Here is a 576,716-nt window from a genome sequence, read left to right as displayed (position 1 = left end):
TAAGTTGTACGCGAAAGTAAACAATCAATAAAACTTTTTAACACCAGCTATGCGTCTCTTTACTGATCTGTTCCCTCCCCTCCCCCCACTTCCGTCCCCCCCCCCTTACCATGATATCCCCCCTGTCCCCACACCACTCCATCGTTGTGACCCATAAAGTTCTCTGTTGAGCAAATGTCTAGATAGCCACCCGTACTATGGTATTCTAGGTAAATAATTGCCACCGCCTGTAGTTACGCCATATTCGTAGGAATGTCCCATATGTTTTGTGTATAAACGCCGTTATTTCAGCTAGGGTATATATTTTTTGTAGTTTGTCTTGTACTCCCCGAAGCGTGGGAAGGTGCTCTGCCCTCCACAATTGTGCAAGATGTAATCTAGCTGCAGTTAAAATGAAGGAGAGCAGGCGATTGTCATAACCACCCAGTATCCACGCCTCCTGCCCCAAAAGCGCTTGGCCTGGGGTCAATCGTATCGGCACCGAGAAAAGCTTCCCTAGCCACTCCTCAACTTCTCGCCAGTAATCGACAATCCTCGGACAGGTCCACCACATGTGCAAATAATCACCCCTCTGCTGGCACCCTCTCCAACATATATCAGAGGGTAGACGTTTCATCTTATGTAATTGTACCGGACAATAGTGCCAGCGATATAATAACTTAACAGCATTTTCCCTCATGGAGGCTGCTATTAACCCCTTACCTAATCTCCCAAAAATCCCCTCCCATTCCTTCTGCGTAAGTGGGTATTGGAGATCAGTTTCCCAAGCCAGCATTTGTTTTGTTTTGCTGAACGGCTGAGTACCCAATAAGGAATAAATCTGAGACATCAAATGCGGAGCGTTGTCCGCTTGTACACACAATTCTTCAAAAGCTGATTTACCTTGGAGAAACACAGCCGGTAACATATGAGTTAGTGCGAAGTGTCGCAATTGTAGGTATGGAAAGATACCCTCCGATGGTAAACCAAAGTTAGTCTGCAACTCTGAGAAGGATAAAAAAGCCCTTCCACCCCATAAGGAACTCCAAGTAAGAATTCCCTTCTGTCTCCACTCCCTAAATGCTGGGTTGGTAAATCCAGCTGGGAACGTACTATTCGCATATAAATAGGTTCTCTGGTGATAAGCCTTGGTACCCACTAATAAGTGTCGATTAGCTTCCCATACCTGCAACAGAAGTCTCATGGAGGGCGGTAACACCTCTCCCGGGCGCAGCCGCCATGTGGTGGATGGTTGCCATATAAAGCTAGTGAGGGGAATATCAGCTAAAAGTTGCTGACTAAGTTGTATCCAAGGTTTTATTTCTTGTGTTCTATGCCAGTCTACAATCAGTTTAAACTTAGCCGCTTAATAATATCGTTCCAGATGGGGAACTCCCAACCCTCCTTGTCCCCTAAACCGATATAGGGTGGACCTTGCAACCCTCGGTCTCCGACCTCCCCATATATATTTCAAGATCCGATTTTGCCATTTAAGGAGAAACTGTTTCGGTACTGGAATAGGTAGAGATTGGAATAAGTACAATAGCCTAGGTAACGCCATCATTTTAACTGCCGCAATGCGTCCCAGCCATGAGATCCGGTATCTGTTCCACTCCTCCAGATCAAGAGATATTTGAGCCCATAACGCCTCATAATTTAATTGAAACATATTCATGTCTACACTTAAATATATACCCAAGTATTTTATTTTTTGTTGTGCCCACTTGAATTTATACTGTCTGCGGAGCTTGGTCGCTAATGAGGGCTCCACATTAATATTCAGAATCTCGGATTTATCCCAATTCATCCGAAAACCTGATACCCGTCCAAAGGCTTCCATCTCATCAATCAAAGGAGGTAGTGACGACTCCGGGTCAGTGATAGTGAACAGAATATCGTCAGCATAGAGAGACATTTTGGCTGATAGCTGGCCCACATCTACCCCTTTAATATGAGCGGTACCCCGTATCTTAATAGCCAACGGTTCAAGGAAAATAGCAAATAATAGGGGGGACAATGGACAACCCTGTCGCGTACCTCTCCTTACCGAGAAAGCAGCCGTATAGCCGCCATTAACTTTAATACGAGCACAAGGCTGCGTATAAAATTGCTCTATCCACCGCAGAAAAGGTTCCCCAAATTTCATTTTCCGCAATACAGAAAAAAGATAGGGCCAGTGGACCCTGTCAAAGGCTTTCTCTGCGTCGACAGATAACGCCAGAGCCGCAGAGCCCTGCTTTTTCACCCACCATATAGCATCCATGATCTTTTGGATATTATCACTGGCCTGCCTCCCTGGGATGAATCCCGCCTGATCGGGATGGATCAAGTCTGCTATAAAACCGTTCAGTCTGATGGCCAGGATTTTAGCCAATATTTTGAGATCCAAATTAATTAAAGAAATGGGCCGGTAGGAACTACAAAGTGTGGGATCTCGCCCTGGCTTAAGTAGCACCGTAATCCCCGCAGTGTTAGCTGCCGAGGAAAGAACCCCCTCATGCCGCAACGCCTTATAATAATTGACCAAGATTGGCGCCAATTGTTGTGCGAAAACCTTATAAAAGCGCCCCGTATAACCGTCAAGTCCCGGTGATTTCCCTAATTTTAAAGCTTTAATAGCGGCTAAAATTTCAATCTCGTAAACCTCCTTATCCAGTATAAATTGTTGTGCGGCCGTTAATTCCGGTAAAGGAACTGAGGCCAGATACCCCAAAATGCCCTCTGAATTGATAGTATCGTCCTGTGCATATAGTTCAGCATAAAATTGTAAAAACCGTTGTCTAATAGCTTTGTTGTCCCCTACCATGGAACCATTCTCCAGCTTGACCTTAGTTATGATCGATTGAGCCTGTCTCTTCTTGAGTGCATGAGCTAACAGCCTCCCCGCCTTATTGCCCCCTTCAAAATATTTTTGTTGCATAAACTCCAATTGATGAGCCAGGGTCGCATTGTCGATAGCTGCTATTTGACTCTTAAGGGTGGCAATCTGTGAATAAGACACCCGTCGAGGACCCGTACCCTTATGGAGGCGTTCCATCCCTTTGAGTTGGAGAATGAGTGTAGCACGTGTTTGTTCCCTCTTTTTCTTGAGGAAAGCCGCCCGTGCTATAAAACGCCCCCTAAGGACCGCCTTTAAGCATTCCCAAACAGTGATCGCATTCACCTCCCCATTGTCATTAATAGTTAAGTAATCCCCTATCTCCTCTTGGATTTGGGAAACAAACTGCTCATCATGAAGGATGGAATCGTTAAACCTCCAGAATCTATGACCCTTATCCTCATCGCAGAGGCGTATGGATACCCAGATGGGGGCATGATCTGACCACACTATAGGTTCTATGTCTGCCCCATCCACCCTATTATAGGTGGCTCTAGAACTCAGAATCATATCCAATCTGGAGTAGCTCTCGTGAGGTGTCGAATAAAAGGTGTAGTTTCTATCAGTTGGATTTCTATGCCTCCATATATCCACCAGCCCCTGATCCTTAATGAAGGTTTTCAATGCTATTCTAGCCGATTTGGGATCTGTACTCTGGCCCTTAGACGTGTCCAATCTAGGATTCACCGTGATATTAAAATCCCCTCCTATCACCGTCTGGCCTTCCAAAACAGCGGATAGGGTTTCATTCAGGTCAGTATAAAAGGTATCTTTATGCACCGTGGGTCCATAAATCGAAACTAAGGAAAATATTTCCCCACCCACTCGTACCTTAACCACTACGTATCTCCCCTCTGGGTCCGACCTAGATAGGAGGAATTCGAAAGGCACATCCTTGTGTAACAGGATTCCTACCCCTGTGTATTTCAGAGTGGGGGTAGCCGCCGCCCAATATTGATGTGGATATTTGTTAGACTTTAGCAATCGCTGATGGTGTTTTCTCAGATGTGTCTCCTGTAAGAATTTCACATCTGTGTGAAGGCGCCCTAATTCCTTAAATAGTAGCTGTCTCTTGCGGGGTGTGTTAAGTCCCTTTACATTCAGGGATAGAAACTTAAGCGTCGCCATCTATACACCCACCTCTCCGTCCCATACCCAAACAGCACAGTCCAAGTGACTCTGATCGCCCTCGCCAACCTTTCGAGCCATTCATGAAGATAGTATACCATTTTAAAGCCCCAAAAATCAAGCCTCCAAAGACGTAGATCCTGCGACGGTGGGCTGTGGCTGCCAGAACCGGCCCCTGCATGCCCCCCTGCCCCCCACAACAAAGAAGCAGTGTGTGTAAAGACATTTTCCCCTCCCCCCCCCCCAACTCCAGTTGCCAGGGATAAAGCCCTCATCCCAAGAATTAAATCAGGAGGAAGCATAGTCACCCCCACCTCTGCCCCTGCGGTCGAATATCAAAATGTCACATTAAATGCCAGCTAGCAGTTCCAACCTGAACTTTAGAACGGAACCGGGAACTTTTATAACAAGAAAGTTTCACTGTAGAAATCCAACGACAGTGCATAACAAAACCGATCTTGAAGTGTCCAACTGCAATCCTTCTTCACTCCGGAGAAGCTTCAAGCTGGCGGCTCTATCCGATCTCGTCCCGCGGAGCTTCGCTGCAACCTCCTCTTCCCGTTCTGGACCCTCTGCCACCGGGTAGGCAGGTAGGTAGCTGGCTTCACAGGATGCGCTGTACGAACCTCCGTAGCTGGCAAATCTACTGGCATGCCGTTGTCTCTCAGGATCCCTGCCGCTTCAGAGACAGTAATAGCTCTATGGGTCACCCCCTGTAGTTGAAAGGAGATGCCCCCAGGAAAAAGCCAGCGATACCGTACATTAGCTGCTATAAGCTTAGTAGTGACGCATCGAAACTCCTGTCTCTTCTTCAGCGTCAGTGCCGCCAAATCCGCAAAGACCCCCGATCTCGTGGCCCTCCCATTGCCACGAGCGCTGCTTCCTGGCAATCGTGAAGATTCGATCCTTCTGTGCAAATTGATGATAGCAGACCACTATATCCCGAGGTCTGTTAGCCAGCTTAGGCCCCAGCGATCTATGCGCTCTGTCTATCTGCACCGTAGGTCTTTCTTCCTCGCTGGTCGTGGCATCCTGATCCAAAAAGAAATTGGAGAGCCGCTCCACAACAGCCATGCAGTCACTATAATCCTCCGTCTCCGGCACTCCCCGTATGCGGATGTTCGAGCGGCGACTTCTATTTTCTATGTCCTCTAGTTTGTCCACCAGGGCTTGGGATTGTAGCTGTAGATTTTCCTGATCTTTCTTAAGTTGCAGCCAGCTCTCCCCCTGCGTATCCAAACGCACATCCAGCTCTTCCAGGCGCCTCCCCTGCTCTGCAGTCTCCTCTCTGAGATCTGCAATCATCTCAGTAACCTCCATTTTGTAATTTTTTAAGTCTTGCCGCAGTTCCACAAACCACCCGCGCATCTCAGCCCTGGAAGGGCAGTCACAGTCCTGTTCCCGCGCCGCGTGCACAGCCCCCTCCGTTTCCTCTACCTCCACCTCAGACGCCATTTTGGTGGCTTCCTCCTCCGGCTCCTGCAGATATGAGAAGCGCCGCAGGTCCGGTATTTTTTTCTTGGCCGTCATTATAATAAGCTGCAGCCCAACTTCCGATTGCCGGTAAGCTAATTATTTTGATTTTTCGAGGCTCCCGTCGCTATTTGCCGGCTTTGCAGGGACCGCGGGGCACGGAGCCTAAGGTTTAGGCTGCGTGCATGGAGCGTGACGTCACTTCCTCCCCATCAGGAAACATTCTAATTGTATAACCATAGTATTTTTCAGTTCTCTTGCGAAAAAACAATCTCATCACTGTACTCTTTTCTGTAATGAACGCAAAGGACACAAATAAAGTTGCCCTCACTGAAATTGTATCCTCAGTTGATAGTTCTAAAAAATCTGTAATGTTCATCTGTACCTGGGGTTCATCCGCCTCCTGGCCATCTTCCCGTTTCTTTTGAGGAAGAAAATAGGCTTTTAAAATTAAAGGCAAAGCATCTGGAGGCATATTCAATATGTCCGTTAAGTATTTCTTAAATAAATCAATTGGAGGCATCTGGGGAATGACCGGGAAGTTAAGAACCCTTAAGTTTAAACTACGGAGATTGTTTTCAATATTTTCAACTTTTTTTCTTAGTACAGTCTCTTATTGACATACATGATGACATTCACTTTCAACAGCTTTCATTTTCTCTCCCATCTCACGAATTTTATCATCCTGAACATCCAATCTTTTCTGGTTCTCTATGCTTCATGTATTTACTCCAATGCAAACTTTTGATAGATTCACAACAGCTGCTTCAATGGCAGCCATGGCTTCCCACAGAGCTTCCATCCTAATCATTGCAGGTTTTACAAGAAAGGGTTTTAATACTTGTGCTGACTCACCCTTTTCTGTAGCACCAGTCTCAGTGTCCCTTTCAATTTCAAGCATTGGTGTATCGAGGTCGATGTCTTTCAGCAACGGTGGTACATAACCTCCTAGCGGATCAGTTCCTCCTGCTGCAGCCATATTCAAGCCTCTCTCCGGCTTGTGGCTCATCGACAAACTTTCTGGTGTTATCTCCCACTTCTCACCATTTTGCTGGGGTGGGGATGGCATCTCAGGCGCTCCGGGACTTAGCGAGATTTCTTCTGCCATAGAGAGGGACGCTCGCTCCACGTCCCTCTCCAGCGCGGCACTCGCTCCTCGCTGGTTCGGCGTCGAGGAGAAGAAGGTAGTGATAACACTCTGTCATGATTCAGGTGTCTCCACTGAGGCCTGGCTCTCACGGAGCCGTGCCTTCCGTTTAGTATGCAGCATTTGTAATATTATTTTACGAGGAAATATAATTTCAAGAGGAGTGTCCTTCTCTAACTTCTCAACAAGCTGCCATCTTGGACTCCGCCCCAACTAGTCACTCTTCTGACCTGAAAAGAACTAGAGGAGGATAGGTACGAAAGGTCCAATAAAAAAAGTATTCAGAGGCAAACCTGAAAGAAGACTTGCACTCATACGATGGTCAATTTAACTGAGGTGGCAAAGCGCGTTATTTAATATGAGAAAATGCTGATTTTCTGTAGGTAAAACAATGCCGATTTTGAATAGGGAGGGGATTTCCCAGGAAAGCTATAGAAGAAAAAGTATGTTGAGCCAGTTTGAGTTTGCATTAAGTAAACCCCAAATCACCAAAATTACTTAGCAGATCTCAGCCGGAAAAACAATTCACAATGGGAACAAAGCCTGGAAAATAAAATATAAAAATAAAACCTGAGTATAGGTGTCACGTGATGTGCTGAACCAGAATGGACGTGTCTGCCACTGGCTCCTGGTGCCATCTCCTAATTTAAGATACTACGAAGGTGTTCAAGCACAACTGTGGATCATTTTTTCAGCGATCATTAGTGCTTATGAGTATTGATCGCTATATGCAAAAGTCACCTTCGGGAATGCCTCTAAAGCTGGTAAGAAAAGACAAAGAAAAGCTGAAAACAGGTGAGAAGAAAATGGCCGCTGCTATCACTAATACTGACTGCATAACAGCCTGTTTAATTAACAATGCAATTATGCAGGCAAATACAGTGACCGTCAAGGCTGAAATTTTGGATCACTTCACAACAATTACGGAGCAACTCTCATATCTTAAGTCGGCAATCATGGACTTTCACCCAAGAGTTGAAGCCCTGGAAACCACATGATGATTGTAGAAGATGACACAATGTCGGCGGCTCGCAAAATACAGGCTTTGCTAAAGATGGCTGCAGCAGAAGAAGAAAAGCTGGATGAGTTATACAACTGTTCCCGCAGAAATAACTTATGGTTTGTTGGGTTCGAGGAATCGATAGAAGAGCACAAGCTGGCAGATTTGTTGACAACTTGGATTCCAACAGAGTTGGGCCAGATGGAGCAGCTGTCCTCCATGATTATAGAAAGAGCGCACCATCTTGGCCCTAAAAAAAATGGAGACCGAAGACTACGGATCGTGATTGCTCATTTTCTAGATTTTCACCATAAACATTTAATCTGGCAAGCATCTCAAGGTAGCCACAAAAAGAAAATAATTTAGTCCGCTTTGTGTTTCGTTGGCTGCTAAACAAAATTTGCATTACAATTCCCGGCGAGGCTGAGAATCTGGAGCAATGGTGACCAGCGAGTTTTCAATGATCTACAAGAGGCCAAGAAATTTATAGAAGACCTGAAATGAAAATTGGCTATTGGTGACATTCCTGAAGACACATGTGCTTTGTTGCATGTGTCTGACATTTTTTCTTCTGAACGTGAATATAACCTTGAACTCAAATACAAGCTGAACTACGAGTTCTGAAATTGGTTCCTGGTTCGATTATTAGCCTTTGCAATTGATCTTTTCGCGTTATGGGAGATGGCACCAGATCACTCACATAAGTGTCTCCAACTCTCTAATAAGGGAGTAAATTCTTGACAAGTATTCTAACTATGGGGAATAGGGAGCAAAGGGGCAGTGGATGGATGGAGGGGGAAGGGAGGAATGGGATAATGTTCTCTGTGTATTTTGGTTTAAAAAGGGATTGGCAGCTGGTACATTTCCTTTAGAATGTTATACTGTTTACATGAGTTTCCAAGACCATGGTAATTTTAATGGTGAACTTTCTTTTTATGTTAGTGGTGATATTATGTTTAAATTTAGGACAATACAAACCATCATGCGAACACTTGGGGAGAGTACGTATTCCTAATATTTGGTACTTAGCCGTCCTTTGTATCTGGATTGCTGTAAACTATGTGCTAAGCCATATTTTTTCAGTTATGTAATTATGGGTCCATTGATTAAGGTGATAACTTGGAATGTGGTGGGCTTAGGCTCACCAATCAAGAGAAAAAAAGTATTATCTCATCTTAATAGGCTAAAAGAAGAGATTGTCTCCTTACAAGAGACCCATATGAATGACAAAGAGCATGCAAAACTATAAAACAAGTGCGGTTTCAATCAGATCTTTTTCTCATCAGGCACGACTAAAAGATGTGGGACAGCAATTTTAATTCACAAGTGAGTCTCTTTTTCATTAGAACAGAAATGGAAAGACAATAAAGGAAGAATTGTGATGGTGAAGGGAAACTTATTTGGGAAGCCTGTGCTTTTGTCATCCATCTATGCCCCAAAGCAGTATGATCACAAATTCTTTCCCTTCCTGGTAACAAAATTATCAGATTTTGCCATATCACTATAATCTATTATCTGAAAGAGTAAATAACTGATTCACATCTACCCGTTCTAGACCTCTCATGATTTTAAACACTTCTATCATATCCCCCCTCAGCCATCTCTTCTCCAGCTTGGGATATGATAGAGGTGTTTAAAATCATGAGAGGTCTAGAACGGGTAGATGGGAATCGGTTATTTACTCTTTCGGATAGTAGAAAGACTAGGGGGCACTCCATGAAGTTAGCATGTGGCACATTTAAAACTAATCGGAGAAAGTTCTTTTTCACTCAATGCACAATTAAACTCTGGAATATTTTTTGCCAGAGGATGTGGTTAGTGCAGTTAGTATAGCTCTGTTTAAAAAAGGATTGAATAAGTTCTTGGAGAAGCCCATTAACTGCTATTAATTAAGTTGACTTAAGTTGACTGCTAATACTAGCAACAGTAACATGGACTAGAATTAGTTTTGGGTACTTGCCAGGTTCTTATGGCCTGGATTGGCCTCTATTGGAAACAGGAAGCTGTGTTTGATGGACGCTTGGTCTGACCCAGTATGGCATGTCCTTATGTTTTTATGATCGTATGATCTATCAGAGAAGCCACCATGCTTTATAAATTTTAAGTGAAGTGTTTACAATATCTGGTAGTACCAGATTGGCAGAGAAGACTTTATTTCTACATTCCAATGTTCAAGTTCACTGAGGGTGATTTTTTTAGATCAGCTATGAGCAAAGTTATTTTTTTATTTACTAAGGCCGCTGCTTCAAGGAAAAGTATATTCAGAAAAAAAGATTGTATCATGTAAACTGAGATATTTATTAATCAATATGCTACAATACAATTACGTTGTTTTCTTGAGGCTCCTTGTGGCTTTCCCCATTAGGAATTCCTTGGTGTTCATGTCTGGTCTAAATAGGATGATATAACATTTGGGGAAGAATATACAACCCAACAACCCAACACTGGAGGTCAAAATTGCAAATATTTCTACAGCCACTGTGTATTTCCCTGTTGTGCTTAGATAAGCAGGAATGAAAGAGAGCCAGACAGCAATGAATATAATCATGCTAAAGGTGATGAACTTAGCCTCATTAAAACTGTCGGGCAACCTTCTAGCGAAAAAGGCTACAATGAAGCAGATAATAGACAAAAAGCCCATGTATCCCAGCATGCAGCAGAATGCAGCCAATGACCCTTCATTGCATTCAAGGACTATCTTTCCCATCTGGTATTTCATGTTCATTTGGTAAAATGGGGGAGCCATGATCAGCCAAGTGACACAGATGAGGACCTGGACGAGACTGCAGGCTAATACCAGGGCATTGGACAGTCGTGGTCCCACCAAAAACTTTAGGTTGCTCGTTGGCTTGGTGGCCTTGAAGGCTATGACCACCATAATAGTCTTGGCTAGCAGGCAAGAGATGCAGATGGCGAATACAATTCCAAATGTCATCTGTTGCAACATGCATGTGAGTGTCGTGGGGTGGCCTATGAACACTAAAGAGCACTCGAAGGACAGTATGAGGGCTAATAATAGGAGGTAGCTGAGTTCACGGTTGTTTGCTTTCACAACTGGTGTGTTACGGTTCTGGATGAAGATAACAAGGACAGCGGCTGGCATCAGGGCACCAAGCACAGAGATAATTGCCAGGACCATGCCCAAGGGTTCTAGATAGGACAGAAATTCAATGGTCTTCTTCTGGCATCCATCTTGTCTCTTGGTCGGCCATTGGTCTTCAGGGCACTTCATACACTCCTTGACATCTGTAGGAAGAAGCAAGTCCAGATCTGGCTAGATGAGGATAATCATAATGGGAGTATCATTCATCTTTAGATTCTTTATCTTTTCCCATCTTATTTGTAACTATCGTCTTGTTGAATTATAAGATATACCTATGTAGCTTGATTTTAAAGGCATTATTATTTTGTTTATAATTTGTTATGATTGAATTGAAGTAGTAGTTCTTTCAATGTAACTTGCTTGTGGAGGCTTTCTAGTTTGAATCCTGCCTTCAGTATTCATTTACAAATTGAAAGGTAATTTGAAAATTAGTAAGTTAGATTAAACTTTGGCAAATTAAAAAAGGCTTATTGTCCAGCTGGTGAAATCCATACAATAAAGTCTAAATGGACACAGTATCCCTTGAACTTTTAACCGTAGAACTTCAAGTACAAAAGGCTTGCAATATTTGTTCTCTCACTAGTCTCATGAAAGGAAGAATACTTTCAAATGTGTTATTTTCTATTCAACCATCTAAAAGAACTGAGATAATTAATAGTGTCTGCTGACACCCACTGAAATTTCAACATGTAGTAAATATGAATGAACCCAGTACTCATGTCTATCCCCCCCGTCTGACCATGAGACTCATTCCCTGTCTCACCACATATTTGCAAGTCTGCTGATGTCCTCTCTCATGTAGTCTTCCAGAACCCTTTACTCTATCAGTCATTGCCACTGTGTTTTCCAGGGATGTGCAGGTTTGCAGAGTATGTGTGTCAGATGATGGAGATCACTCCCTGCTGGCTACTGGTGTATCCAAATCAGAGCCCTCCAAAAGACAGATAACACCATACATATGATATATATAGATTGTTATGTTCTCGTTATTCATAGGTATCTTCATAAAGATCTTACATCATTAATTATGTAAGATCTCCAAACCTTTGAGGGACTTCAACTCAAGGAAACATCACAGGAGATATAAGTATGTTTTAGTGCATTCAAACATTCAGTAAGATGGTGTAGGCAAGCTTTTGGCAATGAAGAGGGATTAATTTCCTTTGTATCTAAGGAATATCACCTTCCTGCAGTCTTCCTTTTAACTTTGGAGTTTGTAGACATGGTTTCTTTTGATAATCTTGTCTGTGTTTCTACTAAGTTGGTGCTTGAACTAAGTTTGACTAAGGCCAATGTTTTGTATGTGATACAATTTGTTCATTTATTGATATGAGTTGGAAGATATATTTTTCTTTTTATTATGTATGTTTCTTGTACCCCATTGAGTATGTTGGGTTGAAAATGTAAATGTTTTTTTTTAAATAAAGAAATAAAACACAAGGCAATTCTTCACTAGAATATCTACTTTTTAAGATTTTAATAAATATGCTGGAACATGTTGGTCTTTAAGGATTTTCTTGGAACTGTAACTGCACACCCTGTAATGATTTTGTCCTTTAAACTGACCGAGCCAGAACCATTGTACCCTCTAATACCATCCCTCCATCCTACTAAATATGCTCACTACTGAGTGGGCTTCATAGCACTCACCGGTTTGGTTACTAAACTCTTCTTTGGAGCAGGGGATGCAGTCAAAGCAGCAGGCAGGTTGCCCTTCTAGAATGGCCTTCTGGAATCCAGGACCACAGCTCTCACTGCAGGTAGAGACAGGAGCCTTAACAGAGAGAAATGTGGAGGGGGACAGAGCAAATTTGTCTATTAATAATGTACCAAGAGGCTCTATTTCAGATAAGAGTGGTGTATAAGATTAGGCACACACTGGAAAAGGTAAAAAAAATAAAATAAAGACCGGAAAAGTGATCTGAGGGGGTGGAAGCAGTTGAGAATAGGGCTACTAAAATGCTAAAATGCCTGAAACAGAAACTCCGAAAAGAGGATCTTAAGGCACACAAAATGAATATGCTGTAGGAAAGAGGGGAATGTGAGGATATGATAGAAACATCAAATATGTGTCAGGCTTCAATAGTACAATGTGGTGAAATCTTGCATAGAAAAATAACTTCAAGTTTAATGCCCCCCTTTGTGTGTGGCAACCCTCCCACTTTCAGTGGCTGAGTATGACAATTTGATGTTTTAGGTACTCGGGTACAAAAGAGTGGGGGGTCAGATACAAGGGATACTCTCCTCCCAGTCAGGGCACCTAACCAGGACTAATGGGTTAAAATCTAGGGATGTGCATTCATTCCATCCGTTTCATATGTTTCCTATACAAGCATGTATTAAGAAACGTATGAAACATATGAAACGAATGCACATCTAATTGACATGTAATGGGAAACGTATGAAACAAATTAAATGAATGAAACGAATGCACATCCCTATTAAAATCCACTTGTACATCCCTCAGGGGTAGAGGGGATGGGAGACATTTAAGAGGAAGTAATCAAATGAGAACACAAGTATTATGCGTTTAACATTTAATGCGTTAGAGTAAATTATTAATGAATCTTTCAAATAAATTATGTGTTTTACAAAAGTACTTCTGTTTTTGTTTTTTTTTAGCAAACTATACTTTTTTTCTAATCAAATTCAATGTATATAGAACAAAAAATTCTATAACTTTCTTACATGGAGTAAAGAACTCCAGAGTTCTAGGATTCTGGTAAGTAACACAGTCAGAGAAGAGTCTTTCTATGCAATTGTAACTTTTGTTTCTTTTATGTCTGTTTCATAAATGAATCTATAGGAATTGATTGTGTTTTTCTTTCTCTTTTCTGTTTCCTGGGATTTTGTGTGAATACGTCCTCCTCCTTCAGAAGCCTTCCTGGCTAAGCATCTTTGCTTTTCATAATTTTTCATTCATTGTTCTTTCTTTTCTGATGTGTTCTCTCTTGTAATTAATAAAAAGGTCTTTTTTTTTTTTTAACTGGGATGCACACGCTTAACATTATTTTTCCGTTTTGGATTGTTCTTGTGTTTTTGAGTTTATTGGTAGTATTTTTATTTTTCATGTTACTCTTTACTCTTGCAGCTCTCTACATACGGCCTCACTCTTTATAAAATCAATAAGGAAAATTGACTCCCTGGCACCGAGAGTTCTTCTGAAAGCTATTTTTTTTTATTTATGTATTTGTTTGTTTGTTTTATATACCATCAATCTGTAAACAATCTAGATGGTGTACAATAAATAAATACAAAATTCAAAATACATTGCAAAAATTATATAAAATTAATTAATTAAAACAAGTGCAAAACAATTTAAAGAAAGTTTATTAAAATATAATTAAAATAAAGAGAAAAAAAACCCTAAGAGTATTTATGCTTAAATTATAAGAATACAGACAATTTAAAAGTTAGTAAAGTAGATACAAAATACATTTAAACTAAAATTCTGTAAAAATAAATGGGTAAAATAATAAGGTTTTCAAAGCAATACATAAAAACAAGGGAAAAGGGTAAAAAAATGCTTAAGGAAAAAGCATCTGACTGCTAGAATGCTGCTTGTGCTTAGTCCATTGCTTTAAAGTTTACATTATCACAACTGGCTGTATAGTCTTTGACAGTGTTTAATTTTTGTAAGCCTTTTTAAATAACCAGGTTTTAAGGTTTTTTGTTTAATATTTTGATGTCTTTTTTGAGTCTAAGCTCATCTGATAGCGAGATCTCTAGTTTAGGCCCTGCCACTGAGATCGCTCTGTCTCTCACTTCAGATAGATGTGCTGTTCTTATGGAAGGCACTGTAGGAAGACCTTTATTTGCAAATCTATGATTCCTTTGAGGTATCTGCAGATGTAAGGAGGCATTTAGCAATTCAGTTCGGTCACAGTTTAATGATTTGAGAATGATACACAAAAGTTTTTATATTCAATTATCTGATTTATTGGAAGCCAGTGTAAATCTATCAAGGTTGGCGTGATATGCTCATATCTTTTTCCTCCGCATAGGACTCTGGCAGTTGCGTTTTGGAGAAGCTGTAAAGGTCTTAAAGAATTCGCAGGTAAACCTAGTAAAAGAGAATTACAATAATCTATAGAGGAGAAAAGTAGTGTTTGAAGCTAAACTTGTTTCCCAGGTTGCTGTTGTTAGGGAGCGCTAGGAGAGCGGTCCCATTTCCGAGAGGATTGTGTGCCCTTGGAGCACAGCACGACCCCAGAGAACTCCAAGGTGGTACCGAGGCAGGCGAGATGTGTCTGAGCATGGGAGAAGACTGTAGACCAGGCCCCCGCTGACCTGCACAGCCTCAGTGAGGCCAACCATGCAAGGTTGGTCTCTGAGTTGTCCTTTGACCACTCCAATCCCTTTCGGACTTGATGCTGGGAAGGAGGCGAGGGTGGACGAAGACTCTAGAACATGAAGACTCAGACGAGAAACTTGGAATGTGGAGACTCAGATGAGGAACTTGAAATGTGGAGACTCAGACGAGGAACTTGGAAGGACTCTGAGCACTAAGAAGACTCAGACAAGGACTTGGAACTTGGAAGGACTCGGAACAAGGATTCAGGATTCAGACGAAAGTACTGGTTGAGAACTGAAATGCAGCGCACCCTACACAGCCACCCATGGCTGGTCGTGGACCAAGCAGAGCACGAAGCATACTCCAGGAGTAGAAGTGGAACTTGAGACTGGAACATGTCGAAGATTCAGTAGAGGACTGCACTGGTGCGCACACTACACAGCCGCCTATGGCTAGTCGTGGACCATGCTGGAGCAGAGCAGGTTCTGGCAGAGTCTTGGTCATGGACGGAAGCAGACACAAGGGAATCCGATGTCCGGAACGAGATTCAGGACAAAGGACCAAGACAGGACTTGGCTTCAGGCAAGGATGACCCTCTGGAGGCTTGTGCTGCAAGCGAGAAGGCAGGCCTTGTACCACGAGGTGCCCTACACAGCCCACCTGTGGGGATGGTCAAGAACAACGACAGTGGTACGCGAAGAAAGGTGGATGAGAAGGAACCAGGGGTTCAGGACATCATGGCTGGATTACAAAACTTCAGGGACATCAGGACTGGATCATGGAATATCGGGACGGAATCACAGAACATCAGGACTGGAACACAGAACATCAAGACATCAGCAGAGACCAGGAATGAAACAACGAGGGATCCCACAAAGAACAAGGATTGCCAAGCAGGAGTGAAGATGAGATGTCTAGGGAGGACTAACCCCTTGCGAAGGCGAGGACAGAGTGGAAGCAAGGCCCTTAAATAGGGCTGGACAGGAAACACCCATATGATGACGTCAGATGGAGCCAGAGGGACCACTCCCTTGCTGGCCCTTTAAGGCACCGAAGAAGACTTGGCCTCACTCCCTAGGAAGGAAGCAGAAAGTGCAACACCACGGACAACGGCCCTGCTGCAGACGTTGAAGCACAGGAGCAGGACTGTAAGCAGGAAGTAGGCCCCAACAGAGAGAGGCAGCGTCCGGGCCGCGAAGAGGCTGACTGAGGGCGGCTCCTGCCGCAAGCGAGACTGGGGACTGCGGTCTCTGGCCATGGAGTGGCAATGACGTCACCGGTGGCTCCATGCCATGAAGAGGAGCATCGAGGTCCACGGCTCCCTGCCGCAGTGAAGAGAAGGAAACATCAGCGGCCTCTAGCCTGCAAAGGTAAAAACCTGCTCTAAGCTGGACCTGCAAGCAGGAGTGTAACAGTACCCCCCTCAAAGGGGGTCCTCTCCCACCTTTGGGCGGTCGTAAAACAAGCAAGGCATCTGGAACTGGAACATGGATGATAAAGGCCCCTGCTGCAGGTTGTAAGGAAACACATAGGAACGTAGAACTTGGAAACACAGAAACCAAATACTGGAAAAGAAACTCTGGGTGCAGGTGCCTCCTGTAGGTCATACGAACCAGAAAGGAAAATTCTTGAAAACCAAGAGTTCTTGGAAGTCCAAAGGTATGGGCCCAATGCAAGAACACTGGGGCAAAAAATACAGACACACTGGAGCAAAGCAAGACAAATGTACTGGAACAAGCAAGGCAAAAATAACGAAGCCAAGCAAGGCAAAAATAGCGGAGCCACGCAAGGCAAAAATAGCTGAGCCAAACAAGGCAAAAAACACTGGAACAAAGCAAGGCAAAAGTACTAAAACTGATGGAATCTTGAATGTGGGGTGGGCGGGCGGGACTCTTGTGCTGGATCAGGAGAAGGTCCCTTTCACGGTGGCGCTATTCGGTGGTGCGAAGGCTATGGGCTTTCGCAGGCCCGACCCCCCCCCCTTTTCCCCCCTACCCCCCGTTTTCACTGAATTCATCATTCAGTGATGAATGATGAATCCAGGCCTAAATTCTGGTCAAGAAGAATAGTAGGTCACCAATTCATTTCTTGTCAGACAAAACTTATACTCTGTTAATTGAGTTCACTTGTTTCTTTTCATTTTCTTTCTCTTTATCTCTAAAGGGATGTTTTATAGAAACATAGAAACATAGAAATGATGGCAGAAAAATACCAAACGGCCCATCTAGTCTGCCCAGCAAGCTACGCACTTTATCCATTTTTTCCCCTTTTTTTTCTCTCCCACCTGTTTTCTTACTTAATTCATCTGTGAATCGGTTATTTACTCTTTCGGATAATAGAAAGACTAGGAGGCACTCCATGAAGTTAGCATGTGGCACATTTAAAACTAATCGGAGAAAGTTCTTTTTCACTCAGCGCACAATTAAACTCTGGAATTTGTTGCCAGAGGATTATGGTTAGTGCAGTTAGTGTAGCTGTGTTTAAAAAAGGATTGGATAAGTTCTTGGAGGAGAAGTCCATTACCTGCTATTAATTAAGTTGACTTAGATAATAACCACTGCTGCTACTACTAGCAACGGTAACATGGAATAGACTTAGTTTTTGGGTACTTGCCAGGTTCTTATGGCTTGGATTGGCCACTTTTGGAAACAGGATGCTGGGCTTGAAGGGCCCTTGGTCTGATCCAGTATAGCATATTCTTATGTTCTTATGAAGCAATGAGAGTTTTAGTCTCCAAGACCAAGAAAATCTTTCTTTCCTTTTCTTAGAAGCCCCCGGTTAGAGCTCAAAGCTTACAATAAGATCTTATAGAGGGAAAGTACAAGCTCTTTTCTCAAACTCTGAGCCATTTATCAAAGAAAGTTTACTTTTTCCCATTTTATCTTTACTGGCTTTTATACAAAATTGTACAAAAACCATTTTCAAGAAAAGAAAAGAAATTGAGCCAGGAAATAGGAAGAAAAATAACCCCAAACAATAATGATTATAATACTCAGTTTCTCCAAATCCACATTATCAAGCCTTTGAAGAAAAATACATATATAAATAAAATATTGCTAAATCCAATATTTTGCTGTCAATTAAGGATCACTTAACTTCAGGAATATTTGCCTAGTGATACAAGGCAATCTGTCTTCACTAAGCTTTAAATTTTCAAGAAAATATTTTTTAAGAGTAACCTCTATTGTCTGTCCCACAACCCTAGGAAAATTTGTAAATCTGAGGTTAAGATGTTTGGAAAAATTTTCAACATGTTCAATTCTACGTGATACTGATGTAATATCTTTAATTAACTTTACTTGAACATTAGTATTTTTTTCAATTTCAACTTCCATCTTATCTATTCTAGACACAGTTTTCTCTAATTTATCTTCTATTTTTTCCATCTTTATGTTAAGGGTTCCCACAGTTGCATTAGTATCAAAAAGAGCTTTACTTAAGCCTGCCACTAAGTCCCATAATGAGTCCATGGTCACAATTGCTGGCTTAGCTGGTATTGAAAAGTGGGATATCTCACCCTCTTTTCCTGCCGGCCTTTCTTCCACCTTCAACAGCTTTCCTGGTCTTTCTCCTGCCCCTTCATCTGGGGTCGATGTTACAGTTTCTACTCCTTTTCCTCCAACTGCCCCTTCTTCAGAGGTTTTAGGAGAAACCAGTATGCTGTGAAGCTCTAACCTGTGTTCTACTCCTGCCGTTTCAGTTGTAGCCACTTCGGCTAACTGATCTCCAGCCAACACAGGAGAGCAGGTGGGTGACATCATTAATTGGCGCCGGGGGTCAGGAGGAGACAGAGTCACTTCCCCAAATGGCGACAGAGCTCCCATCTCTGCGGTCATAGCGGGGATATTCTCCTCCACATTGGATACCAACGCAGGAGTGTAAGAAGTTATTAAACGCTGGTTTGCATTTAAGGGAGAAGCTTCGGGGGGGTAGACCCGAACCCTCCCCTTTCTTTTAGGAGGCATTTTTTAGACAGGAAAAATTTTTCAAATCAAACCGCTACTCACTGCGTTTGTTAGCTGTATTTGAATCTCCTCGTTTGGCAGGCTGTTTGCCTCGGAGGCCTGGCCGCTCCTCTGCTCCACCCTGCGCCGGACTAAGCCGGAACAAGTCGGCGTGCCCCTTGTGTGGGCGCGGCTTGGTGGCGCGCCGGCGTCGACGGGGCGCCGCACTTACGCCATTTTTATGGGCGTCCTGGCCCCTAGTTGTGACGTCAGGGGCTCAGGGGTGGAGTCGGTGTTCTTCCGGTGTCCTCACAAGGAGTTATACCCAGATTTGAAAACAGACCTGAGGTTGAGATTATGGAAAATTTAACTGGATACTTAGAAAATTCATCTTTAGAATTATGTGATAGGGCAACTCTTCTAGTTACTTTTGCCTCAGAGTCTGATCTGGGTGTTGTTATGAAGAATTTCTTTAAAAATATCTCAACTCCATTTTATGGAGCTGGGGTAAGAGTTTACCCGGACCTTGCTCGTGTTACACAGCAAAGGAGAAGAGAATTTCTAACATTTAGAACCCAGGTTAAGAATTTGGGTTATTCTTATGTGTTGAGATATCCTAGCAGGTGTATTATTAAACGACAAGAAGAATGCTTTGTTTTTCATTATCCAGAGCAACTTAAGTCTTTTGTTAATGCTAGAGTAATTCCTGTGAATGTACCTAGTTTACACTAAGTGGGATCTAGAACTGAGTATGGCTACCATTAGTTAGCTTTTTCTGTTAGTAATATGAAAAATGATGTTTAGATGAAGCTCCTAAAGATTTCTTCTCCTCAGTTTCTTAGTGTAAGGTATCAGTCAATGAATGAATTTGTAATTTACAATGCAATGACATGACTGTATCCTTGTTTTCCTTAATGTAAGATTGTCTTACTTTATATTGAAAAATTAATAAAGATTAAATTATAAAAAAAAAAGGATCACTTAACAAACCCTAAATCACTTATACTTCCTATATTATGAGTGAATTATCTATTAGAGATGTGTATCGTGTGATCGATCGTCTTAACGATCGATTTCGGCTGGGGGGGGAGGGAATCAAATCGTCGCGGTTTTGTTTTTGTAAATATCGTGTAAATCGTAAATCGGGGAGGGCGGGAAAACCGGCACACTAAAACATCCCTAAAACCCACCCTGACCATTTAAAATAAATCCCCCACCCTCCCGAACTCCCCCCAAATGTCTTAAAGTACCTGGGGTCCAGTGGGGGGGTCCCGTTGTGATCTTCCACTCTCGGGCTACGGGTGCATTGATAGAAAATGGCGCCGACACCATTTTGGTTCCTATCCCCCGATGGCGCCGGCCATATTGCAAAATGGCGCCGGCCGTACGGCAACACAATTCGAGTGCAGGAGGTCGTTCCCGGACCCCCGCTGGACTTTTGGCAAGTCTTGTGGGGGTCAGGAGGCCCCCCCAAGCTGGCCAAAAGTCCCTGGGGGTCCAGCGGGGGTCCGGGAGCGATCTCCTATGCTCGTGACATCGGGGGACAGGAAGCAAAATGGCGCCGGCGCTACCTTTTCCCTGTCATATGACAGGGTAAAGGTAGCGCCGGCGCCATTTCTATCAACGCACCCGTGGCCCGAGAGTGGAAGATCACAATGGGACCCCCCCAATGGACCCCAGGTAATTTAAAACATTTTGGGGGGGTTAGGGAGGGTGGGGGATTTATTTTAAAGGGTCAGGGTGGATTTTAGGGATGTTTTAGTGTGCCGGTTTTCCCGCCCTCCCCCTTCCCCAGATTTACGATTTTTGACGATAAATCGGGGGAATTCCTATTAAATATCGCCTCTAACTATTTTTGACGATTTAAAATATATCGGACGATATTTTAAATCGTCAAAAAACGATTCACATCCCTATTATCTATAGTAGTAGTTTAGGGATACAGCAGGTATCAAAACATTGTTTTGACAGATGGTCATGCCCATTTCTGTTTTAATCCCTGCCCACTGGCACCACCATAGCCAATCAGAGTTAACTTCTGGGTTAAGACCCACCCCTTTCCTCACTCTATACCCACCCTTTGTTGACATCCATCATAGCCCCACCCATGCCCCACCCCTTTGTCCCTTTTGATGATGTCATTTCCAGTCATGTCCCCTGTCTGGCCTTTGTGGATTTCTCAAGATGTAAGCAGGCACTGTAGACACAAAATGTCGCACATCCAAGATGGCAGCTTTTATAACGGGTCCGTAAATTATGTGACAGCCATGCATGCACAGTAAAACCAAAACAAACTGAGTTTTAATTGTGATGCTGTGAACCATGCTGCACTTTAGCCATTTTGGCCTGATATCACAGGCTATGACATCATTCCTGTGTATGTTCAAAACTCTTTGTTTATAAGTAGGGCGCTCAGAGGGTAGCCAAGTTGGAAGGAATGAGCAGGCTCATTAAGCAGCTGTGGGCTTTGAAAGGGTAGTAGGTATCAGCCATTAAAATCCTTCTGTTTTCTGTTTAAAATATAAAAGAAGAAAATCCTTTTGTTTTATTTTTGCAATACATTTTTGTGCCAGTGTTTTCTCTTGGTTTTCACTAATTTCCACTCTTTCTTCTGAATTCAGGCTGATGACAAAAAAGAAGAGACAAGTTTTTATGAAGCAAAAGTTCTTATCTTGGGTTGTAATTTTATCGCAGCAGAGAATTTCTGTAGCAGAGATAAAAGCAGCTACTCCCACCCAGCCTTCCCCCATACTACCTACAGAGAAGTGAGAAAGGGAAATGCATTTTATCACTCTCCAAATTTTATTTTTAAAATATTCAAAATGTATAATTCTAAAAATGAGTAGAATTCATATCATATTATATTTTTTGTGAAAAGCAAGCCAGTAAAGAGCCTATTTTATTTGTTAAAAAGCAAAGAAGCTGCTTTCATCAGAAAGTCATAAATTACTTTAGTGTTTTTCTTAGACATTCCAGAACCCCCCTCCTCATTTCAACCCCTCTACTTCTTCCACTAGAGCGCTGCTGCTTTTATTCAAGTACAGAATATTGTTATGATGGCTGGAACAGAGCACGCTGTGCACAGGGTTATGGAAAAAAGATATTTTTTAAGAAGCTGAGCTGCTTTTCAAAGTAAGTGAAATGTTTTATTGGCTGTGGAAAAAGAAAAGGAAGAAAGAGACCACACACTTGGACCTACACAGGAAGCCTTCATAGAATGTGCATGGAATCTTGGGAAAAAGAGATGCATCCTGGGCAGTTATCTATCTATCATGGACCCTCTACTGTTTGCCATGCACAACCAGATGCAGTATTGCACCCATAACGACACAACACCCCCTTCTTCTTTTTTTATCGGTTATTTATTTATTTATTTTTATTTTTTTTTCTTTTAAACGTAAACATAGGCAAAGTTTTGAAAAAACAGGGGGATAGATGACATAGCACACTTTAGCCAAGGCTTTAAAATAGCAGAAATGTACAAGAAGTTGTTAAAAAAATCTTTATTAAATTCCTGGGGCTGTAGGTAGTGTAGGTAGGTAGGGGGGGGCAGAGAACTGGGAAAGGCCCAATTGCGTCATCACATATATTTTATGAAAATGTGCCCCCTCTTGTGCTCACCACCTGCACATGCATGTGCAGATTGTAAAATTTGGCATGCATGTGTTTGCGGTCATCTGATTTTATAACATGCGCGTCCATCTTCATCTCCAGGAACAGCAAGCACATGGATGTTTGCGCAATGCTTTGCAAATCCACCCCATAGAAGGAGGAGGAGATGGCTTCCGAGAGGGCGAATCAGGCCATGATGTCCAAATGGCATCCTGCCGCACTGAGGACAGGATGGCTGGAGCAGTGTGGCATGGCTTCTTACCGTGCTATCTATAGGAAGCTATGTGGGGGCAATCAGAAACAGCTGGGGTGATGCGGCATAGGGAGACCATACGTCTGGGGCCAGCTGACAGGTATGAGTCACGGGCCATGAATGAGTTTGTGATCCACCGAACGTAACAGGTAAATCCTGATTTACAGGATGAGAGAGGGAAATGGTTGTGAAAATGGATGAAGTGAACATAAGGATGTAGTCTGGGTCACACAAACTGTTAAAAGGGGAGGTGAAAGAAGCTATTATAGACAAAAGATCTTCATTCAAAAATTGAAAGAAGGATCCAACAGAAAAAAATAGGATAATGCATAAGCGTTGCAAGTTAAATGTAAGACATTGATAAGGCAGGCTAAGAGAGAATTTGAAAAGAAGTTGGCTGTAAAGGCAAAGACTCACAGTAAAAACTTTTTAAAATATATCCAAAGCAAAAAGCCTGTGAGGGAGTCAGTTGGACCATTAGATGATCCAGGGCTTAAAGGGGCACTTAGAGAAGATAAGGTCATCGTGGAAAGATTAAATGATTTCTTTTCTTAGGAGTTTACTAAAGAGGATGTTGGGGAGATACCCGTATCGGAGAGGATTTTCATGGGTAATGATTCAGATGGACTGAACCAAATCACGGTGAACCTAGAAAATGTGGTAGGTCTGATTGACAACCTGAAGAGTAGTAAATCACCTGGACCAGATGGTATATACCCCAGGGTTCTGAAGGAATTCAAAAATGAAATTTCAGACCTATTAGTAAAAATTTATAACCTATCATTAAAATCATCCATTTTACCTGAAGGCTTGAGGCTGTCTATGTAACCCCAATATTTAAAAAGGGCTCCAGGGGCAATCCGGGAAACTACAGACCAGTTAGCCTGACTTCAGTGCCAGGAAAATTAGTGGAAAGGGCTCCAAATATCAAAATCACAGGACATATAGAAAGACATGTTTTAATGGAGCAAAGTCAGCATGGGTTTACCCAAGGCAAGTCTTGCCTCACAAATCCTCTTCACTTTTTTGAAGGAGTTAATAAATATTAGATAAAGGTGAACCAGTAGATGTAGTGTATTTGGATTTCATAAGGCGTTTGACAAACTTCCTCATGAGAGGTTTCTAGGAAAAGTAAAAAGTCATGGGATAGGTGGTGATGTCCTTTCATGGATTACAAACTGGCTAAAAGACAGGAAACAGAGAGTAGGATTAAATGGACAATTTTCTCAGTGGAAGGGAGTGGGTAGTGGAGTGCCTCAGGGATCTGTATTGGGACCCTTACTTTTCAATATATTTATAAATGATCTGGAAAGAAATGCGATGAGTGAGGTTATCATATTTGCAGATGATACAACATTGTTCAGAGTAGTTAAATCACAAGCAGATTGTGATAAATTACAGGAAGAAAATCTGAGACTGGAAAGTTGAGCATCCAAATGGCAGATGAAATTTAATGTGGATAAGTGCAAGGTGATGCATATAGTGTTGGATTCGTGGACCCTTGAGCCGATCGGAACCAGAGGAGAAGTTGCTGTAGATGGTGGCAGCAGTGGCCCCGACCGGGAGGCGGCAAAGACGGGCTCGGAACTGGTCGAAGGAGGAACTCTGGAAGCCCTATGCGACCAAGGGCTTTGGCGAGGAGGGTGGAGACGACGGAGCTGGTCCAGTGATGGGAAGATCTTCGCCCTGGAAGCCGATCCTCCCCCGAGAGGAGCTCGTAGGAGTTCGGCCGCTGGGACTTAGGACATTCACCCTGGAAGCCGGAGTCCCCCCAGGAGGAGCCTGTAGGAACCCGGCCGCTGGGACTTAGGAGGACCCGCGGGGGCCGAGTCGGATGAAGTCCAAGGTTGATTGCCGAAGGGTCGTCGCTCACCAGTCCAGAGTCAGGAACCAATGGATCACCGTAAGCCAGTCCGAGGTCAGGAGCCAAAGAGTCAACGTAAGCCGGTCCGGGGTCAGAAGCCAGAGGATCACCGCAAGCCGAACCGAGGTCAGAAGCCAGGAATCGTCGTAAGCCAGTCCAAAGTCAAGAGCCAAGGAACACCGTCAGCCAATCCGGGATCAGGAAACAGGAGGAGCAGGAGAACTCAGGATGCAGCAACTTGAGACAGGAGAACCTGGGAACCTCGTTGCAAGGCCCAGAGGAGAGGGACTGCAGGGCTTAAGTAGCCCCTACGGCGTCTGACGTCACCCGAGGGAGGAAGCAGGTTTCACGCGCTTGGCCCTTTAAATCTCGGGCCGGCCCGCGCGCGTGTGCCTAGGGGGCGGGGCCAGCCGCGGCCGGACGCCGGCTGCTCCGCCGGAGTGAAGGCATGGCGGCAGAAGCAGAGGCAGGCCCGGGCACTGCACGCGAGTGCTGGGAGCGCGGCGGCAAGCGTGCCTGGAGGTCCGAGGAGGACGGGGAGAGCCCGGAAGCCCCGGGAGGTAGGCGATGCGGCCGGGGCCGACCCGGGACCGCAACATATAGGGAAAAATAACCCATGCTATATATACACAATATTACATTCCTTATAAGGAGCTATCACCCAAGAAAGAGATCTAGGCATCATAGTGGATAACACATTGAAATTATTGGTTCAGTGTGCTGTGGCAATCAAAAAAGCAAACAGAATGTTGGGAATTATTAGAAAGGGAATGGTGAATAAAACAGAAAATGTCATAATGCCTCTGTATCGCTCCATGGTGAGACTGCACCTTGAATATCATGTACAATTCTGGTCGCCGCATTTCAAAAAAGATATAATTGCGATGGAGAAGGTACAGAGAAGGGCTACCAAAATGATAAGGGGAATGGAACAGCTCCCCTATGAGGAAAGACTAAAGAGGTTAGGACTTTTTAGCGTGGAGAAGAGATGACTGAGGGGGGAAATGATAGAGATGTTTAAAATCACGAGAGGTCTAGAATGGGTTAATGTGAATCAGTTATTTTCTCTTTCGGATAATAGAAAGACTAGGGGGCACTCCATGAAGTTAAACATGTGGCACATTTAAAACTAATCGGAGAAAGTTCTTTTGCACTCAACACACAATTAAACTCTGGAGTTTGTTGCCAAAGGATGTGGTTAGTGCAGTTAGTGTAGCTGGTTTAAAAAAGGAATGGATAAATTCTTGGAGAAGTCCATTACCTGCTATCGATTAAGTTAACTTAGAGAATAGCCACTGCTATTACTATTAACAGTAGCATGGAATAGACTTAGTTTTTTGGGTACTTGCCAGGTTCTTATGGCCTGGATTGTCCACTGTTGGAAAGAGGATGCTGGGCTTGATGGACCCTTGGTCTGACCCAGTATGGCATGTTCTTATTTTCTTATGATGTCCAACCTAACCCTTCTCTCCTGGGTAGTAGCCCTGGGAGACTTGTCCTCAGTGGTAGAGGACAATGTATCACCTGGAGAGCAGTTCTTTTCCACAGGATCACTTTCTGTTACACCAGGGTGATGCTCTCCAACCAGGAGACCTTTCTGATCCAAAGCAGCACTATGGCTGTTGCAGTTGGGTGCTGCAGGCAGGATAGTGGACCCTTGGGCCGGACTACCCAGGGTGACCGGGTAGGCCGGGAGGCAGAGCCACAGGCTGGCGGTGTTCACCCGGGAACCAGGAGCCCCCCAGGAGGAGCCCGTAGGGTCCTGGAACCTTGGGACTTGGGATATCAGCTCAGAGTCAATGGCAGATAAGCCTGGGCAGGGAGTGTAGTAAGAAAAGTCCAAAGAGTGAAGGATAGTCTCTAGGCCGGCAGTGCAGGTCGAGGGCCAGCTGATGACAGGACAGCGGGCGGCAGCGATACCTGTACTAAGCCGGACCGTGAGGCAGGGTTCGTAGAATACTGAAGCTGGAACAGGCTGTAGACTGGAACGGAGTCTGTAGCTGGCTGTGAACTGGAGCAGGCTGTAGCCTGGAATGGAGTCTGTAGCTGGCTGTGGATTGAAGCAGGCTGTAGACTGGAACGGAGTCGGTAGCTGGCTGTGAACCGGAGCAGGCTGTAGACTGGAATGGAGTCTGTAGCTGGCTGTGAACTGAAGCAGGCTGAAGCGAAGTCAGGAACGGACCAAGGTCGGAGGCAGGCGGCAGGCAGAAGCGAAGTCAGGAACGGACTAAGGTCGGAGGCAGGCGGCAGGCAGAAGCAAAGTCAGGAACGGACCAAGGTCAGAGGCAGGCGGCAGGCTGAAGCGAAGTCAAAGGCAATCCAAAGGTCAGTCAGGAACGAGGAACAGACGAAGCGCAACTCAGAACTACTAGGCAGTAGTGAACCTCGTTGCAAGGCAAAGAGAAGGCGTCCTGACGCCGGTTATATCAGACTTCGGGCGTGGCGTAATTAGCACAGGCGGGGCCAGACTTCCGGGAACTGTGCGTACATAGTGTGCGTCCTCACGCGCGCGCGGGGCAGCGGGGAGTCGGGCAAGCAATGGCAGCCGCCACGAGGAACCAGCAGAGCCGTAGGCGTCCCGGGCATGCGGAACGCGGCGTTTCCAGCAGCAGAGGTGAGCCCTGTTCAGAGCTAAAGAAGGGGAAGCGGTGGAGAACGCAACAGAACCCCCCCCCCCTTTATGGCCCCTCTTGAGAGGACCTGGTTTTCCTGGATGGTCCTGATGGAACTGTTGCAAAAGGCTCTTGTCAAGGATATTGCGGCTGGGTTCCCAGGTGTTATCTTCATCACCGCAGCCCTCCCACGCCAGTAGGTATTCCCATCTACGGTTGTGGAAGCGGACGTCAAGAACCTCTCGCACTTGATACGTGGGGTCATCGTCGATGGCAGTAGCCGTAGGATCCGGAGGCGTACGATGATAACGAGAGAGGACCACAGGCTTAAGCAGGGACACATGAAAGACATTGTGGATTCGGAGAGAAGAAGGTAGTCTCAGCCGATATGACACCAGACCCACTCGCTCAGCAACCCGAAATAGCCCACAGAACTTGGGTGCGAATCTCCGTGATGGGAGCCTGAGGTGGATGTTCTTGGTGCTGAGCCAGACTCGATCCCCGGGCTGGTAGATGGGAGCTGGTCGTCGGTGGTGGTCGGCCGCTTACTTGGCGGACACGGCCGAGCGGTGTAGCTGTTTCTGAGTCGTGTGCCACAATGTCTGTAGTTGCCGAGCCGTTATCTGAACGGCCGGTGAGGTGCTGGGGGCCTCCAGCGGCAGTGGAGGTCTCAGTGGTTTCCCGTAAACCAGTTCGAATGGGGATTTGCCGGTAGCAGCGTGAACTTGATTGTTGAATCAAATATTCTTTGTGCTCCTCCCTTTGGGATCTTTTATATTTCTTGAATGCTGTTCTTTTAGCTTTAATTTTGTCAGCCACCTCCTTTGAGAACCAGATAGGTTTCATTTTTCTTTTGCTTTTCTTTACATTTCTAACATATAGAGCAGTTGCCTTGGTGATTGCTCCTTTTAGATTGGTCCACTGCTGATCCACATCGCTCTCATTTCCCCATCCATTTAGTTCTTCCTCTAGGTACTTCCCCGTTTCCTCAAAGTCCGTGTTTTTGAACTGTAGAACTCTGGTCTTTGTGCTTCTTTTCCATATTCTTTTAGTGATATTAAACCATACTGTTTGATGATCACTGGTGCTGAGGTGGGCGCTCATCTTGACATCAGAGACATTATCTCCATTAGTGAGCACTAAGTCGAGTATAGTTCCTTCTCTCGTGGGTTCCAATACCATTTGTTTGAACAAAGTTACTTGCATGGCATCCACTATCGCTCTACTATTTTTAGATTCTGCAGATGGGATTTTCCAGTCTACATCTGGCATATTAAAGTCACCAACGATCACCACTTCCCCCTTCTTACCTATCTTATGGATGTCTTCAACCAGATCTCTGTCCATCTCTTCCTTTTGGTTTGGAGGCCTGTAAACCACTCCAATATAAATGGACGCTCCATCATCTTTTTTTAGGTCGACCCATAGTGCTTCTTCCTTGCCCCAACTTCCTTGCAGCTCAGATGCTTGGATATTATTTCTATCTCAATATTAATCTCACCCTCCTGTGTCTAACAATTTTTTATGTATCAATTTTTGTTTAGTTTTAATTAAAAAATAATTTGGAATGGAAAAAGGTAAGTTTCATACATATGAATGCATGCCTCCTCGGCCTTGCTTCAATTCTGTGGTGTAATCATAAACTTACCAACCTCCCGATCCCTTTTTGTTTGTGTATCTTCTTTATTTTAGTCAATTTGTTAATAAATAATAAAATTGTTCACTATATAACACCAATAATGGCTTTTTGCTTTTTTACTTGTTTTTGTGTAAGATGTTTATAATCAAAACGCCATTAATTTGCTATGAATTTATGTCAAAAGGCTGTGCTCAATAACTTTATAATGTAAACCTCTTTAAGGTGAAAAATTTATAGTTAGAAAATGTCCATAGTAAACGCCATGATAGTAAAATATTGAAAACGTGTGACTTATCTCCCAACACAGCTGTGTTTCGAAAAGATGTCCTTTCTAGGGATGTGAATCGTTTTAGGACGATTAAAATTATCGTCCGATAATTTTAATATCGTCTTAAACCGTTATGGAACACAATACAATAGAGATTCTAACGATTTATCGTTATAAATCGTTAGAATCGTGAGCCGGCACACTAAAACCCCCTAAAACCCACCCCCGACCCTTTAAATTAAATCCCCCACCCTCCCGAACCCCCCCCCAAATGACTTAAATAATCTGCGGGTCCAGCGGCGGTCCGGAACGGCAGCGGTCCGGAACGGGCTCCTGCTACTGAATCTTGTTGTCTTCAGCCGGCACCATTTTCCAAAATGGCGCCGAAAAATGGCGGCGGCCATAGACGAACACGATTGGACGGCAGGAGGTCCTTCCGGACCCCCGCTGGACTTTTGGCAAGTCTTGTGGGGGTCAGGAGGCCCCCCCCCAAGCTGGCCAAAAGTTCCTGGAGGTCCAGCGGGGGTCAGGGAGCGATTTCCCGCCGCGAATCGTTTTCGTACGGAAAATGGCGCTGGCCATACGCGTATGGCTGGCGCCATTTTCCGTACGGAAAATGGCGCCGGCAGGAGATCGACTGCAGGAGGTCGTTCAGCGAGGCGCCGGAACCCTCGCTGAACGACCCTCCTGCAGTCGATCTCCTGCCGGCGCCATTTTCCGTACGAAAACGATTCGCGGCGGGAAATCGCTCCCTGACCCCCGCTGGACCTCCAGGAACTTTTGGCCAGCTTGGGGGGGGCCTCCTGACCCCCACAAGACTTGCCAAAAGTCCAGCGGGGGTCCGGAAGGACCTCCTGCCGTCCAATCGTGTTCGTCTATGGCCGCCGCCATTTTTCGGCGCCATTTTGGAAAATGGCGCCGGCTGAAGACAACAAGATTCAGTAGCAGGAGCCCGTTCCGGACCGCTGCCGTTCCGGACCGCCACTGGACCCGCAGGTTATTTAAGTCATTTGGGGGGGGTTCGGGAGGGTGGGGGATTTAATTTAAAGGGTCGGGGGTGGGTTTTAGGGGGTTTTAATGTGCCGGTTTTGCGATTTTACGTTTTTTTCGATTTTTTTACGATTTTTTCACGATTTTTCACGATATTTTACCCCCCCAAACGGCAACAATACGATTCCCTCCCCCTCCCAGCCGAAATCGATCGTTAAGACGATCGAGGACACGATTCACATCTCTAGTCCTTTCTTCCTCAGGGGAGTTTATATCCGTTTAGTGGAAAGCGCTCTCAAGTTCCGCCAGTTCTGCAGACTCTTCTCCTGGCCCGAATTTGAATGTTTCCTGCCTCAAAGTGGCAAACGCTGTTCAATGGCGTACTAGTTTCCTCGGCGTTCTTCTCTTGTTGACTAACACTGATCCATGGCAATGGTTGTTTCTTTCTCTCAGGCTTAACAGCTCTGAATGACGGCGTCATTCAGAGCCGTCATTCAGAGCCTGTTCTCTCAGGCTTAACAGCTCTGAATGACGCAGTCATTCAGAGTTTCCTCGGCGTTCTTCTCTTGTTGACTAACACTGATCCATGGCAATGGTTGTTTCTTTCTCTCAGGCTTAACAGCTCTGAATGACGGCGTCATTCAGAGCTGTTAAGCCTGAGAGAACAGGCTCTGAATGACGGCTCTGAATGATGGCGTCATTCAGAGCTGTTAAGCCTGAGAGAAAGAAACAACCATTGCCATGGATCAGTGTTAGTCAACAAGAGAAGAACGCCGAGGAAACTAGTACGCCATTGAACAGCGTTTGCCACTTTGAGGCAGGAAACATTCAAATTCGGGCCAGGAGAAGAGTCTGCAGAACTGGCGGAACTTGAGAGCGCTTTCCACTAAACGGATATAAACTCCCCTGAGGAAGAAAGGACATCTTTTCGAAACACAGCTGTGTTGGGAGATAAGTCACACGTTTTCAATATTTTACTATCATGGCGTTTACTATGGACATTTTCTAACTATAAATTTTTCACCTTAAAGAGGTTTACATTATAAAGTTATTGAGCACAGCCTTTTGACATAAATTCATAGCAAATTAATGGCGTTTTGATTATAAACATCTTACACAAAAACAAGTAAAAAAGCAAAAAGCCATTATTGGCGTTATATAGTGAACAATTTTATTATTTATTAACAAATTTACTAAAATAAAGAAGATACACAAACAAAAAGGGATTGGGAGGTTGGTAAGTTTATGATTACACCACAGAATTGAAGCAAGGCCGAGGAGGCATGCATTCATATGTATGAAACTTACCTTTTTCCATTCCAAATTATTTTTTAATTAAAACTAAACAAAAATTGATACATAAAAAATTGTTAGACACAGGAGGGTGAGATTAATATTGAGATACATATACATTAGTTGGGTCTCACTTTAGCGGAGATTGGGAGAATTAATTATTGGATATTATTTCTGACATAAAGAGCCACACCTCCCCCTTTTCTATCCACTCTGTCCTTCCTTAACAAGTTATAGCCTGGTATTGCTGTATCCCAATCATGAGATTCTGTGAACCATGTCTCTGTGATAGCAACAATGTCCAATTCTGCCTCCATCATTAGGGCCTGCAGATCTGGGATTTTATTTCCCAAACTATGAGCATTTGTGGTCATAGCTTTCCAGGTACTCTCCTTAAGGTTATTGCTTTTCCTGTACTCCTTATGAGACTTTAGTTGAGATTTGTTATTCACTTCACTCTTTCCTTTTGCAATTGTGCTACTGATGCCAGAGTTATCCATCTCAATTAGCTGTTTCTTTTGGTTATGGATCTTGAAATTCTGCATGCATTGGTTTTTTCTCTTTTCTGGTAACACTTCAATGTTTTTCTCTAGAACTTCTTCAGTTATTAATATAGGGAAGGCTTTATGTTCTTGTTGCATTTGATACTGTGTGTGTCTCCTTGTTACAGGTCTAATTCTACCAGAGCCCACTGTAATCCTGTTTTTTTTTTTTAATTCTTTATTTATCATCTTTTAAACAATATACAAACAAAACATTTGTATTAGAAATTTCAGAGACATTTAGGAAATAAAAATAATAATAATTTTCCAACATATAATAGAAATAACATAATATCATATCAAGTCTCTTAATACTTAGGAAATATTGGAGAGAAAGGAAATATTCAAGGAGTACACACAACATCTATCACAATTTATGCCCAACTCCGCACCTAATTTTCCATTGTCCCAACATTCTCATCGGGTGGTCTCCTACCAGACAGAAAAGCCCTCAATTGATCTGGTAAAAAGAAAATATATATATTCCTGGCCAGTTTGATAATGCACTTGCAGGGGTACCTCAATTTGAAGCTAGCCCCCAGTGCTATAGTCTCAGGTCTCCTCTGCAAAAAATCTTTTCTACGCTGCTGAGTAGATTTTGCCAAATCCGGGTAAACACGAATGAGTCCACCGCAGAATAATGTAGAAATATTTTTAAAGTAATTTCTCATTATTTTGGAGACATCACTTTCTTCATAGAAAGAGACAAAAAGAACTGCACGTCTATTATTTCTATATTAGAGTTTTCAAGGTAATCGGTCAGATTTTGAAAACCTGACCCTTGTTGTGGAACCATTAAGGGAGTGCTTGTTCTTTTTGGAAGAAAAAATATTTTTTTTACCGGTGGTATCTCTTGTTGAGGAATCTTCAAGGCTTCCGAAATATATTTCTTAAATGATAGCAGAGGAATTTCCCCCATTATAATCGGAAAGTTCAGAAATCTCAGATTTAAATGTCTCACATGATTCTCAATGGGGACATCCTTTCTGATATTATTGAGGCATTTGTATTCTGAAGGCTTTTAATATCGTCAGTTATTTGTTTGATAGAGTTACCTTGTTCAATAAATTTCTGCTGTGTATCTCTTTCCAGCAAACCAAATTTGGTTGAAATATTTTCAAGTTGCAGGGCTTGATTGTCTAGTTTAACCAGCATCCCATTCATGAGATCCCAGATATTGTCAAGGGTTATTTTTGCCGGCTTAACAAATTGCTGGGTGAAAGGTTTTCTTACCCCGCTTCCTGCTCCTTCGCCTGGCTCCCCCGTTGTCCTGGAGGTAGACGCCGCCATTTCCCCCTCACTTCCTGGCGTCTCAGCCATGCGAGTTTGCAGGGCTCCTCCGGGGTCACCAGCCTTTAGGGCGTCTTCTGGGCCACCCCGCTGAAATATCTTCACCTCTTGGGTATATATTTCAGCACCTCCGGCGCCTTCCAGGGGCAAAGCTCGAGCCGGCATTTTGGGATCCGGGGGGGTTAGTGAGAGTTCCCCGGGAGAATATGGCTCTCCTCTCGCCACAACTCCAATGGGGCTAACCTCCCCCACTTCTGGTGCGGCCGCGGCGAAGTCTGTTATTAGCCGTTGTCCGATTGCAAGGTCTGGGTCGGGTGGAAATACCTGGACCTTGCCCTTTCTTTTGTGAGGCATTTCAGAGAGAAATATCGCTAGAAAAGCTTAAGGTAGGCAATAAGAAAAACGGAGCTTGCGCCTATGCTCCCGCTCAGGGCGCCATCTTGTTTTCTCTCCTGGTTTTTAATGATTTACTTGATGACCTGTTTGAGTGGGGGGGTATACTTGTTGGCTTCCCATCTGTCAAGAATGGGTGACTTTGGGACACATGTGTTATCCTACCTGAGTCTACCGTATTTCTTTTTCTTGACTCCTGGTTATTCTTTCGTGTTGGGGAATTATTTTCTGAGTAATGCGATGTGGGTGTAATTCTTGTAATTGAAGCTAATTGAGCTTTAACCACAGTCAGCTCTGTTTTCAAAGAAGAGAGCTGTGCACAGATTGGGCAAGCTCCAAGTCTCCAGATGCTTTCCCTCAGAATAAAGGCTCCACAACAGTTGCATTGGATAGTTCTCATATTGGTAAATTTTTGGATAGGTATTTCCTTAGCCATTACCAACTTACTAATTTATCTTGTTGCTAATGCTAATTTAGTCAGTCTATATTAGAAATCTAAGTCCAGGGGTGGGTGGGTAGAGGGGTAGGGTGGGAGGGAAACAGTTTAACCAGGGACAAGCTGGGTAGAGTAGGACACTTTCTGGAACTTTAATAGTCCTTTAGCTATTAAATGATCCCTCAGCACTTCTGTGCCAATATTAACCAGATTATTAAAGAACAGCTATACAAAATAGAAATGCAGGTATACTGGATCTTAAAAACAAACAGTTTGCAAGGAACAATTACAATTATTATATAATAACAGACCTAGAGAAAGGTATAAACAGAGCAGTTCTACTGCACAGAAAGCCCAGATATTAGTGGAGCACAGAGCAATGATTAGAGCCCAGATATTAGTGGAGCACAGAGCAATGATTAGAAGGAATAGTGAAAGAAAACCAGCAGGTTTTTTTTTGGTTTTTTCTTTTTTTTTCCCCCAGAAGAGCACCACAGAAATTAAGAGTCAGAGCGCTTGAAAGAAGGGAAATTGAGATACTTTCCTATTACACAGAGTTCAGAGGCTAAGATTCAAAGCACTAGTAGAGGAATATTAGAAACACAGAGATCTATTATGCACAGATTCTCTACTATATAGTAATTCCAATTAAGACAGCCTTATCTGCACAGGAAACAGAAGAATCCTCTCTGGGGCTGCCACAAGCAGTCTGCAATGCTCAGCCAGTTCACTAGCTTCTTTGAGTTTGCCACACCCAATCTGGTTTTAACTGGACACCTTAGGAACCTTCCAGTTCTTAGCTATTAAAGGATCCCTCAGCACTTCTGTGCCTGGGAATAGAGAGGAGGTCGTAGGCCTGGGTGGGGAGCTGATTTATTAGTACTGTGTCTGTGGTTTTTAACCAGGTTTCTGTGATAGCACAGATGTCTGGTTTAGTTTCGGAGAGGAGGTCGTTGAGAATGTGCGTTTTCTTGGAAATGGATTGTGCATTGAATAAAGTCAGAGAGAATAGTGCCAGGCCGAGTAATTGGGATGTCATCCAAATAGACTACGACGAAGGAGTATAGAAGGTCTCGGAAGATTTCATTCATCATTCTCTGGAAGATGGCAGTGGCGTTGCATAGCCCAAAGAGCATTACTACATACTCATAGTGTCCATCCCGCGTATTAAACATGGTTTTCCATATATCCTCAGGTTGTATGCGGACCAGGTTATAGGCCCCACGTAGGTCCAACTTGGTAAATATTCGAGCCCCCTGGAGCCAATCAAACAGCTCGCTGATGAGCGGGAGCGGGTTCCGATCCTTACGGGTCACGGCGTTCAGGCCTCGGTAGTCGATACACGGCCTTAAAGTACCATCCTTTTTCTTCACAAAAAAGAACCCAAAACCCGCCGGGGATGTCGAGGGTCTAATGAAACCTTTGGTTAGGTTTTCTTTAATATATGCAGACATAGCTTGGGTCTCAGGAAGTGAGTGTTGTGACCGTCACTGCCCGACATCTCCACTCCGCCCACCTTACCTCTTTGGCGACTCCCTCTTTGGTTGATGGAAGTTTGGCTGCCACGGCATCATCTTGCCAACCTCCTCTGGCGTTCCCGGACCGACTAGACGCTGCCTTCCACCATGTTCTCCTGAGACCTAAGGGCGCGCACGCGCGCGTGTGGCGCGGCCCCAAGTACCAGCTGTGGTGCGAACCTAAGGGGCGTCCCCCTGAAATGACATCATCATCACCAGATATTTAAGGTCTCTTGTTTTGCTAGCTAATCGAGTTAGCAAAGGGGTTCATACCTAGCTGCCTCCAGGTATCACTGCGGATGGGATTCGCTCTCCGCTTACCTTGCTACTCTGCCTCCTCGGTCTTTACCAGGGATACCCGCTCCTCGGGGGCCTCGCTCTCTCTCTTGCTTTTCAGGTCGCAGTCTGGAACCAGTACTCGCTCCTCGAGGGCCCACGTTCCTGGACCTGCTACCGAATATAACTTCTGCCAGGAAGTCACCACTGCCTACAACACCAGTGAGTTACCATCTCTCTCTCAGAGCTTTCCCTGGAACCAGTTACTCGCTCCTCGAGGGCCTACTTCATTCCAGCTCCTGGGCTGTTCTAAGAGACTGTTGTGTGAGTGACACCATCAAGGTTCTGTTCCTGAACTCTGCATACTCTGCCTACTCACTGTCTCAGTTTCTGTACAGCTCAGACATACTGGTATCACTGTTCCAGTGCCGGAGGGACTACAGCCCAGCCGGACTCTTCCAGCTCACTACTGCCACCTCTGGTGGTTCTCTAAAACAGTTTAATAAAAGAACTTGTGTGTGTCTGTCTCCTAACTCTAAGCCTGACCGGTGGCCCCTCTCGGGATCTTTCCTTGTGGGCGTGGTCATCTGCCACTGGCCCAATTATCCACCCACAACTATCACAAATAATAACAGTGAGAGCGGGTAGGTTCTGCCCTTGGGAGTTGTACTGCCCAGTAGTAGTTTGATTGGGCAGTTGAACTTCCGGAGAGGGGGTAAGATGTCATCCTGTAGTTTGGAGAAGACGTCCTGGTAATCGGCATAGGGTGTAAGTAGCCCAGGAAGGGGTGTGGATGTTAGCACTGGAACGGATGGGGACACCCACCATAAGCAGTGGGTTTGGCATCGAGGCCTCCACTGGGTAAGTTGAAGCGACTCCCAATCGAAATGCGAGGAATGCAATTGCAGCCATGGTAGACCGAGGTCAATAGGGTTTACTGACCGCTTGAGGATCACGAGGGTTATCTGTTCCTCGTGGGGAGTCCCAATGGTCAGTCTGATGGGTAGAGTGCAATGAGTGATGTGATCAGGTAAAGGTTCTCCATGGATGGAGGCAATACGCAAAGGCACTTCAAGAGGCTGAGTCGGAACTTGAAGTAGAGTAACCAGTTCTTCAAGAATGAAATTCCCACCAGCCCCAGTATCCACGAGGGCAGTGGTGGAGAAGGAGTGAGCCTCCCTGAGGAGGGAGACTGGTAGCAGAAGTTGAGGGCCGGTAAATAGTGCCCAAGCTCGGGACCCCCACAGGACTTAGGCTTTGGAGTTTCCCGGACACACCGGACAAGTCTGGATAAGGTGACCAGGACCTCCACAGTAGAGACAGAGACTGGATTTCCATCTTCGGATGTGTTCCTCGGGAGTAAGACGACAATGGTTTATTTACATTGGTTCTTCCTTTGGCGGGGAAGCCGCTGATGGTGCCCTTGATCTGGGGCTAGCAGATCGAGGTGGTTCCAGGGCCACTCATCGGCTGGGTATTACTTCCCTGTGCAGTTCTTGGAGCTGGTGGTCAATCCGCCCAACTAAAGTGATGAGGTCCTCCAATGACGTGAGAATCTCTAGGGCTGCCAATTCGTCTTTCAGGGCGGATGACAATCCCTCGAGGTAGAGTGCCCACAGGCAGTCTTCCTCCCATATCAATTCCGAAGCCAGGTTACGGAACTCCACGGTGTATTGTGAGAGGGAATGGGATCCCTGTCGAAGGTGGAGGAGATGGTGGCTGGCGACCGCCTGTCAGCCTGGGTCATCGAAGGTGCATCAGAAAGTGGAAATGAACTGAGGGAGCTGCTGGAGTACAGAGTCAGAATGCTCCCAAAGTGGAGAAGCCCATGCCAGGGCCTTCCCTTCCAAACGAGACAGGATAAAAGTGATCTTCGTCACTTGATCTGGGAACAAAGAAGGCTGGAGTGCAAACTGCATGTAACATTGGTTGATAAAACCCCCATTGAAACGGGAAGGAGCTGGGAGAGCCAACAGTTTCTGTGAGGGCGTCGAGACAGAGGAAGCATTGTTGGCGATAGTCCCTGAGTTGGCCAGGGTGGACTCCTTGAATTCTGACCGTAGTCTCTCTACTGAGGTGGCCAATGCCTCAATGAATGGCTGCTGCTCCCAGACACATGTAGCCAGGCCTGGAATGGCCAGTAAAGAGGAGGACTCCGCCGAGTCTATGACCTTGGCAATCTGTTGCGCTGGAGGTGGACCCTTGTCCTGGCGCAGGATTGGTACGGCCCTCTGAGGGTTCCCAGAGGGCACCTGCCACCAGGAGGCAGAGCACACAAGGAGATAGAGGCTAGCTAGATCTTCACCAATAACAGTCCGGGGGCTCCTTGGGTTGAGCCCTTGGATTCCTGGACTGCCTAGGCTAAGGTGGGCCTCTGAGGATCTCCTGGAGAGGTAACAGAGAAGTGTGCCCACCAAGAGCAAGGGTGCATGGCTATTGGAAAATAGATGAGCTAGACCGGAAAAGAGGGTACTGGAGACCACTGGAACGAAGCAGGAACTGAAGGTCCTCGGATCAGGATAGGCAGCGCCTATTGGTCTAGCTGGTAGAAGGCCACAGGCAGCGTCTGAACAGGCATGCCTGTTGGTCACGGGAGAAGCAACGAGAGTGTCCATGTGGAGCGCAAGGGTCAAAGAGAGGGTATCCATCTGAGGGTGGTCAGCCAAAGCAAAGGTCAGTTCCGGGTATCAGTCCGAGCGTGGTCAGTAGTAAGCAGAAGTCAGTTTCAGGCAGCGGTCCAAACGTGGTCAGAGGCAAGCAGAGGTCAGTTCCAGGCAGCGATCCAAACATGGTCAGAGGCAAGCAGAGGTCAATTCCGTGAGTCAGTCCAAGCATGGTCAGAGGCTAGCCGAGGTCAATACCAAGTATCAGTTCAAAAGGTACAACCTGGAAGCGGATAGGAACCTGGAAGCGGATAGGAACAGGAACAGACACTGGAGCACAGGAAGGACCACGGGAACACAGAAACGCAGGAACACTGGAAGACACAGGAACAAAGGAACGCAGGAACAAGTACTGGAACAGGAACGCAGGAACACTGGAACAGGCAAGGAACAAGGAACGCAGGAACACAGGACGGCAACTAGCTTCTCTCTAAGGAGACAGCCTGTCTGCCAAGGCGAGGAACTGGGGAACAAGTCTCGCTTTAAATACTAGTGCTAAGTGACGTCATCAGGAGGCGTCCGGGTAGAGGTTTCCGCTCTGGGTCCTTTAAAGGGTGGGGTGTTGGCTGCACGCCCACCTAGGGGCGTGACCGAGGATGCTGAGGATGCGGAGCCCCTGTGGGAGCTCCTTTGAGAGGCCTGCATGGAGGAGGAAGCCGAAGACGGCTGGTGGAGACGCTGGGGACACCGGGAGGAGGCAACCGCGACAAGGAAGGACGGACCGGGAGCCGCCTAGGGTGACCCAAGGTGAGCAGCACTGGCCATGGCACCAACATGGCCGGGACATGCAACAGCTTTCCCATTCCCAGAAAGCATCCTCATCCAGCTCATCAGGATGCCGCCTTCTAGAATACAGGGGTCAGTGATTGCTGCCTGGATCAAAGCATACTTGTAGGTAATCACTGGGCTCTGCTCTATTGTTTATCTTGTCTGTAGCTTTTTGAATTCCCAAATGTATGGCCTCCTGCATTTCCCTGAATGAGCTGATAATTTCCATATTAATAACATGAAATTTGTCTGAATAGAAAACACCGTTGAACATTACTCTTGGTCTGCGCCACCTGTTTACAAACTCAACATATTTTTCTGGCTTGGGATCTACACGTGAAATATCAGAAACATTTGACACCATCTGTAAAACTGAATCAGTTAAAGTCTGAAAACAGTAAACAGTCTTTCTCTGATGAACCTGTAGCCATCAACTCACTTCCTTTTCCTTTGCTTAGAAGCACAGCATCTTGGAGGTCATTGGCAATGCTTGCTTTATTCATTTGAATTTCTATATCGTGCCTGCTGATGCTTAGTCACTTCTAAAGATGGCATCATTGAAGATTTTTAGACTCTTATAAGCGATGAAAATTCTAACAAGAGGAGCTGATTTGTGCACCGTAGCCTCTGCTAGCAGCATTGTACAAATCAATTCCTTTTCATCACTTATAAGGTCTAAAATTCCTAAATGATGTCAATTTTACAATGAATACCTCTGACTGATCTGTAAAAACACCCCTTCTAACCCCAATCCACCTCCCAAAAATTCACTCAAATCCAAGTGCCCCCTTACAATAGTCCATATATAGAGTATCAGACTGAACTTTATAGACTCTCTCTCCATCCCCCCCCCCCCATGTTCACTAAACCCCAACACCAACTGAAGAGTTGTAGCAAAATTAGATGCATAATATACACACACTGGCTGTGGAAAATTAGGGGTTATGTACACCAGTGCTGGAACATCCATTTTCTATCTTCCATTTCGAGTTGTGGAGGTGGACCCTTAGCCCGAGGTAGAGTTGGCGCTACTCATTGGGAAGCCCCCATGGATCCTCATCATTGGCAGGTGGAGCAGAATAGGAAGTGGAGGGTGACTGGAGCTTCGCCAATACCAGCCCTCATTCCCTTACAGGTTGAGCCCTTGGGTACCAGGGCCGGCTGGTCATAAATAGACAAAAGCCGAAGACAGGCCAAGTCCAAGTAGTCATCTGGAGGCAAAGTCAGGTTCAAGCTTGAGCCAGGGCAGGCAACTGGAGACAAGGTCAGGAACAAGCTGAAGTCAGGGCAGGTGGCTAGAGACAAGGTCAGGTCCAAGCAAGGGTCAGAGTCAGGGAATCCATCCAAAGTGTGGTCAGGGACAAATGGGGGTCAAAGGCAGAAAATCCGTCCAAAGCGTGGTCAGGAACAAGCGAGGGTCAAACTAAGGAATCTGTCCAAAGAGTAATCAGGAAACAGTAAGCTGGAACTGAAGCACAAAGACTGGAACAGAAACACAGGACTGGAACTAGGTCAGGTACAGGAACAGGAACACGAACAAGCAGCAACTATGCACAATACTGGAAGTGTGGAGACCTGTTGCCAAGGCAAAGACCGGATGGCGGAGGCTGCCTTAAGTGACAAAGCCCGGCGACGTCATCATCCCGGGCCGCGGGAAGGTTTCCCACCACGGCCCCTTTAAAGTCATGGAAGATGCGCGAACACGCACCTAAGGCAAACAGACTGGAGCTAGGTAATGGCGGCGTCTCCCCTTGACGCACATGGGGAGAGCTAACTGGGACCGGAGGAGGCCACAGAGCTACCAGAGGAACCTGGGATCATAGCAGGAGTGCGAGCGTGTAGGCAACTGCCTACCGCTGCCAAAGAGGAAGAGCCAGGTTGGGGGTGAGTAGAGCTGTGGCCGGAAAACGCAACATTTCACATAGCTCCCGCCCGGCCCACTTATGCATGTATGTGGCTGTTTTTGCTCATGCAGCACTTTTAAAATATACCTCTAAATTAATTTATGACTTCCTGATAAAACAGCTTCTTTGTTTGCTTTTTACAAATAAAACAGGCTCTTTCATGGCTTGCTTTTTACAAAAAAAAAAAAAATATGGTCCAGCTTCTACTCATTTTTTAGTATCATACATTTTGAACATTTTAAAAGTAGAAAAGGGAGAGCAATAAAATGCATTTCCCTTTCTCACTGCTATCTGTGCTAAGTGCAGCTAGTACAGGGGAAGAGGGGTAAAGGTTGGAGTGGGTGGGAGTAGTTGCTTTTCTCTTTGCTAGAGAAATTCTCTTCTGAGATGAAATTACAACTGGAGACAAAAGCTTTAGTTTAAAAAAAAAAAGGTTTTATCTCTTTTCTCAAGCAGCCTGAGTTCAGAGGAAGGAGTGGACATTAGTAAGAACAAAAAGAAAACACTGGCACAAAAATGTATGGCTTATGGCAAAAAGAAAACCCTATTGTTTTCTTTTAATGACAGAAAACAGAAGGATTTTAATGGCTGATATTGACTACCCTTTCAAATCCCATGGCTGCTTTCTGAGCATGCTCATTCCATCTGACATGACAGCCTACCTTGCTCTTTCTTTGTTAAAAAAAAAAAGGTCTGAGCATGTGCAGGGATGATGTCATTCCAAGATGGCTGTCTAGAGCATGGTTCACAGCATAACAATTCAAACTCACTTTGTTTTGGTTTTACTGAGTAAGTGCGGCCATGATGTCATTTCTGGCCCCTCCACAACAGCTGCCATCTTGGAGGTGCATTATTTCCTGTCTATACTCACCCAGTGCCATCTTGAAAAACATATTCCCAGATCCAGTTTGTATCATCTACAAGGGCCAGACAGGGAGCATGACCAGAAGTAGCATCATCAAAAAGGGAATAAAAAGGGGTGTGGTGTGAGTGGTGCTATGATGGGTATCTACAAATTAGCAAAGTTGGGTAGATAAATAGGTGTGGCTAAACCTAGAAGGGAATGCTGATTGGCTGAGAGGGGGGTCAGTGGGTGGCTTTACTGCACAAGTGCAGGGTTAGGGCAGAGAAAAGGGTGGGGCTTAACAGGGAAGTGAACACTGATTGGCTTAGGAGGTCAATTGGCATGGCTTATTAGCAGTTGCTCGTTTTTTTTAACATAACTAATCAACATTCAATCACACCTCCATTCATTTCAGAGTGTGTACTATTGTTCCTGACAGGTTTTAAAGTGTTTTGAGACAGTTTTTTCCACTATCAGAGAGGAGTACTAGTGTAGCGTTCCATCTCCTTGTCACTTCAACTCAGCTCACTCTCAGATTCTAATCTGACCATAGATTTTCTCGTTTCTCTATATCCTTACTCTGATGATGTCAGGGGTCTAAATTTTCCTTGTGTTTCTTGCCATTCTGTTATTAAGCATCAGCTAGTGATGCTACACCTGCCACTACACCATTTGCTAGTGAAGCCGTTATGCTGCAACACCTGGATACGGCTTCATTATTCCCCTGGTTTCAATGACATTTCCTTTCAAATTATTGTGGCTTCAAAAAGCATTATTCCTATCAGGAAAAGTATTTAACTTGAATTTCTATTTTTACTTATTTATTTTTATTTATTTATTTTTAATTTTTATATACCGACATTCTTACATCCGATGTAAATCATACCAGTTATACCAGTAAAAGTCTTAAAAGGGTGCTAACATTCCTCTTTTAAAAACTATTTTCTGACAATTCTAACAGTAGATGGGTCAGGGTTCTTAGGCTATTGCAGGCCTCCTCTCACTGTCCTACCCCCACCTAGCATTCTCGCCCAAATTTCTCACCATGGTTTCTTCTCTCACAGGACATTTTTTTTTACTTCAATTTTATTATTTTATTTATTTAGGGGAACCCTATTACAATAGGACAAGGAGTCATGAAATGAAGCTGGAGGAAGGAAGATTCAGAGGAAAAATGAGAGATTAATTTTTTTATGGAGACATGGAAGATGTCTGGAATAAGCCACCAGCAGAGGTAGGGAAAATAGAACTTTGACTGAATTCATGAATGCGTGGGATAGAAAAAGAGAGTAGCAGTAAGAACAGGGTTGGGAAGTTGCTGTATTGTAAGCAAGCCACCATTCATTATCTTGAGAGCAGAGCAAAGAAAAAGATGCTAATGAAAAAACAAAGGATGGACTCCACATGGTGTCCTTGGACCCAGCAGGGTAGAGCTCTCCAGAATCCAACCAGGTGGTGGTCAGGTAACATCCAGCAAGGTCACAGGACCAAGGAAGCCAAATATCTCAGGACCATCTTCCATAGTTTGGGCATAGCAGTTTCACTAGTTTTGGTAGCTCTTTAGATTGCTACAAGGCTCAGTGGTAGGACACTGTGGAATGGGCATCAAATTAAGAATGCAAACTTGTATATTAATTTATCTAGGATGGTAGAAAAGCAATGGGAAGGGTTAGGCCGACCATCATGGTTGGTGATTCAATTATTAGGAATGTAGACAGCTGGGTGGCTGATAGGCATGAGGATTGCTTGGTAATTTGCCTACCTGGTGCGAAGGTGGCAGACCTCACGTGTCACCTAGATAGGATTATAGACAGTGCTGGGGAGGAGCCGGCTGTCATGTTAAATGTGGGCACCAACAACATAGGAAAATGTGGGAGAGAGTTTCTGGAAGCCAAATTTAGGATTTTAGGTAGGAAGCTGAAATCCAGAACCTCCAGGGTAGCATTCTCTGAAATGCTTGTTGTTCCATGTGCAGGTCCCCAGAGGCAAGCAGAGCTCAAGAGTTTCAATGCGTGTATGAGACAATGGTGCAAGGAAGAGGGATTCAGTTTTGTAAGGAACTGGGGAACCTTTTGGGGAAGGGGGAGACTTTTCTGAAAGGATGGGCTCCACCTTAACCAGAGTGGAACCAAGCTGCTGGCACTAACTTTCAAAAAGGTGATAAAGCAGCTTTTAAACTAGAACAAGGGGGAAATCCAACAGTCATTCAGCAGTGCATGGTTCAGAGAAATGTATCCTTGAAGGATACTAATGAAACAGGAGAGTTAGGGCATACCAACAGAGAGGTTCCATTAAAAGCAAACATAGTCCATGTGCCTATATGTAAAAAAATCACTGAAGCTAATGATTTCCAAATTATCCCTAACAACTGAAAAGCAGGTTGTTAATACAAACAAAAAACACACTTTGAAATGTCTGTATGCCAATGCCAGAAGTCTAAGAAGTAAGATGGGAGAGTGTATAGTAGCAAATGATGAGATTGACATAATTGGCATTACAGAGACTTGGTGGAAGGAGGATAACCAATGGGACACTGCTATATCAGGGTACAAATTATATCGCAATGATAGGGAGGATCAACTTGGTGGGGGTGTGGCACTTTATGTCTAAGAAGGTATAGAGTCCAACAGGATAAAGATCATACAAGAGACTAAATGCTCAGTAGAATCTATATGGGTAGAAATCCCATGTGTGTTGGCCAAGAGCATAGTGATAGGAGTATACTAACGTCCACCTGGACAAAATGGTCAGACAGATGATGAAATGCTAAGAGAAATCAGGAAGCAAACCAATTTGGCAGTGCAATAATACTGGGAGATTTCAATTACCCCAATATTGACTACGTAAATGTAACATCAGGACTTGCTAGAGACATAAAGTCCCTGGATGCAATAAATAACTGCTTCATGGAGCAATTGGTTCAGGAACCAACAAGAGAGGGAGCTATTTTAGGTTTAATTCTTAGTGGAACGCAGGATTTGGTGAGAGAGGTAACGGTGGTGGGGCCACTTGGCAACAGTGATCATAACATGATCAAATTTAAACTAATAACTGGAAGGGGGACAATAAGTAAATCTACAGCTCTAACACTAAACTTTCAAAAGGGAAACTTTGATAAAATGAGGAAAATAGTTAGAAAAAAAATGAAAGGTGCAGCTGCAAAGATTAAAAGTATTTAACAGGCATGGACATTGTTTAAAAATACAATCCTAGAGGCACAGTCCATATGTATTCCACACATTAAGAAAGGTGGAAGGAAGGCAAAACGATTACCATCATGGCTAAAAGGTGAGGTAAAAGAGGCTATTTTGCCAAAAAAAAAATCCTTAAAAATTGGAAGAAGGATCCATCTGAAGAAAAAAGGATAAAACATAAGCATTCTCAAGTTAAGTGTAAAACATTGATAAGACAGGTGAAGAGAGAATTTGAAATCAAGTTGGCCATAGAGGCAAAAACTCATAATAAAAAGTTTTTAAAATATATCCGAAGCAAGAAACCCTTGAGGGAGTCGCTTGGACCATTAGATGACCGAGGGGTTAAAGGGGATCTTAGGGAAGATAAGGACATTGCAGAAAGACTAAATGAATTCTTTGCTTCCGTGTTTACTAATGAGTATTTTGGGGAGATCCCAGGTCCGGAGATGGTTTTCAGGGGTGATGAGTCAGACGAACTGAACAAAATCACTGTGAACCTGGAAGATGTAGTAGGCCAGATTGACAAACTAAAGAGTAGAAAATCACCTGGACCGGATGGTATGCATCCTAGGGTTCTGAAGGAACTCAAAAATGAAATTTCTGATCTATTAGTAAAAATTTGTAACCTATCATTAAAATCATCCATTGTACCTGAAGACTAGAGGGTGGCCAATGTAACCCCAATATTTAAAAAAGGCTCCAGGGGTAATCCGAGTAACTATAGACCAGTGACCCTGACTTCAATGCCGGGAAAAATAGTGGAAACTATTCTCAAGATAAAAATCGTAGAGCATATAGAAAGACATGGTTTAATGGAACGCAGTCAATATGTATTTACTCAAACAAATCTGCTTCATTTTTTTGAAGCGGTTAATAAACATGTGGATAAAGGTGAACTGGTAGATGTAGTGTATTTGGATTTTCCGAAGGCGTTTGACAAAGTCCCTTATGAGAGGCTTCTAAGAAAACTAAAAAGTCATGGGATAGGAGGCGATGTCCTTTCGTGGATTACAAACTGGTTAAAAGACAGGAAAGAGAGAGTAGGATTAAATGGTAAATTTTCTCAGTGAAAAAGGGTAAACAGTGGAGTGCTTCAGGGATCTGTACTTGGACCAGTGCTTTTCAATATATATATAAATGATCTGGAAAGGAATACGATGAGTGAGGTTATCAAATTTGTGGATGATACAAAATTATTCAGAGTAGTTAAATCACAAGCGGATTGTGATATATTACAGGAGGACCTTGCAAGACTGGAAGATTGGACATCCAATTGGCAGATGAAATGTAATGTGGACAAGTGCAAGGTGTTGAATATAGGGAAAAATAACCCTTACTGTAGTTACACGATGTTAGGTTCCATAATAGGAATCTACCACCCAGGAAAAAGATCTAGGCATCATTATTTATTATTTTATTTATTTAATGGTTTCTTATATACCGAGGCACGTTTGCAAAACATCACCTCGGTTCACAATGTAACATAACTTAGCAACAAGCTTTACAATAATAATTAAAATAATAATAACTTAGGAACAAGCTTTACAATAATAACATTAACAGGTAGCGGTTAATAGGGCAGGGGATGATAATCATAGTGGATAATACTTTAAAATCATCGGCTCAGTGTGCTACAGCAGTCAAAAAAGAAAAACAGAATGTTAGGAATTATTAGGAAGGGAATGGTTAATAAAACGGAAAATGTCATAATGCCTCTGTATTACTCCATGGTGAGACCGCACCTTGAATACTGTGTACAATTCTGGTCCCTGCATCTCAAAAAAGATAAAGTTGTGATGGCGAAGGTACAGAGAAGGGCAACCAATATGATAAAGGAGATGTAACATCTCCCCTATGAGGAAAGGCTGAAGAGGTTAGGGCTGTTCAGCTTGGAGAAGAGACGACTGAGGAGGGATATGATAGAGGTCTTTAAGATCATGAGTGGTCTTGAATGAGTAGATGTGAATCAGTTATTTACAGTTTCGAATAATAGAAGGACTAGGGGCATTCCATGAAGTTAGCAAGTAGCACATTTAAGACTAATCGGAGAAAATTCTTTTTTACTCAACGCACAGTAAAGCTCTGGAATTTGTTGCCAGAGGATGTAGTTATTGCAGTTAGTGTAGCTGGGTTAAAAAAAGGTTTGGATAAGTTCTTGGAGGAGAAGTCCATTAATGGCTATTAAGTTTACTTAGGAAATAGCCACTGCTATTAATTGCATCAGTAGTATGGGATCTTCTTAGTGTTTGAGTAATTGGCAGGTTCTTGTGGTCTGGTTTGGCCTCTGTTGGAAAAAGATTGCTGGGCTTGATGGACCCTTGGTCTGACCCAGCATGGCAATTTCTTATGTAATAAAACTGACTTAGATAAGGGACAGTATCCTTCAAGTGATCAGATTTATATGGTGGGTACAGTGATGTCTCATTATCACTGTTGACCAGATTAACCAAGCACAATGAATGGTCCAATTTATGTTTATCTTCCATCATCTACTGTGTTACTATTTTTTGGGAGACTACTGAAATGAGGTAAGGATTGACAGGAAGAAGAAGATTGATGGTTTTTACTGTGCATTTATGGCTGGATTTTAAAATCGGCCACGAGCATAGAAATGGCCACTTATGCGCATGGCCGGGCCCTGTATACACTACACGCATTTTAAAAAGTACCCACTACGCACGTAAGTGGCCATATGCTCATAAGTGCTGGACCCTGACAAATGGATGGGCCGGGGGGTGGGGATGGGCTGTCCAGGGGGAAGAGCATGGTGGGCCAGGACAGCACCATTCCTCGCTGTCCTGGAGCCTTGCATGCCGGCCTGCTACTGGCACGTGCAAGTTACTTCAGGTCGGGCCCTGAAGTTACTTGTGGAATAAAAAGTAACAAAACAAATAGAGAGTATTAGAGGGTGGGGAGGAGAGTGGAAGTGGAAGGGAGGTTAGGGTAGTGATAGGTGTGCCTGAGCTTGAGACCAACATGGAGATGGCAACTGACCCAGAATCCTCTGCTATCTTAGCATTTCTTGCTATGTGAACTTTAAATACCCTACTGAGCTTGACCTGGAGAAATTCCAAGGACATCTGGACAGTATTTGAAGCTGGTGAGAATTTGTGATTCCAAACTATAGGGTCACAAGAGCAGAAGGCAACGGTCAGAACCTCAGGCTAGAATGTCGATTACAGAGGCAACTATAAACATAGCCTAAGATATAAAGATTGCCCTGAGCAGCAAGATTTTAACAGAACATAGGATTATCTATAGCATGATGGTAAATGGGCCCCAACTTGGAGAATGGGTCAGGGTAATGTAGGGATACTTTATCATGCTGTTGATATGACAACCTATGTTAATGATACTCCAGGTGGTCTTGCCACATAAGAATTTCTTACTTAGGGGGTCATTTATCAAAAGCTTATCGCACACGATACAGCCGTACCGAGTGCAATAAGCCTCTATCACATGCAAAAAGGGTGATATCATGCAAATTAGAGGAAGGGGAGGAGTCGGGGTGGGGAGGGGGCGGAGTCGGCAGTGTCTTCGCTGCTGGAGATAATGTTACTAACATTATCGTCAGCAGTAGCGCGCTGAATAGCACCACTTTCACAGTGGTGCTATTCGGTGTGAAAGCCGGCAGCCGGCACACCACCATGGTGTAAATGCTGCGGGCTTTCGCAGGCCCAACTCCACCTTCGCCCCCCGTTTTCGCAGGATTTATCATTCAATGAAGAATGATGAATCCTGGCATTAGTACTGCATTGTATTTTACCTATAAAAGAAGGATCAATTCATGTACACAGATAAGATACTGGTTGGTCAGTTTGTCAGAGAACTGGCATCCAGCAGCTCAATAAAAAAATTGTACTTTCTACAAAATCAGAGCATAGTATTCTTGTGACCGTGGAGAACATAAGAACATGCCATACTGGGTCAGACCAAGGGTCCATCAAGCCCAGCATTTCCAACAGTGACCAATCCAGGCCATAAGAACCTGTCAAGTATCCAAAAACTAAGTCTATCCCATGATACTGTTGCTAGTAATAGCAGTGGCTATTTTCTAAGTCAACTTGATTAACAGCAGAAATTCTCTTCCAAGAACTTATCCAAACCTTTTTTAAACCCAGCTATACTAACTGCATTATCCACATCCTCTGGCAACAAACTCCAGAGTTTAGTTGTGCGTTGAGTGAAAAAGAACTTTCTCAGATTAGTTTTAAATTCATGATTTTAAACACCTCTATCATATCCCCCCTCATCCATCACTTCTCCAAGCTGAAAAGTCCTAACCTCTTTAGCTTTTCCTCATAAGGGAGCTGTTCCATTCCCTTTATCATTTTGGTCGCCCTTCTCTGTACCTTCTCCATCACAACTGTATCTTTTTTGAGATACGGCGACCAGAACTGTACATAGTATTCATGGTTAGGTCTCGCCATGGAGGCATCATAACATTTTCCATTTTATTCACCATTCCCTTTCTAATAATTCCCAATATTCTGTTCGCTTTTTTGACTGCCGCAGCACACTGAACTGACGATTTCAATGTGTTATTCACTATGATGCCTAGATCTCTTTCTTGGGTGCTAGCTCTTAATATGGAACCTAACACTGTGTAACTATAGCATGGGTTATTTTTCCCTATATACATCACCTTGCACTTATCCACATTAAATTTCATCTTCCATTTTGATGCCCAATTTTCCAGTCTCACAAGGTCTTCCTGCAATTTATCACAATCTGCTTGTGATTTAACTACTCTGAAGAATTTTGTATCATCTGCAAATGTGATTACCTCACTCGTCGTGTTTCTTTCCAGATCATTTATAAATATATTGAAAAGTATGGGTCCCAATATAGATCCCTGAGGCACTCCACTGCCCACTCCCTTCCACTGAGAAAATTGTCCATTTAATCCTACTCTCTGTTTCCTGTCTTTTATTTATTTATTTGTTGAGTTTTATATACCGTCATTCGGTAGAGCCATCATTTTAGCCAATTTGTAATCCAGGAAAGGACATTGCCACCTATCCCATGACTTTTTACCTTTCCTAGAAGCCTCCCACAAGGAACTTTGTCAAACGCCTTCTGAAAATCCAAATACACTACATATACCAGTTCACTTTTATCTACATGTTTATTAACTCCTTCAAAAACGTAAAGCAGATTTGTGAGGCAAGACTTGCCTTGGGTAAAGCCATGCTGACTTTGTTCCATTAAACCATGTCTTTCTATATGTTCTGTGATTTTGATATTTAGAACACTTTCCACTATTTTTCCTGGCACTGAAGTCAGGCTAACCGGTCTGTAGCTTCCCGGATTGACCCTGGAGCCCTTTTTATATATTGAGGTTACATTAGCTATCCTCCAGTCTTCAGGTACAATGGATGATTTTAATGATAGGTTACAAATTTTTACTAATAGGTCTGAAATTTCATTTTTTAGTTTCTTCAGAAACCTGGGGTGTATACCATCCAGTCCAGGTGATTTACTACTCTTCAGGTTGTCAATCAGGCCTACCACATCTTCTAGGTTCACCGTGTTTGGTTCAGTCCATCTGAATTTTTACCCATGAAAACCTTCTGCAGTACGGGTACCTCTCCAATATCCTCTTCAGTAAACACCAAAGCAAAGAAATCATTTAATCTTTCTGTGATGGCCTTATCTTCTCTAAGTGCCCCTTTAACCCCTCAATCATCTAATGGTCCAACTGACTCCCTCACAGGCTTTCTGCTTCAGATATATTTTAAAAAGTTTTACTGTGAGTTTTTGCCTCTACAGCCAACTTCTTTTATTCATTTATTTATTTATTTATTTATTTATTTAAAATCTTTTCTATACCGTCGTTAAGAGGGTGCCATCACAATGGTTCACAATAAGGCAGAAAAACTGTGTTGAATAAAGTGTCTAGAATTCTAACTCTTGAACAGGTGCCATCAAAAATACTGTAACATTATATTTATTTTTATTTATTTATTTAAAGTTTCTTTTATACCGATGACCGTTTACACATCGCATCGGTTTACAGTTAAAAAGGAACAAATGGGCAGAACCCTTACATATAACATTGAAAAACAGGTTAACTTTTGGGTAGGGCCCTTACATGTAACTGAGAAAAAGGAGGTTAAAACTGGGATATTATATCATAATAAATACTATTTGGTGAGTGTTATAAGTCATGTCTAGTTTTTCTAACTCTGCTAAAAGTTTGGTGTTATTTAACTTTAGTTCTTTGTTGTTTAAGATTCTCTCTTAGCCTGTCTTATCAATGTCCTACATTTAACTTGCCAACACTTATGCAGTATCCTATTTTCTTCTGTTGGATCCTTCTTCTAATTTTTGAATGAAGATGTTTTGGCTAAAATAGCTTCTGTCACCTCACCTTTTAACCATGCCGGTAATCGTTTTGCCTTCTTTCCACCTTTCTTAATATATGGAATACATCAGGACTGTGCTTCTAGGATGGTATTTTTTAATAATGACCACGCCTCTTGCACACTTTTTATCTTTGTAGCTGCTCCTTTCAGTTTTTTTCTAACTATTTTTCTCATTTTATCAAAGATTCCCTTTTTTAAAGTTTAACAGGAGAGCTATGGATTTGCTTACTGTCCTCCTTCCAGTCATTAATTCAAATTTGATCATATTATGATCACTATTGCCAAGCGGCCCCACTACCGTTACCAAATCCTGTGCTCCACTGAGAGTTAGGTCTAAAATTGCTCCCTCTCGCGTCGGCTCCTGAACCAATTGCTCCATAAAACTGTCATTAATTCCACCCAAGAACTTTATCTCTCTAGCGTGTCCCGATGATACATTTACCCAGTCAATATTGGGGTAATTGAAATCTCCAAAAGTCAGCAGAAGCAAACCTTGCACATAAGCAAGTACTCAGATAAACAGGTGCAGGAAGGAAAATAGGGTCCCATTCAAGATTCAAAAGTGTATTTATTATGTGTCCAAACAATCATAGTTCATTCAATAAGGCAACTCCTTCAAGTGAACAAAGGGAATTTTTTATGAATGTCCCCCTCGTGTTAACTGCATCAGGAGGGACCACAGCATATTATAATCTACAATAGAACAACATTTATCAGGAATGGAACAAGTAAGGCTGCAAACAGACAAGTGTAGCATGGCAAGTACATACCTTTGTAGTTAATCACAGGAGCGCAAGCGCCCTATAGCAGTGACAGCCATTTAAAAGGCAAAAAGGCGCGAAAGGAAAAGACTCTCGCGAGATGCTGAAAACTACAGGAACACACAGCAACACACATGTAGAATTAATGGCCAATTAATAAAATAGGTACCATTCTATCTCCTTGTTGAGGCCATTGGGGAAAACCATATCCAAAGTAAAGATCCAGCATTGCTCTTTCCGACCTAGTATCCCGGCAAAGTCTCCCCCCCGCCGGGGACATGAGACCACCTCCAGGACCAGGAAGGAAAGAGCACTGATGGAATGGCCAGCCTGAAGCCAATGCGATACGAGGGGCTCATCGATTCTAGAAGATCTAATATTACAGCAGTGCTCAATGATCCTTGTCTTAATCATACGCGAAGTTTTGCCCACGTATAACAAAGGGCAAGGACATTTAACCACATAGACCACTCCTCTGGTGGTACAGTCAGTTTTAGAAAAATGTTTGAACACTCGTCCAGTCTTGGGGTGTGTGAATTCTGTAGACGATTCCGTATGCCTGCACATGGAACAGTGACCGCAAGGGGAATGCTGACCTCTCATATCCGATCGCGAGTCATTGGATCGACTCGCTGTGTGAACCAGCCGGTCCCGTATATTTGTCCCTCTTTTGAAAGTGAACCGGAGTGATCCGTGCATAAGTGTATTAAGGGAAAGGGCTGCCCAATGTCTTTTAATCATATTGGCTATAGTCCTACCAACAACAGAGAATGGAAGGATACAATTAAGGGACATGTCCTCAGTAACCATGGGTGATATAAAAAGCCATTCCCGGTGCGTGTATAACGCCCTCTTGAACGCCTTTTTAGTAACCCGAGCTGGGTAGCCCCTTTCTGCGAACCGAGCGGATAGAATTTGAGCCTGTGAGAGAAAATCAGCCCGATTTGAGCAAAGATGACGGAGTCTTAAAAATTGCCCCGTCGGGATGTTCTCTAGAAGAGCCCGGGGATGACAGCTATTGTAGGCAAGTAACATATTCCGATCAGTGTCTTTATGATACAATGAAGTCTCAAAATGGTCCCCCATCCAAGAAATGGAAACGTCCAAAAAAGAAACGTGTGTGGGATGGATGTTAAAATTAAATTGAATATGGGGGTTAAGAGAGTTCACCCAGTCAAAAAATACATAAAACTGCATATCAGTGCCCGTCCATATTATAAAGACATCATCTATATAGCGTAGCCATATATGGATGAATGAAGACCATTCCGAGGGGTAAATCTGGGATGTTTCATAATCATCCATATATAGGCACGCAAGACTCGGTGCCATCGTCGCCCCCATCGCAGTCCCCTTGTTTTGTTGATAGATTTGATCCTGAAATTGAAAAAAATTCTTCGTCAATGCTATCTCCGCGAGTTGCACCAAAAAAGCGGTAGTAACCCGATAAGGAGCTGGATGGGTGTTCAAAGCCTTCTCAATGACTATAAGAGCCTCAGATTGTGGTATGTTGGAATAGAGTGAAACTACATCAAGGGTAATGAGAAACATGGTGGACTGGGTAATCTCTAGCTGGCCCAAAATGGACATAAAATGAGAGGAGTCCCTCACAAATGACTTAATATGTGATACCAGAGGTTTAAGAAAAACATCCACAAACTGGGACAACGGCTCCAGTAAGGAACCGATGCCAGATACTATCGGGCGGCCCGGAGGATTTGTCAAGGATTTATGAACCTTTGGGAGGGTGTAAAACAGAGGCATGACGGGATGGGACGCCACTAAGAATCTAGCCTCCTTGTTTGTGATGATACGTGTGTCAAGGGCCATTTTTACCAAGGTTTTAATCTCCAGGAGTAAAGCCTCCGTGGGGGTCTGAGGATAGTGGAGTATAGAAAGTAGTATCTCCCAATTGTCTCAGGGCCTCAGCTTCATAGTCAGATCTGTTCAACACAACTATGCCACCCCCCTTATCTGCTGGCTTAATCACAATCGAATGATCTTTAGACAGATCCCCAATGGCTCGAGCCTCATCTTTTAGAAGGTTGTACCTAATGTATTGTTTTTGAGAGCAGATCAAATTCACATCTCTACACACAAGGCGCTCAAACGCACCTAAAGATACATCAACCACTCCCGGTGGGGTCCATTTTGATCTTGGGTGTACCACAGAAAAATCAGATGATGGTGGAGAGTCTTCAAAAAATAGATTAAGTTTCAATCTCCGAAGGAATCTGTGCACATGGACCAAAAGGTCAAAATTATCCCCTCTAATAGTGGGGACAAACGAAAGCCCCCTGTGTAGTAATTGTAGTTCCAGCGGAGAGAGCTTCCAGGAGAACTTGAAGAAATTCAGGTCTGATCTGAAAGCAGCCAAATACAGCAAGTTCCAACAGGACGCGGCTGACTACAGCACAGGATACGTGTACAGATGGATGGCACAGAAGCCTGCAAAGAAAGTCACGTTTGCAGACAGCTCGTCCTCCGGTGATTCATCCGGAGAAGAGTCTCGGGCGCAACGTACTCGGGGTCAGTCTCGCCGGGGCCGTGCCACTGCTGCCTCCACAGATCCTGGACATCCGGCTCGCACCCATGTCCCGGACGACTCCTCCTCGAATTCTATATCATCTGCCTCCTCACGCTATTCCTCTATAGCAGCTACTTTTTTAGACTCAGGTCACCCGCAGCCGAAGCCAGACACCCGACAACTTCGACCGCGAGGCGTGATGCCTTCTCAGAACAGTTCACAGACTCGTGCGGCTCGTCCACCCCGGTCCCAGGCAGATCTTTGGCAATGATGGAGGAAACTGTATTTAACCTCTCTTCACGTCAGCTCTCTCCGCTGGAACTACAATTACTACACAGGGGGCTTTCGTTTGTCCCCACTATTAAAGGGGATAATTTTGACCTTTTGGTCCATGTGCACAGATTCCTTCGGAGATTGAAACTTAATCTATTTTTTGAAGACTCTCCACCATCATCTGATTTTTCTGTGGTACACCCAAGATCAAAATGGACCCCACCGGGAGTGGTTGATGTATCTTTAGGTGCGTTTGAGCGCCTTGTGTGTAGAGATGTGAATTTGATCTGCTCTCAAAAACAATACATTAGGTACAACCTTCTAAAAGATGAGGCTCGAGCCATTGGGGATCTGCCTAAAGATATTCGATTGTGATTAAGCCAGCAGATAAGGGGGGTGGCATAGTTGTGTTGAACAGATCTGACTATGAAGCTGAGGCCCTGAGACAATTGGGAGATACTACTTTCTATTCTCCACTATCCTCAGACCCCACGGAGACTTTACTCCTGGAGATTAAAACCTTGGTAAAAATGGCCCTTGACGCACGTATCATCACAAACAAGGAGGCTAGATTCTTAGTGGCGTCCCATCCCGTCATGCCTCTGTTTTACACCCTCCCAAAGGTTCATAAATCCTTGACAAATCCTCCGGGCCGCCCGATAGTATCTGGCATTGGTTCCTTACTGGAGCCGTTGTCCCAGTTTGTGGATGTTTTTCTTAAACCTCTGGTATCACATATTAAGTCATTTGTGAGGGACTCCTCTCATTTTATGTCCATCTTGGGCCAGCTAGAGATTACCCAGTCCACCATGTTTCTCATTACCCTTGATGTAGTTTCACTCTATTCCAACATACCACAATCTGAGGCTCTTATAGTCATTGAGACGGCTTTGAACACCCGTCCAGCTCCTTATCGGGTTACTACCGATTTTTGGTGCAACTTGCGGAGATAGCATTGACGAAGAATTTTTTTCAATTTCAGGATCAAATCTATCAACAAAACAAGGGGACTGCGATGGGGGCGATGATGGCACCGAGTCTTGCGTGCCTATATATGGATGATTATGAAACATCCCAGATTTACCCCTCGGAATGGTATTCATTCATCCATATATGGCTACGCTATATAGATGATGTCTTTATAATATGGACGGGCACTGATATGCAGTTTTATGTATTTTTTGACTGGGTGAACTCTCTTAACCCCCATATTCAATTTAATTTTAACATCCATCCCACACACGTTTCTTTTTTGGACGTTTCCATTTCTTGGATGGGGGACCATTTTGAGACTTCATTGTATCGTAAAGACACTGATCGGAATACGTTACTTGCCTACAATAGCTGTCATCCCCGGGCTCTTCGAGAGAACATCCCGACGGGGCAATTTTTAAGACTCCGTCGTCTTTGCTCAAATCGGGCTGATTTTCTCTCACAGGCTCAAATTCTATCCGCTCGGTTCGCAGAAAGGGGCTACCCAGCTCGGGTTATTAAAAAGGCGTTCAAGAGGGCGTTATACACGCACCGGGAATGGCTTTTTATATCACCCACGGTTTCTGAGGACACGTCCCTTAATTGTATCCTTCCATTCTCTGTTGTTGGTAGGACTATAGCCAATATGATTAAAAGACATTGGGCAGCCCTTTCCCTTAATACACTTATGCACGGATCACTCCGGTTCACTTTCAAAAGAGGGACAAATTTACGGGACCGGCTGGTTCACACAGCGAGTCGATCCAATGACTCGCGATCGGATATGAGAGGTCAGCATTCCCCTTGTGGTCACTGTTCCATGTGCCGGCATACGGAATCGTCTACAGAATTCACACACCCCAAGACTGGACGAGTGTTCAAACATTTTTCTAAAACTGACTGTACCACCAGAGGAGTGGTCTATGTGGTTAAATGTCCTTGTTATACGTGGGCAAAACTTCGCGTATGATTAAGACAAGGATCATTGAGCACTGCTGTAATATTAGATCTTCTAGAATCGATGAGCCCCTCGTATTGCATTGGCTTCAGGCTGGCCATTCCATCAGTGATCTTTCCTTCCTGGTCCTGGAGGTGGTCTCATGTCCCCAGCGGGGGGGAGACTTTGCCGGGATACTAGGTCGGAAAGAGCAACGCTGGATCTTTACTTTGGATACGGTTTTCCCCAATGGCCTCAACAAGGAGATAGAATGGTACCTATTTTATTAATTGGCCATTAATTCTACATGTGTGTTGCTGTGTGTTCCTGTAGTTTTCAGCATCTCGCGAGAGTCTTTTCCTTTCGCGCCTTTTTGCCTTTTAAATGGCTGTCACTGCTATAGGGCGCTTGCGCTCCTGTGATTAACTACAAAGGTATGTACTTGCCATGCTACACTTGTCTGTTTGCAGCCTTACTTGTTCCATTCCTGATAAATGTTGTTCTATTGTAGATTATAATATGCTGTGGTCCCTCCTGATGCAGTTAACACGAGGGGGACATTCATAAAAAATTCCCTTTGTTCACTTGAAGGAGTTGCCTTATTGAATGAACTATGATTGTTTGGACACATAATAAATACACTTTTGAATCTTGAATGGGACCCTATTTTCCTTCCTGCACCTGTTTATCTGGGTAATTGAAATCTCCCATTATTACCTCACTACCAATTTGGTTAGCTTCCCTAATTTCTCTTAGCATTTCACTGTCCCGTCTCACCATCTTGACCAGGTCGACGGTAGTATACCTCTATCACTATAGTCTTCCCCAATACACAAGGGATTTCTACCCATAAAGATTCGATTGTGCATGTAGTCTCATGCAGGATGTTTATCCTGTTGGACTCTATGCCATCCCGGACTTAAAGCGCCACACCTCCTCCCGGGTTCTCCTCTCTGTCATTGCGATATAATTTGTACCCCGGTATAGCACTGTCCCATTGGTTATCCTCTTTCCACCATGTCTCTGAGATGCCAATTAAGTCTGTCATCATTCACTGCTATACATTCTAATTCTCCCATCTTACTTCTTAGACTTCTGGCATTAGCATACAAACATTTCAAAGTTTGTTTTTTGTTTGTATTTTCATTCTGCCTTTTAATTGATAGGGATAAGTTAGAATTTTTTTAGCTCAGGTGAGTTTTTAGTTACAGGCACTTGGCCTACTTCTCTTATTATTGGAACCTCACTGTCAGGATGCCCTAATTCTAATGCATCATTAGTATCCTTTGAAGAACCATGCGCTGCTGAGCGACTGTTGGCTTTCCCTTTTGTTCTAGTTTAAAAGCTGCTCTATCTCCTTTTTAAAGGTTAGCGCCAGCAGTCTGGTTCCACCCTGGTTAAGGTGGAGCCCATCCCTTCAGAAGAGACTCCCCCTTTCCCAAAAGGTTCCCCAGTTCCTTACAAAACTGAATCTCTCTTCCTTGCACCATCGTCTCATCCACGCATTGAGACTCCGGAGCTCTGCCTACCTCTGGGGACCTACGCGTGGAACAGGGAGCATTTCAGAGAATGCTGCCCTGGAAGTTCTGGATTTAAGATTTCTACCTAGGAGCCTAAATTTTGCTTCCAGAACATCTGTCCCACATTTTCCTATGTTGTTTGTACCCACATGCACCACAACAGCTGGTTCCTCCCAAGCACTGTGTAAAATCCTATCTAGGTGATGCGTGAGGTGCATCACCTTCGTACCAGGTAGGCATATTACTAGGTGATCCTCACACCCACCAGCCACCCGGCTGTCTACATTCCTAATAATTGAATCACCAACTATGAAGGCCAACCTAACCCTTCCCTCCTGGGCAGTAGGCCTTGGGGAGATATGCTTGGTGCGAAAGGACAATGTACCACCTGGAGAGCAGGTCCTTGCTACAGGATCCTTTCCTGCTGCACCAGGTTGATGCTCTCCAATCATGAGACCTTCTTCCTCCAAGGCAGCACCAGGGCTGCCAGTCTGAAGTTGGGACTTGGCTACTATGTCCCTGAAGGTCTCATCTCTATCTGCCTCAGCTCCTCCAGGTCTGCCACTCTGGCCTCCAGAGATTGGACTCATTCTCTGAGAGCCAGGAGCTCTTTGCATCACTTGCACATGTACAATTTCTCACCGGTGGTTAAAAAGTCATACATGTGACACTCGATGCAAAAGACTGGGAAGCCCCCCTCTTTCTGCTGGACTGCTGCCTTCTTCTGAAATTTGTTCAGTTCCTACCTAAGTTTTAGGTTGCTATGGGAGTAGGAATGTGTCTAATTAATGTCCTTTAAATGTATTAGTGAATTCACTTTATGCCTGGTAGTGGCCTACAGGGGAATGATCAAACTCTCAATAAGGTGCTTTTTTTTTCTTTTTGTGAAAGTGGTACCTACCTATAAATTAAAGGATGGGTGAGGGGTGGGAGTGTTGGGAAAAATAAACAGTCTAGCTTCAGTTAGTCAGCCATAGTGACTCACTGCTCTCTTAACAAATGTTGGTACCTAATCAAACCAAATCACAGTACCTTAACACCTTTCCAAGGTGAGTAACTGAACTGAACTTTTCAACCTTTTTATTTAGGTATACATTGCTCCTAGCTTATTTCTAGCTTCTGGCTACTTTTTTTTGTTTGTTTGTTATTTTTTGTTTTTATTATACAAACACTCTAACTTCTGCTTATTAGCTGCCTTACAGACCATTAAAAATAAACACACTAACTACTGCTTACTAGCTGCCTTACTGACTGACTATTTAAAAATACAGTCTAACTTCTGTTTATTCGCTGCCTTACTGACTATTAAAAGCACAAACACACTAAATAATATTCCCAAATAGTTAACTTCTCCCCAATACTTTTAACAAAGAAAATTTCCCAAGCAAAAACTTACTGATTCCTTTCAGCCATCAGCAAGGTGATCCTCTTCTCTCAGTGCTCCCACTGAATTCAGAAGCGCCATAAGCATGCTTGGTGCATAACAGTAGGGGGTAGGAAAGCTCCCTCCCAGTCTGCTCCTAAATTATGCATATGTGTGTGCAGTAGGGATGTGCATTTTTTTTGAACAAATGCACAATCCGCAACGTATAGGTCCCTATTCGTTGCATTTGTGGGTCCGCGAAACACATGGCAAACCCCCACGAATGCAACATATCATAAGTTTCCATTCTATTGGTTCACGCCTTGGTGTTTTAGAAATAGGTCATGTGAGAGTCGGGGCAGATTGGCCTATCTGGGGATTGGGCTTCCCCCGGTGGGCCAGACATGCGGATCACGTGGCCTCCTCTGCTCCGGGCCATTGAGGGCACTGGGCCAAAGAAATGAAGAGACCAGGCCACTGCCAGCTGCCGCCACCGGAGAAATTAAGATGGCCGTCAGCCACCACTGGAGAAATGAAGACTGGCGCAGTCAGCCACCGACGGAGAGCACACCGGCGTGGCCGAAGTAAACAAGATCGCGCAACCCGAGACTAGGCTGAAGAAAAGAAGATGGCCGCTGCCAGCCGCAGCCGGAGAAATGAAGACCGGCGCAGCCCGAGACTAGGCCGAAGAAATGAAGATGGCCGCTGCCAGCCGCAGCTGGAGAAATGAAGACTGGCGCAGCCAGCCGCCGATGGAGACGAGCTGTTCAGCTGGAGGCCTTTGTGTGTATATGTATTTGAGATCGGAAGGGTGCTTTTGTGTATGTGTATGTGGTGTGTATGTGAGAAAGGAATGGTGCTTCTGTGTGTGAGGCAGGGAAGGTGCTTCATGTATGTGAGATAGGGAGGGTGCGTCTGTATATGTGTGGTGTATATGTGAGTCAGGGAGGGTGCTTGTGTGTGTCAATGTGTTTGTGTGTGAGAGAGAGATGGAGCATGTTTTTGGCTGGCTTGTGGCTGTGAGAGAGGGCATGTGTGTGATTGAGCCTGTTTGTAAGTGAGATAGAACTTGTGTGTGATTGAGAGCTTGTGTGTAAGTGAAATAGAAAGAGCATGTGTATAATTGAAAACCTGTGTATAAGTAAGAGAGAGCGAGAGCATTATGTAATTGAGAGAGACTGTCCAGAAAGGTGACGTGTGTATATGTGAGAAAGACTGATCAGGGAGATGACGTGTGTGTGTGTGTGTGTGAGAGAGAGAGAGAGACTGGTTGGGGAGATGATTGGTGTGCGAGAGACAGAAACTGGTCCTGAGGGTATGTCTTGTGTGTGTGTGTGAGAGACAGAAGATACTGGTTGTGGACTCTAAGGAAGAGGACAGTGAGGACAGCTTCAGCAGCTACTGCTGCTTCTGGTGTGGCCTGAAAGGGAAAGGAGTAGGAGAACTGCTGGACAGGGTAAGTAAAGGTGGCTTTTTAAGTTCATTTTTCTTGATTGACTACCATTTTAATTATTGGGTAGTATGTGATGTGTCTGCTGTTTGAAATATTGTATTGGTGTTTGGTAAAGCTTTCAAAATTTGCATGAATCTAATTATTGGATTTTCTATTCATCAGCTGTTTTGAAATTATGTTATTAGTATGATTTTACTATTATGATTAATGATTTATATATCTTGATTTTATTGATTGTTTCATGAGGAATGGTGAAATTTTTGTTTTTCCATTGTTGTACTGTATAGAGTCTGGCGTGATGCTTTTTACAGTTCAGTGGTTGTCTGCACATTTCTATTTATACTTTATGTGGCTTTATTCTGTATTTGGTGAGGGTTTGTGTTCTGCATGCAAACACTGAGATTAAGCATTCTTTTAGCATGTGGTTTCTCTGTAGGGATCTGTAGTAGCTTGGCCTGTTCTGTTTCCTGATAGGAGGTGTATTGATATTCTAGATTCTGGTGTAATATTTGTGGTATTCTTTTTCATAGGTAGGGTTGTTATTCTTTGAGTGTTGGCAGATAGTACTGTGCTGATATGGGAGGACCATGCCAAAATATATCACAATAGGTATGATGCCATATGAATTCCAAGATGCAGTTTTCTTGTTGGCATCACGACAGTGCATGAAATTATCACAATAACGTATATATTAATTTTACCTCAGAATGTCACTTTTCATGTTAAATATGTGTTAAATGCATAATTTAAAATTGTGTATGGGGAGGTGGGGGTAGGGCGCCAGGCTGTAAGGTTTGCCTAGGGTGCCTAATACCCTTGCACTAGCCCTGTGCACAGCAGCAATGCTCCACCCCACCCAGGCATAGTTCATCATGTTTCAGGTCCTAGCATGCGTGTTAGACTCCTTGGTCTGTGTTTCAAGACGGGTCGGGTGGACAGTCGCGCCGCATGCTAAGCCTCATCTTGTCTTGCTTCCTTGCTTTCCCCTATCAACACTACAGTGACCTGACTACCTCCGCTCTGCCAGCCTGTGTTGCCCCTATCAAAACCACAGCGACCTGACTACCTCCGCTCTGCCATCCTGTCTTGCTCGAATCAACTTTCTGCCACTCTGCCTTGCTGCCATACACCAGATGACTCAATCAACTCCTTGTGATGTTCTTGCCACTATCATGGTTCCTCAGTAGGATGTTGATGTCACTTGTCTTGCCACTTTGCCTGTCGTGCTGCCTTCAAGGGTTCATGCACCTGTTATCGATGCTCTCTTTTGAAGCTGTGGTGTGTTTTTGACACTCTCACTGCTGCTTTGCACCTCTCTTAAAGTACTCTTGCCACTCCTGATACCCCTTTGCCCCTTTAAAGTGCCTTAGGCTATTCATGCCACTTTGCCACAGTCTAAGTACCTTGGAGCTCTTTTCTCATTCTGATGATTGCTCCCCAGAATTTTCATCAGAATTGATAAGAAAACCCCAATTCTGCAGCCAAAAATAGGCTGCAAATACTTCCCCCATTGACTTTAATGGAAAATCGGAAAACGAATAAAACAAATCAAACAAATTGGTTTTTCCCCCCATGAAACAAACGCAACAAATTTGGGTCCTGGCGAAACGAATCTAAATCGAAACAAATTTTTGTCTTCTGCTCATCCCTAGTGTGCAGCCCACGTATTTTATAACATGCGCGTGCCGGATAGCACATGGATGCACATGCTCACGTTTTAAAATCTACCCTTTAGTGGATATGTGATGAAGAATGACAGAAAGGGACAGATCGATATTTATTAATGAGTGGTGAGGACATGGGGTGAAGAACTGTAGAAGCAGGAGGTTTGATGTTTACTATTATGAGTTGAGAAGACACAGGGGTGTGGAATGATAGAAGGAGGAAAACTGAAGGGTGATTACAATCAGATAAGAAGATGTTGGTATAAGGAAATATAGGAGGGGACAGTTCAATGGTATTATAGTGAGTTAAGACATCATGGGAGTGAGGAAAGATTGGAGAGGGAGGGTGGATGTTATCACTATGTGATAAGAAATAATTTGGATGGAATGATAGGATGGGACAGTTTAATGATATTACTGTGAGTTGAGAAGTCATAGGAGTGAGGAATTCTAGGAGGGGTCAGGTTTATGGTTATTGCTATGGGTGTAAAAGACATGGGAAGAGTTATGTTAAGAATGGGATGGTAGATATATATATTTTTTTTACATTATAAAATAATAATTGCTTGCCTATTATGCTGATCTCTTTGCAAATTTCCTTGAACAAATAATAAAAGTGCCCAACATTTTGGTCTCTTTTTCAATTTCAAGATCAAAAAGATTACCTTGCCTTTTTCTCAAGATATCTCACCAGAGATAAGGGAGTCAAATATTCTCTGGGATACCTTTTCTATAGTAGGATTAAGTGAAGTGTCTGAATTAATGAGCAAATTAAAACCAAACTTTTTCCCTTTGTCCGATTGCTCAAATGTTTTGTTTAAGTGTCTTACGAATGAATTATCATGATTTTTGTGAGATATGATTAATTGCTCCTTGCAGGAAGCAAGTTTACCTAAAATTTTACAATCAGCAGTGGTTAAGCCTGTTTCAAAAAAGCCTAGCCTCTGATCCTAATAACCTAAATAGCTTTCATCCAATAAGTAATCTTCCCTTTCTTGCCAACTTACTTGAAAAAAATGGTATTGAATCAAATCCAGGAATTTCTGGATGCTCATCATGTATTAGACATCACCAGTATGTTTTTCAACCTAACTATAAAACTGAGGCACATTTGCTGTCCCTCTTTGATAGTTTTAGATGTGATTTTGAGTACAGCAAAGATTTCTTTATTGTTTTCTTGGATTTGGCTGCAGCGTTTGACACCATTGATCCCGCCATTTTGATTGATCATTTGTCAAACATAGGGATAGGAAACATCGTGCTAAAATGGTTTTCTTCTTTCTTGAGTTATGATTATCAATCAGTATATATCTACGGACTTTGGTCCAAGGAATTTGATCTTGCTACTGGGGTCCCACAAGGGTCAGCTATTTCAGCTGTGCTCTTTGATGTTTACATTGCTCCAATTTGTCGAGTTTTGCCACAACTTGATGTTGGTTACCGTCTATATGCTGATGATATCCATTTTTTGTGTCAATCTCAGAATCAATCGATTTTGTACAAAAAAAATCGTTCTTATTGCCTGAATTCCCTCAAGGAATGGTTGTTGGAAAAGTAATCTTCTTTTAAATATGTCCAAGACTGAAGTTTTATATCTGGCCAGATATCCTGACTCAAAGGTGCCTAAATCCTTGATTTTGGATGATGTTGAAATTCCAATAGTGGATGAGAGAAGAAATCTTGGTTTTGTTATGGATACTTCCTTATATCTAAAAACACATTTCAAAAGTTGTAAAAGGGGCATTTTTTAAACTCCATCTGCTCCATAGATTATGGCCTTTTCTAAGTGTGCTAGATTTAATAACTGTAATTCATTCTTTTGCTTTATCCTCTTTGGATTACTGCAATGCATTCTATCATAGACTTCCACAAAAATCCTTGAGGGTATTACAGCTTGTTCAGAATTCAGATGCTAGGATAATATCTGGGACAATAATTCATGAGTATATCTCTCCTGTTCTGAAGGGCCTCCATTTGCTTACCATTAAATGGAGAATTTCCTTTAAAATTCTCATGTCAGTTTTTAAAGGATTAAATGGTGTTGCACCCCCTAGCTTCAATGCATCCCTAAAATTGTATTGTCCATCACAAAACCTAAGATCTGCTAGTCAAGTCCTTTTCAGTGTCACTTCACCTAGACTTATTTGCTTAGACAAATCTTGAGAAAGGCTTTTCTATGTCCAAGTTCCTGTCCTATAGAATTCTCTTCCACGTAGTTTGAAGGAAGAATCTTCCATGTTAAAATTCAGAGAGCTATTAAAGACCTTTTTGTTCTCCCAAGAGTAGTATAATGGGTACACGATCAATCAAACTGATTGACAGGTGAGATAAGGATGACAGCAGCCAATCAGTGTTCACTTCCGGTCTAAGCCCCGCCCATGCCCCGCCCACTCCCCATAGAAGTGAATGGGGGTGTAGCCACGCCCCCTCCCGCCCCCCCACCCTCGACCACGCCCCCGGCCACACCCCTTCCGTCACAGGCCCCACCCCTTCCGCAGCCAATCAGCGTCCACTTCCGGTCTAAGCCATGCCCACGCCCCGCCCACTCCCCATAGAAGTGAATGGGGGTGTAGCCATGCCCCCTCCTGCCCCCTCCCACCCTCGACCACACCCCCAGCCACACCCCTTCCGCCACAGGCCCCACCCCTTCCGCAGCCAATCAGTGGTCACTTCCGGTCTAAGCCCCGCCCACTCCCCATAGAAGTGAATGGGGGCGTAGCCACGCCCCTCCCGCCTCATCCCGCCCTCGACCACACCCCCAGGCCCCACCCCTTCCGCCCCTGGCCCCGCCCAGACCCCATCGATGCTCCTCCCCTCCCAATAGAAGTGAATGGGGAGCCCCTCCCACACCCCACCCCCAAACCGCCCCCCCATGATGTCACGGATGACCCCGCCCACACCCCAACCCCAAGCCACACCCCCCTGTGACGTAGCGGGTATGACATCACCGGAAGTCCACCCCACACCGCCCCCCAAAAACACACCCCCTAAAACGTCATCAGAAAGGGTCCTGTCGCTTTTTTAATGATGTCGGCATTAATGGACTCTGGCTGTTTTTGATGATTTCACCGGAAGTACAATACAAAAGTCCCGAAATATGCGCTCCTAGAACCTCCTGACGCCTTTTAATGATGTCGGAGCCGGTAGTATGCTTTTAGGAGGCAGGAAAACTGCAGGAAATATGCTTTTTTTCTAGCCACTCTGTTTTTAAAAAAACAAACAAAATACAAGCTGTTAGGAGGCAGAAAAACTGTGGCTCATTCTGTTGACAAGGATTTGGTTTTTTTAAAACAAGTGATTGAAGCTACCGGTGGTGAATTGCATGAACTGCAGGATCAAACTTTGCAAAAGACAGGTTTTTTTTTTTTTTTTCCAAAAGACTAGGGACCGGGTAGTATTATGGGTACGCTGTCACTCAAAACCCCAAGCCAAACCCCCCCCAGTGATGTCACCAGAAGCCCAAGCCCACCCCTCCAAGCCCTTGCTGTAGATAGGCATGCCCCAATAAAAAAAGTTACCAGAGAGCAGGCAGGAAGCCGTGACTCATTCTATACACAGAGACAGGGAGAATCCAACAACACCCCTTCCCCCCGCCCCTCTCTGCCTCAATCCGCCCTTCCCCCAGACCTAAATCTGAGCAGAGGATAATTGAAAGCAGTGGGGGGTGTAGGTTTGCAATGGTGAAACACAAGGCTTTAGTTTTGTTTTAAAAAAAACAGACTTCTGTATTCTCCCCCACAACCCTTCCCTCCTCCCCTCTCTGTTAGACACGCCCAAACTTGCAAGACCGGATATAGAAGTAAGCATGTGATAGTGATCACGTGAGAACAATCTTCAAGCAGAGTTGTTGTAATTGTTCCTGAAAATGGCCGTATATGAAACATCTAAGCGTCTTGAAATGAAAAATGTTCAACAGCCAAAACTAAAGAGGAGCCATAAACGAAAGCGGAGGGCAGAAGAAGAAGGAGGAAGCACTGACCCAGATTTTGATGAACAACCGTTGGGACAAAAGCTTTTTGATTCGCAGGATCCAAACTTGATCAATGAAAACGACTGAAGATTTAGAGCTGCACAAAGCTGCTCTGGATGCCGAAGCAGATTATTTGTTGGAAAAGCTTGAGTGTAAGGTAAGAAAAAATCTCTTTCCTTCTAATGATGCATTTTAGGGGTGGCGTGTTTGGGAGCTATCTATAATAGAGAGTTTGTTTAGAAGAGGTTTTAATTTAATGTTTACATTATGTTTTATAGGAAAATGAAGGATCTTTACAAACAGAAGAATATGGAGACACACCAGGTATCAAAATGAACTGTATTTGCTGCTTCTGTCCAAGTATAAAAGAACCAGATACATGTGATAAAAAAAAAAAAAAACAACAATCCTGAAGATGTGCACGATTTCAGCTGGTGGAGCTATATAGGATTCCCAAAACCACCGCCGGTGCATGGAGTTTTTCGAAAAACAACATTTAGATCAATCGTAAGGGTGGCTGTCTATAGTATTCTTAAAAAATGTCTGTCTGGCATACGGTATGAAAATTGCAAAGGCTGTGTTCTCGACGATCCGAGTCAGGATGATCATAGTTGCGTTTATTGGACTGCTTCTGACACACAGGAACAATTAAGGACCGCTTGTAACAGGTTGTGCCTAGAACGTGTTTTGAATCTTGTGGTATTAGCAGCATATAAACGAGGTGTATTAAGCCTAAACAATGACGATATGAATCTGATCATATATCTTATACACAGCGTGAAAACTGCTGAAAATCCTGTTCAAAAACTAAACAGTTTGCTTAAACCTACAGATGAGATTTTAATGATAAAATATATAAATGCCATCATCTATGGGAGAAAACACCAGTCCTTTTTTAAAAATGTATAATAAAGCAGTCTTTGTTTTTTCTTGTCTGTATTTCAGAAGTATGTATTGACAATGAAATACTTTGTAATATTTTAACAAATTTTGCCATGTGTATAAATTAGTTAATAAAAACAACTAATAAATATATCAGAATTAACAAAATGTGTCAATTGTGCTTTAAGGTGATATGGAAGTTTTTAGGGGGGGATATCTTATGGTTTTATTAAGTCTCTTTGATATCAATGCACAGGCTGTAAAATGTTTGATACAGCAACTATTTCATTAACTAAGGAATGTATATTGCTATGAGCTATGTGTGGGGGGGAAGTTGTCTGGATCCAAGATCTGTAAATGGTTAATCTAATCAGAATGAGACAATGTTTGGAAGGGAAAAAAAAAGACCAGAATGACAAGACATTCAAGAGAGGCCAATTTTTTTTTTGTAAAGTGCCCCAAGACCTAAGAGGGCGCTGGTAACACACTACCTTTCATGAACAAAAGGGGGGATGTATATTGTAATGAGGTAGGTGCGGATAGCTGTCTGGGACACATAATCTAATCAGGGAGAAACAATGATCAGCAAATATTAAATCACAAAAAAAAAAAAAAAAAAAAAGGTTCAACATACTATAGTTTTGTGAATGGGCTTCAGATCTAAAGAGATATTGATAATACATACAAAAAGCCCTGTAAATGATAACCCAAGCAAGAGAACAATCTTATTCTATAAGATGTCCATCACATGACAGAGAGGCCAGGTAGCTTTTTTTTTTTTTTTTGTTTCAATACACAGTTTTTGAGGTTTGTTGGTGGTTACGCCCCACCTAATGCTGGTGATAAAAGGGTATAGCCGGTGACCAGAAAAGATTCAGCAGTCTGGAGTTTGAAACAGAAATGGATTCTTCAAACAAAGAAAGGCAGAAGCCTGTGTTTATTAATAAAATGTCACTTACTAAACGAAGAAAACAAAGAAAATTAAAAGGTGCGTTAATAGTTTTAATGTATATTTTTAGATATGATTTTTAAAAAAACAGTAGTAAAAACAGTGTTTGTCTGTTTTATCATTAGAACAGGAAAATATTGCAAAATCAGACACACATTTGAACATAGAAGAAGAAGAACAGCCTGGATGCAGTAATGCCTTAGAGAAAAAAAAAATAGACCAACAAGGCATTTCTGACAGCAATACAAATAATGGTGAGAAATAGGTTTTCCTTAATGTCTATGACCCCCCAAATGTCTCTCTTTTTTTCCTTCATAACAGTCAATGAAGCAGAGATCTATTTACAAAGACATCAAAAGTGTGTGTGTGACCCTGTGTTTTTTTTATTTTATTTTGTAATTTTTAGAATGTGAAAATGGTGCAAACAAAACTATTTCCAAAAGAAAGAGAAAAGAGTCTGAAGATGCAGTTGAAGGTAAGAAGTATTTTTTAATATCTGTATGGGTAAAACAACAATTAGTTCACAGCTGTGTAAAAGAAAAGGTATTACCATTTTTTGGTTTTTTTTACATAACAGACCGTGAGCAGCATATGCCAAAGAAATCAGACAAAAGACCATACAAAAAACCGAGAGATAAACAAAAAAGTAAGAATCTATACTGTTATAGTTTAAGAAAAATTCTTCTTAAAATATTGCAAAAAAAAAAGTATGAGCCCACCCGTGTTAATTATTATTATTATTTTTAATTTTAGACCGTGAAAAGACTGCAAAAAAGCCTATTTCCGAAAGAAAAGATGAGAGAGACAGCAACAGACCTGTGCACAGGGAGGAAGTAGAGAAAGAATGTGAAAGCATGTTCTTAGATAATTGTACCAATGACAATGTTTCAGGGGGGTTGGTAAATAATTGTATACCAGAGACCTCTGAAAATGCAGCTGTAGAAAATGAACCGGTTAATTTTGTGCAATTTGTGAGAAGGTGGAACCGTGATTTAGAAAAATTTAATGGCGTGCTTTATTCAGAGGAATTTCGTTTTATTAATTTAGATAGAATAGATTCTTTCATAGATGCGCAAAATGTTGTGAGACAAGGCATACAGCATGTTCTAAATGAAATAAGCCATAACGTGTCCCCCCATGATTATATACAGATTCATTTACATTCTACAGGTTTTCATAATTCTTTGTATTCGGGAAAGTTAAACCCTCAGGATTTGAACGCTGATGATTTCTTAGATCAAGTTAGTAAACTCCTGCAGAGTTATAGAGAGATACAGTTTGGTGAGACATTCCGCATAGTCATTCTTGTTATAAGGAACAGAGGGGGCGGGTCACGAAGGGTTTTAAGGTCTATTCTGTACAGTCAAATCATACATAAAAAGAGAAGGCATTTAATAGACTTGAATAACACAGATAATAAACTATGTTTTGCAGGGAGCGTTACAGCGCTCATGTCACCAACAAAGCTCACAGATGCAGAGCTATTAGACCGTGCTAAAAAACTGCACACAGAGCTAGGGTGGTCAGAACATAAAAAGGTCATGCTAGATGATGTCTCAACATTTGAACAACATTTGGGTATAAACATAAGAGTTGTGCTTTATACAAAAGAATGGGGGTGTTTTAAGACAAAGGACAGACCTGAATTCCAGAAAACTGTATTTATATTGCTACATGATGACCATTTTTATGGAATCTTAGATGTAAAAAAGCTCTATGGGGAGCGAAACTTCTGTCATTTTTGCCAGAAACCATATAGTCACGATCATAATTGTACATTATGGTGCCATCTCTGTTTAACAGCAATGTGTGTAGACAATATTGGGGTACAACAGAGATGTCCGAAATGCAGGCTGTATTGTCGTTCTCAAGAGTGTTTAGAAAGGCATACGGTTCTGGCTTTAAAAAAAGAAGTTGAGTGTTTGCTTAAAATACTGTGTGAAAAATGTGAATCGTATGTTGATAAAAAACATAAATGCCGGGTCAGACAATGTAAGCTTTGTTCTGAGCCCTTGATCGCTGGCGACAAGCATTTGTGTTTTATGCCCCCTATTGATCATGCACAAATATCTGAAAAATATATATTTTATGATTGTGAATGTGTTCAGGAAACAGGCTTTCATGTTCCAAATTATATATATGCAACAGATTTAAACAACACAAGAAACTGGGAGTTCAAAGGTCTTGAGAGTATTTCTAAGTTTGTTAAGATTTTTTGTGACAAAAAGTTCAAAGGATACACCTTCATAGCGCATAATTCTAAAGGCTATGATGGTTATTTTGTAGTTAGAGAGCTGCTAAAGGAAAAGATGGATGTGCGCTTGTTAGCTCAGGGTGCTAAGCTCTTAGAAATCACGATAGAACCCCTGGGTATACGGTTTAAAGACTCTTTAAATTTCCTGCCCATGAAGCTTAGCAAGCTTCCGCAAGCCCTGGGGTTTCAAGGCTGTAAGGGTTATTTCCCGCATTTTTTTAACACCAGGGTTAATCAAAATTATGTGGGACCTATGCCCGGTGTTGAGTATTATGGAGATGGGTATATAATGTCTGGAGAAAGAGAGGAGTTTTTAAAATGGTACAGGGACAATCAAAATAACACCTTTGATTTACAAAAGGAGCTGACCTATTATTGCTAACAGGATGTGAACATTCTGAGGCAAGCTTGTGTCTTATACAGAAATGAAATCATGGCTTTGACTGAGAGGTGGTTGTAGAGCAGGATGGTGGATCTAAAACTGTGAAAAGGTGTATAGACCCCTTCCAATATATAACACTGGCATCTGTGTGCATGGCTATGTACAGGTTTATGTTCTTAGAACCCAAGACCGTGGCACTCGTCCCTCCAGACAACTATCACAGACACACAAAGAGATATTCAACACCCTCTATACAGTGGCTGATGTATACAGAGGCCGCAGAGCAAATACAGATCATCCATGCTCTAAAGGGGGGTGAAAAGCAGGTGGGTCCCTATTTTCTTGACGGTTATGCACTTATTGATGGGGTACCAACAGCTTTTGAATTTAACGGCTGTTTTTTCCACGGTTGTCCGAGCTGTTATAACGATAAAGACCAGAACCCCTTAACGGCTACAACCTTTGGTTTTCTCAATTACAAAACACAAATCAAAGCAGATTTCCTGAAAAGAAGAGGGTTTAAGGTCATAAGCTTGTGGGAACACGAATGGAAGAGAATGGTGAAAGAAAATATCAGGGGTTGTGCAGACTTTCTGGTTAAATCAGGCCTGCCGCAGCAGCTAGTACCCAGAGATGCCCTCTTTGGTGGTAGAACCAATGCTACATGTTTGTACTATAAAGCCAGGGCTGATGAAAAAATACATTACTATGATTTTACCAGCCTCTACCCCTTTGTCAATAAAACCAAGGAATACCCTGTTGGCCACCCACAAATCATTTATGACAGCTTTGGTCCCCTCTCAGACTATTTTGGGCTTGTTAAAGCCAAAGTGTATCCACCACGAAAGATCTTTTTCCCAGTATTACCGGTCCGTGTGAGTGGTAAGCTCATGTTCCCACTGTGCCGCACATGCGCTGACAACAGTCTGCAGGATATGTGCAACCACACGGATGAGGAGAGAGCCCTCGTAGGGACTTGGTGCACTGTGGAGATGAATGAGGCTGTTGCAAAAGGGTATGTGGTTGCTGAAATATGTGAAATATGGCACTTTGAATGTAAATCTGTCAGCCTGTTTTCTGAATACATAAAAATGCATCTCCGTCAAAAACAGGAGGCCTCTGGTTACCCTCAGTGGTGTACCGATGTAGAAAAACAAAACATGTATATATCTGATTTTTACAAAAAAGAAGGTGTAGTTTTAAGGCCTGAACAGGTTAGTATAAACCCCGCAAAGCGTCAAATTGCCAAGATTTTCTTAAACTCTTTGTGGGGGAAGTTTGGTCAAAGAACAAACCTACCTGTTACAAGTATTGTAAGAGATCCTGACGATCTGTATAAGTATTTGTTTTCACCCGAATATGATGTTTCATCATGCGATTTTATAGATGATGAAACAGCCTGTGTGACATGGAAGCATTCAAAAGACCGCAGCATATTGTCAGGTAATACAAACATCTTCATTGCCTGTTTCACAACTGCTTATGCTCGTTTAGAACTGTACAAACTGCTTGACAGTTTGCAAGAACGTTGTCTGTACCACGATACAGACTCTGTGATTTTTGTGAGTCGTGAGGGTGCCAGCGATCTCCCTTTGGGAGATTATTTAGGACAGTTGACGAGCGAGATACCCGCAGACGAGCATATCACAGAGTTTGTATCGGCTGGACCCAAAACATATGGCTACAAACTATCCAGCGGAAAAGACCTGTATGAAAGTGAAGGGGTTTACGTTAAATGTAGAAAATTGTAAAAAGATCAATTTCACTAATTTGAAAGACCTCGTCTTTGACTATAAAACTGACGCCGTGGACAAGAGTCCTAAAAAGATACAGGTACAACAATCTGGGATCATTAGAAACAAAAAGACCTGGGCGATAGAGACCGGCCTACTTAAGAAAACACAAAGGGTCATATACGATAAAAGGGTGATAAAAGAGGGTTTTAACATGCTGCCTTATGGATACTGAATTTGTGGATGTGCGCTGGAGGCACCCATTTTCGTGTATTTTAGCCGGACCGTCAAATAGCGGCAAAAGCTTCTTTGTTAAAAACCTGCTAGATCACGCTGGACGTGTGTTGACTGACATGCCTGATAATATTGTATGGTGTTATAGTTGCTGGCAACCTTTGTATAAAGAAATGTTGTGTAAATATCCTTTTATTACCTTTATGGATTCTTTGCCTGATACTTTTAATGATGATCAACTGTTTCCAACCAATAAAATAAATATGGTTATTATAGACGATTTGATGGCTTCTGCTTGTAAAAGTGATGAAATCGAGAAAGCCTTCACACAATACGTGCATCACAGAAATCTGAGTATTATATATATTGTACAAAATGTCTTCTGTCAAGGCAAAACAAGCAGAACTATAGCCTTAAATACCAAATATATGGTGCTCTTTAAGAATCCTAGAGACAAGTTGCAAATCGCTATTTTAGCCAGACAGATGTACCTCGGTAAGTCATGCTTCTTTTTAGAAGCCTTTGAGGATGCCACCAGAAAGCCATATGGATATCTCATCGTGGATTTAAATGCTACGACCCCTGAGCGTTACAGATTGAGGACAAACATCTTTCCACCAGAATGGACCACGGTATATTGTGAAAAAACACAACCCCTCCATAAAAAGAAGTGAATATATATTCTCCCCCACATATTTGTTTTGTGTGTGTCCCAGAGATCATGTCTGCTCGCTTAAAGCGGAACCTAGCCCTTTTAAAACTTTTAGTTCAAGCCTCTCCGCAACGGAGAAAAGCTATCCTAAAGGCCGCTTCTAACGATTTAGTGGGGGCCATAGCGGAGATCGCACTAAACACTCTGAGAGGTAATGTTCCTTTATCACAACAGCAGATAAACATCTTGAAAAGGAAACGTCAAGCCATAAGGATTTTGGGTGATAAAAGAATAACACTTAAGAAAAAAAAGAAGCTGGTCAAACAGTCAGGGGGGTTTATCGGGCCTCTGCTAGGATTCGCGCTACCACTCATCACGGGGCTTTTGAGCTAAAATACTAATGCAGTACACAGAAAAAATGTATTTAGTGTCTAGTCAACAACTTGACCGTTTGAGAAGCCCTTCAGTTCATGAGGAAAATATTAGAACCACAGCTGTTCAAAGACTCGATGAAGAAATGAAAGGTATACTTCAAAGTTCTGGTATGTCTGAATATAAGAAAGCCAAACGCTATTCAGAAGTGCTACAGCGCCATCTGGTGCTTAACAGACACGGAGAAATGGAAAAAGAAAGAATAAATCTGTATCTACCCCCACAGGATGATACAGCAACCTCTGCATTTCTAGAGCACAAAAGCCCCCCAGACCCCATCCTGCAGGAAGTGTTAAACAGCATCAGCATGCACCGTAGAAAAAATGCAGAAATACTGCTCAATAAACTGTCAAAGAATAAGGACATTGCATCCTGGGAGAGTAATGGGACTTTTGTATACAAGGGAAGACCTGTAAGTGGCTCTAACCTATTAGACCTGATTCGTGGAGCTACACAGACCCGTGCTCTTTCACATCGGAGGATACCCAAAGGTTGGGGAGAGTTCATGCAAACCCTGGCAGAATTAAACATGCCCTCCACCGTCATGGGTAATCCAGCCAACAGGGATCTGCTGGTACAGCTCAAGGAAAATCCTTCAGCGACAACTGCTGAAATGAACACAAAGACTGTAAAGTGCAAAGACCCCCTCCCCCGTAAAAGACGTAAAGTACTTGACACAAACAGATGGTTGAAGGTATAATTATATCTTTTCAAATAAAAAAAGGCTTTTTTTTAAATATAGACTATAGACGTTTGGTTTGTTTTTCAAAAAACTCTCAAGAGAGATTGTTTTTATTTAGGATTAGTACAATATTCTTGGTACGGTACACACATCTGGGGGGTATGAAACAGACAGCGAAAAGATTTAGACATACAACATGTTCTCTGTTTGTTGTTTTTTACAAATTGTAAAACCATTTTGTCATTTTGCAATGGTTCTTCGGAATACAGTTTTAAAATATTTTCAAAAGACAGCCCTTTACAGCGTTGATGTAGGAAAAACACACAGTGGTTACCGCAGGTTGTAGATACAGGGTGTTGCAGTTGTTTGCTGCTGTATAAAACATCCTCACAATGTTTATTGAAAAAGTTCATAATACTGTTAGGGAAGAACAAACTATCAGGCTGTTGCCCGTAGGAATCAAAAAATTCTCCTGTGCCGTTTTCAGTCACGTATATTGCTAGCCAGTATTCTCCAGGAAGGTCGTGGGGGTGGGTATTTACCACCAAGCTTGCAGGTTTCCTTTCTATTTGTACATCAGACAGCCAGTCACTGGGTAGGACGTCTACAAAAGATTTTGTAACATACGGATCCTTCTTTAAAATACGGTAGATCTGTACGGTGTTCATCATCATAGATAATCAAAAAGGACGTTCCTTCTGTGGTTAATTTCTATCACGTTGTCAAAGACACCATACACAATCATATTCACCGTGTGTGGCAAAGCGATGGCAAAACGGATTTCAGCCCGCAGATTACCGGTTTTAATCAAAGAGTAGTGGTCCGTGCACTCTTGGTCGGGTGATAGGTCAAAGGCCAGCAAGGTATAACCTTGGTAAAACTCTTGACGATCAATCAAGAGAGCACTGTCTTTCAAATGTTTACCCGTTGCTTGAACCAGCTGCATGTATTCTCTGATACAACAGCCATTATCGAAATCCGGCTGGAGAGGTTTCCCTGGGACTTGCTCCCCATCCACATACAGCGCAGCAAAGTTAATATCGTAATGTTTAAAATTGAAGGGGTTTTTAGAGTAATTACCGCTGAAAGCGTCATTATCCACAAAGCCCAATACGATAATTTTGGGTAATTGTCCCAAAAAGAGGTTTTCCTGGTTAGTCACACGGGCGCCAGCCGGTATGCTAAAGACTTTCAGACTTACACGGTCCACGGCGTACTTGACATTAGCTCTCAGCAGCGCTTCTGCATGCCCCAAGCGCACTCCCGGTGACACTTTCACTCTCTTTACAAAGAGGGCTGCAGATAAAATAATGAGTTTGTACCTCTCGTTGGCATCTCCGCTCATTAAGCAGAACGTATCTTTGTTCCGCGTTAGTTTAATTTTCACATCCACGCCATTTATGAGCAGCTTTTCTTGAAAAAACAGATCGCTATGTAAATGTCCCAGAAGCTCTACTTTATGGCTAGCGGCTGTAAAAACAGCTCTTTCGGTAAAACCTTTATTACGGGATCCCATGTCTCTCACTTCATGGTTTCCGGCTGTGTCTTTATAAAATAGGCCGCTTGTAAACTGTGTTTTGAGAGGACCCTCGCCGTAATTGAGAAACAGTTCTATGAGGGCTCTGTAAGGGTAACAGTTGTTGCTCTGACTAATGAGTCTATCTCCGAGAGTGACATCCAGCTGGCTAAAAATAGAGGCTATTGGATAGCTCACGAGAGCTACTCTGGCCCCTACTTCAAGATCGGACCCATCTTCATTCATGATTTTGCAGGTCAGGTACAGCAACGTGTTGTTCAAATCCAGGTAATCCTCGCCATGTCCGGCTATATAAAAATCTAAAGGGGCTGTTTCTGACAAGGCAGATAATGGCGGAATCTCCACATAAACACTTTTTTCTATGCTGGTTTGTGTGGGGGCCAGTTGAAACAGATCCAGTTCTGATTTCAAACATTCTTCAGACCCCTGATGTACAAAAGCCATAGTTTTTAGAATATATCTTGCTTCTTGGCGGAGAGGTTTCTCTTCTTCCCCTTGCGGTTAGTCTTTTGAGACTTGACACGTTTGGTCTTCTTTGTTTTAAAAGGTTCAGGAGGCCCCTGTTGATTGGTTCTCTTTCTTTTAACAGCTCTTCTAATAACCACTAATCCTGACCCCTCCTGCTCTGTGTTATTGTTCATTTTATGCAGAACCGCCGTTCTGACACGGCCCATAACATCTTTGGCGATGTTTTTTGCTGCACTTTTCACATGAGGTTTAACAATCTCAAAACCCCTTCTCAAAAGAGGTATTGCTTTTCTAAAGAGACTACGAAAAATTCCGCCTATCCCAGCCCCGTACATGACCGGAGCACCATAATACCCCGAAAGGCCTTCACCGGCCTGTGCTGCATAGTAATTTCTGTATGCGCCAGGGTCCCCATAGTATTTAACCACAACCATTTTAAAAAATAGTTTTCCGGGGTCGCAGGTGTAGCTTAAGGATCACTTTCCCATAGCGAAATGAGACGTGTTGGTTCTGGTCCGTCTTTATTTCAAATGTTATGGTGTCTATGTGCTGCTTGTTCACAGGAACATAATGCGGTTTATCATAAGTGAAGGTGATAAACTCGTCCTTACCCCCTTTAGTGGGAACACAACGAAGTAGCTGCACAAAATGGTCTCCCACCAGCTGGTGCTCTACGATATCCATATACAGGTATAGGGTATTAAACCCTCCTGTGATATCCGTTGGAAATAGCGAGCGGTTCGTATTCGTTTTAGCTTCTAGCCCCAAAATGGTCGCTAAGTCACCCCCTGCAGAAATTACTGCTTTGTCCTCTGATTTTAATTTGATTCTTCGGATATTGGGGTCATAGATGATTCGTGGTGCCATGGCTTTGAGGACACTGTTCATGTCGTGGTTCATTTGATCCATCAGGTTTTGAACGGTTGCATAATACCCTCTTCGTACAACAAAGTGATGCTCTGTGCTTCCTTCACCAGTGGTGACAACATATTTATGGTCTTCTTTAATATTATCCCATGTGTTCGGGTACTGTATTTCCACCAGACCCACTTCCCACGGGCCCTGTAGGCCCAAAGGTCTAGCTAATTGTGTGGTGAAATTAGAGCTGTTGTTTTGTGGAAATATTCTCACAGAGGCGTTACTAGGCAGCGTTACGTAAAATCCCCCTTCATTCATTTTTTTTTCTTTTTATGAGACAAGGCCTTTTCAAATCAAATGTTTTGAATCTCTGATGCTTTTATCCAGCTGTTAAATTTTTCAGGCCATCCTCGCCATTTCACAAAGCACTGTTTGTTCTTACCTCTCCCTTTTACCTTTAGAACCTTATCAATGCGGTATATTCTGTCCTGTTGAGGGCTGACTTTCTGTAATTCTTCAGGATAAAAAGAACCTTGAATGGTTTCCTCACCATAATCTTGTATCTTGTACACTGTTTTCTGTCCCCTGCTTAGGACGTCAGTTATTATAAATATCTCATCTGTCCATGTTTGTTCATAACCTTTTTCAAATTTCCCTTTAGTTTTTGACAGTCTAACATGATCCCCCTTTTTTAAAAAAGGCTTAGTAGTTTCATGTTTGTTGTTATTGCCGTAGATTACTTTCCAGAACCGCAGTGAGTTTGAGGTTGTTACATCGATGGGGCGGGCCTGTATTGTTCTGTGAAAACTGCGATTGTAACTGTTCATAAAAGCCGGAAGCACATCTTCATAGCGAAAAGTGTTGCGCGCTGTAAAGTATCGCCACATTTTGGATTTTAAAGTCCTGTTAAATCTCTCCACAACTGCTGCCTTAACATCGTTGTTGGTCACAAAATGCTGAATGCCCCTGTATTTTAACAAACTCTTCACAGATCTGTTTAAAAACTCTTTACCTCTGTCTGTTTGTATTTTGTTGGGAACACGACCACCTTTAAATATATTTTCAAAGGCCTCGGCCACTTCACGACCTGTTTTTGTTTTTAGGGTCACAGCCCATGCGTATTTTGACAAAATATCTATCACCGTCAAAATGTATTTGTAGCCTCTGTTATAACCAGACAAGGCTGTCATGTCAACAAGATCTGCTTGCCATTGCCAATCCATATCTGGCACTATGGTTTTATTTCTTTTAAATCGTACCCTAGCAGGTTTGTGTAAAGAATAAGCATCTTGTTCTGTAAGCCAATCAATCACTTGTTTCTTGGTCACAGACGGCATACATGCTTTAGCTGCCTGCAAAAGAGGTGTTATACCGCCAAAACTGCCGGTATTTCCTGGCTCATTATAAATTTTCTTTAAGATCCGCTGGTGCATTCTTGTTTTTTTATATGGCTGTAAAATACAGAAGTCTGTTTTTTTTAAAACAAAACTAAAGCCTTGTGTTTCACCATTGCAAACCTACACCCCCCACTGCTTTCAATTATCCTCTGCTCAGATTTAGGTCTGGGGGAAGGGCGGATTGAGGCAGAGAGGGGCGGGGGGGAAGGGGTGTTGTTGGATTCTCCCTGTCTCTGTGTATAGAATGAGTCACGGCTTCCTGCCTGCTCTCTGGTAACTTTTTTTATTGGGGCATGCCTATCTACAGCAAGGGCTTGGAGGGGTGGGCTTGGGCTTCTGGTGACATCACTGGGGGGGGTTTGGCTTGGGGTTTTGAGTGACAGCGTACCCATAATACTACCCGGTCCCTAGTCTTTTGGAAAAAAGAAAAAAAACCTGTCTTTTGCAAAGTTTGATCCTGCAGCTCATGCAATTCACCACCGGTAGCTTCAATCACTTGTTTTAAAAAAACCAAATCCTTGTCAACAGAATGAGCCACAGTTTTTCTGCCTCCTAACAGCTTGTATTTTGTTTGTTTTTTTAAAAACAGAGTGGCTAGAAAAAAAGCATATTTCCTGCAGTTTTCCTGCCTCCTAAAAGCATACTACTGGCTCCGACATCATTAAAAGGCATCAGGAGGTTCTAGGAGCACATATTTCAGGACTTTTGTATTGTACTTCCGGTGAAATCATCAAAAACAGCCAGAGTCCATTAATACCGACATCATTAAAAAAGCGACAGGACCCTTTCTGATGACGTTTTAGGGGGTGTGTTTTTGGGGGGCGGTGTGGGGTGGACTTCCGGTGATGTCATACCCGCTACGTCACAGGGGGGTGTGGCTTGGGGGTTGGGGTGTGGGCGGGGTCATCCGTGACATCATGGGGGGGGGCGGTTTGGGGGTGGGGTGTGGGAGGGGCTCCCCATTCACTTCTATTGGGAGGGGAGGAGCATCAATGGGGTCTGGGCGGGGCCAGGGGCGGAAGGGGTGGGGCCTGTGGCAGAAGGGGTGGGGCCTGGGGGCGTGGTCGAGGGCGGGAGGAGGCGGGAGGAGGCGTGGCTACGCCCCCATTCACTTCTATGGGGAGTGGGCGGGGCTTAGACCGGAAGTGACCATTGATTGGCTGCGGAAGGGGTGGGGCCTGTGGCGGAAGGGGTGTGGCCGGGGGCGTGGTCGAGGGTGGGGGGCAGGAGGGGCGTGGCTACACCCCCATTCACTTCTATGGGGAGTGGGCAGGGCGTGGGCGGGGCTTAGACCGGAAGTAAACGCTGATTGGCTGCTGTCATCCTTATCTCACCTGTCAATCAGTTTGATTGATCGTGTACCCATTATACTACTCCCAAGATTTCCAGGATAATGTGTAGCCAGGAGGAAACAGACTACTGTATAAAATCTGGAGTGTAAATTATAAATTAGATGGATATTGACACAATATTTATTTTACTTGTGTATTGTCTATGTTTATATTCTATGTATGATTTTATGAATGTTTTTTGTCAGACCGCTTAGAAATTTTAATTTGTGGTATACAAGTTTAAAAAATAATAAAATAAATAACTTTTTCATTGATCAAAGTTATTCCCTGTAGCCCAAGATGATTTACACAAAATCTAGAGGTGTCTAGAAACACCCAAACCATCTCTGAGCTTGCCCATCACTATATAAGGAAGAGTGCTCTGCTTTTGAGAATGGCGGTTCAGAGGTACTAAGACACAAATGAACTGGATACCCAGTAAATTGCTTCTAGAGTAATAAGACATTAAAAAAAAAATAGCACAGAACAGTTGAGTTTGCAGAGAAAAGAAATGCATTAACCTTATTTAGAGTATCCTTCGGTTGAACAAAACCATAATTTTAACCAGAGAACACTCTCCCACCCCTGACCCCCAGCAGTTATTGCAAAGATTTCAGAGGAAGTGGCTTGATGCAGATCTCCACATTCCCATGGGTTAGCTACATTTATGGAACATTAGAACACAATGAAGAGAGGCAATCTCCCACAAGAGGGAAATATCTAAAAAACAGCAGGCAGATAGTTTGGAATACACTATAAATAACCCATAATTCTAGGAGTCTAAAATATTTTGGACAATGAACCAATAAAATCATAAAAATATAGGGTAGATTTTAAAGGGTTGCGCACGGGCTTACATGTGCTTGTGCTACCAGGCACGTGCACATGTACATCTGATTTCATAACTTGGGTGCGCAGGCGCATGCAAGTTATAAAATCAGGGGTTAGCATGCGCAAGGGGGTGCACGTTGTGCGTGCCGAGCTGCGCATCCTTCCCCAGTTCCTTTCCCCCTAACCTGACCTCCCCACCCCTTGCCCTAACCTTTCCTCCCCCCCGGCCCTACTCTAACTGCCCCCAAAATTTGTGTTGTACCTTTTGCGCCTGCCTTCGGCACGTGATCCCCAGCAGAGTGGCAAATATGGCCTCTGTGCCGGGAGCCTGACCCCGCCCCTTCCCCACCCACGCCTCGCCCCTCTCCACCCATTTTTGCAAACCCTGGGACACGTAACCTTTTGAAAATCTGGCCCTATATGTTTATTACAAAATTATCTATATAAATAAAAATCTTAAATAGTTTGTACGTCGTCGCTAATCTCGCCAACCGCTTAACCGAATGCGTTCAAATTTGCACACAACATTCACTTCCCATAAGGGAAGGATCTTATACACTTACATTACATATAGGTCACACCTGTGACAGGTAATACAAGTTTAAAAATTGCTTACACAAAACAGCGATATCTGGTGGCCGTCAGCGCAAGCGCAACTTCTTACACCTTTCACACACACTCACACTCACACACCACACCTCACCCCCACACAGGGCTATTGTCTTTCATTCACACTCCCTCATAACACACAGAAATCCACACTCATCACACCACACACCCCCACCCACACGCCTGCCAATGTCACTTACTTCACCCACCTTCCCAAAACACACCAAAACACGGATTCCTGGCTGCTACATTGGGAAGCCACGCATTTCACACACCCTCTGAATTTAAATTAAAGTACCCTCTTCCACCCATCCACGCACTGAACTCCGATCACACACCACACCTGAAACAAGTCCATGCTTCTCCGCCGGCACCACAGGAACGGTCCGGGACACATCGCATTCAGTAGGGCCGTCGGATGCCAGCAACCAAAATGGCGCCGGCGGACCTTGCCCTTACTATGCTATACGGAGACAACAATGACGTCGGTACACCATGTGACATAGTAAGGGCAACAGCCCGTCGGCGCCATATTCTCAGCGGACATTTGCCCTTACTAGGTCAGGAATCCTGACGCACATCTTTCACCGGTGAAGTTTTGCGACATGGCAGCCGGCGGAACAAACCCTAGCACACACCCTCGCCACCGGCTGGCAGTTTACACAGGTAGCCGGGGAGGAGCACGGTGGGGGACCGTTCTTATTTTCCGCCGCGCGTTTTTCACAGAGGGGGGGGCACTCATTCTCCACATCTCCTGAGAGGGGGGCTGTAGCGCGGGTTGCTCTATTTCGCCGGGTTGGGGGGTGGGGGCAGGAAGGTGTGCTTGCATATTTAAACTATTCTTTGCTGGTGCTGTTCATTTGGGGTAAAAAAAAAAAACAAAACACACAAACTATAACCTTTACTGCTCTGTTCTGTTTTTTCAACTTAACCAGGCTCAGCCACAGCAACGCATGAACCGATTGCTTTCAAATTTGGACACAAGCTTCACCTCACATACGGCAAGGTTCTTCTACACTTACGTTAAATATATGTCACACCGGGGGCTGGTAAAAAAGTTTTAAAATTTGGTTCCACAAAACATCGACATCTGCTGGACGTAAGCGGAAGCTCTTACACCTTGCACAAACGCTCACACCCTACACACACGTGACCAATGTTTGGGATTCACACACCCTCCGACCAGACACAAATCCACCCTCCTCACACACCCCCCCCCCCTCCCGCACACATGCCAATTGTACTTACTTCACACACCCTCAAAAAACACACAAAAACCCACAAAATTCCAGCATGCTACACCGGGAGGCCACTCACATGCCACATGTTTGCTATTCCCACACCCTACGAACTCACACAAAAACACCCTCCTCACACCCCCCACACCCATGACTTTTCTACTTACTGCCCACACCCTCCGAACGCACGCAAAACGGCAGAATAGTTCGGGCTGCTCCAGCGGGGGGGGGGGCAACACCACTCCGTGATACATCGCATACACTACGGCCGTCGGCTGCCAGCAATCAAAATGGTGCCGACGGCTCTGTCCCTTACTAGGACACTCGGGAACGCCAATGGCGGCAGTAGCCCATGTGACATAGTAAGGGCGAGGGCCCTTCGACGCCATTTTCTGTACTGGCAACCGGCGCACCTTCGCCCTTACTATCTGAGCGAGACGACCACTCCCATTGCTCCACCCCACTGACAGAGTAAGTTCTAACAGCCGTCGGAGACAGTTTCAGTGCTGGCTGCCAAGTGCCCGGCGCTAATACTTCCATGCCGGAACGAACGCCCGCTCCACCGACTACCATTTTTGACAGTTATCGGCGGACCTGCAGTGGGGGGGGCATGGGGATGTTCTTGCGTCCATGTTCGGGGAGGGCAGGGGGCAGTTATCCCCATTCTCTTTTCTTTCTTTTCCACTTAACCTGGCTCTGCCACTGCAACGCGTGGCCGGGTACAGCTAGTATACAATAAAATGCATCTAAGGTAAATATAAACCATACATTTATAACAGACTGACGACTGCACAGGCTGCTATTCCAAATCTTCAATACATTGGCTGATAGGCACAAAGACTGAAATGCACATAGTCTGGAATAAACCTGACATGGCCATGTTTTGGTGTTTACGCCTGCATCAGGGATAATATGAAGTTCACTTGATATGGGCAGCCAGCAACATTTGAAAAAAATGTCCAGTGCTGGTCCCAGACCTTAGCTGGTACTATCAATAATTTGGATTATGGACTAGGATGGAGAACAAAATGGCAAGGTTGATACATGGCTGCCCCAGAGGTTTAAACCTTTAAATATGTATTTAGTTACTTATTGGCTTATTTTTTTAGGCGTCAGTGCATGTATAGAGATTCTCAGAGTCTTTTACACACGTGGGACATGTTAGTCTGATCTGATCTGGTTTAATGGAACACAGTCAACATGGATTTACCCAAGGGAAGTCTTGCCTAACAAACCTTCTTCATTTTTTTGAAGGGGTTAATAAACATGTGGATAAAGGTGAACCGGTAAATGTAGTGTATTTGGATTTTCAGAAGGCGTTTGACAAAGTCCCTCATGAGAGGCTTCTAAGAAAACGAAAAAGTCATGGGATAGGAGGCAATGTCCTTTTGTGGATTACAAACTGGTTAAAAGACAGGAAACAGAGAGTAAGATTAAATGGTAAATTTTCTCAGTGGAAAAGGGTAAACAGTGGAGTGCCTCAGGGATCTATACTTGGACCCGTGCTTTTCAATATATATATAAATGTTCTGGAAAGGAATACGATGAGTGAGGTTATCAAATTTGCGGATGATACAAAATTATTCAGAGTAGTTAAATCACAAGCGGATTGTGATACATTACAGGAAGACCTTGCAAGACTGGAAGATTGGGCATCCAAATGGCAGATGAAATTTAATGTGGACAAGTGCAAGGTGATGCATATTGGGAAAATTAACCCTTGCTGTAGTTACACGATGTTAGGTTCCATATTAGGAGCTACCACCCAGGAAAAAGATCTAGGCATCATAGTGGATAATACTTTTAAACTGTCGGCTCAGTGAGCTGCAGTAGTCAAAAAAGCAAATAGAATGTTAGGAATTATTAGGAGGGAATGGTTAATAAAACGGAAAATGTCATAATGCCTCTATATCGCTCCATGGTGAGACCGCACCTTGAATTCTGTGTACAATTCTGGTTGCGGCATCTCAAAAAAGATAAAGTTGTGATGGAGAAGGTACAGAGAAGGGCAACCAAAATGATAAAGGGGGATGGAATGCTCCTCTATGAGGAAAGGATGAAGAGGTTAGGGCTGTTCAGCTTGGAGAAGAGACAGCTGAGGTGGGATATGATAGAGGTCTTTAAGATCATGAGAGGTCTTGAACGAGTAGATGTGAATCGATTATTTACACTTTCGAATAATAGAAGGACTAGGGGGCATTCCATGAAGTTAGCAAGTAGCACATTTAAGACTAATCGGAGAAAGTTCTTTTTCACTCAGCGCACAATAAAGCTCTGGAATTTGTTGCCAGAGGATATGGTTAGTGCAGTTAGTGTAGCTGGGTTCAAAAAAGGTTTGGATAAGTTCTTGGAGGAGAAGTCCATTAAAGGCTATTAAGTTTACTTAGGGAATAGCCACTGCTATTAATTGCATCAGTAGCATGGGATCTTCTTAGTGTTTGGTTAATTGCCAGGTTCTTATGGCCTGGATTGGTCTCTGTTGGAAACAGGATGCTGGCTTGATGGACCCTTGGTCTGACCCAGCATGGCAATTTCTTATGTTCAGACATGTCAGCTCCCAAATTCTTGAGGCCACCTTTGTGTGAAACTTTGGGGCCAAGTAATGCAACAGTATTTTTCCCTGGCAGTATTTTATTGCCAGGGAAAATACCATGGCTCTGTAAATGACTTTCTTAGATTGTATGCCCTCTGGGCTGAGGAAAATATCTATAATACCTAAAAGCAATCCACTCTAAAATATAATGAAAGAAGGAAAACAAATTAATGTAAATTAGTTCAGACTGGTACAATGTTTCTCCCATAGAAGCCTTTCCAAGACACAGACTTTCGAACCCTGGATTCTGGGGTGGTGACTCTACTACTGAGCTAAAGGTCCCAGTCTGCTTCTAATGAAAAATTAATCAGAGTCAGATTCAAGGCAATCAGAAGCTGAATTTGATTGAAACAATCCAAGTCAAATATTAATGTTTCTGAAATTGGACTTTAATCAGATCAAAGAAGGTTCCTCCCATCACTACTTCTGAGCACCTTGTTAATCAGTTTTTTATGAAGACAGGGGGATCATCTAACCTGTGCATAGTCTTCACTCCATGTGATGGCACTGGTGTTGATTTTGATGTCCCAGCCACGGGCAGCTCCAGAGTCATAGTGGCCAATTTTTACACTGGCAAAGGAGCCACTTGAAGTCAGGTACCAGTTATTAATGTCATAAGCAGCCGGAGGGTTTCCATTTTTGTCAAAGAAAATCTCCCGGCCCATGGTGTTCTGGAATCGCACCTTCCATATATAATGCAGGAGCTGTGAGGAGAAAAGGAGACATGCTTGCATTGATTTTATACAGTGACGGCCTGATTTCATGGGTGTACAGCTGTTTTCAGCCTTGACAGCTATATCCAGAATTTGTAATGCATTTCTAGCTGAGAAACAGGCATATTACTCAAATATAGAGTATTCTGATAAACACTGAAGTCCACACACCTGGAATGTGGCTTAAAATATCACTTCAGTAACACTGACTACAATTATCCCACTTCATTCTGAGCTAACCAGGCTATGGATCCAGGCTGCTGGGCTCCTTGAAAGCCAAAATATGCAGGTGAAATTAAAATAAATTAAATAATAGAGATGAGGCAGTTAGAAAAAATTAAAGTGAATATAGCCAACAGAAACAAACACTAATGTGGGCAAAACAAGGGGCATTTGTCAAAGGGAGTCATTAACATAACAGCCATTTTGTTTACAAAGAAATGGAACAAGGGAGAGCAGCACTCTGAACATTATAAGATGATGAGAAGTTGTTCCTTGGATTCTTTTGTGCACCGTTTGTTTGGATCATTTTCAGTGTTAGATTGCAACTTTCATGATTTGTAGGAGTTTTTTAAAGCATAAGGATACAGACTGATAATTTAAAGACTGTATCACCATGTGTTATAACTACTTGTTTTTGGTTCTGTATGAAGTTTAAACATTTTTTTTTTAAATAATAAAAATTTCCTTTTTGTATAAAATTTAATAAAGTAAATTTTTTGTCATAAATATTTCTTTACACATTAGTGTTCGCTTTTTGTTGGTTATAATCGCTATATATATATTCTCTCACACACACACACACTTTTTTTTGCCATAATAATATCCTTTGTATTGCAGATAAGGTTTTCAATTTTTTCAATTTCTGCTGGTCAAGCAATCTGAAGCTGAATTTGTAACACTGAAAAATCCAAGTCAAATATTAATGTTTCTGAAATTGGACTTTAATCAGATCAAAGAAGGTTCCTCCCATCACTACTTCTGAGCACCTTGTTAATCAGTTTTCTATGAAGACAGGGGGTCCTCTAACCTGTGCATGGTCTTCACTCCATGTAATGGCACTGGTGTTGATTTTGATGTCCCAGCTCCTGGCAGCTCCAGAGTCCTTGTCTTACTCTCATTCTATGCGTGGGCCCCTGGTATCTGTGTTTTTATTGTTGCGGCCGGGTTCTGCGGCTGAATAGTGGACCCTTGGGCCAACCCACCCCGAGGGGCGGAGTAGGTTGGGAGGCGGAGCCAAGACTCAGAGTCAAGGATGTAGTAGCAATAGAGTCTGATATGAGAACTTCACCCGGGTACACAGAACCCCCCAGGAGGAGCCCGTAGGGTTCCGGCACCTTGGGACTTGGGCCCCAGAGAGAGAGTCCAGCAACAGAGAACCAGGGAGTCCACAGATGACAGGGGCTGGCACAAGCTCTTCACCCGGGCGCCCAGGACCCCCCAGGAGGAGTCCGTAGGGTTCTGGCACCTTGGGACTTAGACCCCAGAGAGAGAGAGAGAGAGTCCAGCAACAGATAAGCAGGTACAACCAGTGGTAACAGGGCTAGCACAGGTTCTTCACCCGGACACCTAGCAACCCCCCAGGAGGGGCCCGTAGGCTTCTGGTGCCTTGGGACTTGGGTGCTAGTGAGAGAGGTAGCAGCAAGGAACTAGACAGTTCAGAGAGAATAGAGTTCAAGACAAGAGCTTCACCCGGGCACCGGAAACCCCCAGGAGGGGCCCGTAGGGTTCCAGTACCTTGGGACTTAGGAGACAGCAGAGACAACTCTATCTCACAGGTGTAGCTGCAAAAGGCGCCTGACGTGGGGTCCGGAGTCGTGGCGAAGCAAGGCTGCCGGCAGGCGCTAGAGCAGACCCCGCTGAAGTCAAGGCTGGTAGCAGGCAGCGAACAAGGCGAAGTCAGGACGAACCGAAGTCAAGGCAGGCAGCAGGCAAGGCATAGCCAGGACAAACCGAAGTCAAGGCAGGCAGCAGGCAAAGCGTAGTCAGGACGAACCGAAGTCAAGGCAGGCAGGAAACACAGCAAGGGACGCAACTCAGAGCTACAGGACTGTAGTGAACCTCGTTGCAAGGCGAAGAGGAATAGTCTGAGCGCCGGTTATATCTGGGTGGCGGGTGACGTCATCACTGCGGGCGGAGCCCGGCTTCTGGGTTCTGGGCGCCCAAAGAGTCCGTACTCGTGCGCGTGTGAGGCCACTGCAAGCGGGGCAAGGAAATGGCGGAGGCCACATGGGCCTATGCGCGTCCCTGGAAGCCGGAGGGTGGTGAGCGCGGCGTTCCCTGGCCCGAAGGTAAGCGCTGGTGAACGAGGAGAGAGGGGAAGCGGAGCAGACCGCAACAGTACCCCCCCCCCCTTTACGGCCCCTCTTGAGGGGTCCAGGCTTCTCAGGATGGTCCTGGTGAAACTGGCGCAGTAGGTCCTTGTCAAGGATGTTACGACTGGGATCCCATGTATTATGCTCGTCGCTACAACCTTCCCAGGCCAGGAGGTATTCCCACCTGCGGTTATGGAAACGAATATCCACCACATCTCGAACTTGATACGTAGGATCCTCATCTATGGGTGTGGCCATAGGATCCGGAGGAGTGCGATGGAAATAGGAAAGGACCACAGGTTTCAGGAGGGATACATGAAAAACATCATGGATCCGGAATGTAGACGGCAGTCTTAGACGATAGGACACCAAACCCACTCTCTCGGCCACAGGAAACGGGCCGCAGAACCGGGGTGCAAACTTCCGTGAAGGGAGGCGAAGACGGATATTCTTGGTGTTAAGCCACACCCAGTCTCCTGGTTGAAAAGCGGGGGCTGGTCGTCGATGTCGGTCTGCCGCTTGTTTGGCAGAGGCAGCTGCCCGGCGTAGTTTGCTCTGGGTTCCTCGCCAGAGAACCTGAAGCTGGCGAGCGGTAGCTTGGGCAGCTGGCGAAGTGCTCGAGGCATCGAGAGGAAGTGGTGGTCTTAGGGGCTTACCGTACACTACCTGGAAGGGAGACATGCCCGTGGCTGTGTGGACTTGATTATTATAGGCAAATTCCGCCCACGGTAGTAACTCGGACCAATTATCCTGTCGCTCATTTATGAAGGAGCGGATATAGGACTTCAAGGTGCGGTTCATCCGCTCTGTCTGTCCATTGCTTTGCGGATGGAACGCCGTAGAGAAATTGAGTTTTACTTTAAAACATTTACAAAGGGCTCGCCAGTAACGAGCCACGAACTGGGGTCCTCGATCCGACACAATGTCCTGAGGGAGACCGTGCAGGCAAAAGATGTGCTGAGCAAACAGAAGGGCCAGTTCGGGAGCAGCTGGAAGCTTGGGAAGAGGGGCCAAGTGCACCTTCTTAGAGAAGCGGTCTACTGTTACCCAGATCACTGTATGGCCGCTAGATGGTGGCAAATCTACCACAAAATCTGTGGCTAAATGAGTCCAGGGTTCCGTGGGGATAGGTAGAGGTTGAAGAAGACCGCAGGGTAAACCCGGGCTGGGTTTCTGGCGGGCACAGGTAGGGCAGGATTGCACATACGTGGCGACGTCCCGTCGGAGGTTGGGCCACCAATAGTATCGGTTAAGTAGTTCTAATGTCCTTTCCCAGCCAGCATGGCCGCCGATGAGGGAGTCATGGGCCCATTGGAGTACAGTTAGGCGATCCTTGCGAGGGACTATAGTTCTGTCCTGGGTGAGTACCGTCAAGGCTGAGAGACGGACCTTACTAGGATCCAAGATGAATTGGGGCGGCTCCGGATCTCCATCATTACAGGTGGCCCTGGAGAGGGCATCTGCCCGGACATTCTTGGCCGCTGGTCGATACTGTAAGACAAAGTTGAATCGGCTAAAAAACAAAGCCCAGCGGGCTTGGCGAGGGTTCAAGCGCTGGGCTTGAGACAAGAACTCAAGGTTTTTATGGTCTGTAAAAACCGTGATGGTGTGCAAAGCTCCCTCCAGCCACTGCCTCCACTCTTCCAGTTTAATGGCCAGTAACTCCTTGTCCCCAATGGAGTAGTTGCTCTCAGCTGGGGAAAACCTTCTAGAAAAGTATGAGCAAGGTAGGAGTTTCCCTGAGTCTGAGTGCTGACTCAGCACTGCACCTACTGCGACGCTGGAGGCATCGACCTCCACTATGAAAGGCCTGGAGGGGTCCGGGTGCCGGAGGCAGACATCCGACAGGAAGGCCTTCTTAAGATCGCTAAACGCCGCGACCGCGTCCTCCGGCCAGTTCCTAGCGTCAGCGCCCTTGCGAGTCAGAGCCGTGAGTGGAGCCACCCGATGGGAGTAGGCGGGAATGAACTGCCTGTAAAAATTTGCAAACCCCAAAAAACGCTGGAGTGCCTTAAGCCCTTTCGGCTGGGGCCATTGGGTAATGGCTGTTACCTTCTCTGGGTCCATTTGGAAACCGGTCGAGGAAATAATATAACCCAGGAAAGGCAGGGACTCTGCCTCAAAGGTACATTTCTCCATTTTGGCATACAGATGATTTTCTCGGAGAACCTGAAGGACTTGTTTCACGTGCCGTCGATGAGATGTCAGATCCTTGGAGAATATGAGAACGTCATCCAGGTACACTATCACGAAGGAATTCAAGAAGTCTCGTAGAACCTCATTCATAAGGTGTTGGAAGACAGCTGGGGCGTTGCAGAGACCAAAGGGCATTACGAGATATTCATAGTGCCTGTCCCGGGTGTTGAATGCCATCTTCCACTCATCCCCGGGACGGATGCGCACCAGATTATAAGCCCCCCCTCAAGTCCAATTTAGTGAATACCTGAGCACCTTGGAGGCGATCCAGTAGTTCCGGGATCAACGGGAGGGGATAACGATCCCGCTTGGTGATAGCATTTAATCCCCGATAATCGATACAGGGCCAAAGTGTCCCATCCTTCTTGGCCACAAAAAAGAAACCAGCACCTGCTGGCGAACGAGACGGCCAGATGAACCCCTTGGCCACATTTTCTTCCACGTATTCTGACATGGCCTTGGTTTCAGGTAAAGACAGCGGGTATACTCGGCCGCGGGGCGGAGTGGTCCTCGGAAGTAAGTCAATAGAGCAATCAAACGGCCGATGCTGTGGGAGGATCTCCGCCATCTCCATTGAAAAGACATCTTCATAGGACCGGTATGGTTCAGGTAGCAGCTGGGACAAGCAAACGCTCAGGGGTCTGGCCGGAGACGGAAGTTGTAGGCAACGGCCAAAACAGGCTGGCCCCCACCGAACCAGCTGAAAGTCATCCCATTCGATGGAAGGCGAGTGCAGACGGAGCCATGGGAGGCCCAGAACCAAGGGATGCACTGCCCGTTCCAGGACGAGGAACGAAATCTGCTCAGAGTGTAACAATCCAGTCTGTAGTGTAATAGGTACGGTGGAGGTGGTAATGAGTCCGGGGAGCAAAGTGCCTCGGATAGACGAGATCCGTAGAGGAGGGATCTTTTGGACTGTGGGAAGGGCTAGCTGGGCCACCAAGTCGGCCACTATAAAATTTCCTTCCGCACCCGAGTCGATGAATGCTCGAAGCTGGATTTCTCCGCCGGGATACTTCAAGATGACCGGTAAGGTGCAGAGAGGAGCGGTTCCAGAAATGCCTAGGTAATGGCGTTTCCCGGCAAGTTGAGAGGAAATGCCCCTTGCTTCCACAGTAGAGGCAGAGGCCCAATGTACGGCGTCTCCTCTTCTCCTCAGGGGTTAATGGAGACCGGCCCAGTTGCATGGGCTCCCCTCCGGACATTGGCGTGGGAGGTATGCCAGTACTCCTGGGTCTATGAACGGTAGGTGGCTTGCGGATGGAGCACCGGGATACTTCAAGATGACCAGTAAGGTGCAGAGAGGACCTGTAACTGGACCCAGGCGGCAAAGAACTGGAAAAGGCCCGATGTATTTGGGCGCAAAGTGGGCTGAAGGTGGTTTAAGATGGATGAAGCGGGTACTGAGCCACACTTTGTCTCCAGGGTTCAATTGTGGAGCTGCCCGATGATGAGCATCATAAAACGTCTTAGCTTTTTGCTCGGCTTGTTGACGAAGTTGCTTGGTATGCTCCCAGAATTGGTGAAGTTCTTGTGCCAAGGCCTGGGCTGCAGGAGATGACACAGACAGAGGCTCTGGAAGAGGAGGCAGAGGCTGGCGTCGTAGACAATCTGGAAGGGTGAGGATCCAGTAGAAGCTGACTGGTGGGAGTTTAATGCAAACTCGGCCCAGGGAAGCAAGTCGGACCAGTCACTTTGCCTAGAGTTTATGTATAATGTGTCCAAAAATCCGCACACAAACCCAAACTTTCTTTTTTATTTTTTATATATTCATTGTGAATTTTTTCTTTTTGTGCTAAAATATTCTACATTCAACTGTGTGACTCTCACTTACATATATATGAACAATTTTGAAATTGCTGTTTTTGTTTCTAAAATATTTAATAGGTGTATAGTGATGCTTCATAAAACTTCAAGAGCACCTAGCCTCAGTGCCTTGCTTAATTTATTGTTTAATCATGAGCACCACCGTCCACCCTCTAGTCCTTTAATCAATTGTTCAAAAACATATTTTGTTATGTATTTTTTAATTTCTTAATTATTTAATTTTTTTTGAAAAAACGTGTTTTAAAAAGTAAGGGGCAGATTTTAAAAGGCGCGCGAATAGCCTACTTTTGTTTGCGCTCCAGGCGCAAACAAAAGTACGCTGGATTTTAGTAGATACGCGCGGAGCCGCGGGTATCTGCTAAAATCCTGGATCGGCGCGCGCAAGGCTATGGATTTTGTATAGCCGGCGCGCGCCGAGCCGCGCAGCCTACCCCCGTTCCCTCCAAGGCCGCTCCGAAATCGGAGCGGCCTCGGAGGGAACTTTCCTTTGCCCTCCCCTCACCTTCCCCTCCCTTCCCCTACCTAACCCACCCGCCCGGCCCTGTCTAAACCCCCCCTTACCTTTGTCGGGGGATTTACGCCTCCCGGAGGGAGGCGTAAATCCCCGCGCGCCAGCGGGCCTCCTGCGCGCCGGGCCGCGACCTGGGGGCGGGTACGGAGGGCGCGGCCACGCCCCCGGACCGCCCGGGCTGTAGCCACGCCCCCGTACCCGCCCCCAAAACGCTGCCGACACGCCCCCGAAACGCCGCGACGACCGGGCCCGCCCCCCGACACGCCCCCCTCGGAGAACCCCGGGACTTACGCGAGTCCCAGGGCTCTGCGCGCGCCGGGAGGCCTATGTAAAATAGGCTTCCCGGCGCACAGGGCCCTGCTCGCGTAAATCCGCCCGGTTTTGGGCGGATTTACGCGAGCAGGGCTCTGAAAATCCGCCCCTAAGTGTAGAGCACTAATGTCAAACAGAGGATTGCAGGTCGCCAATCATTTAAAACCGGAGCACAAAATCCAAAATGACACTTATCTTTCGATTGAAATCTTCAGGTTCCGGTGTAGTTTTTTAGCGGCACTTGCCCCAACAAGGCCAAGTTTCGAATACTCTTCATCAGGGGAAGCCACTCCAATACTGCACAACCCAGCTCTGTTTTATCCGTTCTTTTAAATCCATAAAAAGCTCGCAACGGTGCTGTTCACTCCCCGCTCCTCTCAAAAATGGCGCACCCGCTCTCCCCTGTTCAGCGTCCCGGTTTAAAGGGACTCCATCACGTGACTTCTAACATGACCTTAATACGATAACCCTCCCCCTGGAATCAAATTTAAAGGAGGGACAACCAGTCAATCTGGTCTTTCAACCCAATGGGCGCTTCAGTTTTTAATTTGAATATCCAATATTGTTCCCTCCGATTCAATATTGTCCCTACATCATCCCACGTTGTTTTCTCTCTGACTTGTTCAATTATTGTCCATTTCAGATCGTCAAAATTATAATCGTGTTCCACACAGTGATTTACCAATGGAGCTGTCAAAACTCTGTTGTTAATGCGGGACCTGTGCTCCATCAAACGGATCTTAATGGACCTACTTGTCCGTCCTACATACACCTTAGAGCACTTACAGATTATGGCATATACCATACAATACCGGATATACAGTAAAATGTAGAGCGGTGACTAACTGTACATCAAAGAATTTGGTATATGCCATAATCTGTAAGTGCTCTAAGGTGTATGTAGGACGGACAAGTAGGTCCATTAAGAACATCTTCTGTGGTAAATGAAAAGGTGAGTGCATCAGCTCGTGTGTTTTTATCAGCTGGCCACTATCGCTAAAGGAAGTTAAACCAGGTGAAAAATAGCGAGCCTGTCTGTGGTTCAGGCGTTGAGCGTGATCTAAGTACTCAAGGTTCTTGTGATCGGTGTAAACTGTGATTTGGTGTTGTGCTCCCTCGAGCCATGGGCGCCATTCATCGAATGCTAGTTTAATCACCAGCAATTCCTTGTCCCCAATTCCGTAATTACATTCCACTCTGGAGAATCGTAGGGAGAAGAACGAGCATGGGTGAAAGGTGTGATTGGCCAAGTGTTGGCTGAGGACAGCACCAACGCCGACCTCAGAAGCGTCCACCTCGACAATGAAGGGTCGTCGGGTATCCAGGTGGCGTAAGCACGGTTCTTGTAGGAACGCCTCCTTGAGTTTTTGAAAAGTGATCATGGCTTCAGGAGACCACTGAGATGGGTTGGCTCCCATTCGGGTCATGGCTGTGAGTGGGGTGGTCAGTGTTGAGTAATGGTGGATGAACGACCTGTAGTAGATAGTGAAACCTAAGAATCTTCGCAGTGCTTTAAGACCTGTTATTTGTGGCCAATCCCAAATACTCTTGGTCTTTTGTGGATCCATTTGGAACCCTTGACTGGAGACCACATAGCCTAAGAAGGGAACAGTCTCCTGGTGAAAGGAGCATTTTTCCAGTTTAGCATATAACTGGTTGTCCCTCAATCTTTACAAGATGTGGGCTACATCCGAATGATGGCTCTGAAGGTCTTTCAGAAAACCAGGATATAATCCAGGTATACCACTACACAGTTGTACAGCATGTCCCTGAAGATTTCATTCATCATATTTTGAAATACTGCCGGGGCATTGCAGAGGCCAAACGGCATTACTAAATATTCAAAATGGCCATCGCGGGTGTTAAATGTGGTTTTCCATACGTCACCCCGGCATATCATGGCCAGATTATATGCTCCTCTGAGGTCCATCTTTGTGAATATTTTGGCCCCTTGGAGTCTGTCAAACAACTCAGAGATTAATGGTAATGGACAGCGGTCCTTCTGGGTGATTTCATTTAAGCCACGGTAATCTATGCACGGCCGAAGGAAACCATTATTTTCTCCCACAAAAAAGAACCCGGCTCCATTGGGAGATTTAGAAGTCCGGATGAAGCCTTTCGCCAAATTTTCTTGTATGTACTCAGACATTGCTTTGGTTTCCATCAGAGAAAGTGGGTATACCCTTCCTCTGGGAGGTTCAATGTTGGGTAACAAGTTTATGGCGCAATCAAAGGAGCAATGAGGTGGTAGCATGTCTGCTGCTTTCTTGGAAAGGCATACTGCTGGGGAAGACTCGAAAGAGATGTGGCAGTCGTCAGACAAGGCATAGGGGCTACAACCTCTAAGCATCTCCCAACCTCTAAGCATCTCCCATGGCAGGATTTGCCCCATTGGGACAATTTTAAGGTGGTCCAATTGAATTGTGGCGTGTGCGTTTGTAACCATGGCAGTCTAAGCACCACAGGATGTATAGCCTTGTCTAAGACCAAAAAATAAATAGTCTCCGGGTGTAGTGGAGAAAGTAACTTCACCTGCTAATGGCTCGTCATGAATTGGACAGGAGCAACGGTGAAGGCGTCTGGACGGTGGAGATTCGTAGGTGTTCCACGAGTTGTCTGAGTATAAAGTTCCCACCGGCCCTGGAGTCGACCAGAGCTAGGGTATGAATTTCTAAGACATCCGAGTTGATGGAAACAGGTAGTGTTAGTGGAGGAGCTGGCACAGCCAGGCCTAGAAGGAGTCCTCTGGCAGATCCTAGGCCATGGAGTTTCCCGGAATGAGAGGACAGAAGGGTACCGCATGCCCTGGCTGGCCACAATACATGCAAAGACCAGATCTTTGCCGATGATGCCTTTCTTTCGCAGAGAGGTAACTGCGACCCATTTGCATGGGTTCCTCCTCTTCAGTGTTGGGTGAAGGAGCTGTCAGAGCAATAGGCGTTGGGCAAATGCGAGAGGCACTTGATGACTTTCTCTTGTATCCTCTAACCTCATGGGATTGCTCACGCAGACGATGATCAATGCGATCGGCCAAGTCAATAAGGGAATCCAATGCCTCTGGTATTTCACGTGCTTCTAATTTGTCTTTGATGCGTGAACTTAGTCCTTCCATGAATATGACATGCAGACAACACAGGTCCCAGTGCAATTCAGAGGAAAGTGTTCAAAATTCAATGACATATTCAGTCAGTGACCTGGGCCCTTGTTGCAATTGCAGGAGTGCAGATCCAGCGATGGTCCTGTGAGCAGGGACATCAAATACAGAGCGAAATAGGGCAAGAAAGCCTGGCAGGTTGTTGAGAATTGGATCCATTCATTCCCAAAGGGGTGATGCACAGGCCAAGGCTTTTCCGTCCAGGAGGGACAGGATGTACATAGTTTTGGACACTACATCAGGAAAGTGTGCAGGCTGCAAAGAAAAGTGCATGCTGCACTGGTTTAAAAAGCCCCTGCATAACAAGGGGTCACCTGCAAAGTGAGGAGGTGCCAGCAAGGGCACAGGAGGCCAGAATGGCAGTGCAGGTGAAGCAGAACTTGGCTTGGCAGGCATTGAGGTGGGGTGCAGGAGAAAGAGTTAAAGTCTGAGAAGGGGAATACCCAGACGTGAATACGATGCAGGTCCACGGAGCAGGGTTCCCCACAGTGGTCTCTCTGTAGTGATGATGTGGTAGTGGCCTGCAGTGTAGGATACACCACAGAATATCTCACTCAGGGATGGTATCTGTAGTGATCCAGGATACGGGTGAAGCGTCGAGGAACTTGTAGTGAAGTCATGGCAATGACCTGCAGCGCAGTATACACTGAGGTGGTTCCTCCCTGCAGCTGGCACGGCAGTGACCCGAGACGAGGGTATACCGAAGAGGGTACTGTAGCAATGATGTGGCAGTGGCCTGCAGCACAGGGTACACCGAGGTGGTTCCTCACTAAACCTGGTATGGTAGTGGCCCGAGGTATGGGGTACACCAGAGAGGATCCCACAATAGCCTGGTTCAAGACTGATCCATGGAGTCAGGGTACTCAAGGAGTGAAAGTTCCAGGAGAGATCCCGGGGAGCAGGATCAGAGCACAGTCCAAGGCAGAAAGCCCTCCGAGGAGCGGATAGCCAGAGCATCTCACGCCGAAGTGCAGGAACTGGAAGTCCGTACGAGAGAAGCAGATTCAGCAATGAGGGAACTCCTTGCTAACTCATCAATAGGCAGGGCCAGTCAGCTTAAGTACAGCAGTGTGTAGACATCATCCGGAGGTGACTCCTCCGAGGTTCCCGCCATGACGTTCTTAATACTGGCCAGTGCATGTGCGTGCGCACCTAAGTGATCTCAGGAGCAAGATGATGGTCGGCAGTGCCCACGCTGTCCTGGGAACGCCAGGGATGTCGGAGGTAGCTGGCGGAGGCTGCCGCTTTCCCCAATGGAGTCAAGTTTGACAAAAAAAAGGTGAGCATGAGTGGTTGCAGCAGTCTGCTACTGACGGGCATAACAATAATGTGGTAAAACCTGGACTTGATCAGCAGATATGGGGCTGTCCAGGAAGCCAACCTCTAAAAACAGTGACTACAACCATCCAATGTAAAGCACTCCTTGAATGGGGCAGCTGATTTCATTCCAAGGTTGCTGTGACTTACCTTCTTGGCCAAATCTGTGGTTAACAGGACAAAGTAGGCTCATCTTTGGGAAAAGGGGCAAGGGGATGCTTGATTTTAATCTTATATAATTCATGTAAGATGGATCCAATGACTATCTGAGGAACTTCTGCAATGCTGAGATTAAAGCCAAGAGGAGAACGGACAGGAGTAGATTTGTAATGGTGTTTCTCATTGATTGCTCACTGTAATTGTGTTTTTTTCATTGAAACTCACCACAGATCACTACAATTTAAGTAGAAATCTAAAAACAGCTCTGTAGTGTAGGATTCTCCTATGGCTTCTTTGCAGATACCTTTGCATAGAGTCTAAGTCATCTCATATGTCCTGGACAAACTGGGTTCTTTGCAGGTTGTGATGCCTTTTGTCAGATTGTCTGGAAAATGTTCTTCTATCTCTAAAGCTTATGTATAATAACCTCTTTAAATAAACTTTATATTTACATAGGAAAGTTTATCAAAGAGAAGAGAAAGAGAAGAGGCTAGAATTTTTTAAAAGTCAGTGCTTTATTAAGACACAAAGAAAGAAAGATTTTAGAAAACGTAACTGTGTGCATTTTCAAAGAGATAGTCAGGATCTCTGCATAGACCTTGGGGTGGATTTGCTGAGTCTGCATAAGTGGATGTTTATTTACCCAAAAGCATGCACAAATTTTTCACCACATGCATCCTTTTAGTGGCAAAGTAAAGAGTCATTACATGGAGCATTTTGGAAGCATGTTTGGAAACTCTACATGTATATTTAATTAAAAAAAAAAATTATATATATATATATATATATATATATATATATATATATATGGGCCTAGCAGGCATGCTGCCAACATGCACAATTTATAGGGATAAGCTGACTCTATATAACCCTGATAAAACTCTCCATTCCCATCCACAGTCCAGGCCATGCTGACCAAACTGTCCTAAACTACCTGGGATAAAATAAAATCTGCAACGCCTGGATTTTCTGAACATCTTTCCCAATATTTAAAAAATGAGTGACCCCTCCCTTCCACATTACCCCACAGGTCAGAACCATACCTAGGAACTTTTCATTTTAACTGATCTTGAGATGATTGTGGAATACAAAGGGAAGAATAGACGAGGGTGCTGCAGTAGCATGTGCACAAATGTTATTTCATCTATACACACACTAACATGCTCACATATTCTCTCTCTCATTCCTTCTTTTACACACATAAATGAGCACTCACACACACACACACACAGACACACACACACACACAGATTCTCACTCATGCTGACTCATTCTCTCTCCTCATTCTGAACCCACGAGGGAAAACAGCCTCTTCCCCATGCCCACAGATCTCCTTCTGCTTCTTCTGTGTGGTGTGTGTGTGTTGGTGGGGGAACAGATCTCCTTCTGCATTTTCCACCCCAAGGGGCCAATGATTCTCTTTCACTTTCCTTCCCCATATAAGGCCCAACCTGGTTCTGTTTCTTCTTCTCCTGTGCAGGGGCCGATAGTTCTTTTTCACTTTCTCTCTCCCACATGGGGTCCTGGTTGATCAGGTTTCTTCTCACACTCCTCTTCTCCTCCCTGCAAGGGCCTGGTAACTTTCAATTCTGGGGCCTGGAGTCTCCTGGCCAAATCCTGAGAGTTCCCTGGAATGGACAGAACACCTGCCCTATGCACCTATCTCTTACCTATTCTTGTGTTGATATTTACTGCTTATCGCTCACCTATTTATGGAGACACCATATTTACTTGATCCTTGCTGTATACCTGGTTAGATTTATATGCTCTGTTTCAACCTATATATGACTACTGTCATGTCTGATTATATTTATTTATATATTTAAAAAATTATATGCACTGCCTATGTATCAAAAGATATGGTGCTATGCTTCATCATTAGGAACCTTCCAGCAAAGGGAGGATCAAGGGAGGTATGAAGGAGATAGAGAGTGAAAGGTGGGTCCTTCCCCTAAAGGTGATAGATTTTAGAAGTGCTATATAAGATGGTTCCATGTCTCATGGGGGGGGGAGTTATTAAGAGGATTCTGAAGTGTTAGAACCTGAATCTGGTTCTGAGGAGATCAGAGATATTGCGTGGAGATATTTGATCTGCTGGACAGAGTACAAGTGTCTCTCCATGGTATGAGCTAAAGAGTAAAGACCTACTGGAAGGAGTGGATCCCCTAATACATCGTCCATCATCTTCCATTTCAGTTAGTTGTGTGGTGAAGGAGGAGAAGTTTTCTCTTCTTCAGTGGGGACTAAAGGAGGGAAAAGGCCTTAATGAAGATCTGAGAGGGAAAACACTTCATTTGTACCGTACTGAAGTGACGTGAGAAACTGAGTAACTGTTTTGTGCTTATGGATTATCTCATGAATTGTGGACTCTTCATTGCTTACATTTTCAACATTTTGTCCTTTTACAATAAATGCTTTCCTCTATGGAATGCCAAATTGTGTGGACTACATTTCTTAAATTCCTTGGGCATGAAAAGGTTATCCTGTCCTCCACCTCATGAATCCATGTATTTTTCCAGAGGCTGCAATAGTCGGGGAGGAATAGGAGAATTTAAATATATTTTTATATCATTTTATATATGCAACAAATTGTACAGAGAATATGAAAATCATTTTATACATGCTATAAGCTGCACAGAGGACCAGTTTTACATGGTACTATATGAAACATTAAATATTAATATTAATATTTTATGAATTCCACTTAAGTGTTGCACTGGAGGTGGACCCTTGGCCTGGTGCAGGATTGGTATGGACCTCCGGTCAGACCCAGAGAGCACCTGCCACCAGGAGGCGGAGCACAGGAGGAGACAGAGGCTAGCTGGAGCTTCGCCAATAGCAACCTGGGATTCCCTCAGGTTGAGCCCTTGGTTACCCGAGTCGCCTGGTCTTAGGTGGGCCTCGCAGGGTCTCCTAGAGAGGAAGTGCATGGGAGTGCCCACCATGAACAAGGGAGCGCGGTCGATGTCCAAGCAAGAATGTCCAGAGGTCGCAGGAGGCCGGAAAGGAGTCCAAGAGGATAGCGAGGATCAAGGCCAGAGTAACAGTCTAGAATGGCCAGCCGAAGCAGGGATCAGTACCTATAGTCAATCCGGGAGTAGTCAGGTCAGGCAAAGGTCAAGTTCCAGGCAGCAGTCAGACGAGGTCAGTGGACAGGCAGAGGTTGATCCAGGCAGTGGTAAGACGTGGTCAATGAACAGGCAGAGGTCGGATCCAGGTAGCAGTCAGACGAGGTCAAGAACAAGCAAAGGTCAGTACCGTGAGATCAGTCTGAAGGGTACTACCAGGGATGAAGGAACAGGAGATGCTGGAACAGGAGACAAAGGAGACGCTGGAACCGGAGACACTGGAACAGGAAGCACTGGAACAGGAGATGCTGGAACAGGAGACACTGGAAAATGCAAACTAGAGAACACCGGAGTGTATGACCTGATGGCCAAGCAAGGAAGTGGTGTCTGAGCACGTCCTTAAATCCTACTGTCAATCAGGGTGCGCTGCAGAACTAGGATCCACCCATGGCCCTTTAAGAGGCCAGGTGGACCGCGCTCGCATGCCTGGGGGGGGGGGGGTGATGCCATGGAGGACGCCAAGCCCCGCCGTGAGGCCTGGATGGGAGACTGTGAGCGGGGGAGTTGGGGATTCCGCGAACTGGCTGCAGCTACGGAGGAGGAGAGACTGAAGCTCGTGGATGGGAGAGAAAGGTGAGAAGGGCTGGCCGCGGAGCGGTCGTGGCTGGGACGCGCACCAGTACCACCACTTATAGGCCTTCCCTTACCAGCCTGGGCTTTTCAAGGTGAGCCTGATGGAACTCAGTGAGGAGGTCCTTGTTGTAGATATGGTGGGAGGGTTCCCAGGAGTTCTCCTCTGGCCCGAAGCCCTTCCACGACAGGAGGTATTCCCAATGGTCTCTTCGTCGCCGGATATCAATGACCTCTTTTACCTGGAGGATGTCTTCGGGTTCAGCGGTAAGTTGGGAAGGAGCAGGAGACGTTCGAGAAGGCCAGGTCCAGACTAATGGCTTTAATAAAGAAACATGGAATGTGTTGTGGATTCCCATGTAGGTGGGAAGTCGCAGCTGGTATGTGACTGCTCCTATGCGTCGGATGATAGGGAATGGTCCAATGAACCTGGGAGCCTATCGTTGTGAAGGCAGACATAACCTGATCTTTTAGTGCTGAGCCAAACTTTCTGGCCTGGCCGGAACAGAGGTGCAGTACAACGGTGAGCATCAGTGAAGCGTTTGGCTCTCTCGGCAGCCTGAGCTAGTCTTTCTTTGACCTGGTTCCAGAGACAGCGAATCATCTGTTCCGTAGACTGAGGTGCAGGCGAGGGTACAGAAAGCAGCACTGGTAGAGGAGGCGTGGCTGGAGGCCGAATACTACAGAGAAGGGGGAGACGTCCGTGGCAGAGGAGACGTGGGTATTGTGGGATAACTCGGCCCATGGCAAGAGGTCATCCCAGTTATCCTGCTGATCATTGATGTAGGATCTTAGGAATGTCTTCAGAGAGCAGTTTGTCCTCTTGGCTCGGCCATTCTCTTGAGGGTGGTAGGCCGAAGTCAGATTCAGGGTAATATCAAACTTTTTACACAGGGACTTCCAGTACTTGGCAGCGAATTGTGGCTCACAATCAGAAACGATCTCTTTGGGTAATCCATGTAAGCAGAATACATTATTCAAGAAGAGTTTTGCCAATTCAGGAGCCGAAGGAAGTCTCTGTAGTGGAACGAAGTCGGCCATTTTTGAAAAGTGGTCGATAATAACCCAGATGACCATGTTGCCCTTTGATGGGGGCAGATCGACGAAGTCAGTCAATATGCTTTGACCAGGGTTTAGTGGGAGCTAATAGAGGTTGGAGGAGTCCCCAAGGATGGCCAGTTGGAGGTTTTTGCTGTGCACAGATGGGAGAGGAGTCCACATAACTGCGGGAGTCTTTAACCATGCTAGGCCACCAGTAATGTCTTCTTAATATCTCAAGGGTCTGAGCCCAGCCAGGATGGCCGGCCAACTTTGAGTCATGGGCCAAGCGGAGGACGAGCTCTCGGAGACTGTGTGTGACCACTGTCTTCCCGGCTGGTACCGTGTTGGTAACTGTGAGGGTTATGCAAGCTGGGTCGGTGATGTGCCTAGGAGTTTCGGGCATATCTTTTAGCTCGACGGAGCAAGAGAGATCATCCGCTCGGGTTTTCTTTGCTGCAGGATGGTAGCAGAGTTCAAAGTTAAAAGGTTCAAAGAACAGTGCCCAGCGGGCCTTTCTGTGGTTCAATAGCTGGGCTTCCTTTAAGTGTTCAAGGTTCTTGTGATCTGTAAAGATCGTGAACTTATGTGGTGCTCCTTCTAACCAGGAGCGCCATTCCTGAAGGGCCAATTTCACAGGTAAGAGCTCATGGTCCCCAATCGTGTAGTTTTGCTCTGTGGGAGAAAACTTGTGTGATTAGAAGAAGCAGGGTACTAAGACCCCCTTGGAAGAATATTGGCTCAGGACTGCCCCTGCTCCAATGGCGGAGGTGTCAACTTCGACGACAAAGGGGTGGTTAGGATCTGAGTGACGAAGACAGGGTCCGGTGCAGAAGGCCTCTTTCAAGGCGTGGAAAGCAGATTGAGTCTTGGGGCTCTAACCTTGAATGTTGCTACTTTTCCTAGTCATGGCCATGAGTGGAGCAGCTAGCGTGGAGTAGTTAGCGATGAAGTTCCTGTAATAATTTGTAAATCCAAGGAATCTTTGTAAGGCGCGGAGGCCTACTGGCTGGGGCCAATCTCAAATTCCTTGGAGTTTCTTAGGGTCCATGGAGAAACCACGATTGGAGATAATGTAGCCCATAAATGGAAGATGAGTCTGTTTGAAGATACACTTCTCTAATTTGGCATAGATAAGATTGTCTCTGAGGCATTGGAGGACTGAACATGTGAGTGGTGGGACTTCAGGTCTTTGGAAAAGATCCGCATATCGTCTAGATATACCACAACAAATGAGTATAGTAGGCCCGGAAGATCTCATTCATCAAATGCTGAAATACCGCAGGGGTGTAACAAAGTCAGAAAGGCGTTACTACATACTCGTAGTGGCCATCCCTTGTATTGAAAGCGGTCTTCCAGATATCCTCTGGCTGGATCCTTACAAGATTATATGCCCTTCGAGATCTAGCTTTGTAAAGATCTGGGCTCCTTCTATGCGATCAAATAGTTTGCTAATGAGTGGCAGAGGGTAATGATCCTTGCGAGTCACAGCGTTTAGCCCATGGTAGTCAATGCAAGGACGTAAACTGCCATCTTTCTTCTTCATGAAGAAGCATCTGGCTCCTGCAGGGAAATTGGAGGGTCTTATGAAGCCTTTATTCAGATTCTCTTTAATGTACTCAGACATTGCTTGACTTTCCGGCAGCGAGAGAGGGTAGGTTTTGCCCTTGGGAGGTGTGGTACCTGGTAGGAGCTCAATGGGACAATTTAATTCTCAGCGTGGAGGCAGGATGTCAGTATTTTGTTTGGAGAACACATCTTTGAAGTCAGAATACGGAGCAGGTAACCCGGTAAGGGTTGTAGAGTTCAGAACGGTAACCGCTGAAGACACCTGTCGCAGACAGTGGTTCTGGCATTGGGGTCCCCACTGAATAAACTGCAGGGATTACCAGTCGAAGTGGAGTCTCTGTACCTGGAGCCAAGGAAGTCCTAGGATTACCAGATGCGTGGAATGCTTCAAGATGTACAGTGAAATTTCCTCTTCATGGAGGGTTCCCACGGTGAGGCGGAAGGCCACGGTGTGAAGAGTAATGCGTCTCCCTGGATTGATGGAATGCGGAGAGGTACTTCCAGAGGTTGAAGCAGGATCTGGATTAGTGTGACGATGTCGTCCAGAATAAAATTGCCACTCGCCCCAGTGTCCAAGAGTGCAGTAGTGGCAAAGGAGCATGATTCCCTAAAGAGGGACACAGGGAGTAATAATTGGGGGCCAGTAACAGTAGTGCCCAAGCTTGGGACCCCCGCCGGGCTCAGGCTTTTCAGTTTCCCAGACGTACAGTGCAGGACTGCAGGAGGTGTCCGGAACCACCACAATAAAGGCAAAGGTCTTGTTTCTTACATCAGAGACTTTCTTCAGGAGACAGGCGTCCGCGATTAATTTGCATCGGTTCCTCTGGTGATGGAGGAGCTGCCGGTAAGGCCTTCAACTGGGGGCTCGTGGTACAAGCTGATCATGAGGCAGAAGGTCGGAGGACCTTTACCTCCTGGTGTTGCTGTCGTAGGTGATGGTCAATCTTGCCAAACAGGGAAATCAGGTCCTCAAGAGATGTAGGAATCTCTCGAGCAGCCAGCTCCTCCTTGAGAGCTAGAGACAGGCCCTCTAGATAGATTGCCCATAGGCCGAGGGACTGGCTGCGGCTGCGGAGGAGGAGAGACCGGAGCTCGTGGACAGGAGAGAAAGGTGAGCAGGGCCGGGGATGGAGTGGTCGCGGCGGATCGCGCAACATTAAGAATCCTCACAAATTTTTAGTCACTTAGCAAATAAAAAAGAAATGTTTTATTCATATTTTGTGTTATGGCTTTGCATTGTATTATATTGTTTTATGATTTACAATTTTGTACATCTCATTGGGCGATCAAGACTGGATCTGCAAATTGATTAATAAATAGATGTTAAATAATTATTCATTAATGTATACAAGTTGCTGATATTTTAAGAGCAATCAAGTTTCTGTAGGCTGAAAATTCTATATAACACATTCTTCTGCTGTTAGAAGCCTTTTTAAAAATGTACTAAATACTGCATTTCACTGAAATTTAGTGAACTCTACAGGTCATGCATACTTACAATCACATATCTCAAACAAAAATTGGCCCATACCTGCCAAGGCTCAAAGTGTTTGATGTCCCCACACGTCCCATTGAAGAAAGGTCCTTTTCCAGGTTCACAGGTATACATGGCATGGAGGGCACGGGCCACCATGTACACAGCAATATAATTGTTATAAACGGACTGTAGGATTGGTATATCAGGGAAACTGATATTAAGGGTCCTCAAGTCTTCCTTCCCTGTGCAGAGTTTCCTTTCTCTGCTTAGTTCTTGAAGAGTGGCCTGGTCCATGTTGGGGTCAGACCACCTGCAGCCAAAGGCTTCTTCCCAAAATTGCCCAGCAAAGCTGTCTTCTGTATTTCTGAAAAATTGAAAGTCATCGAGGTACTCTTTGAACATTGGAATGTTGCCTGTAGGAACAGAGATTGCAATGGTTCCTTTCAGAATTTTTAAGAAATCCTTTTCATTAAATAATGGAATAGGACCCCAGCCATCTGAAGCAATCCAGACTTTTCCAGATATGTCATTCTTTGCAATTGCCAGCATCACCGGATAGAGATTATCAGCAGTGGAAAAGACCACAATGACCCTCGCTGTCATCTTTTTCACCACCTCCACAATGCGCTGAATCTTCTCTTTAGAGTAAAACAGGGGGATGATTTCATAGAAGGCTATGCAGACACCAGCCTTGTCCAGCTCTTCTTTTAGCATCTGACTCCCAATCAGTCCATAGTCATTGTTCTCAGCGAGGATTCCAATCCATGTCCAACCAAAGAAGGTGATCAACCGGGCGACGCCCAGAGACTGCAAATCATCACTTGGAACAGTGCGGAGGAAAGAGGGAAATCGACTTTTATCACTAAGAGTGGCTACAGTTGAGGCATAGCTGATCTAGAAGAAATTCACCAACAACATTAATTAGTTTTTCTGAACCTTGATCACTTTTCTGACAGTGATTAAAAAAATATTTTCTCTTTTCTTACAGGATATTCAAGACATACTAAACTTTTTCCTGCCTTAACCAAGACTTTTAGATAAAACCTAAAATAACCTTTTTACCTCCATCCATCCATTCTCGTTCTTGCCAGTAAGTGATAGCAACCATAACGACTTCCCATTCATTCACATCTTCAGTCTGGTTTTTGAATGATATCAAACTGACATTCTCTTTATAATTAGCCAGATCAGCAGCATATTTCAGAATTTACTTTGATCCTTACCTGTGTTTGTTTATAGACTCCAAGTAGCTGAGCTATGGTTATGGACATCCGAGACTGATTATCTCCTATCACTGCAGCTAATGGAGATGTCCCTCTGCAGGCATAATTCAGAATGGGGTCCTTGTTTCCGGTGAGTTGCCACATTGTACCTTGCAAGGACCTGAATGGAGCATTGCAGGAGTCGTATATCCAGAGCCCCAAGGTGATGTTGGGCAGTAGATAGCTGTTTTTGTTAATTTCCTTCAAAGCAAAGGCCATGACATTCACATGTTGGTAAAATCTTAATTGCAGTCTAGAAGATAACATTAAATATTCTCAGAAGATAAGCAAATGTACACTGAGGAGTGAATTCTCAAAGGAGTTAAACAGGTAAAAGTAGCATATATGAGAGTGTGTGAAACCTTTTGAAAATTTAGCCCTATGGAGTGAATTTTCAAGGGAGATACACGTGTAAAAGTAGCAATTTGATACAACCTTTTACATGGGTAAATCATTTTTATTATTATCTCCATAGGATTCATTTTCAATGCGTCATTCAACTGGCAATGACACACAGCTGATTTACAACAACAAGATACTCGCATACACTGAGTTTAAATATCTTTTCTTTGGATAAAATTAGGCACATACACTTAAATGGTTAGAAATCTCAGTGTATGCACATAGATTTGGAAGATGCCTCCAAAACACACGATGAATGCCTCTTTTCCATGAATGTACATTCATTATGCAACTAAATGCATACCTTCTGGAGGTTATGGGTGATTATGTGGAATACCTCTATCTTTACCCATACAATAGAAGTCAAAGTCTTTGAAAACTTTCCCTATTTTGTACCTAGAAAAACAAAATGTAATTGTTACGCGTGCCGCCCATGGCTCTCTCACCTTTTCGGACAGATTCCAGCCTCCAGCTCCCCGTCGCTGGTGGCAGTGGGCCACCAGCCCCGACCTCGGGCTCCCGCCAGTGCCTCCTACCCTGCCTCATGGCCTGGGACCTCCAGCCAGGAGATCTCCGTTCGTCAGGCCTCTCCATATGGCCCACAGAGAGATGCCACCATCAGCTCCACACCCCTCCGTGAATTATTTAAAGGGTCCGCGGCAGGAACCTGGCCGCAGACCCGGATGCTGAAGTCAGATCTTTCAGCATATAAATGCTCAGGCCTTGCTTCATAGCATTGCCTTTGCAATAGGTCTCCTCGTATTCCGAGTACTCGTTTCCTCCATGCTTTGCCTAAGTCCTGAGTTCCTGTTTGTTTCCTGGTTCCTGCATCCTCGGTTCATCTCGTCTGTATGTTGGATTGACTTCCCAGCTTTGAACACTGCTCTGCCTGACCTTGCCTGCCTTCTCCAAGCCTGGCCACTGCTACACCTGACCTTGCCTGCCTTCTCCAAGCCTGACCACTGCTATGCCTGACCTTGCCTGCGTTCTCCAAGTCTGACCTTTGCTTCGTCTGACCATGCCTGCCTTCTCCGTGCCTTGAACATTGCTATGACTGACTACGCTATAGACTTTCTTGAGTCCAGAGTTCTTTGTTGCTTGCTACAACTCTTCTTTGCTGCCAGCTTTGACTCCAGTCTGACAGTGATGCCTCTGTCCCTATCCTCTGGACGTGGACTGCTAAGGCTCCGGCCTTTTCTTGCTCAGGCACCTTCAGTCTCTCCTCATTCCCTGGTGCCTGAGTTCCCGTACCGAATCCTGTCTGGGATAGAACTATGCCATCTACTGCCTATGTCTCTGGGCTGAACCACCTACTATCTCTAGTTAACCTCAAGGCCCGCCTAAGTCCTGCCAGCCCCGGCACCCAAAGGCTCAACCCGAGGGGAACATGGGCTGGTATAGGTGAAGCTCCAGTGGCCTCTCGCTTCAGCCTACTCCACCTGCTGAGAGTGGGGACACGTAGGCCCTCACCTGCAGTTTGCATCAACCCCACCTCAGCCCAAGAATCCACCTCCAGCGCAACAGGTTGCAAAGGCCATGGATTCGGTGGACCCGCATGCCCTCCAGGCCATCCCAGGCCTGGCTTCCAAGGTACAAGAACAGCAGCAGTTCCTTGAGGCACTAGCCTCCTCCATGCACCGTCTTCATGCCCGGGTCGATGCTTACTTCAATGACTTGGTTCCTCCTCTTCCATAGCCATCTCCATCATCGCCACGAGCCTTGTTAGCACTTCCAGTGCCTCCACTTTTCAATGGTGACTCCAAGCTCTGTAGAGGGTTTATAAGCCAATGCTATATGCAAATTGCTCTGCAGCCCTCTGTCTTCCAGGATGACTTGACAAAAGTCACTTTTAGCCTATCTCACCTTGAAGGGAAAGCCCTGGCCTGGGCTTCCCCCTGTGGGAATGCTCATACTCTTAGAAACATAGAAACATAGAAATGATGGCAGAAGAAGACCAAACGGCCCATCCAGTCTGCACAGCAAGCTTCGCACCTTTTTTTTTTCTCAAAATTATCTGTTACTCTTGGCTCTTAGTAACCTTTTGGTTCTATTTCTCTTCCACTCCACCCCCACCATTAATGTAGAGAGCAGCACCATTAATGTAGAGAGCAGTGTTGGAACTGCATCTTAGTGAAATATCTAGCTTAATTAGTTAGGGGTAGTAACCGCCGCAATAAGAAAGCTACACCCATGCTTATTTGTTTACCCAGACTATATAATTCAGTCCTTGTCTGTATATAGATCCACTTTTCTTCATTTCCTCCTGCAGTTGAAGCAGAGAATTATGCTGGATATGCATTGAAAGTGAAATATCAGTCTTTCTCCCCTGCCGTTGAAGCAGAAAGCTATGCTGGATATGCGTGAAGTACCAGTCTTTCTCCCCTGCAGTTGAAGCAGAGAGCTATGCTGGATATGCATTGAAAGGGAAGTATCAGGCTTATATGGTTTGGGGTAGTATCCGCCGTAACAAGCAAGCCACTCCCCGCTTTTTTGTGAATGCAAATCCTTTTTTCCACATTTCCTCTTGCCGTTGAAGCTTAGAGCAATGTTCTAGTCGCATTAACCGTGTGTATGTTTATTGAATAAGGGTATTATCTCCAGGTAGTAGCCATCATTCCCACGAGCCACCCACTCTTCATTCATGTCCTCTAGACTTTATGGATCCACAGTGTTTATCCCACGCCCCTTTGAAGTCCTTCACAGTTCTTGTCTTCACCACTTCCTCCGGAAGGGCATTCCAGGCATCCACCACCCTCTCCGTGAAGAAATATTTCCTGACATTGGTTTTGAGTCTTCCTCCCTGGAGCTTCAAATCGTGACCCCTGGTTCTGTTGATTTTTTTCTGACAGGAAAGGTTTGTCCTCATCTTTGGATCATTAAAACCTTTCAAGTATCAGAAAGTCTGTATCATATCACCTCTGCTCCTCCTTTCCTCCAGGGTGTACATTTTTAGATTCTTCAATCTCTCCTCATAAGTCATTCTGTTATGAACCGGAAGGTGGACCCCTGTATTGAGGTAGAGTTTGCGCTACCCAAAAGGGACTTGACCTCCTTTAGGTCTCTACCATCAAAGGGCAAGGCCGAAGGTAGTCGATGTTGCTAGATGACTTCACCCTGGAAGCTCGTGATCCCCCCAGGAGGAGCCCGTAGGGATCAGGCTGCTGGGACTTAGGAGACTCCCTTGAAGACTGAAGAATGGTTTGGATGCAGGCGCCTCCTGCGGGTCGTGGATTCCAGATGGCTGGCGCCTCCAGCAGGTCGTGGTAGTCTTGAAGAAGGAGTCGCAGGGTAGTCAAGAGCCGGTCTGAGGGTCCGAAAGCACGAGAGGGGTCGAAAGCCAATCCAGAGAAGAGTCAGGAGAAGGGTCCGAAGCCAGTCCAGGAGCAAGCCAGGAGAAGAGACGAATGCCGGTCCAAGATAAAGCCACAGGGAAAACGAAAGCCAGTCCGAAGGTCAGGAACCAAAAATCAATCCAACAGGGAGAAGGAGACTCAGACCTTGCCTTAAGAACAGGAAATAAGGGGAGGAGTCTCAGGGGAAGCCATGACTGTTTCCTGTCATAGCTCCTTTAAGAGTAGTCTTCAGCCGTGCGCGTGGCTCTAATGAAGGCAGAGGGGGAGGGGCCGAATCTACCGCGGGACCACGCTGCCGAACCAAGCTGCGGCAGTGGCCGCTGGAGAGAGCAGGAGAAGGCTGCCTGCAGCCACTGGAGCCCTAGACAATGCCAGGCCCAAGGTAATCATTTCTTTCGTGACCGCCGGCCTGACCCTGCTTGCGGCTCGCCGTGGCCGGCGGCCATTACACTCGGCCCCAGTTGCGGCTTGCCGCGGCCGGCGGTGCTAACACATTCGATGAAGAGCCTCCATCTTTTTGGTCGCCCTTCTCTGGACCGCCTCATTTTGTCTCTGTCTCTTGTTAAAGGAACTGGTTCAATTTGTGGCTGTTTTCAAACTGACCTTTGACGATCCAGGGTGGCATGCTGTAGCAAGCACCAGTTTACTACACCTTCGTCAAGGACAACAAAGCCTCTTTGATTATACTATAGAGTTTCGGACTTTGGCTGCTGAGCTCGCTTGGCAAGAAGATTGACTTCGAACTACCTACCTGGATGGTCTCTCCATGCAATTAAAAGATGAGCTGGCAGCACGGGAGCTCCCTTCCTCTTTGGAGGACCTTATAGATTTGACAGGTCAAATTGACCATCATCTTCAAGAGCGTCACCGAGAAAATTGGATGCCCAAGAGGTCTTTGCGGGTTCGCTCCCGCTCACCACCCGTTGCTAACACTACACCTAGTGACAATAGAGTGGTCAAGGTGGAGGAACCTATGCAGTTGGGTTGAGGGTGACTGAAACCGGAAGAGTGGCTCCGGCGAAGACAAACCAGCTTGTGTCTGTATTTCGGAGCCCCAGGCCACCATCTACAAAATTGTCCCGTCCATCCAGGAAATTCCTGGGCCCAAGTTCAGTAGGGGTCCTGATCTCAGGTGCAGGTTCTCCGGCCCCTCAACTTTCAGTTCCAGTCATGCTAATCTGGGATTCCCGGGCCTTACCGGTTCTTGCTCTGCTGGACTCCAGAGCAAGAGGTAATTTTATTCTTAAAGATCTTGTGCAACTCTTGGGTATAAAAACCCGTTCGCTTGACCCTTCCTTGTGTACCTCCTCTATCTACGGAGAGCCGCTTCCCGGCTGTATCTCTCTGACCACGGAAACTGTCCAGTTACGTCTAGGGGCCTTACACCTTGAGGAACTCGAATTACAAGTATTGGATAAATCTAGCCATCCCATAGTGCTTGGACTTCCCTGGCTACAGAAGCATTCTCCTCAATTCAATTAGGCCTCACTACAATTTGTAGAGTGGGGTCCAGCCTGTCATCAGTCCTGTCTTCAGAAGGGGACTCCATCACTGACGATTCCTTTGGTTACCACCTCTTCTGTTATACCTGCTCCATACGTTACCTATGAGGATGTATTTTCTAAACAGAATGCCGACCTTCTCCCGCCTCTCCAAAGGTTCGATTGTCCAATTGATCTTCTTCCTGGAACTACGCCTCTTCGTGGATTCACCTATCCTTTGTCGTTACCTGAGACAAAGGCTATGACTGAATATATTCGGGAGAATCTGGCAAAAGGATTTATCCATCTATCCACATCACCCACTGGAATGGGGTTCTTTTTTGTGACCAAGAAAGACGGGTTACTTAGGCCATGTATTGACTACCGCAGTCAAAACGTCATCACCCGTAAGGATAAATATCCCTTACCGCTAATTTCTGAATTGCTTGATTGTCTTCAAGGTGCCTCCATCTTCACGAAGCTGGATCTATGTGGGGCATATAATTTGGTGAGAATTCACCCCAATGACATCTGCAAAACCGCCTTTAATACTAGAGATGGTCACTATGAATACTTGTTGATAGAGATGTGAATCGTGTCCTCGATCGTCTTAACGATCGATTTCGGCTGGGAGGGGGAGGGAATCGTATTGTTGCCGTTTGGGTGTTTGAAATATCGTGAAAATCGTGAAAATCGTGAGCCGGCACACTAAAACCCCCTAAAACCAACCCCCGACCCTTTAAATTAAATCCCCCACCCTCCCGAACCCCCCCCAAATGCCTTAAATTACCTGGGGGTCCAGCGGCGGTCTGGAACGGCAGCGGTCTGGAACGGCCTCCTGCAATTGAATTGTGTTGTCCTCAGCCGGCGCCATTTTTCAAAATGGCGGTGCAAAATGGCTGCGGCCATAGACCAACACGATTCGACTGCAGGAGGTCGTTCCGGACACCGGCTGGACTTTTGTCAAGTCTTGTGGGGGTCAGGAGGCCCCCCCAAGCTGGCCAAAAGTCCCTGGGGGTCCAGCGGGGGTCCGGAAAACGATCTCCTGCCGCGAATCGTTTTCCGTACGGAAAATGGCGCCGGCAGGAGATCGACTGCAGGAGGTCATTCAGCGGCGGTCCGTAACCTCCGCTGAATGACCCCCTGCAGTCGATCTCCTGCCGGCGCCATTTTCCGTACAGAAAACGATTCGCGGCAGGAGATCGTTTTCCGGACCCCCGCTGGACCCCCAGGGACTTTTGGCCAGCTTGGGGGGGCCTCCTGACCCCCACAAGACTTGACAAAAGTCCAGCGGGGGTCCGGAACGACCTCCTGCAGTCGAATCGTGTTGGTCTATGGCCGCCGCCATTTTGAAAAATGGCGCCGGCTGAAGACAACACAATTCAATTGCAGGAGGCCGTTCCGGACCGCTGCCGTTCCGGACCGCCGCTGGACCCCCAGGTAATTTAAGGCATTTGGGGGGGGTTCGGGAGGGTGGGGGATTTAATTTAAAGGGTTGGGGGTGGGTTTTAGGGGGTTTTAGTGTGCCGATTTTCCTGCCCTCCCCCTTCCCCCGATTTACGATTTTTTGACGATAAATCGGGGGAATTGGTATTGTATCATGGCCCTAAAGATTTTTGACGATTTAAAATATATCGGACGATATTTTAAATCGTCAAAAAACGATTCACATCCCTACTTGTTGATGCCTTTTGGCCTTTCTAACGCACCTGCTGTATTCCAGCGAATGAAGAACAATATTTTTAGAGATCTATTGTACACCATAGTCGTGGTTTATTTTTATGATATCCTCATTTTTTTCAAAAGACCTTGACACTCATCGTGCTGACGTATAAATGGTATTACAACGCCTTTGTGAAAATCATTTGTTTGCAAAATTGGACAAGTGTTTGTTCGAGAAGTCCAGTCTGCCGTTCCTCAGCTACATAATCTCTCCACAAGGCTTCTCCATGGACCCTGCTAAAGTGAGGGCAATGCGGAATTGGCTGCAGCCAGTGGGACTCAAAGCGCTTCAGTGCTTCCTTAGATTTCTCAACTACTATCGCCAATTCATCCCACACTATTCAATGCTGGCTGCTCCTTTGATGGCCTTGACCCGGAAGGGACAAAACACATGGAACTGGCGGCCTGAGACCTCAGCCGCCTTCCATCATTTGAAAGAAGCCTTCCAAAAGGGATCCTGTTTACATCATCCCAATCCAACTCGTCCATTCCTAGTCGAGGTGGACGCTTCTGCCATTGGTGCTGGGGATGTCATAAGTCAACACACTGCTTCTGGTACCATAGTCTCATGTTCCTTCTATTCCCGAAAATTTTCATCGGCAGAGCAAAATTACAGTATCAGGGACCGCAAACTGCTCACCATAAAATTGGCTCTCGAAGAGTGGTGTCCGTGGCTCGAGGGTGCACAACATAAATTTACAGTGTTCACTGATAATAAAAACTTGGAACATCTAAGACAAGCACAGCGCTTCAATACCCGTCAAGCCCGATGGGCCTTATTTTTTTCTAGATTTGATTTTGAGCTCTGTTATTGCCCTGCTTTCAAGAATCTCCGGGCGGATGCCCTATCTCAGTCTTTTGAGCTTGAAGATATTCCTGAAGAGCCTATTCACATCATCAACCCAGCCTGTATTACCTTGTCTGCCACCCATCCAGTTCCTGTTGGGAAAACAGTAGTGCCCCAACGACTCCAAGAAAGGGTTCTCCATTGGGCACATGATTCCAAGCTTGCCAGTCATCCAGGATGAGTGTGAACCATTGCACTGCTCCAGCGGTTCTTCTGGTGGCCTACTTTGGGCTCCGACGCAAAGGCGTATGTCAAATCCTGTAATGTTTGTGCACAACAAAAACCCCTGGTCAGGTGACCTTGGGGGCTTCTACAACCTCTTAAAACACCCGAAGAACCGTGGACTCACTTGTCTACGGATTTCATCGTGGACCTGCCTCCCTCTAAGGGTAATACCGTAATATGGGTCACCATAGACCGTTTTTCGAAAATGGCCCATTTTGTACCTCTTCCGAGCCAACCATCTGCACCAGAGCTGGCAGGACTATTTTTTCATCATATGTTTAGACTGCATGGCTTACCAGTGGATATCGTTTCAGATCGAGGTCCTCAATTCGTCGCCAGGTATTGACACTCTCTATGCCAAAAATTCAATATTAACATCAGCCTCACGACCGCCTATCATCCCCAAGCCAACGGGCAAGCTGAACGGAAGAACCACTCCTTGAAGGCATTCCTGCGTTCTTACATCAACGACCGACAAGATAACTGGTCGGACCTCTTATCCTGGGCAGAGTTTTCCCACAACTCTTACATTGCCACAGCTACAGGAACATCTCCATTCTCAATTGTCTATGGGAAACAACCTCAACCACCATTACTTATATCTCTCTCCTTGCCGTCTCCTGTGGCAAAGGCTACTGCGGATATCCTTAAAACACTATGGAACAGCAAACCTCCGCCTGTGCCAGGCTGCATCCCAGGCCAAGAAAACTGCTGACAGTCGACGCCGCTCAGCTCCTGAATTTCTTCCTGGCCAGAAAGTCTGGTTAATTTACGAAATATATTAGACTGTGAATTCCATCATAAAGATTTGCTCTGAGATTTATTGGACCATTCCTGATTACCCGATGCATTTGATCCGCTACATACCAGCTCCGGCTGCCTCCTTCCTTGGGCATACATAAACCATTCCATGTGTCCTTACTAAAGCCTGTAGTACTATCTTGGACTTCCTGGAAGGTTCCTGAGCCACCTTCGTTGGTGGCAGAGACTGATACGACGTACAAGGTCCATAAAGTCCTAGACGTCTGCCGTAGGGGCCGCCAAATTGAGTACCTCATTTCCTGGGAGGGTTACGGACCCGAGGAAAATTCTTGGGAGCCTGCTCATAACATCCTGGACAAGACCCTCCTCTTAAACTTTCATCGTGCCCATCCAGGCAAACCTCAACATCCAGGAGGGGGGAAAAAAGGGGGGTACTGTTACGCATGCCGCCTGTGGCAGCCCTGTTGCGCAACCCTCTCACCTTTCCGGATGGATTCCAACCTCCAGCTCCCCGTCGCTGGCAGCGGTGGGCCACCAGTCTCAACCTCGGGCTCCCGTCAGCACCTCCGGCCCTGCCTCATTGCCTGGGACCTCCAGCCAGGATACCTCCATTCATCGGGCCTCTCCACGTGGCCCATGGAGAGATGCCACCAGCAGCGCAGCGCCCCTCCCTAGGAGCGCGCACGTGCATCAGTGAATTATTTAAAGGGTCTGTGGCAGGAACCTGGCCGCAGACCCGGATGCTGACGTCAGATCCTTCAGCATATAAATGCTCAGGCCTCACTCCATAGCGTTGCCTTTGCAACAGGTCTCCTCATAATCCGAGTACTCATTACCTCCGTGCTTTGCCTAAGTCCTGAGTTCCTGTTTGTTTCCTGGTCACTGCATCCTCCGTTCGTCCCATCTATATGTTGGATTGCCTTCCCGGCTTTCACCACTGCTATGCCTGACCTTGCCTGCCTTCTACAAGCCTGACCACTGCTATGTCTGACCACGCTGCCTTCTCCATGCCTTTACCATTGCTTCGCCTGACCACACCTGCCTTCTCCATGCCATGACCATTGCTTTGTCTGACCACGCCTGCCTTCTCCATGCCCTGACCATTGCTACAATATAGATTAGACACCAAGGTAGTCCATGTGTAAGCCTTTATTTCAGTGGAGACATAGGTTCATACGAATGGCCGACTCAGGCCGAGTTTTGCCCCACTTGGGGCTGCCTCAGGGGCTAAAAATGATAAATACACAATATAAATACGATATGGCATACATAAATAATTTAAAAATAAAATATTTAAAACACATAACATTATTAAAATGTGTCTTTGATATAAAAGTGTTGTGATCCTGCCCGTGAGAAGCATGGGCAGGCTCTTACCTTCACAGCCAGTCGGGCTGCTGACGCTGCTTGCTTTCTCCCTGAATCAGCTGGGGCTGTTCCTGCCTTCTCCCGACGTGCTGCTGCGATCCCGGGACCTTTCAGCCAGCAGGGAGGCCGTCCTTGCCAGTGCCTGCTTCAGCCCGGGTCCTTGCCCAGCAGGGAAGCCGTCCCTGCCGGTGCCTGCAGCCTGCTACAGCCCCATGCTTCCCCTGCAGCCAGCCTTACCTCTCTCTGCTTCTTCCTGCTTCAGTCCTTGCAGCTGGGAGCTGCTCCAGTGACCTGCCTTCACCCAGCTGCAGTCCAGGGCTGCTCCACTGCTTCCCTGGGCCTTCCACGTGGCTGAGGACGCCACCAGCTCTTCTCTCCAGCCTCCTAGGGCGCGAGCGCGCGCCTCTCTGCTCTTCTTAAAGGGCCAGCCAGGTGTGGCCCCCTGCTGACCCCTCCCTGGGCGTTGTCCACCTCAGCCCTACTAAAGGGCTCAGCTTTCAGTCTGTCTTTGCCTTCGAAAGGAGTTGGTCACTCCTGAGATCCTTCGCTTCAGGAAGTCGTCCGTGTTCCAGCACTTCTGCAAGGTCCTGTGTTTCGTGTTACCTGTCGGAGCTCCTCGTCCAGTCCTGATGTCTGCCTGCCGTTCCAGTCCCAAGGTCTGTCTCTTGATCCAGTCCTGATGTTCCTGATGTCCATGTTCCAGTCCTGAGGTGTGTCTCCTGTTCCAGTATCTGTGTTCCAGTCCTGATGTTCCTGCTGTTCCTGATGTCCATGTTCCAGCCCTGAGGTGTGTCTCCTGTTCCAGTATCTGTGTTCCAGTCCTGATGTTCCTGCTGTTCCAGATATCCTTGTTCCTGATCCTGATGCTTTATTCTGCCTTGTGCTGCCAGGAGAGCAGCGTATCCTTGCCTTGTGCTGCCAGGAGAGCAGCGTATCCTTGCCTTGTGCTGCCAGGAGTGCAGCGAACCTGCTTCCTCTTTCCTGTGCTCTCCCGCTCTCTGCGTGGTCCGCGACCAGCCTTCCAGGGCTGTGTAGGGCGCGCATGGGACAGGGTGGTCCGCGACTCAGTCCCGCGGGTGGCCTGAGTAGGGCGCCCTGAGGGTCAGTGCCCATGTCTACCTTCGGCCCTCGTTCCTGATTCCACCTCTGTGCATCCAGTCCTGAGTCCACGCCTGTGCCTGTCCACGTCTATGCATCCTACACCTCATTCCTGAGTCCACGTCTTTGCCTGAGTCCACGTCTAAGGATCCTGCATCTATGCCTGAGTCCACGTCTATGGATCCTGCACCTCGTTCCTGAGTCCACGTCTATGCCTGAGTCTACGTCGTTCCTGAGTCTCGTCTGAATCCATGTTCCAGTCTTCGCTGCCCTGGCCTCCATCCGGCCTGCCGCTTCGTGCCGTACCCTGCGGCAGGTCCGAAAGGGCTAGGAACGGTCGGAGGACTGTTCACAAGACCAACATTGCGTTGTTGGGTCTTCCGAAGCGTGCAGGTCCGGAGGAGGGCCTGTCTTCCATGTCACTCCAGCCCTGCTTCCGTCCAGCCCATGCTCGGGCATGCCACGCCTCCCGCGGCACCTCTTCAGAGCCCTCTGGGGTCGAGCCGTGGCCCAAGGACACACATCACCCAGGAGTGGGATCGCTCTCCTAGCGCTCCACAACAAAAAGGTTCCACCAACATGAATAAAACTGGAACAAAAACAGAACCAAAAACAAACATAATGAATTGGAAATTGTAAGTGCAGTATCAGAACACTGTTTATACCTGTGTCAAGTTGTTCTCTCTGTATATATCAGAACACACTTTAGGGGTTAATACACTGAATGTTTGATAATCTTGTGGTCGGTGAACTAATGAACAAAGAAAATATTAACCTTAAACTCAACCATACAGTAGATAAGAAATGTGGTAATAAAAAATAAATGAATTCAAAACCGGAACTAGAAATATTTTTCTGATACTGCACTTACAATTTCCAATTCATTATGTTTGTTTTTGGTTCTGTTTTTGTTCCAGTTTTATTCATGTTGGTGGTACCTTTTATATCAAAGACACGTTTTAATAATGTTATGTGTTTTAAATATTTTATTTTTAAATTATTTATGTATGCCATATCGTATTTATATTGTGTATTTATCATTTTTAGCCCCTGAGGCAGCCCCAAGTGGGACGAAACTCGGCCTAAGTCGGGCATTCATATGAACCTATGTCTCCACTGAAATAAAAGCTTACACATGGACTACCTTGGTGTCTAATCTATATTGTTGCCCAAACGGCTTTCTTAGACAACCTACTCTCTTGCTTTATCGGTCTGACCATTGCTTCGACTGACTACGCTGTAGACTTTCTTCAGTCCAGAGTTCTTTGTTGCTTGCTACAACTCTTCTTTGCCACCAGCTTTCACTCCAGTCTGACAGTGATGCCTCTGTCCCTATCCTCTGGATGTGGACTGCTAAGGCTCCGACCTTCTCTTACTCAAGCACCTTCAGTCTCTCCTCGTTCCCCGGTGCCTTAGTTCCCATACCGAATCCTGTCTCGGATAGAACTACTCCATCTACGGGCTGCTGTCTCTGGGCTGAAACACCTACTACCTCTAGTTAACCTCGAGGCCCGCCTAAGTCCTGCCGGTCCCAGCACCCAAAGGCTCAACCCGAGGGGAACGTGGGATGGTATAAATGAAGCTCCAGTGGCCTCTCACTTCAGCCCACTCCACCTGCGGATGGTGGGCACCCGTAGGCCCTCACCTGTAGGTTGCGACAACCCCACCTCAGCCCAAGAATCCACCTCCAGTGCAACAGTAATGGAAGATAAGGACCATCCAAACTTACTTCTTGATGCAATGCCACAGAGCCCCAGTTGATCTCTGGCTTTCCCCTCATTGTTTTTACAGTGAGAGATCCTCTGGGCTTATCCCAGACTTTCTTGAAGTGTTTTTAACTCTACCACCTTAACTGGAGACAATTCTATGCAAATAATGACTCACACAAACAGAAAAATTAACCCTGTCAAAAATTTAAGATCCCGAGGGTCAGTAATGGGTCATTGGCAGAGCAAACAAAAATGAACCAAAGACATCTTAGGAATTTAACCTTGTTTGACAAATTTAAGAGAAAATGATGCTGACAGCAGTCCTGCAACTGGATGGGGGCTATCCAGTCTTGCAGCCCCTTTGCCTCTGAGCCATAGCAAGGTCACCAGAAAAAAGATCATCACCTTGGTGTGGCAGAAATGTATCCTTTCATTAGGATCTACTCTCCATATGATAAGAGATCCTCTCGCATTGAGGATGTGCCTCTATAGGTGATTGCCTGGTAGACATGATCACTTGTAACTTACCTGCCTAGTGTTGAGGTAGCAGACCTCATGTGTCTTCTAGAAATGATTTTAGGGAGTGCTGGGTAGGAGCCAGTGTGTGTGGACAGGAAGGTGGATAAAAGTGGTTCTGAAAGCTACATTAATGCTTTAAGGAACAAGATTAAAATACAAAACCTACAGGCAATTATTCTCAGAATTGTTCCAGTTACCCACAAGGACCCAGAGGCATCATGAGCCAAAGTCTCAAAGTGTGGATGAGTGTATGTGCAAGTAAAATGGTTTTAGATTTGTTAGCAACTAGGGAAGATTTATTCCTGGATTTCTGAATCCTCTCTGAGACTGGGGGCACATATCCTAGATGCTGACAGTTTTGGGGGTTGTTTTTAAGCAATAAGAAGTCATCTATGAGGTGAGTCAAATTGTTTTTTTATTGCTGACCGATGAAGGAACTACATAGACATTGTGTTAATTTGTATCTATGAGGATCACAATCTAGAGGGAGCACTGAGAGAAGAGGATCACCTTGCTGATGGCTGAAGGAATCAGTAAGGATTTGCTTGGGAAATTTTCTATTTTAAACGTATTGGGACAAATTTAACTATTTGGGAATATTATTTAGTGTGTTTGTGTGTGTTTATGCTTTTAATAGTCAGAAAGGCAGCAAATAAACAGAAGTTAGACTGTTTGTATTTTTAAATAGTCAGTCAGTAAGGCAGCTAATAAGCAGTAGTGAGTTTGTATATTAAAAACAAAAAAAAAAGTAGCCAGAAGCTAGAAATAAGCTAGGAGCAGTGTATACCTAAGTAAAAAGATTGAAAAGTTCAGTTCAGTTACTCACCTTGGAAAGGTGTTAAGGTAGTGTGATTTGGCTTGATTAGGTACCATTTGTTAATCAAGAGAGCAGTGAGTCACTCTGACTGACTAACTGAAGTTAGACGGTGTGGCGCTTTATGTCGAACAGGATAAACATCCTGCATGAGACTAAATGCACAATTGAATCTTAATGGGTAGAAATCCCTTGTGTGTTGGGGAAGACTATAGTGATAGGAGTATACTACCATCTACCTGGTCAAGATGGTGAGACGGACAGTGAAATGCTAAGAGAAATTAGGGAAGCTAACCAAATTGGTAGTGTGGTAATAAGGGGAGATTTCAATTACCCCAATACTGACTGGGTAAATGTATCATCGGGACATGCTAGAGAGATAATGTTCCTGGATAGAATAAATGACAGCTTTATGGAGCAATTGTTTCAGGAACCGACAAAAGAGGGAGCTATTTTAGATTTAATTCTTAGTGGAATGCAGGATTTGGTGAGACTGGTAATAATGGTGGGGCCTCTTGGCAATAGTGATCATAACATGATCAAATTTGAATTAATGACTGGAAGAGGGACAGTAAGAAAATCCACAGCTCTCGTGCTAAACTTTCAAAAAGAAAACGTTGATAAAATGAGAAAAATAGTTAGAAAAAAACTGAAAGGAGTAGTTACAAAGGTAAAAAGTGTGCAAGAGGCATGGTCATTGTTAAAAAATACCATCCTAGAAGCACAGTCCAGATGTATTCCACACATTAAGAAAGGTGGAAAGAAGGCAAAACTATCACTGGCATAGTTAAAAGGGGAGGTGACAGAAGCTATTTTAACTAATAGATCTTCATTCAAAATTGGAAGAAGGATCCAACAGAAGAAAAAAGGATAATGCATAAGCATTAGCAAGTTAAATATAAGACATTGATAAGACAGCCTAAGAGAGAATTTGAAAAGAAGTAGGTTGTAGAGGCAAAAACTCACAGTAAAAATGTTTTTCAATATATTCCAAAGCAGAAAGCCTGTGAGGGAGTCAGTTGGAACGTTAGATGATCGAGGGGTTAAAGGGGCAATTAGAGAAGATAAGGTCATTGCGGAAAGATTAAATGATTTCTTTGCTTCAGTGTTTACTGAAGAGGATGTTGGGGAGATACCTGTACTGGAGAAGGTTTTCATGGGTAATGATTCAGATGGACTGAACCAAATCATGATGAACCTAGAAGATGTGGTGGACCTGATTGACAAACTGAAGAGTAATAATTCACCTGGACTGGATGGTATACACCCCAGGGTTCTGAAGAAACTAAAAAATGAAATTTCAGACCTATTAGTAAAAATTTGTAACCTATCATTAAAATCATCCATTGTACCTGAAGACTGGTGGGTGGCTATTTATTTATTTATTTATTTATTTAAGGGTTTTTATATACCGCAGTACGTAAAATGATACATCACCGCGGTTTACAATTAACAATAATTAGCAACAGGCTTTACAAATAACAGGTATAAACGATTACAGGTAGAACAGTTAGTAAACCATAAATTAATATAATGTTTTACATACAAAAAATGATTTCGGAAGGAACTAAAAATCATTTACGAACCAACACAACAACCTTAGAGCTTAAAATTCAATTATCTATTAATGTAACCCCATTAGTAGATTGGGGTTACAAAATATTGGGGTTACATTAGCCCCATTGGGGCTAATGTAACCCCAATATTTTAAATGGCGCCAGGGGAGATCCAGGAAACTACAGACCAGTTAGCCTGACGTCAGTGCCAGGAAAAATAATGGAAAGTGTTCTAAATATCAAAATCACAGAACATATAGAAAGACATGGTTTATTGGAACAAAGTCAGCATGGCTTTAACCAAGGCAAGTCTTTCCTCACAAATCTGCTTCACTTTTTTGAAGGAGTTAATAAACATGTAGATAAAGGTGAACCGGTAGATGTAGTATATTTGGATTTTCAGAAGGCTTTTGACAAAGTTCCTCATGAGAGGCTTCTAAGAAAAGTAAAAATTGTTAAGCTCGGGTTGTGAACCCTTGGGCCGACGGGAGGATGGAATTCCTTAGGAGGGAGGTCCGAAGGTTCTCCCATCGGGTGGCGAGGCTGAGCAGAAGATGTGACCAGAGGACGCTTGGCACTGGACACTGTGGTGACGGAGGAAGCGGAGGAAGAGTCGAGAAGAGGAGCTGTGTCTTCACCCCTGGAAGTTCGTGGTTCCCCCAGGAGGAGCCCGTAGGAACCCAGACCGCTGGGACTTAGGTGGGCCCTTAGAGATGGTAGTCTTGAAGGAGTCCTATGTCGTGCTGGAAGGCCATGATAATACCAGAGGCTTCAGTAGGGAGACGTGGAACGTGTTGTGAATCTTGAGAGATGGGGGGAGACGAAGTTGATACGAGACAGCTCCCACCTACCTGATGATGGGAAATGGACCAATGAATCGCGGGGCCAATCGTGATGATGGCAGCTTCAAGCGGATGAACTTCGTGCTCAGCCAGACCTTCTGGCCCAGCTTGACAGGCGGGTACGGTCTTCTGTGCCGGTCAGCATAACTCTTAGCTGCCTGGCCGGCCCTGACCAGGGCGTGTTGCGTGGATATCCACAGATGATGCAGCTCATCGGCAGAGAGTTGAGCTGTCGGAGATGCAACCATGATGGGGACAGGCAGTGGCGGGCGTGGCTGTTTCCCATACACTATCTGAAATGGGGAGGCCCCCATAGCTGAGAAGATATGAGAATTCAGCGCAAATTCGGCCCAGGGTAACAGGCTAGCCCAGTCATCTTGTTTTTCATTAACATACAGACGCAGGAATTGCTTCAAGGTCTGGTTGGTTCTCTCTGCGAGACCGTTGGTTTGTGGATGGTAGCCGGATGTATAATCTAGGGTGACATCGATATTCTGGCAGAGAGCCCTCCAGAATTTGGCTGTAAATTGAGGCCCTCGATCAGGCAGGATGCCTTTAAGTAGGCCATGAAGCCTGAAGATGTGCTGGACGAACAGCTGGGCCAGCTGAGGTGCCGATGGCAATCCTGGCAAAGGCACGAAGTGCGCCATCTTGCTAAAACGATCGACTACCACCCATATTACCGTGTTGCCATTGGATAGTGGCAGGTCCACCACGAAGTTCGTTGCCACATAGGCCCATGGTTCATAAGGCACAGGTAATGGTTGAAGTAAGCCTGGGGTGGACCCGAAGATTCTCTTGTGGTGGGCACAGGTCTGGCAAGACTCCACATAAGCCGGACATCCTTATTTACCTTTGGCCACCAGTAATACCGGCTCAGGGTCTGCAATGTGCGGGATTGCCCTGGGTGGCCGGAACAGCGGGAATCGTGAGCCCATGCCAGCACTTGTTTCCGTAAGCGTGGCGGAACCAGAGTTTTCACAGGCAGAATGATGGTGGTAGCCGACAGGAGGATGCGGGATGGCTCAATAATGTACTGTGGTTCCTGAGAACCTTCTGTTGAATCAAATACCTGAGATAGGGCGTCAGCCTTGATGTTCTTCCCAGCCGGTCTGTACCGGAGAATGAAATTAAAACGGGTGAAGAGCAGGGCCCACCGGGCTTGTCGTGGGTTGAGCCATTGTGCCCGGTGCAAGTATTCTAAGTTCTTATGGTCCGTGAAGACCGTAAACTGGTGTTGTGCCCCTTCCAGGCATAGGTGCCATTCTTCCAAGGCCACCTTGATGGCCAAGAGCTCCCTGTCGCCGATGGCATAATTCCGCTCAGCAGGCTAGAACTGGTGGGAGAGGAAGGCACACGGATGTAGCTTATGGCCCTCGGAGGCCTGGCTCAGGACGGCCCCTACTCCCTCTGAAGATGCATCCACCTCTATAAAGAAGGGTCGTTGCGGATCCGGGTGCCGAAGGCATGGTTGCTGCATGAATGCCTCCTTGAGATGATGAAAGGCAGCCTCTGCTGCCGGAGGCAACTTTTTGGGATCCGCGCCTTTCCGGGTCAGAGCTGTCATTGGGGCAACAATGGACGCGTAGTGAGGGATGAAAGAGCGGTAATAGTTTGCGAAGCCTAGAAATCTTTGGCGTGCCTTGAGCCCAGACGGCTGTGGCCATTCCCGAATGGCACTTAGCTTTGCGGATCCATGCGGAATCCCTGACTGGAGACTATATATCCCAGGAAGGGAAGAGACTCTTGCTCAAACTGGCACTTTTCGAGCTTCGCATACAGCTTATGTTCTCTGAGGCGTTGTAAAACTTGAACGACGTGCCGCCGGTGAACGGCAAAGGTATCGGAAAAAATCAAGATATCGTCCAAATATACCACCACGCATTGGTACAGGGGGTCACAGAGTATCTCGTTCATAGTATTCTGAAATACTACAGGGGCATTACAGAGCCCGAATGGCATCACCAAGTACTCATAGTGACCGTCACGGGTATTGAAGGCCGTCTTCCATTCATCGCCTTCCTTAATACGAATGAGGTTGTAAGCCCCTCAGAGGTCCAGTTTGGAAAAGATCCTCGCACCTTGTTGCCGGTCGAAGAGTTCAGAGATGAGAGGCAGGGGATAACGGTCCTTGATCGTTATGACATTCAGGCCCCTGTAGTCAATGCAGGGGCGGGGCGGAGCGTCCCATCCTTCTTCCCGACAAAGAAGAATGCAGCCCCTGCGGGGGACTTTGACTTCCGAATGAAGCCCCTCTCCAGGTTCTCTCTGATATATTCATTCATAGCCTGCATCTCTGCAGGAGAGAGGGCATAGGTGTGTCCTCGAGGGGGCTCAGTGCCAGGGAGGAGATTGATGGCACAATCGAATGGTCGATGAGGTGGTAGTACTTCAGCCTTCTGCTTAGAAAACACATCTGCGTACGAGGCATATGGAACTGGCAGGCCTGGAAGGCTGATGGAGGTGATTGGGCAGGATCCTGGAACCACAGCTTGGAGGCAATTGCCGTGGCAATTCGGCCCCCAACGAGCCAGCTCCAAAGTCTTCCAATCGAACTGGGGCTCGTGCTCCTGGAGCCAGGGGAGTCTTAGGACATAAGGATGGATGGAGTACTCCAGGACATAGAACGACATCTGTTCTTGATGCAGGACCCCAGCCCTCAGCTGGACAGGAATAGTGGTGTGTGTCACCCATTCCGGAAGAGGCTTACCTTGGATTGAGGAGATGAACAAGGGACGAGACAGCGGAACTTGAGAAATCTTTAAATGTTCTACCAGGCCTTTCATGATAAAATTCCCGCCGGCGCCGGAGTCCACCAAGGCCAGCGTGTGGAACTCTCCATCCGCTGCAGTTAATGCCACTGGCAGGGTTAGTGGAGGTGCAGGAGTGGTACGGCCCAGGAAGAGACCTCCTTCAGGTCCTAGGCCCGAGAGTTTCCCGCCCGCATCGGGCAAGCAGCAATCCGATGGCCCACTGCACCGCAGTAAAAACAGAGCCCCTCCCTCATTCTCCGTCGACGATCCCGTGGAGAGACTCTCCCGCGACCCAACTCCATGGGTTCCTCGGCAGGGGCTCGGAGGTCGGTTGAAGCGCTCCTAAGGGAGGGCAAGGGCCTTCTCACTGCCTTTACCTCTGGAAGGCGAAACCGGATGCGACGGTCCACGCGGTTGGCTAATTCTATCATGCCATTGAGGTCGTCCGGCACGTCCTTCACGACTAATTCATTTTGTAGATGTGAGGATAGCCCTTCCAAGAAGATCCCATGGAGGCAATCTTCTCTCCAATTTAGCTCTGCAGCTAGAGTGCGGAATTCGGTTGCATATTTGGCCACTGTCCGCGTTCCCTGTTGCAACCGAAGCAATTCCGAAATGGCAGTGGGTTTACGGATTGGCTCATCAAAAACCTGTTGGAAAGCGGATAGGAACTGACTCAAGTTTTCGAAGACAGGGTCTCTTCTCTCCCACAGATGAGAGGCCCAGATCAGGGGCTTTCCATCGAGTAGGGACATGATGTAACTGGTGTTGACCAGGTCGCTGGAAAACTGTGCGGGCAGTTTGGAAAAACGGACCTGGCACTGGCTGAGGAATCCTCGACACAACTTCACATTTCCTGCGTATCGAGAGGGTGCCAGGAGTTGAGTGGGAATTCCTTGCCCCAGGTCGCTCCCATAGGCCTGGATGGCATGCGGCTGAGTAGGGTGGCCTCCTTGAGCCCCAGGCAGAGACGGCAGGGTAGGGTTCATGGGCCCTAATGCCTCGAGGCGTTGGGTCAGGCCCTGCACTGCTGAGACCAAGGCATCGAGGGTCTGTTGCTGATCCTTTAGGCGCTGGGCCATTCCCAGAATGGCCTGGCGGGCGGATGCCTGTGCCGGGTCCATGGACTTGGCAAACTGTTAAGCTCGGGTTGTGAACCCTTGGGCCGATGGGAGGATGGAATTCCTTAGGAGGGAGGTCCGAAGGTTCTCCCGTCGGGTGGTGAGGCTGAGCAGAAGATGTGACCAGAGGACGCTTGGCACTGGAGACTGTGGTGACGGAGGAAGCGGAGGAAGAGTCGAGAAGAGGAGCTGTGTCTTCACCCCTGGAAGTCCGTGATTCCCCCAGGAGGAGCCCGTAGGAACCCAGACCGCTGGGACTTAGATGGACCTTTGAGAGGTCAGGTGACAGTGCAAGGGCTGACTGGAGCTTCGCCCTGGAAGCCTGGGGTCCCCCCGGGAGGAGCCCGTAGGGACCCGAGCCGCTGGGACTTAGGTGGGCCCTTGGAGACGGTAGTCTTGAAGGAGTCCTAGGTCGAGTGCCAGAGGGTTGTCGCTCACCAGTCCGAAGTAGTACACCAGAGAATCACCGCTTGCCAATCCGAAGTCATACACCAGAGAATCACCACTTGCCAATCCGAAGTCAGGAACCAGAGAATCACCGTAAGCCAATCCGAATTCAGGAACCAGGAACACCAAGACGGAACAGGAACAGGATCCAAAGCTCAAGGGACTCACCGAAGCAAGCAGACTAGACAGCGCTGGAGGACGTTGCCAAGTCACTGGATGAGCAGAGGAAGCTGCTTTTTATACTTCCCCTGCTCTGGCTGATAGAGAACAGGTGAAGCCATTTAAAGGGATTGGGTCCCTTTAATTCTGTGGAGGAGGCGCGGCCTCGCACCTAAGGATGGCGGCGGCCATTTTGGATTTCTCCCACGGAGGGGAGAAGCCGCTGGGAGGAAGCAGGACAGCTTCCCCTGCAAGGAGCAGCACCTGAGGCCGTGCTGTCGCGACAGCCCCGAGTCGTAGCCCTCCCCCGGGGCTCCCGCGGTGAAGGAACATCGTGAATCAGGTAGGGGGTCAAGGTCGTGGGGTGCCACGGCCACGGAACACAACAAAAATGAATGGGATAGGAGGCGATGTCCTTTTGTGGATTACAAACTGGCTAAAAGACAGGAAACAGAGAGTAGAATTAAATGGACATTTTTTTCAGTGGAAGGGAGTGGGCAGTGGGCAGTGCCTCAGGGATCTGTATTGGGACCCGCATTCAATATAAGAAAATGCCATACTGGGTCAGACCAAGGGTCCATCAAGCCCAGCATCCTGTTTCCAACAGTGGCCAATCCAGGCCATAAGAACCTGGCAAGTACCCAAAAACTAAGTCTATTCCATGTTACCATTGCTAATGGCAGTGGATATTCTCTAAGTGATATATTTATAATGATTTATAAATGATCTGGAAAGAAATACGACAAGTGAAGTGATCAAATTTGCAGATGATACAACATTTTTCAAAGTAGTTAAATCACAAGCAGATTGTGATAAATTGCAGGAAGACCTTGTGAGACTGGGAAATTGGGAATTGAAATGGCAGATGAAATTTAATGTGGATAAGTGCAAGGTGATGCATATAGGGAAAAATAACCCATGCTATAGTTACACAATGTTAGGTTCCATATTAGGAGCTACTAGAGATGTGAATCGTGTCCTCGATCGTCTTAACGATCGATTTCGGCTGGGAGGGGGAGGGAATCGTATTGTTGCCGTTTGGGTGTGTAAACTATCGTGAAAAATCGTTAAAATCGTGAGCCGGCACACTAAACCCCCCTAAAACCCACCCCGACCCTTTAAATTAAATCCCCCACCCTCCCGAACCCCCCCCCCAAATGCTTTAAATTACCTGGGGATCCGGTGGTGGTCCAGAACGGCGGCGGTCCGGAACGGCCCCCTCAATAGAATCGTGTTGTCTTCAGCCGGCGCCATTTTTCAAAATGGCCGCCGCAAAATGGCGGCGACCATAGACAAAAACGATTCGACGGAGGAGGTCGTTCCGGACCCCCGCTGGACTTTTGGCAAGTCTTGTGGGGGTCAGGAGGCCCCCCCAAGCTGGCCAAAAGTTTCCTGGGAGTCCAGCAGGGTTCCGGGAGCGATTTCTTGCCGCGAATCGTTTTCGTACGGAAAATGGCGCCGGCAGGAGATCGAGTGCAGGAGGTCGTTCAGCGGCAGTCCGGAACCCCCGCTGAACGACCTCCTGCAGTCGATCTCCTGCCGGCGCCATTTTCCGTACGAAAACGATTCGCGGCAAGAAATCGCTCCCGGAACCCCGCTGGACTCCCAGGAAACTTTTGGCCAGCTTGGGGGGGCCTCCTGACCCCCACAAGACTTGCCAAAAGTCCAGCGGGGGTCCAGAACGACCTCCTCCGTCGAATCGTTTTTGTCTATGGCCGCCGCCATTTTGCGGCGGCCATTTTGAAAAATGGCGCCGGCTGAAGACAACACGATTCTATTGAGGGGGCCGTTCCGGACCGCCGCCGTTCTGGACCACCGCCGGATCCCCAGGTAATTTAAAGCATTGGGGGGGGGGGTTCGGGAGGGTGGGGGATTTAATTTAAAGGGTCGGGGGTGGGTTTTAGGGGGTTTTAGTGTGCCGGTTTTCCTGCCCTCCCCCTTCCCCCGATTTACGATTTTTTAACGATAAATCGGGGGAATTGGTATTGTATCGTGGCCCTAACGATTTTTTGACGATTTAAAATATATCGGACGATATTTTAAATCGTCAAAAAACGATTCACATCCCTAGGAGCTACAACCCAAGAAAGAGATCTAGGCATCATAGTGGATAACACATTGAAATACTCGGTTCAGTGTTCTGCGGCAGTCAAAAAAACAAACAGAATATTGGGAATTATTAGAAAGGGAATGGTGAATAAAACGGGAAATGTTATAATGCCTCTGTATCGCTCCATGGTGAGACCACACCTTGAATACTGTGTACAATTCTGGTTGCCGCATCTTAAAAAAGATATAGTTGCAATGGAGAAGGTGCAGAGAAGGTTGACCAAAATGGTAAAGGGAATGGAACAGCTCCCCTATGAGGAAATACTAAAAGTTTAGGAATTTTCAGCTTGGAGAAGAGAAGGCTGAGCGGGGATATGATAGATGTGTTTAAAATCATGAGAGCTCTAGAACAAGTAAATGTGAATTGGTTATTTACTCTTTCAGATAATAGAAAGACCAAGGAGCACTCCATGAAGTTAGCATGTGGCACATTTAAAACTAATCGGAGAAAGTTCTTTTGCACTCAACGCACAATTATACTCTGGAATTTGTTGCCAGAGGATATGGTTAGTGCAGTTAGTGTAGCTGGCCAAAGGATTCATTCATCCTTCCTCATATCCTGCCAATGCGAGGTTCTTCTTTGTTATGAAAAAAGATGGCAGCTTACGCCTCTGCATTGATTACCGAGGGCTCAATGCCATCACCCAGAAGGACAAATACTGTTCAACCACTTTCAGGGGATGACAGTCTTCACCAAGTTGGATCTCTGTGGGGCATATTACCTGGTCCGGATTTGCCCTGATGATATATGGAAGATGGCCTTAGTACCAGGGATGGGCATTACGAGTATCTCGTAATGCCCTTCAGCCTATGCAATGCCCCGGCGGTATTCCAGAGGATGATGAATTAAATTTTCCGAGACCTCCTAAACTCCAAGGTCGTGGTTTACCTGGACAACATCCTTGTATTTTTCAAGGACCTGCCAATCCACCATCTGGATGTCCTTCAGGTACTTTAGCGTCTACGAGGAAAACAAATATATACACTAAATTGGACATGTGTTTGTTAGAGCTAGAAAGTCTTCTATTTTTGGGATATATTGTTTCAAAGCAAGCCTTCTCCATGGATCCCAGTATGCTCCAGAGTATCTGCAATTGGCCCCAGCCAACTGGTCTTTGAGCCCTCCAAAGATTTCTTGGGTTTGCTAACTACTACTGTAATTTCATTGCAAACTACTCAAACCTTGCAGCTCCTCTCATGGTGCTCATGTGCAAAGGGGCCGACATTTGGAATTGGTCCCCTGCTGTGGTTTCGGCCTTTCATGCACTGACAGAAGCCTTCCTGCAAGCACCTTGCCTCCATCATGCCGACCCTAGCTGCCCTTTCGTTTTGGAGGTGGACGCATCTCTGTAGTTGTCGGTGCTGTCCTAAGTCAGCACTCCCCTAAATGCAACCTACATTCTTGCTCTTTTTTCTCTCACAAGTTTTCTCCATAGTGGGTCGCCGTCGCAGTCAGGTAGGGGGGCGCACCCACGGACGACCATGGGCGCGAAACACAACAGTATCCCCCCCTCTTTAGGGTGCCTCCCTGGAGGACTGGGTTTAGACGGATGGTCTCTGTGGAATTACTCAAGCAAGCCCCGGTCTAGTATGTTGGCCAACAGCTCCCAGGTGTTTTCTTCGGGGCAGAACCCCTCCCAGGCGAGCAGATACTTCCATTTATTTCTATGCTTCCACAGGTCCAACACCTCCTGTACTTGATAGGTGAGGTCATCTTTGGAGGCAATAGGTTGGGGAGTCGTAGGCATACTGGAAGATCAAGATAACACCAGGGGCTTCAAGAGAGAGACATGGAACATGTTGTGTATCTTGAGTGAAGGTGGTAGACGAAGCTGATAAGATACCGCACCAATCTGTCGAATGATGGGAAATGGCCCAATAAATCAAGGGGCCAATCGCGCTGATGGCAGCTTCAGGTGGATGAACTGGGTGCTCAGCCATACTTTTTGACCCGGCCTCAGAGGCAGGAAGAGTCTTCGTCGCTGATCGGCATACCTTATTGCCACCTGACTGGCTTTGATCAATGCGCGCCATGTGGAAATCCACAGGCAGTGTAGATTGTCTGCAGAGAGTTGGGCTACCAGGGACGTGACTGAAATGGGAACTGGCATCAGCAGGCGTGGCTGCTTCCCATAGACTATCTGGAATGGCGAGGATCCGGTAGCCGAGGAAAGATGAGAATTTAGTGCAAATTCTGACCATGACAGCAGACTTGCCCAGTCGTCCTGTTTCTCATTTACGTAGATACGGAGGAACTGCTTTAATGTTTGGTTTGTTCTCTCCGCAAGACCGTTGGTCTGCGGGTGGTAAGCAGAAGTATAGTCCAGGGTGACGTCGAACTTCTGGCAGAGGGCCCTCCAGAATCGGGCAGTAAATTGAGGACCTCGGTCCGAGAGGATACTTCTTGGTAGACCAGGCAGAAAGCCTGAGAGGGAGTCAGTTGGACTGTTAGATGATAGAGGGGTTAAAGGGGCACTTAGAGAAGATAAGGCCATCGCGGAAAGATTAAATGATTTCTTTGCTTCAGTGTTTACTGAAGAGGATGTTGGGTAGGTACCCGTAATGGACAAGGTTTTCATGGGTAATGATTCAGATGAATGGATCAAATCATGGTGAACCTAGAAGATGTGGTAGGCCTGATTGACAAACTGAAGAGTAGTAAATCACCTGGACCGGATGGTATACACCCCAGAGTTCTGAAGGAACTAAAAAATGAAATTTCAGACCTATTAGTAAAAATTTGTAACCTATCATTAAAATCATTCATTGTACCTGAAGACTGGAGGATAGCAAATGTAACCCCAATATTTAAAAAGGGCTCCAGGGGCGATCTGGGGAACTACAGACAGGTTAGCCTGACTTCAGTGCCAGGAAAAATAGTGGAAGATGTTCTAAACATCAAAATCACAGAACATATAGAAAGACATGGTTTAATGGAACAAAGTCAGCATGGCTTTACCCAGGGCAAGTCTTGCCTCACAAATCTGCTTCACTTTTTTGAAGGAGTTAATAAACATGTGGATAAAGGTGAACCGGTAGATATAGTATACTTGGATTTTCAGAAGGCGTTTGACAAAGTTCCTCATGAGAGGCTTCTAGGAAAAGTAAAAAGTCATGGGATAGGTGGCGATGTCCTTTCGTGGATTGCAAACTGACTACAAGACAGGAAACAGAGAGTAGGATTAAATGGACAATTTTCTCAGTGGAAGGGAGTGGACAGTGGAGTGCCTCAGGGATCTGTATTGGGATCCTTACTTTTCAATATATTTATAAATGATCTGGAAAGAAAGAGATATGACGAGTGAGATAATCAAATTTGCAGATGACAAAATTGTTCAGAGTAGTTAAATCACAAGCACATTGTGATAAATTGCAGGAAGACCTTGTGAGACTGGAAAATTGGGCATCCAAATGGCAGATGAAATTTAATGTGGATAAGTTCAAGGTGATGCATATAGGGAAAAATAACCCATGCTATAATTATACAATGTTGGGTTCCATATTAGGTGCTACAACCCAAGAAAGAGATATAGGCGTCATAGTGGATAGCACATTGAAATCGTCGGTTCAGTGTGCTGCGGCAGTCAAAAAAGCAAACAGAATGTTGGGAATTATTAGAAAGGGAATGGTGAATAAAACGGAAAATGTCATAATGCCTCTGTATCGCTCCATGGTGAGACCGCACCTTGAATACTGTGTACAATTCTGGTTGCCGCATCTGAAAAAAGATATAATTGTGATGGAGAAGGTACAGAGAAGGGCGACCAAATGATAAGGGGAATAGAACAGCTCCCCTATGAGGAAAGACTAAAGAGGTTAGGACTTTTCAGCTCGGAGAAGAGATGGCTGAGGGGGGACATGATAGAGATGTTTAAAATTATGAGAGGTCTAGAATGGGTAGATGTGAATCGGTTATGTACTCCTTCAGATAGTAGAAAGACTAGGGGGCACTCCATGAAGTTAGCATGGGGCACATTTAAAACTAATCGGAGAAAGTTCTTTTTTACTCAATGCACAATTAAACTCTGGAATTTGTTGCCAGAGGATGTGGTTAGTGCAGTTAGTATAGCTGTGTTTAAAAAAGGATTGGATAAGTTCTTGGAGGAGAAGTTCATTACCTGCTATTAAGTTCACTTAGAGAATAGCCAATGCCATTAGCAATGGTAACATGGAATAGACTTCGTTTTTGGGTACTTGCCAGGTTCTTATGGCCTGGATTGGCCACTGTTGGAAACAGGATGCTGGGCTTGATGGACCCTTGGTCTGACCCAGTATGGCATTTTCTTATGTTCTTATGGTCTTATGTAGTTTAAAAATGTGCTGGACTAACAGTTGGGCCAGCTGTGATGCAGATGGCAACCCTGGGAGTGGCACAAAATGTGCCATTTTACTAAATCGGTCGATGACCACCCATATTTATTTATTTATTTATTTATTTATCTATTTATAGGCTTTTCTTTGCCGACATTCGTAAGGCACCTCATGCCGGCTTACATTGATCTGAAAAGGAGGAAAATACAAAGAACAGAATAACATATCATAGTTAAAGTAAATGGCATAAAATAAGTGCATGGTGATGCATTATATTGGATATATATGAACATAAAGCAAACTGATAGGAAGGGAAGAAAGGTAGAGAGACTTTGGCCATGTTCCCACTGGATGATGGCAGATCAACCACGAAGGATGAACAAAAGGATAGATGCCTGTAGTCTTTTTCAATTCCTTTATTGAAGTGGAGACAGAAGAGTAGCCCGACTCTGGCCGAGTTTCGCCGTTTGAAAACTTTTCAAGTGGAGATTCGGTTCTGAACGCGATATAAGATTGAATACTGTTGTGGATCATATAGATGTTTATGTGATCCATTTGTATACATTTTGTTTGAACAAAATTGGGAACTCAAGACAATACACGTAAGCCCCTGAGGCAGCCATTTTCAAATGGCGAAACTCGGCCAGAGTCGGGATACCCTTGTGTCTCCACTTCAATAAAGAAATTGAAAAAGACTACAGGCATCTATCCTTTTGTTCATCCTGACGGCTTTTATAGATCGCCTTCCTTTGTGCTTTTTGGATCAACCACGAAGTCCATCGCAAAATTGGTCCAAGGTTCCGAGGGAGCTGGTAAAGGCTGAAGCAAGCCTGGGGTTGAACCTGGGATCCTCTTATGACAGGCACATGACTGGCAGGACTCTACATAAGACTGGACATCTTTGTGGACCTTAGGCCACCAATAGTATTGACGCAGAGTCTGTAAGGTCCGAGATTGTCCTGGATGACCAGAGCAATGGGAGTCATGAGCCCACGCCAGGACTTGTTTCCGCAGGTGCGGCGGAACCAGAGTTTTCCCGGGAGGGATAGTCGTGGTGGCGGATAGTAGGACACGTGACGGCTTGATGATGAACTGAGGATCAACCAAAGTCTCTGTAGCCTCGAAGACACGTGATAAGGCGTCCGCTTGAGATTCTTCCCGGCAGGTCTATAGCGTAGAACATTGTTGAAGAATAACATTGTTATTCACATTCACATTGGTGAAGAATAACACCCAGCGTGCCTCTCGAGGATTAAGTCGTTGTGCCCGATGCAAGTACTCAAGGTTTTTATGGTCTGTGTAGACCATAAACTGGTGTTATGCCCTCTCTATCCAAGGATGCCATTCTTCTAGGGCCACCTTTATGGCTAAGATCTCCTTGTCGCCAATGGCGTAGTTCCGCTCTGCCAGAGAGAACTGACGAGAGAGGAAGGCACATGGGCGTAACTTGTGACTTTTGGAAGTCTGGCTCAGAATGGCCCCTACACCTTCTGAGGAGGCGTCCACTTCGATGACAAATGGCCGCTGCGGATCTGGATGGCATAGGCACGGCTGTTGCAGAAATGCCTCCTTGAGGCAAAGGAAGGCAGCCTCCACTCCTGGAGGCCAGTTCTTGGGATCCACACCTTTCCGGGTCAGGGCTGTCATCAGGGCAATGAGGGATGCATAATGAGGGAGAAAAGATCGGTAATAGTTGACGAAAACCAAAAACCGTTGGAGTGCCTTCAGTCCGGACAGCTGCGGCCATTCCCGAATTGCTTTTAGCTTCTGGGGGTCCATACGTAAACCCTCACTGGAGACAATATACCCCATGAAGGGAAGGGACTTCTGCTCAAAAAGGCACTTTTCAAGTTTCGCATACAGTCTATGTTCTCTGAGACGTTGCAATACTTGGACAATGTGCTGACGGTGAGTGGTCAGAGAGTCTGAGAATATCAAAATGTTATCCAGGTACATGACCACACACCGATACAAGAGATCATGGAGAATCTTGTTCATGGTGTTCTGGAACACCGCTGGAGGATTACAGAGCCTGAACGGCATCACTAAATACTCATAATGGCCGTCTCGGGTGTTGAAGGCCGTCTTCCATTTGTCACCCTCCTTGATGTGGATAAGGTTATAGGCCCCTCGGAGATCCAACTTGGAGAAGATCCTCGCACCTTGCAGCCGAACGAAGAGTTCGGAGATGAGGGGCAAGGGGTAGCGGTCCTTGACTGTTATTGCATTCAGGCCCCAGTAGTCAATTCAAGGGCAAAGGGTTCCATCCTTCTTTCCAACGAAGAAGAACCCAGCCACTGCTGGGGACGTTGACTTCCGAATGAAGCCCTTCTCCAGGTTCTCTTTGATGTACTGTGTCATGGCCTGCGTCTCCGCAGGTGAGAGGGCATAGGTGCGCCCCCAAGGGGGCTCAGTGCCAGGAAGGAGGTTGATGGCACAGTCGAATGGTCGATGAGGCTGAAGTATCTCGGCCTTTTGCTTTGAGAAGACATCCACGTACGAGGCATAGGAGGCCAGCAGGCCCAGAAGACTGCTAAAGGTGATGGAGCATGAGACTGGAATCACTGATTGGAGGCAATTGCCATGACAATTCAGCCCCCAGTGAGATAGCTGAAGGGTCTTCCAATCAAACTGGGGACCGAGTTCCTGGAGCCAGGGGAGGCCCAAAACAACCGGATGTATGGAATGCTCCAAAATATGGAAGGGTAACCGCTCACGATGAAGGAGTCCAACCCTCAGCTGGACAGGTTCCGTGATGTGTGTCACATGCCCCAGAAGGGGTTTACCCTGGATTGATGAGATGACCAATGGAGCTGGAACATGGACCTGTGGCATCTTCAAGTACTCCATCAGACTCTTCATAATGAATTTGCCACCGGCACCACTCTACTAGGGCTAACGTGTGGAATTCTCCGTCCGCAGACGTTAGCGCCACTGGTAGCATTAGTGGAGGTGCAGGTGAGGTTAGGCCCAGGAAGAGACCTCCTTCAGATCCTAGGCCCGGGAGTTTCCTGGTCACGCCGGGCATGCGGCTATTTGATGGCCCGCCATGCCGAAATAAAAACAGAGTCCTTCTTTCATTCACCGCCGGCACTCTTGCGTGGAAAGTCTCCCATGGCCCAATTCCATGGGCTCTTCAGGGCGGTGGTCGTGAGGTTCCCGATCTAGCCTTGGGAGAAGGCAAGCGTTGGGGGTGCGTGGAAGGAGTTGCAGCTTTAGGTCTCATCTGGGCCTCTTGGCGGTGCTCTTGGTGGCACCGATCTATACGCCCTGCCAGATTGATAAGGGTGTTGAAGGACCTAGGTAGTTCCCGGCTCGCGAGCTCATCCTCAATTTTGGGGCTAAGCCCCTGAAGGAAGATGGTTTGTAGACAGTCGGGGCCCCAGCCGAGCTCTGAAGAAAGGGTCTGGAAATCTATGGCAAATTCGGCCAATGTCCTTGAACCTTGGCGTAGTTGAAGCAGTTTGGGCCCGGCGGAAACCTCCTGCGTAGGATCACCGAAGCTCATCCAGAAGAGCTTCCAGAACTCCTTCAGATTGCTCATAATGGGATCATCCTGTTCCCACAGGTGGGAAGCCTACTCTAGGGCCTTCCCTTCGAGGAGAGAGAGAATGAAGGTGGTCTTGGTAGCGTCATCGGGAAAGAGGGCCGACTGCAGGCGGAAGTGCATGTTGCACTGGTTAATGAAACTCCTGCAGGCCCGGGGTTCCCCTGAGAAGCGTGACGGTGTAGGCAGGCAGATTACTGGATGGCCCCCGGAAACCACAGGTGGGGACGACAGAGTGGGGTTCATGGGCCCCAACGCCTCGAAGCGCTGGTTCAGGCCCTCCACTGCTGAGACAAGGGCATCCAGGGTATTTTGCTGGTCCATCAGGCACTGGGCCATTCCAGGAATGGCCTGGTGGGCGGATGCCTCTGCCGGGTTCATGGACTTGGCAATCTATTATGCTCAGGCTTGTGAACCCTTGGGCTGACGGAAGGATGGTATACCTTAGAAGGTGGGTCCGTAGGTTCTCCCATCAGGTGGCGAGGCAGGACAGAAGATGTGACCAGCTTACCCTCAGCACTGGAGAGTGAGGTGGCTGTGGAGGCAGACGAGGAGTCGTGACATTGAGGAGGCAACTGAGTCTTCGCCACTGGAAGCCCGTGGTCCCCGTCCCCCCCCCCCCCCCCCCCCCGGGAGGAGCCCAGTAGGGACCCGGGCCACTGGGACTTAGGTGGACCTTTAAGAGGTCAAGGAGTCATGAGGTCGGTGCAAGGGCTAACTGGAGCTTCACCCCTGGAAGTCCGCGGTCCCCCTGGGAGGAGCCCGTAGGGACCTGGGCCGCTGGGACTTAGGTGGGCCCTTGCAGATGATGGGCCAGAAGTAGTCCGAGGTCAAGTGCCAGAGGGTCGTCGCTTACCAGTCTGAGGTCACACATCAAAGGATCGCCGCTTGCCAGTCCGAAGTCACACACCAGGAATCACCGCTTGCCAATCCGAAGTCAGGAACCAGGAATCACTAAGACGAGACAGGAACCAAGAAGCAAGGGTCCAAAACACACGAAGACTCACTGAAGCAACTGACCAATGGGAATCGTTGCCAAGTCAAGGAATGAGCAGAGGAAGCCTCCTTTTATACTTCCTCTGCTCTGGTTCATTGGAGACAGCTGAAGGTAGTTAAAGGAATCCGGTCCCTTTAAATCTGGTGAGGAGGCGCAGCCTCGCGCCTAAGATGGCAGCGGCCATCTTGGATTCCGGCCGCGGGGGAGAAGCTGCCTGATGCCGCGTGGGAGGAGCAGGGATGGCTCCCAGCCTGGCGGTCACCCCGGGGGCCCACGATGATGCGCGGGAACAATGGGCACCGGACCAAGGCTCTTCTCCCAATGCTGCAGCGGCAGGTCACCGTCATGGTCAGGTAGGGGGGCCCGCCCGTGGATGACCGCATGCGTGAAAGACAACAGCTATAATATATCTTTTGGGATATGATTTTTAAAGAATTCTGTCACTCATTTCTTTTGACCTGGTATGAAATGTTTCTTCATCGCCACAAATTATTTTTCATCTTAAATATTGAGAATATGGTAAATTTTTCTACAAAGATTTATTATGATAACTTTCATAGTGCAATAGTTTATTTGTGTCTGTGGGCTTTCTATAAATATCTGTGGTAAAAGATCCATTTTTAAAAGAAACTAAAACATCTAAAAACAGAATGTTATGATGATTGAAATCTAATGAAAATCTTAAATTAGTGTCCAAAGTATTTACCCACTTATGAAACTGATGCAAAGTGTCAACATTACCTTTCCAAATTATAAAAATGTTGTCTGTATAGTGCTTCCAAAGCAGAATATTCTCCTTAAAATGTGTTCTGTTAAAAAAAACTCTTCAAACCTGGCAACATACAGATTGGCCACTGAAGGTGCCATAGGTGAACCCATTGCTACTCCTTTCGTCTGCATGAAAACATTTTTGTTAAAAGAAAAAACATTTTTTGTGAGTGCGATCTGTGATACTTCGATTAAAAACTGATTGGGTATTCTCATGTGTGTGTTCCATACTGACAGTTGGAATAAAATAATATCTAAAGCTGCATCTTGAGGAATATTTGTATACAAAGATTATATATCCATTGTTACCATTATAATGTTTTCTTTAAAATGTTTAACATCATTTTGAAAAGTAATAAAATGTGCTGAATCTCTGATATATGACGGAATCTTGTGGCTGCGAGGTTTTAAAAATGTGTTAATAAAAATTAGGGATGTGAATCGTTTTCCATATCGTCTTAACGATAGAAATCGTGTGGCAGGGCAAGAAAATCGTCTTAGGCACGATTTTTTAGTTAAAAAATCGTTAAAAATCGTTTTTTCCGATTAGTGCGCACTAACGGGAGTTAGTGCGCACTAACTGAAAATGATACAATTTGACACTTTTCAGGTCAGTTAAGGTCAGTTTAGGAATGAATATGTATTCCTATTGGCTGCCCTCTTATTTATTCATGTTACCAAGTTTCCTACTGACAGTATATGGGGGATGGGAAATGGAAACAGTTGGTAGCTTGACAAAACAAGTAATGTGATCAGTCAATGTGACTAGAACTTGTGCCCTAACCCTGATACCAGGGGTATTGTGATCTTCCTGCACACAGTGCCCTATCCCTATTAATACCAGGAGTGTTGTGATCTTCCTGCACACAGTGCCCTATCCCTAATACCAGGGGTGTTGTGATCTTCCTGCACACAGTGCCCTATTCCTGATACTGGGGGTGTTGTGATCTTCCTGCACACAGTGCCCTATTCCTGATACCGGGGGTGTTGTGATCTTCTTGCACACATCCCGATATCAGGGATAGGGCACTGCATGCAGGAAGATCACAACACTCCTGGTATTAATAGGGATAGGGCACTGCATGCAGGAAGATCACAACACTCCTGGTATTAATAGGGATAGGGCACTGCATGCAGGAAGATCACAACACCCCTGGTATCAGGGATAGGGCACTGTGTGCAGGAAGATCACAATACCCCGGAGGAGTGAGGGTCAGGCAGCTCCCCCCTGTCTGTGAAGCCAGCCTCTCACTAGTAATGCAGGGAGGGAGCTGTCTCAGACTTCACCATCCTCCCCCCCCCCCCCCTTACCCACACACCATTCACTAGCTGGGACATGGGGGAAGTCAGGAGTGAGGGTCAGGCAGCTCCCCCCTGTCTGTGAAGCCAGCCTCTCACTAGTAATGCAGGGAGGGAGCTGTCTCAGACTTCACCATCCCCCCCCCCCCCCCTCACCCACACACCATTCACTAGCTGGGACATGGGGGAAGTCAGGATTGAGGGACAGGCAGCTCCCCCCTGTCTGTGAAGCCAGCCTCTCACTAGTAATGCAGGGAGGGAGCTGTCTCAGACTTCACCATCCTCCCCCCCCCCCCTCACCCACACACCATTCACTAGCTGGGACATGGGGGAAGTCAGGAGTGAGGGTCAGGCAGCTCCCCCCTGTCTGTGAAGCCAGCCTCTCACTAGTAATGCAGGGAGGGAGCTGTCTCAGACTTCACCATCCTCCCCCCCCCCCCCTCACCCACACACCATTCACTAGCTGGGACATGGGGGAAGTCAGGAGTGAGGGTCAGGCAGCTCCCCCCTGTCTGTGAAGCCAGCCTCTCACTAGTAATGCAGGGAGGGAGCTGTCTCAGACTTCACCATCCACCCCCCCCCCCCTCACCCACACACCATTCACTAGCTGGGACATGGGGGAAGTCAGGAGTGAGGGTCAGGCAGCTCCCCCCTGTCTGTGAAGCCAGCCTCTCACTAGTAATGCAGGGAGGGAGCTGTCTCAGACTTCACCATCCTCCCCCCCCCCCCCCTCACCCACACACCATTCACTAGCTGGGACATGGGGGAAGTCAGGAGTGAGGGTCAGGCAGCTCCCCCCTGTCTGTGAAGCCAGCCTCTCACTAGTAATGCAGGGAGGGAGCTGTCTCAGACTTCACCATCCTCCCCCCCCCCCCTCACCCACACACCATTCACTAGCTGGGACATGGGGGAAGTCAGGAGTGAGGGTCAGGCAGCTCCCCCCTGTCTGTGAAGCCAGCCTCTCACTAGTAATGCAGGGAGGGAGCTGTCTCAGACTTCACCATCCTCCCCCCCCCCCCCCTCACCCACACACCATTCACTAGCTGGGACATGGGGGAAGTCAGGAGTGAGGGTCAGGCAGCTCCCCCCTGTCTGTGAAGCCAGCCTCTCACTAGTAATGCAGGGAGGGAGCTGTCTCAGACTTCACCATCCACCCCCCCCCCCTCACCCACACACCATTCACTAGCTGGGACATGGGGGAAGTCAGGAGTGAGAGACAGGCAGCTCCCCCCTGTCTGTGAAGCCAGCCTCTCACTAGTAATGCAGGGAGGGAGCTGTCTCAGACTTCACCATCCTCCCCCCCCCCCCTCACCCACACACCATTCACTAGCTGGGACATGGGGGAAGTCAGGAGTGAGGGTCAGGCAGCTCCCCCCTGTCTGTGAAGCCAGCCTCTCACTAGTAATGCAGGGAGGGAGCTGTCTCAGACTTCACCATCCTCCCCCCCCCCCCCTCACCCACACACCATTCACTAGCTGGGACATGGGGGAAGTCAGGAGTGAGGGTCAGGCAGCTCCCCCCTGTCTGTGAAGCCAGCCTCTCACTAGTAATGCAGGGAGGGAGCTGTCTCAGACTTCACCATCCTCCCCCCCCCCCCCTCACCCACACACCATTCACTAGCTGGGACATGGGGGAAGTCAGGAGTGAGGGTCAGGCAGCTCCCCCCTGTCTGTGAAGCCAGCCTCTCACTAGTAATGCAGGGAGGGAGCTGTCTCAGACTTCACCATCCACCCCCCCCCCCCTCACCCACACACCATTCACTAGCTGGGACATGGGGGAAGTCAGGAGTGAGGGTCAGGCAGCTCCCCCCTGTCTGTGAAGCCAGCCTCTCACTAGTAATGCAGGGAGGGAGCTGTCTCAGACTTCACCATCCTCCCCCCCCCCCTCACCCACACACCATTCACTAGCTGGGACATGGGGGAAGTCAGGAGTGAGGGTCAGGCAGCTCCCCCCTGTCTGTGAAGCCAGCCTCTCACTAGTAATGCAGGGAGGGAGCTGTCTCAGACTTCACCATCCTCCCCCCCCCCCCTCACCCACACACCATTCACTAGCTGGGACATGGGGGAAGTCAGGAGTGAGGGTCAGGCAGCTCCCCCCTGTCTGTGAAGCCAGCCTCTCACTAGTAATGCAGGGAGCGAGCTGTCTCAGACTTCACCATCCTCCCCCCCCCCCCCCCTCACCCACACACCATTCACTAGCTGGGACATGGGGGAAGTCAGGAGTGAGGGTCAGGCAGCTCCCCCCTGTCTGTGAAGCCAGCCTCTCACTAGTAATGCAGGGAGGGAGCTGTCTCAGACTGGTATCAGGGTTAGGGCACTGTGTGCAGGAAGATCACAACACTCCTGGTATTAATAGGGATAGGGCACTGTAAGAGATGACTGTAGTAGATTGAATAAAGATCTGATGTTTCTGCTCTCCTCACACCAAACAAAAACAACACACAAGCAGAGAAGCCCTTCTTACAAAGCTGAGCTAGTGAGTTAAGTAGGAGGAAAAGTAAACATACTGGTGCCAGTGTGGCTACTTAAAAAATACACTTACCAACAATCAATTACATATATTTGAACTGTGCACAGTTCCAGCCAGGACCACCTTTCTAAAATGCACAGTGATTGGCAAATTCAACATGCACTAGCATTTCAGGTGCCTGCTAACAAAAATAATAAACAAACAAGTTCTAGTCACGTGAGTGCTGATCATTACATTACTTTTTTTGTCAAGCTTCCAACTGTTTCCATTTCACATCCCCCCAACCATATTGGTAACATCAATAGATAAGAGCACAGCCAGCCAATAGGAATACATACATACATATTCATTCCTAAGTGACCTTTACTGACCTGGGAAGTGTGAACACTTTGTTTCATTTTCTGTTGGTGTTCGTTAGTTTCCAGTTCCATTTCCCATCCCCCCAACCATCACCTCAGTGGTAACCTTGGTAACATCAATAGATAAGAGGGCAGCCAGCCAATAGGAACACATATTCATTCCTAACTGACCTTCAGTGACCTGGAAAGTGTTTATTTGTATCATTTTCAGTTAGTGCGCACTAAATCGAGTTAGTGCGCACTAACTCGAGTTAGTGCGCACTAACACGATTTAACGATTTTTAACGATAAATCGTTAGAATTTCTATTGTATCGTGTTCTATAACGATTTAAGATGATATAAACATTATCGGACGATAATTTTAATCGTTGAAAAACGATTCACATCCCTAATAAAAATAGAGAGGGGTTCGAGGAGAGAACCATTCCCTGAAATTATTAGCCTACCAGGAGGATCTGTCATGGATTTGTGAATCTACATCTGATTTTATAACATGCACGCGCTGCCGCATGCCTGTTATAAAATCAAGGGTCGGCGCACGCAAGGGGGTACACAATTGTGCAACTTGCACGCGCCGAGCCACACAGCCTTCCTCCGTTCCCTCCAAGGCCACTCTGAAATCGCGATCCTGGGCCACTGTGCTTGAAGGCTCAGGTCATGCCCCCGCCCCCGGACCGCCCGGACCGCCCATTCCCCACCCCTTTTTGCAAGCCCCAGGACATACGCGCGTCCCGGGGCTTGTGTGCGTCGCCGAGCCTATGCAAAATAGGCTCGGCGTGCGCAGAAGGGGTTTTACACATGTAACCCTTTTAAAATCCACCCCTATATAGATTTCATTTTTAATGTTTTCATATTCTTATTGGCAACACTTTAAGATTAATTATTTTTTGAGATTCAAAACGTCATTATTATTTTTATTCCCCTTACAGCATATGTTGTTTTAGATTACCTTGTTTTTACTTCCATTCCATTCATTTTCTATCATTTTTAACATTTATTTAGCATTTTCATTTTTACCAATACTTCTTTTAGCAACCAGAGGTTCAGTTTTTCAATTTGTGGCAATACATGTTTTTAAGCATCTCCCCAGTCATTATTTAGAGGTTAATTAATTTTCTTTTAGCAAACAGAGGTTAATTTTTTAATCTTTTAATTTTTTAATTTGTGGCAACATATGTTTATAAGCATCCTCTCCGGTCTGTTTTTATAGGAGAAATCTGTTTTTAGATGTCCTTTACAAATTCATTTGCTATGGTCTACACACTTTTACATTTGTTTTAGTATTTTATTTTATGATTTTTATCCCCTAATAAGCTTTTAATCATGATCAAAACTCCATCTCTAAACCATGTTGTGTTCTGTCAGATACGGGCATTTCTTAACCACGCCCCCTGTTTTGATTGACACAGCTTTTGGCTCGATTTTTAAAATTCTAGTGATCAGAACGGAGACAGTCTGTGCAGCGATGGTGATACATGAAAGTAAGTAAATAGTAGGGATGTGAATCGTTTTAGGACGATTAAAATTATCGTCCGATAATTTTAATATCGTCTTAAACCGTTATGGAACACAATACAATAGAGATTCTAACGATTTATCGTTATAAATCGTTAGAATCGTGAGCCGGCACACTAAAACCCCCTAAAACCCACCCCCGACCCTTTAAATTAAATCCCCCACCCTCCCGAACCCCCCCCAAATGAGTTAAATAACCTGCGGGTCCAGCGGCGGTCCGGAACGGCAGCGGTCCGGAACGGGCTCCTGCTCCTGAATCTTGTTGTCTTCAGCCGGCGCCATTTTCCAAAATGGCGCCGAAAAATGGCGGCGGCCATAGACGAACACGATTGGACGGCAGGAGGTCCTTCCGGACCCCCGCTGGACTTTTGGCAAGTCTCGTGGGGGTCAGGAGGCCCCCCACAAGCTGGCCAAAAGTTCCTGGAGGTCCAGCAGGGGTCAGGGAGCGATTTCCCGCCGCGAATCGTTTCCGTACGGAAAATGGCGCCGGCAGGAGATCGACTGCAGGAGGTCGTTCAGCGAGGCGCCGGAACCCTCGCTGAACGACCTCCTGCAGTCGATCTCCTGCCGGCGCCATTTTCCGTACGAAAACGATTCGCGGCGGGAAATCGCTCCCTGACCCCCGCTGGACCTCCAGGAACTTTTGGCCAGCTTGTGGGGGGCCTCCTGACCCCCACGAGACTTGCCAAAAGTCCAGCGGGGGTCCGGAAGGACCTCCTGCCGTCCAATCGTGTTCGTCTATGGCCGCCGCCATTTTTCGGCGCCATTTTGGAAAATGGCGCCGGCTGAAGACAACAAGATTCAGGAGCAGGAGCCCGTTCCGGACCGCTGCCGTTCCGGACCGCCGTTGGACCCGCAGGTTATTTAACTCATTTGGGGGGGGGTTCGGGAGGGTGGGGGATTTAATTTAAAGGGTCGGGGGTGGGTTTTAGGGGGTTTTAATGTGCCGGTTTTGCGATTTTTAGATTTTTAGATTTTTCACGATTTTTCACGATATTTTACCCCCCCAAACGGCAACAATACGATTCCCTCCCCCTCCCAGCCGAAATCGATCGTTAAGACGATCGAGGACACGATTCACATCCCTAGTAAATAGCAGCTTTTTGTCTATTTCTTAAGTGTTTTACTAGCTTAAATATTAGGTTATTTTGTTGCCAAACCTTGGGAAACATTGTTGTACTCCTGCAGCAGTGATTGTAACAAGTTTTGTTAGATGCACCTCAGTCCAAGAATCCACCTCCGAAATCACTGATTGCATCAAGTCTAGCCTACCACATCTTCCATGAATTGGTTCAGTTCATCACCTTTGAAAACCATCTCTGGAATGTGTATCTCCACAACAACTTAATTTGTAAACATAGAAGCAAAGAATTAATTTAGTCCTTCCACAATGGATTTATCTTCCCTAAGTGCCCCTTTAATCCCTCAATTAGCTAGTGGTCCAACTGGTTCCCTCCCAGGTTCCTGCTGCACATATATTTAAAAAAGGTTTTATTACAATTTTTTGACTTGATCACCAGCTTCTTTTGCAATACTCCTAGCCTGTCTTATCAATGTTTTATATTAATTTTGCCATAACTTATGCTATTTTCTGACTTTCTTCAGATGGATCCTTCTTCCAATTTTTTAAGGAAGTTTTATTGCCTAAATAGTCTTTTTCACTTCTCCTTTTAACCAAGCTGGTAGTCATTTGGCCTTCCTTCCACCTTTCTTAATGCATGAAATACATATGAGCTGCACTTCTTATGTTGGGTTCGGCGGCCCATGGATTGCCCCATCGCACTGCTGCACTCATCCCTGGTCCTGCGAGGTGGGCATCCATGTCCCAGTCTGGGGACTGATGTTCGGCGCACTGCGCAGCCATGCACGTCAGGGCCGGTGCGGTGTGCGGCTCCTCATGTTCGGGCGTCCCTTGTGTGGGCCACCCTTGGCTCTCTCTGCCCTTCCCCCTGTCCAGCATGTGTGCGGGACAGCCTGGCTTCTTAAAGAGCCACCAGCAGGGGGATGGGACCTGATGTCTGGGACTATTTAAGGCTAAGCCCTGCCTTCAATCAGGGCCTTGGCAACAGTTCCTACTCTCTGAGTGTGTGTTGCTGTGTTCCTGTTCGTTCCTGAGTTCTTGCCTGTTCTTGCCCATGGCTCCTCGATCCTTGGATGGTCTTCTCGGTTTCGACTTTGGTTTGGCTTCCTTGTTTCTCCTTGTCTTCTTCCTGTCCTGACCTTTAGCTTGTTCCTAGCTTCTCTGAGTCCGCTGCCTGCCCTGACCCTTTGCCTGGTTCCTCGCTCAGCCTGCTCTCCACCTGCCCTGACTTCTGCACCGCCCACGATACTTCTGTCTTCAGCCTGCCTCAACTCGGCCTTCCTGACGCCACTTTCTCTGCTGGTTCACCCTGCACCAGGAGACCCCCACCTAAGTCCTGCCGGCCCTGGCACCCAAGGGCTCAACCTGAGGGGAACGGGGTTGGTATAGGTGAAGCTCCTGTTGGGTCTCCTGGACCTGAACCTCCTCCCGGCTATGAGGCCCCCTGGGGGCCATCCCTTAGGGGTGTTACCAACACTCGTTCCAGCCCAAAGGTCCACAGCACTAACAGCTTACCAGTGCCATGGAGCCGGTGGACCTTGTGGCTCTCAAAGCCATTCCTGGCCTCACCCAGAAATTGCAAACTCTCCAGTCAACCCTAGAACATGTCGTGGCAGATATGAATCACTCTGCTGCACGTTTGGACTCCTTGACCCTTCCCGCAGTCCCACTGCTGCCTGCTGCTGCTCCAGTGCCAGTCCCAGATTCCTATCTTGTAACAATTCCCCTGCCCCCACCACCCCGGTATGACAGAGGTCCCAGGCGGTGTCGTGGTTTTTTTGAACCAATGCCATATGCATTTTTCGCTTCAGCAAGCACAGTTTCTGAATGATTTGGTACAGATAACCTTCATCTTCTCCCTTCTTGAAGGGAAGGCTCTGGCCTGGGCCTCCCCACTGTGGGAGCACGCTGACCTGCTTCTCTCTAACCTCCAGCAATTTGTTTCAGTGTTTAAGCAGATAGTTGACGAGCCTGGCCAGTTACCCACATTGGGTTCTGACCTTCTGCACCTGTGCCAGGGTAATCGATCACTAATGGACTACACGATCAAATTCTGAACCCTGGCCACAGAGCTGAACTGGCAGAGAGACTACCTGCACACTATATTCCTGGAGGATAAAGATAAAGTATGAGCTAGCGGCATGAGAATTGCCTCTCTCTTGAGGACCTCATTGACCTCATGGGGAAGATCAACAGATGACTCCAGCAGCAAACCCTGGAGCTCCGCTCATTTCAAAGGGGCTCCTCCACAATGCCATCTTCTCCCTCAATCAGTCTCACTTCTCCTTTGGGGGATCCCCTAGAAGAACCCATGCAACTTGATAGTACCCACCTTACTAATGATGAGAAGACCCGACGTCACCAATTGTGTCTCTGTCTGTATTGTGGAACAAGCAGCCATCCATTAGCCAAGTGCAGAGAGAGAAGGAATACTCCTCCCTGCTGCAAAGTGACAGAGTGGATGACCCTCAGGCTAACAACTGCCCTGCCCCAGTTTCTACTGCTCTTATCCCTGGAGCAACCCTCCACATCCTTCTCCACCTAAGCCCTGGTGGACTCCAGGGCTGGGAAAAATTTCGTACAACAAGAGATTATAGAATGGTATTGGATCCCCACGAGACATCTAATAACACCACTGGCAGTCTCCTCGGCTTTTGGGGATCCTCTTCCTGAGCTGGTGACTCAAGCCTCTGTGCCGCTCACATTGAAGATAGGACCCATACACACGGAGCTCATTTCCTTCCATGTGCTTCCTAGGGCATGAAGCCCCATCATTTTGGGTCTACCATGGTTGCAGAAGCACCAACCCCAGTTTAATTGGTCCATGATGGAACCCATCCATTGGGGACTGGGATGCACAAATTCCTACTTAAAGTTGGAAAAGCCTCCCAGTTCTCTGCTCGTGGCCACCACCATGCCAAACCTTCTCACCTCCAACAAGAGAACACAAGAGACCCAAACCATCTCCAGAGCGCTCCAGAAGGATATTCTACAACTAGTCTTTGCTCAGTTGAAGGACCAGTTGGCCCAAGAGATTGGAACATGAAGACAAGAAGAAGGAACATAACCGAGCAATGGAAAAGATCACATCCATAGTAAGCGACAAAGATGAAGAGATACAAACTCTGAATAGAAAAGGAATGATGAATAAAATGGAAAATGTCATAATGCCTCTGTATCGCTCCATGGTGAGACCGCACCTTGAATACTGTGTACAATTCTGGTCGCCGCATCTCAAAAAAGATATAATTGCGATGGAGAAGGTACAGAGAAGGGCTACCAAAATGATAAAGGGAATAGAACAACTCCCCTATGAGGAAAGACTAAAGAGGTTAGGACTTTTCAGCTTGGAGACGAGACGACTGAGGGGGGGATATGATAGAGGTGTTTAAAATCATGAGAGGTCTAGAATGGGTAGATGTGAATCGGTTATTTACTCTTTCGATTAGTAGAAAGACTAGGGGGCACTCCATGAAGTTAGCATGGGGCACATTTAAAACTAATCGGAGAACATTCTTTTTTACTCAACGCACAATTAAACTCTGGAATTTGTTGCCAGAGAATGTGGTTCGTGCAGTTGGTGTAGCTGTGTTTAAAAAAGGATTGGATAGGTTCTTGGAGGAGAAGTCCATTGCCTGCTATTGAGTTCACTTAGAGAATAGCCACTGCCATTAGCGATGGTTACATGGAATGGACTTAGTTTTTGGGTACTTGCCAGGTTCTTATGGCCTGGATTGGCCACTGTTGGAAACAGGATGCTGGGCTTGATGGACCCTTGGTCTGACCCAGTATGGCATTTTCTTATGTTCTTATGTTCTTATGTACCCTTCTGTTACAAGAGAAGGGCAAGAGACAGAGACCCATTTCTGCCTGCTTAGCCCCTGAAGGAATGGAGGGTCCACATCCCACTACAGTAGAGCCCTTACTCCCATCCCACTGTTGGAAGGGGTGCTCCTCCTTAACAGGGAGGGTTCAGTCCCCAGAATTTCATGAACTAGGGGACCAAACCAATCCATTGGTTGCAGAATCCTCCACTCAAGTCCTCTGGAGCCAGTACCCCCACTAATGCGGGGCCTTGAGAGGGGGGCCTTGGAGGTGGGGTAGTGTTGGGTTTGGCAGCCTGTTAGTTGTAGAGATGTGCTTCGTGTTTTGCTATCGGGTCATTTTTTGACTCGGATACTTCGTGGTAAAGTTCGGTTTTTATCGTTTAGTTTTTTTGAAAAAAAAAAACCAACTAAACGGGGAAAACCGAAACCGGGCCAAAAAACGACGCGGGAAAACAAAGCTAAAAAAAAACCCCACCCCACGCATTTAAATTAATTTTAATACATTACATACACCCCCCCCCATCCCGATCCCTCCCACTCCCCAAGACTTACCAACATCCCTGGTGGTCAAGAGGGGTCCCGGGTGCCATTTGTCCCTCCGTGGCGTGCCCAGTGTGCTAGTGCTAGCCACACTCAAAATGGTGCCGAATAGCCTCTGAACTACTATGTCACAGGGGCTACCGGCGCCATTGGTCAGCCCCTGTCACATGGTAGGAGAACCGACCAATGGCGCCGAAAGCCCCTGTGACATAGTATGGGCAAAGGCTATCGGCGCCATTTTGATTATTGGCAGCCGACGACGACATCGCTCCTGGACCCCCGCTGGACCCCCAGGGATGCCAATAATCCCTGGGGGTCCAGCGGGGGTCCTGGAGCGATGTCGTCGTCGGCTGCCAATAATCAAAATGGCGCCGATAGCCTTTGCCCATACTATGTCACAGGGGCTTTTGGCGCCATTGGTCGGTTCTCCTACCATGTGACAGGGGCTGACCAATGGCGCCGGTAGCCCCTGTGACATAGTAGTTCAGAGGCTATTCGGCACCATTTTGAGCGTGGCTAGCACTAGCAGTAGCACACCGGGCATGCCACGGAGGGACAAATGGCACCCGGGACCCCGCTGGACCACCAGGGATGTTGGTAAGTCTTGGGGAGGGATCGGGATGGGGGGGGGGGGTGTTATTATAGTTAATGTTAATGTTTGGGGTGGTTTTTAATTTTTAAAAAAAAAAGTGCCTCTCTCCCCATACAAACCCGAAAAATGGATTTTCCCCGAAGTTCGGTGAAAATCCTTTTCGGGTTTCGGGGCCCCCGAACCAGGACGTATTAGGCAATTTCTTTGTAATTTCCTAATTTGTGATAAATGATTGCACATCTCTAGTTAGTTGTGCCATCAGACCACCACACACACCCCTGGTCCTGCGAGGCAGGCGAACTATGTCCCAGTCCGGGGACTGACGTTCAGCACACTGCGCAGCCATGCACGCCAGGGCCGGTGTGGTGTGTGGCTCCTCACGTCAATGCGTCCCTTGTGTGGGCTGCCCTTGGCACTCTCTGCCCTTCCCCCTGTCCGGCACGCACGCCGGACCTGTTGCCTTCAATCAGGGCCTTGGCAGTTCCTGCCTGTTCCTCGCCCATGGCTCCTCATCCCTTGGATGGTCTTCTCGGTTTCAACTTTGACTTGGCTTCCTGGTTTCTCCTTGTCTGCTGCCCGTCCTGACCTTTGGCTTGTTCCTGGCTTCTCTAAGTCCACTGCCTGCCCTGACCCTTGGCTTGGTTCCGTGCTCAGCTTGCTCTCCACCTGACATGACTTCTACACCACCCACAACAATACTTCTGTCTTCAGCCTGCCTCAACCCGACTTCCTGACGCTGCCTTCTCTGCTGGTTTGCCCTGCACCAGGAGACCCCCGCCTAAGTCCTGCTGGCCCCAGCACCCAAGGGCTCAACCTGAGGGGAACATGGTTGAGATAGGTGAAGCTCCTGTTGGGTCTCCTGGACCTGAACCTCCTCCCAGCTATGCGGTCCTGTGGGGGCCATCCCTCGGGTGTGTTACTAACACTTGTGCCAGCCCAAGGGTCCACAGCACTAACATCTTAGATGGCATTTTTAAACAATCTCCATACCTTTTGTACAATCCTAACCTTTGCAGCTGCACTTTTCAGTTTTATTCTATCTTCCTTATTCTATCAAAATTTCCCTTTTTAAATGTTAGTGCTAGCACTGTAGATTTACTTATTTTCCCCCTACCAATCATTAATTCAAAAATAATCATGTTAGGATCACTTCTGCCAAGAAGGCGCAGCACCATTACCTCTCTCACCAAATCTTGCATTCCCCTAAAAATTAGATTTAAATAGCTCCCTCTTTTGCTGGTTCCTGCACCAATTTCTCCATGAAGCAGTCATTTATTACATAAAAAATATGTGAATTGTGTCCATGAAACAGCTAAATAGGTAGAATAGACCTTGAGTTAGTGGGTGAAGGTAGGGTGGGAGAGAATGAAAAAGCTCCTTTAGATTCAAGTCCCTTTTAAAATCTCTTCAAAAAAATTTAAAAAGTTAAACAGAACTCCAGAAAAAAGATTTTAAACAGTTTTTTGAAAGAAAAATTTTAAATCCAAGACATAATAGATTAATAGAAAATGAAATCAGGAATTTGCAAGCAATATTTTATCAAAGTTAAAAATGTAATTCCAAAAACGTATTTTAAGTTTAGTTTATTAAAATGCATTAATATCGTAAGCAAAAGAACCAAGCAATGTACATTATAGTCATCCATAATGATAAAAAGAAAAAAAACACAAGTAAACAAGAATGCAATAAGACAAGAGCAAAAGTCCGCAACTGCATTGCTATCACTGAAAAAATAATTTATCCAAGCTGCAAGGCCAAGTTATTGTGTAGATCTTAACAGATCCAAACACTCTCTGAAGGTGATGATACAGAGGAACTGAGGCAAATAACTGAGAAACTTGGAGAGGTAATGGAGCAACTCCAAAAACTAAAGGTTACCAAATCACCAGTGCCTGATAGTATTCATCCTACAGAGCTAAAACAACTCAAATATGAGACTGTAGATGACGTAATGCTAGTAGTAGGTAAATTATCATTAAATTCAGCTCCTGTGGCTGAAGTGAGGAGTGTGGCCAGTTTAATTCCAATTTTTATAAAGGGGTCTGGGGTGCAGTGAGCCTGAGACTGGTGCACAGGAAACTGAAGGAAGCTATTCCTAACAAGAGAATTACTGAGCAGATGGATAGACATAATGGGGCGGATTTTCATACTCCGCGAATAGGCCTACTTTTGTTTGCGCTCCAGGCGCAAACAAAAGTACGCTGGATTTTAGTAGATACACGCGGAGCCGCGCGTATCTGCTAAAAACCTGGATCGGCGTGCGCAAGGCTATCGATTTTGTATAGCCGGCGCGCGCCGAGCCGCGCAGCCTACCCCCGTTCCCTCCGAGGCCGCTCCGAAATCGGAGCGGCCTCGGAGGGAACTTCCTTTTGCCCTCCCCTCACCTTCCCCTCCCTTCCCCTACCTAACCCACCCACCCGGCCCTGTCTAAGCCCCCACCTTACCTTTGTTGGGGGATTTACGCCTCCCGGAGGGAGGCGTAAATCCCCGCGCGCCAGCGGGCCTCTTGCGCGCCGGGCAGCGACCTGGGGGCGGGTACAGAGGGCGCGGCCACACCCCCAGACCGCCCCGGGCCGTAGCCACGCCCCCGTACCCGCCCCCAAAACGCTGCCGACACGCCCCAAAAACGCTGCGACGACCGGGACCGCCCCCCGACACGCCCCCCTCGGAGAACCCCGGGACTTACGCGAGTCCCGGGGCTCTGCGCGCACCGGTAGGCCTATGTAAAATAGGCTCACCGGCGCGCAGGGCCCTGCTCGCCTAAATCCGCCCGGTTTTGGGCAGATTTAGGCGAGCAGGGCTCTGAAAATCCGCCCCAATATGAAAGAACCAATAACAAATTTAGCAAGGGAAGTCTTGTGTTACCAATTTACTAGAATTGTTTTAAGGTTTAAATAAACATAGATAAGGATGAGCAGGTTGATATAGTGCATTTCAATTTTCAGAAGGCATTTGACAATCTCCATCATGAAAGACTCCTCATGAAATTGAAAAAGGCATAGCATAACAACCAACTTCCTACTAATGATTGGTAAATGGTTTATAAAGAAGAAACAAGAGATTGAACTAAATGTTCAATTTTCCCAGGTGACAGATTGAATATTAGAGTTCCGTTTACCTTATTCTTTAATAATCAGGACAATCATGTTGCGGAGGTGAACCCTTGGCCAGAAGAAGGGCAGCGGTGGCATCTCCCCGTGCAGCAGAAGATGAGGGCCCAGGGGAACTCCCCGCCATGCTGGAAGTCCCAGGGAGTGCAGGTGGAGCATGGGCATAGAGACGGCTACCTGATGCCGCCAGAGAGGTTGAGCCTGCTCCGGAAGCCCGGCGTTGGGAGTGAGTGAACCCAGCCGCTGGCCAGCAGTGGCCAGGGAGCACAACAAAGGGAGCAATGAATGAGGTCATCAAATGACACAAAATAATCAAAGTAGTTAAAACAGAAGCAGAACTACAGAAGGACCTTGCCAGACTTGAGAACTGAGTATCTAAATGGCAGATAAAATTGAATGCAAAGTGACTCACATAAGGAAAAATAATTCTATCTACAGACACACAATGCTGGGTTCTGTGTTAGGAATCACCACCAGGAAAAGGAACTTGCGCTACCATTGTCAAGATTATGTTGACATTCTCAGTTTACTGCATGGTGGTATTCAAAAAAGCAAATCAAATGTTAGAAATTTATTGTAAAGGAAAGAAGAATAAAATGAGAACATCATAATGCCACCACATAGATCTATGGTGCAACCACACCAGGATACTTCCCCTGCACAATTAAGCTGTGGCAATTGTTGTGAGAGGATTGGTCTAGGCAGAGCATAGCGGATTTTAAAAAGGGTTTGGAAAAGTTCCTGGAATTAGCAATTATTAGCCAGGTAGACTTGAGAATAGTCAGTGGTTACCCTCAGGGGTGAGGAACAAGAAATGGTTCTATTCTATGGGATCTGCTGGATATTTCCTAGAGATCTGAATTGGCCGTTGCTGGGTTCGATTCACCTTTGGTCTGACCCAGCATGGCTGTTCATATGTTCTAGAGGACATTCCTCAAAATATTTATTTATTTTATTTATTTAACATTTTTATATACCGGCATTCGTAGGACACATCATGTCGGTTCACAATTAACTGAGAAAGGAAATTACATTGAACAAGGGGGGTTTAACTGGGAGAATTGGATAATAATTGGATAAAAGGAACAAGGTAAAAAGCGAAGAACGAGAGAAAAGAGAAAGCAAGCATGGATAACTTAATTGGAAAGATATGGGTTTAAAATTACATATTACATATGGGAACTTATTTACAACGTTGGGGGGAGGGGTGAGGGGAGAGGGAAAGGGGGGGAGAAAATATGCAAGCAGCAGTTTTAAATTATATTTTAATAAGTATTACTATTTCCAGTCAATGAACAATTAAGCTGTGGAATTTATTACCAAATTTCTAGAGGACAGATCCTTAAAAAAATGTTAGCCAAATAGACTTGGGAGGCTCCACTTTATGCTATGGGAATGAGTGATAGGGGAATGGCATTTACTATTAGGATCTGTTGGGTTTTTCCAGGTGACTCTGACTGCCCACTGTTGAAGACAGCACCATTGATGGACCATTGGTCTGCCTCTGCATGGGGTGTCTTAAATTCTTATGAATAAGGGAGTAGATATATAGAGGGGTAACCATTAGAACTGTGCAATGATGTTATAATTAAATAATATAGAACAGCATGGAAACGAGAAATAAAAAGCACAGGGAAAATAATCTGTCACTTACTTGTTACAAGGCTGGATGCTGGGAGTCTCAGTGAAGGGAATCGGGGGGTAGGTCTTAGCATTGTGAACAGGGATGATCCCCCCTATAATGATGTCCCCCTGCTTTATATATCCTGTCACATTCACACTGCTCAATCGACAGTTGACATTAGCAGTATTATTAACAGGGACGGACAACATAAGGAAATGAGTCAGTGTCATCAGCATAATTTCCTGCATCGAGCTGTGCTGGTCTCAACCTGTCTTTCCTTCAGCTTTTACCTTGGGTGGAGTGGAAAATAAACCAGATTATCACTTGTGAAATGTAAAGGGCTATGGGTAGGGGTAGGATTAAAGTTACCATTAGGGTTAGGGTCATAATCAGGCTTAGGGTTAAAGTTAGATTTTGGGCTTGGGTTAGACAGAAGGTTAGGTGAGAGTGATGGTTAAGATCAAGGTTAGGGTAAAGATAAGGGTCAGCATAAGGGTTAGGGTTAGATTTTGGGATGTGGTTTGAGAGAATTTTGGGAATAAATTTATGGTTTGTGTCAAGGTCAGGATCAAGGTTAGGGTTAAGATAAGGATCAGTGAAAGGGCTAGGGATGGGATAATGGATAAGATTAGGGTTAAAGTGAAGGTTAGGGTCAAGGTTAGGGTTAAGATAAAGAGGGAACGTGGTTAGGATCAGGTTTTGTGATAGGGCTAGGATTACAGTTAGGGCTTGTCATTTTGTTTGTGAAGGATTTCATTACCTAGGGGCTTGATTTTTAAAGCATTTCTCACAAGGATTAAAAAACAGGATTGAAATTTCTTAACAACTGCATGGAAAATCTAATAAAAAAAACTAAATCAGTTTCCACAACTGCTTTTCAAAAATCATCCATCAAAAACTATAAACTTGGGTGATTTAAGGTTCAAAGCAATTTAAGGTTCAAAGCAATTCAAAGCAATTTTATTCCCATCCTCTAGCCACACTGTGGCTAGAGGATGGGAATAAAAAAGCTTAACTGGCACGGAGCGGCAGTTACTACCCTTAAGAGAAACATGGGGGGTAACCTGCACAGAGCGGCAGTTACTACCCTTAAGAGAAACATGGGGGGTAACCTGCATGGAGCGGCAGTTACTACCTTGGGAAGCTTGCTGGGCAGACTAGATGGACTATTTTGGTCTTTTTCTGCCATCATTGCTATGTTTCTATCTTTCTAAGTTAATGGGGTAATTAGCGATTTTTCAAGGTAAACTGGCCCTCTGGAAACTGCCCTCCCTCAATCCAGCTGAAAGAGCATGTGTTCATTTGGAGACATTTACAGGAGGTGATCCCGGGGTTTGTGTTGAACAGGATCAGAAAATAAATCACAAAAAAACAGTGCAAATGTCCCCAGGAGCAGTGACCCAGGGCAAGGTTCAGCATGAAAGCCCACACACATCCTTCCTCTTTGAGAGCCGGGGTAAAGTCCATGGGTGAACAGAATGCAAGGACTTTGTCCTAAGGTGGAAAGTTTTACATCTGCCCCTCACCAAGAGAGGAGGTTTCAAAGGGAAGTGCCCGGTAACAAAGGAGAGAGGAGCAGGGAGAGGAAAGACAGGGGCAATGTCCAGAGATACAGGAACTACTGAGGGGAGAGAGAGGGGCAGGGAGAGGAAAAGCAGGGGCAATAACCAGAGATACAGGAACTACTGAGGGGAGAGAGAGAGGCAGGGAGAGGAAAAGCAGGGGCAATAACCAGAGATACAGGAACTACTGAGGGGAGAGAGAGGCAGGGAGAGGAAGAGCAAGGGCAATAACCAGAGATACAGGAACTACTGAGGGGAGAGAGAGGGGCAGGGAGAGGAAAAGCAGGGGCAATAACCAGAGATACAGGAACTACTGAGGGGAGAGAGAGGCAGGGAGAGGAAGAGCAAGGGCAATAACCAGAGATACAGGAACTACTGAGGGGAGAGAGAGGGGCAGGAAGAGGAAAAGCAGGGGCAATAACCAGAGATACAGGAACTACTGAGGGGGGAGAGAGAGAGGGGCAGGAAGAGGAAAAGCAGGGGCAATAACCAGAGATACAGGAACTACTGAGGGGAGAGAGAGAGGCAGGGAGAGGAAAAGCAGGGGCAATATCCAGAGATACAGGAACTGCTGAGGGGAGAGAGAGAGGGGCAGGGAGAGGAAAAGCAGGGGCAATAACCAGAGATACAGGAACTACTGAGGGGAAAGGGAGGCAGGGAGTGAAAAAGCAGGGGCAATAACCAGAGATACAGGAACTACTGAGGGGAGAGAGAGGGGCAGGAAGAGGAAAAGCAGGGGCAATAACCAGAGATACAGGAACTACTGAGGGGAGAGAGAGGGGCAGGAAGAGGAAAAACAGGGGCAATAACCAGAGATACAGGAACTACTGAGGGGAGAGAGAGGCAGGGAGAGGAAAAGCAGGGGCAATAACCAGAGATACAGGAACTACTGAGGGGAGAGAGGAGGGGGGTAAGGAAAAGCAGGGGCAATAACCAGAGATACAGGAACTACTGAGGAGAGAGAGAGAGGGGCAGGGAGAGGAAAAGCAGGGGCAATAACCAGAGATACAGGAACTACTGAGGGGAGAGAGAGGCAGGGAGAGGGAAAGCAGGGGCAGTAACCAGAGATACAGGAACTACTGAGGGGGGAGAGAGAGGGGCAGGGAGAGGAAAAGCAGGGGCAATAACCAGAGATACAGGAACTACTGAGGGGAGAGAGAGGCAGGGAGAGGGAAAGCAGGGGCAGTAACCAGAGATACAGGAACTACTGAGGGGGGAGAGAGAGGGGCAGGGAGAGGAAAAGCAGGGGCAATAACCAGAGATACAGGAACTACTGAGGGGAGAGAGAGGCAGGGAGAGGGAAAGCAGGGGCAGTAACCAGAGATACAGGAACTACTGAGGGGGGAGAGAGAGGGGCAGGGAGAGGAAAAGCAGGGGCAATAACCAGAGATACAGGAACTACTGAGGGGAGAGAGAGGCAGGGAGAGGGAAAGCAGGGGCAGTAACCAGAGATACAGGAACTACTGAGGGGGGAGAGAGAGGGGCAGGGAGAGGAAAAGCAGGGGCAATAACCAGAGATACAGGAACTACTGAGGGGAGAGAGAGGCAGGGAGAGTGAAAGCAGGGGCAGTAACCAGAGATACAGGAACTACTGAGGGGGGAGAGGGGCAGGGAGAGGAAAAGCAGGGGCAATATCCAGGGATTCAAGAACTACTGAGGGGGGAGAGAGAGGCAGGGAGAGGAAAAGCAGGGGCAATAACCAGAGATACAGGAACTACTGAGGGGGGAGTGAGAGGCAGGGAGAGGAAAAGCAGGGGCAATAACCAGAGATACAGGAACCACTGAGGGGAGAGAGAGGCAGGGAGAGGGAAAGCAGGGGCAATAACCATAGATACAGGAACTACTGAGGGGGGAGAGGGGCAGGGAGAGGAAAAGCAGGGGCAATATCCAGAGATTCAAGAACTACTGAGGGGGGAGAGAGAGGCAGGGAGAGGAAAAGCAGGGGCAATAACCAGAGATACAGGAACTACTGAGGGGGGAGAGAGAGGCAGGGAGAGGAAAAGCAGGGGTAATAACCAGAGATACAGGAACTACTGAGGGGGGAGAGAGAGGCAGGGAGAGGAAAAGCAGGGGCAATAACCAGAGATACAGGAACTACTGAGGAGAGAGAAGGCAGGGAGAACATAAGAACATAAGAAAATGCCATACTGGGTCAGACCAAGGGTCCATCAAGCCCAGCATCCTGTTTCCAACAGTGGCCAATCCAGGCCACAAGAACCTGGCAAGTACCCAAACACCAAGTCCATTCCATACAACCATTGCCAATGGCAGTGGCTATTCTCTAAGTGAACTTAACAGCAGGTAATGGACTTCTCCTCCAAGAACCTATCCAATCCTTTCTTAAACACAGCTATACTAACTGCACGAACCACATTATCTGGCAACAAATTCCAGAGTTTAATTGTGCGTTGAGTAAAAAAGAACTTTCTCCGATTAGTTCTAAATGTGCCCCATGCTAACTTCATGGAGTGCCCCCTAGTCTTTCTACTATCCGAAAGAGTAAATAACCGATTCACATCTACCCGTTCTAGACCTCTCATGATTTTAAACACCTCTATCATATCCCCCCTCAGTCGTCTCTTCTCCAAGCTGAAAAGTCCTAACCTCTTTAGTCTTTCCTAATAGGGGAGTTGTTCCATTCCCCTTATCATTTTGGTAGCCCTTCTCTGTACCTTCTCCATCGCAATTATATCTTTTTTGAGATGCGGCGACCAGAATTGTACACAGTATTCAAGGTGCGGTCTCACCATGGAGCGATACAGAGGCATTATGACATTTTCCATTTTATTCATCATTCCTTTTCTAATAATTCCCAACATTCTGTTTGCTTTTTTGACTGCCGCAGCACACTGCACCGACGACTTCAATGTGTTATCCACTATGACACCTAGATCTCTTTCTTGGGTTGTAGCACCTACTATGGAACCCAACATTGTGTAATTATAGCATGGGTTATTTTTCCCTATATGCATCACCTTGCACTTATCCACATTAAATTTCATCTGCCATTTGGATGCCCAATTTTCCAGTCTCACAAGGTCTTCCTGCAATTTATCACAATCTGCTTGTGATTTAACTACTCTGAACAATTTTGATTATCTGCAAATTTGATCATCTGCAAATTTGATCATCTCACTCATCGTATTTCTTTCCAGATCATTTATAAATATATTGAAAAGTAAGGGTCCCAATACAGATCCCTGAGGCACTCCACTGTCCACTCCCTTCCACTGAGAAAATTGCCCATTTAATCCTACTCTCTGTTTCCTGTCTTTTAGCCAGTTTGCAATCCATGCCACCTATCCCATGACTTTTTACTTTTCATAGAAGCCTCTCATGAGGAACTTTGTCAAACGCATTCTGAAAATCCAAGTATACTATATCTACCGGTTCACCTTTATCCACATGTTTATTAACTCCTTCAAAAAAGTGAAGCAGATTTGTGAGGCAAGACTTGCCCTGGGTAAAGCCATGCTGACTTTGTTCCATTAAACCATGTCTTTCTATATGTTCTGTGATTTTGATGTTTAGAACACTTTCCACTATTTTTCCTGGCACTGAAGTCAGGCTAACCGGTCTGTAGTTTCCCGGATTGCCCCTGGAGCCCTTTTTAAATATTGGGGTTACATTTGCTATCCTCCAGTCTTCAGGTACAATGGATGATTTTAATGATAAGTTACAAATTTTTACTAATAGGTCTGAAATTTCATTTTTTAGTTCCTTCAGTACTCTGGGGTGTATACCATCCGGTCCAGGTGATTTACTACTCTTCAGTTTGTCAATCAGACCTACCACATCTTCTAGATTCACCGTGATTTGATTCAGTCCATCTGAATCATTACCCATGAAAACCTTCTCCATTACGGGTACCTCCCCAACATTCTCTTCAGTAAACACCGAAGTGAAGAAATCATTTAATCTTTCCGCGATGGCCTTATCTTCTCTAAGTGCCCCTTTAACCCCTCGATCATCTAACGGTCCAACTGACTCCCTCACAGGCTTTCTGCTTCGGATATATTTAAAAAAGTTTTTACTGTGAGTTTTTGCCTCTACAGCCAACTTCTTTTCAAATTCTCTCTTAGCCTGTCTTATCAATGTCTTACATTTAACTTGCCAATGTTTATGCTTTATCCTATTTTCTTCTGTTGGATCCTTCTTCCAATTTTTGAATGAAGATCTTTTGGCTAAAATAGCTTCTTTCACCTCCCCTTTTAACCATGCCGGTAATCCTTTTGCCTTCTTTCCACCTTTCTTAATGTGTGGAATACATCTGGACTGTGCTTCTAGAATGGTATTTTTTAACAATGACCACGCCTCTTGGACATTTTTTACTTTTGTAGCTGCTCCTTTCAGTTTTTTTCTAACAATTTTTCTCATTTTATCAAAGTTTCCCTTTTGAAAGTTTAGCACGAGAGCCTTGGATTTGCACACTGTTCCTTTTCCAGTCATTAAATCAAATTTGATCATGTTATGATCACTATTGCCAAATGGCCCCACCACCGTTACCTCTCTCACCAAGTCCTGTGCTCCACTGATAATTAGATCTAAAATTGCTCCCTCTCTCGTCGGTTCCTGAACCAATTGCTCCATAAAGCTATCATTTATTCCATCCAGGAACGTTATCTCTCTAGTGTGACCCGATGATACATTTACCCAGTCTATATTGGGGTAATTGAAGTCTCCCATTATTACTGCACTACCAATTTGGTTAGCTTCCCTATGTCGTTGGTGCCCACGTGTACCACGACAGCCGGCTCCTCCCCAGCACTGTCTAAAATCCTATCCAGGTGACGCGTGAGGTCCGCCACATTCGCACCAGGTAGGCATGTTACCAGGCGATCCTCACGCCCACCAGCCACCCAGCTATCTACATTCCTAATAATCGAATCACCAACTATGACAGCCGACCTAACCCTTCCCTCCTGGGCAGTAGGCCTTGGGGATATATCCTCAGTGCGAAAAGACAATGCATCACCTAGAGAGCAGGTCCTTGCTACAGGATCCTTTCCTGCTACACCTGCTTGGTGCTCTCCCATTATGAGCCCTTCTTCCTCCAAGGCAGCACCAGGGCTGCCAGTCTGAAGTTGGGACTTGACTATTATGTCCCTGAAGGTCTCATCTATATACCTCTCTGTCTGCCTCAACTCCTCCAGGTCTGCCACTCTAGCCTCCAGAGATCGGACTCGTTCTCTGAGAGCCAGGAGCTCTTTGCATCGCATGCACATGTACAACTTCTCACCAGTGGGTAAAAAATCATACATGTGACACTCGATGCAAAAGACTGGGAAACCCCCCTCTTGCTGCTGGACTGCTGCCGTCATCTCAATTTTGATCAGTTCCTAGTTAAGTTGTAGATTGCTATGGGAGTAGGAATGTGTCTAACTTCCTTTAAATGTATTAGTGAATTCACTATGTGTCTGGTAGTGGCCTACCGGGGTCTAATCGAATTCTCAATAAAGTTTTTGTTGATGTTTTTTTTTGTTTTGTTTTTTTTGTGAAAGTGGCACCTGCCTATAAATTAAGGGATGAGCTAGGGGTGGATGGGCGAGGGGTGGGAGGGTTGGGAAATACAAACAGCCTGAGTGACTCACTGCTCCCTTGATAAACAAATGTTGGTCCCTATTCAAACCCAATCACACTACTTCAACACCTTTCCAAGGTGAGTAACTGAGCTGAAATATTCAACTTTTTTACTTTGGTATATACTGCTCCTAGCTTATTTCTAGCTTCTGGCTACTTTTTTGTGGGGTTTTTTTTTTTTTGTGGGTTTTTTTTTTTTTCCAATACAATGCACTCAGTATTAAAAACAGTCAGCTCTTTAAAAGTCTGGAGAACACTCAGTTCTGCAGACTTTTAAAAATAAACACACTACCTACTGCTACCTTATTGACTGACTAAAAATGCAAACAGTCTAACTTGTTTATTCACTGCCTACCTACTGCTACCTTATTGACTGACTAAAAATGCAAACAGTCTAACTTGTTTATTCACTGCCTACCTACTGCTACCTTATTGACTGACTATTTAAAAATGCAAACAGTCTAACTTGTTTATTCACTGCCTTTCTGACTATTAAAGGCACAAACACACAAACACACTAAATAATATTCCCAAATAGTTAACTTTGCCCCAATACTTTTAAAAAAGTCAATGTCCCAAGCAAAAACTTACTGATTCCTTTCAGCCACCAGCAAGGTGATCCTCTCCTCTCAGTGTTTCCACTGGAAACACTGAGAGGGAAAGCAGGGGCAATAACCAGAGATACAGGAACTACTGAGGGGGGAGAGAGGGGCAGGGAGAGGAAAAGCAGGGGCAATAACCAGAGATACAGGAACTACTGAGGGGAGAGAGAGAGGCAGGGAGAGGAAAAGCAGGGACAATATCCAGAGATACAGGAACTACTGAGGGGGGAGAGAGGGGCAGGGACAGGGAAAGCAGGAGCACTAACCAGAGATACAGGAAATACTGAGGGGAGAGAGGAGCAGGGAGAGAAAAAGCAGGGGCAATAACCAGAGATACAGGAACTACTGAGAGGAGAGAGAGAGGCAGGGAGAGGAAAAACAGGGCCAATAACCAGAGATACAGGAACTGCTGAGGGGAGAGAGGAGCAGGGAGAGAAAAAGCAGGGGCAATAACCAGAGATGCAGGAACTACTGAGGGGGGAGAGAGGGGCAGGGAGAGGAAAAACAGGGGAATATCCACAGATACAGGAAATACTGAGGGGAGAGAGGAGCAGGGAGAGAAAAGCAGGGGCAATAACCAGAGATACAGGAACTACTGAGAGGAGAGAGAGAGAGGCAGGGAGAGGAAAAACAGGGGCAATAACCAGAGCTTCAGGAACTACTGAGAGGAGAGAGAGAGAGGCAGGGAGAGGAAAAACAGGGGCAATAACCAGAGATACAGGAACTACTGAGGAGGGAGAGAGGGGCAGGGAGAGGAAAAGCAGGGGCAATAACCAGAGATACAGGAACTGCTGAGGGGAGAGAGGAGCAGGGAGAGAAAAAGCAGGGGCAATATCCAGAGATACAGGAACTACTGAGGGGCGAGAGAGAGGCAGGGAGAGGGAAAGCAGGGGCAATAACCAGAGATACAGGAACTGCTGAGGGGAGAGAGGAGCAGGGAGAGAAAAAGCAGGGGCAATATCCAGAGATACAGGAACTACTGAGATGAGAGAGAGAGGCAGGGAGAGGAAATACAGGGGTAATAAGCAGAGATACAGGAACTTCTGTGAGGGGAGAGAGGGGCAGGGAGAGAAAAAGCAGGGGCAATAACCAGAGAAACAGGAACTACTGAGGGGAGAGAGAGAGGCAGGAAGGATAAAAGGAGGGACAATACACAGAGATAATGTTATGGGAACCAGCTACGGAGGGCTGCGGCCGGCTTCCTTCACCTACCGCGCTCATGCTGGCATCCTGACTGGCCCAGGGACCCTGCGGCGGACGCACCCTGTTTCGTGGGCCCTACACCGGACTTCCACCACCAGCGCAGCCTTCTTGGTATGTCTGAACCCATCCGGGCTCTCCTGCCTCATGACTGCCTTAGGTGTGTGCATGCGCCCCTGAACTTCATTTAAAGGAACCGCGTCGGGAGGTGCCCCGGCTATACTCTCCTTACCCCGCCCTATATTAAGGCAAGGCCTGCCCCCCAGACATTGCCTTGACTTCCTTTGACTCCCGTTCCATTTCCTGGAGGTTTCTGATTCTACATTCTGACCCGCTGGACCTGAGACCCATGCTTGTTCAGGGACCACGAGATTTGCTGCCTGTCTTTAATTCACACTTGACCCTGGACTACAAGATGCACTGCCTAACCTACAAGATTCGCTGCCTGCCCTGATCCACGCTTTTACCTGGACCACATGATCTGCTGCCTGCCACTACCCACACCGTACCAGGACCACGAGACACTCCGGACCTGAGATCCCACGTAAATCCAGCCGGCCCCGGAGCCCAAGGGCTCAACCTGAGGAGAATGAGGGCTGGTAGTGGTGAAGCCCCAGCGGGGTCTCAGCCTTTCTCCAGCCTTACCAGCTGACAGTGGAGACCCATGGGGCTCCTCCGCATAGGTAGCGCCAACTCCATCTCAGCCCAAGGATCCACGTTCCTAACAGATACAGGAACTACTGAGGGGAGAGAGACGGGCAGGGAGGACAAAAGGAGGGTCATTAACCAGAGATGTAGGAGTAGTGAGGGGAGAGAGATGCATGGAGAGGAATAGCAGGGATAATAACCAGAGACATAGGAGCAATTAGGGGAGGGAGAGGCAGGGAAGGTAAAAGCAGTGGGAATTACCAGAGATACAGGAACTGCTGAGAGGAGAGAGTGGAGCAGGGAGGATAAAGGAATGGGCAATAAGCAGAGATATAGGAGCAGGAGGTGAAAAGCAGGTGCAATAAGCAGAGATACTGGAACTACTGAGGGGAGAGAGAGGGGCAGGGATGGGAATAGCAGGGGGCAATAACCAGAGACACAGGAACTGCTGAGGAAAGAGCACTGAGAGGTGAGGATCTCCTTGCTCATGGCTGCAAGGAATCAATAAGTACTGCTTGGAGAAATATTTGAAACAAAAGTAATGGGTGAAGTAAACTACTGGGGTATATTATTTAATGTGTTCAAGTGTTTTGTTTTAAATAGGAAGTCAGAAAGTCAGGAAACAAACAGAAGTTTGTGTGTTTGTATTTCATGCATAAGAATAAATGTACTATCAAATCTTTTTGGGTAGAAATCCCTTGTGTGTTGGGAAGAGAAAAGTCCCACCTGTCCAATGAACAGTGAAATGCTAAGAGAAATTAGGGAAGCTAAGCAAACTGGTAGTGCAGTAAAAATGGGAGATTTCAATTACCGAATAGAACACGTGGTACAGGAAACGTTATCAATTTACAATGCTGTATGTGACAATACTTATGTATACTTAGAATATAAATTTAAGGACCATCAGACAGCTAAAATTTGGAGCGGGGAAATGGCGTCGGGTCCGAAATTTTGAGGGACCTGCAGCATCGCTCAAGTAGTTCGCACAAATTTACATCATTGAAGACCCGTTAATGAATTGGAAGGGGAGTGCTGGATCAGGAGAGTTAAAACTTATGTCTCTGAAGCAGCAGTGTTGCGAAACGCGCGCGTCGGATGATTGACCCCGACAGCTACAAAAGGGAAGTCTACATTTTTAATATATAACGTTAAAAAAACAAAAAATAAAAAAATGAACACTGAATTTTTGGATGCTAGCCGATTTGGATCAATGATTAAAAGTGACCCAAATGAAGTGCATGAGATACAAATTTTAAGTTGTGAGCACAGTGGGTGGTATGATGGTCCTTAAATTTATATTCTAAGTAAACATAAGTATTGTCACAAACAGCATAGATTGTTTTAATCGTGGGACTATATAGTAAGAGAATTTTTGGATTCGATTTCAATTACCCCAATATTGACTGGGTAAGTGAAACATCAGGGCATGCTAGAGAGATACAGGAACCGACGAGAGAGAGATGAATTTTAAATCTAATTCTCAGTGGAGCACAGAATTTGGTGAGAGAGGTAATGGTGGTGGGGCCGCTTGGCAATAGTGATCATAATATGATCAAATTTGAATTAATGACTGGAAGGGGGACAGTAAGCAAATCCACGGCTCTCGTGCTAAACTTTCAAAAGGGAAACTTTGATAAAATGAGAAAAATAGTTAGAAAAAAACTGAAAGGAGCAGCTACAATGGGAAAAAGTGGACAACAGGCATGGACATTGTTAAAAAATACAAGTGCAAGGACAGAGTAAGTTCCTGGGAAGATTTTCAAAATAATGTTTATTTATTATTTTAAAATAAAATAAACATTATTTTGAAAATCTTCCCAGGAACTTACTCTGTCCTTGCACTTGTATTGTTGCTCATAATTGAGAGTGCAAGATTTACTTCGGCGTGTGTTGCATTGTTAAAAAATAACATCCTAGACGCACAGTCGTCCAGATGTATTCCACACATTAAGAAAGGTGGAAGGAAGGCAAAAAGATTACTGGCATGGATAAAGAGGCTATTTTAGATAAAAGATCTTCATTCAAAAATTGGAAGAAGGATCCATCAGAAGAAGACAGGATAATGCATAAGCATTGGCAAGTTAAATGTAAGACATTGATAAGAAAGGCTAAAATAAAATTTGAAAAGAACATAAGAACATAAGAACCTGCCATACTGGGTCAGACCAAGGGTCCATCAAGCCCAGCATCCTGTTTCCAACAATGGCCAATCCAGGCCATAAGAACCTGGCAAGCACGCAAAAACTAAGTCTATTCCATGTTACTGTTGCTAGTAATAGCAGAGGCTATTTTCTAAGTCAACTTAATTAATAGCAGGCAATGGACTTCTCCTCCAAGAACTTATCCAATCCTTTTTTAAACACAGCTATACTAACTGCACTAACCACTTCCTCTGGCAAAATATTCCAGAGTTTAATTGTGCATTGAGTAAAAAAGAACTTTCTCCGATTAGTTTTAAATGTGCCACATGCTAACTTCACGGAGTGCCCCCTAGTCTTTCTATTATCCGAATGAGTACATAACCGATTCACATCTACCCATTCTAGACCTCTCATGATTTTAAGCACTTCTATCATATCCCCCCTCAGCCGTCTCTTCTCCAAGCTGAAAAGTCCTAACCTCTTTAATCTTTCCTCATAGGGGAGCTGTTCCATTCCCCTTATCATTTTGGTAGCCCTTCTCTGTACCTTCTCCATCGCAATTATATCTTTTTTGAGATGTGGCGACCAGAATTCTACACATTATTCAAGGTGCAGTCTCACCATGGAGCGATACAGAGGCATTATAACATTTTCAGTTTTATTCACCATTCCCTTTCTAATAATTCCCAACATTCTGTTTGCTTTTTTGACTGCCGCAGCACACTGAACCGACGATTTCAATGTGTTATCCACTATGATGCCTAGATCTCTTTCTTGGGTTGTAGCACCTAATATGGAACCTAATATTGTGTAACTATAGCATGGCTTATTTTTCCCTATATGCATCACCTTGCACTTATCCACATTAAATTTCATCTGCCACTTTGATGCCCAATTTTCCAGTCTCACAAGGTCTTCCTGCAATTTATCACAATCTGCTTGTGATTTAACTACTCTGAACAATTTTGTAACATCTGCAAATATGATTATCTCACTCGTCGTATTACTTTCCAGATCATTTATAAATATATTGAAAAGTAAGGGTCCCAATACAGATCCCTGAGGCACTACACTGAGCCACTCCCTTCCACTGAGAAAATTGTCCATTTAATCCTACTCTCTGTTTCCTGTCTTTTAACCAGTTTGCAATCCATGAAAGGACATCGCCACCTATCCCATAACTTTTTACTTTTCCTAGAAGCTTCTCATGAGGAAATTTGTCAAACGCCTTCTAAAAATCCAAGAATACTACATCTAACGGTTCACTTTTATCCACATGTTTATTAACTCTTTCTTAGCAATTCACTATCCGTCTCACCATCTTGACCAGGTGGATGGTAGTATACCCCTATCACTATAGTCTTCCCCGACACACAAGGGATTTCTACCCATAAAGATTCAATTTTGCATTTAATCTCATGCAGGATGTTTATCCTGTTGGACTCTATGCCATCCCGGACATAAAGTGCCACACCGTCTCCCGGGTGCTCCTCTCTGTCATTGCGATATAATTTGTACCCCGGTATAGCACTGTCCCATTGGTTGTCCTCCTTCCACCATGTCTCTGAGATGCCAATTAAGTCTATGTCATCATTCACTGCTAAACATTCTAATTCTTCCATCTTACTTCTTAGACTTCTGGTATTAGCATACAAACATTTCAAATTTTGTTTTTTGTTTGTATTTTCATTCTGCTTTTTAATTGATAGGGATAAGTTAGAATTTTTTAGCTCAGGTGAGTTTTTAGTTACTGGCACTTGGACTACTTATTATTGGAACCTCACTGTCAGGATGCCGTAATTCTAATTGTCGGCCCAGTTTGCTGTGGCGATCAAGAAAGCAAACAGAATGTTAGGAATTATTAGGAAGGGAATGGAAAATAAAATGGAGGATGACACAATGCCTCTTTATTATTTTATTTATTTATTTAGATTTATATTCCGCTTTCGCACTTTGTTCAGCACTTCAAAGTGGATTACAATCAGGTACTATAGGTATTTCCCTCCCTCCATGGTGAGACTACACCTTGAATACTGTGTGCAGTTCTGGTCACACATCTCAAAATGGATATTGCTGCAAGGGCGACCAAAATAATAAGGGTTATGGAAGAGCTGCCCTGTGAGGATAGGCTAAAGAAGTTAGAGCTCTTCAGTTGGGAGAAGAGATGACTGAGGGGGGATATGATAGAAGTCTACAAAATCATGAAAGGACTTGAACAAGTTAATGTAAATCGGTTATTTACTCTCTCATATAATAGAAGGACCAGGGGGCACCCCATGAAGTTAGCAAGTAGCTCATTTAAAACAAATCAAAGAAAATTCTTTTTCACTCAGTTCATAATTAAGCTCTGGAATTCATTGCCAGAGGATGTGGTTACAGTACTTAGTGTAACTGGTTTTAAAAAAGGTTTGGATAAGTTCCTAGAGGATACATCCATAAACTGCTATAATTAATAAGCAATAGTAGATTGTGATCTGTCTAAGGTTTGGGTACTTGCCAGGTACTTGTGACTTGGATTGGCCACTGTTGGAAAAAGGATGCTGGGCTTGATGGACCCTTGGTCTGACCCAGTATGGCATTTCTTATGTTGTTATGTTATAAGAGAGAGGAGCAGTAAGGGGAATAGCAGGGGCAATAACCAGAGATACAGGACAAGTGAGAGGAGAAAGGACCGGTAAGGGGAATAGAAGAGACAACAACCAGAAATAAAAGGAGCAGTGAGGGGGGAGAGAGGGGCAGGGAGTGGAATAGCAGGGGCAATATCCAGAGATATAGGAGCATTGAGGGGAGATAGATGCATTGAGTGGAATAGCAGGGGCAATAACCAGAGATATAGGAGCATTGAGGGGAGATAGGGGCAGGGAGTGGAATAGCAGGGGCAATATCCAGAGATATAGGAGCAGTGAGGGGAGATAGGGGCAGGGAGTGGAATAGCAGGGGCAATAACCAGAGTTATAGGATTAGCGAGGGGCAGGAGGAGTTAAGCAGGGGCAGTAACTGGAGACACAGAAACTGCTGATGGGGAGAGAGGGGGACAGGAAGAGAGGAAGCAGATAGATCAGAGACGGGAAGCTGAATTGCCTAGAAAACAAAACCTCTAAATCATTTGAAATCTCTGGAGAAGAGGAATGCTCTTCCCATCCCCTGAAAGGCTACGGACTTGATTTAAATAAGAAAGAAAGCCAATAAATTGTCACTTTCATTTGCTTTTCTCTTGACTGCAGCATCTGGAAGGTAAACAAATCTACAAAACTGAGTCTGCAGGCACCCTGGGGGGCTTCTGCCCGCAATGGTTTTCTTTTACCCCAGGTATCTTTTATTTCTGAGCCCGGTAACTAAATCCCATCCTGCAGTTTGCTGCTCTGCGCTATCAACGTTATCTTAAAGAAATATTTTAAAATCTTACTCACTGCCTTCTTCAGAGTGAAGCCAGAGCTCTCACATGTAGGGAGGCTCTGATGCAGCTGCTGCTGACTACCTGCTTATAACTTTCACTTATTCCCCCATCACTAGGAACAATTTGCATGATGGGATAATTGCTAATTGTTTTATGATTGTTGCAGCTCCTTGGAGGAGAAGTTGTGATGGATAAAGAAAACTTTGGAAAGTAGATTGAAGGGACATTACTGTTTCATGAGTGTGCAGTGTTAAAAGGAGACCTGCCAGTGTCCATAGTCTGGAATCAGCATGAGGGGGGTGCAAAGGAGACCTGCACCTTCTCCTCAGGTTAAGGATGTTAGGAAGTTCCTGGCAAATTCAAACTTGAAAAGCCTGTTTCATGTCGCTCTCCCCACCAAAGCCTATCAACATGCACTGAGCTACAGATTCAATGATTTGTACACACTCACCCCCAAAGATCCTCTTCCCAGGTAGTAACTCCTAATATGATGCCCGCACTTTGTATGCATAGTTAGGATTACGTCTTCCCATTTACATCACTTTTTATTTGCTGACTTTAAATTTAATCTCCCCAGTCTCGCAGAGTCCTCCTCAATTCCTCTCACAGCTTGTGTGGGTTTAGCTACTTGTGAATAGTTTTCTGTCCAGCTCATTGGTTCTTTATCTGGATCACTTCAGAAGATATTAAACAGCGCAGGTCCCAGTCCTCATCCCTGGGGCACTCCACTATTTACCTTTCTCTGCTGGGAAAGCTGACCATCATTTACTCTTGTTCTCCATTCCCTTCCTTTTATTATACTATAATCAGCTACCAATCTGCAATTGCACATTGCCTCCTATTCAGCAACTTTTTGTAATTTCCAGATGATTCACTAATCTGAGACTTGTTCTAATGCCTTCTGAAAATCCAGGTGCACTGTACTGACCTGCTCACCCTTCTCCACATGTTTATCTACACCTTCAAAGACGTCTAATAGATTGGTAAGGCAGGACTTCATAGGTGTTGCTACAAGTTGGTGAATGCCACCCCTGTTTCATACATTGGATCAGGCAGGTCTAAACCCCACTTCTCTGGAATGTAGAGGATCTCCCACTTATGGAGGCTAAGGTGGCAATTATGTACAATGGGGTTTCCAGAATAAACACTAAAATGTGAATTTTAGAAGTCTGATGCATGCATCATCAGGTGATGTCTGAATATGTTGAGCCAGCACCCGCCTAAAGGGTTTTAAAATCTGCCTGGATACTTACATAAATGCCGCTGCACGCACATCTCAGACTTTCTGATAAAAGGGTGGGGTGAGGGCATTGCAAGGGAAGGCGTGGGCAGGACATTGACGTTCTGGGATTTTAATCTGATATTTGCATGTAAATGCTTACGCGCTCTGGCACACCCCTTTATTTCTACTATGGAAGACGTGTAAGTAATAAAACAAAAGACCTTAGAAGATCAGTGGGGAAAGGAAAGCTATTAAAACAAGGATGTTTGGAAGAGCTATTTCCTTAATTGGGTGAACTGGAAACGAAATGGGAAAACTGGCAATGGTATTGAGTCAAGTTCCTTTTTAAATTCCAGTACTTATGCGGTAGAAGCAGGATTTGTATGCAGTTGTGCACGCACACTTAAAATTCAGCACACGTGCTCACGGCCAAGTTATTTTATAACATTTAGAAGTTAAACAATCAAAACTTTAACATTTATCAATTCAAACAGTTTCACATTATCATTAACAGAAATTTGTAGAATACAACACTACAAATATGCTAATCAAATACCTTAAAACCTTTTTCTTTCCTTTCCTTTTAGAGGATCTTTGTATCAGAACTGATACTGCAGAACTGCCTATCAGATAGGAATATTTTCACGTCTTTGGACTGATAGTGACTTAGAATGTGATGTCAATAGTCACTGAATTTAAAGAATTTGATTCTTTGTTTGAACTTCTTTTTGCAGGTGTTCATGTGTTGCCTGTTGAAGAATTGTAGGTAAGTAGACATTATTATTCTCTTGTTGAATGTTTCTGTACTTTACTCTGTCTCTTCCTCTTTTATTTGTCTTAGAGTGTGTAAGCCTTGTGTTATTCTTTGGCTCAGTGTGTGCGCACACATAGCTGTCAATGGATAATAGTGTGGCCCTTTCCCCACTGAGGGCTGTTGGCGCACTTGGCTAACTTTCATGGCTAGTGCAGCTGTCGGACCCAGTATAGGTTCTCATTTTCTCTCTCTGTTGTCCTGGAACCTTTGAGTGTGTTTTCTTCATTCGAGGTGGCCTTCTTCTGACAACAATGTACTACCTTTTCTTTAAATAAAACAATCTATCTACACCGACCCTGCAATTCTTCCACAGAGGGATCAACAAAGAGTGGAAGTAACAATGATCTTTTCCTCAGGCTCTCTCTCTCGTTTTTGGGGATGTTATATTCTTGGTGTAAGAATGTATGCTGTCTCAGATCTGCTCTTATTGCAGTTCTGCTCTCTTCTGACATGATTAATGAAATGATGGGTTTCTCTTATCTCCAGTATTTTCATTGCCAGTGGAAAAATATGTTAATAGATTTGATTCCAACCCTACTGCAGGCTCTTATTATTTACAGATATTTTCAAAATCCTCCAATTATTTCAATAATCTACTCCCTGATATGAGGTTACTTGATCAGGATTATCACAGTAATTGTAAATAATTATCCAAAATTTAACTCAGATTTAGTTCAGAATCTGGTAGCATTCAGTATTTTTATGTGAAAGAGAAGATGCCAAGCACATCTGTTGCTGAGCAGTGCGCATGGGTGTTCCTCGCCAAGATTTGTCCTCACCGATGCCTTTTCTGCTTAACAGAAATCCATGCTCTCCCTATGATGTCACTAGGAAATATTCTCAGGGGCTGCTTTAACCGGGTACTTATGGTGACATAAACAATTGAAAACCTTTCTGCTCTGGATTACTGCAAAGCATTAGAAATTTTAAATTACTTTAAATCAATTGTTTGTGTCCCAAATACTTTGAACTTTACAAATCACTATCTGATTGGCATTGTTCTTATGCTAACCTCTTCACATTGTTTCCTTTGTCCACTTCCTTAAATGAGGACATTTGGAAAGTTGCCAAATCTTGCTTCACAGGAAGTTAAGTCATCACTTGCTCCAACCATGTAGCCCACACTTCCTTGTTCATCTGGAGGCTTGCCAAGGAATCCCAGACACCAAAATGAGGCCTCCTAAAGCAGTGGCAGTGTCGCCACAGCTGCCGGAGCAAAAATGAATAAGACTCACAGCAGCCTTTAATTGTCCTGTAAATGTGGGCAGCTGCCACACACCTCCTCCAGCACCACAGGATACAGCACAGCTCCTGTGGTTATTCTTCAGCCTCACCTGGGCTTGGCACACACCATTGGGGGGAGGGGGGGGGATAGAGGAGGGAGAAACATGCCTCAGCCTCCCTACTGCAGTTGCCATCTCTAGAACCCAACACAGTGCTGAGCTCAACAGAGGCAGAACCACATTGTTGCGATGTGGACCCTAGGGCCATTGGCAGGTAGCCTGGTGTGGTGCGGAGACCCTACTGGACCATCACCACTACCAGCCCTCGTTCCCCGCAGGTTGAGCCCTTGTGTGCCGGGGCCGGATGGACTTAGGTGCGGGTCTCTGTATGAAGGTGTCAGGTGGTCGCTGGGCAAAGGCAGAATCAGACAGGCCAGAGTCAGGGCAGACAGCGAGCAGATGAATCCAGAAGACAAGCCGAGGTCGGGGCAGGCAGCGTGCAGACAAATCCAGGAAACAGGCAGATGTCAGGGCAAGCAGCAAGCAGAGGAATCCAAGAGATGAACCAGGTTCAAAGCCAGAAGAGCAGTCCAGGGAGCTGGAATGGGGACTGGAACTGGAAAAGGATCATGAACTTGAGCAAGGGCTGGATCAGGACGTGGATCAGGAACTGGAGCTGGAGCAGGAACAGGATCAGGAATGGAAGCAGGAGCAAAGGTCAGGAAAGAAAACAGGAGTTGGAGCAACACACTACCCATGTAGAGCCGAACCATTTCTGAGGTGAATCTGGGATGGCAGAGCTGCCCTTATATAGGCCTTCCTGCTGATGTCATCAGACGGGGCTGTGGTTGAGTTTCCCACCAAGACCCCTTTAAATGTTGGGGTGAGCCATGCACGCGTGCCTAAGTAACCCTGTGGAGGAAGGCACGGCAGCGATGGCTTTGGATTTCTACAGAGGAGGGTGGGGACAACAGCTTCCTTGGGCCGCGTCCATGGGACGAGGTAAAGAGCCTCGGAAGGGGGTGAATAGAGCTGGCTACATAATGCGGCGGCCAGCCACTGCAACTGTACCCCCCTTTAAGCCCCCCTCCTAGAGGCCTGGGTTTCCTTGGATGCCGGGCGTGGAACCTCTGGAGGAGCCTTTTATCCAGGATGTTGGCTGCAGGCTCCCAGGAGTTTTCCTCTGGGCCGTACCCCTCCCAAGAGAGTGGGTACTCCCACCTCCTGTTCTGACAGCAGATGTCTAGCACTTCTTTCACATGGTAGAGTTGATCCTCAACAAAGGAAACACTTTGAGGCGGGGGAGGTCTTCTGGATGGCCATGAGAGGACCAGTGGTTTGAGGAGTGATAGGTGAAACACATTGTGGATCCTGAGAGTTGGGGAAGCTGGATGTGGTATGAGAGCGGGCCAATTTGATGCAGAACAGAGAATGGCCTGATGTAGCGTGGGGCCGACCTGAGATGTACATTACGAGTGCTTAACCAGACCTTGTTGCCAGGGTGGAATTGGGGTGCAGGACGTTGATGCTTATCTGTAAAGCCCTTCGCTCTCAGAGTGGCTTTTTGGATCATCTCCTCGGTTCTCACCCACAGATCCTGGAGTTCTTGAGCTGTTAATTGTGCTGCTGGATAGTGAACGGTAAGGGGTAAAGGATGCGATGGCAGCGGCTGCCTTCCATATACCACTCATAATGGGAAGGACCTAGTCGCTGCATTCACATGAGAATTATGTGAGTATTCTGTCCATGGCAGGAGAGTGGCCCAATTGTCCTGCCGTTCTTTCATGAAAGCTCGAAGGAACATTTTAAGTGTCCGGTTTGTCTACTCCACTTGCCGATTTGCCTGTGGATGATAGGCCGAGGTGAAGTCCAACTTGACATTTAATTTGTGACAGAGGCTGTGCCAGTATTTGGAGGTGAACTGTACTCTGCGATCCAAGGTGATATGATGTGGTAGTCCATGAAGGCAAAAGATGAGAGCCAACTAAGGAGCGGATGGAAGATTGGGCAGTCGACGAAATGACCCATCTTGAAGAAGTGGTCTATGTTGACCCAAATAATCTGTTTGCCACTAGAGAGAGGAAGATCTATGTTGAAATCCATAGATAGGTGGGTCCAGGGCTCCTTGGGGGCTGGTAGTAGCTATAACAGCCCCCAAGGACACCCCACCATGGGCTTTTGACGAGTGCATGTGGGGCAACAGTCCAGATAGACCTTTATATTTCGGTCCATTTGGGGCCACCAGTAGTATTGTTTGAGCAGGGAGTGTGTGCGGGCCCAGCCCGGATGACCCACCACTCAAGAGTCATGGAACTACTCATGCACTCGCTGGTGAAGCCTGGTGGGTACCACAGTATTCCCTGTGGGAACGGGGTGCAAGGCGGCCAGCAGAGTTCGAGCGTGGTTGATCATGTATCCAGGAGAATCCGGCTCTCCATCCCATTCAAAGGCCCTCGAGAGGGTGTCAGCCCTGAGATTCTTTGCTGCCAGTCGATTCTTCACCACGAAATCAAATCGATTGAAGAATAGGGACCAGTGTGCCCGGCGGGAGTTCAGTCTCTGGACCTGTCAAAAATGCTCTAAATTCTTGTGGTCAGTATAGACTATGATGGGGTGTTGTGCTCCCTCCAACCACTGGCACCATTGCTCAAAGGCCAACTTGATGGTGAGGAGTTCCTTGTTCTCTATACCGTAGTTTCTCTCTACAGGGGAGAACTTCCTGGAGAAGTATGAAGAGGGAAGGAAAGTTCCGTTCGGGGAGAGCTGGCCTATGACTGCACCAACCACAATGGTGAAGGCATTGACCTCCAGGACAAATGGGTGGGTTGGATCCAGGTGCTGTAGACACAGTGCCTGCAGGAAGGCTTGCATCAGTTGAATGAATGCGGTGACCACATCAGGAGGCCAGTCTCTGGGGTTGGTGCTTTTCTTGGTCAGGGCCATCAGGGGTACGACCAGCTGGGAAAAGTTAGGAATAAGATGGCTGTAAAAGTTGGTGAAGCCCAGGAACCATTGTAATGCTCTGAGTCCAGAAGGCGAGGCGAATCTCAGATACAAGCCACCCTCTCAGGATCCATGAAAAACCCAGAACTGGAGATGATGTAGCCAAGTAAGGGGAGTGATTCCTTCTCAAATACACACTTTTCAAGCTTCGCATAGAGCTTGTTGGTATGTAGCCACTGGAGAAACTGCCACACGTCCTGTTGGTGGGACTGGAGGCCCTTGGAGAAAATCAGGAAATTGTGCAAGAATACCACCATGGTGTGATAGAGAAGATCCAGAAAGATATTGTTCATTAAGGGGCAGATTTTCAAAGGCTACGCACGTAACATACACGCTTGACCTGAGAAAAAATTCCCCTGCACGCGCCAAGCCTATTTTGTATAGGCTAAGTGGCGCGCGCAAGCCCCGGGATAAGCGTAAGTCCCGGGACTTTCAACAGTGGGCAGTCTGGGGCGGGTCCGGGGGTGTGACGGCAGCCCGAGGCCATGTCTGTGGGTCAGGGGGCTGTCCGTGGGCTGGTCCGTGGGTGTGACAGCGGTCCAGGGGCGTGTTCCGAGCCCTCCTCCGTTCCGGCCGTGTTGGTGGTTCACGCGCTGGCAGCCTGCTGGTGTGCGCAAGATACGCCTGCCTCTGGCAGGCGTAAGAAATAAAATAAGGTGTGGGAGGATTTAGGTAGGGCTGGGGGGTGGGTTAGATAGGGGAAGGGAGGGGAAGGTGGGGGGGGGGCCGAAAAAAAGTTCGCTCCAAGGCCGCTCCGATTTCGAAGCGGCCTTGGAGGGAACGGGGACTGCCATCGGGGCTTCCCTTGGGCTCGGTGCGCTAGGTGCATATGTGTGCACCTCCTTGCGTGCACCGAGTTCGAATTTTATAACATGCGCGCGACAGCGTGCGCATGTTATAAAATCGGGTGTAGATTTGTTCGCGCCGGGTTGTGCAAACAAATCTACGCCCACGCATAAGTTTTAAAATCTGCTCCTAAGTGTTGAAAAACAGCATATGCCTTGCACAACCAAAAGGGCGTGATCAGGTACTCATAGTGGCCATCGCACGTATTAAACACAATCTTCCACTCATCTCCGGGTTTAATGCATTCCAGGTTATAGGCTCCATGAAGGTCGAGTTTAGAAAAGATCCTCACTCCCTGTAGATGATCCAAGAGCTTGGTAATAAGGGGTAGCGGGTACCGGTCCTGCTTTGTGATGGCATTGAGGCCAAGTTAGTCAATGCAGGGGCGAAGTAGGCCATCCATTTTAGTGACAAAAAAGAACCACGCGCCCACGAGTGTCGAGGAGGGATGAATAAATCTTCTGTCCAGATTCACCCTGGATGTACTGGGCCATGACTTTCATCTCTGGGAGGGAAAGCGGGTATACCCTTCCCTGCGGAGGAGTGACCCTGGGAAGGAGGTTGATAGCACAGTCGTAAGGGCAGTGTTGGGTAGGACCTCCACCATATCCTTGGAGAAAACATCCGAGAAGTCTGCATATTGCGACGGCAGTCCTGGAATAGTGATGGGCAGGAATGCCATGGGAAGGCATCGAATGGAGGATAGGCAATTTTGATGATAGTGGGACCCCCACCTGGCAAACTGGAGGGTTCCCCAATCGATAACCAAAAGTGCTGTTGCAGCTGTGGAAGTCTAAGCATGATGGGATGTATCGCCCTCCCCATTACACGGAAGATGATCTCCTCCTGGTGTAAAAGTCCCGTCTTTAGGCATATGAGAAGCGTCATTTTGGTGATTTGTCCAAGGAGGGGATCTCCCGAGATGGAGGAGATTAGGGATGTGCAGAAGAAAAAAATTCATTTTGGTTAATTTATTCATTTCAATGGGACCCCAATTTGTTTGATTAGTTTCAAAGCAAAAAAAAAGAATTTGTTTATTAGTTTGATTCATTTTTTGTTTGCCGTTAAAGTCAATGGGGGTAGTTTAGCAGCCTATTTTTGGCTGCAGAATAGGGGTTTTCTTATCAATTCAGATGAAACTTCTGGGGAGCAATCATCAGAAGGGGAAAAGAGCTCCAAGGTACTTAGACTGTGGCAAAGTGGCACCAAAGTGGCATGAATAGCCTAAAGCACCGTAAAGGGGCAAAGGGGTACCAGGCAAGGGTGCTTTAACAGAGGTGCAAAGCAGCAACGAGAGTGTCAAAAACACCCCACAGCTTCAAAAGAGAGCACCGATAAGAGTTGCATGAACCCTCGAAGGCAGCACGAGAGGCAAATTAGCACAAGTGGCATCAACATCCTACAGCACAATGAAGGGGGAACAAAGCAAGAAGAAAGAGTGTCAGAAAAAACCCCAAGACACCAATAAACGGACAAAGCAGCAGAAACACTAGTGTATGTAGTATTATGCACTGACTTTCTGAGGCAGCTTATTTCTGCTGTATTCCTGAATACTAGTTTCTAGACAAAGAAAGAAGAGCACCCTGAATATGTGCTGGAATGCAATGAGCAGACACCCCAGACCCTTTAGCTGATTGGTCTAATACAATCTCAATATAGAAAATAACTAGCTATATGTTTGCTGATGAGAACCAACTGGAATCTCTAGTATTATCTCTATCTAAATAATTAAACTTTATTTGTCTCAATATAAAGCAACTATTTTTATTTTAAAGAAAATACCTCAGTATTGGCAAGAGATCTGAAAATTCAGAAACTATTTTAAAGCCAATTGTTTCAGTCACCGGTCTTATATTCTCTTATTTTTTATTTTAATAAAATTCCTTGAAAAGACTATTTCTTATTTATATTTTGTGATTGTATTCTTATAACGATGTCACTATAATTTGATGTTGACCAATTATTTGATGAATTTCTGTTCACAATATTTATCTTATTTGAAAAAATTACACTCCTTATGACCCGATTATTATTTGCTGCTTTATCCATAGTAACAACTTGAATGCCAATGTTTCTACTTTTTATAATCTTTATGATATTATCATATTTCTCCAACAGTCATGGATGTCTCATTATATCTCCAACTTAGGGCCTCATTTTCTAAAGTATCGCAGGCTTGCGATACTTTAGAAGATGAGGGGCGGGGGGCCGAAATGGGGGGAGGGCCTGCGCTAGCCGGCAGCGATGCTATTGAGAGAGAAAGCTGCCGCGAAAAGGCACTTACCTTTTCGCTGTCTGCGGCGTTGGTGCAGAGTCGTCCCCGGTGACACCCCGACTCCTCCTCTTCCGGGGCCGACTCCGCCCCGATTCCACCCCCATCCTGGTATCGCACGCGATAAGGGACTTTTCGCGTGCAAAAGGTCACTTATTGTGTGCGAGCGGCATGGAAAATGAGGCCCTCAGATGGTAATATTTTTTTCTTTTTTATCCTTATAACATTGGCACTTATCTTCAGCTGTTTGGACACAATATGGTACAGTTCTGGAAATCGGAAGAAATAGTAAAAAGAGGATACACTGGATTTATTGAAGAAGTTTTATTACAGATAACATCACTAAGATACAATTAAAATGGCAAGTTTTCATTCTCCATCAAGAATTAGCGATTAAAGAGCATGCACGGCGGTGCATTATTAAAGATCTTTAAATCAGACGTCATTACGCTGAACGTGGTATTAGGGAAGCAGAGGGTGCAGAGACCTTTAAATATGACATCAGCACATATTCAATTCAGATGTTATGATTGGTGCATTTTCGAGCCAATCAGTGGTTTAAAATAAGCGCGGCCATGTTAAACATAGTTTTAGTTTGAGCCCGACATCTATAGAAGGAGGATCATTTTTTTCAAACTATGAGTATTCCGGACAAAAACCCGATTAAAGTTGTTGGTAGTAAATAAATATATTAATTCATGTTTTAAAATTTCAGACTCCGCCCTGAAGCAGTGTTTTCATAGCGAAACGTCGGCCACGTTGGAGGCAGTCAAACAGACCTTTTGAGTTAGAGGCACGGCGGTGCGGCAAAAGAAAAGTTCTGCTTTGCAAGCACCAGATAAGTGCTCCGCTATAAAATCATAAAAATTGTTGGGATTTTTAAGGAGTATTGGACATTAGAAGTACAAAGATGTGCTTTACAAAATGACATGATTGTCATTTGTTGGAAGTTTGAAAGAAAAAAGAAATTTGAAAGAAGGGCTGTTAAGAAATAATTTTAATTCTTGCTGCAGAGAAAAGCATCAAATGGTGTCATTTGGTTTACTGGCCAGTGATGAATAAGAGTATATAAATTAAAATATCTCAGCATTTAAAACACAGCTGAAGAATAATGAATAAATTACAAAGACTATAACAGCTGAAGATAAGTGCCAATGTTATAAGGATAAAAAAGAAAAAAATATTACCATCTAAGTTGGAGATATAATGAGACAGCCATGACTGTTGGAGAATATGATAACATTATAAGGATTATAAAAAGTAGAAACATTGGCATTCAAGTTGTGACTGTGGATAAAGCAACAAATAATAATCGGATCATAAGGAGTGTAATTTTTTCAATCAAGATAAATATTGTGAACAGAAATTCATCAAATAATTGGTCAACATCAAATTACAGTGACATCGTTATAAGAATACAATTACAAAATATAAATAAGAAATAGTCTTTTCAAGCAATTTTATTAAAATAAAAAATAAGAGAATATAAGACCGGTGACTGAAACAATTGGCTTTAAAGTAGTTTCTGAATTTTCAGATCTCTTGCCAATACTGAGGTCTTTTCTCTAAAATAAAAATAGTTGAGTTATATTGAGACAAAGTTTAATTATTTTAGATAGAGATAATACTAGATATTCCAGTTGGTTCTCAGCAGCAAACATATAACTAGTTATTTTCTATATTTCATTGTATACCAGTTATTCCCCAATATTGTTATGGGCTAATACATATTCAAATCAAATGTACCACACTTATCTAAAAACAACACCCTGAATATGTTCTGATTGGTCAGTATGAAGGGTTTATAATGTTATGCACACTGCTGGAAGAGCTGAGTAGCTGAGTGTTAACACGATTGTTGTAAAAACCTATGCTACTCCAGGAACAAATTATCTCCTCACGATTTGTTCCTTCCCCATTGCCTTTGCTTTTGTCTATCTCTAATAAAAGTTTGGTTTCAGATTACAAGATGCCTGCAGTCTCATTACTCGAATCAACATTTTGGTCGCAGAGGATGGCTTTTCGCCTGCAGCTGTGATTTGAATCTCCCTGACTGAACAGACCAGACGACAAAAAAGTTCACGGGAACTCATGCTCGGGCAGATAAGTGGTCCGGAGGCAATCGCGAGCACTCGGATTGGAACGTCTCAGGGACGTTGTCTCAAGAGAAGTTGCCCAAGACAGATAGGCAGTTCGTCTGGAACTTCATCATGAGTATAATTGTTAAACCTTCGGGTTGGTTCCCTCAAGGGGGGGGGGGGGGGGGGGGGCACTACTATGGAAGGTAAGATGCCCGGGGCAGCTACACTGTTTTTTGTTTTTGTTTAAGCAGGCTATCTCAGTCACGTTGCTTGAAGCCCCACAGTCACCGTTCACTGAAACGGAGGTACACACCGGAAGAACAGCTCGGTGAGATATTCGTCCAGGTAAGAACACGCTTTCTTTCTTATAAGGGAAAGCTACCAAATTGTAATATATTTACCCATTGGTAAATTGTTATTATGTCTAAGTTTTGGTCAGGAAAGTTAGGGGGTACAAAAGATGCTGTAGAGGTCAGCCCGACATGCCCGTTAGAACGTGTTATCTCTTTGAACAAGCCAGATGAGAAATTAAATAGACTTTGCCATTAAGAACATAAGAACATAAGAAAATGCCATACTGGATCAGACCAAGGGTCCATAAAGCCCAGTGGCCAATCCAGGCCATAAGAACCTGGCAAGTACCCAAAAACTAAGTCTATTCCATGTTACCATTGCTAATGGCAGTGGCTATTCTCTAAATAAACTTAATAGCAGGTAATGGACTTCTCCTCCAAGAAATTATCCAATCCTTTTTTAAACACAGCTATACTAACTGCACTAACCACATCTTCTGGCAACAAATTCCAGAGTTTAATTGTGCGTTGAGTAAAAAAGAACTTTCTCCGATTAGTTTTAAATGTGCCCCATGCTAACTTCATGGGGTGCCCCCTAGTCTTTCTATTATGCGAAAGAGTAAATAACCGATTCACATCTACCCATTCTAGACCTCTCGTAATTTAAACATCTCTATCATATCCCCCCTCAGCCGTCTCTTCTCCAAGCTGAAAAGTCCTAACTGTTGTGCTCCGCGGCCGTGGCGCCTCACGACCGCGTTCCCCTACCTGAGTCTCAGGCCATGAAAACCCCGGGGGAGGGCTCCGACTCGGGCCCGTGCTGCCCGCTGCAGGGGAAGCCTCCTGCTTCCCTCAGCGGCGTCTCTCCTTCTCCACCGGGGAAATCCAAGATGGCCGCCGTCAACTCATTTGCATTTAAAGGGACCTGGTCCCTTTAACTAGACTCACCTGCTTCCAATGATCCAGAGCAGAGGAAGTATATAGGGAGGCTTCCTCTGCTCATTCCTTGACTTGGCAACGTCTCTTGCGAGTGTTGTTTGAGTCTGCTTGCCTCGGTGAGTTCCTGCTTCTTGCTCCTGTTACGTGTTGGTGTTTCTGGTTCCTGACTTCAGATTGGCTTACGGTGATTCTCTGGTTCCTGACTTCAGATTGGCTTACGGTGATTCTCTGGTTCCTGACCTCGGATTGGCTTACGGTGATTCTCTGGTTCCTGACCTCGGATTGGCAAGCGGAGATTCTCTGGTGCACGACCTTGGACTGGTGAGCGACGACCCTCTGGCACTCGACCTAGGACTCCTCCAGGACTCCGTCTCCAAGGGCCCACCTAAGTCCCAGCGGCCCGGGTCCCTACGGGCTCCTCCTGGGGGGACCGCGGGCTTCCAGGGCGAAGCTCCAGTTGGCCTTTGCACCATTGCTCTGACCTCCCTAGGTCCACCTAAGCCCCAGCGGTCGGGTCCCTCCGGGCTCCTCCTGGGGGGACCGCAGACCACCAGTGGTGAAGACTCAGCGCCTCATCTCGTCTCTTCATCGCCTCTGTATTCGCCTCAGCCTTCAGTGCCAAGGGTCAGCCGGTCCCGCCTCCTGTTCTGCCTCGCCACCCGACAAGAGACCCTACGGATCCTCCAAAAGGTATACCATCCTCTTGTCGGCCAAGGGTCCACAAGCCTGAGCATAACAGATTGCCAAGTCCATGGACCCGGCGGAGGCTTCCGCCCGCCAGGCCATTCCAGGAATGGCCCAGCGCCTAAAGGATCAGCAACAGACCCTCGATGCCTTAGTTTCGGCTGTGTAGAGCCTCACCCAATGCCTCGAGGCATTAGGGCCCATGAACCCTACGCTACCCTCTCCGCCTGGGGCTCAAGGAGGCCGCCCTACTCAGCCGCATACTGTCCCAGACCCCAGGCCCGACCTGGGGCAAGGAGCCCCCACGCAACTCCCGGCACCCTCTCGATACGCCGGAGAAGCAAAGTTGTGCCGGGGATTCCTCAGCCAGTGCCAGATCCGGTTTTCTTTGCTGCCTGTGCAGTTTCCCAGCGACCGAGTCAAGACGAATTATATTATGTCTCTACTCGACAGGAAGCCCCTGATCTGGGCCTCTCATCTGTGGGAGAGAAGAGACCCTGTCTTTGAAGACTTGACTCTGTTTCTGTCCACCTTCCGACAGGTATTTGATGAGCCAATTCGTAAGCCCACTGCCGTTTCGGAATTACTTCGGTTGCGACAGGGAACTCTGACTGTGGCCGAATACGCAACCAAATTCCGCACCCTAGCCGCAGAGTTAAATTGGAGGGAAGATTGCCTCCATGGGATCTTCTTAGAGGGGCTATCCTCACGCCTGCAGAATGAACTGGCCGCGAAAGAACTGCCGGACGACCTCGATGGTGTAATAGAACTAGCCAACCGCGTGGACCGTCGTATGCGGTTACACCTTCCTGAGGTAAGGGCAGCGAGGAAGTTCCCGACCCCTCCTAGGAGCATCTCAACCGTTCCTCAAGCACCCGCCGAGGAACCCATGGAATTGGGTCGCGGGAGAGTCTCTTCACAGGAGCGGCAACGCCGAAAGAGAGAAGGACTTTGCTTTTACTGCGGCAGGGCAGGCCATCGAATAGCTGCCTGTCCAGCACGTCCGGAAAACTCTCGGGCCTAGGACCTGAAGGAGGTCTCGTCCTGGGCTGTACTGCACCCGTACCTCCTCTGACGTTGCCAGTGGCGTTATCCTCGACAGACGGGGAATTCCACACGCTAGCTCTAGTGGACTCCGGCGCTGGTGGCAATTTTATAATGAAGGGCCTGGTGGAATACCTTAAGATTCCACAAGTGCGTCTCTCTGCCCCCATGGTCATTTCCTCGATTCAAGGGAAGCCACTTCCAGAACGGGTGACACACGCCACGATGCCCGTCCAGCTGCGAGCTGGGGTCCTGCATCAAGAACAGATGTCGTTCTATGTCCTGGAGTACTCCATCCATCCAATCGTCTTGGGCCTTCCTTGGCTCCAGGAGCATGAACTCCAGTTCAATTGGAAGACTTTGCAGCTGGCTCGTTGGGGACCAAACTGCCACGGCAATTGCCTACGCTCTGTGGTTCCAGCATCCTGCTCCATAGCGACCACCACTCTTCCTGGCCTACCAGTTCCTTATGCCGTGTACGCGGACGTTTTCTCGAAGCAACGGGCAGAGATACTTCCACCCCATCAAGCGTTCGATTGTGCCATCCAACTCCTCCCTGGCACGGAACCCCCTCGGGGCCGCACTTACGCTCTCTCTCCCACAGAGACGCAGGCCATGAGTGAATATATCAAGGAGAATTTGGAGAAGGGCTTCATTCGGAAGTCTAAATCACCGGCTGGGGCGGGCTTCTTCTTCGTCGCGAAGAAGGACGGGAGTCTCCGCCCCTGTATCGACTACCGGGGTTTAAATGCCATTACGGTCAAGGATCGTTACCCCTTGCCCCTCATCTCGGAGCTCTTTGACCGGCTACAGGGTGCAAGGATCTTTTCCAAATTAGACCTCCGAGGGGCCTACAACCTCATCCGAATTAAGGAAGGAGATGAGTGGAAGACGGCCTTCAATACCCGAGACGGCCACTATGAGTATTTAGTGATGCCGTTCGGACTCTGCAACGCTCCCGCGGTGTTCCAGAACACCATGAATGAGATATTCCGGGATCTCCTGTACAATTGCGTAGTGGTGTATCTGGATGACATTTTAGTATTCTCAAATTCTCTGTCTGCACACCGGCAACACGTCATCCAGGTCTTGCAACGCCTCCGGGAACACCAGTTATGCGCAAAACTAGAAAAGTGCCTCTTTGAGAAGGAGTCCCTTCCCTTCCTGGGATACATCATTTCCAATGAAGGCTTCCGTATGGACCCTCAGAAGCTGCAAGCCATTCGAGAATGGCCCCAGCCGTCTGGACTGAAGGCACTCCAAAGGTTCTTGGGGTTTGCCAATTATTATCGATTGTTCATTCCTCACTATGCGTCTGTAGTGGCACCGATGACTGCTCTAACCTGAAAAGGCGCGGACCCTAAGAAATGGCCTCCGGAAGCGGAGACCGCCTTTCATCGACTCAAGGAATTGTTCCTGCAACAACTGTGCCTTTGGCACCCAGATCCTCAGCGCCCATTCATCATCGAAGTAGACGCCTCCTCGGAAGGTATAGGCGCCGTCTTGATCCAAGTGTCGGAGTCTCACAAGCTTCGTCCGTGTGCCTTCCTTTCGCGCCAGTTCTCCCCAGCAGAGAGAAACTACGCCATAGGCGATAAGGAGTTGTTGGCAATCAAAGTCGCTCTCGAGGAATGGCGCCCTTGACTGGAGGGGGCACAGCATCAGTTCACTGTCTATACGGATCATAAGAACCTCGAATACCTGCACCGAGCACAACGGCTCAACCCACGGCAAGCACGCTGGGCTCTGTTTTTCACCCGGTTTAATTTTGTGCTCCGCTACAGACCGGCGGAGAAGAACATCAAGGCTGATGCTCTATCCCGGGTATTTGAATCTACTGAAGGCTCAGAGGAACCACGATACATCATCGAGCCATCCCGCTTCCTTTTGTCTGCTACCACGACTATCCCTCCAGGGAAAACCTTAGTTCCTCCGGGCTTGCGGAAACAAGTCTTGGCATGGGCCCACGACTCCCGCTGTTCTGGTCACCCAGGGCAATCCCGGACACTTCAGATCCTGCGCCGCTATTACTGGTGGCCAAAGGTAAATAAGGATGTCCGAGCCTATGTAGAGTCCTGCCAGACCTGTGCCCGCCACAAGAGAATCTTCGGGTCCACCCCAGGCTTACTTCAACCATTACCTGCGCCTTCTGAACCATGGAGCTACGTGGCGACGGACTTCGTGGTGGACCTGCCACTATCCAGTGGCAACACGGTAATTTGGGTGGTAGTCGATCATTTTAGCAAAATGGCGCACTTCGTACCCTTGCCAGGATTGCCATCAGCACCCCAGCTGGCCCAGCTGTTCGTTCAGCACATCTTCAGGCTTCACGACCTACCTAAAGGCATCTTGTCTGATCGAGGGCCTCAATTTACGGCCACTTCTGGAGGGCTCTCTGCCAGAAGTTCAACGTCACGCTAGATTATACATCCGGCTACCATCCACAAACTAACGATCTCGCAGAAAGAACCAACCAGACCTTGAAGCAATTCCTTCGGTTATATGTTAACGAAAAACAGGATGACTGGGCTAGTCTGCTACCATGGGCCGAATTTGCCCTGAATTCCCACATCTCCGCGGCTACGGGGTCCTCCCCGTTTCAGATTGTTTATGGGAGACAGCCACGACCGCCTATGCCTGTCCCTACTACGGTACCATCTCCCGCAGCCCAGCTCTCGGCTGAAGAACTGCACCAGCTATGGATATCCACGCAGCGCGCCCCGGTCAAGGCCGGCCAGGCAGCTAAGAAGTACGCGGATCAGCGCAGAAGACCGTACCCGCCTCTCCGCCCGGGCCAAAAGGTTTGGCTAAGTACACAATTTATCCGTTTGAAGCTGCCATCTTCACGACTGGCTCCGCGATTCATCGGGCCATTCCCCATCATCCGGCAGGTGGGTGCAGTCTCTTACCAGCTTCGTCTCCCTCCGTCTCTTAAGATACATAATACCTTTCATGTCTCTCTCCTGAAACCCCTGGTATTGTCATGGACCTCCAGCACGCCTCCTACTCCCCAACCCGTTGCCTCCGAAGATGACCTCACCTATCAGGTCCGGGAGGTACTAGATGTGAGGAAGCATCGAAAGAAGTGGGAATACCTGTTAGCGTGGGAAGGCTTCGGCCCCGAGGAGAACTCCTGGGAGCCTCTGGCTAACATCCTGGATCGGAATCTATTGGACCAGTTCCACCGAGACCACCCGTCTAAACCCAGACCTCCAGGGAGACGCCCTAAAGAGGGGGGTACTGTTGTGCTCCGCGGCCGTGGTGCCCCACGACCACGTTCCCCTACCTGAGTCTCAGGCCATGAAAACCCCGGGGGAGGGCTCCGACTCGGGCCCGTGCTGCCCGCTGCAGGGGAAGCCTCCTGCTTCCCTCAGCGGCGTCTCTCCTTCTCCACCGGGGAAATCCAAGATGGCCACCATCAACTCATTTGCATTTAAAGGGACCTGGTCCCTTTTTCTAGACTCACCTACTTCCAATGATCCAGAGCAGAGGAAGTATATAGGGAGGCTTCCTCTGCTCATTCCTTGACTTGGTAACATCTCTTGCGAGTGTTGTTTGAGTCTGCTTGCCTCGGTGAGTTCCTGCTTCTTGCTCCTGTTACGTGTTGGTGTTTCTGGTTCCTGACTTCGGATTGGCTTACGGTGATTCTCTGGTTCCTGACTTCGGATTGGCTTACGGTGATTCTCTGGTTCCTGACCTTGGATTGGCTTATGGTGATTCTCTGGTTCCTGACCTCGGATTGGCAAGCGGTGATTCTCTGGTGCACGACCTTGGACTGGTGAGCGACGACCCTCTGGCACTCGACCTAGGACTCTTCCAGGACTCCGTCTCCAAGGGCCCACCTAAGTCCCAGCGGCCTGGGTCCCTACGGGCTCCTCCTGGGGGGACCGCAGGCTTCCAGGGCGAAGCTCCAGTTGGCCTTTGCACCATTGCTCTGACCTCCCTAGGTCCACCTAAGCCCCAGCGGTCGGGACCCTACAGGCTCCTCCTGGGGGGACCGCAGACCACCAGTGGTGAAGACTCAGCGCCTCATCTCGTCTCTTCATCGCCTCTGTATTCGCCTCAGCCTCCAGTGCCAAGGGTCAGCCGGTCCCGCCTCCTGTTCTGCCCAAGAGCCCCTACAGATCCTCCAAAAGGTATACCATCCTCTTGTCGGCCAAGGGTCCACAAGCCTGAGCATAACACTAACCTCTTTAGTCTTTCCTCATAGGGGAGCTGTTCCATTCCCCTTATCATTTTGGTAGCCCTTCTCTGTACCTTCTCCATCGCAATTATATCTTTTTTGAGATGCGACGACCAGAATTGTACACAGTATTCAAGGTGCAGTCTCACCATGGAGCGATACAGAGGCATTATGACATTTTCCGTTTTATTCACCATTCCCTTTCTAATAATTCCCAACATTGTTTGCTTTTTTGACTGCCGCAGTACACTGAACCCACAATTTCAATGTGTTATCGACTATGACGCCTAGATCTCTTTCTTGGGTTGTAGCACCTAATATGGAACCCAACATTGTGTAATTATAGCATGGGTTATTTTTCCCTATATGCATCACCTTGCACTTATCCACATTAAATTTCATCTGCCATTTGGATGCCCAATTCTCTAGTCTCACAAGGTCTTCCTGCAATTTATCACAATCTGCTTGTGATTTAACTACTCTGAACAATTTTGTGTCATCTGCAAATTTGATTATCTCACTCGTCATATTTCTTTCCAGATCATTTATAAATATATTGAAAAGTATGGGTCCCAATACAGATCCCTGAGGCCCTCCACTGTCCACTCCCTTCCACTGAGAAAATTGTCCATGTAAGCCTACTCTCTGTTTCCTGTCTTTTAGCCAGTTTGCAATCCACGAAAGGACATCGCCACCTATCCCATGACTTTTTACTTTTCCTAGAAGCCTCTCATGAGGAACTTTGTCAAACGCCTTCTGAAAATCCAAGTATACTACATCTACCGGTTCACCTTTATCCACATGTTTATTAACTCCTTCAAAAAAGTGAAGCAGATTTGTGAGGCAAGACTTGCCTTGGGTAAAGCCATGCTGACTTTGTTCCATTAAACCATGTCTTTCTATATGTTCTTGTGATTTTGATGTTTAGAAAACTTTCCACTATTTTTCCTGGCACTGAAGTCAGGCTAACCGGTCTGTAGTTTCCCGGATCGCCCCTGGAGCCCTTTTTAAATATTGGGGTTACATTTGCTATCCACCAGTCTTCAGGTACAATGGATGATTTTAATGATAGGTTACAAATTTTTACTAATAGGTCTGAAATTTCATTTTTTAGTTCCTTCAGAACTCTGGGGTGTATACCATCCGGTCCAGGTGATTTACTACTCTTCAGTTTGTCAATCAGGCCTACCAAATCTTCTAGGTTCACCGTGATTTGATTCAGTCCATCTGAATCATTACCCATGAAAACCTTCTCCATTACGGGTACCTCCCCAACATCCTCTTCAGTAAACACCAAAGCAAAGAAATCATTTAATCTTTCCGCGATGGCCTTATCTTCTCTAAGTGCCCCTTTAACCCCTCAATCATCTAACGGTCCAACAGACTCCCTCACAGGCTTTCTGCTTCGGATATAAAAAGCTTGACTAGTACCAACTTTCAACCTCCCTCCCTAAGTGGGATTCAAATTCACAGCCTTCAGTCTACAGAGACAATGCTGCGTACTGCCTGGGCTAAGGAGGACTGCCTGGGCTAAGGAGGACACTTCTCTCTTGTGGCCAGTAGATGGCTCCTTTGATCCACCTATGCTTATGGAGTTGATGACTTTTTTAGAGAATAGATATAGCAAGACAAATGCAAAAACTCTTAAGAAATTAGCAGACCATGTTCAGGTTCATAGTTGGTTTGTCATGACTCGAGTATATTTAGCATCAGTCATACTCTCTGCCTGCACTGACTGCTCTTCCCCATCATCATTACCATTTTTCTCTCTCTCCTCCAGGACTGAAGTGGAGGCTAAGACGGAACTAACTAATTCTCCTAAACCTTCTTCAGCTATTATTTCTTCTATTTCCGATGAAGGGAATCCCTTACAAGATGATTCTTCATCAGAATCAGAAGCAAACAGTGACAGCTCTACATCGTCAGCGCTAACAAGAAAAGTATGCTGTTGAACTCTTCTTTCTGCACTGCTTCAAGTGCCTTGGATGGCTCAGCCTCCCCTACCCTCACCTCTAAAACAACAGGGTCAGAAACAGGTGGTGGTGGTGCATCATCTTTAAATTTAATTTTTTTCTGGCTGGAAATGCCTGCCCCTCCAGAGATTTTGAATTGGAACTGGCACCTTTTTAACTTAAATGGGTGACTCCCTCTTGAAGTGCCTCCTCTGCCAGTGCCAATAACTTTTTTCCCTTGACCTCTACCTTTCCCTGACATCATGGATTTTAATGTCACTGCCTAATGGGGATTTGGATTAAAAGGATTATTTCTTTATTGGTTGTAATGTACTGAACACCACTGTACCAATATATGTGAGTATGGAAAACTACACACACAGACAGTGCAGTGTCTTACTGTACACTAGAACTGAGACTGCTCTATGTGCACAAAAACTGAAACTCCAGATAAAACACTGGAAGGCAAGCCTCAGCCTGACTACTCCTGCTGTGAGTCTACAAGCCAAATTCCTATAGTACTCTCTCTGTGCACTCACTGTGATGCTGCTTGTAGTTGTACAATGCCCAGACAGCAACTTCAACTCTCCCACTATCTCCCACCCACACCACCCAAACCCTGCCTGCAATGTACCCCAAGGGGATAAGATCAGTAGCAAAATGCCACTGCTGGCAGCTTGTCACTCCTTTTCTCTAACTGGGTTAGAGAGAGAGAGACAATTTGAGTGCAGTAAAAAAAAGTGTAGTAATAAAAAAAACCTGGCTGCCTGGCAAAAAAGGACAAAAACCTTTTTCAGCAATTGAATAGCTCAGATTTTTAGCAATTGAATAGCTCAGATTTGAGACACTCTGAGAGAGCTCAATCCAGCAAACAACCTTCTCAGATAGAACCTAAGAAGAAAGTACATTGTGGTAACCTTGATCAAATGCTTCACTCTGATATGTTGGCATTCTGGTCTCCTTGCCAACCTGTCCAACCCACTCTATGACAGGGCTGTGAGGTCACTTATGACTCACAGGAAAGGGTTGGTTGCTATGGATACTCCCAAATGACCTTCACCTATTACAAAAGGCTGATAAGAAAACACTGTGAACCAAACAAATTAAACTAATATGATATGTTTCATTCGTGGGGGCTCGTCATTTGTTTTGTGGTCCCATGAATGAAACAAATAAGGACCTATTCATTGCGGATGTCACATTCTTTCTAAACAAATGCACATCCCTGGAGGAGATTAACAGAGGGGTCTGCCGGATGACAGTCGGTAACTGAAGATATTCAACTAGGCTTTCCATAATGAAATTTCCTCCAGCACCTAGGCCCACGAGAGCCAACATCCGGAACTCTTGGTCGCCGGCTAGAAGAGTCAGAGGAAGTATAGGTTGGGGAGTAGAATGAGTAAAACCTAGTGCCACCTCCCTGGTAGACCCTAGGCTCAGGAGTGTCCCAGCCTCTTGAGGCATTAGGCCAAAAGGTGCCCCCTACGAGCATAATAGAGGCACAGACCCAACGCCTACCGCCTGTTATTGGTTAGACTGTGGAGTTAGCAATCTGTTATCTTTTCTGCTAGGAGTTGGCAGTCTGTTAGAGTTTGCTCCTCCCAAGGGGAGGAGTTAGCAATCCTGTTGAGCTTTGCTTCCCCAGAGGGGAGTGGCTATCAATCTGTTAGCGACTCTGCTAGGGTTAGCAATCTGTTGGCAAACTGTTATGGAGTTGCTCCCCAGAGGGGAGAGGTCAGCAACCATATAAGATCTGTTCTTCCAGAGAGGAGGAGTTAGTATCTGTTATGGATCTCCACACAGAGTGGCAACCTGATGTACGAGAGTTCCCCAGAAGGGAGGTGTTGGCCATCTGTATGGTTCCTGCTAAGAAGTAGCAATTGGTTATGATACAGTTCCTGAGGAAGGAGATGTTAGCAACAGTTGAGGGTAGACTGCAAGTTTGTTGTACTCAGCTCTTGAAGTGTGAGAGATGAGCAATCTAATGTAGAATGGTGAATCCTTGGGCCGATGGCAGATGACAGCACCCTCAGGAGGATATCATGAGAGGGACCACCGACTAGGCTGGAGTATGGAGACAGACACAGATAGTTCTTTATTAGACAGGTAGTAGAACCACCAGAGGTGGTAGTAGTGAGCAGATGTGCCCGGCAGGCTGAGGTCCCTCAGATACTGGAACTGCTATCTCCGGGTTTGCTGAGCTGTAGAGAGATACTCATAGATAGTGAATAGACAGGGTATGCTGTATACATAACCAGAAGTAGATGATACACTCACATAGATTAATAAGAAGGCTCAGTAGCTGGAGAGAGTTAGGCCCTCGAGGAGCGAGTACCTGGTTCCAGGGACAGCTCTAAGAGAGCGATGGTAACTCACAGTTATCTATCTCTGTAATGGTTTCTAGGCAATAGAGAATAGTTAGTATATTCAGGAACAGGAGCCTCTAGGCGAGTACTGATTCATATATGCAAACTGAAATAAGAACTCACAATATGTATATATGAAATAACTTCTGAAATAGAAGAGAGTCTTCGGAGGGTTTTAGGAACATGGGCCCTCGAGGAGCGAGTACCGGTTCCTTTATGCAACTGGAATAGAAACTCACAATGTTCACATCTGCTATCGCTTCCAGGCAATGGTTCAGGGACGTAGGCCCTCGAGGAGCGAGTAAAGGATCCCGTCTTAGCAATCTGAAAACAAGAGGAGAGAGTGGGACCCCCGAGGAGTTCGAAGAGGCAGAGCAGCGGAGAATGAAGCGGGTCGAGATGATCCCTGCCATCAATCCCTTGCAAGCTCGATTCGTAAGCGTAAGCAAAGACCTTTTATGTTGGAAGCGGATGACATCACTACGGGGGTATGCCCCCGAGGTTCACGCCCTTGCTGGTACAAACTTCGAAGCACGTGCGCGCGTGCCCTACATCATCAGGAACATGGTGGATCCCCAGCGTCAGGCCAGCCCGGGGACTCCAGGAAGAAATAGTTAGGAGAAGCCATGGCAGCAACTGTCCATCAGACCCAAAGGGAGTTGCCTCAGAGGTAGAGAGGGTGGAGTGAGGGCAAGAACAGGCACGAACCCAACACCGCCATTGTCTCTCTTCGGTGGTCAAGGGGCTTCGTCCTAGCTGCTTAGGTTCATCAGAGTGGGTAGAAGCCATGGCTGTGGTGGAGAGAGGAAAAGAGAATGAAGGTGCCAGGGTAACAAGCTGGCGCAGTGGCCGGAGCTCCCAAGACCTCTGATGAAGTCAGCAATCCAGTCTTCCTGCTAGGTCAATCAAGTCATCGGGGGACTTCGGGAGATCTCTGGCTGTCATCTCATCCTTAATGTGAGGTGAAAGACCCTCCAGTAAGATGCTCTTGAGGCAATCCTCCTGCAAGTTGAGTTTGGTGTCCATGGTACGAAACTCTATTGTGTAGTCTATGAGCGGCTTTGCCCCTTGACGGAGATGGAGGATATCAGATCTGGTGGCAGTCAGCCAACCAGGATCATGAAAGGCCTGCTTAAAGGGCCAGATAAAGAGTTGCAGATCCTGTAGGAGCTGGTCCCCATGCTCCCATAGTGGGGAGGCCCAAGCCAGGGGCTTGCCGTCGAGGCAAGCCCCTGGCTTGGGCACTACCTCCTCCCACCCCACCTTCCCCCCTCCCTTCCCTCACCCCCCCTCCCTCCTTTATTCCTAAATTACTTTACCAACAAGTCCCTAATCCTAAATTTATTTTATCAACAACACATTCATGTACATATGTTATTTCCTATAACCTTTTGTTATATCCTATAACCTTTTGTTCCATGTACTACTGTTATAATATGTTATAATTGTTTTTTTGGTTACCATGTTATAATGTAAAATAGGGCGGACTACGCCCTATTCTCTTGGTTATCTGGAAACCGATGTGATATCTCGATTGAATGTCGGTATATAAAAGAAATAAATAATAATAATAATAATAATGAATGTAGTCTTAATCACATCCATGGGGAATTGCGAAGGTTGCAAGTAGACGTGCATAAAGCACTGATTAAGGAATACTTGGCAGACCTCGGGTCCCCAGAGTATTGAGGAGGAGCTGGGATGCAAAGTGAGGAAGGAGAAGGGACCACCGGGATAGGTGGAAGTGCCGCGGGAACAGCAGTGGCGTTAAGGTAGGCATTGATCTAGTCTAGAGACAAGGCCAGCATCTCAAGAAACTGTTGCTGCTGCTGGAGCTTCTGAGCCAGGCCCGGGATGGGCTGGAGTCCTGAGAGATCCACCAGGTCATGGCCTCAGCAAGCAGTTGCAATGTGGACCCTTGGACCAAGGCAGGGTTGATGCTACCTAGAGGGCATGAATCCCACTGTAGGTCCCCGCAGTTGTCAGGCAGCCAAGGGTGATGCGGAGACCCTACTTGACCTTAACCGCTACCAGCACTCATTTCCGGCAGGTTGAGCCCTTGGGTGCAGGGGCCGGATGGAACATAAGAGCATAAGAACATAAGAAATTGCCATGCTGGGTCAGACCAAGGGTCCATCAAGCCCAGCATCCTATTTCCAACAGAGGCCAAAACCAGGCCACAAGAACCTGGCAATTACCCAAACACTAAGAAGATCCCATGCTACTGATGCAATTAATAGCAGTGGCTATTCCCTAAGTAAAATTGATCAATAGCCATTAATGGACTTGTCCTCCAAGAATTTATCCAAACCTTTTTTGAACCCAGCTACACTAACTGCACTAACCACATCCTCTGGCAACAAATTCCAGAGCTTTATTGTGCGTTGAGTGAAAAATAATTTTCTCCGATTAGTCTTAAATGTGCTACTTGCTAACTTCATGGAATGCCCCCTAGTCCTTCTATTATTCGAAAGTGAAAATAACCGAGTCACATCCACTCGTTCAAGACCTCTCATGATCTTAGAGACCTCTATCATATCCCCCCTCAGCCATCTCTTCTCCAAACTGAACAGCCCTAACCTCTTCAGCCTTTCCTCATAGGGAAGCTGTTCCATCCCCTTTATCATTTTGGTTGCCCTTCTCTGTACCTTCTCCATCGCAACTATATCTTTTTTGAGATGCGGCGACCAGAATTGTACACAGTATTCAAGGTGTGGTCTCACCATGGAGCGATATAGAGGCATTATGACATTTTCCGTTCTATTAACCATTCCCTTCCTAATAATTCCTAACATTCTATTTGCTTTTTTGACTGCTGCAGCACACTGAGCTGACGATTTCAATGTGTTATCCACTATGACGCCTAGATCTCTTTCCTGGGTGGTAGCTCCTAATATGGAACCTAACATCGTATAACTACAGCAACGGTTATTTTTCCCTATATGCAACACCTTGCACTTGTCCACATTAAATGTCATCTGCCATTTGGTTGCCCAATCTTCAAGTCTTGCAAGGTCCTCCTGCAATGTATCACAGTCTGCTTGTGATTTAACTACTCTGAATAATTTTGTATCATCTGCAAATTTGATAACTTCACTCATCGTATTCCTTTCCAGATCATTTATATATATATTTAAAAGCACCGGTCCAAGTACAGATCCCTGAGGCACTCCACTGTTTACCCTTTTCCACTGAGAAAATTGACCATTTAATCCTACTCTCTGTTTCCTGTCTTTTAACCAGCTTGTAATCCACGAAAGGACATCGCCTCCTATCCCATGACTTTTTAGTTTTCGTAGAAGCCTCTCATGAGGGACTTTGTCAAACGCCTTCTGAAAATCCAAATACACTACATCTACCGGTTCCCCTTTATCCACATGTTTATTAACCCCTTGAAAAAAATGAAGCAGATTTGTTAGGCAAGACTTCCCTTGGGTAAATCCATGTTGACTATGTTCCATTAAATCATGTCTTTCTATATGCTTTACAATTTTGTTCTTGAGAATAGTTTCCACTATTTTTCCCGGCACTGAAGTCAGGCTCACTGGTCTATAGTTACCCGGATTGCCACTGGAGCCTTTTTTAAATATTGGGGTTACAATGGCCACCATCCAGTCTTCAGGTACAATGGATGATTTTAATGATAAGTTACAAATTTTAACTAATAGATCAGAAATTTCATTTTTTAGTTCATTCAGAACCCTAGGATGCATACCATCCGGTCCAGGTGACTTGCTATTCTTTAGTTTGTCAATCTGGCCTACTACATCTTCCAGGTTCACAGTGATTTCGTTCAGTTTGTCTGACTCATCACCCCTGAAAACCATCTCCGGAACTGATATCTCCGCAACATCCTCATTAGTAAACACGGAGGCAAAGAATTCATTTAGTCTTTCTGCAATGGCCTTATCTTCCCTAAGAGCCCCTTTAACCCCTCTGTCATCTAATGGTCCAACCGACTCCCTCACAGGTTTCTTGCTTTGGATATATTTAAAAAAGGACTTAGGTGCCGGTCTTGGACTTAGGTGCCGGTCTCCGTACAAAGGTTCCAGGTGAATGTCGGGTGAAGGCAGAGTCAGACAGGCCAGAACCAGGGCAGGCAGAAAACAGATGAATCCAGGAGACAAGCCGAGGTCAAGGCAGGCAGCGAGCAGACAAATCCAGAAGACAAGCCGAGGTTGGGGCAGGCAGTGAGCAGACAAATCCAGGAAACAGGCCGAGGTCAAGGCAGGCAGTGAACAGATGAATCCAGAAAACAGGCCGAGGTCAGGGCAAGCAGCGAGCAGAGGAATCCAAGAGACATACCAGCATCAAAGCCAGAAGAGGAGTGCGGGGAGCTGGAACAGTGACTGGAGCTGGAGCAGGATCAGAAACTGGAGTAAGGGCTGGATCAGGAACTGAAGCTGGAGTTGGATCAGGAACTGAAGCAGGAGCTGGATCAGGAACTGGAGCAGGAGCTGGATCAGGAACTGAAGCAGGAGCTGGATCAGGAATGGAAGCAGGAGCTGGAGCAACACACACACTACCCACGCAGAGCTGAGCCGTTGCTGAGGCGATTATGGGAAGGCAGAGCTGCCCTTATATAGGCCTTCCTGCTGATGTCATCAGATGGGGCTGTGGGTGAGTTTCCCGTTGTGGCCCCTTTAAAGGTTGGAGAAAGCCATACGCGCCTAAGGAGCCCTGTGGGGGAAGGCGCGCCAGTGTTGACGTCTGATTGCTGCAGAGGAAGGCGGCAACGGTGGCTTCCTTGGGCTGTGTCCATGGGATGAGGTAAAGGGCCTCTGCAGGGGGTGAGTAGAGTTGGCTGTGGAATGTGGTGGCCAGCCACTGCAACACACATCACCATCCAAACCCTGCATTGTTCACCATGGACCACGACAGCCTCTCCAGCCCTGCCAGCCTCCAAACCAGCACCACTTCAGTCCTCATTAGACAGGTAATTTTTTATTTTTATTTATTTATTTATTTTTTATTTATTTAAGGTTTTTATATACCGGCAATCATGAAAACATATCTTGCTGGTTTACATAAAACAGGAGTGCAGTAGTTACATCAAACTGGAACAGATTTTTATTATTATTTAATTTTTATTACAATTTTTATTATTAATTTTTCTTTTTGACCCTGTTATTTTTTTGTTACTTTGGACTTTTTACAGTTTCAGACACAACAATATGTATCTGATTGGAGTAGAGGAGTAGCCTAGAAGTTAGAGGAGCAGGTTTAAAACCAGGGAAACAAGGACTCAAATCCTACTGCTGTGCCTTGTGATCTTGGGTAAATCACTTTATTGTCCATTGCATCAGATACAAACTTAGGCCTGGATTTATAAAAATGCTATAAATAAAGCAGAATCATGGCATGTTAGCATCCTGTGCTAAAAAAATGGGCGTGGTTAGGGAAATTACTGATTTACCACAACTCATATATAAGTTTTTAAACTCACGAATCTCTATGGTGTTGCACGTCAGTTTGCATCTGGCGCGTTATTTTCTTTGTTATATATACCAGCTTCCTGCAGCTGCCTTTTTGAGGGTGTGTCAGGTATTAGAGAAAGAGGAGAGGAGTTTCATTGGTTAGTTGGTTGGAGATTAGGAGGAGTTTTCTTAGTAATTCTGAGTGAGTTGTCCTGTTTTGTGTTTTCTACTGTTTACTTTACCTTTGTGTCTTGTCCTTTCAGGGTGTATGGAAGTTTTTATGTGTTTCTCTAGTATATCAGTTTTTTCCTTTTGTGTGCTGGTGGAGGAGTGTAGGGATGAGGAGTGATGGAGGCATGAGGAGTGGCAAAGGAGTGAGGAGTAAGGAGTAGTGGAGGAGTGAGGAGGAGTGTGGAGCTGGAGAGGATCGATTGAAGAAGGCAAGGGGAGTGAGAAGGCGCAGGAGAGGAATTAGGAGTGGAGATAATCCGGTTTCGCCGGTTAATGTCTCTTATAGTTATCTCCATGGTTATATTCAGTTCTATGGATCCAAGTTTGGCCTTCCTTGTTTAATGTAATGCATTATCTTATGCACTAGTTATTGTTACAATGTAAACCGAAGTGATTTGTAACTTGTTACAAGAATATCGGTATATAAAAGTATTAAATAAATAAATAAATAATGGTAGGATGGAGGAAAGGAAGAGGGAAGAGGAAGGCAGGAGGGGTTGGAGTAGGATGAGTATGAGTAGATTTAGGGAAAGGAGTAGTGATAGGGAAGAGGGAAGGGACAGGAAAAGGAGGGAGGGGGAAGGAGATAGGCAGGTGAGGGTGGTGGGAGGAGGAAGGCAGGATAAAGCTAGACAGATTTGGTAGAAGGGGAGAGGAAGTGAGGGGAACTGGGGGGAATGAGAGTGAGGAAAGTGACTCCTCTCTGGACATCGAAGTGGCAACTCAGTTATCCGGCAGGCAGGCATCAGGTCAGCCTCGTCTTCACACATAGAAGTTCAGCATCGAAGACAACAAGCTTCTCATTGCCAGAGGCCCAGAACATTACAGCTTGCTGTTTGGAAACCGGGTAGTGAAAATGTCCAGGGTAGCCAAGGGACAGATATAATGCACTGTTGCCCAGGCCATATCCCGGCGCAGCAGAATCAATAGGACTATTGAGCAGGTGGCTCACCAATATCAGAATGTCAAGGCATAGTTGAGAAACAAGGTGGCAAGCCACAACAGATATTTGCATCAGACTAGAGGAGGAGCCCCTTGCAAGCTGGGATCAGTAAGTAAACATTATCTGTAAATGTCAAGTCTGCTACAGATGTCAACATATTTGATTGATACAAAGTGCATATCTTATGACAGTGCACGTGCACTTCTTAGCATTCATACTTATGTCTTCTTTGTTTCCACAGCTCTTGTCCAGAAAACTCCTGGTCCCAACCATGAAACCCCAGGCACCAGCAGTGCAACACCAGGTCTCAGAGCAGTCTTGCAACTCAATGCTCAGACTCGGTGGAGTGAAGAAGAGGAGGAGCAGCAGCTGCAGCCAACAGAACAGCACCAGTTACTCCAGCTGCTTGGATGACCACTACACTTTGACACAAGACTAAACCTTTCCAGCTTTACAGAGGGAACATTCCTGCTATGGGAGGAACCTGGACAGTTCCCACCTGCCTCCAGCATGCCATGTGACCAGTGGAATGCACCAGACATTCAGCCAGCTCAGCCTACCAGTCCGACATTGCCAACATTGTAGCCAAAGACAGCACCACAGCCACCAGCGACCTCAGTACCTATAGCAACAGCATCAGCATCAGCAGCACTGGATCATGAGGTCCATCGACCGCATCGAGAGGAAGCATGGGGTCCACCTGCACCATATATAGGCAGAGATGTTGGAGTTAAGGAGGGACCACCAAAAGCACAGAGAATGAGAAAATTAAAGTAGGGATGCTATAAGGCAGCTGGCCAAGATGGATGCCTGAATGGATTGCTCCTCCCCCCTGATCCACAAAATTTCTGAATTTTACTACTAATAGCAACATATCTGATCAACTTCAGATTACTGAACTACCTTATACATCCATGATGGCATCGAAAACAAAAACTAGTGACCTGAAGCAGTTTGCTTTTACCAAACATGTGGAAGAATTATTGTCTGACTGCGACGAGCAGGCCATGGAAAGCGGGGACACACCTTCGACTACTGGCTCAACCACCGACACCTCCTCGACGTCGGAGATCTCAAACTTATCCTCTCGCGCCGAGTTAAGAGGTAGGTTCCAGGAGTTGAAGGAGGACATGCACCAGCATAAACAAGACCTGCTGGCTTCCATAGCAGAAATTTGTGAGGACAGTGTTAAACAACCGGGTTGACGAGATTGATATGAGAGTGGATAATCATAATGAGACTCTTTCGATGCTGTAGTGACTTTTGCCGCCGGAGGGAAGAATGGAGGTGGGACCGGAAGTGGCCATAAGAGCGGCCAGCTTGCGGTGTGCAGCAGAGCCGGCGCACTGCTGAAGCTGCGTGCGCTTAAGGGGTGCGCAGCAACAGCGGGCTTTGCCGGGCTTCACCGGAGGTTCTCCCTAAATTGACAAGATTCAAGTAAGTCTCCCTCAAAGTCTTTGTTTCTTCTGAGACCCTCCCTTCTCGGGGTCAACAGTTTTTTTAAATATAAAGGTTCTAGCTGCGTTGAGATGAAGTTTGCATTGTTCTTGCATATGTGGATTAGGCAATATGCCTCCTAAGAGGAAGGGAAGAGTAAGAGTCTTCCCCACCCTCCCGCTTCCATCACCCATACAGCAAGAAATTACAAACTTTATGATCACTTCTATGCCGTCAAATAAGGGAGCTGAGGAACCTGGTGTGCCTCGAGATCAGGGAGGATCCCATGTGCCTGCAGAGGAGGCATCCTTAAGTCTCAACACAGGGCTTCCACCACTTCAGAGATTGAAGGAAGGAACCTCTGAAATTGTTTTTGAAGATCTGAAGCCTATTGTGGGAAGTTCTCAATCCCGCTATCAAAGCCCCAATAATGGAACTGACCCAACTGCCTCCTTGAGTTTAAATGGAGGCACTAGGGAAATGTCCCAAGTGGAGAAAAAGATCTTCCGCCTGTTTCAGAGTTGACAGATATCCCTATTCAACCTTCGTTGGTGACCATGGACACATTGTGGGATATGATGGCTGACATGACGGTTAATATTAAGACTCTTGAGAGGAAAGTAGATTTAATTTCTCAGAAAAATCAACAGGAATTTATGGAGACACAAAAACAGATTAAGGTTAAGTATCTCGAGATACAGGAAAAGAAAATTTGGAATTCAAAGCAGCAATAGTGAAAGATAAAGAAATTATGTCTAGGCGTATAGAAATGTTAGAGAATAATTGATGGCTGGCATGACGGTTAATATTAAGACTCTTGAGAGGAAAGTAGATTTAATTTCTCAGAAAAATCAACAGGAATTTATGGAGATACAAAAACAGATTAAGGTTAAGTATCTCGAGATACAGGAAAAGAAAATTTGGAATTCAAAGCAGCAATTGGAATTCAAAGCAGCAATAGTGAAAGATTTATCTTTCACTATTGCTGCTTTGAATTCCAAATTTTCTTTTCCTGTATCTCGAGATACTTAACCTTAATCTGTTTTTGTGTCTCCATAAATTCCTGTTGATTTTTCTGAGAAATTAAATCTACTTTCCTCTCAAGAGTCTTAATATTAACCGTCATGCCAGCCATCATATCCCACAATGTGTCCATGGTCACCAACGAAGGTTGAATAGGGATATCTGTCAACTCTGAAACAGGCGGAAGATCTTTTTCTCCACTTGGGACATTTCCCTAGTGTTAATCTGCCGTATCCCGGGGCGAAACTGCCCCGGGATACGGCAGTTTCTAACAGAAATTTTTTTAAAATAATAATTGGATCTTCACCAAAAATTCTTGGAAAATTAAGGAACCTGATATTAAAACATTTCTATACGCCTAGACATAATTTCTTTTGAGCCCAACGAGGGGTCAGGAGGCCCCCCCAAGCTGGCCAAAAGTTCCTTTTGAGCCCAACGAGGGGTCCGGGAGCGAACCCGAGGGGAATCACGTGACGCCGCGTCACTCTGACGTGGCGCCGGCGTCACTCCGACGTGACGCCGCGTCACTCCGACGTGACGCCGACGTCACTCCGATGTGACGCGGGAGCGAACCCGAGGGGAATCACGTGACGCCGCGTCACTCCGACGTGGCGCCGGCGTCACTCCGACGTGATGCCGCGTCACTCCGACGTGACGCCGACGTCACGTGCTCCTTGCAAAGGAGTTCAGGAATGGCGTCCTGACCCCGCTGGACCACCAGGGAGTTGTGGTAAGTCTTGGGGGGGGGGGGATTAAGGCGGGTGAGGGGTTTAAATTTTTATTTGCACATATGGACATAGACTCAACTTATGGAATTCTCCATATGTCCATATTGACCGCAAATGGGACCCCCTTTCGACTTATGGACTTATGAACTTAAACTTTTGGTCTGCACATCCCTAAGAAATTAGGGATGCACATCCCTAAGAAATTAGGGAGTGACGCCGGCGCCACGGCAGAGTGACGCGGCGTCACGTGATTCCCCTTGGGTTCGCTCCCGGACCCCTCGTTGGGCTCAAAAGGAACTTTTGGCCAGCTTGGGGGGGCCTCCTGACCCCTCGTTGGGCTCAAAAGAAATTATGTCTAGGCGTATAGAAATGTTTTAATATCAGGTTCCTTAATTTTCCAAGAATTTTTGGTGAAGATCCAATTATTATTTTAAAAAAATTTCTGTTAGAAACTCTTGGATTTGTACTGGATCAGGCACCAACCATAAATACCTGTTATTTTCTTCCTCAATCTCGAATGCTGAAAGAAGGGAAATGTTCCAGGGTAATCTTTCAAATTTTTTGGAAGACTCCTCTGCGAACATTATTTCCTGGAGTACTCTATTGGCTTCTTTCTGTTCGTTATCTGATATATTTCTTGGTAAGGCTATAAAAATTTTCCCTGATCTGGCTATATCTACGCAACTTAGAAGAAAGGCTTTCTTGGCATACCGCCAAGAAGTCCTTTCATTGAGATACACTTTTGTTTTAAAGTTTCCATGTAAATGTTTGATAAAGAGACAAGATGATTTATATTTATTTTTTGATCCAGATCAGTTAAAAGGAATTCTAGATCGATGCTTTAGACTCAGCAACAAACCATTCATGTTGACATAGAATAATTGCTAGAAAAAATGGTAGATCTTGAAAACCGCACCAGAAGGTGCAATCTCTGGATACGGGGAGTACCAGAGGAGCTAGAGTTCACCAACACAAGTCTGGTTGCAGAGAAAATCTGCCTTTTCATACTGGCTCAGGTCTCATTGGGCGAATCATATATGTCATGAGTTGATTCAGTTATCCTATTATGAGCGTGCACAGTGTATAAAAGGGGGACCAGCTTTAAATTTATTCTATCAAAATGGTTACAAGATTCTTATCTTTAAATGTCAAAGGTCATAATTCCTTCAGGAAGCAGCAATTATTGATGGCAGAGATTACTTTACATAAGGCCAATGTTGTTTTCATTCAAGAAACTAATTTAAGAAAGTGGCATGAGTACCTTTTATCTCTTAAGGGGTTTGCAAATTTCTATCTGGCTGCCAGCTCCAGAGGCTCCAGATATGCTGGAGTGGGCATACTTATTTCATCATCTGTTACTTATGAGGTCCTCCATCAGATATTGGATCCAGGGGGATGTTATATTTTATTAGGGGTGTGCATTCGGATTGACCGCATTAGTAAAACGCAACTCATATTTTTTTTTTACTTAAAAAATTGATTCGACATAAACGATCGGATTTCCCACATATCGAACATAGATATGTTCGATATGTGGGAAATCGCGATTGTTGAGCCAAAATAAATATATAAACCCCCTCACCCTCCTTAATCCCCCCCCCCCCGACTTACCACAACTCCCTGGTGATGGAGCGAGGAGTGAGGACGCCATTTCTGCAATCCTTGGCGAGAAGCATGTGACGGCGGCACGTCGAGTGACGCCGGCGTCACGTGATTCCCGGCTCGTTTGCGCCGGATGGCTCGTTCGGCCCAAAAAGAACTTTTGGCCAGCTTGAGGGGGTCAGGAGGCCCCCCAAGCTGGCCAAAAGTTCTTTTTGGGCCGAACGAGCCGTCCGGCGCGAACGAGCCGGGAATCACGTGGCGCCGCGTCACTCAGACGCGACGTCACGTGATTCCCGGCAAGTTCGCGCCGGACGGCTCGTTCGGCCCAAAAAGAACTTTTGGCCAGCTTGGGGGGGTCAGGAGGCCCCCCCAAGCTGGCCAAAAGTTCTTTTTGGGCCGAACGAGCCGTCCGGCGCGAACGAGCCGGGAATCACGTGACGTCGGCATCACGTGATTCCCGGCTCGTTCGCGCCGGACGGCTCGTTCGGCCCAAAAAAAACTTTTGGCCAGCTTGGGGGGCCTCCTGACCCCCTCAAGCTGGCCAAAAGTTCTTTTTGGGCCGAACGAGCCGTCCGGCGCGAACTTGCCGGGAATCACGTGACGTCGCGTCTGAGTGACGCGGCGCCACGTGATTCCCGGCTCGTTCGCGCCGGACGGCTCGTTCGGCCCAAAAAGAACTTTTGGCCAGCTTGGGGGGGCCTCCTGACCCCCTCAAGCTGGCCAAAAGTTCTTTTTGGGCCGAACGAGCCGTCCGGCGCGAACTTGCCGGGAATCACGTGACGTCGCGTCTGAGTGACGCGGCGCCACGTGATTCCCGGCTCGTTCGCGCCGGACGGCTCGTTCGGCCCAAAAAGAACTTTTGGCCAGCTTGGGGGGGCCTCCTGACCCCCTCAAGCTGGCCAAAAGTTCTTTTTGGGCCGAACGAGCCGTCCGACGCGAACTCGCCGGGAATCACGTGACGCCGCGTCACTCGACGTGCCACCGACGTCACATGCTTCTCGCCAAGGATTGCAGAAATGACGTCCTCACTCCTCGCTCGATCACCAGGGAGTTGTGGTAAGTCTGGGGGGGGGATTAAGGAGGGTGAGGGGGTTTAAAATTTTTTTTTGCACATATGTACATATACCCAACTCATTGGATTTTTTTTATGTCCATATTGGCCGCAAGTGGGACCCCCTTTCGGACATAAAAAATATGAACATAAAATTTTGCTCTGCACATCCCTATATTTTATTAAAATTGAGGGTGGGTAAGGAAAGTTTTACTCTCCTCTTTTTTTCTGTCCATTGATAAGTTGTATTAACGCATGTGGAGGGTTCAATAATTGTAGGCAGAGACTTTAATTTGACCCATACTCCCACTCTGGATAAGTCTCACCAACCTCTGGGGTGGATTTATCAAACTGTGGTAAATACCTCATGTGATAGCAAAAGGGGTGTGTTTTATTTATTTTATTTATTTATTTATTTAACATTTTTTTTATACCAATATTCTTGTAAACATGTTACAAATCACATCGGTTTACATTGAAACAAAAACAGAGCATAAGGTATGCATTATGCATTACATTAAACAAGGAAGAACAAACTTGGAAAAATAGCTGAAAAAAAAACAACCAGGGAGAAATTTGAGAGCCAATAACTGGAGAGCTGTAAAAAGGTACAGGATTTAGCAGGTAACTAAATGAGTGGTAAGATAATTATGCTAATTACTTGTGTGAAAAGCTAAGTTAGTGCAAATTGTGATACCATTTCAGATTCTGCTATAAGTGCCAGACCTGTTGTATTTCCTGCATTCAACCACTGGGAGACCATTTTTAATGGTCCCCCAGTGGTTGAATGATGTGAATGATGAGAATGAGAGAGAGAGAGAGAGAGAGAGAGAGAGAGAGAGAGAGAGAGAGAGAGAGAGAGAGAGTGCCTGACCATAATATCATGGCCCATAGGTAGGTATTTGTATCCCTATGGTAGGGCCACCTAGTAACTCGAGGTGGGGATTAGGTAAGAGTGTAGGGGGTTAGGGGCCACTTTGACATTCTACGTGATACCTACGAACAAAACAGTGGTCTCTTGTGAAGATTTGCTGGCCTTCCGAGTGAGGAAACACACTCCAAGATGAGATTTGGGCAAGGTTCTCTCAACTCTACCCAGGTAGAGAGTCCATCAAGCTAGGTTGAGAGAACCTTGCCCAAATCTCATCTTGGAGTGAGTTTCCTCACTCGGAAGGCCAGCAAATCTTCACAAGAGACCACTGTTCTGTTCGTAGGTATCATGTAGAATGTCAAAGTGGCCCCTAACCCCCTACACTCTTACCTAATCCCCACCTCGAGTTAATAGGTGGCCCTACCATAGGGATACAAATACCTACCTATGGGCCATGATATTATGGCCAGGTGTGCTCTCTCTCTCTCTCTCTCTCTCTCTCTCTCTCTCTCTCTCTCTCTCTCTCTCTCTCTCTCTCTCTCTCTCTCTCTCTCTCTCTCTCCTTACCACATGGTCACAGCTGCTATCACACAGCCTAACACAATCCAAAGAGGTGTTGTTAAAATCAGTGTTATGGCTGTGCAATAGCTCTTTGCAGACAGGCTAACCCAGCCCTAACTCCTCCTATTTTTGGTATTTGCATCGCATGCGATAAGCCCTTAACGCATGCGAAAACGCCTTATTGCATTTTGATAAATGACGCCCTCTGTTTACTATTTCAGGAGCCCAGGCATTCATTACAACATTACAATCCCTGATATATTATTGGGGCCTAGTGGACAGTTGGCAGCATTTATTCCAACATTCTCAGTCTTATACCTTTTTCTCTCCACCCCAATGGGTCATATTCTCATATTGATTATTTCCTTAAAGATAAATTATTACAAAATAGAGGGTGCAGAGCTGATATTGGGGTCATTTCCTGGTCGGATCATGCTCCAGTCATCTATATAAATAAAAATGTTAAATAGTTTGTACGTCGTCGCTAATCTCGCCAACCGCTTAACCGAATGCATTTAAATTTGCACACAACATTCACTTCCCATACGGGAAGGATCTTATACACTTACATTACATATAGGTCACACCTGTGACAGGTAATACAAGTTTAAAAATTGCTTACACACAACAGCGACATCTGGTAGCCGTCAGCGCAAGCGCAACCTCTTACACCTTTCACACACACTCACACACCACACCCCACCCCCACACAGGGCTATTGTCTTTCATTCACACTCCCTCATAACACACAGAAATCCACACTCATCACACCACACACTCCCACCCACACGCCTGCCAATGTCACTTACTTCACCCACCCTCCCAAAACACACCAAAACACGGATTCCTGGCTGCTACATTGGGAAGCCACGCATTTCACACACCCTCCAAATTTAAATTAAAGTACCCTCTTCCACCCACCCATGCACTGCACTCCGATCACACACTACACCTGAAACAAGTCCGTGCTTCTCCGCCGGCACCACAGGAATAGTCCGGGACACATCGCATTCAGTAGGGCAGTCGGATGCCAGCAACCAAAATGGTGCCGGCGGACCTTGCCCTTACTATGCTATACGGAGACAACAATGACGTCGGTACACCATGTGACATAGTAAGGGCAAGAGCCCATCGGCGCCATATCCTCAGCAGACATTTGCCCTTACTAGGTCAGGAATCCTGACGCACATCTTTCACCGGTGAAGTTTTGCAACATGGCAGCCGGCGGAACAAACCCTAGCACACACCCTCGCCACTGGCTGGCAGTTTACACAGGTAGCCGGGGAGGAGCATGGTGGGGGACCGTTCTTATTTTCCGCCGTGCGTTTTTCACAGGGGGGGGGGGGCACTCATTCTCCACATCTCCTGAGAGGGGGGCTGTAGCGTGGGTTGCTCTATTTTGCCGGGTTGTGGGGGGGGGGGGGGCAGGAAGGTGTGCTTGCATATTTAAACTATTCTTTGCTGGTGCTGTTCATTTGGGGTAAAAAAAAAAAAAAACACACAAACTATAACCTTTACTGCTCTGTTCTGTTTTTTCAACTTAACCAGGCTCAGCCACAGCAACGCGTGAACCGATTGCTTTCAAATTTGGACACAAGCTTCACCTCACATACGGCAAGGTTATTCTACACTTACATTACATGTATGTCACACCGGGGGCTGGTGAAAAAGTTTTAAAATTTGGTTCCACAAAACAGCGACATCTGCTGGACGCAAGCGCAAGCTCTTACACCTTGCACAAATGCTCACACCCCACACACACGTGACCAATGTTTGGGATTCACACACCCTCCGAACAGACACAAATCCACCCTCCTCACACCCCCCCGCACACATGCCAATTGTACTTACTTCACACACCCTCCCAAAACACACAAAAACCCACAAAATTCCAGCATGCTACACCGGGAGGCCACTAACATGCCACATGTTTGCTATTCCCACACCCTACAAACTCACACAAAAACACCCTCCTCACACCCCCCACGCACATGACTTTTCTACTTACTGCCCACACCCTCAGAACACACGCAAAACGGCAGAATAGTTCGGGCTGCTCCAGCTGGGGGGGGGGGGGCAACACCGCTCCGGGACGCATCGCATACACTACGGCCTTCGGCTGCCAGCAATCAAAATGGTGCCGATGGCTCTGTCCCTTACTAGGACACTCGGGAACGCCAATGGCGGCAGTAGCCCATGTGACATACAGGTCGATACTGTAACGTGCGGTTGAGGATTTCCCGTCTGTAACGAGCTGGGAGCGCACAATTCGGATGCGTAAGGCGATCCAGCGATACAGTCTCCAGTTTCACGCGTCCTTAGCGCTTCTTAAAACAGACACATAACCCTTTCCGCACGCAGCATGTATATGATATGTAAATGAACGAATTAGCTGTATAATGAAGGAATTAGCTATTCCCCTACGATACTGTGACGCGTGCTCAGATTATCCCCTTTGTAACCCACTATTTTGCCGCGTCCTTAACCTGTTAGTTTACCGCCACCCTCTACTTGGTGTTAGTGTGGTGTTAGAAAATTAAAACGGGAATAAAGTGTAAAAAATGGGGGCGATTTCGGCGCTCAAGGCCCCGTCCGGTCTCCGGTGCAGCCCCAGTCCTGTCCCCTCCTCCCGAAGCAAAAAAAAAAAACCAAAAAGTAGCAAGGCTCGGGCCTGCTACGGAAGTCCCTTCTCCCTTCTCCCCTCCTCCCGATTTCGGTGCTCAAGGCGGCCGGGTGGGCGTGCATTCATCCAGGCAGAGGGAGCCGGCGGCGAAAGCGGCCTCCGGCTCCCTCTGCCTGGATGAATGCACGGCCCCCGCCGGCAGTGAATGAATGCCCGTGCAATTTCGGCGCTCATGCCTTGAGCGCCGAAATCGCACGGGCATTGTTTCTGTTTATCCCAGTCTAATCAGTTGCCCATTCAGGAGCCAAAGTTATTTTCATTATGACTAGGGTTCAGTGGTCTTTTTCTGATTTAAAAAAAAAAAAAAAAGGCTGGAGATCAACTTATTTGTTAGAAAGAGGTTTTCCTATAAGGAATTTGATGCATGAATGAATGCCCGTGCGATTTCAGCGCTCAAGGCATGAGCGCCGAAATCGCACGGGCATTCATTCACTGCCGGCGGGGGCCATGCATTCATCCAGGCAGAGGGAGCCGGAGGCCGCTTTCGCCGCCGGCTCCCTCTGCCTGGATGAATGCACGCCCACCCGGCCGCCTTGAGCGCCGAAATCGGGAGGAGAGGAGAAGGGAGAAGGGACTATCGTAGCAGGCCCGAGCCTTGCTACTTTTTTGGTTTTTTTTTTTTTTGCCTCGGGAGGAGGAGACAGACTGGGGCTGCACCGGAGACCGGACGGGGCCAGGGCAGTTGAGCGGGGGCTGGGGGAAAGTTTGCCGAGCATCGGGGAACATAACTGTCCACTTCCTGGTACCTGTCATTTCAAATGTCATTTGAAATGACAGATACCAGCGCGGCCGTGAAGCGTTAGGCCCGCGAGCCCAGGATACTGTATAGGCGCTCTATACAGTAAAATGGGTTGCGCAGGCCTAACGCTTGCCTAAGGCTTCGCAGCCGCGGCATGCATTTGCATGCAATTAGAAGAGAGTATCGAGCGCTAGGTGAAGAGAACTGTGCGTGCGGGGAACGAGGGATGCGCCTGGCAATGCCGCACTCTTTCTACCGCGGCCTTAGAGTATCGACCTGATAGTAAGGGCGAGGGCCCGTCGACGCCATTTTCTGGACTGGCAACTGGCGCACCTTCGCCCTTACTATCTGAGCGAGACGACCGCTCCCATTGCTCCACCCCACTGACAGAGTAATTTCTAACAGCCGTCGGAGACAGTTTCAGTGCTGGCTGCCAAGGGCCCGGCGCTAATACTTCCATGCCGGAACGAACGCCCACTCCACCGACTACCATTTTTGACAGGTATCGGTGGGCCTGAAGGGGGGGGACATGGGGATGTTCTTGCATCCATGTTCGGGGGGTGGGGGCAGGGGGTGATTATCCCCATTCTCTTTTCTTTCTTTTCCACTTAACCTGGCTCTGCCACTGCAATGCGTGGCCGGGTACAGCTAGTGGTTTATATAAATGGTCAGGAAGTATTTCTTCACGGAAAGGGTGGTTGATGCCTGGAATGCCCTTCCGGAGAAATTGGTGAAGTCTAAAGCTGTGAAGGACTTCAAAGGGGCGTGGGATAAACACTGTGGATCCATCAAGTCTAGAGGGCGTGAATAAAGAGGAGGCAGCAAAACACTGCATGGAGCGGCAGTAGCCACAGAGGCATTCACGGAGTGGGCTGCCAGTGGTTGGTGTTCCACCTTCACAGAGCAGAAGGATGGAGGGCTGCCATCTCCAAAAAAAAATAAAAAACAAAACAAACAAACAAACAAAAAAAACCAAACAGGGGTGGGTAAGAGTATGGGGCAGGGGTGTGGCCTGCTTGTTACAGCAGTTGCTACCCCTAATTGAGCTGGATGTTCACTTAGATGCAGATACGGCGCTGCTCTCTACATTGTGGTGGGGTGGAGGGGAATTATGGCTGGAGGGTACTGGAAGCCAATAGTAACAGGTGGGAGAGAGAAAAAGGGAAAAAAAATGGATTGTGGGGTAGATTTTCAGACGAGCGCGAACAGCCTACTTTTGTTTGCGCTCCAGGCGCAAACAAAAGTACGCTGGATTTTAGTAGATACGCGCGTAGTCGCGCGTATCGGCTAAAATCCTGGATCGGCGCGCGCAAGGCTATCGATTTCGTATAGCCTGCGCGCGCCGAGCCGCGCAGCCTACCCCCGTTCCCTCCTAGGCCGCTCCGAAATCGGAGCGGCCTAGAAGGGAACTTTCCTTTGCCCTCCCCTCACCTTCCCCTCCCTTCCCCTACCTAACCCACCCGCCCGGCCCTGTCTAAACCCCCATCCTACCTTTGTCGGGGGATTTACGCCTCCCTCCGGGAGGCGTAAATCCCCGCGCGCCAGCGGGCCTCCTGCGCGCCGGGCCGCGACCTGGGGGCGGGTACGGAGGGCGCGGCCACGCCCCCGGGCCGTAGCCACGCCCCCGTACCCGCCCCCAAAACACTGCCGACACGCCCCCGCAACGCCACGCGCTCCGGCCCCGCCCCCCGACACGCCTCCCGACACGCCCACTCCGAAAACCCCGGGACTTACGTGAGTCCCGGGGTTCTGCGCGCGCCGGTGAGCCTATGTAAATAGGCTCACCGGCGCGCAGGGCCCTGCTCGCGTAAATCCGCCCGGTTTTGGGCGGATTTACGCGAGCAGGGCTCTGAAAATCCGCCCCAAAGTGCGTAGCTTGCTGGGCAGACTGGATGGGCCGTTTGGTCTTCTTCTGCCGTCATTTCTATTTTTCTATGTTTCTGTTTCTATGGTTTACATCGATTTCTGTGGGAGAGTGATAAAACAAGAGTTTTTTAATGAAACAATTTAACTATGTGCCTTAGTCCCGAAGAGGGGATGCTTTCAAGAACAGATTTCATGAACAGTCTTAATATATCCAGTAGATAACGGTGGGGGGATAGTTTTGTAATATAGCAGTTTGATTATAGGGGTTGCATAGAAAGGTGTAGCGACATATTGAATATATTTTTATAGGTGGGAAGCTACTAGTTACGTTGAGAATAGTTGGTTATAATAATGAGTATAAAGTGTAGGGAGTGTTTTATAAGGGAAAGGATTGTTTCACGGACATTATTTTCTTGGTTAGGGTAGTGTCACGTTGAGTAGTTTATCCTATCCCATCTTTGTAGGCTTGTTCGAATAGCCAGGTTTTGAGTAGTTTTTTGAAAATTTTTGTGTTGCTTTATAAGAGACTTTCTGGAAGAGGATTCCAGAGACGTGGTCCAGCTATTGAGACTGCTCTTTTTCTTACAGTGGTAAGTTTTGCGTTTCTGACTGATGGGATCTCTAGCTGTGCTTTGTTTATTGATCTGGTATTACGTTGAGTGTTGCGTTTTTGGATTAGGGTGTTAAGGCAGACAAAGTCACTGTTGTGGATTGAATTGTGAAGGATGGTTAGAACTTTGAATTCTATTCTTTTTTCAACAGGTAGCCAGTGCAGCTCTTTTAGAACAGGAGAGATGTGATCTGTTTTTTTTTGACTGGTGAGGATTCGAGCAGTGGCGTTCTCTAGTATTTGTAGCAGGCGTGTGGTTGATTTGGGTAAGAACATAAGAACATAAGAAAATGCCATACTGGGTCAGACCAAGGGTCCATCAAGCCCAGCATCCTGTTTCCAACAGTGGCCAATCCAGGCCATAAGAACCTGGCAAGTACCCAAAAACTAAGTCTATTCCATGTTACCATTGCTAATGGCAGTGGCTATTCTCTAAGTGAACTTAATAGCAGGTAATGGACTTCTCCTCCAAAAACTTATCCAATCCTTTTTTAAACACAGCTATACTAACTAGAGATGTGTATCGTTTTTCACCCGAAGTAGGAAATTGAACGAAATTTCCTACTTCGTTGCTGTTTCGTTGTCCCCGAAACCCGAAATGAATTTTCCCCAAATTTCGGGGAAAATTCGGTTTTCGGGTTTGCCTGGGGAGAGGGGCACACATTTTTTTTTTTTAATAAAAAACCACCCCAAGCATTTAAAATTTGTTTTCTAAATACAAACTACCCCCCCCCCCCCATCCCGATCCCTCCCCAAGACTTACTAAGTAGTACATCCCTGGTGGTCCAGCGCGGTCCCCGGCTTCCATTTGCCCTCCGTGCCCGGTGTAGTGCAAGCCCTGCGCCTCAAAATGGCGCCGAATAGCCCAAACTACCATGTCACAGGGGCTTTCGGCGCTATTGGTCAGCCCCTGTCACATGGCCATCGGCGCCATCTTGTGCTCCTATCATGTGACAGGAGCTGACCAATGGTGCCGAAAGCCTCTGTGACATAGTATGGGCAAAGGCTATTGGCGCCATTTTGGTTACTGGCAGCCGAAAACGAAATCGCTTTCGGACCCCCTGCTGGACCCCCAGGGATTATTGGCAAGCCTTGGGGGGTCAGGAGGGGGCGCCGGCGCCGGCTTTTGACCTGTCATATGACAGTCAAAGGTAGCGCCGGCGCCATTTCTACAAACGCACGGAGGTCCGAGAGTAAAAGATCACACCGGGACCCTTCCTCTGGACCCCAGGTAATTTAAGGCATTTGGGGGGGTTCGGGAGGGTGGGGGATTTATTTTAAAGGGTCGGGGTGGGTTTTAGGGTTGTTTTAGTGTGCCGATTTTCCCGCCCTCCCCCTTCCCCTCCCCCTTCCCCCGATTTACGATTTTTTGACGATAAATCGGGGGAATTGTTATTGTATCGCGGCTCTAATGATTTTTGACGATTTAAAATATATCGGACGATATTTTAAATCGTCAAAAAACGATTCCCATCCCTAGTAAATAACTGATTCACATCTACCCGTTCTAGACCTCTCATGCTTTTAAACATCTCTATCATATCCCCCCTCAGCCGTCTCTTCTCCAAGCTGAAAAGTCCTAACCTCTTTAGTCTTTCCTCATAGGGGAGATGTTCCATTCCACTCATCATTTTGTTAGCCCTTCTCTGTACCTTCTCTATTGCAATTATATCTTTTTTGAGATGCGGCGACCAGAATTGTACACAGTATTCAAGGTGCGGTCTCACCATGGAGCAATACAGAGGCATTATGACATTTTCCGTTTTATTCACCATTCCCTTTCTAATAATTCCCAACATTCTGTTTGCTTTTTTGACTGTCGCAGCACACTGAACCGACGATTTCAATGTGTTATCCACTATGACACCTAGATCTCTTTCTTGGGTTGTAGCACCTAATATGGAACCCAACATTGTGTAATTATAGCATGGGTTATTTTTCCCTATATGCATCACCTTGCACTTATCCACATTAAATTTCATCTGCCATTTGGATGCCCAATTTTCCAGTCTCACAAGGTCTTCCTGCAATTTATCACAATCTGCTTGTGATTAAACTACTCTGAACAATTTTGTGTCATCTGCAAATTTGATTATCTCACTCGTCGTATTTCTTTCCAGATCATTTATAAATATATTGAACAGTAAGGGTCCAAATACAGATCCCTGAGGCACTCCACTGTCCACTCCCTTCCACTGAGAAAATTGCCCATTTAATCCTACTCTCTGTTTTCTGTCTTTTAGCCAGTTTGCAATCCACGAAAGGACATCGCCACCTATCCCATGACTTTTTACTTTTCCTAGAAGCCTCTCATGAGGAACTTTGTCAAACGCCTTCTGAAAATCCAAGTATACTACATCTACCGGTTCACCTTTATCCACATGTTTATTAAATCCTTTAAAAAAGTGAAGCAGATTTGTGAGGCAAGACTTGCCCTGGGTAAAGCCATGCTGACTTTGTTCCATTAAACCATGTCTTTCTATAAGTTCTGTGATTTTGATGTTGAGAACACTTTCCACTATTTTTCCTGGCACTGAAGTCAGGCTAACCGGTCTGTAGTTTCTCGGATTGCCCCTGGAGCCCTTTTTAAATATTGGGGTTACATTTGCTATCCTCCAGTCTTCAGGTACAATGGATGATTTTAATGATAGGTTACAAATTTTTACTAATAGGTCTGAGATTTCATTTTTTAGTTCCTTCAGAACTCTGGTGTGTATACCATCTGGTCCAGGTGATTTACTACTCTTCAGTTTGTCAATCAGGCCTACCACATCTTCTAGGTTCACCGTGATTTGATTCAGTCCATCTGAATCATTACCCATGAAAACCTTCTCCATTACGGGTACCTCCCCAACATCCTCTTCAGTAAACACCGAAGCAAAGAAATCATTTAATCTTTCTGCAATGGCCTTATCTTCTTTAAGTGCCTCTTTAACCCCTCGATCATCTAACGGTCCAACTGACTCCCTCACAGGCTTTCTGCTTCGGATATATTTAAAAAGTTTTTACTGTGAGTTTTTGCCTCTACAGCCAACTTCTTTTCAAATTCTCTCTTAGCCTGTCTTATCAATGTCTTACATTTAACTTGCCAATGTTTGTGCTTTATCCTATTTTCTTCTGTTGGATCCTTCTTCCAATTTTTGAATGAAGATCTTTTGGCTAAAACAGCTTCTTTCACCTCCCCTTTTAACCATGCCGGTAATCGTTTTGCCTTCTTTCCACCTTTCTTTATGTGTGGTAGCCCTATCATGAGTGAGTTACAATAATCGATGCTTGAGAAAATCAGGGATTGCAGAATAGTTCTGAAATCTGGTTGGTTTAATAGTGGTTTGAGGTGTTTGAGAATTAATAGTTTGTGGAAGCCATCTTTTATTTTCATTGTGATGTTTTTTTTTAGGTTAAGCTCAGGGTCAGTCCAAATTCCAAGATCTTTCACATTTTCTTTTAGCTTGATGAGGGTATTGTCTATAGGAATAGTATGTGTCTGGTGGTCTCCAGAGTTAATTCTTTCGAGTAGTATACATTCAGTCTTATCGGTATTAAGGCAGAGTTTCATTTGATTTAGTAGGTTTTTTATGTTATTAAGGTATGTGGCTGAGAGTTTTAGAGCATTCTCTATGGTGTTTGTTAGTGGTATAATTAATTGGATGTCGTCGGCATACAAGACGTATGTGACGCTGAGAATTGAGAGTAGTTGACATAGTTGTAGTAGATATATGTTGAACAGGGTTGCCGATAGAGCAGAGCCTTGAGGGACTCCGGTTTCAAGTGGAATGGCATTGGAGGAGTGGTTGTTGATGTTTACCTTGTATGATCTGTTTTGGAGGAATGATGCGAACCAGGATAGTGTTTTATCGGTTAGGCCAATTTCTGATAATCTGGAGATTAAGCTTTTATGATCGACAGTATCGAAGGCAGCGGATAGGTCTAGTAGGATGAGGATGTATCGTTGACCATTGTTGAAACCCCTTATGATTGTGCTTGATAGATTGAGGAGTAGGGTTTCAGTGCTGTAGGTTTTTCGGAATCCGTGTTGGGTGGGATAAAGGATGTTGTTCGAATCTAGATGATCGTTGAGTTCTTTAAGGGCTGCCTTTTCAGTTAGTTTGGAAAGGAACGATAAGTTTGAAATTGGGTGGTAGTCGTTGGGATCTTTAGGATTGAGATTCTTTTTTTTTATGACTGGTTTTATGGTGGCAATTTTTAATTTGTTTGGAAGTTCCCCTTCTTCTAGTGATTTATTTATGATTGCTGTGATGGCTGGAGTGATGGTTTGAGATATTTCTTTTAGGAATCGTGTAGGTATTATGTCGAGTTCATGACAGGCTGGGTTTAATGATTTAATTGGTTTCTCCGTTTCAGTAGTTGATATTCTGTCGAAAGTGGCCCATGGTGTGATATCTTTGATGTTTAGCTGAGTATTGTGGTTTGGGGTTTTGTTTATTTTCTCCGTTATTTTGCTGACTTTGTTTTTTTGTTTTCTATTTTCTATTTCTTCATTTACAATACAATTCAAGCATAATTTTCTTAAATTTATCACAGGTTACAGAATTCATATTAAAGTATACACTATAAGGAACATTAAATCTTTAGTTAAAGACAAAGTATTACTTTCCCCTTTCACCTAATCAAATATACCAATTTTTCTTATTCCATATATTACTTTCAGCAAGCAGTTTGAACAATTTTTTTAAATTTAACAATTATTAAATGTGATGTTAATTTATATTAAAATCCAATCCAATTAATTTTGTTTTATTAACTCTATTTACCTGTGCTTAGCCCACAGTTGAATCCAAGGTACACAATACCCAAACATTATCTATTTTTTAAACTTATTACTCAACTAACTGGGATTACACATATTTAAACTGAGGGAGATCACGTCATATCACATAAGGCTGTGTTAGATGGGTTTTGGGGTAGAGCTGGTGGCGGACTTCATTTTACTTTGGATAAATTGTGTTAACTGATCCGGTTGTAGGAATACATAACTTTGCCTTCATATTTTATCAGGCATTTGCAAGGATATTTCAAAATGAAAAACATTCCCATTTGTAATATTTGAGACTTCAGCACAAGAAACTGTTTTCTACGTCTCTGTGTTGTTGGCACTAAGTCAGGGAATAATTGCACCTTGCACACCTTAAATTCCTTGAATCTATTTAAAAGAAATTTTTTGAAAATCCAATCTTTATTGGACTCTAACATGAAAGATATTATTAATGTTGATGGCACTACTGATTCTATATCTGTTTGTTCAAGTAATTCTGAAACGTTTAAATCTTTATCTTGAAGAGGAGCCTTATGAATTAATTCCTCTATTTTTAAATTACCGATATCTCTAACAACTGTTGATTTTTTCATTGGAGGTAAATAAAACAGCTTAGATATTATGGGTAAAGTTGCTTCTGAGATATTTAAATTTTCCATTAAATATTTTCTCCATAAAAACAATGGGGTCAACGTAGATGATTTAGGGAAATTTATACACCGTATATTCCTTACCCTAGCTGCATTCTCCAACTTTTCTATTTTGAGCTGTAATAGCAGATTTTTCTTCATCATCATAGTTTGTACCTCCCGGGACTTTCCTATTTCTTCCTTTACTTGCATTAATTCATTTTTCACTATTTTATTTTCAGTTTCTATATCCTCCACATTTTTCTTTTTTAATAATACAGTATTTAATATTGCCAACATTTGATCACCCATATTTTTATTTACTTCATAATGGCCTCCCATATATTTTCTAAAGAGAAATCCTGTGGTTTAACTAAAGGTTTGAACTGAGTAATATGATCCCCATCCTCTGTTACCACAGAACCCTCTTCCACAGTCTCGATTGAAGCCTGACCGGGTCCCAAGATGTTACTTAAGGCTGAAAGATTTTCCAGCTGACGTCCTTGCCCCAAGGGAGAGCTTCCCCTTACTCCATCTGTTGGGTATAGGTCTCCTGGGGTCAGCTGTAATTTTTCAGCTGGGTTCACCGGAGGGGATTTCTCACTTGGGGAGAGTGATGTTAAGAGCTCTAGAGATGCAGAGGGCTCCTCTTCTCCCCTCCTAACATTCAGTGATCCTTCATCCCCTTTCTGTAATCCTCGTCGAACATGCATATTCATTGGTCCCATTTTAGAGATGGACTCTGTTATGTCTGAGGCCTGGCGTTCTCTGGCCTTTCTCTTTCGTGCTGAGTGAGGCATTTAAAACAATACTAAATTGAATAGTGTACATTCTAGTTAGTTAATTTACCTTGGTTCCAATGCAAACGGTGACACCAGTACTCGAGAAGAGGTTCCTTTCACCAATAGTTTTGCGGGAAGGAGTCCAAAAATCCAAAGAATCTGAAGAAGCTGAAAAATCTGCACGCGCCTCTTTGGCGAGTGTGTCTTTGGCAGCACACCGGCGTCGACTGCATGCCGGCATCGACTGGGCGCCACCAAGGAGCAGATTTTAAGCCCCTTCTGTCCCACAATTATGATGTCACAAATGGACTCAGCTGCGCTCCATCGGGGCTGCCTGGACACCGCACCCCCAGTAAGGCAGCCACAGCCTTTCTCTCAGTCACTTCTCAGTGACCTGGCGCTGCAAACACCAGCTCCAAGGAGCAGATTTTAAGCCCCTTCCATCCCACAATTATGACATCATAAATGGGCTCAGCTGCGCTCTATCGGGGCCATTTGGAGACCGCACCCCCAGTAAGGCAGCCACAGCCTTTCTCTCAGTCACTTCTCAGTGACCTGGCGCTGCAAACACCAGCTCCAAGGAGCAGATTTTAAGCCCCTTCCATCCCACAATTATGACATCATAAATGGGCTCAGCTACGCTCTGTTGGGGCCGTCTGGACACCTAACCCCCAGTAAGGCAGCCACAGCCTTTCTCTCAATCACTTCTTAGTTACCTGACGCTTCAACTGACTTTGTTTTTAATGAAGATTGCGAGTTCTTGGCTTAGGTTTTTGCTTGGGAGAGTGTTGGTGTTGTTGTTTTCTAAAATTAAGTTGTTTACTATGTTGAATAGAGATTTTGGGTTATTTGAGAAGTTTTGGATTGTGTTGCTGTAGTAATCTCGCTTCGTCTTGCTTAGCATGTTTTTGTAATATGCTATTACATTTATTATGTATTTATCAAATTTATTTATTATAATTTATTTATTATAATATTATGGATATCTGTAGTACCTCACACATTTCATACTTTCTTTACATAGAGCTTCTCTCATATGTCAGGGCAGGTCAGTGAAGTGTATTGCAATGAAACGGATAAAATTAGGGGTGAAGTAACCAAATTGTACAGCTTACTAATGGAAGGTGGCAATTATTTCCCCCCCCCCCCCACACACACACACTGTGTAGCTTGGGAATCCGATTTAGGAATTGCATTAACTCAAAAAGATTGGAATACTATATTTACCAGCTCTAGTAAATGTTCCATTTTGGCTTCACCTCAAGGAAACTGATATAAACTATTAAATAGATGGCATATTACACTTGTAAAGCTACATCATATATTTCCTTTAGTTAGTGAATTATGCTGGAAAGATTGTGGTGAGATTGCTTCCTTTTTCCACATTTGGTGGTAATGTGCTAGACTACTACTATTTTGGAAAGAAATAACTATCTGGTTAAACAATCTTTTAGATGTCCCAGTTGAACTCACTGCCCAATGTGCATTACTTTCTATGCCATTAGATAATAGAGATGTGCAAAGCCCGAACCTTTTGGTTTGGGCTTCGTTTTCAGCCCGCCACAGGAAATATTGTATTTCCCGTGGTCTGGCCTTTGAAACCCGGGGAACCCGAATTTTGGGTTAGTGGGTTCTAGGGATGTGAATCGTTTTTTGACGATTTAAAACAATCATCAGATATATTTTAAATCGTTAAGAGTCGCGATACAATAGAAATTCTCTGATTTATCGTGAAAAATCGTAAATCGGGGGAGGGCGGGGAAAACCGGCACACCAAAAAAACCCCTAAACCCACCCCGACCCTATAAAATGCATCCCTTACCTTCCCCCACCCTCCTGAACCCCCCCCAAAGCTTTTTACAAGTACCTGGTGGTCCAGTGGGGGCACAGGGACCGATCTCCTGCTCTCGGTCCATCGGCGCCATTTTGGCTGCCACTCAAAAATGGCGCCGATGGCCCAATAAAAAAAAAATCCACCCGACCCTTTAAAAATGACCCCTTAGCTTTCCCCACCCTCCCGAACCCCCCCCCAAAAACATTTTAAAATTACCTGGTGGTCTAGTGGTGGTCCCGGGAGCGATCTCCCGTTCTCAGGCCGTCGCCTGCCACTCATAAAGATGGCGCCGATGGCCCTTTGCCCTTACCATATGACAGGGTATCCGTGCCATTGGCCGGCCCCTGTCACATGGTAGGAGCACTGGCTGGCCGGCGCCATCTTTAAAGATGGCCGCCGCCATCGTAAAGATGGCTGCCGCCGTATTTAAAGATGGCCGCCACCATCATAAAGATGGCCGCCGTCATCTTTAAAGATGGCGCCAGCCATCCAGTGCTCCTACCATGTGACAGGAGCCGGCCAATGGCACGGATACCCTGTCACATGGTAAGGGCAAAGGGCCATTGGCGCCATCTTTATGAGTGGCAGCCGATGGCCCGACAATGGGAGATCGCTCCCGGGACCACCACTAGACCACCAGGTAATTGTAAAATGTTTGGGGGGATCGGGAGGGTGGGGGAAGCTAAGGGGTCGTTTTTGAAAGGGTCAGGTGTTTTGTTTTTTTTATCGGGCCATCAGCGCCATTTTTGAGTGGCAGTCAAAATGGCGGCGATGGACCGAGAGCGAGAGATCGGTCCCCGCTCCCCCACTGGACCACCAGGTACTCGTAAAAAGCTATTGGGGGGGGGGGGGGGTTCGGGAGGTTGGGGGAAGATAAGTGGTTAATTTTAAAGGGTCGGGCCTCACTAAAAAAAAAAAAAATAACGTTGTGATTCAGAACCAATTCCGATTCACATCACCCACAATCAGATTTTTCCCCCCTCTAGCCAAACCCGATCGTTAAGACGATCGGGCACATGATTCATTCTCTAGTGGGTTCTAACATTTTAATGTTAGTGCGCATTAATGGGAGTTAGTGCACACTAACGGGGAGTTAGCGCGCACTATCTCCCATTAGTGCACACTAACCCGAAAATCAAATTTTCCCAAATTTTGGGAAATTTTGGTTTGGCTTTCGGGATCTCCGAACCAGGACGAATTAGGAAATTTCATTGAAATTGCCTAATTCATCCTAAATGATTGCACATCCCTATTAGATAATGCCTCCAAACATCAGCAGCATTTCTGCCAGCAAGCCTATATTGCTGTGCGTTGTGAACTGTCTCTGTTATGGATCGAGCTGAGGTTCTGACGTTTCAATGTGTCTTAACACGATTTACCCATAACAATAAGCTTGCCCACTTAACTGCCATAAAATGCAACCATGAAAGTCTGGGAACCCTTTTGCCAGTGTATAAAATGAAATTAAGTTATTTGTTTTTCCAATGTTGATGATTATGCAAGAAGAGTGAAGCGGGGTCTAGTTATTATATAGGGGGCATAAGAAATTTGAGCATAAAATGATCCTCTGTTTATTAGCTTCCTGATCATTATCCATTAATCAAGGTATCATTACTACCTTTGTATTTATATTTGTATGTTTAGTTCACCCCTCTTCCACAATGTGGACTTAATTATGTCATGTATTATGAGGTTACTGAATCTGTTTATAATTAGCAGTTCCAATAAATGTTGCAATGCAAGCTGGTTGATTGGGGTACTGGGTAGGTGGGTGGGTGGGGGGCATCAGGGTTTGGGGAATCTTACATTCTTACAAAACTTTGATGTATAACTATTTAGCCATGAGTTTTCATTTGTCTTATGTCTGTTACTTTGTTTACATTCAATAAAAAATTGTGAATATAAAAAGAGAAATTAAAGGAGTCCTTACAAAGTGTGGTAACAAAAATCATTGAATTTTATTAGAACTCCACAGTCTTGTTAAATTAAAAAGGTCCACATAGACAGAGGTAGTGTCCCCCAACATGGTCACCATGTTTCACCCCATGGGCTGCATCAGGAGGGACCATTAAGTGCAATTCAAATAGGCTACACACTATAATATAATAAAAATTTAAGTTAGGATGAACAAAGAAACAAATACAGCAGAATTAAAGTTAAATGAAGTACATAACTAGAAAATGATTATAAATCATACCTAATTCACAGCATCTTCCTTTTAATTAGTAGAAGAGTTCTCTCGGAGAAGATTCATTTCTGGATATTTTTAAAGAAACACCAAAAAATGGCGCCAAAACATGGATCAGTTGCAAATGGCCATGGACAGGGAAAACAACCAATCAGGATGGAATTCAATGTAATCAAGGCTACAAAGCTGTAAGTAAATCTACGACCTGACAGAGATCTAAAAATGAAGATTAATGAAGGAACTAGTCTCTATTCTGACCTGAAAAGAACTAGAGGAGGATAGGTACGAAAGGTCCAATAAAAAGAGTATTCAGAGGCAAACCTGAAAGAAGACTTGCACTCATACGATGGTCAATTTAACTGAGGTGGCAAAGCACATTATTTAATATGAGAAAATGCTGATTTTCTGTAGGTAAAACAATGCCGATTTTGAATAGGTAGGGGATTTCCCAGGAAAGCTATAGAAGAAAACGTGTGTTGAGCTAGTTGGAGTTTGCATTAAGTAAACTCCAAATGACCAAATTTACTTAGCAGATCTCAGCCGGATATGTCCCCCCTCAATTTAACTTTCCAACTACGGCCGCACATCTCGAACAGACCCATCAGAAGAGCATACAAAGATACCTTATATACCCCACCTGCTAAAACCTCATTAAGGAAATGTGCCCTTTCCACAGCTGGTCCTCCCCTTTGGAACTCGCTCCCTCCGGACCTCTGCCAAGAACCCTGCCCGCTGGTTTTCAAAAAGAAGTTGAAAACATGGCTTTTCAGCCAGGCCTTTTCGGAGTGATAGTCCTCTTCACTGAGGCTCCCCTGGTCAAGTTCGAACTATAGACTAGTTTTTCGTCTCTTAGCCCGCTTAACTATACCCGCACTCCATATATCCCCCAGTTCTTTAACTACACCGGGAGCCAGAGACTACATTAATTCCTTAACCTAGCTGCGGTCCTATACACAGCTAGAAGTCACCTAGTCCCTCTATGAACCTGTAAATTAAATGTTCTTAATGCATCTTTGTTTGATTTCTTCCCTTTTAACTTGCCCGCTAGTCAAGTTAGCGCTTCCCGTTATCCATCAGTTACTCCATTTTTCCCGTTACTAAGGTACTCACCAAAAGTTTATTTTGAGGTGTCATCGTGTATAGCCCTAAGTTTCTTTATATTATAGTATATTTCTATTGTACCATATGTTTATTGTTTCCTTATATTCATTGTACCACATGTTCCTTGAAACCGCCTCACGGCGACAGTTCAGTTTATATGTAAACTGGTGCGATATGTATCCTATACAGGAACATCGGTATATAAAAGTTAAAAATAAAGAAATAAAGAAATTCACAATGGGAACAAAGCCTGAAAAATAAAATATAAAAATAAATCCGGAGTATGGGTGACCCGTGATGTGCTGGACCAGAGTGGACGTGTCTGCCACTGGCTCCTGGTGCCATCTACTAATTTAAGATACTACGAAGAAGTTCGAGCACAACTGTGGATCAGTTTTTCAGCGATCATTAGTGCTTATGAGTATTGATCGCTATATGCAAAAGTCACCTTCGGGAATGCCTCTAAAGCTGGTAAGAAAAGACAAAGAAAAGCTGAAAACAGGTGAGGAGAAAATGGCCGCTGGTATCGCTAATACTGACTACATAGCAGCCTGTTTGATTAACAACTCAATTATGCAGGCGATTACAATGACCGTCAAGGCTGCAATTTTGGATCACTTCACAACAATTACAGAGCAACTCTCATATCTTAAGTCGGCAATCATGGACTTTCACCCAACACCTGAAGCCCTGGAAACCAGATGATGATTGTAGAAGATGACACAATGTCGGCGGCTCGCAAAATACAGGCCTTGGAAAAGATGGCTGCGGCACAAGAAGAAAAGCTGGATGAGTTATAAAACTGTTCCCGCAGAAAAAACTTACGGTTTGTTGGGTTCGAGGAATCGATAGAAGAGCACAAGCTGGCAGATTTGTTGACAACTTGGATTCCAGCAGAGTTGGGTCAGATGGAGCAGCTGTCCTCCATGATTATAGAAAGAGCACACCATCTTGGCCCTAAAAAAGATGGAGTCTGAAGACCACGGATCATGATTGCTCATTTTCTAGATTTTCACCTTAAACATTTAATCTGGCAAGCATCTCAAGGTAGCCACAGAAAGAAAATAATTTAGTCCGCTTTGTGTTTCATTGGCTGCCAAATAAAATTTGCATTACAATTCCCAGCGAGGCTGAGAATCTGGAGCAATGGTGACCAGCGAGTTTTCAATGATCTACAAGAGGCCAAGAAATTTATAGAAGACCTGAAATGAAAATTGGCTATTGGTGACAATCCTGAAGACACATGTGCTTTGTTGCATGCATTTGACTTTTTTTCTTCTGAACATGAATGCAACCTTGAACTCAAATACAAGCTGAACTAAGAGTTCCGAAATTGGTTCCTGGTTCGATTATTAGCCTTTGCAATTGATCTTTTCACGTTATGGGAGATGGCACCAGATCATTCACATAAGTGTCTCCCACTCTCTAATAAGGGAGTAAATTCTTGACAAGTATTCTAACTATGGGGGATAGGGAGCAAAGGGGTAGTGGATGGAGGGAGGGGGAAGGGAGGGATGGGATAATGTTCTCTGCTTATTTTGGTTTAAAAAGGAATTGGCAGCTGGTACATTTCCTTTAGAATGTTATACTGTTTACATGAGTTTCCAAGACCATGGTAATTTTAATGGTGAACTTTCTTTTTATGTTAGTGGTGTTCTTATGTTTAAATTTAGGACAATACAAACCATCATGCGAACACTTGGGGAGAGTACGTATTCCTAATATTTGGTACTTAGCCATCCTTTGTATCTGGATTGCTGTAAACTATGTGCTAAGCCATATTTTTTCAGTTATGCAATTATGGGTCCATTGATTAAGGTGATAACTTGGAATGTGGTGGGCTTAGGCTCACCAATCAAGAGAGAAAAAGTATTATCTCATCTTAATAGGCTAAAAGAAGAGATTGTCTCCTTACAAGAGACCCATATGAATGACAAAGAGCATGCCACACTATAAAACAAGTGCGGTTTCAATCAGATCTTTTTCTCATCAGGCACGACTAAAAGATGTGGGACAGCAATTTTAATTCACAAGTGAGTCTCTTTTTCATTAGAACAGAAATGGAAAGATAATAAGGGAAGAATTGTGGTGGTGAAGGGAAAGTTATATGAGAAGCCTTTGCTTTTGTCATCCATCTATGCCCCAAAGCAGTATGATCACAAATTCTTTCCCTTCCTGGTAACAAAATTATCAGATTTTGCCGCATCACTATAATCTATTATCTGAAAGAGTACATAACTGATTCACACCTACCCGTTCTAGACCTCTCATGATTTTAAACACCTCTATCAAATCCCAAGCTGGAGAAAAGATGGCCGAGGGGGGATATGATAGAAGTGTTTAAAATCATTAGAGGTCTAGAATGGGTAAATGTGAATCAGTTATTTACTCTTTCAGATAATAGAAAGACTAGGGGGCACTCCATGAAGTTAGCATGTGGCACATTTAAAACTAATCGGTGAAAGTTCTTTTTCACTCAATGCACAATTAAACTCTGGAAATTGTTGCCAGAGGATGTGGTTAGTGCAGTTAGTATAGCTCTGTTTAAAAAAGGATTGAATGAGTTCTTGGAGGAGAAGCCTATTAACTGCTATTAATTAAATTGACTTAAGTTGACTGCTAATACTAGCAACAGTAACATAGACTAGAATTAGTTTTGGGTACTTGCCAGGTTTTTATGGCCTGGATTGGCCACTGTTGGAAACAGGATGCTGTCCTTATGTTTTTATGTTCTTATGATCTATCAGAGAAGCCACCATGCTTTATAAATTTTAAGTGAAGTGTTTACCATCTCTGGTAGTACCAGATTGGCAGAGAAGACTTTATTTCTACATTCCAATGTTCAAGCTCACTGAGGGTGATTTTTTAGATCAGCTATGAGCAAAGTTATTTTTTTATTTACTAAGGCCGCTGCTTCAAGGAAAAGTATATTCAGAAAAAAAGATTGTATCATGTAAACTGAGATATTTATTAATCAATATGCTACAATGCAATTACTTTGTTTTCTTGAGGCTTCCTGTGGCTTTCCCCATTAGGAATTCCTTGGTGTTCATGTCTGGTCTAAATAGGATGATATAACATTTGGGGAAGAATATACAACCCAACAACCCAACACTGGAGGTCAAAATTGCAAATATTTCTACAGCCACTGTGTATTTCCCTGTTGTGCTTAGATAAGCAGGAATGAAAGAAAACCAGACAGCAATGAATATAATCATGCTAAAGGTGATGAACTTAGCCTCATTAAAACTGTCGGGCAACCTTCTAGCTAAAAAGGCTACAATGAAGCAGATAATAGACAAAAAGCCCATGTATCCCAGCATGCAGCAGAATGCAGCCAATGACCCTTCATTGCATTCAAGGACTATCTTTCCCATCTGGGATTTCATGTTCATTTGGTAAAATGGGGGAGCCATGATCAGCCAAGTGACACAGATGAGGACCTGGACGAGACTGCAGGCTAATACCAGGGCATTGGAGAGTCGTGGTCCCACCAATAACTTTAGGTTGCTCGTTGGCTTTGTGGCCTTGAAGGCTATGACCACCATGATAGTCTTGGCCAGCAGGCAAGAGATGCAGATGGCGAATACAATTCCAAATGTCATCTGTTGCACCATGCATGTGAGTGTCGTGGGGTGGCCTATGAATACTAATGAGCACCCGAAAGACAGGATGAGGGCTAATAATAGGAGGTAGCTGAGTTCACGGTTGTTTGCTTTCACAACTGGTGTGTTACGGTTCTGGATGAAGATAACAAGGATAGTGGCTGGCATCAGGGCACCAAGCACAGAGATAACTGCTAGGACCATGCCCAAGGGTTCTAGATAGGACAGAAATTCAATGGTCTTCTTCTGGCATCCATCTTGTCTCTTGGTCGGCCATTGGTCTTCGGGGCACTTCATACACTCCTTGGCATCTGTAGGAAGAAGCAATTCCAGATCTGGCTATGATGAGGATAATTATAATGGGAGTATCATTCATCTTTAGAGATTCTTTATCTTTTCCCATCTTATTTGTAACTATCCTCTTGTTGAATTATAAGATATACCTATGTAGCTTGATTTTAGAGGCATTATTATTTTCTTTATAATTTGTTATGATTGAATTGAATTTGTAGTTTTTTCAATGTAACTTGCTTGTGGAGGCTTTCTAGTTAGAATCCTGCCTTCAGTATTCATTTACAAATTGAAAGGTAATTTGAAAATTAGTAAGTTAGATTAAACTTTGGCAAATTAAAAAAGGCTTATTGTCCAGCTGCTGAAATCCATACAATAAAGTCTAAATGGACACAGTATCCCTTGAACTTTTTATTGTAGAACTTCAAGTACAAAAGGCTTGCAATATTTGTTCCCTCACTAGTCTCATGAAGGGAAGAATACTTTCAAATGTGTTATTTTCTATTCAACCATCCAAAAGAACTGAGATAATTAATAGTGTCTGCTGACACCCACTGAAATTTCAACAGGTAATAAATATGAATGAATCCAGTACTCATGTCTATCCCCCGTCTGACTCTGAGACTCATTCCCTGTCTCACCACATATGTTCAAATCTGCTGATGTCCTCTCTCATGTAGTCTTCCAGAACCCTTTATCAGTCATTGCCACTCTGTTTTCCAGGAATGTGCAGGTTTGCATAGTGCATTAGATGATGGAGATCACTCCCTGCTGGCTACTCGTGTATCCAAATCAGAGCCCTCCAAAAGACAGATAACACCATACATATGATAGATGTAGATTGTTATCTTCTCGTTATTCATCGGTCTCTTCATGAAGATCTTACATCATTAATTATGTAAGATCTACAAACCTTTGAGGGACTTCAACTCAAGGAAACATCACAGGAGATATAAGTATGTTTTAGTGCATTCAAACATTCAGTAAGATGGTGTAAACTTTATTTTTTAGGCAAGCTTTTGGCAATGAAGTGGAATTAATTTCCTGTTTGTAACTAAGGAATAACACCTTCCTGCAGTCCTTCTTTTAACTTTGGGGTTTGTAGACATGGAATGTAATGCCCACTGACCTGAGATTACAGCAAGACAAGAAGAAATTTAGGAAAGATCTGAAAACATGGTTATTCCATCGAGTATTTGATGCGGAGTAAATGGTAGTGTTCCCATGTAAGCAATTGGAATCTCTTTAAGGGCTTCACCTTTCATCTTATCTATCTTTACTTTTTAATTTGTATTAGCTTTAATCTGTAATATATAATTTTTATATACTCTTGGGATTCTATAACTCATATTTAGATGGCAATTTTAGAAGTTTTATTTCTATTATAAATAATTGTTTTTAGTGATTTTTATATTTATGAGAAATTGTAATGGACTTTTTGTCTAATCAACGGTATATAAAAACTGTTTAAATAAATAAATAAAAATGGTTTCTTTTGACAATCTTGTCTGTGCTTCTACTTAGTTGGTGCTTGAACTAAGTTTTACTAAGGCCAATTTTTGGTATGTGATACAAGTTGTTGGAAGATTTCTTTTTCTTTTTATTATGTATGTTTCTTGTACCCCACTGAGTATGTTTGATTGCTAATGTAAATGTTTTTTTTGAAATAAATAAATAAAGCACAAGGCAGTTCTTCACTAGAAAATCTACTTTTTAAGATTTTAATAAATATGCTGGAACAAGTTGGTCTTTAATGATTTTCTCGGAACTGTAACTGCATACCCTGTAATGATTTTGTCATTTAAACTGACCTAGCCAGAACCATTGTACCCTCTAATACCTTCCCTCCATCCTACTAAATATGCTCACTACTGAGTGGGCTTCATAGCACTCACCGGTTTGGTTACTAAAATCTTCTTTGGAGCAGGGGATGCAGTCAAAGCAGCAGGCAGGTTGCCCTTCTAGAATGGCCTTCCGGAACCCAGGACCACAGCTCTCACTGCAGGTAGAGACAGGAGCCTTAACAGAGAAAAATGAGGAGGGATACACAGCAAATGTATCTATTAATAATGGACCAAGAGGCTCTTTATTTTAGATAAGAGTGGTGTATAAGATTAGACACACACTGGAAAGGGTGAAAATAAAAAGACTAGAAAAGTGATCTGAGGGGATAGAAGCAGTTGAGAATAGGGTTACTAAAATGCTAAAAGGCCTGAAACAGAAACTCCGAAAAGAGGATCTTAAGGCACACAAAATGAATTTGCTGTAGGAAAGAGGGGAGCGTGAGGATATGATAGAAACATCAAATATGTGTCAGGCTTCAATAGTACAGTGTGGTGAAATCTTGCATAGAAAAATAACTTCAAGTTTAATGCCCCCTTTGTGTGTGGCAACCCTCCCACTTTCAGTGGCTGAGTATAACAATTTGCTGTTTTAGGTACTCAGGTACAAAAGAGTGGGGGTCAGTTAAGAGGAATACTCTCCTCCCAGTCAGGGCACCTAACCAGGACTAATGGGTTAAAATCTAGGGATATGCATTCGTTTCATCCGTTTCATACATTTCCTATACAAGCATGTAATATGAAACGTATGAAACATATGAAACGAATGCACATCTAATTGACATGTAATGGGAAACGTATGAAACAAATTAAATGAATGAAACGAATGCACATCCCTATTAAAATCCACATGTACATCCCAAAGGGGTAGAGGGGGATGGAAGACATTAAGAGGAAGTAATCAGATGAGAACACTAGTATTGTGCAAATTACATTTAATGCGTTAGAGTCAATTATTCATGAATTCAAATAAATTATGTGTTTTACAAAATTACTTCTGTTTTGTTTTGTTTTTTAGCAAACTATACTTTTTTCTAATCAAATTCAATGTATATAGAACAAAAAATTCTATAACTTTCTTACATGGAGCAAATAACTCCAGAGTTCCAGGATCCTAGTAAGTAACACAGTCAGAGAAGAGTCTTTCTATTCAATTGTAACTTTTGTTTCTTTTATGTCTGTTTCATAAATAAATCTATAGGAATTGATTGTGTTTTTCTTTCTCTTTTATGTTTCCTGGGATTAAGTATGAATACGTCCTCCTCCTTCAGAAGCCTTCCTGGCTAAGCATCTTTGCTTTTCATACTTTTTCATTCATTGTTCTTTCTTTTCTGATGTGTTCTATCTTGTAACTAATAAAAAGGTCTTTTTTTTTAACTGTGATGCCCACGCTTAACATTATTTTTCCTTTTTGGATTTGTCTTGTGTTCTTTGAATTTAGGCGGCAGGCCAGACAAGAGGCAAGGGCGGACGAAGACTCTGGAACATGAAGACTCAGACGAGAAGCTTGGAATGTGGAGACTCAGACGAAGAACTTGGAATGTGGAGACTCAGATGAGGAACTTGGAAGGACTCGGAACAAGGATTCAGGATTCAGACGAAAGTACTGGTTGAGAACTGCAATGCAGCATGCTCTACACAACCACCCTTGGCTGGTCGCAGACCACGCGAAGCGCGAAGCAGACTCCAGGAACAGAAGTGGAACTTGAGACTGAAACATGTCGAAGATTCAGTAGGGGTCTGCATCGGTATGCGCCCTATATAGCCACCTGTAGCTGGTCACGGACCATGCTGGAGTGGAGCAGGTTCTGGCAGAGTCTTGGTCATGGACGGAAGCAGACACAAGGGAATCTGAGGGCCGGAACGAGATTCAGGACAAGGGACCAAGACAGGACTTGGCTTCAGGTAAGGATGACCCTCCGGAGGGTTGTGTTGCAAGCAAGAAGACAGGCCTTGTACCGCAAGGCGCCCTACACAGCCCACCCGTGGTGCTGGTCACGGACCATGAGGGTGGTATGCCAGGAATGGTGGATGAGAAGGAACCAGGATTTTAGGACATCACAGCTGGATTACGGAACATCAGGGACATCAGGACTGGATCACGGAATATCAGGACTGGATCACGGAACATCAGGACATCAGCAGAGACTAGGAATGAAACAACAAGGGATCCCATGAAGAACAAGGAATGCCAAGCAGGAGTGAAGATGAGATGTCCTAGGGAAGACTAACCCCTTGTGAAGGCAAGGACAGAGTGGAAGCAAAGTCCTTAAATAGGGATGGACAGGAAACACCCATATGACAACATGAGATGGAGCCAGAGGGACCACTTCCTTGCTGGCCCTTTAAGGCACTGAAGAAGACGTGTAACAGTACCCCCCCCCCCCCTCCCCTTCGGGATATTGTAAAACAGGCAAGGCATCTGGAGCTGTAACATGGATGATAAAGGCGCCTCCTGCAAGTCATAAGGAGACACATAGGAACGTAGAACTTGGAAACACAGAAACCAAATACTGGAAAAGAAACTCTGGGCGCCTCCTGCAGGTCATATGAACCCAGAAAGGAAAATTCTTGAAAAACAAGAGTTCTTGGAAGTTCAAAGGTATAGGCCCAATGCTAGAACACTGGGGCCAAAAATACAGAAACACTGGAGCAAAGCAAGGCAAAAATACTGGAACAGTGATGAATGATGAATCCAGGCCTAAATTCTGGTCAAGAAGAATAGTAGGTCACCAATTCATTTCTTAAGACAAAACTTATACTCTGTTAATTGAGTTCACCTGTTTCTTTTTAATTTCTTTCTCTTTATTTATTTTTTTTATATACTGACATTCATCTCAATTGAGATATCACACTGGTTTACATTCAGGTACTGTAGGTATTTCTCTATCCCCTGAGGGCTTACAATCTAAGTTTTTGTACCTGAGGCAATGTAGGGTAAAGTGACTTGCCCAAGGTCACAAGGAGCAACAGCGGGACTTAAACCTTGGTCACCTGGTTCATAGTCTACTGCTCTAACCACTAGACTATTCCTCCTCCCTCATCCCTTTATCCCTAAAGGGATGTTTTCTTACTTAACTCATCTGTTTGGAAGCAATGAGGGTTTTAGTCTCCCAGACCAAGGACATTTTTCTTTCCTTTTCTTTGAACCCCCGGTTAGAGCTCAAAGCTTACAATAAGATCTTGCAGGATGAAAGTACAAGCTCTTTTCTCAAACTCTGAGCCATTTATCAAAGAAAGTTTATTTTTTCCCATTTTATCTTTACTGGCTTTTATACAAAATTGTACAAAAAACATGTTCAAGAAAAGAAATTGAAATTGAGCCAGGAAATATGAAGAGAAATAACCCTAAACAATAATGATTATAATACTCAGTTTTTCCAAATCCACATTATGGAACCTTTGTAAGAAAAATACATATATAAATAAAATATTGCTAAATCCAATATTTTGCTGTCAATTAAGGATCACTTAACAAACCCTAAATCACTTATACTTCCTATATTATGGGTGGATTATCTATATTAGTAGTTTAGGGATACAGCAGGTATCAAAAGATTGTTTTGACAGATGGTCATGACCATTTCTGTTTTAATCCCTGCCCAGTGGCACCCCCATAGCCAATCACAGTTAACTTCTGGGTTAAGCCCCATCCCTTTCCTCACTCTATACCCATCCTTTGTTGACATCCATCATAGCCCCGCCCATGCCCCACCCCTTTGTCCCTTTTGAATGTCACTTCCGGTCATGCCCCCTGTCTGGCCTTTGTGGATGATGCAGACTAGAACCAGAAATACATTTTTTAAGATAAGCAGGCGCTGTAGACACAAAGGGGTAGATTTTCAAATAGCGCGATTTGGCGTACTTTTGTTGGCGCATCAGGCGCAAACAAAAGTACGCTGGATTTTAGTAGATACGCGTGTAGCCGCGTGTATCCGCTAAAATCCGGGATCGGCGCGCACAAGGCTATCGATTCCGTATAGCCGGTGCGCGCCGAGCCGCGCAGCCTACCTCCGTTCCCTCCGAGGCCGCTCCGAAATCGGAGCGGCCTCGAAGGGAACTTTCTTTTGCCCTCCCCTCACCTTCCCCTCCCTTCCCCTACCTAACCCACCCGCCCGGCCCTGTCTAAACCCTCCCCCCTTACCTTTGTCGGGGGATTTACGCCTCCCAGAGGGAGACGTAAATCCCCGCGCGCCAGCGGGCCGCTAGCGCGCCAGGACGCGACCTGGGGGTGGGCCCGGAGGGCGTGGCCACGCCCCCGGACTGCCCCGGGCCGTAACCACACCCCCGGGCCTGCCCCCGAAATGCTACATCCCGCCCCGAAAACGCCACGCGGATCGGGCCCGCCCCCGACACGCCCCCCTCGGAAAACCCCGGGACTTACACGAGTCCCGGGGTCTGCGCGCGCCGGTAGGCCTATTGAACATAGGCGCACCGGCGAGCAGGGCTCTGAAAATCCGCCCCAGTATGTCATACATCCAAGATGGCAGCTTTTATAACGGGTCCGGAAATTATGTCACAGCCATGCATGCACAGTAAAACCAAAACAAACTGAGTTTTAATTGTGATGCTGTGAACCATGCTGCACTTCAGCCATTTTGGCATGACATCACAGGCTATGACATCATCCCCATGTATGTTCAAACCTATTTGTTTAAAAGCAGAGAGCACGGAGGGCAGACAAGTTGGAAGGAATGACCAGGCTCACTAAGCAGCTGTGGGCTTTGAAAGGGGTAGTGGGTAATCAGTCATTAAAATCCTTCTGATTTCTGTCATTAAAATATAAAAAAAGGAAAATCCTTCTGTTTTATTTTTGCAATACATTTTTGTGCCTGTGTTTTCTCTTGGTTTTCACTAATTTCCACTCTTTCCTCTGAATTCAGGCTGTTTGACAAAAAAGAAGAGACAAGTTTTTATAAAGCAAAAGTTCTTATCTTGGGTTGTAATTTTATCGCAGCAGAGAATTTCTGTAGCAGAGATAAAAGCAGCTCCTCTCAACCAGCCTTCCCCCATACTACCCATGGTTAGCACAGAGAAGTGAGAAAGGGAAATGCATTCTATCGCTCTCCCTTTTTTATTTTTAAAATATTCAAAATGTATAATTCTAAAAATGAGTAGAAGCCAGACCATATTATTGTTTTGTGAAAAGCAAGCCAGCAAGAGCCTCTTTTATTTGAAAAGAAGCTGCTTTCATCAGCAAGTCGTAAATTACTTTAGTGTTTTCCTTAGACATTCCAGAACCCCCTCCTCCTTTCAACCCCTCTACTTCTTCCACAAGAGCGCTGCTGCTTTTATTCAAGTACAGAATATTGTTATGATGGCTGGAACAGAGCACTCTGTGCACAAGGATATAGAAAAAAGTTATTTTTTAAAAGCTGAGCTGCTTCTCAAAGTAAGTGAAATGTTTTATGGCTGTGGAAAAGAAAAGCGAAAGAACAAGGAAGAAAGAGACCACACAACTTGGACCTACACAGGAACGCCTTCATAGAATGTGCATGGAATCCTGGGAAAAAAGAGATGCATCCTGGGCAGTTATCAAGGAAACCCATCACATGGACCCTCTACTGTTTGCCATGCACAACCAGACGCAGTCCTGCACCCATAACCACACACCTCCCCTTCTTCGTTTATATTGGTTATTTATTTATTTTTATGTTTTTGTTTTAAACATGAACATAGGCAAATTCTGAAAATACAGGGGGGATATGTGACATTATAGCACATATTAGAAAGCAGAGATGTACAAGAAGTTTGTTAAAAAATCTTTATTAATATCCTGGGGCTGTAGGCAGTGTGGGGGGTGTGACAGGACTTTATCAGGCCATTAGGAAGCACAAGAAATTTCTGAGTAGAAAAGAAGTCGTAGAATGGCTCAGGGGACAAGATGCTTATTGCTTTTTCTCAGATCAGTCAGAGGCATTTTAATTGAAATAAAACAATCATCTCAGAATTGGATACTCAATAGCAGGCAGATTTAATGGATAGATCATCCTTAGCTGTTCACAACGATGGCCCCAAATATATATTAATGGCTATAGACAAACTGTCAAATAGGCATGGGCCATGAGTCTAAAATCAAAGGTGGACTGCAAAGTGACAAATGCCATTAAAAAATATTTAACCTCAGGTGTATACCACAAAAGATACAGGACTGACAGAGCATAGAGTTTTAAACAGCTAGTCGAAAGTTGGTTAAAAATTAGGGATGTGAATCGTTTTTGAACGATTAAAATTATCGTCAGATAATTTTAAAATTGTCCAAAATCGTTAGAGTGCACGATACAATACAAATGCCCCCATTTATCGTCAGGGGCATTTGTATTGTATCGTTAAATAGGGCGCTGGGAAAACCGGCACAACCAAAACAACCCTAAATCACACCCCGACCCTTTAAAACAAATCCCCCACCCTCCCGAACCCCCCCAAAAATGTTTTAAATTACCTGGGGTCCAGTCCCGGCGCGATCTCCCGCTCTCTGGCCACGGCTGCATTAAGAGAAATGGTGCCGGTGGCCCTTTGCCCTTATCATGTGACAGGGCAAAGGTAGCGCCGGCGCCATTTTGGTTCCTGGCTCCTGGGGATTTACGCCTCCCAGAGGGAGAAGTAAATCCCCGCGCGCCAGTGGGCCGCTGGAGCGCCTAGACGCAACCCGGGGGGGTTCCGGAGGGCGCGGCCACGCCCCCGACCACCCCGGGCCGAAACCATGCCCCTGGGCTCGCCCCCGAAATGCCGCGTCCCGCCCCGAAAACGGCACGCCGCTCGGCCCCTAACCCTAACCCTAACCCTAAACCGGGGGCGGTTCCGGAGGTCACGCATGCAGGAGATCGCTCCCGGACCCCCACTGGACCCCCAGGGACCATAGTGAGGGCAAAGGTAGCGCCGGCGCCATTTGAATATTGGCAATACGGCCCGCATGCAGGAGGTCGCTCCCGGACCCCCGCTGGACTTTGGCAAGTCTTGTGGGGGTCAGGAGGCCCCCCAAGCTGGCCAAAAGTCCCTGGGCGTCCAGCGGGGGTCCGGGAGCGATCTCCTGCACGCGTGACGTCGGTGAGCCAGGAACCAAAATGGCGCCGGCGCTACCTTTGCCCTGTCACATGATAAGGGCAAAGGGCCTCCGGTGCTATTTCTCTTAACGCAGCCGTGGCCAGAGAGCGGGAGATCGCGCCGGGACCTCCCCACTGGACCCCAGGTAATTTAAAACATTTTGGGGGGATTCGGGAGGGTGGGGGATTTGTTTTAAAGGGTCGGGGTGGGTTTTAGGGTTGTTTTGGAGTGCCGGTTTTCCCGCCCTCCCCCGATTTACGATTTTTAACGATTTAAAAAAACAAAACAAAACACAGCGATCAGATTTTCCCTCCCCCCCCAGTCAAAATCAATCGTTAAGACGATCGATCACACGATTCACACCCCTATTAAAAAGCAAAGGGGTGTATCATTTTCTTACCAACAGTGATGTTAAAGTGGTCATGACAGAGAGTAACAGAACTTTAAGGACTAAAATGTGGATATACTTTATACATACAATACTTTTCGCTATAGGGATGACTTGGAGATGTCTGTGAGCAGCTATATCCATAGTTGCCACAGAAGTATATGGGGCAGGCTGGCAATGTGACTCCTTCAAACTCTCTACAGCCCTGGAAAACCCTCTATTTAACAGAACTGAAGATCGAACCCACTAAGAATCTTTTTAAAAAGGGAGAACACATAAGACTGCCTAAAACTAAAGGTAATTTTGAAATGGGGTTAAAAATACATATAGGCCAATGAGATACATATAATAACATATGATTTGAACAGGGGTTGGCACACAGTGTACAAGATTCAAGATTACAACAGACAAACAGTGCAAGGGTATTTTTACTCGGAAAAACCATTTAAAGTCAATCACCATCAAGAAAGGGTGTACCATATTGATAGGATTTTGGAAGTAAAAGGAAGGGGCATGAACAAGATGTCTTTAGTGAAATGGTGGGGGTGGCCTAATAAATTCAACCATTGGATCAAATCTTCAGAAGTGGAAGACATCTAAAGGTTCATGGTGAAAAGTTTTTACATTACTTTGCCTAGCAACGCCTCTGCAAAAATGTTTCCGAATAATACCAGCTCCCATTTTATGATAAAATTGGCTAGATCTCTGGATCTGCAGGGGCTATGGGAAGAGGGGCTGGTGGAAATACAATATCGCATACATAGAATAACATTAAACAATATCAAACATACATCATTTTTGTTAACAGAAACCATGATAAGAAATTTACGCTGCGGAGAAGTTAATATACAACTGTGGAAGCACTAACAGAGAACATGAATGAAGACATGGGTGGTTTCTATAAAGAGACGCCCCTCATGAATCATATATGACCCCATCATATGAAGAATGGAAATGAAAGATGGGAGCAGAATATTGCTAATCCATACATTCGGTGATCTAGCTACCATTTTGGGGCACCTGTCATGTATGGCACAGGTGGAATAGCCTGAAATATAATGGGGCATGTGACCACATTTGTTCTGAATAAGATTAATTAGATGGGGTCAGGGTGACTGTAATTTAAATAGCCTCAAAAACAAAAAGAACCAATTGTTCTTCAGAGGCCTCCCAAATCTTTTAAAAGAAAGAAGTGTGAGGTCATCGTGTCTCAGAAATTGTAAGTGCTAGGCTAAGAAGTGAACAGATGTCTCCGGGGAGAAAGATATTTTTTAAAAAAGCTCCTTGACATTTTGTGCACTAATGTTGGAAGAATGCATTAAATTGGAGTTGGCCCTCTTTCAATTGTCACCCACCAAAACAGTAATGAAAAAAGCATTTATGTAGAAATACCCCCACTATTAGAGATGTGCATCACCCGGTTTCGGCCCGCAGCGGGAAATTTGGCGACGTCCAAATGATTGTTGCTTGAAGGTCTTGTGAGAAGAAAACAGAATATCATCTAGGTATACCACTACACAGCTGTACAACATGTCCCTGAATATTTCATTCATCATGTTTTGAAATACTGCCAGGGCATGGCAGAGGCCAAAGGGCATGACTAAATATTCAAATTGTCCATCACGGGTGTTAAATGCGGTTTTCCATTCGTCGTCCCGGCGTATCCAAACCTAATTATATGCTCCTCTGAGGTCCAATTTAGTGAAGATTTTGGCTCCTTGGAGCCTATCAAAAAGTTCAGAGATCAATGGCAATGGGTACCGGTCCTTCAGGGTGATCTCATTTAAGAAACGGTAGTCTTTGTACGGACGAAGGGAGCCGTCCTTCTTTCCCACAAAAAAGAACCCGACTCCAGCAGGAGATTTAGAAGGTCGGATGAAGCCTCTCACCAAATTATCTTGAATATATTCGGATATTGCTTTAGTCTCCATCAGAGAAAGTGGGTACACCCTACCTCTGTGAGGTTCAGAGTTGGGTAGCAAGTTTATGGCGCAATAAAAAGAGCAGTGAGGCAGAAGAGTGTCTGCGGGTTTCTTGGAAAATACGTCTCGATAAGCGGAGTACTGCAGAGGGAGTCCCGGAAGGGATGTAATAGTGGTCAGGCAAGGCATAGGAGTCACAACCTCTAAACACTTCCCATGGCAAGATTTGCCCCATTGGGAAAATTGTAAGGTGCTCCAGTCAAATTGTGGTGTGTGCTTTTGTAACCATGGCAGTCCAAGCACTACAGGATGTATTACCTTATCCAAGACCAAAAAAGAAATGGTCTCCATGTGCAGTGACCTGGTGCAAAGTTGGATTGGTGTGGTGGAGTAGGTAACTTCTCCAGGTAATGGTTCACCATGAATTGAAGACAGTAGTAGAGGTGTAGGTGTCTGAACGATGGGGATTCGTAGGTACTCCACGAGTTGTCTGAGCATAAAGTTCCCACCAGCACCAGAGTCCACCAAAGCTAGGGTATGGAATTCAAGGGCGTCCGCGTTAATGGAGACCGGAAGTGTCAGTGGAGGAGATGGCACGGTTAGACCTAGGAGGAGTCCTCCGGCGGATCCAAGGTCTGGAAGTTTCCCGGACAGAGTGGACAGGAAGGAACTGCGTGGCCAGGCTGACCGCAGTACATGCAAACCCTGATCTTTGCCGATGACGCCTCTCCTTAGCAGATAAATGACTGCGCCCCAGTTGCATGGGTTCTTCCTCTTTGACAGTGGGTGCAGGAGCATACTGGGTAGTAGATGTTGGCTGAGTACGTGGAACACCCAACGACATCTTCTTGGGTCCTTTAGTCTCATGCGACCACTCACACAGACAACGATCAATGTGACCGGCCAGGTCGCTAAGGGAGTCCAGGGTCTCAGGGAGCTCACGTGCCTCTAGTTCGTCTTTGATTCGTGAACTTAGGCCTTCCAGGAAAATCGCACGCAGACAGCCCAGATCCCAATGTAGTTCTGAGGAGAGAGTCCTAAATTCAATGACATATTCAGTCAAAGTTCTAGCACCTTGTTGTAGATGCAGGAGTGTGGATCCAGTGATGCTCTTGTGAGCGGGGTCATCAAATACAGAGTGAAACAGGGTAAGGAAGCCTGTCAGTTAGTTGAGAATTGGGTCCATTCGCTCCCACAGAGGTGATGCCCAGGCCAGGGCTTTCCTGTCGAGGAGGGACAAGATATACGTAGTTTTGGACACCATGTAGGGGAAATATACTGGTTGCAACGTGAAGTGCATGCTGCACTGATTTAAGAAGCCCCTACATGACAAGGGGTCACCGGAGAAATGAGGAGGTGCCGGTAAAGGCACAGAAGGCCCGATTGGCAACGCATGTGAAGCAGAAGTAAGATTGGCAGGCATCGAGGCGGAATCCAGCTGAGAGTTTAGTTGATTGATGGCGTTAGCCAAAGTCTCTAATAGTTTCTGCTGTTCTGAAATTCATTGGGCCAGGCCAGGGATGGCCTGGGGGGCTGAGATCTGTGCTGGGACCATGGAGTTAGCAATCTGTTATAACTTGTATGTGTGTGGGCCCTGGGCCGAGGTGAGAGGTGTCACCGCCCACAGGGAGGAGCCCTGTGAGCCTCACCGTCGGGAGGTGCAGCCTCAGTGGACGTCAGACACAGCTGTAGAATAGAATCTTTATAGAGAAATAAAAAGGCACAGTCCGCGGAGCAGGAGGTGTCACAAGTAAACAGTTCTGAGCAAAGGGGTATACCCCAGAGAGAATACCTCCGAATTGATGAAGCGATTTTGGCCTGCAGCGCAGGGTACACTGAGGGAATCCTCACACTGGGTTGGTATGGTGGTGCCCCAAGATCTGGGAACACTAACCAGGGTTCTGTAGTGATGATGCAGTAGTGGCCTGCATCATAGGGTACACCAAGGGAATCCTAACCCAGAATTGGTATGATGGTGCCCCAAGGTACGGGAACCCAAGCGAGGGTCCTGTAGTGATGATGCGGTAGTGGCCTTCCGCGCAGGGTACACCGAGGAAATCCTTACCCAGATTTGGTACAAGTGGTCCGTAGAGTCAGGGTACTCACAGAGAGAAGGTCCTGGAGAGATCCCGGGAACGGGAGGAGACAGTCCAAGGCAGAAGGCCCTCTAAGGAGCGGATAGCCAGAGATGAGGAAGGGCCCCCGAGGAGCGGGTACTCAGAGCTAGGGATGTGAATTTAGAAATATCGTATGATATTTCAATTCATTAGAAATCGGTTAAAAAAAAGAAACAATCAATTTTACCCCCAATTTTTTGTAAAAATCGTTTTTCGGGTTAGTGCGCGCTAACTCATGTTAGCGCGCACTAACAAAAAAATGTTTATTTGTGTTACTTTTTGTTATTTTTTGCTATTTTTGTTAGCGCGCACTAACCCAAAAAACGATTTTTCACTAAAAATAAAATGGGGATACGCGGGAAAATTATTTTTTCCCACTGCCAGATGATCCCGAAAGCGGGAACGATCGGGCACCCAATTTACATCACTACCCAGAGCATCTGACGATAAAGTGCAGTCGCAGGAACAGGAAGTCTGGAAGGTCGGAGTGGATTCAGCCACGAGGGAACTCCTTGCTAACTCATCAACAGGCAGGGCCAGCCAGCTTAAGTACAGCAGAGAGATGACATCATCCAGAGAGGACGCCCCCGAGGGTCCCACCATGACGTGTACAAGACTGTCCCGTGTGCACGCGCATGCCTAATTGATTTCTGAGGCAAGATGGTGGTCAGCAGCGCCCATGCTGTCCTGGGGACACCAGGCAGGTCGACGGTGGTTAGCAGAGGCCGCCATTTTCCCCAAAGATGATACGGCGGAAAAGAAAGAGGTGAGCATTATTGGTCGCAACCATCTGCGACCAACAGGCGTAACGTGTATCACCTTGAACTTGTCCACATTAAATTTAATCTGCTATTTATAAGCCCAATCTTCTCGTCCCACAATTTATGTAAAGCATTTAACTCTCTGAATAATTTTGTATTATCTGCAAATTTGATTACCACACTCATTGTATTCCTTTCTAGATAAGTTTTAAATATATTGAACAGCACTAATTAAATACAGATCCCTGAGGCACTCCACTGTTTAGACTTTTCCACTGAGAAAATTGACTCATTTAATCCTACTCTCATTTTCCTGCCTTTTAGCCAGTTTGTAATCCACGAAAGGACATCGCCACCTATTCCATGACTTTTAGTTTCTTAGAAGCCTCTCATGAGGAACCTTGTCAAATGCTTCTGGAAAATCCAAATACACTACATCTAACAGTTCATCTTTATCCACATGTATATCTAACCCCTTCAGAAAATGAAAGCAGGTCTGTGATGCAAGACTTTTCCTGCTGAATTTGTTCCATTAAACATGTCTTTTCTATATGCTTGTGATTGATCTTTTAGAATAGTTTCCACTTTTTTTTTTCCAGCACAGAAGTCAGGCTCACTGGTCTATAGTTTCCTCGAATACCCCTGGAGCCATTTTAAAAATTGGGGTTATATGGCTGCCCTCCAGTTCTTCTGGGTACAATGGATGATTTGAATGATAGGTTACAAATTAAATAATAGATCTGAATTTCAGTTTTGAGTTCCATTAGAACCCTTGTGTGCATACCATCTGTTTTCAGGTGATTTTTGCTACTCCTTTAGTTTGTCAATTGGCCCTCACTACATCTTCCAGATTCACAGTTATTTGGGTTCAGTTCATCTGACTCTTCACCCTTGAAATCCATCTCCAGAACGATATCTCCCCTACATCCTCATTAGTAAACACGAAGCAAGAATTCATTTTTGACTTTCTGCAATGGTCTCATCTTCCGTAAGAACTCCTTTTATCTTTGGTCATCTACAAGTTTAACTGTCTCTCTCACAGGTTCCTGCTCCAGATATATTTTTAAAGTTTTTATTATGAGTTCTTGCCTCTACACAGCCAACTTCATTTCAAATTCTCTCTTTGCCTGTCTTTCATGTTTTTTACACTTAACTTGAGAAAGTGTATGTTTTTTTCCTGTTTTCTACAGATTGATCCTTCTTCAATGTTTGATGGATGTTTTTTTGGTTTTAAAATAGCCTTATTCACCTCACCTTTTAACCATGCCAGTAAACATTTAGGGGCGGATTTTAAGAGCTCTGCTCGCGTAAATCCGCCCGGATTTATGCGAGCAGGGCTTGCGCGCCGGTGCGCCTATTTTACATAGGCCTGCCGGCGCGCGCAGAGCCCCGGGACTCGCGTACGTCCAGGGTTTTCCGAGGGGGGCGTGCCGGGGCGTGTCGGGGGGCGGGGCCGCGCGGCGCGCCATTGTCAGGGCGGGGACGCGGCCGTTTCGGGGGCGGGCCCAGGGGTGTGGTTCGGCCCGGGGCGGTCGGGGGCGTGTGCCGCCGGCCCTCCGGAACCGCCGCCGGGTCGCATCTAGGCGCGCCCGCAGCCGCTGGCACGCGGGATTTACTTCTCCCTCTGGCAGGCGTAAATCCCCCAACAAAGGTAGGGGGGGTTAGACAGGGCCGGGGGGGTGGGTTAGGTAGAGGAAGGGGAGGGAAGGTGAGGAGAGGGCGTAGCGAATCCCTCCGAGGCCGCTCCGATTTTCGGACGAGGCCTTGGAGGAACGGAGGTAGGCTGCGCGGCTCGGTGAGCGCCGGCTACACGACAATCCGGTAGCCTTGCGCGCGCCGATCCAGGATTTAGCAGATACGCGCGGCTACGCGCGTATCTACATAAAATCCAGCGTACTTTTGTTGCGCCCTGATGCGCCTACAAAAGTACACGTGGGTGCCCTTTTTGTCAATCTACCCCTTAGCTTTTCTTACACCTTTTTTAATACATGGAATACATCTGGACTGCACTTCTGAGATTGTATTTTTAAACAATATGCACACCAGTTGTACACTTTTAACCCTTTGCAGCTGCACCTTTCAGGTTTTTTCTAACTATTTTACACATTTTATCAAAGTTTTTCTTTTGAAATTTATTGTTAGATATGTAAATTTGCAATGGTCCCCTTTCCAGTCATTAGTTCAAATTTGATCATGTTATGATCACTATTGCCAAAGTTACCCTTCCACCGTTACCTCTCTCATCACTAAGAATTAAATTTAAAATGGCACCCTCTCTCGTGATTGTTCCTGAGCCAATTGCTCCATGAAGCAATCATTTATTCCATCCAGGAACTTTATTTCTCTAGCATATCCTGATGTTACATTTAGCCAGTCAATATTGGAGTAATTGAAATCTCCCATTATTACTACACCTGACAATTGGTGAGCTTCCCTGATTTCTCATAGCATTTCATCATCTGTATGATCATTTTGGCTAGGTGGATGGCAAAGTACCCTATTGGTATACTATTACCCGAACACACATGGGATGTTCGACCCATATAGATTCTACTGAGTAGGATGTGCAGAAGAAAAAATGTGTTTCTGTTCATTTATTCATTTGTTGGGACCCAATTCATTCATTAATTTCAAAGCAAAAAAAAAAAAACTTGTTTATTAGTTTGATTTATTTTTTCATTTGCCATTAAAGTCAATGGGGGAAAGTATTGCAACCTATTTTTGGCTGCAGACCTGGGTTTTCTTAATCAATTCGGATGAATCTTCTGGGGAGGTACTCATCAGCAGGGGAAAAGAGCTCCAAGGTACTTAGACTGGTGGCAAAGTGGCACCAAAGTGGTATGAATAGCCTAAGGCAACGTAAAGGGCAAAAGGTGGTACCAGGAGTGGGAGAGTTCTTAACAGAGGTGCACAGCAGCTACAGCGAGAGTGTAAAAAACACCCCACAGCTTCAAAAGAGGGCACCGATACAGTTGTTATGAACCCTCAAAGGCAGCACAAGAGGCAAGCGGCAAGACAGTGGCACAAACATCCTACAGCGCAATTAAGGGAGAACATAGCAAGCAGAAAGTGTGTCAGAAAAACCCCCAAGGTGCTGATAAAGGGACAAAGCAGCAGAAAGCCTACCACCAACATACTGAGGAACTATGATAGTGGCAAGAACTCAACAAGGAGTAGAGTCGTCTTGTGCATGGCAGCAAGGCAGAGTGGCAGAAAGTTGATAGGGGCAAGACAGGCTGGCATAGTGGAGGTAGACAGGCCCCTGTGGTGTTGATAGGGGCATGACAGGCAGGCACAGTGGAGGTATACAGGCCCCTCTGCTGCTGATAGGGGCAAGACAGGCAGGCATAGTGGAGGTAGACAGGCCCCTCTGGATGGTATTAGGCCAGTGGCGGCCCCTGGCGCACTGGGACCAGGTCTTCTCAGTTGGGTTGTTTGGGAATGCAGCCCAAAGCGGGTGGTAAACTCCATCTAAGGCTAAATACCAGCATGAGACTGATAGTCAACAAGTACCATAAGGGAAAGTTAAAAAGAACTTTGAAGAGAGAGTTCAAGAGGGCGTAAAACCATTAAGAGGTCATTTGGACCGGGGCGGAGGATCCCCCTTGGGTGGGGAACGCCTCCCAGGATGACCCCGACCCACGCAGGGTGCATTTCCTACATGGCAGTGCTCCACGACTGGCTGTGGGTCAGCTGGGAAAGCCTTGAGGGGGGGGGGGGGGCAGGTGGCTTGCCGCTCCGGTGGTGCGTGTTATAGCATCCCCCGGCACCCCCCAGCAGCAGCTTCGCAGTTTCCCCCTGGGCCGAGGGAGATGACCGCCGCTGCGCCCTCCTCCGGAACCCCCCTCCCCCTCACGAGGGGGGCAGGGCAGGGGGGAAGGGGGATGGGGGCCCCTGATCCCGGCACAACTGTCAACCAGGGCGGAATGTCCTCAGTGCGCACCGACTGTGTTGCTCTGCTGAGCAGGGAGGCCCACGTCGGGCCCCAGGGGTCCATGGCGATGTTGGTGACCTACCCAACCCATCTTGAAACACGGACCAAGGAGTTTAATATGCCCGCTAGTCGGAGGGCCTCCTGAAACCCTGTGGTGCAAAAAGGGTGAGGGCCGGCGTGCAACAGCTGAGATGGGATCCTGCTGGGCCGAGTCCCAGCTGTGGGTGCACCACTGACTCGTCTCATCCACCTCGTCGGAGATGTGGAGCATGAGCGCGCGTGATAGGAACTGAAAGATGGTTAACTATGCCTGGGCAGGGAGAAGCCAGAAAAAACTCTGGTGGAGGTCCGTAGCGGTCCTGATGTGCAAATCGGTCATCCGACCTGGTTATAGGGGAGAAAGACTAATCGAACCATCTAGTAGATGGTTACCTCTGAAGTTTCCCTCTGGATAGCTGGCGCTCGGGCCGTCCCCCAGTTTTATCTGGTAAAGCAAATGATTAGAGGTCTAGGGGCCAAAACGATTTCAACCTATTCTCAAACTTTACTCTGCAACCCCTGGATACGGCTTCAGAATTCCCCTGGTTTCAATGGTGGGCCTAACTTTTCAATGATGCTTAAGGATGGACCACTGACTTTAGGGATGGATGGATGCTACAATCTATTTGAAAAACATTTCCTTTCAAATTATTGTGGACTCAAAAAGCATTAGTCCTATCAGGAAAAGTATGTCACTGGATCATCTATTTTTACTTTTGCCACTAAAAGTCTTAAAATGGTGCTAACATTCCTCTTTTAAAAACTATTTTCTGACAATTCTAACAGTAGATGGGTCAGGGTTCTTAGGCTATTGCAGTCCTCCTCTCACTGTCCTACCCCACCTAGCATTCTCGCCCAAAGTTCTCACCATGGTTTCTTCTCACAGGCCATTTTCTTTTACTTCAATTTTATTATTTTATTTATTTAGGGCAACAATAGGACAAGGAGTCATGGAATGAAGCTGGAGGATGGAAGATTCAGAGGAAAAATGAGAGATTCATTTTTTTATGGAGAAGGTGGAAGATGTCTGGAATAAGCCACCAGCAGAGGTAGGGAAATCAGAACTTTGACTGAACTCATGCATGCTTGGGATAGAAAAAGAGGGTAGCAGTAAGAACACGGTTGGGAAGTTGCAATATTGCAAGCAAGCTACCATTCATTATCTTGAGAGCACAGGCAAAGGAAAAGGTGCTAATGAAAAAACAAAGGATGGATTCAGGAGGAATAGCCTTATGACTCTACATGCCATAGGGTAGTGTTCTTGGACCCAGCAGGGTAGAACTCTCCAGAATCCAACCAGATTGATGCTGGCAGATTGGTGGTGGTCAGGTAACATCCAACAAGGTCACAGGACTAAGGAGGCAAATATCTAAGGAGCATCTTCCATAGTTTTTGGGTAGCAGTTTCACTAGTTTTGGTAGTTGTTTAGATTGCTACAAGGCTCAGTGGTAGGACAATGTGGAATGGGCATCAAATTAAGAATGCAAACTGTATATCATTTATCCAGGATGGTAGAGAAGCAAAGGGGAGACAATAAAACTGACTTAGATATGGGACAGTATCCTACAAGTGATCAGAATTATATGGTGGGCACCTGTGATGTCACATTATCACTGTTGACCAAGCGCAAGAGCAAGGGCTGCACTCAGCAATATATATACGCACTAAGAATGCAGTAATGAACTGACATAGTCCATTTTATCAGTTCAAAATAGTAATTTTTTTTATTCAGAAGGCAACTCCACTGTTGTTATTGCAAGTTTTACAGACAGGGGTCCCCCGACATGGACACGTGTTTTGCCGAGGCTGCGTTGGGAGGGACAGGCAAATTTTTAACAGCAAGTCTAAGGTCAAACATAAAGGACTATGTTAAATAATGGTCACCAAATGCCAATAACAATTTGACTACAACCAACTTTTAAACATACCTTCATATCTCTTACAACAGTATGGCAGGGAGCGCGTACATCATTGACAACACTGTAAACTTAAAGGCTGTCAAAAAAGACGCCAAAGCTTGTGGACCAATCAGCAGCACAGGACGAGTCAACCAATCAGTGATGGAACAGGGTAACCAATAGCAATCAAGAAAAGTAATGCCACTCAAGCTCCTTATTGAGTCCACCAGGAATGACAGTATTTAGAATGTGTATCCATTTTTGTTCTCTCCGAATCAAGTATTCAGAAAGATTGCCACCTTTAGAAGGAAACATAACAACCTCCAAGACAAAATAGAACAAATCTGAAATTGTATGTGACTGTTGAATCCAATGAGCTATGAGAGGTGCATTTTCAAGAGAATGTTTTATGTTTGACCTGTGCTCAATAATTCTAGTCTTAACCCGTCTACCTGTTTTCCCCACATATAATTTAGAGCAAGGACACTGGATGATGTATATAACCCCTTCAGAGTTACAGTCCGAGTTGCGCCATAACAGGTACTTTTTCCCAGAGCCCAGGTGTAAGAAGTAGGACAAAGTATCGGTATGTGGGCAAACGGAACATTGCCCACATGGTTTAAGAATTCCGATGACTTGTTGGCCCGTCTGTCTTAGGCTAGTATCAGAATGTATGAGTAAGTCTTGGAGGTTTTTCCCCTCCGGAATGTGAACCTTAAAGTGCTTTGGAAGAGTTTTTGAAGAGATAATGAGTGCCAGTGTTTACGAATGGTCTATGTAATAAACTTACTTAATGGAGAGAAGGGTAAGATACAGTTCAATGAATTCACTGTGTTATCTGTAGGTGGTAAAAATAACAGATCTCTATTAACATTTTGAGCCCATTTAAAAGCTGAGCATAACACATTACTAGGGTACCCTCTCAACTTGAACCAGGATGTCATTTCCTTAGCTTTTATAATGAAAGCAGTCTTTGATGAACAAAGCCAGCATAGCCACAGGAACTGGGTAGTAGGTATGTTCCTTTTCAGAGCCCTAGGGTGACAGCTATCAAATTTAAGTAAGGTGTTACGATCAGTACTTTTTCTAAAAATAGAAGTGGAAAAAGTGGAGTTATCTAGTGAAATAAGGATGTCCAAAAACACGATCTGAGTCGGATGTATGTTATAGCTAAATTGCAAATTGGGATCACATTGATTAAGCCAGTCAAAAAACAAGTAAAACTGAATATCTGTACCCAACCAAATAAGAAAAATGTCATCGATGTATCTGAGCCAAGTGTGTATAAAGCCAAACCAGGTAGAAGTGTAAATGTGTGTCTCCTTGAATTTCGCCACATACAAGCAAGCCAGACTGGAAGACATTGTGGCCCCCATGGCTTGGTTACCCTGTTCCATCACTGATTGGTAGACTCATCCTGTGCTGCCTTTTGGTCCACAAGCTTTGGCGCTTTTTTTGACAGCGTTTAAGTTTACAGTGTTGTTAATGATGTACGCGCTCCCTGCCATACTGTTGTAAGAGATATGAAGGTATGTTTAATAGTTTGTTGTATTCAAATTGTTATCGGCATTTGTGACCATTATTTAACATAGTCCTTTTATGTTTTGTCCTTAGACTTGCTGTTAAAAATTTGCCTGTTCCTCCCGACGCAGCCTCAGCGAAACACGGGTCCGTGTCGGTGGACCCCTTTCTGTAAAACTTGCAATAACAACAGTGGAGTTGCCTTCTGAATAAAAAAATTACTATTTTGAACTGATAAAACGGACTATGTAAGTTCATTATTGCATTCTTAGTGCGTATATATTCATTATCACTCTTGACCAGATTAACCAAGCACAATGAATGGTCCAATTTATGTTTATCTTACATCATCTACTGTGTTACTATTTTTTGGGAGACTACTGAAATGAGGTAAGGAATGACAGGAAGAAGAATATTGATGGTTTTTACTGTGCATTTATGGCCGGATTTTAAATCAGCCACAGGCGTAGAAATGGCCACTTATGCACATGGCCAGGCCCGGCAAGCACAAGCATTTTAAAAAGGACCTACCAGGCTCGTAAGTTGCCATATGCACATAAGTGCTGGGCCCTGAGAAATGGGCAGGCTGAGGGGAGAGAATGGACGGTCCAGGGGATGGAGTGGGCCAGGCCGGAGGGCAGGCCGGGATAGCGCCATTCCTCACTGTCCTGGAGCCTTGCAGGCTGGCCGGTTGCCAGCACGCCACATGTTACTTCAGGTCGGGCCATGAAGTAACTTGCGGAATAAAAGGTAGCAAAAAAAAGAGGGTTATAGAGGGTGGGGAGAAGAGGGGAAGGGGAAGGGAGGTTAGGGAGTGATATGTGTGCCTGAGCTTGAGACCAACATGGAGATGGCAACTGACCCAGAATCCTCTGCTATCTTAGCCTTTCTGGCTATGTGAACTTTAAATGCCCTACTGAGCCTGACCTGGAGAAATTCCAAGGACATCTGGATAGTATTTGAAGCTGGTGACAATTTGTGATGCCTAATTATAGGATCACAAGAGCATAAGGCAAAGGTCAGAACCTCAGGCTAGAATGTCGATTACAGGGACATATGTAAACACAGCCTAAGATATGAAGATTACCCTGAGCAGCAAGATTTTAACAGAACAAAGGATTATCTAAAGCATGATGGTAAATGGGCCCCAACTTGGAGAACGGGTCAAGGTAATGTAGGGATGTAATTTCTTACATGAATATCGGTATATAAAAGTGTAAAATAAATAAATAAATAAATAATGTAGGGATACTTTATCATGCTGTTGACATGACAACCTATGTTAATGATACTCCAGGTAGTCATGCAACTTAAGAATTTCTGACCTAGTACTGTATTGTATTTTACCTATAAAAGAAGGATCAATCCATGTATACAGACGAGATACTGGTTGCTCAGTTTCTCAAAGAACTGGCATCCAGCAGCTCAATAAAAAATATATACTTTTTACAAAATCTAAGCATAGTATTCTTGTGACCGTGGAGAAGCACCATAAGCGTGTTTGGCACATACAGTAGGGGGTAGGAAAGTTGCCTCCCAGTCTACTCCTAAATTATGCATATGTGCGCGCAGCCCGCATATTTTATAACATGCTCGTACCAGGTAGCACATGGACATACATGCGCACGTTTTAAAATCTACCCTTTAGTGGATATGTGATGAAGAATGACAGAAAGGGACAGATCGATAGTTATTAATGAGTGGTGAGGACATGGGGTGAAGAACTGTAGAAGCAGGAGGTTTGATGTTTATTATTATGAGTTGAGAAGACATAGGGGTGTGGAATGATAGGAGGAGGAAAACTGAAGGGTGATTACAATGAGATAAGAAGTTATTGGGATAAGGAAATATAGGAGGGGACAGTTTCAATGGTATTATAGTGAGTTAAGACATCATGGGAGTGAGGAAAGTTTGGAGAGGGAGGGTGGATGTTATCACTATGTGATAAGAAGTAATTGGGATGTGGAATGATAGGATGGGACAGTTTAATGATATTACTGGGAGTTGAGAAGTCATAGGAGTGAGAAATTCTAGGAGGGGCAGGTTTAAGGATATTGCTATGGGTGTAAAAGACATAGGGAGAGTTATGTTAAGAACGGGATTGTAGATATTTTTTTTTACATTATAAAATAATAATTGCTTGCCTATTATGCTGATCTCTTTGTAAATTTCCTTGAACAAATAATATATGTACCCAAGAGTATGGTCTCTTTTTCAGTGTCAAGATCAAAAAGATTACCTTGCCTTTTCCTCAAGATATCTCACCAGAGATGGGGGAGTCAAATACTGTCTGGGATACCATTTCTACAGTAGGATTATGTGAAGTTTCTGAAGTAATGAACAAATTAAAACTAAGGGGGTCACTTTATTTATTATTTATTTATTTATTTATTTATTTATTTATTTATTTATTTAATTAAAGTTTTTTATATACCGACAATCGTTAAGAAAACATCACATCGGTTTCCATAGAACAACAAACTGGCCAACAGGGCTTCACAGTGTAACTGATAAAAGAACTAGAACTAGGGGGGAGGGGGCAAACAAGGGGGGGACGGGGTGGAGGGAGGAGGTTTTATATAGAAACAGGGGAGATATTAAGGGAGGGGAAGTGGAGGGGGGTGGAGGGGTAAGGGAAACTAATTTTTAAACTGTACAAATATTTACATACAAAATATAATGCTTAAATACAAGAAAAGTATAACTTTCTAATGCTTATCGCGTGCAATAGCATGCTGGGGCGAAGTTGGGGCGGAGTCAGGGCGACGAGGAGGAGGTATCTTCGCTGGCGGCGATAAGGTGGTGCTATTGGGTGCGAAAGCTGGCAGCGAAAACACCGCAGTGGTGCGAAGGCTGCCAGCTTTCACAGGCCCACCCCACTGACCCTAGTTTTCACTGGATTCACCATTCACCTAAATGTATTCCCTTTGTCTGATTGCTCAAATGTTTTGTTTAAGCGTTACAATGTGAATTGGAAATGAATCATTACACTTACCAATTAATATTATTTACAAACTATGTTACCGACCCTCAAATGGCACCTATGTAACTTAAGATACGTTAGCTTCTTTTTATGTGCCTTAATGTAAACCGTTGTGACGGTTCCCACCAAACGACAGTATAGAAAAATGTTTAATTAATTAAATAAATAAATAAATAAAGAAGTGTCTTACGAATGAATTATCATGATTTTTGCGAGATATGATTAATTGCTCCTTACAGGAAGGAAGTTTACCTAAAATTTTGAAATCAGCAGTGGTTAAGCCTGTTTTAAAAAAGCCTAGCCTCTGATCCTAATAACCTAAATAGCTTTCATCCAATAAGTAATCTTTCCTTTCTTGCCAACTTACTTGAAAAAATGATATTGAATCAAATCCAGGAATTTCTGGATGCTCATCATGTATTAGACATCACCAGTATGTTTTTCAACCTAACTATAAAACTGAGACACATTTGCTGTCCCTCTTTGATACTTTTAGATGAGCATTCAACTGTGCTACAGATTTCTTTCTTGTTTATTTGACTGCAGCGTTTGACACCATTGATCACTCCATTCTGATCAATCATTTGTCAAACATAGGGATAGGAAACATCGTGCTAAAATGGTTTTCTTCTTTCTTGAGTTATGATTATCAATCAAATTCTACGGACTTTGGTCCAAGGAATTTGGCCTTGCTACTGGGGTCCCACAAGGGTCAGCTATTTCAGCTGTGCTCTTTGATGTTTACATTGCCCCAATTTTTTGAGTTTTGCCAGAACTTGATGTTGGTTACCATCTATATGCTGATGATATCCATTTTTTTGTGTCAATCTCAGAATCAATCGATTGTGCCCAAACAAATATTTCTTATTGCCTGAATTCCCTCAAGGAATGGTTGTTGGAAAAGTAATCTTCTTTTAAATATGTCCAAGACTGAAATTTTATATCTGGCCAGATATCCTGACTCAAAGGTGCCTAAATCCTTGATTTTGGATGGTGTTGAAATTCCAATAGTGGATGAGAGAAGAAATCTTGGTTTTGTTATGGATACTTTCTTATATCTAAAACAAAAATTTCAAAAGTTGTAAAAGGGGCATTTATTAAACTCCATCTGTGCCATAGATTACGACCTTTTATAAGTGTGCTAGATTTAATAACTGTAATTCATTCTTTTGCTTTATCCTCTTTGGATTACTGCAGTGCATTCTATCATGGACTTCCACGAAAATCACTGAGTGCATTACAGTTTGTTCAGAATCCAGCTGCTAGGATAATATCTGGGACAATAATTCATGAGTATATCTCTCCTGTTCTGAAGGGCCTCCATTTGCTTACCATTAAATGGAGAATTTCCTTTAAAATTCTCATGTTAGTTTTTAGATGGTGTTGCACCCCTAGCTTTAATGCATCCCTAAAATTGTATTGTCCATCACGACACCTAAGATCTGCTAGTCAAGTCCTTTTCAGTGTCACTTCACCTAGACTTATTTGCTTAGACAAATCTTGAGAAAGGCTTTTCTATGTCCAAGGTCCTATTCTATGGAATTCTCTTCCACGTAGTTTGAAGGAAGAATCTTCCATGTTAAAATTCAGAGAGCTATTAAAGACTTTTTGTTCTCCCAAGATTTCCAGGATAATGTGTAGCCAGTAAGGAACAGATTACTGTACAAAATCTGGAGTGTAAATAATAAATTAGATGGATATTGACACAATATTTCTTGTACTTGTGTATTGTCTATGTTTATATTCTATGTATGATTTTATGAATGTTTTTTGTCAGACCACTTAGAAATTTTGATTTGTGGTATACAAGATTTTTAAATAAATACATAAATAAAATATTTTTCATTGATCAAAATTATTCCCTGTAGCCCAAGATAATTTACACAAAATCTAGAGGTGTCTAGAAACACCCAAACCATCTCTGAGATCGCCCATCACTATATAAGGAAGAGTGGTCTGCTTCTGAGAATGGCGGCTCAGAGCTGCTAAGTCACAAATGAACTGGATACCCAATAAATTGCTACTAGATTAATAAGTCCTTTGAAAAAAAAAAAGCACGGAAAATTTGAGTTTGCAGAGAAATAAATACATTAACCTTATTTAGAGTTTCCTTCGGTTAAACAAAACCATAATTTTAACCAGAGAACACTCTTCCACCCCTGACCTCCAGCAGTTATTGCAAAGATTTCAGAGGAAGCGGCTTGACAAGGATTTCCACATTCCCCTGGGTTTGATACATTTATGGAACATTAGAGCACAATAAAGAAAGGCAATCTACCACAAGAGGGAAATATCCAAAAAACCAGCAGACAGATAGTTTGGAATACACTATAAATAACCCATAATTCTAGGAGTCTAAATATTTTGGACAATGAACCAATAAAATCATTAAAATATATGGGGCAGACTTTCAAAGCCCTATGCACGTAAATCCAGGAGGATTTTTGCGCGTAGGGGGTTACGCGCGCCGGGCCTATTTTCAAAAGGCCTGGTGGCGTGTGTAAAGCCCCGGGATGAGCGTATGTCCCGGGGCTTTTCTGAATAGGTGGACAGGAGGTGGGACGGGGCGGGTCAGACAGTCCGTGGGTATGGCGGGGCAGTCCGGAGGCGGTTCAGGAGACGAAGTCGAGGACTCCGGCACAGCAGGCGGGGGATCGCGCGCCGGCACAGCACTCGGCCAGCGCGTACAAGTTACGCCTGCCTCTGGTAGGCATAACTTCTAAAACAAAAGTACGAGTTGTTTTTTTTTCTCAGGCTGGTGGGCAGGACAGGTAGGGGAAGGGAGGGGAAGGTGGGGGGGGGAAGGAAACAGGCGCGCATGTTATAAAATTGGGCGTACATTTGTGCGCGCCGGGTAGCATGCACAAATGTACCCCACGCATGTACCTTTTAAAATCTGCCCCTATATGTTTATTACAAAATCATATACAATAAAATGTAGCTAACATAAATATAAAACAAATTTATAACAGACTGACGACTGCACACCTGCTAATCTAAATCTTCAATAGATAGGCTGATAGGCACAAAGACTGAAATGCACATAGTCTGGAAAAATCCTGACATGGCCACATTTCGGTGTTCACGCCTTCATCAGGGGTATTATGAAGTACATAGCACCATTTGAAAAAAATGTCCATGCTGGTCCCAGACCTTAGCTGGTACTCTGGACACCTGGTACATGACCAGGATTTGTATCATAACATATAGAAACATAGAAACAGAATAATGACGGCAGAAGAAGACCAAATGGCCCATCCAGTCTGCCCAGCAAGTTCCACACTTTCTATTTTTTTTTTCATATTTATCTGTTACTCTTGGCTCTTAGTAATCTTTTTGTTCTATTTCCCTTCCACCCCCACCAGTAATGCAGAGAGCAGTGTTGGAGCTGCATCTAAGTGAAATATCTAGCTTAATTAGTTAGGGGTAGAAACTGCCGCAATAAGCAAGCTTATTTGTTTACCCAGACTTTGTAGCTGGATATGCATTGAAAGTGAAGTATCAGACTTTCTCCCCTGCCGTTGAAGCAGAGAGCTATGCTGGATATGTATTGAAAGTGAAGTATCAGACTTTCTCCCCTGCCGTTGAAGCAGAGAGCTATGCTGGATATGCGGGTGGTGGAGAATTTTTATAACAAACTGGTAAGGTTCTTACATGGCTGTCCTCAGAGGTTTTAAACTTTAAATATGTATTTAATTACTTATTGGCTGACTTTATAGGTGTCAGTGAGTGTATAGAGATCCCCAGAGTCTTTTACACACTTGGGGGCGGATTTTAAAAGGGTTACGCATGTATCTCCGAAAACTTGCTCCTGTACACGCGGAGCCTATTTTGCATAGGCCTGGCTATGCGTGCAAGCCCCGGGATGCGTGTAAGTCCCGGGGCTTGAAAAACTGGGCGGGGTGTGGCGGGGCGGTCCAGGAGCAGGGTGTGGGTGTGGCCAGAGACCTTTCCACTGCTGCTGGGGCTGGCGCACACAACCTACGCCTGCCCAGAGGCAGGCGTAAATAAAAAAATAAAGGTGGGGAGGGATTTAGGTAGGGCTGGGGGGCAGGTTAGATAGGGGAAAGGAGTGGAAGGTGGGGGGGCTAGAGGGAACAGGGAAAGCCATCGGGGCTCCCCTAGGGCTCAGTGTACACAGGTGCAAAAGTGTGCACCCTCTTGCACACACTGACCCTGGATTTTATAACATGAGCGTGGCTGCGCACGCATGTTATAAAATCGGGCATAGATTTCTGTGCGCCAGGTTGCGCGCACAAATCTACGCCCGCACATAGGTACGAATATCTGGCCCTTGGGTCATCCTTGTCTGATCTGATCTGCCCCTTTATACATGTGAGCTTCCAAATTCATGGGGCTACCTTTGTGTGAAATTTTGGGGCCAAGTAATGGAACAGTATTTTTCCTAGCAGTATTTTACTGTCAGGGAAAATACCATGGCTCAGTAAATGACTTCCTTAGATTGTAAGCATTCTGGGGTGAGGGAAATATTACAATACCTAAATATAATCCACTCTAAAATATAATGAAAGAAGGAAAATAAATTAGTTCTGACTTTTGCAATGTTTCTTCCCATAGAAGCCTTCCCAAGATACAGACTGCCGAACCCTGGATTCTTGGTTGGTGACGCTACTACTACTGAGCTAAAGATCCAAGACAGCTTCTAATTAATAAAATTAATCAGTCAGATTCAAAGCAATCTGAAGCTGAATTTGGTTGATTGAAAAGACCCAAGTCAAATATTAATGTTTTTGAAATTGGACTTCAATCAGATGAAAGAAGATTCCTCCCATCACTCCTTATGAGCATATTGTTAATTAGGGATGTGCAATCTTTTTTCCCGAATTAGGCAATGTCAAGGAAATTGCCTAATTTGGAATGGTTTGGGAGAACCGAAAAACGATTGCAGTTTTTCCAAAATTCCCGATAGTGCGCACTAACTCTAAAATCGGGACCCCCCCAAAACAACCCAAACCATGGGAAAAATGCAATTCCCACTGGGGGGCTCCGAAACAAAGCCCAACACAACATTTTTACCCAAAGCACATCTCTTTTGTTAATCAGTTTTCTAGGAAAACAGGAGAGTCATATAACCTGTGCATAGTCTTCACCCCACGTAATGGCACTGGTATTGATTATGATATCCCAGCCGCTGGCAGCTCCAGAGTCATAGTGGCCAATCTTTACACTGGCAAAGGAGCCACTTGCACTAAGGTACCAGTTATAAATGTCATAAGCTGCTGGAGGGTTTCCATTTTTGTCAAAGAAAATCTCCCGGCCCATGGTGTTCTGGAATCGCATCTTCCATACATAATGCAGGAGCTGTGCGGAGAAAAGGAGACATGCTTGCATTGATTTTATACAGTGACAGCCTGATTTTATGGGTGACAACTGTTTTCAGCCTTGACAGCTATATCCAGAATTTGTAATGCATTTCTAGCTGAGGAACAGGCATATTACTCAAATATAGAGTATTCTGATAAACACTGAAGTCTACACACCTAGAATGCGGCTTAAAATATCCCTCAATAGTGAAAAGTTGGTTTTCCAGTTTGTTAAAATATCCTTCACCAACACTGACTACATTTATCCCACTTCATTCTGAGCTAACCAGGCTATTGATCCAGGCTGCTGGGCTCCTTGAAAGGCAAAATAAGCAGTTGAAATTAAAATAAATTATATATATATATATATATATATATATATATATATATATATATGGAGGATAAGACCTCTCTTCCATGCTCAAAACTTCAGAACGATCATCCAGGCAGTCATTTTTTCAAAATTAGACTATTGCAATTCCGTATTGCTAGGTCTGCCTTCTTCCTATTCCAAACCATTACAGATGGTGCAAAATTCAGCAGCCCGACTACTAACAGGCACAAGAAAAAGAGACCACATATCACCCATCCTGAAAGAGCTACATTGGCTACCCGTATACTTCCGAATCATGTACAAAGCCATATGTATCATTTTCAAAACTATACATCAATGCACTTCCCTCGATCTTCAATTCCCTCTCCAAGTATACAACTCGACAAGACCTACCAGAGATGTTTATAGAGGCACACTCCAAGTTCCCCCTGCGAAATCGACTAGACACATTACCCTAAGAGATCGCGCCACCTCCACAGCTGGCCCCCTTCTGTGGAATTCCTTACCCACAGATCTCAGACTAGAACCCTGCCTCCTAACTTTTAGGAAAAGACTTAAGACTTGGTTATTCAAGCAAGCTTTCCCAGACACAATTTAATGACACAATCCAAGGACACAATCCAAGGACTCCTCTAAAACATCCAGCCATTAATCATGCCATTTGCACATAACTTGTAATTTGACTTGTATATCGTTTAACGATTTTATTCTTTCCTATTTCTTCCTCTTCACCAAGTTTTGCTACCCTTGTTAATTGTAACTGTACCTTCGGTCACCTCAGTTCTAGTTTGATGTATTTAATGCACTCCCGTTTCATGTAAACCAGCAAGATATGTTCTCATGATTGCCGGTATATAAAAACCTTAAATAAATAAAATAAAATAAAAAAAAAATATATATATATATATATATATAATAGAGATGAGGCAGTTAGAAAAAAATTCAAGGGTTCATACTAAATAAAGTGAATATAACCAACAAGAAGCAAACACTAATATGGGGCAAATCAAGGGGACATTTGTCAAAGGGAGTCATTAGCATAACAGCCATTTTGTACACAAAGAAATGGAACAAGGGAGAGCAGCAAGCTGAACATTATAAGATGATGAGAAGTTGTTCCTAGGATTCTTTCTGTTTGGATCATTTATAGGCCGATACAGAGCAGTGCACTCAGCCGAGCGCACCATTAAGCCCCCATTTGACCGCGCGTTTTACACGCGCTATTATTACCCCTTATACCGTAAGGCTTAATAGCGCGTGGAAAACACGCACCCAACCCCCCGAAACTAATAGTGCACATCACATGCGCATGTTGATGAGCCTATTAGTTATTCCCGCAGAATACTGAAAGTAAAAAGTGCGGCAAAGCTGCACATTTTACTATCAGAAATTAACACCTGCCCAAAGGCAGGTGTTAATCATGGATATCACCGGGAAAGTGTACAGAAAGGCAGAAAAAACTGCTTTAGTGTACACCCTCCGACTTAATATCATAGCGATATTAAGTCGGAGGTCCCAAAAATAATTAAAAAAAAAAACTGTCCGCCAGCCTGTGGGTTGGAAAATGGATGCTCAGTTTTGCCGGCACCCATTTTCCGAACCCGTAGCTGTCAGCGGGTTCGACAACTGACGCCAGTAAAATTAAGCGTTGGTTTTCGGACCCACCGACAGCCATCACTTCCACTAATAAGGAGGCGCTAGGGACGCTCTAGTGTCCCTAGCACCTCCCTATTAGCGCTGGCCCTAATTTAAATAAAGAATCGCGCGCCCAGTAGAGGTGTCTGGGTGCGCATCAGGAGAGCAGGCGCTCGCCTCAGAGCGCCAGCTCTCCCGCACAGTTTTTTGAATCGGCCTGTTAGACTGCAACTTTCATTATATGCGTGGGCCCCTGGTATATGTGTTTTTCTCATATAAATAAGAATAGATCTTCTCATATAGGGGTAGATTTTAAAAGAAGCGCGATCAGCCTACTTTTGCTTGCGCATCAGACTCAAGCAAAAGTACGCTGGATTTTAGTAGATAGGCGCGGAGCCGCGCGTATCCACTAAAATCCTGGATCGGCGCGCGCAAGGCTATCGATTTTGTATAGCCTGCGCGCGCCGAGCCGCGCTGCCTCCCCCCGTTCCCTCCAAGGCCGCTCCGAAATCGGAGCGGCCTCGGAGGGAACTTTCCTTTGCCCTCCCCTCACCTTACCCTCCCTTCCCCTACCTAACCCACCCACCCGGCCCTGTCTACACCCCCCCTTACCTTTGTCGGGGGATTTACGCCTCCCGGAGGGAGATGTAAATCCCCGCGCGCCAGCGGGCCTGCTGCGCGCCGGGCCGCGACCTGGGGGCGGGTACGGAGGGCGCGGCCACGCCCCCGGGCCGTAGCCACGCCCCGTACCCGCCCCCAAAACGCTGCCGACACGCCCCCGAAACGCTGCGACGACCGGGCCCGCCCCCCGACACGCCCCCGACTCGCCCCCCTCCGAAAACCCCAGGACGTACGCGAGTCCCGGGGTCTGCGCGCGCCGGTAGGCCTATGTAAAATAGGCTTACCGGCGCGCAGGGCCCTGCTCGCCTAAATCCGCCCGGTTTTGGGCGGATTTAGGCGAGCAGGGCTCTGAAAATCTACCCCATAATGTGGTAAAACCTGGACTTGATCAGCAGATATGGGGCTCTCCAGGAAGCCAAACTTTAAAAACAGTGACTACAACCATCCAATGTAAAGCACTCCTTGAATGGGGCAGCCAATTTCATTCCAAGGGAGCTCTGACTTACATTCTTGGCCAAATCTGTGGTTCACAAGACAAAGTAGGGTCATCTTTGGGAAATAGGGCAAGGGGATGCTTGGACGTTAAGCTTATATAATTCATATAAGATGGATTCAATGACTATCTGAGGAACTTCTGCAATGCTGTGGTTAAAGCCAAGAGGAGAACGGACAGGAGTAGATTTGTAATGGTGTTTCTCATTGATTGCTCATTCTAATTGTGTTTTTTTTCCTTGAAACGCACCACAGATCACTAAAATTTCAGTAGAAATCTGTAAACAGCTCTGTAGTGTAGGATTCTCCTATAGATTCTTTGCAGATAACTTTTGCATAGAGTCTAAGTCATCTCATATGTCCTGGACAAACTGGGTTCTTTGCAGGTTGTGATGCCTTTTGTCAGATTGTCTGGAAAAAGTTCTTCTATCTCTAAAGCTTATGTATAATAATCTCTTTAAATAAACTTTATATTTACATAGGAAAGTTTATCACAACACGCAAAGAAAGAGAGGAGCCTAGAATTTTCTTAAAAATTAGTGCTTTATTAAGACACAAAGAAAGAAAAGTTTTGGAAAACATAACTGTGTGCATTTTCAAAGAGTTGGTCAGGATCTCTGCATAGACCTTGGGGTGGATTTGCTGAGTTTGCATAAGTGGATTTCTATTTACCCAAAAGCAGGCAGAAATGTTTCACCACAAGCATCCTTTTAGTGGCATAGTAACGAGACATTACATGGAGGATTTTGGAAGCGTGTTTGGAAACTCTACATGCATATTTAATTTTAAAAAATATATATATGGGCCTAGCAGGCATGCTGCTAACATGCACACTTTATAACCCTGATAAAACTCTCCATTCATCAGCCCATCCACAGCCCAGGCCATGCTGACCAAACTGTCCTAAACTACTGGAAAGGATATGAGAGCCAGCGAGGACTACCTGGGTTAAAATAAAAACTGCAATGACTGGATTGTCTGAACAACTTTCCCAATATTTAAAAAATGTGTGACCCCCCTCCCTTCCACATTACCACACAGGGCAGAGCCATACCTGGGAACTTTTGATTTCAATTGGATCTTGAGATGATTATGGATTAGAAAGAGGGGTGAATGAGGGTGCTGCAGTAGCATGTGCACACATTTACTTTCATACATACACACACTAAGATGCCCACATGTTCTCTCGCATTCCTTTTTTTATACTCATAAACGAGTACTCTCACACACACGCTCACTCATTTCATTCTCTCACACACACAGATTCTCACACATGCTCACTCATTCTCTCTCCTCATTCTGAACCCACGAGGGAAAACAGCCTCTTCTCCAGGCCCACAGATCTCCTTCTGCTTCTGCTGTGTTGGGGGGAACAGATCTCCATCTGCATTTTCCACCCCAAGGGGACTGTTGATTCTCTTTCACTTTCCTTCCCCATATAAGGCTCAGACTGGTCCTGTTTCTTCTTCCCCTGTGCATTGGCTGATGGTTCTTTTTCACTTTTTGTCTCCCATATGGGCTTCTGGCTGATCAGGTTTCTAATTCCGCTTAAGGGCTTATGCTCCTCCTTTCTCAGCTATATGGCCTGAGTCCCACATTACACCTCTTCTCCTCCCTGCATGAACCTGGTAATTTTCAATTCTGGGGCCAGGAGTATCCCGGCCAAATCCTGAGAGTTCCCTGGAATGGACAGAACACCTGCCCTATGCATTTATCTCTTACCTATTCTTGTGTTGATATTTATTTACTGCTTTTTGCTCACCTATTTATGGAGGCAGCATATTTATTTGATCCTTGCTGTATACCTGGTTAGATTTATATACTCTGTTTCAACCTATATATGACTACTGTCATGTCTGATTATATTTATTTATATATTTTAAAAATTATATGCACTGCCTATGTATCACAGGATTTGATACTATGCTTCATCATTAGGAACCTTCCAGCAAAGGGAGGATCAAGGGAGGTGTGAAGGAGATACAGAGTGGAAGGTGGGTCCTTCCCCTAAAAGTGATAGATTTTAGAAGTGCTATATAAGATGGTTCCATGTCTCATAGGGGGGGTTATTAAGAGGATTCTGAAGTGTTAGAACCTGAATCTGGTTCTGAGGAGATCAGAGATATTGCGAGGAGATATTAGAGTACAAGTGTCTCTCCCTGGTATGAGCTAAAGAGTAAAGACCTACTGGAAGGAGAGGATCCCCTTAAACATCATCCATCATCTTCCATCTCAGTGAGTTGTGTGGTGAAGGAAGACATTTTTTCTCTTCTTCAGTGGGGCCTAAAGGACGGAAAAAGCCTTAATGAGGATCTGAGAGGAAAAACTCTTCATTTGTACCGTACTCAAGTGACGTAAGAAACTCAGTAACTGTTTTGTGCTTTTGGATTATCTCATGAATTGTGGACTCCTCATTGCTTACATTTTCAATATTTTGTCCTTTTGCAATAAATTCTTTCCTCTGTGGAATGGCAAATTGTGTGGGCTACATTTCTTACATTCCTTTTGCATGAAAAAGTTATCCTGTCCTCCACTTCATGAATCCATGCATTTTTCCACAGGCTGCAATAGTCGGACGCAATAGGAGAATTTAAATATATTTTTATTGTTGAGCTTCCCGGCCGCGCTGGTGCCACGACTGGGCCTACTCAACTGGTATGACAGTCTATCAGCTCCGCCATGAATCCCAGCTCTGCTTGACCGTGGTGCTCACGAGAGTCCTCAGGTCCATTGGGGGCCTTCCTCCTTGCTGCACTCCTCGCGCCGGGGCTCAACGTCCTCCTCGGCATCGGCCCCGCCCCCTAGCATGTGCACGTGGAACCCAAGCATACTTAAAGGGCCAAGCGCAGGAAAACCTCGGGTGGTGCCCGATTCTGACATCACCTGATCCCTGTATATATTCAGGGCTCAGACGCTAACTCAGTGCCTTGGCAATTGGGTCGTACACTCCGGTGTGTCTAGTAGGGATGTGAATAAAGTGCCTGATCGTTTCCGCTTTCGTGATCGTCTGGCTGTGGGAAAAAATCGTTTTCCCGCGTTTCCCCGGTTTTTTTTTAGTGAAAAATCGTTTTTTGGGTTAGTGCGCGCTAACTCATGTTAGCGCGCACTAACAAAAATAGCAAAAAAATAACAAAAAGTAACAAAAATAAACTGTTTTTTTGTTAGTGCGCGCTAACTCCCGTTAGCGCGCACTAACCCGAAAAATGATTTTTATGAAAAATCGGGGTAAAATTGATTGTTTCTTTCTTGTAACCAATTTCTAACAAATTTAGAAATATCGTACGATATTGCAATTCGTTAGAAAAATGATTCACATCCCTAGTGTCTAGTTTGCCTTCACAGCGTTCCAGTGTTTCCTGCTTCTTTGTCTCTTGTTCCAGCGTCTCCTGTGTCTCCTGTTCCAGCATCTCCTCTTCCTTCGTCTCTCCATCCCTGGTAGTACCCTATGGACTGATCTCACGGTACTGACCATGCCTGTTCATTGAATACTCTTGATTGCTGTCTGGAACCTGACCTTTGCCTGACCTGACTACTCTGATCACTGCCTGGAACCTGACCTCTGCCTGACCACAGTACTCTGATCGCTGCCTGGAACCTGACCTCTGCCTGACCTGACTACTCCCGATTGACTGCAGGTACTGACCCCTGCTTCAGCTGAATATTCTGGACTGATACTCTGGCCTCGCTATCCACTCAGACTCTCTGTTCTGGCCTCCTGTGAGTTCTGCACCTTCCTATCTGGACATCGACTGCACACCCTTGTTCATGGTGGTCACTCCTCTGCACTTCATCTCAAGGAGATCCTGCGAGGCCCGCCTAAGACCAGGTGGCCCGGGTAACCAAGGGCTCTACCTGAGGGAACCCCGGGTTGCTAGTGGTGAAGCTCCAGTTAGCCTCTGTCTCCTCCTGTGCTCCACCTCCTGGTGGTAGATGCTCTCCGTGTCCGACCAGAGTGCCGTACCAATCCTGCACCAGGCCAAGAGCCCACCTCCAGCGCAACATTTATAGCATTTTATATATGCAACAAATTGCACAGAAAACATGAAAATCATTTTATACATGCTATAAGATGCACAGAGGACCAGTTTTACATGGCACTATATGAAACATTAAATATTAATATTAATATTTTATTAATTCCACTTAAGAATCCTCACAAATTTTTAGCCACTTAACAAATCAAAAAGAAATGTTTATTCATATTTTGTGTTATGGCTGTGTATTGTATTATATTGTTTTATGATTTACAATTTTGTACTTCTCATTGGGCGATCAAGACTGGATTTCCAAATTGATTAATACATCGATGTTAAATAATATTTTAAGACCAGTCATGTTTCTGTAGGCTGAAAATTCTATATAACACATTGTTCTGCAGTTAGAAGCATTTTTAAAAATGTACTAAATACTGCATTTCACTGAAATTTAGTGAACTCTACATGTCATTCATACTTATAATCACATATCTCAAACAAAAATTGGCCCATACCTGCCAAGGCTCAAAGTGTTTGATGTCCCCACATGTCCCATTGAAGAAAGGTCCTTTTCCAGGTTCACAGGTATACATGGCATGTAGGGCATGGGCCACCATGTACACAGCAATATAATTGTTATAAATGGACTTTAGGTTTGGTATATCAGGGAAACTGATATTAAGGGTCCTCAAGTCTTCCTTCCCTGTGCAGAGTTTCCTTTCTCTGCTTAGTTCTTGAAGAGTGCCCTGGTCCATGTTGAGGTCAGCCCACCTACAGCCAAAGGCTTCTTCCCAAAATTGCCCAACAAAGCTGTCTTCTGTATTTCTGAAAGATTGAAAGTCATCGAGGTACTCTTTGAATCTTGGAATGTTGCCTGTAGGAACAGAGATTCCAATTGTTCCTTTCAGAAGTTTAAAGAACATCTTTTCATTAAATACTGGAAAAGGACCCCAGCCATCTGAAGCAATCCAGACTTTCCCAGATATGTCACTCCTTGCAATTGCCAGCATCACCGGATAGAGATTATCATAACTGGAAAAGACCACAATGACCCTGGCTGTCATCTTTTTCACCACCTCCACAATGCGCTGAATCTTCTCTTTAGAGTAAAACAGGGGGATGATTTCATAGAAGGCTATGCACACCCCAGCCTTGACCAGCTCTTCTTTTAGCATCTGACTCCCAATCAGACCATAGTCATTGTTCTCAGCGAGGATTCCAATCCATGTCCAACCAAAGAAGGTGATCAACTGGGCGATGCCCAGAGACTGCAAGTCATCACTTGGAACAGTGCGGAGGAAAGAGGGAAATCGACTTTTATCACTAAGTGTGGCTACAGTTGAGGCATAGCTGATCTAGAAGAATTTTACCAACAGCATTAATTAGTTTTTCTTACCCTTGATCACATTTCTGAGAGTGATAAAATATATTATTTTTTCTCTTTTCTTACAGGATATCTCAAAACATACTAAACTTTTTCCTGCCTTAACCAAGTCTTTTAGATAAAACCTAAAATAGCCTTTTTACCTCCATCCATCAATTCTCGTACTTGCCAGTAAGTGATAGCAACCATAACGACTTCCCATTCATTCGCATCTTCAGTCTGGTTTTTGAAGGATATAACATACTGACATTCTCTTTATAATTAGCCAGATCAGCAGCATATTTCAGAATTTACTTTAACTGATCCTTACCTGTGTTTGTTTATAGACTCCAAGTAGCTGAGCTATGGTTATGGACATCCGAGATTGATTATCTCCAATCACTGCAGCTAATGAAGATGACCCCCTGCATGCATAATTCGGAATGGGGTCTTTGTTTCCAGTGAGTTGCCACATTGCACCTTGCAGGGACCTGGATGGGGCATTGCAGGAGTCGTATATCCAGAGCCCCAAGGTGTTGTTCGGCAGTAGGTAGCTGCTTTTGTTAATTTCATTCAAGGCAAAGGCCATGACATTCACATGTTGGTAAAATCTTAATTGCAGTCTATAAAATAACATAAAATATCTTCAGAAGATAAGCAAATGTACACTGAGAAGTGAATTCTCAAAGGAGTTAAACAGGTAAAATGAGCATATATGAGAGTGTGTGAAACCTTTTTGAAAATTTAGCTCTATGGAGTGAATTTTCAAAGGAGGTACAAGTGTAAAAGTAGCAATTTGATACAGCCTTTTACATGGGTAAATCCTTTTTAAAATTATCTCCATAGGACTCATTTTCATTGCGTCATTCAACTGGCAATGACACACACAGCTGATTTACAACAAGATACTTGCATACACTGAGTTTAAATATCTTTTCTTTGGATAAAATTATGCACATACACTTAAATGGTTAGAAAACTCAGTGTATGCACATAGATTTGGAAGATGCCTCCAAAACACATGGAGGCGGATTTTAAAAGCCCTGCTCGCGTAAATCCGCCCGGATTTACGCGAGCAGGGCCTTGCGCGTCAGCGCGCCTATTTTCCATAGGCCGCCAGCGCGCGCAGAACCCCGGGACGCGCGTAGGTCCCGGGGTTTTTGGAAGGGGGCGTGTCGGGGGCGGGGCCGATCGAAACGGCATTTTGGGGGTGGGGCGAGGCGTTTCGGGGGCGTGGCGCCGGCCCCGGGCGTTCCGGGGGTGTGGCCGCGCCCTCCGGAACTGCCCCCGGGTCGGGTCTCGGCGCGCCAGCAGCCCGCTGGCGCGCGTGGATTTATGTCTCCCTCCGGGAGGCATAAATCCGTGGATAAAGGTAAGGGGGGGGGTTTAGATAGGGCCGGGGGGGGTGGGTTAGGTAGGGGAAGGGAGGGGAAGGTGAGGGGAGGGTGAAAGAAAGTTTCCTCCGAGGCCGCTTCGATTTCGGAGTGGCCTCGGAGGGAACAGAGACAGGCTGCGCGGCTCGGCGCGCGCCGTCTGCCCAAAATCGGCAGCCTTGCGTGCGCCGATCCAAGATTTTAGAAGATACGCGCGGCTACGCGCGTATCTTATAAAATCCAGCGTACTTTTGTTTGCGCCTGCTGCGCAAACAAAAGTACATGAACGCGCTTTTTAAAAAAATCTACCCCATGAATATACATTCATTATGTAACTAAATGCATAACTTCTGGAGGTTATTGGTGATTTATGTGGAATACCTCGATCTTTACCCATACAAAAGAAGCCAAAGTCTTGGAAAACTTTCCCCATTTTGTACCTAGAAAAACAAAATGTAATTGTTACGCGTGCCGCCCACGGCCCTCTCACCTTTCCGGACGGATTCCAGCCTCCAGCTCCCTGCGCATCAGTGAATTATTTAAAGGGTCCATGGTGGGAACCTGGCCACAGACCCGGATGCTGACGTCAGATCCTTCAGCGTAAAAATGCTCAGGCCTCGCTCCATAGCGTTGCCTTTGCAACAGGTCTCTTCGTATTCCGAGTTCTCGTTGCCTCCGTACTTTGCCTAAGTCCTGAGTTCCTGTTTGTTTCCTGGTTCCTGCATCCTCCGTTCATCTCGTCTGTATGTTGGATTGACTTCCCAGCTTTGACCACTGTATGCCTGACCTTGCTTGCCTTCTCCAAGCCTGACCACTGCTACGCCTGACCTTGCCTGCCTTCTCCAAGCCTGACAACTGCTATGTCTGACCACGTTTGCCTTCTTCGTGCCTTGAACATTGCTAGGACTGACTACGCTATAGACTTTCTTGAGTCGAGAGTTCTTCGTTGCTTGCTACAACTCTTCTTTGATGCCAGTTTTGACTCCAGTTTGATAGTGATGCCTCTGTCCCTATCCTCTGGATGTGGACTGGTAAGGCTCTGGCCTTTTCTTGCTCAGGCACCTTCAGTCTCTCCTTGTTCCCTGGTGCCTGAGTTCCCATACTGAATCCCGTTCGGGATAGAACTTCGACATCTACTGGCTGCTCTCTCTGGGCTGAAATACCTACTACCTCTAGTTAACCTTGAGGCCTGCCTAAGTCCTGCCGGACCCAGCACCCAAAGGCTCAGCCCGAGGGGAACGTGGGTTGGTATAGGTGAAGCTCCAGTGGCCTCTCACTTCAGCCCACTCCACCTGCTCACGGTTGGGAACTGTAGGCCCTCACCTGCGGGTTGCGTCAACCCCACCTCAGCCCAAGAATCCACCTCCAGCACAACAGGTTGCAAAGGCCATGGATTTGGTGGAGCTGCATGCCCTCCAGGCCATCCCAGGCCTGGCATCCAAGGTACAAGAACAGCAGCAGTTCCTTGAGGCACTGACCTCCTCCATGGACTGTCTTCATGGCCAGGTCAATGCTTTCTTCAATGACTCGGCTCCTCCTCTTCCACAGCCACCTCCATCATCACCACGAGCCTTGTTGGCACTTGCAGCGCCTCCACATTTCAATGGTTACTCCAAGCTCTGTAGAGGGGTCATAAATCAAATCTATATGCAATTTGCTCTGCAGCCCTCTGTCTTCCAGGATGACTTGACAAAAGTCATGTTTATCCTATCTCACCTTGAAGGGAAACTGGTTCAATTTGTGGCTGTTTTCAAAAGGACCTTTGACAAATCAGGGTGCATGCTGTAGCAAGCAGTGGAGTGCCTCAGGGATCTATATTGGGACCCTTACTTTTCAATATAAATGATGTGGAAAGAAATACGACGAGTGAGGTAATCAAATTTGCAGATGGTACAAAATTGTTCAGAGTAGTTAAATCACAAGCAGATTGTGATAAATTGCAGGAAGACCTTGTGAGACTGGAAAATTGGGCATCAAAATGGCAGATGAAATTTAATGTGGATAAGTGCAAGGGGATGCATATAGGGAAAAATAACCCATGCTATAGTTACACAATGTTAGGCTCCATATTAGGTGCTACTACCCAAGAAAGAGATCTAGGCATCATAGTGGATAACACATTGAAATCGTTGGTTCAGTGTGCTGCGTTAGTCAAAAAAGCAAACAGAATGTTAGGAATTATTAGAAAGGAAATGGTGAATAAAACAGAAAATGTCATAATGCCTCTGTATCGCTCCATGGTGAGACCGCACCTTGAATACTGTGTACAATTCTGGTTGCCGCATCTCAAAAGATATAATTGCGATGGAGAAGGTACAGAGAAGGGCTACCAAAATGATAAGGGGAATGGAACAGCTCCCCTATGAGGAAATACTAAAGAGGTTAGGACTTTTCAGCTTGGAGAGGAGATGGCTGAGGGGGGATATGATAGAGGTGTTTAAAATCATGAGAGGTCTAGAACGGTTAGATGTGAATCAATTATTTACTCTTTCGGATAATAGAAAGACTAGGTGGCACTCCATGAAGTTAGCATGTAGCACATTTAAAACTAATCGGAGAGGGTTCTTTTTCACTCAACGCACAATTAAACTCTGGAATTTGTTGCCAGAAGATGTGGTTAGTGCAGTTAGTATAGCTGTGTTTAAAAAAGGATTGGATAAGTTCATGGTGGAGAAGTCCATTACCTGCTATTAATTAAGTTGACTTAGAAAATAGCCACTGCTATTACTAGCAACAGTAACATGGAATAGACTTAGTTTTTGGGTACTTGCCACGTTCTTATGGTCTGGATTGGCCACTGTTGGAAACAGGATGCTGGGCTTGATGGATCCTTGGTCTGACCCAGTATGGCATGTTCTTATTCAACGTTGGCTGCTCCTTTGACGGCCTTGACCCGAAAGGGCCAAAATACACGGAACTGGCCGCCTGAGGCCACAGCCGCCTTCCATCGTTTGAAAGAAGCCTTCCAAAAGGGATCCTGTTTACGACATCCCGATCCAACTCATCCATTCCTAGTCGAGGTGGACGCTTCCGCCATTGGAGCTGGGGCTGTCCTAAGTCAACGCACTGCTTCTGGTACCATAGTCCATGTTCCTTCTATTCCCAAAAAGTTTCATTGACAGAGCAAAATTACAGTATTGGGGACCGCAAACTGCTCGCCATAAAATTGGCTCTTGAAGAGTGGTGTCTGTGGCTCGAGGGTGCACAACATAAATTTAAAGTGTTTACTGATCATACAAACATGGAACAACTAAGCCAAGCATAGCGCCTCAACGCTGATCAAGCCCGATGGGCCTAATGTTTTCTAGATTTGATTTCGAGCTCCTTTATCAGTCTGCTGACAAGAATCTCCGGGCAGACGTCCTATCTCGGTCTTTTGAGCCCTAAGATATTCCTGAATAGCCTACTCACATCATCAAACCAGCCTGTATTTCCTTGTCTGCCACCCATCCAGTTCCTGTTAGAAAAACAGTAGTGCCCCGACGACTCCGAGAAAGGGTTCTCCATTGGGCACACGATTAATAGTTTGATGGTCATCCAGGAAGAGTGCAAACCATTGCACTACTCCAGCGTTTCTTCTGGTGGCCTACTTTGGTCTCCGACGCAAAGGCATATGTCGAATCCTGTAATGTTTTTGCACAACAAAAACCCCTGGTTGGGCAACCTTGGGAGCTTCTACAACTGCTTCCAATATCCGAAGAACCATGGATTCACTTGTCTATGGATTTCATCGTGGACCTGCCTCCCTCTAAGGGTTATACTGTAATATTTATTTATTTATTTATTTTTGGTTTTTATATACCGGAAGTTCCTGTATAAAATACATATCACTCCGGTTCACAGGTAACTGAAATAACTACCGCCGTGTGGCGGTTTACATGGAACATATCAAACGATTTACATAGAACATTTCAAACGATTGCTATATAATAAGTCGAAAAAACAAACTAAGTTCACCTATGAAACATATAAATAAGGCCAATAATAAATAGTGTAAAATAAACATTGCATTAATGCTATAGGACAGTAGGTTGATTATATCTTGTTCTTAGCTCTCTGGGAATGCTTGAAGGAAGAGCCAAGTCTTGAGTTTCACCTTAAAAGTGTTATGGCATGGCTCGAGGCGGAGGTCTGGAGGTAGTGAGTTCCAGAGTGACGGGCCCGCTGTGGATAAAGCGCGTTTTCTCAGGGAGGATTTTGCGGGTTGGGTGATCAATCTGTTTTGATATGCCCTTCTCGTCGGCTTTTTAGAAGTGTGTAGTTGGAGCTGGAATGTTAGGTTGAGTGGGGAGATGTTATGTAGGGCCTTATGAATCATCATGCTGGTTTTAAACTGTATCCTGTATTTGATGGGAAGCCAATGGAGGTGTTGGAGGATCGGGGTGATGTGGTCTTTTTTTTTGGCATTGGTGAGAATTCTTGCTGTGGCATTTAAGACCATCTGTAGGGGTTTTGTGGAGCAGGCGGGAAGTCCCAGCAGGAGTGAATTGCAGTAGTCCAACTTCGGGAGAATGATGGCTTGGAGTACTGTGCGGAAATCTCTGTAGCGTAGAAGTGGCTTTAGTTTCTTTAAAACTTGTAATTTAAAGAAGCATTCTTTTGTGGTGTTGTTTACGAATTTACTGAGGCTGAGTCTGTTGTCTAGGAGTACACCCAGATCTCTGACTTGAGGTGAGGTGGTGTATCCTGATGTGTCTGGAGAGTTGCTGGAGCTAGGTGTAAATAGTTCCGGTGCTATTATTAGGATTTCCGTTTTGTTAGTATTTAGGACCAGGTTGAGGCTGGTTAGAAGCTCGTTGATGGTTGAGAGGCATTTATTCCAGTAGTTCATGGTCTTGTGTAGGGTGTCTGTTATGGGGATGAGAATTTGTATATCATCCGCGTATAGGAAGTGGGTAAGCTTGAGGTTGGTAAGAAGTTGACAGAGTGGGAGAAGATAAATGTTGAAGAGGGTGGGGGAGAGTGAGGAGCCCTGTGGTACCCCCATTTTGGCTTGAATGGGATGAGACTCTTCGTTGTTTATCTTGACTTTAAATGTTCTGTTCTCCAGGAAGGATTTAAACCAGTTGAAGGCTGCTCCTGTGATGCCGATGTCTGTTAGACGTTGTAGTAGGGTAATATGTAATATGTAATATGTAATATGTAATATGTAATATGTAATATGGGTCACCACAGACCGTTTTTCGAAAATGGCCCATTTTGTACCTCTTCCGGGCCTACCATCTGCACCAGATCTGTCACGACTATTTTTTCATCATGTGTTTAGATTGCATGGCTTACCAGTGGATATCGTTTCAGATCGAGGTCCTCAATTTTTCACCAGGTATTGGCGCTCTCTATGCCCAAAATTTGGTATTAACATCAGCCTCTCGACCGCCTATCATCCCCAAGCCAACAGGCAAGCTGAACATATGAACCGCTCCTTGAAGGCATTCCTGCGTGCTTATATCAACAACCGACAAGATAACTGGTTGGACCTTTTATCCTGGGCAGAGTTTTCCCACAATTCTCACATTGCCACAGCTACGGGAACATCTCCATTCTCAATTTTCTATGGGAAACAACCTTGACCACTTTTACTCATATCTCTCTCTGTGCCGTCTCCTGTGGCACAGGCTACTGTGGATACCCTTAAAACACTATGGGAACAGACAAACCTCCGCCTGCGCCAGGCCGCTTCCCGGGCCAAGAGAACTGCTGAAAGTCAACGCCGTTCAGCTCCTGAATTCCTTCCTGACCAGAAAGTCAGGTTAAGTACCAAATATATTAGATTCTGAATTCTTTCAATAAGATTTGCACCTAGATTTATTGGATGATTCCAGATTACCCGAAGCATCGAACCTGTTACATACAAGCTCCGGCTGCCTCCTTCCTTGGGCATAAATAATACATTCTATGTCTCCTTACTAAAGCCTGTAGTACTATCTTCATCTTGGCCTTCCTGGAAGGTTCCTGAGGCACCTCCATTGGTGACAGAGACTTATACGACATACAAGGTCCATGAACTCCTAGATGTCCACCGTAGGGGCCGCCAGTGGGAGTACCTCCTTTCCTGGGAAGGTTACGGACCCGAGGAAAATTCGTGGGTGCCTGCTCGTAACATCCTGGACAAGACCCTCCTCTTAAACTTACATCATGCCCATCCAGGCAAACCCCGACATCCAGGAGGAGGGGTGAAAAGAGGGGGGGGGGGGGGGGGGGTACTGTTACGCATGCTGCCCGTGGCAGCCCCAGGGCATGGACCTCTCACCTTTCCGGATGGATTCCAGCCTCCAGCTCCCTGTCGCTGGCGGCAATGGGCCAAAGTCCCAACCTCAGGATCCCGCCAGCACCTCCGGCCCTGCCTCATCACCTGGGACCTCCAGCCAGGATACCTCCATTTGTTGGGCCTCTCCGCGCAGCCCAAGGAAGGATGACACCAGCAGCGCTGTGCCCCTCCCTAGGTGCGCACGCGCGCATCAGTGAATTATTTAAAGGGTCCGTGGCGGGAACCTGGCCGCAGACCCGGATTCTGATGTCAGATCCTTCAGCGTATAAATGCTCAGGCCTCGCTCCATAGCATTGCCTTTGCACCAGGTCTCCTCGTACTCCAAGTACTCGTTGCCTCCATGCTTTGCCTAAGTCCTGAGTTCAAGTTTGTTTCCTGGTTCCTGCATCCTCCATTCGACTCGTCTGTATATTGAATTGACTTCCTGGCTTTGACCACTGCTACACCTGATCTTGCCTGCCTTCTCCAAGCCTGACCACTACCACACCTGACCATGCCTGCTTTCTCCGTGACTTGATCATTGCATCACCTGACCATGCCTGCCTTCTCCATGCCTTGACCATCACTTTGCCTGACCACACCTGCTTTCTCCTTGCCTTGACCATCGCTTCTTCTGACCATGCTTGCCTTCTCCATGCCTTGACCATTGCTTCGCCTGACCACACCTGCCTTCTCTATGCCTTAAGCATTGCTTCGCCTGACCACACCTGCCTTCTCCATGCCTTGACCATTGCTTCGTCTGACCACGCCTGGCTTCTCCGTGCCCCGACCATTGCTATGACTGACTACGCTATAGACTTTATTGAGTCCAGAGTTCTTCATTGCTTGCTACAACTCTTCTTTGCTGCCAGATTTGACTCCAGTCTGACAGTGACACCTCTGTCCCTATCCTCTGGACGTGGACTGCAAAGACTCCAGCCTTTTCTTGCTCAGGCACCTTCAGTCTCTCCTCATTCCCTGGTGCCTGAGTTCCCGTATGGAATCCTGTCTGGGATTGAACTACGCCATCTCCTGGCTGCTGTCTCTGGGCTGAAACACCTACTACCTCTAGTTAACCTCAAGTCTTGCTGGCCCCGCACCCAAAGGCTCAAACAGAATGTTGGGAATTATTAGAAAAGGAATGTCATAATGCCTCTGTATCGCTCCATGGTGAGACCGCACCATGAATACTGTGTACAATTTTGGTCGCCGCATCTCAAAAAAGATATAATTGCGATGGAGAAGGTACAGAGAAGGACTACCAAAATGATAAGGGGAATGGAACAACTCCCCTATGAGGAAAGACTAAAGAGGTTAGGACTTTTCAGCTTGGAGAAGAGACGACTGAGGGAGGATATGATAGAGGTGTTTAAAATCATGAGAGGTCTAGAATGGGTAGATGTGAATCGGTTATTTACTCTTTCGGATAGTAGAAAGACTAGGGGGCACTCCATGAAGTTAGCATGGGGCACATTTAAAACTAATCGGAGAAAGTTCTTTTTTACTCAACGCACAATTAAACTCTGGAATTTGTTGCCAGAGAATGTGGTTAGTGCAGTTAGTATAGCTGTGTTTAAAAAAGGATTGGATAAGTTCTTGGAGGAGAAGTCCACTACCTGCTACTAAGTTCACTTAGAGAATAGCCACTGCCATTAGCAATGGTTACATGGAATAGACTTAGTTTTTGGGTACTTGCCAGGTTCTTATGGCCTGGATTGGCCACTGTTGGAAACAGGATGCTGGGCTTGATGGACCCTTGGTCTGACCCAGTATGGCATTTTCTTATGTTCTTATGAACGTGGGCTGGTATAGGTGAAGCTACAGTGGCCTCTCACTTCAGCCCACTCCACCTGCTGAAGGTGGGGACCCATAGACCCTCGCATGCAGTTTGCGTCAATCCTACCTCAGCCCAAGAATCCACCTCCAGTGCAACAGTAATGAAAGATAAAGACCATCCAAACTTACTTCTTGGTGCAATGCCACAGAGCCCCGGTTGATCTCTGGCTTTCCCCTCATTTTTTTACAGTGAGAGATCCTCTGGGCTTATTCCAGACTTTCTTGAAGTGTTTTTAACTCTACCACCTTAACTGGAAGGCAATTCTATGAAAATAATGACTCACACAAACAGAAAAATTAACCCTGTCAAAAATTTAAGATCCCTAGGGTCAGTAATGGGTCATTGTCAGAGCAAACAAAATTGAACCAAAGACATCGTAGGAATATAACCTTGTTTAACAAATTTAAGAGAAAATGATGCAGACATCAGTCCTGCAGCTGGATGGGATCTATCCAGTCTTGCAGCCCTTTTGCCTCTCAGCCATAGCTAGGTCACCAGAAAAAAGATCATCACCTTGGTGTGGCAGAAATGTATCCTTTCATTAGGATCTACTCTCCACATGATGAGATATCCTCTCACATTGAGGATGTGCCTCTATAGGTGATTGCACAGGTAGGAAGGATTGTGACTGTCATTATTATTGGAGAATCAATCATTAGGAATGTAGCTATTTTAGACATGAAGATCACTTGGTAACTTACCTGCCTAGTGTTAAGATAGCAGTCCTCATGTGTCATCTAGGAATTATTTTAGGGAGTGCTGGGTAAGAGCCAGCTGTTATAGTATGTGTGGATAGGAAGGTGGAGAAAAGTGGTTGTGAAAGCTACATTAATACTTTAAGGAACAAGATTAAAATCCAAAACCTCCCTTCAATTATTCCCAGAATTGTTCCAGTAACCCACAAGGACCCAGAGGCAGCCTGAGCTCCAAAGTCTCAAACTGTGGATGAGTGGATGTGCAAGTAATTGGGTTTTAGATTTGTTAGCGACTAGGGAAGATTTATTCCTGGATTTCTGAATCCTCTCTAAGACTGGGGGCACATATCCTAGATGCTGACAGTTTGGGAGTTATTTTTAAGCAATAAGACGTCATCTATGAGGTGAGTCAAATTGTTTTTTATTGCTGACCGATGAAGGAACTACATAGACATTGTGTTAATTTGTATCTATGAGGATTACAATCCAGTGGGAGCACTGAGAGGAGAGGATCACCTTGCTGGTGGCTGAAAGGAATCAGTAAGTTTTTGCTTGGGAAAGTTTCTTTTTTAAATGTTTTGGGACACGGAGGAAGAAGGGAGAGAGGAGGCAACAACATCGTCTTACTTGAATTGCTGCCGGGGGCTAAAGGAGAACTGAGCCCCGACGGACTGGAGACGCTGCCCAGAACTGACGTCACTCAGGAGGGACGGTAGTGAATAACCCCCCCCCCACCACCACCACCACCACCACCATGGAGTAAACCTTCAAGGAGGAAGGGAGAGAGGAGAAGTCCATTAATGGCTATTAATCAATTTTACTTAGGGAATAGCCACTGCTATTAATTGCATCAGTAGCATGGGATCTTCTTAGTGTTTGGGTAATTGCCAGGTTCTTGTTGCCTGGTTTTGGCCTCTGTTGGAAACAGGATGCTGGGCTTGATGGACCCTTGGTCTGACCCAGCATGGCAATTTCTTATGTTCTTATGTTCTTAACATCATCTTACTTGAATTGCTGCCGAGGGCTAAAGGAGAACTGAGCTCCGATGGACTGGAGACGCTGCCCGGAACTGACATCACTCAGGAGGGACGGTAGTGAATAAAACCGCCATTCCAGTGGAAACACTGAGAGGAGAGGAGAGGATCACCTTGCTGGTGGCTGAAAGGAATCAGTAAGTTTTTGCTTGGGACATTGACTTTTTTAAAAGTATTGGGGCAAAGTTAACTATTTGGGAATATTATTTAGTGTGTTTGTGTGTTTGTGCCTTTAATAGTCAGAAAGGCAGTGAATAAACAAGTTAGACTGTTTGCATTTTTAAATAGTCTGTCAATAAGGTAGCAGTAGGTAGGCAGTGATTAAACAAGTTAGACTGTTTGTATTTTTAGTCAGTCAATAAGGTAGCAGTAGATAGTGTGTTTATTTTTAAAAGTCTGCAGAACTGAGTGTTCTCCAGACTTTTAAAGATTTGACTGTTTGTTTTTAATACTAACTGAGTGCATTGTATTGAAAAAAAAAAACCACAAAAAAAAACCCCCACAAAAAAGTAGCCAGAAGCTAGAAATAAGCTAGGAGCAGTATATACCAAAGTAAAAAAGTTGAATAGTTCAGCTCACTTACTCACCTTGGAAAGGTGTTGAGGTAGTGTGATTGGGTTTGAATAGGGACCAACATTTGTTAATCAAGGGAGCAGTGAGTCACTCAGGCTGACTAACTGAAGTTAGACTGTTTGTATTTCTTTAAAGGATAATAATGATGCATTAGAATTAGGGCATCCCAACAGTGAGGTTCCAATAATTAGAAAAGTAGTCCAAGTGCCTGTAACTAAAAACTCACCTGACCTAAAAAATTCTAACTTATCCCTTTCAATTAAAAAGCAGAATAAAAATACAAACAAAAAACAAACTTTGAAATGTTTGTATGCTAATGCCAGAAGTCTAAGAAGTAAGATGGGAGAATTAGAATGTATAGCAGTAAATGATGATATAGACTTAATTGGCATCTCAGAGACATGGTGGAAAGAGGATAACCAATGGGACAGTGCTATACCGGGGTACAAATTATATCGCAATGACAGAGAGGAGCAGTCGGGAGGAGGTGTGGCGCTTTATGTCCGGGATGGCATAGAGTCCAACAGGATAAACATCCTGCATGAGACTAAATGTACAATCAAATCTTTATGGGTAGAAATCCCTTGTGTGTCAGGGAAGACTACAGTGATAGGGGTATACTACCGTCCACCTGGTCAAGATGGTGAGATGGACAGTGAAATGCTAAGAGAAATTAGGGAAGCTAACCAAATTGGTAGTGCAGAAATAATGGGAGACTTCAATTACCCCAATATAGACTGGGTAAATGTATCATCGGGTCACGCTAGAGAGATAACGTTCCTGGATGGAATAAATGATAGCTTTATGGAGCAATTGGTTCAGGAACCGACGAGAGAGGGAGCAATTTTAGATCTAATTATCAGTGGAGCACAGGACTTGGTGAGAGAGGTAACGGTGGTGGGGCCGCTTGGCAATAGTGATCATAATATGATCATATTTGATTTAATGACTGGAAAAGGAACAGTGTGCAAATCCAAGGCTCTCGTGCTAAACTTTCAAAAGGGAAACTTTGATAAAATGAGAAAAATTGTTAGAAAAAAACTGAAAGGAGCAGCTACAAAAGTAAAAAATGTCCAAGAGGCGTGGTCATTGTTAAAAAATACCATTCTAGAAGCACAGTCCAGATGTATTCCACAGATTAAGAAAGGTGGAAAGAAGGCAAAACGATTACCGGCATGCTTAAAAGGGGAGGTGAAAGAAGCTATTTTAGCCAAAAGATCTTCATTCAAAAATTGGAAGAAGAATCCAACAGAAGAAAATAGGATAAAGCATAAACATTGGCAAGTTAAATGTAAGACATTGATAAGACAGGCTAAGAGAGAATTTGAAAAGAAGTTGGCTGTAGAGGCAAAAACTCACAGTAAAAACTTTTTTAAATATATCCGAAGCAGAAAGCCTGTGAGGGAGTCAGTTGGACCGTTAGATGATCGAGGGGTTAAAGGGGCACTTAGAGAAGATAAGGCCATCGCGGAAAGATTAAATTATTTCTTTGCTTCGGTGTTTACTGAAGAGGATGTTGGGGAGGTACCCGTAATGGAGAAGGTTTTCATGGGTAATGATTCAGATGGACTGAATCAAATCACGGTGAACCTAGAAGATGTGGTAGGCCTGATTGACAAACTGAAGAGTAGTAAATCACCTGGACCAGATGGTATACACCCCAGAGTTCTGAAGGAACTAAAAAATGAAATTTCAGACCTATTAGTAAAAATTTGTAACTTATCATTAAAATCATCCATTGTACCTGAAGACTGGAGGATAGCAAATGTAACCCCAATATTTAAAAAGGGCTCCAGGGGCGATCCGGGAAACTACAGACCGGTTAGCCTGACTTCGGTGCCAGGAAAAATAGTGGAAAGTGTTCTAAACATCAAAATCACAGAACATATAGAAAGACATGGTTTAATGGAACAAAGTCAGCATGGCTTTACCCAGGGCAAGTCTTGCCTCACAAATCTGCTTCACTTTTTTGAAGGAGTTAATAAACATGTGGATAAAGGTGAACCGGTAGATATAGTATACTTGGATTTTCAGAAGGCATTTGACAAAGTTCCTCATGAGAGGCTTCTAGGAAAAGTAAAAAGTCATGGGATAGGTGGCGATGTCCTTTCGTGGATTGCAAACTGACTAAAAGACAGGAAACAGAGAGTAGGATTAAATGGGCAATTTTCTCAGTGGAAGGGAGTGGACAGTGGAGTGCCTCAGGGATCTGTATTGGGACCCTTACTGTTCAATATATTTATAAATGATCTGGAAAGAAATACGACGAGTGAGATAATAAAATTTGCAGATGACACAAAATTGTTCAGAGTAGTTAAATCACAAGCAGATTGTGATAAATTGCAGGAAGACCTTGTGAGACTGGAAAATTGGGCATCCAAATGGCAGATGAAATTTAATGTGGATAAGTACAAGGTGATACATATAGGGAAAAATAACCCATGCTATAATTACACAATGTTGGGTTCCATATTAGGTGCTACAACCCAAGAAAGAGATCTAGGTGTCATAGTGGATAACACATTGAAATCATCGGTGCAGTGTGCTGCGGCAGTCAAAAAAGCAAACAGAATGTTGGGAATTATTAGAAAAGGAATGATGAATAAAACGGAAAATGTCATAATGCCTCTGTATCGCTCCATGGTGAGACCGCACCTTGAATACTGTGTACAATTCTGGTCGCCGCATCTCAAAAAAGATATAATTGCGATGGAGAAGGTACAGAGAAGGGCTACCAAAATGATAAAGGGAATGGAACAACTCCCCTATGAGGAAAGACTAAAGAGGTTAGGACTTTTCAGCTTGGAGAAGAGAAGACTAAGGGGGGATATGATAGAGGTGTTTAAAATCATGAGAGGTCTAGAACGGGTAGATGTGAATCGGTTATTTACTCTTTCGGATAGTAGAAAGACTAGGGGGCACTCCATGAAGTTAGCATGGGGCACATTTAAAACTAATCGGAGAAAGTTCTTTTTTACTCAACGCACAATTAAACTCTGGAATTTGTTGCCAGAGAATGTGGTTCTAGTATAGCTGTGTTTAAAAAAGGATTGGATAAGTTCTTGGAGGAGAAGATTGGATAAGTTCTTGGAGGAGAAGTCCATTACCTGCTATTAAGTTCACTTAGAGAATAGCCACTGCCATTAGCAATGGTTACATGGAATAGACTTAGTTTTTGGGTACTTGCCAGGTTCTTGTGGCCTGGATTGGCCACTGTTGGAAACAGGATGCTGGGCTTGATGGACCCTTGGTCTGACCCAGTATGGCATTTTCTTATGTTCTTATGTTCTCCTGCGGCGCGCAGCTGATGCCGGTGCGCGGCTTGGAGGAGTTCTGAAATTTTTATTCATTGATGGACCTTTACAGATCTAAAAATCGGTATGTAATATATAAATTCTTTCCCTCCCTCTCCCATGAGTCCTCCAGATAAGGAGATAAAAAATTGACTGATCTGAACAAATTGTATAAAAGACTGGTGGAAGATCCTCTGTGATTCTGTTACGATTTACTTAAATTATATATGCCTCATATCAAAAGAAAGGGGAGATTGAGATGTGAGACATTAAGCTCACCAGCAATGGACCCTCGTCATTCACAGATTCCCCATTTTTTTTCAATGGCTGGAACCTCAACACCGGAGAGCTTGGTCACTGGGGAGATGGTGGGAGAGCGATCACCACCCCTCTTGACCTTAGACATTACCCTTAGCCCCGGGTCTCCAAAGAAGCCATCCCACCCCAGAGAAACTAGTATGTCATCATTAGCAATGGAAGAGGCAACAGTGCCATTACAACTATTGCAAGAACGAAATAGTTCTAGAAATGAATATCAAGGAGCTGCTAAAAATATGTTATCTTCAAATATAGAAGGAGTGGGCGCTACTGGTGTGGTGGGGAGTGAGGAACAGCTAAGAGCTCTTACTTCTTCTAGTATTACTGTGAAACCTGACTCTATTTCTTTGGAAGGTATTTGGTCAATTTTGAAATCGATTGAAAATTCAATAAAGGTTCTCTCTCAAATTACTTTAGAAACTAAACAACAAACATTGACCAATAATCATTTAATCACTAATTTCAATGAGAAAACACAATTACTTGAAAATAAAATTACTTCTTTAGAACAAAAGCAAGTGAAATTGATTGTTTCAGAAAGTAATACCTCCAAAAGATTAGAGTCAGTAGAAAATTCATTAAGAGCTCATAACTTGAGAATAATAAACTTTCCAGTGATTAAAGATGTTTTACCACTAAATTTGTTTAAAACCTATATGCAGCAAGTTTTAAAAATTCCGGAAGCTGCACTTCCAGTTGTGGTTAAGGCTTATTATTTGCACCAGGCATACCAGGTAGATGTACCAAGCGTAGCTCTGAATATAACAGATATATTAGAGCATTCTTTGAATTAGAAATTTCACTTAGAAAACCATTACTTATTTAATTTGCTTTCTTATCAGAGAGAAATAACATACTTCGTCTGTTTTTTAGAAATAGGAAAAATTCTATGGTTTCCCTATCTGGGTTTATCCTGATGTTGTAAAACAAACACAACAACGTCGAAAAGAATTCTTGTTGATGAGGAATGAAGTAATCAAGTTAGGAGTCTGTTTCAAATTAAAATACCCCTGTAGGGTCTGTATATTTTATAAAAGTAATAATTATATATTTTTGGAACCTATTCAATTAAAAGAGTTTTTGGCTGCACATCCTCCACAAGAAACCACAGCAGTATTGGAGTAAATTAAGTATGGGTTCATAGTATTGTTCAGTTAATCAGTCATGTTAGTTTCATGTGTAAATTTATAATTTCCTAATTATACGCTATATTTTGTTATCTCCTTATTATCTTATAATTATGATGTCTAAAAGTATTAGGAAGCATACGTAAATGTTGGTCTTTCCTTTGTTTGATTTTCTGCTTCAGATGTCAGTTTTTCTGTACAAGAGTATTATCTTGGTATAATTTTTCAAAATTGAAAATAAAGAATTTAAAAAAAAGTATTGGGACACATTTAACTATTTGGGAATTTTATTTAGTGTGTTTGTGTGTGTTTGTGCTTTTAATAGTTAGTAAGGCAGTGACTAAACAGATGTTAGACTGTTTGAATTTTTAAATAGTCAGTCAGTAAGGCAGCTAATAAGCAATAGTTAGTGTTTGTATATTAAAAACAAAAACAAGTAGCCAGAAGATAGAAATAAGCTAGCAGCAGTGTATACCTAAGTAAACAGATTGGAAAGTTCAGTTCAGTTACTCACCTTGGAAAGGTGTTAAGGTAGTATGATTTGGTTTGATTAGGTATCATTTGTTAATCAAGAGAGCAGTGAGTCACTCTGGCTGACTAACTGAAGTAAGACAGTGTGGCACTTTATGTCCGGGATGGCATAGAGTCCAACAGGATAAACATCCTGCATGAGACTAAATGCACAATTCAATCTTAATTGGTAGAAATCCCTTGTGTGTTGGGAAAGACTGTAGTGATAGGAGTATTCTACCATCCATCTGGTCAAGATGGTGAGACGGACAGTGAAATGCTAAGAGAAATTAGGGAAGCTAACCAAATTGGTAGTGCGGTAAAAATGAAAGATTTCAATTACCCCAATATTGACTGGATAAATGTATCATCGGCTCACCTATGTCCAGACGGCCCTGCTACCCAAGGGCTCAACCGAAAGATTCAAGGGTCCACTCCTCCAACATTTTTTTTTTGTTTTAAAACTTTCTCTGTTGAGATGCAGTAGGTTCCAGCCGGCTGCCTGTGTGCATTTTCCCGGGACAGGACCTAATGGCCGGTGTCCCAGCTGGCCCCCACGCCTGCCCCAGCCCTGCCCAGACCACACACAAACCTTGCCCCCAGCCTGCTCCTTTTGCTTCCAGCCAGTCTTTGGTGCATACAAGGAGATGCATGTATAACCAGAGTCCTTTATAAATTCCCTGCTGTGTGCATGTGGCCCAGCCATGTGCATAGCTCCTTGTTTTTACATGCACTGCCATTTGAAAATTTAGCGGAAAGTGAACTTGACTAATTGCAGTTTTTTTTTATTTATAACTTTTCAAATACATTCAAAATATTGATATACTTAAGAAATACATATAAGCCAATAGGAAACAACATTAAAGAAACTAAAAAAGAAAAAAGAAAATATCATTGGCTTATTACATGGTTAATAAATCAACCTGGAAGGAAGGGGCTATATATGAGGAGTACAGAGGAATGAAAACCAATTGCAATTTATGGACTTCTCCTCCAGGAATTTGGCCAAGCCTTTTTTAATCCCAGCTAAGCTAACTGTCTTAAGTCCCTTGCTCTGGCAATTTCTTAATTTTGAAAAAGAATTTCCCCTGATTTGTTTTAAATATGCTATTTATTTTTTATTTATTAAGCTCTTATATACAATCGTTCAGACTGGCCATGACAACGGTTTCCATGTATAATACATAAATAACAATAAAAATAAAATAAAGAGCAATTATTCGTAAAATATGACAAACAAAACAAAATAATATATAATAGGCGAATAAAACACGATAAAATAAATCATAAAAAATTAAAACAATTAAAAATGTTATAGATTTCTCTCTCTCAGTTGTTAAAATTAAGTGCCTTATGTTATGTACAGTATATAAAATAGAATAAAATAACATAAAATAAAATGGCTGTTAGTCATTCCTCCCAAATGTGATTCCAAAAAGCCGTTTTCAAATTCTTTTTGAATGATTTTATTTCAGCTTGGGTCCTTAACTCGACAGGCATTTCATTCCAAAGTTTTGGGCTAGCGAGGGAGATACTTCTCTCTCTTACTTGACAAAGATGTGCTGATTTAACTGAAGGTATTGTAAGCATTCCTGTGTTGGGTGATCTCAAATTTCTCAGGGATTTATGTAATGTAATTACCATGTTTAACCACTCGGTTTGTTCTCCACAGATAATTTTATGTAAAATACATAGTACTTTATTCTGTATGCGATATCTTATGGGTAACCAGTGAAGATTTTGTAGTATGGATGTGATGTGATCACTCTTTTTTGTCCCTGTTAAAATCCTAGCTGCAGTGCCTTGTAAAATTTGTAAAAGGACGTATAGTAAAATTTGTAAAGGACGTATAGTTGAATCAGGTAAGCCTAATAACGCATATCCAGCATAGCTCTCTGCTTCAACGGCAGGGGAGAAAGTCTGATACTTCACTTTCAATGCATATCCAGCATAGCTCTCTGCTTCAACGGCAGGGGCAATGTAGAAAAGAGGATCTATATATAGACAACAACCAACAAGGACTGAATTACATAGTCAAGTAAACAAAAGCATGGGTGTAGCTTGCTTATTGAGGCGGTTACTACCCCAAACCAAATAAGCCTGATACTTTACTTTCAATGCATATCCAGCATAGCTCTCTGCTTCAACGGCAGGGGAGAAAGTCTGTTACTTCACTTTCAACGCATATCCAGCATAGCTCTCTGCTTCAACTGCAGGGGCAATGTATAAAAGAGGATCTATATATAGACAACAACCAACAAGGACTGAATTACATAGTCGAGTAAACAAAAGCATGGGTGTAGCTTGCTTATTGAGGCGGTTACTACCCCTAACTAAGCTACATATTCAATTAGACGCAGTTCCAACACTGCTCTCTACATTAATGGTGGGGTGGAAGGGAAATAGAACTAAAAGGTACTAAGAGCCAAGCGTAACAAGTAAGAAGGAAAAAAAAAAGTGCATAGCTTGCTGGGCAGACTGGATGGACCATTTGGTCTTCTTCTGCCGTCATTTCTATGTTTCTATGTTTCTATGTAATAACAGGGAGCTGCAATAATCAATACTTGAGAAAATTAAAAGCTGCAATACTGGTCTAAAATCTTCCTCCTTTAATAGTGGTTTAAGCCATCTCAGTGTCATTAGTTTGCCATAACTTTCTTTAATTTTAGCTATAATATGCTTTTTGAGATTGAATTCTGTATCAATAATTATCCCGAGGTTTCTAACCTGATCTGTTGGTTTAATTGATATATTGTTATCTTAAGAGATGGCAGATGGTAAGTCCTGTCTCATTTTTCTTTCTAGTAAAATTATCTACTTGCTAACTTTATGGAATGCCCCTGTTGTGAGTGTGGAGGTGCGGTCGCTTGTCCTAGAAGGATTGTGAGCCCTTGGGCCAGGGTGCAGCTCAGGAAGGAGCCCCAAGACGCACACCATGGGAGGTGAGAGTGTTCAGGCATGGGCTGGAGCAGAAACAAAGCTAGATCAGGGTGAAGACATGGAATATCGAGGAACTGGAGCAAGGCAGGCTCAGACCTCCACTGGATCTACACACACCGGTGAGACCCAGCAACGCAATGCTGATCTCAAGGGTAGCCATTCGGCCACTAGGTAGCCCTTCCAGACCCGCTGCTTGGCAACGACGAGTGTGTGAGGACAGACGGAGGCGGAGGGTAGGAACAAGATGAGACATGAAACTCAGGACTTGGAAGTCTCAGACAAGGACTTGAGGAACTTGGAAGACTCAGATGAGGTTTCAGGATACTTGAAAGAGCAGGTGAGGATTCAGGGTTCAGGCAATAGTACAGGGTGAATACTGCACCGCAGCATGCCCTACACAGCAGCCCATGGCTGGTTGCAGACCATGCCGAAAGCAAAGCAGACTGTAGGCGAGAAAGTGAAGACTTGGAACTGGAAATATGTTGAAGATTCAGGAGACGCCTGCACTGAAGTGTGACCTACACAGTCGCCAGTGGCTGATTGCAGATCTCTCTGAAGCAGAGCAGGTTCTGTCTTGAGTCTAGGGCATGGACAGAAGCAGGAACAAGGTACTTAGAAGACCGGAAATATGATTCGAGACTCAGGATTCAAGACTTCAGAACTTGGATTCTGGAACAGACCTTGGCATTAAAAGCAAGGGCCTTCCGGAGACTTTAGCTGCAGACGTGAAGACAGGCCTTGTGCCATGAAGTGCCCTACATCACTCTCCATGGGCTGGTCATGGACCATGATGGTAGTACGCCAGGAAAGATGGACAAGCAGGAAACCTGGAAGCAGGATGAAGAGCCAGAGACAGGAACATCAGGAACATGGAATGCCGGAACATCAGGAACCAGTAACATCAGGACATGGAAAAGACAACAAAGGAGCTCTGAAGAGGAACAAGATCAGGAACATCAGACAAAGTTGACCAGGAACATCTGGAACATCAAACAAAGAGACCTCTAGACATGACAAAACCACGGAGGACTTTGACCGGAGAGAGATCACAGGCAACTGTGAAGATACGATTCAAAGGCTCTGAGGACTGAAAGCGGAGCCCTTTTAAAGGGCTGGACATGGCACAGGGTGAAGACGTCATCTGTTGGGGCCACAGGCTTTTCCCGCCATCGGGTCTTTAAATATTTTAGTGAGGCACGCGCGCGCACCTCTGCAGGGCCTGAGAGGTGAAAGAAGTCAGTGTTGGTGGCATCCCTGCTGCGTGGAGGCAGTCAGAGGCGGCTCCTAAGCCGAGAAGAGGTAGTCGGCGGCGGCTTCCATGCTTCAAGAAGTGGGAAGACAGCGGCAGCGAGGTGGCGGCTCCATGCCATGAAGAGGAGGAGCCCACAGTGGGGCGGGCCCACTGAGGAACATGGCAGCAGTGGCCCGGGGCAGCCTAAGCTGTAAGAAGGTGTCCTGCGGCATTGAGCTTGCACAGAGGTAAGAGGCTGCTCGTGGGATTGGCTCTACAAGCAGCATCATAACAGCACCCGCTCCTGAAATTCCCCCCTCTTCAGCCTCTTCTCTATGGCTTAAGACAAGAAAGCATATGTTTATACCAGCTGGCGAACTTGGGGGTCCAAACACAAGATCTCCAAAATGCTTGGAAGAAGCTGAAGCAATGAGGCGAAGAAACATACTGAGGACTAGACATAGACACAAAAAACTCAGAAAAAGGCATGAACTGAAGGCACGGATGTAGTCGCATCTTAAGATATTAGTCCAGTTCTTAGTTCTTTTTTAAATTGAGACAGAAGTGAGGAATACATTAGCATCATATTCTTGCTGTTAGCAATGGCGAAAGTAGTAGATTAGGGCATCATTGCTAGATTCTTAGAGGTGAAGGTGGCATACCAGGAGAATGCATAGGCAGCTTGCAGATTACCATTTGCTGTTAGGTAAGCACTGGTTTGAGAAGCCCCAGATAGAACTAGGAAGCCCAACAACGTTACTCAGAAGATGGAAAGCTGATCTTGGAGACACATTTTTATACCTCTTGATGATAGATGATATACGGACTTGAGGTTGACAGGCAGAATGAAACTCAAGGTTACCAACCCCAAACTTTTTCAAAGCCAGTGATAGGTGAAAATAGTCCCTTTTGTAAGATCAAGGAGGGAATTGCACTTTAGGTATAATCTGCATGTTAACACAGGCTCCCATGACAGTGAGCTGGTTCCTTGAAGGAGCTTGGTAGTCGATAGACATAATTGCTGCATTACTCAGGATATTGTCTCCTTATAAGGATTCTCCCAGAATGGCTTGGTAGGTATAAAATCCCTCAGTCTCGAATCAGATGAGCTGCTTTAGGGTTCGTAGTGAGGCTCAAGGAGGCAAAGCTTGGAGACAGCGGAGAATTCCAATTGATGTCATTGACATCGTTAGTGCACACTAAGACGATTAACGATTTTTTTATGATAAATCAGTGGAATTTCTATTGTATCGCACGCTTTAACGATTAATGACGATATTAAAAATATCGGACGATAATTTAAATAGTTAAAAAACAATTCACATCCCTACTCATTATTCCCCTTTCCAGATCATTTATAAATATAATAAAATGCACCGATCGCAGTACAGATCCCCTGAGAAAACTGACCATTTTATCCTACTCTCTTTTTTCCTGTCTTTTAACCAGTTTCCAAACCTCAAAAGGACATCATCTCCTATCCCATGGCTTTTTAATTTTCTTAGAAGCCTCTCATGGGAGACTTTGTCAAACACCTTCTGAAAATCCAAATACACAACATATTCCAATCACCTTAATCACATAGGAAAATGTGGGAGAGAGGATCTTGAAGCCAAATTTAGGATTTTAGGTAGAAAGCTGAAATCCAAAACCTCCAGGTTGGCATTCTCTGAAATGCTTCCTGTTCTATGTGCAGGTCGCCAGAGGCGGGCAGAGCTCCAGAGTTTTTTTTTTCCAATGCGTGGATGAGACGATGGTGCAGGGAAGAAACACAGAAACATAGAAATGATGGCAGAAGAAGACCAAATGACCCATCCAGTCTGCCCAGCAAGCTTTCACACTTATTTTTTTTTCATACTTATCTGTTACTCTTGGCCCTTATTGGTAACATTTTGGTTCTGGTTCTGGTTTCCTTCCACCCCCGCCATTGATGTAGAGAGCAGTGCTGGAGCTGCATCAAAGTGAAGTATCAAGCTTAATTGGTTAGGGGAAGTAACCGCCACAACAAGCAAGCTACTCCCACACTTATTTGTTTACACAGCCTGTGCAATTCAGTTTTTGTTGGTTGTTGGCTCAATATAAATCCTCTTTTCTTCATCTCCCTTGCTGTCGAAGCAGTGATCTGCGCTGGGTATGTATTCCAAGTGAAGTATCAGGCTTAACTGATTCGGGGTAGTAACTGCTGTAACAAGCAAGCAACACCCATGCTTATTTGTTTACCCAGACTATGCAATTCAGTCCTTGTTGGTTGTTGTCTGAATGTAAATCTTCTTATCTTCATTCCCCCCTGTCATTGAGGCAGAGAGCTATGCTGGATATGCATTGAAAGTGAAGTATCAGGCTTATTTGGTTTGTGGTAGTAACCGTCGCAACAAGCAAGCTACTCCCCCACTTTTTTGTGGGTGTACCTACCCTTTGTCCATACCAGAGACAAAGGCTATGACATAATACATTCGAGAAAACCTGGAAAAAGGATTTATCCGTCCTTCTATATCTCCCGCCGGAGCGGGATTCTTTTTTGTGACCAAAAAAGACGGGTCACTCAGACCATGCATTGATTACTGTGGTCTCAACGCCATCACCCGTAAGGACAAATATCCATTACCACTACCACTTACCCTTACCACTCTATGATAGCTGGATCACTTGTGTTTTCAGATTTCACCACCCAAAGACTTCGTTACACAATCTGCCTTCGCTTCTTTATTTATCTGTTACATGTTATTGTATTTTTACCTCATTTAAGTAGTTAATTTCAATTCCAATTTTTACTTTATTTTTATATTGTATTTATTGTGTATACTTCAGGGAAATCTAACCAAGTTAAAAATTTAACCAGACTTAGTTCATCTTTATCTAAAACCATCCAGTTTGTCCCTAACCCAGAGAAGTTACCTTATGAAGTTTCCTTGAATCGTTACTATTCATTATGTTATGTAAAGCCTTGTTTAATATGTTTCTTGTAAAGCCAGGGGCACTGTTTCCCGTCCCGCGGCATTATTGTTGTTACCTGTAAACCGGACTGATTTGTTTCCCAACAAGAATTTCGGTATATAAAAATCCTAAATAAATAAATAAAATAAATAAACCACTAATCATAGAACTCTTTGATCGTCTCCAAGGTACAACCATCTTCACCAAGCTGGGCTTATGTGGGGCATATAATTTGGTGCGCATCCGTCCCGAGAACATCTGGAAGACCGCTTTTAATACTAGGGATGGTCACTATGAATACTTACTGATGCCATTCAGCCTTTTGAATGCCCCCGCTGTCTTCCAGCGAATGATGAATGAGATATTTAGAATCTTACTGTATACAAAGGTAGTGGTCTACTTGGACGATATCCTTATTTTTTCCAAGAACCTTGAAACTCATTAAACTGATGTATGTACAGTACTACAATGCCTTTGTGAAAACCAATTGTTTACTAAACTGGACAAGGGCCTATTTGAAAAGACCACTTTACCCTTCCTGGGTTATATAATTTTTCCACAGGGTTTTTCCATGGACCCGGATAAATTGAAGGCCATTAAGGATTGGCCACAGCCTGTGGGACTCAAGGCACTTCAACGTTTCCTGGGGTTCCTTAATTATTACCATAATTTTATCCCTCACTATTCATCTCTGGCAGCTCCCATGACAGCCCTGACCAGGAAAGGTCAGAATACATGAAACTGGCCACCCGAAGCTATTGCTGCGTTTCATCAACTAAAGGAAGCCTTGCAAAAGGAACCTTATCTACGCCATCTGGACCCGACTCGTCCATTCCTGGTTAAAGTGGATGCTGCTGCCATTGGGTCTGGGGCCATCCTAAGTCAGCGGACCACATCAGGTACCGTAGTTCCATGCTCCTTTTTCTCTTGGAAATTTTTGCCTGCAGAACAACACTATAGTATCAGAGACATGAGCTACTCGCCATCAAGTTGGCATTGGAATAGTGGTGCCCTGGCTCGAGGGCGCACAACATAAGTTCATAGTGTTCACGGACCACAAGAACTTAGAGCACTTAAGCCAAGCTCAATGCCTCAATGCCCGCCAGGCCTGGTGGACTCTCTTTTTTTCTCGGTACGACTTTGAGCTCCGTTTTTGCCCTGCAGAAAAAAAACTAAGGACCAATGCTTTATCACGGTCTTTCGAACCTGAAGATACTCCTGATGAGCCTGCTCATATTATCAACCCAGCTTGTGTCTCCTTGTCAGTTACTCATACAGTCCCTACGGGGAAGACAGTGGTGCCATGATGGCTCAGTGAATGGGTACTCCGTTTGGCCCACAATTCCAAGATTGCCGGTCATCCAGGACAAGCACGAACTGTGGCACTATTCCAGCGGTTTCTCTGGTGGCCTACTTTGGTATCCGATGCTAAGGCATATGTCGACTCCTGCATTGTTTGTGCACAACAGAAACACCCGGTCGGGTGACTATGGGGACTTCTTCAACCGCTACCAGCACCGAAAGAAACCTGGACACACCTATCAATGGATTTTATCGTTGATCTGCCTCCTTCTAGGGGCAATACCATAATTTGGGTTACCATAGACCGTTTCTCGAAAATGGCTCATTTTGTGCCCATGCCGGGATTACCATCTGCACCCGAGCTTGCATGTTTGTTCTTCTATCACATATTCAGAATACATGGCTTACCAGTAGATATAATCTCAGATTGGGGTCCACAATTTGTCGCCAGGTACTGGCGCTCCTTTGCCAGAAGTTCGGAATCAACATCAGCCTTATGACCGCTTACCATCCCCAGGCCAATGGGCAAGCCGAACGGATGAACTGCTCTTTAAAAGAATTTCTACGGGCATATATTAATGACCAACAGGAGAACTGGTTGGACCTCTTATCCTGGGCAGAGGTTTCTCATAACTCTCATATTGCTACAGCCACCGGAACATCTCATTTTGCCATTGTCTATGGGAAACAACCTCGACCACCGTTGCCCATGTCACTCTCCATGCCGTCCCCTGCGGCACAGGCTACTGCGGATGCCCTGAAGATGATATGGGAACAGACAAACCTTCGCCTATGTCAGACCATTTCCCGGGCCAAGAAGACTGCTGATAGTCACTGCCGTGCTGCTCCTGAATTTCTCCCTGACCAGAAAGTCTGGTTGAGCACTAAATATATCAGACTTCGAATACTTTCCCAAAGGTTTGCTCCTCTCTTCATTGGACCTTTCCCAGTTACTCGACGCATAGGTCCTGTAACCTATCAGCTCCGACTGCCTCATTCCCTTGGTATACACAATACTTTTCATGTCTCCTTACTTAAACCAGTGATGCTATCCTGGCCGACCCGGAAGATTCCTGAGCTACCCACTCTGGTGGCAGAGAATGACACTACATACCAAGTACATGAAGTCCTTGATGTCCATCGCAGAGGCCGTCGTTGGGAGTACCTCCTCTCTTGGGAGGGTTATGGTCCCGAGGAGAACTCATGGGAACCTGCCCAAAATATTTTAGACAAGACCCTCCTCAGAAACTTCCATCGTGCCCATCCAGGCAAACCTCGATCTCCTGGAGGGGGGGTGTAAAAGGGGGGTTACTGTTACGCTTGTTGCCCGTGGGAGTCCCGCGGCGCAGCCTGCTCACCTCTCTGGTCAGACCTCTGCATCCAGTTCTTCATCGCTGGCGGCGGTCGGCCTCCAGCTTCAACCTCGGGCCCATGCCAGTGAACCTGGTTCTGCCATGCTGCCTGGAACCTCTCGCCAGGATTATCTTTCCAGACAGGCCTCTATGCTCGCTCCGCAGAGAGACGCCGCCGATGGCGCCGCGCCCCCACATAGGCGCACGCGTGAGCAACTTACGTTTTTAAAGGGCCTGCGGCGAGAAATTGGCCGCGGACACGGATGTTGTCATCAACTCCAGTGTATTTAAACCCCGGCAGCGCTACTAAGTGTTGCCTTTGCAAAAGGTCTCCTCAGTTCTCTTGATCAAGTGCTTGTTGCTTGTGATTCCTCGTTGTTCCTGTGTTTCTGATTCCCTCGTTGCTCCTGTGTTCCTGATTCCTCGTTGTTCCTGGTTCCTGTTCCTTCGTCCATCTTGTTCCCTATTGGATTGACTACTCGGACTTGACCTCTGCCTGCCTGACCACATTGCCTTCTCCGTGCCTTGACCATTGCTTCGCCTGACTACGCCTGCCTTAACCTGGCCTTGACCATTGCTTCGCCTGACTACGCCTGCCTTCTCCATGCCTTGACCATTGTCTTGCCTGACTAAGCCTGCCTTCTCCGTGCCTTGACCATATCTTTGCCTGGCTATGCCTGCCTTCTCCGTGCCTTGACCATTGTCTTGCCTGACTAAGCCTGCCTTCTCCGTGCCTTGACCATTGTCTTGCCTGACTATGCCTGCCTTCTTCCTGCCTTGACCATTTCTTTGCCTAACTATGCCTGCCTTCTCCGTGCCTTGACCATTTCTTTGCCTGACTAAGCCTGCCTTCTCCGTGCCTTGACCATTGTCTTGCCTGACTAAGCCTGCCTTCTCCGTGCCTTGACCATTGTCTTGCCTGACTACGATTGCCCTCTCTGCACCCTGACCATTGCTATGGATGACCAGACTTCATCATCTAAAGAGTTCTATGTGTCCACAGCTTCTGTTGCTCGCCAGCTTCCATCCTAGTTTAGCAGTTCCATCTCTGCTTCTATCCCCATGCATTTGCGGTTACAAAGAGATAAGAAAAAAGTCAAAGCTGAGTTGAAAACTTGGCTTTTTTTTATGCGCATTTGCAGAATACATAAGAACATAAGAATATGCCATACTGGGTCAGACCAAGGGTCCATCAAGCCCAGCATCCTGTTTCCAACAGTGGCCAATCCAGGCCATAAGAACCTGGCAAGTACCCCAAAACTAAGTCTATTCCATGTTACCGTTGCTAATGGTAGTGGCTATTCTCTAGGTGAACTTAATAGCAGGTAATGGACTTCTCCTCCAAGAACTTATCCAATCCTTTTTTAAACACAGCTATACTAACTGCACTAACCACATCCTCTGGCAACAAATTCCAGAGTTTAATTGAGCGTTGAGTAAAAAAGAACTTTCTCCGATTAGTTTTAAATGTGCCACATGGTAACTTCATGGAGTACCCCCTAGTCTTTCTATTATCCGAAAGAGTAAATAACCTATTCACATCTACCCATTCTAGACCTCTCACGATTTTAAACACCTCTATCATGTCATTAACAAAAAGAATCATGCTGTGCTGAAGCATGATTCTTTTTGTTAATGACTTTTTAGCAATAGTTTTCTTTTATCCAGTCTGTCTTAAAATGTTTGTTATTATTGTTTCGCTCATCAATTTTTTTCAGTCACAAGATATTTTATGTTTTTATCTTAAGATGTATACTTGTTATGATTTCTGGCATCCAAGACTATTAATAGATTTTAGATGCAACTATATTTGATAAATGTTTGTATTTCTTTTAGGTTACTTAATGTAAACTGTTGTGAAGGCCAGGCCGATGTGACGGTATATAAAAACAATAAACCATAAACCATCAAGGCTTCGGCCTTTCCTTTGCTCAAGCACCCTCTATTGCTTCCAGGACCTTGGTGCTTGGGTTCCAGTTCTGTTACCTGTATAGGATAAACTTCCACAATGACCCACAGACAAACGATTATGTAAGGCTTCAAAATCCTCCCTATATAAATCTATCAATCAAATACCTCTCTAGAAAAGAGGAATTATATTTTACCCATACTATCTCAAAGCAGATTTGGGGAAATTGTATCAGAATAAATGTGCTTTTACAGTCGCCTGGCTCTTGCCCACATAGGGCTGCAACCAGTATCGTGTATATAGCACACACAGTCACCTCATTTACTCTTTCCCAACTAATGCTGTTTTTTTTATTTTTTTAAAACCCCATCATGTGACCCACTACTTTCTAAAAACCTATCTCTCAATATTTCACTGAACTCTTTCCCAACACCTAAGTGCTCCACACAAATCCTCACAAGATATTTATCATATTTTTTTGGTCATTGACACATTTAAATTCTTATCTCTTTCTTTCTTTCTTCACTCCCACTATTCATTCAGCTGACGTTCTGCGCACTGCACAGCCACGCACGCCAGGGCCGGTGCGGTGTGTGGCTCCTCGCATCAGGGTGTCCCTTGTGCACGCCGCCCTCTGTTCTCTCTGCCCTTTCCCTATCCGGAAATCGAGCAGGACAGCCTGGCCTCTTAAAGGGCCACCAGCAGGCGGATGGGACCTGAAGTCCATGGCCCTTACTGATAACCTCATAAAGTCTGAGAATATTTAAGGCCAAGCCCTGCATTCAATCAAGGCCATGGCAACAGTTCATACTCTGAGTGTGTGTTGCTGCGTTCCTGTTCATTCCTGAGTTCCTGCCTGTTCCTCGCCCGTGGCTCCTCGTCCCTTGGATGGTCTTCTCGGTTTCAACTTTTGCTTGGCTTCCTGGTTTCTCCTTGTCTGTTGCCCGTCCTGACCTTTCGCTTGTTCCTGGCTTCTCTGAGTCTGCTGCCTGCCCTGACCCTTGGCCTGGTTCCTCGCTCAGCCTGCTCTCCGCCTGCCCTGACTTCTGGAACTCCTACTATACTTCTGTCTTCAGCCTGCCTCTACCTGGACATCCTGATGCCACCTTCTCTGCTGGTTTGCCCTGACCAGGAGACCCCCGCCTAAGTCCTGCCAGCCCCGGCACCCAAGGGCTCAATCTGAGAGGAACAGGGTTGGTATAGGTGAAGCTCCTGTTGGGACTCCTGGACCTGAACCGCCTCCCGGCTACGAGGCCCCCTGGGGGCCATCCCTTAGGGGTGTTATCAACATTTGTTCTGTCCCAAGGGTCCACAGCATTAACAGTTTGCCAATGCCATGGACCCAGTGGACCTTGTGGCTCTCAAAGCATTCCTGGCCTCGCCCAGAAATTGAAAACCCTCCAGTCAGCCCTAGAACTTGTCATGGCAGATATGAATCACCTTGCCGCACGTTTGGACTCCTTGACAATCCCGCGGTCCCACCGCTGCCTGCTGCTGCTTCAGCAACAGAGGGAATTAAGTAAAGAGGATTTTTATTCAGACAACCAACAATGGCTGAATTGCACATGCAAGGTAAACAAACGGGAGCAGCTTGCTTATTACGGCGGTTACTACCCCAAACCAATTAGCTAGATACTTCACTTAGATGCAGCTCCAGCACTGCTGTCTGCATCGATGGTGGGGGTGGAAGGGAATTGGAACCAAAAAGTTACCAATAAGGGCCCTGACCTCAGCGGTCAGAGTAACAGATTATGAAAACAAATAGGTGTGAAAGCTTGCTGGGCAGACTGGATGGGCCATTTGGTCTTCTTCTGCCGTCACTTCTATGTTTCTATGTTTCTATGTAAGAAACAAGAGATTGAACTAAATGTTCAATTTTCCCAGGTGAGAGATGTGAATAGTAGAGTTCTGTTTACCTTATTCTTTAATAATCAGGACAACCGTGTTGCGGAGGTTAACCCTTGACCAGAAGAAAGGCAGCGGTGGCATCTCCCGGTGCAGCAGAAGAGGAGGACCCAGGGGAACTCCCCACCGTGCTGGAAGTCCCAGGGAATGCAGGTGGAGCATGGGCATAGAGACGGCTACTTGATGCCGCCAGAGAGGTTGGGCCCGCTCCGGAAGCCCGGCGTTGGGAGTGAGTGAACCCAGCCGCTGGCCCGCAGTGGCCAGGGAGCACAACAAAGGGAGTAATGAATGAGGTCATCAAATGACACAAAATAATCAAAGTAGTTAAAACAGAAGCAGAACTACAGAAGGACCTTGCCAGACTTGAGAACTGAGTATCTAAATGGCAGATAAAGTTGAATGCAAAGTGACTCACATAAGGAAAAATAATTCTATCTACAGACACACAATGCTGGGTTCTGTGTTAGGAATCACCACCAGGAAAAGGATCTTGCTCTGCCATTGTCAACATTATGTTGAAATTCTCAGCTACTATATGGTGGTATTCAAAAAAGAAAATCAAATGTTAGGAATGTATTGTAAAGGAATGAGGAATAAAATGAGAACATCATAATGCCACCACATAGATCTATGGTGCAACCACACCACGATACTTCCCCTGCACAATTAAGCTGTGGCAGTTGTTGTGAGAGGATAGGTCTAGGCAGAGCATAGCTGATTTTAAAAAGGGGTTGGAAAAGTTCCTGGAATTAGCAATTATTAGCCAGGTAGACTTGAGAATAGTCAGTGGTTACCCTCGGGGATGAGCTACAAGAATTGGCCTTTGTTGTTCACCTTTGATCTGACCCAGCATGGCTGTTCATATGTTCTAGAGGACATTCCTCAAAATCAGCAAGCAGCAGATTTAAATTATATTTTAATAAGTATTACTATTTCCAGTCAAGGAACAATTAAGCTGTGGAATTTATTACCAAATTCCTAGAGGACAGATCCTTAAAAAATGTTAGCCAGAGAGGCTTGGGTGGCTCCACTTTATGCTATGGGAATGAGTGATAGGGGAATGGCATTTACTATTTGGATCTGTTGGGTTTTTCCAGGTGACTCTGACTGCCCACTGTTGAAGACAGGACCATCGATGGACCATTGGTCTGCCTCTGCATGGGGTGTCTTAAATTCTTATGAATAAGGGAGTAGAGATATAGAGGGATAACCACAAGAACCGGGCAACAACGTTATAATTAAATAATATAGAACAGCATGGAAATGAGAAATAAAGAGCACAGGGGAAATAATCTGTCACTTACGTGTCGCAATGCTGGATGCTGGGGGCCTCAATGTAAGGAATCGGGGGGTAGGTTTTAGCACTGTGAACAGGGATGATTCCCCCTATAATGATGTCTCCCTGTTTTATATATCCTGTCACATTCACATTGCTCAATCGACAGTTGACTTTAGCAGTATCTTTAACAGGGACAGACAGCATAAGGAAATGAGTCACTGTCATCAGCATAAGTTCCTGCATCGAGCTGTGCTGGTCTCAACCTGTCTTTCCTTCAGCTTTTACCTTGGATGGAGTGAAAAATAAACCAGATTATCACTTGTGAATGTAAAGGGCTATGGGTAGGGGTAGGATTAAAGTTACCATTAGGGTTAGGGTCATAATCAGGCTTAGGGTTAAAGGAAGATTTTAGGATTGGGTTAGATAGAAGGTTAGGGTGACAGGGATGATTAAGATCAGGGTTAGGGTTAAGATAAGAGCATAAGGGTTAGGGTTAGATTTTGAGTTGTTGTTTGAGAGAAGTTTGGGATTAAATTTATGGTTTGTGTCAAGGTCAGGATCAAAGTTAGGGTTAAAATAAGGATCAGTGAAAGTGCTAGGGTTGGGATAATGGATAAGATTAGGGTTAAAGTGAAGGTCAGGATCAAGGTTAGGGTTAAAATAAGGATCAGTGAAAGTGCTAGGGTTGGGATAATGGATAAGATTAGGGTTAAAGTGAAGGTCAGGATCAAGGTTAGGGTTAAGATAAGGATCAGTGAAAGGGCTAGGGATGGGATAATGGATAAGATTAGGGTTAAAGTGAAGGTTAGGGTCAAGGTTAGGGTTAAGATAAAGAGGGAACGTGGTTAGGATCAGGTTTTGTGATAGGGCTAGGATTACAGTTAGGGCTTGTCATTTTGTTTGTGAAGGATTTCATTACCTAGGGGCTTGATTTATAAAGCATTTCTCACAAGGATTAAAAAACAGGAATGAAATTTCTTAACAACTGCATGCAAAATCTAATAAAAGTTCTAAATCCATTCTCACAACTACTTTTCAAAAACCATAAACATGGTGGTTTAAGGTTCAAAGCAATATAACTGGGTAATTAGCGATTTTTCAAGGTAAATTGGCCGTCTGGAAACTACCCTCCCTCAATCCAGCTGAAAGTGCATGTGTTCATTTGGAGACATTTACAGGATGTGATCCTGGGGTTTGTCTCGGGCAGGATCAGAAAAATAAGTTACAAAAAGCCAATACAAATTAGGGATGTGAATCGCTACGCTGAAATATTGGGTAGAAGGGAGCAAAAGTGGATCTTTACGCTAGCCACAGTCCATCCCAGAGGTCTAAATAAAGAAATAGAATGGCACCTGTTTGGATGAGGGGCAGGGGGGCGGGGTCTGTTTTGAGTCTCTCGCGATAGAAGCTGTTTTGGCGCCAATCCGCTTCTTTAAATAGTTAACAGCAGTGAGGGCCGATGCGCTCCATGACTTATACACAAGGTATATACAGTTCAGAAGAATATTATTAAGAAGGAGTAGCCACAATTTTATTAGTTCCACCTATGTTATACTTTTGTATTGTAGATTATACTGACTCTGTGGTCCCTCCCGATGCAGCCACCAGCGAAACACGGGACCGTGTCGGGGGACATTTACTGATTGTTTTGAATGAATGTGGAGTTGCCATTGAATAATGTTGGAAAATAAACTTTGAACAGTTTTTGAACATAAAGGTGGACTCATTAATCGTTTCCTTGCACGCTGATTTCTTTGGGAGATTTCAATTACCCCAATATTGACTGGGTAAGTGAAACATCAGGGCATGCTAGACAGATACAGTTCCTGGATGGAATAAAAGACAGTTTTATGGAGCAATTGGTTCCGGAACTGACGAGAGAGGGATCAATTTTAGATCTAATTCTCAGTGGAGTGCAGGATTTGGTGAGTGAGGTAACAATGGTGGGGCCGCTTGGCAATAGTGATCATAATATGATCAAATTTGAATTAATGACTGGAAGGGGGACAGTAAGCAAATCCACGGCTCTCGTGCTAAACTTTCAAAAGGGAAACTTTGATAAAATGAGAAAAATAGAAAATAACTGAAAGGAGCAGCTACAATGGGAAAAAGTGGACAACAGGCATGGACATTGTTAAAAAATAACATCCTAGAAGCACAGTCATCCAGATGTATTCCACACATTAAGAAAGGTGGAAGGAAGGCAAAAAGATTACTGGCATGGACAAAGAGGCTATTTTAGATAACAGATTGTCATTCAAAAATTGGAAGAAGGATCCATCAGAAGAAGACAGGATAATGCATAAGCATTGGCAAGTTAAATGTAAAACATTGATAAGAAAGGCTAAAATAAAATTTGAAAAGAACATAAGAACATAAGAACCTGCCATACTGGGTCTGACCAAGAGTCCATCAAGCCCAGCATCCTGTTTCCAACAGTGGCCAATCCAGGCCATAAGAACCTGGCAAGAGCCCAAAAACTAAGTCTATTTCATGTTACTGTTGCCAGTAATAGCAGTGGCTATTTTCTAAGTAAATTTAATTAATAGCAGGTAATGGACTTCTCCAAGAACTTATCCAATCCTTTTTTAAACACAGCTATACTAACTGCACTAACCACTTCCTCTGGCAAAAAATTCCAGAGCTTAATTGTGCGTTGAGTAAAAAAGAACTTTCTCCGATTAGTTTTAAATGTGCCACATGCTAACTTCACGGAGTGCCCCCTATTCTTTCTATTATCCTAAAGAGTACATAACCGATTCACATCTACCCATTCTAGACCTCTCATGATTTTAAACATCTCTATCATATCCCTTCTCAGCAGTCTCTTCTCCAAGCTAAAAAGTCCTAACCTCTTTCATCTTTCCTCATAGGGGAGCTGTTCCATTCCCCTTATCAGTTTGGTAGCCCTTCTCTGTACCTTCTCAATCGCAATTATATCTTTTTTGAGATGCGGCGACCAGAATGTACACAGTATTCAAGGTGCAGTCTCACCATGGAGCGATACAGAGGCATTATGACATTTTCTGTTTTATTCACCATTCCCTTTCCAATAATTCCCAACATTCTGTTTGCTTTTTTGACTGCCGCACCACTCTGAACCGACAATTTCAATGTGTTATCCACTATGATGCCTAGATCTCTTTCTTGGGTTGTAGCACCTAATATGGAACCTAATATTGTGTAACTATAGCATGGCTTATTTTTCCCTATATGCATCACCTTGCACTTATCCACATTAAATTTCATCTACCATTTTGATGCCCAATTTTCCAGTCTCACAAGGTCTTCCTGCAATTTACCACAATCTGCTTGTGATTTAACTACTCTGAACAATTTTGTATCATCTGCAAATATGATTATCTCGCTCGTCGTATTTCTTTCCAGATCATTTACAAATATATTGAAAAGTAAGGGTCCCAATACAGATCCCTGAGGCACTACACTGAGCCACGCCCTTCCACTGAGAAAATTGTCCATTTAATCCTACTCTCTGTTTCCTGTCTTTTAACCAGTTTGCAATCCACGAAAGGACATCGCTACCTATCCCATGACTTTTTACTTTTCCTAGAAGCCTCTCATGAGGAACTTTGTCAAATGCCTTCTGAAAATCCAAGTATACTACATCTACCGGTTCACCTTTATCCACATGTTTATTAACTCCTTCAAAAAAGTGAAGCAGATTTGTGAGGCAAGATTTGCCTTGGGAAAAGCCATGCTGACTTTGTTCCATTAAACCATGTCTTTCTATATGTTCTGTGATTTTAATGTTTAGAACACTTTCCACTATTTTTCCTGGCACTGAAGTCAGGCTAACCAGTCTGTAGTTTCCCAGATTGCCCCTGGAGCCCTTTTGAAATATTTGGGGTTACATTTGCTATCCTCTAGTCTTCAGGTACAATGGATGATTTTAATGATAGGTTACACATTTTTACTAATAGGTATGAAATTTCATTTTTTAGTTCCTTCAGAACCCTGGGGTGTATACCATCCGGTCCAGGTGATTTACTACTCTTCAGTTTGTCAATCAGGTCTACCACATCTTCTAGGTTCACTGTGATTTGATTCAGTCCATCTGAATCATTACCCATGAAAACCTTCTCCAGTACAGGTACCTCCCCAACATCCTCTTCAGTAAACACCAAAGTAAAGAAATCATTTAATCTTTCCGTGATGGCCTTATCTTCTCTAAGTGCCCCTTTAACCCCTTGATCATCTAACGGTCCAACTGACTCCCTCACAGGCTTTCTTCTTCAGATATATTTTAAAAAGTTTTTACTGTGAGTTTTTGCCTCTTTGGCCAACTTCTTTTCAAATTCTGTCTTAGCCTGTCTTATCAATGTCTTACATTTAACTTGCCAACGTTTATGCATTATCCTATTTTCTTCTGTTGGATCCTTCTTCCAATTTTTGAATGAAGATCTTTTGACTAAAGTAGCTTCTTTCACCTCCCCTTTTAACCATGTCGGTAATCATTTTGCCTTCTTTCCACCTTTCTTAATGTGTGGAATACATCTGGACTGTGATTCTAGAATGGTATTTTTTAACAATGACCATGCCTCTTGCACACTTTTAACTTTTGTAGCTGCTCCTTTTCTCTAACAATTTTTCTCATTTTATCAAAGTTTCCCTTCTGAAAGTTTAGCACGAGAGCCATGGATTTGCATACTGTTCCTCTTCCAGTCATTAATTCAAATTTGATCATATTATGATCACTATTGCCAAGTGGCCACACCACCATTACCTCTCACCAAATCCTGTGCTCCACTGAGAATTAGATCTAAAATTGCTCCCTCCCTCGTCGGTTCCTGAACCAATTGCTTCATAAAGCTATCATTTATTCCATCCAGGAACATTATCTCTCTAGCGTGTCCCGATGAAACATTTACCCAGTCAATATTGGGGTAATTGAAGTCTCCCATTCTTACCGCACTACCAATTTGGTTAGCTTCCCAAATTTCTCTTAGCATTTCACTATATGTCTCACCATCTTGACCAGGTGGACAGTAGTATACTCCTATCACTATAGTCTTCCCCGACACACAAGGGATTTCTACCCATAAAGATTCAATTTTGCATTTAATCTCATGCAGGATGTTTATCCTGTTGGACTCTATGCCATCCCGGACATAAAGCGCCACACCGTCTCCCGGGTGCTCCTCTCTGTCATTGCGATATAATTTGTACCCCGGTATAGCACTGTCCCATTGGTTGTCCTTCTTCCACAATGTCTCTGAGATGCCAATTAAGTTTATGTCATCATTCACTGCTAAACATTCTAATTCTCCCATCTTACTTCTTAGACATCTGGTATTAGCATACAAACATTTCAAATTTTGTTTTTTGTTTGTATTTTCATTCTGCTTTTTAATTGATAGGGATAAGTTAGAATTTTTTAGCTCAGGTGAGTTTTTAGTTACAGGCACTCGGACTACTTTTCTTATTATTGGAACCTCACTTGTCGGGATGACATAATTCTAATTAGCCATAGAAGTTAGCCATAGAGGCAAAAACTCACAATAAAAATGTTTTAAAATATGTGTTGGATGATCAAGGGGTTTAAAGGGACACTTAGAGAAAATAAGGCCATCGTGAAAAGATTAAAACGATTTCTTTGCTTCAGTGTTTACTGAAGAGGATATTGGAGAGATACCGTCCCGGAGAAGGTTTTCATGGATGATGGTTCAGATCAACTGAATTAAATCATGGTGAACCTGGAAGATGTGATAAGCCTGATTGACAAACTGAAGAGTTGTAAATCACCTAGACTGGATGGTACACACCCCAGGGATCTGAAAGAACTAAAAAATGAAATTTCAGACCTATTAGTAAACATTTTTAACCTTTCATTAAATTAATCTGTATCTGAAGAATGCAAGATGGCAAAATTAACCCCTATATTTAAAAAGAAATCCAGGGGTGATCTGGAAAACTATAGGCTGGTGAGCCTGAATTCAGTGCTGGGAAAAATCTTGGAAATGTTATAAAAATAAAATCACAAAACATTTAGATAGACATGGTTTAAAGGGACACAGCCAGCATGGATTTACCCAAGGGAAGTCTTATCTCACATATCTCCCACATTTTTTGAAGGGGTGAATAAACATGAGGGCAAACCTGAAACGGTAGATTTGTTGTATTTGGATTTCCAGAAGCTGTTCAAAAAAGTCCATCATGAGAGGATTCTAGGACAACTAAAAAGTCATGGGCTAGGAGGTGATGTCCTTTTGTGGATTGCAAGTTAGTTAAAAGACAGGAAACAGACAGTAGTATTAAATGGTCAGTTTTCACAGTGGAAAAACAGTGGAGTGCCTCAGGGATTTGGACTGGTGCTTTTTAATATATTTATAAATGTTTTGGAAAGGGGTACAATGAATGAGGTGAACAAATTTGCAGATGACACAAAATTATGCAGAATAGTTAAATCTCAATCAGATTGTGATGAATTGCAGGAGGATCTTGTGAGACTGGAAGATTGGTCTTCCTAATGGCAGATGAAATTTAATGTGGACAAGTACAAAGTGATGCATACAGGGAAAAATAACCATTGCTGTAGTTACACGATGTTAGGTTCCATATTAAGAGCTAACACCCAGGAAAAAGATCTAGACGTCTTAGTGGATAATACATTGAACTTGTCGGCCCAGTGTGCTGTAGCGATCAAGAAAGCAAACAGAATGTTAGGAATTATTAGGAAGGGAATGGAAAATAAAATGGAGGATGACACAATGCCTCTTTATTATTTTATTTATTTATTTAGATTTATATTCCGCTTTCGCACTTTGTTCAGCACTTCAAAGTGCATTACATTCAGGTACTGTAGGTATTTCCCTCCCTCCATGGTGAGACTACACCTTGAAAATGTGTGCAGTTCTGGTCACACATCTCAAAATGGATATTGCTGCAAGGGCGACCAAAATAATAAGGGTTATGGAAGAGCTGCCCTGTGAGGAAAGGCTAAAGAAGTTAGAGCTCTTCAGTTGGGAGAAGAAACGACTGAGGGAGATATGATAGAAGTCTACAAAATCATGAAAGGACTTGAACAAGTTAATGTAAATCGGTTATTTACTCTCTCATATAATAGAAGGACCAGGGGGCACCCCATGAAGTTAGCAAGTAGCTCATTTAAAACAAATCAAAGAAAATTCTTTTTCACTCAGTTCATAATTAAGCTCTGGAATTCATTGCCAGAGGATGTGGTTACAGTACTTAGTGTAACTGGTTTTAAAAAAGGTTTGGATAAGTTCCTAGAGGATAAATCCATAAACTGCTATAATTAATAAGCAATAGTAGATTGTGATCTGTCTAAGGTTTGGGTACTTGCCAGGTACTTGTGACTTGGATTGGCCACTTTTGGAAACAGGATGCTGGGCTTGATGGACCCTTGGTCTGACCCAGTATGGCATTTCTTATGTTCTTATGTTCGAAGAGAGAGGAGCAGTAAGGGGAATAGCAGGGGCAATAACCAGAGATACAGGACAAGTGAGAGGAGAAAGGACCGGTAAGGGGAATAGAAGAGACAACAACCAGAAATAAAAGGAGCAGTGAGGGGGAAGAGAGGGGCAGGGAGTGGAATAGCAGGGGCAATATCCAGAGATATAGGAGCATTGAGGGCAGATAGATGCATTGAGTGGAATAACAGGGGCAATAACCAGAGTTATAGGATTAGCGAGGGGCAGGAGGAGTTAAGCAGGGGCAGTAACTGGAGACACAGAAACTGCTGATGGGGAGAGAGGGGGACAGGAAGAGAGGAAGCAGATAGATCAGAGATGGGAAGGTGAATTTCCTAGAAAACCTCTAAATCATTTGAAATCTCTGGAGAAGAGGAATGCTCTTCCCATCCCCTGAAAGGCTACGGACTTGATTTAAATAAGAAAGAAAGCCAAGAAATTGTCACTTTCATTTGCTTTTCTCTTGACTGCAGCATCCGGAAGGTAAAAAAAATCTACAAAACTGAGTCTGCAGACACCCTAGGGGGCTTCTGACCGCAATGGTTTTCTTTTACCCCAGGTATCTTTTGTTTCCGAGCCCGGTAACTAAATCCCATCCTGCAGTTTGCTGCTCTGCGCTATCAACGTTATCTTAAAGAAATATTTTAAAATCTTACTCTCTGCCTTCTGACGTCCTTCAGAGCAAAGCTGGAACTCTCAGACGTAGAGAGGCTCTGATGCAGCTGCTGCTTGCTATCCGCTTATAACTTTCACTTATTCCCCCATCACTAGGAACAATTTGCATGATGGGATAATTGCTAATTGTTTTATGATTGTTGCAGGTCCTTGGAGGAGAAGTTGTGATGGATAAAGAAATGAAGAAAATTTTGGAAAGTAGATTGAAGGGACATTACTGTTTCATGAGTGTGCAGTGTTAAAAGGAGACCTGCCAGTGTCCATCGTCTGGAATCAGCATGAGTGGGGTGCAAAGGAGACCTGCACCTTCTTCTCAGGTTAAGGATGTTAGAAATTTCCTGGCAAATGCAAACTTGATAAGCCTGTTTCATATCACTCTCTCCACCAAAGCCTATCAACATGCACTGAGCTACATATTTCAATGATTTGTAAACACTCACCCCCAAAGATCCTCTTCCCAGGTAGTAACTCCTAATATGATGACTGCACTTTGTATGCATAGTTAGGATTACGTCTTCCCATTTGCTTCACTTTTTATTTGCTGACTTTAAACTTAATCTCCCCAGTCTCGCAGAGTCCTCCTCAATTCCTCTCAAAGCTTGTGTGGGTTTAGCTACTTGTGAATAGTTTTCTGTCCAGCTCATTGGTCCTTTATCTGGATCACTTCAGAAGATATTAAACAGTGCAGGTCCCAGTCCTCATCCCTGGGGCACTCCACTATTTACCTTTCTCTACTGGGAAAGCTGACCATCATTTACTCCTGTTCTCCATTCCCTTCCTTTTATTATACTATAATCAGTTACCAATCTGCAATTGGACATTGCCTCCTATTCAGCAACTTTTTGTAATTTCCAGATGATTCACTAATCTGAGACTTTTTCTAATGTCTTCTGAAAATCCAGGTGCACTGTAATGACCTGCTCACCCTTCTCCACATGTTTATCTACACCTTCAAAGAAGTCTAATAGATTGGTAAGGCAGGACTTCATAGGTGTTGCTACACATTGGTGAATGCCACCCCAAATAAATAAATGGCTAACTACCCCTGTTTCATACATTGGAGCAGGCAGGTCTAAACCCCACTTCTCTGGAATGTAGTGGATCTCCCACTTTTAGTGGCTAAGGTGGCAATTATGTATAATGGGGTTTCTAAGAATAAACACTAAAAGGTGAATTTTAAAAGTCTGAATATGTTGAGCCAGCACCCGCCTAGAGGGTTTTAAAATCTGCCTGGATACATACATAATAATAATAATAAGACCCACGGCATCCTTTAATTGTCCTGTAATTGTGGGCAGCCTCACCTGGGCTTGGCACACATCCTGGGGGGGGGGGGGGGGGGGGGGGATAGAGGAGGGAGACACATGCCTCAGCCTCCCTGCTGCAGTTGCCATCTCTAGAACCCAACACAGTGCTGAGCTCAACAGAGGCAGAACCACATTGTTGCGATGTGGACCCTAGGGCCATTGGCAGGTAGCCTGGTGTGGTGCGGAGACCCTACTGGACCATCACCACTACCAGCCCTCGTTCCCCGCAGGTTGAGTCCTTGTGTGCCGGGGCCGGATGGACTTAGGTGTGGGTCTCTGTACGAAGGTTTCAGGTGGTCGTTGGGCAAAGGCAGAATCAGACAGGCCAGAGTCAGGGCAGGCAGCGAGCAGATGAATCCAGGAGACAAGATGAGGTTGAGGCACGCAGCGAGCAGACAAATCCAGAAGAGAAGCAGAGGTCGGGGCAGGCAGCGTGCAGACAAATGCATGAAACATGCTGATGTCAGGGCAAGCAGCGAGCAGAGGAATCCAAGAGATGTATCAGGTTCAAAGCCAGAAGAGCAGTCCAGGGAGTTGGAATGGGGACTGGAACTGGAACAGGATCATGAACTTGAGCAAGGGCTGGATCAGGAACTGGAGCAGGAACGGAAGCAGGAGTTGGGTCAGGAACGAAAACAGGAGCTAGAGCAACACACTACCCATGTAGAGCCAAGCCATTTCTGAGATGAATCTGGGATGGCAGAGCTGCCCTTATATAGGCCTTCCTGCTGATGTCATCAGATGGGGCCGAGGTTGAGTTTCCCACCAAGGCCCCTTTAAATGTTGGGGTGAGCCATGCACGTGTCCTTTAGGAACCCTGTGGAGGAAGACACGGCAGCGATGGCTTTGGATTTCTGCAGAGGAGGGTGGGGACAACGGCTTCCTCGGGCCGCGTCCATAGGACGAGGTAAAGAGCCTCACAAGGGGGTGAATAGAGCTGGCTGCATAATGCGGCGGCCAGCCACTGCAACTGTACCCCCATTTAAGCCCCCCTCCTAGAGGCCTGGGTTTCCTTGGATGCCGGGTGTGGAACCTCTGGAGGAGCCTTTTATCCAGGATGTTGGCTGCAGGCTCCCAGGAGTTTTCCTCTGAGCTGTACCCCTCCCAAGAGAGTGGGTACTCCCACCTCCTGATCTGACAGCAGATGTCTAGCACTTCTTTCACATGGTAGAGTTGATCCTCAACAAAGGAAACACTTTGAGGAGGGGGAGGTCTTCTGGATGGCCATAAGAGGACCAGTGGTTTGAGGAGTGATATGTGAAATACATTGTGGATCCTGAGATTTGGGGAAGCTGGATCTGGTATGAGAGCGGGCCAATTTGATACAGAACAGAGAATGGGCTGATGTAGCATGGGGCCAACCTGAGACGTACATTACGAGTGCTTAACCAGACCTTGTTGCCAGGGTGGAATTGGAGTGCAGGACGTCGATGCTTATCTGTAATGCCCTTCGCTCTCAGGGTGGGTTTTTGGATCATCTCCTCGGTTCTCACCCACAAATAAAACAGAATTAGTCTACTTATCCACTGTACCCGACTCAGTTCACCGACCACCACCTACTTTTACTTTTCAGAATCAACTCATTAATATAAAACCACATGCAAAAAATCTAGGTGTAATGATAGATTCAAAACTGACAATGACTGAACATATATCCGAACTTGTAAAAAAATCATTCTTCAAGATTTACATGATAAAGAAACTCAAACCACTCCTTCTTCCTAATGACTTTCGACTGATTACTCAAGCTTTAATTTTATCCTCATTAGACTACTGCAACGCTCTCTTCCTTGGTTTACCACAAGCATCTATACGTCCTTTACAATTAATACAAAACGCAGCTGCCCGCATGTTATATAATACACCACGGTCGGAACACATCACCCCTGTTTTACAACATTTGCACTGGTTACCAATTACATACGGTATCACTTACAAAATTCTGACTACAATACATAACCTACTTTATAATACTAACTCCATCTGGTTATGTTCTTTACTACGAATTTACAGACCTTCTAGACAGCTCCGTTCTCTTGATAAATGTATTCTTGAAGTACCTACCATAAAAACTGTCAGTTTAGCACTAACCCGTAAACGAGCATTCTCTGTTGCCGGTCCAATACTTTGGAACTCATTGCCTGAACATATCCGTTTGACAGTTAGCTGTATAGAATTCAAGAAACTGCTAAAAACGTATCTTTTTACTCAAGCATACAACATATACTAAGCCTACTACATTATATGTCCCTGGTATTTTATGCTTATTTTATGATTTTAATGTACATGTACATAATTTTTTTTTGATTTGTTTGAATGCAATGTGTAGATAGGCCTTAGGCCTGAGCTATGTATTTCCTGACTCTGCTGGCAACATATTTCGCAACCATGTGCTTTGGCAAGCTCAGTACCGGAAGAAGCCAACACCCCAGAGACGGTACCTGATTGGACTATAAAGCAACGTTCATAATTGGATATTAGAAGAAGATAATACACCCAGGATGCGCATCAATGTATTTCTATTGGACAATGCAAAAAGTATAAAAACTCCAGCCCGAGGGCTCTGCGCTTTGAGAAGCAAGCTGAACGCCAATTGCCACTGACCTGCATCTCCAGAGAAACAACGACTTCCTCTTTCCTTGTTCCTCTTAACTGTATTGTCTTTGTATTGCTATCAATAAATTTGCCTTTTAGATCATAAAGCTGTCTGAAGGTGCTTTCCGAATACCCGCAGAAAAACATAATGGTAGCAGAGGATGGTTCCGTGACGCGGATGGCCTAATGCGGGTATCGCGGACCAGCACACCTTCAGGAATATCTCATTGCCAGCATCGAAGGAAGTAAGGGTGCCGTTGATCGGGAGTGGGAACCTACCCTGAAGCATCCAGAATCTACTTTGAGATTTTTGAGACCTGAAGCACTTCAGAAACCACAATGGAAGCATTTGAGGAAATAAGTTTTACTCTCAAAGAAAAGAAAAAAAAACTGTTCAGTAACTTTTATTATCTCTTAGACCTTGGCGCGCACTGCTATCTGGCAGATCTAGTACAGTACCAATCAGTAAGTCCAAGCTGAATATTTCGACATACCACCTGGGGCTCCGGGCATATACGGGCATATACGTGGGATATATACTGGGATACGCGGGATGCGTACCGGGACGGAGTAGAAACTAGTCAGGTGGATCCCGAAGCGGGAATACGTGCCGCAGAAAAAAGAAGCCTTCAGATCGAGCATTCCACGGAATACGTACTTGGAGCTGTCTGGAAAGGTAAGTAAAACTTGTCTTATACGAGTGAGTCATAGGTTTTTCCGTTAGTGTGCTAATAAGTTCGAAAACAGTTGGCAGATTTGACGCTGCCTTCTGGCCCTATCCCGGTTGTTTCGGCGGTAACGCACTGGAGCCCGAGTACAGTAGAAAACGGTAACCAGTCGAACGGAAAGGAGTAGATAGGTCTTCAGTACCATTATCTGCAGGCTGTCTCTCCCTGCCCCGCTGTGAATACCTTCGCGTTTGAAGAAGTACAGCACACCGGAAGCGTGGATTCACGGTACGGTGAAAACTACAATTAAGGTAAGGTTGAACCACTCTTTCTCATAAGAGAGTGGCTACACGAAATTTATTATTAATAATTGTGTCGTAGTCTGGTCTGCAATATTGAGAGATCCCAAGATGGTAGGAGAGGTTAGTGAGTCATGTCCCCTGAACAAAGTCATTACCCTGCTTAAACCCAATGAGAAGTTGATTCGTAAATACCATTCTAAGTGGGTAGCGTGGGCAGAGAAGGATGCTTTCCTTGCATGGCCAGCAGGAGGCTCCTTTGACACGCCCTTGCTCGTACAGCTTATGACATTTCTGGAAAACAAGTATCGTAAATCTAATGGGCAAGACGTAAAAACCCTGGCAAACCATGTCCAAATTCATAGTTGGTTTGTCATGACAAAGGCCTTTTTAGAAAAAGAGGAAGAAATTAGTAAGGAATCCACATCACCGCCTCCTTATAGGACTGCTGACACTGCTTCCAGATGTCTAGTGCAGAGTACAGGACCCTCTCCACCTTTGGAGAAGGCGATGACCGCAGTAGGATACTTCCATTTAATTCCTACAGCATCTCCTGAGGAGACACCACACCCTGATTGGCCCACACCACAACGTCATCTACCCAAAAATTGTTATGAGTGTGGAAAACCTGGCCATTACAGTAAAGATTGTCATTATCATCTTGGCATACAGTGCTATCAGTGTGGACAACATGGTCATTATAGTAGGGATTGCCACTATCGGCCTAACAATCACTCTTCATTCCCCAGAGGGAATATTAGAGGCAGATATGCTGCAAGGGGGGGACCAAGTAGACCTCCGCCTAATGATAGGCCTCCACCACAATTTGACCCCAATAATTGGAGGAGTAGTGGGAGTCAGAGTAAATACGCCCCTTCATTACCACGACGCCAGGCTTTAATAGCCAACATACATGTCCCCAGATAACGTGAGTTCACACATATCAGAGAAGGTATCAGCGTATATAGGACTTTACATTGCCACTCTAGTGAAGCTTGGACAGGATGCAGTGTGAACTTAATATGAAATACAGTTTTGAATTGAACCACATTTAGGAAAACCTCCTTATTCTGAGCCTTATTTTTATAGCTATTGCTTGCATTACTGCAATATTCATTTTAGGACAAAGAAGCTAAGATAGGAATTTGCTTACATAGGACTTGTTTATATAAGACTAGTAAATCCTTGCCAGCCTTCCCGATGTCTGTCATGTAAGCCGGAGTGATACGCGTAGCATACAGGAACCTCCGGTATATAAAATCCAAAAATAAATAGATATGTCTCTACAGACTTTGCCTGACTAATTACGTGCTTCCCTGTCTTCTGTAGTAGGGACAGCAGCCATGCACTGGGATCAGTTGCATGTGGTCAGTTTTTATCAGATTGAAGAACTTTTGTAATGCCATCACAGACGTTTAGCGCCCTAAAAGTAATGGGCTTGTGGACAGATATGACGGGTTGCTAGGCTTCCCATGTTAATGTATTTACCGGTCTTATTGTTCAAGTTATTAAGATTTAGTTGTATTATCATTTGCAGGTATATTTTTATTATAAGGATTTTTAGTATAAGTAAGTTAATTTTTAAATGGTACCGTATAGTTTTAAGTTTTAAGTGTAAGTTCCTCTTTTCAATGTGAATGCATTTTTATTAAGGTGATCACCAAGCGCATGCGATATCTTCCTCTTACAACATGTTATTTCCTTTCTGCTCTAAACTGTACGTTTGTGGTAAAAGAGGGATCAAGGGGGGGAACGAGACACACCTCCCACCAATATAAATCCCCTTTGCTCTCAACTTTACATACTGATCCTTTATTACGTTACTGACTTCACATTCCTTTATTACTGAACTGGAGTACTGACAAGAACATATACTAGTGTTAAATTTTAGAATCTGAGCTGCTGAATTATGATTCTGAGAAGAGAATTATGAGTTTGAAAAGACATTTTAACTAAAGAGTCAAACTGTATCTTAACAGAAAAAAAAGGGGAAGTTAGTGTTGCAAACAGTCCCCTTGCGAGCACAGCTTATCTGTTCTGCCAGCACTGGCTGTGCTACGAACGAAGAAAAAAAAAGGGAAATAGTTACTAGTTTAAAATGTAGCATATTTAAGTATTAATTATTTGATATTTGAGTTCTAATTATTCTAATTATTTGGTATGACACATTGACTATAAGCTCAGAACATTATTGATTGAATTTATTTAATATTATTGGTTGGAAATCTATGTGTACAATATTTGCTAAATTGATATTTCAATTGTATGCTAGTATTTACTTTTCAGGTCTTCAAGGACCTTTAGTTTTATTTTCCTTCTTCTACCTTTTGGACAGAATTCTGATCTTTTATTTTTCATACACATTTTTGATTTTTGATCCACTTTTCTTTTGGTACATATTTTGATATGAATTTTGTGCTCAAATTATATGTTATCTGTTGTTTGTCCTATGTGATGAAGACAAGGAATGTATATTTGTTGGATGGATGAGTATGTGTCAGTCTAGTGTGACTTATGTTTAATGTAATGTCTGAAATATTCGTTATTTGTGGTTTAGCTTACCGCAGATGACTTTTCTTTAAATGCTTAATTTGCTTTTATGCTACTTTACCATATTAGGTATCTGAAACCATTAAAGAAGCACATATCCCCATTAGGCCGTGATGAATGAAAAGTTGATACACCTCACTGAAAGCGTGAAAACAACATTTATGGGACTTACTCCATTCTTCCCATCCCTTCTACGGAAGTCTCGGCCTTAACACAGAATTCATCTTCCACTCATCATTGAACTTTATTACTCTTGCTTGATTATATTTTGCCTTTATGTTGTTATACTCTACATTAATGCAGTTCTCATGATTGTGTGAATCTTATTGCCCTGATCAGATTAGATCCATTCCCAATTATTGTCATCTCTTTACACAAAGACTAACTGTTATGCATTACACCACACTATGCTTTGTCGAATGCCAGTAATAATTGATTGCCATATACTCCAAGCCCATATGCCATTCTGCAAATGCCATGATTTGGATATCTACATACATCTACATACACCTACACGCTACACATTACATTACCCTAAAAACACTAAAGTTTTGCTGCTATTCCCAGTTCTCTCATATCCATTATATGATTAACCATAGATAACTATAGATAACTGGTTTGAATTACCATCTATTATATGATTTCATTATTGCTTTCCACGTTATATTCATCTCCAGTTGCTACACTCTGCCCTTTCTAGTCCAGACTTGTTCAGATGTCTGCGAGCCAATGGCAGACCGGCGCAATGTGCTGCAGCATGGTTTGTCAGTTCAGCCTTCACACCGTTCTTAGGCAGCTCATGTGAATAGGCTGCACAGACCAGCTATGCCCAAATTGTGGAGAACATGCATAGCTAGTAATTCTATGTTTATATAGTTATTCTTGGTTACAAGTTAAAGACAGAATTATGACATTCATTTGATTCCCCAATTCTTAAACATCACACAGTTAGAGTTTGTAGATACCATCCCATTGGTTACAGAGATCTCTTATCCCTTTGGATTGGATGTCTCTTTCAGAAATCCTACTCTTAATTTAGACTTAAAGCATTTGTTTATATTCTCATAGCGTTCAAATGCATGGTAGGCTAAGACATAAGCAATAGTACTCCCAAGCGTGGTTTTGCTTCTATTAATTAATTCTAACTATTGCTTCTACTATGTCTCAAATACTCTCAAGTTACTCTCAAGTCACCGCAGTTAGACAACACCTAATGATGAACATGATTGAATCTTCTTCTGAAGCTAATGAGTGAGATCTCTTAAAGGATAAGGTTGTATTTCCATAGAATTTGGTTTAATTGACGGGAAACACAGTTTAAAGTGGCTTACATTTCTAAGTGAGTTTGCAATGGTTAATTGTGAGAATGAATGAAGTTTGTTATTTTAATGGCCTGAGATATCATCTGCGAAGACAACAGAAAGCCTTTCATTTAACAGCAGCAATGTTACCTCCTCAGGCTGTTATGCTTAACGATGACGGGTAAGCACCAGGTAGCAAATCATTAGGATTGCGTACCGTGGGCAACCTAAGACAGTGGCATTAACCCTGAGTAGAATGATGGATTATTGCTTCAACCATTCTAACCATTCATTGACAATCAATAATCAATCATTGAGAGGAATAATTGGAAATATAGGTCACTGGTATGCTGCTGATAGGAGCACACTACAGAATCTTGGATCAACTGGAAGAAGGCCAGAACAATACCTGAATGAAGAATGAATGTGAGATTGAATGACAATAAAGCAAAGTAATTGTGATTGTGATTATGAATGTGAGTTGTATAAAAAGAATGATTCAACACCATAAAGAATATGGAAGCCATTTTTAACAGTCCAAAAGGTGGGTCATACTAAATTGCTGCTATGACCATCCCAATCCAGGAAATACAATCTCAGCCTTTCATTGGTGAATCGTTCCCAAACGATTCAAGGGGGGGATGTAGATAGGCCTTAGGCCTGAGCTATGTATTTCCTGACTCTGCTGGCAACATATTTCGCAACCATGTGCTTTGGCAAGCTCAGTACCGGAAGAAGCCAACACCCCAGAGACGGTACCTGATTGGACTATAAAGCAACGTTCATAATTGGATATTAGAAGAAGATAATACACCCAGGATGCGCATCAATGTATTTCTATTGGACAATGCAAAAAGTATAAAAACTCCAGCCCGAGGGCTCTGCGCTTTGAGAAGCAAGCTGAACGCCAATTGCCACTGACCTGCATCTCCAGAGAAACAACGACTTCCTCTTTCCTTGTTCCTCTTAACTGTATTGTCTTTGTATTGCTATCAATAAATTTGCCTTTTAGATCATAAAGCTGTCTGAAGGTGCTTTCCGAATACCCGCAGAAAAACAAATGTTAGTGTAATATCATTTGTGTATGTTTCTAATATGTAAACCGCCTAGACGGATAGTTCCCTAACCATTGTGCGGTATATAAGAATTGTAAATAAAATAAATAAATAAATAAATAAATAAATAAATAAATTGTGCTGCTGGATAGTGAACGGTATGGGGTAGCGGATGCGATGGCAGCAGCTGCCTTCCATATACCACTCGTAAGGGGAAGGACCTAGTCGCTGCATTCACATGAGAATTATGTGAGTATTCTGTCCATGGCAGGAGAGTGGCCCAATTGTCCTGCCGTTTTTTCACGAAAGCTCGAAGGAACGTTTTAAGTGTCCGGTTTGTCCACTCCACTTGCCCATTTGCCTGTGGATGATAGGCCAAGGTGAAGTCCAACTTGACATTTAATTTGTGACAGAGGCTGTGCCAGTTTTTGAAGGTGAACTGTACCCTGCGATCCAAGGTGATATGACGTGGTAGTCCATGAAGGCAAAAGATGAGAGCCAACTAAGGAGCGGATGGAAGATTGGGCAGTGCGACGAGATGAGCCATCTTGAAGAAGTGGTCTATGATGACCCAAATCATCTTTTTGCCACTAGAAAGAGGAAGATCTATGTTGAAATCCATAGATAGGTGGGTCCAGGGCTCCTTGGGGGCTGGTAGTAGTTATAACAGCCCCCAAGGGTACCCCACCATAGGCTTTTGACAAGTGCATGTGGGGCAAGAGTCCAGATAGACCTTTATATCTCGGTCCATTTGGGGCCACCAGTAGTATTGTTTGAGCAGGGAGTGTGTGCGGGCCCGGCCCGGATGACCCACCCCTCAAGAGTCATGGAACTACTCATGCACTCACTGGTGAAGCCTGGTGGGTACCACAGTCTTCCCTGTGGGAACGGGGTGCAAGGCAGCCAGCAGGGTTCGAACGTGGTTGATCACGTATACAGGAGAATCTGGCTCTCCATCCCATTCGAAGGCCCTCGAGAGGGTGTCGGCCCTGAGATTCTTTGCTGCTGGTCGATTCTTCACCACAAAATCAAATTAATTGAAGAATAGGGGCCAGTGTGCCCGATGGGAGTTCAGTCTCTGGGCCTGTCAAAAATGCTCTAAATTCTTGTGGTCAGTATAGATTATGATGGGGTGTTGGGCTCCCTCCAACCACTGGCACCATTGCTCAAAGGCCAAATTGATGATGAGGGGTTCCTTGTTCCCTATACCGTAGTTTCTCTCCACAGGGGAGAACTTCCTGGAGAAGTATGAACAGGGAAGGAAAGTTCCGTTCGGGGAGAGCTGGCCTATGACTGCACCAACTACAATGGTGAAGGCATCGACCTCCAGGACAAATGGGTGGGTTGGATCCGGGTGCTGTAGACACGGTCCCTGCAGGAAGGGTTGAATGAATGCGGTCACCGCATTGAATGAATGCGGTGACCGCGTCAGGAGTCCAGTCTCTGGGGTTGGTGCTTTTCTTGGTCAGGGCCATCAGGGGTGCGACCAGCTGGGAAAAGTTAGGAATAACATGGCTGTAAAAGTTGGTGAAGCCCAGGAACCATTGTAATGCTCGGAGTCCAGAAGGCAGAGTTGAATCTCAGATACAAGCCACCCTCTCAGGATCCATGAAAAACCCAGAACTGGAGATGATGTAGCTGAGTAAGAGGAGTGATTCCTTCTCAAATACACACTTTTCAAGCTTTGCATAGAGCTTGTTTGTTGCGATCCCGGGTCAGCCCTGGGATCGCCGCCTACCTGACCGCGGCTCTGGCGCTGCCTCATGCCCCCCAGGCCTCCGCGGACCCCCGCTGCCGCGGCCCCAACGTCGGGCGCTCTCTCCCGGGCCTGCAGGGCCCTCTGCTGCCTCCTCTTCGCCTCGCCGGAGCAGCCGGCATCGTTCGGCACTTAGCCCCGCCCCCTAGACGCGCGCGCGCGTCTTAGGCCAGAATTTAAAGGGGCCAGCGCGGGAAAAGCACAGGACGCTCCCTGATGACATCAGACGCTGCAGGGTATTTAAACCCTGCAGCTGGACTTGGATTTTGCCTTGCAACGAGGTTCCCAGGTTCGTCCTGCTCCCAGTTGCTGTGTTCCTGCTCGTCGCTTGATCTTCTGGTTTTCGACTTCGGATTGGCTCGTGGTTCTTCCCGGTTCCTGACTTCAGCTTGGCTTCGGTGGTTTCTGGCTTTCAACTCGGTTTGGCTTACGGTATCCCTCTGGCTCTTGACTCGGACTGGCTGACGACGACCCCCTGGCTCCGGACCCAGACTGGCTGACGGCGATCATCCCACACCTGACCCTGGCCTGGTGAGCAACGACTTCGTCGGTAGAGATCTCCTAAGTCCCAGCGGCCGGGTTCCTACGGGCCCCTCCGGGGGAGTACCGGCTTCCAGGGCGAACATCACCTTCCACCAGGTCAGCCTCTTCTCCTGGCCCTCGGTCGCATAGGGCCCTTCGTGCCTTCCTCTCAGCAGTCCACAAGCCCGCCTTCGCCGCCTCCCGGTTGGAACCGGTATCACAGCCTCTCCAAAGGCAGTCCATCTTCTGGTTCCGATCGGCCCAAGGGTCCACGAAGCTTACAGATTGCAAGGCCATGGACCCGGCGGACCTTGCCGGCCTCAAGGCTATTCCAGGCTTAGCCCAGAAGGTGCAGCAGCAGCAGAGTTGCCTCGACACGCTGATGTCGACAGTACAACGTCTGGCGGATCGCGTTGATGGAGCCTCCGCAGCAAGTCCCCGGGCGTCTACTTCTCGGGCCACCCCTGACTTCGCCGCTCCGGTTCAGATGCCTGCCCCATCCCGGTACTCAGGGGATCCGAAGGCGTGCCGGGGGTTCCTTAATCAATGCTACATCCGTTTTGATCTACTACCCGCACAATTCCCGACGGATCGAGTCAAGACGACCTTTATAATCTCCCTCCTGGATGGGAGACCTTTGTCTTGGGCTTCGGCTCTCTGGGAACGTCAGGATTCCCGACTGAACAACTTGGTTCAGTTTGTCAAAGCCTTCCGCAGAGTCTTCGATGAGCCTTCCCGGGCCTCCACGGCTGCTTCCGAACTGCTTCAGCTGCGGCAGGGCAATCGGCCCCTAGAGGACTACGCCATAGAGTTCCAGACCCTGGCCACTGAGCTGGCCTGGGGGACCGACAGCCTGCATGGCATCTTCATGGAGGGCATCTCTCCTCGTCTACAGGACGAGCTCGCCGGTCGTGACCTGCCCGACGACCTTCAAGAGCTCATTGAACTAGCTGGGCGCATAGACCGACGAATCCAGCGTCGGTTCCGAGAGCGACGGCCTACCCAGGGGCAAACTACCCGCAGGATCACTCCGCCTCGAGTCCGGGCGTCACCTCCTACAGCCACCACTCCATCCACCGAGGAACCCATGCAGTTAGGCCGTGGCCCCCTATCTACGGAGGAACGCAGACGCCGTCGTACCCAAGGACTGTGTCTTTATTGCGGGGGTCAGGGGCATTTTCTGGCCCGTTGTACCGAGCGTCCGGGAAACGCCCGAACCTAGAGTTCAGCGGGGAGTTGACTCTAGGCAACATTTCACCCAGCTCCCCATGTACCGTTCCGGTACGCCTGTGTCTTCCGGAGGGAGGCTTTGATACCCTAGCCTTACTCGACTCTGGGGCCGGGGGAAATTTCGTCCTCCAGGAGTTAGTACAACAGCTACAGCTCGGGGTTCGCCCGCAAGAACCGCCTGTGCGGGTTTCTTCTATTCAAGGGAATCCACTTCCTGGCTTAATATCCACTCGCACCAGTCCTCTGAAGCTTCAGGTGGGAGCCCTCCACCAGGAGGAAATCTCGTTTCTTATCCTTGAAAAATCTATTCACCCAGTCATCCTGGGCCTACCCTGGCTTAGGGAACACTCTCCGGTGATCGATTGGAGGTCCCTTCAGATTACCTCCTGGAGTTCCGCATGCCATCGTCATTGCCTTCCCGCACGTCCGCTGCAACCCATATCACTCTGCACAGCTCCATTAACGGTACCTCCTCCTTACCATGCCTTTCAGGATGTCTTCTCTAAGGAAAAGGCAGAATTACTCCCGGAGCACCGACCCTTTGATTGCGCAATTAATTTGCTACCAGGAACCACACCGCCCCGTGGGAGGGTCTATCCCCTGTCTCTGCCGGAAACCCAAGCTATGTCAGCCTATATTAAGGAAAACCTAGATCGGGGTTTCATCAGACCGTCCAAATCCCCGGCCGGGGCCGGGTTTTTCTTCGTAGGGAAGAAAGACGGCTCTCTCCGCCCCTGTATTGATTATCGGGGCTTGAATCAAATCACCCGCCGGGACCGTTACCCCTTGCCTCTGATCCCGGAACTGCTGGACCGCCTCCAGGGGGCTCGTGTGTTCACCAAATTGGACCTCAGAGGGGCTTATAATCTTGTCCGCATACGCCCAGGGGATGAGTGGAAGACCGCGTTTAACACCAGGGACGGCCATTACGAATATCTGGTCATGCCGTTCGGTCTCTGTAACGCCCCAGCGACTTCCTGTATACCTTCGTCATCGTATACCTGGATGATGTCTTGATTTATTCCCAGGATCTCGAGACACATCGACAGCACGTGCGGCAAGTTCTGCAGAAACTGAGGGAGAACCGCCTGTACGCTAAACTCGAAAAGTGCCAGTTCGACCAAGAATCACTGCCCTTCCTAGGATACATCATCTCCTCCACAGGCTTCCGCATAGACCCGGACAAGGTGAGCGCCATCAATGGTTGGCCGCAACCATCGGGAGTGAAAGCGCTTCAGCGGTTCCTAGGATTCGCTAACTTCTATCGTCAATTTATCCCACATTACTCCAGTCTGGTAGCCCCCCTGACGGCCCTCACGCGGAAGGGCGCGGATGCACGGAACTGGTCTCCCGCTGCTACACAGGCCTTCCAGGATCTCAAGGAGGCTTTCCTACAGGATACCTGTCTCCGGCACCCTGACCCTCTACGTCAGTTTATAGTAGAGGTGGATGCTTCTGATGTCGCGGTAGGGGCGGTGTTGCTCCAAATCTCCCCGACCGGCAAAACCCGGCCTTGCTCATTCTTCTCCCGCAAGTTTTCACCGGCAGAGAAGAATTACGGGATTGGCGACAAAGAGCTGCTGGCCATAAAATTAGCGTTCGAAGAATGGCGGCAGTGGTTGGAGGGCGCCCAACACCCGATCATAGTATATACCGACCATAAGAATCTGCAGTACTTGTCTCATGCTCAGAGACTCAATCCCCGACAAGCCCGCTGGTCCCTCTTTTTTAGTCGGTTCGACTTCTCGCTTCACTACCGACCCGCAGCCAAGAATGTCCGGGCGGATGCTCTCTCCCGCACCACAGAAGTTGATGACGCTACCGAGACCCCTTAGTACATATTGGACCCAGCTAAAGTCCTACTGGCAGCCTCTGACTTAGGACCCAAGGGGAGAACGGTGGTTCCAATCCGTTCTCGGAAGAAGGTTCTGGCATGGGCACACGACTCCTTGACGGCTGGCCATCCTGGGATTGCTCGAACCCTTGAGTTGCTCACCGAGTTTTATTGGTGGCCACGAGTGAAGGAGGATGTCCGGCTCTATGTTCAGTCATGTCCCACATGCGCTCAGCAAAAACCACCACCGGGGCGCCCGTGGGGCTTACTCCAGCCGCTTCCTATCCCCACGGAACCATGGTCTCACCTATCCACCGACTTTGTGGTGGAGTTGCCTCCCTCTGAGGGGAAAACTGTAATTTGGGTCACGGTTGACCGCTTTTCAAAGATGGCACATTTCATCCCTCTACCCAAGCTGCCTACGGCTCCTGAGCTGGCGGACCTATTTGTCCAGCATATTTTTCGATTACATGGACTGCCCTCGCATATCGCTTCAGATCGTGGCTCCCAATTTACGGCTAAATACTGGAGGGCATTATGCAAGAAGTTTGGGATACAGTTGGATTTCACCACGGCATTTCATCCCCAGGGTAACGGCCAAGTGGAGCGGACCAACCGGTCTCTTAAGACCTTTCTCCGAGCTTTTGTGGATGAGCTCCAAGACAACTGGGTCTCTCTCCTTCCCTGGGCGGAATTTTCTTACAATCGCCACAAGCACTCCGCTACGCTACAGTCCCCCTTCCAGCTCGTTTATGGGAGGATCCCAAGACCTCCACTACCATTACCGGTGACCGTCACCTCTCCGGCAGCACAGCTAACAGCAAGCCAGCTTCACCACCTCTGGACTACCACTCAGGAGAAGCTCCACAGCACTGCAGCTCGCTTCAAGGCATATGCCGATCGGTATCGACGGCCCGCTCCGGTCTTTTTACCCGGGACGAGGGTATGGCTAAGTACTAAGCACATTCAATTGCGGACTCCCTCCATGAGACTAGCGCCTCGTTACATTGGACCCTTTCCGGTGGCCGAACGCGTAGGGGCCGTGTCCTACAGACTGAGGCTGCCCTCCTCGCTTAGGATCCATGATGTCTTCCACGTGTCCCTCCTCAAACCGTTGGTGCTCTCTCGATTTCGGGCTTCCCCGCCAGTACCTTCCAATGTTTCCTCGGATCCGGACGTCATCTACACGGTTAAAGAGGTTTTGGATGTCCTCTGCCGTCGCCACCGCTGGGAGTACCTACTGTCTTCGGAGGGATACGGCCCGGAGGAGAATTCTTGGGAGCCTTCGTCCCACATCCTGGATAAGGACCTTCTTCGGCAGTTCCACCTCCGACATCCGGACAAGCCCCGGCCCCCCGGACGGGGGCGTAGGAGGGGGGGGTACTGTTGCGATCCCGGGTCAGCCCCGGGATCGCCGCCTACCTGACCGTGGCTCTGGCGCTGCCTCATGCCCCCCAGGCCTCCGCGGACCCCCGCTGCCGCGGCCCCGACGTCGGGCGCTCTCTCCCGGGCCTGCAGGGCCCTCTGCTGCCTCCTCTTCGCCTCGCCGGAGCAGCCGGCGTCGTTCGGCACTTAGCCCCGCCCCCTAGACGCGCGCGCGCGTCTTAGGCCAGAATTTAAAGGGGCCAGCGCGGGAAAAGCACAGGACGCTCCCTGATGACATCAGACGCTGCAGGGTATTTAAACCCTGCAGCTGGACTTGGATTTTGCCTTGCAACGAGGTTCCCAGGTTCGTCCTGCTCCCAGTTGCTGTGTTCCTGCTCGTCGCTTGATCTTCTGGTTTTCGACTTCGGATTGGCTCGTGGTTCTTCCCGGTTCCTGACTTCAGCTTGGCTTCGGTGGTTTCTGGCTTTCGACTCGGTTTGGCTTACAGTATCCCTCTGGCTCTTGACTCGGACTGGCTGACGACGACCCCCTGGCTCCGGACCCGGACTGGCTGACGGCGATCATCCCACACCTGACCCTGGCCTGGTGAGCAACGACTTCGTCGGTAGAGATCTCCTAAGTCCCAGCGGCCGGGTTCCTACGGGCCCCTCCCGGGGGGACACCGGCTTCCAGGGCGAATCTCCTAAGTCCCAGCGGCCGGACTCTTACGAGCTCCTCTCGGGGGAGTACCGGCTTCCAGGGCGAACATCACCTTCCACCAGGTCAGCCTCTTCTCCTGGCCCTTGGTCGCATAGGGCCCTTTGTGCCTTCCTCTCAGCAGTCCACAAGCCCGCCTTCGCCGCCTCCCGGTTGGAACCGGTATCACAGCCTCTCCAAAGGCAGTCCATCTTCTGGTTCAGATCGGCCCAAGGGTCCACGAAGCTTACATTGTTGGTACGTAGCCATTGGATAACCTGCCGCACGTCCTGTTGGTGAGACTGGAGGTCCTTGGAGAAAATCAGGAAATCGTGCAAGAATACCACCATGGTGTGATAGAGAAGATCCAGAAAGATATTGTTCATTAAGGGGAAGATTTTCAAAGGCTATGAGTAACATACGCACGTGACCTGAGAAAAATCCCCCTGTGCGTGCCGAGCCTATTTTGCATAGGCTAGGTGGCGCGCGCAAACCCTTGGGATGCGCGTAAGTCAACAATGGGCGGTCCGGGAGCGTGACGGCAGTCCAGGGGCGTGTCCATCGGTCGGGGCGGGCCGCGGGGCGGTCCGGGTGTGTGACAGCGGTCCATGGGCGTGTCCCAAGCCCTCCTCCGTTCCAGCCGTGTCGGTGGTTCGCTCGCTGGCAGCCTGCCGGCGCGCACAAGATACGCCTGCCTTTGGCAGGCGTAAGATTAAAATAAGGTGCGGGGGGGATTTAGGTAGGGCTGGGGGGTGGGTTAGATAGGGGAAGAGAGGGGAAGGTGAGGGGCGCCGAAAAAAAGTTCCCTCCAAGGCCGCTCCGATTTCAGAGCGCCTTGGAGGGAATGGGGAATGCCATCGGGGCTCCCCTCGGGCTCGGCATGCGCAAGGTGCATATGTGTGCACCTCCTTGTGCGCGCCGAGTTCAAATTTTATAACATGCGCGCGGCAGCTTGTGCATGTTATAAAATCTGGCATAGATTTGTTCGCGCCGGGTTGCGCAAACAAATCTACGCCCACACATAAGTTTAAAAATCTGCCCCTAAGTGTTGAAAAACAGCATATGCATTGCACAACCAAAAGGGCATGATCAGGTACTCATAGTGGCCATCGCACGTATTAAACACAATCTTCCACTCATCTCCGGGTTTAATGCATACCAGGTTATATGCTCCATGAAGGTCAAGTTTAGAAAAGATCCTCACTCCCTGTAGATGATCCAAGAGCTTGGTAATAAGGGGTAGCGGGTACCGGTCCTGCTTTGTGATGGCATTGAGGCCATGTCAATACAGGGGAGAAGTAAGCCATCCATTTTAGTGACAAAATAGAACCACGCGCCCGCGAGTGTCGAGAAGGGATGAATAAATCTTCTACCCAGATTCACCTCGGATATACTAGGCCATGGCTTTCATCTCTGGGAGGGAAAGCGGGTATACCCTTCCCCACGGAGGAATGACCCTGGGAAGGAGGTTGATAGCACAGTCGTAAGGGCAGTGTTGGGTAGGACCTCCACCATATCCTTGGAGAAAACATCTGAGAAGTCTGCATATTGCGATGGCAGTCCTGGAATAGTGATGGACAGGAATGCCACGGGAAGGCATCGAATGGAGGATAGCCAATTTTGATGACAGTGGGACCCCCCACCTGCAAACTGGAGGGTTCCCCAATCGATAACCAAAAATGCTGTTGCAGCTGTGGAAGTCCAAGCATGATGGGATGTATCACCCTCCCCATTACACGGAAGATGATCTCCTCCTGGTGTAAAAGTACCATCTTTAGGCATATGAGAAGCGACATTTTGGTGTTTTGTTCAGGGAGGGGATCCTTCGAGATGGAGGAGATTAGGGATGTGCAGAAGAAAAAAATTCATTTTGGTTAATTTATTCATTTCACTGGGACCCCAATTTGTTTGATTAGTTTCAAAGCAATAAAAAAAAAATTGTTTATTAGTTTGATTCATTTTTTGTTTTCCGTTAAAGTCAATGGGGGAAGTATTGCAGCCTATTTTTGGCTGCAGAATAGGGGTTTTCTTATCAATTCAGATGAAACTTCTGGGGAGCAATCATCAGAAGGGGAAAAGAGCTCCAAGGTACTTAGACTGTGGCAAAATGGCACCAAAGTGGCATGAATAGCCTAAAGCACCGTAAAGGGGCAAAGGGGTACCAGGAATGGCAAGGATGCTTTAACAGAGGTGCAAAGCAGCAACGAGAGTGTCAAAAACACCCCACAGCTTCAAAAGAGAACACCGATAAGAGTTGCATGAACCCTCGAAGGCAGCATGAGAGGCAAATTGGCAAAATGAGCGGCATCAACATCCTACAGCACAATGAAGGGGGGAACATAGCAAGAAGAACGAGTGTCAGAAAAATCCCCAAGACACCAATAAAGGTACAAAGCAGTAGAAACACTAGTGTATGTAGTATTATGCTCTGACTTTCTGAGGCAGCTTATTTCTGCTGTATTCCTGAATACTAGTTTCCAGACAAAGAATGAAGAGCACCCTGAATATGTGCTGGAATGCAATGAGCCGACACCCCAGACCCTTTAGCTGATTGGTCTATTACATACTCAAATCAAATGTAACCACACTTATTTATTTATTTATTTATTTATTTATTTGTTTATTTGATATATTTTTATACTGTTTTACCAACATAAAATTGATCAAAACGGTTTACAACAAAATAATTACAACTTAAAACAACTTAAAATAAAAATTTGGATACAAATAAAATCATAAAAATAAACAAAGTTTGAATAAAAATACAATTTAAAACATAATCAATAACATAAAAATTGGGTGGCTGAAAGATAAGTCAATGGCCATTATTTTACAAAACTAAAAGGAAGAGAACAAAGTAAATTAACAAAATTTTTTTTTTTTTTTTTTTTGTTATTTCCTAAATCATAATTAAGGGAATCGTAAATAGTGTCATCGCCATTTAGTTATTCGTTAAGGGGCTCTATATTCCCGAATGCCTCCAGAAATAAATGGGTTCTTAATGCCTTCTTAAACTCCCTTCGATTGGATATTAATCATAGGGAATCTGGCAAAGCATTCCATAAAATAGGGCCAGCGACTGAGAAGGCTCTTTGTCTTGTTATGTTTAGCGTGGCCTTTTTTTTTTTTTAGTTTCAAAGAATTTTAATTACTTTTATACAGAACACATAATACAGTTTAATGAATACAGGGGAAAAAGTAACATGATGTGAACAAGGTCTTTAGCATCCATCACTATAAACAAGGTAATCATTAGTGTAACCCAAATATGCTAGTAAAAGGCACAGCCAAGATACCAGTACAGACCTGTTAAATGGAAGACGAATATCCCCCGCTAGCTAACAAACAAAACAAAAGAAATTAAAGATAGAAAAAGAGAATAGAAAAGGGAAAAGACAGATAAAGGGGAAGAGAAAGAAGAAAAGAAAGTATCCACTTCTAAAACCAATCTGACACCCAGGTAATCATGGTAATATATTAATGTAATCTTCTAATGGCTTCCACACTAACACCCAATGTGCTAACCGATTTAATTTAATGGCCATAGCCTTTTCGTATTTGTAGTACATGCATAGTGAATTCCACCAAAGAGGGTGGGAGAGCAATTCACTTCTCTTCCAATTGGATAAAATATTATGTAGAGCCACATTGACCATAAAATCTAATAATTTCCTGTGAGGGAGAGGAAGAATTAAACGTGGACAGGCCCCTCTCAATATGACCAGATCATAAGTGAGTTGTCGGGGAACAGCAAGTATCTTGCCCATTGTCTCCCATATTTGATCCCAGAAGAGCTGAACATTGGAACAGTGAAAAATCATATGAGCAAGTGTGGCATTAGGTGCAGTACATGACCAACAGTGATGTGAAATAAGAAGGCCCGCCTTATGTAATTTCCAAGGGGTCCAAGCCGCCCTGTGTAACAAAAAGAAGGAAGTCTGTGTGATGGTAGAGGACAGTGATATTCTAGTAGAAAAGAGCCATAAGTGTTTCCAGTGAGAATCTGTCAGTTGAAGTCCTAAATCTACTTCCTAGCAGTGTCTCAAGTTTTTACATGCAGTTCTAGAATAATGTGAGCTAATGAGTTTATACAAACGAGACGCCAAGTGTCCTTTCTCTCCGTAATCCTGAAATACCTGCAGTAGAAAAGGGGTATTAGTCAAATTAAACTTAGAAAAAGCTTTAGAAGCCAGAAGGTTCCATAATTGGAGCCATTTATAAAATTGAGAGGGAGATAAATCCCATTTTGTCTGCAGTGCGGTAAAGGAAAGAAGAGTTGAATTTTCCATAATATCAGAAAGATACCATATGTGCTTAGATTGCCAGTGGGGCCAATTTAAGGAATGTTGACCTATCTTTAAGGAAACATTATGCCAGATGGGTGCCATGGAAGAAAGGTGCTACATCCAGGAATCTGGCAAGCGGACCGACTCAAATTCCTTGCATGCCCTGTGCAATGCTTTCAAAATAGAACTAGAAGCATGTTGCGGTATGGCTCCCAAGCCAGGTAAACAGGCTAGTGGGTTTGGAGCAAAAAGATGTGTTTCCAGTGATAACCATCTGGGTACATTATCATGATCACTATTAAGAGAATGATGATGGTATGCTTGTTGGAGGATAAAGGCCTGATGATAAGAATAAAAATCAGGAAAGTTAACCCCACCATCAGCTTTTACTAACTTCAATTTAGTTAACGTGATTCTGGGGATTTTATGGTTCCATAAAAATCGCATTAAAAGAGAATCTACATGTCTGTAAAAATCACTAGAAAAAAAAATTGGTAACATAGATAAAATATATGTGATCTTAGGAGCTATAATCATTTTAATGGTGTCCAATCTCCCCCACCAGGTGAGATGCAGTGGGGACCATTGTACAATGAGATTACGTAGAGTTTGCAAAATGTATGATTCAGCATTACTAATAGTATGTAATGGATCAGAGAAACATTTTATTCCCAAATATTTGAGACCCTGGGGTACTTTCCGTATAGATAAATGATCCAGATCTACTAGGGAACCTAAACTATTTAATGGAAGAAGTTCCGTTTTATTCCAGTTAATTTTATAACCAGATATCGACGAATAGGACTCAATTAGCTGTAATAGATGAGGAAGAGAAGTATCAGGATTACAGAGAAAAAGAAGCACATCATCTGCATATGCAGATAGTTTGAATTCTTCCGAGCCTAAACATACCCCCTCAATGCGTTTATCTTGACGAATAGCAATAAGTAATGGTTCCAAAGCCAGATTAAAGAGGAGAGGGGAGAGAGGAGAGAGGACAACCTTGTCGAGTTCCTCTATGTAAAGAGAAGGAGGGAGAGATTTGATTATTAATATAGAGAAAAGCTGTAGGAGAATGATATAATAATCGGATCCACTAGATGAACAGGGGACCAAAACCAAAATGATGAAGGGTAGAGAAAAGAAAAGGCCATTCAACTCTGTTGAATGCCTTTTCTGCATCTAATGAGACAGCAATTATAGGGTGAGTTTCAACAAGGGCCTGCTCATGTAAATGCATAAAGGGGTAGATTTTCAGACAAGCGCGAACAGCCTACTTTTGTTTGCGCTCCAGGCGCAAACAAAAGTACGCTGGATTTTAGTAGATACGCGCGTAGTCGCGCGTATCGGCTAAAATCCTGGATCGGCGCGCGCAAGGCTATCGATTTCGTATAGCCTGCGTGCGCCGAGCCGCGCAGCCTACCCCCGTTCCCTCCTAGGCCGCTCCGAAATCGGAGCGGCCTAGAAGGGAACTTTCCTTTGCCCTCCCCTCACCTTCCCCTCCCTTCCCCTACCTAACCCACCCGCCCAGCCCTGTCTAAACCCCCATCCTACCTTTGTCGGGGGATTTACGCCTCCCGGAGGGAGGCGTAAATCCCCGCGCGCCAGCGGGCCTCCTACGCGCCGGGCCGCGACCTGGGGGCGGGTACGGAGGGCGCGGCCACGCCCCCGGGCCGTAGCCACGCCCCCGTACCCGCCCCCAAAACGCTGCCGACACGCCCCCGCAACGCCGCGCGCTTCGGCCCCGCCCCCCGACACGCCTCCCGACACGCCCACTCCGAAAACCCCGGGACTTACGCAAGTCCCGGGGTTCTGCGCGCGCCGGTGAGCCTATGTAAAATAGGCTCACCGGCGCGCAGGGCCCTGCTCGCGTAAATCCGCCCGGTTTTGGGCGGATTTACGCGAGCAGGGCTCTGCAAATCCGCCCCAAAGAGTCTAGCATTATTGGATATAAGGCGATGGCGGATAAAACCAGATTGATCTGGATGTATCAGAGGCAGCATCGCAGTAGCCAATCGAGATGCAATCACCTTGGTAAATATTTTATAATCTGAATTGAGAAGGGATATGGGTCTATAATTTCCAATATTAGTCTCATCTCTTCCTGGCTTTGGAAGAACTACCACACAGGCTTCAGAGAAAGTGGGAAAAAGAGTAGGCTTAAGAGAAGCAGCAGTAAAAAATGATAACATATGCGGTACCAAATCTTTTTGAAAAGCTTTGTAAAAGTCCGCTGATAGACCGTCGGGTCCCGGTGCCTTTCCAGAAGAGAGTGCTTTGATTGCCTGATGTATCTCCATTGTTGAAATAGGCTTTTCTAGCACCTCAGCTTGCTCAGATGAAAGAGTAGGATGCAAAATGTTGGAAAAGAACTCTTGAATAGCCAGATCCGGGGACGTGACTTCAGACTGATATAAGGCATTGTAAAAGTCCCGAAATGCCTGTAATATCTCTTTGTCTGTTGTTAATGGCTGATTGGAAGACGAGTAGACTTTCACAATCCGTTTTTTGTCTTGACGTTTCTTCAAATAGGAGGCTAGTAAGTGGCCAGATTTATTATTGGAGGCATAGTAGACCGCTTTAGAATGGGAAATGTGTAGATGTACCGTAGTGCTTAATGATTTATTGTAAAGGAACTTAGCCTTCAGCAATGCGTCCAGAGCAGACTTAGAGGGATGAGCAATATGTTGTTTCTCAAGTGCCATCACCTTGCGGTGAAGATCGGTCAAAGCCAGTTTCTGTTGTTTCTTTTTAAAGGCTGTATAGCTGATAATCTCACTTCTAATTGTCGCTTTAAAGGCAGCCCAGATAGACGCCTCAGAGGAGTCAGGAGTCACATTAAATTCAAAATATTCTGATATTTTATTGCGTATTCGCTCCAAGAAATCCGGATCAGAGACCAAGGCAGAGTTAAAATGCCATTGTTTATAGATAGTTATAGAGGTCTGCAGTTCATAGGTTAGTTTTATCGCCGCATGATTGGAAACCAGGATGGGAGCAATATCAGCTGCTAGGATACGAGGCATTAGGCTGTTTGAGATCAGAAAATAGTCAATGCGAGAATAGGACATATGCGGCGCTGAGTAAAAAGTAAATTCTCTTTCTGCTGGAAACAGAAGTCGCCACGGGTCTGACAGTCCAAAAGATGTCATCAGATGCTGCAAAGCTTTGCGAGCCTTAGAGTAAGTAGCCGGCGCTGTTGATTTTCTATCTAAATATGAGTCCAATGGTTGATTGAAGTCACCACCTATTATTACTGATGAGGTATCCACAGCTAGTAGGTGTGCAAACGTATTATTGAAGAAGAGACGATCATCAGACGTAGGCGTGTACAGATTAAGGATTGTAAAATGCTCCTGATGTATCGTAACCTGAATTAGATTCCAGCGACCGTCTGTATCAGCCAATTGATGAGTGACCACCGCATCCAGGTGTTTCCTGATCAATATAGCAGTGCCCCTCTTTTTGTGTACCACCGGACAATAATGAACTTGGCCAACCCATTGCTGCTTCAGCTTCATTGATTCCGGGGAGGACAGATGGGTTTCTTGCAGTGGAACAATGTCCGGATGAAGAGAATGTAGGTAAGTTAGAATCTTCCTTCTTTTAATGGGATGTGAGAAGCCATTAACATTCAGTGAGATAATATTAAATGATGTAATTTGAGAAGCCATAATACATCAAACAGATAACAGTATCTACCTTATAAATGGCCTGTGACCGACGGCCCGCAAATGCGCAGTAGAGCGCAGCTCTACTGCGCATGTGCGGGCAAGGATGTCGATCAGAAAAAAAAAATGGCGGTGGGGCCGCAGGAGCGGGAGGAGAAGCAGCGGCGCCGCGCGCGCGCGCGGTGCCGCTGCTTCTCCTCCCCAGATCTGCCGGCAGATCTCGGGGGGGGGGTGTCACTCCCGCGCCCCCCCCCACCGAGATCTGCCGGCAGATCTCGGGGGGGGGTGTCACTCCCGCGCCCCCCCCCACCGAGATCTGCCGGCAGATCTCGGGGGGGGTGTCACTCCCGCGCCCCCCCCCCCGAGATCTGCCGGCAGGAGCGGGAGGAGAAGTAGCGGCACCGCGCCGCGCGCGGTGCCGCTACTTCTCCTCCCGCTCCTGCCGGCAGATCTCGGGGGGTCACTGCCGCGCGCGCGGGAGTGACCCCCCCCCCCCGAGATCTGCCGGCAGGGAGCGGGAGGAGTTAATGGAGCCGGGTGAGGGTTGCGGGAAGTCGCGCTTACGGCGCCGGGAGGAAATGGAGGTGGGTGAAGGGAGGGAGAGGGGGACTGAGTGAGTGGGAGGGAGGGAGAGGGGGGACTGAGTGGGAGGGAGTGAGGGAGAGGGGGGACTGAGTGAGAGGAGAGGGAGGGTGGAGAGGAGTGGGTGGGGGAGGGGGGTGGTGAAGAGTGAGGGGAGAGAGAATGAGGGGGAGGTGAGAGACAGAGGGATGTAGCCCGTTTTAACGGGCTTTACGGCTTGTATTTCAATAAACCATGGGTGTCTTTAGTAATAAGGTTAATGTAACAAACCAAGGGAGAAAGAGAAAGAAATTGTGGAGAAGAGGACAGAGAGAAAAAAGACCAGAGGTAGAAATGAAAAAAGAAAAAGAGACAAAAAACAAAAAAGGTGAGATTACCATAGGAATACAATAAGCCCGCATAACAAGGCAAAGCCTATGGAGAAGTATAAACAAGTAACGGACCTCTAGGCAGACCAAAGGCCTCCAAGATCACATCTCCATCAGTATTACTGAATAACATTCTTTGGGGAAAAAAGACCATCGCGATAAGCAAACTTAGATAATTATTACAGCGTTCGCGATCCAAACAGAAAAAGTAGTACAGTGACTTATGATTTGCGTAGCCGACCTTTTGAGAAAAAAGGTGCAAGAGATTAGTCCAGTTCAATACTTTAAGTCCAATGAACGGAAAAGTTAGAAAACTTCCTCAGAAGTGAGAAGCCGGCTGGCCATAGGTACATAATGGCGGAGCGTCCCAGAGTAGAATTAAATATAGAACGATACTCCACATCAAGGGTCCGGTGGTTTGTTTTTTTTAATCGGGCCATCGGCACCATTTTTGAGTGGCAGCCAAAATGGCGCCGATGGACCGAGAGCAGGAGATTGGTCCCCGCGCCCCCACTGGACCACCAGGTACTCGTAAAAAGTTTTGGGGGGGTTTGGGGGGGTGGGGGAAGTTAAGGGATTAGTTTTATAGGGTCGGGGTGGGTTTAGGGGTTGTTTTGGTGTGCCGGTTTTCCCGCCCTCCCCCCAAATAACTCCCGTTAGTGGACACTAACGGGAGTAACGATTTTTCACGAAAAATCGTGAAAATTTCTATTGTATCGCGCACTGTACCGATTTTTGATGATTTAAAAAATATCGGACGATTTTTTTAAATTTAAATATTTATTAGTTTTCAATATTCACTTCCAGCAAATATAATACAGTGCGTAGATTCCTTAAATCATTACATTTTTAAACAAAAAGACTTTTCATCTCTTACTCGGTCTTACATAACATGTTTTTCCTACTATTCCAAGAAAATGGGGGAGACTTAACAAACGGCGGTTTACAAGAATTTCTTAACATATTTTTAACAAAGAATATTGACCGTCGAGAGAATGCAGGAGAAACTTCTACATTAAGCTTCGACAACTACTGGGTCTGGGGGTTGTTAGGCTCAAGAAACCTCTGTAGTTGGACTGGTTCAAAGAAAATATACTTTGCATTCAAGTGCTTAATTACACTTTTGCTGGGATACCTTAGACTAAAACTGGAACCCCTTGCTACAACATCAGACCTGAGGGTCAAAAATTTCTTACGCCTCTCTTGTGTCATACGAGATATATCCGGGTATATCCAAATTTTACTCCCATAATATACCACCTCTCTATTTCTCATATATCTTTTTAAGATTAAGTCCTATCAGAAGGAAAAGTACATTGAAGAAATAGAGTCATTCTTTTCTTGATTTCTGTTTCCGTAGACATTTCCAAGATTTGAGTCAAATCCAATGCATTTTCTTCTTCTTGTAACTGATCTTTCCCTATTTCTTCTTTATTTGGTAAATAATATACTTTAGATATCACTGGCAATCCCTCGGATGGAATCTTCAGAATTTTTACCATATACTCTTTCAGCATATCATATGCGGATATTTCTTTTATATATGGGAAATTTAAAACCCGTAAATTCAGGTATTTAATTTGATTTTCCAGGTTCTCAAGTTTTTTCAAACTTATAGTCTCTACTCTCATGGTTTCCAATTGGACTTTTTCCACTTTTTCTAGACTTTGCTCCGCTCCTTTTATTATCTCAGTATGATCCATTATATTCTTCTCCAACTTCAGTATTTTACTATTAGATTGTAGAGTTACATTAGTTAAATCCATAACTGCTTTCTCCAGGCCTTTTATTGCATGCCACAGCGATTCCAGTGTAAAAGTCGTCGGCATTTCAGCAGGAGTGTACGTTGCCAACAAAGGCCTTTGAGCCATTTCTCCCCCCCCCCCCCCCAGCAGTTTCCCCACTCACAATCTCCCTTATAGATCTTTCTTCATCGTCTGTGCTGGCTTGGGGTAAGTCACTTTCCAAAACTTTTTCCTTAAACAATGTTCCAGGTAATAATTGTATTCCAGGTACACTTACCCCTCCAGGCACAGCTCCAGACGAACTCGGGGAGGGGGGGGGGGGTAATTGGAGCGCCGGGACTGAGGGTGATTTCTTCAGCCAGCAATGCTGAGATCCGCCCAAACTCAGCATTTGCAGCGGCTGCTTCTGCCGGCGTTTTTCCCCCTGCTTCAGCGGCGAAAAATGTTTCGATCCGGGTCTGGCCAGCTTCTGAGATTGGCGATGAAGATGAAGCAATCGCCTGCCGAAGCTTGGCTTTTCGCTTAGAATGAGGCATTTTTTAAGCAAAAGATTCTAAGAAATCTCGGAGCGAGCGTCTTCCGCGGCTTTTCTCTAGGCGGCCATCTTGCTCCCCCGGACGATTTTTTTAAATCGTCAAAAAACAATTCACATCCCTATTATGCAATACACTACTCCATGTACCGTTAACTGGTATGATACAGTACTTACCTGTAAGTTTATCTATATGCCAGACTGTCCAGTTAACTTGCTGGGCAGAGATTTATTGACTGAATTTAAAGTGCAATTGTCATGTGATGCCCAACCTTCATTGTTATTAGTGATAGCAAGTGCTTCTGCCGCTAAACGAGAACAGTTTATTCTTGAATATAGCAATTCCCCCTACAATACTCCCTTGTACCCAGTCCAAAAGAAAAGTGGTCGTTGGAGGTTAGTTCAGGATTTGTTCAGATCTAAATGATATGACTGTTCCCATATACCCGAATGTGCCCAATCCAGTGACATTATTACATTTTCCCCCATTTATTTGTACAAAACTTGTATTGACTTGTCCAATGCTTTTTACTGTGTGCCCCTCGCAGATACCTCCAGGCCCCTTACTTCTTTTCAATTTGGCCCTAATAGTTATCAGTGGACTAGACTCCCTCAAGGTTTCTGAGACAGCCCCACAGTTTTTAGTACACAACTTAGGAGGAACCTAGAATCCTTTGAAGCAGCATTGCCTCCAGGTGTGAGTTAGTGTCAGTATATTGATGATTTATTGCTGTCAACTGTAGATGAGGATAACTGTATCAAATGGTCACATGAGTTGTTATCCAGATTACATGGTTTGGGGTACAAAGTTAATAAGGCCAAATTCAAACTAGCTCAGACTACTGTCTCTTTTTTAGGAATATGTTTGGGCAATGGGGTGCGTTCCATTAGCAATGATTTAGTTAGGGCCCTTTCTAAGTTACCCATGCCTCTCACCACGGTAACTGAAGTACGCGCTGTTTTAGGACTTCTGAATTTTTGCAGGCTTTGGATACCTGCCTTTAGTGAGAAAGCTTGGTTTTTGTATGCTGATACAAAAGGAAGTGGAAAGGATAGGATGACTTTATCTGAGTAGGAAGTAAATGAACTGAAAGGACTATTATCTGAAGCCTTGCAGGCTCATACACTACAGACATACGACCACACCCAGCCTGTCCATCTCTGGGTAACTTCAAGTAAACGTACTTGGTCCGCAGTAGGTATACGGAATTCCATGGAACCTTTAATCTACTTGTCGGGGAAATTCACCCCTATTGAGAATGGGATGACAACCTGCGAGAGGGGAGTGGTAGCGTGTGCTTCAGCTGGAGAAAAGTTAACTCACTATATTCCTTATGCGACAGTGACCATACACACCTCTCTTGATGTAGAATACTTGTTAGCCCCGATTAAAATTTCTCTCACTGCATCCTGTACTGGAAAATATAAAGCTATTTTAGCTTCATTAGCTACTGAATTGAAACCATGGGGAAAGACAGTACCTGCAGTTGCCACCACTTTACAACAGATTTTAGAGGTTACTGATCACATACTTTGCCCTCAAAAATGTACCCAGAAGTTGCCACCAGAAGAGGATCTCTGGTTGCAAGCCAGCCCTCTGGAGGAAGGAGAAAAGAAAATTATTCCTTACCTGCTAATTTTCGTTCCTGTAGTACCATGGATCAGTCCAGACAGTGGGTTATATCCCCCGACCAGCAGATGGAGTCAGAACAGAGTTTGAGAGCGTCAGCATATAGAGTAGTGCACCCTCTGCTGGAGCTCAGTATTACGCATAGCAAAGCCCAAAAGCAAAACACAACATTTTGGATCCAGAACCGTTCCCAAAAAGGAACAGAGAAAGATATAAGTAAACAAACGGTTAACGGGACCAGCAACAGTCAACTTGTGAGGAGCTGTGAACAGTAACAATAATCAGAGACAAACAGAATGAAAAATACCTGGAAGAATCCGAGCAGGACCTAATGAAACCCCTAGTGGCGGGCGTCTGGACTGATCCATGGTACTACAGGAACGAAAATTAGCAGGTAAGGAATAATTTTCTTTTCCCTGTACGTACCTGGATCAGTCCAGACAGTGGGATGTACCCAAGCTTCCCTAAACTGGGTGGGGTCCTGAGAGACCTGCTTGGAGAACTTGATCGCCAAAAGAACCCGTGCACTGAGGTGCCAGGTGTAGTCTGTAATGTCTGGAAAAAGTGTGCAACGACTTCCATGTCGCCGCACGGCAGATTTCCTGGGAGGAAACGGAGCGAGATTCCGCCCAGGAAGCCGCTTGGGATCGCGTGGAATGAGCCGAGACGCTGCGAGGCGGCACCCGCCCCGCCGCAATGTAAGCCGATGAGATGGCGTCCTTTATCCAGCGAGCAATAGTCGTCTTGGATGCCTGAAAACCTCTCATCGGTCCTGACCAGAGGACAAACAAATGATCGGATACCCGGAAGTCATTGGTAACCTCCAGGTAACGGAGCAGTACACGCTTGACGTCCGGGAGCCAGAGAGACCGGGGTTCCTCTGGAGCAAACACTGGAAGCTCCACCGTTTGATTGACGTGGAAGGCCGAGACCACCTTTGGTAGGAAGGATGGCACCGTACGAAGGGAAACCCCGGAGTCGGAGAAACGTAGATAATGGTCCCGGCAGGCAAGGCTTGAAGTTCTGAGATCCGGCGAGCAGAAGAGATGGCTACCAGGAAAACCGTCTTGAGGGTCAGGTTCTTGAGGGAGGACCCCCTCAGGGGTACAAAAGGAGGGCCCAACAGCGTTCGCAGCACCAAGTTGAGGCTCCAAGAAAGGGAAAGGATCCCTGACCGGTGGCCATAGGTGTTTGGCACCCTTCAGAAAACGTGCGATATCCAGCTGAAGGGGTAGAGAGCAGTCCTTCTGTACCAAGACATTCAAGGCTGCCACCTGAACCCGGAGCGAATTATAGGCGAGACCCTTATCCAGACCATCGTGTAGGAAATGAAGGATCAGCGGGACAGTCGCCTCCATGGTTTGGACTCCGCGGTCGGAGCACCATGCTTCGAAGACCTTCCAAACTCGAACGTAAGCGACGGAGGTCGAAGGCTTGCGGGAATGAAGCATCGTTGAGATCACTGTCTCCGGGTAGCCTCTGTGGCGGAGACGGCGCCGTTCAAAATCCAGGCCGCAAGACAGAAGAGTTCTGCCTGCTCGAAAAATACCGGACCCTGGTGCAGAAGATGAGGAAGATGGGACAGGCGAAGTGGGCCGTCCACCGTCATCTGAAGTAGAACTGCGAACCATGGCCGACGGGGCCATTCCGGGGCGACGAGAATTACAGTCCCTCGATGATGTTCCAACCTGCGGAGAACCTTGCCGACCAGAGGCCAAGGAGGAAACACATAGAGCAGTTGATCCGATGGCCACGGAAGGGCGAGGGCATCCACCCCCTCCGCGCCGCGCTCTCTTCTGCGGCTGAAGAAGCGTGGAGCCTTGGCGTTGAGAAAGGTCGCCATTAGATCGAGGCGTGGAGTCCCCCAACGACGGATGATGAGATGCATTGCCTCGTCGGAGAGAGCCCACTCGCCAGGGTCTAGCTGTTGACGACTCAGGAAGTCCGCCTGAACGTTGTCCACCCCGGCGATGTGAGAGGCCGCTATCCGGATGAGAGTGCTCTCCGCCCACTCCATCAGGGGAGTAGACTCGAGGGAGATATGCTTGCTTCTTGTCCCCCCTTGACGATTGATGTAGGCCACGGTGGTGGCGTTGTCCGAGATGATCCTCACCTCTCTGTGTCGCACCAGGGGAAGAAAACGCTGGAGAGCGAAACGCACGGCTCTCGTTTCTAGGCGATTGATCGGCCACTTTGCCTCCTCTGGCATCCAAGTCCCTTGAGTGGCGCTTCTTTCGCAGACGGCACCCCATCCCGCGAGGCTGGCATCGGTGGTCACCACCACCCAATTGGGAATCTCGAGCGAGACTCCCCGAGCCAGATGCGAGGGGACAAGCCACCAATCCAGGCTTTTCCTGGCTAATGGTGGAAGCGGCAGGATCACCTGATACTCCTGGGAGACTGGTTTCCAGCGGGATAGTAGGGACGCCTGCAGTGGACACAGGTGTGCAAACACCCAGGGTACCATGTCGATGGTGGAGGCCATTACTCCCAGGAGCTGCAGATAATTCCATGCGGTTGGTTCTTCCAGAGCCGAAAACCGAGACACGTGCTCTCTCAGGGCTTGCGCCTTGTCCTGGCGCAGGAACACCATACCCCGCCGGGTATCGAAGCTCGCTCCTAAGAAATCCAGGTGTTGCGAGGGCACAAGGGAACTCTTTGGAAGGTTCACCACCCAGCCCAGAGAGCGTAGGAATTGTACTACTCTGGCCACTGAGGTCTGACCATGTGAGAAGGACTTCGCTTGAATCAGCCAGTCGTCTAGGTACAGATGTACTAGGATACCCTCCTTGCAGAGGGCCGCCGCCACCACTACCATGATCTTTGTGAAGGTCCGAGGTGCGGTTGCCAAACCGAAGGGAAGCGCCTTGAACTGAAAGTGTTGACCGAGAATCTTGAAGCGAAGATACCGCCGGTGAGCCGGCAGGATGGGAATGTGCAAGTACGCTTCCAAGAGGTCCAGTGAAGCGAGGAATTCTCCCTTGTGCACTGCAGCAATCACTGATCGAAGAGTCTCCATGCGGAACCGGGTGACCCTGAGGGCCTTGTTTACTTCCTTCAAGTCCAGGATGGGGCGAAAGGAACCGTCCTTTTTGAGAACGATGAAGTAAATGGAATAGTGGCCCAAGCCCACCTCGTCGAAGGGGACGGGAACGATGGCCCCTATTTCCTGCAGTCGGTCTAGTGTTTGTTGAACCGCTATCCTCTTGAGATCCGAACCGCAGGGGGAGAAGATGAACCGGTCCTTCGGGGGGCGGACAAATTCCAAGGCGTAACCGTCTCTTATGGTGTCAAGCACCCACTGGTCCGTGGAGATAACTGCTCACTCCTCGTAGAAGTCCATGAGGCGGCCTCCGATCCGGGGAGGTGAGAAGTGGGCTCCTTTGGCATCATTGTGATGACTTTGTGGGTGGATTTCCATGCCCTGGACCCTCTCTCGCGGGCCTCCGCCCACGAAAGGAACGAGACCAAGGCTGGGATCTTGTCTGCTGTGTCCGGGAAGCGGACTGTCGATAAGACCTATAACGTCGCTGTGCCCTGGCCCTGGTTCTACCGGAAGAAAATGATCTGAAGGAACGCTGTCTATCCTCCGGCAGCCGATGCACCGAATTTTCCCTCAGTGACTTGATGATCTGATCCAGGTCCTCTCCAAATAAGAACTTCCCCCGAAAGGGGAGGGAGCCAAGGCTCGACTTGGAGGAAGCATCCGCTGCCCAGTTGCGAAGCCACAAGAGCCGTCGGGCTGCTACAACCAAAACCATGGACCGCGCCATTACACGAAAGAGATCATACAGGGCTTCCGCCCCGTATGCTATGGCAGATTCCAGCCAGTCCGCCTGGGCGGCCTCTTCGGGGGGCACTTCCTGAGAGGTGAGAAGCTGCTGTACCCAGAGTAAGCTGGCCCTTTGCGCGAGCGAACTGCACATCACGGCCCGCATACCTAGGGCGGAGACTTCGAAGACCCTCTTGAGGAGGGTCTCTAGTTTACGGTCCTGCGTATCCCGCAGGACCGTTCCCCCCGTGACCGGGATGGTTGTCCTCTTGGTCACTGCCGACACCGCTGAGTCCACCTTGGGCACCTTGATAAGATCCAAAAAATCCTCAGGGAGCGGGTATAGCTTTTCCATGGCGCGTGTGACTTTCAAGGATGCCTCGGGAGTGTCCCACTCCCTGGTGAGAAGCTGTAGGAAGGACTCATGGATAGGGAAAGCCCTTGCCCTAGGACGGAGGGCGGCAAGTACTGGATCTCCTTTGCGAGACGAGGTGGCGACGGCAGGAGCCACAGGGATCGGCGGATCTGGAGGTGGGTCGAGGTCCAGCTCCTGAATAATATGGTGGATGAGTTCATCCAGCTCTTCTTTTTGAAAAATCCGTAGGGCTCGAGGGTCGTCCCCCTCCGTATGTCCATCCGGATGCGCCTCCGGGGGTTCCGGGGAGACATCTCTCACCGGCGAAGCCGCCCCCGTGGTACGCCAGGGTGGCATGGGAGAGGGATCCAGCAGGGATCCAGGCGTAACGGGCGAGGCGGTGAGACCAACAGCAAGTTTAGGAACCTTGGGGGGAGGGGCCCCCAGGGGATTAGGCGCCTGCGCTCCCATACCCTGCAAATAAGCCATGTGCATTGCCAGAATAAAGTCAGGTGAGAAAAACGGGGAGCTGATTGGAATCCCTGGGGGGGGACCATCCTGGGAGCCCCGGTCGGGCAAACCTCCCGCCGGGGGCAAAGCCTGTTGAGAGCCAGTGCAACCAATCCTGTCTGCATCTGGGAGCGAGTCCGTCTCACGCTGTCCCCCTAAAATGGCCGCCATTCCCGCTAAAGGCGGCGTCGTGGCCGGCCCGCGCCACCCGGGCTGAGGAGGAGGCAGGTCCAAAATCACACCGGAGGACTGCAGGGTGCCTTCCCCGTCGGGGAAGCACCGCTCACAAAGCCCCTCCCTCAGAAATTGATTCCCCGGCTCGCCGCAGGCCTCACACCTCGAGGACAGCGGCATGTCAGCACCGGGAAAAAGAAAAGCCTCGGGGGGGGGGGGGGGGGCAAAGACGAGCTAGTGCCACGGGGGGGCCTGGAAATGGCCCTAAAAATCCGCCGAAGGGGTCCAGTAACTGCGGGGGAAACCCCCGTTTCAGTTGAGCACACACCCATGGGAGGAGCTTGCGAACCGCGGGACCCCCAACGACGCGTGGAGTGGCCGGAACCACCGGCATCCACGGGGCACCACCAAAAAGAAGCAAACCTGTGGAGAAAGAAACTCAAAAAACTTCCACTTACCCCAACGGAAGAGGAAAGGAGTACAGAATAGAGACGGCAAAGCCACAGACACACGCCTCCTCAAAAATGGAAAACTTTTTTTTTTTTTTAAACTTTAAGGATCCAAAATGAAGAGAAACATAAGACAGGGAAATACTGTGGAGAAAAAGAAAGAAATAACTAAAAATGAAGAAACCCTGTCAATCTGGGGGAGCTAGTGGATCCCCCCACTCGCATCTGCTGGAGTCAGAAGAATACCGGGCTCCAGCAGAGGGTGCACTACTGTATATGCTGATGCTCTCAAACTCTGTTCTGACTCCATCTGCTGGTCGGGGGATATAACCCACTGTCTGGACTGATCCAGGTACGTACAGGGAACACTAGTTCACAGATGCAGGGGGTCATGCCACCATTGCCGTAGGGTTTGCTGCTTTGCAGATACGACAACATTCTACTCAGATTTTAGAGGACACATATTCACATTGCCTCCTCATTGTACAGCTCAGGTAGGAGAGCTAACTACTGTAACATGGGTACTGACCCACTTACTCAAGGATAGATCACCCCTGACCCCAGTAACCATTTACACCGACTCTCATTATGTTTTTTCTTCAGTACACCAGCATAGACACAAATGGAAATGGAGAGGTATGGTTTCAGGTACTGGTATGACTTTGAGCAGTGTGAGTATTTGGCAGAAGTTATTTGAATCATTAGAAGAATTCACTGCTAGAAAAGGGTCTGTTGCCATTGTCTGGGTCAAAGGTCATCAGGACCCGAGGGTGTCTTGGGAAGCTTATGGGAATTATGCTGTAGATAAGAAGCTGGAACAGTTTAAACCAGCACTTCCAGTTTTAGTGGTTACTAGAGCACAGGCGAAGCGAATGGGTGCAGATGTAACACTAGGGGGTGATCAGGAAAAGGATCCCTTGAAGGAGGAAGAGGAGATGCCCCTACTCTACCCTGAAGATCTTGTCCCTAGTCCTATTCAGACAGCTTACCAATTACAACAAATGAGTACTGCTGCAGAAATTGAAGAGTGGCCCTTAGCTGGAGCTTCTCCTGTAAGTTATCCTTCAGAAGATTGTTTCTTGTATGTACACCCTTTAGGGAAGCCATGTTTGCCTTTAGCTGCTTTACATAGAATGATACCTCAATTGCATTTACCTGCACATTGGCCTGCAATCCAAATTATTGAGGAAATTACTATGACCTGGTGGAGCCCCAAAATTCATGTCACGAAATTATTCATAATTGTAACAATTGTATAGCCAATACATCGAAAAAGGGTTTCTCAGTAGCCTCAGGCCGCATCCCTAAACCACAGGGCCCTGGTATAGAATGGCACTGTGACTTCACGGACATGGGTAGCCGAGAAGAAGCAGGCAAACGCCTTTTATTGGTTTGTGTAGACAGGTATTCACACTGGATAGAGGCTTATCCTTGTAAGCATGAAACAGGGGATGTTATGGGAAAGGTGTTATGTACTGAAATCATTCTAAGACATGAGTTTCCTCATTGTATAGTCACTGATAATGGACCCCATTTTGCAAACAGGTTAGTGGATCAAATTACCACTCTTTTACAGTGTCATTACAGACGAGTAGCCATTTATCGCCCTCAGAGCAATGGACTTGTGGAAAGGTACAATGGCCTACTGAAAACTAGGCTCCGGCTGTTAATGGAGCATACAAAACAATCGTGTGAAAAGTGTTTACCATAGGCTCTGTTATATCTAAGGAATTCTCCTGTTACTAAACTAAAGCTTTCTCCTTTTCAATTGACTACAGGACGCTGCATGCCATGGGTAACCGCTAGCACTGCCACGTTGGACCAATTGCCCGTCTATTGGAAAAACCTTTGCTCTGCTTTAACATATATGCAGTCAGTTACACGCAATCATCAGAATACAGATCTGCAACTGTCGAGGAAAGTGGAAATAGGAGACACCGTGTGGAGAAAGAACTTCACCCATAAATCTTGGAAGGATCCTGTGTATGTTGGACCCTTCACGGTTACGGCTGTAACTCCAACCACAGTGAAACTTGGACAAGACACTGTGTGGACTCAAAGATATTAAGCTTCAACATAAAGTAGCCAGTTCTGATAACATTGAATAGGACATGATTTATCATGTCCCCTCTGATTTGTGACTTTTATTGCTGGATCAGAGTTTTTGCTATTGTTTTTGTTATTGTTTCCAGCATTGCTCTTATTTTGTATTTTGGTTTTGATATTAAGTTGTAGGTTAGGTTGGAGGTTAACCATTAGTTTCATATCAGTATTATAATTGGTTTAAGAATTTGATAGATACAAATTAGGTTTGTTTAGTGTAGTAGATAACTTTAGGTAGGATTACTAATGTGTGTGAAATATATATGTTATTTTAAGTTTAGGGTAAGAAATGACCAGATTACATAAGGTACATACACTAGCATATACACATATACACATGGTAGATACATAATGGAACTGAGAGGGGAGGGGCGGTGTGTGATCCTCGATTGAGAGACCCGCCCCCCCTCTGATGTCACAGAGGACTGTGACGGACGTTAAACGGCGCCATAACACCAGGCGTCACGTGCTGAAGGGGCACTCCCTTTGTGCTTCCCTTCGTGCATCCCGTAGTGTTAGCCATTCCCCATGTTCCAAGAGGAAGGCCTGCGCGATCGGCGCCCAGACCCGTCGGGGTAAGGCCTTTTTGTTCCCTTCCCCCCGGCGAGCCTGATCTGCGATCGCACAGACAGCATCACAGCACAACAGCTAAGTCCCTCCCTCCAGACTTACCATCCAATCGGGGAGACGAGAGGGATTTTAAATTTCACCTCTCTCCGGCGCCGCTGACAATAACAACCTGAGGCCGCCGCTGCTGCTGACGCTACCGCTACCGCTTCTGCTGCCGCTGCAAGAGGAAGGCCTGCGCGATCGGCGCCCAGACCCGTCGGGCTAAGGCCTTTTTGTTCCCTTCCCCCCGGCGAGGCTGATCTGCGATCGCACAGACAGCATCACAGCACAACAGCTAAGTCCCTCCCTCCAGACTTACCATCCAATCGGGGAGACGAGAGGGATTTTAAATTTCACCTCTCTCCGGCGCCGCTGACAATAACAACCTGAGGCCGCCGCTGCTGCTGACGCTACCGCTACCGCTTCTGCTGCCGCTGCAAGAGGAAGGCCTGCGCGATCGGCGCCCAGACCCGTCGGGGTAAGGCCTTTTTGTTCCCTTCCCCCCGGCGAGCCTGATCTGCGATCGCACAGACAGCATCACAGCACAACAGCGAAGTCCCTCCCTCCAGACTTACCATCCAATCGGGGAGACGAGAGGGATTTTAAATTTCACCTCTCTCCGGCGCCGCTGACAATAACAACCTGAGGCCGCCGCTGCTGCTGACGCTACCGCTACTGCTTCTGCTGCCGCTGCAAGAAGAAGGCCTGCGCGATCGGCGCCCAGACCCGTCGGGGTAAGGCCTTTTTGTTCCCTTCCCCCCGGCGAGCCTGATCTGCGATCGCACAGACAGCATCACAGCACAACAGCTAAGTCCCTCCCTCCAGACTTACCATCCAATCGGGGAGACGAGAGGGATTTTAAATTTCACCTCTCTCCGGCGCCGCTGACAATAACAACCTGAGGCCGCCGCTGCTGCTGATGCTACCGCTACCGCTTCTGCTGCCGCTGCAAGAGGAAGGCCTGCGCGATTGGCGCCCAGACCCGTCGGGGTAAGGCCTTTTTGTTCCCTTCCCCCCGGCGAGCCTGATCTGCGATCGCACAGACAGCATCACAGCACAACAGCTAAGTCCCTCCCTCCAGACTTACCATCCAATCGGGGAGACGAGAGGGATTTTTAAATTTCACCCTCTCTCCGGCGCCGCTGACAATAACAACCTGAGGCCGCCGCCGCTGCTGCTGATGCTACCGCTACCGCTTCTGCTGCCGCTGCAAGAGGAAGGCCTGCGCGATTGGCGCCCAGACCCGTCGGGGTAAGGCCTTTTTGTTCCCTTCCCCCCGGCGAGCCTGATCTGCGATCGCACAGACAGCATCACAGCACAACAGCTAAGTCCCTCCCTCCAGACTTACCATCCAATCGGGGAGACGAGAGGGATTTTAAATTTCACCTCTTCGTGCAGCCCCTGAGATCATACTCTTTTTCATTATCTGCTTAATTCTCCTTTCATACCTTGATTAGAATTCAGCATATCATCTTTAAATCTATAAATTACATTGGCAACAAGATTCAAGTCAGCTGATTCGTGTAAGGGAGACAAGAATAGATCCCAAGCTTTATTCATCAACAGGAAAACAAATTGAAATTGTAATCCAAAATCTCCACAAACCCTGGAACCTCAACAGATAGTGTTCCCTGATCCTAAAGCCAGCTTCGGGTCAATAATAAGCCAGTTTACTGGCCCTTGAATCTTCATCTTCTTTGGAGCACTCGAGTAAGCCTCTAATATTCTCTCTATACCACACAAACAGATCAACATGCTTCTTGGTTTCCCTATCCCTATACATCACCATGTTTGCCATGGCGAATACTCCATACCAATCATCAAGAATAAACGTAAACATCAAACTAAGCCTCTCCCACAACACTACAACCGTCATCAAAGGCTAATTCCAATAATGATTTCACCAATCACACAATTCCTCGGCCTTTCTCTGTTATCTCTTACTCTATTCAATGCTCAATCACGTTCAAAAAAAAAACTCATATCTTAAACGACTACCTTACTGAAGTAAACCCAGATATCTGTGCAATCACAGAAACGTGGTTTAAACCTTCAGATTTAGCTCTGTTAAATCAACTACCAACTCAGCTTTATGATTTTTTCTCCATACCTAGAACCAAAAGAAAGGGAGGAGGTCTGCTTCTCGCAGCCAAGAAAGGTCTAAGAATATCTTTACAACATTCATATACCACATCAAAATTAGAGCTCTCTTTCTTTAAATCTGATCATTTACAAATTGGCCTAATCTACGCTCCACCAGGATCTTTAGATTCTGACCCTTCACCAGTCATTGAACTCTCTGCCAAATACTTCAACCCAGACAAACCTGCCATCTTACTGGGTGATTTCAACTTACATGTCGATGCTTCACCACAATCCCCAAATTGTGTTACCCTACTCTCGGCTCTCAACTACATGGGCTTCACACAAATTATAAAAGCCCCTACCCACAAAGCAGGTCACACTTTAGACCTTATTTTCATTAATCAGTTCATCTCAAACACAAATACAATCACATGTTCACCTGTCCCTTAGTCGGACCATCAAATCATCAACACGACCTTCAAGCTTTCACAACATCCTCCACTTTCGTTCCCAAAAAACACTATTCAATTCAGGAAACCTTGTTCTACAGACCTTCTCATCAATCAGTTCACTAATGAATTATTACATCTCGATCTCTCCAACGCATCTACAGCCACCACCTCATGGTGCAACATCACCAAAAAGATCGCAGACATTACCTGCCCTTCCATCACAAAAGTAGTACAACCTTCGCCAGACAACAGGAAACCCTGGTTCACCCCAGAACTGAAGCTGCTTAAACAAGAGCTAAGAAATAAAGAACACACTTGGAGGAGAAACCCATCCCCCACAACATTAGCTATTTATAAAACCTCCCTCAATGCTTATAGGATCACCATACTGAGAACAAAGAGAGATTTTTTCTCAAAAAAAATACATCATTTCATATTTGATTCAAAAGCACTTTTCTCCTACGTTTCAGCTCTCACTAAACCATCACCTCCTACCATTCCTGATGATCAAGCACTCAACAAAGCATCAGAACTAGCAGAATACTTTAAGGATAAAATTGACAAACTGACTATCTCTTTCTCATCATCTTTTTCATATCCCCCTTTCCCTCACATTACCTCACCTCAACTAAATACAACGCTGGAAACTTTCGAGACCACTTCAGCACTTGAGATAGAAAACATACTTAAAAAAATGAAACCGTCATCTCATCCCTTAGACACAATTCCTACTAACCTTCTCATCGCAATAAGAAACTCCATATCAAAACCAATTGCAGACATCATTAACTGCTCTCTCTCTCCCAGGGTCTAGTTCCTGACCAACTTAAATTAGCCATTCTCAAACCTCTACTTAAAAAACCTAACCTTCCAACCACAGATCCAGCTAACTTCCGCCCAATAGCTAATCTGCCATTGATCGCCAAAATTATGGAAAAGATAGTCAATAAACAACTATCTGAATATTTGGAAGAAAACAACATTCTTGTATCTTCCCAGTATGGCTTTCGGAAATCGTTAAGCACTGAATCTCTCCTTATCTCTCTTACCGATTCTATTCTATCTAATATGGACAAAAAACAACCACATCTTTTGATACTACTAGATCTCTCTGCAGCCTTTGACACTGTCAACCATTCATCTCTATTAAAATGTCTGGCAGATATAGGCATTAAAGGAACAGTCTTCAGCTGGTTCAAATCCTTCCTAGCAAATAGACAATTCAAAGTAAAGATTAACAACAAAGAATCACAACCGATCCCTTCCAACCGGGGGGTCCCTCAGGGTTCCTCCCTTTCCCCTACCCTCTTCAACATTTACCTCTTACCTCTATGTCATCTACTTACTAAACTAAACCTAACTCACTATCTCTACGCGGATGACATCCAGATACTCATCCCAATCTCAGAATCCTTACAAAAAACCTTGGCTCACTGGAACAATTGTTTGCAACAGATCAATCATCTTCTCTCCAGCCTTTGCCTCATTCTTAACAACAACAAAACTGAGATCCTAATCATCAATCAAGACATCAACATCAAACTTCTAAACCCAGCTGACCTACTCAACTCATCCACTCCCATATTAAATCACTCACCACATGTTCGAGATCCAGGTATCATGCTAGACAATCAGCTCAATTTTAAAAAATTCATAAGCACAACCACCAAAGACTGTTTTTATAAGTTACAAGTCTTAAAAAAATTGAAGCCTCTTCTTTATTTCAACGATTTTCGGATGGTCCTACAAGCCATTATTCTATCAAAAGTCGACTATTGCAATTCGCTTCTCTTTGGCCTTCCATATTCATCCATCAAACCCCTCCAAATGCTACAGAACTCTGCAGCCAGAATCCTTACCAATACGAATAAAAGAGATCACATCACCCCCATTCTCAAGCTCCTCCACTGGCTGCCTATAAAGCAAAGGATCCTATATAAAGTACTCACCGTAATTCATAAATCCATTCACAATATCTCTCCTCTTCAATTATGTAACCAACTACGCCCTCACTCCTCCTCTAGACCCATCAGAGGAGCATATAAAGGCACACTCTATGTACCTTCAACAAAATCCTCGCATCATAAACGTGCCATATCTACAGCAGGCCCCATTCAATGGAATGCGCTCCCACCAGACATTCGGCTTGAGTTCTGCCACTCTTCATTCAAAAAAAAAACTTAAAACCTGGCTCTTTAGCCAAGCTTTTCCAGGACCATGATCATCATTTTTTCCCCTCCAACCAGCAAGAACATATCTTCTTCACAAACACCCATTTTCCATACCACTACCTACTTCGGTCTCTAATCTCTTGCTGCAGGACACTTGAGACTTTCTCACTTATACGTTATAATTTTTATGCTCAATAAGACCTGTCAACTTAATTGTTTAAGTTTTTTTTTTTTTTTTTCTCCTTTATCTTTTGGTCATCAATGTTACAACGTTATTGTTAAATTTTGAACTTATGTACACTGTTCCAAGTTTCATAACCTTGTTCTAGTGTAATGCCTTTTGGCAATTTTCATGTTCTGTTTCAATGTAAACCGATGTGATCTTTATTTCATATAGGAACACCGGTATATAAAAATCTAAAAATAAATAAATAAATAAATGTTCTTTTATATCCCTGTTAACAATCCCCATATTTAAATGTTTAATGTATTTGACAAAGGTAACGCATAAGTTCCTGCAAATTTTGTTTAAATGTAAACCGATGTGATATGTAAAATCGAACACCGGTATATAAAAGTAAATAAATAAATAAAATAAATAATGTAGGGGAGAATAGGAAAAGGTTGCAGTTATTTTTTTACTATTATTGCCTCTCTTATACCTCTCTCTTTTCCATTTCTATTGCCTCTCTCCTTTAACTTGTTTGTTTCCCTCTTTATAAAGGTGATCACCATGCGCAGGTGTCTACTTATGTTTCTCTTCTCTTTTTCTCTTTGTTTCTTCCCTAGTTATTTCTCTTTTCCTATACCTTCTTTACAAGGAAATTCATGGGTATATGGTGTTATTCGATTAGTACAGCCTCTAAATGACACAGATGTTTGTTTAGTATGTGTGCCTCATCGTTTTGCCCTGGGTCAGGTGGACAGGATTGTAGTGGGTGTTGGAAGAACAGACTTATTTGTTCCCCTCTATGCTCAACTCCCTACTAATGAAACTTGGGTCAAAAAATACCCAACAGTAACTTTTCCCCCATTGATGGGTAATGCCCCAGGTGTGTCTTATCTATGTGTGACAAACATAAGTAGTAATGGATCCCTGATGGGCTCCAAAATTTCCTGCAGTTTTACATATAATATTTTTACACGACATTGGTACATTGGAGAGAACACTGAGCATTTCTGGTATAACTTTACGAATGGTTTTGTCTACCGAGATTCTTTTATGACACCCAAATTATGTGTTGCTTTTACCATACAGTTTACAGCTGATCATAGCACTGGTAGGATGGCATCTTATGGTGGGTGTAATACCAACCCCCTTTGTAGTTTTCTAAGGTCTCTACTACCCTGTGGTACTTCAGGTTCAAATACTAGTAATTGTTGCTTTCTCTGCACATCTTCCAATGTGTCTAGTTTACCTACACCCTTCATACCTGAACTTTCCTTGTATGGATCAAAGGCTTCTTATATTCCAGGAGCTTCAGCCTATGTAGGCCAGTATTGGTGGTGCAATGTTATGCTGTACACCCACCTTCCAAAACAATTTACCTTCTGTGCTCTCATTATGGTTTCCCCCCTTACCAGAGTCATACCTCTTCTCCCCCTTAATAACACACAGGCACACCACTGCTCTAAGAAAAGTATTAGCCCAGCTTCTCCAGTTGCGCCTGAAGATGAAGCACTTCACCGAGCACTTGATTACATTAATAGTACTTACCCTTTGACCAAAACTTGTTTAGATGCCTTATCTACTTCCTGGTTACCCTTCGGTCAGGTAGCTGCCACAGCAGAACTTGGCATGGCCATACGCCGATTACAATTACAATCGCTATTACATGTGATTGAAATATAATGTAATAGTGCTATCAATGCCTTACAAGAACAATTGAATGAGGTAACCTTAATGGCTCAATATAACAGACAGGGCTTAGATTACATTCTCGCAGCCCAAGGAGGTCTTTGCACTGTTTTAAACAGATCTGAATGTTGTACATTTATAATTAATCGATCTCACATAGTTAAGAATGCCATGGATAAGATTGTTAATCTTGCTAAGCTTAATGTTGCTGACTATCAAGGTGGATTATGGGATTCATCTTGGTTTAATGGAATTTTTGATGGATTTGGTCCCTGGTTTTCAAAACTAGGAGCTGGTTTGAAAGTTTTCATCTGCTTTCTCATGACTCTCTTCAAAAAACTCTGAACCACTGGACCACCTGCCTCCAAGAAATTAACCATAGCTGGATATGAATATATACTGCACTATGTTAGCTTTTAATTGTTTTATTTTGTTTTTATTTTGTCAAGTTCATTTATTGTGTATGTTTGGTTGTAAACCGTTTTGATTAATTCTTTTGAATTGTAAAAGCGGTATATAAACATTTTTAAATAAAATAAAATAAAACCAACTACTATCCACGCTCAACCTGGTCCTAAACAGCGACAAAACCGAGATTCTTATCATCTCAAAGGAACTCATCACCAAACCCCCAACGCCGCCACCCCCATCTCATTCAGCCAACTCAATGATTAATTCATCTCCTTTCGTCAGAGATCTAGGCGTGATCCTAGATAATCAGTTTAACCTAAAGAACTTTGTGAACAACACCGCGAAAGATTGTTTCTTCAAACTACAAGTTCTCAGAAACTTAAAACCTCTCCTTCACCTCCAAGATTTCAGACTGGTACTGCAATCCATCATCCTTTCAAAACTGGACTATTGTAACTCCCTCTTGTTTGGGCTCCCAGCCAACACCATAAAACCTCTTCAAATGGTTCAAAACTCAGCCGCCAGGATCCTCACCAACACCAAAAAAAGAGATCATATCACCCCCACTCTTCAGTACCTCCACTGGCTACCCGTCAAGTTCAGGATCCTCTTCAAAGTCCTCACGATTATCCATAAAGCCAAGCACAACCTCACATCCATCGACACCACTATTCAATTCACACCATATACCTCATCCAGACCAATTAAAAGCACCTATAAAGACACCCTGTTTGCCCCACAAGCAAAATCAGCCCTAAGAAAGAGAGCCCTTTCGACAGCAGGACCTCATCAATGGAATGCACTACCACCGGACCTCAGGCAAGAAGAGTGTCCATCTTCCTTCAAAAAAAGACTTAAAACATGGCTATTCAGCCTCACCTTCCCTGACTACTAATGCTATTCTTCCCTTACTCCAGACTCTAGCCTTCACAGACTCCTAATTCTTGCAACCTCAGACTGTTAATCCCTCCTCTCTTTCTTCTGAAATTTTGCTCCTACCATGTAACTCAGCCACCTCTCCAAAACATTCCACTGAGACATCTATTTACGAGAAGTTAATTTATACGATAGGATAAGTTACAGTTTACAATATGTTAAGTTTTAATTCATTTCATATTTATATGTCTTCATTGTTCTATGTAACGCTCCTAAGTGAATTTTGTTGTTAGAATGTAAACCGGTGTGATCTGTATTCTTACAGGAACTTCGGTATAGAAAAATTAAAAATAAATAAATAAATAAATGATGTTCCTATGCATTGGACTTTTGCTATGCCTTTGCCTATCATGCATATGCCTCTGCTTTCAACGATTTGGATCTTCCATTGCTACAGTCATACCTAAGATGCTCAGACTAAACATTATGGTCATCTGCAGTGCAAGATCAAGTCACTACTATCTGTCAGCGCTTGATGATGGACATGCATGAGTTTCCCCATGAATCAGATGGTTAGGGAAAAACAGTGGGCTTAGCCGAGGATGGGTAAGATTTCTTCACCTAAGACTAGTTTAGGATGTAAGAGACAACCTAAGACAGGCACCCATGGCCCCACCCATATGTGAAGGGTTTCTAGGTGTAACCCTTCAAGAGGGGGATGTATGTAGTATTATGCACTGACTTTCTGAGGCACCTCATTTCTGCTGTATTCCTGAGTACTCGTTTCTAGACAAAGAAAGAAGAGCACCCTGAATACGTGCTGGAATGCAATGAGCCAACACTCCAGACCCTTTAGCTGATTGGTCTAATACATACTAAATCAAATGTACCGCACTTATTTAAAAACAACACCCTGAATATTTATTTAAATTTATTTAAATAATTTATATACCGGAGGTTCCTGTATAATATACATATCACCCCGGTTTACATATAACAGTAACAATCGCTACATTTTGCGGTTTACATAGAACAGTATTAAACAACGAAGTTTTACATTGAGCAAAAAGAAGTAAACAAGTTTTAACATTGAAACAAACGAAGTAAAGTTTTTACTTTGAAACAACTTAATAGAAGTAGGCAAATAGTAAATACTATTAAACCATTAATAGACATGCGGTTAATAAATCCAAAAATAACATGGAGATATGTAAGTCCACATGAATGTGTATGTAGACTGTATGTAGACAGCATGAATGTGTGAATCTCTAATTGAATAATGAAGATTAAAAAAAGATCTGAAAAAATATCATTGTGGGAGTGAAAAGACTTTTTTTTTTTTTGTTCTTGGTTCTAGGGGAAGGCTTGTTTTTTTTTTTTTTTTTTGTTCTTGGTTCTAGGGGAAGGCTAGTTTGAATAACCAAGTCTTAAGTTTCTTTTTAAATGTAATGTGGCATGGTTCCAGACGCAGGTCTGGAGGGAGCGAGTTCCAAAGTGAAGGGCCCGCTGTCGACAGTGCACGTTTCCTTAGAGCGGATTTCGCCGGTTGTGTGATTAGTCTGTTCTGATAAGCGCTTCTGGTAGGTTTTACGGATGTGTGTAGTTGAATTTGAAATGTTAAGTTGAGAGGCGCGATGTTGTATAAGGCCTTATGTATCATCGCTAGAGACTTGAATTGGATCCTGTATCTTGGCAAATCCCTGATCAGAAATCTCCCAAACTTGGATCTTTCAAATCCCAATTCAGCTATCACCTCATGGCAAAACATCACTGAAATGATAGCTAACGAACTATGCCCAATGTCAAAAAAAATTATAAACCCCTCCCATAAAAATAAGCAACCGTGGTTCTCTAATGAACTCCGCACTCAGAAGCAAAATCTAAGACGGAAAGAAAAAGAATGGAGGAAGAACTCTAATCCCCTCACTCGTTCCATATACAAAACTACTCTCCACCAGTACAGATCAGCAATACTTCGAACAAAAAGAGATTTCTATGCTCACCGCATCCACGATATGCTGTATGATGCGAGGGCCCTCTTCTCCTATGTTTCGGAACTGACCAAAACAGCTCTTCCTAACATCCCTGACGATACAGCTCAATCAAAGGCCAATGACCTGGCCTTATTCTTTCAAAATAAAATCACCAATACCCTGGCCAGATTACCTGTCAACACAAATCCTACTCTTCCGGACACAGTTCTCCTACCAAACTCAGACATAAGATTGGATTCCTTTGATTCAAACCCACACCTTAGAGGTAGAATCGCTGATAAAAAGAATGAAACCTTCGACCCCACCCACTGGACCAAATACCCTCCAAGTTACTGATCCTCATCCCAGAATACATATCCAAATATCTAGCTGATATCATCAATTGTTCCCTTACACAAGGAACATTCCCGGACGCACTCAAATTGGCCACGCTCAAACCCATACTCAAAAAATCCAACCTGGACCCGGAAGACCTCAACAATTACCCGTCCCATATCAAATCTCCCATTTGTATCTAAGATCATGGAGAAAATTGTAAATAAGCAACTTTCAAATTACCTAGAAGACCACAATATACTTCACACGTCACAATATGGTTTCGAAAAGAACACAATACGGAAACCCTCCTCACCTCCCTCCTGGATCAACTATATATTGGTTTTGATAAAGGACAGTCATTTCTCTTAGCCCTCCTCGACATCTCTGCGGCTTTTGATACGGTAAATCACAACATCCTCTAAACCGACTCTCAGACATAGGAATTACAGGCTCAGCCCTCAGATGGTTCGAATCTTTCCTCAGTAATAGAGGCTATAAGGTAAAAATTAAAAACATGGAATCACCCTCATACTAATGCTCCTTTTGGCGTCCCCCAGGGCTCCTCCCTATCAACCCACCCTGTTTAATATCTACATTCTCCCCCTCTGCCACCTACTTTCAAACCTCAAACTCAAATTTTATATTTACGCAGATGACCTTCAAATTTTAATCCCTATATCCAAATCATTGGACTCAACACTCAAGTATGGAACGCTCATCTACAAACTATAAACCACTACTTATCCAGCCTCAACCTTGTGCTCAACACTTCTAAAACCGAACTCTTACTAATTACTCCAGAAGGTAGTCCCATACTTCTCCAATCACAAAATATTCCACATATATCACACGCCAGAGATCTTGGAGTCTTAATCGACAGTCACCTTAACCTAAAGCATTTTATAAAACACACTACTAAGGAGTGCTTTTACAAGTTACAAGTACTCAAAAAACTCAAACCGCTCCTATTCCACTACGATTTCAGATCCGTCCTCCAAGCCATTCTGTTCTCTAAGATCGACTATTGCAACTCCATCCTGCATGGTCTTCCAGCCTCTACCATTAAACCGCTCCAGCTGCTACAAAATGCAGCGGCAAGGATTTTGACAAATACCAATCGGAGAGAGCATATTTCTCCTATTCTAAAAGATCTCCACTGGCTCCCAGTAAACTTCCGGATCCTCCATAAATCTCTCACAATCATTCATAAAAATATCCACCATCAAACCCCGCTTGATCTGTCTCATCCTCTCAGACTGCACTCGACAGCCAGGCCTTTAAGGGATGCTTACAAGGGATCTTTACACGTTCCTACAATCAAATTAGTGCACCACGCAAACATCAGAGACCGGTCATTCTCTACAGCAGGCCCTTCCATGTGGAACGCCATGCCTCCGGACCTCAGACTGGAGACTTGTCTAACAACTTTTAAAAAGAAACTAAAGACATGGCTGTTCAGCCAAGCCTTCCCCACCACAAACTCCATTGCCTGATCTAGAATTGTTCACCACACATCTCTGTAAACAAAACTTTTCCAAATTTTTCATGCCTAATATCCATTAAAGAGAGGTTGGCTCCCAGCCCCCTCCACTGTATATAGTATTTATTCTATTTTATTGCACTTTATATATTTATTGCTCCGTTCACCCCTTCTTTATTTTCCTACTCCAAGTTAAGGCTTCCTTGTTATAATGTAACTGTATGCTCTGTATCTCTTGTTGATTGGTTAATTGTATATTCTACTTAGTTCATTGTAAACCGAATTGATTTGATTTGTATCAAGAAATTCGGTATATAAAAGCCTTAATAAATAAATAAATAAAATTTGATTGGGAGCCAGTGGAGGTAGTGGAGGATTGGGGTGATATGATCTCTTTTCTTGGCATTTGAAAGAATTCTTGCTGAGGCGTTCAGGACCATCTGAAGTGGTTTGGTGGTGCATGCTGGTAGGCCTAGGAGGAGAGAGTTGCAGTAGTCTAATTTTGGGAGTATGATGGCTTGTAAAACCATACGGAAGTCCCTGTATAGGAGGAGTGGTTTAAGTTTCTTTAATGTTTGAAGTTTAAAGAAACATTCTTTTGTTGTGTTGTTGACAAATTTGTTGAGATTGAGTCTGCTGTCTATGATGACTCCCAGATCTTTAACTTGTTGCGTGATGAAGTGCCCGGTGGTGTCCGGATGTTGATTAGTGTTAGAATGTGAAGGGGGGGTATAGTTTTCCGGTGCTATAATGAGGATTTCGGTTTTGTTTTTGTTTAGGACCAAGTTGAGGCTGGTAAGTAGATTGTTGATAGCAGACAGACATTTATTCCAATATGATATGGCTTTGTGTAGGGAGTCTTCTATAGGGATGAGGATTTGAATATCATCCGCATATAGGTAATGTCTTAGCTTAAGGTTAGTGAGTAGTTGACATAGTGGGAGCAGATAAATATTGAAAAGAGTCGGAGAGAGGGATGATCCTTGCGGTACCCCCCTCTTGGAATCGATGGTGTGGGACTCTTTGTTATTTATCTTGACCTTGTATGATCTGTTCTCCAAAAACGATTTGAACCAGTTAAAAGCTGCTCCTGAAATGCCGATGTCTATTAATCGTTGCAGGAGGTATGTGTGGTTTACGGTATCAAACGCTGATGAGAGATCCAGGAGAGCGAGGAGGCAAGGTTGGCCCTTTTCAAGGTTGAAGATGATGGTGTCTGATAAAGATGTTAGTAACGATTCGGTATTCATAGTCTTACGAAAGCCAAATTGGTTTGAGGTGAGGATATTATTTTCGTCAAGAAATTCTGTAAGTTGTTTGTTGACAACTTTCTCCATAACTTTGGCTATCATAGGGAGGTTTGCTATGGGTCTGAAGTTAGCTGGGTCTGATGTAGGTAAGTTGGGTTTTTTGAGGAGCGGTTTGAGCATGGCTAACTTGAGTTGGTTCGGGACATGTCCTTGGGTGAGAGAGCAGTTAATGATGTCTGCTAAAGGTTTGGTTATAGTGTTTGTGATCAGACTCAGTTTGTTGGATGGAATATGGTCTGATGGATGGGAGGATGGTTTTATTTTCTTGAGAATATTCTCTATTTCTAATGTGGAAGTGGGCTCAAAAGTGTTGAGAACTATTGGTGAGGTGTTAGGTTGTTGTACGGTTGGGTGCGATGGTTGTTGTTCTGTTGAGAGTGTTGGTTGTTGAGCGATTGAGAGTGAAGATTGTTGGGCAGTTGATCGCGATGATTGGGGGCTGAGGTTGATTACGTGGTTTGGATGTGAAGAAGGTCCCTTGAGGGGGGCTAGGAGTGAAGTGATTTTGTTGTCAAAAAAGACTGCCAGCTCGTTCGCTTTATTGAGTGCTTGATCGTCAGGAATGGTAGGCGCCGGGGGTTTTGTGAGGGTAGATACGTATGAGAAAAGAGCTCTTGAATCGAAAATGAGGTGGTGTATTTTTTTAGAGAAGAATATTCTCTTTGTTGTGTTGATGTTGTTTCTGTATGAGTTAAGGCATGATTTGTAGGTGAGGAGGGTGGTTGAAGATGGGTTTTTTCACCAATTTTGTTCCTTGCATCTCAACTCGTGTTTATGTATTTTAAGTTCCGGTGTGAACCAGGGTCTCTTATTGTCTTTTTTGGATTGATAACTTTAGTTGTCATGGGGCATATTTGATCTGCCACCTTTTTAGTGATGTTGGTCCATGATAAAGTTGCTGAGTTTGCGTCGGAGAGGTCTAGGTGCTCTAGTTCCTTGGCCAGGTGTTCACTGAGTTGGTCTCCTGAGCACTGTTTCCTGAACGATATAGTTATTGGTTGTGTGGATTGTTGTGGAAGTTCTTTTATTTTTAACACCAATGATATGAGTCGGTGGTCTGACCACGGTATCGGAGTGCAAGTTGGAGTGGTGTGGGTTGTGATTCCTTCATTTATGAAGATAAGGTCCAGCGTATGGCCTGCTTTGTGGGTTGGTTCAGTCACTATTTGTCTGAAACCCATATTGTTGAGAGAGGTGAGAAGAGTTTTACAGTTGGTGGAATGAGGTTGGGTATCTACGTGCAAATTATAATCTCCCATGAGGATAGTAGGTTTCCTGGAGTTAAGGTGTTTTGCTGTCAGTTCTATGATAACGGATGGGTCTGCTTCCAGTAATCCAGGAGGAGCATAGATTAGGCCAATTGTCAGATGTTTTGAGTTGAATAGGGCAAATTCTATCTTTGATAAGTTATTGGAAGACTGCAGTGTCAGACCCAGTGTTTTTTTGGCTGCAAGGAGAAGTCCACCTCCTCTTTTCTTGGGTCTGGGAATAGAGAAAACATCGTACTCCTGGATGGGAAGCTGATTTATTAGAGCTGTGTCGGAGGGTTTTAACCAGGTTTCTGTGATAGCACAGATGTCAGGTTTTGTATCTGATAGGTAGTCGTTGAATATATGACTTTTCTTAGAGATCGATTGTGCATTAACCAATGTGAGTGAAAAGAGAGTTAGTCCAAGGAATTGAGTGACCGGTGTAAGCAAGATGGGCCTGAGCCTCTGTTGACGATTGTGAAGGGGGGGGGGGGGGGGGGGGGTAGGGGGCTTTGGTGTTCTCCATTTGGGATTGTGGATGATGGGAATTGTGAGGGGGTGCATGTTGGGATGTAGGTTGCTGAAGTGTAAGACTGTAGGAATTGTAATGATCAGAAGGAGTACTAGTCGAATGCTGTCTGAAAAGTGCTGGACGAATGCGGTTTGAAGGGTGCTGTGCGGGTGTAGTTAGCAAGGGTGCTGGGTGGATGATAGGCGTATGTTGGGCGAATGCAGTCCGGAGAATGGTGGGCGAGTGCAGTCCGGAGAATGATGGGCGAGTGCAGTCCGGAGAATGATGGGCGAGTTGAGCGAATGCAGACCTGATGGTATTGGGCGGACGTTTAATGGGATCTATGAAGTTCCTCTGAGGCGTCTGCTGGCAATATGCTCTGATCGGTCAGTATGAAGGGTTTATAATGCTATGCACACTGCTGGAAGAGCTGAGTAGCTGAGTGATAACATGATTGATGTAAAAACCTATGCTTCTCCAGGAACAAATTATCTCCTCACGATTTGTTCCTTCCCCATTGCCTTTGCATTTGTCTATCTCTAATAAAAGTTTGGTTTCAGATTACAAGCTGCCTGCAGTCTCATTACTCGAATCAACACTAGAATCAACACACTGAGGAACCATGATAGTGGCAAGAACACCACAAGGAGTAGAGTCATCTGATGTATGGCAGCAAGGCAAAGTGGCAGAAAGTTGATAGGGGCAAGACAGGCTGGCACAGTGGAGGTAGTCATGCCCCTCTGGTGTTGATAGGGGCATGACATGCAGGCACAGTGGAGATAGGTCCCTCTGGTATTGATGGGGCAAGACAGGCAGGCACAGTGGAGGTACACAGTCCCCTCCGGTGTTGACAGGGGCATGACAGGCAGGCACAGTGGAGGTAGTCAGGTCCCTGTGGTGTTGATAAGGGCAAGAGAAGATGAGGCTCAGCCAGAAGATGGTGTTAGGCTGGTAGCAGCTCCCAGCACACTGGCAGGTCTTCTCAGTGTCAGGTTGCTTGGGAATGCAGCCCAAAGCGGGTGGTAAACTCCATCTAAGGCTAAATACTGGCATGAGTACAATAGTCAACAAGTACCATAAGGGAAAGTTGAAAAGAACTTTGAAGAGAGAGATCAAGAGGGCGTCAAACCATTAAGAGGTTGGTCGGACTGAAACAGCGAATCCCTCTTGGGTGGGGAACACCTCCTGGACATCCTCGGCCCCCACCGGGCACATTTCCTCCGTGGCAGTGCACCACGACCTGTTCTGGGTCAGCTGGGAAGGCCTTGGGGGGCAGCTGACTCGCTGCTCTGGCAGCGTGTGTTATAGTCCCCCATGGCAACAGCTTTGCCATTTCCCTTAGAGAAAAGGGAGATGACCGCTGCCTCGTCATCCTCTGGAACCTCCCCCCCCCCCCCCCCCTTTGTTGATCTCTCTGTGGAAGAATTGCAGTTTCTTTATTTTATTTAAAGAATAGGGATTACATTGTTGTCAGAAGGCCACCTCCAATTAAGACAACACACTCAAAGGCTTCAGGACAATAGAAAGAGAAAGTGAGAACCTCCACAGGGTCCGATAGCTGCACTAGCCTCAAAAGTTAGCCAACAGCGCCAACAGCCCTCAGTGGGGAAAGGGCCACACTATTATCCATTGACAGCTATGTGTGCACACTCACTGAGCCAAAGAATAACACAAGGCTTACACACTCTGAGACAAATAAAAGAGGAAGAGACAGAGTAAAGTACAGGGACATACAACAAAAGAATAATAATAATAATTTCTACTTACCTACAATTCTTCAACAGGCAACACATGAACACCTGCAAAAAGAAGTTCAAACAAAGAATCAAATTCTTTAAATTCAGTAACTATTGACATCACATTCTAAGTCACTATCAGTCCAAAGACATGAAAATATTCCTATCTGATAGGGAGTTTGCAGTATCAGTTCTGATACAAATATCCTCTAAAAGGAAAGGAAAGAAAAAAGTTTTAAGATATTTAATTAGCATCATATTTGTAATGTTTCATATACAAATTGTTGTTAATGATAATGTAAAACTGAATTGAAAACAAATGTTAAAGTTTTGATAGATTAACTTCTTTTTTTTTTTGAATTCTTTATTTATCGTTTCACATAGTTACAACAAATAAATTATAAATAGAATGTCAGGACTGAGTTATACTAATAGCTTCAAAAAAACAATTCCATATGGTAATACATTATCTCACCTTCCTTTCATGAATTTAAACATAAGGAAAATAGAAGTGATATACTGGTATAATTGAACGATAAACAAATTTAAGAACAAGCATTATCTAGATCTCTTCCTATACATTCTTAAACCGGTCATTAATTTCCAAGAAGGTTTTTGAGGTCTATTGGATCAAAAAATAGATAGAACCATTCAGTCTTATGCTACATTTACATGGATATAACAATTTAAAACTGCCTCCTTTCTCTAATATTTTCTCCCTATATTGAAAAAAATGTTTCCTACGAATTTGTGTAATTTTAATAAGGTCGGGAAAAATCCAAACCTTCTGGCCATAAAAGGTGTTTGTTCTATTCCAAAAAAAGAACCTCATAATATTATCTTTATCCGTTGAAAATGCTAATTGAACCAACAATGTTCCCCTTGTTTTAATATCTAATTCATCCTGAGATTTCTGGAGTAAATCTGATACATCTATAGATCTGCTCATATTCTCTAATCCTCCATCCCTTAATTCATTTTGTTCTTGTCCTACCTCAATTCTTTTGTCCCCTAAGTAGAATGTCCTTACAATAACTGGTAGACATTTCTCAGGTATCTTTAATGTTTGTAATAAGTAATTCCTGAACAACTCTGTGGGATTAATTTTCTTAATTATTGGAAAATTATTAACTCTAATATTAAGTGATCTCACCGTATTTTCCAACTTTTCCAATCTCTTACTTACATTATCACCCTCCACGATCTGTTCACTTTGAATCTTTTCTACCTGAGTAATTTTCTTATCAGTTTTTTCTACTGCCAGTTTTTGCTTTTCTAATTCAGCTGTATTAACTACTGAGGAATTAGAAGTTCTCAACACTACTTCAGTCAATTTATTTATAGATGAATCTAATTTCACCAAACAATTCCAGAGACTTTCCATAGTTATATTACTTGGTTTGGCCAATAAAGTTTGGATTTTATAACCACTTCTATATTTTTTTGACTACCTTTTAATGATTCATTCATTCTTGGTGTACTTGATTCAATAGGAAGCTCAGTTGGACTTGATAATAAATTCAAACTCACATTCTCATGCTCTCTTATATGTAATTCATTAGACTGACCTCCATTTTTATCATGTAATTCCAAAGAGCTCAATATACCTTCTTGATTAACCCCTGGTTTTCCTTGGGTCAACTGACCCACTCTCCCAGGTGGTGATGGTGGAGCCGGTGCCCCGGGGCTTAGAGATATTTCGTTGACCTGAGGAGAAGTATTTCGTTCAAATGCTTCTCCTAGAGCGGTCTGCCCTACTGGGGATACTTGAGAATCTAGCCACTCCAATACAGTTTTTTGTTTCGTTTCTACCAATGCCACCTCACTAGGAGGCCTTAGTTTAGCCTTCCTTTTTGTGTGTGGCATTTTCAGGAAATATGTACACTAGAACCTGTATTGGAATTTATAATGCTTTAAAACAGGAAAATAGTATAAACCTCTAATTATCACTTCTAGGGAGCCAGAAGGAAAACTAATAATATATTAGTAATTACTAATAAATAGTTAAATTTCACCTTAAGTCCCAATTGTCTAAGCAAAGTCCCAGCGAAGGCCCGGTGAAGCCCGGCAAAGCCCTGCTTAGCCGCGCGCCCCTTAAACGCGCGCGGGCTTTAGCAGCGCGCCGGCTATGCTGCGCGCCGCACAGCAAGCAGGAATTTAAGTATCCGAGGACCGGGTCCCGCCTCCTCCAGGGAAACGCCCCCCCCCCCTCAGACAGGAAACCAATGCGGTAGATGTTGAAGAGAACCGTCGGGGCAAGGCACCGCTTACCCCCGGAAACCGCAGTTCAGGTAAAGAAACACGCTGCTTTTCTCCTCCCGGCTCAGGACTGAAGGCAGCAAGCAGGAATTTAAATGTCCAAGACCGGGTCCCGCCTCCTCCAGGAAACGCCCCCCTCAGACAGGAAACCAATGCGGTAGATGTTGAAGAGAACCGTCGGGGCAAGGCACCGCTTACCCCCAGAAATCGTAGTTCAGGTAAAGAAACACGCTGCTTTTCTCCTCCCGGCTGATAGCTTAACTTCTAAATGGTTTACCTTATTCTGTTTCTGGGTTCTACCTTACCTCACTACCACTGGGTACCAGCCAGGACCATTCTGAACACCCATATATTTGCAGGAGTCCCATCAGAAAGGGGAATTATACAGGTGGAATTCCACCGGGTGCCAGTGTCTTGAATGAGATGCTTATGAGGCATTTTTGGCAAGTTTTCTTTTTAATAACTAGTGGGTAGTTTTTCAGTATATTTTTGGTGACTTTTAGGATAAATTCTCTTCTTTAGCTTTACATTTAACTTATTTGTATTGTCATCATATACTCTTATTCTCTTCTTCTTTGCACAAACGATATATAGCTTTCTTTTACTTGGCACAGTTCCAAATATTAAACTAGTGTCACCTCTGTGCATTAATTACATAAGTTCCATGTTACTCCAATAGCATTGGATAAATCTATTGCATCACGCCATAGTATATTGTAATATAGCTGTTGTATTTCTCTCGCGAAACAGCTGAACATCAATAGGTATATTAGGCATAAAAGTATTGCTTCTCTAATATTAGTCACCTATTTTTATCATTTTCAAATGCTTACCCAGTTATTGTCTTAAAATACTTGCCATTCACTCATTCTAAACTTTCTTTTCTATTCTAAGCAGATTAGAATGTACACATTAAGGAGTACTAACACAACACCTCCTTACTCACTGATGTCAGTCTAGGTTCTGCCTATGCTTCTCTAACTGTAATTTACTTTTTTAAGGGATTTAGATAAATGCTCAATGATGTCACTTGTACTATTTTTTTAAATAAAGTAAATTATTTCTTAACTTTTTTATTTAATGTTCTTTCCTTCGACATTCCTTACAAATATAATTTATGATAATTCTTTTTATTATCCTTTTTTATTTTAACTCTGTATAACTTTTAAATTATTTTCAGTGCTTTGACCTCTAATAGCATTATTACTCTGGTCTTTTTACATGTAACTAAGGAAGCTATATTGACGTCATTCTTGGATACCATCAGGGAACTTTGATAATTACATAAGAACAGAAGAATATGCCATACTGGGTCAGACCAAGGGTCCATCAAGCCCAGCATCCTGTTTCCAACAGTATCCAATCCAGGCTATAAGAACCTGGCAAGTACCCAAAAACTAAGTCTATTCCATGTTACCGTTGCTAATAGGGATGTGAATCGTTTTTTGACGATTTAAAAAAATCGTCAGATATTTTTTAAATCGTCAAAAATCGTTAGAGTCGCGATACAATAGAAATTCCCCTGATTTATCGTGAAAAATCGTAAATTGGGGGAGGGGGAGGAGGGAGGGGGGAGGGCGGGAAAACCAGCACACCAAAACAACCCCTAAACTAGAGATGTACAATCGTTTATCACGAATTAGGCAATTACAAAGAAATTGACTAATTCGTCCTGGTTCGGGGGCCCCGAAACCCGAAAAGGATTTTCACCGAACTTCGGGGAAAATCCATTTTTCGAGTTTGTATGGGGAGAGAGGCACTTTTTTTTTTTTTTAATTAAAAACCACCCCAAACATTAACATTAACTATAATAACACCCCCCCCCCCCCCATCCCGATCCCTCCCCAAGACTTACCAACATCCCTGGTGGTCCAGCGGGGTCCCGGGTGCCATTTGTCCCTCCGTGGCGTGCCCGGTGTGCTACTGCTAGTGCTAGCCACGCTCAAAATGGTGCCGAATAGCCTCTGAATTACTATGTCACAGGGGCTACCGGCGCCATTGGTCAGCCCCTGTCACATGGTAGGAGAACCGACCAATGGCGCCGAAAGCCCCTGTGACATAGTATGGGCAAAGGCTATCGGCGCCATTTTGATTATTGGCAGCCGACGACGACATCGCTCCCGGACCCCCGCTGGACCCCCAGGGATTATTGGCAAGCCTTGGGGGGGTCAGGAGGCCCCACCAAGCTGGCCAAAAAGCTTGCCAATAATCCCTGGGGGTCCAGCGGGGGTCCGGGAGCGATGTCGTCGTCGGCTGCCAATAATCAAAATGGCGCCGATAGCCTTTGCCCATACTATGTCACAGGGGCTTTCGGCACCATTGATCGGTTCTCCTACCATGTGACAGGGGCTGACCAATGGCGCCAGTAGCCCCTGTGACATAGTAGTTCAGAGGCTATTCGGCACCATTTTGAGCGTGGCTAGCACTAGCACACTGGGCATGCCACGGAGGGACAAATGGCACCCGGGACGCCGCTGGACCACCAGGGATGTTGGTAAGTCTTGGGGAGGGGGAGGGATCGGGATGGGGGGGGTGTATGTAATGTATTAAAATTAATTTAAATGCATGGGGTGGGTTTTTTTTTTAGCTTTGTTTTCCCGCGTCATTTTTTGGCCCGGTTTCGGTTTTCCCCGTTTAGTTTTTTTTTTTTTTTCAAAAAAACTAAACGATAAAAACCGAACTTTACCACGAAGTATCCGAGTCAAAAAACGACCCGGTAGCAAAACACGAAGCACATCTCTACCCTAAACCCACCCCGACCCTTTAAAACAAATCCCCCACCCTCCCGAACCCCCCCAAAATGTTTTAAATTACCTGGTGGTCCAGTGGGGGGGGGGGGTGTCCCAGCACGATCTCCCGCTCTCGGGCCATCGGCGCCATTTTGGCTGCCACTAATATAAATGGTGCCGATGGCCCGATAAAAAAAAATCCACCCAACCCTTTAAAATGACCCCCTTAGCCCCCCCCCAAAAAACCCTTTTAAAATTACCTGGTGGTTCAGCGGGACTGCGGGGAATGATCTCCCGCTCTTAGGCCATCGGCTGTGTTAATAAAAATGGCGCCGATGGCCCTTTGCCCTTACCATGTGACAGGGCAAAGGTAGCACCGGCGCCATTTTGAATATTGGCAATACGGCCTGAGTGCAGCGACCGTCGGCCCCTATGACATAGTGAGGGCAAAGGTAGCACCGGCGCCATTTTGAATACTGGCAATATGGCCCGAGTGCAGGAGGTCGCTCCCGGACCCCCGCTGGACTTTTGGCAAGTCTTGTGGGGGTCAGGAGGCCCCCCCAAGCTGGCCAAAAGTCCCTGGGGGTCCAGAGGGGGTCCGGGAGCGATCTCCTGCACTCAGGCCGTATTGCCAATATTCAAAATGGCGCCGGTGCTACCTTTGCCCTGTCACATGGTAAGGGCAAAGGGCCATCGGCGCCATTTTTATTAACGCAGCCGATAGCCTGAGAGTGGGAGATCGCTCCCCGCACTCCCGCTGGACCACCAGGTAATTTTAAAAACTTTTTTGGGGGTTTGGGAGGGTGGGAGAGAGTTTTTTGATTATCGGATCGGGCGCAGCTGATAATCAGAACTCAAATCGGGCTGGGCGATAAAAATTTTAAGATTTGGATCGGAACCGGAACCGATCAGATTCCGGTTCCGATTCACATCTCTAGTTGCTAATAATAGCAGTGGTTATTATATAAGTCAACTTAATTAATAGCAGGTAATGGACTTCTCGTCCAAGAACTTATCCAATCCTTTTTTAAACACAGCTATACTAACCACTAACCACATCTTCTGGCAACAAATTCCAGAGTTTAATTGTGCATTGAGAGAAATAGAACTTTCTTCGATTAGTTTTAAATGTGCCACATGCTAACTTCATGGAGTGCTCCCTAGTCTTTCCATTATCTGTTAGAGTAAAAAACCGATTCACATCTACCCGTTCTAGACCTCTCATGATTTTAAACACCTCTATCATATACCCCTCAGCCGTCTCTTCTCCAAGCTGAAAAGTCCTAACTGCTTTAGTCTTTCCTCATAGGGGAGCTGTTCCATTCCCTTTATCATTTTGGTAGCCCTTCTCTGTACCTTCTCCATTGCAATTATATCTTTTTTGAGATGCGGTGACCAGAATTATACACAATATTCAAGGTGCGGTCTCACCATGGAGCGATACAGAGGCATTATGACATTTTCCGTTTTATTCACCATTCCCTTTCTAATAGTTAGGGATGTGAATCGTTTTTTGATGATTTAAAATATCGTCCGATATATTTTAAATCGTCAAAAATCGTTAGGGCCACGATACAATACCAATTCCCCCGATTTATCGTCAAAAAATCGTAAATCGGGAGAAGGGGGAGGGCAGGAAAACCGGCACACTAAAACCCCCTAAAACCCACCCCCGACCCTTTAAATTAAATCCCCCACCCTCCCGAACCCCCCCCCCCCCAAATGCCTTAAATTACCTGGGGGTCCAGTGGCACACTAAAACACCCTAAAACCCACCCCCGGCACACTAAAACCCCCTAAAACCCACCCGACCCTTTAAATTAAATCCCCCACCCCAAATGCCTTAAATTACCTGGGGGTCCGTAGCGGCGGTCCGTAGCTTAAATTACCCCCGGGTCCGTAGCTAAATCGGGGGAAGGGGGAGAGCAAGAAATCCGGCACACTAAATCGTGGTGTCATCAGATGGGGCCGTGGGTGAGTTTCCCGCTGCGGCTCCTTTAATCATTGGAGCAAGCCATACGCGCCTAACGAGCCCTGTGGGGGAAGGCGCGCCAGCGTCGATGTCGGATTGCTTCAGAGGAAGGCGGGACGAGGTAAAGGGCCTCTGTAGGGTGTGAGTAGAGTTGGCTGTGGAATGTTCCGGACCCCCGCTGAACGACCTCCTGCAGTCGATCTCCTGCCGGCGCCATTTTCCGTACGGAAACGATTCGCGGCAGGAGATCGCTCCAGGGCCCCCGCTGGACCCCCAGGAACTTTTGGCCAGCTTGGAGGGGCCTCCTGACCCCCACAAGACTTGCCAAAAGTCCAGTGGGGGTCCGGAACGACCTCCTGCGTCGAATCGTATTGGTCTATGGCCGCCGCCATTTTGCGGCGGCCATTTTGCAAAATGGCGCCGGCTGAAGACACCACGATTTAGTGTGCCGGATTTCCTGCTCTCCCCCTTCCCCCGATTTAGCTACGGACCCGGGGGTAATTTAAGCTACGGACCACCGCTACGGACCCCCAGGTAATTTAAGGCATTTGGGGTGGGGGATTTAATTTAAAGGGTCGGGTTGGGTTTTAGTGTGCCGGGGGTGGGTTTTAGGGGGTTTTAGTGTGCCGCTGGACCCCCAGGTAATTTAAGGCATTTGGGGAGGGTGGGGGATTTAATTTAAAGGGTCGGGGGTGGGTTTTAGGGGGTTTTAGTGTGCCGGTTCACAATTTTAACGATTTTAACGATACTCTAAACACACAAACGGCGACGATACGATTCCCTCCCCCTCCCAGCCGAAATCGATCGTTAAGACGATCGAGGACACGATTCACATCTCCAGTTTCCAACATTCTGTTTGCTTTTTTGACTGCCGCAGCACACTGAACCGACGATTTCAATGTGTTATCCACTATGACGCCTAGATCTCTTTCTTGGGTAGTAGCACCTAATATGGAACCTAATATTGTGTAACTATAGCATGGGTTATTTTTCCCTATATGCATCACCTTGCACTTGTCCACATTAAATTTCATCTGCCATTTAGATGCCCAATTTTCCAGCCTCACAAGGTCTTCCTGCAATTTATCAGAATCTGCTTGTGATTTAACTACTCTGAACAATTTTGTATCAATTTTGTATCATCTACTATAGCAACCGGATTACACTAAAAAGTGTAGGGGAGCTCAGCCTGTTCTAATTACGTAATCAAGTCTAATTTTAAATAGAGTACTTTTTACATCAGTAATCTATCTAAATTAAAAAAAATATTTCTTATGTATTTCTATTTAATGATTTTTATAACTCTCTATGTGCTCCAAAGTACTTTAAAAATATTTCTAATAGGTTGCTTCTACTCTGACTTAACAGATAAACTTCGTTCTGTCTTTCATTCTATTTACTTTTAAAGCTGTGCGGTATCTCTGATCCCTCTACAGCAAAACAGCTGTCTGATTAGTAACTGTTCTCTCTGCTACAAGTGTCAGCTTAAACACAGCACATAGCCCTTTTTGCTTGCGACTGTTTCTCATGACCAGGAGGCTCAAAAGGGCACCTCAGCTGTCCTTCTCCATGGCAACATAAGAACATAAGAAAATGCCATACTGGGTCAGACCAAGGGTCCATCAAGCCCAGCATCCTGTTTCCAACAGTGGCCAATCCAGGCCATAAGAACCTGGCAAGTACCCAAAAACTAAGTCTATTCCATGTAACCATTGCTAATGGCAGTGGCTATTCTCTAAGTGAACTTAATAGCAGGTAATGGACTTCTCCTCCAAGAACTTATCCAATCCTTTTTTAAACACAGCTATACTAACTGCACGAACCACATCCTCTGGCAACAAATTCCAGAGTTTAATTGTGCATTGAGTAAAAAAGAACTTTCTCCGATTAGTTTTAAATGTGCCCCATGCTAACTTCATGGAGTGCCCCCTAGTCTTTCTACCATCCGAAAGAGTAAATAACCGATTCACATCTACCCGTTCTAGATCTCTCATGATTTTAAACACCTCTATCATATCCCCCCTCAGTTGTCTCTTCTCCAAGCTGAAAAGTCCTAACCTCTTTAGTCTTTCCTCATAGGGGAGCTGTTCCATTCCCCTTATCATTTTGGTAGCCCTTCTCTGAACCTTCTCCATCGCAATTATATCTTTTTTGAGATGCGGCGACCAGAATTGTACACAGTATTCAAGGTGCGGTCTCACCATGGAGCGATACAGAGGCATTATGACATTTTCCGTTTTATTCACCTTTACTTTTCTAATAATTCCCAACATTCTGTTTGCTTTTTTGACTGCCACAGCACACTGTACCGACGATTTCAATGTGTTATCCACTATGACACCTAGATCTCTTTCATGGGTTGTAGCACCTAATATGGAACCCAACATTGTGTAATTATAGCATGGGTTATTTTTCCCTATATGCATCACCTTGCACTTATCCACATTAAATTTCATCTGCCATTTGGATGCCCAATTTTCCAGTCTCACAAGGTCTTCCTGCAATTTATCACAATCTGCTTGTGATTTAACTACTCTGAACAATTTTGTGTCATCTGAAATTTGATTATCTCACTCGTATTTCTTTCCAGATCATTTATAAATATATTGAAAAGTAAGGGTCCCAATACAGATCCCTGAGGCACTCCACTGTCCACTCCCTTCCACTGAGAAAATTGCCCATTTAATCCTACTCTCTGTTTCCTGTCTTTTAGCCAGTTTGCAATCCATGAAAGGACATCGCCACCTATCCCATGACTTTTTACTTTTCCTAGAAGCCTCCCATGAGGAACTTTGTCAAACGCCTTCTGAAAATCCAAGTATACTATATCTACTGGTTCACCTTTATCCACATGTTTATTAACTCCTTCAAAAAAGTGAAGCAGATTTGTGAGGTAAGACTTGCCCTGGATAAAGCCATGCTGACTTTGTTCCATTAAACCATGTCTTTCTATATGTTCTGTGATTTTGATGTTTAGAACACTTTCCACTATTTTTCCTAGCACTGAAATCAGGCTAACCGGTCTGTAGTTTCCCGGATCGCCCCTGGAGCCCTTTTTAAATATTGGGGTTACATTTGCTATCCTCCAGTCTTCAGGTACAATGGATGATTTTAATGATAAGTTACAAATTTGTACTAATAGGTCTGAAATTTCATTTTTTAGTTCCTTCAGAACTCTGGGGTGTATACCATCCGGTCCAGGTGATTTACTACTCTTCAGTTTCTCAATCAGGCCTACCACATCTTCTAGGTTCACCGTGATTTGATTCAGTCCATCTGAATCATTACCCATGAAAACCTTCTCCATTACGGGTACCTCCCCAACATCCTCTTCAGTAAACACCGAAGCGAATAAATCATTTAATCTTTCGGCGATGGCCTTATCTTCTCTAAGTGCCCCTTTAACCCCTCGATCATCTAACGATCCAACTGCTTTACTTACTAAACTCTGTTTCTCCTCCCATTTCTCCTCCGGTTTCTCAAATAGAAACATTCTTATGCTTTAGAAACATTTCTTATGCTTAGCCAGGGCAGAGCAACTATTCTAGTTAACTCTTTCTTGACTCTCACCTTTCCAGGATTAAAGCAGCTTTCAGAAACACTATGACAGTCTTTCTTTAAATCTGATTTTGCCCTTAGTGACAACTAAACCTTTTTCTTTTCTATAGCCTCCAGTCAGCAAGTGAGTGCAGCACTATGCTGTATCCTCTAGGAAATTGTGTTAATTTTTTATTTCAGCATAAATCATATCAAGTCCTGTACACAAAATCAGCTACCTGTCAGCTCCTCTCTCTTATTGAACTCCTTCTCATGGTAAGTACTATTTTTATTACTTCATTTTTTTTTTTTTAGTCCTATCCACATCGTTACCAAGTTTGCACCATTGTCTGTTACAAAGAACCCTGCCTGAAGATTCCTGTCTCGCTGGTGTAGCTGCCACCCCCCCCCCCCCAGCATGTGTTGTGACCAGGAATGTGGATCCTTGGGCTGGCCTTGCGGAGAAGAGTTGGAAGAGAAGTTGGACTCCGCTGAAGAGAAGACCGGGTTGGCGGCTAACAAGTATTTTTCTTTGACAACTAAAGACTGCAGTCAGATTCTAGGGATGTGAATCGTGTCCTCGATCGTCTTAACGATCGATTTCGGCTGGGAGGGGGAGGGAATCGTATTGTTGCCGTTTGGGGGGGTAAAATATCGTGAAAAATCGTTAAAAATCGTTAAAAATCGAAAAATTGAAAAACCGGCACATTAAAACCCCCTAAAACCCACCCCCGACCCTTTAAATTAAATCCCCCACCCTCCCGAACCCCCCCCCCCAAATAACTTAAATAACCTGCGGGTCCAGCGGCGGTCCGGAACGGCAGCGGTCCGGAACGGGCTCCTGCTCCTGAATCTTGTCGTCTTCAGCCGGCGCCATTTTCCAAAATGGCGCCGAAAAATGGCGGCGGCCATAGATGAAAAAGATTGGACGGCAGGAGGTCCTTCCGGACCCCCGCTGGACTTTTGGCAAGTCTCGTGGGGGTCAGGAGGCCCCCACAAGCTGGCCAAAAGTTCCTGGAGGTCCAGAGGGGGTCAGGGAGCGATTTCCCGCCGCGAATCGTTTTCGTACGGAAAATGGCGCCGGCAGGAGATCGACTGCAGGAGGTCGTTCAGCGAGGGTTCCGGCGCCTCGCTGAACGACCTCCTGCAGTCGATCTCCTGCCGGCGCCATTTTCCGTACGAAAACGATTCGCGGCGGGAAATCGCTCCCTGACCCCCGCTGGACCTCCAGGAACTTTTGGCCAGCTTGTGGGGGGCCTCCTGACCCCCACGAGACTTGCCAAAAGTCCAGCGGGGGTCCGGAAGGACCTCCTGCCGTCCAATCTTTTTCGTCTATGGCCGCCGCCATTTTTCGGCGCCATTTTGGAAAATGGCGCCGGCTAAAGACGACAAGATTCAGGAGCAGGAGCCCGTTCCGGACCGCTGCCGTTCCGGACCGCCGCTGGACCCGCAGGTTATTTAAGTTATTTGGGGGGGGGTTCGGGAGGGTGGGGGATTTAATTTAAAGGGTCGGGGGTGGGTTTTAGGGGGTTTTAGTGTGCCGGCTCACGATTCTAACGATTTATAACGATAAATCGTTAGAATCTGTATTGTATTGTGTTCCATAACGGTTTAAGACGATATTAAAATTATCGGACGATAATTTTAATCGTCCTAAAACGATTCACATCCCTATCAGATTCTTGATTTTTTTTTAATCATTTGTACCTCATCTGACTGTTCTGTTTTAACTTCGTGTACAAGTGATATTAAATTCATCTATAACTGAACTGTTTCCTGTTTTGAACCGCCTATCAACTGATCAATTCATATTGATCAGCTGAACCAAGGATCCACAAAAATACCCAGTATAACAGATTGCCAAGGCCATGGATCCGGCAGAGATATCCGATTTACAAGCCATTCCTGGTATGGCTCAGCGAATACAACAACAACAGCATTGCTTGGATCTTTTGGCTGCAACAGTAGAGCAGCTAACTAACCATCAGAATTCTTCCTCATCAGAAATTGCTTCTACATCGGCTGCGAGTTTGGTTAAGGACCTGTGATTCCAATACAATTACACGCTCCTCCTCGATATGATGGTGATGTAAAACAGTGTCGAGGTTTTTTGAATCACTGTTTTATGAGATTCACATTTCAACCTCATCAATTTCCAAATGATCAAATCAAGAATCTGACTGCAGTCTTTAGTTGTCAAAGAAAAATACTTGCTTGAGAACAAAAGTATATTCATATATATATTATACTAATTAGGGATGTGAATCGTTTTAGGACGATTAAAATTATCGTCCGATAATTTTAATATCGTCTTAAACCGTTATGGAACACAATACAATACAGATTCTAACGATTTATCGTTATAAATCGTTAGAATCGTGAGCCGGCACACTAAAACCCCCTAAAACCCACCCCCGACCCTTTAAATTAAATCCCCCACCCTCCCGAACCCCCCCCCAAATAACTTAAATAACCTGCGGGTCCAGCGGCGGTCCGGAACGGCAGCGGTCCGGAACGGGCTCCTGCTCCTGAATCTTGTCGTCTTCAGCCGGCGCCATTTTCCAAAATGGTGCCGAAAAATGGCGGCGGCCATAGGCGAAAAAGATTGGACGGCAGGAGGTCCTTCCGGACCCCCGCTGGACTTTTGGCAAGTCTCGTGGGGGTCAGGAGGCCCCCCACAAGCTGGCCAAAAGTTCCTGGAGGTCCAGCGGGGGTCAGGGAGCGATTTCCCGCCGCGAATCGTTTTCGTACGGAAAATGGCGCCGGCAGGAGATCGACTGCAGGAGGTCATTCAGCGAGGCGCCGGAACCCTCGCTGAACGACCTCCTGCAGTCGATCTCCTGCCGGCGCCATTTTCCGTACGAAAACGATTCGCGGCGGGAAATCGCTCCCTGACCCCCGCTGGACCTCCAGGAACTTTTGGCCAGCTTGTGGGGGGCCTCCTGACCCCCACGAGACTTGCCAAAAGTCCAGCGGGGGTCCGGAAGGACCTCCTGCCGTCCAATCTTTTTCGTCTATGGCCGCCGCCATTTTTCGGCGCCATTTTGGAAAATGGCGCCGGCTGAAGATGACAAGATTCAGGAGCAGGAGCCCGTTCAAAAGTCCAGCGGGGGTCCGGAAGGACCTCCTGCCGTCCAATCTTTTTCGTCTATGGCCGCCGCCATTTTTCGGCGCCATTTTGGAAAATGGCGCCGGCTGAAGATGACAAGATTCAGGAGCAGGAGCCCGTTCCGGACCGCTGCCGTTCCAGACCGCCGCTGGACCCGCAGGTTATTTAAGTTATTTGGGGGGGGGGTTCGGGAGGGTGGGGGATTTAATTTAAAGGGTCGGGGGTGTGGTTTAGGTGGGTTTAATGTGCCGGTTTTTCGAATTTTTTCGATTTTTAACGATTTTTAACGATTTTTCACGATATTTTACCCCCCCAAACGGCAACAATACGATTCCCTCCCCCTCCCAGCCGAAATCGATCGTTAAGATGATCGAGGACACGATTCACATCCCTAATACTAATTACTAAAATATTTAACAAGCAAAACTCTTAAAATTCAGAGAATAACATATTAACTTGTATTTAAAATAATTGAATTAAAATAACAAAAGCAACAGACAAGGAGCACAAAAGAATACCAGCCTTACTCCGTTGCAGTCTGTTGCCAAAGGTAAGGACCCGGTCGCTAGGCTAGCGACCGGGACCGCAACAGTACCCCCTCCTTTTCGCCCCCTCTTCAAGGCACCCGGTTTGTTAGGATGATTCAAGTGGAATTGTTGCAAAAGGGTTTTGTCAAAGATGTTTCGAGCCGGTTCCCAGGTGTTGTCTTTAGAACCGCAACCCTCCCATGCCAAGAGATATTCCCATCGTCGATGGAAAAACGAATATCAAGAACCTCACGGACATGGTATGTCTCATCATCTTGGACCGGAGTTTCTGCAGGTTCTAGAGGTTGATGATGATACCTGGAAAGGATTAGTGGTTTTAACAAAGAAACATGAAACACATTATGTATACATAGACTAGTAGGAAGGCGTTGTTACGGCTATGGCTGCTATGCAGCCGCCTCACCACCAGAGGTCCCCCACGAGCATGTTCTTCTGGCTGGCCCACTCCTTCCTTCCTGTCTACTCTATACCCCAGACTTTCCTTTATAACCCTGTCCAGCAGTTCCATCGGTGCTTCAGCATCGAGCTCGCCTGGGCTCCCTGCTCTAGCCTTCCTTGCTTTGTTGCGTGTGGCCTTCGAGCCTTCTACCCTGCGTTGCCTTGCCTTTCCTTGCCTACTCTGTGTTTGGCCTTTGGGCCTTCTACCCTGCATTGCCTTGCCTTGCTTACTCTGTGTGTGGCCTACGGGCCCTCTGCCTGCTGTGTGTGGCCTACGGGCCTTCTGCCTGCTGTCTGTAGCCTACAGGTCCTTTGCTTTCTGTGTGTGGCCTACGAGTCCTCTGCCTTGCACTGTGTGTGTGTGGCCTTCGGGCCCTCTTCCCTGCCATCTGTGTGTGGCTTTCGGGCCCTCAGCCCCGCCGTGTATGTTGGCCTTCGGGCCCTCAGTCCTGCCGTGTGTGTGTGGCCTTCGGGCCCTCAGTCCAGCTGTGTGTGTGTGGACCTTCGGGCCCTCATGCCTGCCGTGTGTGTGTGGCCTTCGGGCCCTCAGTTCTGCCGTGTGTGTGTGTGGCCTTCAGGCCCTCAGTCCTGCCGTGTGTGTGAAGCCTTCGGACCCTCAGTCCTGCCGTGTGTGTAGCCTTCGGGCCCTCAGCATTACTGTGTGCGTGTGGCCTACGGGCCTTCTGCTTTGCGGTGTGTGTGTGTGTGGCCTTCGGGCCTTCTGCCATTCCTCGCTGTGTGTATGTGTGGCCTTAGGGTCTCTGCCTTGTCTGGCCTTGTGTTAGACCTTCGGGTCCCCTTCTTGCCTTGTTGTCTTCAGGCTTATGTGTTTCATGTCCAGTGTAGGGTTGTCCTGGGTTGTCTGTCTGTCTTGTCTCCTTAGGTTCCCTCAGTCTAATCACATATACCTCCAGCCAGTTTCATCCTTACCTGCATGCTTTCAGTATTCAGCCTTACCAGCACCCAGTTCCAGTTCCTGTTCACTTTTACTTGCAGTCACTCTCATACATACCTTCATGCTGATCCAGTACTAAAGCTCACCCATACTTCCATGCATCTAGTATCAGATATTGCCAGCCTGTGTTATACTCCATCTGTCTATTCCACCTTCAGAATTACCATAGGGTTTTCTCATTCCTGCCTGCACCAGCCAGTACTAGACACTACTGTCTCTCTCCACCCCGAGACACTCCTCATAGTGGTGTTCACAGCATGAGACCTGTGCCCAGTCGTAACAGGCGTAGCCTATAAGATACTAGCCCTACTCTCTCCGCCGCTCGAAAAGGACCACAGTACTTGGGAGCTAATTTTTTATATGGAACCCTAAGATGAAGGTTCTTCGTACTCAACCAAACCCTATCACCAGGAAGAAACACAGGTGCTGGTCGTCGGTGTCGATCTGCACATTTTTTGGCTAGTTCTGCAGATCGAGATAGCCTCCATTGAACCAAGTTCCAGAGGTTGTGCAACTGTAACGCAGACAGATGAGCAGCTGGCGAAGGAACAGATAATGGAAGAGGCATGGGAGGTCTGAGTTGCCGTCCATACACTACTTGAAAGGGCGATCTTCCAGTAACTGAGTGCATGTGATTGTTATAGGAAAACTCGGCCCAAGGGAGTAGTGAAACCCAGTTGTCTTGTTTCTCTGTAGAAAAGATGCGTAGAAATGTCTTCAAAGAATGATTCATCTGTTCGGTCTGCCCATTGCTTTGAGGATGAAAGGCCATAGACAAGTTGAGCTGGACTCCAAATTTCTTACATAACACTCTCCAGTATCAGGCGGTAAACTGAGGTCCCCGGTCTGATACGATGCTTTGTGGTAAACCATGGACTCGAAAGATGTGCTGAGTGAATAATTGAGCTAATTCTGGTGCCGAAGGTAATTTTGGAAGAGGCACAAAGTGGGCCATTTTGGAGAAATGATCCACTGTTACCCAGATGACTGTATTTCCCTCAGAAACAGGCAAATCCACCACAAAATCTGTGGCAATGTGGGTCCAGGGCTCGACTGGAATGGGCAAGGGTTGCAAAAGGCCCTAAGGTTGTCCTGTTTGAGGTTTCTGTTTAGCACAAGTGGGACATGACCTAACGTAAGTATGAACATCCCATCTTATGTTAGGCCACCAAAAATATTGGTTCAGAAGATCCAGAGTTCTTTCGCGGCCAGCATGACCACTAGTGAGGGAGTCGTGGGCCCAACTAAGAATCTCCTGATGATTTTGTCTAGGAACCACTGTTTTCCCGAGGGAGCTTACCCTCGTACAGGAAACATTGATCTTTGCCGGATCAATAATGTACTGAGGAGGTTCCCACTCCTCCTCTAGTTCAGAAGTGCGAGACAAAGCGTCCGCCCGGATGTTCTTAGCTGCAGGTTGGTAACGTAATGTGAAATCAAAGCTATTGAAAAACAGAGACCAACGAGCTTGCCTAGGGTCCGCAAACTTTTACAGACAATTTATTCCTCAGTATTCCCTCAAGGTTGCTCCAAGAAGGGGGCTGATGCCTTCTTGACTCAAGAACTCTAAATTTTTGTGATCAGTGTACATTGTGATAGGGTGAATGGCGCCTTCGAGCCATTGTGTCCATTCTTTGAATGCCAATTTGATCACCAAAAGTTCTTTGTCTCCAATACTATAATTATATTCTGCCACGGAGAACTTCTTGGAGAAGTATGAAGAAGGCCACAATTTCCCAGTACTGGATATTTGACTGAGGACAGCACCTACCGCTATATTGGAAGCGTCCACCTCCACTATAAAAGGACGTAGTGGATCGGGATGGTGAAGACAAGTATCTTGTAAGAAGACTTCTTTAAGATCCTCAAAGGCCTGTCAAGCTGGTTGCAGCCATTCCATGGCATCAGCCCCCTTCTTGGAGCAACCTTGAGGGAATAGTGAGGAATAAATTGTCTGTAAAAGTTTGCGAATCCGAGGAAACATTGTAAAGCCTTTATTTCTCTAGGGCGCGGCCAGTCCTTTATAGCAGACACCTTTTCGGAGTCCATTTGGAACCCAGTTGTGGAGACAATGTATCCAAGAATTGGTAGGGACTGCTGCTCAAACATACATTTCTCAAGTTTGGCATACAGATGATTGTCCTGAAGAATCTGTAGCACCTGTCTCACGTGCTTCTGATGCGATTCTAGAATTCGAGAGTAAATTAATACATCATCCAAATAGACTATGAGAGAAGTTTGTAACATTTCACGAAGCACCTCGTTCATCAGAGGCTGGAAGACTGCTGGGGCGCTGCATAGTCCAAACGGCATTACTAAATACTCATAATGCCCGTTCCTAGTATTGAAGGCAGTCTTCCATTCATCTCCGAGTCTGATGCGGACTAGATTATAAGTGCCATGTAAGTCGAGTTTAGTGAAAATTTTGGCACCTTGTAGTATATCCAACAGTTCAGGAATTAGCGGAAGAGGATAACGATCCCTCTTAGTGAAGGCGTTCAAGCCTCTGTAATCGATACATGTTCTTAGGGAGCCATCCTTTTTCCCTACAAAGAAAAAACCCGCTCCAACGGGCGATTTAGAGGGTCTGATGAACCCTTTAGCTAGATTCTCAGAGATATATTGTGACATTGCTCATGTTTCAGGCAAGGATAAAGGTTAAACCCTTCCTCGAGGCGGTGTGTTAGGGGTTCTTTACCTCTTTCCTTCTCTCGGGGGTTTAGGTCTGGCTGCCTCGGGGCTTGCGCACGTCGGTCTTGGAGTCGGCTTGACCGGGACCGGCATCACTGGCCTTGCACGTGCGCGGTGTGCGCGCATGTGCACATCGTGCACACACGCGCATTAGTCCTTTGCTGGGACTTTTCTCATTCCTGTGTTTATTTTTACATGCGCGTGCGTCAGTGACATCATCATGTGTGTAATCGCATACCGAGGGGGTTTTGTGACACTAGACTGTTTCCTGTGCTGATTGGTGGGAAGATTCAGCACGGGACAGAGAATATCCCTTAGCTGTCAGCTTTAACAGCTGAGGAATATAAACAGCTTCGTTTTGGCATTCCGGTTGCCTTGGCAACAGACTTCAATGGAGTAAGGCTGGTATTCTTTTGTGCTCCTTGTCTGTTGCTTTTGTTATTTTAATTCAATTATTTTAAATACAAGTTAATAGGGATGTGAATCGTTTTTTGACGATTTAAAACAATCAGATATATTTTAAATCGTCAAAAATCGTTAGAGCCGCGATACAATAACAATTCCCCCGATTTATCGTCAAAAAATCGTAAATCGGGGGAGGGGGAAGGGCGGGAAAACCGGCACACCAAAACAACCCTAAAACCCAACCCGACCCTTTAAAACAAATCCCCCACCCTCCCAAACCCCCACAAAATGTTTTAAATTACCTGGATCCAGTGGGTGGGGGGTCCCGGCGTGATCTCCCGCTCTCGGGCCACGGCTGCGTTAATGGAAATGGCGCCGGTGGCCCTTTGCCCTTACCATATGACAGGGCAAAGGTAGCGCCGGCGCCATTTTGGTTCCTGTCACCCGACGTCATGAGTGCAGGAGATCGCTTCCGGACCCCCGCTGGACCCCCAGGGTCTTTTGGCCAGCTTGGGGGGGCCTCCTGACCCCCACAAGACTTGCCAAAAGTCCAGCGGGGGTCCGGAAGCGACCTCCTGCACTCGCGCCGTATTGCCAATATTCAAAATGGCGCCGGCGCTACCTTTGCCCTCACTATGTCATACGACCCCTCATACGACCCGTATGACATAGTGAGGGCAAAAGTAGCGCCGGTGCCATTTTGAATATTGGCAATATTCAAAATGGTCATACAACCCGTATGACATAGTGAGGGCAAAAGTAGCGCCGGTGCCATTTTGAATATTGGCAATATTCAAAATGGTCATACGACCCGTATGACATAGTGAGGGCAAAAGTAGCGCTGGCGCCATTTTGAATATTGGCAATATGGCGCGAGTGCAGCAGGGCGCTCCCGGACCCCCGCTGGACTTTTGGCAAGTCTTGTGGGGGTCAGGAGGCCCCCCAAGCTGGCCAAAAGTCCCTGGGTGTCCAGCGGGGGTCCGGGAGCGATCTCCTGCAATCGTGACTTCGGGTGACAGGAACCAAAATGGCGCCGGCGCTACCTTTGCCCTGTCATATGGTAAGGGCAAAGGGCCACCTGCGCCATTTCTATTAACGCAGCCATGGCCCGAGAGCGGGAGATCGCACCGGGACCACCCCCACTGGACCCCAGGTAATTTAAAACATTTTGGGGGGGTTCGGGAGGGTGGGGGATTTGTTTTAAAGGGTCGGGGTGGGTTTTAGGGTTGTTTTGGTGTGCCGGTTTTCCCGCCCTCCCCCGATTTACGATTTTTTACGATTTAAAAAAAAACCAAAAACATGACGATCAGATTTCCCTCCCCCCCAGCCAAAATCGATCATTAAGACGATCGATCACACGATTCACATCCCTACAAGTTAATATGTTATTCTCTGAATTTTAAGAGTTTTGCTTGTTAAATATTTTAGTAATTAGTATAATATATATATGAATATACTTTTGTTCTGAAGCAAGTATTTTTCTTTGACAACTAAAGACTGCAGTCAGATTCTTGATTAGTTTTTAATCATTTGTACCTCATCTGACTGTTCTGTTTTAACTTCATGTACAAGTGATATTAAATTAATCTATAACTGAACTGTTTCCTGTTTTGAACCGCCTATCAACTGATCAATTCATATCTTAGAAAAAATTGTTAACAAACAACTGTCGGAATATCTGAATGATAATAATATCTTAGCTCCCTCTCAATTCGGCTTCCCCAAAACACGAAACACTGAAGCTCTCTTAATCTCGCTAACAGACACTATGCTATTGAATCTTGAAAAAAAACAATCCAGTCTACTCATTCTCCTTGATTTATCAGCCGCCTTTGACACGGTGAACCATTCAATACTCTTGGATCGGCTATCGGACATTGGCACCAATGGCACAGCTCTTAACTGGTTTAAGTCTTTTCTACAAAACAGATTCTACAAGGTCAGAATCAACAATAACGAATCACACCCCGTCCGCTCCTCTCTAGGAATACCTCAAGGCTCCTCATTATCCCCTACCCTCTTCAATATTTATCTCCTACCACTCTGCCAGCTCCTCTCCAAACTAAAATTATCTCACTACATATACGCAGACGATATGCAGATATTCATCCCAGTTACAGAATCTCTACAAAAATCTTTAGAATTCTGGAACAACTGCCTTCTATCCATCAACAATCTCCTCTCGAGCCTTAACTTAGTCCTTAACTCCAATAAAACCGAAATACTCTGCATTTCACAAGAATGCAACCAGGCAATGCTAAACACGCACCCCACCAGTCAAACACCCTTTTCTTTTCAAGTCAGAAACCTTGGAGTCACTATGGACAATGAACTAAACCTAAAAAGATTTATCAACAACACCACCAAGGATGGCTTCTTTAAATTACAAATCCTAAAACGGCTGAGACCTCTCCTTCACTTCAAAGACTACCGTTCAGTTCTACAAGCAATCATTTTCTCAAAAATTGACTATTGCAATTCACTTCTACTCGGCCTCCCAAACAACACCATTAAACCCTTACAAATGCTTCAAAATGCCTCAGCTAGAATCCTGAGCAAGACCAACAAAAGAGACCATATCACCCCAATCTTGAAGAACCTTCACCTTCTCCCAATTAAGTTTAGAATCAAGTACAAAGTACTAACAATCATACATAAAGCCATTCACAAGCTCATTCCACTGGAACTCAACATTCCTTTTCAACCACATATTCCCTCCAGACCAGTGAGAGCAGCATACAGAGACACTCTCCTTGCCCCACCCATCAAAACCTCCTTAGGAAAACGAGCTCTGTCTTCAGCTGGCCCCTCACAATGGAACCCTCTACCACCTGAACTCCGGATGGAACTATGCCCAAATACCTTTAAAAAGAGACTTAAAACTTGTCTGTTTGAACAAGCTTTTCATACCACCTAAGAGTCTATCTTTTTGATTAGCATTCTATCTCTGTAGTTGATCATTAATACTGATGCACATTGCACCTTGACCCCAAGTTTATCCAGTATGCTCTTAGACCCTGAGCCAGGATGAGTCTTGGATCCATGTAAATAATCGTTTTTTTATTCTATTATTTTCAGCTATTTATCCCCCTGTTCTTTTGATCCATGTTATTTCCCTTGTTTAATGTATCCGCATACTTACATGCTTGTTACTGTTATAAAGTAAACCGAAGTGATATGTAATTTTGCTACATGAACTCCGGTATATAAAAATGTTAAATAAATAAATAAATAAATAAATAAATAAATATTGATCAGCTGAACCAAGGATCCACAAAATACCAGTATAACATGGTGTGGTTCCCGGTAGAAGTTCTATGGCACAATCAAAAGGGCGATGCTGTGGTAATATCTCCGCCTTCTTCTTGGAAAATACTTCTGCAAAATCTGCGTAAGGTGCAGGGAACAATACAGAGGTATAAAATAAAGGCATGCTTGGGGCGTGTGGAATCTGGAGACAGTGGTTGAAAGAAAAGGGACGCCATTATGCAATTTGTAAAGTGTCCCAATGGATGACAGGAGAATGCTGCTGTAATCCCAACACTACTGATTGGACTGCCTTCTCCAGAATCAAAAAGGAGATCTCCTCCGAATGTAGAACTCCGGTTTGAAGCATGAGAGGAGCTGTGCGAGCAGAGATACTTCCTGGGAACATGGTTTCTCTGATAGACGTGATCCGCAGCAGGGGGTTACATGGAAGAATGGGAATCTGAATCTGTTGCACCAGATCAGACAAAATGAAATTCCTCCCGGCCCCTGAGTCAATGAAAGCGAGAGTCTCGAAAGTCCCTCCAGGATATTTCAATTTAACAGGAACGGTACATTAAGGAGCAGAGTTTATGCAGCCTAGGAGTATCTCCTCCATACAGCCTAGGCTCTGGCATTTTCCGGCCGATCCTTACACTGGGCTAGAAAGTGGCCCTTGCTGCCACAGTACAAGCACAAACCCAAAGCTCAATGGTGTCTCCTCTCCTCCGCTGTCAGCGGTGTTCGCCCTAACTGCATGGGCTCCTCCCTTGAGCACCAGAAGAAGTCAATGGTCGGTTGAACATGGGTGCCAAAAATACAGTCCGACGAGGTGGGCGTACCTGCTTTGCCCTCTGCTGAAGACGACGGTCAATTCTTCCAGCCAAGACTATTACTGCATTGAAGTCATCAGGGATGTTCCTGGTGGCCAGCTCATCTTTGATGCGTGCAGACAGCCCCTCTAAGAAAACTCCTTGCAGACAATCATCCCGCCAACCTACCTCCAGAGCGAGGGTGCGAAACTCAATCGCATAATCTGCCAAAGAACGGGAACCTTGACGTAACTGCAGTAACTCTGAAGTTGCGGTGGACAAGCCGGTTCATCAAAGGCTTGCTTGAAGCTGACTATAAACTGCTGCAGATTATTTAGAAGAGGATCATTACGTTCCCACATGGGAGATGCCCAATTCAACGCCTTCCCATCCAGAAGCGACAGGATATAGGCCAATTTTATGGGATCTGTAGGAAATTGGCTGGGTAGAAGAGAGAACCTAATGTAACATTGGTTCAAAACCCCCCGACACCCTCTCACATCCCCAGAATAACGAGAGGGAGCAGGTAGCTGAGATGGAGTGCTGACACTCACCACCGGAGCAGGAGGTTGTACTAGAGGAGGGTCGGCAGGCGTGGCATCCAGGCGGTTTGCCAGGCATTCCACGGTGGCAGCTAGTACATCCAGGCAGTGCTGTTGCTGTTGCAGCCGTTGAGCCATTCCGGGAATGGCCTGAAGACCAGAAAGATCTGCCGAGTCCATGGCTTAGGAAACTGTTGTGACCAGGAATGTGGACCCTTGGGACGGCCTTGTGGAGAAGAGTTGGAAGAGAAGTTGTACTCCACTGAAGAGAAGACCAGGTTGGCGGCTAGCTGACCGAATACCGTGTAGAAGCTTCACCCTGGAAGTCCGTGGTACACCCAGGAGGAGCCCATGAGCACCCGGACCGCTGGGACTTAGGCGAGAGTAATGAAGAGGGAGTCTTCACCCTGGAAGTCCAAGATCCCTCCAGGAGGAGCCCGTGAGGACCTGGACCGCTGGGACATAGGCGATGGTGGTGTGAAATGATGAGAAGACGATCTAGAAGTTGAAGCAAGCAGCAGACAGGAGAACTGGACGAGTAGCTGAGGTAATGAGCCAGAGAATCAAGCTAGGGAATTTGAAACAGATACCATGGACTAGATCAGGATCAGCAAGGCAGGAGTCATAGAAGCTGAAGAGCCAGGAACTGGAGTCACCGGAGCAGGAGTCACAGAAGCAGGAATCACAGGAGCTGGAACTGCAGGATGGCAACTGCACTCTCTGAAAAGAAACTTTGTTACTAAGCAATTCTGAGCAGGCAGATGCCAGCTTAAGTATCTTGCTGGCGTCTGATGTCATCCAGGGGGCTGTCCTCTGCCTGCAGGTGCTGAACCGTTAGCAACTCCCTTCTCGCGTGCGCACATGCTCCCGAAGGGGTGGAGCTAAGATCGGACCTCGGCGGCGTCTCCCTCATGGAGACGCCACCACAATGTGGCCTGGCAGGCCCAAAACTCGCCGCGATTTGGCACGGCCTCCCGGGGAAGGACAAAGGTAAGGACCCGGTCGATAGCCTAGCAACTGGGACCGCAACAGTATGTCTCTGATGCATGTTAGAATTTTGGCCGAGGCATGGGCCTCGTCTGTCAGGTGGGTGTGCAGTAAAGCCCACCTCCACCCTGATACTTGTTCACTAATAGAGCTGCTGCTTGCCCCTGCCTCAGTCAGGTCCCACCAGTGTGCTGTCAGGGAGAGGTAAGAGTGTGAAGCATTCATGGCAGTCCAGATATCGCAGGTAAAATGCACACTCCCCTCTGCCTTAGCTAGCAGTGCCTGGATGCGACTTCCACACTGGTTGTACAGGTTGGGGATGACCTTTCTGCTAAATGTGGTTCTGGAGGGGATTTTGTAATTTGGAGCTAAGATCTGCATCAAATGCTTGAAACCCACATTCTCAACTACCTGCAGGGGCTGGTCATCAAGGGCAATAAATTCCCCAATGCTCCTGGTTACAACTTTTGAGGCTGCCTGCCTCCTTCCCTGGGATAGCACTACCGAACACTACCCCATTTCCTCCATGGTGGGTGTCGCTTCTGACACATGGCAGGGGGCTGCTGGCCTGCCACCTGACTGCTGGAAGGGGCTGAGGGCGTGGTATGACTCTGCTCCTTTTCAACCACTTTATGCTGCCTGGAAAAAGGGGTCCCCTGACTGGAACTGCCACCATCCCCAGATGGCAGTACTGAAGGATGTTGCTTCTGCATATGATGCATCATTCCAGAATTGGTTAGATGGCCCACTTTCTTGCCTCTGCTAATAGCCCTGTCACAGTAATTACACTGAGCAAAACACGGGTCCTCCTTCACTTAAGTGGCTCCAGATCGCAGATTTCTTTTGTGATCCCTTTTCTATAGCCTTCAGGGTGGATGCTGGCACCATCAGCACTAACTAGAGAAGTATGCTGTTGAACTGCTGCTTTCTGCACTGCCCCAAGTGCCTTGGATGGCTCAGCCTCCCCTTCCCTCACCTCCAAAACAACAGGGTCAGAAACAGGTGGTGGCAGTGCATCATCTTTAAATTTAAGTTTTTTCTGGCTGGAACTGCCTGCCCCTCCAGAGATTTTGGATTGGAACAGGTCCCTTTTTAACTTTAGTAGGGGACTCCCTCTTGAAGTGCCTCCTTTGCCAGTGCCAATAACATTTTCCCTTGACCTCTACCTTTCCCTGACATCATGGATTTTAATGTCACTGCCTATTGGGGATTTGGATTAAAATGATTATTTCTTTATTTGTTGTAATGTACTGAACACCACCGTACCAATATATATGAGGGTGGAAAACTACACACACACACACACACACACAGTGCAGTGTCTTACTGTACACTAGAACTGAGACTGCTCTATGTGCACAAAAACTGAAACTCCAGATAAAACACTGGAAGCCTCAGCCTGACTACTACTGCTGTGAGTCTGCAAGCCAAATTCCTATAGTACTCTCTCTGTGCACTCACTGTGATGCTGCTTGTAGTTGTACAATGCCCAGACAGCAACTGCAACTCTCCCACTATCTCCCACCCACACCACCCAAACCCTGCCTGCAATGTACCCCAAGGGGGTAAGATCAGCAGCAAAATGCCACTGCTGGCAGCTTGTCACTCCTTTTCTCTTAGTGGGTTAGAGAGAGAGACAGTCTGAGTGCAGTAAAAAAAAAAGTGCAGTAAAAAAAGCCTGGCTGCCTGGCACAGCAGCAAAAAAGGACAAAAATATTTTTCAGCAATTGAATAGCTCAGATTTTCAGCAATTGAAATGCTCAGATTTGAGACACTCTGAGAGATCTCAATCCAGCAATCAACCTTCTCAGATAGAACCTAAGAAGAAAGTGCACTGTGGTACACTTGCTCAAGGTAGAAAAAACACCAGGATCAGCATCACTAGGTCCACAGAGCAGTGATTGGCTGAATTAGAAAAATGCTTTGCTCTGATATGTTGGCATACTGGTCTCCTTGCCAACCTGTCTGACCCACTCTATGACAGGGCTGTGAGGTCACTTATGACTCACAGGAACGGGCTGGTTGTTGCTATGAATACTACCACATGATCTTCTCCTAGTGCAAAAGGCTGATAATAAAACACCGTGAACCAAACGAATGAAACTAATATGATATGTTTCATTCGTGGGGGCTTGTCATTTTTTTTTGTGGTCCCATAAATGAAACATATAGGGACCTATTCATTGCAGATGTCACATTCGTTGTAAAATGCACATCCCTAGAGGAGATTACCAGAGGGGTCCGCCGGGTGACAGTAGGTAATGTAAGATATTAAACGAGGCTTTCCATAATGAAATTTCCTCCAGCACCTGAGTCCACGAGAGCCAATGTCCAGAACTCTTGGTCGCCGGCTAGGAAAGTCAGAGGAAGTATAAGTTGGGGAGTAGAATGAGTAAAACCTAGTGCCACCTCCCCAATAGACCCTAGGCTCAGGAGTTTCCCAGCCTCTTGGGGCATTAGGCCAAAATATGCCCCTTATCAGCATAATAGAGGCACAGACCCACCTCCCACCGCCGTTGTCTCACTTCGGTGGTCAAGGGGCTTCGTCCTAGCTGCATAGACTCATCAGAGCAGGTAGAAGTCGCAGCTGTGGTGAAGAGATGGGAAGAGAATGAAGGTGCAAGGGTAACAGGCCAGTGCAGTGGCCAGAGTTCCCAAGACCTCTGCTGAAGCCGGCAATCCAGTCTTCCTGCTAGGTCAATCAAGTCATCGAGGGACTTCGGGAGATCTCTGGCTGTCAACTCATCCTTAATGTAAGATGATCCAGTAAGATGCTCTTGAGGCAATCCTGCTGCCAGTTGAGTTTGGTGGCCATGGTACAAAACTCTATTGCATAGTCTATGAGCGGCTTTGCCCCTTGACGGGGATGAAGGATATCAGATCTGGTGGCAATCAGCCGACCAGGATCATCAAAGACCTGCTTAAAGGCCCAGATAAAGAGTTGCAGATCCTGTAGGAGTTGGTCCCCATGCTCCCATAGTGGTGAGGAGCAAGCCAGGGGCTCGCCATCGAGGCAAGACAGAATGAACGTAGTCTTAACCACATCCATGGGGAATTGCAAAGGTTGCAAGGAGAAGTGCGAATACTTGACAGACCCGGGGTCCCCAGAGTATCGAGGAGGAGCCGGGAGGCAAAGTGAAGAAGGAGAAGAGACCACTGGGGTAGGTGGCAGTGCCGCGGGAGCAGCAGCGGCATTAAGGCAGGCGTTGATCCTGTCTAGAGACAAGGCCAGCATCACAAGAAACTATTGCTGCTGCTGGAGCTTCTGTGCCAGGACCGGGATTGCCTGGAGTCCTGAGAGATCCACCAAGTCCATGGCCTCAGCAAGCAGTTGCAATGTGGAGCCTTGGGCCAAGGCGGGGTTGATGCTACCTACAGGGGATGAATCCCACTGTAGGTCCCCACGGTTGTCAGGCAGCCAAGTGTGGTGCGGAGACCCTACGTGACCTTCACCACTACCATCTGTTATGGTTATTGATGTTTGGGTGGATCCTTGGACATCGTGGCTGCTGACCACGCCCACGGGGGGCAGTCCTGTGAGGGACCACGGTGTCAGGCTAGACTCTGGACACACAAACACAGATTTGAATATTTTATTAACAGTTTTGGAAACCACAAGAGATGGCAGTAGTGAGAAGAAGATGTTGAGCCCGGCTGGGCAGGTATCCCACAGGACGCTGGAACAGCAGATCCTCTGTTAGGCTGTCCTGTAGTGGAAAGAGACTGAGAGTTATGAGTAAACAATGAGAAGCATTCAGAGTCTCAGGTAGAATTAGGAGAAGCTCCGAGACAGGGAGAGCAGGCCCTCGAGGAGCCTGCTCTCCCTGTCTCAGAGCAGAGAGATTCAGTGGTATTGTACTCACGCAGCCAGGGACAGCGATTCACTAGATGAGAGGTATGGCACTGGAACAGAGGGCAGGCCTTCGAGGATCGAGTTCCTGGTTCCAGAGAAGCAGTACTGTGGAATAGATGGTAGTTGTACTCACAGATGGAAACTGTTAGTGAAGTCTTCCAAGTAGAAAGGTTTGCAGATGCAGGCAGCGACTCAGGGAACATGGGCCCTCGAAGAGCGAGTACAGGTTTCCTGATAGCACCTGAAAGAAGCAGAAGAGGCCCCCGAGGAGCGGGTACCCCATTAGCAGTAAGAGTTCCAGAGAATGCTGGAGTGGCAGAGCAGCTTCGGTACGGAGAGCGAATCCCATCCGTAGAGTTCCTGTTGCTAACTCGATGAGCTAACAAATACTGTAGGCTTAATATATCCGGGGCAGCATGACGTCATCTCAGGGGGATGCCCCTGAGGTTCGCGCCAACATGGAAATAAAGATGAGGGCAGCATGCGTGCGTGCGCCCTATGGTACCTTGGAGGATCATGGCAGGAAGCAGCACCAAAGCCATTCCGGGAATGCCGGAGAGGATGGCAGACAGACGCCGTGGCAGCCAGTAGTCTGAGGTGAGCGGGAGGAGCCGCAAGCAGAGTGAGGTAGGAGGGGTGAAGCCGTCGTAGACCAACGGTCGCAACACCAGCCCTCATTCCCTGCAGGTTGAGCCCTTGGCTGCCGGGGCCAGATGGTCTTAGGTGCGGGTCTCCGTACAAAGGTTCCGGGTGAATGTCGGGTGAAGGCAGAGTCAGTCAGGCCAGAACCAGGGCAGGCAGAAAACAGATGAATCCAGGAGACAAGCCAAGGTCAAGGCAGGCAGCGAGCAGACGAATCCAAGAGATGTATCAGGGTCAAAGCCAGAAGAGGAGTCCGGGGAGCTGGAACAGGGACTGGATCTGGGGCAGGATCAGAAACTGCAGCAAGGGCTGGATCAGGAACTGAAGCTGGAGTTTAATCAGGAACTGAAGCAGGAGCTGGATCAGGAATGGAAGCAGGAGCTGAAGCAACACACTACCCACGCAGAGCTGAGCCATGCTGAGGCGATTATGGGGAAGCCAGAGCTGCCCTTATATAGGCCTTCCTGCAGGTGTCATCAGATGGGGCCATGGGTGAGTTCCCGCTGCGGCTCCTTTAATCATTGGAGCAAGCCATACGCGCCTAACGAGCCCTGTGGGGGAAGGCGCGCCAGCGTCGACGTCGGATTGCTTCAGAGGAAGGCGGGACGAGGTAAAGGGCCTCTGTAGGGTGTGAGTAGAGTTGGCTGTGGAATGTTCCGGACCCCCGCTGAACGACCTCCTGCAGTCGATCTCCTGCTGGCGCCATTTTCCGTACGGGAAACGATTTCGCGGCAGGAGATCGCTCCAGGGCCCCCGCTGGACCCCCAGGAACTTTTGGCCAGCTTGGGGGGGCCTCCTGACCCCCACAAGACTTGCCAAAAGTCCAGCGAGGGTCCGGAACGACCTCCTGCGTCGAATCGTATTGGTCTATGGCCGCCGCCATTTTGCGGCGGCCATTTTGCAAAATGGCGCCGGCTGAAGACACCACGATTTAGTGTGCCGGATTTCCTGCTCTCCCCCTTCCCCGATTTAGCTACGGACCCGGGGTAATTTAAGCTACGGACCGCCGCTACGGACCCCCAGGTAATTTTAGGCATTTGGGGTGGGGGATTTAAGGGTCGGGTGGGTTTTAGTGTGCCGGGGGTGGGTTTTAGGGGGTTTTAGTGTGCCGCTGGACCCCCAGGTAATTTAAGGCATTTGGGGAGGGTGGGGGATTTAATTTAAAGGGTCGGGGGTGGGTTTTAGGGGGTTTTAGTGTGCCGGTTCACGATTTTAACGATTTTAACGATACTCTAAACACCCAAACGGCGACGATACGATTCCCTCCCCCTCCCAGCCAAAATCGATCATTAAGACGATCGAGGACACGATTCACATCTCTAGTGATTTAATAGGGATTTCTCACACACTGAATATTGTTTTCCACTTCTGTCAGTGCTTTACTGGCATATGCGATGACCCATCGATCAGTAATCATATTTCTGGTACAAGACAGCACTCATGCACTGGGGAGTAAAGGCTAATTCTAGGAAGAATCTCCTGCCACTTTCTAGATAAGTGAGACAGGGAGTTTTACCCAGGATTCCCTACAACTCGTCCTTGGCTGCTTGCCGCTCAGATCCCCACTGCCAGGGTTCATCCTTCTTCAGGAGTTTTACCAGAGGCTGTGTGATCTCGGCATATTGGTCTATGAACTGTCGTAATTGCATATTCCCAGTAAAGAACTTAACACTTTCAGAGTTGTAGGTGTTTATATTTTGAATAAGACTTCTATTCCTTTGTTTTGTGGAAATAATCCTTCTGCTGAGAATTCAAATCCTAAGTAATTTAGTGACTTTCAACTCCACTGTCCTTTTGAGAGAGGCAGTTTGGCTCCCAAGCCTGCAGCTGGTCCAAAACATGATCAATCTTTTGTAGGTGTTAGGAGTGAGGTAGGCGAGAATAAGGTAAGAGTAAAATAATATGTTTATTGATAATAATTCTAAGTATTAAAGGTATACAGTTCTAAGTACTAAAATATACAATTCTAAACATATACAGTTCTAAGCACTAAAGTATACAGTTCTAAGCATATACAGTTCTAAGCATGTACAGTTCTAAGCATGTACAGTTCTTAAGCATGTACAGTTCTTAATATTAAAAGGTACAGTTCTTACAGTTCTTAAGCATCAAAAACAATTCTAAGCATATTCATCTGTATCCGTGCACAATATTTCGGCCAATACTCACAATACCCTTTTCATCAGCCTGTCTCAGAGAGAGAGCCCAGTACAGGCAAAAGGGACCCAGTCACTTCGTACGTCTACAAAGTGACACGCAGTACTTTGCTGGCATAGCAAAGCAAAAGTATGTTTCTCGCTCTCCCCGTTTTGCAGCCATAGCTGCTCGTCCTTTATAGCCCAATGTCAACAAGTGAGCGTGCCAAACTAGACTGTGTGTTTGTGGGACAGGATTACTCCTTGCCAGCAGTTCCAGTCTAAACAATACTCAAGGATAGATAGTCAGGTCATCTCTACTCCAGGCCAAATGTCAGTGCTGCAGCTGATTCTGCAGTTTCCCTAACAGTAGGTGTTCCTGGAAGTTGGTATTCTTATTTATGATGTCATCCATGTACACTGAGGTGCCCCTTGTGTCAGCATCAAGTAATGCTTTGTGTAGGAAAACATTGAAGTATGGTGGTGAATTTAGATACCCAAAGGGAGTTCTGCTCCATGTGTATTGATTCTTCACAAAAGAAAATGCCCAATTTATACTGATCTTTAGATTCTACAGGGACGTGTCCAGAACCCTGAGGCCAAATCAAGGTTGGTTTTAATATTTGGCTCCTTGAATTCTGGTTAAATTCTGATCCAGGTGGGTTCAGACTCGCTTTATCCTCCAAGATAAAGTGAGTCTGAACTCAGCTAACTGGACTCCTTCAGCCTGGACTTCATCTGTCTTATTTTCTTCAAGTTTCCTTGACAGTAGGAGTTTTTCAGTTGAAGCTTGATCATCATATGGACAAATAAACTGTAAATTGATAAGGTTCAGTTTTCTGTAGTCTATAGCTAATATCCATGTGCCATTCTTTTTCAAGATGGGTCATATGAGACTGTTAAAGGTCCTGTTACATTGTCTGATACTTCCTCTTTCTTCTAGGGTGTTTAAGATTACTTGCTCTGACTCATAGGAAACTAGTGGTATTTTGTATTGGTGTATGAAAACTGACTTGCTTTTGGGGTCTGTCGGCACTTGGGTAACATGTAAGTCAAACTGTCTGAAGTCATAGGCATCGATGGAAAAGATATCTTTATATCTATAGCAGTTCCTTTAACAGACCTCTTTCTGCTGGGCTCCTACAAGCATCTGCTTCCATGAGCTGATTGTTTACTGTCTCTTTGAATACAGGGAAGGGTTCATTCTGAGCTATCTCCAATCGCTCTTCTATCTCCTCCGAGATAAAGTGAGTCTGAACTCAGCTAACTGTTTGGACTCCTTCAGCCTGGACTTCGTCTGTCTTACTTTCTTCAAGTTTCCTTGACAGTAGGAGTTTTTCAGTTGAAGCTTGATGATCATATGGACAAATAAACTGCTCCTTTGGTAAATCATTGTAATGATTTTTCACATACGTTCACTGATGTATGTGTATGTATTCTTGAGCACATTCGCCCTGGCTAGCTTCGATCTGACAACGTTGGATACATTGTTTACATACAGAACACCCCCTTGGACTAAACGCTAGTCTAGATTTACAGGTGTTCCTTTGATTTTCGACTAAATCATTGCGAGATGACATCACCCTCGCAGTGATGCGTTCCTATAGGTTCATGTGATCTCATAGCCCGCCTGATTTAAACAGAGGTTGTGTTTACTATTGGTCTCTGCTCGGCATTGGAAGTAAACAGGAGGCATTGCTGGTCCGAGTAAGGATTCAACTTTTGCGACTACCAAGAAAGCTAAGTGGTTATATATACTTTACTCATTATATTCTTTTTCTTGTAAGGTTGGTTGCACTGCATAGCCATTGGAGATGATTGTTGTCCGGCTTAAATACTGACAAGATGGGCTCCTGATGAAGCTTCTCAAGCGAAACTTAGGCCGTGGTTGAGCCTTTAAAAATTTCTGTTCAGCAGTCTGACCTTGTGAGAAATGTTCATTGCGCTCTAATCGAGACTTTTCAAAGTTCCGTTTTTCAGCAGCCTGATGAAATATTGACAATGCTTTATACATGTCGAAATAACTTGACCAAATCACTCAGTGTGTTCAGACCAAACGTTTAAACATTGGGTTTTCATGATGTATTTAAAGAAGAGCATTTAATAAAAGAACTGCATAAGTCTCTCTTCTTCCAAAAATACTTTGTTTAAAACCGCAAATGATTGAGAAGACCGGGCGGTCTCCTTCAATGTAAGAGACACGCTGTCTGGCTTGCTGATGCAGTTTTAATAATTAATAATTATTTACATTAACCGGACCTCTTTAAGTTGATTAGCCTAGGGGTAAGCATTTGTATTAATTGAAATAGTTTTTTGATCCCCTTTTTTTGTGATATTGCTCCCTGATTGGGATCTCTTTGCTCTTTTTTGACCTTGTATTTAGAAGCTAACACCTGTACTTTGTCCCATACCTGAAGCTTTTCTTGGTTTTACTATTTTCTCCTGGTCTAAGAAACAAGGCTGTCTGTAGCTCTGGGTTATGCTTTCCTCTTTCCACTCCCACTGCTCCTTAGGGAGGTGTGGGGACAGGGGCATTTCCTGAGCTATGCTGGGATATTTTGCTGCCTGCATTTTCTACTTCAGAAAGATAGGATTTGGTATTCCATTACCTATTTTTTCTTTGAATAATTGGACCATACTTTGGGACAGCTGTAATTGGTAGGCAGATTCTTTTAAACCAGATATCAATATTGAATTTCTTTCTCTAATGTTAAATTATCTTCTTGCAACTTTAAATTCTCTTTCTGTAGCTGATAAAGATGATCTGCATTGTGTTAACTTTGCTTTTCCACTAAAAGCTGTTGGGTTAATGTTCTGCTTTCAGCTTTTAACATCTCATCCCCAGTAAGATGTGTCACTTGAAGAGACAAGTTCTGAAATTCAAGCTGTTGGATTCTTTGATCCTTTCAACTATTTTGACTATTAATCCCAGCTAATTGTATTTTCAGTTCTGTCAATTGTTTTTTTTTAAAGACTTAATCTTTTGTTTTGACTTTTCTTTCTGCATTTTAATAGCTGATTTTAATTCCTGAATCCTATTTGTTTCATCATCAGAAACCCCCTCAGCATCCATGTCTGTTTCTTCTTGCTCTCTAACCCTTTCCTGCATTGCCTGGAGCTGGTCAAGGTATTGAGATGGTTTATCTAAATAAGGGTCTGTAGGCTGTGGTTCAGTGACATTTTTCTCTAAAACTTCTATTTTTTTCTCTTAACTCAAGATTTTGTTTTGCTGTTAGCTTGTCATCTGCTTCTTGCAGTGCACATTTTTTAATATCATCCATCTCTGCCCTCAAATGGCTAATGTCTTTTTCCAATACCTGATTTGTTGCCTGTAGATGTGAGTTATCACTTTTCAGTAATTCTCTTAATAAGTGCAATGTAGTATCATATTCCGCTATATTTTAACAGTTAATTTAGATTCACTAACCAAGAATTGCAAGGTTGTTAAGTATAAATTAGTAACATTACCTAGCTGCAGATACGTTTGTTTCAAATACTCTGTGATAGAGTATATGACAGAGAGCCTCAGACTGCCTTAACGGACCGGCTCCAGCTATCTGTTGCAGTCCACCTTAAGACAGACAGGAAAATGTTCCTCGGGTGGGGGCATTTCCCTGAGGTAAGGGATACAAAGGTGAGGCCCTGAGAGAGTTAGATTGGCCCCAGGGATAAGAAGGAAGCTGTAATTGTTATGGCTGCCAGCCACAGTGTTCCGCGACCGGGGCCAGTCCCCCTTTTGAGGCGGCAGACCACCTCCAATGCCTTCACTGTCATGGCCGCCGGCTGCGATGGTCGGCGACCAGGGCCAAGTACCTACCTGCGGCGTCGGGCCACCTCTGAGGCTCCTGCTGGAGCAGGCAGGCCCCTCCGATGCTCTCAGCACAGCCACTGCTGCTGCTAAGCCCAGCCGCATGGTTCCTGCTCTGCCGGGCTGACCCCTCCCCCTACGGGTTGAATAGAGCCGCGCACGTGGCTGAAGATTAAATTTTAAAGGGCCACGACAGGAAGTTGTCGTGGCTCCTTCCTGAGACTCCTCCCTTGGCTCAGGTATTTAAGGCAAGGTCTGCTCCTCAGACCTTGCCTTGGTAGTGAGGCTTCTAGTCTGGTTGACTCCTGAGCTCCGAGTTCCTTTTTCCCGCTTCTTGGTCTGGTTCATGTTCTTCTGTCCTGCTTCTGCTCTACTCTCTCGTGGACTGATTCTCCGGGATTGACTCTTGGACCGGCTTCCGAATATGCTCCTGGCTTGACCCTGGACCAGCTTCCGACCCTTCGCCTGACTTGGACCATTGGACCGGCTTTTGACCATTCTTCGGCCTCCTCTCCTGGACTGACATACAATATGCTGGAGGTGCCAGCTGTCTTGTATCCATGACCTGCAGGAGGTGCCTGCATCCAGACCTATCTTCAGTCTTTGGTGATTCTCCTAAGTCCAAGCGGCCTGAGGGGACCATGAGCTTCCAGTGGTGAAGTACCGGCTCAACGTCTGCTGCACCCGGCCTTGCCTTCCAACGGTAGGGACCTAAGAGGGTTTACTCTCTCCTAGGTAGCGCTAACCCTTCCTTGGATTAAGGGTAAACTTCCGGAATCGTAACAGTAATGGAGTGCTGTGCTCTTTTGGAAAAGCTGTTCTTGCATTGTCAGTATGCTGAGGTAAGCAGCCATTTTGATTCTGTCTTGCTGAACCTTTTGTAATTAAACTGTTGAAAAGTAGAACAGCTCTGTTCTCTGACCTTCTCCTGTCTTAGACCACTCCAAGGGCATCACATATGGTGGCAGAAGCGGGATTATCTGTTTTAAGCATTACAGACAGGGACCCACACTAGCAGAAAAAAAAATTGGGGGGAGGCCTGGCTGCAACGGTAGCCACACAGGATTTTTTTTGTTGTTTGTTGGTACCGGATAAGGAGAGAAGCTCCACCGGAGGGAGGGAACAGAAGAAGTTAGTTAGAGCTGGTGAAGCAGGCTTTTCTTTTGTTTGGAAGAAGGGGAAAGGTTTCCGGTCTTGAAGGGGCAGGAGCTCAGAATAGCCTCTGCAGGAACCTCCCTGAGAAATGGAGCAGCTACTGCACGCCCTGGTGGAGGGACAACAGCAGCTCCGGGCAGCCGCTCAGACCCAGTATGCACAGCACCAGCAGCTACTGCAACAATTGCAGCAATACCTGGAAGCCCAAGCACAGCTTAATGGCCAATTACTATGAAGGACACCAGCACCAGAGACCTATGGGGTACACACCAGAACGGAACAGAGTCCAACCCCACCAACACTGGAAATTTGGCTGACAAATATGGGGCCCCAAGAAGACCCGGAAGCATTTCTGGTCACTTTTGAAAGGGTGGCAGAGGCCATGGCCTGGCCTGGCCTAGATTCCAGTGGGCCATGAGAGTGGCCCCACATTTAACCAATGTGGCCCAGGCCGCATACCGGGCCCTTGACAAACAGCAAGCCCAAGACTATCAGGAAGTCAAGGCTGCCGTACTCGATAGACTGGGACTGTCTAAGGAATCTTATAGGAAAAGTTTCCGGGGCTTAACTTTTACATCAGCAGAGAGACTCCGGGTTCTGGCTCAGAGACACCGGGTGTTGGCGGTGACTAGAACCCAATATTAAAAGGGGAGTTGAAGTTGCGGAGTGTCGTGGCAGAACAGTTTGTGGATGTTCTCCCCTCCCGAGTGCGTGAATGGGTGCGGCGACAGACAGCGGGGACCTGAAGGATGTGGTTTCCCTAGTAGAGCGTTATTTGGATGCTGCAGACACAGGCTGTGGGCTTATTCCAGCATAGAAGAATTCCCGAATAAAGGGCTTGGAGAAAGGAAGAAGAGACTCGAGGGGCGGAACCCTAAGCCGCTATATCAGCCGAGAAGTGAAGAGTCTCCCTACCTCATGAGACCCTGATAATGCTTTATAGGGACCTGAGGGTGGAACGAGTAAACACCTAGAAGCAGTGAAGTCCAAAGGGACCTGCTTCAACTGTGGAGAGAGGGAGCACTTTGCGCGGGACTGCTATCGAGTGAGGATGAATATATGGATGTCAATTTGGTGACCCCTTACTCCTGCTCGTTTGTGGACATTCCCTGCTCGTGGTTTACAACCTTTGTGGTTACGGTGGAGCTAGATGGTGATTCGACCCAAGCCCTAGTAGACTCAGGAAGTGTAAAAACTCTCATTTGGAGGGAACTGGTCAAAAGAACACAGATTGATTATGAACAGATAGTGACCCTCGCTTGTATACATGGAGACCAAAGACAATACCCGACCAGTCAGGTCCTATTGAAGACTCCAGTGGGACAAGCAACAGTAAAAGTGGGAGTGCTCCTCTGGATAACATAACCGGTGATACTGGGATGAGATTATCCAGACTTTGGGACTCTTTGGGCCCGGCTCATGAAGGGCTTCTTTATTAATAATCCTAAGATACCCAAGCCTCGTAGACAATGTAAGATAGAAAAGTATAATTATTCCCAAGGTTTAGAGGCAGTTGTGGAGTTAGAGGGGGCTCCCCAATCCATAGAGGTTCCCTCAGACTGGATAGGCGAGGGAAACCCCGGGAAGTTTAGGTGGGCCCAACAAGAAGATGGGACACTAAAAGGGGCCTGGGAGAAAATACAGATAATAGATGGGGAATTAGTCTCTGGGGTGGAGGGTCAAAAGCCAGCCCCCACCCCTTTTTTGTACTCAAGAAAAATCTAGTATTTAGAGTAGCAAAGGGGAATCTGGAGGGCGAAATGGTTGAGCAGCTTTTGGTTCCCCAGCAGTATCAACATCTTGCGTTGCGGCTTGCCCATAGTCACCTTTTGGGGGGCCACCTAGGGGAAGAGAAAACATTAGAAAAGATTTTAGCCCAGTTCTATTGGCCTGGCTTGTATCGGCATGTTCAGGACTATTGTTAGTTCTGCCCTACCTGTCAGCTGACCAGACCAGCAGCAATGCACGTAGCTCCCCTGGTGCCTATGCCAATTATAGAGGCACTTTTTGAGAGGGTCGCTATGGACTTGGTAGGTCCCTTAGAGAGGTCTAGCCGCAGAAACAAATATATCCTGGTCATTCTTGATTATGCAACCAGGTATCCAGAAGCTATATTCCTACGAGATATGAAGACTCAAACAATAGCCACAGCCTTGGTGGAGGTGATTTCCCGGGTGGGGTTACCCAAAGAGATATTAACCGACCAAGGGACCCCATTTGTCTCTAAAGTGATGAAACAAGTTTGCACATTATTGCAGGTAAAAACCCTGCGGACGTCAGTTTACCATCCACAAACTGATGGGCTCATGGAGCGTTTTAACAAAACTCTCAAACAGATATTGAGGAAGTTCATCTCGGAAGATGGCAAGAATTGGGACTTACTTTTGCCATATATATTGTTCGCCATTCGAGAGGTTTTCCCTGTTTGAATTATTGTATGGTAGAAGACCACCGGAAATCCTGGGAGACCTGGGAGGAGGAACCCAATTCTGGTCGGAATTTGGCCGACTATGTGATCCAGATGCAGGACCGACTGGGGAGGGCAGGAGAGGCTGCCCTACTATGACTGGAAAAGGCCCAGGCTACCCAAGCCCGGCAATATAACCAGTCCGCTGTTCCTTGGGTCTTCCAGCCAGGAGACCGCATACTAGTGCTACTACCGATGCCGGAAAATAAATTGCTGTCCCGTTGGCAAGGTCCGTATGAGGTGCTGGAGAAGATGGGCCCAGTGGATTATAAAGTGGCCCAACCTGACAGACGGAAGAAGGCCCAGATCTTCCATGTGAATCTATTAAAAAAATGGGTTGCTCCGACTTGCAGTCTGGTCCAAGAAGAAGACTTTGGTCCAGATGTTTCACAAACTTCCGAACCCCAGATGATCCCATATGGGGACCAACTTTCCACAACACAGAAAGTGGACCTGGATAAACTAGTGACTCGGAATAAAGATACCTTCTTGACTATGCCCAGGAGAACTCAGTTTGTCACGATATTATTACAGCCCCAGGAGTAATAGTTAAACAATGGCCCTACCAGATTCCTGAAGCCAAGAGGCAGGTGGTAGAAGCTGAGGTGAAAGAAATGCTTCTACTTGGAGTAATAGAGGAATCCAATAGTGATTGGTCCTCGCCTATTGTAATGGTACCTAAACTGGATGGTAGTATCCGGTTCTGTATTGACTTCCAGAAGGTCAATGAGGCTTCGAAGCTGGACACATACCCAATGCCCCACGTGGATAAACTTATTGAATGCTTGGGAACTGCCCAGTTTATCTCCATGCTTGATTTGACAAAGGAGTACTGGCAAGTTCCCCTGGTGCCAACTGCGAAGGAGAAGATGACTTTTTCAACACTGAAGGGACATTAAAATTCCACGACTTAAATGATAGAAGAGAGATCTATGCACCTAGGCTCCTACCCAGTTAAAATTGGGTACACATATGCATGCAGTGAAGCTATTTTATAATATTCACGTAAATACATGTACAAGTTATAAAATGGATGCATATCTGGTGTGTGACGATGCACACACCTGAAGGAGTGTTCACACTCTTTCAGGTGTGTTACCTTCTTATTATTGAGAAACACAGGCCCAAACCACCCTCTTATTTCAATAATTGAAAGAAAAAACAAGCCCTAATATTCTTCCTGAGTTTTAAATATTCTAACTCTACGTTAATGTCAAGGAGAACTGATATCACAGTGTTGCTTGATAACTAAAGGTGGATTTTTGAGTGGACTCAAAACAAATCCCAATAGGTGAAAATCGTCTTAATAAACCCTGTTTGGTAGAATGCAATAACTATGAAAGAGAATAATGCATTATAAGATCAGAAACATATGTTGGTCGATCTGTGTGTGATACTCACAATGACTGCAAATGAGAAGAATTTACATACTTTGCAGACCCAGCATATACAGATTTGTCTTATGCATATTCACTGTGGATATTTTGAAACCACAACAGGTGTTGGGTCATCATGCCAGGTATGATAATGTTGGAAATGTGACCCTTAGGCCAAGGTGGAGTTGGTACAACCTGCAGGAAGCAGTCCTGCAGGTGTGAAGGCTGGCCAGGACAGCGGCCATTAGACGCTGTTCCGGGGAAGCAGGCACCGGCAGCTGGCCGGCAAGCATTACTTGCTTCTGCTCTGGAGGAGCAGTACCGTAAGTAATAAAATAAAATATGTAGGGAAAGGTAGATTAGGCTTAGGAGGTGAGGAAGAAAGGGGAAGAAAGAGGAAGTGCAGGTAGGGGGTAGAGAATTCGGAAGGTCCAATTGTGTCATCACATATATTTTATGAAAATTCCTACCCCGTGCACACCACCCGCACATACACGTGCAGATTTTAAAATCTGGCGTGCATGTGTTTGTGGTCATCTGATTTTATAACATGCGCGTCCATCTGCGTCCTCCGGGAACCACGCGCACTTTGACAGTGTGCACTGCTTTGAAAATCTACCCCATAGAAGGAGGAGAAGATGGCTTCTGAGAGGGCGGATCAGGCCCTGATGTCCAAATGGCATCCTGCCGCACTGAGGACAGGATGGCTGGAGCAGTGAGGCATAGCTTCATATTGTGCTATCTAAAGGAAGCCATGCGGGGGCAATCAGAAGCAGCCCGGGTGATGTGGCATTGGGAGACCATATGGCCAGGGCCAACTGACAGGTATGAGCCACGGGCCATGACTTAGTTTGCGATCCACCGAATGTAACAGGTAAATCCTGATTTACAGGATGAGAGAGGGACATGGTTGTGAAAATGGATGAAGTGAACATAAGGATGTAGTCTGGGTCATACAAACTTTTTTAAAAGGGGAGGTGAAAGAAGTTATTATATCCAAAAGATCTTCATTCAAAAATTGAAAGAAGGATCCAACAGAAAAAAATTGGAAATGCATAAGCATTGGCAAGTTAAAAGTAAGACATTGATAAGACAGGCTAAGAGAGAATTTGAAAAGAAGTTGGCCGTAGAGGCAAAAATTCACAGTAAAAACTTTTTAAAATATATCTGAAGCAAAAAACCTGTGAGAGAATCAGTTGGACTATTAGATGATCGAAGGGTTAAAGGGGCACGAGAAGATAAGGCCATCATGGAAAGATTAAATGATTTCTTTGCTAAGGTGTTTACTGAAGAGGATGTTGGGGAGATACCCGTATCGGAGAAGGTTTTCATGGGTAATGATTCAATGGACTGAACCAAATCTCGGTGAACCTAGAAGATGTGGTAGGTCTGATTGACAAACTGAAGAGTAGTAAATCACCTGAACCAGATAGTATACACCCCAGGGTTCAGAAGGAACTAAAAAATGAAATTTCAGACCTATTAGTAAAAATTTGTAACCTATCATTAAAATCATCCATTGTACCTGAAGAATGGAGGGTGGCTAATGTAACCCCAATATTTAAAAAGAGCTCCAGGGGCAATCCATGAAACTATAGGTTGCAAGCGCAGCCTTTAGGGGCTGATGGAGCGGGCTTGGCATGCATCACTAGCTCATAGGAGAGAGGAGCCCTTGGGCCATAGGACGGCTTAGGTAGAGACATGAGTCGTACCCATGGTGAGGTGTGTGTGCAGGATGGGCAACACAGGAGAAGAGCTGGATGGAGCTAGGAATATAGGACTACAGAATAGGTCTCTGGCTAGGACTAGGGACTTTGAACATAGGAGAGTTCAAGGAAAGCTAGAGTACGAAGAATCAGAAAGAAACTTGGAACTTGGGACTCTCGAGGAGGTTGACGAGGAGCTTGGGACTCTCAAAGAGTACGTCGTAGAACTGAAGACTTGAAACGTGGAGATGAGGAGATGAAGACTTGGAACTTGGAGACGAAGAGATGAAGACTTTGAACTTGGAACAAAGATTTGGACAAGGAAGGCGAGTCCCTAAGGAACCCTACACAGCACATGGGGCTAATCGTGGACCACACTGAAGACTCAGATGAAGAACGAAGACACAGGCAGGGATGAGAAAGACCCTCAGCCACCCTACACAGTACGTGGGGCTAGTCACAGACCACACTGTCCCCTTCATACCCTACACAGCTGGATGGCTGGTCGCAGACCACGAGGAGATCGGGACAGGCTCATGAAGTCTCATAGCGCAGGATAATGGAAACCCCTCAGATCCTCCAGAATAGGAACTGGGAACAGATAAAAGCTTGGAGTTAGGACACTTGGAGTAAAAGCAGGGAATCTCTGGAGGCACGGGTCCCACCAGACCTGGAGCATTAGAACCGGGACAACATCAAAAGGGAGACAAGGTACATCACAAGAAGAGAACTCACAAACCTCTTGGAACTAGGAACTTCGAACGAGGAACTTCGAATTAGGAACTTGGAATTTGGAACTTTGAACATCTTGGATCATCTTGGATCATCTAGGATCATGGGACATCTTGAAGCGGACTGCAGGACTTGGAGAGGACTGCAAGACTTGGAGTGCACTGCAGGATGGAACATCTTGGAACGGACTTCCGGATCAGGCTCACGGACATCCGGGCCTGGAACGGACCTCAGGATTTGAACTCATGGACATCCGGATTTGGAATGGACATCTGAAGCTGGTCTCACGGACATCCGGTCTTGGATTAGACATCAGGACCCGGACTCAGGAAACGGACATCAGGATCCAAACTCAGGAAACAGACACCAGGATCCAGACTCAGGAACAGACATCAGGAGACGAGATGTCTTCAGGAGCATCTAAGCCAATGCGAAGACAAAAGTGGAATGAAGCAAGGCCCTCTTGTAGGGCTGAGAGGGCAACTCCCTGGGAGGAGCTGTCTGGAGGACCATGCCTGGCTGGCCCCATACGAATGAGGGAAATCCGCAGGCCTGCCCCTTAGGAGGAGCCATCAGAGGAAGTCTGCAGGACCCTGGACAGCAGCCCTGCAGACGCCGAAGCAGGAAGGAGTCAGCTGTGTCGGCGTTGTCTCAGCGGCATAGGAGGAGGGCCCAGAGACAGGTGATGTCGGTGGCGTCCATGCCGCTGAGGAGCAGGCCTCCAGGTGAGGTGAAGACCCGGCACAGCTCCTGCCGTGCTGGCAAGATGGAGGCCAGGTCGCTGGAGCACCCAGCGTCGACCACCTCAGGCGATGAGCAGCGTCAGGCAGCACAAGGCCATGGAGGTAAGGCCCTGTCCGCATGAAGCGCGGACAGGGGCGCAAGAGTACAGACCAGTTAGCCTGACTTAAGTGCAAGGAAAATTAATGGAAAGTGCTCCAAATATCAAAATCACAGGACATATAGAAAGACATGGTTTAATGGAGCAAAGTAAGCATGGTTTTACCCAAGGCAAGTCTTGTCTCACAAATCTTATTCAATTTTTTGAAGGAGTTAATAAATATGTAGATAAAGGTGAACCAGTAGATGTAGTGTATTTGGATTTCAGAAGGCGTTTGACAAATTTCCTCATGAGAGGCTTCTAGGAAAAGTAAAAAGTCATGGGATAGGTGGCGATGTCCTTTCGTGGATTACAAACTGGCTAAAACATTGGAAACAGAGAATAGGATTAAATGGACAATTTTCTCAGTGGGAGTGGGCAGTGGAGTGCCTCAGGGATCTGTAATGGGACTCATACTTTTTAATATATTTATAAATGATCTGGAAAGAAATACTACGAGTGAGGTAATCAGATTTGCAGATGATACAACATTGTTCAGAGTAGTTAAATCACAAGCAGATTATGATAAATTGCAGGAAGACTTTGTAAGACTGTAAAATTGGGCATCCAAATAACAGATGAAATGTAATGTGGATAAGTGCAAGGTGATACATATAGGGAAAAATAACCCATGCTATATTTACACAATGTTACATTCAATATAAGGAGCTACCACCCAAGAAAGAGATCTAGGCGTCATAGTGGATAACACATTGAAATCATCGGTTCAATGTGGTGCGGCAGTCAAAAAAGCAAACAGAATGTTGGGAATTATTAGAAAGGGAATGGTGAATAAAACGGAAAATGTCATAATACCTCTGTATCACTCCATGGTGAGACCGCAGCTTGAATACTGTGCACAATTCTGGTCGCCGCATCTCAAAAAAGATATAGTTGCAATGGAGAAGGTACAGAGAAGGGCAACCAAAATGATAAAGGGAATGGAACAGCTCCCCTCTGAGGAAAGACTAAAGAGGTTAGGACTTTTCAGCTTGGAGAAGAGATGGCTGAGGTGTTGCGGTTCTGGCCGCGAGCACCACGGCCAGGCCCTTACCTCCTCACTCCCGGACCTGCTCCTGCTTCCCGAGGCCTGGTTTGCGGTCTGTTTGGTGGCGTCCCCGCTGGGGCTGCACTTCCGTGAATTCTCCCGCGGACACCCTGCTTCTAGGCGCGCGCACCACTTGGGCGCTTTTCTAGGCCGTTTCCTGCCAGTGGTGACTCCGCCCAACTCCTGACGTCAGACGCCGCGGCCTTGATAAGCCGGCCGCAGCCATCCAGTCTTTGCCTTGCAACAGGTTTGCCTCCCGGTTCCCTGTTGCGCTGTGCCCCGGAGTGACCTGCCTCGTTTTGTCGCTCCGTTCCTGCTACAGTACCCGATTGGTTCCTGCGTGCCTTCTACAGTACCTGCTTGGTTCCTGCTTGCCTGCTACAGTACCTGCTTGGTTCCTGTTATCTGCTACAGTTCCTGCCTGGTTCCAGAATCTGACCCCACTTACATTATTGCTACTGTCCTAGTCTGGTTCCAGTTACCTGTCCTGATCCACAACCCGCCTAAGTCCCAGCGACCGGGCCCCTACGGGCTCCTCCCAGGGGGGCTTTGGCTTCCAAGGGTGAAGCCACCTAAGTCCCAGCAGTTGGGGTCCTACGGGCTCCTCCTGGGGGAGTACCAGCTTCCAGGGTGAAGAGCATCAACGTCCTGCCTGAACATCTGCCTCCCGGCCTGCTATTCACTAGAGACATTGACCATCTTTCTTAGTCTCCAGCAGGTCGGCCCAAGGGTCCACTAAACCGAGACTCCTACAACATGAGGGGGGATATGATAGAGGTGTTTAAAATAATCAGAGGTCTAGAACAGGTAAATGTGAATCGGTTATTTACTCTTTCGGATAATAGACTAGGGGGCACTCCATGAAATTTAGGAATTTTCAGCTTGGGGAAGAGACGGCTGAGAGGGGATATGATAGATGTTTTTAAAATCAAGAGAGGGCTAGAACAAGTAAATGTGAATTGGTTATTTACTCTTTCAGATAAAAGAAAGTCTAGGGGGCACTCCATGAAGTTAGCATGTGGCACATTTAAAACTAATCAGAGAAAGTTCTTTTTCACTCAACACACAATTAAACCCTAGGAATTTGTTGCCAGAGGATGTGGTTAGTGCAGTTAGTGTAGCTGTGTTTAAAAAAGGATTGGATAAGTTCTTGGAGGAGAAGTCAATTACCTGCTATTAATTAAGTTGACTTAAGTTGACTGCTAATACTAGCAACAGTAACATGGAATAGAATTAGTTTTGGGTTCTTGCCAGGTTCTTATGGCCTAGATTGGCCACTGTTGGAAACAGGATGCTGTGCTTGATGGACCCTTGGTCTGACCCAGTATGGCATGTACTTACATTCTTATGATCTATCAGAGATGCCATCATGCTTTATACATTTTAAGTGAAGTGTTTACAATCTCTGGTAGTACCAGACTGGCAGAGAAGACTTTGTTTCTACATTCCAATGTTCAACTTCACAGAGGGGTGATTTTTTTAGATCAACTATGAGCAAAGTTCTTTTTTTATTTACTAGGATCGCTGTTTCAAGAAAGTATTTTCAGAAAAAAAGATTGCATCATGCAAACTGAGATATTTATTAATCAATATGCTACAATGCAATTACTTTGTTTTCTTGAGGCTCCCTGTGGCTTTCCCCATTAGGAATTCCTTGGTGTTCATGTCTGGTCTAAATAGGATGATATAACATTTGGGGAAGAATATACAACCCAACAACCCAACACTGGAGGTCAAAATTGCAAATATTTCTACAGCTACTGTATATTTCCCTGTTGTGCTAAGATAAGCAGGAATGAAAGAAAGCCAGACAGCAATGAATATAATCATGCTAAAGGTGATGAACTTAGCCTCATTAAAACTGTCGGGCAACTTTCTAGCTAAAAAGGCTACAATGAAGCAGATAATAGACAAAAAGCCCATGTATCCCAGCATGCAGCAGAATGCAGCCAATGACCCTTCATTGCATTCAAGGACTATCTTTCCCATCTGGTATTTCATGTTCATTTGGTAAAATGGGGGAGCCATGATCAGCCAAGTGACACAGATGAGGACCTGGACGAGACTGCAGGCTAATACCAGGGCATTGGACAGTCGTGGTCCCACCAATAACTTTAGGTTGCTTGTTGGCTTGGTGGCCTTGAAGGCTATGACCACAATGATGGTCTTGGCCAGCAGGCAAGAGATGCAGATGGCAAATACATTTCCAAATGTCATCTGTTGCACCATGCATGTGAGTGTTGTGGGGTGGCCTATGAACACTAATGAGCACATGAAGGACAGTATGAGGGCTAATAATAGGAGGTAGCTGAGTTCACGGTTGTTTGCTTTCACAACTGGTGTGTTACGGTTCTGGATGAAGATAACAAGGACAGCGGCTGGCATCAGGGCACCAAGCACAGAGATAACTGCCAGGACCATGCCCAAGGGTTCTAGATAGGACAGAAATTCAATGATCTTCTTCTGGCATCCATCTTGTCTCTTGGTCGGCCATTGGTCTTCTGGGCACTTCATACACTCCTTGGCATCTGTAGGAAGAAACAATTCCAGATCTGGCTAGATGAGGATAATCATAATGAGAGTATCAGTCATCTTTAAAGATTCTTTGCCTTTTCCCATCTTACTTGTAACTATTGCCTTGTTGAATTAAAAGATATATCTATGTAGCCTGATTGTGGAGGCATTGTTATTTTGTTTATAATTTGTTCTGTTGTATTGAAGTTGCAGTTTTTCCATGTAACTTGCTTGTGGATGCTTTCTATTTTGAATCCTGCCTTCAGTATTCATTTACAAATTGAAAGGGAATTTGTAAATCAATGAATTCGATTAAACCTTGACAAATTAAAAAAAGTTCTTATTGTTCAGCTGGTGAAATCCATGCAATAAAATCTACATGGACACAGTATCCCTTGAAATATTTGCAATATTTGTTTCCTCACTAGTCTCATGAAAGGAAGAATACTTTCAAATGTGTTATTTTCTATTCAACCATCGAAAAGAACTGAGATAATTAATATTATCTGCTGACACCCACTGAAATTTCAACAGGTAATAAATATGAATGAACCCAGTACTCATGTCTATGCTCCCTGTCTGACCCTCAGACTCATTCCCTGTCTCACACACATTTTTGCAAGTTTGCTGATGTTTACTCTCATGTAGCCTTCCAGAACCCTTTACTCTATCACTCATTGCCACTGTGTTTTCCAGGGATGTGCAGGTTTGCATAGTATGTGTGTCAGATGATGGAGATCACTCCCCTACTGGCTACTGGTGTATCCAAATCAGAGCCCTCCAAAAGACAGATAACACCATACATATGATGGATATAGATTGTTAGCTTCTCGTTATTCATAGGTATCTTCATGAAGATCTTACATCATAAATTATGTAAGATCTACAAACCTTTGAGGGACTTCAACTCAAGGAAACATCACAGGAGATATAAGTATGTTTTAGTGCATTCAAACATTCAGTAAGATGGTGTAAATTTTATTTTTTAGGCAAGCTTTTGGCAATGAAGTGGGATTAATTTCCTGTTTGTAACTAAGGAATAACACCTTCCTGCAGTCTTCCTTTTAACTTTGGGGTTTGTAGACATGGTTTCTTTTGACAATCTTGTCTGTGCTTCTACTAAGTTGGTGCTTGAACTAAGTTTGACTAAGGCCAATGTTTGGTATGTGATACAATTTTTTCATTTATTGATATCAGTTGGAAGATATCTTTTTCTTTTTATTATGTATGTTTCTTGTACACCGCGGAGTATGTTGGATTGCAAATGTAAATGTTTTGTTTTTTTTTTTAAATAAAGAAATAAAACACAAGGCAATTCTTCACTAGAATATCTACTTTTTAAGATTTTAATAAATATGCTGGAACATGTTGGTCTATAAGGATTTGCTCGGAACTGTAACTGCATCCCCTGTAATGATTTTGTCCTTTAAACTGACCTAGACAGAACCATTGTATCCTCTAATACCATCCCTCCATCCTACTAAATATGCTCACTACTGAGTGGCCGTCATAGCACTCACCGGTTTGGTTACTAAACTCTTCTTTGGAGCAGGGGACGCAGTCAAAGCAGCAGGCAGGTTGCCCTTCCAGAATGGCCTTCCGGTACCCAGGACCACAGCTCTCACTACAGATAGAGACAGGAGCCTTAATGGAGAGAAATGTGGAGGGGAACAGAGCAAATTTGCCTATTAATAATGGACCAAGAGTCTCTCTATTTCAGATAAGAGTGGTGTATAAGCTTAGACACACACTGGAAAGGATGAAAAAAAATAAAGACTGGAAAAGTGATCTGAGGGGATGGAAGCAGTTGAGAATAGGGCTACTAAAATGATAAAAGGCCTGAAACAGAAACTCCGAAAAGAGGATCTTAAGGCACACAAAATGAATTTGCTGTAGGAAAGAGGGGAATGTGAGGATATGATAGAAACATCAAATATGTGTCAGGCTTCAATAGTACAGTGTGGTGAAATCTTGCATAGAAAAATAACTTCAAGTTTAATGCCCCCCTTTGTGTGTGGCAACCCTCCCTCTTTCAGTGGCTGAGTATGGCAATTTGATATTTTAGGTACTCGGGTACCAAAGAGTGGGGGTCAGCTAAGAGGAATACTCTCCTCCCAGTCAGGGCACCTAACCAGGACTAAGGGATTAAAATCCACCTGTACATCCCTCAGGGGTAGAGGGGGATGGGAAACCTTTAAGAGGAAGTAATCGAATGAGAACACAAGTATTGTGCAAATTACATTTAATGCGTTAGAGTCAATTATTAATTAATCTTTCAAATAAATTATGTCTTTTAAAAGTACTTTTGTTTTTCTTTTTTTAGCAAACTATACTTTTTTCTAATCACATTCAGTGTATATAGAACAAAAAATTCTATAATTTTCTTACATGGAGCAAAGAACTCCAGAGTTCCAGGATTCTAGTAAGTAACACAGTCAGAGAAAAGTCTTTCTATGCAATTGTAACTTTTGTTTCTTTTATGTCTGTTTCATAAATGAATCTATGGGAATTGATTGTGTTTTTCTTTCTCTTTTATGTTTCCTGGGATTATGTGTGAATACGTACTCCTCCTTCAGAAGCCTTCCTGGCTAAGCATCTTTGCTTTTCATACTTTTTCATTCATTGTTCTTTCTTTTCTGATGTGTTCTCTCTTGTATCTAATAAAAAGGTCTTTTTTTTTTTAACTGGGATGCACACGCTTAACATTATTTTTCCTTTTGGGATTTGTCTTGTGTTCTTTGAGTTTATTGGTAGTGTTTGGATTTTTCATGTTACTCTTTACTCTTGCAGCTCTCTACATACTGCCTCACTCTTTGTAAAATCAATAAGGAAAACTGACTCCTTGGCACCGAGAGTTCTTCTGAAAGCAATTTTATTTATTTATTTATTTAAAATTTTTGTATACCGACATTCGTTAAGCAAACATCACATCGGTTTCCATGTAACATAAACTGGACAACAGGGCTTTACAATGAAACTGATAACTGGCCAACAATGAAACTGATAACTGGCCAACAGGGCTTTACAATGAAACTGATGGTATATAAAACTGTTTGTTTTATATACCATCAATCTGTAAACAATCTAGATGGTGTACAATAAATAAATACAAAATTCAAAATACATTGCAAAAGTTATATAAAATTAATTAAAACAAGTGCAAAATAACTAAAAGAAAGTTTATTAAAATATAATTAAAATAAAGAGAAAAAAAAAACCTAAGAGTATTTATGCTTAAATTATACGAATACAGACAATTTAAAAGTTAGTAAAGTGGATAAAAAATACATTTAAACTAAAATTTTGTAAAAATAAATGGGTAAAATAATAAGAAGGTTTTCAAAGCAATACATAAAAACAAGGGAAAAGGGAAAAAAATTGTTTAAGGAAAAAGCATCTGACTGCTAGAATGCTGCTTAGTCCATTGCTTTAAAGTTTACATTATCGCAAATGGCTGCTGTATAGTCTTTGATATTGTTTAATTTTTGTAAGCCTTTTTAAATAACCAGGTTTTAAGGTTTTTTTTAAATATTTTGATGTCTTTTTTGAGTCTAAGCTCATCTGATAGCGAGTTCTCTAGTTTAGGCCCTGCCACTGAGATCACTCTGTCTCTCACTTATTTATTTTATTTATTTATTTAAATGCTTTTAAAATATACCGACATTCATAGGACATATCATGCCGGTTCACAATCAACATTGGAAAGGCGGAAGAGGAAATTACAAATAACAGGGAGGGGGGAGGTGGAGCAGGAAAGGAAGATGGAGAGGATGGGGGCCAGGTGACAGCAAGTGCAGAGGTTGCGGGAAGGAGAAAGGTAGTGAAGTGCTAGGAGAGAGAGAAATTGAAAGGAACTGTGTTAAAAACTGAGTATAAAGCACTTCAGATAGATGTGCTGTTCTTATGGAAGGCACTGTAGGAAGACCTTTATTTGCAAATCTATGATTCCTTTGAGGTATCTGCAGATGTAAGGAGGCATTTAGCAATTCAGTTCAGTCACAGTTTAATGATTTGTGAATGATACACAAAAGTTTTTATATTCAATTATCTGCTTTATTGGAAGCAAGTGTAAATCTCTCAAGGTTGGCATGATATGCTCATATCTTTTTCCTCCACATAGGACTCTGGCAGTTGAGTTTTGGAGAAGTTGTAAAGGTCTTAAAGAATTAGCAGGTAAACCTAGTAAAAGAGAATTACAATAATCTATTGAGGAGAAATGTAGGGTTTGAAGCTAAGGTGGTACCAAGGCAGGCGAGATGTGTCCGAGCATGGGAGAAGACTGTAGACCAGGCCCCTGCTGACCTACACAGCCTCAGTGAGGCCAACCATGCAAGGTTGGTCTCTGAGTTGTCCTCCGACCACTCCAATCCCTTTTGGACTTGCTGCTGGGAAGGAGGCAAGGGTGGACGAAGACTCTGGAACATGAAGACTCAGACGAGAAGCTTGGAATGTGGAGACTCAGACGAGGAACCTGGAAGGACTCTGAGCGCTAAGAAGATTCAGACAAGGACTTGGAACTTGGATTCAGGGTTCAGACGAAAGTACTGGTTGAGAACTGCAATGCAGCGCGCCCTACATAGCCAACCATGGCTGGTCGTGGACCACGCTAAGTGCGAAGCAGACTCCAGGAGTAGAAGTGGAACTTGAGACTGGAACATGTCGAAGATTCTATAGAGTCTTGCTCTGGTGCGCGCCCTACACAGCCGCCTGTGGCTAGTCGCGGACCACGCTGGAGTGGATCAGGTTCTGGCAGAGTCTTGGTAATGGACGGAAGCAGACACAAGGGAATCTGATGTCTGGAACGAGATTCAGGACAAAGGACCAAGACAGGACTTGGCTTCAGGCAAGGATGACCCTCCGGAGGCTTGTGCTGCAAGAGAGAAGGCAGGCCTTGTACCACGAGGTGCCTTACACAGCTCACCTGTGGGGCTGGTCAAGAACAACAACAGTGGTACGCCAAGAAAGGTGGACAAGAAGGAACCAGGGGTTCAGGACATCATGGCTGGATTACGGAACTTCAGGGATCATGGAATATCAGGACTGAATCACAGAACATCAGGACTGGAACACAGAACATCAAGACATCAGCAGAGACCAGGAACAAAACAAAGAGGGATCCCACGAAGAACAAGGATTGCCAAGTAGGAGTGAGGATGAGATGTCCTAGGGAGGAATAACCCCTTGCAAAGGCAAGGACAGAGTGGAAGCAAGGCCCTTAAATAAGGCTAGACAGGAAACACCCATATGATGACATCAGATGGAGCCAGAGGGACCACTCCCTTGCTGGCCCTTTAAGGCACCGAAGAAGACTCTGCCTCACCCCCTAAGAAGGAAGCAGAAAGTGCAATACCATGGACAACGGTCCTGCTGCAGACGTTGAAGCACAGGAGCAGGGCTGTAAGCAGGAAGTAGGCCCCGACAGAGAGAGGCAGTGTCCGGGCCGCGAAGAGGTTAACTGAGGGTAGCTCCTGCCACAAGCGAGGCTGGGGATTGCGGCCTCTGGCTGCGGAGTGGCAATGACATCACCGGTGGCACCATGCCACGAAGAGGATCATCGAGGTCCGCGACTCCCTGCAGCAGTAAAGAGAAGGAAACATCAGCGGCCTCCAGCCTGCAAAGGTAAGAAGTGGGAGAGGACCCCCTCAAAGGGGGTCCTCTCCCACCTTTGGGAGGTCGTAAAACAGGCAAGGCATCTGGAACTGGATCATGGATGATAGAGGCGCCTCCTGCAGGTCGTAAGGAAACACATAGGAACGTAGAACTTGGAAACACAGAAACCAAATACTGGAAAAGAAACTCTGGGTGCAGGTGCCTCCTGTAGGTCATACGAACCCAGAAAGGAAAATTCTTGAAAACCAAGAGTTCTTGGAAGTCCAAAGGTATGGGCCCAATGCAAGAACACTGGGGCAAAAAATACAGACACACTGGAACAGGCAAGGCAAAAATAGAGGAACAAAGCAAGGCAAAAAATACTGGAACAAGCAAGGCAAAAATAACGAAGCCTGAATTTAGGCCTGAATCCAGGCCTAAATTCTGGTCAAGAAGAATAGTAGGTCACCAATTCATTTCTTGTCAGACAAAACGTATATTCTGTTAATTGAGTTCTCTTGTTTCTTTTCAATTTCTTTCTCTTTATCTCTAAAGGGATGTTTTCTTACTTAACTCATCTGTGAATCTGTTATTTACTCTTTTGGATAATAGAAAGACTAGGGGGCACTCCATGAAGTTAGCATGTGGCACATTTAAAACTAATTAGAGAAAGTTCTTCTTCACTCAATGCACAATTAAACTCTGGAATTTGTTGCCAGAGGATGTGGTTAGTGCAGTTAGTATAGCTGTGTTTAAAAAAGGATTGGATAAGTTCTTGGAGGAGAAGTCCATTACCTGCTATTAATTAAATTGACTTAGAAAATAGCCACTGCTATTACTAGCAACAGTAACAGGAGGGTCCCCCAAGACTTGCCAAAAGCCCCTGGTGGTCCAGCGGGGGTCCGGGAGCGATCTCCTGCACTCGGGCCATCGGCTGCCAGTAATCAAAATGGCGCCGATAGCCTTTGCCCTTACTATGTCACAGGGGCTACCGGTGCCATTGGTCAGCCCCTGTCACATGGTAGGAGCACAAGATGGCGTGGGCCATCCAGTGCTCCTACCATGTGACAGGGTCCGGCCAATGGCACGGATACCCTGTCACATAGTAAGGGCAAAGGGCCATCGGCGCCATTTTGATTAGTGGCAGCCGACGGCCCGGGAGTGGGAGATCACTCCAGGGACCCCCACTGGACCACCAGGTACCTGTAAAAAGTTTTTTGGGGGGTCGGGAGGGTGGGGGAAGCTAAGGGATTAGTTTTAAAGGGTTGGGGTGGGTTTTTTGTTTATCGGCTCGGGCGCAGCCAATAAACAAAACCGCGATCGGGCCCGATGAAAAAAAACCCACATGTGAATCGGAACCGATTCCGGTTCCGATTCACATCTCTACAAAGCAGCACTATGGCTGCCAGACTGGATTGGGACTTGGCTACTATCTCTCTGAATGTCTTATTAATGTACCTCTCTGTCTGCCACAGCTGCTCCAGGTCAGCCTCTCTAGTCTCCAGAGATTGGACTCATTCTCTGAAAGCAAGCTCTTTGCACCGGGTGCACATATACAATCTCTCACCGGCAGGTAAAAAATCATACAAGTGACACTTGATGCAAAAGACTGTAAAGCCCCTAACCCCTTGCTGCTTGACTGCTTTCTTCATCTTAAGTTTATTGAATTCTTAGTTAAGTTTAGGTTGCTAACAGAGTTGGAATTAAAGTCCTTAAATTTATAGGTGTATTCACTAATTAATTTGGTAGTGACCTACACAAAAGTTCCATTAGCCCACCAGGAAGCCACGTTCTTGTGCCAAGACAGTTTATGAAGCAACACTTATGCATTTTTCCTGTAGCACGAGCCAGTTTTCTAGTGATGCCATAACAATATCATTTTGATCTGGTAGATACAAGTTTAGTTTTTCTTTTTCTCCTTGCTAGTTAGTTAGTTAGTTAGTTAGTTAGTTATTTGAACAGTTTTATATACAGACAACCATTTGCACATCGTGTCGGTTTACATGTAACTTACTAACCACGGTTATATAGGCATTGCCTTCACAATGAACAGGTAACGATAAGATGCAATAACAAAGAAGCTAGATAAATTAGTGGAAGGGATTCAACTGGGAGTAACATGAGAAGGGAACTAGGGGGGAGAGAAAGCAATAACAAAACAGGATAAGGTTATATACAGAGTTCCACGATGAGTTCGTGGATAATGCTGGTTGTTGTTTAGGGGAAGGAAGAGGGGAGAAGGGGCTAGTGAGGGTAAATGTTGGAGGAAGGTCAAGAGAGGGTAAATATTGGAGGAAGGTCAAGGAAGGGGAGGGTCAGTAGGAGAAGGTGAAGGAGGGTAGGCTTGGAGGAAGAGCCAGGTTTTAAGTTTCGTTTTGAATAAGAGTGTGGAGGTTTCAGTGCGTAGGTCTAGAGGCATGGAGTTCCAGAGGGTGGGGCCGGCGAGAGAGAGGGCTCGCCGGCCCCACCTTTTTGTTAAACGAAAGGTAATGCTGTAGCATGGCGGAATAAAATTTGGCCTTTTCATATTTGGTTATGCTGGAACTGTGAAGAATGTCTTTCATTTCTTTGATTAGCCTGTGTGTGTCTTCAGCTGTATTATTCTCTGAGGGGACCTCAAATGTTTGAGTTGTTTAGGGACCAAGTACTTTTTTCAATGCATTGATTCTTACAATTATTAGTGTGACTTTACAGTGTCAGGCCGTAGTTACAAAAGTTTTGCGCCCTTAATAACTTCTTGATTTCTAACACACCATAGTAAAAGAAACATGGTTTTGGCATATACACTGCGATCGCTTATTTTATACATGTGCATCTTTCTTTTATCGGCATAATAGACAACCCATATAATGACGCCCTGCTGTTGCTCAATAGTGGACACATCATTCAACATGATCTCGCCAGCCCAAATTGGGGTGCAAATTTCAACCCTTCTCTAACAGTTCTATGTGAGCTTTTCTGTAGACAAGAGGGCCATGAGGGTCCCTGCAAAACACAAGTTGTTACTCCGGTTATTCAAATCTACTAAGCATCATCTTTTTTTTTTTTATCGATGATGCTGCTGGAGAGGATAGTTCTTAGAATTGTACATGCTCCCCCACTCCCATCCCAATTTCTTATCACAATCTCTAGTACATGTCTGGTGGCAATCATGTGTATCTCTCTGTACCTCTGAATAAACTTGCTGATGTTGTGCTGGAAGTGGACCCTTGGCCTGGAGCAGGATTGGTATGGTCCTCTGAGGGATCCCAGAGGGCGCCTGCTGCCAGGAAGCGGAGCACATGAGGAGATATAGGCAAGCTGGAGCTTCACCAATAACAGTCCGGGGGCTCCTTGGGTTGAGCCTTTGGATTCCCGGACCGCCTGTGCTTAGGTGGGCCTCAGAGGGTCTCTCAGAGAGGTAGCGGAGAGGTGTGCCCACCACGTGCAAGGGTGCACAGCTATTGGAGAATAGATGAGCTAGACCGGAACAGAGGATACCAGAGACCACTGGAACGAAGCAAGAACTGAAGATCCTCGGATCAGGATAGGCAGCGCCTATTGGTCTAGCTGGTAGAAGGCCGCGGGCAACGTCTGAACAGGCAGGCCTGGTGGTCATGGGAGAAGCAACGAGGGTATCCATGTGGAGTGCAAGGGTCAAGGCCAGGGTATCCATCTGAGGGTGGTCAGCCAAAGCAAAGGTCATTTCCAAGCAGCGGTCCAAACGTGGTCAGAGGCAAGCAGAGGTCAATACCGTGAGTCAGTCCAAGCATGGTTAGATGCTAGCCGAGGTCAGTACCGAGTGTCAGTCCGAAAGGTACAACCTGGGAAGTGGATCAGGAACAGGAGCAGATGCTGGAGCACAGGAAGGACTACTGGAACACAGGAATGTAGGAGCACTGGAAGAAACAGGAACACAGGAACTCAGGATCACTGAAAGTTACAGGAACACAGGAATGCAGGAACAAGTACTGGAACAGGAACGCAGGAACACTGGAACAGGCAATGAACAAGGAATGCAGGAACACAGGATGGCAACTAGCTTCTCACTAAGGAGACGACCCGTTTGCCAAAGCGAGGAACTGGGGAATGAGCCTCGCTTTAAATACTAGTGCTAAGTGTCGTCATCAGGAGGCATCCGGGTAGAGGCTCCCGCCCTGGGCCCTTTAAAGGGTGGGTTGTTGGCAGCGCCCACCTAGGCGCATGACCGAGGATGCCGAGGATGCGGAGCCCCTGCGGGAGTTCCGCTGAGAGGCCTGCACGGAGGAAGATGGCCGGTGGAGACGCTGGGGACGCCAGGAGGCGGCAGCCGCTGCAAGGGAAGATGGACCGGGAGTTGCGGAGGTGAGCAGGGCCGTCCGTGACACCAGCACGGCCGGGATGTGCAATTGAACCCCCCCTTCTAGGCCTCCCCCTTACCAGTCTTGGCTTCTCTGGATGCTGCTGGTGGAAGGTGCGAAGGAGATCTTTATCAAGGATATGGTGGGACGGTTCCCATGAATTTTCCTCCGGACTGAAGCCCTCCCATGCCAGAAGGTACTCCCAGCGTCCTTTATGGCGATGAACATCTAATACCTCCCACACTTGGAGAGTGGCTTCTGGTTCTGCAGCAAGCTGCGTGGGTTGCTGTTACCTTCGTGAAGGCCAAGATAGATCAGTGGCTTAAGTAGGTACACATGGAATGTGTTGTGGATCCCAAGTTTCGGAGGCAGCTACAATTGGTAGGTTACTGATCCCACTCATCATAGAACAGGGAACTGATCTATGTACTTCGGGGCCAGTCGTTGCGAGGGTAGCCGGAGGCTGATATGCCACGTGCTGAGCCAGGCCTTCTGCCCAGGAAGGAATACTCGGGCAGCCCGACAGTGAGCGTCCATTACCCGCTTGGCCCGCTCGGCAGCTTAGCACAGGCATTCCTTGACTTGATCCCATAAGCGGCAGATGGTTTCAGTAGTGGCTTGCACTGCAGGAGATGGCACACTGAGAGGAACTGGTAGAGGCAGGGGGGAAGCCGACCGAAAACTACAGGAAATGGAGATGTCCCGGTGGCAGACGCGACGTGGGTATTATGTGACAATTCCGCCCATGGAAGAAGGTCGACCCAGTTATCCTGCTGGTCATTAATGTAGGACCGGAGGAAGGCCTTCAGAGAATGGTTGGTCCTTTCGGCCTGGCCGTTGGCCTGCGGATGGTAGGCGGATGTCAGGTTTAGGGTGATGCTGAATTTATTGCAGAGGGATCTCCAATACTTTGCAGCGAGCTGAGGGCCACGATCCGAGAAAATCTCTTGAGGCAATCCGTGGACACGGAAGGCGTGATTCAGGAAAAGTCGGGCGAGTTCAAGAGCCAATGTTAGGCCAGGTAAAGGCACAAAATGGGCCATTTTGGAGAAGCAATCTATTATGACCCAAATTACGGTGTGCCACTTGGAGGGGGGCAGATCCACAATGAAGTCTGTAGAAAAACTGGTCCAGAGTAAAGTGGGTACCGGGAAAGGCTGGAGAAGCCCCCACAGACATCCAGTGGGAGGCTTTTTTTTTTTTTTTAATTGAAATTTTAATATTTAAGGTACATTTCACAGCAAAAACAGTAACAATACAATATAGTCCTCAGGCCAAAACATCAGGTTCTATATCTGTGAATATTATCAACACTCAAAGGAAACATAAGTAAACCAGAGAATATGGAGAGGTGCCTGAGGCACAAGAAGCAGCTATTAAAAGAAATTATTAGAACTCTAAATACAGATTATGTCAACTCTCACCATTTATTACTGAATTTACCAGCTCAATAGGGGTTTTTTAGGATTGGGCATTCAAGTATGATCTCAACTGGTTAGGTTGATTAAAAACATACTTCTTCCCCTGAAATGCAATAATACATCGATATGAAAATCTCAATATGAATTTGGCCCCTTTTTGTTGAGCTTCCCCCCTCATTACCAAAACTTCCTTCCTTCTGATTTGTGTCTCACGTGAGATATCCGGAAAAATCCTTATATTCTGACCATAAAACTTAACATTCTGATTTCTGAAATATAATAGAAACATAGAAACATAGAAATGACGGCAGAAGAAGACCGAATGGCCCATCCAGTCTGCCCAGCAAGCCTCACACATTTTTTCTCTCATTCTTATCTGTTACTCTTAGCTCCTTGTTCTATTCCCCTTCCACCCCCACCATTAATGTAGAGAGCAGTGATGGAGCTGCATGCAAGTGAAATATCTAGCTTGATTAGTTAGGGGTAGTAGGGGCAGTAACTGCCGCGATAAGCAAGCTACACCCATGCTTATTTGTTTTACCTAGACTATGTTGTACAGCTCTTGTTGGTTTTTTTTTTTACTTCTCCCCTGCTGTAGAAGCAGAGAGCCATGCTGGATATGCATTGAAAGTGAAGTATCAGGCACATTTGGTTTGGGGTAGTAACCGCCGTAACAAGCCAGCTACTCCTCGCTTTGTGATTGCGAATCCTTTTTTTCTTCACCCCTGTTGTTGAAGCTATGCAGGATATGCGTGAAGCATCAGTTTTTAGTTTTTGTTTTATTTTTCCCCCTGCCGTTGTTTGTTGTTTGTTTGTTTGTTAATTTTTTTTTTCCCCTGCTGTTGAAGCAGAGAGCTATGCTGGAAATGCGTGATGTATCAGTCTTTCTCCCATGCCGATGCAGCAGAGAACCATGCTGGATATGCATGGAAAGTGAAGTATCAGGCACATTTGGTTTGGGGTAGTAACCGCCGTAACAAGCCAGCTACTCCCCGCGTTTTGAGTGCGAACCCTTTTTCTTCTCCCTTGCCGTTGTAGCAGAGAGCTCTGCTGGATGTGTGAAGTATCAGTTATTCTTCTCCCCTGTCATTGAAGCAGAGAGCTATGCTGTATATGCATTGAAAGTGAAGTATCAGGCATATTTGGTTTGGGGTAGTAACCGCCGTAACAAGCCAGCTACTCCCCTCTTTGTGAGTGCAAATCCTTTTTTCCATTAGCTCTTGCTGTTGAAGCTTAGAGTGATGTAGGAGTCACAGTAAGCATGTGTATGTTTATTTAATAAGGGTATTGTGTCAATAGCCATCATTCTGGCGAGTCACCCACTCTTCATTCTTAGTAATGAATCTCTTTCAGATAGGAAAGAAAGTTGGACAATGAGGGTAGCTCTCATACTTAAATTTGTCTCAAAGGACTTTTCCAATAAATCAGATAAGTTCAACTCAACTTGGTTATCTTGTTTTTTATTTTCTGTTTCCTGATTTTGAGACACATAATAAATTCTTGCAATTGCTGGTAGTGCTTCATTAGTATACTTTAACACATTTAAAAGATAACTTCTGAATAGGTCCGATGCAGATATTAAATGAGTTTTTGGAAAGTTAAGTATCCTTAAATTATTCTTCCTAATTTGATTCTCTATAGCTTCTAATTTATCAAAATGCATTTTCTCAGACCTAATTAAGTTTACTTGAACTTTATCCATCGCCTTCACTTTAACATCTAAAGAATTCACAGAACCTTCTCCTTTATCAATCTTAGTCTGTAGAACCAAATTCTTATTCAAAGCATCCTATAATGTATTAGCAATATTGTTAATAGTCTTTTGCATTGTTATTAACATGGATCCAATTTCTTCAAGGGTAAAGTTCCTTGGTGTGATTATAGACATTCCAGCTAATGATCCACCATAGATGCCTCCACTTCCTCCCTCTATTGGAGCCTGCCTGGGTACAGACTGCAAGGGAGAAATACCATTTTGTTCCCTGGAGTCCATTACTGGGCTCTCCGAGGAGCAGATTGCACTCTCTGCTACTCTCTGATCTTGAAATGGCGTAAAATTCAATTTAAGTTTAGGGTCTTTCAAAAAAAGGGAACCCTTCTCTATTCCCAAATGGCGGCTCAGGTGTCACTGGTGCCCCAGGGGTTAAAGATGTCTCCTGAGTCTGGAGGATTGGTCCCTGCTCCCAGTCTGATCCTTCAGCGACTCCTCCTCCTGGTTTATATATGGGAGTCCTTGCAAAGCAATCCTCTACTTTAGATTGATTAGTAGACACAGGTGTAGAAGACAACTCTCTCAGCTTTGCCTTCCTCTTTGTGTGCGGCATTATAAAGAGGAGGCCAAGCTGAGCCCAATAATAGATCAAAAATGTTTAAGAAGAAAAACTGCTTAAGCAGATCTTATCAAAGATTCTTTGCCATTGACAATATACAAAACCTCGTTACCTCCCCATAGACTCGTGGCTGTGGTTCAATAATTCAAAATTTTCTGCCATGGCCAATGATGCCAAGCTAAGCCAAGCAAAGCTGCGTGCCCCTTAGGCGCACGCAGCTTTGGCGGTGCGCCGTCGGCTGCGGCACACCGATAGGACGCCGCTCTTGTAGGCGTCCAGTCGGCTCCGCCCCTGGCGTCCCGGCCACGCAGACCAATCGGATTTGAAGAAAATTTGCCTCCGTGCGAAAGAAGGAAATCCACAGCGGCTGGGGGCTGTAGGACGCCGCTCTTGTAGGCGTCCAGTCGGCTCCGCCCCTGGCATCCCGGCTAGGCAGAACAATCGCATTTGAAGAAAATTTGCCTCCAGGCGAAAGAAGGAAATCCGCAGCGGCTGGGGGCTGTAGGACGCTGCTCTTGTAGGCGTCCAGTCGGCTCCACCCCTGGTGTCCCAGCCAGGCAGACCAATCGGATTTGAAGAAAATTCGCCTCCGGGCGAAAGAAGGAAATCCGCAGCCGTGGGAGGCTTTTGTTGCACACAGACAGGGCAAGAGTCTACGTAGTCTTGGGAGTCTTTCACCAAGTTAGCCCACCAGTAGTGTATGCGGAGCATTTCAAGGGTTAGGGCCCGGCCGGGATGACCAGCGAGAATGGGAGTCATTGGCCCAATGGAGTACTTGCTCTCAGAGCTGGCGAGGCACCACTGTCTTACCAGCAGGCACAGTGGTGGTAACTGCGATGGAAATACAAGCAGGATCAATGATGTCAGCTGGTGTTTCAGGAGTATCTTCTGGCTCTACTGAGCGTGAGAGTGCGTCGGCCCAGAGATTCTTCTCAGCTGGGTGGTACCGTAGTTCAAAGTTGAAATGTGTGAAGAAGAGAGCCCAGCGGGCCTGTCTTGCATTTAGTAGTTGGGCCTCTTTTAGATATTCCAAATTCTTATGATCGGTGTAAATGGTGAACTTGTGTTGGGCCCCTTCTAGCCAGGGGCGCCACTCTTGGAGAGACAAATTCACGGCCAGGAGTTTGCGATCCCCAATTGTGTAGTTGCGTTCAGTAGGTAAAAACTTGTGTGAGTAAAAAGAGCATGGAACAAAGTCTCCCTTAGGGGAGTATTGACTAAGGACCACCCTGGCGCCAATGGCGGAAGCGTCAACCTCAACAATGAAGGGGCGGTTCGGATCTGTATGGTGGAGATATGGGCCTGGACGAAAGGCCTCTTTAAGTGCCTGGAAGGCGGACTGGGCTTTGGGACTCCAGTCCTGGAGACCACATCCTTTCTTAGTCATGGCGGTGAGTGGAGCTGCCATCATGAAATAGTCTGCGATAAAGTGACGGTAATAGTTTGTGAAACCTAAGAACCTTTGTAAGGCCCACAAACCAACGGGCTGAGGCCAGTCACAAATACCTTGGAGTTTATCCGGATTCATGGTAAATCCTTGGCTGGAAATGATGTAACCCAGGAATGGGAGACTAGCCTGCTAAAAAAGGCATTTTTAAAGTTTGGCATAGAGATTGTGGTTCCTGAATCACTGAAGAATGGTCTGAACAAGAGAGCAATGGGACTCCAGTTCTTTGGAAAAGATCAAGATGTCATCCAAATAGACTACGACGAAGGAGTATAGGAGGTCTCGGAAGATTTCATTCATCATTCTCTGGAAGATGGCAGGAGCGTTGCATAGCCCAAAGAGCATTACTACGTACTCATAGTGTCCATCCCGCATATTAAACACGGTTTTCCATATATCCTCGGGTTGTATGCGGACCAGGTTATAGGCCCCACGTAGGTCCAACTTGGTAAAGATTCGAGCCCCTGGAGCCGATCAAACAGCTCGCTGATGAGCGGGAGCGGGTTCCGGTCCTTACGGGCCACGGCGTTCAGGCCTCGGTAGTCGATACACGGCCTTAAAGTACCGTCCTTTTTCTTCACAAAAAAGAACCCAAAATCCGCCGGGGATGTCGAGGGTCTAATGAAACCTTTGGTTAGGTTTTCTTTAATATATGCAGACATAGCTTGGGTCTCAGGAAGTGAGTGTTGTGACCGTCGCTGCCCGACATCTCCACTCCGCCCACCTTCCCTCTTTGGCGACTCCCTCTTTGGTTGATGGACGTTTGGCTGCCGTGGCATCATCTTGCCAACCTCCTCTGGCGTTCCCGGACCAGCTAGATGCTGCCTTCCACCATGTTCTCCTGAGGCCTAAGGGCGCGGCCCCGACTCAAGTACCAGCTGTGACGCGAACCTCAAGGGCGTCCCCCTGAAATGACGTCATCATCACCAGATATTTAAGGTCTCTTGTTTTGCTAGCTAATCGAGTTAGCAAAGGGGTTCATACCTAGCTGCCTCCAGGTATCGCTGCGGATGGGATTCGCTCTCCTCTTATCTTGCTACTCTGCCTCCTCGGTCTTTACCAGGGGTATCTGCTCCTCGTGGGCCTCGCTCTCTCTCTTGCTCTTCAGGTCGCACTCTGGAACTGGTATTTGCTCCTCGAGGGCCCACGTTCCTGGACCTGCTACTGAATATAACTTCTGCCAGGAAGTCACCGCTGCCTACAACACCAGTGAGTTACCATCTCTCTCTCAGAGCTTTCCCTGGAACCAGTTACTCGCTCCTCGAGGGCCTACTTCATTCCAGCTCCTGGGCTGTTCTAAGAGACTGTTGTGTGAGTGACACCATTATGGTTCTGTTCCTGAACTCTGCATACTCTGCCTACTCACTGTCTCAGTTTCTGTACAGCTCAGCCATACTGGTATCGCTGTTCCAGTGCCTGAGGGACTACAGCCCAGCCGGGCTCTTCCAGCTCACTACTGCCACCTCTGGTGGTTCTCTAAAACAGTTTAATAAAAGAACTTGTGTGTGGCTGTCTCCTAACTCTAAGCCTGACCGGTGGTCCCTCTCGGGATCTTTCCCCGTGGGCGTGGTCATCTGCCACCGGCCCAATGATCCACCCACAACTATCACAAATAATAACAGTGAGAGCGGGTAGGTTCTGCCCTTGGGAGTTGTACTGCCCAGTAGTAGTTTGATTGGCAGTTGAACTTCCGGAGAGGGGGTAAGATGTCAGCCTGTAGTTTGGAGAAGACGTCCTGGTAAATCGGTATAGGGTGTAAGTAGCCCAGGAAAGGGCGTGGATGTTAGCACTGGAACGGACGGGGACACACACCGTAAGCAGTGGGTTTGGCATCGAGGCCTCCACTGGGTAAGTTGAAGTGACTCCCAATCAAAATGTGAGGAATGCAATTGTAGCCATGGTAGACCGAGGTCAATAGGGTTTACTGACCGCTTGAGGATCACGAGGGTTATCTCTTCCTCGTGGAGAGTCCCAATGGTCAGTCTGATGGGTAGAGTGCGATGAGTGATGCGATCAGGTAAAGGTTCTCCATGGATGGAGGCAATACGCAAAGGCACTTCAAGGGGTTGAGTCGGAACTTGAAGTAGAGTAACCAGTTCTTCAAGAATGAAATTCCCACCAGCCCCAGTATCCACGAGGGCGGTGGTGGAGAAGGAGTGAGCCTCCCTGAGGAGGGAGACTGGTAGCAGAAGTTGAGGGCCAGTAACTAGTGCCCAAGCTCGGGACCCCCGCAGGGCTTAGGCTTTGGAGTTTCTCAGACACACCGGACAAGTCTGGATAAGGTGACCAGGACCTCCACAGTAGAGACAGAGACCGGATTTCCATCTTCGGAGGTGTTCCTCGGGAGTAAGATGACAGTGGTTTATTTGCATTGGTTCTTCCTTTGGCGGGGAAGTTGCTGATGGTGCCCTTGATCTGGGGCTAGCGGATCGAGGTGGTTCCAGGGCCACTCATCGGCTGGGTAATACTTCCCTGTGCAGTTCTCGGAGCTGGTGGTCAGTCTGCCCAACTTAAGCGATGAGGTCCTCCAACGACGTGAGAATCTCTCGGGCTGCCAATTCGTCTTTCAGGGCGGATGACAATCCCTTGAGGTAGAGTGCCCACAGGCAGTCTTCCTCCCATCCCAATTCCGAAGCCAGGTTACGGAACTCCACGGTGTATTGTGATAGGGAATGGGATCCCTTTCGAAGGTGGAGGAGATGGTGGCTGGCGACCGCCTGTCAGCCTGGGTCATCAAAGGTGCGTCAGAAAGAGGAAATGAACTGAGGGAGCTGCTGGAGTACAGAGTCAGAACGCTCCCAAAGTGGGGAAGCCCATGCCAGGGCCTTCCCTTCCAAACGAGACAGGATAAAAGTGATCTTCGTCACTTGATCTGGGAACAAAGAAGGCTGGAGTGCAAACTGCATGTAACATTAGTTGATAAAACCCCGACAGAGACGAGGATCCCCCATTGAAACGGGAAGGAGCTGGGAGAGCCAACAGTTTTTGTGAGGGCGTCGAGACAGAGGAAGCGTTGATGGCGATAGTCCCTGAGTTGGCCAGGGTGGACTCCTTGAGTTGTGACCATAGTCTCTCTACTGAGGTGGCAAATGCCTCAATGAATGGCTGCTGCTCCCAGACACATGTAGCCAGGCCTGGAATGGCCAGTAAAGTGGAGGACTCCGCTGAGTCCATGACCTTAGCAATCTGTTGCACTGGAGGTGGACCCTTGTCCTGGCGCAGGATTGGTACGGCCCTCTGAGGGTTCCCAGAGGGCACCTGCTGCCAGGAGGCAGAGCACACAAGGAGATAGAGGCTAGCTAGATCTTCACCAATAACAGTCCGGGAGCTCCTTGGGTTGAGCCCTTGGATTCATGGACCGCCTAGGCTAAGGTGGGCCTCTGAGGATCTCCTGGAGAGGTAGCAAAGAAGTGTGCCCACCAAGAGCAAGGGTGCATGGCTATTGCTTCTTATACTAAACCGCTTCAGATGGTACAAAATACAGCTGCACGAATACTGACAAACTCCAGGAGAAGGGATCACATAACCCCCATCCTAAAGAGCCTCCATTGGTTACCTATACACTTTAGAATTATTTACAAGGCCATCCTTACCACATACAAAAATATCCACCTACTGGCTCCCATCGACATACAGATCCCTCTCCAACTACATAATTCAACAAGACCAACAAGAGATGCATACAAAGGATCGCTACAGGTACCACCGTCCAAATCTACCAGACACATCACACTAAGAGATCGGGCATTCTCTACAGCCATTCCACCGTTATGGAACTCTATCCCTTCAAACCTCAGACTTGAAACATGCATCTCAACCTTCAAAAAAAGACTAAAGACATGGATATTCACACAAGCATTCCCGGACTCAAACTGATCTACCTTCCACGCCAATCCTTACCTTCACATACACCATGACAAACCTTCTTGTTTGAATTTTATATTATTTTACACTATCGTTACATGTTTGAATTAAAAACCTGTCCTTTCTCTTCTCTCTCTGCCAAGTTCTAATCTCCCTGTTATTTGTAACTGCCTTTTTCCGCACCATTGTTTTAGTTTTGTTTACGATGCACACTTGTTTTAATGTGAACCAGCATGATGGGACTGCGTTCTCGAATGCCGGTATATAAAAACCCTAAATAAATAAATAAATAAATAAATATTGGAAAATAGATGAGCTAGACCGGAACAGAGGGTACTGGAGACCACTGGAACGAAGCAGGAACTGAAGGTCCTCGGATCAGGATAGGCAGCGCCTATCAGGATAGGCGCTGCCCGTGGCCTTCTACCTAGCTGGTAGAAGGCCACGGGCAGCGTCTGAACAGGCATGCCTGTTGGTCATGGGAGAAGCAACGAGAGTGTCCATGTGGAGCGCAAGGGTCAAAGCCAGGGTATCCATCTGAGGTTGGTCAGCCAAAGCAAAGGTCAGTTCCAGGTATCAGTCCGAGCGTGGTCAGTAGCAAGCAGAGGTCAGTTCCAGGCAGCGGTCCAAACGTGGTCAGAGGCAAGCAGAGGTCAACCGTGAGTCAGTCCAAGCATGGTCAGAGGCTAGCTGAGGTCAATACCAAGTATCATTTCAAAAGGTACAACCTGGGAAGCGGAGCACAGGAAGCTGGAGCACAGGAAGGACCACGGGAACACAGAAACGCAGGAGCACTGGAAGACACAGGAACACAGGAATGCAGGAACAAGTACTGGAACAGGAACGCAGGAACACTGGAACAGGCAAGGAACAAGGAACACAGGAACCCAGGACGGCAACTAGCTTCTCTCTAAGGAGACAGCCTGTTTGCCAAGGCGAGGAACTGGGGAACAAGTCTCGCTTTAAATACTAGTACTAAGTGACGTCATCAGGAGGCGTCCGGGTAGAGGTTTCCGCTCTGGGCCCTTTAAAGGGTGGGGTGTTGGCTGCACGCCCACCTAGGGGCGTGACCGAGGATGCGGAGCCCCTGTGGGAGCTCCTTTGAGAGGCCTGCATGGAGGAGGAAGCCAAAGACGGCTGGTGGAGACGCTGGGGACACCGGGAGGAGGCAGCCGCGACAAGGAAGGACGGACCGGGAGCCGCCTAGGGTAACCCAAGGTGAGCAGCACTGGCCATGGCACCAACATGGCCGGGACATGCAACAGCTTTCCCTTTCCCAGAAAGCATCCTCGTCCAGCTCGTCAGGATACCGCCTTCTAGAATACAGGGGTCAGTGATTGCTGCCTGGATCAAAGCATACTTGTAGGTAATCACTGGGCTCTGCTCTATTGTTTATCTTGTCTGAAGCTTTTTGAATTCCCAAATGTATGGCCTCCTGCATTTCCCTGAACGAGCTGATAATTTCCATATTAATAACATGAAATTTGTCTGAATAGAAAACACCGTTGAACATTACTGTTGGTCTGCGCCACCTGTTTACAAACTCAACATATTTTTCTAGCTTGGAATCTACAGATGAAATATCAGAAACATCTGACACCATCTGTAAACCTGAATCAGTTAAAGTCTGAAAACAGTAAATAGTCTTTCTCTGATGAACCTGTAGCCATCAACTCACTTCCTTTTCCTTTGCTTAGAAGCACAGCATCTTGGAGGTCATTGGCAATGCTTGCTTTATTCATTTGAATTTCTATATTGGGCCTGCTGATGCTCAGTCACTTCTAAAGATGACATCATTGAAGATTTTTAGACTCTTATAAGCGATGAAAATTTTAACAAGAGGAGCTGATTTGTGCACCGTAGCCTCTGCTAGCAGCATTGTATAAATCAATAGAGATGTGCAATCGTTTTTCACGATTTAGTCAATGCCAACGACATTGTCTAAATCGTCATTGTTGGGGAAGTTGGGAAAAAGAATCAAAATTCCACGAATTTTCGGGTTAAAGTCGGTTTTTTATTACTGCGCACTAACGGATGTTAGTGCGCATGGACTATCCGTTAGCGCGCAGTCGCTGGACGTAGTGCGCAGTACATGGCGCCTCACCATACTGCGCACTAACGGATTATTAGTGCGCGCTCAGTACATGGCAGTGCGCGTTGATATATGTTAGTGCGCACTAACGTAAATTGATACTAAATTGACACTTTTTTTTAAATTGAAGGTTGAATATGTATTCCTATTGGGTGTCTTCTTGTTTTTTATTCATTACCAAGGTTACCAACAGCCAAGGTGCTGTTTTTTACAGATTGTTTTATATGGGGGATGGGGAATGGGAATGGGGGATAGAGCTATTAGCTTTTAGCTTGAAGTTCTAATCCTACTGTAGTAGTGTGTCTGTGGATATTGTGATTAAGTCATCAATCATGTGACTAGAATTTGTTTGATATATTATGCATAATATTCATTTGCATCATTTTTGAATTGGCCACTTAAATTAATAGGTTTATTTTCCCTCCTACTTTTAGTCAATAGGTAGCTATAATAGCTATATAATAAGGGGTGCTCTGCTTATGTGTTGCTTTTGTTTTGTGGGTTTGAGGAGAAAACATCAGTCAATCAGTCATTATAGCTAGCTGCAGCTGTTGATTGATAGCTAATATTATACAGCCTTTATTGTTATTAATAAGGGGTAGCTGCTAGCTGGCTTAGCTAGCTGATACTAGTATCAGCCTATGATACTAGCCAGCCAGCCAGTAGCCATTGCCACTAGCCACAGTAGCATATAGCTACTGCTAGCAGCCAAGTACCACTAGCCAAAATAGCCAATAGCCACAACCAGTGAGCTGAGCTGAGCTCTACTCTTTTTTTCTGTTTCTTGAGTGAGCTCTTCGTTCGCAGCATTCCTAGCCTAGGCATAGGCAGGCACCAGCACTCCAGTCCAGCAGCAGTGCTTGCTTATAAAGGACAAGGTAGGTGCTTTGACTGCTTTCTGAACATTGTAGCAGTAGAGTTTTAATAGATTTATAAATATATAAAATTATATAATATTATATTTATCAATATTATATAGATGTATGTGTAATCTACTAGATTTATCACTAATAGTGTTTATAGCTAGCTAGCCATAGCCAGTGACACTAGGCTAATAGCTAGCTTGGCTATTAGCCTAGTGTCACTGGCTACTAGCTATTAAAGCCAGTGAGTCACTACTATCAAATCAATTCTACTACTAAACCTATAATTGGCCAATAGTCTGTCCAATATCCTATATTATGTTTCTTGTGCTTGGCTTAAGGCTTCTGCTCCTGTGTGTGAGATTTGTGGGTAAGACTTGAAGTGGGAGGGAGAAGTTATTTTAGTCCAAAGAACAGAATAGGCCTGAAAAGGATATGAAAAAATAAGAATAGGACTTCTCTAACCTCAATGCTTGGCTTGCATGTAGTATTAACAGAAAAGCCTAGCCAGTCCTGCCAGGAGGCTAATGTAATGAGTGAACTGAAGTATTGCAGCCTAGTTTCAGTCTCAGTCTGCTGCAGTTTGATGTTCTGGCCAATGCATGGTATAAATTGCAATATAATATATTAGTAAGTATACTATATCAAATTATCAATTGTCAGTGTCACTCACTGACTAATAAAAAATAATCACTATATCCTTCTTTGTCCTGTGGTCTGGGGGTAGCCTTAGCAATAGCTAGCTAGCTAGCTAATGCTATTAGCTCAATAAAGTTTTAAAAATGAATACCAAACTAATTTATTAACTTGTTTAATGTACTATATTTATTATATATTTCTTTGACCACAGGATCATAATGCCCCTACCAGTACCCTCTGGAAAAAAACGTGTTGCTAGTGATAGTGCTACTGGAAAGAGCTGTCTGCCAGTCCCTAGGAAAAAACTGCGATTTTTTGAGAAGAAAGAGGATGTAGAAGTGCAAGGAAACTTGTTGCAAGGGAAGGAACGAGCAGAATTTGAGGGAAAGGTGAAAAGATTAGATGAAAGAATGGTGCTACAGAAAATATTTGATGATGATGAAGAATCAGATATTGAGGAGGAGGAGGAGGAGGAGGAGGAGGATGATGATCAGGAGTTTTTGGCTAGTAAACATTCAGAGGAGAAGGAGGAGGAGGAGAACAGAAGCAATGACAATGTTAGTCAGATTGCAAAACAAACAACTACTGCCAGTGCCAGCAGTATTGCTGGTACCCTGTCCCCTACACCATTTGAACATCCACGTGTGACTACTACTACTACTACTACTATTTCTACTACTAGTATGAAAATGACAAGTATCCAGCCTAGAGTAAGGAACAGTACAAGGACATCAAAGATTTGGAATCATTATCATGTTGTGGCTGACCAGAGATTTGGACAATGTATCCATTGTAAAAAGATGGTGAGCCGTGGAAGAATTATTGGACATCTTACTAACAGCAACATGAAATATCACCTTGAAAGAGAACATAGAGCACTGTTGCTTGCAGAAGAAGCTGGTCCCACCGTGCTTGCCCAGGCTTCAAGTAAAGCAACAGGGAAGCAGCCACAGAAGGAAAGTAGTAGTACTAAAGAAGATACAGATTGTGTGCATCTGCAGAAGCAGCAGTCTCCTCTTCCTCATCCCCAGCAGCAGCGGCAAGCTACCATGGAGCAGATGGGGTGGTGTTCTTCTGCAATGTCACAGAGCAGGAAGCAGGCAATGTCTAAAGTGGGTACACGACATATTGCTCTAATGATTGCTTTGGATGATCAGCCACTGCAGATTGTAGAAAATGAGGGATTTAAGCGGATGCTCCATTATTTCGCCCCTTACTACAAACTTCCTTCAAGAAGTACATTTAGCCGTCAGGTGCTTCCTTCCCTATACAGAAAATGTCGTGCTGAAATGCAGATTATGATGGCAAGGGCAAAGGGGAGGAGCATCCATCTCACCACTGATGTTTGGACTAGTATGAATGCAGTGCATGCATATTGTCTCTAACAGCACATTGGTGGCAGCTGGATGAGGCATTAATACCTGTAAGCACTAGCAGCATTGGCAGTGGCAGTGGCAGCAGCTCCAAAAAGGTTTCGCCAGGATACCATTGGGCTTTACTGCATGCTCAAGTGCTAGACAAGAGACATACTTCAGAAAATATCTTACACGCAATTCAGGGGATGATGGAAAAATGGAATGGGCTCCTTAGAAGCAGTGATATGGAATGCTTAAATGGATTTTTCATTACTGACAATGGTTCCAATATTATTAAGGCTCTGGCTGATGGCAGATTCAGCGGCATCCGATGCTTTGCACATACCCTGCATCTGATAGTGAGGGATGCTTTGGGGCTTAGTGGCAAGGAAGGTGGTACTACTACTAGTTGTAGTAGTCAACTCCTGAAGCGGTTGATTGAAAAGTGTCGCAAAATAGCTGGGCATTTCAATCGTAGTGTAAAAAGTGGGAAGCAACTCAGAAAGAGGCAAATAGCAGTTGGCGCACCTTTGCACAACCTTCTTCAGGATGTGCCTACCAGATGGAATTCCACCTATCTTATGTTGGAGAGGTTGTCTGAACAGCAGACACCTCTTCATGATTTGGCAATGGCAACTGAAATTGGATTGGAAAATCCTCTTGGATGTCAGGACTGGACAAACATTGCACACATGGTGCATGTCCTCAAGCCTTTCAAAGTATATACTGATGCATTGAGTTCAGCTAATGCCACTTTGGGTGGTGTCATCCCTGTAGTAAACTATCTGGAGGAGGTATTACAGGAATTTCTGCATCATCCAGATTTCTCTAAGGAAGTGTTAATGCTTGTTAAATGCTTAAAAGAGCAAGTTGAAAAAAGATTGAAACCTCTCATGCAAAGGGATTGCTATATGTTAGCCACGATGTGTGACCCACGTGTGAAAGGCAGTATTGCTCTCAAGAACAATGCTCTTACACATTGGAAAAAAAAGTTGATTACAATGGTTGAAAACATAATGTCTAACAGGGTCTGTTCCACTGGTAACGATGAAAAAGAATTAGTATTATCCTCTCAGTCTCCAACTCCATCCTGCTCAAGTACTAGTATGATCAGCTGCTCCCCTACCCCTTCCATAACACATCAAAATATGAGTCATTCCACATTTAATGAACTGCCTGCCATGTCACAAGCAATCGCATCAGCTGTTGGCAGAAGAGTTACTACTACTGAGTCCTACCTGCAGGAGAATGTTTCAGAACTGCATGTTAAGAGTTTTCTGTCTGAGCCAATTCAGAGCATGGACTCAGATCCCTTGAGATATTGGGCACAGAAAGCTTCAATGTGGCCTGATCTTGCAATACTAGCACAGCACTTTCTTTCCTGCCCGCCAACAAGTGTGCAAAGTGAAAGAGTATTTTCAATGACAGGGAACATAGTGAGTCCACACCGTGCACGTTTGTCTCCAGACTTAGTCGAGCAATTGGTTTTTATCAAAACGAACTTTCCACAGCTTGGGTATCCGAACTTTCCCTGTGACTGGGAGGAGTGAGCCTCTTGTCGAGGGCCGAGATCCAAGGTCAAGGGGTGGAAGAGAGGCTTGGCTCTATGCAGCTGTGCCCCCGCATCGCTTGCTGGGGTGCCCGGCCACAAGAGGCAGCAGCGGCCACAACACTGCCGCTGCTGCCTCTTGTGGCCCACAGGAGAAGCCAGTCTGGGAGTCACAAGACATGAACACTCTGTCCTGCTGCGTCTCCAACACAGGCTTCTCACTCCCAGGCTCCTTTCCCCCAGTGTCCACCTCTGAGGCAGGCAAGTCCTCGCTGGGTTCTTCTGCCTCAGCGTCCATCTCCGACAGCATGATTGTGTGAATGAAGTATGAAAGAATTTCAGGCCAATACAATATAAAATTGCACTTACAGTGCACAGAGAGGTTGATACTCTAACAAAGTAGCTAGTGGTTGTACTAGTAGTAGCTAGCTACTAGCTAGCTACTACTACTAGCTACTACTTGGATATCCAGTTTATATCCAACTAGTAGCTACTACTACTAGCTACTAGTTGGATATAAACTGTTACTGTTATATCCACTACTGTAACAATATATTGATTAACCAAATATATACAAACACCCTTGAGTGTAATAAAAAGAGAAAACTGAGCACCCAGAAGTTGTACATTTCTGAAGGATTTTTTGTTCATGAGTCTGCTTTCTCCTAGTCCTTACTCCTACTTTAGTATCACAAGCATTAAAGTTTTTGCTTCAAATGGCTGTCTTGGTCATGGAGCAATTTTTGGCATTGACGTGTGAGTCATTGCAGTAGCTTGAGTGCTGCACACACTGCACACAGTGCACAATATTGTATTGGCCAGGTTGAAAGATGTGTGAATGGTCAGTAGCCACGGTTGAAGCCTTGACGTTGGCGCTACTGCTCACAAGTATACAACTTGTGCTAATTCAGCCAGACTGAATGTTGTATGGAAGTGTATGACTAACTTAGTTACTACTAAAACAATGAAATATGTTGGATTATAATAGACATACATCCGTACATGTCTGCTCTTTGTAATTTAGTAGTACCATACTATATTATTTATGAATAATTATTATTAGTTAAATGACTAATAAAATAATATATAAAAAAGAACAAACAAACATTTTTAACAATGTTAACATTTATTTTTTTTACAAATATTTAACTATTAGAAGACATTAACAAATTACAATAGACAAACATTTTTGTCAAAAAAAATAAATTAAAATAAAAAAAAACCAGCCCAGCAGCCCAGGTCAAGGCGAAATATGATGCCTTGACTTCATGATGTTGCAGCAGGGTCAGGCTCATGTGGAGAGGAGGGTGCCGCCACTGGAGAAACCTGCTCTGAAGCAGAGGGAACTGGCACCTCCTCCTCATGAGGCATCTCATGAGGAGGAGAAGCCATTTCCCTCTGCTCCTGAGGGGCCTCCTCCAGGGCTAACAACCTCCTCTCCACATTGCTGACACTGGCCTGCACCTCTCCGACCCTCTGCTGCAACATCATGAAGTCGGCATCATATTTCGCCTTGAACTGCCGTACTTCCTGCAGGATCTCCTCCAACTTTGAATATTGTGCACAGCAGCACTTACAGGTTGGAGGAGATCCTGGAGGAAGTACGGCAGTGCTGGTGCTGGTGCTGGCACTGGCGCTGGCGCTGGTGGTGGTGCTGGTGGAAGTGGTGGGCCGCTGGCTGGTGGCAGCTTTATCTTGGCCTGTAAAGAAATTAAAAAAAAATAATAATTCAACATGAGACACAGAACTATACATTATACATACATTACACATAGTCAGATATGACAAATAAAAAAGCAAATACTGGATGCGTGCGAGCAAGTTTATAAAATAATCTACCCCTTATTTAGTTTATTGACCTTGAGGATTATAGAAAAATGAGGAGTCCATTGCAGGGGAGAAGGAGTGAGGGGGAGAGTGGAGGGATATCAAATCTATCAACATAGATTAGAGAGAATACATAATTTGAAGGATTGGAAGGAGAAATAATAGTCAATCTCAGGTTACACAGAATATGATGGTAGGAGATACACTACAAACCTCTTCTTTTTTTTCACCTTCAATTCTTTAGTTTACTATCATAGCCACTCAGTGTCATTTAATATATACAAATAAATAAATACACACTTCCCCCCATTCCCAATCCCCAGCCACTAAAACTGATTGATATAAAAAAAAAAAAGATTTTGTTTTTCAGCCTCAGATAATATATACTACTTTACTGGCCGTGCCAAGAGATATATTATTTCCTACCTAGACCACTACTGGTTGCTGCCTCCGTCCTCCTCTGGTGACAGCTCTGCCTCCCACTAGGCCCAGGAAGCCCCGCCTCGTCCCTGCCTGGGTGTTGTTCTGTACAAGACAAATCAAAATTCAGAGAACAGTTAGAATTTTAAAAACAAGAATGAGATCAGACACAATGATTCATTCACTGTTATAGTAAAGAAACATTTTTAAACACAAATTCCATTACAATTAATTGAATACTTGTGTAATGTGTGTTGTTCTTGTGTAGTATTCTGAAAACAACTTACCAGGCACGGAACGGGCCACGGTTTGGCGGACCTCCTCGAGCCACCTACCCTCGTGCAATCGCAGATGGCGACCTGAAAATTAGAGGGATATACAGGAAAAAGAATAACATTCATTAATTTTTACAACATGCCCATGTTTTGCCTTGACCTACTAGATTATTTTTTATGCAACATACAAAAGTTAGTTATACATAAATACTATTTTATTTATATTTCAATGTGGCTTTCAAAAAAATCCCAAATACCACCATTTCAAAACGATTAATATATAAATATCAATAATATACCACAGATAATTTTATTTCCTGTGTAGTCTAGTTATTAAGTATTAATACTAGTATAGTATAGGGTAAGGGTGGTACACTAGTAGCTAGCTAGCTAGTAGCTAGCTACTAGTATTTCTGTTTTTTTAAAATATATTTACTTAACATTATAACTTTTATTACTTATAGTAGTTAATTATTACATTATAATTATATAACTCAATGTATGCTACTAGTAGCTACTGTAGCTAGTATTACTATCATACTCTATTTAATTTTCAATGACAAAATAATATACATAATTTATAATTGAATATTATGATCAACATTATTATTTTCACCTTTCTTTTTCAGGTCTTCCACCTCACGAGGGTAGGAGGCCCGCCGGCAAAACTCCTCCTGGAGAGAGGCCCAGGCAGCAGTCTCCCTTTGCAGGTTAGGCCTGCTGCCTGGGGGGGTGTAAAGGTTCCCCTCATCCAGGAGCATCAGCCGGGCCAGGAGGTCCACGTCGGCCTGGGTAAAGCGGGGCTTCCTGGACCTTGCTGCCACCTTGGAGGAGGACGGTGGGGAGGAGTCTGACTCCCTCCCCCTGTCATCTGACTCCCTTTCACGTTCCATCCTACCATGAGAAAATAAAAAAGAAGATGAAAAAAAGTATGTGCTATAGGACAGCTGTTTGTTCAGAAGCTCACACACTAATGCAGGGAGGGGCTAGGCAGCTCCCCCCTGTCTGTGAAGCCAGCCCTCAGCCCTCACCCTCACAGTGACAGTACACTATTCAGTTCAGTGGCAGGGACATGGGGGGAGGGGAGGAGTGAGGGTCAGGCAGCTGAGCTCCCCCCCCCCCCCCCCCCCCTGTCTGTGAAGCCAGCAAGCCTCTCACTACGTAATGCAGGCAGGGAGGGAGCTGTCTCAGCCCTCACCCTCACAGTGAGGGCTGAGACAGCTCCCTCCCTGCCTGCATTACGTAGGGGGGGGGGGGAGCTCAGCTGCCTGACCCTCACTCCTCCCCTCCCCCCATGTCCCTGCCACTGAACTGAATAGTGTACTGTCACTGTGAGGGTGAGGGCTGAGACAGCTCCTGTCTCAGCCCTCACCCTCACAGTGACAGTACACTATTCAGGTGAGGGCTGAGACAGGGCTGAGACAGCTCCTGTCTCAGCCCTCACCCTCACAGTGACAGTACACTATTCAGTTCAGTGGCAGGGACATGGGGGGAGGGGAGGAGTGAGGGTCAGGCAGCTGAGCTCCCCCCCCCCCTGTCTGTGAAGCCAGCAAGCCTCTCACTACGTAATGCAGGCAGGGAGGGAGCTGTCTCAGCCCTCACCCTCACAGTGAGGGCTGAGACAGCTCCCTCCCTGCCTGCATTACGTAGGGGGGGGGGGGAGCTCAGCTGCCTGACCCTCACTCCTCCCCTCCCCCCATGTCCCTGCCACTGAACTGAATAGTGTACTGTCACTGTGAGGGTGAGGGCTGAGACAGGAGCTGTCTCAGCCCTGTCTCAGCCCTCACCTGAATAGTGTACTGTCACTGTGAGGGTGAGGGCTGAGACAGGAGCTGTCTCAGCCCTCACCCTCACAGTGACAGTACACTATTCAGTTCAGTGGCAGGGACATGGGGGGAGGGGAGGAGTGAGGGTCAGGCAGCTGAGCTCCCCCCCCCCCCTACGTAATGCAGGCAGGGAGGGAGCTGTCTCAGCCCTCACTGTGAGGGTGAGGGCTGAGACAGCTCCCTCCCTGCCTGCATTACGTAGTGAGAGGCTTGCTGGCTTCACAGACAGGGGGGGGGGGGGAGCTCAGCTGCCTGACCCTCACTCCTCCCCTCCCCCCATGTCCCTGCCACTGAACTGAATAGTGTACTGTCACTGTGAGGGTGAGGGCTGAGACAGCTCCCTCCCTCCCTGTCTCAGCCCTCACCCTCACAGTGACAGTACACTATTCAGTTCAGTGGCAGGGACATGGGGGGAGGGGAGGAGTGAGGGTCAGGCAGCTGAGCTCCCCCCCCCCTGTCTGTGAAGCCAGCCAGCCTCTCATGCAGAGAGGGAGCTGTCTGACACTGACAATTTCTGTTAAACTTTTTTTTTCACTAAATTAGCATAAAATTAAATGAAGTACTTTTGTGTGTTAAACTTTTAATTTCCCCTAATGTAAGTAACTTCATTTAATATTATTTTTATATTATTTTATGCTACTTCACCGAAAAAAAGTGCATTAACTATTTCTTAACCAACTAAGTAACTACTAGTAAAGTAATACTGTTGTATAAAAACTAAAACAAAATCTTATATATTTAATTTATTATATTATACACTTACAGTGGTAGAGTTGATGATAATGTGTGAATCAACGTCTGTTGAATTGATGATTTTATTACTGGACTGGTGTCTGTACTGCTGCTCACAGTGCTCAGAGACTCAGAGTCAGCTCACTGCGCGTGCTGCTCAGCTCACTGCTCTGTCTCAGAGACTGCACGTAGTAAGAAAATAATTATTAGTGCGTGTATTTTAAGCAAAATGGCCTCCGGGGACCTCACAGAGCATGCTCAAGGTAGTGCGCACTAATCCGCGATAGTGCGCACTAGCCAGCGATAGTGCGCACTACCTACGGATGATTTAAAATACTGGTTCTACATTCCCATTGCCTGTTTTCCAGGTGGTGCGAACCAGTGGGAGCTGGGAACCGTACATTTAGCTAACAGACTCCTTAAAAATTGATACGTTTTACTTAAAAGTTGCAATTTTTTGGCTGTGCGCACTAACTTTAGGTAGTGCGCACTAACGGTAACAGTGAGCGCACTAACCCCGTTAGTGCGCACTAACTACGGATGATTTAAAATACTGGTTCTACATTCCCATTGCCTGTTTTCCAGGTGGTGCGAACCAGTGGGAGCTGGGAACCGTACATTTAGCTAACGGACTCCTTAAAAATTGATACATTTTACTTAAAAGTTGCAATTTTTTGGCTGTGCGCACTAACTTTAGGTAGTGCGCACTAACGGTAACAGTGAGCGCACTAACCCCGTTAGTGCGCACTAACTACGGATGATTTAAAATACTGGTTCTACATTCCCATTGCCTGTTTTCCAGGTGGTGCGAACCAGTGGGAGCTGGGAACCGTACATTTAGCTAACGGACTCCTTAAAAATTGATACGTTTTACTTAAAAGTTGCAATTTTTTGGCTGTGCGCACTAACTTTAGGTAGTGCGCACTAACGGTAACAGTGAGCGCACTAACCCCGTTAGTGCGCACTAACTCCGTTCGTATAAAAAAACAAAACACACGCGAAAAACTAAATTTTTAAACGAATCGGTCGACCGAAGCCAGACCCGATACCTAAACACGAAGCACATCTCTATAAATCAATACCTTTTCATCACTTATAAGGTGTCACGATCCTGCCCTTCCGCTCAGCATGCTGTGGGGCTTTGCTGGGCTTCAAGCCTCTGGCTTCGCTCCTATGCCACGTCCCGTCCACTTGCACAGCTCATGCACAGCGCTGCTATGGACTCCTCACAGCTTCTAGTTAGAATGCCAGGCCTAGTCCTGGCACTCCCAAACAGTACACGGAGAAAAAGGCTTTTATCAAAAAGGGTTTATTGGAGTCCTGTAGCCTCACCGGCTGCAGCCCTGCAACAATGCCTGCTTGACTGTACAAACCTCCAAGCCTAACTGCTTAGGTCCTCCTTAGCAAGCTTAGAGTTAAACAGCAGTTGAACCATAATATCCTTTCAACATTTCTTAAACCTCCTTGTCTAAACCTAGGATTTACCATCCCCCAACCTCCTGGTTATTCCAGCTCCATAGAGGAACAGCTGGAGCTTTCCTCTCCCCAGCTTACCTCCATCTCCTCCTCCTGAGACTCTGAGGAGCCGGGCTTTTGTGGCCAGTTCCACCACGGTGGCACGCCCTCTTCCTCAGCCTCCATAGACTCTGCTGAGTCATAGGGATCAGTCCCAATTTCCCCCACTTGTTCCTGCTCAGGCTCCAGCCAGGGGTCAGGTGTTGGTTCAGGGAACCTGGGAAGTGTAGTCTTTGCTACCTTCCTCAGCGCCCTCCGGTGGCTAAGTTTGGTACCACTAGCTTCTGCTTGGCTGTGTCTCGGCTGTTTCTGCCCCGGGCCAGGTCGTTCCTCATCACAAAGGTCTAAAATTCCTAAATGATGTCAATTTTATAATGAATACCTCTGACTTATCTGTAAAAACACCCCTTCTAACCCCAATCCACCTCCCAAAAATTCACTCAAATCCAAGTGCCCCCTTACAATAGTCCATATATAGAGTATCAGACTGAACTTTATAGACTCTCTCTCCACACCCCCCCCCCCCCCCCCACACACATGTTCACTAAACTCCAACACCAACTGAGGAGTTGTAGCAAAATTAGATGCATAATATACACATACTGGCTGTGGAAAACTAGGGGTTATGTGCACCAGTGCTGGAACATCCATTTTCTATCTTCCATTTCGAGTTGTGGAGGTGGACCCTTAGCCCGAGGTGGAGTTGGCACTACCCATGGGGAAGCCCCCATGTATCCTAATCATCGGGAGGTGGAGCAGAATGGGAAGTGGAGGGCGACTGGAGCTTCACCAATACCAGCCCTCATTCCCTTACAGGTTGAGCCTTTGGGTACCGGGGCCGGCTGGTCATAAATAGACAAAAGCCTAAGATAGGCCAAGTCCAAGTAGTCAGCTGGAGACAAAGTCAGGTTCAAGCTTGAGTCAGGGCAGGCAACTGGAGACAAGATCAGGAACAAGCTGAAGTCAGGGCAGGTGGCTAGAGACAAGGTCAGGTCCAAGCAAGGTTCAGAGTAAGGGAATCCGTCCAAAGCGTGGTCAGGAACAAGCGAGGGTCAAACCAAGGAATCTGTCCAAAGAGTAATCAGGAAACAGTAAGCTGGAACTGAAGCACAAAGACTGGAACAGAAACGCAGGACTGGAACTAGGTCAGGTACAGGAACAGGAACACAAACAAACAGCAACTATGCACAATACTGGAAGCGTGGAGACCTGTTGCCAAGGCAAAGACCGGATGGCGGAGCCTGCCTTAAGTGACAAAGCCCGGCGAAGTCATCATCCAGGGCCGCAGGAAGGTTTCCCACCACAGCCCCTTTAAAGTCATGGAAGATGCGCGCGCACGCACCTAAGGCAAACAGACTGGAGCTAGGTAATGGCGGCGTCTCCCCTTGACGCACATGGGGAGAGCTAACTGGGACCGGAGGAGGCCACAGAGCTACCAGAGGAACCTGGGATCATAGCAGGAGTGCGAGCGTGTAGGCAACTGCCTACCGCTGCCAAAGAGGAAGAGCCAGGTCGGGGGTGAGTAGAGCCGGTTGTGGGCCTGCTGTGGCCGGGAAACGCAACATTTCACATAGCTCCCTCCCGGCCCACTTATGATTGTATGTGGCTGTTTTTGCTCATGCAGCACTTTTAAAATATACCTCTAAATTAATTTATGACTTCCTGATAAAACAGCCTCTTTGTTTGCTTGTTACAAATAAAACAGGCTCTTTCATGGCTTGCTTTTTACAAAAAAAAAATAATATGGTCCGGCTTCTACTCATTTTTTAGTATCATACATTTTAAACATTTTAAAAGTAAAAAAGGGAGAGCAATAAAATGCATTTCCCTTTCTCACTGCTATCTGTGCTAAGTGCAGCTAGTACAGGGGAAGAGGGGTAAAGGTTGGAGTGGGTGGGAGTAGTCGCTTTTCTCTTTGCTAGAGAAATTCTCTGCTGAGATGAAATTACAACTGGAGACAAAAGCTTTAGTTTTAAAAAAAAAATCTTCTCTTTGCTCAAGCAGCCTGAGTTCAGAGGAAGGAGTGGAAATTAGTAAGAACAAAAAGAAAACACTGGCACAAAAATGTATGGCTTATGGCAAAAAGAAAACCCTATTGTTTTCTTTTAATGACAGAAAACAGAAGGATTTTAATGGCTGATAGTGACTACCCTTTCAAATCCCATGGCTGCTTTCTGAGCATGCTCATTCCATCTGACATGTCAGCCTACCTTGCTCTTTCTTTGTAAAAAAAAAAAAAAAAGGTCTGAGCATGCGCAGGGATAATGTCATTCCAAGATGGCTGCCTAGAGCATGGTTCACAGCGTAACAATTCAAACTCACTTTATTTTGATTTTACTGAGTAAGTGCGGCCATGATGTCATTTCTGGCCCCTCCACAACAGCTGCCATCTTGGAGGTGCATTATTTCCTGTCTATAGTCACCCAGTGCCATCTTGAAAAACATATTCCCAGATCCAGTTTGTATCATCTACAAGAGCCAGACAGGGAGCATGACCAGAAGTGACATAATCAAAAAGGGAATAAAAAGGGGTGTGGCGTGAGTGGTGCTATGACGGGTATCTACAAATTAGCAAAGTTGGGTAGATAAATAGGCATGGCTAAACCTAGAAGGGAATGCTGATTTGCTGAGAGGGGGGTCAGTGGGTGGCTTTACTGCACAAGTGCAGGGTTAGGGCAGAGAAAGGGGTGGGGCTTAACAGGGACGTGAACCCTGATTAGCTTAGGAGGTCAATTGGCATGGCTTATTAGCCACCTGTCAAAACAAAGTTTTGACATTTGCTGTGCCCTATAATTACTTATATTTTTATCCCTAATAAAATTTCTAGATGGCAATGATCATTGAAAATATACCTTCATCAGAGACATTTTCTTTCCATGTTTTTTAAAAAAGCAGTTGCTGTTTTTTTTTTTAACATAACTAATCAACATTCAATCACACCTCCATTCATTTCAGAGTGTGTACTATTGTTCCTGACAGGTTTTAAAGTGTTTTGAGACACTTTTTTCCACTATCAGAGAAGAGTACTAGTGTAGCGTTCTGTCTCCTTGTCACTTCAACTCAGCTCGCTCCCAGATTCTAATCTGATCATAGATTTTCTCGCTTTTCTATATCCATGCTCTGATGATGTCAGGGGTCTAAATTTTCCTTGTGTTTCTTGCCATTCTGTTATTAAGCATCAGCTAGTGATGCTACACCTGCCACTAAACCATTTGCTAGTGAAGCCGTTATGCTGCAACACCTGGATACAGTTTCGTTATTCCCCTGGTTTCAATGGCATTTCCTTTCAAATTATTGTGGATTCAAAAAGCATTATTCCTATCAGGAAAAGTATTTAACTTGATCATCTATTTTTACTTATGCCAATAAAAGTCTTAAAAGGGTGCTAACATTCCTCTTTTAAAAACTATTTTCTGACAATTCTAACAGTAGATGGGTCAGGGTTCTTAGGCTATTGCAGGCCTCCTCTCACTGTCCTACCCCCACCTAGCATTCTCACCCAAATTTCCCACCATGGTTTCTTCTCTCACAGGACATTTTTTTTACTTCAATTTTATTATATTATTTATTTATTTATTTAGGGGAATCCTATTACAATAGGACAAGGAGTCATGAAATGAAGCTGGAGGAAGGAAGATTCAGAGGAAAAATGAGAGATTCATTTTTATGGAGAAGGTGGAAGATGTCTGGAATAAGCCACCAGCAGAGGTAGGGAAATCAGAACTTTGACTGAATTCATGCATGCTTGGGATAGAAAAAGAGGGTAGCAGTAAGAACACGGTTGGGAAGTTGCAGTATTGCAAGCAAGCCACCATTTATTATCTTGAGAGCAGAGCAAAGAAAAAGGTACTAATGAAAAAATCAAAGGATGGATTCTACATGGTGTCCTTGGACCCAGCAGGGTAGAACTCTCCAGAATCCAACCAGATTGATGCTGGAAGGTTGGTGGTGGTCAGGTAACATCCAGCAAGGTCACAGGACCAAGGAAGCCAAATATCTAAGGAGCATCTTCCATAGTTTGTGCATAGCAGTTTCACTAGTTTTGGTAGCTGTTTAGATTGCTACAAGGCTCAGTGGTAGGACAAGGTGGAATGGGCATCAAATTAAGAATGCAAACTTGTATATTCATTTATCTAGGATGGTAGAAAAGCAAAGGGAAGGGTTAGGCCGGCCATCATAGTTGGTGAATCGATTATAAGAAATGTAGATAGCTGGGTGGCTGGTGGGCGTGAGGATCGCCTGGTAACTTGCCTACCTGGTGCAAAGGTGGCAGACCTCACGCGTCACCTAGATAGGATTATAGACAGTGCTGGGGAGGAGCCGGCTGTCATGGTACATGTGGGCACCAACGACATAGGAAAATGTGGGCGAGAGGTTCTGGAAGCCACATTTAGGATTTTAGGTAGGAAGCTGAAATCCAGATCCTCCAAGGTGGCATTCTCTGAAATGTTTGTTGTTCCATGTGCAGGTCCCCAGAGGCAGGCAGAGCTCCAGAGTTTCAATGCGTGGATGAGACAATGGTGCAGGGAAGAGGGATTCAGCTTTGTAAGGAACTGGGGAAATTTTGGGGAAAGGGGAGACTTTTCTGAAAGGATGGGCTCCACCTTAACCACGGTGGAACCAAGCTGCTGGCACTAACTTTCAAAAAGGAGATAGAGCAGCTTTTAAACTAGAACAGGGGGAAATCCGACAGTCACTCAGCAGTGCATGGTTCGGAGAAATGTATCCTTGAAGGATACTAATGAAACAGGAGAGTTAGGGCATCCCAACAGAGAGGTTCCAATAAAAGAAAACGTAATCCATGTGCCTATATGTAAAAAATCACCGAAGCTAATGATTTCTGAATTATCCCTAACAACTGAAAAGCAGGTTGTTAATACAAACAAAAAACACACTTTGAAATGTCTGTATGCCATTGCCAGAAGTCTAAGAAGTAAGATTGGAGAGTTAGAGTGTATAGCAGCAAATGATGAGATTGACATAATTGGCATTACAGAGACTAGGTGGAAGGAGGATAACCAATGGGACAGTGCTATATCAGGGTACAATTTATATCGCAATGATAGGGAGGATGAACTTGGGGGTGTGGCACTTTATGTCCGGGAGGGTATAGAGTCCAATAGGATAAAGATCATACAAGAGACTAAATGCTCAATAGAATCTATATGGGCAGAAATCCCATGTGTGTTAGGTAAGAGTATAATGATAGGAGTATACAACCATCCACCTGGTCAAAATGGTCAGACAGATTATGAAATGCTAAGAGAAATCAGGGAAGCAAACCAATTTGGCAGTGCAATATTAATGGGAGATTTCAATTACCTAAATTGAAATACGTGGTGTTTAAGATTTTGAAAAAACTTCAACGCTGTGCATATCAATATTTACTTATGAATTTAAGGACCATCATACCACCCCAGTGCTCACAAGTCAGACTTGCATTTCATGCACTTCATTAGGGTCACTTTTAATCAATTGGTCCACATAGCTCAGTTCAATTTTTATAGGATTTTTTCGTTATAAGTTTAAAAAAAGAAACAACTTCCCTTATTCATCCGTTGTCGGGGTCATTCATCCCGTAGCTGTCGGGGGTATTCGTCCGACGCGTGCGTTTCGCCACACTAGCTGCTTCAGAGACGTGTATTCAAACTCTCCTGATCCAGCACTCCCCTTATTTTAGCGGGGATACAAACAGATCTTTAGGTAATCGTAAATTCTTACAAAGGAAAGAACTTCAATGGTGTTAGAGGTCCATCAAATTTTTCTAAAAAATGTATAAAAATTCTTTGATTAATTTCAGCGATATTACTTCTTTACAAACAATGTTTTAACGATGTACAATTGCAGTGGGAAGAAGAGCAACAAGTAAACTTAGCGGACCCAACGCCATCTCCCCGCTTAAAGTTCTTAGCGGTGGAGCGGCTTGGGTCGGTCTGAATTTAAATGCAATTGTGTCTAGTATCCACCTGACAGTCAAGTGATTCCTGATTTCGGCGGGCAATCACCAGAAATGAAACCATTCAATGTCTTTATTCAAGCCACCAGGGGTCACTGATTTTAATTGGAAGATCCACTTCTGCTCGCACTGTCTCAAGGTCTGTACATGATTTCCACCTCTCCAATGCTGATTGATGATTTCTAACACAGTCCATTTGATATCATCAAACTCATGTTTGAACTCTTTAAAATGAGCAACTAGAGGTTCTTCAACTCGATTGGTGTTGATACAACATTTATGCTCAGTAAGACGGATCTTAACCTTCCTTTTTGTCATGCCCACATAAGTTAATGGGCATGGGCAGAAGATAGCATAAACAGCATGGGTTGAATGACAAGAGGATTCAGGTAATGAAATGGTTTTCCCCAATGTCGTGACAATCTGAGTCTGAGAGGACTTTAAAGGGCAAAATTTGCATTTATCACATGTTTGGACAGGTTCCTTGTTCAGTATAGGTTTAGAGCAATTTGAACGCACAACATGATCCCGAATGTTTTTACCCCAGGAATATGCAATTCGCAGAGGTTGATTTAATGAAGGATGAATTTGTTGAATGATTTTTCAATGCTCCCTCATATCTCTACTGATTGAGGCTGACAAAAGGGTATGCTTCAACACCACAGTGTGTGGGTTTGATCCTGGCTCAGCATTTTTTGGCAAAAATAAATATTCTCTATTCGAGTAGAGCGCTCGCCGGTAAGCTTTTTTAACGCAGTGTGTCGGATAGCCACGTTGTAAAAAACGGTTGGCCATGTCTTTTGCATGAACTTTAAAATCCTCTTGATCCGCACACAATCTCCTTAGCCTGAGGAACTGGCCCACAGGAAGGTTAGTTTTGAAGCTGGTTGGGTGAAAACTGTCGTATCTCAGCAGATTGTTGCGATCATTTGGCTTGCGGTATATGGTGGTAACAACGGCGGTGTCTTTTTTCTTAATCAGTATGTCTAAATAAGATATTTGATCACGATGATACTCCATGGTGAATTTTAAACAAGGATCCAAACTGTTCAACCATGTATGGAACTCTTGTAACATTGGTAGGGACCCTTCCCATATGACAAAAACGTCATCAATATAACGTTTCCAACATTTCAATTGGGATGTCCATTGACAGTTTTCTATGTGTAGGGTCTCGAATCTGGCCACGAAAATGTTTGCCACATCAGGAGCCATGGCAGCTCCCATGGCAGTTCCTCGAGTTTGTAGATAGAAATCCCCATTAAACATAAAGTAGTTCTTACTTAATGTAAGTTCAAGAAGTTCAATAATGTAAATAATGGGAATCCTTTTTGGATGTGAATGTACTTTTAATGCTTCTGAAACTACACATAGAAAACTGTCAATGGACATCTCAATTGAAATGTTGGAAACGTTATATTGATGACGTTTTTGTCATATGGGAAGGATCCCTACCAATGTTACAAGAGTTCCATACATGGTTGAACAGTTTGGATCCTTGTTTAAAATTCACCATGGAGTATCATCATGATCAAATATCTTATTTAGACATACTGATTAAGAAAAAAGACACCGCCGTTGTTACCACCATATACCGCAAGCCAAATGATCACAACAATCTGCTGAGATACGACAGTTTTCACCCAACCAGCTTCAAAACTAACCTTCCTGTGGGCCAGTTCCTCAGGCTAAGGAGATTGTGTGCGGATCAAGAGGATTTTAAAGTTCAAGCAAAAGACATGGCCAACCGTTTTTTACAACGTGGCTATCCGACACACTGCGTTAAAAAAGCTTACCGGCGAGCGCTCTACTCGAATAGAGACTATTTATTTTTGCCAAAAAATTCTGAGCCAGGATTGAACCCACACACTGTGGTGTTGAAGCATACCCGTTTGTCAGCCTCAAGCAGTAGAGCTATGAGGGAGCACTGGAAGATCATGCAACAAATTCATCCTTCATTAAATCAACCTCTGCGAATTGCATATTCCCGGGGTAAAAACATTCGGGATCATGTTGTGCGTTCAAATTGCTCTAAACCTATACTGAACAAGGAACCTGTCCAAACATGTGATAAATGCAAATTTTGCCCTTTAAAGTCCTCTCAGACTCAGATTGTCACGACATTGGGGGAAACCATTTCATTACCTGAATCCTCTTGTCATTCAACCCATGCTGTTTATGCTATCTTCTGCCCATGCCCATTAACTTATGTGGGCATGACAAAAGGAAGGTTAAGATCCGTCTTACTGAGCATAAATGTTGTATCAACACCAATCGAGTTGAAGAACCTCTAGTTGCTCATTTTAAAGAGTTCAAACATGAGTTTGATGATATCAAATGGACTGTGTTAGAAATCATCAATCAGCATTGGAGAGGTGGAAATCGTGTACAGACCTTGAGATAGTGCGAGCAGAAGTGGATCTTCCAATTAAAATCAGTGACCCCTGGTGGCTTGAATAAAGACATTGAATGGTTTCATTTCTGGTGATTGCCCGCCGAAATCAGGAATCACTTGACTGTCAGGTGGATACTAGACGCAATTGCATTTAAATTCAGACCGACCCAAGCTGCTCCACCGCTAAGAACTTTAAGCGGGGAGATGGCGTTGGGTCCGGTAAGTTTACTTGTTGCTCTTCTTCCCACTGCAATTGTACATCGTTAAAACATTGTTTGTAAAGAAGTAATATCGCTGAAATTAATCAAAGAATTTTTATACATTTTTTAGAAAAATTTGATGGACCTCTAACACCATTGAAGTTCTTTCCTTTGTAAGAATTTACGATTACCTAAAGATCTGTTTGTATCCCCGCTAAAATAAGGGGAGTGCTGGATCAGGAGAGTTTGAATACACGTCTCTGAAGCAGCTAGTGTGGCGAAACGTGCGCGTCGGACGAATACCCCCGACAGCTACGGGATGAATGACCCCGACAACGGATGAATAAGGGAAGTTGTTTCTTTTTTTAAACTTATAACGAAAAAATCCTATAAAAATTGAACTGAGCTATGTGGACCAATTGATTAAAAGTGACCCTAATGAAGTGCATGAAATGCAAGTCTGACTTGTGAGCACTGGGGTGGTATGATGGTCCTTAAATTCATAAGTAAATATTGATATGCACAGCGTTGAAGTTTTTTCAAAATCTTAAACACCACGTATTTCAATTTAGTTTACTGTACTCGTGGGTTTACCCATTAAGAGATCTTTTGTATTAGATTTCAATTACCCCAATATTGACTGGTTAAGTGTAACATCAGGACTTGCTAGAGACATAAAGTTCCTGGATGCAATAAATAACTGCTTCATGGAGCAATTGGTTCAGGAACCAACAAGAGAGGGAGCTATTTTAGATTTAATTCTTAGTGGAATGCAGGATTTGGTGAGAGAGTGGAGGCCCACTTGGCAACAGTGATCATAACATAATCAAATTTAAACTAATAACTGGAAGGGGGACAATAAGTAAATCTGCAGCTCTAGCACTAAACTTTCAAAAGGGAAACTTTGATAAAATGAGGAAAATAGAAAAAAACTGAAAGGTGCAGCTGCAAAGGTTAAAAGTATTCAACAAGCATGGATACTGTTTAAAAATACAATCCTAGAGGCGCAGTCCATATGCATTTCACACATTAAGAAAGGTGGAAGGAAGGCAAAACGATTACCATCATGGCTAAAAGGTGAGGTAAAAGAGGCTATTTTGCCAAAAAAAAAATCCTTCAAAAATTGGAAGAAGGATCCATCTGAAGAAAAAAGGATAAAACATAAGCATTGTCAAGTTAAGCGTAAAACATTGATAAGACAGGCGAAGAGAGAATTTGAAATCATGTTGGCCATAGAGGCAAAAACTCATAATAAAAAGTTTTTAAAATATATCCGAAGCAAGAAACCTGTGAGAGAGTCACTTGGACCATTAGATGACCGAGGGGTTAAAGGGGATCTTACGGAAAATAAGGACATTGCAGAAAGACTAAATGAATTCTTTGCTTCCGTGTTTACTAATGAGTATTTTGGGGAGTTACCAGGTCCGGAGATGGTTTTCAGGGGTGATGAGTCAGACGAACTGAACAAAATCACTGTGAACCTGGAAGATGTAGTAGGCCAGATTGACAAACTAAAGAGTAGCAAATCACCTGGACCGGATAGTATGCATCCTAGGGTACTGAAGGAACTCAAAAATGAAATTTCTAATCTATTAGCAAAAATTTGTAACCTATCATTAAAATCATCCATTGTATCTGAAGACTGGATGGTGGCCAATGTAACCCCAATATTTAAAAAAGGCTCCAGGGGCGATCCGAGTAACTATAGACCAGTGAACCTGACTTCAGTGCCAGGAAAAATAGTGGAAACTATTCTCAAGATAAAAATCATAGAGCATATAGAAAGACATGGTTTAATGGAACACAGTCAACATGTATTTAGTCAAACAAATCTGCTTCATTTTTTTGAAGCGGTTAATAAACATGTGGATAAAGGTGAACTGGTAGATGTAGTGTATTTGGATTTTCAAAAGGCGTTTGACAAAGTCCCTTATGAGAGGCTTCTAAGAAAACTAAAAAGTCATGGGATGGGAGGCAATGTCCTTTCGTGGATTACAAACTGGTTAAAAGACAGGAAACAGAGAGTAGGATTAAATGGTAAATGTTCTCAGTAAATAGGGTAAACAGTGGAGTGCCTCAGGGATCTGTACTTGGACCAGTGCTTTTCAATATATATATAAATGATCTGGAAAGCAATACGACGAGTGAAGTTATCAAATTTGTGCATGATACAAAATTATTCAGAGTAGTTAAATCACAAGCGGATTGTGATATATTACAGGAGGACCTTGCAAGACTGGAAGATTGGACATTCAATTGGCAGATGAAATGTAATGTGGACAAGTGCAAGGTGTTGAATATAGGGAAAAATAACCCTTGCTGTAGTTACACGATGTTAGGTTCCATAATAGGAGCTACCACCGAGGAAAAAGATCTAGGCATCATAGTGGATAATACTTTAAAATCATCGGCTCAGTGTGATACAGCAGTCAAAAAAGAAAAACAGAATGTTAGGAATTATTAGGAAGGGAATGGTTAATAAAATGGAAAATGTCATAAGGCCTCTGTATCACTCCATGGTGAGACCGCACCTTGAATACTGTGTACAATTCTGGTCGCCGCATCTCAAAAAAGATAAAGTTGTGATGGAGAAGGTACAGAGAAGAGCAACCAAAATGATAAGGGGATGTAACATCTCCCCTATGAGGAAAGGCTGAAGAGGTTAGGGCTGTTCAGCTTGGAGAAGAGACGGCTGAGGAGGGATATGATAGTGGTCTTTAAGATCATGAGAGGTCTTGAATGAGTAGATGTGAATCAGTTATTTACAGTTTCAAATAATAGAAGGACTAGGGGGCATGCCATGAAGTTAGCAAGTAGCACATTTAAGACTAATTGGAGAAAATTCTTTTTCACTCAATGCACAACAGAGCTCTGGAATTTGTTGCCAGAGGATGTGGTTAATGGTTATTGCAGTTAGTTTAGCTGGGTTCAAAAAAGGTTTGGATAAGTTCTTGGAGGAGAAGTCCATTAATGGCTATTAAGTTTACTTATGGAATTGCATCATAGTATAGGATCTTCTTAGTGTTTGGGTAATTGCCAAGTTCTTGTGGCCTGGTTTGGTCTCTGTTGGAAACAGATTGCTGGGCTTGATGGACCCTTGGTCTGACCCAGCATGGCAATTTCTTATGTAATAAAACTGACTTAGATAAGTGACAGAATCCTTCAAGTGATCAGATTTATATGGTGGGTACAGTGATGTCTCATTATCACTGTTGCCACACATACAAGAAGGGAGAGCAGAAAACTTAAAGTAGTCCACAAACTTCCAAATTCCTTCCAAATAGGTGTTGTTTAATTCAGTTTTGAACGTTTCCATATGGCTACTCCAAACATAATATACAGTACAGGGTTTTCAACCAGGTCCCCTGACATGGACCGTGTTTCGCAAAAAGCTGCGTCAGGACGGACTGAGAATAGTGTATATTTTCAACCACTACAAAGAAAAAAATAATATACGTCAATATATTGTGGACTAGTGCTATGAGGCAATTATTTGAACATACTAGCCGGGACACATACCTTAACTCAGGTCCAGATTCAGATTGTAAGGGAGAAGCAAACAGTGTATACAGAATCGTCCATTTAACAAAGTGTCAAAAATGACACCAACCCAAGAGCCAATCAGCCCGTAGTGTCAGCAATGATGTCAATGTAGCAAGGTAGACAGTATAGCAAGGTAAACAGTGTGCAGTCACAAAAAATGGAACCACTCGATTTCATTATTCAACCCATGTGCGATTAAACAATTTAATCGAAAGATCCACCTTTGTTCCCTACGTGTCAAGATTTCAGAAAAATTACCTCCTCGTACGGGAGGAGTCATTATGTCAATAATGAAGAATTTTAAATCCGATTCAGAATGAGAATGAGCAGACCAATGAGCGACCAACAGGGCCATGTCTCGATTTATATGTATATTCGAACGATGTTCAATAATCCTAGTACGGATCAGTTTTGTCGTCTTCCCAACATATAACTTGGGGCAGGGGCATATTATGACATAGACCACCCCCCTTGACGCACAAGAGGCTGTGAACTTTAAATCATAAGTTTGTTGAGTTTGGGGATGTACAAATGTGGTGCATGGAATAGCGTGGGCACAGACTGAACAATGACCACATGAGTTAAAACCTTCATGGGGAGAGACGTCCGATGTCACACTCGAGAAATGTGTATGTACTAACATATCTCTCAGGTTGCAACCTCTCCGGTAAGAAAATCATAGGGGAGTATTGAAGCAATCGTGTAGTGATAGAATATGCCAATGCCTTTTAATGATATTAGTAAGATTGGATGTATGGGTAGAAAATGGTAACACACAATTAATATACCCTTCTGATGAGTGAGACTGAGGTAGAAAAAGTAATTCTCGATTAATGTAAAAGCTTGTTTGAATGCTTTACGTAGTATTCTATGAGGGTACCCTCATTATCACAGTTGACCAGATTAGCCAAGCAGAATGAATGGTCCAATTTATGTTTATCTTCCATCATCTAATGTGTTACTATTTTTTGGGAGACTACTGAAATGAGGTAAGGATTGACAGGAAGAAGAAGATTGATGGTTTTTACTGTGCATTTATGGCTGGATTTTAAAATCGGCCACGAGCATAGAAATGGCCACTTATGTGCATGGCCGGGCCCTGTACACACTATACGCATTTTAAAAAGTGCCCGATACGCACGTAAGTGGCCATATATCCATAAGTGCTGGATCCTTACAAATGGGCAGGCCGGGGGGTGGGGATGGGTGGTCCAGGGGGAAGAGCATGGTGGGCCAGGACAGCACCATTCCTCGCTGTCCTGGAACCTCGCATGCCAGCCAGCTGCTGGCACGTGCAAGTTACTTCAGGTCTGGCCCTGAAGTTACTTGTGGAATAAAAAGTAACAAAACAAATAGAGAGTATTAGAGGGTGGGGAGGAGAGTGGAAGTGGAAGGGAGGTTAGGGTAGTGATAGGTGTGCCTGAGCTTGAGACCAACATGGAGATGGCAACTGACCCAGAATCCTCTGCTATCTTAGCATTTCTGGCTACGTGAACTTTAAATGCCCTACTGAGCCTGACCTGGAGAAATTCCAAGGACATCTGGACAGTATTTGAAGCTGGTGACAATTTCTGATGCCTAACTATAGGGTCACAAGAACAGAAGGCAACGGTCAGAACCTTAGCCTAGAATGTCGATTACAGAGGCATCTGTAAACATAGCCTAAGATATAAAGATTGCCCTGAGCAGCAAAATTTTAATAGAACATAGGATTATCTATAGCATGATGGTAAATGGGCCCCAACTTGGAGTATGGGTCAGGGTAATGTAGGGATACTTTATCATGCTGTTGACATGACAACCTATATTAATGATACGCCAGGTGGTCTTGCAACATAAGAATTTCTTACTTAGGGTGACATTTATCAAAGGCTTATCGCACACGATACGGCCGTATCGAGTGCAATAAGCCTCTATCGCATGCGAAAAGGATGATATCATACAAATTAGAGGAAGGGGAGGAGTCGGGGAGGGGAGGGGGCGGAGTCGGCAGTGTGAATGCCGTTTTATTCACCATTCCCTTTCTAATAATTCCCAACATTCTGTTTGCTTTTTTGACTGCCGCAGAACACTGAACCGATGATTTCAATATGTTATTCACTATGATGCCTAGATCTCTTTCTTGGGGGCTAGCTCTTAATATTGAACCTAACATTCTGTAACTATAGCATGGGTTATTTTTCCCTATATGCATCACCTTGCACTTATCCACATTAAATTTCATCTTCCATTTTGATGCCCAATTTTCCAGTCTCACAAGGTCTTCCTGCAATTTATCACAATCTGCTTGTGATTTAACTACTCTAAACAATTTTGTATCATCTGCAAATGTTATTACTAGGGATGTGAATCGTTTTCCATATCGTCTTAACGATAGAAATCGTGTGGCAGGGCAAGAAAATCGTCTTAGGCACGATTTTTTAGTTAAAAAATCGTTAAAAATCGTTTTTTCCGATTAGTGCGCACTAACTCGAGTTAGTGCGCACTAACGGGAGTTAGTGCGCACTAACTGGGAGTTAGTGCGCACTAACTGAAAATGATACAATTTGACACTTTTCAGGTCAGTTAAGGTCAGTTTAGGAATGAATATGTATTCCTATTGGCTGCCCTCTTATTTATTCATGTTACCAAGTTTCCTACTGACAGTATATGGGGGATGGGAAATGGAAACAGTTGGTAGCTTGACAAAACAAGTAATGTGATCAGTCAATGTGACTAGAACTTGTGCCCTAACCCTGATACCAGGGGTATTGTGATCTTCCTGCACACAGTGCCCTATCCCTATTAATACCAGGAGTGTTGTGATCTTCCTGCACACAGTGCCCTATCCCTAATACCAGGGGTGTTGTGATCTTCCTGCACACAGTGCCCTATTCCTGATACTGGGGGTGTTGTGATCTTCCTGCACACAGTGCCCTATTCCTGATACCGGGGGTGTTGTGATCTTCTTGCACACATCCCGATATCAGGGATAGGGCACTGCATGCAGGAAGATCACAACACTCCTGGTATTAATAGGGATAGGGCACTGCATGCAGGAAGATCACAACACTCCTGGTATTAATAGGGATAGGGCACTGCATGCAGGAAGATCACAACACCCCTGGTATCAGGGATAGGGCACTGTGTGCAGGAAGATCACAATACCCCGGAGGAGTGAGGGTCAGGCAGCTCCCCCCTGTCTGTGAAGCCAGCCTCTCACTAGTAATGCAGGGAGGGAGCTGTCTCAGACTTCACCATCCTCCCCCCCCCCCCTCACCCACACACCATTCACTAGCTGGGACATGGGGGAAGTCAGGAGTGAGGGTCAGGCAGCTCCCCCCCTGTCTGTGAAGCCAGCCTCTCACTAGTAATGCAGGGAGGGAGCTGTCTCAGACTTCACCATCCACCCCCCCCCCCCCTCACCCACACACCATTCACTAGCTGGGACATGGGGGAAGTCAGGAGTGAGGGACAGGCAGCTCCCCCCTGTCTGTGAAGCCAGCCTCTCACTAGTAATGCAGGGAGGGAGCTGTCTCAGACTTCACCATCCTCCCCCCCCCCCTCACCCACACACCATTCACTAGCTGGGACATGGGGGAAGTCAGGAGTGAGGGTCAGGCAGCTCCCCCCTGTCTGTGAAGCCAGCCTCTCACTAGTAATGCAGGGAGGGAGCTGTCTCAGACTTCACCATCCTCCCCCCCCCCCCCCTCACCCACACACCATTCACTAGCTGGGACATGGGGGAAGTCAGGAGTGAGGGTCAGGCAGCTCCCCCCTGTCTGCGAAGCCAGCCTCTCACTAGTAATGCAGGGAGGGAGCTGTCTCAGACTTCACCATCCTCCCCCCCCCCCTCACCCACACACCATTCACTAGCTGGGACATGGGGGAAGTCAGGAGTGAGGGTCAGGCAGCTCCCCCCTGTCTGTGAAGCCAGCCTCTCACTAGTAATGCAGGGAGGGAGCTGTCTCAGACTTCACCATCCTCCCCCCCCCCCCCCTCACCCACACACCATTCACTAGCTGGGACATGGGGGAAGTCAGGAGTGAGGGTCAGGCAGCTCCCCCCTGTCTGTGAAGCCAGCCTCTCACTAGTAATGCAGGGAGGGAGCTGTCTCAGACTTCACCATCCTCCCCCCCCCCCTCACCCACACACCATTCACTAGCTGGGACATGGGGGAAGTCAGGAGTGAGGGTCAGGCAGCTCCCCCCTGTCTGTGAAGCCAGCCTCTCACTAGTAATGCAGGGAGGGAGCTGTCTCAGACTTCACCATCCACCCCCCCCCCCTCACCCACACACCATTCACTAGCTGGGACATGGGGGAAGTCAGGAGTGAGGGTCAGGCAGCTCCCCCTGTCTGTGAAGCCAGCCTCTCACTAGTAATGCAGGGAGGGAGCTGTCTCAGACTTCACCATCCTCCCCCCCCCCTCACCCACACACCATTCACTAGCTGGGACATGGGGGAAGTCAGGAGTGAGGGTCAGGCAGCTCCCCCCTGTCTGTGAAGCCAGCCTCTCACTAGTAATGCAGGGAGGGAGCTGTCTCAGACTTCACCATCCTCCCCCCCCCTCACCCACACACCATTCACTAGCTGGGACATGGGGGAAGTCAGGAGTGAGGGTCAGGCAGCTCCCCCCTGTCTGTGAAGCCAGCCTCTCACTAGTAATGCAGGGAGGGAGCTGTCTCAGTCTTCACCATCCTCCCCCCCCCCCCCCCCCACCCACACACCATTCACTAGCTGGGACATGGGGGAAGTCAGGAGTGAGGGTCAGGCAGCTCCCCCCTGTCTGTGAAGCCAGCCTCTCACTAGTAATGCAGGGAGGGAGCTGTCTCAGACTGGTATCAGGGTTAGGGCACTGTGTGCAGGAAGATCACAACACTCCTGGTATTAATAGGGATAGGGCACTGTAAGAGATGACTGTAGTAGATTGAATAAAGATCTGATGTTTCTGCTCTCCTCACACCAAACAAAAACAACACACAAGCAGAGAAGCCCTTCTTACAAAGCTGAGCTAGTGAGTTAAGTAGGAGGAAAAGTAAACATACTGGTGCCAGTGTGGCTACTTAAAAAATACACTTACCAACAATCAATTACATATATTTGAACTGTGTACAGTTCCAGCCAGGACCACCTTTCTAAAATGCACAGTGATTGGCAAATTCAACATGCACTAGCATTTCAGGTGCCTGCTAACAAAAATAATAAACAAACAAGTTCTAGTCACGTGAGTGCTGATCATTACATTGCTTTTTTTGTCAAGCTTCCAACTGTTTCCATTTCACATCCCCCCAACCATATTGGTAACATCAATAGATAAGAGCACAGCCAGCCAATAGGAATACATACATACATATTCATTCCTAAGTGACCTTTACTGACCTGGGAAGTGTGAACACTTTGTTTCATTTTCTGTTGGTGTTCGTTAGTTTCCAGTTCCATTTCCCATCCCCCCAACCATCACCTCAGTGGTAACCTTGGTAACATCAATAGATAAGAGGGCAGCCAGCCAATAGGAACACATATTCATTCCTAACTGACCTTCAGTGACCTGGAAAGTGTTTATTTGTATCATTTTCAGTTAGTGCGCACTAAATCGAGTTAGTGCGCACTAACGGGGAGTTAGTGCGCACTAACTCGAGTTAGTGCGCACTAACACGATTTAACGATTTTTAACGATAAATCGTTAGAATTTCTATTGTATCGTGTTCTATAACGATTTAAGACGATATAAACATTATCGGACGATAATTTTAATCGTTGAAAAACGATTCACATCCCTAGTTATTACCTCACTCGTCTTGTTTCTTTCCAGATCATTTATAAATATATTGAAAAGTATGGGTCCCAATATAGATCCCTGAGGCACTCCACTGCCCACTCCCTTCCACTGAGAAAATTGTCCATTTAATCCTACTCTCTGTTTCCTGTCTTTTAGCCAGTTTGTAATCCAGGAAAGGACATTGCCACCTTTCCCATGACTTTTTACTTTTCCTAGAAGCCTCCCATGAGGAACTTTGTCAAACGCCTTCTGAAAATACAAATACACTTCATTTACCAGTTCACTTTTATCTACATGTTTATGAACTCCTTCAAAAACGTAAAGCAGATTTGTGAGGCAAGACTTGCCTTGGGTAAAGCCATGCTGACTTTGTTCCATTAAACTATGTCTTTTTATATGTTCTGTGATTTTGATATTTAGAACACTTTCCACTATTTTTCCTGGCACTGAAGTCAGGCTAACCGGTCTGTAGTTTCCCAGATCGCCCCTGGAGCCCTTTTTAAATATTGAGGTTGCATTAACTATCCTCCAGTCTTCAGGTACAATGGATGATTTTAATGATAGGTTACAAATTTGTACTGATAGATCTGAAATTTCATTTTAGAGTTTCTTCAGAACCCTGGAGTGTATGCCATCCAGTTCAGGTGATTTACTACTCTCCAGGTTGTCAATCAGGCCTACCACATCTTCTAGGTTCACCGTGGTTTGGTTCAGTCCATTTGAATCATTACCCATGAAAACCTTCTCCAGTATGGGTACCTCCCCAACATCCTCTTCAGTAAACACCGAAGCAAAGAAATCATTTAATCTTTCCGCGATGGCCTTGTCTTCTCTAAGTGCCCCTTTAATCCCTCGATCATCTAATGGTCCAACTGACTCCCTCACAGGCTTTCTGCTTCGGATATATTTTAAAAGGTTTTTACTGTGAGTTTTTAACTTTATGGCCAACTTCTTTTCAAATTCTCTCTTAGCCTGTCTTATAAATGTCTTACATTTAACTTGCAACATTTATGCATTATCCTATTTTCTTCTGTTGGATCCTTCTTCCAATTTTTGAATGAAGATATTTTGGCTAAAATAGCTTCTTTCACCTCCCCTTTTAACCATGCCGGTAATTGTTTTGCCTTCTTTCCACCTTTCTTAATATGTGGAATACATCTGGGCTGTGCTTCTAGGATGGTATTTTTAATAATGACCACGCCTCTTGCACACTTTTTATCTTTGTAGCTGCTCCTTTCAGTTTTTTTCTAACTATTTTTCTCATTTTATCAAAGATTCCCTTTTTTAAAGTTTAACATGAGAGCCGTGGATTTGCTTACTGTCCTCCTTCCAGTCATTAATTCAAATTTGATCATATTATGATCACTATTGCCAAGCGGCCCCACCACCGTTACCTCTCTCACCAAATCCTGTGCTCCACTGAGAATTAAATTTAAAATTCATCTCTCTCTCGTCGGTTCCTGAACCAATTGCTCCATAAAACTGTCATTTATTCCATCCAAGAACTTTATCTCTCTAGCATGTACCGATGAAACATTTAACCAGTCAATATTTGGGTAATTGAAATCTCTCATTATTACCACTCTACCAATTGGTTAGCTTCCCTAATTTCTCTTAGCATTTCACTGTCCGTTGCACCATCTTCAGCAGGTAGACGGTAGTATACTCCTATAACTATAGTTTTCCCCAACACACAAGGGATTTCTACTCATAAAGATTCGATTGTGCATTTAGTCTCATGCAGGATGCTTATCCTGTTGGACTCTATGCCATCCCGGACATAAAGTGCTACACCGCCTCATGGGTGCTCCTCTCTGTCATTGCGATATAATTTGTACCCCAGTATAGCACTGTTCCATTGGTTGTCCTCCTTCCACTATGTCTCTGAAATGCCAATTAAGTCTGTCGTCATTCACTGCTATACATTCTAATTGTCCCATCTTACTTCTTAGATTTCTGGCATTAGCATACAAACATTTCAAAGTTTGTTTTTTGTTTGTATTTTCATTCTGCCTTTTCATTGATAAGGATAAGTTAGAATTTTTTAGCTTAGGTGAGTTTTTATTTACAGGCACTTGGACTACTTTTCTTATTATTGGAACCTCACTGTCGGGATGCCGTAATTCTAATACATCATTAGAATCCTTTGAAAATACCTCCCTGCGAACCATGCGCTGCAAAGCAACTGTCAGCTTTCCCTTTTGTTCTAGTTTAAAAGCTGCTCTATCTTCTTTTTAAAGGTTAGCACCAGCCGTTTGGTTCCACCCTGGTTAAGGTGGAGCCCATTCCTTCGGAAGAGACTCCCCCTTTCCCAAATGTTTCCCCAGTTCTTTACAAAACAGAATCCTTCTTCCTTGCACCATCGTCTCATCCACGCATTGAGACTGTGGAGCTCTGCCTACCTCTAGGGACCTGCACGTGGAACAGAGAGCATTTCAGAGAATGCTGCCCTGGAGGTTCTGGATTTAACATTTTTACCTAGGAGCCTAAATTTGGCTTAAAGAACCTCCATCCCACATTTTCCTATGTCGTTGGTGCCCACATGTACCACAACAGCTGGCTCCTCCCAAGCACTGTCTAAAATCCTATCTAGGTGATGTGTGAGGTCCATCACCTTCGTACCAGGTAGGCATGTTACCAGGTGATCCTCATGCCCACCAACCACCTAGCTGTCTACATTCCTAATAATCGAATCACCAACTATGAAGGCCAACCTAACCCTTCCCTCCTGGGCAGTAGGCCTTGGGGAGATATCCTTGGTGTGAAAGGACGATGTGCCACCTGGAGAGCAGGTCCTTGCTACAGGATCCTTTCCTGCTGCACCAGGTTGATGCTCTTCAATCATGAGACCTTCTTCCTCCAAGGCAGCACCAGGGCTGCCAGTCTGAAGTTGGGACTTGGCTACTATGTCCCTGAAGGTCTCATCTATATACCTCTCTAACTGCCTCAGCTCCTCCAGGTCTGCCACTCTGGGCTCCAGAGATTGGATTCATTCTCTGAGAGCCAGGAGCTCTTTGCATCGCATGCACATGTACAATTTCTCACTGGTGGGTAAAAAGTCATACATGTGACACTTGATGCAAAAGACTGGGAAGCCCCCCTCTTGCTGCTGGACTGCTGCCTTCATCTGAAATTTGTTTAGTTCCTACCTAAGTTTTAGGTTGCTATGGGAGTAGGAATGTGTCTAATGTCCTTTAAATGTATTAGTGAATTCACTATATGTCTGGTAGTGGCCTACAGGGGAATGATCAAACTCTTAATAAGGTGCTTTTTTTTTCTTTTTGTGAAAGTGGTCCCTACCTATAAATTAAAGGATGGGTGTAGGGATGTGAATCGTTTTTCAACAATTAAAATTATCGTCCAATAATTTTAAAATCGTCTTAAATCGTTAAAGAACACGATACAATAGGAATTCTAACGATTTATCGTTAAAAAATCGTTAATCGGGTTAGTGCGCACTAACAGAAAATTATACAAATTGACACTTTTCAGGTCAGTTAAGGTCAGTTTAGGAATGAATATGTATTCCTATTGGCTGGGTGCCCTCTTATTTATTGGTGTTACCAAGGTTCCCACTGAGGTGATGGTTGGGGGGATGGGAAATGGAAACGGTTGGTAGCTTGACAAAAAAAGTAATGTGATCAGTCAGTGTGACTAGAACTTGTGCCCTATCCCTGATACCGGGAGTGTTGTGATCTTCCTGCATGCAGTGCCGTATCCCTGATACTGGGAGTGTTGTGATCTTCCTGCACGCAGTGCCCTATCCCTGATACCAGGGGTGTTGTGATCTTCCTGCACGCAGTGCCCTATCCCTAATACCAGGAGTGTTATGATCTTCCTGCACACAGTGCCATATCCCTGCTACCGGGAGTGTTGTGATCTTCCTGCACACAGTGCCATATGCTGATACTGGGAGTGTTGTGATCTTCCTGCACACAGTGCCCTAACCCTGATACCGTGAGTGTTGTGATCTTCCTGCATGCAGTGCCCTAACCCTGATACCGGGGGTGTTGTGATCTTCCTGCACACAGTGCCCTAACCCTGATACCGGGAGTGTTGTGATCTTCCTGCACGCAGTGCCCTAACCCTGATACCGGGAGTGTTGTGATCTTCCTGCACTGAGCAGGGATACGGCACTGCGTGCAGGAAGATCACAACACTCCCGGTTTTGTGCATCCAATCAGAAAGCGAGTAGAACAGCCAATCAGAAACAAGATAAGTCGTGCAAAGGTAAACAGTCAAATAGTACAGTGATCAAAACAACAAAACAGATAAATCAAATGGAGTGAACACAGATGAATCAGATAAAATATTGCCACTCGATCTCATTATTTAGTCCTGCCGGATGCAGGCAGTTAAGTGTAAAGATCCACTTCTGTTGTCTGCGGATAAGCATTTCAGAAAAATTGCCTCCCCGACATGGGGGATGAAGCAAATCAATTACCAAAAATCTTAGGTCATCCTCAGAGTGCCCTGCCGTTTGCCAATGAGAAACAAGGGGAGCATCTTAGGATGACCTAAGATTTTTGCCCTGCCGTTTGCCAATGAGAAACAAGGGGAGGCCCCCCCAAGCTGGCCAAAAGTCCCTGGGGGTCCAGCGGGGGTCCGGAACGACCTCCTGCAGTCGAATCGTTTTTCCGTACAGAAAAATGATTTGCGGTAGGAGATCGTTACGGACCCCCGCTGGACTTTTGGCAAGTCTTGTGGGGGTCAGGAGGCCCCCCCAAGCTGGCCAAAAGTCCCTGGGGGTCCAGCGGGGGTCCGGAAGCGATCTCCTACGCTCCTGACGTCGGGGGACAAAAAAACAAAATGGCACCGGCGCCATTTCTACAACGCACGGAGGTCCGAGAGTAAAAGATCACACCGGGACCCTTCCTCTGGACCCCAGGTAATTTAAGGCATTTTGGGGGGGTTCGGGAGGGTGGGGGATATATTTTAAAGGATCGGGGTGGGTTTTAGGGTTGTTTTAGTGTGCCGGTTTTCCCGCCCTCCCCCTTCCCCTCCCCCTTCCCCCGATTTACGATTTTTTAACGATAAATCGGGGGAATTGTTATTGTATCGCGGCTCTAACGATTTTTGACGATTTAAAATATATCGGACGATATTTTAAATCGTCAAAAAACGATTCACATCCCTAGTGCTCTGCTTCTGAGAATGGCAGCTCAGAGCTGCTAAGTCACAAATGAACTGGATACCCAATAAATTGCTACTAGATTAATAAGTCCTTTGAAAAAAAAAAAGCACAGAAAATTTGAGTTTGCAGAGAAAAGAAATGCATTAACCTTACTTAGAGTTTCCTTCGGTTGAACAAAACCATAATTTTAACCAGAGAACACTCTCCCATCCCTGTCCCCCAGAAGTTATTGCAAAGATTTCAGAGGAAGTGGCTTGACAAGGATCTCCACATTCCCCTGGGTTAGCTACATTTATGGAACATTAGAAAACAATAAAGAGAGGCAATAATCTATCCAAAAACCAGCCGACAGATAGTTTGGAATACACTATAAATAACCCATAATTCTATGAGTCTAAAATATTTTGGACAATTAACCAATAAAATCATTAAAATATGGGGTAGATTTTAAAAGGTTACGTGTGGGCGTATATGTGCATGCGCTACCCGGCGCACGCACATGTACATCCAATTTCATAACTTGCGCGCGCAGGCGCATGGAAGTTATAAAATCAGGTGTCGGCATGCGCAAGGGGGTGCACAATTGTGCATGTTGTGTGCGCCAAGCTGCGCAGCCTTCCCCCATTCCTTTCCCCCTAACCTGACCTCCCCACCCCTTCCCCTAACCTTCCCCCCCCAGCCCTACTCTAACTGCCCCCAAAATTTGTGTTTTACCTTTTGCGCCTGCCTTCAGACAGGCGCAAGTTGCGCGCGCCAGCCGACTGCCAGCACGCGGTCCCCAGCAGAGCAGCAAATATGGCCTCTGTGCCGGGAGCCTGACCCTGCCCCCTCCCCACCCACGTCCCGCCCCTCTCCACCCCTTTTTGCAAACCTTGGGACTTACACGCGTCCCGGGGCTTTATGCTCGCCGCCGGGCCATTTTAAAATAGGCCTGGCACACGTAACCTTTTGAAAATCCGGCCCTATATGTTTATTACAAAATTATATACAATAAAATGTATCTAAGGTAAATATATACCCCATAAATTTATAACAGACTGACGACTGCACAGGCTGCTATTCCAAATCTTCAGTAGATAGGCTGATAGGCACAAAGAGAGAAATGCACTTAGTCAGGAATAAACCTGACATGGCCACATTTCGGTGTTCATGCCTGCATCAGGGATATTATGATGTTCACTTGATAAGGGCAGCCAGCACCATTTGAACAAAATGTCCAGTGCTGGTCCCAGACCTTAGCTGGTATTCTGGACACCTGGTACACAACCAGGAAGGATCTGGATTATGGGCTAGGATGGAGAACCGGCCTCGGGGGGGGGGGGGGGGGAGGATTTTTATAACAAAGTGGTAAGGTTGTTGCATGGTTGTCCCCATAGGTTTAAACCTTTAAATATGTATTTAATTACTTATTGGCTGATTTTGTAGGCGTCAGTGGGTGTAAAGAGATTCTCAGAGTCTTTTACACACATGGGGCATATTAGTCTGATCTGATCTGGTTTAATGGGACACAGTCAACATGGATTTACCCAAGGGAAGTCTTGCCTAAGAAATCTGAACTGGTAGATGTAGTGTATTTGGATTTTCAGAAGGTGTTTGACAAAGTCCCTCATGAGAGGCTTCTAAGAAAACTAAAAAGTCATGGGATAGGAGGCGATGTCCTTTCGTGGATTACAAACTGGTTAAAAGACAGGAAACAGAGAGTAGGATTAATTGGTAAATTTTCTCAGTGGAAAAGTGTAAACAGTGGAGTGCCTCAGGGATCTGTACTTGGACCGGTGCTTTTCAATATATATATATAAATGATCTGGAAAGGAATACGATGAGTGAGGTTATCAAATTTGCAGATGATACAAAATTATTCAGAGTAGTTAAATCACAAGCAGACTGTGATACATTACAGGAGGACCTTGCAAGACTGGAAGATTGGGCATCCAAATGGCAGATGAAATTTAATGTGGACAAGTGCAAGGTGATGCATATTGGGAAAAATAACCCTTGCTGTAGTTACACGATGTTAGGTTCCATATTAGGAGCTACTACCCAGGAAAAAGATCTAGGCATCATAGTGGATAATACTTTAAAATTGTCGGCTCAGTGTGCTGCAGCAGTCAAAAAAAGCAAATAGAATGTTAGGAATTATTAGGAAGGGAATGGTTAATAAAACGGAAAAGGTCATAATGCCTCTATATCGCTCCATGGTGATACCGCACCTTGAATACTGTGTACAATTCTGGTTGCCGCATCTCAAAAAAGATAAAGTTGTGACGGAGAAGGTACAGAGAAGGGCAACCAAAATGATAAAGGGGGATGGAATGCTCCTCTATGAGGAAAGGATGAAGAGGATAGGGCTATTCAGCTTGGAGAGGAGACGGCTGAGGTGGAATATGATAGAGATCTTTAAGATCATGAGAGGTCTTGAATGAGTAGATGTGACTCGGTTATTTACACTTTCGAATAATAGAAGGACCAGGGTGCATTCCATGAAGTTAGCAAGTAGCACATTTAAGACTAATCGGAGAAAATTCTTTTTCACTCAGCGCACAATAAAGCTCTGGAATTTGTTGCCAGAGGATGTGGTTATTGCAGTTAGTGTAGCTGGGTTCAAAAAAGGTTTGGATAAGTTCTTGTAGGAGAAGTCCATTAACTGCTATAAGAAAATTATTCCTTACCTGCTAATTTTCGTTCCTGTAGTACCATGGATCATTCCAGACGGTGGGTTATGTTCCCTGTCCAGCAGATGGAGTTAGAACCAAAAATTCCCAGGGGAGGACCTATATAGCCACGCCTCCCTTGCCTCAATCCTCAGTAACTGGACTAGCAAAGCCAAGCCGAGAAGAGACAGAACCAGAGGAATCAATTAATCTAAAAAATATAGAGAAAAAATAACAGCTGTAAGTGACAGCAACTAACTTGTACTCAAAAAACTGTAACTGAGAACTTGCAAACAGCACTGTGTTCAAAGACACAGCTCGCAATAACTAGAGATACAGAGTGAAAATATTGTGAAGACAGGAAAGCAGGGATGGCCCACAAAGAACCCCCCAAACCAGGAAGGGGTCTGGAATGATCCATGGTACTACAGGAACGAAAATTAGCAGGTAAGGAATAATTTTCTTTTCCCTGTACGTACCAGGATCATTCCAGACGGTGGGATGTACCAAAGCTTCCCCATCATGGGTGGGTCCCGGACAGCCCTGCCCGTATGACCCTGTCTCCAAGCTGACCATGAGACGGCGAGTGGACGTCTAGACGATAATGTCTTGCAAAAGTGTGGAGCGACTTCCATGTGGCCGCCCTACAGATTTCCTGAGAAGAAATTGCAGAACTTTCCGCCCACGACGTCGCCTGAGCGCGGAGAGAATGCGCCTTAACAGCTAAAGGTGGAGACTTACCCACTCCAATGTACGCAGCTATTTTCGCTCCCTTCAGCCAGCGAGCGATTGTTTGGATGCCATGTAACCCTTCCTGGGCCCTGACCAAAGTACAAACAAATGGTCGGAGAGTCGAAAATCATTGGTGACCTCCAAATAATGTATCAAGGAATGTCGAACATCCAGCCGACGGAGGTCAGATGAATCAGAGGATACAAATGACGGAAGCTCTATAGATTGGTTGAGATGGAAAGCCGAGACCACCTTCGGCAGAAAAGATGGAACTGTCCGCAGGGAAACTCCCCCTGGCGTGAAACGAAGGTATGGCTCCCGACATGATAGAGCTTGAAGTTCAGAGATTCGACGTGCTGAGCTGATTGCCACCAGGAAGATGGTCTTAAGGGTGAATCCTTGAGTGTGGCCGAACTCAGAGGCTCAAAAGGCGGTGCAGATAGAGCCCGGAGTAACAAATTGAGATTCCAAGAAGGACAAGGTGGTCTAATTGGAGGCTTCAAGTGTTTTACCCCCTTTAGAAAACGTAGGATATCCGGATGTGAGGCCAGGAGCCCACTGTCGTTACTACGTAGGAAGGCTCCCAATGCCACCACCTGCACACGAAGAGAATTATAGGCAAGGCCCAAATCCAGACCAGCCTGTAGGAAGGAAAGCACATGCATCACTGAGGTCTGCGTTGGTAGAATCGATTTTGACTCGCACCATTCCTCAAAAACCTTCCATACTCTGACATAAGTAACCGACGTGGATGTCTTCCTAGCTTTCAGGAGCGTCGAGATGACAGATTCTGGATATCCGCACCGTCTCAATTGACGCCTCTCAAAAGCCAAGCCGCAAGACAGAAGCGATCTGCCTCCTTGAAAAATATTGGTCCTTGGCGAAGAAGACGTGGCAGATGACTGAGCCGAAGAGGGCCCTCCACTGCCAGATTGAGGAGATCTGCAAACCATGGTCGACGAGGCCACTCTGGTGCAACTAGAATCACCGGACCGTGATGCATCTCTATCCGTCGGATAACCTTGCCCACTAGAGGCCACGGAGGAAAGACATACAGGAGACAGTGTCGAGGCCAGGGAAGAACCAGCGCGTTGACTCCTTCCGCGCCGCGCTCTCGCCTGCGGCTGAAGAACCGGGCGGCCTTTGTATTTGTTGCGGTTGCCATTAGATCCACATGGGGTGTCCCCCAACGCTGTACTATCCTTCGCATTGCGTCCACCGAGAGTTCCCACTCTCCGGGATCCAGGTGTTGTCGACTGAGAAAATCTGCCTGAACGTTGTCCACGCCCGCTATGTGCGAAGCCGCTAGACGCTGTAAGTGTAGCTCTGCCCATGTCATCAACTCGTCGGTTTCCAACGAGACCAGATGGCTCCTGGTGCCCCCCTGGCTATTGATATACGCCACTGTGGTCGCATTGTCCGAAAGAATCCGAACCGCTCGACTGCGCACCAGTGCTAGACGGACTGCCCTGGTCTCCAGCCGATTGATGGGCCAGGTAGATTGATCTACCGTCCATTGGCCTTGGAGAGACCTGTCTTGACAAACCGCTCCCCAGCCGGAGAGGCTGGCATCTATGGTGACGACCACCCAATCTGGGTTCTGCAGAGACACTCCCTGAGCCAATCGTTGAGGGTCCAGCCACCACTGTAGGCTGCTCAAAACAACACCCGGAATGGGCAGCACTGCCTGAAAATCTCTCGACACCGGGTTCCATCGTGAAAGTAGGGATCTCTGGAGAGGTCGGAGATGGGCGAAGGCCCACGGTACCAAATCGATGGTTGAAGCCATGGTTCCCAGCACCTGAAGATAGTCCCATGCCATGGGAGCGACGAGAGCCATAAAACTGGTTACTTGAGCGCGTAGAGCCCGAGCTCTGTCCGGGTGCAGAAACACCTTGGTGTCGAAGTGTGCTCCCAGAAAATCCAGCGATTGGGACGGTATCAGTTTGCTCTTTGAGAAATTGACGATCCAACCCAGAGATTGAAGAAGCTGTACCACTCTCTCGACTGCACGGTAGCCCTGCGCTCTCGACTTCGCTCGAATGAGCCAGTCGTCTAGATAGGGATGTACAAGGATACCCTCCTTGCGGAGCGCCGCCGCCACCACTACCATGATCTTGGTGAAGACACGTGGAGCCGTCGCCAGACCAAAAGGAAGAGCACGAAACTGAAAATGCTGTCCCAAAATCTTGAAGCTTAAGAAGCGCTGATGATGGTGATGGATCGGGATGTGAAGGTATGCCTCTGTAAGGTCCAAAGAGGCCAAGAATTCTCCTGGATGCACGGCTGCTAACACTGAACGGAGCGTTTCCATACGAAAACGAGGAACTCTGAGACACTTGTTGACCGTCTTGAGATCTAGGATAGGTCGAAAAGTGCCCTCTTTCTTGGGAACCACGAAGTAGATTGAATAATGACCTTTTCCCAGTTCGGAGGCCGCTACCGATACTATCGCCCCCAGCTGTAGCAGTCGATCGAGAGTCTGTCGGACTGCTAATTGTTTGAGACGGGAACCGCAAGGAGAAAACAGAAAACGATCTCTGGGTTCGTGTACAAAATCTAATACGTAGCCTTGTCTTAAGATGTCCAGCACCCATTGATCCGACGTAATTTGGGCCCACTCCTTGTAAAAGAGTAAGGCGACCCCCCAGGTGGGGGATCCCCTCTTGGGTCCTTCTGGCATCATTGTGAAGCCTTCGAGGAAGGACCTGCCCCTTGAGTATCCTTACCGTGGTGGCGCCCTCGAAAGGACTGGTTCCAGGTGTGTGATCGTGTAGAAGGAGCCCAAGGTGTCTGCTGTCTAGTAGGACGCGCCCTCCATTGATTCCGGTACCTATTTCTGGAGGAATAAAAAGATCTAGAAGAATGTGGACGATCTTCTGGTAGCTTGTGCACCGCATTCTCATTAAGAGATTTGATGATCTGATCCAAATCTTCCACAAATAGGCACCTACCCTTGAAAGGAAGGGAACTCAGGCGCGTCTTAGACGAAGCATCTGCCGCCCAGTTGCGTAGTCACAAAAGACGACGAGCGGACACCGCCGCCACCATGGAACGAGCGAGGACCCTTAACAGATCATAAAAAGCATCAGCTCCATAGGCAACCACCGCTTCAAGTCTATCAGCCTGAATAGTCTCTGCCTGTGGCAAAGATTGGGAAGTGAGAAGCTGTTGTACCCAACGCAGAGCTGCTCGCTGTGCTAGGGAACGGCAGATAGCAGCCCTCATCCCCAACGCTGAGACTTCGAAGATACGCTTGAAGTAAACCTCGAGCTTGCAATCCTGGACATCCTTTAACACCGTCCCGCCCGTGACTGGGATGGTAGTATGTTTCGTGACCGCAGATACCGCTGAATCAACAGCAGTAACCTTAAGAATCTCCAAGAAATCAGTGGGGAGAGGGTTTAAATTTTCCATGGCTCGACCGACTCGAAGATTGGCCTCAGGAGTATCCCACTCCCTTGAAATCAATTGCAAGATGTTGTGATGAGTGGGAAAAGCTTTCGCTAGAGGTCGTAAGCCCGCTAGGAGAGGATCCCCTTTCTTAATCTTCGGATCCTGAGCCACAGGATCCGGAGGAGGGTCAATGTCCATTTCCTAGAGGATGTGGGGGATGAGATCATCCAATTCCACTGCTTGAAAAATACGGAGGACCCTCGGGTCGTCACCTTCTACCTGGGCCGCCAGGGAGGGATCATCCGCATCTGGATCTTGCCATGGATCCCCCGACGGTTGTTGCAGCGGTATAGGAATCACGGGGGGGGGGGGGGGGGGGCTGAGTGGACCCCGCACCCCCTGTGGGCAAAGAAGCCCTCCCTAAGGGAGGATCTGCCGTCGAAAGCTGTGTCAAGCAGGCCAGTTTGGGGGGAGGGGGACCCCAAATTCCAAGATTCGGATCCCTGCTCTGTAAAAATGCCTTGTGCATTAAAACAATGAATTCTGGCGAAAAAGCGGGAAGTGCTGATGAGGGCCCCCCCGAGACGTCGTCCCCTTGCCTGCCCTGGTCCGTTACGCTCCGAAACTCCATACTGTTAGAGGAAACCTGGAGAGGAGCGTCGACGTCCTCCTCAGAGAGAGCTGCCTCAGAGTCAGCTGAGAAAATGGCCGCCGTTCCCGTGCTGAGGGGAAACGGGGCATGCCGCTTCCTGCCAGTGCGGTCCGACTCTCCTCCAAGCTGCCTACCAGGTAAGCCATACTCCCCCTCAGGAAAAGCTGAAGAAAATCCCTCTGAGGTCTGCTGAAGCCCGTGCCGAGCTCCGGAGCCGTTCGGCGATTTCTGCATCGCGGCGGGTGGGAGGGGGAGGGGCGGCTGCGGCGCGCGGCAACAACTGAAGCGGTGAATTAATAAAACTCTTCAGCATCCGGACCCCTCACCGTCCCCAAGAGACCGTCGGGGAAAAACACCGTCCCGACGGTGAGCAGCTCCGGGGAATGGGTCGTCGCAGAGCTGCAGGGCGGGAACTCCAATCACTCCCTGAAAGGGAGGAGGGGAAAAGGAAAACTCCGGGGCTAGGGGGAGCGGTCGGCATTACAGACTTTCACCCCTCACAAATTCCTGTTCCTACCAACGACTGTAAATGAAATAAAAATAACACTTACCACACTCTAGCCAGGCAAGGAAGAGGAAAAAACAAAGAGATAGGAAGAGAGAAATAAAGTGACAGGTAAAAAACAGCCTGTCAGCAAGTTCCTGACTGGAAAACAGTGTCTCTCTTTGAACGGAGTGGTCCTGTCAGAACACTACAGAACCTATCCCTTAGAAGAAAACCTTTATCTAATATTATTTAATAGGGATGTGAATCGTTTTTCAACGATTAAAATTATCGTCCGATAATGTTTATATCGTCTTAAATCGTTATAGAACACGATACAATAGAAATTCTAACGATTTATCGTTAAAAATCGTTAAATCGTGTTAGTGCGCACTAACTCGAGTTAGTGCGCACTAACTCCCCGTTAGTGCGCACTAACTCGAGTTAGTGCGCACTAACTCCCCGTTAGTGCGCACTAACTCGATTTAGTGCGCACTAACTGAAAATGATACAAATAAACACTTTCCAGGTCACTGAAGGTCAGTTAGGAATGAATATGTGTTCCTATTGGCTGGCTGCCCTCTTATCTATTGATGTTACCACTGAGGTGATGGTTGGGGGGATGGGAAATGGAACTGGAAACTAACGAACACCAACAGAAAATGAAACAAAGTGTTCACACTTCCCAGGTCAGTAAAGGTCACTTAGGAATGAATATGTATGTATGTATTCCTATTGGCTGGCTGTGCTCTTATCTATTGATGTTACCAATATGGTTGGGGGGATGTGAAATGGAAACAGTTGGAAGCTTGACAAAAAAAGTAATGTAATGATCAGCACTCACCTGACTAGAACTTGTTTGTTTATTATTTTTGTTAGCAGGCACCTGAAATGCTAGTGCATGTTGAATTTGCCAATCACTGTGCATTTTAGAAAGGTGGTCCTGGCTGGAACTGTACACAGTTCAAATATATGTAATTGATTGTTGGTAAGTGTATTTTTTAAGTAGCCACACTGGCAACAGTATGTTTACTTTTCCTCCTACTTAACTCACTAGCTCAGCTTTGTAAGAAGGGCTTCTCTGCTTGTGTGTTGTTTTTGTTTGGTGTGAGGAGAGCAGAAACATCAGATCTTTATTCAATCTACTACAGTCATCTCTTACAGTGCCCTATCCCTATTAATACCAGGAGTGTTGTGATCTTCCTGCACACAGTGCCCTAACCCTGATACCAGTCTGAGACAGCTCCCTCCCTGCATTACTAGTGAGAGGCTGGCTTCACAGACAGGGGGGAGCTGCCTGACCCTCACTCCTGACTTCCCCCATGTCCCAGCTAGTGAATGGTGTGTGGGTGAGGGGGGGGGGGAGGATGGTGAAGTCTGAGACAGCTCCCTCCCTGCATTACTAGTGAGAGGCTGGCTTCACAGACAGGGGGGAGCTGCCTGACCCTCACTCCTGACTTCCCCCATGTCCCAGCTAGTGAATGGTGTGTGGGTGAGGGGGGGGGGGAGGATGGTGAAGTCTGAGACAGCTCCCTCCCTGCATTACTAGTGAGAGGCTGGCTTCACAGACAGGGGGGAGCTGCCTGACCCTCACTCCTGACTTCCCCCATGTCCCAGCTAGTGAATGGTGTGTGGGTGAGGGGGGGGGAGGATGGTGAAGTCTGAGACAGCTCCCTCCCTGCATTACTAGTGAGAGGCTGGCTTCACAGACAGGGGGGAGCTGCCTGACCCTCACTCCTGACTTCCCCCATGTCCCAGCTAGTGAATGGTGTGTGGGTGAGGGGGGGGGGGGAGGATGGTGAAGTCTGAGACAGCTCCCTCCCTGCATTACTAGTGAGAGGCTGGCTTCGCAGACAGGGGGGAGCTGCCTGACCCTCACTCCTGACTTCCCCCATGTCCCAGCTAGTGAATGGTGTGTGGGTGAGGGGGGGGGGAGGATGGTGAAGTCTGAGACAGCTCCCTCCCTGCATTACTAGTGAGAGGCTGGCTTCACAGACAGGGGGGAGCTGCCTGACCCTCACTCCTGACTTCCCCCATGTCCCAGCTAGTGAATGGTGTGTGGGTGAGGGGGGGGGGGGGAGGATGGTGAAGTCTGAGACAGCTCCCTCCCTGCATTACTAGTGAGAGGCTGGCTTCGCAGACAGGGGGGAGCTGCCTGACCCTCACTCCTGACTTCCCCCATGTCCCAGCTAGTGAATGGTGTGTGGGTGAGGGGGGGGGGGGAGGATGGTGAAGTCTGAGACAGCTCCCTCCCTGCATTACTAGTGAGAGGCTGGCTTCACAGACAGGGGGGAGCTGCCTGACCCTCACTCCTGACTTCCCCCATGTCCCAGCTAGTGAATGGTGTGTGGGTGAGGGGGGGGGGGGAGGATGGTGAAGTCTGAGACAGCTCCCTCCCTGCATTACTAGTGAGAGGCTGGCTTCACAGACAGGGGGGAGCTGCCTGACCCTCACTCCTGACTTCCCCCATGTCCCAGCTAGTGAATGGTGTGTGGGTGAGGGGGGGGGGGGAGGATGGTGAAGTCTGAGACAGCTCCCTCCCTGCATTACTAGTGAGAGGCTGGCTTCACAGACAGGGGGGAGCTGCCTGACCCTCACTCCTGACTTCCCCCATGTCCCAGCTAGTGAATGGTGTGTGGGTGAGGGGGGGGGGGGGAGGATGGTGAAGTCTGAGACAGCTCCCTCCCTGCATTACTAGTGAGAGGCTGGCTTCGCAGACAGGGGGGAGCTGCCTGACCCTCACTCCTGACTTCCCCCATGTCCCAGCTAGTGAATGGTGTGTGGGTGAGGGGGGGGGGGGGAGGATGGTGAAGTCTGAGACAGCTCCCTCCCTGCATTACTAGTGAGAGGCTGGCTTCACAGACAGGGGGGAGCTGCCTGACCCTCACTCCTGACTTCCCCCATGTCCCAGCTAGTGAATGGTGTGTGGGTGAGGGGGGGGGGGAGGATGGTGAAGTCTGAGACAGCTCCCTCCTTGCATTACTAGTGAGAGGCTGGCTTCACAGACAGGGGGGAGCTGCCTGACCCTCACTCCTGACTTCCCCCATGTCCCAGCTAGTGAATGGTGTGTGGGTAAGGGGGGGGGGGGGAGGATGGTGAAGTCTGAGACAGCTCCCTCCCTTGCATTACTAGTGAGAGGCTGGCTTCACAGACAGGGGGGAGCTGCCTGACCCTCACTCCTGACTTCCCCCATGTCCCAGCTAGTGAATGGTGTGTGGGTGAGGGGGGGGGGGGGAGGATGGTGAAGTCTGAGACAGCTCCCTCCTTGCATTACTAGTGAGAGGCTGGCTTCACAGACAGGGGGGAGCTGCCTGACCCTCACTCCTGACTTCCCCCATGTCCCAGCTAGTGAATGGTGTGTGGGTAAGGGGGGGGGGGGGGGAGGATGGTGAAGTCTGAGACAGCTCCCTCCCTGCATTACTAGTGAGAGGCTGGCTTCACAGACAGGGGGGAGCTGCCTGACCCTCACTCCTCCGGGGTATTGTGATCTTCCTGCACACAGTGCCCTATCCCTGATACCAGGGGTGTTGTGATCTTCCTGCATGCAGTGCCCTATCCCTATTAATACCAGGAGTGTTGTGATCTTCCTGCATGCAGTGCCCTATCCCTATTAATACCAGGAGTGTTGTGATCTTCCTGCATGCAGTGCCCTATCCCTGATACCGGGATGTGTGCAAGAAGATCACAACACCCCCGGTATCAGGAATAGGGCACTGTGTGCAGGAAGATCACAACACCCCCAGTATCAGGAATAGGGCACTGTGTGCAGGAAGATCACAACACCCCTGGTATTAGGGATAGGGCACTGTGTGCAGGAAGATCACAACACTCCTGGTATTAATAGGGATAGGGCACTGTGTGCAGGAAGATCACAATACCCCTGGTATCAGGGTTAGGGCACAAGTTCTAGTCACATTGACTGATCACATTACTTGTTTTGTCAAGCTACCAACTGTTTCCATTTCCCATCCCCCATATACTGTCAGTAGGAAACTTGGTAACATGAATAAATAAGAGGGCAGCCAATAGGAATACATATTCATTCCTAAACTGACCTTAACTGACCTGAAAAGTGTCAAATTGTATCATTTTCAGTTAGTGCGCACTAACTCCCAGTTAGTGCGCACTAACTCGAGTTAGTGCGCACTAATCGGAAAAAACGATTTTTAACGATTTTTTAACTAAAAAATCGTGCCTAAGACGATTTTCTTGCCCTGCCACACGATTTCTATCGTTAAGACGATATGGAAAACGATTCACATCCCTATTATTTAATTGATTCCTCAAAGAGAAAATAAAACTAGAAAAGTGCTGGGGACCACCGTGTCCCCTGCTCAATCTGCTGGAGTTAGAACTATACTGAGGATTGAGGCAAGGGAGGCGTGGCTATATAGGTCCTCCCCTGGGAATTTTTGGTTCTAACTCCATCTGCTGGACAGGGAACATAACCCACCGTCTGGAATGATCCTGGTACGTACAGGGAATAATCAAGTTTACTTAGGGAATAGCCACTGCTATTAATTGCATCAGTAGCATGGGATCTTCTTAGTGTTTGGTTAATTGCCAGGTTCTTGTGGCCTGGTTTGGCCTCTGTTGGAAACAGGATGCTGGCTTGATTGACCCTTGGTCTTAACCAGCACGGCAATTTCTTATGTTCTTATGTTCAGACATGTCAGCTCCCAAATTCTTTGTGTGAAACTTTTGGGCCAAGTAATGCAACAGTATTTTTCCCTGGCAGTATTTTACTGCCAGGGAAAATACCATGGCTCAGTAAATGACTTTCTTAGATTGTATGCTCTCTGGGTTGAGGGAAATATCTATAATACCTAAAAGCAATCCACTCTAAAATATAATGAAAGAAGGAAAATAAATGAATGTAAATTAATTCTGACTGGTTCATAGAAGTTAGGGATGTGAATCATGTGCCCGATCGTTTTAACTATCTGGATCGGCTGGGGGGAGAAAAAAATCTGATCTGCATGATTCTTTTGTAAAAAAATCGTTTTTCTGAATAGTGGGCACTAACTCGCGTTAGTGCGCACCATCAAAAATTGTTACTTAATGGTTTAAAAGTAACATTTGAGGAAATGTTGGTTAGCTAGAGGTGCACACTAAGCCGCGCATGCTTGGTGCTGTCTCCAGTGGCCATTTTGCTACCAGATATAGCACGCACTAGCCAGAAAGAGAAAAAAAGTGCCAGCAGGCTGCAGCAGTGACAGTGCCAGCAGTAGCCACTAGCCAGTAGCCAGTCTAGCCTCAGCCTGCTCTTTAAATTTAACCACTGTAAATATAATAAATTAAAACCAAAGCTTTTTGTTTAGTTTTTCTATAGTATGTTAATGTTTTGAAGCTCAGGTTGCAAGTTTCTTTATTAAATGTTTTGTTTCACTAAAGTAGAATATAGAGAAGTACTTAATTTCATTTTATGTAAAGTTTCTTTAGTTTAATACACAAAGTACTTCATTTTATTTTATTCTACTCTAGTGAAAAAAAAGAAGTTTAGTTTAACACAGGAACTGCAAACTTGAGCACAGTGAATGGGGGGGCGGGGGAAGAGGGATGTGAAGGGGGAGACAGCCCCTGCATTCAGCAGCTCTGATTTTCTGAAGAGATCTGTCCTTCAGAGACCAGGGAGTAGGACTGCTTGGCCCTTCATCTCCCCCTTTCCCTTCCCTTTGTCAAGCTACCAACCGTTTCCATTTCCCATCCCCCATATATTAAACCATCACCTCAGTGGGAACCTTGGTAACATCAATAAATAAGAGGGCAGCCAATATGAATACATATTCATTCCTAACTGACCAGAAAAGTGTCAATTTGTATCAGTTTCTGGTAGTGCACACTAACAATAGGTAGTGCGCACTAACCCGATTAACAATTTTTTTACGATAAATCGGTGGAATTTCTAATGTATCGCATTCTTTAATGATTAATGACGATATTAAAAATATCGGACGATAATTTAAATAGTTAAAAAACGATTCACATCCCTAATAGAAGCCTTCCTGAGATACAGACTGGTGAACCCTGGATTCTGGGGTGGTGACTCTGCTACTGAGGTAAAGGTCTCAGTCTGTTTCCAATGAAAAATAAATCAGAGTCAGATTCAAGGCAATCTGAAGCTGAATTTGATTGATTGAAAAGATCCAAGTCAAATATTAATGTTTCTGAAATTGGACTTTAATCAAATCAAAGAAGGTTCCTCCCATCACTGCTTCTGAGCATATTGTTAATCAGTTTTTTATGAAGACAGGGGGATCATCTAACCTGTGCATAGTTTTCACTCCACGTAATGGCACTGGTGTTGATTATGATGTCCCAGCCGCTGGCAGCTCCAGAGTCATAGTGGCCAATTTTTACAACATCAAAGGAGCCACTTGAAGTCAGGTACCAGTTATTAATGTCATAAGCAGCCGGAGGGTTTCCATTTTTGTCAAAGAAAATCTCCCGGTCCATGGTGTTCTGGAAACGCACCTTCCATACATAATGCAGGAGCTGTGCGGAGAAAAGGAGACATGCTTGCATTGATTTTATACAGTGACAGCTTGATTTCATGAGTATAGAGCTGTGCCTCAGCCTTTCCAGCCATATCCAGAATTTGTAATGCATTTCTAGATGAGAAACAGGCTTATTACACAAGTATAAATACCCTAATAATCACTGAAGCCTACAGTCCTAGAATGTGCCTTAAAATATCACTTCAGTAACACTGACTACATGTATCCCACTTCATTCTGAGCTAACAAGGCTATGGATCCAGGCTGCTGGGCTCCTTGAAAGGCAAAATATGCAGGTGAAATTAAAATAAATTAAATAATAGAGATGAGGCAGTTAGAAAAAATTCAAGTGTTCACACTAACTAAAGTGAATATAGCCAACAAAAACAAATACTAATGTGGGCAAAACAAGGGGACATTTGTCAAAGGGAGTCATTAACATAACAGCCATTCTGTACACAAAGAAATGGAACAAGGGAGAGCAGCACTCTGAACATTATAAGATGATGAGAAGTTGTTCCTTGGATTCTTTTGTGGACATATCTGTTTGGATCATTTAGATTGCAAGTTTCTGATTTGTAGGAGTTTTTAAAGCATAAGGATACAGACTGATAATTTAAAGACTGTATCACTAATGTACATAAATGTGTTATAACTACTTGTTTTTGGCTCTGTATGAAGTTTAATTTTTTTTTTTTAAAATGATAAAAAATTCTTTTTTGTATAAAATGTAATAAAGTAATTTTTTGTCACAAATATTTCTATGCATATTAGTGTTCACTTTTTGTTGGTTATAATCACTATATATATATTCTCTGACACACACACACTTTTTTTGCCATAATAATATCCTTTGTATTGCAGATAAGGTTTTCAATTTTTTCAGTTTCTGCTGGTCAAGCAATCTGAAGCTGAATTTGTAACACTGAAAAATCTAAGTCAAATATTAATGTTTCTGAAATTGGACTTTAATCAGATCAAAGAAGGTTCCTCCCATCACTGCTTCTGAGCACCTTGTTAATCAGTTTTCTATGAAGACAGGGGGTCCTCTAACCTGTGCATGGTCTTCACTACACATAATGGCACTGGTGTTGATTTTGATGTCCCAGCTCCTGGCAGCTCCAGAGTCCATGTCTTACTCTCATTCTATGCGTGGGCCCCTGGTATCTGTGTTTTTATCATAGAAATAAGAATAGGTCTTCTCATATAATTGTTATGACTTGTAGGTATATGGGCCCTGGGCTGAGGTGAGAGATGGTACTGCCCACAGGGAGGAGCCCCGTGAGCCTCACCATTGGTAGGCATGGTCTCAGCCAGGTCAGACACGCTGTGGAATAGAGTCTTTATTGTCAAGTAGAAAAGGCACAGCCCGCGGAGCGGGGTGCAGGAGAAAGAGTTCAAGTCTGAGAAGGGGAATACCCAGACATGAATACTCAATTGAGGTCCGCAGAGCAGGGTTCACCGCAGTGGTCTCTCCATAGTGATGATGCGGTAGTGGCCTGCAGCGCAGGGTACACCGTAGAATATCTCACTCAGGGATGGCATCCGTAGTGATCCAGGATACGGGTGAAGCATTGAGGAACCTGAAGTGAAGTCATGGCAATGACCTGCAGCACAGGGTACACCAAGGTGATTCCTCCCTGGAGCTGGCACGGCAGTGACCCGTGACCCAGGGTATACTGGAGAGGGTACTGTTGCGATGATGTGGCAATGGCCTGCAGCGCAGGGTACACCAAGGTGGTTCCTCACTAAAGCTGGTATGGTAGTGGCCCGAGGTTCGGGGTTCACCGGAGAGGATCCCACAATAGGCTGGTTCAAGACTGATCCATGGAGTCAGGGTAGTCACAGAGTGAAGGTTCCAGGAGAGGTCCCAGGGAGCAGGAGCAGAGCACAGTCCAAGGCAGAAGGCCCTCCGAGGAGCAGATAGCCAGAGACAGAGTAGGGCCCCCGAGGAGCGGGTACCCAGAGCGTCTCACGCCGAAGTGCAGCAACTAGAACAGGAAGTCCATACGAGAGAAGTGGATTCAGCAATGAGGGAACTCCTTGCTAACTCGACAATAGGCAGGGCCAGTCTGCTTAAGTATAGCAGTGTGTAGACATCATCCAGAGAGGATGCCCCCGAAGTTCCCACCTTGACGTGCTTAATACTGGCCCATGCACACGCACGCGCCTAAGTGATCTCAGGAGCAAGATGGCTGTCGGCAGGACCCACGCTGTCCTGGGAACGCCAGGGTTGTCAGCGGTAGCTGGCAGAGGCCGCCACATTCCCCAATGGAGTCAAGCTTGAGAAAAAAGAGGTGAGCATGAGTGGTCGCAGCCGTCTGTGACCAACGGGCATAACAGTACTCCCCTTCTTAGGGCCCCTCCCCGGGGATTTTGGTTTCTGAGGATGAGAAGTATGGAACTGTTTGATTTTTTCCTTGTCCAGGATATTGGCTGAGGGCTCCCAAATATTCTCCTTGAGATAAATTCCTTCCCATGAGATGAGATACTCCCAATGCCTTCCACGCTTCCTCATGTCTAGGATGTCTTCTACCTGATAGGTGATATCCTCTTCAGCCAAAAGAGGTTGGGGTTCAGGTGGTTTCCTAGAAAACTCCGACAGGATGAGCGGTTTTAAAAGAGAGATATGAAGGCATTGTGGATCTGAAGAGAAGTAGGTAATTGAAGACTGTACGTAACTGGACCCAGGCAGCGAAGAACTGGAAAAGGCCCGATGTATTTGGGCGCAAAGTGGTCTGAAGGTAGTTTAAGACGGATGAAGCGGGTACTGAGCCACACTTTATCTCCGGGGTTCAATTGTGGAGCTGTCCGATGATGAGCATCATAAAACGTCTTAGCCTTTTGCTCGGCTTGTTGAAGAAGTTGCTTGGTATGCTCCCAGAATTGGTGAAGTTCTTGTGCCTAGGCCTGGGCTGCAGGAGATGACACAGACAGAGGCACTGGAAGAGGAGGCAGATGCTGGCGTCCGTAGACAATCTGGAAGGGTGAGGATCCAGTAGAAGCTGACTGGTGGGAGTTTAATGCAAACTCGGCCCAGGGAAGCAAGTCAGACCAGTCACTTTGCCTAGAGTTTACTTATGCCCGGAGAAATTGTTTTAACGTACAGTTCATCCTCTCTGTCTGTCCATTAGCCTGTGGATGGTAGGCAGAGGTGAGGTCTAGGGCTATGCCAAATTTTTTGCATAATGACCTCCATAATTTAGCCGTAAATTGTACACCTCTATCTGAGAGGATATGTCTTCAGAGACTATGGAAGCGAAGAATATGGCAGATTAATAGGTTCAACAATTCGGGAGCTGAAGGTAGACCAGGCAGCGCCATAAAATGAGCCATCTTTGAAAAGTGGTCCATGGTGACCTAGATGGTGGTGTTACCACACGAAAGAGGTAGATCAACATTGAAATCCGTGGCTATGTGCATCCATGGTTCGCTGGATGCAGGGAATAGTTGGAGAAGACCCCAAGGGCGGCCTGCTGGTGGCTTTTGATGGGTGCAAGTAGGACACGACTCTAAGTAAGCCTGGACGTCCTTCTTTATGGTTGGCCACCAGTAGAACCTCTGTAATGTAGTAAATGTTCTAGCTTGTCCAGGATGACCTGTGAGCAGAGAATCGTGCGCCCATCTGAGGATCTTTTTTCTGAGTGGTCGAGGAACCACTGTCTTCCCAGTTGGGACCATGTGTGTAGTGGAGAGGAGCACTCTTGTGGGGTCAATGATGTGGTGTGGCATGGCTTATCAGGAACGTCTTCTGTGGTAAATGAACAGGAGAGTGCATCAGCTCGTATATTTTTATCAGTTGGCCAGTATCACTAAAGGAAGTTAAACCAGGTGAAAAATAGCAAGCAGTGAGCCTGTCTGTGGTTCAGGCATTGAGCGTGATCTAAGTACTCCAGGTTCTTGTGATTGGTGTAAACCGTGATTTGGTGTTGTGCTCCCTTGAGCCATGGGCGCCATTCATCGAATGCTAGTTTAATCACCAGCAATTCCTTGTCCCCACTTCTATAATTACATTCCACTGGGGAGAATCGTAGGGAGAAGAATGAGCATGGGTGCAAAGTGTGGTTGGCCAAGTGTTGGCTGAGGACAGCACCAATGCTGACCTCAGAAGCGTCCACCTCGACGATGAAGGGTCGTCGGGTATCCGGGTGGCGGAAGCACGGTTCTTGTAGGAACGCCTCCTTGAGTTTTTGAAAAGCGATCATGGCTTCAGGAGACCACTGAGATGGGTTGGCTCCCATTCGGGTCATGGCTGTAAGTGGGGCAGTCAGTGTTGAGTAATGGTGGATGAACGACCTGTAGTAGATAGTGAAACCCAAGAATCTTCGAGGTGCTTTAAGACCTGTTGGTTGTGGCCAATCCCGAATACTCTTGGTCTTCTGTGGATCCATTTGGAACCCTTGACTGGAGACCACATAGCCTAAGAAGGGAACAGTCTCCTGGTGAAAGGAACATTTTTCCAGTTTAGCATATAACTGGTTGTCCCTCAATCTTTGCAAAATGTGGGCTACGTCCAAATGATGGCTCTGAAGATCTTGCAGAAAACCAGGATATAATCCAGGTATACCACTACACAGTTGTACAGCATGTCCCTGAAGATTTCATTCATCATATTTTGAAATACTGCCGGGACATTGCAGAGGCCAAACAGCATTACTAAATATTCAAAATGGCCATCACGGGTGTTAAATGTGGTTTTCCATTCGTCACCCCGGCATATCATGGCCAGATTATATGCTCCTCTGAGGTCCAACTTTGTGAATATTTTGGCCCCTTGGAGTCTGTCAAACAACTCCAAGGGGCCAAAGGTTAATGGTAATGGCCAATATTAATGGTAATGGATAGCGGTCCTTCTGGGTGATTTCATTTAAACCATTGTAATCTATGCACGGCCGAAGGAAACCATTCTTTTCTCCCACAAAAAAGAACCTGGCTCCAGTGGGAGATTTAGAAGTCCAGATGAAGCCTTTCGCCAAATTCTCTTGTATGTACTCAGACATTGCTTTGGTTTCCATCAGAGAAAGTGGGTATACCCTTCCTCTGGGAGGTTCAGTGTTGGGTAACAAGTTTATGGCGCAATCAAGGGAGCGATGAGGTGGTAGCGTGTCTGCTGCTTTCTTGGAAATGCATACTGCTGGGGAAGACCCGAAAGAGATGTGGCAGTCATCAGACAAGGCATAGGGGTTACAACCTCTAAGCATCTCCCAACCTCTAAGCATCTCCCATGGCAGGATTTGCCCCACTGGGACAATTTTAAGGTGGTTCAATTGAATTGTGGCTTGTGCATTTGTAACCATGGCAGTCCAAGCACCACAGGATGTATAGCCTTGTCTAAGACCAAAAAAGAAATAGTCTCCGTGTGTAGTGAGCCAGTGCGAAGTTGGATTGGTGTAGTGGAGAAAGTAACTTCACCTGCTAATGGCTCGTCATGAATTGGACAGGAGCAAGGGTGAAGGCGTCTGGACGGTGGAGATTCATTGGTGTTCCACGAGTTGTCTGAGTATAAAGTTCCCACCAGCCCCGGAGTCGACCAGAGCTAGGGTATGAAATTCTAAGACGTCCGAGTTGATGGAGACAGGTTGTGTTAGTGGAGGAGCTGGCGCAGCCAGGCCTAGAAGGAGTCCTCCGGCAGATCCTAGGCCAGGGAGTTTCCCGGATAGAGAGGACAGAAGGTTACCGCATGCCCTGGCTAGCCACAATACATGCAAAGACCAGATTTTTGCCAATGATGCCTTTCTTTCGCAGAGAGGTAACTGCGACCCATTTGCATGGGTTCCTCCTCTTCAGTGTTGGGTGAAGGAGCCATCAGAGTGATAGGCATTGGGCAAATGCGAGGGGCACTTGATGACATCCTCTTGTATCCTCTAACCTCATGGGATCGCTCACGCAGACAATGATCAATGCGACCGGCCAGGTCAATAAGGAAATCCAATGCCTCTGGTATTTCACGTGCTTCTAATTTGTCTTTGATGCGTGAACTTAGTTCTTCCATGAATATGACATGCAGACAGCACAGGTCCCAGTGCAATTCAGAGGAAAGTGTTCAAAATTCAATGACATATTCAATCAGTGACCTGGGCCCTTCTTGCAATTGCAGGAGTGCAGATCCAGCAACGGTCCTGTGAACGGGGTCATCAAATACAGAGCGAAACAGGGCACGGAAGCCTGGCAGGTCATTGAGAATTGGATCCATTCGTTCCCAAAGGGGTGATTCCCAGGCCAAGGCTTTTCCGTCCAGGAAGGTCAGGATGTACGTAGTTTTGGACACTACGTCAGGAAAGTGCACAGGCTGCAAAGAGAAGTGCATGCTGCACTGGTTTAAAAAGCCCCTGCATAACAAGGGGTCACCTGCGAAGTGAGGAGGTGCCAGCAAGGGCACAGGAGGCCAAAATGGCGGTGCAGGTGAAGCAGAACTTGGCTTGGCAGGCATTGAGGTGTGGTGCAGGAGAAAGAGTTAAGTCTGAGAAGGGGAATACCCAGACGTGAATACTTGATGCAGGTCCACGGAGCGGGGTTCTCCGCAGTAGTCTCTCCGTAGTGATGATGCGGTAGTGACCTGCAGCGTAGGATACACCGCAGAATATCTCACTCAGGGATGGTATCTGTAGTGACCCAGGATACGGGTGAGGCGTCGAGGAACCTGTAGTGAAGTCATGGCAATGACCTGCAGTGCAGTATACACCAAGGTGGTTCCTCCCTGCAGCTGGCACGGCAGTGACCCGAGACCGAGGGTATACCGAAGAGGGTATTGTAGCAATGATGTGGCAGTGGCCTGCAGCACAGGGTACACCGAGGTGGTTCCTCACTAAAGCTGGGATGGTATGGGGTACACCGGAGAGGATCCCACAATAGGCTGGTTCAAGACTGATCCATGGAGTCAGGGTACTCACGGAGTGAAGGTTCCAGGAGAGATCCCGGGGAGCAGGATCAGAGCACAGTCCAAGGCAGAAGGCCCTCCGAGGAGCGTCTCACGCCGAAGTGCAGGAACTGGAACAGGAAGTCCATACAAGAGAAGCGGATTCAGCAATGACGGAACTCCTTGCTAACTCATCAATGGCAGGGCCAGTCAGCTTAAGTACAGCAGTGTGTAGACATCATCCGGAGGTGACTCCTCCGAGGTTCCCGCCATGACGTTCTTAATACTGGCCAGTGCACGTGTGCGCGCACCTAAGTGATATCAGGAGCAAGATGATGGTTGGCAGCGCCCACGCTGTCCTGGGAACGCCAGGAATGTCGGCGGTAGCTGGCAGAGGCTGCCGCTTTCCCCAATGGAGTCAAGCTTGAAAAAAAAAAGGTGAGCATGAGTGGTTGCAGCCATCTGCTACTGACGGGCATAACAATAATGTGGTAAAACCTGGACTTGATCAGCATATATGGGGCTGTCCAGGAAGCCAACCTCTAAAAACAGTGACTACAGCCATCCAAGATAAAGCAATCCTTAAATGGGGCAGCAGATTTCATTCCAAGGGATGTCTGACTTACCTTCTTGGCCAAATCTGTGGTTAACAGGACAAAGTAGGCTCATCTTTGGGAAAAGGGGCAAGGGGATGCTTGGACGTTGAGCTTATATAATTCATATAAGATGGATCCAATGACTCTATCTGAGGAACTTCTGCAATGCTGAGGTTAAAGCCAAGAGGAGAACGGACAGGAGTAGATTTGTAATGGTGTTTCTCATTGATTGCTCACTGTAATTGTGTTTTTTTCCTTGAAACTCACCACAGATCACTAAAATTTCAGTAGAAATCTGTAAACAGCTCTGTAGTGTAGGATTCTCCTATGGCTTCTTTGCAGATACCTTTGCATAGAGTCTAAGTCATCTCATATGCCCTGGACAAACTCGGTTCTTTGCAGGTTGTGATGCCTTTTGTCAGATTGTCTGGAAAATGTTCTTCTATCTCTAAAGCTTATGTATAATAATCTCTTTAAATAAACTTTATATTTACTAGAGATGTGAATCGTGTGATCGATCGTCTTAACGATCGATTTCGGCTGGGGGGGGAGGGAATCGGATCGTTGCGGTTTTGTTTCTTTAAATATCCCCTCCCCCTTCCCCCGATTTACGATTTTTGACGATAAATCGGGGGAACTCCTATTAAATATTGCCTCTAACGATTTTTGACGATTTAAAATATATCGGACGATATTTTAAATCGTCAAAAAACGATTCACATCCCTAATATTTACATAGGAAAGTTTATCACAACATGCAAAGAAAGAGAGGAGCCTAGAATTTTCTTAAAAGTTAGTGCTTTATTAAAATACAAAGAAACAAACGTTTTGGAAAACATAACTGGGTGCATTTTCAAAGAGATAGTCAGGATGTCTGCATAGACCTTGGGGTGGATTTGCTGAGTCTACATAAGTGGATTTTTATTTACCCAAAAGCATGCACAAATTTTTCACCACAAGCATCCTTTTAGTGGCAAAGTAAAGATTCATTACATGGAGCATTTTGGAAGCGTGTTTGGAAACTCTACGTGTATATTTAATTATTATTATATTTTTTTTTAATATATATGTATATATGGTTCTAGCAGGCATGCTGCCAACATGCACACTTTATAGGGATAAGCTGACTCTATATAACCCTGATAAAACTCTTCATTCATCATCCCATCCACAGTCCAGGCCATGCTGACCAAACTATCCTAAACTACTGTAAAGGACATGAGAGCCAGCGAGGACTACCTGGGATAAAATAAAATCTGCAACGCCTGGATTTTCTGAACATCTTTCCCAATATTTAAAAAATGAGTGACCCCTCCCTTCCACATTACCCCACAGGTCAGAACCATACCTGGGAACTTTTAATTTCAACTGATCTTGAGTTGATTGTGGAATACAAAGGGAAGAGTGGATGAGGGTGCTGCTGTAGCAGGTGCACAAATTTTATTTCATCCATACACACACTAACATGCTCACATATTCTCTCTCTCATTCCTTCTTTTACACACATACATGAGCACTCACACACACACACACACACACAGACACACACACACACAGATTGTCACTCATGCTGACTCATTCTCTCTCCTCATTCTGAATCCACAAGGGAAAACAGCCTCTTCCCCATGCCCACAGATCTCCTTCTGCTTCTTCTGTGTGGTGTGTGTGTGTGTTGGTGGGGGAACAGATCTCCTTCTGCATTTTCCACCCCAAGGGGCCAATGATTCTCTTTCACTTTCCTTCCCCATATAAGGCCCAACCTGGTCCTGTTTCTTCTTCCCCTGTGCAGGGGCGATAGTTCTTTTTCACTTTCTCTCTCCCACATGGGGTCCTGGTTGATCAGGTTTCTTCTTCTGTTTGAGGGCTAATGCTCCTCCTTTCTCAGCCTTTCGGCCTGAATCCCACACTCCTCTTCTCGTCCCTGCAAGGGCCTGGTAACTTTCAGTTCTGGGGCCTGGAGTCTCCCGGCCAAATCCTGAGAGTTCCCTGGAATGGACAGAACACCTGCCCTATGCACTTATCCCTTACCTATTCTTGTGTTGAGATTTACTGCTTATCGCTCACCTATTTATGGAGGCACCATATTTATTTGATCCTTGCTGTATACCTGGTTAGATTTATATACTCTGTTTCAACCTATATATGACTACTGTCATGTCTGATTATATTTATTTATATATTTAAAAAATTATATGCACTGCCTATGTATCGCAAGATATGGTGCTACGCTTCATCATTAGGAACCTTCCAGCAAAGGGAGGATCAAGGGAGGTGTGAAGGAGATAGAGAGTGAAAGGTGGGTCCTTCACCTAAAGGTGATAGATTTTAGAAGTGCTATATAAGATGTTTCCATGTCTCATGGGGGGGGAGTTATAAAGAGGATCTGAAGTGTTAGAACCTGAATCTGGTTCTGAGGAGATCAGAGATATTGCATGGAGATATTTGATCTGCTGGACAGAATACAAGTGTCTCTCCCTGGTATGAGCTAAAGAGTAAAGACCTACTGGAAGGAGAGGATCCCCTAATACATCATCCATCATCTTCCATCTCAGTGAGTTGTGTGGTGAAGGAGGAGAATTTTCTCTTCTTCAGTGGGGAGTAAAGGAGGGAAAAGGCCTTAATGAGGATATGAGAGGGAAAACTCTTCATTTGTATCGTACTCAAGTGACGTGAGAAACTGAGTAACGGTTTTGTGCTTTTGGATTATTTCATGAATTGTGGACTCCTCATTGCTTACATTTTCAATATTTTGTCCTTTTACAATAAAATCTTTCCTCTATGGAATGCCAAATTGTGTGGACTACATTTCTTAAATTGCTTGGGCATGAAAAAGTTATCCTGTCCTCCACCTCATGAATCCATGTATTTTTCCAGAGGCTGCAATAGTCGGGGGGAATAGGAGAATTTAAATATATTTTTATATCATTTTATATATGCAACAAATTGCACAGAGAACATGAAAATCATTTTATACATGCTACTAGCTGTGCCCGGCTACGCGTTGCAGTGGCAGAGTCAGGTTCTTTTCCCCCCCTACCCCTTCCCCTTGCTCATATACCTCAGTCACACATCGTCTTCCTCCTTGGTCACTCAGCCCCCCTTTCCCCCCTGTCCCCACTCCAGCTCTCTCCCCTCACACTCACCCCTCCCCCTTCGGTCACTAACCCCCCCTTCACTCCCCTGTCCCCACTCCAACTCTCACCCCTCACACTCACCTCTCCCCTCTGTGTCTCTCCACTGACACTCACTGCCCCCTTCATTCACCATCCCCTCACTGTCACCTCTCCCCGCCTACTCCCTACCCTTTTGTCAGTGACACCGCACCCTCTCTCAATCTCCTTCCCTGATTCTGATCCCCACCGGCTCGCAATGCCCTCCCAGCTGCCCCCCCCCCCCCCCCCGTCCCTCTCCCTCTTGTGCGGTTCTGCGTGGCCCGCTCCCGAAGGCACGAGGTCAGTGAGGATACCTCCCTGTCGTGCATGTGAGCCATACCACATCGCCGCCGCAGCTCCTCCCAGGTGTCGAATTTCGGCCGGCCGACACCACCTCGCCCGATATTGCCGCTGGTCCGCCGCTGCTGCTCCTCCCAGCGCCATGTTGGTCCAGCTGTGCGCGACGTGCACCGCTGCTGCCCCTCCCAGCACCATGTTGGTCCCGCTGTGCCCGACGTGCGCTCCCGCCCACACATGCACAGTACAGCAGCTTCATTTCCCAAGGTAGATAGTGTGTGTTGCATGTCTGTCCAAATGATGCGCTGTTTTCCCCACACACATGTAAAAACATGTTTTTTTCTGTAACCGTGTGACATCTATGTAATCTAGATAGAGAAGAACCTTGCCGAAAGTGAAAGCAAGGTTGTGTCCAAATTTGAAAGCAATTGGTGCAGTAGCTGAGCCTGGTTAAGTTGAAAAAACAGAACAGAGCAGTAAAGGTTACAGTTTATGGGTTTTTTTTTTCCCCCCAAATGAACAGCACCAGCAAAGAATAGTTTAAATATGCAAGCACGCCTTCCTGGCCCCCCCCCCCCCCAACCCGGCGAAATAGAGCAACCCACGCTACAGCCCCCCTCTCGGGAGATGTGGAGAATCAGTGGGCCCCCCCCCCTGTGAAAAATGTGCGGCGGAAAATAAGAACGGTCCCCCACCGTGCTCCTCCCCGGCTACCTGTGTAAACTGCCAGCCGGTGGCGAGGGTGTGTGCTAGGGTTTGTTCCGCCGGCTGCGATGTCACAAAACTTCACCGGTGAAAGTGGTGAAAGACCTAGTAAGGGCAAATGTCTGCTGAGGATATGGCGCCGACGGGCTGTTGCCCTTACTATGTCACATGGTGTACCGACGTCATTGTTGTCTCCGTATAGCATAGTAAGGGCAAGTTCCGCCGGCGCCATTTTGGTTGCTGGCATCAGACGGCCCTACTGAATGCGATGTGTCCAGGACCGTTCCTGTGGTGCCGGCGGAGAAGCACGGACTTGTTTCAGGTGTAGTGTGTGATCGGAGTGCAGTGCGTGGGTGGGTGGAAGAGGGTACTTTAATTTAAATTTGGAGGATGTGTGAAATGCGTGGCTTCCCAATGTAGCATGTACAAAATAATAAAATAAGGTTTCAGGTTGATTTTTCAAAATTCAATACACCATATGCAAAATATAATTGCTTTAAGGACAAATTATGTAGGACCACTACCAACGGGATCTGTATAGCAATCAGACCCAACATAGGAGAGGTCACATTACTTTATTTAATAATATTGAAGTCTCTCAAAAATTATATTGCCACGGGAAAATAAACCTATAATTTCAAAACAAAGCCACGGGAAAGCTTTTGTTTAGATGAAAAATCATATGCAAAAATTGCACTACTTAGCTTCAAACCGGGATTAAGGCTGAAATCCCGACGTGATCACGTTTCAGACCACCAAGGTCCTGCTTCAGGGGTCAAATCTTCTCAATCCTTCGTAATAGAGCTTCTAGAATTCATTCCCACGTAGCAGCCAGGAATTCGTGTTTTGGTGTGTTTTGGGAGGGTGGGTGAAGTAAGTGACATTAGCAGGCGTGTGGGTGGGGGTGTGTGGTGTGATGAGTGTGGATTTCTGTGTGTTATGAGGGAGTGTGAATGAAAGACAATAGCCCTGTGTGGGGGTGGGGGGTGGTGTGTGAGTGTGTGTGAAAGGTGTAAGAGGTTGCGCTTGCGCTGATGGCCACCAGATGTTGCTGTTTTGTGTAAGCAATTTTTAAACTTGTATTACCTGTCACAGGTGTGACCTATATGTAATGTAAGTGTATAAGATCCTTCCCGTATGGGAAGTGAATGTTGTGTGCAAATTTGAACGCATTCGGTTAAGCGGTTGGTGAGATTAGCGACGACGTACAAACTATTTAACATTTTTATTTATATAGATAAGCTGCACAGAGGACCAGTTTTACATGGTACTATATGAAACATTAAATATTAATATTAATATTTTATGAATTCCACTTAAGTGTTGCACTGGAGGTGGACCCTTGGCCTGGTGCAGGATTGGTATGGACCTCCGGTCAGACCCAGAGAGCACCTACCACCAGGAGGCGGAGCACAGGAGGAGACAGAGGCTAGCTGGAGCTTCGCCAAAGCAACCTGGGATTCCCTCAGGTTGAGCCCATGGTTACCCAGGTCACCTGGTCTTAGGTGGGCCTCGCAGGGTCTCCTAGAGAGGAAGCGCATGGGAGTGCCCACCATGAACAAGGGTGCGCGGTCAATGTCCAAGCAAGAATGTACAGAGGTCGCAGGAGGCCGGAAATGAGTGTCCAAGAGGATAGCGAGGATCAAGGCCAGAGTAACAGTCTAGAATGGCCAGCCGAAGCAGGGATCAGTACCTGTAGTCAATCCAGGAGTAGTCAGGTCAGGCAAAGGTCAAGTTCCAGGCAGCAGTCAGAAAAGGTCAGTGGACAGGCAGAGGTTGGTCCAGGCAGTGGTAAGACGTGGTCAATGAACAGGCAGAGGTCGGATCCAGGTAGCAGTCAGACGAGGTCAAGAACAAGCAAAGGTCAGTACCGTGAGATCAGTCTGAAGGGTACTACCAGGGATGAAGGAACAGGAGATGCTGGAACAGGAGACAAAGGAGATGCTGGAACCGGAGACACTGGAACAGGAAACACAGGAGACACTGGAACAGGAGGCACTGGAACAGGAGATGCTGGAACAGGAGACACTGGAAAATGCAAACTAGAGAACACCGGAGTGTATGACCTGATGGCCAAGCAAGGAAGTGGTGTCTGACCACTTCCTTAAATCCTACTGTCAATCAGGGTGCGCTGCAGAACTAGGATCCACCCTTGGCCCTTTAAAAGGCCGGGTGGACCGTGCTCGCAGGCCTGGGGGGGGGGGGTGACGCCATGGAGGACGCCAAGCCCCGCCGTGAGGCCTGGACGGGAGACTGTGAGCTGGGGAGTTGGGGATGCCGCGAACTGGCTGCAGTGGAGGAGGAGGAGAGACCGGAGCTCGTGGATGGGAGAGAAAGGTGAGAAGGGCTGGCCGCGGAGCGGACGTGGTCGGGACGCGCACCAGTACCCCCACTTATAGGCCTTCCCTTACCAGCCTGGGCTTTTCAGGGTGAGCCCGATGGAACTCAATGAGGAGGTCCTTGTTGTAGATATGGTGGAAGGGCTCCCAGGAGTTCTCCTCCGGCCCGAAGCCCTTCCACGACAGGAGGTATTCCCAATGGTCTCTTTGTCGCCGGATATCAATGACCTCTTTTACCTGGAGGATGTCTTCGGGTTCAGCGGTAGGTTGGGAAGGAGCAGGAGACGTTCGAGAAGGCCAGGTCCAGACTAATGGCTTTAATAAAGAAACATGGAATGTGTTGTGGATTCCCATGGAGGTGGGAAGTCGCAGCTGGTATGTGACTGCTCCTATGCGTCGGATGATAGGGAATGGTCCAATGAACCTGGGAGCCAATCATTGTGAAGGCAGACGTAACCTGATGAGTTTAGTGCTGAGCCAAACTTTCTGGCCTGGCCGGAACAGAGGTGCAGTGCAACGGTGAGCATCAGTGAAGCGTTTGGCTCTCTCGGCAGCCTGAGCTAGTCTTTCTTTGACCTGGTTCCAGAGTCAGCGAATCGTCTGTTCCATAGACTGAGGTGCAGGCGAGGGTACAGAAAGCGGCACTGGTAGAGGAGGCGTGGCTGGTGGCCGAATACTACGGAGAAGGGGGAGACGTCCGTGGCAGAGGAGACGTGGGTATTGTGGGATAACTCGGCCCATGGCAAGAGGCCATCCCAGTTATCCTGCTGATCATTGACGTAGGATCTTAGGAATGTCTTCAGAGAGCAGTTTGTCCTCTTGGTTCGGCCATTCCCTTGAGGGTGGTAGGCTGAAGTCAGATTCAGGGTAATATCAAACCTTTTACACAGGGACTTCCAGTACGTGGCCCACGATCAGAAACGATCTCTTTGGGTAATCCATGTAAGCGGAATACATTATTCAGGAAGAGTTTTGCCAATTCAGGAGCCGAAGGAAGGCTCTGTAGTGGAACGAAGTGGGCCATTTTTGAAAAGCGGTCGATAATAACCGAGATCACCGTGTTCCCTTTGATGGGGGCAGATCGACGATGAAGTCAGTCGAGATGCTTTGACCAGGGTTCAGTGGGAGCCAGAAGAGGTTGGAGGAGTCCCCAAGGATGGCCAATTGGAGGTTTTTGCTGTGCACAGATGGGACAGGAGTCCACATAACTGCGGGAGTCTTTAACCATGCTAGGCCACCAGTAATGTATTCTTAACATCTCAAGGGTCTGAGCCCGGCCAGGATGGCTGGCCAACTTTGAGTCATGGGCCAAGCGGAGGATGCACTCTCGGAGACGGTGTTTGACCACTGTCTTCCCGGCTGGTACCGTGTTGGTAACTGTGAGGATATGCAAGCTGGGTCGATGATGTGCCTAGGAGTTTCGGGCATATCTTCTGTCTCGAGGGAGCAAAGAGATCATCCGCTCGGGTGTTCTTTGCTGCAGGATGGTAGCGGAGTTCAAAGTTAAAAGGTTGAAAGAACAGCGCCTAGCGGGCATTTCTGGGGTTCAATAGCTGGGCTTCCTTTAAGTGTTCGAGGTTCTTGTGATCTGTAAAGATCGTGAACTTATGTGGTGCTCCTTCTAACCAGGGGCATCATTCCTGAAGGGCCAATTTCACAGGTAAGAGCTCACGGTCCCCAATCGTGTAATTTTGCTGTGCGGGAGAAAACTTGTGTGAGTAGAAGGAGCAGGGTACTAAGACCCCCTTGGAAGAATATTGGCTCAGGACTGCCCCTGCTCCAATGGCGGAGGCATCAACTTTGACGACGAAGGGGCGGATAGGATCTGAGTGACGAAGACAGGGTCCGGTGCAGAAGGCCTCTTTCAAGGCATGGAAAGCAGATAGAGCCTTGGGGCTCTAACCTTGAACGTTGCTACCTTTCCTAGTCATGGCCATGAGAGGAGCAGCTAGCGTGGAGTAGTTAGTGATGAAGTTCCTGTAATAATTTGTAAATCCAAGGAATCTTTGTAAGGCGCGGAGGCCTACTGGCTGGGGCCAATCTCGAATTCCTTGGAGTTTCTCAGGGTCCATGGTGAAACCACGATTGGAGATAATGTAGCCCAGAAATGGAAGATGAGTCTGTTTGAAGATACACTTCTCTAATTTGGCGTAGAGACGATTGTCTCTGAGGCATTGGAGGACTGAACATGTGAGTGGTGGGACTTCAGGTCTTTGGAAAAGATCCGCATATCGTCTAGATATACCACAACAAATGAGTATAGTAGGCTCGGAAGATCTCATTCATCAAATGCTGAAAGACCGCAGGGGTGTTACAAAGTCCAAAAGGCGTTACTACGTACTCGTAGTGGCCGTCCCTTGTATTGAAAGCAGTCTTCCAGATATCCTCTGGCTGGATCCTTACAAGATTGTTTGCCCTTCTAGATCTAGCTTTTAAAGATCTGGGCTCCTTCTATGCGATCGAATAGTTCGCTAATGAGTGGCAGAGGGTAACGATCCTTGCGAGTCACAGCGTTTAGCCTATGGTAGTCAATACAAGGACATAAACTGCCATCTTTCTTCTTCATGAAGAAGCATCCGGCTCCTGGCGGGGAAATTGGAGGGTTCTATGAAGCCTTTATTCAGATTCTCTTTAATGTACTCAGACATTGCTTGACTTTCCGGCAGCGAGAGAGGGTAGGTTCTGCCCTTGGGAGGTGTGGTACCTGGTAGGAGCTCAATGGGACAATTTAATTCTCGGAGTGGAGGCAGGATGTCAGCATTTTGTTTGGAGAACACATCTTTGAAGTCAGAATACGGAGCAGGTAACCCGGTAAGGGTTGTAGAGTTCAGAACAGTAACCGCTGGAGACACCTGTCGCAGACAGCGGTTCTGGCACTGGGGTCCCCACTGAATAAATTGCAGGGATTACCAGTCGAAGTGGAGTCTGTGTACCTGGAGCCAAGGAAGTCCTAGGATTACCAGATGCGTGGAACGCTTCAAGATGTACAGTGAAATTTCCTCTTCATGGAGGGTTCCCATGGTGAGGCGGAAGGCCACGGTGTGATGAGTAATGCGTCCAGGGAGGTGCTCTCCCTGGATTGATGCAATGCGGAGAGGTACTTCCAGAGGTTGAAGCAGGATCTGGATTAGTGTGACGATGTCGTCCAGAATAAAATTGCCACTCGCCCCAGTGTCCACGAGTGCAGTAGTGGCAAAGGAGCATGATTCCCTAAAGAGGGACACAGGGAGTAATAATTGGGGGCCAGTAACAGTAGTGCCCAAGCTTGGGACCCTCGCCAGGCTCAGGCTTTGCAGTTTCCCGGACGTACGGGGCAGGACTGCAGGAGGTGTCCGGAACCACCACAATAAAGGCAAAGGTCTTGTTTCTTACATCGGAGACATTCTTCAGGAGACAGGCATCCGCAATTAATTTGCATCGGTTCCTCTGGTGATGGAGGAGCTGCCAGTAAGGCCTTCAACTGGGGGCTCGTGGCACAAGCTGGTTATGAGGCAGAAGGCCGGAGGATCTTTACCTCCTAGTGTCGCTGTCGTAGCCGATGGTCAATCTTGCCAAACAGGGAAATCAGGTCCTCAAGAGATGTAGGAATCTCTCGAGCAGCCAGCTCCTCCTAGAGAGCTAGAGACAGGCCCTCTAGATAGATTGCCCATAGGCCGAGGGACTGGCTGCGGAGGAGGAGGAGGAGAGAATGGAGCTCGTGGACAGGAGAGAAAGGTGAGCAGGGCCGGCCACGGAGTGGTCGCGGTGGATCGCGCAACATTAAGAATCCTCACAAAATTTTAGCCACTTAGCAAATCAAAAAGAAATGTTTTATTCATATTTTGTGTTATGGCTTTGCATTGTATTATATTGTTTTATGATTTACAATTTTGTACATCTCATTGGGCGATCAAGACTGGATCTGCAAATTGATTAATAAATAGATGTTAAATAATTATTCATTAATGTATACAAGTTGCTGATATTTTAAGAGCAGTCAGGTTTCTGTAGGCTGAAAATTCTATATAACACATTCTTCTGCAGTTGGAAGCCTTTTAAAAAATGTACTAAATACTGCATTTCACTGAAATTTAGTGAACTCTACAGGTCATGCATACTTACGATCACAAATCTCAAACAAAAATTGGCCCATACCTGCCAAGGCTCAAAGTGTTTGATGTCCCCACATGTCCCATTGAAGAAAGGTCCTTTTCCAGGTTCACAGGCATACATGGCATGTAGGGCATGGGCCACCATGTACACAGCAATATAATTGTTATAAACGGACTGTAGGATTGGTATATCAGGGAAACTGATATTAAGGGTCCTCAAGTCTTCCTTCCCTGTGCAGAGTTTCCTTTCTCTGCTTAGTTCTTGAAGAGTGGCCTGGTCCATGTTGGGGTCAGCCCACCTGCAGCCAAAGGCTTCTTCCCAAAATTGCCCAACAAAGCTGTCTTCTGTATTTCTGAAAGATTGAAAGTCATCGAGGTACTCTTTGAACATTGGAATGTTGCCTGTAGGAACAGTGATTCCAATTGTTCCTTTCAGAATTTTAAAGAAATCCTTTTCATTAAATAATGGAAAAGGACCCCAGCCATCTGAAGCAATCCAGACTTTGCCAGATATGTCATTCTTTGCAATTGCCAGCATAACCGGATAGAAATTATTAGCAGTGGAAAAGACCACAATGACCCTCGCTGTCATCTTCTTCACCACCTCCACAATGCGCTGAATCTTCTCTTTAGAGTAAAACAGGGGGATGATTTCATAGAAGGCTATGCAGACCCCAGCCTTGTCCAGCTCTTCTTTTAGCATCTGACTCCCAATCAGTCCATAATCACTGTTCTCAGCTAGGATTCCAATCCATGTCCAACCAAAGAAGGTGATCAACCGGGTGATGCCCAGAGACTGCAAATCGTCACTTGGAACAGTGCGGAGGAAAGAGGGAAATTGAGTTTTATGACTAAGAGTAGCTACAGTTGAGGCATAGCTGATCTAGAAGAATTTCACCAACAAAATTAGTTAGTTTTTCTGACCCTTGATCACATTTCTGAGAGTGATAAAATATATTACGTTTTCTCTTTTCTTACAGGATATTTCAAGACACACTAAACTTTTTCCTGCCTTAACCAAGTCTTTTAGATAAAACCTAAAATAACCTTTTTACCTCCATCCATCCATTCTCATTCTTGACAGTAAGTGATAGCAACCATAAAGACTTCTCATACATTCACATCTTAAGTCTGTTTTTTGAAGGATAGCAAATTGACATTGACTTTATAATTAGCCAGATCAGCTGCATATTTCAGAATTTGCTTTAACTGATCCTTACCTGTGTCTGTTTATAGACTCCAAGAAGCTGAGCTATGGTTATGGACATCCGAGACTGGTTATCTCCAATCACTGCAGCTAATGGAGATGACCCCCTGCATGCATAATTTGGAATGGGGTCTTTGTTTCCGGTGAGTTGCCATATTGTACCTTGCAGGGACCTGGATGGGGCATTGCAGGAGTCGTATATCCAGAGCCCCAAGGTGATGTTGGGCAGTAGATAGCTGTTTTTGTTAATTTCCTTCAAAGCAAATCCCATGACATTCACATGTTGGTAAAATCTTAATTGCAGTCTAGAAGATAACATAAAATATCCTCAGAAGATAAGCAAATGTACACTGAGGAGTGAATTCTCAAAGGAGTTAAACAGGTAAAAGTAGCATATATGAAAGTGTGTGAAACCTTTTGAAAAATCAGCCCTATGGAGTGAATTTTCAAAGGAGATGCAGGTGTAAAAGTAGCAGTTTGATACAGCCTTTTACATGGGTAAATCCTTTTTAAAAGTATCTCCATAGGACTCATTTTCATTGTGTCATTCAACTGGCAATGACACACAGCTGATTTACAATAACAAGATACTCGCATACACTGAGTTTAAATATCTTTTCTTTGGATAAAATTATGCACATACACTTAAATGGTTAGAAAACTCAGTGATTTATGTGGAATACCTCTATCTTTACCCATACAAAAGAAGCCAAAGTCTTGGAAAACTTTCCCCATTTTGTACCTAGAAAAACAAAATGTAATTGTTACGCGTGCCACCCACGGCCCTCTCACCTTTCTGGATGGATTCCAGCCTCCAGCTCCCAGTCGCTGGTGGCAGTGGGCCACCAGCCCCGACCTCAGGCTCCCGCCAGCGCCTCCTGCCCTGCCTCATCGCCTGGGACCTCCAGCCAGGAGATCTCCGTTCTTCAGGCCTCTCCACGTGGCCCGCGGAGAGATGCCACCATCAGCGCCACGCCCCGCCCTAGGAGCGCTTGCGCGCATCAGTGAATTATTTAAAGCGTTCACGGCAGGAACCTGGCTGCAGACCCGGATGCTGACGTCAGATCTTTCAGCGTATAAATGCTCAGGCCTCACTCCATAGCGTTGCCTTTGCAACAGGTCTCCTCGTATTCCGAGTACTCGTTTCCTCCGTGCTTTGCCTAAGTCCTGAGTTCTTGTTTGTTTCCTGGTTCCTGCATCCTCGCTTCATCTCATTTGTATGTTGGATTGACTTCCCAGCTTTGAACCCTGCTCCGCCTGACCTTGCCTGCCTTCTCCAAGCCTGACCACTGCTACACCTGACCTTTCCTGCATTCTCCAAGCCTGACCACTGCTAAGCCTGACCTTGCCTGCATTCTCCAAGCCTGCCCACTGCTACGCCTGACCTTGCCTGCCTTCTCCAAGCCTGACCATTGCTACGTCTGACCATGCCTGCCTTCTCCGTGCCTTGAACATTTCTATGAGTACACTATAGACTGTCTTGAGTCCAGAGTTCTTTGTTGCTTGCTACAACTCTTCTTTGCTGCCAGCTTTGACTCCTGTCTGACAGTGATGCCTCTGTCCCTATCCTCTGGACGTGGACTGCTAAGGCTCCGGCCTTTTCTTGCTCAGGCACCTTCAGTCTCTCCTCGTTCCCTGGTGCCTGAGTTCCCGTACCGAATCCCGTCTGGGATAGAACTATGCCATTTACAACAAAATTGCATAATTCGTCGTGGGTCGGGGGCCCCGAACCCCGAAAACGATTTTCCCCGAACTTCGGGGAAAATCAGTTTTTCGGGTTTGTACAAGGAGAGGGGCACATTTTTTTAAATTAAAAAACACCCCAAGCATTAAGATTAACTATAATAAAAACACCCCCCCCCCCAATCCCGATCCCTCCCCAAGACTTACTAACATCCCTGGTGGTCCAGCGGGGTCCCGGGAGCCATTTGTCCCTCCGTGCCCGGAGTGCCAGCCTCGCTCAAAATGGTGCCGATAGCCTCTGAACTACTATGTCAGAGGGGCTACCGGCACCATTGGTCAGCCACTGTCACATGGCCATCGGCGCCATCTTGTGCTCCTACCATGTGACAGGGGCTGACCAATGGCACCGGTAGCCCCTGTTGTGGAGTGCTAGGAGAGCGATCCCACTCCTGGGTGATGTGTGTCCTTGGGCCACGGCTCGACCCCAGAGGGCTCTGAAGAGCTGCCGCGGGAGGCGTGGCATGCCCGAGCATGGGCTGGACGGGAGCAGGGCTGAAGTGACATGGAAGACAGGCCCTCCTCCGGACCTGCACGCTTCGGAAGACCCAACAACGCAAGGTTGGTCTTGTGAACAGTCCTCCGACCGTTCCTAGCCCTTTCGGACCTGCCGCAGGGTACGGCACGAAGCGGCAGGCCGGATGGAGGCCAGGGCAGCGAAGACTGGAACATGGATTCAGACGAGACTCAGGAACAACGTAGACTCAGGCATAGACGTGGACTCAGGAACGAGGTGCAGGATCCATAGACGTGGACTCAGGCATAGATGCAGGATCCTTAGACGTGGACTCAGGCAAAGACGTGGACTCAGGAATGAGGTGTAGGATGCATAGACGTGGACAGGCACAGGCGTGGACTCAGGACTGGATGCACAGAGGTGGAATCAGGAACGAGGGCTGAAGGAAGACATGGGCACCGTCCCTCAGGGCGCCCTACTCAGACCACCCGCGGGACTGAGTCACGGACCACCCTGCCTCATGCGCGCCCTACTCAGCCCTGGAAGGCTGGTCGCGGACCACGCAGAGAGCGGGAGAGCACATGAAAGAGGAAGCAGGTTCGCTGCACTCCTGGCAGCACAAGGCAAGGATACGCTGCACTCCTGGCAGCACAAGGCGGTTAAAGCATCAGGATCAGGAACAAGGATTAAGACAGACCTCAGTGCTGGAACAAGGACATCTGGAACAGCAGGAACAACAGGACTGGAACACGAATACTGGAACAGGAGACACACCTCAGGGCTGGAACATGGACATCTGAAACAGCAGGAACATCAGGACTGGAACACAAGTACTGGATCAAAAGACAGACCTTGGGACTGGAACGGCAAGCAGACATCAGGACTGGACGAGGAGCTCCGACAGGTAACAAGAAACATAGGACCTTGCAGAAGTGCTGGAACACGGACGACTTCCTGGAGCGAAGGATCTCAGGAGTGACCAACTCCTTGCGAAGGCAAAGACAGACTGAAAGCTGAGCCCTTTAGTAGGGCTGAGGTGGACAACGCCCAGGGAGGGGTCAGAAGGGGGCCACACCTGGCTGGCACTAGAAGAGGAGCAGAGAGACGCGCGCTCGCGCCCTAGGAGGCTGGAGAGGAGAGCTGGAAGCTGGTGGCGTCCTCAGCCACGTGGAAGGCCAGGGAAGCAGTGGAGCAGCCCTGGGCTGGAGCTGGGTGAAGGCAGGTCAGTGGAGCAGCTCCCAGCTGCAAGGACTGAAGCAGAAAGAAGCAGAGAGAGGTAAGGCTGGCTGCAGGGGAAGCAGGGGGCTGTAGCAGGCTGCAGGCACCATTCCACACAGCAAGGCTGAAGCAGGAAGGCAGAAGCGAGGTAAGCTGGCTGCAGGGAGAACAGAGAGACTGCAGGCAGAGTAGAGAGCTGTAGCAGGCTGCAGGCACCGGCAGGGACGGCTTCCCTGCTGGGCAAGGACCCGGGCTGAAGCAGGCACTGGCAAGGACGGCCTGCTTGCTGGCTGAAAGGTCCCGGGATCGCAGCAGTACGTCGGGGGTAGGCAGGAACAGAGAATCCGGCCACATGGGAACAGCTGCGGGGACAACCCCAGCTGATTCAGGGAGAAAGCAAGCAACAGCGTCAGCAGCCCGGCTGGCTGTCTGTGAGAAGGTAAGAGCCTGCCCATGCTTCTTGCGGGCAGGAGCATAACAGTACCCCCTCCTCAAAAGCCCCCCCTCAAGCCTCTTGTCAACAGCTTGAGAAGAAGGCGGTAGTCCATACCGTCGAGGGCAAGCAAGGATCCAAGGACGAGCTGGTATTTCTTGGCGAGTAACTGTAGCGAGATGGGTACAGAAGCAGAAGACAAGGCAGAAGTGGTCAAGGTCCAGGCAAGACAAACACAGAACACGGGAAGTTGGAGGCGTAGATCAGGCAGGGTGTAGGGTACAGAACCACAAGATGGCATCTTGGTTCTAGGATCAAGGCAGAGGCAGGACTCCTTCCAAGACTCTACTTGAATGGAGGTCCTCAGACTTAAGACTGAAGCTGTGGTGCAGGCTGGAGTACTAGGTGAAGGTTAGCCGTTGAGTAGATGATTCCAGGAACTTGGCAGTTCAGTGACTCACGATGGATGCAAGGAGTCAAGATAGCTGCTAGAGCTACGGCGAGTAGAGGTGTAGAAGTCTCAACATGATGGCAGATGTCCCCAAGTTGGTCAAGAATATATGCGTAGGGACTTGATGACTGGACGACTTGGCAGACCTGCTAGCCACTTGAATGCATCGAGGAGTAGACTTTGGTAGCACTGGAGACTGGAAGGTGACTCACCGTAGGTTTAAGTTGACTTCGAAGTATGGTGGGGCACTCGATGTTAGATACCAACCAATAGTTTAAGATGACAGGTTGAAGACATGCACTACTGGTGGTCACGGACAGAATTATACTTGACAAAGAACCTTGGATAAAGTCCTTTGGTTGGTGACCAAATAATGTTGCAGTCTCTGGAAGATGGGCAGGAAGTGCAAGTGTGAGCTCCTGCTAGGTGTTGGTACAAGAAGGCAGGCGGACTGCTAGTCAATGCTGGCGGTAACAGCTGGATTCAAGCTTGGCAAAGCATGTAGGCTGAAGTTCTTTGATTGGTAACTGGACTCCTTAGTGAAGACATTGCTGATGCTCAGGTGGGTAGAACTGGCAACACAAGTAACTGGTGGTGAGAATCAAGATAGAGTAGTGCAGAGGATTACAGGCACAAAAGTTCAGTAACTCCCATCTAGGAGTGAGCCCTAAGACTGGGCAGAATTTTGATGTGACTCGGTTAACTCACACTCGAGTGGTCCTAGGCTGACGGTAGAGATGGACATCTTCAGGATGGCTTGAAGCAAGCTGGCAGTAGGTTACTTGGAAAGGCACACTTGGACCAGTACCTTTGCTTGGATGGTGAAGCTTGCAGCGGATCCCCGAAGAGGCTGTAACATGGAACTGGACTGGTGCTCGGGGTGGTGAGCGAGACAAGCATGTGGTAACAGAAGTACTGTAGAGGCTGAGCAGAAAAAGCGAAGACATCTGCTGGTTCAGCTGGAAGAGATGACTGACACTCCAGGCCCCATTGGAAAGATGACCACAGATGGGGTGCAGGCGCCTCCTGCAGGTCATCTGGAGAGGTGTGTACCACAAGCTGGCAAGTAGTAGGCATCACTAGTAGCATGGAGAACACAGTGAGCGAGATGTGCAGGAATTTCAGCAGAGTAAGCTCTTTTGCGCAGGTACCTCTTGCTGGTGAACAAGCATTCTTGGAGGGAAAAAATAAAAAATTCTGGACAAGGTGGTCATGCAACACAGGAACCAGGTGCTGCAGCGTGGAATATGGTGGTAAACCTGGGTGCAGGCGTCTTCTGCAGGTCGTACAGCAAGTGTACCCAAGCTAAGCAAAAGTCCCAAGAAGGCACTTGGTGAAAACAGGTGCTAGGCCTCTAGCGGTACAGGAAAACAAAAGTTCAAATAAGCTGGCGCCTCCAGCAGGTCGGTAAATACAGCGAAAAACTGGGACTGAAGTTTTTTTCCTTTTTAAAAAAAAATTGCTTTGGCAAAGAAACTCCGGAACTTGGCACAGGCCTATCACAAGGACATGAACGCCGGACACATGGCCTTCGCAATCTGTTGTGGAGCGCTAGGAGAGCGATCCCACTCCTGGGTGATGTATGTCCTTGGGCCACGGCTCGACCCCAGAGGGCTCTGAAGAGGTGCCGCGGGAGGCGTGGCATGCCCGAGCATGGGCTGGACGGAAGCAAGGCTGGAGTGACATGGAAGACAGGCCCTCCTCCGGACCTGCACGCTTCGGAAGACCCAACAACGCAATGTTGGTCTTGTGAACAGTCCTCCGACCGTTCCTAGCCCTTTCGGACCTGCCGCAGGGTACGGCACGAAGCGGCAGGCCGGATGGAGGCCAGGGCAGCGAAGACTGGAACATGGATTCAGACGAGACTCAGGAACGACGTAGACTCAGGCATAGACGTGGACTCAGGAACGAGGTGCAGGATCCATAGACGTGGACTCAGGCATAGATGCAGGATCCTTAGACGTGGACTCAGGCAAAGACGTGGACTCAGGAATGAGGTGTAGGATGCATAGACGTGGACCGGCACAGGCGTGGACTCAGGACTGGATGCACAGAGGTGGAATCAGGAACGAGGGCTGAAGGAAGACATGGGCACCGTCCCTCAGGGCGCCCTACTCAGACCACCCGCGGGACTGAGTCACGGACCACCCTGCCTCATGCGCGCCCTACTCAGCCCTGGAAGGCTGGTCGCGGACCACGCATAGAGCGGGAGAGCACAGGAAAGAGGAAGCAGGTTCGCTGCACTCCTGGAAGCACAAGGCAAGGATACGCTGCACTCCTGGCAGCACAAGGCAGGTTAAAGCATCAGGATCAGGAACAAGGATTAAGACAGACCTCAGTGCTGGAACAAGGACATCTGGAACAGCAGGAACAACAGGACTGGAACAGGAGACACACCTCAGGGCTGGAACATGGACATCTGAAACAGCAGGAACATCAGGACTGGAACACAAATACTGGATCAAAAGACAGACCTTGGGACTGGAACGGCAAGCAGACATCAGGACTGGACGAGGAGCTCCGACAGGTAACAAGAAACATAGGACCTTGCAGAAGTGCTGGAACAAGGACGACTTCATGGAGCGAAGGATCTCAGGAGTGACCAACTCCTTGCGAAGGCAAAGACAGACTGAAAGCTGAGCCCTTTAGTAGGGCTGAGGTGGACAACGCCCAGGGAGGGGTCAGCAGGGGGCCACACCTGGCTGGCCCTAGAAGAGGAGCAGAGAGACGCGAGCTCGCGCCCTAGGAGGCTGGAGAGGAGAGCTGGAAGCTGGTGGCGTCCTCAGCCACGTGGAAGGCCAGGGAAGCAGTGGAGCAGCCCTGGGCTGGAGCTGGGTGAAGGCAGGTCAGTGGAGCAGCTCCCAGCTGCAAGGACTGAAGCAGGAAGAAGAAGAGAGAGGTAAGGCTGGCTGCAAGGGAAGCAGGGGCCTGTAGCAGGCTGCAGGCACCGTTCCACACAGCAAGGCTGAAGCAGGAAGGCAGAAGCTAGGTAAGCTGGCTGCAGGGAGAACAGAGAGACTGCAGGCAGAGTAGAGAGCTGTAGCAGGCTGCAGGCACCGGCAGGGACGGCTTCCCTGCTGGGCAAGGACCCGGGCTGAAGCAGGCACTGGCAAGGACGGCCTCCCTGCTGGCTGAAAGGTCCCGGGATCGCAGCAGTACGTCGGGGGAAGGCAGGAACAGAGAAGCCGGCCACATGGGAACAGCTGCGGCGACAGCCCCAGCTGATTCAGGGAGAAAGCAAGCAACAGCGTCAGCAGCCCGGCTGGCTGTCTGTGAGAAGGTAAGAGCCTGCCCATGCTTCTTGCGGGCAGGAGCATAACAGCCCCTGTGACATAGTTTGGGCAAAGGCTATCGGCGCTATTTTGATTACTGGCAGCCGACAACTAAATTGCTCCCTGACTCCTGCTGGACCCCCAGGGACTTTTGGCCAGCTTGGGGGGCCTCCTGACCTCCTGACCCCCCCCCCCCCAAGACTTGCCAAAAGTCCCTGGGGGTCCAGCGAGGGTCCCGGAGCGATCTGCTGCCCCCGGGTCGTCGGCTGCCAGTAATCAAAATGGTGCCGATAGCCTTTGCCCATACTATGTCACAGGGGCTTCTGGCGCCATTGGTCAACCCCTGTCACATGGTAGGAACACAAGATGGTGCCGATGGCCATGTGACAGGGGCTGACCAATGGCGCCGGTAGCCCCTGTGACATAGTAGTTCAGAGGCTATCGGCAACATTTTGAGCGAGGCTGGCACGCCGGGCACAGAGGGACAAATAGCTTGCGGGACCCCGCTGGACCACCAGGGATGTTGGTAAGTCTTAGGGAGGGATTGGGATGGTCGGGGGTGGGGGGGGGGGGGGTTGTATGTAATGTATTAAAATGAATTTAAATGCTTGGGGTGGGTTTTTTATAGCTTCGTTTTCCCGCGTCATTTTTTGGGCTGGTTTCAGTTTTCCATTTTTAGGTTTTTTTCGGTTTTCAAAAAAAGTAAACGAGAAAAACCGAACTTTACCACGAAGTATCCAAGTCAATAAACGACCCTGTAGAAAAAAATAAAGCTCCAGTGGCCTCTCGCTTCAGCCCACTCCAACTGCTGAGAGTGGGGACACGTAGGCCCTTGCCTGCAGGTTGCATCAACCCCACCTCAGCCCAAGTTCCACCTCCAGCGCAACAGGTTGCAAAGGCCATGGATTCGGTGGAGCCGTATGTCCTCCAGGCCATCCCAGGCCTGGCATCCAAGGTACAAGAACAGCAGCAGTTCCTTGAGGCACTGGCCTCCTCCATGGACCGTCTTCATGCCCGGGTCGAAGCTTTCTTCAATGACTTGGTTCCTCCTCTTCCATAGCCATCTCCATCATCGCCACGAGCCTTGTTGGCACTTCCAGCGCCTCCACTTTTCAATGGTGACTCCAAGCTCTGTAGAGGGTTTATAAGCCAATGCTATATGCAATTTGCTCTGCAGCCTATCTCACCTTGAAGGGAAAGCCCTGGCCTGGGCTTCCCCCTGTGGGAATGCTCAGACTCATAGAAACATAGAAATGATGGCAGAAGAAGACCAAACGGCCCATCCAGTCTGCCCAGCAAGCTTCGCACCTTTTTTTTTCTCAAAATTATCTGTTAGTCTTGGCTCTTAGTAACCTTTTGGTTCTATTTCTCTTCCACTCCACCCCCAGCATTAATGTAGAGAGCAGCACCATTAATGTAGAGAGCAGTGTTGGACCTGCATCTAAGTGAAATATCTAGCTTAATTAGTTAGGGGTAGTAACCGCCGCAATAAGCAAGCTACACCCATGCTTATTTGTTTACCCAGACTATATAATTCAGTCCTTGTCTGTATATAGATCCACTTTTCTTCATTTCCTCCTGCAGTTGAAGCAGAGAGTTATGCTGGATATGCATTGAAAGTGAAGTATCAGACTTTCTCCCCTGCCGTTGAAGCAGAGAGCTATGCTGGAAATGCGTGAAATATCAGTCTTTCTCCCCTGCCGTTGAAGCAGAGAGCTATGCTGGATATGCGTGAAGTATCAGACTTTCTCCCCTGCCGTTGAAGCAGATAGCTATGCTGGAAATGTGTGAAGTACCAGTCTTTCTCCCCTGCAGTTGAAGCAGAGAGCTATGCTGGATATGCATTGAAAGGGAAGTATCAGTCTTATTTGGTTTGGGGTAGTATCCGCCGTAACAAGCAAGCCACTCCCCGCTTTTTTGTGAATGCAAATCCTTTTTTCCACATTTCCTCTTGCCGTTGAAGCTTAGAGCAATGTTCTAGTCGTATTAACCGTGTGCATGTTTATTGGAATAAGGGTATTATCTCCAGGTAGTAGCCATCATTCCCACGAAGCCACCCACTCTTCATTCACGTCCTCTAGACTTTATGGATCCACAGTGTTTATTCCCACGCCCCTTTGAAGTCCTTCACAGTTCTTGTCTTCACCACTTCCTCCGGAAGGGCATTCCAGGCATCCACCACCCTCTCCATGAAGAAATATTTCCTGACATTGGTTCTGAGTCTTCCTCCCTGGAGCTTCAAATCGTGACCCCTGGTTCTGTTGATTTTTTTCTGACAGAAAAGGTTTGTCCTCGTCTTTGGATCATTAAAACCTTTCAAGTATCTGAAAGTCTGTATCATATCACCTCTGCTCCTCCTTTCCTCCAGGGTGTACATATTTAGATTCTTCAATCTCTCCTCATAAGTCATTCTGTTATGAACCAGAAGGTGGACCCCTGTATTGAGGTAGAGTTAGCGCTACCCAAAAGGGACTTGACCTCCTTTAGGTCTCTACCATCAAAGGGCAAGGCCAAAGGTAGTGGATGTTGCTAGATGACTTCACCCTGGAAGCTCGTGATCCCCCCAGGAGGAGCCCAAAAGGATATGGCTGCTGGGACTTAGGAGACTCCCTTGAAGACTGAAGAATGGTCTGGATGCAGGCGCCTCCTACGGGTCATGGATTCCAGATGGCTGGTGCCTCCAGCAGGTCGTGGAAGTCTTGAAGAAGGAGTCACAGGATATTCAAGAGCCAGCCCGCGGGTCTGATAGCATGAGAGAGGTCGAAAGCCAATCCAGAGACGAGTCAGGAGAAGGGTCCGAAGCCAGTCCAGGAGCAAGCCAGGAGAAGAGACGAACGCCGGTCCAAGATCGAGCCACAGGGAACATGAAAGCCAGGTCCGAAGAATCAGGAGCCAAGAATCAATCCAACAGGGAGAAGGAGCAGAGTGGGACGAAGAACCAAAACAGGAGCACAGGACACTGGACGAAACCCAGCCAGGAACTTTGATACCAAGGCAAGGTCTGAGACTCAGACCTTGCCTTAAGTACAGGAAATCAGGGAGGAGTCTCAGGGGGAGCCATGACTGTTTCCTGTCATGGCTCCTTTAAGAGTAGTTTTCAGCCCGCGCGCGTGGCTCTAATGAAGGCAGAGGGGAGGAGCCAAATCTACCGCGGGACCCACGCTGCCGAACCAGGCTGCGGCAGCTGTCGCTGGAGAGAGCAGGAGAAGGCTGCCTGCAGCCACCGGAGCCCTAGACGATGTCGGGCCCAAGGTAATCATTTCTTTCGTGACCCCCGGCCTGACCCTGCTTGTGGCTCGCCGCGGCCGGCGGTCATGACACTGGGCCCCGGTCGCAGCTTGCCGCGGCCGGCGGTGCTAACAGTACCCCCCCTTTTAGGCCTCCCCCTAGAAGGCTTGGGTTTACCAGGGTGTTTGGAGTGAAAGTCCTTGAGAAGAGACTTATCCAGTATATTCTTAGCAGGCTCCCAGGAATTCTCTTCAGGTCCAAATCCTTCCCATGCTAAAAGGTATTCCCAAGACTTGCCTTGTTTCCCAACTTCAAGAACCTCCTGCACTTGATATATAGTTTCTTCCTCTGCCTGGGTTGTGGAATGGCAGGAACCTTCCGGGAGGGCCAAGAGAGGACCAGGGGCTTCGTAGAGAGCAGTGGAAAGGAATTGTGGATTTCTCAATGTTGCCGGCAACGCTAGTTGGTAAGTCACCGCCCAAGTTGTGTACTACCGGAAAAGGCCCAATATAATGGGGGGTGCCAGGTGGCAATAGACGGGACTCTGCCAACCGGATGGTGCCTGGTGCTAAGCCACAACCTTCTCTCCAGGACGGAATGAGGCACTGGTCGTCGATGTCTGTCGGAAAAGGTCTTGGCATCATGGGCTGCTTTGCGAAGCATGTGTTTGAGTATGGATCCAGAGTTTCCGCAACTTGTTTACCGCCGTGAGTTGGGCCGCTGGTGATGGCACAGCCATGGGTAAAGGCAAGGGCGGCCTGGGCTGTCGGCCAAAGACAATCTGGAATGGGGAAGCCCCCGTTGTGGTACAGGTAAGAGAATTATGAGAGAATTCGGCCCATTAAAGAAGCATAGCCCAATCGTCCTGACAGGAATTAACATACATGCGAAGAAATTGTTTCAACTTGTGATTTGTACGCTCTGCTTGACCATTAGCCTGAGAGTGAAATGCAGTAGTTTAGTCCAAGGAAATACTAAACTTTTTACACAGATTGAGCCAGTAGCGAGCCGTAAACTGAGGGCCTTGATCATGCAATGTGCTGTGGAAGACCATGGAGACGAAAGGTGTGGAGCATGAATAGTTGAGCCAAACAAGGAGCAGATGGGAGGGAGGGTAGCGGGATGAATTGGGCCATTTTGGAAAAAACGATCCACTACTAGCCATATAACCATGTTGCCTTCTGATGGCGGAAGAAGATCCACAATAAAATCCGTGGAGATATGTGTCCATGGCTTCTTGGGGATAGATAACAGCTGTAAAAGCCCCCACGGCTTCCCGGTGGGGAATCTGTGTTGGGCGCATGTTGGGGAAGAGTCCACATAGGCTCGGATATCTTTATGTATCTCTGGCCACCAATAATATTGTTGTAAGAGCTGTTGCATCCGAGTTCTTCCCTGGTGTCCGGCTAATTGAGTCGTGCCCCCAGGCCAGTACTTATTGCGCAGTCTTTTTGGTACCATGGTTTTGCCAGGTGAGATGGTAAATTTGCCGGAAATGTGATGCAAGCCGGGGTCTATAATATATTGGACTGGCTCCTCAACATCTTCCTCAACATCTTCTCGGATAGAGCGTCGGCCCCTTCACCATTCTGGCAAGCAGATCGATATCTTAGGTCGAAGTGAAAGTGTGTGAGAAAAAGTGCCCATCTAGCTTGACGTGGGTTCAAATGTTGGGCTTGTTGAAGGTATACTAAGTTCTTATGGTAAGTATAGACTGTTACACGATGCTGAGCTCCCTCCAGCCACTGCTACCATTCTTCAAATGCCAGTTTAATGACAAGAAGCTCTTTGTCACCGATGGAGTAATTACGTTCAGCCTGTGAAAATTTCCTAGAAAAATATGTACAAGGATGAGAGGTCCCTGTGGTATCATTTTGGCTTAAGACTGCTCCTACCCCTTCAGCAGAGGCATCTACCTCTACCACGAATGGACGTCTGGGGTCTGGATGCCGAAGGCAAGGTCTTTTGATAAAAGAGTCCTTGAATGTCTGAAATGCTTCTTCAGCCTCTACAAGCCAGGATTTGATGTTCGCCCCTTTGCGGGTGAGTGCCGTAAGGGGTGCCGCTAATTTGGAAAAATTCCGAATAAAGCTGTGATAGTAATTCGCAAAACCTAGGAAACGCTGGAGAGCTCGTAAACTGTTGGGTTGGGGCCCACTCTTGAATACTCTTGAATTTGGATGGATCCATCTGGAAACCTTGTTTGGAGATGATATATCCCAAAAAAGGTAGTGTCTCCTGTTTGAAGATGCATTTTTTGAGTTTAGCATAAAGATGATTTTCTCTTAAGCGTTAGAGAACCAGCATAACATGTTGTTGATCTATTTGTAAATTGGAGGAAAAGATCAAAATGTCATCCAAATAGACTACAATGCAGACATAAAGCAAATCTCGAAATATCTCATTGATGAAATTCTGAAATACTGCCGGGGTGTTACGCTCCTGCCCGCAAGAGCGTGGGCAGGCTCTTACCTTGTTACAGCCACAGCCAGTCGGGCTGCTTCTTTCTCCCTGAATCAGATGGGGCCGTTCCCACAGCTGTTGCCATTCGGTCTGCTCCTCGGCTGCTGTCTCTGCCTTTCCCCGACGTGCTGCTGCGATCCCGGGACCTTCAGCGAGCAGGCCGTCTCTCCCAGTGCCTGTTTCAGTCCGGGTCCTTGCCTGGCTGGGAAGCCATCCCTGCCAGTGCCTGCAGCCTGCTTCAGCTCTCTGCTCTGCCTGCTGTCTTCACGGCATGGAGCCGTTCCTGCAGTCAGCCCTTCCCCCGCTTCCTCCTGCTTCTGTCCTTGCAGCTGGGAGCTGCTCCAGTGACCTGCCTTCACCCAGCTCCAGTCCAGGGCTGCTCCGCGGCTTCCTTGGGCCCTCCACGTGGCTGAGGACGCCACCAGCTTCCAGCTCTTCTCTCCAGCTTCCTAGGGCACGGGCACGCGCCTCTCTGCTCCTCTTAAAGGGCCAGCCAGGTGTGGCCCCCTGCTGACCCCTCCCTGGGCGTTGTCCACCTCAGCCCTACTAAAGGGCTCAGCTTTCAGTCTGTCTTTGCCTTCGCAAGGAGTTGGTCACTCCTGAGATCCTTCGCTCCAGGAAGTCGTCCATGTTCCAGCACTTCTGCAAGGTCCTGTGTTTCATGTTACCTGTCGGAGCTCCTCGTCCAGTCCTGATGTCTGCCTGCCGTTCCAGTCCCAAGGTCTGTCTCTTGATCCAGTCCTGATGTTCCTGCTGTTCCTGATGTCCATGTTCCAGCCCTGAGGTGTGTCTCCTGTTCCAGTATCTGTGTTCCAGTCCTGATGTTCCTGCTGTTCCAGATATCCTTGTTCCTGATCCTGATGCTTTAACCTGCCTTGTGCTGCCAGGAGAGCAGCGTATCCTTGCCTTGTGCTGCCAGGAGAGCAGCGTATCCTTGCCTAATGCTGCCAGGAGTGCAGCGAACCTGCTTCCTCTTTCCTGTGCTCTCCCGCTCTCTGCGTGGTCCGCGACCAGCCTTCCAGGGCTGAGTAGGGCGCGCATGAGGCAGGGTGGTCCACGACTCAGTCCCGCGGGTGGTCTGAGTAGGGCGCCCTGAGGGACGGTGCCCATGTCTTCCTTCAGCCCTCGTTCCTGATTCCTCCTCTGTGCATCCAGTCCTGAGCCCACGCCTGTGCCTGCCCACGTCTATGCATCCTACACCTCATTCCTGAGTCCACGTCTTTGCCTGAGTCCACGTCTAAGGATCCTGCATCTATGCCTGAGTCCACGTCTATGGATCCTGCACCTCATCCTGAGTCCACGTCTATGCCTGAGTCTACGTCGTTCCTGAGTCTCGTCTGAATCCATGTTCCAGTCTTCGCTGCCCTGGCCTCCATCCGGCCTGCCGCTTCGTGCCGTACCCTGCGGCAGGTCCGAAAGGGCTAGGAACGGTCGGAGGACTGTTCACAAGACCAACATTGCGTTGTTGGGTCTTCCGAAGCGTGCAGGTCCGGAGGAGGGCCTGTCTTCCATGTCACTCCAGCCCTGCTTCCGTCCAGCCCATGCTCGGGCATGCCACGCCTCCCGCGGCACCTCTTCAGAGCCCTTTGGGGTCGAGCCGTGGCCCAAGGACACACATCACCCAGGAGTAGGATCGCTCTCCTAGCGCTCCACAACACGGGGTGTTAGTCAATCCGAAGGGCATGACTAAATATTCATAATGTCCATCTCTGGTGTTGAATGCTGTCTTCCACTCGTCACCCTCCTTAATTCTGATAAGATTATATGCTCCTCGAAGATCCAATTTGGAAAACACCTTGGCCCCCTGTAAGCGATCGAATAGTTCAGCTATTAGTGGTAATGGGTACTGATCTTTGATAGTGATGGCATTAAGCCCACAGAAATCAATACATGGGTGCAGAGTTCCGTCTTTTTTCCCAACAAAAAAAAATCCAGCCCCGGCGGGGGATTTAGAGCGTCTAATAAATCCTTTCTGTAAGTTGTCTCGGATATATTCAGACATGGCATGGGTCTCCGAGATGGATAACAGATAGACCCTGCCACGGGGCGGTGTGGCTTACGGAATCAGATTGATGCTGCAAATTATCGGTGAGGGGGCAAGATGTCGGCAGCCTTTTTAGAGAAAACATTCGCGAACTGCTGGTATTGAGGCGGCAGACCCACCAGACGGGAGGAGCAGATGAAGCTGCTGGAATTGTTAGATTCTTTAATGCAGGTCTTAAGGCATGCTGAACCCCATTGGCTGAGTTTTAAAGATGTCCAGTCGAACTGTGGATTGTGCTGTTGCAACCAAGGAATTCCAAGAACTATAGGGTGGATAGCTCTCTGGAGGACATAGAAGGAAATACTTTCAGTGTGATTCGGTGCAATGTGACACTCCAATGGAACGGTGTGATGAGTTATCCTCCCCAGCAGGGGATCTCCATGAATGGAAGATATAATTAACGGTTTTTGGCATGGGCAAGTAGGAATATGTAGTTGCTGTACTACCTCTTGCAGAATAAAATTTCCCCCAGCTCCAGAATCTACTAAAGCTAGGGTAGAGAACTGGAGGTCTCCAAGATGTAGAGAGACCTGTAGAGTTAGTGGGGGAGCTGGAGAACCGATACCTAGGGTTACTCCCCCGATGGAGCCTAGGCTTGGCAGTTTCCAGGGCGTATTGGGCAACGAGCTATGAGATGACCCGCTCCTCCACAATACAGACAGAGACCTGCCCTATGGCATCTTAGCCGTTCCTCAGGAGAGAGGGGGCCATGTCCCAATTGCATAGGTTCTTCGACAGTACCTTCTGTAGTTGTAGCTTTACGAGGGATAGAGACAGCCGAGTGAGAAGGAGTAGTGACCGCCATGAGCCTTCTCGTGCTTGATCCCTCACAAGCTCGTTCTTGTAGTCAGTGATCGATCCGGGTTACCAGGTCCACAATAGCGTTCAATGATTGAGGTAACTCTCAGGCTGCCATTTCGTCCTTTATTCTGGATGATAGGCCCTCCAAGTATATCGACCGAAGACAGTTTTCCTCCCAATGGAGTTCAGAGGCAAGAGTTCTAAATTCGATACTATAGTCTGCCAGTGGATGACCTCCTTGCCGAAGTTGTACAAGCTTTGAACCAGCAACCACCTGTTTCCCTGGGTCATCAAATACCGCTTGAAACAGTTCCAGGAACTTAAGAAGATCTTGTAGGACTGGATCCTACCGACGCCAAAAAGGAGAAGCCCACGCCAGGGTGTTGCCTTCTAACAGAGACAGGATATATGTAGTTTTTGTAAGGTCATCCGGGAACAATGAGGCTTGAAGATGAAAGTGCATGCTGCATTGGTTGAAGAATCCTTGGCATAAGTGAGGATCACCTGCGTACCATGGAGGAATCGGTAATGGAATCGTAGAATGTGTATTACTTGGCATTACCGATGGTAATGGTGGAGGGTTTTCCTGTGCCGAGGCTATTGAATCAAGATGGGCGTTGAGTCGTTCCAAGGAAGATGCCATGGATTCCAATATGCGTTGCTGCTCCATGACTTTTTCTGCTAGTCCTGGAATGGCTTGACGAGCTGAGGCCTCTGCCCGGTCCATGGCCTTGGTATTCTGTTATGAACCGGAAGGTGGACCCTTGTATTGAGGTAGAGTTAGCGCTACGCAAAAGGGACTTGACCTTCTTTAGGTCTCTACCGTCAAAGGGCAAGGCCGAAGGTAGTGGATGTTGCTAAATGATTTCACCCTGGAAGCTCCTGATCCCCACAGGAAGAGCCCGTAGGGATCTGGCCGCTGGGACTTAGGAGACTCCCTTGAAGACTGAAGAATGGTCTGGATGCAGGCGCCTCCTGCGGGTCATGGATTCCAGATAGCTGGCGCCTCAAGCAGGTCATGGTAGTCTTGAAGAAGGAGTCGCAGGGTAGTCAAGAGCCAGTCCAAGGGTCTGAAAGAACGAGAGGGGTCGAAAGCCAATCCAGAGACGAGTCAGGAGAAGGGTCCGAAGCCAGTCCAGGAGCAAGCCAGGAGAAGAGACGAATGCCGGTCCAAGATAAAGCCACAGGGAACACGAAAGCCAGTCTGAAGGTCAGGAACCAAGAATCAATCCAACAGGGAGAAGGAGCAGAGCAGGACGAAGAACTAAAACAGGAGCACAGGACACTGGAAGAAACCCAGCCAGGAACTTTGATACCAAGGCAAGGTCTGAGACTCAGACCTTGCCTTAAGTACAGGAAATCAGGGGAGGAGTCTCAGGGGGAGCCATGACTGTTTCCTGTCATGGCTCCTTTAAGAGTAGTCTTCAGCCACGCTCGCGGCTCTAATGAAGGCAGAGGGGGAGGAGCCGAATCTACCGCGGGACCACGCTGCCGAACCAGGCTGCGGCAGCGGCCGCTGGAGAGAGCAGGAGAAGGCTGCCTGCAGCCACCGGAGCTCTAGACGATGCCGGGCCCAAGGTAATCATTTCTTTCATGACCACTGGTCTGACCCTGCTTGCGGCTCGCCACGGCCGGCGGCCATGACACTTGGCCCCGGTTGCGGCTTGCCACGGCCGGCGGTGCTAACACATTCGATGAAGACCCTCCACCTTTTTGGTTGCCCTTCTCTGGATCGCCTCCATCTTGTCTCTGTCTCTTGTTAAAGGAACTGGTTCAATTTGTGGCTGTTTTCAAACTGACCTTTGACGATCCAGGGTGGCATGCTGTAGCAAGTGTTGTGGAGCGCTAGGAGAGCGGTCCAACTTTCCAAGAGGTGTGTGTCCTTGGGCCACGTCTCGACCCCAGAGGAACTCCGAAGAGGTGCCGCGGTAGGCGAGGCATGCCCAAGCATGGGCTGGACAGGAGCGAGGCTGGATTGAAAACTGGAGACACTGACCCTCCTCCGGACTTGCACGCTTCGGAAGACCAACAACGCAATGATGGTCTTATGAACAGTCCTCCGACCGTTCCAAGCCCTTTCGGACCTGCCGCAGGGTACGGCAAGAAGCGGCAGGCTGGATGGAGGCCAGGGCAGTGGAGACCGGAACATGGAGATTCAGACGAGACTCAGGGACGAGGTACTTGGAAACACAGATGTAGTCTCAGGCACAGGTGTAGACTCAGGAACGAGGTTCTGGGATGCACAGACGAAGACTCAGGCATAGGCAAAGACTCAGGAACGAGGTAATAGGCTTTCAGAAGACTCAGGAACAAGGTACAAGGCTTGCAACATGAAGCGCCCTACTCAGCCCACCCGTGGGGCTGGTCACGGACCACGACATGGCTTGTCGCGAGGTACCGAGCGTACAGAAGATTCAGGAACAAGGTACTTGGCATTCAGAAATTCAGGAACGAGGTACTTGGCTTTCAGAAGACTCAGGAACAAGGTACAAGGCTTGCATCATGAAGCGCCCTACTCAGCCCACCCGTGGGGCTGGTCGCGGACCACGACATGGCTTGCCGCGAGGTACCGAGCGTACAGAAGACTCAGGAACAAGGAACCAGGGATTCAGAAAAGCAAGACAGACTCACGGACTTCAGGATCAGGAGAAGCAACAACAGGCTGGATCACGGATATCAGGAACAAACATCTGTACTGGAACACAGGTACTGGAACAGGAGACAGACCTTAGGGCTGGCACACGGACATCTGGAACAGCAGGTGAACATCAGGACTGGAACGTAGACAAGAAGACAAGACGAGGAGCTCCAACAAACAATAGGAAACACAGGACCTTGAAGAAGTGCTGGAACAAGGATGACTCCTGGAGCGAAGGACAGCAGGATCCCAGGAGTGACCAACTCCTTGTGAAGGCAAAGCTGGAATGGACGCTGAGCCCTTTTGTAGGGCTGAAGAGGACAACGCCCAGGGAGGGGTCAGCAGAGGGCCACACCTGGCTGGCCCTTGAAGAGAAGGAGAGAGGCGCACGCCCGCGCCCTAGGAAGCTGGAGAGCGAAGAGCAAGACAGGCTGGTGGCATCCTACCAGCCACGTAGAAGGCCCGAGAGCAAGGTAGGCAGCAGGGGCAACCCTGCTCAGAAGCTGGGAGAAGACAGGCTGCTGGAGTGGCTCCATGCCGTGAAGACTGGAGCAAGAAGAGAAGGAAGGCTTCGGGCTGGTGGCGTCCCCAGCCATGGAGAGCAGAGGGCTGCAGGCACCAGCAGGGACGGCTTCCCTGCCGGGCGAGGACCCGAACAGCTGCGGGCACTGGCAGGAATGCCCTCCCTGCCGGCTGAGGACCCCAGGAGTGACCGAGCATGCCGGGGAGAGCCAGAAGCGGCAGCGGGGTCCCGACCGCGAGGGAGAGCTCACGGCAGGTCGGCCACACTGCGCGGAGCAAACGGCAGCCGGAGAGGAGCCCGGAGACAGCGGCACGACCACCGGGAAGAGGACAGCATCAGCGGCCCGACCGGCCGCATGAGGTGAGGAGCCTGCCCGCGCTCCTCACCGGCAAGACCACAACAGCAAGCACCAGTTTACTACACCTTCATCAAGGACAACAAAGCCTCTTTGATTATACTATAGAGTTTCGGACTTTGGCTGCTGAGCTCGCTTGGCAAGAAGATTGACTTCGAGCTACCTACCTGGATGGTCTCTCCATGCAATTCAAAGATGAGCTGGCAGCATGGGAGCTCCCTTCCTCTTTGAAGGACCTTATAGATTTGACAGGTCAAATTGACCATCATCTTCAAGAGCGTCACCGGGAGAATTGGATGCCCAAGAGGCTCTCGCGGGTTCACTCCCGCTCACCACCTGTTGTTAACACTACACCTAGTGACAATAGAGTGGTCAAGGCGGAGGAACCTATGTAGTTGGGTTGAGGGTGACTGAAACTGGAAGAGTGGCTCCGGCGAAGACAAACCGGCTTGTGTCTGTATTTCAGAGCCCCAGGCCACCATCTACAAAATTGTCCCGTCCATCCAGGAACGTCCTGGGCCCGAGTTCAGTAGGGGTCCTGATCTCGGGTACAGGTTCTCCGGCCCCTCAACTTTCAGTTCCACTCATGCTAATCTGGGATTCCCGGGGCTTCCTGGTTCTTGCTCTGGTGGACTCCAGAGCAAGAGGTAATTTTATTCTTAAAGATATTGTGCAACTCTTGGGTATAAAAACCCGTTCACTTGACCCTTCCTTGTGTACCTCCTCTATCTACAGAGAGCCGCTTCCCGGCTGTATCTCTCTGACCACGGAAACTGTCCAGTTACGTATAGGGGCCTTACACCTTGAGGAACACGAATTACTAGTATTGGATAAATCTATCCATCCCATAGTGCTTGGACTTCCCTGGCTACAGAAGCATTCTCCTCAATTCAATTGGGCCTCACTACAATTTGTAGAGTGGGGTCCAGCCTGTCATCAGTCCTGTCTTCAGAAGGGGACTCCATCACTGACGATTCCTTTGGTTACCACTAGGGATGTGAATCGTTTTTGAACGATTAAAATTATCGTCAGATAATTTTAAAATCGTCCAAAATCGTTAGAGTGCACGATACAATACAAATGCCCATGATTTATCGTCAGGGGCATTTGTATTGTATCGTTAAATAGGGCACACCAAAAAAGCCCCTAAACCCACCCTGACCTTTTAAATCGACCCGACCCGACCCATCGCTATTTTTTTTTACGGAGGCCCACGCCGCAAAAAAAAAACAAAACACCCATCTGACCCTTTAAATCGACCCCTCCCCCTCCTCCCGACCCGACCCGACCCATCGCTATTTTTTTTTTACGGAGGCCCGCGCCACAAGAAAAAAAAAAGCCCATCCGACCATTTAAATCGACCCCCCCCTCCCGACCCCCCCAAAACCTTTTAAAGTTACCTGGTGGTCCAGGGGGGCCTCAGGGAGAGAGCCAGGGGGGCCTCGGGGAGAGGAGAGATCCAGGGGGGCCTCAGGGAAAGATTTCACAGGCATCAGCTGTTCTAAAAAAAAAAAAAAAATGGCGCCGATGCCCCTTTGCCCTTACCATGTGACAGGGTATCCGTGCCATTGGCCGGCCCCTGTCACATGGTAGGAGCACTGGATGTCCGGCGCCATCTTTACTCATCAGCCCATATTATACTATGGGCTGATGGCCGGCGCCATGTTTAAAGATGGCGCCGGCCATCTTTACTCATCAGCCCATATTATACTATGGGCTGATGAGTAAAGATGGCCGGCGCCATCTTTAAAGATGGCGCCGGCCATCCAGTGCTCCTACCATGTGACAGGGGCCGGCCAATGGCACGGATACCCTGTCACATGGTAAGGGCAAAGGGGCATCGGCGCCATTTTTTTTTTTTAGAACAGGTGATGCCTGGGAAATCTTTCCCCGAGGCCCCCCTGGATCTCTCCTCTCCCCGAGGCCCCCCTGGATCTCTCCCCGAGGTCTCCCGAGGCCCCCCTGGACCACCAGGTAACTTTAAAAGGTTTTGGGGGGGTCGGGAGTTGATTTAAATGGTCGGATGGGTTTTTTTGGTTTTTTTGCGGCGCGGGCCTCCGTAAAAAAATAATTAGCGATGGGTCGGGTCGGGAGGGGGGGGGTTGATTTAAGGGGTCAGATGGTTTTTTTTTGTTTTTTTTGCGGTGCGGGCCTCCGTAAAAAAATAATTAGCATTGGGTCGGGTCGGGTCGATTTAAAGGGTCGGATGTGGTTTTTTTTTTTTTTTTTGCGGCGCGGGCCTCCGTAAAAAAATAATTAGCGATGGGTCAGGTCGGGAGGTCGATTTAAAGGGTCGGATGTGGTTTGTTTGTTTTTGCGGTGCGGGCCTCCTAAAAAAATGTGAATTGGAATCGGAAACGATTCCAATTCACATATCCTAACGATCAGATTTGAGCCCCCCCGCAGCCGAATCTGATCGTTAAGACGATCTAGCACATGATTCACATCTCTAGTTACCACCTCTTCTCCATACAGCACCCATGAGGATGTATTTTCTAAACAGAATGCCTACCTTCTCCTGCCTCTCCAAAGGTTCGATTGTCCAACTGATCTCCTTCCTGGAACTACGCCTCTTCGTGGATTCACATATCCTTTGTCGTTACCTGAGACAAAGGCTATGACTGAATATATTCGGGAGAATCTGGCAAAAGGATTTATCCGTCTATCCACATCACCCGCTGGAACGGGGTTCTTTTTTGTGACCAAGAAAGATGGGTTACTTAGGCCGTGTATTGACTACCGCAGTCTAAACGTCATCACCCGTAAGGATAAATATCCCTTACCGCTAATTTCTGAATTGCTTGATCGTCTTCAAGGTGCCTCCATCTTCACAAAGCTGGATCTATGTGGGGCATATAATTTGGTGAGAATTCACCCCAATGACATCTGCAAAACTGCCTTTAATACTAGAGATGGTCACTGTGAATACTTGGTGATGCCTTTTGGCCTTTCTAACGCACCTGCTGTATTCCAGCGAATGATGAACAATATTTTTAGAGATCTATTGTACACCATAGTCGTGGTTTATTTTTATGATATCCTCATTTTTTTCAAAAGACCTTGACACTCATCATGCTGACGTATGAATGGTATTACAACGCCTTCGTGAAAATCATTTGTTTGCAAAATTGGACAAGTGTTTGTATGAGAAGTCCAGTCTGCCGTTCCTCGGCTACATAATCTCTCCACAAGGCTTCTCCATGGACCCTGCTAAAGTGAGGGCAATCCAGGATTGTCTGCAGCCAGTGGGACTCAAAGCACTTCAGTGCTTCCTTAGATTTCTCAACTACTATCGCCAATTCATCCCACAGTATTCAACGCTAGCTGCTACTTTGATGGCCTTGACCCGGAAGGGACAAAACACATGGAACTGGCTGCCTGAGACATCAGCCACCTTCCATCATTTGAAAGAAGCCTTCCAAAAGGGATCCTGTTTACATCATCCCGATCCAACTCATCCATTCCTAGTCAAGGTGGACGCTTCTGCCATTGGGGCTGAGGATGTCATAAGTCAACACACTGCTTCTGGTACCATAGACCCATGTTCCTTCTATTCCCGAAAATTTTCATGGGTAGAGCAAAATTACAGTATCGGGGACTGCAAACTGCTCACCATTAAATTGGCTCTCAAAGAGTGGCGTCCGTGGCTAGAGGGCGCACAACATAAATTTACAGTGTTCGCTGATAATAAAAACTTGGAACATCTAAGCCAAGCACAGCGCTTCAATGCCCGTCAAGCCTGATGGACCTTATTTTTTTCTAGATTTGTTTTCGAGCTCTGTTATCGCCCTGCTGACAAGAATCTCCAGGCAGATGCCCTATCTCAGTCTTTTGAACTCGAAGATATTCCTGAAGAGCCTACTCACATCATCAACCCAGCATGTATTTCCTTGTCTACCACCCATCCAGTTCCTGTTGGGAAAACAGTAGTGCCCCAACGACTCCAAGAAAGGGTTCTCCATTGGACACATGATTCCAAGGTTGCCGGTCATCCAGGATGAGTGTGATCCATTGCACTGCTCCAGCGGTTCTTCTGGTGGCCTACTTTGGTCTGCGACGCAAAGGCGTATGTCGAATCCTATAATGTTTGTGCACAACAAAAACCCCTGGTCGGGTGACCTTGGGGGCTTCTACAACCGCTTAAAGCACCCAAAGAACCATGGACTCACTTGTCTACGGATTTCATCGTGGACCTGCCTCCCTCTAAGGGTAATACCGTAATATGGGTCACCATGGACCGTTTTTCAAAAATTGCCCATTTTGTACCTCTTCCGAGCCTACCGTCTGCACCAGAGCTGGCATGACTATTTTTTCATCATGTGTTTAGACTGCATGGCTTACCAGTGGATATCGTTTCAGATCGAGGTCCTTAATTCGTCGCCAGGTATTGACGCTCTCTATGCCAAAAATTCGGTATTAATATCAGCCTCACGACCGTCTATCATCCCCAAGCCAAAGGGCAAGCTGAACGGAAGAACCACTCCTTGAAGGCATTCCTGCATGCTTACATCAACGACCGACAAGATAACTGGCCGGACCTCTTATCCTGGGCAGAGTTTTCCCACAACTGTTACATTGCCACAGCTATGGGAACATCTCCATTCTCAATTGTCTATGGGAAACAACCTCAACCACCATTACCCATATCTCTCTCCTTGCCATCTCCTGTGGCACAGGCTACTGCGGATATCCTTAAAACACTATTGAGGAGACAAACCTCTGCCTGCGCCAGCTGCATCCCAGGCCAAGAAAACTGCTGACAGTCGACACCGCTCAGCTCCTGAATGTCTTCCTGGACAGAAAGTCTGGTTAAGTACCAAAAATTTTAGACTGTGAATTCCATCATAAAGATTTGCTCCAAGATTTATTGGACCATTCCTGATTACCCGATGCATCGGATCCATTACATACCAGCACCGGCTGCCTCCTTCCTTGGGCATACATAATACATTCCATGTGTCCTTACTAAAGCCTGTAGTACTATCTTGGACTTCCTGGAAGGTTCCTGAGCCACCTCCGTTGGTGGCAGAGACTGATACGATATACAAGGTCCATAAAGTCCTAGACGTCCGCCGTAGGGGCCGCCAAATGGAGTACCTCATTTCCTGGGAGGGTTACGGACCCGAGGAAAATTTTTGGGAGCCTGCTCATAACATCCTGGACAAGACCCTCCTCTTAAACTTTCATTGTCCCCATCCAGGCAAACCTTGACATCCAGGAGGGAGGCGAAAAGGGGGGGTACTGTTACACATGCCGCCCGTGGCAGCCCCATTGTGCAACCCTCTCACCTTTCTGGATGGATTCCAACCTCCAGCTCCCCATCACTGGCGGTGGTGGGCCGCCAGTCTCAACCTCAGGCTCCCGTCAGCACCTCCGGCCCTGCCTCATCACCTGGGACCTCCATCCAGGATACCTCCATTCATCGGGTCTCTCCGTGTGACCCATGGAGAGACACCACCAGCAGCGCAGCGCCCCTCCCTAGGAGTGTGCGCGCGCATCAGTGAATTATTTAAAGGGTCCGTGGCAGGAACCTGGCCGCAGACCCGGATGCTGACGTCAGATCCTTCAGCGTATAAATGCTCAGGCCTCACTTCATAGCGTTGCCTTTCCAACAGGTCTCCTCATACTCTGAGTACTCGTTGCCTCCATGCTTTGCCTAAGTCCTGAGTTCCTGTTTGTTTTCTAGTTCCTGCATCCTCCATTCATCTCATCTGTATGTTGGATTGACTTCCCGGCTTTGACCACTGCTACGCCTGACCTTGCCTGCCTTCTCCAAGATTGACCACTGCTACGCCTGACCTTGTCTGCCTTCTACAAGCCTGACTACTGCTATGAATGACCACGCCTGCCTTCTCCATGACTTTACCATAGCTTCGCCTGACCACACTTGCCTTCTCCGTTTCATGACCATTGCTTCATCTGACCACGCCTGCCTTCTCCGTGCCCTGACCATTGCTATGACTGACTACATTATAGACTTTCTTGAGTTCAGAGTTCTTCGTTGCTTGCTACAACTCTTCTTTGCCGCCAGCTTTCACTCCAGTCTGACAGTGACACCTCTGTCCCTATCCTCTGGACATGGACTGCTAAGGCTCCTACCTTTTCTTGCTCAGGCACCTTCAGTCTCTCCTCATTCCCTGGTGCCTGAGTTCCCATACCGAATCCTGTCTGGGATAGAACTACTCCATCTACTGGCTGCTGTCTCTGGGCTGAAACACCTAATACCTCTAGTTAATCTCGAGGCCCGCCTAAGTCCTGCCGGTCCCGGCACCCAAAGGCTCAACCTGAGGGGAACGTGGGATGGTATAGGTTAAGCTCCAGTGGCCTCTCGCTTCAGCCCACTCCACCTGCTGACGGTGGGGACCCATAGGCCCTTGCCTGTAGGTTGCGACAACCCCACCTCAGCCCAAGAATCCACCTCCAGTGCAACAGTAATGGAAGATAAGGACCATCCAAACTTACTTCTTGATGCAATGCCACAGAGCCCCAGTTGATCTCTGGCTTTCCCCTCATTGTTTTTACAGTGAGAGATCCTCTGGGCTTATCCCTGACTTTCTTGAAGTGTTTTTAACTCTACCACCTTAACTGGAAGGCAATTCTATGCAAATAATGACTCACACAAACAGAAAAATTAACCCTGTCAAAAATTTAAGATCCCGAGGGTCAGTAATGGGTCATTGGCAGAGCAAACAAAAATGAACCAAAGACATCTTAGGAATTTAACCTTGTTTGACAAATTGAAGAGAAAATGATGCTGACATCAGTCCTGCAAATGGATGGGGGCTATCCAGTCTTGCAGCCCCTTTGCCTCTGAGCCATAGCAAAGTCACCAAAAAAAGATCATCACCATGGTGTGCAAAAATGTATCCTTTCATTATGATCTACTCTCCATATGATGAGAGATCCTCTCACATTGAGGATGTGCCTCTATAGGTGGTTGGCTGGTAGACATGAAGATCACTTGTAACTTACCTGCCTAGTGTTGAGGTAGCAGACCTCATGTGTCTTCTAGAAATGATTTTAGGGAGTGCTGGGTAGGAGCCAGCAGTTATAGTGTGTGTGGATAGGAAGGTGGATAAAAGTGGTTCTGAAAGCTACATTAATGCTTTAAGGAACAAGATTAAAATCCAAAACCTCCAGGCAATTATTCTCAGAATTGTTCCAGTTACCCACAAGGACCCAGAGGCAGCATGAGCCAAAGTCCCAAAGTGTGGATGAGTGTATGTGCAAGTAATAGGGTTTTAGATTTGTTAGCAACTAGGGAAGATTTATTCCTGGATTTCTGAATCCTCTCTGAGACTGGGGGCACATATCCTAGATGCTAACAGTTTGGGAGTTGTTTTTAAGCAATAAGAAGTCATCTATGAGGTGAGTCAAATTGTTTTTTTATTGCTGACCGATGAAGGAACTACATAGACATTGTGTTAATTTGTATCTATGAGGATCACAATCTAGAGGGAGCACTGAGAGAAGAGGATCACCTTGCTGATGGCTGAAGGAATCAGTAAGGATTTGCTTGGGAAATTTTCTATTTTAAACGTATTGGGACAAATTTAACTATTTGGGAATATAATTTAGTGTGTTTGTGTGTGTTTGTGCTTTTAATAGTCAGGAAGGCAGGAAATAAACAGAAGTTAGACTTTATTTTTAAATAGTCAGTCAGTAAGGCAGCTAATAAGCAGTAGTTAGTGAGTTTGTATATTAGAAACAAAACAAAAAGTAGCCAGAAGCTAGAAAAAAGCTAGGAGCAGTGTATACCTAAGTAAAAAGATTGAAAAGTTCAGTTCAGTTACACACCTTGGAAAGATGTTAAGGTAGTGTGATTTGGCATGATTAGGTACCATTTGTTAATCAAGAGAGCAGTGAGTCACTCTGGCTGACTAACTGAAGTTAGACGGTGTGGTGCTTTATGTCCGGGATGGCATAGAGTTGAACAGGATAAACATCCTGCATGAGACTAAATGCACAATTCAATCTTAATTGGTAGAAATCCCTTGTATGTTGGGAAAGACTATAGTGATAGGAGTATTCTACCGTCCATCTGGTCAAGATGGTGAGACGGACAGTGAAATCCTAAGAGAAATTAGGGAAGCTAACCAAATTGGTAGTGTGGTAATAAGGGGAGATTTCAATTACCCCAATACTGACTGGGTAAATGAATTATCGGGACATGCTAGAGAGATAATGTTCCTGGATAGAATAAATGACAGCTTTATGGAGCAATTGTTTCAGGAACCGACAAAAGAAGGAGCTATTTTAGATTTAATTCTTAGTGGAACGCAGGATTTGGTGAGACTGGTAATAATGGTGGGGCCTCTTGGCAATAGTGATCATAACATGATCAAATTTGAATTAATGACTGGAAAAGGGACAGAAAGCAAATCCATGGCTCTCGTGCTAAACTTTCAAAAGGACTGCCTCATCTTCACGGAGCGGCAGTAGCCACAGAGGCATTCAAACACTGCATGGAGCGGCAGTAGCCACAGAGGCATTCTCGGAGCGGGATGCCAGTGGCCAGTAGTTGGTGTTCCACCCTCACGGAGCGGAAGGATGGAGGGCTGCTATCTCCAAAAAAACCCAAAAAACAAACAAATAAAAACAGGGGTGGGTAAGAGTATGGGGTAAGGGTGTGGCCTGCTTGTTACAGCAGTTGCTACCCCTAATTGAGCTGGACGTTCACTTGGATGCAGATACGGCGCTGCTCTCTAAATTGGTGGTGGGGTGGAGGGGAATTAGGGCTGGAGGGTACTGGAAGCCAATAGTAACAGGTGGGAGAGAAAAAAAGGGGAAAAAATGGATAAAGTACGTAGCTTGCTGGGCAGACTAGATGGGCCATTTGGTCTTCTTCTGCCGTCATTTCTATGTTTCTATGAAAACTTTGATAAAATGAGAAAAATAGAAAAAAACTGAAAGGAGTAGTTACAAAGGTAAAAAGTGTGCAAGAGGCATGGTCATTGATAAAAAAATACCATCCTAGAAGCACAGTTCAGATGTATTCCACACATTAAGAAAGGTGGAAAGAAGGCAAAATGATCACCGGCATGGTTAAAAGGGGAGGTGACAGAAGCTATTTTAACTAAAAGATCTTCATTCAAAATTGGAAGAAGGATCCAACAGAAGAAAAAAGGATAATGCATTAGCATTGACAAGTTAAATATAAGACATTGATAAGACAGGCTAAGAGAGAATTTGAAAAGAAGTTGGTTGTAGAGGCAAAAACTCACAGTAAAAACGTTTTTAAATATATCCGAAGCAGAAAGCCTGTGAGGGAGTCAATTGGACTGTTAGATGATCAAGGGGTTAAAGGGGCAATTAGAGAAGATAAGGTAATTGCGGAAAGATTAAATTATTTCTTTGCTTCAGTGTTTACTGAAGAGGATGTTGGGGAGATACCCATATCAGAGAAGGTTTTTATGGGTAATGATTCAGATGGACTGAACCAAATCATGGTGAACCTAGAAGATGTGGTAGGCCTGATTAACAAACTGAAGGGTAGTAAATCACCGGATGGTATACACCAGGGTTCTGAAGAAACTCAAAAATGAAATTTCAGACCTATTAGTAAAAATTTGTAACCTATCATTAAAATCATCCATTGTACCTGAAGACTGGAGGATAGTTAATGTAACCTCAATATTTAAAAAGGGCTCCAGGGGCGATCCGGGAAACTACAGACCAGTTAGCCTGACTTCAGTGCCAGGAAAAATAGTGGAAAGTGTTCTAAATATCAAAATCACAGAACATATAGAAAGACATGGTTTATTGGAACAAAGTCAGCATGGCTTTAACCAAGGCAAGTCTTTCCTCACAAATCTGCTTCACTTTTTTGAAGGAGTTAATAAACATGTAGATAAAGGTGAACCGGTAGATGTAGTATATTTGGATTTTCAGAAGGCGTTTGACAAAGTTCCTCATGAGAGGCTTCTAGGAAAAGTAAAAATTAATGGGATAGGAGGCGATGTCCTTTTGTGGATTACAAACTGGCTAAAAGACAGGAAACAGAGAGTAGGATTAAATGGACAATTTTTTCAGTGGAAGGGAGTGGGCAGTGGGCAGTGCCTCAGGGATCTGTATTGGGACCCGTATTCAATATATTTATAAATGATCTGGAAAGAAATACGACATGTGAGGGGATCAAATTTGCAGATGATACAACATTTTTCAGATTGTGATAAATTGCAGGAAGACCTTGTGAGACTGGAAAATTGGGAATTGAAATGGCAGATGAAATTGAATGTGGATAAGTGCAAGGTGATGCATATAGGGAAAAATAACCCATGCTAAAGTTACACAATGTTAGGTTCCATATTAGAAGCTACAACCCAAGAAAGAGATCTAGGCATCATAGTGGATATAACACATTGAAGTCCTCGGTTCAGTGTGCTGCGGCAGTCAAAAAAGCAAACAGAATGTTGGGAATAAAACTGGAAATGTTATAATGCCTCTATATCGCTCCATGGTGAGACCACACCTTGAATACTGTGTACAATTCTGGTTGCTGCATCTTAAAAAAGATATAGTTGCGATGGAGAAGGTGCAGAGAGAGGGCGACCAAAATGGTAAAGGGAATGGGACAGCTCCCCTATGAGGAAAAACTAAAAGTTTAGGAATTTTCAGCTTGGGGAAGAGACGGCTGAGAGGGGATATGATAGATGTTTTTAAAATCATGAGAGGTCTAGAACAAGTAAATGTGAATTGGTTATTTACTCTTTCAGATAATAGAAAGTCTAGGGGGCACTCCATGAAGTTAGCATGTGGCACATTTAAAACTAATCGGAGAAAGTTCTTTTTCACTCAACGCACAATTAAACTCTGGAATTTGTTGCCAGAGGATATGGTTAATGCAGTTAGTATAGCTGTGTTTAAAAAAGGATTGGATAAGTTCTTGGAGGAGAAGTCCATTACCTGCTATTACTTAAGTTGACTTAGAAAATAGCCACTGCTATTACTAGCAAAGGTAGCATGGAATAGATTTAGGGACTCATTTTCTAATCGGATCGCACACGATACCAAAATGGGGGCGGAGTCGGCCCCGGAAGAGGAGGAGTCGACGAAAAGGGAAGGCCCTTTTCGCGTCCGAGTTCACGCCCAATAGCTACACCTTCTATGGTGGCGCTATTGGGTGCGAAACCGGCAGCAATTACACAGTGACGGTGCAATCACTGCCGGCTAGCGCAGGCCCGCCCCCCCATTTCTGCCCCCCACCCCTCATTCCCTAAAGTATCGCAGGCCTGTGGTACTTTAGAAAATGAGGCCCTTAGTTTTTGGGTACTTGCCAGGTTCTTATGGCCTGGATTGGCCACTGTTGGAGACAGGATGCTGGGCTTGATGGACCCTTGGTCAGACCCAGTATGGCATGTTGTTATGTTCTTAAGTGAATTCTGATATTTCTTCTTTTTGCAGTATAATTAAAGTTGTATGTAAGGAATATTTTACTATTTTGGTACTTATGTAGGTGCTAGCAAATTTTGACCTGTATACTTATTAATTAAATGCCTTCATGTGCAAAAGCTGTGCATTCACCAGTAGATAAATCTCCTGTTACTACTAAGACATTCCTCAATGGATGGTTAGTGCCACCTTGGAAAAAGGAAATACAGCCTAGCAAATTACCCTTCTGCAGAATTATGGACTAACATATTTCATTCTTTTATAACAAATGTACAAACTTATTAAAATACTAATCCTGAAACTCCAGTTTATTCTAACTCAGTAGTTCCTCAACTTAAAAAATGACCTATTTAAGAGTTATAAAGTCATATAACGACCCACAACACCTTTTTTTCACAGCTGTAAATATGTTACATCTCTACCACCTGTCAGCTAGAGAGAACATTTCCTTTACAACTAAAGGGACATGGCTAGGGCTGTTCTGCTTTTATAGTCTTGTGTATCTAATCAAGGAGTTTATGCACTTAGGGCCTGATTTTAAAAAGCATTTACACAAATGCACTTTACTCAGGTAAGTGTGCTTTTGAAAATTGTTACAATACATGCCATTGAATTGCCTATAGGATTTACTTGTGTAAGTGCACTTTACTCAAGAAACTGGCTTTTGAAAATTGCTACAATAGTAGTTACATATACATACGTAACTCATTTTGAAAATTACCCCTAAGCTTTATTCCCATAGTCACAAGCAGGATAACTTTCAAACAACTCTGCATAATCCCATAGCCTTCCATGGCTCCTTCTCTTCCCTGGGGCCTTTGTTTTCTCTGGGCCTAGCTTCTTATCCTCTTCTATGGAGAACATCCTTATAGTGGAACTCCCTTCCTATCTGTAGCTTTAGCCTGGTCTAACTTAATATCTGGTCCCAAGCTATTAAGAAGGATCTAACTACACTCCTTCACAAGCCTATAGTGTTGTGTCCCGCGGCCGTGGGAGGCCATGACCGCGGTCCCCTACCTTGTCTGTGGCGGTGACCCGCCGCGGCAGCTTCAGGGGAAACCACTGACCGGATGCTCGGTGCCCCGGTGCGGGTCCCCGGCCTGACCGTCGGGTGGAGAGCCGTCCCTTCTCTGCCCCTGCACCGTTCCTGCAGCCGTTCCTCCGCGGAGGAAATCCAAGATGGTCGCCACCATCTTTAGGCCCAAGGCCATGCCCCCTTCACAAATTAAAGGGACCTGATCCCTTTAACAAGCCTCACCTGTCCTTGATCAGCCTGAGCAGGGGAAGTATAAAAGGAAGCTTCCTCTGCTCATTCAGTGACTTGGCAACGTCCCAGCACTGTCTAGTCTGCTTGCTTCGGTGAGTTCCTTGAGCTTCAGATCCTTGTTCCTGTTACGTCTTGGTCTTCTCGGTTCCTGACTTCGGATTGGTTTACAGTGATTCTCTGGTGTGTGACTCGGATTGGCAAACGTTGATTCTCTGGTGTGACTTCGGACTGGCAAGTGGTGATCCCTCGGTGTGTGACCTCGGACTGGTAAGCGACGACTCTCTGGCACTCGATCTTGGACCCCTCCTGGACTCCGTCTCCAAGGGCCTGCCTAAGTCCCAGTGGTCCGAGTCCCTATGGGCTCCTCCCAGGGGGACCACAGACTTCCAGGGCAAAGCTCCAGTCAGCCCTTGCACCGATATGCGACTCCTCTGGGTCCACCTAAGTCCCAGTGATCTGGGTCCCTACGGGCTCCTTCTGGGGGGACCACAGACTTCCAGGGGTGAAGACACATCTCCTCTTCTAGTCTCTTCATCTGCCTGCAGTGGCCTCCGTCTCCAGTGCCGAGGGTCAGCCGCTCTCCTCTTCTGTTCTGCCTCGCCACCCGAAGAGAGAACCTATGGATACTCCGCAAGGTATACCATCCTCTCGTCGGCCCAAGGGTCCACAAGCCTGAGCATAACAGATTGCCAAGTCCATGGACCCAGCAGAGGTATCTGCCCGCCAGGCCATTCCCGGAATGGCCCAGCGCCTGAAGGATCAACAATAGACTCTCGATGCCCTGGTCTCTGCGGTACAGGGCCTGACCCAACGCCTCGAGGCATTAGGGCCCGCGAACCCTACGCTGCCATCTCCGCCTGGGGCTCAAGGAGGTCGCCCTACCCAGCCATACACCATCCAGGGCTTCAGGGACGACCAGGGGCCAGTAACGCCCAGTCAACTCCCGGCGCCCTCTCGATATGCCGGAGATGCGAAGTTGTGTCGAGGATTTCTCAGCCAGTGCCAGGTCCATTTTTCCTTGTTGCCTGCGCAGTTCCCCAGTGACCTGGTCAAAACCAGCTACATTATGTCCCTGCTCGATGGGAAGCCTCTGATCTGGGCCTCTCATCTGTGGGAAAGAAGGGACCCTGTCTTCGAAAACTTGAATCAGTTTCTGTCTGCCTTCCGGCAGATTTTTGACGAACCCGTCCGCAAGCCCACTGCGGTCTCGGAATTACTCCAATTACGACAGGGTACTCGAACAGTGGGTGAGTACGCGACGGAGTTCCGCACCCTGGCCGCAGAGCTGAATTGGAGAGAAGATTGCCTACACGGAATATTCTTGGAAGGGCTAGCCTCGTGCCTGCAGAATGAGCTAGCGGAGGAGGAACTCCCAGATGACCTCAATGGCATGACTGAACTGGCCAGTCGAGTGGATCGTCGAATGAGGTTTCGCCTTCCGGTTGTCAGGCCAGCGAGAAGGCCCTCACCTCCTTCCAAGAGTGTATCTGAAGCCCTTCGGGCACCCGCCGAGGAGCCCATGGAGTTGGGTCGTGGGAGAGTGTCTCCACGAGCGCCGGCGGCGCGAGAGAGAAGGACTTTGCTTCTATTGCGGCATAGCAGGCCATCGAATAGCCGCCTGCCCAGCATGACCGGAAAACTCTCAGGCCTAGGACCTGAAGGAGGTCTCGTCCTGGGCCATACTGCACCCACACCTCCTCTAACGTTGCCAGTGGCGTTATCCTCGACAGATGGGGAGTTCCACATGCTAGCTCTAGTGGATTCCGGCGCCGGCGACAATTTTATAATGAAAGGCCTGGTGGAACACCTAAAGAGTCCACAAGTACGCCTCTCTGTCCCTATGGTTATTTCCTCGATCAAAGGGAAGCCTCTTCCAGAACAGGTGACACACACCACGATCCCCGTCCAGCTGCGGGCTGGGGTCCTGCATCAAGAACAAGTGTCGTTCTATGTCCTGGAGTACTCCATCCATCCGATCGTCCTAGGTCTTCCTTGGCTCCAAGAGCATGATCCCCAGTTCGATTGGAAGACTTTGCAGCTGGCTCATTGGGGGCCAAGCTGCCATGGCAACTGCCTCCGCTCTGTGGTTCCAGCATCTTGCCCCATAGCTTCCACCAGCCTTCATGGCCTGCCAGCCCCTTATGCCGCGTATGCGGACGTTTTCTCGAAGCAATAGGCAGAGATACTTCCACCCCATCGAGCGTTCGATTGTGCCATCCAGCTCCTTCCTGGCACTGAACCTCCTCGGGGCAGCACCTACGCCCTCTTGCCCACAGAGACGCAGGCTATGAGCAAGTATATCAAGGAGAACCTGGAGAGGGGCTTCATTCGGAAGTCTAAATCCCCGGTCGTGGCTGGCTTCTTCTTTGTCGCGAAGAAGGACGGAAGTCTTCGCCCCTGTATCGACTACCGGGGTTTAAATGTCATTACGGTCAAGCATCGTTACCCCTTACCCCTCATCTCGGAGCTCTTTGACCGGCTACAAGGTGCAAAGATCTTTTCCAAATTAGACCTCCAAGGGGCCTACAACCTCATCCGAATTAAGGAAGGTGATGAGTGGAAGATGGCCTTCAATACCCAAGACGGCCACTATGAGTATTTAGTGATGCCGTTCGGACTCTGTAACACTCCCGCGGTGTTCCAGAACACTTGGAATGAGATATTCCGTGATCTCCTGTACAAGTGCGTAGTGATGTATCTGGATGACATTTTAGTATTCTCGAATTCCCTGACTGAGCACCGTCAACACGTCATCCAGGTGTTGCAACTTCTCCGAGAACACCAGTTATAGCAAAATTGGAAAAATGCCTCTTTGAGAAGTAGTTCCTTCCCTTCCTGGGATACATCATCTCCAACGAAGGCTTCCGTATGGATCCTCAGAAGCTGCAAGCCATTTGGGAATAGCCCCAGCCGTCTGGGCTGAAGGCACGCCAACGATTCTTGGGGTTCGCAAATTATTATCGATCATTCATTCCACACTACGCGTCCTTAGTGGCCCCAATGACGGCCCTGACCCGGAAAGGCGCGGATCCTAAGAAGTGGCCTCCGGGAGCAGAGACAGCCTTTCATCGCCTCAAGGAGGCGTTCCTGCAACAACCGTGCTTCGGCATCCGGATCCGCAATGGCCATTCATCATTGAAGTAGATGCCTCATCGGAAGGCATAGGTGCCATTTTGAGTCAGACGGCTGATACTCACAAACTTCGTCTGTGTGCCTTCCTCAAATGCCAGTTCTCCCCGGCGGAGAGAAACTATGACATAGGCAATAAGGAGTTGTTTGCGATCAAGGACGCTCCTGAGGAATGGCGCCCCTGGCTAGAGGAGGCACAGCATCAATTTACTGTCTACACGGACCACAAGAATCTGGAATACCTGCACCGAGCACAACGACTCAACCCACGGCAAGCACGCTGGGCTTTGTTTTTTACCTGGTTTAATTTTGTGCTCCGCTACAGACTGGCAGAGAAGAACGCCAAGGTTGACGCCCTATCACGGGTATTTGAATCTATGGAAGATTCGGAGGAACCGTGATACATCATCAACCCGACCCGTATCCTCTTGTCTGCTACCACTACCGTCCCTCCTGGGAAGACTTTGGTTCTGCCGGGCTTGCAGAAACAAGTCTTGGCATGGGCCCAAGACTCCCGTTGTTCCGGTCACCCAGGACAATCCCGGACCCTACAAAACCTGCGCCGCTATTACTGGTGGCCGAAGGTCAACAAGGATGTTCGGGCGTACGTGGAGTCCGGTCAGTCCTGCGCCCGCCACAAGAGAATCTTCAGCTCGACCCCAGGCCTACTTCAGCCGCTACCTGCGCCTTCTGAACCATGGACTCATGTGGCAACCGACTTTGTGGTAGACTTGTCACCATCCAATGGCAACACGGCAATTTGGGTGGTCATCGACCATTTTAGTAAAATGGCGCACTTCGTGCCATTGCCAGGGTTGCCGTCCGCTCCACACTTGGCTCAGCTGTTTGTCCAAAACGTCTTCAGGCTACATGGCCTCCCTAAAGGTATCATCTCAGATCGAGGGCCACAATTCACTGCCAAGTTCTAGAGGGCCCTTTGCCTGAAGTTCGACATCACTTTAGACTATATGTCTGGTTACCATCCTCAGACCAATGGTCTTGCAGAGAGAACTAACCAGACGGTGAAACAGTTCCTCCACCTGTACGTTAATGAAAAACAAGATGACTGGGCTAGCCTGCTATCCTGGGCCGAATTCGTGCTAAATTCCCATATCTCCGCGGCTATGGGATCATCCCCGTTTCAGATAGTTTATGGGAAACAGCCACGACCGCCACTGCCTGTCCCCACCACATTGGCGTCTCCAGTAGCCCAGCTCTCTGCTGAAGAGCTGCACCGTCCATGGATATACACTCAGCGCGCCCTGATCAAGGCCGGCCAGGCAGCTAAGAGGTACTCGGATCCGTGCAGAAGACCATACCCGCCTCTTCGACCGGGCCAAAAGGTTTGGTTAAGTACGCAATTTATCCGCTTGAAGCTGCCATCATCGCGACTGGCTCCGTGATTTATCGGGCCGTTCCCCATCATCCGGCATGTGGGTGCAGTCTCTTACCAGCTTCGCCTCCCTCCGTCTCTTAAGATACACAATACATTCCACGTCTCTCTCCTGAAGCCTCTGGTATTGTCATGGCCCTCCAGCACGCCTCCCACTCCCCAACCTATCGCCTCAGAAGATGACCTCACCTATCGGGTTCGGGAGGTCCTGGATGTGCGAAAACATCACAAGTAGTGGAAATATCTGTTGGCATGGGAGGGCTTCAGCCCCGAAGAAAACTCCTGGGAGCCAATGGCTAACATCCTGGACCAGAGCCTGTTGGACCAGTTCCACAGAGACCACCCGGCTAAACTCAGACCTCCAGGGAGGCGCCCTAAATAGGGGGGTACTGTTGTGTCCCACGGCCGTGGGAGGCCATGACCGCGGTCCCCTACCTCGTCCGTGGCGGCGACCCGCCGCGGCAGTTTCGGGGGAAACCCCTGACCGGGTGCTCGGTGCCTCGGCGCGGGTCCCCGGTCTGACCGTCGGGTGGAGAGCCATCCCTGCTCTGCCCCCGCGCCGTTCCTGCAGCCGTTCCTCCGCGGAGGAAATCCAAGATGGCCGCCACCATCTTTAGGTGTGAGGCCACGCCCCCTTCACAAATTAAAGGGACCTGATCCCTTTAACAAGCCTCACCTGTCCTTGATCAGCCTGAGCAGGGGAAGTATAAAAGGAAGCTTCCTCTGCTCATTCAGTGACTAGGCAACGTCCCAGAGCTGTCTAGTCTGCTTGCTTCGGTGAGTTCCTTGAGCTTCGGATCCTTGTTCCTGTTACGTCTTGGTCTTCTTGGTTCCTGACTTCGGATTGGTTTACGATGATTCTCTGGTGTGCGATTAGGATTGGCAAGCGGTGATTCTCTGGTGTGACTTTGGACTGGCAAGTGGTGATCCCTCGGTGTGTGACCTCGGACTGGTAAGCGACGACTCTCTGGCACTCAATCTTGGATCCCTCCTGGACTCCGTCTCCAAGGGCCCACCTAAGTCCCAGTGGTCCGGGTCCCTACGGGCTCCTCCCGGGGGGACCGCGGACTTCCAGGGCGAAGCTCCAGTCAGCCCTTGCACCGATACTGCAACTCCTCTGGGTCCACCTAAGTCCCAGTGATCTGGGTCCCTACGGGCTCCTCCTGGGGGGACCACAGACTTCCAGGGGTGAAGACACAGCTCCTCTTCTAGTCTCTTCATCTGCCTGCAGTCACCTCCGTCTCCAGTGCCAAGGGTCAGCCGCTCTCCTCTTCTGTTCTGCCTCACCACCCGAGAGAACCTACGGATCCTCCGCAAGGTATACCATCCTCTCGTCGGCCCAAGGGTCCACAAGCCTGAGCATAACATATAGAGGGAAGAAGAGACAGTTGAGGGGGGATATGATCGAGGTGTTTAAAATCATGAGAGATCTAGAATGGGTAAATGTGAATTGGTTATTTACTCTTTCGGACAATAGAAAGACTAGGGAGCACTGCATGAAGTTAGCATGTGGCACATTTAAAACTAATCGGATAAAGTTATTTTTCACTCATGCCAGAGGATGTGGTTTGTACAGTTAGTGTAGTTGGGTTTAAAATAGGTTTGGATAAGTTCTTGGAGAAGTCCATTACCTGCTATTAATTATGTTGACTTAGAATATGGCTACTGCTATTACAAGCAACAGTAACATGGAATAGACTTAGTTTTTGGGTACTTGGCAGGGTCTTATGGCCTGGATTGGCCACTGTTGGAAGCAAGATGCTGGGCCTGATGGACCCTTGGTCTGACCCAGTATGGCATTTTCTCTTGTTCTTATGTTCTTATCACTTGTATTATTGTGACTAAACTACAAGTCATTTGTATTTAATTTACATTAGAACATGAGACTTGCCATACTGGGCCATAGAAAAAGTCCACTAATCCTAGTATTACTTTATTTTATTAACGTGTTAATCGCTTTTTCTTACTGTGGCAAATGAAAGTGATTTACAATAAAGCATAAACAATATGGCAATAATAAAATAAAGTATTATAAAAACAGAACATATTACAAAGTAAAATAAAAGTAAAGCAAACACTTTAAAAATAGATAACAAAATCAATATGATTAACAGGAAAATAGGCAAAGAAAATATTCTGTTTGACTGTTTCTAACAGTGGCCAATCCAGTGGCAGGATCCCTTGAGGTAGATAGATTCCATAATGCTTATACCAGAGATAAGCAGTGGATTTCTGCAATTCCACCTTAATAATGGTTAATGAGTTGCAATAATGGGTCAGAACCTTGTAAATACCCCAACATGAGTCAAAGGCGGTAATAAGCAATGGCTTTTCCCTAAAAGCTAGATTTTAAAAGACATGCACCAATTTTGTATCGGCATCGCTGCATGCATGTTATAAAATCCGATGTCCACACTCATATGCGTGCCTGATTTTGTATTGGCGCGCATGTGTGCACAGGTGCCCCCTCGTATGTGCAGGGTTTTTTTTTTTAAAGCACGTATGGTGCTCTTTTCCCCTCTCCTCCCGACTCTTAAAACCCCCCCGCAACTGACCTATTTTTGTTACATGTGCTGACCGCAAGGCCACACGATTGGCTACACACCCCTCTAGATGCCAGCCCGCCAAGGTAGCCTTTGGGCTCCCTGGCCATGGCAGGAAGCCATCTCTGACACCATTCTATCTCTGATGCTGCAGCTCTCCACAGGCTGAACTGCCTTGCCATCACTGACTCACTGCCTGTGACTTCCCCGTAGGCACCTTCACATTTCTTCTATGCTGGGCACCCCTCTATGCATGCACGCGCACCTCTCCCCTAAGATTTAAAGTGCCCATGGTGGGAAATTGCCTGTGGCCCTTGCTGATGACCTCATCGATCTCGCCCTATTTAAGGCATGCTCTGACAGTTAGAGCTTGCATTGGCAACAAGACCCTTTTCTCTCCTAGAGCTGTGTTTCAGTGTTCCTGTTCTCCAGCATTCCTGTGTTCCTGCCTTTCAGTGTTCCTGCCTTCCAGTGTTCCCACTTTCCTGCGTTCCAGCCTTCCTGCATTCCTGCCTCCCTCTGTTTCACCTTCCGTTGCTCCTGACCCTATATGGGCGTTCGGCTTCTGACCTTCTGCATGGACCTGGCTTCAACTATAGCCGCCTCCCCTGACCTTTTGCCTGTACCCGCCCTCTGCCTCTGATCTTTGGCCTGGACCTGACTTCGAATACTATCACCTGGCTCTTTCCTTATGGGATCATCCACACAGAGGCTCACCTAAATCCAGCTGGCCCCGGTACTCAAGGGTTCAACCTCCGGGGAACGAGGGCAGGTATTGGTGAAGCTCTAGCTGGCCTCTGCTGCCTGTCCGGCCTCACCTACTGATGGAGGGGGCTTGCGGGGGTCTCTCCCACAGGCAGTGCCAACTCTTCCTCAGTTCAAGGTTCCACTCCTCTAAGAGGTTGCCAAGGCCATGGACCAGGCGAAAGCCTCCGCTCTCCAGGCTATTCTGGGAATGGCACACAAGATACAAGAGCAACGGCGGTATCTCGAAGCTCTGGTGGCCTCCTTTGAGCGCCTAAATGCTCAGTTAGACTCCTCCTCTCTGATGACATCATCATCGCTGACCACTTTTGGTCCATCCCCGCAGGCCACACTGGCATGTCCATCCATTCCACTACCTACACTGCCGCATTACAACAGAGACCCAAAACAAAGTCGGGGGTTTATCAACCAATGCTACATGCATTTCTTCCTACAACCCATGGCATTCTCAGACGATGCCACGAAGATTACTTTCATCCTCTCACATCTTGAAGGCAACACTCTGGCATGGGCCTCCCCACTCTGGGAGCATGCGTACTCCCTCCTGCAGGATCTCCCATGCTTCATCTCCACTTTTAAGAGGACCTTTGACAATCCAGGAAGACTGGCCATCGCCAGTGCGGACCTGCTCATCTCAAGCAGGGGCAACATTCACTTAATGACTACACGATCAAGTTCTGGACGCTTGCCGTCGACCTTGGATGGCAAGAGGACTGCCTAAGTGCTATCTTCTTGGATGGCCACTCATCCCACATCAAGGATGAACTCACCAACCGGGAGCTCCATGAGACTCTGGAAGGCCTCATTGACCTCACCGGTCGAATCAACCGGCATCTCCAGACTCCATGCTGATCAGTCTCCGAGCATCCCCACTCTCCTCAGCTCCTAAAAGCACCTCTGCCTCTAAGGATGAAGAACCCATGTAGTTGGGTCGAGGGTGTTTATCCCCGGAGGACAATCTACATAGAAGACAAGCGGGCCTCTGCTTATACTGTAGTGCAGTAGGTCATCGGTTATCCCAGTGCATGATCCATCCAGGAAACATCTTGTCCTAAGGTCAGTAAGGGCCCTGACCTTAGGCTCTATCATTCTGGCCCCTCAGCTGACTCTTCCAGCAACCATCACGTTGGACTCTTGCTCCTTTTCAGTATTGGTGGACTCCGGAGCGGGAGGAAACTTCCTAGTCAAAGACCTTGCACCCACCTACATATTGCTACCAAACCTATAGAAACACTTCTGGTCATCACATCCATCCACTTACTGGGGAGGATCACCCAGACCTCTACTCCAGTTCTGGTGACGATTGGCACTCTCCACGAGGAGTGGATCGAGTTCTTCACCCTAGAAAAAATCTATGCACCCGATAATCCTGAGTCTACCCTGGCTACAGTACCACTCTCACCAATTCGATTGGCTGATGTTACAACTCTCTGAATGGAGCCCATGCTGTATTTCCTCCTGCATGAAGCAGGTGGAGCCACTCACGCAGATATCTCTGGCAGCCGCAACACCTGGAATCCCGGAGCATTTTGCAGACTTTGCCAATGTCTTCTTCAAGAGGAATATGGACATCCTTCCATCTCATTGGAGATTCAACTGCCCTATAGACCTGCTTCCCAATACAACTCCTCTGCAGTGTAGGGTATATTCTCTCTACATTCTAGAGATGAAGGCAATGACAGAATACATTCAGGAGAACCTGGCCAAAGGATTCATTCATCCTGCCTCATATCCTGCCAGTGCGAGGTTCTTTGTTGCATAAAAAGATGGCAGCTTATGCTCCTGCATTGATTACTGAGGGCTCAACGCCATCACCCGGAAGGACAAATACTGTTCAACCGCTTTCAGGGGTTGACAGTCTTCACCAAGTTGGATCTCTGTGGGGCATATTACCTGGTCTGGATTTGCCCTGATGATATATGGAAGATGGCTTTAGTACCAGGGATGGGCATTACGAGTATCTCGTAATGCCCTTCAGCCTATGCAATGCCCCGGCGGTATTCCAGAGGATGATGAATTAAATTTTTCGAGACCTCCTAAACTCCAAGGTCGTGGTTTACCTGGACAGCATCCTTGTATTTTTTAAGGACCTGCCAACTGCAGAACCTCTGGATGTCCTTCAGGTACTTTAGCGTCTACGAGGAAAACAAATATATACACTGACTTTTTCGACAACAAAATCACAGCACTCGTAGCCCCCCTCAAAGGACTAACACCATTCACAAGCCTCACAAACAACCACAACCAGCAATCAACTACATCAACCGCTTTTCAACCCATCACACACACAGCTGTCCTTGAATCTCTTGAACCCACGTCCACCTTAGAAATAGCGAATATCCTAAAGAAGATAAAACCGTCCTCTCACCCCTTAGACCATATACCATCAAACCTGCTGAGTTCAATCCATGACATCATTGCCAAGCCAGTTGCCAATATCATTAACTGCTCCCTCGCCCAAGGCCAAGTTCCGGACCAACTCAAGTCAGCACTACTCAAACCTCTCCTCAAAAAACCCAACCTTCCCACCACAGATCCGGCCAACTACAGACCTATAGCTAACCTCCCCATGCTAGCTAAAATTATGGAGAAAGTTGTCAACAGACAACTTGCTGAATTCCTTGAAGAGAACAATATCCTCACCAATAATCAATATGGATTCCGAAAGAAAAAAAGCACCGAATCCTTATTAGCCACACTAGCGGACACCATCATCTTCAATCTCGAAAAAGGCCAACCTTGTCTCCTCGCGCTCCTGGATCTTTCCTCAGCTTTCGACACCGTGAACCACCCTAACCTACTACAACAACTGACAAATATCGGCATCACTGGAGCAGCTTTTAACTGGTTTAAATCCTTCTTAGAGAACAGATCATACAAAGTTAAGATAAACAATAAGGAATCTCACCCCATCCAAGCCAAGAGGGGGGTACCACAAGGATCATCACTCTCCCCCACCCTCTTCAACATCTACCTTCTCCCACTCTGTCATCTGCTTACTAACCTCAAACTCACCCATTTCCTATACGCAGATGACATACAAATTCTCATACCTATCACAGAGACCATACACAAAACCATGGATCATTGGAAAAAATGCCTCTCATCCATCAACGATCTTCTAACCAGCCTCAACCTCGTTCTAAACACCAAAAAAACGGAAATCCTCATAATAGCACCAGATAAATCTGCCCCGCCAACATCCAGCAACCCTCCAGACGCCTCAGGATACTCCACAGCACCTCAAGTCAGAGATCTGGGAGTACTACTAGACAACAGACTCAGCCTCAACAAATTCATAAATAACACCACAAAAGAATGCTTCTTTAAATTACAAGTGCTGAAGAAACTAAAGCCCCTTCTACTCTATAGGGACCTCCGCACAGTACTCCAGGCCATCATTCTCACTAAATTAGATTACTGTAATTCACTCCTGCAAGGCCTTCCAGCATACACTACCAAACCACTCCAGATGGTACTGAATGCCACTGCAAGAATACTTACCAATGCCAAAAAAAGGGACCATATCACCCCGATCCTCCAGCATCTCCACTGGCTTCCCATCAAATATAGGATTCAGTTCAAGACCTGCATGATGATTCACAAGGCCCTTCACAACATCTCCCCACTCAACCTAACTTTCCAGCTTCAACTACACTCTTCTAACAAACCAACCAGAACGGCATACCAGAATAGAATGATCACACAACCTGCAAAATCTACCCTGAGAAAACGTGCTCTATCCACAGCGGGCCCGTCTCTCTGGAACTCACTACCACCAGACCTCCGTCTTGAACCATGCCACATTACTTTCAAGGCGAAACTCAAAACTTGGCTATTCCATCAAGCTTTCCCAGAGAGCTAATAGCAATAAGAACAAACATCCAGCCTTGCCTTGCAGCAATGTAATGTTCATCTTGCTTCAGTTACATGTACCAAGTTATTTCCTAAGTTTATTTCAGTTGTTTTAAATTAGATTGTACTTTATTATAGTTTATTCGATATGTTCCATGTTCCATGTATGTTCCATGTAAACCACCTTCCCGGCGATAGTTTTCTCTGTTAATTGTGAACCGGAGTGATATGTATTGTATACAGGAACTTCCGGTATATAAAAACCTAAAAATAAATAAAATAAATAAATCGGATATGTGTTTGTTAGAGCTAGAAAGTCTTCAGTTTTGGGGATATATTGTTTCCAAGCAAGCCTTCTCCATGGTTCCCAGTATGCTCCAGAGTATCTGCAATTGGCCCCAACCAACTGGTCTTTGAGCCCTCCAAAGATTTCTTGGGTTTGCTAACTACTACTGTCATTTTGTGGCAAACTACTCAAACCTTGCAGCTCCTCTCATGGCGCTCATATGTAAAGGGGCTGACATTTGGAATTGGTCCCCTGCTGTGGTTTTGGCCTTTCATGCAGAAGCCTTCCTGCAAACACCTTGCCTCCATCATGCCGACCCTAGATGCCCTTTCGTTTTGGAGGTGGACACATCCTCTGTAGTTGTCGGTGCTGACCTAAGTCAGCACTCCCCTAAATGCAACCTACATTCTTGCTCTTTTTTCTCTCACAAGTTTTCTCCTGCAAAGTGCAATTACAGCATCAGTGACTGTGAACTCCTTGCCTTTAAGCTTGCCCTGGAAAAATGGCGCCCCTGGCTGGAGGGGGCTCAGCACCCCTTCACCATCTACACAGACCACAAGAATTTGGAACACATCTGACAAGCTGAATGCCTAAACATCTGGCAGGCAAGATGGTCCCTCTTCTTTCCCCATTTTAACTTTGACCTAAGGTACCGCCTGGCAGAGACGAACACGCGAGCTGATGCCTTATTGTACTCATTCATACCAGAAGATACCATCGAGGTACCACAACACATCATTAACCCAGCGCTCATCCATCTATCTGCAGCCATGATCTTTCCCGCTGCAAAGACAGTGGTTCTACGTCAGTTATGTGAGAAATTATTGAAGTGGTCACATGACTCCCAATGGCGGGCCATACCAGGCGCATGCCCGGACATTGGCACTCCAACACTACTATTGGTGGCCCAACATGCAACAAGATGTGCGGTCCTACGTGGACTCTTGTCTCCCCTGCGCACAACAAAAGCCACTGGTGGGATACCAGTGGGGGTTGTTAAAGCCATTGCCAGCCCCAGGAAACCCTGGACCCATCTGTCCACTGATTCTTTGGAGGACCTCTGACTCCATTGGCAACACCTTAATTTGGGCGATAGTCAACAGATTTTATTTATTTATTTATTTATTTATTTATTTATTTATTTAGAGGTTTTATATACCGACATTAGTGTGGAACATCATGCCGGTTTACAAAAGAACTAAATGAGTGGAAATTACAATAAAACAAGTGAGGGTAAGGGGGAGGGGCACAGTAGGAGGCCATATGTAATAAATAATACATTATGTAACAAGAATGGAGCAGGTTAGGACAGTAAAAAAAACTTTATATTGGTCAGCCCCTGTCACATGGTAGGAGCAATGGATGGCCAGCGCCATCTTGTGCTCCTACCATGTGACAGGGGCTGACCAATGGCACCGGTAGCCCCTGTGACATAGTAGGTCAAAGGCTATCGGCGCCATTTTGAAACCGGCAGCCGAGGGTGTGAGTGCAGGAGATGGCTCCCGGACCCCCCGCTGGACCACCAGGGAGTTTTGGTAAGTCTTGGGGGGATCAGGAGGGTGAGGGTGTCCTACATCTCTAGAATGTAGGAGGGTGAGGGGGATCAGGAGGGTGTAGTTAATTTAATTTTAGCCAGGAAACGAATAAGAATTAATGTATAAATGTATCGGGGACCCCCCTTGCTGAAAGCAACGTATCTGCCCCCCGACGAATACGAATCCTGAATGCAATGTATGGCATCCCTCTGCACATCCCTATTCTCTGTGTTGAGTGGTGGTGGGGGTGATGGTGTGTTTTTCCTATCCAGGAGAATTATTTCAGTCTTTTCGATGTTTATTATGAGTTTCATGTTGGTTAATAGTTGTTTTATTTTGGAGAGATGTGAGGCTATTTTTTTGCAGGTTTCTTCCAGAGTATTTTGGATTGGGATTAGTATTTGGATGTTGTCCGCGTATAGAAAGTGGGTATGCCCTAGGTCAGATAGAAAGTGACAAAGTGGGAGAAGGTATATGTTGAAAAGGGTTGCAGATAGTGCAGAGCCTTGGGGAACACCAGTGCTTAGGTTTATTTTCTTTGAGAGGGTATTATTTATTAATACCTGGTAGATTCTGTATGATAGGTAGGATAAGAACCATTGCAAAGTTCTCAGTTAATCCTATTTCAGTCAGTGGATCCATAAGGATTGCGTGGTTTACGGTATCGAATGCGGCTGATAGGTCTAGAAGGATTAATAGGTAGCTTTGGCCATTTTCGAAGCCTCTGAGCACAGTGTCGCTTAGAGAGAGGAGTAGTGTTTCAGTGCTCAGGTATTTCCTGAAACCAAATTTTGTGGGGAATAGGATATTGTTCTTTTCTAGGTGGTCGGATAGTTGAGAGTGGATGATCTTTTCAATGATTTTGGCGATGAAGGGTAGGTTAGATATGGGTCGATAGTTTAGTGGGTTGTTTGTGTCTAGGTTGGTCTTCTTTAAAATGGGTTTGATAACAGCTGATTGTAATGAGTCCGGGTAGTTTCCTTCTACGAGGGATAGGTTAATTATGTTGGTTATAGTTTTGGTTATTGATGCTTCACTAGCTTTGATAGCTTTGATCATTGGTATAGGTATGCTGTCGATGGGGTGATTTGCTGGATTCATTTTTTTTAATGATTGATTGTATTTCCAGTGATGAGGCTTCATCGAATTCAGTCCAGCTTGGGGTTTGATTGGTTTGCATTTTGATGATTTGGGTGTTGCCGTTGAGGTTGTTGTTGCTTAGGTTGTTGATTTTCTTGTCAAGGAATTTGGCGAATTCATTGCTTTTGTTCCTGTGGAGTTGTGTTTTCTGATCATTTGGGGGTTTGATTGAGATTTTGGACAATGGTGAAGAGCATTCTAGGGTTATGTTGGAATTTATTAATTTTTTGAGACTAGAGTTCCTTTTTTGCATTGTGTATAAGTTTTTTGTAGTGTGCTAAGTGTGTTCGGTAGGCGTTAAGTAGAGAGGTTGTTTTGTTCTTGCGCAGGGCCTTCTCTATTCTCATTTGGCAGATCTGATAGAGTCATTGTACCATTGATTCTGAAGTTTTGGGTTTTTTATTGCCTTATTAATAGTGGGGTTTATCTTGTCTGAAATTGTTTTAGTAATGTTGAGCCAGGAGGTTGTGGTGTTTTCAGCACTGGAAAGGTCAATGTTTGTTAGTTCAGGTAGTAGTTTTTCCAGCAGCACTTACGTATTGAATGGCGGTCGGTATGTGATCAACATCGGTGAGGTATGAGTTGGCGCAATTATTCACTCTACACATGTTCTGCCTCTGTGGGCTTCCCAAACATGTAATTTCCAACACAGGACCACAGTTCTCCACCCAGTATTTGCGATCACTTTGCAAGAAGTTTAATATAATGTTGAACCTGCCCACAGCTTACCACCCACAAGCCAACGGACAGGCAGAGTGAACTAACCAGTCGCTGAAGACCTTCATACGTGCCTATGCCAAGGAGGCTGATGCAACGAGGCGAAGAAACATACTGAGGACTAGACATAGACACAAAAAAACTCAGAAAAAGGCATGAACTGAAGGCATGGATGTAGTAGCATCATAAGGTATTAGTCCGGTTTTTAGTTCTTATTTACATTGAGACAGAAATGAGGAACACATTAGCATCATCTTCTTGCTGTTAGCAATGGCGAAGGTAGTAGATTAGGGCATCATTGCTAGACTCTTAGAGGTGAAGGTGGCATACCAGGAGAATTCATAGGCAAGCTTGCAGATTACTATTTGCTGTTAGGTAAGGTCAAGGAGGGAATTGCACTTTAGGTATAATCTGCATGTTAACACAGGCTCCCATATGACAGTGAGTTTGTTCCTTGAAGGAGCTTGGTAGTCGATAGACATAATTGCTCCAGTTTACACAGGATATTGTCTCCTTATAAGGGATCTCCCAGAATGGCTTGGTAAGTGTAAAATCCCTCAGGCTCGAATCAGATGAGCCGTGTCAAGGTTCATGGTGAGGCTCAAGGAGGCAAAGCTTGGAGACAGCGGAGGATTTGAACTGATGTCACTGACCCTCTTCCGCTTTCATAGACGGATTGTAGGTGCAGCTGAAGGCAGATATCCTTGTGGGGATAGCTTTTATAAATAGTAAAAAACAACTTGAGAGACTGGCAAGTTTTTGGCTTTTCTTGAAGAGCAGTCCTCCTCTCCAGAAATGGTTCTCCGTGGTTTAAGATTGGTGGTCATCTCCCAGAAGTACAGAGGATACAGAATTCAAGGAGAAGATGGCGGCAACAGCTCTCAAAGGATCCATAGTTAGTGATGAAGAATCCCAAGTGTAGTTCCACAGGGAAGGCCTAGGGTCCTCAAGTGGACAATAATGGGTCCTTCTAGGAGGATTTACAGCAGAAATAGCACTGGGGACAGATGACATGGACAAATCAGGATCTCCGAATGCTGATTCTACTAGCTCAGAAAAGCTGTGAGAAGGACACTGGAGGATGATGGCTGCGAGCTATGGATTCAGGACAACTCACCACATCGGTATTATGGGGAAGAGATAACAAGATGACATCTCAGGGAAACTGGAATGGGATCAGAGGCTGGAATTCCCATTTGTGCAGAGCAGTCAGGATTGTAGCTGTAGATCGTCGCAAGGCAAGAACCAGAGTTGTGTAAAGCAGGGACTAGACTGAAACTGGTGAGATGGAGCCAGGCCTGGGGTGCAGGTGCCTCCTGCAGGTTGTTCAAACCCAAGGACCTGGAGTTGCTGTGGAATGCAAAGCTTAGGAGGGTATATGCCCCCTGAGATTGAGGGTGTTCAGCGGAGGAACAAGGAGACTAAAATGACTGCAAGTATTGAAACCTGGGTGCAGGCGCCTCCTGCAGATCAAATGGAGTTCCGGGACCAGACTGAACTCGAAGTGGATCTGGATGCAGGTGCCTCCTGTGGGTCAAAAATCCAAACACACGAACAGGAGAGGGAAAAAAGAATTCTTGGCTAGGAAGTTTCAAAAATTTAATAAAAAGATATAAAAACAAACAAAAAATAAAGTCCAGGAAACTTTGGCAAAAATTCTTGACAAGGAACAAGGTATCAAAGGAGTCCAGGAAAAAACTTGGCCCGTCACAAGAACACCCCAACCGAGCTCATGGCCTTCGAATCCTGTGGAGGTGCAATCGCTTGTCCTAGAGGGATTCTGAGCCCTTGGGCCATGGCATGGCTCAGGGAGGAGCCCCAAGATGCACACGTGGGAGGTGAGAGTGTTCAGGCATGGGCTGGAGCTGGAACAATGCTAGATTAGGTTCAAGACATGGAACATCGAGGAACTGGAGCAAGGCAGGCTCAGACCTCCACTGGACCTGCATGCATTGGTGAGACCTAGAAACGAATGCTGTTCTCAAGAGTAGCCCTCCGGCCTCTCGGTAGCCCTTCCAGACCCACCGCTTGGGAACAACGAGTGTGTGAGGCCAGACGGAGGCTGAGGGCAGGAACAAGATGAGACATGGAACTCAGGACTTGGAAGACTCAGACGAGGATTTGAGGAACTTGGAAGACTCAGACGAGGTTTCAGGATACTTGCAAGTGTCAGGCAAGGATCCAGGATTCAGGCACTAGTACAGGGTGAGTACTGCACCACAGCGCATTCTACATAGCTGCCCATGGCCTGTCGCAGACTACGCTGAAAGCGAAGCAGACTCCAGGTGAGAAAGTGAAGACTTGGAACCGGAAACATGTTGAAGATTCAGAAGAGGCTTGCACCGAAGTGTGCCCTACATAGCCACCCATGACTGATCGCAGACTACGCTAAAGCAGACCAGGTTCTGGCTTGAGTCTAGGGTATGGATGGAAGCAGGAATAAGGTACTCCGAAGACCGGGAACAGTATTCAAAACTCAGAATTGAAGACTCAGGATTGAAGACTTCGGAACTCAGATTCAGGAACATATCTTGGTATTAAAAGCAAGGGCCTTCTGGAGACTTGCATTGCAGACGTGAAGACAGGCCTTGTGCCATGAAGTGCCCTATTCAGCCCCCCATGGGCTGGACACAGAACATGACGGTGGCACGCCAGGAAAGGTGGACAAGCAGGAAACCTGGAAGCAGGACGAAGAGCTGGAGAGCCGGAGACGGGAATATCAGGATTAGGACTGGGAAATCAGGAACATGGAACACCAGAAAATGGACTGATGAAACAGGAGGGTAAGTTGTCTAAGAACGCCGTTTAGTCAACAATATGGATTAGACACCAAAATAGTCCAAGTGTAACCTTTTATTTGAATGGAGACATAAATTCATACAGATGCCCGACTCAGGCCGACTTAAACTCGAGCGGAGACTATGCGCATCAGCACTTGCATTGAAACTATTAGATATTTGAAGCTTCTACCATGTGAATTTTTGTGATATAGAAAAAGAGAACATCTCCACACAGCCCCTGAGGCAGTCCCATGTGGGGTGAAACTCGGCCTGAGTCGGGCATCTGTATGAATTTATGTCTCCACTCAAATAAAAGGTTACACTTGGACTATTTTGGTGTCTACACCAGAAAATGGAACATCAGGAACAAGAAACATCAGGAATAGCAGGACATGGAACAAGCTCCAATTAGGAACAAGAGCAGGAACATCAGACAAAGGAGACCAGGAACATCTGGAACATCAAACGAAGAGCTATCTAGACATGAGAAGACCACGGAGGACCTTGACTGGAGAGAGACCACAGGCTGCTGTGAAGATCTGATTCGAAGTTCCCAAGGAGTGAAAGCTGAGCCCTTTTATAGGGCTGGACATGGCACAGGGTGAAGACATCATCTGTTGGGGCAGCGGGCTTTTCCCACCGTTGGCCCTTTAAATATTGTAGTGAGGCACGTGGGCAGGGTGCGGAAGGTGAAAAAGTCAGCGTTGGCGGTGTGCCTGCCGCGTGAAGGAGGCAGTTGGCAGCTGCTTCCATGCCACAAAAAGTGGAGAGACAGCGGCGGCGCGGTGGCGGCAGCTTCATGCTGCGAAGAGGAGGTTTCCACAGCGGGGCGGGCCAACTGTGGAGCACAGCAGCAGTGGTCCAGGGCAGCCTAGGTTGCAAGAAGGCATTCTGCAGCATCAGGCTGGCGTGGAGGTGAGAGGCTGCTCGCGGGATGGGCTCTGTGAGTAGCATCATAACTGCCTCCTAGTCCTTCTGATATCGAAAAGAGTAAATATCTGATTCACATTTACCCATTCTATCCCTCTCATGATTTTGTAGACCTCAATCATATCCCCCTCAGCCATCTCTTCTTCAAGCTGAACGGCCCTAACCTCTTTAGTCTTTCCTCATAAGGGAGATGTTCCATACTATTTATTATTATGGTCACCTTTCTTTGTTCCTTTTCCAGTGCATCTGTATCTCCTTGGAGATGCAGTGACCAGAACTGAACACAACACAAAGGGGTAGATTTTCAGAAGTACGAGCGTGTGTACATGTGCGCGCTCTACCCAGTGCGTACATATGTACACCCAATTTTATACCTTGTGCATGCAGGTGCGCGCAAGTTATAAAATTGGGGGTCGGCACATGCAAGGGGGTGCACAATTGTGCACCTTGTACACGCCGAGCCGTGCTGCCTTCCCCCATTTCCTCCCAGGCCGCTCTGAAATCAGAGTGGCCTCGAGGGAACTTCCCTACTCCCCCACCCCACCCCACCTTCCCTTCCTTTCCCCTACCTACCCCACCCTTTCCCCCCTACCTTTTTCTTATTGTTTTTTCTGTTGTTAAACTTACTTCAGCCCTGGGGCATTTGGCCAGTGCGCAATCCCCCAGCACAATAGCAATGCATCCCGGGGCTTTTAAAATAGGCCTGGTGCGCGTAACCTTTTAAAAACCGGCCCAAAAGGTGCAGACTCACCCTGGAGGCATTATGACATTCTCAGTTTTATTTATCAATCCCTTTCTAATAATTCCTAATATACTGTTTGCTTTTTTCACTGACACAGCACATTAAGCTGACGATTTCAATATATTCTCTACTAGGATGCTTAGATCTTTTTGCTGGGTGGTAACTCCTAACATAAAATTTAACACTGTGTAAAAACAGCATGGGTTATTTTTCTCTATGTGCATCACCTTTCAGTTGTCCACATTAAATTTCATCTGTCATTTGGACGCTCAATTTTCCAACCTCACAAAGTCGTCCAGCTATGTACCACTATCTGCTTGTGATAATACTGCTCTGAATAATTTTGTGTCTTCTGCAAATTTGATCACCTCACTCATTATTCCCCTGTCCAGATCATCTATAAATATAATAAAATGCACCGTTCACAGTATAGATCCCCTGAGAAAATTGACCATTTCATCCTACTCTCTTTTTCCTGTCTTTTATCCAGTTTGCAAAACTCAAAAGGGGGAAAGCCGACAGTCACTCAGCAGTGCATGGTTCGGAGAAATGTATCCTTGAAGGATACTAATGAAACAGGAGAGTTAGGGCATCCCAACAGAGAGGTTCCAATAAAAGCAAACGTACTCCATGTGCTTATATGTAAAAAAATCACCTGAGCTAAAGATTTCCAAATTATCTCTAAGAACAGAAAAGCAGGTTGTTAATACAAACAAAAAAATACACTTTGAAATGTCTCTATGCAAATGCCGTAAGTCTAAGAAGTAAGATAGGAGAGTTAGAGTGTGTAGCAGTAAATGATGAGATTGACATAATTGACATCACAGAGACCTGGTGGAAGGAGGATTACCAATGGGACAGTGCTATATCAGGGTACAAATTATATCACAATGATAGGGAGGATCAAGTTGGTGGGAATATGACACTTTATGTCAGGGAGGGTATAGAGTCCAACAGGTTAAAGATCATACAAGAGACTAAATGCTCAGTAGAATCTATATTTATTTATTTATTTATTTATTTAAAATTTTTATATACCGACATTCATCAGGGATATCACATCGGTTCACAGTGTAACACAGACGCCTGGGGAGGCGTTTTACATCAGCCATACGGCGTATGGCCGGCGCCATTTTCCATACGGAAAAACGATTCGCGGTAGGAGATCGTTCCCGGACCCCTGGCCGGCGCCATTTTCCGTACGGAAAAACGATTCGCGGTAGGAGATCGTTCCCGGACCCCCGCTGGACTTTTGGCAAGTCTTGTGGGGGTCAGGAGGCCCCCCCAAGCTGGCCAAAAGTCCCTGGGGGTCCAGCGGGGGTCCGGGAGCGATCTCCTACGCTCCTGACGTTGGGGGACAAAAAAACAAAATGGCGCCGGCGCTACCTTTGACCTGTCATATGACAGGTCAAAGGTAGCGCCGGCGCCATTTCTACAACGCACGGAGGTCCGAGAGTAAAAGATCACACCGCGACCCTTCCTCTGGACCCCAGGTAATTTAAGGAATTTTGGGGGGGTTCGGGAGGGTGGGGGATTTATTTTAAAGGGTCGGGGTGGGTTTTAGGGTTGTTTTAGTGTGCCGGTTTTCCCGCCCTCCCCCTTCCCCTCCCCCTTCCCCCGATTTACGATTTTTTGACGATAAATCGGGGGAATTGTTATTGTATCGCGGCTCTAACGATTTTTGACGATTTAAAATATATCGGACGATATTTTAAATCGTCAAAAAACGATTCACATCCCTAATTCCTAACAAGAGAATTACTGGGCAAATGGATAGACATAATATTAAAGAACCAATAAAAATTTAGCAAGGGAAATCTTGTGTTACCAATTTACTAGAATTGTTTTAAGGTTTAAATAAACGTAGATAAGGATGAGCAGGCTGATATAGTGCATTTCAATTTTCAGAAGGCATTTGACAATCTCCATCATGAAAGACTCCTCATGAAATTGAAAAAGGCATAGCATAACAACCAACTTCCTACTAATGATTGGTAAATGGTTTATAAAGAAGAAACAAGAGATTGAACTAAATGTTCAATTTTCCCAGGTGACAGATTGAATAGTAGAGTTCCGTTTACCTTATTCTTTAATAATCAGGACAATCGTGTTGCGGAGGTGAACCCTTGGCCAGAAGAAAGGCAGCGGTGGCATCTCCCCGTGCAGCAGAAGATGAGGGCCCAGGGGAACTCCCCGCCGTGCTGGAAGTCCCAGGGAGTGCAGGTGGAGCATGGGCATAGAGACGGCTACCTGATGCCGCCAGAGAGGTTGGGCTCGCTCCGGAAGCCCGGTGTTGGGAGTGAGTGAACCCAGCCGCTGGCCCGCAGTGGCCAGGGAGCACAACAAAGGGAGCAATGAATGAGGTCATCAAATGACACAAAATAATCAAAGTAGTTAAAACAGAAGCAGAATTACAGAAGGACCTTGCCAGACTTGACAACTGAGTATCTAAATGGCAGATAAAATTGAATGCAAAGTGACTCACATAAGGAAAAATAATTCTATCTACAGATACACAATGCTGGGTTCTGTGTTAGGAATCACCACCAGGAAAAGGATCTTGCTCTGCCATAGTCAAGATTATGTTGACATTCTCAGCTTACTGCATGGTGGTATTCAAAAAAGCAAATCAAATGTTAGGAATTTATTGTAAAGGAATGAGGAATAAAATAAGAACATCATAATGCCACCACATAGATCTATGGTGCAACCACACCACGATACTTCCCCTGCACAATTAAGCTGTGGCAGTTATTGTCAAGGCATTACATAGCTGATTTTAAAAAGGGTTTGGAAAAGTTCCTGGAATTAGCAATTATTAGCCAGGTAGACTTGAGAATAGTCAGTGGTTACCCTTGGGGGTGAGGAACAAGAAATGGTTCCATTCTATGGGATCTGCTGGGTACTTCCTATAGATCTGAATTGGCCTTTGTTGTTCACCTTTGGTCTGCCTCACCATGGGGTGTCTTAAATTCTTATGAATAAGTGAGTAGAGATATAGAGGGGTAACCATAAGAACTGTGCAATGATGTTATAACTAAATAATATAAAACAGCATGGAAATGAGAAATAAAAAGCACAGAGGAAATAATCTGTCACTTACGTGTCGCAATGCTGGATGATGGGAGTCTCAGTGAAGGGAATCGGGGGGTAGGTTTTAGCTTTGTGAACAGGGATGATCCCCCCTATAATGATGTCTCCCTGCTTTATATATCCTGTCACATTCACACTGCTTAATCGACAGTTGACATTAGCAGTATTATTAACAGGTACGGACAGCATAAGGAAATGAGTCAGTGTCATCAGCATAATTTCCTGCATCGAGCTGTGCTGGTCTCAGCCTGTCTTTCCTTCAGCTTTTACCTTGGATGGAGTGAAAAATAAACCAGATTATCACTTGTGAATGTAAAGGGCTATGGGTAGAGTTAGGATTAAAGTTACCATTAGGGTTAGGGTCATAATCAGTGTTAGGGTTAAAGGAAGATTTTAGGATTGGTTTAGACAGAAGGTTAGGGTGAGAGTGATGGTTAAGATCAGGGTTAGGGTTAAGATAAGAGCATAGGGTTAGGATTAGATTTTGGGATGTTGTTTGAGAGAAGGTTGGGATTAAATTTATGGTTTGTGTCAAGGTCAGGATCAAGGTTAGGGTTAAGATAAGGTTCAGTGAAATTGCTAGGGTTGGGATAATGGATAAGATTAGGGTTAAAGTGAAGGTTAGGGTCAAGGTTAGGGTTAAGTTAAAGATCAGGGTAAGGATTAGGATCAGGTTTTGTGATAGGGCTAGGATTACAGTTAGGGCTTGTCATTTTGTTTGTGAAGGATTTCATTACCTATGGGCTTGATTTTTAAAGCATTTCTCACAAGGATTAAAAAACAGGAATGAAATTTCTTAACAGCTGCATGGAAAATCTAATAAAAAAAACTAAACCAGTTTCCACAACTGCTTTTCAAAAATCATTAGAGATGTGTATCGTGTGATCGATCGTGTTAACGATCGATTTCGGCTGGGGGGGGAGGGAATCGGATCGTCGCGGTTTTGTTTTTTTAAATATCGTGCAAATCGTAAATCGGGGGAGGGTGGGAAAACCGGCACACAAAACATCCCTAAAACCCACCCCGACCCTTTAAAATAAATCCCCCACCCTCCCGAACCCCCCCAAAATGTCTTAAATTACCTGGGGTCCAGTGGGGGGGGTCCCGTTGTGATCTTCCACTCTCGGGCCACGAGTGCGTTGATAGAAAATGGCGCCGGCGTCATTTTGGTTCCTGTCCCCGACGTCATGAGCGTAGAAGATCGCTCCCGGACCCCCGCTGAACCCCCAGGGACTTTTGGCCAGCTTGGGGGGGCCTCCTGACCCCCACAAGACTTGCCAAAAGTCCAGCGGGGGTCCGGGAACGACCTCCTGCACTCGAATCGTGTTGCCATAATGAAAAATGGCGCCGGCAATATGGCGTAATGGCCGGCGCCATTTTTCATTACGGCAACACGACTCGAGCGCAGGAGGTCGTTCCCGGACCCCCGCTGGACTTTTGGCAAGTCTTGTCGGGGTCAGGAGGCCCCCCCAAGCTGGCCAAAAGTCCCTGGGGGTCCAGCGGGGGTCCGGCAGCGATCTCCTACGCTCGTGATGTCGGGGGACAGGAAGCAAAATGGCGCGGCGCCATTTCTATCAACGCACCCGTGGACCGAGAGTGGAAAATCACAACGGGACCCCCCCACTGGACCCCAGGTAATTTAAGACATTTTGGGGGGGTTCGGGAGGGTGGGGGATTTATTTTAAAGGGTCGGGGTGGGTTTTAGGGATGTTTTAGTGTGCCGGTTTTCCCGCCCTCCCCCTTCCCCTCCCCCTTCCCCCGATTTACGATTTTTGACGATAAATCGGGGGAATTCCTATTAAATATCGCTTCTAACGATTTTTGACGATTTAAAATATATCGGACGATATTTTAAATCGTCAAAAAACGATTCACATCCCTAAAAATCATCCATCAAAAACTATAAACCTGGATGGGATAAGGTTCAAAGCAATTTAATGGGGTAATTAGCGATTTTTCAAGGTAAACTGGCCCTCTGGAAACTGCCCTCCCTCAATCCAGCTGAAAGTGCATGTGTTCATTTGGAGACATTTACAGGAGGTGATCCCGGGGTTTGTGTTGAACAGGATCAGAAAATAAATCCCAAAAAGCCAGTGCAAATGTCCCCAGGAGCAGTGACCCAGGGCAAGGTTCAGCAGGAAAGTCCACACACATCCTTCCTCTTTGAGAGCCAGGGTAAAGTCCATGGGTGAACAGAATGCAAGGACTTTGTCCTAAGGTGGAGAGTTTTACATCTGCCCCTCACCAAGAGAGGAGGTTTCAAAGGGAAGTGCCAGGTAACAAAGGAGAGAGGAGCAGGGAGAGGGAAAGCAGGGGCAATAACCAGAGATACAGGAACTACTGAGGGGAGAGAGAGGGGCAGGGAGAGGGAAAGCAGGGCAATAACCAGAGATACAGGAACTACTGAGGGGGGAGAGAGGGGCAGGGAGAGGAAAAGAATGGGCAATAACCAGAGATACAGGAACTACTGAGGGGAGAGAGAGGGGCAGGGAGAGGAAAAGAAGGGGCAATAACCAGAGATACAGGAACTGCTGAGAGGAGAGAGTGAAGCAGGGAGGATAAAAGAATGGGCAATAAGCAGAGATACAGGAGCAGGAGAAAAGCAGGTGCAATAACCAGAGATACTGGAACTAGTGTTGCGTCCATCGCTGCTCGACACCCTCACTCCGCCCTCTTACCTCTGTGGCGACTCCCTCCGGGTCTGATGGATGGCTGGCTGCTGTGGCGTCTCCATGCCACCTCCCTCCGGCGTCCCCGGACCAGCTCGACACTGAAACTCCGCCATCTTGTCCTGATGCCTAGGGCGTGCGCGCTCGTGTCCCGACTCTTGTACCAGCTAGGACGCGAACCTCAGGGGTGTCCTCCTGAGATGATGTCATCTGCTTCCAATATTTAAAGGTCTTTGAAAACGCTAACAAACTGAGTTAGCAAGGGGATTGCTTCGGCTTTACTCCCAAGCTACTCTGCCTCCTCGGACTTACCTGAGGTACCCACATCTCGGGGGCCTCGCTCTTTTCTTTATTTTCAGATTACAGATAGGAACCGGTACTCGCTCCTCGAGGGCCCATGTTCCTGGACACTCTGAAGATTCTCTACTAGGGATGTGAATCGTTTTAGGACGATTAAAATTATCGTCCGATAATTTTAATATCTTCTTAAACCGTTATGGAACACAATACAATACAGATTCTAACGATTTATCGTTATAAATCGTTAGAATCGTGAACCGGCACACTAAAACCCCCTAAAACCCACCCCCGACCCTTTAAATTAAATCCCCCACCGTCCCGAACCCCCCCCAAATAACTTAAATAACCTGCGGGTCCAGCGGCGGTCCGGAACGGCAGCGGTCCGGAACGGGCTCCTGCTCCTGAATCTTGTCGTCTTCAGCCGGCGCCATTTTCCAAAATGGCGCCGAAAAATGGCGGCGGCCATAGACGAAAAAGATTGGACGGCAGGAGGTCCTTCCGGACCCCCGCTGGACTTTTGGCAAGTCTCGTGGGGGTCAGGAGGCCCCCCACAAGCTGGCCAAAAGTTCCTGGAGGTCCAGCGGGGGTCAGGGAGCGATTTCCCGCCGCGAATCGTTTTCGTACGGAAAATGGCGCCGGCAGGAGATCGACTGCAGGAGGTCGTTCAGCGAGGCGCCGGAACCCTCGCTGAACGACCTCCTGCAGTCGATCTCCTGCCGGCGCCATTTTCCGTACGAAAACGATTCGCGGCGGGAAATCGCTCCCTGACCCCCGCTGGACCTCCAGGAACTTTTGGCCAGCTTGTGGGGGGCCTCCTGACCCCCACGAGACTTGCCAAAAGTCCAGCGGGGGTCCGGAAGGACCTCCTGCCGTCCAATCTTTTTCGTCTATGGCCGCCGCCATTTTTCGGCGCCATTTTGGAAAATGGCGCCGGCTGAAGACGACAAGATTCAGGAGCAGGAGCCCGTTCCGGACCGCCGCTGGACCCGCAGGTTATTTAAGTTATTTGGGGGGGGGTTCGGGAGGGTGGGGGATTTAATTTAAAGGGTCGGGGGTGGGTTTTAGGGGGTTTTAATGTGCCGGTTTTTCGATTTTTCGATTTTTAACGATTTTTAACGATTTTTCACGATATTTTACCCCCCCAAACGGCAACAATACGATTCCCTCCCCCTCCCAGCCGAAATCGATCGTTAAGACGATCGAGGACACGATTCACATCCCTATTCTCTACTGCCTGGAAGCTATCACTGCTACAAACAACTGTGAGTTACCATCGCTCTCTCAGAGCTTTCCCTGGAACCAGGTACTCGCTCCTCGAGGGTCTAATCCTTTCCAGCTCCTGAGCTTCCTTGAGACCTTACGTGAGTTTTGTCATCTAGTTCTGTTCATAAACTCTGCCTACTCACTTTCTATAGTTTCTCAACAGCTCAGCCATCCTGGGATTGTTGTTCCAGTACCTGAGGGTCTACAGCCCTGCTGGGCATATCAGCTCACTACTGCCACCTCTGGTGGTTTCTAATAACCTCTTTAATAAAAGAACTAATGTGTGTCTGTCTCCATACTCTAGCCTAGCCAGTGGTCCCTCTCGGGGTATCCTCCCGAGGGTGCAGTCATCTGCCATCGACCCAGGGATCCACCCACAACTATATCAGATTCATTACAGATTGCATCGTAAAGATGGCCGCCACCATCTTTAAAGATGGCGCCAGCCATCCAGTGCTCCTACCATGTGACAGGAGTGGGCCAATGGCACGGATACCCTGTCACATGGTAAGAGCAAAGGGCCATCGGCGCCATCTTTATGAGTGGCAGCCGACGGCCCGAGAAAGGGAGATCGCTCCTGGGACCACCACTAGACCACCAGGTAATTTTAAAATATTTTGGGGGACTCGGGAGGGTGGGGGAAGCTAAGGGGTCATTTTTAAAGGGTCGGATGGGTTGTTTTCTTTTATCGGGCCATGGCGCCATTTTTGAGTGGCAGCCAAAATGGCGCCGATGGCCCGAGAGAGGGAGATCGGTCCCTGCGCCCCCACTGGACCACCAGGTAATCGTAAAAAGTTTTGGGGGGGTTCGGGAGGGTGGGGGAAGCTAAGGGGTCAATTTTAAAGGGTCATGCCTCACTAAAAAAAAAAATAACGATGTGAATCGGAACCGATTCCGATTCACATCACCACCGATCAGATTTTTTTCCCCCTCTAGCCGAACCCGATCGTTAACACGATTGGGCACACGATTCACATCCCTAATGAAGATCCTCTCCAGCCAAGAAGAATTACGGGATTGGTAACAAGGAGCTCCTGGCAATAAAGCTTGCATTCGAGGAGTGGCAGCCATGGCTCGAAGGCGCGCAACATCAAATAACTGTCTTCACGAATCATAAGAACCTTGAGTATCTCCGCCATGCACAACATTTGAATTACAGACAGGCCAGGTGGTCTTTATTCTTCAACCGTTTTGATTTTGTGCTTAAATATCATCCTGGAGATCGAAACACCATAGCAGACGCGTTGTCTCACTCATTTCACTCAGAAGATGTGCCTGATGAACCACAGCACATAATAGATCCGAAGAAGATATCATTAGCAACCAGCCAGTCTGTTTCAGCTGGTGATGCCACCATCTCTCATCCAGCAACTTCTACTGGAGAGTCATCTTTACAAGTGGATGTTGGACATATTCTATTATCACCACTTCCACTGAAACCTTCAGTGACGTCCACAGCAGCTCTAGCCATTACTGCTGATATCATCAATAACACTCTGCAAAATTCTTCCATATCTCAAGATCCATCTGTCATCTATGCAGAAGATGATTTAGAAATCAAGATCAAAGAGATTCTGGATGTTTGATTTGGGAAGGCTTCGGCCCCGATTTTATCTCTTGGGAGCCTCAGACCAATATTTTGGATAAAGAGATGCTTCTTCAGTTCTACCTCGTGTATCCTTCCAAACCTGGGCCTGGTACCCGAAGAGGAGTTCGCCCTTTGAAGGTGGGTACTGTTGCGTCCATCGCTGCTCGATGCCCTCACTCCGCCCTCTTACCTCTGTGGCGACTCCCTCTGGGTCTCCCTCCGGCATCTCCAGACTGGCTCGATGCTGCAACTCCGCCATCTTGTCCTGATGCCTAGGGCGTGCGCGTGCGTCCAGTCTCTTGTACCAGCAAGGGCGCGAACCTTAGGGGCGTCCCCCTTAGATGACGTCATCTGCTTCCAATATTTAAAGGTCTTTGAAAATGCTAACAAACAAAGGGGTTCATTTATCAAAATGCGGTAAGTACCGCATGCGATAGCAAAAGGGGTGTGGTCTATGCTAATGTAGTGTTTATTGCATTTTGCGAAACTTACCTGTGTGAAGAGCTAAGTTAGTGCACATTGCGATACCACTTCATATTCTGCGATAAGTGCCAAACCTGATGTATGTCCTGCATGCAACCACCGGGGGACCCATTGTTCAATGCTCCTGGACATGAATTTGCATCCACCCCTACTCCTCCCAGTGATTGCATGCAAAAACACCTTACTGCATTTTGATAAATGACCCCCAGAGTTAGCAAGGGGATTGCTTCGACTTTACTCCCAAGCTACTCGGACTTACCAGAGGTACCCACGCCTCGCTCTTTTCTTTATTTTCAGATTACAGATAGGACACACTGAAGATTCTCTACTGCCTGGAAGCTATCACCGCTACAATTGTGAGTTACCATTGCTCTCTCAGAGCTTTCCCTGGAACCAGGTATTTGCTTGAGGGCCTAATCCTTTCCAGCTCCTGAGCTTACTTGAGACCTTACGTGAGTTTTGTCATCTAGTTCTGTTCATGAACTCTGCCTACTCACTTTCTACAGTTTCTCAACAGTTCAGCCATCCTGGGATCGTTGTTCCATTACCTGAGGGACTATAGCCCTGCCAGGTATATCAGCTCACTACTGCCACCTCTGGTGGTTTCTAATAACCTGTTTAATAAAAGAACTAATGTGTGTCTGTCTCCATACTCCAGCCTAGCTGGTGGGCCCTCTCGGGGTATCCTCCCAAGGGTGCAGTCATCTGCCATTGGCCCAGGGATCCACCCATAACTATATCAGATTCATTACAGATTGCTACTCCTTAGCAAGACGATATCTGAGACACTACAAGATTGCTGACTCCTCCCTCTCCAGGAGCCCGCAATACAGAGCTTTCTCTACAGATTGCTCCTCCCATCAAGCATCAGATTTCCAACAGATTGCTAACTACCTAGCAAATCCAGAACAGAATGCTAACTCTGCAGTCTAATTAACATCAGGGATACATCAGATTGCTAACTCGAGCAGCATAACTCTAGCAGCCACCACTTTTTACCCACGTGGCCGTCGTCCCTACCTTCTGGCTTCTTACTCTCCTTATACACGTAAGCATTAACTTTATACACAATGAACAACTCAGAGAACTGTCTTTGGTATAATAAGGCTGCAGCTTTTATTTAACACATCCAGAAAAACTTCCCTGGGTACCCGAGCCGGTAGGATTTCTCCACCGCGGCCTGCCGTAGGGACCAAGCAAGGCAGTCTTAATCCTGGGCCCCCGCCTTGTCCACCAGCAAGGAGCCCCCGACCATTGGCGCATTCCGCGCCCCCACCTTTTGCTAGTGACCAGTGATGTCACCGGCACCACTTGCAATATGCCCAACTGGCCCGGGTAACCGCCAAAACACGAGGTAGGGTGGACCCTTGCCGCGTGTCCCCCCGTGCCCTCCAGTCCTTCTATTATCGGAAAGCATAACTAACCAAATCCCATCCCTCCATTCTAGACCTCTAATAATTTTAAACACCTCTATCATGTCCCCCCTCAGCCGTCTATACTCCGAGGTGAAAAGTCCTAATCTCTTTAGTCTTTCCCCTCCCTCGCCACCTCTCGGCTGTTTGGTTTGTGTGAGCCAAAGCGAGGCCCCCCGGCTTGCCTAACCGTGGGGTGCCATGGCTAGAACATCCCAGTGCCATCCCTTGCAGGCTCCACATTCCAGTGCTGCCCCCCCAAAAGTTGACTCGTACACACTTTCAACCTCCCTTCTTAAAAAAAAAATATATATTATGGCACTTGGTCTACCCACTGCCTCACTGCCTACTCTCTCCTGTCTCCTCTCCGGCTGGTCCATCCCCTACCTTGTCCCGAACTCAAGTACAGGTCACCCTCATAATAACATAAGAACATGCCAATATTGGGTCAGGCCGAGGCTTCCTCAAGCCTCACATTCTGTTTTTAACAACTAAGAATATTTCATGTCAATGTTGGTAGCAACCACAGTGGCTATATTGTAAGGCAACTTAATTAATAGCAGGCAATGGACCCGTTCTCCCAGAACCCATCCAGCCCCTTTCAAAGCACAGCTGCCGTAACTGCCCCCGCCATAACGTCTGGCAACAAATTCACAGTTAAACTGTGCTTTGTGTAAAAATATATTTTTTTTTAAATTAACTGCGCCACATGCTAACTGTCCCTAAAAGTTGCAAACTGCAGTCCATCCGCTGCCACTAGCACCTCCCATACCCCCACGTGGGAATGCGCTCGGCAACCCCACTGTCGGTTTGGGAGCGCCACCCCTAGCTTTCCTCTGCCTCTTCTTCCTAGGTCCATCCCCCTCTCCCAGGCCTCCGGCACTCCCCGCACGCGTGCACCCAAATTAACTTACGGCCCCTGGGGCTCGGGGAACAGTCCCCTAGTCCCGTAGATACTAGCTCCCTGCCGAATAAACACAGTTTCCTCCCAACACAGCTATGGTTATCTTCTGTCCCCTACCCCCGGAGACACGTACCTACGTGAAAAATACCTGCATTTTATTGCTCCCCTCGCCCTCCACAATTCCCCCTTTTAAATTTTTTATTATTATTATTTATTTATTCATTTTTTATAATCCCCTCTGATTTTTTGGGGTATCTTGCAAAACATGCCAACCTTCTCTCATCTGGGACACATCCCCTTGGTCCCTTTCACCCTTCCCCTCCGCCCACTGCAGGGGGTAGCCTACCAAAGATCTCCTGGCCGTGCCATCGACCCTGCTGTGGATCGGGCCAACCCCAGCAGCAGTACAGTCTTCCCATCCCTTTGCCGATCGGGCTGGCTCGCCTCCCTAAGTCACCGCCGACTATCCCCTTTTATTTCCTGCCTCAATCTGCCTCTCTTGTATTTTATTTTATCCATTTATTTATTTATTTATTTATTTTATTTTTTTATTCCACCCCTCAGGTTGTGCGGCTCCTACACTCATGGACCAGAGTGCTCATAGGCCCCCTCCTTTAATGTGACAGCCAGGGAAACACCCCCCCCCCCCTGACTGGCTCTGTCCGGCTGGGAAGGACTAACATGCAGCGCCACTCTATCCTGCTGCCATCCCCGCCTGGAGAGGCATGCGATCTGCTCACGTGGAGGCCGCATCGCAGCCTCTACAGGTCACAAAAGCCTGTGCTGACACCGTAGCAGCCTTCTGATGGATGCCCCATGCTCCGCTTTCCTAGAGGTCGCATCGCGGCCTCCACAGGCCACAAAAGCTTTGTGCTGCATTTGACGGTGATCCCAGGATGCACGCTGGAGCGGAAAAGCCCATCCAGGCCTCTGGCCACAGAAAAGGTCCAGGGGCTCGGCCCATGAGCCCTCATCCAGGTAGGCGAGGCGGGGGCTGCAAGCCTCTCTCCTGCCGTGGTCACGCCGTTCGAGATCTACCGAGCACAAGCTACTTACTGTGAGACATTTTTTGGGCACGCGCTGGAGAAAAAGGGGGTCCTGGCTTCCGTCTCGGCCCTTTTAACGGGCCGATGACATCATCGTCCGGCGTCGCCGATGTTCCCCTATGCGCCAGCGCCGGGGCATGGCCTAGCCCCATAACATCACGCTCTCTCGCGCACAGGGGGCGGGTGGTGACCCGTTTGCGCGCCGGTGCTGCCACTTCGACGCGCATCTCTCCTCCCCCCTTTTGCCGAGACGCCGTCCTCGGTGGGGGGGGGGGGGGGGCGGCGGCGCATCGGTTATGGGTGGGCTCTGGCCATTCAGGACAGTCCCACCTATGATTTACATCAACTAGAGGGGAGAGAGAGGGGCAGGGATGGGAATAGCATGAGAAATAACCAGAGACACAGGAGCTGCTGAGGAAAGAGCACTGAGAGGAGAGGATCTCCTTGCTCATGGCTGGAAAGAATCAATAAGTACTGCTTGGAGAAATATTTGAAACAAAAGTAATGGGTGAAGTAAACTATTGGGGTATATTATTTAATGTGTTCAAGTGTTTTGTTTTAAATAGTTAGTCAGAAAGGCAGGTAACATCAGAAGTTCATGTGTTTGTATTTCCCAACCCTCCCACCCCTCTCAAACCCACCCCTAGCTCATCCTTTAATTTATAGGCAGGTGGCACATTCACACTTTAACAGAAAATTAAAAAAAAAAATCAGCCTTTTAACAATCTCAGAAATTCCCCATAACTTATCAAGAGTTTGGTCCTTCCCTTGTAGGTCACTACCAGATAAATGGTGAATATAGTAGTAATTTAAAAGACCATACTTGTACACAATCCTACACCCATAGCAACCAAAATCTTAACTAGGAACTGAACAAATTTAAGTTGAAGGCAGTAGTCCAACAGCAAGAGTGGGCCATCGCAGTATTTTGCATTGATTGTCGAACAAGCATTCCCATAGAGCTAATGAGCAAGAAAAAAGGCATTTCATATCCTCCGTATCTTCCCCAGCTTACATCTTTCTGAAGAAATTAACACGAAACTGTACTTAAACATATGCAACACTATATTTTATCCTGTTACCAGATTCTACCAAGTTCAATGTTATTTACTTACTTATTTACTTATTAAACTGCTTTTTAGTTATTAACTGGTTAACCATTTTATATACTTCTCTCAAATTAACTATTTATGTTCATTTATGTTTATTTATGTTTATTTATGTTTCATTATGTTTTCTCAAATTAACTATGTTCAATGTAAACCGCTAAATGTTCAATGTAAACCGCTAAATGATCGTTTCCTTAGCGATAGTTATGGTTCCTTGTAAACCGGGGTGATATGTATACTATACAGGAACCCCGGTATATAAATTCTTTAAATAAATAAATAAATATATGATATTTTACCTGCCGGTGAGAAGTTATACATGTGCATCTGATTAGGGATGTGAATCGTGTGCGGCTGGGGGGGGGGGGGGGGAATCTGATCGTTACGAGATGTGAATTGGAATCGGTTCCGATTCCAATTCACATCACTAATTTTTTTTAGTGAGGCCTGCGCCGATAAAAAACCCCACCCCGACCCTTTAAAATTACCCCCTTAGCCTCCCCCACTCTCCTGATCCCCCCCCCCCAAAAAAACTTTTTACACATACCTGGTGGTCCAGGGGGGCCGCAGGGAGTGATCTCCCGTTCCCACGCTATCAGCTGCGCTAAAAAAAAATGTCGCCGATGGCCCTTTGCCCTTACCATATGACAGGGCAAAGGTAGCGCCGGCGCCATTTTGAATATTGGCAATACGGCCCGCGTGCAGGAGATCACTCCCGGACCCCCGCTGGACTTTTGGCAAGTCTTGTGGGGGTCAGGAGACCCCCCCCCAAGCTGGCCAAAAGTCCCTGGGGGTCCAGCGGGGGTCCGGGAGCGATCTCCTGCACGCGGGCCGTATTGCCAATATTCAAAATGGCGCCGGCGCTGCCTTTGCCCTGTCACATGGTAAGGGCAAAGGGCCATCGGTGCCATTTTTTTAGTGCAGCTGATAGCGTGGGAACGGGAGATCGGTCCCCGCGGCCCCCCTGGACCACCAGGTATGTGTAAAACGTTTTGGGGGGGGGGGGTAATTTTAAAGGGTCAGGTGGGGTTTTCTTTTATTGGGCCATCGGCGCCATTTATATTAGTGGCAGCCAAAATGGCACTGGGACCCCCCCACTGGACCACCAGGTAATTTAAAACATTTTGGGGGGGTTCGGGAGGGTGGGGGATTTGTTTTAAAGGGTCGGGGTGGGTTTAGGGGTTGTTTTGGTGTGCCGGTTTTCCCGCCCTCCCCCCCCGATTTACGATTTTTCACGATAAATCGGGGGAATTTCTATTGTATCGTGACTCTAACAATTTTTGACGATTTAAAAAATATCTGACGATTTTTTTAAATCGTCAAAAAATGATTCACATCCCTACATCTGATACAAAGAGCTCCTGTCTCTCAGAGAATGAGTCTGGTCTCTAAAGGCTAGAGTGGCAGACCTGGAGGATCTGAGGTAGACAAAGAGGTAAATAGATGAGACCTTCAGGAACATAGTGTTGCGATCCCGCTCGCGGCAGGGCCACCGGCAGGCTCTTACCTCCACGGCCCAGAGGCCGCTCCGAAACCTCATTCCTTTTCACGGCATGGAGCCACCCCAGATTTCCAGAGCGGAGGAGAGCCGCGGCGAGCCAGGCCTTTCATCGGCAGACATGGAGGCCATGATACTGCTCCTTCCTCTGCGGCTGGGCCGCTGACATCATCCGCTTCTTCGCGGCCAGGAGGCCGCATCCCTGTTGCTCCTCTTCCGCGGTATGGAGCCGCCGCCCACACCATCTTCAACAGGCCTGAGGCCTGCTCCACAGCGGCAGAGATGCCGTCTTGCTCTGCCTCCCACGTTGGCTCTGCTCCTGCGTCTCAGCAGCAGCATGCTGCTGTCCAGGGTCCTGCTCTTCCTTTTCCTGTTTCCTAAGTGCCGGCACACGCCTCTCTCGCTGATTTAAAGGGCCAGTGAGGGAGTGGTCCTGCTGACTCCTCCCTGGGCATCTCCTTCCTTCAGCCCTACAAAAGGGCTCTTCAGCCAGTCCCTCACCTCCGCAAGGAGAAAGTTCCTCCCTGGAGCTAGTTCTCCTGGAGCTGGTCTTCACTTGGACTTCCTGCCTTCCATTCTTGCTTGGCTTTCTTCGCCATGGGATCCCACATTGTCCATGTTTCCAGTTTCTGCTCTGATGTCGTCATGGTTCCAGTTGTTCCTGTTGCCCGATGACTTCATGTCCTGATGTCTTCCGTGTCCAGATGTTCCGTTCTAGGCCTGATGTCTTCCTCCACATTCCAGATGTTCTCAGCTCCGCTATGACCCATCCCTCTTGGTCAGTGACCACCCCCACTGGGATGTGTAGGGCACGGGTGGGTCTTTTCCATCTGTCGGCGCCAAGGAGTTTTCTCATCTCTCGTCGGACCTCTACCTTGTTCCTGATGTCCTGATGTCCATAAGCTTGATGTCTGTCCTTCCCTGGGCAGGCCTCGCCCCCCTTGTGGTCTGCAACCAGCCGGCTGGGCTGTGTAGGGTGCCTGAGGGACCTTGCTCATCGTCTTCCTTCCTTCTGTTCCTGGACTTCCTGAGGGGCTGTCATTCATCCTCCTCTCTGTGCTGCTCTTCACTGAGTATCCATGAGTGGCGGAGGCCCTGCACTCTCTTGAGAGTTCTGGACTTTTAACTACCTGATTTTATCTTGCCTTGCCTTGCCATGCCATGCCTTGTTATGCCCAGCCTTGTCTGAGTCTTCATCTTCCTCATCGCCTGAGTCTTCATCCTGTGTCAGATGTCTCCGTCCACCCTTGACCTCTGTCCAGCCTGCCACCCTTGCCATTACCCAGCGGCAGGTCCAAAAGGGCTTGGAGTGGTCGGAGGACTACTCAGAGATCACCATTGCATTGATGGTCTCACCAGGGCATGCAGATCCGGTGGAGGGTCAGGGCCTCCAGATTCCTCCTGTCTACCCAGAAGGGGATCGTCTCACCGCAGGGGTACACATCTCATCCCGCACTGGGGAGCGCCCCCTAGCATTCCCTCCAACTCAGTGCAACACATAGTAGCCAAGTCCCAAATGTAGTCTGGCATCCCTGGTGCTGCCTTGGAGGAGAAAGGTCTCCTGATCAGAAAGCATCAACCTGGTGCAGCAGGAAAGGATCCTGTAGCAAGGACCTGCTCTCCAGGTGGTGCATCATCCTCTCACACTGAGGATGTGTCTCCCAGGGCTTCTAACAATTATTAGGAATATAGACAGCTGGGTGGCTGGTGGGCATTAGGATCTCCTGGTTGGACAGCATCACCCTGGTCTAATAGGATGTTACCCTGTGGCAAGGAACTGCTCTTACACTGAGGACAAGTCTCCCAGGGCTAATACCCAGGAAGGAAGGAAGGGTTAGGTTGGTCATCATAGCTGGTGATTCAATTATTAGAAATGTAGATATTTGGGTGGCTGGTGGATGTGAGGACCACCTGGTAACATGCCTGTCTTGTGCGAGGGTTGCAGACTTCATGCATCACCTAGATAGGATTTTAGATCGTGCTGGAGAGGAGCCAGCTCTCATGGTACACGTGGGCTCCAATGACATAGGATAATGTGGGAGGGAGGTTCTGGAGGCCAAATTTTGCCTCTTAGGTAGAAATCTGAAATCTAGGACCTCCAGAGTAGCATTTTCTGAAATGCTTCCTGTTCCATGCGCAGGTATCCAGAGGCAGGCAGAGCTCTGGAGTCTTGATGCATGGATGAGACAATGATGTAGGGAAGAGGGATTCCGTTTTGTAAGGAATTGGGGAACCTTTTGGGGAAGGAGAGTCTTTTCCAAAGGGATGGGATCCACCTTAACCAGGGTGGAACCAGGCTGCTGGTGCTAACATTTAAAAAGGAGATAGATCAGCTTTTAAACTAGAACAAAGGGCAAAACTGACAGTTGCTCTGCAGCGCTTTGTTCGGAGGGAGGTATCTTCAAAGGATACTAATGAAGTATTAGAGTTAGGGCATCCCAAAATAGAGGTTCCATTAATAAGAAAAGTAGTCTAAGTGCCTATAATTAAAAACTCACCTGAGCTAAAAGAACATAAGAACATAAGAAAATGCCATACTGGGTCAGACCAAGGGTCCATCAAGCCCAGCATCCTGTTTCCAACAGTGACCAATCCAGGCCATAAGAACCTGGCAAGTACCCAAAAACTAAGTCTATTCCATGTAACCATTGCTAATGGCAGTGGCTATTCTCTAAGTGAACTTAATAGCAGGTAATGGCCTTCTCCTCCAAGAACTTATCCAATCCTTTTTTAAACACAGCTATACTAACTGCACTAACCACATACTCTGGCAACAAATTCCAGAGTTTAATTGTGCGTTGAGTAAAAAAGAACTTTCTCCGATTAGTTTTAAATGTGCCCCATGCTAACTTCATGGAGTGCCCCCTAGTCTTTCTACTATCCGAAAGAGTAAATAACCGATTCACATCTACCTGTTCTAGACCTCTCATGATTTTAAACACCTCTATCATATCCCCCCTCAGTCGTCTCTTCTCCAAGCTGAAAAGTCCTAACCTCTTTAGTCTTTCCTCATAGGGGAGTTGTTCCATTCCCCTTATCATTTTGGTAACCCTTCTCTGTACCTTCTCCATCGCAATTATATCTTTTTTGAGATGCGGCGACCAGAATTGTACACAATATTCAAGGTGCGATCTCACCATGGAGCGATACAGAGGCATTATGACATTTTCCCTGTCAACTGAAAAGCAAAATGTAAATACAAACAAAAAGCTCACTTTGAAATGTTGTATGCTAATGCCAGAAGTCTAAGATGTAAGATGGGAGAATTAGAATGTATAGCAGTAAATGATGACATAGACTTAATTGGCATCACAGAGACATGGTGGAAGGAGGATAACCAATGGGACAGTGCTAAGCCGGGGTAAAAATTATATCGCAATGACAGAGAGGAGCATCTTTTGGTAGTGCTTTATGACCGGGATGGCATAGAGTCCAAAAGGATAAAGTTCATTCATGAGAATAAATGTACTATCAAATCTTTTTGGGTAGAAATCCCTTATGTGTTGGAAAAAGAAAGGTCCCACCTGTCCAATGAACAGTGAAATGCTTAGAGAAATTAGGGAAGCTAACCAAACTGGTAGTGCAGTAATAATGGGAGATTTCAATTACCAAATCAAAAAATGTGGAACCCAAGTTATTTTGAGTAGTAGCCTAAGAAGGTGTCAGCAAGCATGACGTTGTGTGACTTATCAAAAGACACCAACCAGTCTTCTCAATCATTCACCTTCATCATTCCTTAATACATCAAAAATTATTTTTATGTGCTTTTTTCATTTTTTGCTTAAAATAGTCCTCCATCCATAACATTTAAGATGACTCAGACTCTTGACAATGAATTGTTTATATTGCCCAACACGGCCAGTGTTTTGCTTTGTCAGCTTCTTCAGGGGCATGCGGAAAACATTTTACCAAGAGTCAATAACCTAAAAAATTAATAATATCACTATTTTAGATTAAGAAAAGTTGTGATAAAGATGAAACAAATACTTATCTTAGAATAGCAGAGCTACCCATTTAGACGGGACAAGACGTCTCAACCATCTTATCAGGAACACAGGAGGAGGAACTGAAGCCGAGGCTCGCGTCTCTTTCAATCATTCTTGTCCGTAAATGACGTTTTGTTTTGCCAATATAAAGCAACAAACAGGGGCATTGAATAAGGTATATAACCATTGTAGAATCACAGGTGGTATGATATCTAAGATTAATCTTATAACTAGATTGCACAATCAAATGATCTTGAATAGACATAGAAAAAATACAAACTGAACAGGTATGGCAGGGATAATGTGATCCAACCTGGGTGTCTTGCAATCTAAAATCAATGGACAAGAATGATTGAACATCGGTCAAATATAAAAAATGGCAGGGAGGATGAACCTTTGGTTCTACATTGCATTGAATTGGGACATACTTTTGATGATTTAAGATTTTGTGCGATTGATCATGTTCCTGTACATTGGCGTGGTGGAGATCGTGAACGGTTTTTATTACAGTCGGAACAGCGCTGGATTTATAGATTAAATACTGTTGCTCCATTGGGTTTGAACAGTGAGTTAGATCTACACACATTTCTTGGATGAATGCAATTGTTCACTGTGTTTATTTGATTAACACAGCAATGATACGTCATGAATGATTTACCTGGTAGCTGACGTCACACAAACTGTTGAGGATTTAAAGAGACGCGAGCCTCGGCTTCAGTTCCTCCTCCTGTGTTCCTGATAAGATGGTAGAGACATTTTGTCCCGTCTAAATGGGTAGCTCTGCTATTCTAAGATAAGTATTTGTTTCATCTTTATCACGACTTTTCTTAATCTAAAATAGTGATATTATTAATTTTTTAGGTTATTGACTCTTGGTAAAATGTTTTCCGCATGCCCCTGAAGAAGCTGACAAAGCGAAACACTGGCCGTGTTGGGCAATATAAACAATTCATTGTCAAGAGTCTGAGTCATCTTAAATGTTATGGATGGAGGACTATTTTAAGCAAAAAATGAAAAAAGCACATAAAAATAATTTTTGATGTATTAAGGAATGATGAAGGTGAATGATTGAGAAGACCGGTTGGTGTCTTTTGATAAGTCACACAACGTCAGGCTTGCTGACACCTTCTTAGGCTACTACTCAAAATAACTTGGGTTCCACATTTTTTGATTTGATTTTCTGTTGTGGTGAACCGCCGACTCTTGTGTAAGTTAGATTTCAATTACCCCAATATTGACTGGGTAAGTGAAACATCAGGGCATGCTAGAGAGATACAGTTCCTGGATGGAATAAAAGACAGTTTTATGGAGCAATTGGTTCCGGAACTGACGAGAGAGGGAGCAATTTTAGATCTACTTCTCAGTGGAGTGCAGGATTTGGTGAGTGAGGTAACTATGGCGGGGCCGCCTAGCAATAGTGATCATAATATGATCAAATTTGAATTAATGACTGGAAGGGGGACAGTAAGCAAATCCACAGCTCTCGTGCTAAACTTTCAAAAGGGAAACTTTGATAAAATGAGAAACTGAAAGGAGCAGCTACAATGGGAAAAAGTGGACAACAGGCATGGACATTGTTAAAAAAATAACATCCTAGAAGCACAGTCCAGATGTATTCCACACATTAAGAAAGGTGGAAGGAAGGCAAAAAGATTACCGGCATGGTTAAAGAGGCTATTTTAGATAAAAGATCTTCATTCAAACATTGGACGAAGGATCCATCAGAAGAAGATAGGATAAAGCATAAGCATTGGCAAGATAAATGTAAGACATTGATAAGAAAGGCTAAGATAAAATTTGAAAAGAAGTTATCCATAGAGGCAAAAACTCACAATAACAATGTTTTAAAATATGTCCGAAGCAGAAAGCCTGCAATGGAGTCTGTAGGACTGTTGGATGATCAAGGGGTTTAAAGGGACACTTACAGAAAATAAGGCCATCTTGAAAAGATAAAATGATTTCTTTGATTCAGTGTTTACTGAAGAGGATATTGGAGAGAAACCCGTCCCAGAGAAGATTTTCATGGGTGATGATTCAGATCAACTGAACCAAATCATGGTGAACCTGGAAGATGTGGTAGGCCTGATTGACAAATTGAAGAGTAGTAAATCACCTGGACCGGATAGTATAACCCCAGGGTTCTGAAAGAACTACAAAATGAAATTTCAGACCTATTAGTAAACATTTTTAACCTATCATTAAAATAATCTGCACCTGAAGAATGGAATATGGCCAAATTAACCCCTATATTTAAAAAGAAATCCAGGGGTGATCTGGGAAACTATAGACTGGGAAAAATCTTGGAAATGTTATAAAAAATAAAATCACAAAACATTTAGATAGACATGGTTTAATGGGACACAGCCAGCATGGATTAACCCAAGGGAAGTCTTGTCTCACACATGTCCCACATTTTTTGAAGGGGTGAATACGCATGTGGACAAAGGTGAACCAGTAGATTTGTTGTATTTGGATTTCCCTCATGAGAGGATTCTAGGACAACTAAAAAGTCATGGGATAGGAGGTGATGTCCTTTTGTGGATTGCAAGTTAGTTAAAAGACAGGAAACAGGGAGAAGGATTAAATGGTCAGTTTTCACAGTGGAAAAACAGTGGAGTGCCTCAGGGATTTATATTTGGACTGTTGCTTTTTAATATATTTATAAATTATCTGGAAAGGGGTACAGTGAATGAGATGATCACATTTGTAGATGACACAAAATTATGCAGAATAGTTAAATCTCAATCAGATTGTGATGAATTGCAGGAGGATCTTGTGAGACTGAAAGATTGGTCTTCCAAATGGCAGATGAAATTTAACGTGGACAAGTGCAAAGTGATGCAAACAGGGAAAACTAACCCTTGCTGCATTTATACAATATTAGGTTCTATCTTAGGAGTTAACACCCAGGAAAAAGATCTAGACATCATAGTGGATAATACATTGAACTTGTCGGCCCAGTTTGCTGTGGCGATCAGGAAAGCAAACAGAATGTTAGGAATTATTAGGAAGGGAATGGAAAATAAATGGAGGATGACACAATGCCTCTTTATTATGTTATTTATTTATTTAGATTTATATTCCACTTTTTGCACTTTGTTCAGCACTTCAAAGTGGATTACATTCAGGTACTATAGGTATTTCCCTCCCTCCATGGTGAGACTACACCTTGAATACTGTGTGCAGTTCTGCTCACACATCTCAAAATGGATATTGCTGCAAGGGCGACCAAAATAATAAGGGTTATGGAAGAGCTGCCCTGTGAGGAAAGGCTAAAGACGTCAGAGCTCTTCAGTTGTGAGAAGAAACGACTGAGGGGGATTTGATAGAAGTCTACAAAATCATGAAAGGACTTGAACAAGTTAATGTAAATCAGTTATTTACTCTCTCATATAATAGAAGGACCAGGGGGCACTCCATGAAGTTAGCAAGTAGCTCATTTAAAACAAATCAAAGAAAACTATTTTTCACTCAGTGCATAATTAAGCTCTGGAATTCATTGCCAGAGGATGTGGTTACAGTACTTAGTGTAATTGGTTTTTAAAAAGGTTTGGATAAGTTACTAGAAGATAAATCCATAAACTGCTATGACCGTAATTAATAAGCAATAGTAGCTTGTGATCTATCTAATGTTTGGGTACTTGCCAGGTACTTGTGACTTAGATTGGCCATTGATGGAAACAGGATACTGGGCTTGATGGATTCTTGGTTTGATCCAGTATGGCATATCTTATGTTCTTATGTTGTAAGAGAGAGGAGCAGTAAGGGGAATAGCAGGGGCAATATCCAGAGATATAGGAGCATTGAGGGGAGATAGGGGCAGGGAGTGGAATAGCAGGGGCAATAACCAGAGATATAGGATTAGCGAGGGGCAGGAGGAGTTAAGCAGGGGCAGTAACTGGAGACACAGACACTGCTGATGGGGGAGAGAGGGGGACAGGAAGAGAGGAAGCAGGTAGATCAGAGACGGGAAGGTGAATTTCTGAGAAAACCTCTAAATCAGCGGTTCTCAACCTGTGGGTCGCGACCCCGGCGGGGGTCGAACGACCAAAACACAGGGGTCACCTAAAGCCATCAGAAAATACATATTTCTGATGGCTTTAGCCGCTGAGAAGTCACGCTACCGTCTGCAGCAGCGCTATTCAGCTGGAACGCACGCCGTTATGGATGCGCGTTCCAAACTGAATGCCTGCGCGCATGCGCAGACGTGATTGCATCATCCGTCCGGGGCCTAAGGGGCGGGGGAAGCGGGGGGAACGCTCCACAGTCCATAGCAGCGCATTACATGTGTCCGGCGCTTGCTGACGTCATCAGTGGGCGGACGCAGCAAGCGCCGGAGGACAGAAGCCTAGGAGGCGGAGAGGCAAGAGGCGGAGAGCCAAGAGAGCCTGCGAGACAGCCTGCTGGTGTAAAAAAGGTTAATAATGTAAAAACAGTACACACACCATACACACAATACTGTGTAAGTGTAAGGTGCTTTGTGTGTAATCATTTCTGAATTGGTAAGCAAGAAGCAACCACAACCATCTCACTGAATTTGGCAGCATACTGTTGCAAAATATTGCACTGTTGTTTACTGTTATATTACTGTTGTTATATTTAAACCCGTGCTATGCCATGGTGAAATGTTATTTATTTGGAATTGTTGTTATATTTAAACCCATGCTATGCCATGGTGAAATGTTATTTATTGGAATTAGTAATAAATATTTCTCAACATATAATTAAATATTGTTTTTGTGATTAATCACTATGTTTAAATTATGTTTGATTTGTAGCAATGAGAATACATAATGCATATCAGGTATTTACATTCCGAATCATAACTGTAGCAAAATTACAGTTTTGAAGTAGCCACCAAAATTATTTTTTGGTTTGGGGTCACCGCAACATGAGGAACTGTATTGCGGGGTCACGGCATTAGAAAGGTTGAGAACCACTGCTCTAAATCATTTGAAATCTCTGGTGAAGAGGAATGCTCTTCCCATCCCCTGAAAGGCTAAGGACTTGATTTAAATAACAAAGAAAACCACAGTTTCATTTGCTTTTCTCTTGACTGCAGCATCCGGAAGGTAAACAAATCTACAAAACTGAGTCTGCAGCCACCATGGGGGTTTCTGCCCGCAATGGTTTTCTTTTACCCCAGGTATCTTTTGTTTCTGAGCCCGGTAACTAAATCCCATCCTGCAGTTTGCTGCTCTGTGCTATCATTCAGCTTAGTGAGAGACTCTCAAACGTTATCTTAATAAAATATTTTAAAATCTTACTCACTGCCTTCTGACGTCCTTCAGAGCAAAGCTGGAGCTCTCACATGTAGGGGGCTCTGATGCAGCTGCTGTAGACTACCAGCTTATAACTTTCATTTATTCCCCCATCACTGGGAACAATTTGCATGATGGGATAATTGTTAATTGTTTTATAATTGTTGCAGCTCCTGGGAGAAGATGTGATTGATAAACAAAGGAACAAAACTTTGAAAAGTAGATTGAAGGGACATTACTGTTTCATGAGTGTGCAGTGTTAAAAGGAGACCTGCCAGTGTCCATAGTCTGGAATCAGCATGAGGGGGGTGCAAAGGAGACCTGCACCTTCTTCTCAGGTTAAGGATGTTAGAAAGTTCATGGCAAATTCAAACTTGAAAAGGCTGTTTCATGTCGCTCTCCCCACCAAAGTCTGTCAAGATGCACTGACCTACAGATGTCAATGATTTGTACAAACCCTCAAAGATCCTCTTCCCAGGTAGTAACTCCTAATATGATGCCAGCACTTTGTACACATACAGGCCGATACAGTAAAGTGCGCTCCGGTGGAGAGCAGTTAGCCCGTGTTTGGCCATTCGTTATTTTTACCCCTTATACAGTAAGGGGTAATAGCGTGGCAAAAACACGCGGTCAACCCCCCGAAAACTAATAGCGCCCGCAACATGCAAATGCATGTTTATGGACCTATTAGTCATTCCCACGCGATCCAGAAAGTAAAATGTGCAGCCAAGCCGCAGATTTAAATTTTGTCTGGCACCAGGAAAGTGTACAGAAAAGCAGAAAAAAACTGCTTTTCTGTGCACCCTCTGACTTAATATCATAGCGATATTCAGTCGGAGGCCCCAAAAGTAAAAAAAAAAATTTAAATCTGCCCGCGGCCCGTGGGTTGGAAGACGGACGCTCACTTTAGCCGGCATCTGTTTTCCGAACCCGTGGCTGTCAGCGGGTTTGAGAACTGACGCTGATAAAATTGAGCGTTGGCTGTAAAACCTGCTGAAAGCCGCTGTTTCTGTCAAAAAGGAGGTGCTAGGGATGCGCTAGTGTCCCTAGCACCTCCTTTTACCGCGGGCCCTAATTTACATACCTGGGCTTTCTGTATCATGCGCCCAGAAGAGTGGCCTGTGCGCGCATCAGGAGAGCTGCGTGTTTTTCTGTATCGGCCTGACAGGATTACGTCTTCCCATTTACATCACTCCCCAGTCTCGCAGAGTCCTCCTGCACTTCCTCTTACAGCTTGTGTGGGTTTTTATTTATTCATTATTCATTTTACAATCAAGAACATTTTTACTTGATTTAGAAATTAGAGGTCTATGATCATTACAAAAGAGTCATACCACTTCTTAACATATTAAAGAAGAAATAATACATTTGATCAATATCCTCAAAATAAAACCTAAAGAGAAGAAAATCCAAATTGAATTATACAGTATAATATAATGAAATAATTTGAAACCATTAATTAGCAAAAAGCTAATCTTTCTTTAATCTCACTACCCTGTTCTTTTTCTATTTCTACTTTCTTCTTGTCTAGAAATTCAGCAAGCTGAGAGGGTATAAAGAACACTTGTGTGGGTTTTAACTACTTGTGAATAGTTTTCTGTCCAGCTCATTGGTCCTTTATCTGGATCACTTCAGAAGATATTAAACAGCGCAGGTCCCAGTCCTCATCCCTGGGGCACTCCACTATTTACCTTTCTCTGCTGGGAAAGCTGACCATCATTTACTCTTGTTCTCCATTCCCTTCTTTTTATTATACTATAATCAGTTACCAATCTGCAATTGGACATTGCCTCCTATTCAGCAACTTTTTGTAATTTCCAGATGATTCACTAATCTGAGACTTGTTCTAATGCCTTCTGAAAATCCAGGTGCACTGTACTGACCTGCTCACCCTTCTCCACATGTTTATCTACACCTTCAAAGACGTCTAATAGATTGGTAAGGCAGGACTTCATAGGTGTTGCTACAAGTTGGTGAATGCCACCCCTGTTTCATACATTGGATCAGGCAGGTCTAAACCCCACTGCTCTGGAATGTAGTGGATCTCCCACTTATAGAGGCTAAGGTGGCAATTATGTATAATGGGGTTTCCAGAATAA

The 576,716-nt window shown here is 45.9% G+C and overlaps 1 protein-coding gene across 1 annotated transcript; it reads right to left on the bottom strand.

Annotated features, from left to right (window-relative positions):
• Positions 1 to 9,928: 9,928 nt before the first annotated feature.
• On the bottom strand, positions 9,929 to 33,474 carry LOC115081156 (vomeronasal type-2 receptor 26-like). Its single transcript, XM_029585662.1, has 3 exons — positions 33,253 to 33,474; positions 12,359 to 12,482; positions 9,929 to 10,851 (listed from the first exon to the last, which is right to left on the bottom strand). The coding sequence occupies exons 1-3, from the start codon at positions 33,472 to 33,474 to the stop codon at positions 9,929 to 9,931; spliced, it is 1,269 nt and encodes a 422-aa protein (XP_029441522.1).
• Positions 33,475 to 576,716: the final 543,242 nt, after the last annotated feature.

Source organism: Rhinatrema bivittatum, chromosome 19, assembly GCF_901001135.1.
Source record: "Rhinatrema bivittatum chromosome 19, aRhiBiv1.1, whole genome shotgun sequence".
Lineage (NCBI taxonomy): Eukaryota > Metazoa > Chordata > Amphibia > Gymnophiona > Rhinatrematidae > Rhinatrema > Rhinatrema bivittatum.
Note: the sequence above shows the minus strand (reverse complement) of the source record. Positions and strands in the feature narration are given on the sequence as shown.

What these genes read in the sequence shown, in the direction of transcription:
- LOC115081156 (XM_029585662.1), bottom strand. Translation starts at nt 33,474, where the DNA reads ATGCCGGCTCGAGCTTTGCCCCTGGAAGGCGCCGGAGGTGCTGAAATA. An exon ending in GCGAAGGAGCAGGAAGCGGG is followed by an intron (nt 12,483 to 33,252) that starts GTAAGAAAACCT and finishes CTCTCTGTTAAG; the next exon opens with GCTCCTGTCTCTACCTGCAG. An exon ending in AGAGTTTAGTAACCAAACCG is followed by an intron (nt 10,852 to 12,358) that starts GTGAGTGCTATG and finishes TTCTTCCTACAG; the next exon opens with ATGTCAAGGAGTGTATGAAG.